This window comes from Geotrypetes seraphini, chromosome 3 (genome assembly GCF_902459505.1).
Source record: "Geotrypetes seraphini chromosome 3, aGeoSer1.1, whole genome shotgun sequence".
Classification (NCBI taxonomy): domain Eukaryota; kingdom Metazoa; phylum Chordata; class Amphibia; order Gymnophiona; family Dermophiidae; genus Geotrypetes; species Geotrypetes seraphini.
The window spans coordinates 64,268,358-64,732,948 of NC_047086.1; the positions used below are offsets into that span (position 1 = coordinate 64,268,358).

Sequence of the window (464,591 nt, forward strand, 5' to 3'; positions counted from 1 at the left end):
TGAAGATAATCCTAATTTGCATGTCATTTTACTTAAGATGTAAAACAAGGGAAAGTTGTGACTGGAGAAGAGAAAAGAAACTTATATGGACTCAAGCCTTAGCACTTTAAAGGAAGGAAGGAGTCCTTGAATGTATCCCAGCCAGGAAGGAGTCCACCAGAGTAATCTCACCCTAAGTCACTTGAGTACCCCTTCACAAGACCTCTGGACTAAGCAACATAGAAATGGAAAAATGATGGTAGATAAAAACCAAATGGTTCATCCAGTCTGCCCATCCACTATTGCTTCTCCCTATGAGATCCTACATGACTTTTATGGGTGATCCTTATCACTGGGGCCAGAGTGTGGTCAAGAGTACAAACCTTACCATTGTGACCAGAGGAGATCAGACTGGAAGGGCCCCAGGAGGAACGCAATGCAATGGCAAGATTCTTCTAAAAAGAAGGCTCAACCAATCAACTGGCCACAATGTCCTACAATGAAATTCAAACAGCAGCAAGGAGATCTCTTGTAGGTATGTTTAGGGTGGGACTAGAGAGGGCTAAAATTTAGTGTGTCCAACAGCGATAACCAAACAGGAAGAAATGTCCAAGTCAAAAAAGAAGGGCATCCTAAGTTAGACCTGTTTCAATCACAGCCAGGGGAAAAAAAGATGCCCTGACTGAGTAGCTGACCACTGGTGGGATTAAGGCATGACACCTCCTTAATCTGCTAGTATGTACTGTTCCCTTTTGCCGTCACCTTTTCAACATGTTTGGCCACCTTAAGATCATCACATACAATTATACTCAAGTCTCCTCTCTTCTGTCGTGCACATAAGTTCTTCACTCCTAAACTTTTCCGTTCCCTCGAGTTTTTGCAGCACAAATGCATGGCCTTGCATTTCTTAGCATTAAATTTTAGCTGCTAAATGGCCCATCCATAAGAACATAAGAACATAAGCAATGCCTCCGCTGGGTCAGACCTGAGGTCCATTGTGCCCAGCAGTCCGCTCACGCGGCGGCCCAACAGGTCCAGGACCTGTGCAGTAATCCTCTATCTATACCCCTCTATCCCCTTTTCCAGCAGGAAATTGTCCAATCCTTTCTTAAACCCCAGTACCGTACTCTGCCCTATTACGTCCTCTGGAAGCACATTCCAGGTGTCCACCACACGTTGGGTAAAGAAAAACTTCCTAGCATTCGTTTTGAATCTGTCCCCTTTCAACTTTTCCGAATGCCCTCTTCTTCTTTTATTTTGCGAAAGTTTGAAGAATCTGTCCCTCTCCACTCTCTCTATGCCCTTCATGATCTTGTAAGTCTCTATCATATCCCCTCTAAGTCTCCTCTTCTCCAGGGAAAAGAGACCCAGCTTCTCCAATCTCTCAGCGTATGAAAGGTTTTCCATACCTTTTATCAGACGTGTTGCTCTCCTCTGAACCCTCTCGAGTAACGCCATATCCTTCTTAAGGTACGGTGACAATATTGGACGCAGTACTCCAGATGCGGGCGCACCATCGCCCGATACAACGACCCGATACCTCTTTCGTTCTGGTTGTAATACCCTCCTTGATTATACCTAGCATTCTATTTGCTTTCTTAGCGGCCGCTGCGCACTGTGCCGTCAGCTTCATTGTCATGTCCACCATTACCCCCAAGTACCTTTCTTGGGTACTCTCGTTCAATAATATCCCTCCCATCGTATAGTTGTACCTTGGGTTTCTGCTTCCCACAAATTATACTTTACATTTCTCAACGTTGAACTTCATCTGCCATCTCGTCGCCCATTCCCCTAGTTTGTTCAAGTCCCTTTGCAATTCTTTGCAGTCCTCTTTAGTCCGAGCTCCATTAAATAGTTTGGTGTCGTCCGCAAATTTTATTATCTCACATTTCGTCTCTGTTTCTAGATCATTTATGAAGATATTAAATAGCAGCGGTCCCAGCACCGAGCCCTGCGGGACACCACTCGTGACCCTCCTCCAGTCCGAGTAGAGGCCCTTCACTCCTACCCTCCAACCAGTTTCTGATCCATCTATGTATGTCTCCTTCCGGTGTCAGGTCAAAAACGTGCCGGGACAAAGGCGCGAGCAAACAATTGACAGAAAATTACTGTTTTTAGGGCTCCGACGGGGGGGGGGAACCCCCCCACTTTACTTAATACAGATCGCGCCGCGTTGTGGGGGCGTTGTGGGGGGTTTGGGGGGTTGTAACCCCCCATATTTTACTGAAAACTTCACTTTTTCCCTGTTTTTAGGGAAAAAGTTAAGTTTACAGTAAAATGTGGGGGGTTACAAACCCCCACAACGCCGGCGTGATTTGTATTAAGTAAACTGGGGATGCTCCCCAACAAAACCCCCCATCGGAGCCCCTAAAAACAGTAATTTTCTTCGGCGCGTGCCTCCATCTTGTGCTCAGTTGTCGGCGCGCGCCTTTGTCTTCCGCGTTGTTGTCTATGAACCCTCCTTCCACCCCATGGTTCTTCAGTTTCCGGAGTAGACGTTCATGGGGCACCTTGTCAAAGGCTTTTTGGAAATCTAGATATATGATGTCTTTGGGGTCTCCTTTGTCCATCCATTTGTTAATCCCTTCGAAGAAGTGCAATAAGTTTGTTAGGCATGATCTCCCCTTGCAGAAACCATGTTGGCTGGTTATCAGAAGTTTGTTTCTTTCAAAATGTTCATCGATGTTTTCTTTTATCAGTTGTGACCAGTCAGACACGAGGTCTGCCAAGGTCCCAGTTAGGTCAGGGGGAAAAGTAAAGGGGAAAACCCGGAAGGCAAATTCCAAGGTCTTTCCGGACCAGGATTCTGATAGTTTCTCCTATGACCACCAGAAGGAGCCTGATCTAGCTGAGAATGAGATAGGTGAGCTGTACCCAAGCCGCCACCGGGGGAGCCCAAGAGCTTCCAGAAACACTGCTGGCTCAGCCAGAGTAGGGCGGGGCCCTAGAGTATGTAAGCCAGCAGTGGAGATTAGAGAAGCAGACCAGCTAGGGAGGAGGTTCAAGCCTTTCCTCCCTGAGGAACCCCCTGGGCCAAGCAGGAGCAATAGACCCATACCCATGGAGTTAATGGAAGCTGGACAAGCTGAGGAGCTGCCAGTGTTGGATGTGGAACCCATGGATTGTCAAGAAAGTTTGGCAGAGTGTGATACTGACTTTCCTGAGCCCAAGCAGGTGGACCTAATTACTAGCTGCAAAGAGTGAGTGTGAATTTTTGACTGCTTGTCTGTTTGAATTATTTTGATTGTTTTTGGAAAGGTAGGAGTGTCATTTGGGGAGAGGTTTTGTTGTCACCCTGGGTGGGAGTTTTAAAAGCCAGTCCTGTGGCTTGAATTTTGCAAAACCTGAGACACTCTCCTTTCCTGGCATTGATATAAAACTATACAGAGGTCAAGGGACAAAAAGAGGAAGAATGAGAGGAAGAAGCGTTTTACATCAAAGACCCAACACGAGGTCTCAAGCAAAGAGAAATCAGTGGTAGTCAACATCTCCACTAAAATACTTTCTCCCATTGAGGTAAAAGTTTTGTCTTTGGGTCTATCTTTTGTACCTTCAACTTCTTTCAATGATGTACAGTTTCATATAGACTTAGAGAAACTCATTAGAAAGTTGCAGTTAAAAATTTTTTTCAATGATGTTCCCTCTTCTTATGATCGCACTATTATTTCACCAAAAAGCGTTTGGTATCCTCCTATACCTTTGGATCCCATTGTGTCTTCTTTCAAACAATGTGTTTTAAAAGATGTTGAAACATGGAAAAATAATCAACAACACATCTTTAGACACAATAATTTGAATTATGAAGAAAGACGCACTTTGCAATCACTTGTGAGAGATTCATCTATTACCATCACTAAGGCTGACAAGGGTGGAGCAGTGGTGATTCAAGATTCAAAGAAATACCACGAAGAAATTTTAAGACAACTTGAAGATCCTAATGTCTATGACTGTTCATCGCTTAATCCTACAAACAAATTGAAAAGGGAGATTCAATTTTTAACTAATTTTGGCCTTCTACAAGGATTCCTTACACAAAAAGATTATAGATATTTGAATCCATTAAACCCTATAGTTCCAATATTTTACACTTTACCTAAAATACATAAGAGTCTTTCTGACCCCCCTGGGCGGCCAATCATGTCTTCAAAGGGTTCGTTATTAGAGCCACTTTCAAGTTTCGTTGATGAATTCCTCAAATATGAAGTACCTAAAGCACCTTCTTACATTAAGGATACTAAAGATCTAATGTTCAATTTAGAAAAAGTTGGGAGGGAGGATTTTCCATTTTTACTAGTATCATTGGATGTTGTGTCTCTGTATACTTCTATTCCTCAAAGTGAGGCACTCATTATTATTCGCAACATCTTAGAAAATAGAGACAGTCCGCAATATATTCCCACTGATTTTATTTTGAATTTGGCGCGAATAGCCATGAAGGAGAATTTTTTCATATATAACAAAAAGTTTTACAAACAAAAAACAGGTGTGGCAATGGGAGCAGTTTTTGCACCTTCCGTTGCCAATTTATATATGTCCAATTTTGAAAACACCTGGATAAAAGATTCTCCTTTTGAAGAAAATATTTTTAAGTGGTTTAGATACATAGACGATGTTCTGATGTTGTGGAAGGGATCAGAAAATAGTTTAAAGACTTTTTTCCATTGGCTAAACAGCTGTGATGACAACATTAAATTCACTATGAAGTACTCTTTAAAATGTATTGAATTTTTAGATCTGACTATAGTTCAGACTACACACAGTTTTGAGTTTAATACCTTTTTGAAACCTACTGATAGGAATACATTTCTTAACTTTAAAAGTTGTCACCCTTTGAATTTGAAGAAAAATCTACCGTTCTCTCAACTTTTACGATTTAAGAGAAATTGTACACATGAAGAAGACTACAAAAAACACTCTAAATCTTTTTTACACAAGCTGGAAGCAAGAGGTTATCCTAAAAAGATTTTAAAACAATCACAAAAGAGAGTGAAGCATATCCACAGAGATTGGCTTATGGATAATAAAGAAACATCAAACGGTTTGAATCAAAACAATGACACTATGACTTGTGTCTTAAAATATTTCCGTGACGGCAATGAGATCGCTAACATTTTCAAAGACAATTGGAAGATTATTCAAACTAACAGAATTTTTGCCAACATGGATTTAAGAGTAGCCTTCTCAAGAGATCGTAATCTAAAAGAACTTTTATCTCATAACAATAAAAACATTGAGTTGAACATAGGATTATTACCTAAAGGGTTCCATAGGTGTGGAAATTGCAGTGTTTGTGCCATTACAATTTCACAAAGTGATTTTTTAAATCCTCAAGATGGAAGAAGATATTATATCAATAATTTTCTGACCTGTAATTCAGATCATGTGATCTATGTTATTTCTTGTCCGTGTAGGAAAATGTATGTAGGCATGACAACCAGACAATTCAAAATTAGAATCACAGAACATAAATCTAATTTGAAACACAAGAAAATGACAGCTCCGATTGTAGAACATTGTGTCAATTTCAACCATAAATTTGAAGAATTGAAATGTTTTTGCATTGATAAAGAAGAACGCCACTTCAGAGGGGGAGATAGAAAGAAACGTTTACTTAGGAAAGAAATCCGCTGGATTTATCGACTTCAATCTTTGATACCTAATGGTTTAAACAACATGGTGGATTGGACGGTGTTTATTTGATATAGTCATACTTTTTCAAAAAGTAACAACTTTGGTATTTAAATTTCTACACATGCGCGTTTAAGCGTGGGAATTAGTCCCTTTAAAAGCGCATGCGCTGGCGTCTTTCGGGCGCTATCGCCATTTTTTGTCTCGTTAACCCGAGCATACATCTCAGTAAGTACTCTGTCAGGATCTTATTTAAAACTTTTAAAATTTGTTAAAATTTGTTAAAATTTGTTAGAATTTAGTTAAATTCAGCACAAGGTTGTTTGTTTAGATTTTATACACAGGGTTAAGTCCTTCTATTTATTTATTTATTTAAAACTATATAAGACAATTTTAGTCACTAATATTCATTTATGCATTTTAGAACTCTGACCCCTGAAGAAGCCTAACGGTGAAACGGGTCCCCGTAGGGTTTTGAGCACTTCTACAACTTTAAAGATAAGTCACTTTTTTGAGCACTTTCATATATTTAAAAAACTGGTACTCGATGATTGATACCTTCACCTGTAACATTGGCATTTGAAATCTTCAGTGATTTGCCATTCAGGTGTCTGAGAGTACCGTTAAGATTATTGTCTTATATCTCACAAGTCTATATTTTGTATTTGATCGTTTTGATATTTTAGACTTGTTTTCATTGTCTTTTGGCTTGAATATTGATATAAAACTGCCAGAGGCTTTACTTATTTTTTTTCTCAATTACTGTGAAGTGTGGAAGCCAGTACCCTGAATGCTAGCAGTGAAAATTGAGCAAGCTGCTTGGGAGCAGGCTTATGCTAGCTCTACAGAGGGTTGAAGACTTTAGCTGCTAATGTGAACTTTATTTTTGGGGCTGTTTGATTTGCTGTCCCCTTTTGGCATTTTTGTTGCTTTATTGCTGTTTTGAATACTGACAATTTTGCAGCTGTATGATGAACTACTTACTTGAATGAAAAGACTAAGTAAAACTGAACTATTTTGCTACAAACTTTAGTTGTGGTGACTTGGTTTGCTTTATTTTTGAGTTCCTGTCTAACAACAGTTCAATCCTGCAGGGTGACTCCATTTCGGGTCACATGCTAGTGCTGTTTCTCTGAGTAACCACTGGAGGAGCTGTGGAGTCCCGCTCGGTCCATAGTGCTGGTTACACAGTGCTTCCGCCATTTTTCCCAGAACCGAGGTCAGGCTCACAGGCTTGTAGTTTCCCGGGTCACTTCTTGATCCCTTTTTAAAGATGGGTGAAACGTTGGCTATCTTTCAATCCTCCAGGATCACGCCTGTTTTCTGTCTTCTGGTTCCTCATTTTCAGCTTCCTTCCCAGAATCTTGAACTGTTCTATCAGCGTGCTTCTTCTGTAGTCTCTCCTGCTGACATCATTCGTCCCGATGTGGATCATTACTGTGGTCTCTTCTGTCTCCGCCCCTTCCAGGATCTTTCCAATTTTGTACACGATGTCCTTGGTTCTCGCTCCAGGGAGGCAGATCACCAGTCGATCCTCTCTCCCTCCTGCTATGTGGCTGTCCATCCGCAGCAACAGAATAGATGATCAAAAATCCAAAAACAGCAGTAAAAAATTAAATTTTAAAAATGCTTTTCTATTTCTTCTCTTTTAATTTGTTGTTTTTAAAAGCTAGTTCATATTATTGACTCACCTTTTCCCTAATGATGATGTAAAAACAGGATTGGATCAATATGTCCAGAAAAACTGGAGCCAGCTGGCAACTCTATTAGCGTGTTAGAATATCATGTACGTCACGTGTCATGAATAGCTAACCTTCTTGTGGCATGGATCAATTCTTCTTAGTTACTCAAATAGAGGACATCCTTTTGATAATTTTATGAAGCTACAGCACAGAGAACATGGTGTGATAAAAATGAGCATATCACTTCAAGTTAAAAAAAAGTACTGTACAATTAGGCAACCTGAATAGTACAGGCATTTTAGCTCATATTTAAGTCAGATAGCTAAGTTGCTGTTTCATCTAATTTGGTGCACGAGACTCTTTCTGCATAAATCACTTAGTTCAGCCTCTGTTTAACAGTGATAGAGAATAATTGATCTTTGTAAGTTTTATGAAGAAATCACCAACTGTGAAATTAAAGGAGGCTCTGTTTTACCTTGCATTACATTCTAGTGTATTAGAAAAAAAAATTAACAAATGTGATAAGGACATTAGTTCATTCTACTAACTTGTCACAGTGCTATCCAAGTGTTCTAGTAGCTGTATTGATCCTGGAGAAAACTATAATCTTGTGAGAACAACTTCTGAAGAAGGGTCCTAGGGCATTTTCTTAAAAGCTAATGTGCTGCAGTAGACACCCAGCAGTGTCTACTACGAGCTGTCAAAGCTTAAGGTTAACAAGGCAATGGGGCCTGACAACCTACACCCCAGGGTGCTCAGGGAGTTGTGTGATGTCTTGGCGGAACCGCTATCCGCGCTCTTCAATCTCTCCCTTAGTACGGGTAACGTCCCATTGGACTGGAAGACGGCTAACGTCATTCCACTCCACAAGAAAGGCTCCAAGATGGAGACAGCAAACTACAGACCGGTGAGTCTCACATCAATAGTGTTCAAACTAATGGAAACACTAATCAAACGTCAACTGGATACGATCCTGAACGAGGAGAATCTACGGGATCCCCATCAACATGGATTTACTAAGGGGAGATCCTGCCAATCCAACCTGATCAGCTTCTTTGACTGGGTGACGAGGAAGCTGGATGTTGGGGAGTCTCTGGACATCGTATACCTAGACTTCAGTAAAGCATTCGATAGTGTACCACACCGCAGGTTGCTGAGCAAGATCAGTGGTCCATTGTGCCCAGCAGTCCACTCCTGCGGTGACCCTTAGGTCAAAGACCAGTGCCTTAATTGAGTCTAGCCTTACCTGCGTACGTTCTGGTTCAACAGGAACTTGTCTAACTTTGGCTTGAATCCCTCTGTTGCTTGTATAATAGACCAGAGCTCATGACAGCTGTGTTTGATCTCCTACACGGCATGTTGTACTCTGTACTAGACTGGCAACAACTTGGTGAGCTATATATTATTTTGTTCCTGTTTAAGATGAGGTTTTGCTCTTTGAACTGTTTTATAACAATGTTGTATAATTGGCATCATTTGTCATGCTATGTATTTGTTTTTAGTAACTGCCAGATATATGAGAACAGCCAGTTGCTGCCAGATTAATGAGATCTTGGATTAGCATTTTCTGGGTTATGTAAAGGTTTTTATACTGAGCAGCAATGCCACGTGTATAAGGATGTAATATTTTCTATCATAATTGATTTTTTAAGTAGAGCTTTTGTGGTTTTGTTATTCATATGGTAACTTATGTATTTAATTATTTTATAGTGTGATTCAGCCCCTGATACAGCCTCAAGAGGGGCGAAACATGGCCATGGCGAGCTAATAGGAGTGTTTTAATAAATATTGTTTATATTTTCATCATTGTGATCTGCTGTGTTTTTGTTCAAGCTGTATGTATACAACATAGACTCCTCCCACTTTCAAGAGCAGACAGCTGCTATTGGCTGTTTTGAAGGATTCACAGCCCAAGAAGTGGTCAAGTTTCAGAGAGGAAAAAGAATAGTGTGCTGGAGAGAGGTGATCAGTTTGGGAGTGGAGAGAGCCAGCATCAGGAACCACCCAGGACCTGAGAGAGAAAATCACAAGTTAAATTCTTCAAACCTAAAGAAAACACAAATGAATCCCTTAAGAAACACAGCATCTGGTTTCAGCTGCAGAGGTTCTCACTGCGAAGAATAAAAAAGAGACTGTCTTATTAACCTGACCAGCATCTGAAAAAAGAAAGGCAAAGGCTTTTATTGAAGCACATAATGTACTCAGTTTTAACTTTTAACCTTTAACTAGATACAGTCAAACCTCAGTTTACGAGTGCACCGGTTTGCGAGTGTTTTGCAAGACGAGCAAAACATTCGCAAAATCAGCGCCTCGGAAACCGAGTTTGACTCGATTTACGAGCGCCATCCCCCACGATCCAGCATCCCCCAGCAATCCGGCATCCCCCCCCCCCACCCCCGCGATTCTACATCCCCCCCGAGCACCGAAACGAAATCCCTTACCCCGATTGGGCACCGGCACCAGCACCAATGCATAGGACATGCCGGTGCCGGTGCCCGAAGATCCTCCCTCTTCTGGGCTGGGAGGTGCGTCAAAGGAGATCCTCCCTGTTGCTATGCTCAAAGCCTTCTGATCTCGCTCTCTCTGAGATTCTCAGATTCAGAATCTCGGAGAGAACGAGATGCACAAATGCTCAAAGCTCAGTCCAGCCCAGCACAGCACAGTGATAACATATAAAATCGCTCTTCTTACTTTTAAAACTATACAAACCAACGTCCCAGCATTCATAGACAGACTTTTGATTCCAGCCCAGAACATAAGAATTGCTGCTGTTGGGTCCATTGTGGTTCATTGTGCCCAGCAGTCCGCTCACGCGGCGGCCCTTGGTCAAAGACCAGCATCCTAACAGAGACTAGGCCTATCAGTGTACGTCCTTGTTCACCAGGAACTTGTCTAACTTTGTCTTGAATCCCTGGAGGGTGTTTTCCCCTATGACAGCCTCCGGAAGAGCGTTCCAGTTTTCTACCACTCTCTGTACATTTGTACGGAATCTATCCCCTTTCAATTTTAGAGAGTGCCCTATCGTTCTCCCTACCTTGGAGAGGGTGAACAACCTGTCCTTATCTACTAAGTCTATTCCCTTCAGTACCTTGAATGTTTCGATCATGTCCCCTCTCAATCTCCTCTGTTCAAGGGAGAAAAGGCTCAGTTTCTGTAATCTTTCACTGTACGGCAACTCCTCCAGCCCCTTAACCATCTTAGTCGCTCTTCTCTGGATCCTTTCGAGTAGTACCGCGTCCTTCTTCATGTACGGTGACCAGTGCTGGACGCAGTACTCCAGGTGAGGGCGCACCATTTGACCAGTACAGCGGCATGATAATCTTTTCCGATCTATTCGTGATCCCCTTCTTTATCATTCCTAGCATTCTGTTCGCCCTTTATGCCGCTGCCCCTGAATTCTACCACATCTTAAAGGAATACCCCTGACCTATCCATTACCCTCCCATGGCCTCGTCCCCTTTGCAGATCCATGCAGAAATGCACGCTATCCTATAAATGTGTATAGAAGCGGGTGTGCGTGCAGATCTGCCATTTCGGCCCTGTTTTAGAATCTTGCGGGCATTAGAACACTTTTTCCATATCAAAGTAGCGCCTAACAGTCGGCACCATATATATATGAGTAGAATATCGCTCTTAATGTGTAAATAAATGCTATGCTGTACTGTAGGTGATGCAGATGGGAATGAAGCCGAAAACAAATAAGGGGATTACTTCGAGAAGTCTGTAAAGTCAATTGCATTTTGAATACTGGTGTTAATAGTAGATGTTTCTATTTTACTAGACTCCCTCCAGACTTTTCTGTGGGTGAATGGATGAAGCTCATGATATAGGCCCTCTCTTACTAAGGTGCGCTAATCGATTTAGCGTGCGCTAAACGCTAATGCGTGCATGTTAGTCTATGGACGCGTTAGTGTTTAGCGCGCGCTAATCAGTGAGTGCACCGTAGTAAAAGAGGGGGATATTGTCAAAAGTGAGTTTGGGCAAGAATCCGTACACATCTAGATTGTGTTAAACTGACCATATGGTTGGCACAGCTTTTACCGACTCCTATTTGCCATTTGAAGTACCCCAACACGGGGGGATGCAACTCTCGACCTAATCCTCAATGGGCTAGGGGGACCTGCAAAGGAGGTGGCGGTGCTAGAACCCCTAGGAAACAGCGATCACAACATGATCCAGTGCAAGCTGGAAATTGGACCATCAAAGGTGAAAAGATCCACAGCGACAGCACTCAACTTCAAAAAAGGGAATTATGATGGCATGAGGAAACTGGTGGGAAAGAAACTCAATGGTAGCGAAAGGAAGATGGAGTCTGTAGAAAAAGCCTGGTCCCTACTCAAGGGCACGGTGCAAGAGGCACAGAACCTGTACATCCCCAGATTCAGGAAGGGGTGCAAAAAAAAACCGAACAAAAAACCCAGCGTGGATAACAACTGCAGTGAAAAAGGCGATAAGTGACAAGAAAACATCGTTCAAAAAATGGAAAAAGGACCAAACAAAGGACAACCAAATGGAACACAAAGAACACCAAAGGAAGTGTCACCGTGTGGTTAAAAAAGCTAAAAGGGAATATGAGGAGAGACTGGCGGGGGAAGCAACAAACTTCAAATCGTTCTTCAGATATGTGAAGGGGAAGCAACCGGCAAGGGAAGAAGTGGGGCCATTGGATGATGGAGACAAAAAAGGAGTGGTAAAAGAGGAAAAAGAGATAGCAGACAGGTTAAATAAGTTCTTCACGTCAGTCTTCACGAGGGAGGATACATCCAATATTCCGGAACCGGAGGACATCGTAAATGGGGATCGGGATGAAAAGCTGGTCCAACTAGAGGTAAGCCAAGAGGATGTCCTCAGGCAGATAGACAGACTAAAGAGCGACAAATCGCCAGGTCCGGACGGCATTCACCCAAGGGTACTAAAGGAACTAAGGAACGTAATAACAGAGCCACTTCGCCAAATATGTAACCTATCCTTAAAGACTGGAGAGATCCCGGAGGATTGGAAAATTGCAAATGTCACGCCCATCTTCAAGAAGGGTTCAAGGGGGGACCCAGGGAACTACAGGCCGGTGAGCTTGACCTCGGTCCCGGGAAAAATGATGGAAGCACTGATTAAGGACAGTATCTGTGAACACATAGAAAACAATGGACAGCTAAAGACGAGCCAGCACGGCTTCTGCAAGGGTAGGTCATGCCTCACAAACTTATTGTACTTCTTTGAGGGAGTAAATAGACAGGTGGATAAAGGAGAATCCATTGACATCATTTACCTTGACTTTCAAAAAGCCTTTGACAAGGTACCGCACGAAAGATTGCTTAAAAAACTGTGGAGACACGGGGTGCAAGGGGAGGTCCACCGATGGATCAAAAACTGGCTGGCAGACAGGAAACAGAGGGTTGGAGTGAAGGGCCATTACTCAGACTGGCATGGGGTCACGAGCGGAGTTCCGCAGGGGTCGGTGCTGGGACCGCTCCTGTTCAATATATTTATTAATGACCTGGAGGCGGGAACAAGTTGCGAAGTTATTAAATTTGCGGATGACACCAAACTCTACCGCAGGGTTGAAACCATGGAAGACTGCGAAGATCTGCAAAGGGACCTAACGACGCTAGAAGAATGGGCCAAAAAATGGCAAATGAACTTTAATGTAGGGAAATGCAAGGTCATGCATGTAGGGAAAAAGAACCCGATGTTCAGCTACAAAATGGGAGGATCACTGCTAGGGGTAAGTAACCTTGAAAGAGACCTGGGAGTGATGGTGGACACGTCTTTAAAGGCGTCGGCACAGTGCGCCACAGCCTCAAGAAAAGCAAACAAAATGTTGGGTATCATTAAGAAGGGTATCACGACCAGGACAAAGGAGGTCATCCTGCCACTGTATCGTGCAATGGTGCGACCGCATCTGGAGTACTGTGTCCAATATTGGTCGCCGTACCTCAAAAAGGACATGGCGGTACTTGAGGGAGTCCAGAGAAGAGCAACTAAACTGATAAGAGGTATGGAAAACCTCTCATATACTGACAGACTGAAAAAGCTGGGGCTGTTCTCCCTGGAAAAGCGGAGACTTAGAGGAGACATGATAGAAACCTTCAAGATCCTGAAGGGTATAGAAAAAGTAGACAGGGACAGATTTTTCAGATTACGGGGAACCACAAGTACAAGGGGGCACTCGGAAAAATTAAAAGGAGACAGGTTTAAAACAAATGCCAGAAAGTTCTTTTTCACCCAGAGGGTGGTGGACACATGGAACGCGCTCCCGGAGGCTGTGATAGGCCGGAGCACGTTACAAGGCTTCAAAGAAGGTTTGGATAGGTTCCTAGAGGATAAAGGAATTGAAGGGTACAGATAAGAGTAGCGGTAGGTTATAGGGATAGTCTGGGACCATTGCTCAGGCAATGGGCCTGATGGGCCGCCGCGGGAGCGGACCGCTGGGCGAGATGGACCTCTGGTCTGCCTCAGCGGAGGCAACTTCTTATGTTCTTATGTTCTTAACTGAATGAAGCATCTGCTTGTTCTACAGAAGCAGAGGAGACAAATAAAATGGATGGGTCCACACCATACAAAATTTTAAAAGTGAGGCAGAGTGTTTTATACTCAATTTAGACAGAAATAGATAAGTGTGAAGAAAAGGAATGACTATTAAATTTTGATTATGGAGACTTACCCCCTCTTATACTAAGGTGCGCTAACCGATTAGCGCATGCTAATCAAATTAGCGCACGCTAATGGGTCCATATACCAACATGCACGCGTTAGCGTTTAGCACACGCTAATCGGTTAGCGCACCTTAGTAAAAGAGGGCCTTAGTCTAGCTCCAAGCCGGCGCCGTTCTCAAACATTTTAGATTACCCTGCTGAATTCAGAAGTATTGTATCGAAACCCCTGACGCAGCCGAGGAGTGAAACAGGGATTATCCTCGTCGGGTATGGTGGGCAGCTGAATTCCCGTGTGACGGCCCGGAGAAGTGCTGGAGGTTAGCGTTTGTTCACAGGAGCGCTGGATGGTCGCGCTTCAACGGGAACAGATATGTCCTGGCTTTAATTACTGACTTGGCAGTGGTGAATTTTCATGTGCCGCTTCAGTGTTTATCCTGGTGCAAGTTGCCTGCATGAGTCATCTGAAAACTTCCTTTTTTTTCAATAGAATTGAAGCAACTGCAACAGTGGCCTATTGAGCCCTGTGCTTTATTGAGAACAATCCATCAGAGTAGGAGTGGAAGTTTGTTTTTTTTTCCAAAACCCTTGAAGCTGAACTGAGGTTTTTTCCTCCACTCCTACGTTTATGTTGTTGGGTTCTCTCCCTTTTGATGAATCGGCCGGCACCTGCTAGGAGCACTGTTTGCATATATATTTTTGGAGCAGGCTATTTCTGATTTATTGTAATTGAAATCACCCATTATTATACTGTCGCCCAATTCTCCAGCTTTCCTAATCTCTGAAAACATTTCTTCATCTATCTGCTCATTCTGGCCCAGGGGACGGGAATATAACTCTACCTTTATATTCCTTCCCTTCACACATGGAATTTCTATCCATATGGATTCCACACTGCTATCTATGTCATGCAGAATGTTTATTTTATTTGATTCAATTCCCTCTTTAACATATAGCTCAACTCCCCCTCCAATTTGATCTACTCTATCCTTGCAATTTAATTTGTACCCAGGTAATACAGTGTCCCATTGATTGTCCTCCTTCCACCAGTTCTCCGAGGTGCCTATTATATCTACCTCATCATTAAGTGCTATATACTGTTAACTCTCTTTTATTTTTTAGGCTTCTAGCATTTGTATACAGATACTTCAAATTGTGGGGTTTTTTCCTTGTAACTACAGGCTCTTAGAAGACAGGAAAAATATGAGTCTTTTACTCTGCCTTCCTCTCAAACCCTCCTGGATTTCTTTCACCATTATTGAAACCTCTCTACTGGGACTCTCTAAATATCCTGTTTCAATAATATCCTTCAAGGATACCTCACACTGATCCATCTACTCCCAGGCAGATGGATCAGTGTATGGAACAATTTGCTCCTCTACTTCCTTTTCTAATATTTCGGACTTTGTTCAGCTATTTTACAGATTCACTTTTGTTTGTTTGATCGATTACTGATCAACCGTTCTCTATATGTTTGCATGGTTTGTCAGTTTTGAGTTTTTTGAGTCTTTGATCAGCCCATAATTTATGCAATGTCATGTGATGAGTGGGTCTTTAAATAATCATCAGACACTCAGCAGTCATCTTTGCGTGGCCAGTGTTGAGCACAAATTGTGTGCCGACTACAAGTTGGTGAATATAAGTGTTTTGTTTAAGATATAACTTCAAATAATCTTGCAGCATTAAATTATTTTGCAGCACTAATCACTTTTTTTATAGGCTCATTCCCTGAAGTAGCCATTAGGTGAAACGCTTGGCCATCATCGGTGGGGATGCGAGCTTTGCTGCCTGACACGCTCTAAGATAAGTTTCACTTCAGTTATCTTAGCGTTTGTGATGTTGCTTAAAATTGGAAGAACTTGCTTTAGAAGTAATTAGTGAAATGGTTTTGTTAACTATCGGTACCTGTTTCAAAAGTTCCATTGACTAATGGAGGTTTTTGTGCCTATAAAGTAATCTGCCCTTTCCAGTTGGACGAAGGTTTCCTCCCTAATGGAGCTCTGAGGCTTTTCTTCTGTACAAAATCTAAATCAATTTGCTTATTCTCAATGGAATTTTCACAGCTTTTTAGGATATATACAATATATGTAATTTTGAATTCAGCTGTGTGGGTTTCTATTTGTGTTTGATTTTGTGAACCCCACTATTTACCTTTTTCCAGTGAGAATATTGATTATTTAAACCTTCTCTCTGTTTTATGTCTTTTGACCAATTCATAATCCATAATAGGACATTACATCCTATCCCATGATTTTCTGATTTCCTCAGAAGTATTTCATGAGGTACTATGTCAAATGCCTTTTGAAAATGCAAATACACTCTATTAACCAGCTCACTTTTATCCACATGATCATTCACTCCCTTCAAAGAAATGAAGTAGATTGGTGAGGCAAGATTTCCCTTGACTAAATTCATGTTGGCTTCTTCTCATTAATCCATGTTTTAAAAATTGAATGAAATAAATTAAACATTATGCTCTTTAAAAGTGAATAGTTTAACAGTGGATCCAATGACAATGAGACATGTAAAGCTCAGCGATTCTGGATCTAATCCTCAACGGGCTGAAAGGACCTGCTAAGGGAGTGGAAGTAGTGGGACCATTAGGAAACAGTGACCACAACATGATCCAGTTCAAAGTGGAAGTAGGATTACCAAAGGGTAAGAGAACCAATGTAACAACATTTAACTTCAAGAAAGGGAACTATGATGCCATGAGACGTATGGTGAGAAAAAAACTCAAACAGCTCCCGGAAAGCGCAGACTGTGGAGCAAGCCTGGTCCTTATTCAAAGACAAGGTAAACGAGGTGCAAAACCTGTATATATCCAGATTTAGAAAAGGATGCAAAAAGAATCAAACAAAGACCCGGCATGGATAACCAACGAAGTAAAGAAAGTGATAGGAGACAAGTAAAGATCATTTCGGAAGTGGAAAAAGGACAAAACCAAAGAAAATTGGAAAGAGCACAGGAAGCAACAAAAAGAATGTCACCGACAGGACAGAAAAGCAAAGAAAGAATACGAAGAGAGACTAGCCAAGGAAGCACGAAATTTTAAACCGTTCTTCCGATATGTGAAAGGAAAACAGCTGGCGAGGGAGGAGGTGAGACTTCTGGATGAGGGCAACAGGAAGGGAGTGGTGAAGGAGGAAAAGGAGGTGGCAGACAGACTAAACATGTTCTTCTCGTCGGTCTTTACAAGAGAAGACACATCCAACGAGCCGGAACTGGAAAAAATCTTCAAGGGGGATCAAGAGGGAAAATTATCATGCATGGAGGTAAGCCTCGAAGACGTACTCAAACAGATAGATAGATTAAAAACTGAGAAATCTCCGGGCCCAGACGGAATTCACCCGAGAATACTGAAAGAGCTCAGAGACGAAACAACAGAGTTACTGCGGCAGATTTGTAACCTATCCTTGAAAATAGGGGTAATCCCGAAGGATTGGAGGATAGCGAATGTTACACCTATCTTCAAAAAGGGATTAAGAGGCGACCCAGGGAACTACAGGCCGGTGAGCTTAACCTCAGTTCTGGGGAAGATGGCTGAATCATTGATCAAGGAAAGTATCAATGAGCATTTAGAAAAAAATAATCTGATGAGAACAAGCCAGCATGGTTTCTGTAAAGGAAGATCATGCCAAACAAACCTACTGCATTTCTTTGAGGGGATAAGCGAACAATTGGACAAGGGTGACCCCATAGACATCGTATATCTGGATTTCCAAAAAGCCTTCGACAAGGTACCTCGTGAGCACCTACTAAGAAAACTGTGGAGCCATGGGGTAGTAGGGGACATGCACAGATGGATCAGGAACTGGCTGGCGGACAGGAAACAGAGGGTAGGAGTTAAGGGACATATTCTGACTGGAAAGGGGTCACAAGTGGTGTCCCACAGGGGTCAGTGTTGGGACCGCTGCTGTTCAATATATTCATAAATGACCTGGAAACAGGGACGAAGTACAAAGTTATAAAATTTGCGGACACAAAACTCTCCAGTAGGGTCAGAACTGTTAAGGAATGCAAAGAACTACAAAGAGACCTGAACAAACTGAGTGAGTGGGCAAAAAGATGGCAGATGAGCTTCAACGTAGAGAAATGTAAAGTCTTGCATATAGGGAAAGGGAACCCGATGTACAGCTATACAATGGGAGGGAGGGTACTGGGGGAAGGCAACCTAGAAAAAGACTTGAGGGTACTGGTGGATAAAACAATGAAGCCGGCGGCGCAATATGCAGCGGCCTCAAAGAAAGTGAACAAAATGTTGGGCATTATCAAAAAGGGTATCACTACCAGAACGAAGGAAGTTGTTCTACCACTGTATCAGGTGATGGTGCGCCCACATCTGGAGTACTGCGTCCAATACTGGTCGCCGTACCTTAAGAAGGATATGGCGATACTCGAGAAGGTCCAGAGAAGAGTGACAAGAATGATAAAGGGCATGGAAAACCTTTCATATGCTGAAAGGCTGGAGAAGCTGGGGCTCTTCACCCTGGAAAAGCGGAGACTTAGAGGTGACATGATAGAGACTTATAAAATCATGAAAGGCATAGAGAAGGTGGAGAGGGACAGATTCTTCAGACTAGCGGGGACAACAAAAACAAGAGGGCATTCAGAAAAATTGAAAGGAGACAGACTCAAAACGAATGCTAGGAAATTCTTCTTTACTCAGAGGGTGGTGGACACCTGGAATGCGCTCCCAGAGGAGATGATAGGACAGAGTACAATATTGGGTTTCAAAAAGGGATTGGATGACTTCCTGAAGGAAAAGGGGATTGAAGGTTACAGATAGAGGGTAACTATACAGGATAGTAAATGAATAGGGAATAAATGATTTAGGTAAAGGATCACTTGCAGGTCATGGACCTGGGGGGCCACTGCGGGAGCGGATTGGTGAGCACGATGGACCCCTGGTCTGACCCAGCAGAGGCAATGCGTATGCTTATGACAATTGAGTCCTGAGTGGTGGCGCTGAGGATCTTAAAAATCTTCGCAAAGGTTGCTATATTAGCTAGAGAAAAATTATTTCTGCCTAATTTAGAGTTTGAACAGTTGGAGCTTCCTTTGACATATTTAATAGAACAGTGCAATTGATTGATGAAGTTACACCAACACCAACATGGAAGGGAGAACAAGAAACAGATGACCTCAAAGTAGACACCCACAGAGGAACACTGCACGAGCGGGAGAAAATGGCTAGTCGATGCCCGGAAGAAGAAACAGCAAAGCACACCGAGGACATTGACCTGAGACCGAAGCGAAAATGGAAGAAGGGAAAGTCAGCGATCCTAGTGGGAGACTCGATCCTGAGGCATGTGGACAGCCACATAGCAGGAGGGAGAGATGATCGACTGGTGACCTGCCTCCCAGGAGTGAGAACCAAGGACATCGTGGACAAAATTGGAAAGATCCTGGAAGGAGCGGAGACGGAAGAGACCACAGTAATGATCCACATCGGGACGAATGATATCAGCAGGAGAGACTACAGAAGAAGCACGCTGATAGAACAGTTCAAGATCCTGGGAAGGAAGCTGAAGATGAGGACCCAGAACATAGCATTCTCAGAGATCCTACCGGTACTGAGGGCAGATGTGAAAAGGCAGCAGGAACTACAATCTAATAAATGCGTAGGTGAGGAAATGGTGTGAGGAAGAAGGGTTCCACTTCGTGAGGAACTGGATAACATTCTGGGGCAAGAGCAAGCTCTACAGGAGAGATGGACTGCACCTGAGTGCGGCGGGAACTAGACTTCTAGCAAACAACATCAGGAGAGGAATAGAACAGGCTTTAAACTAAGAAGAAGGGGAAAGCCAACAGTCGGCCAAGCGTCGATGATTCGGAAGAAGGTATCCCGTGAAGATAATATGGGGAAAAAAGGCTGGGAAGAAACAAGGGACAAATTACAGGAGTCGACTAACCCAGAAGAGGAGGTTAGAAAGATTGTAGCAAAAGAGAAGAAACCAAAGACCGAAGCACAGGGAAAGGAAATGAAGATAAGAAAATACCAGGATCTAAATTGCGTATATACTAATGCAAGGAGCCTAAGAAACAAAATGGGGGAATTAGAAGCCATGGCCAATGCAGAGGACATAGACGTCATTGGAGTCGCTGAAACATGGTGGAATGAGGAAAACAAATGGGATACAGCACTGCCGGGGTACAAGCTGTATCACCAGGACAGGTCAGGACAGAAAGGAAGTGGAATAGCCCTATACATAAAAGAAAGCATACAATCGACAAGAATGGACACAGCAGAGACAACCAACAAGCTGGAATCGCTATGGGTTAAAATACCGGGAAGGAAAGTACCTGAAATAAAGATGGGCCAATATTATCATCCATCCTGGCAAACCGGAGATATCGATGAAGAAATGGAAGCCGAGATGAAGCAAGAATGCAAAAGCGGTAACACGGTTATTATGGGAGATTTCAACTGGCGCCAGTTTCGATTGATGAAGTGGTGAGGATGTTTGAGGAGTATAGTGGGTCTGGAATATCTGGATGTGAAGCAATGAACACCCCTGACGCAGTGATTTTATACGAAACGGAAGGTTCCCCGTTGGGTGTAAGGACTGCCTAGCCTGGATTTGGAAGCCATTAGCAGCTAAGTTATCTTTTCTTGTTTTTGCTGTGGATGTTATGAGCTGGACTATACTGCCTTTTGTTACATTTGCCCACTGACTTTCATCTGTATTAGGCGTACTGTTTGATACCACCTGGCAGGCTACTTTAGTTGCCTTGTTTTTGGACTATTTTTCAACATTTACATATAAACAGATAAACAGCTTCTGTAGGAGTGGAGTTTTTTTGGCCAGATGAAGCTGAACTGATGCCTTTTTCTCCACTTCTTTTCTTTTACTTTTTCCCTTTTTCTTTTGGGGAGTGTGAATGTTGTTGGTTGTAAGTTTTAGGCCTTGTAGTGTTGTTGGGTGTGTGTATCATTTGTCCGTGTGGGGCTTGTTTTGAGTTAATATGAGATTTCAACTACCCCAGGATAGACTGGAGTCTTGGAAGCTCAAGATGCGCTAGGGAGACAGAATTCCTGGAGGCTACACAAGATTGCTTCATGGACCAGCTTGTTAGAGAACCAACGAGAGGAAATGCCACTCTGGATCTAATCCTAAATGGGTTAAGGGGACCTGCAAAGGAAGTGGAAGTAGTGGGACCGTTGGGAAACAGCGATCATAATATGATCAAGTTCAAGATTGAGGTTGGAATACCGAAAGGAAAGAGAACCATAGCGACAACTTTTAAATTCAGGAAAGGAAACTACGAAGCAATGAGGGAAATGGTAAGGAAGAAACTTAGGAACACTTCCAAAAAATGGCAAACGGTAGGACATGCCTGGTCTTTTTTCAGGGACACGTTGAGCGAGGCTCAAAATCTGTATATCCCCAGATTCAGAAAGGGGTGCAAAAAGAGTCGAACAAAAGATCCGGCGTGGACAGCTAAAATAGTGAAGGAAGCGATAGGCAATAAGAAAAATTCATTCAGGAAATGGAAAAAGGATAAAACTGAGGGGAACTGGAAAGAGCACAAGAAGTATCTAATAGAATGTCACCGTGTGGTTCGAAAAGCCAAAAGAGAGTATGAAGAGAGGCTAGCCAGGGAAGCATGAAATTTCAAACCATTCTTTAGATATGTTAAAGGGAAGCAGCCGGATAGGGAGGAGGTGGGACCGCTGGACGACGGAGACAGGAAGGGAGTGGTGAAGGAGGAGAAAGAAGTGGCAGAAAGACTTAACATGTTCTTTTCATCTGTATTTACAAATGAAGACACAATCAACATACCGGAAACTGAGCAAATATTCAATGGAGATCAAGCAGAAAAATTAACATCCATGGAAGTGAGCCTTGAAGATGTACGCAGGCAGATAGAAAAATTAAAAACTGACAAATCCATGGGTCTGGATGGAATCCATCCAAGGGTTCTGAAGGAACTAAAGGAGGAAATAGTGGAACTACTGCAGCAAATTTACAATCTATCCCTGAAAACAGGCATGATCCCGGAGGATTGGAAGATAGCCAATGTTATGCCTATCTTTAAAAAGGGATCAAGAGGTGACCCGGGAAACTACATACCTTTTCCAGGGAAAATGGCGGAAGCACTGATAAAAGAAAACATCGATGAACATCTTGAAAGAAACAAACTTCTGATAACCAGCCAACATGGTTTCTTCAAGGGGAGATCGTGCCTTCTTCGAAGGAATTAACAAACAGATGGACAGAGGAGACCCCATAGACATAATATATCTAGATTTCCAAAAAGCCTTTGACAAGGTACCCCATGAATGCCTACTTTGGAAACTGAAGAACCATGGGGTGGAAGGAGACGTACAAAGATGGATCAGAAACTGGTTGGCGGATAAGAAACAGAGGGTAGGAGTAAAGGACCACTACTCGGACTGGAGGAGGGTCACGAGTGGTGTCCCACAGGGCTCGGTGCTCGGGCCACTGCTATTTAATATATTCATAAATGATCTAGAAACAGGGACGAAGTGTGAGATAATAAAATTTGTGGACGTCACCAAACTATTTAATGGAGCTTGGACTAAAGAGAACTGTGAAGAATTGCAAAGGTACTTGAACAAACTTGGGGAATGGGCGACGAGATGGCAGATGAAGTTCAACGTTTAGAAATGTAAAGTATTACATGTGGGAAGCAGAAACCCGAGGTACAACTATACAATGGGAGGGATATTATTGGTGAGAGTACTCAAGAAAAGGACTTCGGGGTAATGGTGGACATGACAATGAAGCTGACAGCACAGTGCGTAGCGGCCGCTAAGAGAGCAAATAGAATGCTAAGTATAATCAAGAAGGGTATTACTACCAGAATGAAAGAAGTTATCCTGCCGTTGTATTGGGCAATGGTGCGTCCGCATCTGGAGTAGTGGGTCCAATATTGGTCGCCGTACCTTAAGAAGGATATGGCGTTACTCGAGAGGGTTCAGAGGATAAAAGGTATGGAAAAACCTTTCATAGGTTGAGAGATTGGAGAAACAGACTCTTTTCCCTGGAGAAGAGGAGACTTAGAGGGGATATGATAGAGACTTACAAGATCATGAAGGGCATAGAGAGAGTAGAGAGGGACAGATTCTTCAAACTTTTGAAAAATAAAAGAACAAGAGGGCATTCAGAAAAATTGAAAGGGGACGGATTCAAAACGAATGCTAGGAAGTTCTTCTTTACCCAACGTGTGGTGGACACCTGGAATGCACTTCCGGAGGGCGTAATAGGGCTTCAAGAAAGGATTGGACAATTTCCTGCTGGAAAAGGGGATAGAGGGGTATAGATAGAGGATTACTGCACAGGTCCTGGACCTGTTGGGCCGCCGCATGAGCGGACTGCTAGGCACGATGGACATTGCTTATGTCCTTATGTTCTTATATGTATATGTTCTGTCATTTTATTTTTTAGTCTCTACCATTTTGCCTGGCAGGAAGTCGACTCACCGGTCTATAATTTCCCAGATCACCTTTAGAACCCTTTTAAAAAATCGGCATCACGTTGATCATCCTCCAGTCTTCCGGTACTATGCTGGATTTTAAAGACAAATTGCAAATTACTAACAATAACTCTGCAAGTTAACTTTACAATTCTGTCACCACTCAGCGATGTATACCATCTGATCCAGGTGATTTGCTACTGTTCAATTTGTCAAATTGACCCATTACATCATCCAGTGTTACAGAGATTTGAGTTTCTCAAACTCAAACATGTTGGTGGGGGCATCGGCACCCGTCCTCCTCTCTGACCCACCTATTCCTATTCCTCTCCTTGCCACGTGCACACCCCCTTTCCCTTCCCCCATACCTTTAGTTGTTTTATGCCATGAGCAACAATTTAACATGTTCCTCGCGACCACATTGTCTTTCCTGTTGACATCACTTCTAGGTGCCATGCATAGGAAGTGACATCAATAGGATTTTATTTTATATTTTTGTTCATTTTTCTAAAAAGGGGGCTAATTATATTCATATGCCTATCATCAACAATTCTCTTTTCTTCAAAAGTTTCATTACACTGCTAAATAAATAGTGTGGGTTAATGGCTCAAAAACTCTGAGGTCTTTCCCCCCTGAAGAATGATATACTGTACACAGGGGAGGTGAGATAACAAAATAAAGTTAATGGGCATCTGCTGACCAAATAGATTATTATAATGGATTATATTAGTGTTATTAGTAATAGGAGAGACCAGGGTCATTAAGATGGTGGCATTATGTGGAGTATAGTGAAATTCAGCAAACTTTAAAGGAGAGATTAAGCACACTACTTCAGTTTGAAAACTGGAACATACAAAGTACCTGCGTTAAAAAAAAGTGTATTTACTTTGCATCTGCTGTTTGCACAGAAGGCCGAGTTAAGGCACAGTAACTTGGCTACAAATGAAAATCAAATATATGCCTGCTGTTTTTCTCCCCTGAACTAACTGCGCCCAAAGGGATGTCTGTTTATCTTATGGCTAGACATGGACGTGCTGTAGATACCCAAACATACATTTAACTGCACTGACAACAATTTTCAGCCAATATTAGCTGGATAAATGTCTATTTACTCATGCTCCTTTCGACCTTGAGCAATTCACTTAACCATCCAGTGCCTCGAGTACAAAATTAAATTGTAAACCCACACGGGACAGGCAAAGGCTACTGTACCTGAATGTAATTTGCCTTGTGGTACTGCTGAAAAAAACAAGCATGAGCCAATCCATTCCAAAAATATTAATGGTGCACACCCCATGTTACAATTTTAGCTTCTCTACTAGAAGCAGCTCTTTAGATCTTCTCTTTCTTGAATGGCACCGTGCACAATCCTTTTCTTCCCACCGCCAAACATAAGGCAAAAAAGATTTCCTACAACTGAGATTTGTCACCGAGGGTCAGAAATAGCATTTTTTTTTTAAACCGTATGGTATTATTTTATTAATACTCACTTGCAGTTGCTGAAATGCTGTGACAGGTTATTTTCTCTTCCAGTACGAGATGAGCTGCAGTTTAAACGCTCTGCTGCACTAAGCAGATAATCTGTGCTTTGGCGCTGTCTAGTGTCAATTAGCACTTCATACGCCAGAGTGTCCTGAGCTTGACAGGCAGGGGTGGAGGGGGGCGATTCTGGATGCAGAGTTTGTATACACCATTATGTAATCACCCATGAAAAGCGAGAACTGCAAGGATTTGAGTAGGGGATGAATCCCTGGGGAATGGTGTTAAGGAAATTAGATGGTCTCACAGTGAGCACTGTACTGTGACGGAATGGTGAGATCGGTGACACTTCTGTAAAGAAGCACAAGACATATTGACTAAAACATTAATAACGCAGAATCTTTCTTTTCCAATTTGCATATGCCTGAAAATGATAGTTTGATGGATCTTTACAGATTTTTGTTCCTCCTGTACATATGCTTTTTTTCCCTCTCGGTATAGAAAGTTTTTTGTTTTACATATTACACATGTAACAGCAAATCATTTCATAGCTGCCATTTACATGCAATAGCATATCATAGGGTGATTAATGATAAGGTTGCAAGGTGGTTCCAAAGAGTGAGGACAGTTTGGTCCAGTCCTATTTTTATTTTTATTTAATAATAATTTATATTCCGCAATCCTACAAATTATTCAGGTACTCAAGCATTTTCCCCGAACTGTCCCACTTTATCTAACATACCTGGGGCAATGGGGATTAAGTGACTTGCCCAGGGTCACAAGGAGCAGTGCAGGATTCGAACCCACAACCTCTGCTGGCACCGACTTGTCTTGCTTTTCTTAGAAATCTCACTAGTGGCATCAGAACTGCAAGTTCGTGCTGGCAGAGGGATAAAACCTGGCTGGACCCACCTGTTCTAAAAACCTGGAGCACAGTTGGCAACCTTAATTACTATCCAGGTAGAAATAATCCAGTAGCATGGCTAGGTGAGCAATGGTTGACACTGGAATCAAATGCACACAGTAAAAACTTATTTAGATATATTAAAAGCAAGAAGCCAGGAAGAGAATCAGTTGGACCGCTAGATGACTGAGGGGTAAAAGGGGCTCTCAGCGGAGAGACTACAGGTATAGGGAAGATTCTCAAATGTTCACGGTAAAATCTAAAAGTCTGCAGTTGCGGCCGCTGGAATAACGATTTCAAAGGCTAGTCATTCTTTAAAAAACACGCATGCAAATAAGGTTCACAGAGAGTCAAGGAGGGTTCCTAAATTTACATGTTCCAATCGCTGGTGATAGCAATCAGCACATGCATAGAATAAACGTATAGATTTAAAAAGATAAATTAAAAAAAGACCCCCAAATTGAAGATCGGCAGGAGGGATGCCCACTCCATTCCACCACCAACATCAAGCAACCCCCCCCTCCCAACTCAGGCAGCAGGAGGGATGCCCACTCCGTTCCACCACTGCCTTCAAGCAAATCCCCCCTGATATACACCCCTGGCAGCAGGAGAGATGCCCACTACTTCCTGCCACCATAGTAAGGACCTTAAGAAACTTGGGTCAATCAGAGCCTTAGGCCCCTCCCTGGCACATCCCAGGATGCACCGGGGAGGGGAAGGCTGCCATTATGAAGAAATGGGCCTGCTGGCCAGAGGTAGGAGGCATCCCTCCGGCCGGCCTTCGTAAACAAAGTAAGGGGGTGGGGGTCTATCAGAGGCATGGGAGGGTTGACAGGGGTATGATAGAGGTGGCAGGAGGGGGGATGTTGAGGGGGGATTGATTTGCAGCAGGAAGGAGTGGGCATCCTTCCTATTGCCGGGGGGGGGGGGAGGGTTGTTTAATGACAGTGGCAGGAGGGAGTGGGCATCCCTCCCGCTGTCGAGGGTGGGGGGGGGGTTGCTTGACAGCGGCAAAATTTTCTGGCAGGTCTGAGCTGTCAAGCCTTACTTTCCTGTCAATGCCTGAGCTAATCAGCGCTCAGGCACTGACCAGAAAGAAAGGCTAGGACTGCTCAGACCTACAGGAAAATTTTGTTTGGAAATGTAGGATAGTGAGGTTAGGGAATCACACGGCGATAATAGATAATCGCCCAGAGTGTGCATTTAAATATTAATGACTGTGATACGAATGTGAAACGTATGGTATGAAAGGATTATTAATATTGAATGACACTGCCTAGGATCCATGATAGCTGTTACAGGGAAACACAAGTATTATGAGAACGAGCAAGGCCAGAAATTTTTCAGCACCTGCTGATAAACTGCCTATTATGAGAGCAGGTCATTGTCAGCACACGAGCAAAGCCAGAAGTTTTCAGCACCTGATGATAGGTGCTTGACAGAATCACACCCTCCCCACACGAGATAAGCACGCGTTTGTATATCCAATCTGGAAAAAGGGGATGGGGAAAAAGTACAATTTAAGGGAGGAAAGTTACCTGTAAGGGAGGGACATTTTTTTCCACTGCTGACGAGCTGTGTGATGACATTCTGAATAAGCCTCCTGATCGTGGTCCCCCGACAGAGTGATGACGTAATAACCGTGATGATGTAATAACCGGTAACGTATTGATTCAAACTCTGTACTTAATCAATGATTATGGCTAGAAATATTGTATATATGTAATAAAACTTAATTTGTATACTATTTTGATTTCCTGGCATTCTGTCCAGTGCGGAAAGTGACTGAAGGTTTTTGGTAAGCCTTTTTAAATAGTAATACAATGGACTTCCGGTGACGTCACGATCCAAGATGGAGGGTTAGAGACTTTGCTCTGACTCTCCCCTCCAGAGCGCATTACTTTCCCGTTGCGGGACGCCGAATTCAGAGTGCCCGAGGTCGGAAGAGTGTGGGGGAAGCTCAGGGCGCTTGCGGGATGCCATCGAAAAAACGAGTGGAGCCCGGCAGATTGTCGGAGCGTGGAGGTGAGCAGGGAGGCCTCCGCCACGTGCGCGGGACCTCGGGCTTGTCCGCGCGCGAGTCGGGAGACAGCGCGTCGGAAGAAGAATCGGAGCGCGGTGCTTCCCCGAGGCTACGGCGAGCAGGGTCGGCGGCGGCAGTTACGAAAGCCGACCTGAAACTGTGGGCTACGGAAATAAAAGAGGAGGTGGCGGCTGTGAAAGGCAAAATAAAAGAGGCCGTAAAAGAGATAAGGCAGGACTTTGCAGACTTGCTGGGCAGAGTGGAGGACACTGAAAAGCGCTTGGGAGAGCAAGAAGAGTCGGTTCAGGGACTCACAACTCAGGTGAAGGCAGTCCAGAAAGATCTTCTGGACTGCTGTGCCCAGGTGGAGGACCTGGAAAATAGGTCCCGACGGAACAATGTTCGGATCCGGGGAGTTCCGGAAACAGCTGAGTATGGGGACGCTGTGGCAGTGGTGCAAGAGCTCAGCCGGTTCCTGCTGGCTGATGGTGGAGCCCCTGATAACACTTCTGGGGGCCTGAGTGTGGACAGGGCGCACCGAACCCTGGGTCCGAAGAATGGGGATTACCCGAGAGATATTATTGCTTGCATTCACCATTTTCCTGATAAGGATCGTCTGGTGAAGAAGGCTAGAGACCTGGGCGTTATCAATTGGAAGAATTTGAAAGTGGAGATATTTCAGGATCTCTCGAGCATCACTTTGCAGAAGAGGAGGGAGTTTCGCCCATTGCTGGAGGTGTTGAAGCAGAACAACTTGAGATATCGCTGGCTGTTCCCGTTTGGTCTACTGGTTACTTTTAATGGAGTGCATAAGCGGGTGACGACCGTGGCGGAGCTGCAGGCGGTACTTCTGAAGGAGGGTCTGGTGAAAATGGGAGATTCTGTTCTGAGCAAAGTGACGGCGCAGAAGTTGGAGCGGTATCAGTGGAAAGCGGTGCCCCAGAGACGGAGAGGACGGCAGAGCGCTCGACAGGACGGAGAGGCAGCCGAGCTGAGTGCAGCTGCGGCCCCGGACACTTGAGTGGCTGGCTGCGGGCGGTCGAGACTACCCGCTGCTGGGTCCTGGACCTTGATGCTGATCTAGTGTTGACTTTGGGAGTGTGACTGGGCATGTATGGGTGAGGGTCTGGGGAATGATTGGTGGGGGGTCATGGTGCATATGAGGTGTGGATGTGGGGACGGGAGGTATCACAAAGGTGACATGGGGGGTGGTGAAGTCACTTGAAGTCTTGGAGGGAGTGGGGAGAATGGGAGTGTGGGTTAGGTGGGGAGGGGGGTGGGGAGAGATGGGGAGGAGAGGGGAGGAGGGAGGGAGGGAGGGACGGGGAGGGGGGGGACTAGGTTACGAAGGGAGAAGGTGGGGGGAGGTGCAGAGGTGATGGGGGTGATGTCTATAGCCGGGGATGGGGGGGGATAATGTACTCAGATTGGGCAGTTTGAATGTTAAGGGGCTTAACATGCCACGTAAGCGGCAACTGTTGTTGAAAGAAGTTAAGCGCCTACGTTTTGATATCTGTTTTGTTCAAGAAACTCATTTTGTAAAAGCTGGGGAAAAGCTTGTACAGTTTCGGGAGTATCCCGTGAGGGTTTGGGCTTCTAATAGGGTGGAGCGGAAAAAGGCGGGGGTGGGGATTTTGTTCTCCCACAAGTTGCGGGTGGTCCCAGATAAGGAATGGAGGGATGAAGGAGGGAGGTGGCTTATCTGGACTGGTACTGTTGATGGGACTCGGGTAACGTTGGTTAATTTGTATGCACCTAACTCTCAACAGGGTCCCTTTTTTGACCTCCTCCTGTCTAAGATCTTGTCGGTTAAGGTGGGGCCGGTGGTGGTGGGGGGGATTTTAATTTGGTTCTTAATCCAGAATGGGATTCCACGGGCAAGGGGGGTGATAGACTTAAGAAGGATAGAAAATGTTTGGAGAGATTTCTGGAAGTCCTTAATGTGGAGGATGGGTGGCGGGTTCAACATTGGATGGGTCGGGACTACACTTTCTATTCCCCTGTACATGAGGTATACACTCGCATTGATATGGTATGTGTGGATAAAGGGTGGGGGGGTAAAGTGATAGATACCAAGATTGATACCATTGGATGGTCAGACCATGCCCCGCTCTGGGTGGATCTGAAATGGGGAGGACCTAGGGGGGGGAGATACGTATTGGAGATTGAACGATACCCTGCTGGGAGATCCGAAAATAGTACAAAAGCTGGAAACGGGGATTTATGATTTCCTAGAGTTTAATAAGGTGGATCAGTTCTCCCCCATGACGATCTGGGAAAGTTTAAAAGGGGTGTTAAGGGGGGAATTGATCTCTATAGCAGCCTATAAGAAAAAGTCCCGGCAGCAGGAGGAACTGCAGCTCCGGGAGACGCTCCGCACTCTGGTGGATCAACATAAGAGGGGACAGGGAGGCCCGCAGGTGAGGCTTCGGCTTCAGGAAACCCGAATGGCCCTTGGGAAGTTGGAAGATGAGGTGATTAAGTTTAATCTTGAGAAGTTGAAGCTTAAATATTTTGAATCGGGAAATCGGGCTAGTAAGCTTTTGGCTCATAGGGTCAAATTGCAGCAGTCTAGGAGTAATATTTTGGCTATTAAGGAGCGAGATGGCACGGTACTTACGGACGAGGTAGGAATACAAAGGCGGTTTCGGGAATTTTACCAGGAGCTTTATACACCAGAGCTTAAGGGCTCGGAGGTGGAGAGCCAAGCCTATTTGAGGGATTTAGGGTTGCCTTCCCTATCTAGCTCGGATGCACTGGGGCTGGAGGGGGATATCACGGTGGAGGAGGTATTGCACGTTATTAGACATTTGAAGCCGGGTAAGTCACCCGGACTCGACGGGTTTACTGGGCTGTTTTATAAGAAACTTTCTCCCTTGGTTGCACCTTTATTGACTAGACTATTTAATTCCCTGAAAGAGGGAGAGCGCTTGCCATTCTATATGCGCTTGGCAGGGATTACGATACTCCCTAAGCCAGGGAAAGATCTGTCTGTGTGTGGTAGCTATCGACCTATCTCTCTCTTAGGAATTGATACCAAAATCCTGGCCCGTATTCTGGCCGATAGGATGGCGACCCATATGCCGGACCTGATCCACCCGGATCAGGTGGGGTTCATTGGGGGGCGGCAGGCGGCGGATGGTATTAGGCGGGTGTTGAACTTGGTGTGGGAGGCCCGTAGATCAGGGTCCCCTTGGGTGGCGGTTGCGGTGGATGCCGGAAAGGCGTTCGACCGGGTGGATTGGACGTTTATGGAGGCGGTGCTACACCAGATGGGATTTGGGTCGCGATTCATTTCTTGGATCCTTACGCTATACCATAACCCGATGGCTTGTGTCAAAGTTAATGGGGTCTATTCCAAGCCCTTTGAACTACATCGAGGGACGAGACAGGGGTGCCCGCTCTCTCCCCTGCTGTTTGCTTTGGTGATTGAGCCTTTGGCTCAAAGCATCCGTCTGTCTCGGCTTGTGAAGGGGGTGCAGGTGCAGGGGGGTGAACATAAACTGTCCCTTTTTGCGGATGATATCTTGGCCATTGTGGAGGGGTCGGAGAGGTCGCTGTTGGCTTTGCGGGATTTGATGCGGGATTATGGGCGGATTTCGGGCTTTAAAGCTAATTTGTCTAAGACGGAGATCTTGAATATTTCGGTACCAGCGGCGGAGGCCCTGGAACTGCAAAAGGGGGTACCCTTCCGTTGGGTGACGGGCCCTATTAATTTAGAGGGTCAGGGGGGGGTTGGGGGGGGAAGGGGAGGGGTGGGTTGGGAATGGGACAAGGGGAATCTAATGTATACACTGTATTCATGAATGTATGGTTTTGATGTACAGGTGTACCAGTAGTGATTGTAACGCAGTGGTTAAATAAAGAGTTACAAAAAAAAAAAAAATAAATAGTAATACAATGACCTCGTTGTAATACATTTCCATGGCACAGTAGGATACTGCAAGGATACTCGGAAAAGACCACGGTAAGCCATTTTGATAATCTGTTGCTAAAATACATGAATGCTAAACTGGCTGGTTTAGCGACATTAAAGTGAATTCTTTGCTTCAATCTTCACCGAGGAAGATGTGGTGAAGTTACTGGTGCCAGAAATGGTATTCAATTCTGGTGAATCAGAGAAACCCATCAAATCTCTGTAATACTGGAAGATGTTTCTATGTACATTTTAGTAGGTGAAGTACTTCTGTGTACAAAAGAGACACAGTACTTGGGTGTGATTGTATGTGATCAAATTAAGGTGGCCAGACAGGTAGAAAAAGCAATGGCAAAAGCCAGAAGGATAATTGGGGCATATGGTGAGGAATTGCCAGTAGGAAAGAGGAGGTAACATAGTAGATGACGGCAGATAACGACCCAAATGGTCCATCCAGTCTGCCCAACCTGATTCAATTTAAATTTTTAAATTTTTCTTCTTAGCTATTTCTGGGCAAGAATCCAAAGCTTTACCCGGTACTGTGCTTGGGTTCCAACTGCCGAAATCTCTGTTAAGACTTACTCCAGCCCATCTATACCCTCCCAGCCATTGAAGCCCTCCCCTGCCCATCCTCCACCAAACGGCCATACACAGACACAGACCGTGCAAGTCTGCCCAGTAACTGGCCTAGTTCAATATTTAATATTTAATATTATTTTCTGATTCTAAATTCTCTAATTTCATCCCACGCTTCTTTGAACTCAGTCACAGTTTTACTCTCCACCACCTCTCTCGGGAGCGCATTCCAGGCATCCACTACCCTCTCCGTAAAGTAGAATTTCCTAACATTGCCCCTGAATCTACCACCCCTCAACCTCAAATTATGTCCTCTGGTTTTACCATTTTCCTTTCTCTGGAAAATATTTTGTTCTACGTTAATACCCTTCAAGTATTTGAACGTCTGAATCATATCTCCCCTGTCTCTCCTTTCCTCTAGGGTATACATATTCAGGGCTTCCAGTCTCTCCTCATACGTCTTCTGGCACAAGCCTCCTATCATTTTCGTCGCCCTCCTCTGGACTGCCTCAAGTCTTCTTACGTCTTTCGCCAGATACGGTCTTCAAAATTGAACACAATACTCCAAGTGGGGCCTCACCAATGACCTGTACAGGGGCATCAACACCTTCTTCCTTCTACTGACTACGCCTCTCTTTATACAGCCCAGCATCCTTCTGGCAGCAGCCACTGCCTTGTCACACTGTTTTTTCGCCTTTAGATCTTCGGACACTATCACCCCAAGGTCCCTCTCCCCGTCCGTGCATATCAGCTTCTCTCCTCCCAGCATATACGGTTCCTTCCTATTATTAATCCCCAAATGCATTACTCTGCATTTCTTTGCATTGAATTTTAGTTGCCAGGCATTAGACCATTCCTCTAACTTTTGCAGATCCTTTTTCATATTTTCCACTCCCTCTTCGGTGTCTACTCTGTTACAAATCTTGGTATCATCTGCAAAAAGGCACACTTTTCCTTCTAACCCTTCAGCAATGTCACTCACATACATATTGAACAGGATTGGCCCCAGCACCAAACCCTGAGGGACTCCACTAGTCACCTTTCCTTCCTTCGAGCGACTTCCATTAACCACCACCCTCTAGCGTTTGTCCGACAGCCAGTTTCAGACCCAGTTCACCACTTTGGGTCCTAACTTCAGCCCTTCAAGTTTGTTCAACAGCCTCCTATGAGGAACTGTATCAAAGGCTTTGCTGAAATCCAAGTAAATTACATCTAGCATATGTCCTCGATCCAGCTCTCTGGTCACCCAATCAAAAAATTCAATCAGGTTCGTTTGGCACGATTTACCTTTTGTAAAGCCATGTTGCCTCTGATCCTGTAACCCATTAGATTCAAGGAAGTACACTATCCATTATTTTTCCAACAACTGAAGTGAGGCTCACCGGCCTGTAGTTTCCTGCTACATCCCTGTGACCACTTTTATGAATAGGGACCACATCCGCTCTCCTCCAATCCCCAGGAATCACTCCCGTCTCCAGAGATTTGTTGAACAAGTCTTTAATAGGACTCGCCAGAACCTCTCTGAGCTCCCTTAGTATCCTGGGATGGATCCCGTCTGGTCCCATCGCTTTGTCCACCTTCAGTTTTTCAAGTTGCTCATAAACACCCTCCTCCGTGAACGGCGCAGAATCTACTCCATTTTCTCGTGTAACTTTGCCAGACAATCTCGGTCCTTCTCCAGGATTTTCTTCTGTGAACACAGAACAGAAGTATTTGTTTAGCACATTTGCTTTCTCCTCATCACTCTCCACATATATAGTATATATAGCATTTCACATGGGTCAGTTTTCTCAGCATATGACTGTAGGAAAGACCATATATGGTAACAGGATACATAAAAGCAACTAGAAAAAGGTAGCAAACATAAGGAGGGGGGGGTTTGGGAAGTTTCCATAATTATGGCATATAATACTGTCTTGTCTGAGGTCTAGCAATGCTTCTTATCTAAGTCCTGACGCACAGCACAGGATGTGCACAAGATGTGGGGGGTAACCTTGGCAAAACTAATCAGCTATAGAACAGAAAAAGAAAATACCTTGTGGCCTCTTGACAAACAAGAACTGTTTCAGCAGTTTTTTTTATATGTTACACAAGCAGGAATAGAATAGACTTACAAGAAGTATATGCCCCTTCACGTGGGTGTTAGCACGCGCTAATCTGCAGCACGCGCTAAAACCGCTACCACAGCTTAGTGAAAAGAGCCCTTTTTAACAAGAAAAACCATGTTTGTCTCATAGATGCAGACGCCGTACATCTCATCCTCCAAGTCCAAATTTGTGGCCATTGAGATGCAGAAATCTGCTTGTTTATCTCAATGCTCCAAATGTCACGAAGACCAGTCTTTGGTTTCTTATTCAAACATTCAGATATTAATTTGTACCACTGAGTGGTCTGATGCCACAGGAAATCTGTCAGGAAGCATAGGACCGGCAAACTACACTGATTTTTAAGATTTTGTCCATCAGGGAACCCCTTCTGAAAGTAATAACAAATGTATACATAGAAATAATATTTTCCTTCATAGACCACTAGTTTAGGGGAGGAAAGCCCATAAAACAAGGATATCCATTGCAAAAGAAGCAATTAAAAAAATAAAAAAGAGAGAAGATTCTTTCAATTGAAAGGAAGTTCTTGAATGAGTTAGCATAGGATGAAGGTGACATGGGACAGACTCAGGAGTAACTCAAAATAAGGATGGTGGATACATGGAGGTGGTGGAAAAAGGCCATTGGAATTCAGGAAAGCATGAAATAAGGGAGAGGAAGGGATAGGTGGGCAGACTGGATAAGCTACATCTGCCTTCATTTTTCTCTTTTTATTTTATTTAGTTAGTTAAAATATTTATATCTCACATATCACAAAAATCTATGCTGGTTGCAGAATACACACATAAGCATAATTAGACAAACAACCTAATACATCAATAATATCACATCATAAATGAAACCAATCTAAAAACAATTTACCTTCAAACCTCTTCAATGAACTTCTAACACAACAGGCATAGTTTCCTCACTTCACAAATTAACAAAGGCCTCCTGAAAGTAATAAGCCTTCAAACACTTATGAAAAGATATAAACGAAAAGATCCGATGAACGTTGCCTGGGAGGGTGTGCCACAAGCACAGACCCATCACGCTGAAGACACTGGAACGAATAGTAGCCCTAGCAATGGATTATAACGAAGACACTTTCAGTAGTTGCTTAGACTCAGACCTCCAGCTAGGATATGCACATCAGAAACCCAAGTGCATACAAATAGAAAGAGGTCTGGACATGTTTTGGGTAGGATTAGGGCATACCTAGAACATACAGATTTATTCCCCATTTCAGAAAGAGAATAAACATCAATGTCCTAACAGATTAATGTCAGGAATTACACCTACTACTAAACGTGTTTATCCCCCAGTGTCTCTGCCCCCTCCATGGCAAACTGGAAAGGGAAACCAGTCTTTATGACAGTGTCAGTTTAATCATTGACATAGCCACAGAGGGCTCTTGGAGACCTCCCCCACCCTCACCTCCTACACACACACACACTTTGGGCTCAAGCTGCCTCCAAAGCTGCAGAACCTATTCAATGGCTGCTAGGGAACCTGAAGTCCCACCAGCTAAAGAAATCTATAACCAATGCTATCCCCCTTCCTCCTTGCAGCTAGCGAGGAACATAAGAATAGCCTTATTGGGTCACAACAATGGTCCATCAAGTCCAGTAGCCCATTCTCATGTTGGCCAATCCAGGTCCCTAGTACCTGGCCAAAACCCAAGGAGTAGCAATATTCCATGCTACCGATACAGGGCAAGCAGTGGTTTCCCTGTGTCTTTCTCAATAACAGACTATGGACTTTTCCTCCAGGAACTTGTCCAAACATTTCTTAAAACCAGCTACGCTATCCACTCTTACCACATCCTCTGGCAACGCGTTCCAGAGCTTAACTATTCTCTGAGTGAAAAAAAAATTCCTCCAATTGGTTTTAAAAATATTACCTTGTAACTTCATTGAGTGTCCCCTAGTCTGTAATTTCTGAAGTGAAAAATCGATCCACATGTACCCGTTCTACTCCACTCAGGATTTTGTAGACTTCAATCATATCTCCCCTTAGCCATTTCTTTTCCAAGCTGAAGAGCCCTAACCTTTTTAGTCTTTCCTCATACAAGAGTCTTTCTTCATCTTGATCATTCTTCCTTGAACTTTTTCTAGTGTCGCTATATCTTTCTTGAGATAAGGAGGCCAGAATTGAATGCAATACTCCAGATGAGGTCACACCAGAAGCATTATAACACTCTTAGTCTAACCATCTCTTTTTTAATAATTCCTAGCATCCTGTTTGCTTTTTTGGCCACCGCCACATATTGGGCAAAAGGTTTCATCATATTGTCTAAGATGATACCCAGATCCTTTTCCTGGGCACTAACCCCCAAGGTGGACCCTAGCATTCGGTAACTGTGATTCGGGTTATTCTTCCCAATGTGCATCACTTTGCATTTCTCCATATTAAATCTCATCTGCCATTTGGACACCCAGTATTCCAATTTCCTAAGGTCTGCCTGCAATTTTTCACAATCCACATGTGTTTTAACAACTTTGAATAGTTAGGGACACCTGCAAATTTAATCACCTCACTCGTCATTCCAATTTCCAGATCATTTATAAATAAGTTAAATAGCACCGGTCCCAGTACAGACCCCTGCAGCACTCCACTGTTTACACTCCTTCATTGAGAAAAATGACCATTTAACCCTATTCTCTGTTTTCTATCTGATAACCAATTCCTAGTCCACAACTGAACTTTGCCACCTATCCCATGACTCTTTCATTTTCTCAGGAGTCTCTCATGAGGAACTTTATCAAAAGCTTTCTGAAACTCTAGATACACATCAACTGGCTCACCTTTATCCACATGTTTATTCACATCTTCAAAGAAGTCAAGTAAGTTAGTAAGGCAAGATTGCCCTCGGCTGAACCCATGCTGAATCTGTCTCATTAAATCATGTTTGTCTACGTGATCTATAATTTTATTTTTTATACTTGTTTCCACCATTTTGCCTGGCACTGAAGTCGGGCTTACCGATCTGTAATTTCCCGGATCTCCCCTGGAACCCTTGTTAAAAATTGGCATAACATTAGCCACCCTCCAATCTTCAGGTACTACAGATGATTTTAGCGACAGATTACAGATCACTAACAGCAGATCAGCAAATTTCATGTTTGAGTTAATTTAGTACTCTGGGTTATATACCATCTGGTCCAGGTGATTTATCACTTTTTAACTTGTCGATTTGGCTTAGTTCATCTTCCAGATTCACCGTGATTTCTTTCAGTTCCTCCACATCATCACCCTCAAAAACCATTTCTGGTTCAGGTAGATCTCTTAAATCTTCTTTCTTAAAGACTGAAGCAAAGAATTCATTCAGTCTCTCCGCTATGGCCTTATCCTCCATGAGTGCCCCTTTTGCTCCTTGATCATGCTATGGTCCCACAGATTCCCTCACAGGTTTTATGCTTCTGATGTACCTAAAAAAATTTGCAAGTTTTTCTTCATATTCTTTCCTAGCTGTCTTTATCAATGCTTTGCAAGATCTCCCAAGGCTAAGCCACTGATTAAAGGCCCAATATCTTTCTCTCTCTCACCCCCCTTTCTACAAACACCTCTCTCTTGTTAGTCAGTGTTAGAGCAGCTACCTCAAATCTGAGAGTTCAAGATCAAATCACAGTACTGGCAAGTGTTTACCAAAAAAGATAACTGTGAACTAGACTGTTATTGAGAAAGACATGGGGGAAGCCACTGCTTGCCCTGGATCAGTAGCATGGAATGTTACTGCTCCTTGAATTTTGTCCAGATACTAGAGACCTGGATTGGCCTCCGTGAGAATGGGCTACTGGGCTTGATGGACTATTAGTCTGACCCAGAAAGGCTATTCTTATGTTCTTCCCTTCACTCTCTTCTCCCCAGGCCAATTCTCTTTCTCTCTCTCTTCCTTCCCCATTTCCCTCCCTCCCTTTTATCCCTCCCCTCTCCCCATGCACAGTCCAGCATCTCTTTCTCCTCTCCCTACCCATGATTCTCTCAATTCATTCCCCCTCCCACACGCAGTCCAGCATCTTTCTTTCCCCCCTGACCATGGTGTTCTCTAAATTCTCTCCTCCCTCATGGTCCAGCATGTATCCCTCTCCTCCTTGACCATATTTCTCTCTCAATTCCATCCACCATCCCTTTTAAACCTGACCACAGCTCTCTCTCAGCACCCCACCCCACCCCCAGACACAAACATATCCACAGTACCTTTTCCAAATGCAGGCAAGACTTTGGCCCTGCAGTGGCAGCAGCACCTGTATTCTAAGGCTGCTTGCAATCTGCACTGGGCCTTTCCCTCTGACCTGGCCTGCCCTTCTGAAAACAGGAAGTTGTGTCAGAGGGAAAGGCTCAGTGCAGAGTATAGGCAGCCTTCGAGTATGGCTGACATTTGCACAACAGGGCTGAAGACTTGCTTGTGTTTGGAAAAGGCACTGCAGATGTGGATGTGTTTTGGGGGGTGGAACCTGAGAGGGGGCCATGGTCAGATCTGGGACAGTTCCAAGACCATGCACAGCAATGGGAAGGAGGCAGAAGGAAACAGCACTGAATTATTAATCATAATTAAATTTTTTAATCACAATTAATAACTAATGAGCTAATCATAGCAATTGTGATTAAAACACAGCCCTATTTTTTTCCAGTGGATTTTGCCTGAATTTTCAAAGTGAAAGTATAAGACCAATCCACTTTGAAAATTGCCTAAGGAAAAAGTGCTCATGCACCTGCATTTCATATGGGCATTTTCCAGCTAATACAATTGTTGAAATTCATGACCCATCTTGCCAGAGGAAACACCTCTGCTCAGTGTTGGTAAAAGTGAAATCTCCTCACTTTAACCTGAAGAGAAGGTGGAAAATTTCCAAATAATCCACTCCCTGAGGATGAACTTGCCCTCCAAATGAATAGTCTTGATCTACTTTCACCTTCGGAATCCACGGCTGTATAAAACTTCAAATCAAAACCTACAGTTATTCCACAAGATATTCAAAGCAATTTAACCAGCCTTGTACTGAATATCCAGGGCCAATTCTACCCACAGAAGTCAGCGTTGAAAAAAAAGACACCAACTACTACAGGTTGAATATCGACCAGAAAGATTTTTGGGTCTTCAACCTTTAGGGGTGTCCCCGATGTGTCACCTTTTATGCAACTGAGGTTTATGAACCAAACTCTGACTAGGTTTGAACCAGCTCATCAAAGTTGCCTGCCTGTTTCCAAGTTTAAGGCTTGATATACCACATTACGTGAAGCAACAATGTGGTTTACAATGTATAATTAAGGGTAGAGAAGTCAATCAAGAGAAAGAGAGGTAGAAGTAGAGGTGGGGGTAGAGAAAGAGAGAAGAAAAGGAACTACAATATTTGATAGGACAGGAGTGAAGAGAGTTGAAGCAGTAAGTTAGAAAAGTAGGCTCTGCAGTCGTGCAAGGCAGCCTGCAGAATAAGGAGGAATAGGGTTGCTGGGGAATGGTAAAGTCCAGGTCAATCAAATGCATCTTGAAATAAAAATGTCTTGAGTAGTGATTTGAATCGATCAAGTGAGGCTCCATGCCTGAGATGCAAGGGAAGTGTGTTCCAGAGGGCAGGACCAGCAACCGTGAAAATGCTATGTGACCTGACGTTGGGAGGTGATGACAAGTAGGTTCTGTTGTTACAAAGTGTACGTGATGGGAGTTATGGGATCAGGAGTTGGTCAAGATAAGGAGACTGAGAGAGTCTAGTTTTTATATATGAGTAGCAGAATCATATAGGTTAGTCTATGAGATATGGGTAGTCGGTGGACAGATTTTAGCAGTGGTGTGCCATGATCCTGCCTCTACATTCTGACTGCGATCAAGGGCACTGACATATTAAGGAACATCTGCATTTATAGTTTACGAAATCCAATTATATTTATGGAGAGCCCTTAAGATCAGCTACATAATTGCTGAATAAGTATACAAATTGCTCTGACCACTGTTTTTTTCCTATACATAGCTAATGCCATTGTTATTTTTCTGGAGAGTTTTCTCAAACAGTGATGCCATCTGAAGAAGTAATCTACATGGATAACATCCTTGGATTGTTCCTATTTTATCCTGAGAAAAAGGGTTACAATCCCCCAATAATCCAATCCAGTCATCCATATCTGACAGTCTGGCTTTTTGGTTTGGTTTGGTTTTGCACATCTTGGATTTTTGGTGATATATTACTATTGTTTCCAAATTTAAACACCCCCCCCCCCCTTTTTACAAAATCACAGAAGAGGTTTTTAGTGCCTGCCGGTGCGCTGAATACTCTGCGCTGCTCTGACGGTCATAGCTAAAAACCTCTTGTGCAGTTTTGTAAAAAAGGAGGGAGGGGTAGTTAATTGGGGTTTTACAACCTCATTAGAAGCATGGACCAGTAATCTGAAATAGGTTTAGAGACAAAAAGTGTGTGGCAGTTCCCTTAAACATTTTTTCTAGTTTATAGAAGTTGGACAGATAGAGTGATAAAGGGCATGAAATTTGCTATCATGGGTGTTTAGAAGCCTGCTTCACATTTAAGCGTTTGATTAGTGAAGCTGTGTTTGTTTCATTCTGTTGATGTGTATAGCAAGTGTTTACAATTTGTAGCTTTCTTCAGTACCGTGCAAGAGACAGATATTGTGTTCCTCAAATAAATCTCTAGGGCTTCTATTTAATGTGTCCTTACTTTCATAACTTTTGAAGCACTGTGATTTTTCTTGGCACTTTTCTCATTGCTTCTCTCAAGATATATTGACAAAAGCAGGAACTATTGTAATCTGGACTTTAACAGATGCTTTCTCCGTCTTTTCTGTGTAGGAAGGCCATTCTATTTTTTTTATTAGTACTTAAGACCAATATATTTCTCCATATAAGCAGCTAAGAACAATAAATGAAAAAGAGATTTCCTTGAACTATTGAGTAATATGATTTTGTTTGTACTCACTTTGTGCTATACTGATTAGCCAATTTCTTTAAAAATGCGAAAGAATGGTATTTTGATCACAGATGTTTTGTACAGGAGCCTGCTCATATGTATGTATAAATTCTCAGTTAGTTGCAATTCAGGTGATTAATTCCAGGAAATGAAACATCCATTTATGTACAATAAAACACAGATGAATGACTGCACAGCTGAATATCCCCCACATGTACTTGGATAGTCACCCATTTCATGATAGGACAGAAAATGCACTGGAAGTTTAATTAGCGATCTGCTATTAACCGGTAAGATCCAGTGAACCTGGTGTAATGTTTATTCTGAAAGCATCATAAAAACACTTTCATCAGTTTCATTTCACCTCTTGCTCCTAAGAACCAGCATTCTTAAATTTTTCTTATTAACTGTCTTATAGGTATTTCAATTGCTGCTAAGAAGTACAGGTATTCATTTGGATTTATGCCTAATTTAGATTCCTAGTTTGAAAATAAGAGCTATATTTATTTCCCCCCCCCCCCCACACACACACACCTTAAATCCTTTTTAGGCTTTTATGTTTAGAAATGTAGTGAAATTTTAAGTATAAATGATATCCAGATGATCTGTCCTAAGAAGGGAGATTTAACTGAGGGTAAATAATCTGCAAAAGAAGCTTCTCCCCTCTCCCTATGAATAAGGAGTTTTAACATCTAAATTAGTTTTGCATTCTCTAGCAGGGCATACAGGACCCCTTGCATTTAAAAAAACAGCAGTCATGTCTTTATAGCAAATATAAGAGAGAGGTCTCTGCCAAGCTGTTCATAAAAAGCCTTTTTGAATGTTGCCCATATTTTCTAAACATACACACAATGCAATTCTATGTAGCTATTATAAAAGGAAATGGCAAATAAACAAGGCTTTTTAATTGTATGATCTAACTAAATATATTTTATAAAAATAAAATGTTATGATAGTAAATGGAAAACAACAGAACGTAAAGTCAGAAAAACTGGACTCGGCTTACATATCCAGAGCTAAGGGTAGGAAATAAAGGGGGGTGGCAAAAAGTATTTTGGTTGTAAGGCAAAGTTCTGGATATCTGCCTCTACAAATTTAGTTATTGTTAATTCTACTTTTATTACCTGAGTTCCATTAATAGTCCAGCAAAGACTGATATATTTTTCCTTTTTCACCCTCTTTGCTCATTCACCATTTTCCTGGCCATCTGCTCACTATATATTTTTGTTAACATATAAAAATGTTTATTTTCTTTTATGTTTGCACATACCATCAAATTCTCCCTGCACACTCTTCAGGTTAAAACAGATTTGCTATTCCCTGCTATTTGAGCAACAGCGTCATATCCTAAGAATATGGGGTTGCGAAGGAAGACCAAATGTTATGCCCCTCCCATACATTATGGGCTCTGGAACCCCCAAAAATCCAAGGTCTGGTTGCACACCTGTGTTCACATTATTGGAACAAACTACCCATAGAATTACGGGAAAAGGCGAAGTTAACCCACTTGAAAATATGTTTTTCAATACATGGTGTCATTTTGGTTTATTATAACTTTTGCTCGTGGCGAAGTCAAGGAGAGCAGACCTCTCCGGGCACCATATTTGTACGGGGGTATCAGCACCTCTCCTCCTCTCCACATACCTCTTTAAACATTCACCAGTGTGAGCAGTACTCTCCACTTGCTGCTTACACTGGCCTCGGCTCCTTTCTGATGTCACTTCCTGGTCACAGGACCAGGATTTGACGTCAGAAGGAAGCCAAGGCTATCACGAGCAGCAGGTGGAAGATGCTGTTCATGTCAGTGAATATTTCAAGAGGTACACAGAGGTGGGTGGGGGCGGCGGGGAAGAGTGGGGGTGCATGGCAATGCTGGGTGCCACCTCACTAGGCACTAACCTCCTTCGCTAAGCCATTGTCTGTTGCCACCCAATTTTTAAGTTCCTATGTTTAGATTTAGTGACATTTTGAGCATTAATTTATACATTTAACAGAGGCATAGCCAGACTGTTCAATTTGGGTGGGCCCACAGTTATTGTGGGTTGGCCTTCCAAACCATCACCACCACCACCCCCCTACTTTTGCTCTGTATCTCTTTTCCTCTCCGCCACCCCTGGATCTGGTATTTGCCCCCACCTGGGACCCAACACCTATTTATTTTCTTAGGGCTCCATTTATCAAGCCATTGAGGTATATGATCTGCCACTCATAGGAATTGAATAAGTGTCAGAACATTTATCTTGCCAGCCCACAGCTAAAGGCTGTACTGTTGCTTGATAAAAGGAGCCCTTGGTTCTTTAACCTATCCTCCCAAAAAAGTCCAGAACTGGCTTACAGATGATATAAGATCAACAGACATCAATAAGAATATAACTTTATGATCATTAATTTTTCACAGCCTTTTGGAAAATTAAACATTCCATACAATTAACATCCCTTCTCCAGTGTTCCTCACCATATTCACAAGCAGCAACAGGAATGCACACCCACTGCCTGCTCTGGTCTCTGCAGGCTTTCCTCTGCCGCATCCTTCCCTCACTTACTTCACTTCCTATTTCCTCTGGCAGGTTGCAGCAGAGGAAAGCTTGTACATACCAGTGCAGGCAGAAGCTGTGTGCTTGAAGACCCGCTGCAAAAGTCTCCATCAATCAGTGACCTCACACAACAACCCAATTTGCTGTATAAGTAATATATTTATTAATAATCAATAATAGTCAGCTTACAGAACAAGTCTTCAGCCAATTGAGTTAACAGAGCATATACAGAAAGCCGGCTTTCGTGTACCTGGTGTCTGTTCTGATTAGTCCAATAATACACTGGCCTTTTATACATTCTTAGCAACCTAAGACCACGTTGGTACATGCCACGTTCTTGATTTCTATTGGACATTCATAATTGTCATTTTCCTTAACAGTTCATTGATTGGTCAACATTTATACCTTCTGAGTCATATTGAAGCATGATGTCCTATTGCCAAATGGCTTGCCTAATTTCCCTAAATATATAGCCAAAAGACTCGAGTGTTGTGAAAACCCAATAGATCTAATGAACACTTTCACAAAAAATATATATAATGTCTAGTGGATACCCATAGCTCCGCTCAGGCTTGATCACAATGTGCAATTCAAAAAACAGAGGAAAAAGCCTCAGACTGAGGCCCTCTCACCACCACAAAAAGTGGTTAAAGGTGGTTAGGCAATAACCTCACTGGCAAAAAACCTCTGTTGTGTTTTGCAGATAGATAAAAGCGCTGCTCGGTGCTGTTTAAATTATATGCACTTAAAGATAGAAGAAAAAATAATAGTAATCTTTCCACTTATCTTCTGTTTGATCGGTACACCAATGATGGCCAGCGTTTCACAAGTCTGCTGCCTCAGGGTGTAACATATCCGATCGAACATCTCAAAGTTAGTAGTCAAAATATGTTGAAAATTGCCCCTTGGTTGACATAAAATATGACTTGCTTGAAGAAAACATCTTTGGTGTTTGTTAAACACTGGTGGATTGTTCCCACCAGTTTTGACATCACAAAAAGGGCCTGACTTTACTAGAAGCAAAGATTGCACATATGGTCTGCCTCTCAGACTGGCACAGCATGATTGGTTGGTTCATGCATGATGTCACCTGCAGATCTGTTTTAGCTGGTGTGCTCTCCCTCCCGGGCACCCCGCCCTCCAGCCGTCCTCTCTGTTTGTGTTCTGTTGGAGGCCAGGTTCCTGAAGAAGGGCTCCTCCCGAAACCAGCGCGGTTGAACCTTTCCTCCTGGCGCGGTTTTTCCGTTGGTGTGACAGTTTTGGATAAGTATTGTTTATTTTTGGATATGTTCTTCGCTTTTTGGTATGGTTTTTGATTTTGCTGTGATTTTGTGCATGCTTTTTGAGGGGGTTTGGCTGGCAGGGTTTGTGTGGGGGTCGCTCAGGTTGTTTGTGTTGTGTTGAGTTTTATTTACTCACTTTGATTGTTGATTGCTTTGATTCTTGCACACACAGGGCGCTCGATGATGGTGTGTGGGTGGAGGCTTATTGCCTTGACCCAGAAGTGAAGTGTCGGAGCTGCGCTCCTATCACTGAGGGTTCACACTGAGAGCGCCCTACAACATTATACAGTGTGACATGCTTTCTTGACATGTTACACTGTATTTGGCTTATAAGTTGTGAGACACGTCTGGCACTGTGAGCTTCCCCCACGCAGACCTTGATGTGACTTGGTTGCCTTCCTTGTTTTTTCTAGTCTCAGACAGGGCCAGCATTAGGAGAGGGCAAACAGGGCAGCTGCCCTGGGCCCCACAGCTTCAGGGGGCCCTGCAGTCTGGACATCTCTTCCCCTTGTCGAGCAGAAAATAAATTGAGAAGGAAGACCAGGGAACAAAAGGAAGGAGAAGAGAGATACCAGATCTGGGGGGAGGAAAGGGGGAAGGAAATAGCTATCAGATCTGAGAGGGACAAAAGGAGGAGAGATGCTAAGGGAATAGGAGGCTGGAGAAGGCATGAGATGGGAAATGGGAGATCTAGAGCATGAGAAAAGGAAAAGGAAAGTTAGTAAGTAGCTGAAAAGTACAAAGGATAAGGGTGAAATTTGAGTGATCAGAGAGGCAGAAAAGTTAAAAAGGGCAGGAACAGCTAAAAAGGGAAGATCAGTATATCAAAGACAGGAGTAGTGACAGAATGAAACAAGACTGGAGAGAAGAGAAAAGATATATGGAACCAATGGAAAGGGAATTATTAGAAGACACAGGAAAGCAGAAGAGACAAAATGAGACAAAATGAGCATGATGGAATAATAAAATGTGTAGACAACAAAGGAAGGGAAAAGTGTTTTTTTAATATATATTCTTTATTCGATTTTTCAACATTTTTAAACAAGCACATTAATACTTGAATACAGATTTGCAATAAAAATAAAGAAATTAATAAACCTAACACCACTTACAGCAGTAATGTAAGGAGAAAAAATAATAATCCATTATTTAGTCCACAAAATTAAGAAATAGGGATCCAAGTATTAGAATAAATATAAAGGAATACATATCAATTATAGGAACAGCCTGGGAGACATTGATGTAAACCCCCCAACAGCCTGTACTTTAAACTGCAGGAAGAGCTATTGGACCAATCACCACTCCCCCCCCCCCCCCCCTTCTTTGGCTAAAATAAATTCCAACAATTGCTTTGGTTCAAAAAATAAAACATTTTTCCCTTGATGTGAAGCTGGAAATTTCAATATAAGGGATGCAAAAGTGTTTTATTTTAAATGTATTACTTGGATATGTTAGCTTTGGGATATGTGAATAACAGATATTTTTGTGTTCAGTGGCTTACCAGACAGCTGATGGGGGCTGAGTAGTGGGCGGTGGACACTAAAATTTCTTCCCAACATTCCCCATGCTTCCCAAAGCCCTGCCAGATCTCTTCCTCTAGTTCGGCAGCCAGAACTCTTCAAGCTCTACAGCTGGTGGCAGCTCAGAGACACTGTGGCTAGCTGCAGAGCATGTAGATTACTGGCTGGCAGACTGGAGGAGATGGTGGTCTCTAACTGGCAGGGTTTTGGGATCCCCACAAGCCACAGAGAGGGAGATGGCTTATTTTTGATGGACCTGGGCCTGGGATCCTGTTGTGTTCAGTACAGAAAGAAGTGCTGAGTTTTAAGTTCATGGGGTTGCCAGTTCAATTTGTATTTCTATTTGTGATCCCTTGTTCTGTATTTGGTAAAGGTTTGAAGGTGTTTTGTGTGTAAAGAAGTCATTTAAAGTTGTTTTATGTGTGGTAGTAAAGGGAGGTGAGGATATCGGGGTGGGGGTTATGTGTGGTAGTAACGGGAGGTGGGATATCAGGAGGGAAAGGGTGCAGAGAAGAGAGGGGATCAGGGGCCCCCCTTTAATTTCTTCCCTGGGCCCCAGCATGTCTAAAACCAGCCCTGCTCTCAGATCATATGATAGTTGTCAAGTTTTTAGCGAAAGGTTTCCCATGTTATACTTGATATGACAGGCATACTCAAAAACACCGTTGTGTTGATCAACAGAAAAGCAGAATTTCAGTCCTAGATAGATCTGGATTCTTTGCATGGTGCAATGCATGTTTATTGGAGTGGTATAAGAATTATCAAACAAGTTGATTTGCTCAAAAAATTAACCCCCCCCCCCCCATTTTACTAAGCCTGATATATGATATAAATGCTCCAATGCCCATAGGAATTGAATGGGCGTCAGAGCATTTGACGCATGGCACTCGGCTGCTCAGCATAGTAAAAGAGGGCTTTAATGAGGGCAAGGGTCTTTATCGGGTTTGGAAATATGATACTGGTTAGAATGGCTCTCTTAAAGACTGGGCATGCATGCCCTGAGAGGCTTTATTTTACACAAGACTATCTCTACTTCAGGAAGCAGGTTCAAGCTTGGATCTTCAACCAGGCTTTTAATGGCAGAAGTAACTAACTTGCTAGTCATACCACACACAAGGAGTGACACAGACTGCATATACTATAGCAGGACATGTTTATCCACTCCTACCCTAGCTAAGATCATTTTCAAACACCTTTCTGACCTCATGTGCAACTTCATTAAATTAGTCCTCTTATTTTCTTACTCCTGTTACTTTGTTTTATCTATCTACTGTATATGGTCCATCTTTGCTTACACCCATTGGTGTCCATTAGAATGTTTTATTGCGTATTGTATTGACATTGTAATGTTAATAATAATCAGTTTATATATCGCAAGGCTATAAAGTTCTATGTGGTTTACAATAATTTTTTAAAAAAAACCCAAAAACTCACAATAAAAGAAGTTGAATAAAACTAAAAAAGTTTAAAGCCAATAATTAGAGACATTAAAATGATCAAAATAGTGCATAATAATTTTTTTAAGCATAAGCAGCCTAAATTCCCCATAAGTGTCAGTAAGCAAAAGCAATTGTTCCAAATCCTTACCCCATAACGCTGCTTGATATCAAAAAAGATTTTGATGATGTTTTTTAAGTTTACATCCTGTAACAGGTGGAAAAACAAAATTCAGATGTGAGTTTTATCTTATGTCTGTTGGTTGCAAAAGAGAAAAGCTCAATTATATATTTGGGAGTTAAACCAAACAAAGCCTTAAAACAGAAGCAACCAAACTTAGGGCTCCTTTTAAAAAGGTGCGCTAGCGTTTTTAGCGCACGCACCAGATTAGCGCGTGCTAGCTGAAAAATTAACGCCTGCTTAAAAGGAGGCAGTATCAGCTAGCGCGTGTGGCATTTTAGTGCGCGCTAAAACCACTAGCACACCTTTGTAAAAGGAGCCCTTAAACTTCACCCGCTCCTCCATTGGCAGCCAATACAGTACTCGATAGGAGGGTGTTACATGATCATATTTCTTCAACCTATAAATCTGCCTGACCGCTGTATTTTATACTATTCGCAATCATTGCATATTCTTCTGGGAAATTGCCAAATAGGCAATATTGCAGTAATCAAGCTGGCTTAGTATAAGAGACTGTACCAAAACTCTAAATAATGAAACATCAAAATATGCCCTAACGGACCGAAGCTTCCAAAGAGTCAAGAAACTCTTTCTGACCAAAGAGTCCACCTGGTTCTTTATAGTCAAGCCCTGGTCCAGTATTATTCCCAAAACCTTAATGGTAGATTGAATAGGATAGCTGAATTTATTTATACGCAGTGATGTTTTAGTATCAAACGGGCGCAGTGAAGATCCCCAAAACTTCATTTTTTCTGAGTTAAGCTTCAGTCTAAATTCAGTCATCCATTGCTCCATTAGACCTAATACTTCTGTTGCTTTAGGAATAACTTCAGAAAGAGAAATAGCAAATGGAATAATAATCGTAAAATCATCTGCATAACTAAACAGCTTTATCCCCAGCTGGGACAATTACGCACCTAATGACATATAAACATTAAAGAGCAATGAGGACAATGGTGAACCTTGCAGAATGCCAGATGAATTATTCCAAATACCTGAAAGATCATTATTGAAATGAACTTGATAAGTGCGAGACATGAGAAAGCCCCAAAACCATTCTAACACCTCTCCTCTAATATCAAAAGCATCCAAACATTGCAGCAATTTCCCATGGTCCACTAAATCAAATGCAGAACTCATATCAAATTGCATGATCAAAGCATTAAGACCTTTACTAAACAAAGAATATAAATTGTCCAAAATAGCCGCAATTACTGTCTCAGTACTAAATAAAGGTCTAAAACTAGATTGAGATTCATGCAAGAGAGAAAATTGATCAAGATATTCCATTGAATGGTTGAGAATGGACCAATCTTTCCATAATTTTTACAAAAAAATGGAATGGATGCTACTGGTCTATAATTAGTGATTAATGCTAATGATTCTTTGGGGGTTTTTTGGATTGGAGTTATTATAATATGATCATTATTAGTGAGGAATTTTCCATTCTTTAAATTATCAGTCGGATAATTCAACAAATTCAGTTTAAAGTCTAATAGTGCTGATTTCATTATTTCCGGTGAACAAGAGTCCAAAACACAATATGATTTTGCATATTTGTTATATAATTTAATATAATTATTCCATTCTAAATCATGAAAGGAGCTCCAAATCATATCCGCTTGTATTACATTTCCTTGCATTTGATATTCATGAGTATAATTTATCGAACAATTATTTCTTAGATTTTTAATTTTTAAATCAAAATGCTGAGCTAAATCATTTGCTACAGGAAACATAATATTATGTATAGATTGAGTGTGGCATGTGATATCAAATAAATTTGTAACCAGATTGAACAGTTCTTTTGTATTGATACCCATTGAACCCATATTAGATGAATCAATTTTAAATGAATAAAATGCTTTACATTTTTCTTTTATCAATTGTTTGTAAATTTTTATGTTGAATCTCCAATTATTCTGATCTAATAATTTTACTTTGTATTATAATTTGAATATTTGTACTGCTGTAATTGTCTACTGCTTATATCTGACCTATTCTTGCTGCACACAGTAGAGTTAATTCCTTCAAAAAGACAGTGCATAAATCCTATAAAAATTATTTTGGAGGCACTTTGTCCATTAGCTTACTGGCCAGCTTTAAGAGTCCTTCCTTCACATTTCAGGGCAACCTTTTACATATGCAGCTGTACCCTTTACTTTCTGGCGCACAGAGCATCCTGCATTCAATAGATTGCACAAAACTTGGTTTAAATCCCTTAAATACAGGTTAGCACTGTTACAGAGCACCTGGCGATCTTATGCTTATGATTTTTGGATGTCTCATGATTAAATTACTAGTATTTTGGCAGTAAGAGTGTGTGATGCAGTGGTTAGAGCTACAGCCTTGGCACCCTGGGCAAGTCACTTAATCCCCATTGCCCCAGATACATTAGATAGTGTGGGAGCCTGCCGGAACAGGTAGGGAATAATGCTTGAGTACCTGAATAATTTGTAATCCATGTAGAGTTGTAGGATATGTGGAATATACATTTTTTTATTTTTTTTAAACAGTTTGGGATGAAATTCATGGGCTGTCCTAGACTTAGGGCTCCTTTTACAGGCGGTAGTTTTTCGGGTAGCGTGTGCTATAGCGCATGCTAATCCGGTGCATGCGCTAAAAACGCTAGCGCACCTTTGTAAAAGGAGCCCTTAGTCATACTGCATGTATAACCGAAAGTTTTATAACACTGCCTAGACAGAACTTGGACATTGTGACTTAGGCCATCTAAAACCAGGTCTAAGTCACAAGAAGGTATCCAAGGTGACCAAATAAGCACTGCAGACACAAAGTACAGACCCCACTCCACCCCATAAAAATCGTAATAACAACTTTACATATCTGCCTCCAGAACATCAGCACCTGGCAGTCTGGCAGAGGAAAGCCTAGTAAAGCTGCTTAACTGATCTTGGGGGTGGGTTAGTGAACCGTGGAGAGGAGGACCCAGGCCCATAAGCTACTCTAATCACTGCATTCATGGTGAAAATGTGCACCCCCCAAAAAAACCCTAACCCTTTTGTACTGTCATATAAGTGGCTCCTGCAGCCATAAGGGCTATTGGGGTGGTAGATAGGTGGGTCTAGTAGATTCTGGGGGTGTTTTGGGGGGCTCACCATGACCTATAAGGGAGCTGTAGTGAGATGTTTATGTGGGACCCTTTTTGTAAAGTTTACAGCAGTGCCCTGTAAGGTATTCCACTACTCTGGTGCCATGTCTGGGTGTCCTGTCCATCACCTTTCTGGCCCCTCTCATGCCCATAAGGTCTTTTTCTAGGCGTTTGTGATTTGGACAAATTTATGGATGAAAATGGGGTATAAAGATGGGCAACTTAGCAGTCTGGACGATCAGACAGCTGGACATACAGTTGGACAATTTTCAGAAAAAAAATATGTTGGACGTATTTTTTGAAAATGGACCTTTTCCCATGTCCGACTTTGGACGACTTGCGACTTAGGCCCAAAATAGACTTAGAAATCTCTTTTGATTATGCCCCTCCACGTTTGCTAATTATTATCCATATTCCATCTAAAACATTTAAATAAAATGTTTTTCTTCTACATTTGTTGTCTGGATGTTTTATTTTTCTATCATGTTGGTTCCAGTTTCTTTTTTCTGCTTTCCTATTATCTGCTAATTCTCCTTCAAGTGGCTGCTATCCATTTGCCTTTTCTACTCTCTCCTGTCTATTCCCGCATTACACCTGCTTTTTTTTTTAGCTCTTTTCTGCCTTTCTTACCCTTCTCCTCATTTCAGCTACCTTTCAAATTTCCATCTTCTTTCCCATTCCCCATCTCATTCCTTTCTTAGCCCTCTATTCTCTTTCATCTTCAATGTACCTCCATTACCATATTTCTACCCTCTGTTATATCTATCCTCTCATCTGTTTCCTTTCTACCCTCTCCTCCCCCTCAGGGTTCGCCCATTCTCAATGTCTTCCTTCCTCCACCCTTATAGCCCAACATCTGCTCTCTCTTCCATTCCTCCCCACCCTCATAGCCTGACATCTCCGTATCTCTTCTCTGCTGCACTCACCCCCAAGGTCCAGCATTTCTCCTACTCTCTTCCTTCATTCCCATTTCCAGGCATCTCTCCATCATTCCATTCTCCAGTCTGGAAACCCTGCACATATTCATTGTGGAAATCCTGTAAACCAGCTTAGCTTACCACCGTTAAAGACTAGATTTGAAGAACCCTGCTTTAGAGCAAAACATGGCTTACTCTCAATCTGATCAACACATGCTTCATGTATAACCTATGTATAACCTTCTGCCTCTTTCTTCACACTTCTTGGATATAGGGTTATCATACGACTCCAGAAAAAGGAGGATAGATTAAGACATCCAGGTTTTACTTCCATTGCTATCAGTGGAAATAAAACCCAGCTGCCTCTATTTGTTCTCCTTACTTCATTGCTTTCAGTGGAAGTAAAACCCAGATGTCTTAATTCCATCCTCCTTTTTCTGGAGCCATATGGTAACCCAACTTGGATAGTGCTATTGAAAATTCCAACAGACTACCTGTATTATTCAGATAATGCAGTGGGGAGAAAGGGCATTCCACCTAACTCTACCAATTGCCAGAGCTATTCAGCCACTATCTTTTGTTTTGTTTGTGTTTGTTCATTTATTACCCGCTTTTTACAGAGCGACTCGCAATAAAACATCAACATACATAATACAAATCTACATCAACAATTTGGCGACCTTTATATGACGGGGTGCTGAAAAGTTCTCAGTACAGCCAAGCAGAGAATGACGTAGATATGGTTTAATCAATGATCTGACACAATGTCAAAACATTGAATTTCGTTTCTGACAATTGACACTTAACAAAATAAGATAACACTCTTTTCAGCTATAATGGCAAAATAACGCTCAAAATTTAGAAAGTTGGTTGGTTGGACTGAGAACTTTTCAGCACCTCTTCGTAGCTATATGGTTTAATTGAGGCCAACTAAAAGGCTGTCCTAATTTAAATCATAAAAGTAAACCAATATTGGCTGAATACTGTTGCTATCCCTAGAGCCGTGCTGAATATAAGTAATAGATGTATATCCTGTGGCTGTTGATTTAAAAAAAGCAGAGAGTGGCATTTGACTATTGACCTGAAAGTCACCATGGATACCATCTGGTTGATATTGAAAACAATTTAACTGTCCAAAATCAGCCACTGACTAATTAAATCACTTGTTTGTAGCTCTCCAGTCATTTTTAACAGCACGTAACTGGTTATCTAGGCTGAAAAAGATCAGTTAGCACCTAAGTGAAAACCGGCTGTGTTGGGAATGCTCCAGGGACAGAGTCAGCACTTGGCGCTTATGTTTTAATATTCAGAACTTAATCAGCCAGGTTTAGCACATAAATGTGACTGTGGAAATCACAGTCCTATCTTTATGCACTAAACTAGTAGTTCTTAAACCTGTCCTGGGGGACCCCCAGTCAGTCAGGTTTTCAAGATATCCCTAATTAATATGCATGAGTGAGATTTGCTTATAAAGTAGGTAGTAGGCATGCAAATTTCTCTCATGCGTATTAGGATTATCTTGAAAACCTGACTGGCTAGGGGTCATCCAGGACAGGTTTAAGAACCATTACACTAGACCAGTGGTTCTTAAACCTGTCTGGAGGACCCCCAGGCAGTCAGGTTTTCAAGATATCCCTAATGAATATGCATAAAGCAGATTTGCATGACTGTCACCTCTATTATATGCAAATCTGCCTCATGCATATTCAATAGGGATATCTTGAAACCTCAACTAGCCAGGGGTCACTAGGGACAGGTATAAGAACCACTGCACTAGACCATAGCTGGTTAAGCTCTGAATATTGACTTTAATTTCATAAGGATTTTCAATACTGGAAACAGGCCGAAGGTCCATCAAGCCCAGTATCCTTTTTTCAACAGTGGCTAACCCAGGTCCCAATTACCAGCTTTAAAAAAATGGATATTCAATTCCATAGCCCAGACAGAGCCCAGAATTAAATATACAGGGGTTCTCAGCTCCATCCTTGGGACATATCTTTCCAGACAGGTTTTTAGGACACCCATAATGAATTTGGATGAAATAGATTTGCCTAGAATGGAAGTAATGATACGGATTTATCTATTATATATTCTTTGTGGATAACTTGACAGACTTCCAAAGACTGGGTTGTAGGGGGTGAGGAGTCAAGATGGTGGCAGCATGGAGGCGGCTGAATTAACATCGATCCGGGAGCGTTTTGCCTTATAACTCCTGTTTTGGAAATGCCACATATGAAGCGCAAGGGCAGTGTCCGAACCGACCCCACTGTGGCTAGGACATCTACTCCTGTCCAGCGCTCGATTTTGGATTACATTGCTGCCACAAATAACGCCAGAAATTTACCTGGAGGTATGCTCAGGCTATCTTCACCAGAGAGAGCAGTTGGAGACTTCGAGCTGGAGGTATCTCTCTCCCCTCCAGGAACTGTTCCTCCGCCACTCCCCGCTGTAGTTGCGGCCCTGTCGGGCGGCCCCTGCGCAGAGGAAGAACGAAGGGGAACCCCGGATCAGGGAGCTGAACTTGCAATAAATCCAGCAAGCCATGGAAAACAGAGAGCCAGTTTGGAAACCGGCTTGTTAACATCAAAATCGGCAGTGATTACCCTCGAGAGCATTTGGGAAGCTCTCGAAAGGCTGAATTTCTCAATGACAAGGTTTTCATAGGAGATTGCGACTCTTGTAAGTACTGTGGATGTTCTTGGAAAGTCCTTTCAAAATACTAAAGAAGAATTCTCTAATGAAATTCAACAAGTTAAAACAACTATGACAGACGTTTAGGCTGTTACTAATGACTTGATTAAAGAGAGAAACTTTTTGCTTAGAAAAACTGAACAGCTGGAAAATTATAATCGTAGATTAAATATTCGTGTATTGAATTTTCCTAAAGTTTTTGGTGTGGCACCATTAGATATGTTTAAAAGATTTTTGATTGAGATATTAAAAATTTCCTCAGATCATATACCGCCGATAAATCGAATTTATTATTTGCCAACTAAAAAAGTTTCTGGAGCCACGCCTGAATCACACACTCAGCAAGATGCTTCTTTAAATATCACCGAGCTGTTGGAAACTACTTTATCAAAAAATACTGAGAGGGCTACCCTATTGATTTCATTTGTTTTTGAGCAGGATCTGAACGCTATCATGAAACTGTATTTCCGGAATTCGCAAACTATGTTTCATGGGAAAAAAGTTTGGATTTTCCTAGATGTCACCAGATCTATGCAGGAAATTGTTTCTTGCAATGAGAAAGAAGACATTAGCTCTTGGGTGGAACCTTTCTATTAGCATACCCTTGCAAGTGTTTAATAAAATACCTTGGAACAATTGCGATCCTTTTTGGATCTGAAGACTCTGGCGAAAGGGGGAATATCAGAAATTGTAGAACAGTAGTTATAGTTGTTAAGCCTTTTCCAGATTATTGATTTGTTTTTTTCCTTTTTGAGTCTCTCTACTCTATGGAATTCTCCCCTTCCAAGTTGTGGTCTGAGAAAGATTAAATTTATTTATGTTAATTAATATTTTAATTAACATTAGTGATGTAATTTCTTATACATGTTTTCTTTCTGTTTTTCTTGAACAAGAGGATTCTTGTGAAGTAATTGAAATTTCAATAAAAAAGAAAATGACAAAGACTGGGTTGTAAACCCCTGATTTAGACACTTCAGAGTAGACATCAAGAGAAAAATCTACCAATTTTATTCTTAAGACTCTGTGAATACTATTCCGAAAATAATGTAGTCTGGTGTTCTTGAAAAAAGGGAAACCTATTGCTAGGACATTGAAGAAAACCTTTTCTTCCTGCTTTAAGCAAGAAATAGCATTGCAAAATCACTTATTTAGTTTTGATGAATAATACAGGGCTAATAGACAAGAATCTGTAGAATTCAAGGTACACCATCACAAAATTCATCTTTTTCTTATTGGTAAAAAAAAAAAAAAAAGGGCCTACTTGAGACAGACAGAACCTTGTTGCACTGAGGCCATCACTTTGAGTAATGGTTGCTTAGTTGATAACTCAATGTGCTTGCTGCATATTGAATGGCTTGCAAAGGTTTTTGTAGAATAACAGTGCAACATTACTTCAGAGTCTTCTTTTTCGTACACAAGTACCAATTCCCATTATAAATCAGAGTTTTAGGCTACACTTTATTTTTAGCACTGTTAATCCAAACTAATTTATGAAGTGCTCTCTTCTTCCTGCAACTTAATAATTGCAGCATGCGATGGCGGACAAGTTCATAACTTTCTGAAAAACAAAATTATCACGGCGGTAATTTTAACATAGGATGCCATAAAGTTAATTTATTAACCGACTGCCAGCAGCTGGACTGAGAACTTAATGACCCAGCAATGTTTAGCACCTCACTGCATGAGACATGGAGCTTGTTTTCTCATGTGGCTGCTGCCACACAGAAGAGAGATTGATGGCTTGCACCAGTGAGCAGGCAAGCAAAACTATTTATGTCAGATACTGTAAGGATGGTGGTCCTTGTATCCTGGCAAGACTGTTGTAGCTATGCCAGCTGTAGCAAGAAATGAAAACTTATAAATGAAAAATGCAACAGAGATAACAGAAGAAAACATGAAAAGTAATTTACTGTAAACCTTTTAACAAATAAAACAGTGCCCACAGACTGTGAGATTGCAATTTGAGATCTTTTTTAGAACAGGCACTTTCTTCTTTTGGCTTTTTTTGCATTCTATGTACTCCTCTTGGAAGACTAATCATTGTTGTGCTTGTACAAAGAACATAGACGCTTTGGTCTCGCATTAAAATGACTCCTTGCACATCAGATTTGCATACTGCAAACCATCTTCCCAGACACAAAGAAGCCTCAGTTGGGAAAAATAATAACCCTGGGCCTTTTTTACACAGCAGCACTAGTGAGTGCCGTGCGGCAAAAGCCCAGAAGTCCTTTAAATCCCTATGGGCTTCAGGTCATTTACCGCTCTGGTCCACGCTACGACACTTTGTAAAAGGTGGCCTATAATTAGTTCTAAGAAAGAAATTCCTGTGGCAAGAATGAAAGACTAGTAGAATGGTCCATCTTTTGAATTTTCTATAGTGTAAAGAGCGGTGGAGTACTGAGGCCCAAAAATATTCACATAGAGGTTGAATTTAAAAGTTTTTGCACACTTGGAAAGAGTTGTGGGTGTGAAAATAAGAATCATGGTGGTGTGTTTCTGGCAAAGTTTGAGTACAGCCTCCCCAAGTAAAGGAACTGGAGGAAAACAGTCCAGCCAAGTGGGGGCAAAGATTCTTGAGCAGAAGAGTGGAAGTTTGTGATTGTAAGGGAATGCAAAGAGGTCTACTACTGGGGTCCCCCAAACTGCAAAGATCTGATAGAGTATGGTAGATCAGAAGAAATGTCACAAGGCGGTGAGGGATGCAAAACAGGAATATGAGGAAAAAATAGCCCAGGAGGCCAAAAACTTCAAGCCCTTCTTTAGATACGTGAAAGGGAAAAAACCTGCAAAAGAGGCAGTGGGACCCCTGGACGACCAGGGAAGAAAAGGGTACATCAAGGAAGATAAACAAATCGCAGACAAACTAAATTCCTTCTTTGCGTCCGTCTTTACGAAGGAGGACACCTCAACAATACCTGAAGCGGAGAAAGTGTTTGCAGGAGAAATAGAAGACAGCCTCACCACAGTTAAAGTGGACTTAGACCAGATATACTATCAGATCGACAAACTTAAAAGTGACAAATCCCCTGGACCGGATGGGATTCATCCGAGAGTCTTAAAGGAATTGAAGGTTGAAATCGGAGAGTTATTGCAAAAACTTGCAAACCTGACAATCAGAACTGGACAGATACCGGACGACTGGAGGATAGCGAACGTCACCCCAATTTTCAAAAAAGGATCGAGAGGGGAACCGGGCAACTATAGACCTGTGAGTCTTACGTCTGTCCCTGGCAAGATGGTTGAAGCACTGATCAAGGATAGCATAGTCCGGCACTTGGACGCACATGACTTGATGAAACCCAGTCAACATGGATTCAGGAAAGGGAAATCATGTTTGACGAATTTACTCCAATTTTTTGAGACCGTGAACGAGCAAATTGATAGTGGGAAGCCGGTGGACATAATATACTTGGACTTCCAGAAAGCATTCGACAAAGTTCCACACGAAAGACTTCTCAGGAAACTACAAAGCCATGGCATAGAGGGGGATATACAAAGGTGGATAGGCAAATGGCTGGAAAACCGAAAGCAGAGAGTGGGCATAAATGGGAAGTTCTCCGACTGGGAGAAAGTGACTAGTGGTGTACCCCAGGGCTCGGTACTTGGGCCGATCCTTTTTAATATTTATATCAATGACCTGGAGGAAGGAACATCCAGTGAGATCATCAAGTTTGCAGACGATACAAAACTATGCCGGGCGATCAGATCGCAGGATGATAGAGAGAAACTCCAGAGCGACTTGTGTCGGTTAGAAACATGGGCGGAGAAATGGCAGATGAAGTTCAATGTGGAGAAATGCAAGGTAATGCATTTAGGCAATAAAAATAAGGAATACGAGTATACAATGTCAGGTGCAACTCTGGGGAAGAGTGAACAAGAAAAGGACCTGGGTGTACTGATAGATAGGACCCTGAAGCCGTCGGCACAATGCGCGGCAGCGGCAAAGAAGGCAAATAGAATGTTGGGCATGATAAAGAAAGGAATCTCGAGTAGATCGGAGAAAGTTATAATGCCGCTTTATAGGGCAATGGTCAGACCACACTTGAATACTGCATCCAACATTGGTCTCCCTACCTAAAGAAGGATATAAAACTGCTGGAGAGGGTGCAGAGACGAGCAACAAAACTGGTGAAGGGTATGGAGAAACTGGAATACGAGGACAGACTTATAACACTAGGATTGTTCTCCCTTGAGAAAAGGAGACTGCGTGGGGATATGATCGAGACCTTCAAAATACTGAAAGGAATCGACAAAATAGAGCAGAGAAGATTATTTACATTGTCCAATTTGACACGGACTAGAGGACATGTAATGAAGCTAAGGGGGGACAGGTTCAGGACTAATGTCAGGAAGTTCTGCTTCACTCAGAGAGTGGTTGACACCTGGAATGCCCTCCCAGAGGAGATTATGACGGAATCGACCGTCCTAGGCTTCAAGAGCAAACTAGATGCATATCTCCTTAAGAGAGGCATATAAGGATATGGTGGACTATAAATTAAGCCAGGTGTACACCTGGCAGGGCCTCCGCGTGTGCGGATCGCCGGACTTGATGGACCGAAGGTCTGATCCGGAGAAGGCAGTTCTTATGTTCTTATGACTGAGTGACCATTCATGCAGCTGTAGATTTCTGCTTTTGTTGTCGGTCAGGAGAGTGTAGTGCAGTAGTTAAAGCTACAGCCTCAGCACCCTGGGGGTATGGGTTCAAATCCACTCTGCTCTTGTGACCCTGAGCAAGTCACTTAATCCCCCCATTGCCCCAGGTACATTAGATAGATTGTAAGCCTACAGGGAAAAATGCTTGAATACATGAATAAATTCATGTAAACTGTTCTGAGCTCTCCTGGGAGAATGGTATAGAAAATTAAATAAATAAATAAATTTTGATCTCTTGCAAGATAGACTGCTTTCGGCAAGATAGACTGCTTTCAGGAAGATATTGCGAGAAATTGCCCAGGACCAGATCTGGATTGTTTTTTGACAAAGCTGGTGAGATCCTGTATCGCCTTGATGTTCTGATAGAACATGGCTACCTGGTTGTCTGTAAAGATGAGGACTACTTGATTGAGTAAGCAATACTGAAATGTGTAGAGAGTATTGCAAATTGCTTGGAGATTGAGGAGAGTGATATGAAGAGTTTGTTCTGAAGGGCTCCAGGAGCCTTGAATAGGAGACCTTTGAGGTGGCCCCCCATCCGAGCATGTAGGCATCAGTTGTTCACGCTTTCTGATGCAGTGATACCTGGAATAGAAGGTCTCTGGATAGGTTGACAGTCACTATCACTAAGCATTTGGTGAATACTTGGCTCTGACACCAGTTCAAATGGGAGTACTTTGTATTGAAAGTGATGTGTGCCTACTTGGAAGCAGAGGTATTTTCTGTGAGCAGGAAGAATGGGAATATTGGTATATGCTTCACTGAAATCTAGAGATAGCCAGTTGTTCCACGAGAGACCATGCAAAATTTCTCCTTCACCAAATATTTGTTAAGAGTTTGAAGGTCTAGAATTTGTGGGATGCCTCCAGTCTTTTTTGGTAAGAGGAAATAGGTAGAGTAGAACCCTCTGCCTGCCTCTTGTAGAGGAACTGCTTCTACTGCACTAAGCTGGAAGAGGGCTAAATGTTCCTGGTGAAGGAGGGTCCGTTGCGGGAAATGAAATGAGACTCTTTTGGGAGGTGATTTTGAAGTGTCTTCAGCAGATGAAGGGCATAGCCTTGCCTCATGTGAAGGATCCAAAGATCTGACGTTATCAGGGACCAGTACAGATGGTAATGAATGAGGTTACCTCCTATGGGAAGAGTCTGGGGCAGAGGACAAGGAATTGCGTCTATGTTCTCTATGAGAGTTTAAAAATGACTGTTGGTATTTGGACTGAGGCAGGATAGAGGCTTTCTGTGGTCTTTATTGCTTAAAGCACCTCTGAGTTGGTGGGCCAACCAATACAGAGGGCTGATGGTATCGAGATCTAGAAGGATAATTGGAGCATTTGTAGGTGCTGGAATACTTTCTCAGCAGCCAAGAGTGATGAGATTTTGGAGGATAAGGAAGTCATGTGACGTTTGATCTACTGAGAAGCCTCCTCTATCTTGTTGCCAAATAAATCAACCCCATAAAGGGTATGTTAGAGAGTTGATCCTGACCACTGGAGTCTAAATTCAAGGCTCTGAGTCAGGCTTGTTTTCGCATTGTAATGGAGACTGCAGAGGTTCTGAAGGTAATATCAAAGGCGTCAAATGTGTAACGCTCCATTAATTTCCTGGTCTCCAGTAGATTTAATTAAATGTTGATAGGCAGAGAGATGCTCTGATGAGATATACTGATCAGAAAGAGGCATCTTTTGGATCAGAGACTTTAGCTAGAAAGTCTTATAAACGTTATAGTTCAGAATCCTGTTTGTCAGCATGGATCCCTGGAATACTTTGTGACCAAATTTATCCAGAGTTCTGCCCTCTCTACCAGGTGGAGTACAGGCAGCTGTTCTGTTGATATTTGCCCTGTCAAAACCAAGGCAAAATTGAAGGCTGTAAAGTGTATCCAATTTGCGTGGTGCCACTGGGACATGAAGAGGCATTTCCCAATTTCAAAGTAAGGCCTCCTTCATAAGGGCACGGAGAGGGACTTTCACACAATCCTTAGGCCACTCATTATAATCGAGTACATCCATAAGTTCTGCTCAGGTTGCATTGTAGATCCCATATCTATAAGTGCCTGCCTCATCTGTCTGATAAATCTTGTGAAGGACAGAGCTTTCAGGGGTGACCCAATGAGAGTGGGGGAAATGGATCCAAGGGCATACTGGAAGACTCATCCACAGACAGATCTGAATAGCCACTAGAAAGGCGTAGAGATAGGTCAGAGACATACACTTGGGCAGGAGATTTCCTTGGAGAACCTACCGATGAGGGGGATGCTTTGAAGAGTCTGGAGGTGAACGTCCCAAGGTACGCTGAGGGGATAATTGGCAATGTGAGGAGCATCAGGAGGAGCCTTGAGAATAGTAAGAGGACTAAGCTGTCTTGATGTTGAGGCCTGTCTGGATGATAACATTGGATGCCTATGATGTATATCACTTAGCGGTGTTGATGAGCGGTGTCCATATGCCCATGAAGGCCACCGCCATGAGGCCTCTCTGCTATATACTGGAAGCGTGGAAGCAGAAGTTAGCACAGCATGCAGCTGTAACAACCCAGCTAATTCCCCTTGCAATAGTTCCTTCATTTGCATGCAGTGAGAGGGTCAATACCACTGTTGATGAATGTACAGGGGGTGCAGGTGGCATTGGGTATCAAAGCACTGATAACCCCACTGTGGAGGTGTGTTTCAGAATGGACGCCAGTTCTTTCTGTAGTAACTAACAGGTGTTCTTGTAATGATGGCGCTGGCCCTATTGGTGGTAGAGGCATGGTGGGTGCACGATGCGTTGGGTGTTAAAGCACTGGTAACCCCACTGTGGAGGCGGTTCATGTTTGACACCAAGTCATATTGCAACAGCTCTCTAAGCTGGTCAGGCAGTGATGGTGCCAATACCTCTATAGATAAGGGTACAGAGGACATATGTTGCGTCAGGTGTTGAAGCACCGGTGACCCTGTTAAGGAGGCTTGCTTCAGGGGTGGCGAGGACGACTGGAACTCATTTGATGCAGATCCATAGGGGGAAACATGTTTCCACTTCCTAGCTTTCTTATGTGGTTTCCCTGAAGGAGACAGCACTGGTGAGGCAAGATGCCGTGGCTTCAGCATTGGAGTGTCCAGTCATGTCTAACACTGTAGAATGCTACACATATAAGCGAGAGACATAAAACAAAAAAGAAATTCCACAGAGGAACCCCCGGTTCAGGGAGGGACAGAGCCCCAGTGCTTCCAGCCTCAGGAAAGGCTAGCAAGCCGATAGGCATGGATGCAATACAAAAAAAAATCCCTTTGTCTTTCTCTTTTGCAAGGCCCAAATAAATGCAGGGACAACTCCAAAATAAATGCATGTATAAAAAAACCAAGAATGGCTTCTTCATTCCTTGGAGAACAAAAGAAATTGAGGATCCTGCTAGCCAAAGATGCATATGAATGCAACAATGCATGTGTGGTGTGGATGGCCCTGAACTCTTAAACTGAAAGCCCACTTTTTGACCTCCCATACTGGGGCTCTGTGGATGACGTCACTCACACAAGAGAACACACTGCCTGCTTGTCCTAGGATAATCTCTGCAACCCACTGAGCTAAACAACATAGATTGGAAAGCATTCTTTTAATTGGTTGGACTGCATTTTTGTGAATGGATTTCAGAACAGCAGTGACATCAGTAGTTGAAACCAACATAAAAAGAACTTTACATAGCATGGATTGTTATTGGCGTTTTTGTTAAGAAATCAAGAACATTTTGAAATGAAAGTGTTGCAATCAGTGGAGATGAGTGCTGTGATCTCTATAAATTCCCTTATCTGTCAACAATTTAAGTCGAGTATTGGTAAAGCAAGTCTCCTTAAATAGCTGACGTTCAATAATTTTCACATGTTTTCAAGTGCTTTATATTTGTTAGGATATGCGGTATTTACATACAGCACATACAAAAAGCATTGTGTGCTTATATGATTTTTAAATTCAAGCCAGTGATTGAAAATAACTATGATACTTTTTTTATAAGGTTAATCTTGAAGAATGGATGACAACTATGAGCTTGATGGCCTGAAGAATGTAATAGGATTTCATGTATTGTGTAACTGCAACAGGAGCTAAAGAATAATTTTCAGAAACACAACCCCTGATGAAGCCATTAAAGTGAAACTGCTGGGCCACCGTCGGGTGAAAGTTAAGTGCGTTTTTTAAAACATATTTTGAAACAGAAGTTGTAAAAACTATATAAATGAATTTAAAATAACAGCAAGGTTTTCGACCAATGAGAATATTGAGTGCACTAGTAAAGAAGTAAAGTTGTTCTTGCTTTTGGGTATTTGAGGTCTTTTCCCTCATTTGTCTTAATATTATAGATATTAATTACATTTAATTACATTTGGTTCTTTTTCCAGTATTCTACTGTATAATAGCAATTATACATGGAAGTGTGCATATTAGGTATTACATTGAAATCATAATGGCCTCGTATCCTATTTTTGTTATTTCAGTGTCCTACCAATTTGTTTATTATGATAGTTTATATTTTACCGACATTTTTTTCATACTTCCATTATATGATTGTGCTGCAGTACTGTTAAATGTGTGTATTTTCTAATACCTCACTGTTATTATTAGGTTTCAATTTGCCATTTCCAAGTCTACCTCATTTAGACCCTCTTTTACTAAGACGGGGTAGAAGTTTCTAGAACAGCCTGGAGCGATAAATGCTCCAATGCTGCTCTGATGCTCATGGGAATTCTATGAGAGTTGGATTAGTGTTGGAGCATTTATACCTGGATTCTGTTACTGGCACCCAAGTTGGCAGCCATCATAGAAGCGGCCGCTGATCGCATGTCAATCACTCGAGAGCACCAGTTACAGAATTGTGCCTGATTCAGCCAAGATCGGTGGCTGAAATGTAGGCCTGGAAAACCCTGGCCTACATTGTAGCCGCCTATCCTTGCCGCTAGATTGTGGCAGCCATAAGCTGATCATGGCAGGGGAATCCCTCCTGATCAGCTGAGCCGTCATGGCTCCCCGAAGTCACGACTTCGGGGAGACCTACTGGCTCAGCTGATCGGGGAGGGGATTTGCGTGCCGCAATTAACTGAGCTGGCTGCAGCAGACAGAGGACCCCTCAACCAGCAAGAGTGACACCCACTCCTTCCTGCCAGACACCAGAAATACCCTCACCGTGATAGGCAGGAGTTATGCCCACTCCCTCCTACCACCAGCCCCCCTATACTCCCCCATCGCGATAGGCAGAAGAGATACCTACTTCCTCCTGCCACAATCCCCCCCCCAACAACCAAACTACCCCACCCTACCCACCCAGTAGAGGGATGCCCACTCCCTCCCACCACCACCATCGCTAACCCCTCGACAGCCAAGCTGACCACCCCCTCCCCCCCCCCGGGCAGCAGGAGAGATGTCCACTTCCTCCCACTGCTGCCATCACCCATCACCCGCCCCATACCTGTGGAATGAAGGGCATCCAGAGGGATGCCTACTCTCTCCGGCCAGCATGCCCACCTCATCAAAATGGCAGGCCTTTCCCTTCCCGGTGCATCCTAGTCTGCATTTATATATTTTTATAATTTTTGTAATTTGTATTAATTAACTTTTAGTTTCATCTGTTAATTGGATGCAATAGGATATTATTTATTAGAAATGTTATTCTTTTTTCTTTCCTATTTAAATCAAGTTCTTTTCATAAATTTGATTGATCCTTTTTGGCTGTTTATGCGGTATATAAAGATTTTAATAAACATAAACACTTTGTATAAATATCTTTCTGAACTCTTCTAGGAGGACGAGATACAAAACCAATTAAATAAAGGGGGTAAATAAATACGTAAGTGCTATTATAGAATAGGAGCACTGTGCCCTTAATTTTGGCGCCTAAATGGTGATGCCATGTTTTAGAATTGCTTCCTATACATGTGTGCAGCAGTGCTGTGCTGATAGATTATAGAGGGAATAGGGTTTGTGTAACCAGTTGGTTCATGCAGTTACAAGCTGTTTTTAATCACAGAAGTCTCTTTTAAACATTGACCCTTAAGTTTCTAGGAGACAGCAGCTGTATATTTACAGCTGAATGAATACTCCACCGATAACCTGCTCCAATTTCCTGAAGAGAGAACATTTTGCATCTATCATAAACAAACAAAGAGCAAATGAATGTGCCATTCATTCATCTATTTCAAGGCCACTTGTGACCCTGGGATAGTGTGTACTCATTCGCTTAATGACAGACAGTTTGTACCATGTTACGGCCTGCCTGTGGAGAGAATACAAATGAGCATAATATAGACAAAACGACATACAGAGTAGTGTAAACGGGTTTTGTTTCTGGTATGATAGGGATATTCTTATAAAAATACAATCAACATTCATATAAAATGAAATATTTATCCTAGCCTTTTTGTGTGTGTGTGCAAATGTAGGGACTAAAATTAAAATCCCTGGCCACAGCATAAAGATTGGCAGATCACTTACCTGTTTATTTTTATGGCTGTTAAGCAGAGCTATTTTGTTATTTTTTGTTGCAATTAAAATTATTAGCAGAAATAATATTGTACACTTCTCCCTCCATATCGCTGTGATAGGGGATTAACAGAACTTCAAATACAGAAAAACCACGAATAACTTTTTCATATATTATTCGTTGTTTTCTGTTAAAAACCATCATGAATATAGTGAAACCACGAATAACATGATAGGAGATCTGGCCTATTCCTGAAGGAGAGGAAAAACACGGTGAAGAAAGTGCTGGGAATCAGCAATTTTCTCTGTAAACACTTGGAATCAGCGATTTCTCTATGCAAGCTGGGGGGGAGGAGCCAGCAAGCTAAAAACCGCAAATAATCAGAACTGCAAATGCTGAAACCGCAAATACAGAGGGAGAAGTGTATAATCGTTACAAAAAATATGACTATTACAAAAGAAAAAACAATTGGCATGCATAAGCAATTTACATCTATAAGAAGAATAACTAACTAAAATTAGAAATGGTCCACTAGCCTCCATATCTACAGAGAGGTCGAAGAAAAAATATAAGGGAGATTCATCCAAAAGAAATAAATCTTAATCAAATCCATTCTTGAACTGTTCAACCAATTTCATCCATATTAGGCGGTGGTAAGGAAGTAACAGGGGTCAACTATTTTTTTCTAGCCTCAAGGAATGTTCTCAACTGTTCCAAGATGTAAAACATTTAAATATTGCACAAATATTTAACCAGGTATTTACAGGGCTATCTAAGTAAAAAGGAAGCATCCAGGCTATGCATTTCAGCTCGCATGGCAAGGAAAGGTTTTCTCCACTCCTGTATTGATCAGGAAAAATCTAACTTATATGTCCCGAGAATATAAACTTTGGTGACCTGAGCAAGCCCCTGAGAAAGATAGTAAGTCCTCAATATGAGGGGCAACAAGTCTGGTGACATTTTAAGTATTTCAGTCTTACATTTCTTAAACAATTCCAATAGTGTCATAGCCTAGATTCTTGGAAAATCCAGGGTTATAAAGTTGAGGCAAGAGAATGACACGAGAACAAATTTGTCCCCATCCCCGTAGATATCTTCATTCCTATCCTGTCCCCGCGAGTTCTGTCACCTCCCTCCCACCTCCCCGATTAGTAAAAAGCATACCTTTAAAATCCCTGGTAGTCCAGCGGTGAACCGGGGCAGGAGTGATCTTCCTATGCTCCTGCCTCGTGTTCTTGCGGTCTTGTGAGGCTACCAGAAGAACTCGCAACAGCCATTCAGATAGTGGCAGGGCAGGAGCAGAGGAAGGTTGCTCCTGCCCTGGTTCACCGCTGGGCCACCAGGGATTTTAAAGGTATGCTTTTTACTAATCAAGAGGCAAGAGGGAGGTGAGAGGTGTTAGAGTCAGCCGGAACAGGAGGTGGGAGGGATCTCTCCTGTCCTGGCCCACTGCTGGACCATCAGGGATTTTAAAGGTATGCTTTTTACTAATCGAGGAAGTGAGAGTTGTTAGGTCCCTCCTATCCCAGCCCACTGTTGGACCACTAGGGATTACAGCAGGTCCAGTGGAGGCCTCAAGCATCAAAAGAGAGGGGGTGTAGAGTCTGGGAGGGCAGGGAGAAAGGGGGCTGGGTACAGAACCTGGGAGGGCAGGGGAAGGAGTGAGCGAGGGATACTGGGTGCAGAGCCTGGCAGGGCACTTAAATATAAAACACCCAAACAGTTTATATTTGAGTCAACCTTTTTTCCTCCTTTTTGAGGGGAAAAAGGTTACCTTGGTTTATATTTGGGTCGGTTTATATTCAAGTATATAAGGTATTTGTGTTGCTACATTGCAAAAAATATCCAGGACCCAACTTGGATATTTGAGGCTAGACCTGTTTCAAAAATGTGGTCAAACTGACCAGATGATTACTGGAGGGATGAAGACATGGCCCCCTTACTCCCCTAGTGGTTACTGACCCTCTCCCATCCCCCAAAAATGTTAATCAAAACAATACATACCAGCCTGAATGATAGCTTCAGATGTAATGGCCAGTACTATTAGAGGAACAAGCAGATCTCTGGAGTAGCCTAGTGGTCTGGACTATAGAGATGGGACACTCTTGGCTCATATCTCACTCTAAGTAGTACACTTGTGGTGTATGAGTCCTCCAAAACCTTCTGGGCTGACATATAATGATATCTGCAGGCATAAGGGCTATTGGGGTAGTATGCAGTAGGGGTGTGTTTTAGAAGGTTAAAAGCTTCCCTTATTTCTCTCAACCGGTACATGGCAGTGGGAGGTTGGAACCTCCATTGTCTCAAACAGCTAACTTCATTAACAAGATTAAATGGCCCTGTCTCAGAACATCAGCAGAATAAATACAAAACTGTGTCTGTGTTTGAGCCCCCCCCCCCCAGCACAGACAGAGACAGAAGACATAAGATATGTGTGTCCTTTTAAATGTGTCCTTTCAATCCCCTCTTACATCATGAAAATGACATCATAAATGCACAGCATGAGCGTGGAAGGAGAGATATTCTAGATATGTCTCTTGAGGAGGGGTTTTAGGAGCTGTACAGAGACTGCTTTTGAAATATCTCGTTCCCCATACCAAGAGGTAGTGGATGCACAGCATATGAAATAAAGTCTGGAATGTCCATAGCAGTAAATAAGTTGAACTGTACAGCAAAGCGTTCTTAGGAAGGTGGCTATCATGAATCCGTAGATCCAATAAACAGGAAACAGTGAACAGGAAACATTGTGTACAGCATGTGTGAGGAAGTAGAGGAGTAGATCTTTGCAGTTAGGGTGCAGGAAGCTGAATTAGTCCAGCAGGAACCGACAGTCTCTTTAAACTGGAGAGATGCACACTTGGGATGAAATGATGTCTGTGCATACAGGGAGGGATACACCGGCTTGAAAAGAGTCCAGATATCATTCAGCAGCTGTTCTCCAGTGTGATCCAAATAAGAGATAGAAAACGAGAGAGAAACCATGTTGCCTGTACTGAATGTAGAGAGAGAGAGAAACCAGGTTGCCTGTACTGAATGTGGCAACATGTGACAATATTAATGCATTTACTTGGGTATAGTTATGGCAAAAGAGAGACAATATTCAGTTACTTAAGGTTCTTAATCAGACATTCCAAAAAGATATGTTTTTGTGTGCTGCATATAACTATTATGGCACTTCAGAGAGACCATAATTATGTACTGAATGTATTCGGAAATGTATACTGAATGGTTCATATCTAGTGAGCACCATAGAATAAACACTGTATAACCTTTTCTTAAACATATAACCCCTAACTAAGCTACATGTAGAATATGAAAGCTATAAGTAAAAAGAACATTGCGCAATTAGGCTAGTAAAAAGTGTGAAAAGAGCTCTAGAAATGGCCAATGTTATGTATCCTGGGGTACCCACTAAACTAAAACAAGTGGACAAAACACAGACCACATGGCACAGACAAAACATAAAACACAAAGTTTTAGGCATGAAGCTATTTTTCCATCTGTCAAGTGTGCAGGGCTGAATTTAACTCTGCAAATAAACACATTGTTATAGAGAACCAAAATAAAGATGAACACATGAGTAATACAAATAATGCATATCATAACCATCTCATATTCGGAAAAGGCATAAAGCTAATATTTTCTTTGGAACGTCTCTATCTCTGCAGTGATAAAGAGGATCCTTGGAAAACACTAAAAATATCTTTGAGCCAAAACTGGTCTGGGATGGCTATGTATATATCCGAACTGCTGCTAAGAAAAAGAAAAACATTTTAAGTTGGCAACATCCTAATTTCAGCTAAAACAATAGGAAGGAATTTTTTCCAATTCACAAACGTGGCAGCTGTGGCTTTCCTGATTTTGTCTTTAATAGTCCTGTTCATGCGTTCGACAATACCGGAACTCTGTGGGCGATATGGGAGATGAAATTTCCACTCAATGCGGAGTGCGATAGCTAAATCTTTGCATACTCTGGCAGTGAAAGGACCATTATCTGAGTTGATGTGTGTGGGACATCCCCACCTAGGGATGATTTCGCAAAGTAAAATGTTCACCACAGTCTGAGCAGTTTCATTTGTAGTGGGAAAAAACTTCAGGCCATCGGGAGAACATGTCAACAATAACAAGGGCGTAATCCTGGTGAGTCCCGGTGGCATGAGGAATATGAGTAAAGTCAATCTGTAAGTGTGTAAAAGGAGAAGTGGGGTAAGTAAGGTGTCGAGCTATATATGTCTGTATCAGGGAGCGAAGGTCAAGAATGAAAAAATCACTGGCAAGAAGTTGAAATGTCGAGCGAGCACTGCGGTGACCAATGCCATGATATTGGGCAATGAATAAGGGAGAGCTAGCGGCTGGTATACAGGGTTTCCCCTCTTTGCACCAAAGTCCGTCCGAAGGGCGGCTTTTGGCACCGACCAGATGCGCATTGATTAAGCCAGTGACCAGGGTCCCCACAATTCAAGCATCCAGTACTTCTGGATGGATTATTACCACCTCGATCGGAGGCAGGGGCCTGCCCCTACGAAACCCACGACCCCCTCTTCCGCGAGGAGCTGATAGACGCGGTTCCCAGGTGGGTAGCTGGCCCTGATAATGCAGGATTTTCCCGAGGCTTAGAGATCTCAAAGCAACCTGCGGCTTCTTTTTCCAATAATTTATTCAGAAATTCTGCCATTCTGAAATAATTTGTTTGACCAGACTTCTTTTGTTCTGGTCGTAATACCATTCTTAATAATACCCAACATTCTGTTTGCATTCTTCGCGGCTGCTGCGCATTGTGCGGTTGACTTCATTGTTGTATCCACCAGTTCACCCAAATCTCTTTCAAGGTTACTTCCCTCTAATACTAATCCCCCCATTTGGTAGCTGAACATCGGGTTCTTTCTCCCTATATGCATGACCTTACATTTCCCTACTTTGAACTTCATCTGCCATTTATTCGCCCACTCCTCCAGTTTCTTTAGGTCCCTTTGTAGGTCCTCACACTCTTCCGTAGTTCTAACCCTTCTACAGAGTTTAGTGTCATCCGCAAATTTTATAACTTCACATTTCGTCCCCGTTTCCAGGTCATTTATAAATACATTGAACAGCAGCGGTCCAAGTACAGACCCCTGTGGAACTCCGCTCGTGACCTTCCTCCAGCCCGAGTAGTGACCCTTCACTCCAACCCTCTGTCTCCTGCCTGCCAACCAGTGTTTGACCCATCTGTGTACGTCCCCTTCCACCCCGTGGTTCCACAGCTTCTTAAGTAGCCGCTCATGGGGTACCTTGTCAAAGGCCTTTTGGAAGTCAAGGTAAATGATGTCTACGGGTTCCCCTTTGTCCAACTGGCTGTTCACCCCCTCAAAGAAGTGCAGTAAGTTTGTTTGGCACGATCTTCCCTTGCAGAAGCCATGTTGGCTCGCTTTCATCAGCCCATTTTTTTCGATGTGTTCACAGATGCTGTCTTTATCAGTGCTTCTACCATCTTGCCTGGAACCGATGTCAAACTTACCGGCCTATAGTTTCCAGGGTCTCCTCTTGACCCCTTTTTAAAGATAGGTGTAACATTTGCTATCTTCCAGTCCTCCGGAATCTCTCCAGTTTTCAAGGATAGGTTGCAAACTCGTTGGAGTATTCCTGCTATCTCATTTCTTAGTTCTTTTAGTACCCTAGGGTGGATTCCGTCCGGGTCTGGTGATTTGTCGCTTTTCAATCTATCTATCTGTTGGAGGACATCCTCATGGCTCACCTCTATTGTTGACAGTTTTTCTTCTTGATCACCATGGAAGATCACGTCGGGTTCTGGTACACTGGATGTGTCCTCGCTTGTGAAGACTGACGAGAAGAATTTGTTTAACCTGTCGGCTACCTCTTTTTGCTCCTTTATCACTCCCTTTTTGCCTCCATCATCCAACGGTCCTACTTCCTCCCTCGCCGGTTTCTTCCCCTTAACATATCTGAAGAATGATTTGAAGTTTTTTGCCTCCCTGGCCAGCCTCTCTTCGTATTCTCTTTTCGCTCTCCTAACCACTTGATGACATTCTCTAAAGCTCTCTAAAGCTAAACGGGGATAGATTCCATACAAACATAAGGAAGTTCTTCTTCACCCAGAGAGTGGTAGAAAACTGGAAAGCTCTTCCAGAGGCTGTTATAGGGGGAAACACCTTCCAGGGATTCAAGACAAAGTTAGACACATTCCTGCTGAACCAGAATGTAAGCAGGTAAGGCTAGTCTCAGTTAGGGCACTAATCTTTGACCTAAGGGCCGCCGTGTAAGCGGACTACTGGGCACTGGTCTGACCCAGCAGTGGCAATTCTTATGTTGTTATGATTAGGGCTCTTCAGCTTGGAAAAGAGATGGCTGAGGGGAGATATGATTGAAGTCTACAAAATCCTGAGTGGAGTGGAACGGGTACAATTGGATCGATTTTTCACTCCGTCAAAATTTAGAAAGACTAGGGGACACTCAATGAAGTTACGGGGAAATACTTTTAAAACCAATAGGAGGAAATATTTTTCACACAGAGAATAGTTAAGATCTGGAACGCGTTGCCAGAGGTTGTGAAAAGTGCGGATAGCATAGCTGGTTTTAAGAAAGGTTTGGACAAGTTCCTGGATGAAAAGTCCATAATTTGCTATTGAGAAAGACATGGGGGAAGCCACTGCTTGCCCTTGATCGGTAGCATGGAATATTGCTACTCCTTGGGTGTTGGCCATGTACTAGTGACCTGGTTTGGCCACTGTGAGAACGGGCTGGGCCATTGGTCTGACCCAGTAAGGCTATTCTTATGTTCTTATTCCTTTCCCACCAGTTGCCACATCTCAACTTGGAGATTGTTGACCTGCAACTCCCCTTTGCCCCACAAGGGTACAATAAGCTTTGCAATTAAAACAAATCATGGTTTTAATAAAATGTAGTCAAGTACACAGTTTAATTTAGATTAGAGAGCTCCCTTAAGAATAAGAAGTGGTTTAGGTCATTGATTTTCAGTAAAATGATATTAAAAGCTATTTTCTGTGCTCTTGGCTGATTGCTTTTTAATAATAATTGTCCCATGTAGTTTTTCTAAGATATCATTCTCTCCTCTTTCCTTGCGATAAATTGACTTCTTTTTCTTACCACAGAGGAAGATAAGAACATGCAGTTCAATAAAGATATTAATGTGACTTGCTTTCCTAATTGGCAGCACTCGCTGTGCTTATTTACTTGCATATTTACTTCATGTTTTATGTCTCTCGGTCTTGATCGAGCACAGTTATCTCTTCTGTAGCAGACCCATTAATTGCTCTGCCTGCACTTTTAATATGACTTTTAACCCCTGATTTATTTTCACACACGAGTGTTCTCAGTAACTGAAAACTACTGCCAGCAGTTTTTATTTCTTTCCTAGTTCATCATAATTTAGGATAAACAATGAGACTTCTACTGGTCTGGAAGTCTCTTGTAGGGATTTCTTCAGGAAAAAGAAAAACATTTTAGGCTTAGGAATACAGCCATTCATGTTCGCTATCTGTGGAAAATAGGCAGCCACTGGATTCTGGACCAGGGAGACAGAAAAACTATTTAATTTCAGAAACAGTAAGTGTCATCCAGTGTACCCAGTAGATGTTACTGCTGACATCATATGGTCTTAAAGGCACAACTTCTGTTCTCTACATAAGACCTCATTAGGTGCCATTGACTCGTGTTCGAGTCCTAGCAACTTGATGATGATATCAAGTTTTCATAGTGAAATATAGAAGCAAATTGCCGAGCCTTTCTTCTGCATAGAATAAATTCAATGCTGTCGCATCAAACATGATCCTCCGCCTCCAGCATTGCCCATCTGCTGCTGCCTAGATGGGTGGCATATCGTTAGTCTGACATCTCCGCTGAAATCAGTATGCCTTGGGAAGCACTAATGGTAGTGAAACTATTGAAGCCATAGCTTTCAGCTTCACAAATGCGCACAAGCCCTTGTATCAATTAGAAGCTTCCTTATGTTTAAATGTGAATTTGTCATAATAAGACAAAAACGAAGGGGGTTCAGAACATGTATATAAAGGTAGGAGATCCTTTTTAATTTAAGCTGGAGCCATCTGAAGAATTGTGATGGAGGTAAGTCAAAAGTTCTGCAAATAGTAGCTAATGTGACCCAGTGTTGTCCTGCAAAGAGTTGGCCTACATTCCCTATATTATGATCTTGCCATAGTTTCCAAGAAATAGGATTATTATGTATTCTTATCCTAAGGTTATTCCACAGAGGAGCAAGCGAGGAAGCCTCCCATTTAGTATCCAAAAAGACTTCAATCTCATGAATAGCCTGTATCATTGATAGTAGTATGGGATTCGAGCGTTGGGTAAGAGAACTGCTCATAGCTAGTAAGTATTGCAGTGGAACATTGCTAGATGAGGATTCCAATCTCAACCAAGGTGGAAGTTGAGCATCTGACGATATGTAGTTCCATTTGGCACCTTGTCTGAGCAAAAAAGAGATATGGTATTCATAAAGATTGGGAAATGAAACACCTCCATCTTGTTTAGTACATTTGAGTTTTTGTAAGCTAATACGAGGCGTTTTATGATTCCACAGGAAGTCAGTCAATAAGGACTCAATTTTTTTTATAGAAGGTTTTTTGAAAAAGACAGGGCAACATGCTGAGGACATAAGTAATAGTGCAGACTTTTATAGTATCCAGACTTTGATTTTTAAAATTTTATACAGGTTATGTCCTGTTTAAGTTTGGTACCATATGTTACAAGGTCCTGCATGGTTATGCACCCAGTTACTTAGTGGAACTATCTGTTTGTTTTTCCTTCTGTTCGTGGTTGTGTATACAATAGGTTTCTGCAATGTTTATTGTCTTACCAAGCTGCTAGCTGGGATGCTGATCTTTGTACATTATCTCTCTCCTCATCTTACACGCATTTTAGGAAATTGTTGAAATCAACTGTGTGAAGTTTCTGAAAATTCATCTGTAAATCACTGTGATTGTTCAGTCTGTTTGTTAAAGGCATATTTTATTTGTGATTACAAGCTGACGTTGCTTCTCCCCTTCTCTCCCTTCCTGCAAAACCTGCTTTTATACTGACCGATTGAAAAAAATTTGACGAACGATGTATTTCCACACAGAAACTAACTGCTACAGCCATGTGGGTCGCATGCATATGACGTAAGCATATATTATGCTCAAACAAGGCACGTGCTTATTGCGTTGCTTTTCCTAGCACATGCGCACACACACCTCTGTCCTTGTGCATTCTAAGCATGTGTCGATCACCATCACCAGCGACTCAATGCATGTAAATTTAGTGAATCTTCGCTACTGTCCGCCAACCTCATTTGCATGTGCAATTTTTTGAGAATGACTCGAGTTTCTGAAATCATTATAAGAAAGCCTGCAACAACGCCCCGTCAGTTTTAACACGGATTTTTGAGAATCTGGCCCTAAGTCCAGTATGACACCATCCCGCGTGGGTTACATTACCAATAGCTGGAATAATTCTCCTTGTAGAGAATCCAGGATCTCCCTACTTCTAGAAGACCCCCACAATAGGGATACCCCAATCAACATCCGGCAAGTTAAAATCACCTATTATTAAAACTTCACTTTTTTCAGATATATTCTGAATGTCTACTATTAAATTTCTGTCCACTTCTTCCATCTGTGAAGGAGGCCTGTATATCACACCAATGTAAATACATTTACCATTCCCTCTTTCTAGATTGATCCACAGTGCCTCTTCCTTGCCCTGTATATACTGAAATTGTGTCACTTTAATATGATCTTTAACATATAATGCTACTCCCCCTCCATTTCTTCCTACCCTGTCATTCCTGAACAGATTATAGCCCAGTATAACTACATCCCAGTCATGGTTCTCCATGAACCACATCTCTGTTATCGCCACTATATCAAGTAGTTAATTGGATGGGAACAGCTGAACAAAGAAGAAAAGCAGTTGGTGAAACTGAAAGGAGCTATTCTAAAGACTACAAATCTTTGTTCAGAAAGTACATAAAGGTAAAAGGAAAAGAAGGCTGCTTTGATTCTCAAATGTAGTAACTGAAAAGGTGAGAGAAAAAAGGTTAGCCTTCATAAATTACAGGAATATGCGGAAACAGGAATATGTGGAAAAGCTACAAAAATATGTGGAAAAGCTATGAGAAGTGGGAAAAGCTGTCAGAAAATCAAATATGCAAATGAAAAAAAAGATAGCCGATAAGGTAAAATGGGGGTCAAAACCTTTCTTTTAGTATAGGAAGAAGTGTCAAAATGGCATAATGAGGCTCAATGGGCTAGTTCTATTTAACATGTTTGTGAGTGATATTGCGGAAGGACTGTCTGGCAAAATTTGTCTTTTTGCAGATGATATCAAGTTTTGTAAAAGGATAAACACCCCGGAGGATGTGGATAACATGAGGTGGGATCTGGAAAAGATTGAAGAATGGTCTGGTACTTGGCAACTAAAATTTAATGCTAAAAAATGCTGGGTCATGCACTTGGGCTGCAAAAATCCAGGAGAATGGTATAGTATAGGAGGCGAAGTACTACTAGCACAGAAGACATGCAGGACTTGAGGACAATTGTGTCTGATGATCTCAGGGTGTCAAAACAGGTAGAAAAATTGATGGCCAAAGCCAGGAAGATGCTTGGGTGCATAAGGAAAGAAATGGCCAGTAGGAAAAGTAAGGTGATAATGCCATTGTATAAGTCTCTGCTGAGGTCCCATTTGGAATATTGTGTGCAGTTTTGGAGACCGCAGCTTCAAAAAAATATAAATAGGAAGGAGTCAGTCCAGAAGGCTGTTACAAAACTGGTTAGTGGTTTTTGTCATAAATCATATGGGGAATAATAATAATAATAATAATTTATTTCTTATATACCGCTATACCGTGAAGTTTGAAGCGGTTTACAATAAAGATACATTTGACAGTACATGGGATAGAAACGGTTTACAATAAAGATACATTTAGTCAGTACATGGGATAGAAACGGTTTACAATAAAGATTCATTTTGTCAGTACATGGGATACAAGTGGTTTACATTAAAGATTCATTTTGTCAGTACATGGGATACAAGTGGGTTACAGTAAAGATATATTTTGTCAGTACATGGGATACAAGTGGATTACAGTAAAAATATATTTTGTCAGTACATGGGATGCAAGTGGGTTACAATACAAGTGGTTTACTATCAAGGTGCATTTTGTCAGTGTAAGAGAAACAGGTGGGTTACCATAAAGATACATTTAGTCAGTACTTGGGTTACAATAAAGATACGTTTTATGATTTAGAGACCTTAATATGTATACTCTGGAGGAAAGAAAGAGGTATATGATTGAGATATTTAAATATCTCCATGGCATTAATGTAGAGGAGATGAGTCTTTTTTTCAAATTAAGAAAAACTCCAGGAGAGGGCATAGGATGAAGTTGAGAGGCGATAGACTCAGGAGTAATATAAGAAAATACGTATTTACAGAAAGGGTAGTAGATGTGTAGAATAGTCTCCCAATGGAGGAGGTGGAGATTAAGACTGTATCTGAATTCAAGTTAGCATGGGACAATGAAAGGCTGCTGCTTAGCCCTTCCCTGTCGCTCCCGGCTACGGGAATGCCCCAGAGAAGAGATGCACAGTATTTCTAAATCAGATAATACTTTTATTTGTAAGCAGAGTATATAAAATGTAACAGCAGAAGCGCATCAGTAACAAGCTGTACTATCAGATTGGAAATGCAATGGAGAGAGTATTTACAAACAGAAGCTGGCAAAGTCTGAATGAATGGGGGTCTCTAAGGAAAAAGCAGGAAGGGAAGCCCAATATACAGGCTTTATTTTGGTCTACACCCTTACATCCTGTGCCACCCCTGGATTATTTCAATTGGTGCAAAATTGCTTCTGTGCTGCCCTTTCCTTCATTGCCCCTTATTCCTGTGTCCATAGCTAGAGATTTACTTCCTATTTTCTGTGATTTTCCTGCAGGCAGGTCCTTTGTCCAGATATGCAATGGCAGTTGGTGATGGCTGTTGGGTCACAATATGTGCTGACAGTTGACTGTTGTCACCTGCTTTCTCTGTAAGGCTTGACCCTCTCCTTGAGAAAGGAACTTATCTGACCATAGGTTCATGTTAGCCACAGTAGAAAATGCTCAATAGAAATGTCTTTTACACTTGTAGATAGTGGCAGCATTTCATAGGGCCCACTGGCCAAAACCCCTCTTCATGGGGTTCACTGCCCATGTACCCCTCTTCAACAGGAATGTGGGTTCTCTTAGAGCAAGGAGGAAATAGCATATGCCATCATGTTTCTATGAAAGCACTGCATTAATGTCCCAGGCAATAGCAGGAGGCCTGAGAGGTGGCTTGGTTTGGTAAAGGCCTTTCATGAATCTGGAAACCAAAGGATGTACAGGTAATAGTTTTTTGTCCAATGGTGAATGAAAAGCACTAATTGCACTGAGATGGACTCTGAAAGAAGTACTCTCGAGACCAAAATTGAACGGATCTAGTGAGTGGAGATTATATCAGACTGTGAAGCAAATCCACTTGAACAATAGTAGCGCTATGTGGAAGGTATTCTAGAAGCTTCAATGATGTCTGACACTGGTGCAAATAGTGTGAAAGCATCTACTTGCTGGGAGAAAATAACGTGCAGTGAGTGAACACAGATTGGGATGGAGAGAACCTCATTCTGTTTCAGCAATGTTGGAATGTAATGGGTTCCATACACTGAGTTGTAGGAGAGGGAGCCATGGTTTACATGGCCACCAAGAGAAATGAGAATCATGGTGGCTTGTTCCTGGCAAAGTCTAAGTAGAGTTCTCTTGATTAGAGGAGTTGGAGGGAAAGCATATGGAAACTTGCTCTGCCAGTCAAGGAGGAAGGCATCTGACACCAGGTGATTGAGTGTGCAGTAGAGTCTGGAACAGTAGAGTGGAAGTTTATGGCTGTGGGGGGAAGCAAACAGGTCTATTTGGGGGATCCTGCAATTGGTGAATATCTGTTGTAAGATGGTTGTGTTGAGTGACCATTCGTGAGGCTGTAGGAGTCTGCTCAATTTGTCTGCTAAGACGCTTTGTTTTTCCTGCCAGATATACTTCTTTAAAGAATATGTTGCGAGGAATCACCCAAGTCCAGATTTGGATTGCTTCTTGGCAGAGTGGGTGAGACCCTGTGACTCCTTATTTGTTCCAAGTAGAACACGATAACTTGATTGTCTGTGCAGATGAGGTCTACTTGATTCTGGAGGTGATTTTGAAAAGTATGAAAGGGAACTGCAGATTGCTTGGAGTTCTACGAGATTGATGTGGAGAGTGTTCTCGTGAGAAGTCCAGACGCTTTGGGCATGCAAGCCATTAAGGTGGGCTCACCAGCTGTGCATTTAAGTATTCAAGTGTGGTAGAGCTAGGAAGAGAAGGTTCCTGGTAAGATTGGCCAGAAGCATTCACCACTAAAGTGATTTGCTTAGTTCTGAGGTCACCTATATTGGCTGGGAAAGAGCCCTAGTGGTTTGAGTCCACTGGGTGGACAGGGTTCACTGAGGCACTCTTAGATGTAGACATGCAAATGGAGTATTCCATATGACCTAGGAGACATATCTGACATGATGTAACAAGATGAAGGGAGAAGACTTTCTGACATATCAGGGCTCCTGGAGAGGAAGGACTATAAAAATGAAATAAATAAATAAAAGCTCGTGCTTGCGTTGTGTTTAGGAGAGTTCCTATGAATTCTAAAGTCTGAGTTGGTTGAAGATGCGATTTCTGGTAGTTGACTGAAAATCTTAGTAGTTCCAGTAGACAAACTATGGAATTGATGGTAAGGAAATACATGAAAACTGCATGAGCGAGGATTGCAGCCACAATCACCAACTACCAGTGAGAGTTTTGTGAACATTCTGAATGCTGGCGCCAGACCAAATGGTGGTACTTTATACTGGAAATAGTGTAACCCCACTCGAAAGTGAAGATATTTCTGTAAGATGGAAATGTAGATGTACGCTTTTTTGAGGTCCAGAGAGCAGAGCCAGTTGTTCTTTCCAACCGTGGTAACAGGGCTCCCAGAGAGACTATTTGTTGAGAGCATGGAGGTCTCAACATGTAATTAAACTCTGAAATTTGTTGCCAGAGAATTTGGTGAAAGCTGTTAAATAGGATTTAAAAAAGGAATTGGATAATTTCCATAAGTCATTATTAAAATAGACTTATAAAAATCCACTGCCTATTCCTAGGATAAGCATCATAAAATCCGTTTTACTCTTTGGGATCTTGCCAGGTACTTCTGACCTAGGTTGGCCACAGTTGGAAACAGGTTACTGGGCTTGATGGATCTACACTCTGTCCCAGTATGGCAATCATATTCACACATTCAAGAGTTTATCTCCTTCACAGATATTTGACATTCTCCTGGGTCATCGTAAATCCCCACTTTGGGTCCAATCTTATCTAATCTAAAGATTTTTAGACCATTTGATCCTACTGGTCCCTAAGTAACTTACAATAAGCAAAACTCACAAAACAAAATGGGCTAAAGTAGTATGTTATAATTAAACTAATAAAATAAGTGCTTGCTAATACAATCCATAGCTATACAGTCAAAAAAAAATTTAAGATATGTTTTCAACTTCTTCCTAAAAGATGGATAAAAATGTATCCTTAATTTTAAAGATAATTTTTTCCAGATAAAAACTGAGAAATATGGAAAAGATGCCTTTCAATATTTATTATATCAGAGATAAGTAGGCAGGGGAAATAAAAGTAATTGACAATATTTTGAATGACATGTTAAGCCATAGAAAACATTATAGTCTATGAACGCGATAACGCGTGCTAAATCGGCTAGCGCACCTTAGTAAAAGAGGGGGATAGTTTTTTAATATAATTCTAGCTTGGACTGCAATTCAGTGAAGATTGATCAATAGATAATCTTTCATATTTGGTACATCTAAAAACTACCCTTGCTGTGGTATTCTGAAGTAGTTGTAATTTGGCTAGTAATTTTCGAAGGACCTGACATTAGGTTTTTCAATATATAATTAAAGTCCCCATCAAACATGATCTGGCTTTTTAAATTTTCATTCAAGAAATGTTCTTGATCCTCCGGCCTACATTTAAATGCTTATATTCTATTAAAGTAAGCACAAGATGGAGAAATCTACAACTCAAATATTAAAATTTGAAATCACTCTAAATCAGCGGTCTCAAACATGCGGCCCGCGGGCCACATGCGGCTCTCCAGGTGCAGTCTGGACGCGATCAAAACAGCATTTCTCTTCCCCCTTCCCTTCCTTGTGGCGCAGCAGCGTGTCTTGCCGGCTCAGTCGATCGTTCCGTTCAAAGCCGCGGGTGGCGGCTCCTCGTGCTATCCACTCCTGCATCGGAAGCCTCTCTGATGTCACAACATCAGAGAGGCTTCAGACGCAGGTGCGGATCTCGCGAGGAGCCACCGCCACCCGCGGCTTTGAACGGAACGATCAACTGAGCCAGCCAGACACGCTGCTGCTCCACAAGGAAGAGAACGGAAGGAGAGGGGAAAGAGAAATGCTTCTGCTGCATAGGAAAGGGGGACCCTAGGGAAATGCTGCTGCTGCTGTACAGGGAAAGGGAGGGGGAGGGAAAGGGGAAGAGAAATGCTTCTGCTGCACAGGAAAGGGGAAAGGGAAATGCTGCTTCTGTTGATGCTGCACCCAATTGGGGAAAGAGAGGGAAGGAAGGAGAAGGAAGATAAGGGAGAGGAGAGGAACAAGAGAAGCCAAACTCATGGGAGGGAGGGAAGGAAAAGGATATCAGACCATGGAGGGGGAGGGAGAGATGCCAGGGCATGAGGGAAGGGAAGGAGACAGATGCCAGACCAAGGGAAAGGAAGGAAGGAGGGAGGGAGAGAAAGGAAGGAAAGAGATGCCAGACCATGGAAATAGGACGGAAGAAGAGAGAGATAAGAAGGGAAGGTAAGACATGGAAACGTAGATTTTGAAAAGAAAGCAGAAAAATTGAATGATGGATGCAAGGCAGAAAGTGAAGACAGAGAGAAAAACAGTCAAAGGACAAGAAGTCCCTGGAAACATAGTTGAAAGCACAGAAAAATAAAGTCACCAGACAACAAAGGTAAGGAAAATGATTTTATTTTCAATATAGTGATTGAAATGTGTCAGTTTTGAGAAAGAAAAGATATTAAACTTTAAATGTGAGGGCTGCAGAAAAAATAGAATACTTGGAGGGCCGCAGAAAAAATAGTTAATGTCTTATTAAAGAAATGACAGTTTTGCATAAGGTAAAACTCTTTATAGTTTATATATCTTTCTTTTTAACTGTTAAAGGAAAGTTTTATAAACTATAAAGAGTTTTACCTCATGCAAAATTGTAATTTCTTTAATAAGGCATTAACTATTTTTTCTGCAGCCCTCCAAGTACCTACAAATCCAAAATGTGGCCCCACAAAGGGTTTGAGTTTCAGACCACTGCTCTAAATGGTGTTTCATGATATATATTTTAAAAACCCACAAACATATTTAAAATTGAATACCTTTATTTTCTTATTGCTTTTATAAAAAATATGTAGAAACAAACTTCAAAGTCATATGTTAACATGATTAAGCATCCTATAAAAACTTTTAATTACAAACGTTAACCTCGATAGCACTGAACCTCATGCTCCAGGGGAGAACAATTACTAAGCAGCACAAAAGCTTTGATCTCTAATCAGGTAAGGAATTTTTCTGGTCTCATACATTCTCCAGGAAGTCAATGTACAGTTTTTAGAGTGGAGAAAATAAGTTTTTGGAAAACTGTAAAACAGCAGTGATAGGAAAAGCAATAACTGAAACAAACTCAATATTCACTGAAAAACTCCTCTAGATCTTCTGTAGAATTAGTGATGTTAGAACTAGAGGCTGAATTGGTAAATTTTTGACTGCTTGATTTTGTTTGGGAACTTTCTGAGAGGCTAGACTCTTTCTTAACATCTCGACCACTGGTGAGTAACTTTTGGCTCTCCACAAAATACTGATTAGGATGATTTAAAGAAAATCCACTATCATCAACCTGTAGAAAAAAAGAAAAATAGCAGTATTATTTTTATATTTCATTGTCAATGGTACCATGCATGGTTGTAATCAGGCCTGCGGAGTCAGTATGGTGGGATCAGAAAAAATTACAGTCTCCAACTAAATGTAAATGGTAATGGGGCTCATAATCAAAATAAACAAACGTCCAAAAAGCGGTCTAAGTCAGTACTTGCATGATCAAAAGGACAGATCGTCCAAGTACCGATAATCAAAACCAGCTTATCTAAAACCAGCTTAGACCTTTTCACTGCCTCTGTATGCCCAGAGTGGAAAGGGGCGTTTTTGGAGGAGTGGATAAAGCGGGAGGTGGGCAGAAGGGGCCGACCTACACTTAATCATCTGGAAGCCATAATCAAAAATGCCTGACAGGTTGCCAGACAGAACTTATACGTTTTTACTTAGACCAAGTCAAAACAGGTATAAGTTCCAAATCAGGCCGCTGAGCTGATTGTGGCTGCGCCCAGGCAACCCGTCCCCCCCACCCCAGTAACGATTGTGGCAGGAGAGATGCCCAGTCTCTCCTGCCGAACACAACACCCCCCTGAACCCCTGCCAGACCATGCACCCACACACCCCCAATCCTCCCCCCAGACCCTCCCTCTAACCTTGTGAGTTAGCCGGCTGGGTCCTCCCTCTGTCCGTCTGGCAGGCCCGCCTTCCTCTGAATGGCGGGTCTGCCTCTTCCCGGTGCATTGTGTGATGCACCGGGGAGGGGCCTAGGGCCTGATTGGATGGGGCCTTAGGCACCTGGGCCAATCAGACCCTAGGACCCCCCTTGGTGCATCCCACAATGCACTGGGAAGGTGCAGGCCCACCATTCAGTGGAAGGTGGTCCTGCCAGACGAACGGAGGACCTGTCCGTCCAGCTAACTCACAAGGTTAGAGGGGGAGTACAGATGGGGGTGAGATCCAGGGGGGTGGGGGTGCGATCCGGCAGGGGTTCAAGGAGGGGAAGGGGGTTTGGGTGGGTGTCTGGTAGGAGGAATTGGGCACCCTCCTGCCGGGGATCGCATGGGGGGTTGTGTCTGGCAGACGAGATTGGGAACCCTCCTGTCAGGGATCACGCAGGAGTAGGAGGGGATTGTATCCAGCAGGAGAGATTGGGCACCCTCCTACCAGGGATCATGCGGGGGTTGTATCCGGCAGGAGAGATTGGGCATCTCTACTGCCAGGGGGGATTTTTTTGGAGGGGGGTCGCGACAGAAGAGATTGGGCATCTCTCCTGTCGCAATTGTTGGGGAGGGGGGAAGGACAGTTCCAGGATCCTGTAACCGGCATTGTTTATGACAGACACTCGGTTAAAGTATCCTGCTTTTAGATTAAGGACTGGCCCCTCCTTCGCCTAAAAGGTCTTATTTTGGGCGTTTGGGACTTAGGCAATTTTTGGGTCGGGAATGTGTTATAAGTTTACACGTAGTGGCAGTCTTGACGATTAAACTGCTGAACATAGAAGTAGTCTCCAAATATATGGCAACCTTAGTAATTGTGTTCTACCAGTCCTCAATGTTGAAATATCACATATGCATTAGTGGACCAGATCATAGAGATTATTAACGTTCATGAGTTAGCCTCAGCCCCACCACTCCACCGCTGTGCTGTCTTACTCTTGATATGAACTCGAGTTGGATGACACGCGTAACCTCGGGAGGCCCTTGATACAGCACCAGTTGGTGCAAAACATGTCATGTCGGGTTAGACTCCCAGGCGGTGGCTGACATAAGTTAAGTACGCATACTATTATTCAAATAAATTAGAATTGAAGAATACCTGTTTTAACATAGAAAATATTTAAAAATTGGATTACAAATAATGAATATATAAACGCATATGAGCAGCCAGTGATGAAGTGCCACATAATTCTTCCCGTAGTCACGAGACAGCACAGCGGTGGAGTGGTGGGGCTGAGGCTTACTCATGAACGTTAATCTCTATGATCTGGTCCACTAATACATATGTGATATTTCAACATAGAAGTAGGCCATTCTGAAAAAAAAACTTATTTTGGACTTTTTTGGGGGAGAATGGACATTTCCCTGCTGCCTACTTTCTGCGCCTAGGGACTTAGGCAAAATTGGGACTTAGATGTTAGCACTGATGGGCTACATATTATTACAGTAGGAAAAAGAAACCTTGCAGAGAAATTTAGACAATATTTTTCTAGGCATTTAAACTAGAAGATGGGGGTGGTGTATGTACGAATGACAATTATAGAGACCGCCCCCGGCAAAAGAAAAGATGTGATAGTAGTAAAGGCTGCAATATAAGCAATATCAGAAACTCATTTCTTAGTATTGCAACGGAAAGTGAAACGACACAAAAATCCATATGAAAAAGGAGATTATCGCTGAAAATAGCTGGAAAGCGATGACCACAAATGCTCGCAGTCTAAGCAACAAAGTTCATGATCTGCAAGCCCTGATGTTAGAGGCAGATCTAGATATTGTTGCTATCACAGAGACATGGTTCAGTGAATCACATGGATGGGATGCAAACATACCGGGATAGGAAGGACAGAGTCCTTTTTAGGACAGAGTCCTTTTTAGGAAGGACAGAGATGGTCATAAAGGTGGAGGAGTAGCTCTCTATGTAAAGATCAATATCCAAGCGACCGAAATGCAAGGGACCTGGGGAGAGGAAGAAGCGATATGGATTGCTTTGAAAAGAGAAGATGGAACTTCTATCTACGTGGGTGTAGTCTACAGACCTCCGACTCAATCGCAGCAAATTGATAAGGATCTGATTGTGGATATCCAAAAGTTTGGAAGGAAAGAGGAGGTTCTGCTGTTGGGAGATTTCAACCTGCCGGATACGGACTGGAATGTTCCGTCTGCGGAATCAGAAAGAAGTAGGGAGATTGTGGATGCCTTTCAAGAGACTCTGCTCAGACAAATGGTGACGGAACCCACAAGGGAAAAAGCGATATTGGATCTGGTCCTCACAAATGGAGAGAGTATCTCTAATGTTCGAGTGGGTGCTCACCTGGGTAGTAGCGATCATCAAACGGTTTGTTTTGATATAACAGCTAAAGTGGAGAGCGGCCGCACGATACTTAAAGTCCTAGATTTCAAACGTACGGACTTTAATGCAATGGGAAAGTACCTGAAGAAAGAGCTGTTAGGATGGGAGGACATAAGAGAAGTGGAAAGACAGTGGTCTAAGCTGAAAGGAGCGATAAAAATGGCTACGGACCTTTATGTGAAGAAAATCAATAAAAACAAGAGAAAAAGGAAGCCAATATGGTTCTCCAACCTAGTGGCTGAGAAAATAAAGGCGAAAGAGTTGGCGTTTATGAAATATAAAAAAACCCAAGAAGAGGAGAGCAGAAAGGACTACAGGGTAAAACTGAAAGAAGCCAAGAGAGAGATACGTTTGGCGAAGGCACAGGCGAAAGAACAAATGGCTAAAAATGTAAAAAAGGGAGATAAAAATGTTTTCAGATATATTAGTGAAAGGAGGAAGATAAAAAATGGAATTGCTAGGCTAAAAGATGCTGGGAACAAATATGTGGAGAGTGATGAGGAGAAAGCAAATGTGCTAAACAAATACTTCTGTTCTGTGTTCACAGAAGAAAATCCTAGAGAAGGACCGAGATTGTCCGGCAAAGTTACACGAGAAAATGGAGTAGATTCTGCGCCGTTCACGGAGGAGGGTGTTTATGAGCAACTTGAAAAACTGAAGGTGGACAAAGCGATGGGACCAGACGGGATCCATCCCAGGATACTAAGGGAGCTCAGAGAGGTTCTGGCGAGTCCTATTAAAGACTTGTTCAACAAATCTCTGGAGACGGGAGTGATTCCTGGGGATTGGAGGAGAGCGGATGTGGTCCCTATTCATAAAAGTGGTCACAGGGATGAAGCAGGAAACTACAGGCCGGTGAGCCTCACTTCAGTTGTTGGAAAAATAATGGAAGTGTTGCTGAAAGAAAGGATAGTGTACTTCCTTGAATCTAATAGGTTACAGGATCCGAGGCAACATGGCTTTACAAAAGGTAAATCGTGCCAAACGAACCTGATTGAATTTTTTGATTGGGTGACCAGAGAGCTGGATCGAGGACATATTCTAGGTGTAATTTACTTGGATTTCAGCAAAGCCTTTGATACAGTTCCTCATAGGTGGCTGTTGAACAAACTTGAAGGGCTGAAGTTAGGACCCAAAGTGGTGAACTGGGTCAGAAACTGGCTGTCGGACAGACGCCAGAAGGTGGTGGTTAATGGAAGTCGCTCGAAGGAAAGGTGACTAGTGGAGTCCCTCAGGGTTCGGTGCTGGGGCCAATCCTGTTCAATATGTATGTGAGTGACATTGCTGAAGGGTTAGAAGGAAAAGTGTGCCTTTTTGCAGATGATACCAAGATTTGTAACAGAGTAGACATCGAAGAGGGAGTGGAAAATATGAAAAAGGATCTGCAAAAGTTAGAGGAATGGTCTAATGCCTGGCAACTAAAATTCAATGCAAAGAAATGCAGAGTAATGCATTTGGGGATTAATAATAGGAAGGAACCGTATATGCTGGGAGGAGAGAAGCTGATATGCACGGACGGGGAGAGGGATCTTGGGGTGATAGTGTCCGAAGATCTAAAGGCGAAAAAACAGTGTGACAAGGCAGTGGCTGCTGCCAGAAGGATGCTGGGCTGTATAAAGAGAGGCGTAGTCAGTAGAAGGAAGAAGGTGTTGATGCCCCTGTACAGATCATTGGTGAGGCCCCACTTGGAGTATTGTGTTCAGTTTTGGAGACCGTATCTGGCGAAAGACGTAAGAAGACTTGAGGCGGTCCAGAGGAGGGCGACGAAAATGATAGGAGGCTTGCGCCAGAAGACGTATGAGGAGAGACTGGAAGCCCTGAATATGTATACCCTAGAGGAAAGGAGAGACAGGGGAGATATGATTCAGACGTTCAAATACTTGAAGGGTATTAACGTAGAGCAAAATCTTTTCCAGAGAAAGGAAAATGGTAAAACCAGAGGACATAATTTGAGGTTGAGGGGTGGTAGATTCAGGGGCAATGTTAGGAAATTCTACTTTACGGAGAGGGTAGTGGATGCCTGGAATGCGCTCCCGAGAGAGGTGGTGGAGAGTAAAACTGTGACTGAGTTCAAAGAAGCGTGGGATGAACACAGAAGATTTAGAATCAGAAAATAATATTAAATATTGAACTAGGCCAGTTACTGGGCAGACTTGCACGGTTTGTGTCTGTATATGGCCATTTGGTGGAGGATGGGCAGGGGAGGGCTTCAATGGCTGGGAGGGTGTAGATGGGCTGGAGTAAGTCTTAACAGAGATTTCGGCAGTTGGAACCCAAGCACAGCACCGGGTAAAGCTTTGGATTCTTGCCCAGAAATAGCTAAGAAGAAAAATTAAAAAAAATAAAATAAAATAAAAAATTTAAATTGAATCAGGTTGGGCAGACTGGAAGGACCATTCAGGTCTTTATCTGCCGTCATCTACTATGTTACTATGTTACTACGTATGTTACTATGATTATGCTCCTCAATGTGTTAATTTCAATTTCATGGATACTAATTTGATTAATCTATACATTTCTTCTAAAATAGACATTTTTAATCTTCCTGTAATAATTCTTAGCCTCTTTTATATAATTTTGTAAGTTTTGTCTTCTGTTTAATGTTACCCAATCATGTTTATAACTTCTTTAATAAATAAAGCCACAACAGCAAAGCTATAGCCTTTAAAACCAAACTCTAACATGTTAGAGTGCTACAAAGCAGCCTGATGATTCACGTTGACAATGATGAAATGCCTTGTATGTTGTGTGCTTTCAATCAGTATAAGAAATTTATAATTTGTCTAATTGCACATAGAGGAGTCGGAGGTATCATAAATTGAGGAGTAAGAGTTAAATGTTTTATGTTATCAACTATATAGTCCTGGTTGCAATATGATTGCAATACTCATAACGAAAAACAAACAACCGTCCACGCAACATGCGGCGACGGCAAAAAGGGCAAACAGAATGCTAGTAATGATAAAGAAGGGGATCATGAACAGATCGGAGAAGGCTATCATGCCGCTGTACCGGGCCATGGTGCACCCTCACCTGGAGTACTGCGTCCAGCACTGGTACTTATAGTACAAATATGGCATGATACATAAGGACTAATAGAATGATACATAGGGATTTATGCCATTAGTCCCTATGTATCATGCCATTAGTCCTTATGTATCATGCCATATTTGTATCATTAGTCCTTATGTATAATGCCATATTCGTACCTGTCATTATTATTATTTTTACCTCACATGGTTGTTAATGCACTGTTATATATGGATTTCAATTTATCATGTCTTACTTTCATTGCCTTTAGTGTCCATGAGTATGAACATTCAGCTTGCTCTTTAATTATTGGTTCATATATATAATCCATTTACATCTTTGTTTCATTCATTTCATGGGTGCATTATATTTCATCGTGACCATGCTTTACATATCTTATATCATTTAACTTTAAAATTAAAATATGAAATGATTTGTCTAGTAATTTGATAGCTAAGATTGTCCTGCTGTCTTTGAACTAAGTCATTTTATTCTGTTATTTTAACTGCATTACTCTATGTGTTCATGTCCTATTATGGTTTCTTCATGTTTGAATACGATGTCTTTTTTTATATACCGTATTTTCACACATATACCGCGCACCCGTGTAAAACGTGCACACGGGTATAGCACGCGGGAAACCGAAATTTATGTAAACAAATTAATATATAGCGCACACACCGCGCATGCTGCTCCTCGAATTAAAACCTCCTTCTGCCGTCCTGACTCTCCTCTCACAGCTCTGCCCCGAATCGCGGCCTTGCTCCTGCCTTGACGTCCTGACTCTCCTCTCGCCGCCCTGCCCTCTGCCCCGACTCTGCCTGTCCCCCCTTAAAGGTCTGCCTGTCCCCCTTGAAGTCCTGTCCCCACCCTGAAAGCCTGATACCCCACCCCGAAAGACGCTGGCCCCCCCCACCCTGAAGGACAACTCGCACCCCCCCCCAACGTCCGATTCATCCCCCAGCCCCCCCCCCCGTAAGGAGAAGCAGCCTACCGTTGGTTCCCGATGCCAGTGTACCCTGCTGCTTCCTTTGCCAGCGGTCCCGCCCCTTCTCCGAGCCCTGCGCTGCTTCCTCTGCCACGGTCCCGCCCTTTCTCTGACATCAAAGAAAGGGCGGGACTGCAGCAGAGGAAGCAGCGCAGGGCTCAGAGAAGGGGCAGGACCGCCGGCAGAGGAAGCAGCAGGGTTCACTGGCATCGGGAACCAATGGTAGGCTGCTTCTCCGTGCGGGGGGTGGAGGCTGGGGGATGAATCGGATGTCGGGGGGGGGTGTGTGCGAGCGGTCCTTCAGGGTGGGGCATCAGGCTTTCAGGGCTGGGGGATGAATCGGAAGTCGGGGGGGGGGGGGAACTATGTAAAAAAAAAATTGTACAACGTGCTCACGCATATAACACACATGGTTATGCTCGGTTTGTATGCGCGTTATATGCGTGAAAATACGGTAGTTTAAAGACAATAGACTGTTTTCAGTCCAATTCTTTATATGTGAGTTTGCAAACCACTGGTATGTATAATGTCTTCTCGTCGTTACATTGTGTCGCATATCTCTTCATGTTTTCAAAATCAGACACGCACTATGGTTTTTCTTTATTCTATTAACTTTTCATTCTTATGGCTTCTCTTAGGCACTTTATAGATTTCTGTGCTTAAGCTTATACTCTAATACACACCATGGCACTTTTTCTTCTCGGCCTTTCTTGGCACATTTTTTCCTCTTATGTCTCTTGTCGATGTTTCAAGCCTCTGTATATAGCATGATCACACTTGGTTCACTTGTTTTATCTTGCAGTCGAGTATAGATACTAATATGCATGCTCCAGATTGTCATCACAGTCACTTCTTTTCTTTCTATCTTTTTATCTTTCTCTTTATCATTATTCATCATTACCTCTTCCTTTTAGGGCCCCTGAGGAAGGCGTGTTCACCGAAACACGGACTATGTAGGGTCTGGTTGGATTTTTATCACAGTATTTTTTATCATTGTACTTTTTAAATTGAATTTTCATGGTTTTATATGCCAGTGTTTAATAAATTATCTTCAGAACATCTGTATCCAGTTTTTGTTTTTACTTGTCTAAAATGTAGCATCAAACTGGTAAATTCACAACTTTAATTAATTTTATTAAGGTGAATATTTGTTCTTACCTGATATTTGCCTTTCCTTCAGACCAGCTAAATTAGTCTAGACTAGTGAGTTGTGCTCCCAAACCAGTAAATGGAAGCAGAGAACACTAACCCCCCTCCCCACCTTTATCAAGCTGTACCAAGCCAGCTTGAGCTAAATGCTGAGTTGAACATAGGAACAGAATGGACGGCTCAGTATTTAGCTTGCACTGCTTGATAAAAGGGGGGGGGGGTTTAAGTTTTGGTACAGTCCTGAAACATTGGCATGTTACTTTCTGATCTTATAAATACACTGTGTAATCCCCCCAAACCAAGAATATAAACACATATACATGAGCTCAGGACCAAACTCCAATCCACCACCCTGCCATGAATGATTGCCAGCTTCAATCTCTTGCTGGCAACAGTAACATAGTAAAATGACAGCAGCTAAAGACCTGTAAGTCTGCCCAACAAGGTGGCCAGAGCCATAACTACCACTCTACACAGGCCTTCATGGTTAAACACTGCATTACAAATGGGGCAGTCAGCAATTCACCACAATGTGTCATATATAATTGCCTTGGTGTGCTTGGCAATCTTGGAAGAGAGGTTTTGTTATCTTGTCCACAATAGTCATATTCATTGTCAATACATGATTAAACCAACAAATCTAATAAATTTTGCTACCAACATTTTATTTGCTAATTTTAACCTTAAAATGTCTTCTCCTCCCCCATTGAGATACTCAGACTGGAAGAGCGTCACTAGTGGGGTGCCACAAGGCTCGGTGCTTGGACCAGTGCTCTTCAACATCTTTATAAATGATCTAGACTTTGGTACGATGAGTGAGGTGATTAAATTTGCGGATGATACAAAGTTATTCAGAGTAGTGAAGACACAGGGGAATTGCGAAGATCTGCAACGTGATATAATCAGGCTCGAGGAATGGGCATCAACATGGCAGATGAGGTTCAACGTGGATAAGTGTAAAGTGATGCATGTAGGTAACAAAAATCTCATGCATGAATACAGGATGCTCGGGGCGGTACTTGGAGAGACCTCCCAGGAAAGAGACTTGGGAGTTATGATCGACAAGTCGATGAAGCTGTCCACGCAATGTGCGGCGGCGGCTAAAAGGGCAAACAGAATGCTAGGAATGATAAAGAAGGGGATCGTGAACAGATCAGAGAAGGTTATCATGCCGCTGTACTGGGCCATGGTGCGCCCTCACCTGGAGTACTGCGTCCAGCACTGGTCGCCGTACATGAAGAAGGACACGGTACTACTCGAAAGGGTCCAGAGAAGTTGGTTAAGGGGCTGGAGGAGTTGCCGTACAGTGAAAGATTAGAGAAACTGGACCTTTTCTCCCTCGAACAGAGGAGATTGAGAGGGGACATGATCAAAACATTCAAGGTACTGAAGGGAATAGACTTAGTAGATAAGGACAGGTTGTTCATCCTCTCCAAGGTAGGGAGAACGAGAGGGCATTCTCTAAAATTGAAAGGGGATAGATTCCGTACAAATGTAAGGAAGTTCTTCTTCACTCAGAGAGTGGTAGAAAACTGGAACACTCTTCCGGAGTCTGTCGTAGGAGGAAACACCCTCCAGTGATTCAAGACAAAGTCAGACAAATTCCTGCTGAACCAGAACGTACGCAGGTAGGGCTAGTTTCAGTTAGGGCACAGGTCTTTGACCAATGGCCGTGGTATGAGCGGACTGCTGGACATGATGGACCACTGGTCTGACCCAACAGCGGCAATTCTTATGTTCTTACATCACCCACATCCATAGCAAATGATAGAAAAGTGATATAAACAAAAACATGCTATTTGATCCTGATTTGTCTTTACCTTTATTGACCGTTTTTGAGACAGAGTCTATAGAAGCCTGCTCAGTACTAGTCTTACTTCTCAGCTAGTTGCTGTCCATGCATGACTAAGTTTTGCTTTGAGGATCCTCTGTATTTATCCTACCTTCAAAAAGACTGAGCAGGTTTCTGAGGAGCTGTTGGTTGAGATTTTCGCAGACACTGTTGCTTTTACTTCTTCTGCTGCGGCTTACGAGATGCAGCAGGTTTTGTTGAATAACGCCTCTGATATGAGGAAGGAGGCTTAAACGACTGAGAAGCTGAAGGAGGTTTAGACTTGGTTTTAACTAAAGTGTTCCAGCTCTTTTCATGGTCAGTGAGTTTTTGTGTAGCATTTTCAATTGAGTCTCCACAAAAAGCTCATATCCCACACAGGGAATATTAGCTAATCTGTCTTGAAGACTGACGTTCATATGTCCATATCTGAAATTCTCAACCATGCGAGACATCTCATTGCCAGTGACATAGCTGAAGCTCTGGATGATAACTCATAAGCATCATAAGCAGATCTTGCCATACTTCTTCTAACAAGGGAGAGCTTATGAAAGATAGTGTGAAATTCCTAGAGATGTTGAGAAAGAATATACTTATCAAAAGAAGGCAATTTCTTAACAAGGCGCTTTACAAAGCAGGATATTTAGAAGTTGTAATTAAAGACCCTGCTCGCCAACATTGAATTTTGGAAAAGGCGACGTCCAAATTTGTCCTTCATGCCCTGGTGGCACTGAAGCATAGAAGCATAGATTTTTGATGGAAAATATTTTTTCAAAGTTGACTTCACAACTAGTGATTGGTGTTGAAGTTGTGGTTTATTGAAACCTGGGGAAGAAGTGACTTTATAGAGAGAATCAAATTTTCTGGGAGCCACTGTAATGTTCAAGGGTGTTTCCCAATTCTTGTGAAGAATCTCTTTAAGAATACCATGCAATGGTAGTTTGAGACGTTCCTTAAGAGGCTTATAATCCAAAGCCTCAAGATATTCAGCACTGTGGCAGAGTCAGCCTCTAGTTTAACAGGTAACTCTTTGCCCAATTGTCTAATGAATTTAGTGAAAGAGACTCTTTCAGGAGGAGATTTTGCCTTTGATAGAGATTTCTGAGGAAACTTCTCCGAAAGAGTATCATATGCTTCCGTTGCAGAAGCAGAATAGTCCCCATCTGAATCAAACTGTAAGTCAGAGACATAAAGAAGCTTTGGTGATGATGAGCATCGAGAAGATCGATGCTTATAGAGACTGGTACCGATATGAAGAAGAAGAGTTACGATGTGAAGCTCTCTTTCACTTAGAAGTATGGTGCTTCCTGGACTTTGAACATTGAGAGGAAGAAGAACAATGATGTCTCAAGGAAACAGATCGATCCATAGATGAAGAAATTGAACTTCGATGAGATGATTGATGTCGAGGCGTCGAACATCGAGAAGAGCGATGGTGACTGGATGAATATCCATGTCGATGTTGTACAGGAGAACCAATTGCAGTACCACAGGACCTGGTGGTCATATGCTCAGGCTGGGCTGGTACTGAGGGAGTCGATGCTGGTGCATGCAACTTGAAGATATCACCCAGCTCCCTTGCAAAAATCTCAGTGAGCTTTTCATGGAAGGAAAGCACAGGTACCTATGGCTTGTCTGCTGGTACCAATGGTGCAGCAGCTTGCCTCAGAGAGGGTGACCTCGATGAGGATGCACACCTTGAAGGACTGGCAAGCCGCAAGAGGGAGTGTCGCTGCTTGGTTGGCATCAAGGGGCTCAATGCAATAGTGGCTTGCGATGCTGTTTAGAAAGCTGGCGGCTTCTTAGCTGGCTTATCTGATGGTGCAAGATCAACCGATACTGATGCTGATGTCAATGGTTGAGGTCTTGTCGATGTCTATGACAGTCCTGAACAGTTTTTCTTGTTGAAGTTTGCAGCTTTTGATGGAACGCTTCTGCAAAGTAGAACAAAGAGCACAGGACTCGACCCAGTGTTCGGGACCAAGGCACTGCAAGTACCAACTATGCGGGTCGGTAGTAGAAATCGGCCTTTGGCTTCTGCAGCACTTTTTGAAGCCCGTTAAGGCCTGGACATAGATGGGAAGACCGCATCAGCCAAATTAAACTCAATGGATGAAGAGAAAACCTTGAAGGGTAAAGCCCACGAGGAAAAAAGGGTGAGAAAAAGAAGAAAAAGAAAAACTTTTTTTTTAATAATAGGAAGAAAAATTTTAAAAACTGTAGAACAGTTCACGAAGCAGGAAAGCAAGGTGCAAAAATGAACAAGGTTGAAAAAAACACAGCCAACACAAGCAGTGGCTTCCCCCATGTCTTTCTGAATAACAGACTATGGACTTTTCCTCTAGGAAATTGTCCAAACCTTTTTTCAAATCAACTACACTATCTGTTCTTACCACAACCTCTGGCAATGCATTCCAGAGCATAACTATTCTGAGTGAAAAAATATTTCCTCCAATTGGTTTTAAAAGTATTTCCCTGTAACTAGGAATGTCCCTCTAGTCTTTGTAAGTTTTGATGGAGTGAAAAATCCATCCACTTTTATCCATTCTACTCCATTCAGGATTTTGTAGACTTCAATCATATCTCCCCTCAGCCGTCTCTTTTCCAACCTGAAGAGCCCTAACCTTTTTAGTCTTTCCTCATACAAGAGGAGTTCCATCCCCTTTATCATCTTGGTCGCTCTTCTTTGAACTTTTTCTAGTGCCGCCATATATTTCTTGAGATAAAACCAAAATTGAACGGAAGACTCCAGGTGAGGTTGCACCATGGAGTCTTGTTAACCATCTCTTTTAAAATAATTTCTAGCATCCTGTTTGCTTTTTTGGCCACCGCCACACAATGACACCAAGATCCTTTTCTTGGGCGCTAACCCCCAAGTTGGATCCTAGTATCTGGTAATTATGATTTGGGTTATTCTTCCCAATGTGTATCACTTTGCATTTGTCCACATTAAATTTCATCTGCCACTTGGACGCCCAGTCTTCCAATTTCCTAAGGTCTGTCTGTAATTTTTCACAATCTGCATGCGTTTTGATAACTTTGAATAGTTTAGTGTCATGCAAATTTAATCACCTCATTCGTCGTTCCAATTTCCAGATCATTTATAAATAAGTTAAATAGCACCGGTCCCAGTACAGATCCCTGCGACACTCCAATGTTTAGTCTCCTCCATTGAGAAAAATGACCATTTAATCCTACCTTCAGTTTTCTATCTGATAACCAATTCTTAATCCACAAATGAACTTTGCCACCTATCCCATGACTCTTTAATTTTCTCAGGAGCCTCTCATGAGGAACTTTATCATAATCTTTCTGAAATTCTAGGTATACTACATCAACCGGCTCACCTTTATCCACATGTTAATTCACACCTTCAAAGAAGTTAAGCAAATTGGTGGAACCCTTGCTGATTCTGTCTCATTAAATCATGTTTGTCTACGTGTTCCATAATTTTATTTTTTATCATTGTTTCCACCATTTTGTCTGGCACCTAAGTCAGGCTTACCGGCCTATAATTTTCTGATCTCCCTTGGACCCCTTTTTAAAAATCAGTGTAACATTGGCCACCCTCCAATTTTCAGGTACTATAGACGATTTTAGCGACAGGTTACAGATCACTAACAGCAGATCAGCAATTTCATGTTTGAGTTCTTTTAGTACCTTGGGATCCAGTCCAGGCAATTTATCACTTTTTAACTTGTCGATTTGGCTTAATACATCTTCCAGATTTACCAAGATTTCTTTCAGTTGTTCCACATAATCACCCTTGAAAACCATTTCCTGTTCAAACTGAACAGACACACTAGAAAGGGTAACTACCTCATTGGCTTAAAACCCCCCAGCAAAGATAGCACACAGCAGGAGAGCACAACACCTATGTATAACATCAGAGTCCCGACCAAGCTAAGTGTTTGCATTTTATTTTGCATAGCGCTTTGAATAAGTAAATGAGAATTTTTGGTGCATATATGCTGAATTAAACAGACATTGGACGGGATGGGGATTTTTGAGCCAATGAGGTAGTTACCCTTTCTAGTGTGTCTGTTCAGTTTGACACTTACAGCACAAAGGGATCTGAGGCCTTCCCCCCCCCCTCCCCTTTAACTAAAAATTGAAATTAATTTGAGATATTTTAATGAAAAGAAGAGGATTCTTCATAATTCTAAGCAAATTTACATATGTGAAGTAACACGAGAGGGGCATTGGAGGGGAACCCCAATATTTACCCTTCTCCAGTAAAAATATTGACCATTTAAAACCTATTCTCTGTTTTCTGTCTTTCAACCAGTTCTTATTCTATAATAGGACATTGCCTCCTATCCCATGACTTTCTAATTTCCTCAGAAATCTTTCATGAGGTACTTTGTCAAATGCCTTTTGAAAATCAAAATACACAATATCAACTGGCTTACCTTCATCCCTTCAAAGAAATGCAGTAGATTGGTGAGGCAAGATTTCCCTTGACTAAATCCACGCTGACTTTCTCTCGTTAGTCCACACTTAGTGCTTTCATTTTGTTCTTTATAATAGTCTCAACCATTTTTCCCAAAACCAACTTCAGACTCGCTGATCTATAATTTCCCAGATCCTCTCTGGAACCTTTTTTTTTTAAATCGGTGTTACATTGGCCATCCTACCTAGCCATCCTCTGTGTTAAAAGGTCATCAATGTCCCTTCAGCAAAGGGCACTCAAATATCATGTTTCAAAGTTCCTATGGATAGTTTGCAAGACCTGTTTTATCTGTATGTTGTAATTTTGATAACTTACACTCTGTAAAGACTTATTATGAATATGAGGTCTATGTTTGTATTTATATGACAATAAAATGCTAATAAAACTGATTGAACTTAAAAAAAAAAAAAAGGTCATCAATGTGCTTTCTAACCTCCCCAAGTCAAGCCTTATCTGCCACACTCGGGGCTCCTTTTATTAAGGTGCGCTAGCATTTTTAGCGCACACAGGAAATTACCGCGTGATACGTGGCTAGAACTAATGCCAGCTCAATGCTGACGTTAAGGTCTAGTGCGCGCTGTTCCGAGCATTAAAGTCCTAATGCAGCTTAGTAAAAGAGCCCTCAGAGTAGCTACACGATGCCTACACAGCACCTGAAGTTCTTGGAATAGAGTAGATCAGCTTCTTGCTTTTTTTCTTTTTCCTTGCAAAATAAGCAATAATATGGCCTCACATTATTACTTTAGAGGCATCCCAAAACACTATAGAATCCACATCCTGTGTTTTATTATTATTACAGTAATCTAGCCACTGCCTTCTTAGAAACCTATGGAATAACATATATATAACATATGTTAATGTTTATTATGAATTTGCTAAACCACTCTGGCACTGACTAATCTAAGTGGTTTACAGATAAAGCAATGTTACTTACCGTAACAGTTGTTATCCAGGGACAGCAGGCAGCTATTCTCACTAGTGGGTGATGTCATCAGACAGAGCCCGATACGGACGTCTCACAAGCACGTGTTGCTTGTAGAAACTTAGAAGTTTCGAGATGCCCGCACCGCGCATGCGCCGGTGCCTTCCCGCCCGGAGAGCCAGGCGTGTCTCCTCAGTTCAGGTAGCTAGCCTGAGAAGCCAACCCAGGGGAGGTGGGTGGGACGTGAGAATAGCTGCCTGCTGTCCCTGGATAACAACTGTTACGGTAAGTAACATTGCTTTATCCCAGGACAAGCAGGCAGGTATTCTCACTAGTGGGTGACCTCCAAGCTAACCTCGGTGGGATGGAGGGGGAGTTGGCGACTTAAGAGAATAAATTTTTCAACACTGTTTGGCCAAACTATCCATCCCGTCTGGAGAAAGTATCCAGACAATAATGTGAGGTGAAGGTGTGAACCGAGGACCAAGTGGCAGCCTTACAAATCTCCTCAATTGGTGTTGATCTGAGGAATGCTACTGAGGCTGCCATTGCTCTGACCTTATGGGCTGTGACCTTACAAGGAAGTGATAATCCAGCCTGGGCATAGCAGAAAGAGATACAAGCCGCCATCCAATTGGAGATGGTGCGCTTTGATACGGGTCTTCCCAACTTATTAGGATCGAAGGAGACAAAAAGTTGGGGGGTGGTTCTGTGTGGCTTGGTACGATCCAGGTAGAAAGCCAAAGCACGTTTACAGTCTAGAGTGTGAAGGGCCGATTCTCCGTGGTGAGAATGGGGCTTAGGAAAGAATACTGGAAGTACGATGGATTGGTTGAGATGAAATTCGGAGACCACTTTAGGCAGGAATTTCGGGTGAGTGCGGAGGACCACCTTGTCGTGGTGAAATACTGTGAATGGTGGGTCCGCCATCAATGCCTGGAGTTCGCTGACCCTGCGAGCAGACGTAAGGGCTACAAGAAAAAGCACTTTCCAGGTGAGATACTTAAGAGGAGCCCTGTTGAGGGGTTCAAACGGGGGCTTCATGAGATGGGAAAGGACTACATTGAGATCCCAAACTACTGGGGGTGGTTTGAGAGGAGGGTTAACATGAAAGAGCCCCTTTCATAAATCTGGCGACCCACGGATGGGCCGAGAGGGGTTTCCCCTTGTAGAGGCTGGTGGAAAGCTGCAATTAGCGCTCAGGTGGACTCGTATGGATGTAGTCTTGAGCCCAGATTGAGATAGGTGTAGGAGATAGTCCAGCACGGAGGATAAGGAAGCTCGCTGAGGTTCCTTTGATTTAGAAACACACCATGAGGAGAATCTAGTCCATTTCTGGGAGTAGCATTGTCGAGTGGCGGGCTTCCTGGAAGCCTCCAAGATCTCCCTCACTTCTTGTGAGAATTGGTGAGGGGTTACGTTGAGAGGAACCAAGCTGTCAGGTGGAGAGACTGCAGGTTGGGATGAAGCAGTGATCCTTGATGTTGAGTAAGTAGTGAAGGAATAACACTGGAAGTGGTACAGGTTCCCTGCTGCTGAGTTGAAGTAGAAGGGAGAACCAAGGTTGTCTGGGCCACCGAGGGGCTATTAGAATCATGGTGGCCTGTTCGAGTTTCTCAGCTTGACCAGAGTCTTCTGGATCAGCGGGAATGGTGGGAACGCATATAGAAATCGTTTCCCCCAGTCCAGTAGAAAAGCATCTGCCTCGAGGCGATGAGGAATGTAGATCCTGGAGCAAAACTGCGGCAGTTTGGAGTTGTGGGGAAGCCGCAAAGAGGTCTATCTGAGGCGTTCCCCCACTGTGTGAAGATTTGGTGAAGGGGGCTGGAATGGAGAGTCCATTCGTGAGGTTGTAGGAGACGACTTAGGTTGTCTGCTAAGACGTTGTTCTTCCCCTGAATGTAGACAGCTCTGAGGAAGGCGTTTGTGGCGAACCGCCCAGTCCCAGATTCGTAGAGCTTCCTGGCAAAGGAGGGCCGAGCCCGTGCCTCCTTGCTTGTTGATATTAATACATGGCGGCTCCTGATTGTCTGTGCGAATGAGGATCACCATGTTGTGAAGTAGGTGTTGGAAAGCTTGGAGAGCATTGAAGATGGCTCTGAGCTCCAGTAGATTGATTTGGTGTAGTCTGTCCGCACTGGTCCAGAATCCTTGGGTGCGGAGACCATCCAGGTGGGCCCCCCCATGCATAGTTCGACGAATCGGTTGTGAGAACTTTCTGATGGGGGAGAGAGTGCAACAGCAAACCTCTGGATAGATTCGAAGAGGTCATCCACCAAAGTAGAGACTGCCGAAGAGCAGGTGTGACTACGATGCGTTTGGATAGTGGATCGGACGTCTGATTCCACTGTGATGCCAGGGTCCACTGGGGGATTCTGAGATGGAGTCTGGCAAAGGGTGTCACATGTACTGTGGAGGCCATGTGGCCCAGGAGCACCATCAGCTGTCTTGCTGGTAGAGTTTGGCGAGTAGACACCGACTGGCAGAGATGAAGGAGAGCCTCCATGCGTTGAAGAGGCAGGAATGCTCGGAGTCGACTGGTGTCCAGGACTGCCCGATGAAGGGTGAGGGACCTGACGTGGGTTGTAGGTGAGGACTTGGAAAAGTGATCCTCGAAGCCCAAGTTATGGAGGAGGTTGGTCGTAGCGAGACCGCCGAAGTGACCTCTGGGGCTGTACGGGTGCTTTGATGAGCCAGTCGTCGAAGGTATGGGAACACCTGTAGTCCCCTGTCCCCGGAGTGCCGCGGCCACTACCACCAGGCACTTTGTGAAGACTCTGGGGGACGAAGAGAGGCCGAATGGTAGCACTCGATACTGTAGAATGCAGATTTCACACCCGAAATCTGAGGAACTTTCGGGAGGCCGGGTGAAATGGGGATGTGAGTGTAGGCCTCCTTGAGATCCAGGGAGCATAACCAGTCGTTCTGCTCGAGGAGGGGGTATAGAGAAGCCAGAGTCAGCATACGGAACTTCTCTTTGACCAGATATATTTGTTGAGGGCCCGAAGGTCCAGAATGGGTCGCAGGTCGCCCGTTTTCTTCGGGACGAGGAAAGTACCAGGAGTAAAACCCTCGGTTCAATTGGTCTGGTGGGACCGGCTCGACGGCCCCGAAGCTGAAGTAAGGTTTGGACTTCCTGAAGAAGAAGGGCGGGTCTGTGTCGAGCTTGAAGGATTACTCTCTTGGAGGATGGTCCGGGGGGACCCGATGGAAGTGGAGAGAGTATCCATCTCTTATGATGGTAAGGACCATAGGTCCGTGGTTATGGCCTCCCATCGATGGTAGAAGAGATGGAGGCGGCCCCCTATGGGAGAGGCTGAGGGGTGCAGAACGGTGTCGGTTATGCTCCCAGGAAGGGAGTCAAAAGGGCTGGGTAGCTTAGGTGCAGCCGGTGGCTGGGGTTTTTTGCTGAGACTTCTGGGGAGGTTGTCTCTTCGCAGGTTGTCTCAGCAGCAGGCGTTTGTCGGGGCATGTAACGCCGCTGGTAAATCAGGGGTGGCCTGGAAGGTCGAGACTGTTGAGGTTTGGGTTTGGGCCGCAGGATGGATTGAAAAGATTTTTCGTGATCCGACAGCTTCTTGGTAACAGTTTCGATAGACTCATCGAACAGATCAGCTCCCGCACATGGTACGTTGGCGAGTCTGTCTTGAAGGTTGGGATCCATATCGATTGTACGGAGCCATGCCAGGCGGCGCATGGCTACCGCGCTTGCGGCAGCACGTGCCGAGAGTTCGAATGCATCGAAGGAGGATTGCATCAGCTGGAGGCGTAACTGGGAGAGGGAGGCTACCACTTCCTCGAACTCGAATCGAGCTTGGGTGTCTATGAAAGGAGTGAACTTGCGGAGCACCGGCAAGAAGAACTCCAGATAGGAAGAGAAAAAGAAGTTGTAGTTCAGCACCCGGGACGCCATCATGGAGTTTTGGTAGAATTTTCTACCAAATTTGTCCATCATTCTCCCCTCTCGGCCCGGCGGTACAGAGGCATAGACCTGAGAGGGATGAGAGCGTTTAAGAGAGGACTCGACCAGTAGGGATTGGTGAGAGAGTTGAGGGCCTTCGAACCCTTTATGGTGCACGATGCGGTATCGAGCATCGAGTTTGCTGGGAATCGCCGGTATGGAGTACGGTGTTTCGAAACACTGCATGAAGGTCTGATCCAGTAGTTTATGCAGAGGGAGCCGAAGCGACTCCGTTGGAGGGTTAGGTAAATGCATGGTGTCCAGATACTCTTTGGAGTATCGGGAGCCCGTGTCAAGGGTCACATCCAGATCATCCGCCATTTGTCGGAGGAATGATGAGAAAGACAATTGATCCGCCAGCGTCGGTTTGTGAGACGGGCTGGAGGAGGAAGAGGCCTCCGGGTCCATGGACATCGGGGAATGGCAAGGAGAGTCGGGTACGGGTGTTTCCTCGTACTCCGGTCCCTCCGGTGGGGATACTTCTGATGAGGGGTATCCCATACGTTGCAGTTTTTTTCTGCGGTGACACCTCCGAATGGCGTGAAGAGTGCCAGGATGAGTGTCTGGATCGATGTCCCTCTCGGTGGCGGGACGGAGATCGGGATCGTCTGTGCATCGCATGGTCTCCCGAGGCCCCCAAGTGATGGATAGGGCTGTGGAAGCGGTGGATCGTAACAGGGGTTGCGATGCAGGTTCTTGCGATTGCTACCCAAGTCTGGTAAGGAGTGCGGAAGAACTCTTCCTGACTATGCCCAGGGCTTCGATTATCCGAGCGAAGGTCTAGGTCCCATGTTGGCGCGGAGGCGTAATGGGCTCTAATTGGCGGCATATCGGTAAGCGAGGCTTGCCGCGTGGGCATCGCCGCCCTCCCCCGTTTGTCCTCGTCGGTTGTCGAGGTCGAACGGTTGTGGAGGGAGGGGGACGGGGGCGGGCCGCCCTCTTGGACCTCGGTACCGGGAGGTCCACCCTGTATGGCAGCGATGAGCCCGGGTCCAATGGTCTGCATGAGCTCAACGAAATTAAGCTTCCAGCATGGACCGTAGCGAAGCCGCTAAGGAGGGATCCGCACCGAAAGGGGGTCCTCCTGCACGGAACATCGTGTTCCTTCGAGGTCGAGTGCTTCTGGCTTGGTAGCTTTCGGCACTTTGATGACCACTGGTGGTTACTGTGGAAGGAAGAGGTACCTGAACCGAGGAGACCGGGGCAGGCACCGACGTCGAGCTCGTGGGATGGTGTCGGGATGAACGATGCCGGTTTCAACCACACTCGATGCAGGAGGGGTCGATACCGGTTTTCGCACGAACCGGGGAGGTATCAGATGAGGTGGAAGCTGAAGGATCCTTAGCTGCGTCCATCTTGAACATCGACTCCCACAGTATGGCAACGCCGTTTGATATGAGCGTTCCGTAATGGTAGAGCAAGGCCTGCACGATTTCGGGATCGTGGTCAGGACCAAGACACTGCAAACAGCGTCGGTGCGGGATCCATGAGTGAAATCGCGCGTTGGCACTTGCTGCACTTTTTAAACCCGAGTGAATTGGCGGACATAGGCCGGAAAATCTCCGCCCGCGAGGGTCGAAGCCAGTAGGCCTGAAGCCACGTGGCCCGCCCGTTCGACCCGCCGGAGGAAATAATCTTTTTTTTTTTTTTTTTACTGAAAAAGAAATGTACTACAATTAAAATTAAAAGAAAGCGAAAAAACGCGGACAAGGAAGGCAAATTTAACTGAAATCAGCTAGCGCCATGATGAAGTTGAACTTCTCAGCTCCGCGGAAAGAAAAGAACTGAGGAGACACGCCCGGCTCTCCGGGCGGAAGGCACCGGCGCATGCGCGGTGCGGGGCATCTCGAAACTTCTAAGTTTCTACATAGCAACACGTGCTTGTGAGACGTCCGTATCGGGCTCTGTCTGATGACATCACCCACTAGTGAGAATACCTGCCTGCTTGTCCTGGGATAAATGATGTTATAGACTTTTAGGTGCTTTTTTGTGGTATACATTCTGTATCTTAAATATATTGGCGATTATAATTAAAACTGTAATTACCAATGAAATTAGCTTTGTTGCAGATACAGACATGCAATTAATATCTGTGTTTTAGTCACTTATGTTGACTATTTTTCCCTAAAAGATTTTAGGGGTTACATGTATTTTGCTTGCTCAACATAAGGGCCATTTTGTTTTTAATCAAACCTTATTTGCAGTTCATGTTTAACCTTGCTCCATATGCAGTATATTCTGAGATGCTACAAAAATTTTCTATTAATTTACTCACCAATATTTCTCTTTCTCATTATGTACTAGCTGAAACCTAGTAACATTCCTTTTTGGAATATGAATTTGTACATGCAAGATGAAATAATGCACTTTACATTAACTCCACACACAATGAAACCCTCAAACTAAACATGTAAGACAAAGATATCCTATTGTAAACAATATAATTAATTCATAAAAATTAATAAGATATGACAGTTAATGATGGATGAGATAAATAATAGAGAGCATTTTGAGCTTCATGCGGGATTTCTAGGGCCCTATTGGAGGACACATAAAGCAACCCTAATTATTGCCTGACAAAAATTAAACATAGTACTTACACTGTGTGTCAATTCAAAATATTCTGACACGCAAGCTGGTAATGCATACCTTTAACTAACTCCAAAATCTGTGAGAGAAAAAAAAACAAAAAAACAAAAATTACTCATTCCAAACAATGCAGAATACACTGTCACTGACTTAAACAAAGAATTTCATAATATAGGAGCATAGAATGTAGAAGACTAAGGGCTCCTTTTACGAAGGTGCGCTAGGGCCTTAATGTGTGGAATAGCGCGCGCTAAATTGCCCCGCACGCTAGCCGCTACCACCTCCTTTTGAACAGGCGGTAGATTTTCAGCTAGCGTGCGCTAATCTGGTGCGTGCGTTAAAAACGCTAGCGCACCTTCGTAAAAGGAGCCCTAAGTCAAAAGATAGTACCACTTCAAAAGGTGTAGTGAAAAATCTGTTATAGTGCACTGAATCTGTAGTGTGCTTCATGAGAATACAGACAACCATACTGCTATTCAATACATCCATTTAAAAATGATGATGAAAATACAGTGGCTTTAGAAAGTCTATGCCTTCCTGAACATATTTTATATTTTGTAGTATCAATGTGTCAAACTTGCATGTATTTCCATGATGAGATTTTTTTCAGCTCATTAACATATTTCAAAGGACAAATGTTTCATTCCAGGAAAAAAACATGTAAAAAAATTGCAAGAGGAAGCAGAAGTAGTAACCTAGGAAATACCAGCCTTCATTGCTGCCTTACCTTGTAAAGCTCTATATCTTGAAGCTTTCAGCCCTTCCGCCACAGAAACAGGACAGCAGATAAAGGCCAAATGGCTCATCTGGTCTTGCACATTTGCAGCATCCACTATCTCTTCCTTCTCTCAAAGAGATCCCACCTGTCTATCCCACACATTCCTGAATTCAGACACAGCTTTTGTCTCCCATCACCTCTACTGTAAACATTATTCCTTACATCTACCACCCTTTCTGTAAAAGTATTTCATTAGATTACTCATGAGCCTTATCACCTCTTTTCCCTGCAACATAAGCAATAATATAGCCCTGAAGTTCTGGTAGTTCCACTGACTGACATTTTCAACGAGTCTCTAGAGTCAGGAGTGGTACCGGAGGATTGGAGAAGGGTGGAATTCCCTTGAGTGAGCAATGAGAGTGTACTTGACAAGTTAAGAATGAGATTTAATACGGAATAGCGATTTTTGTTTTTAGAAAAAAGTTTTGTTTATTAGAATATTTCTACTTTTATTTTAGATTACACATGATGAAGCTGGGCAAGGCGAAACAGGTATCCCAGTTGGGTTTTATGTGGTAGCATGGAGGTGAAGACTGGCATGAGTGAATTCACTAAGGATAGTAAGTGTCATAACAGGATATTGCAGTTATTAACTTATTGAAGAGTAATGGGAGATACAAACTGAAATTGAAACAGTAACTGCTCTTGTTTACTATCTAGAACTAAGACTTGCAAATGAATATGTTCTAGATAAGTGCGATGATTGAAAATGCACACTGTTTCACTATACGTTGAAAAAATGAGCTCATAGAACTACATGGTAGTCCTGTAGGGATGTTTACTTATTTTGCACCTGAAAGTTAGGCCTCTCTGACATCATCAAGCCTGAACCATTATTTGCAAGAAATCATTCCAGCCTGAACCTAGCAAGACGAGAAAGAAGAATACATCTTTGCTGTTTCTGCCTGATACATTCTGGGTATGTATCAGAATTGTATTCTAGTCAAGGACATCCATCTATACCAGCGGTCTCAAACACGCGGCCCACGGGCCACATGTGGCTCTCCAGGTTTTATTTGCGACATGCGGTCTGGACGCAGTCAACAACATTTCTCTTCCCCTTTCCCTTCCTTTTGTAGCAGCAGTGTATCTGGCCGGCTCGTTCCGTTCAAAGCTGCGGTGTTGGCGGCCTCCTCGCACTATCCATAACATCAGAGAGGCTTCAAACGCAGGCGCGGATCTCGCAAGGAGAGCCACCTGCGGCTTTGAACGGAACATGCCTGCCAGACACGCTGCTGCCTCCACAAGGAAGAGAACGGAAGGGAAGGGGAAAGAGAAAATGCTTCTGCTACATAGGAAAGGGGGGGAATCCTAGGGAAATGCTGCTGCTGCTGTACAGGGAAAGAGAGAGGGAGAGAAAGGGGAAGAGAAATTCCTCTCCTGCACAGGAAAGGGGGGAAGGGAAATGATGCTTCTATTACTGCTGCACCAATTGGGGAAAGAGAGAGAGGGAAGGAAGGAGAAGGGAGAGGAGAGGAACAAGAGAAGAAGCCAAGTTAATGGGAAGGGGGACAAGATGGCGCGAATGGGGGCGTGTGCTGGACAAGATGGCCGCGAGTAGCAGGCATTGAGCACTCACGCAGGCTTTGAGCTGTTAGCTTTTTACCTGATTGGTTTAAACGAAAAGTCTAAGCTCCGGGTTTTCCCGGAGGAATCTAACGGTGGCAGCTGTGGGGCCCGATGGATGCTTTCCTCCAGCGTGGGGCTGGAACGAGTCATCCGGAGTTTTCTTCGGGCAGGGAGAGACATCGCTGGCTGAGGCGTCAGATCTCTCCCTCGAAGTAACATCGCTTGTCTCCGGAGGAGCGGAGTCCTCCGAGTCGCCCGGGGGCGTCAGACCAAGCAGATGGAGGTCGGAGCGCCCCAGGGTGTTTCCTCACCAGCGCAGCCGAGATTGGGGAGACGTCTCGGTGGACGGTTGAAGGGAAGCCAAGTGGATTATCTGAGCACTTGGAGAATAATGAAACTGCAAATTCCTCAGGATTTTCTTGAAATTGAATGTATCTCCAGCTGAGGTTTCAGGTAACTTATTGCAACAGAGGGTCAGGGGTCTGAACTAGTTCCCATGCAGAGGCCCAAATGTTTTCACTATGGAAACATTATGGGAAGCAATATCTACATTACAACTCTCTTTAGGATCTCAAATTTGCAGCAACTTACACAAGATATACAACTGTTGTTTCTGAAAATATGGAACTGAAAATATAGACTATCTAGTGTGGAAACAAAAGTGGATGGACACGAGACCAGAATAAATCTGTGGAGTCCCAGGCCTCGGTGTGGGTCAGGGATAGTGGAAATCTTAATTTTAAAGTTGAAATGCTGGAAAACATGACCAGAAGATGTAATCTATCGGATTATAAATTTTCCAAAACTTTCAACTATTTCTCCACAAGATATGTTTAAGAAATACCTGAAAGAGATTTTGAAAGTGCCCGAAACTTCTTATCCACCCCTCACTAAAATATATTATTTGCCAACTAGGACTTTGGGTCAGGAACCAGGCCAGCAGAATTTGTCTGCTGATAGTTTGGACCTAACAAATTTCCTTGAGAGGTCGGATAATGAACCACCGGCAACTGCGACGCTGCTAGTACAGTTTGCTATAGACTCTAAACAGAGAATGGATGCTTAAGATGTTTTTTTAAGTTTAAGGATATACCATTATGACAAAAAATTGTGAGAATGTATCCTGATGTGTCAAGATTGACCAAAAGAGAAGAAAACAGTTCTCATTTTGAGACCGAGGGTCATACAGTTGGGTGCTACGTTCGTACTCAGATACCCCTGTAAATGTGTGATGGTCTATCAGGGAATAGACATGTTTATTTTGAACCTCAGCAGTTGATAAAATTTATTTCTGCAAAAGAGCAAAGTTAATATTCCCGAGAGAATTGTAGTTACAACCCGCTTAGTTTAATTAGGTTCCTTGCCCCTACTCAATACCATCTGTATTTTCTTTGTAATGTTTGATTGAAAATTCAGCGAAAGTAGCTTTCTCCCCCTTTATTGAGGTCTAATTTCTCCAAACCAGTATACTTAGAATTACAAGGGAAAATTTTTCCTATTGTACTGTACTATTGTTTTGTTTATTCTCTTTTTTGTTATTTTAATTTACCTATTTACCTTTTTGATTATTATGTAACAATGGTTGAGACTGGTATTGGAATATTTCTTTGAATTGACTGTTTATTATGTCAAATTATAAAATTAAATAAAGAATTAAAAAAAAAAAAAAAAAAAGTTCATGGGAAGGAGGGAAGGAAAGGAGATATCAGACCATGGAGGGGGAGGGAGAGATGCCAGGGCATGGGGGAAGGGAAGGAGACAGATGCCAGACCAGGTGAAAGGAAGGAAGGAGGGAGGGAGAGAAAGGAAGGAATGAGATGCCAGACTATGGAAATAGGACGGAAGAAGAGAGAGATAGGAAGGGAAGGTAAGACATGGAAATGTAGATTTTGAAAAGAAAGCAGAAAAATTGAACATTAAGTTAATGCCAAAGATGGATGCAAGGCAGAAAGTGAAGACGGAGAGAAAAACAGTCAAAGGACAAGAAGGCCATGGAAACATAGTTGAAAGCACAGAAAAATAAAGTCACCAGACAACAAAGGTAGGGAAAATGATTTTATTTTCAATATAGTGACAGTTATAGATTGAAATGTGCCAGTTTTGAGAAAGAAAAGATATTAAACTTTAAATGTGAGGGCTGCAGAAAAAATAGTTAATGTCTTATTAAAGAAATGACAATTTTGCATGAGGTAAAACTCTTTATAGTTTATAAAACTTTCCTTTTTAAACTGTTAAAGGAAAGTTTTTATAAACCTATAAAGAGTTTTACCTCGTGCAAAATTGTCATTTTTTTATTAAGACATTAACTATTTTTTCTGCGGTCCTCCAAGTACCTACAAATCCAAAATGTGGCCCCGCAAAGGGTTTGAGTTTGAGACCACTGATCTATACCTTTCATGCTTAGCTTGTGTGAATCTTGGGGGAGGAATTGCTCTTGTGCTGGTCTTATCTAATGTAGGCGCCTCTGTTTCAGATTGTACGAGACTCTATACAGAAAGGCTATTCATCTAAGTTCTGTTTCTGGATTGGTCCGGAGAGGTCATCTGACGAGATCCAAGTGAAAACGTGTTAATTATAATTTAGTCTGTGTTAGGATGTGGGTGAACTCGCATCCTATCATAGGTGTTCTCTGCACATCTTATAATAATTAAGACCTGGAAAGTTACCTCTTGTGCTTCTCTGCCTGAGAGTAAGAACCAGACCTTTGAACAGATCTGGATTCCATCACATAAAGGAAACCTTTGCTGCCAAAATAAGTTACAGCTTCTCCAGTGTCTGACGAACTCTTGTTCCGGTACCAAAAGAATTCTTATCTTCAGTGCTGAGTAGAAGACGTCTTCCCTTTCACCTGATTTTGTGCCAAGGCCTAATTGGATGGTGAGCATACGGAATTCTATTATCTTATCAGTTGGGGTTAGATAAATGAATCCTATTGTGGTTCGGGATAAGGAGAAGTAAAGCTTGGTGATAATCTGTAATAGGTGCTGCTAATCAGGAATTATTATTATAAGGAATTATAGAGTGTAAGAATTAGTTTTACTTATTTATCTAGCAAGTGTGTTGTGATAATTATGTACTGAGTTTCATATATGTAATCGGATATTTTGTGAACAATATTTAGTTATTGCTACTGGCTTTTGAATTATATTTTCTATTTTCATAATAAAAGTATTTCTCATTAGCCTGGGTCTTGTGTCGTGTAAGTAGGCAAAGAAAGCTGAACCTGGATGAGATATTATGGTCTTCCCTAGAAACTAATAGGCACGTATTTGTTTATATAACCTCTCTATCTCCTTCTTGCCTGCTCCCGACTTGCTAAGTTATATTGATTGATTGACTTATTTGTAAATTTCGCTGTAGATGTACAGTCTCTTGTCATGTAAACCGCTCTGAACTATTCTGGTACTGCGGTATAAAAAAATAAAGTTATTATTATTATTATTATTATGATTAGTGGACCATAAATCTTCCTACAGTCCTTTTCTGAGCATTACATTATATCATTAAAAAATGTTTATCTCCACAGTTACGTACCTTCCTTGCTCGTAGTGCGAGAGACTAACTTGGAACGGGCATTGAGTCATGGTAGTGGCAGGGGTGCTATCTCTAGATTATATTTGGCTTTGCTAGATTTCTTTATTTACAGAGAGCACTGAGAGAGGGATCTTCAATTTACCTTTACCGCCAGCAGTGGTGCAGTGCTCTCTTTCACCTGCTTTAGGTTTCTGTTGCTAGCCACTTGAATGAAAATGGGTATAAAATGCTGTTTCGATGGTACTGTACTCCAGTTAGACTTCGCAATTGGTTCGCATGTTAGCGAATCTGGTTCGCACTTGGTTCACATGTTAACGAGTCTGGTTCACATGTTGGCAAGTCTGTGGTGCCCAGGAGGATATGTATCATATATGGTGGACTTGTCCGAATATAGCTCCTTTTGGAGATCAGTTTTTGCCTTGGTTCTCTACTATCACTGGGGTGAAGTATCCGGAACGGGTGGAACATGCTTATTAAGTGTATGTCCAGTGGGATTCGTCCTTGAGATTCATAAATTGGCAGCTTCTATTTTTGTCCCAGCCGGCTACTGTTGGCTCCAGATTGGATGGAACCCTTGCTGCCTGCTATGGAGACTGTTTGTCGTTAAATTGGATTACATTTTTTGATGACCAAATGACTGCCTTGAAATCGAACTGCCTGGCCTTCTTTTATAAGATTTGGGATCCCTAAATTGCTAGGAAGGATGCTAGCCCTCAATCGGTTTATACCTTGAATTATTATTTCATGATTTTTTTTTTTCCTGCTGGACTGTTGAGCTTTTTTTTCTTTTCTTTTCTGGGTGGTAGGAAAGGACTCCCTAGGGGTGGGTGGGGGAATAAGTTTTTTGTTTACTTTGGTTATTACTTTTGCATGTATTATAAATGATTATTCTTGTTATGTAATGAGAAGTATATTGGATATGTGGATATTTTGCTTGTTGCAACTGAAATTTGTGCAAATCTTTAATAAGAGTTTTGAAAAAAAAATGTTTTTCTCATGCATTAAATAAGAAATATAACGATGAAGAAACAATATGAATTGTGAATATTGTTCCAGAATTGAATTATTTGATATAAAATAACCTGGGACCATACGAGATATTATATCCTTTTGGGAGATTAGTTTATCCTGTAAAATAGGCCAGGGTTTTAAAAGACTACATTACACAGGTCAACACATCATTTTCATCAGAGTTAAATGTTGGGTGGGTTTTGTAGTACTTTTATGCTGATTTAAAATCTGGTGTTTTTCACTAGCAAGTCACATTTTTGTAATGAGGCTATAATTATAACATTATTGGGCGATATATCATGCATTTATAGGATAAACATATAAGGAGGGTTAACGATAGTTGTCTTTGTTTTTTTATGCTACAGACATTATTTACGGTGATTAATATCAGTCTTTATCATACCAAGACATTGTACTACTCATCAGTTTCTGTTATGTCTGTGGTTCATTCTTGACGAAAGCACAACGTCACTCTTTTAACGTTGATCTGACAGAAGGTATACAAATTGTACTTTGGCTGTCACATGGGTGACAAGGATAAGTCTTAGGCTTACATATCATCTGTACCAGTTGTTCCAACGGACTTCGTGACTGCTCAATCGACAAAGGCAGCGATCTCATTTGCAATCCCAATGATATTGAGGGAACCTGTGAGACCATATTAAAGATTGCTACTTTTGCCTTGTGAACACAAGTGGATTCTCAGCTAAAACTAAGCACAAAATTATATATCCTATTCTGGATTCTGCTGTTAGGCCTGTTCCTCATGATGACTCACTGCTTATCCCTGTACCTCCACAAGATGGACTTGCATCTGTGGAACATGAGGAATGTGATGATGCAGCAGCTTGTCACAATCCAGAAGTATCTGATCCTGATGTGAATGATGAAGATTCAGAACCAGAGACTTTTACACAAGCTGAGCTCAATGATATTTTATTCATGATCTAAATCTTTCAAAAGAAAAAGCAGAACTTCTTGCTTCAAGGCTTAAGCAAAAGCACACGAATACAGGATGTCCGATGCAGTACTCGGAGAGACCCCCCCCAGGAAAGAGTTTTGGGAGTACTAGTCGACAAGTCGATGAAGCCGTCCGCGCAATGTGCGGTGGCGGCAAAAAGGGTGAACAGAATGCTAGGAAAGATTAAGAAGGGGATCACGAACAGATTGGAGAAGGTTATCATGCTGCTGTACCGGGCCATGGTACGCCCTTACCTGGAATACTGCATCCAGTACTGGTCGCCGTACATGAAGAAGGATACAGTACTACTCAAAAGGGTCCAGAGAAGAGCGATTAAAATGGTTAAGGGGCTGGAGGAGTTGCTGTACAGTGAGAGATTAGAGAAACTAGGTCTCTTCTCTCTTGAAAAGAGGAGACTGATAGGGAACATGATCGAAACATTCAAGATAATGAAGGGAATAGACTTAGTAGACAAAGACAGGTTGTTCACCCTCTCCAAGGTAGGGAGAATGAGGGCACTCTCTAAAGTTAAAAGGGGATAGATTCCGTACAAACGTAAGGATGTTCTTCTTCACCCAGAGAGTGGTGGAAAACTGGAACGCTCTTCCAGAGGCTGTTATAGGGGAAAACACCCTCCAAGGATTCAAGACAAAGTTAGACAAGTTCCTGCTGAACCAGAATGTACGCAAGTAAGGCAAGACTCAGTTAGGGCACTGGTCTTTGACCTAAGGGCTGCTGCAGGAGCAGATTGCTGGGCACGATGGACCACTGGTTTGACCCAGCAGCAGCAATTCTTATGTTCTTATGATGCTAATAACACTCATTACTGAAAAAGGAATCATAGCTTAACAATATTCTTCACTGTAAATGGCTCATTGTGCTTTTGTCATGACAACATCGGGCTCTTCAACAGTTTGTCCCAAGTGCACTGTCCAGATGAATGGTGTCTCTTCATTGATTCTTCACAGAGAAGCTTGAAGGCATTATTACTGCACAACGGAAATTTTCAAACCAAGTACAGTGGTGCCTCACACAACGAACTTAATTCGTTCCAGGAGCAAGTTTGTTATGCGAAAAGTTCGTTGTGTGAAACGCGTTTTCCCATAAGAATACATGTAAAACAAAATAATTCGTTCTGCAGCCCTGTTGTCCCATAAGAATACATGTAAAACAAAATAATTCGTTCTGCAGCCCTACATTTCCCTCCCTCCACCTCACCTTATATGCAGAGTTCGCCAGCTTTCTTTTTCACCCAGCCGCACGATTTCAAAAAGCTGTGCACGCGCAGCTGCTGGAGTTGATCAATGTTCTCCTCTCCTGCAACTTCCGGTTTCCGGTTGCGTCAGAGGAGAAGATTGAACAACAGAGCATGCGCGCATGTGCTGCTCTTTGAAAGTGTGTGGCTGGCCGAAAAAGAAAGCCGGAAAACTCGGTATCTAAGGTAAGGTGGAGGGAGATGATGGAACACTGCATTCAGACAGGAGGGTGCTGCTGTTCCCGGCTCACATTAGGAAGCGGCGAGAGTAGTTCCGCCCCCCCCCCCCCCCCCCGGGCCCCTCGGGCGACTTCGTTGTGTGAAACGAAGTTCGTTATAGGGAGCAAGACAAAAAGTTCGTTATGCGCAGCGTTCGCTGTGCGAGGCGTCCGTTATGCGAGGCACCACTGTATACCAATTGTCCATTCTGCTCATCTAAAGGACTCTTATGAGAATATGAAGAATTTACTAGAAGCAGTTATAAAACACACTAATGGAACATCTGTGGTGATCTGAAGGTCATTGGCATACTAATGGGAATGCAAAGAGGATTCACTAAATACTGCGGTCTCCTGTTCTTGTGGGATAGCAGATTTGCAGTTGAACATTATGTCATATGTGTCTGGAAGCTGAAGGATACCTACAATCTAGGAACAAGCAGTGTGAAATTTATGACATTGGTGGATCCTCATAAAATATTTCTTCCGCCTCTTCATATCAAGCTGGGTTTGATGAAGAACGTAGTAAAGGCCATGAGTAAAGCAAACTCGCCAGGTTTTCAATATCTTGTTAAGAAATTTCCAAAAATCAGCACAGCAAAACTGAAGGACGGGATATTTATAGGCCCACAGATCAAGTCCATTATGCAGGATGAAGATTTTAAGCAATCACTCTCACCAGCTGAGCTTGAAGCTTGGGAGGCATTCAAGTGGTTAGTGGGAAAACTTTTTGGGCAGCTATAAGTCTCCTTCATATAAGGAAGGAGTTCAGAATCTTCTTGACTCATATCAGAAACTTGGCTGTCACATGTCATTAAAAATACACTTTTTGCACTCACATCTTGACTTTTTTCCAGAAAATCTTGGTATGTGAGTGACAAGCAAGGAGAACGTTTTCACCAGGACATTCAGTTAATGGAGCGTTACTACCAAGGTTTCTGGAATGAGAGTATGATGGCTGACTACTGCTGGATGTTGTGCCATGGTACACCCTCATCTAGAATACTGCGTCCAGCACTGGTTGCCGTACATGAAGAAGTATACAGTACTACTCGAAAGTCCAGAGAAGAGCAACTAAAATGATTAAGGAGCTGGAGGAGTTGCCATACAGTGAAAAATTAGAGAAACTGGGCCTCTTCTCCCTTGAAAAGAGGAGACTGAGAGGGGACATGATTGAAACATTCAAGATAATGAAGGGAATAGACTTAGTAGATAAAGACAGGTTGTTCACCCTCTCCAAGGTAGAGAGAATGAGAGGGCACTCTAAAGTTAAAAGGAGATAGATTCCGTACAAACATAAGGAAGTTCTTCTTCACCCAGAGAGTGGTAGAAAACTGGAACGCTCTTCCAGAATCTGTTATAGGGGGAAACACCCTCCAGGGATTCAAGACAAAGTTAGACACGTTCCTGCTGAACCAGAACGTACGCAGGTGAGGCTAGTCTCAGTTAGGGCACTGGTCTTTGACCTAACGGCCGTTGTATGAGCGGACTGCTGGGCACGATAGACCACTGGTCTGACCAAGAAGCGGCAATTCTTATGTTCTTATGTGACAATCCCGACACAACTCTCAACAAGAAATCATACTCTACGCATTTTTAAAGAAATATTGGTTGCTAAATGGCACAGTCCAGTATAATTATGCTATGCTGTGTGCTTATTTGACTTTGGACCGAAGATACTGCAACATTTCTTTAAGTTGATGCTGCAATTCTTAAAACCCTATATGCTAAAACGCTATAAACTAACATTAGTCACAACTTTAAAATGTGCTTTATGGTCAGATGATTTAGAAAAAAATTTTTGTTGCTTTGTGTTATAGGTGACTTAGTCATTTAGAGAATCACACCTAGCTGTGCCTAAGACTTTCTCCATCACTACACAAGCTTACTTTGATGTTTGATGCTAGACATCATGCGACAGATGCCTATCTTTTGTAGAATCACATAGGTGCCTCTCTCCCAATTAAATTTTATTTTTTCAATTATGAGCTTGTTAAATTAATACCGGATATTCAATGCTGGGCTATATGTAGTCACCTAGAAGTTAACTGGGTACAGGCCGATATTCAGACTGGTGCCCAGTTAGCTTGACAGAAAAGATAGCCTCTTACACCAAGCTAAAATCTTGAATATCAGGCCCTTAATATTTTCAGTGTCATTATATTACCATATTTTTCGCTCCATAAGATGCACTCCCCCCCCAAAAAAAAAAAAAAAAGTGGGTGGAAATGTCATTGTGTCTTATGGAGCGAATGTAACCCCCCTGGTACCTTCCAAACTTCCAAAATGAGTCTACCAAAACAGTGACGTTTTCGGCAGGGCATGCACGCAGTAGTAGCATGCTGGCCTCCTTCTTGTACCGAGGCTCCGTTGTGGTTAAAGGGCACGTGGAGACAGGCAGCTACGAACCAGTCGGGAGAAGCACACGGCTGGGGAGTGATATCAGTGCGCCATGAACCTGGGTCCTGCTGCGGCCCGAGAACGGTGGCTGCCGCCTTCCTACAGCTACCAGTCGAAAACACTCTGGGCTGTGAGGAGCGTTGGGGGCGACCCTGCTGGTCTGCAGCCTGGAAGGTGATCGCTTTGCCTAGAAAGCCTTTGCTTTCCGCTCACGTTCTTCTCTGTTGGGCCCTGCCTCTTCCTGGGCACTGGAAGCTGGGAATCTCTGGGCAGCAAGAATGGGGCTCTATCGAATTCGTCCCAGGACTGAAAGAACAGAGTCTGCCCAAGCGCCTGAGGAGAAGCGAGAAGCCCGTGAACAGATCCACAGCGAATGCCACTTCTCAGAGCTGGTATGAAGGAGGTGCACCAACCAATGCTCCAGAAGCTCCTGACTTTGATTAGTAGCAGGTTATATCACTTATAGGCTTTAATTGGTAGCCAGGTCTAAAATAATCAAGAAGTATTGTCAGAAAGCAGGGCTGCTTTATTGTTCTTCTCCAGACATGGGATTGTATCCCTCCACTAAAGACTAGTTTGGCCAAACTTGGGAGGAGGTACAGTAACTGCTTTATATTATAAAACAGTGTGGGCACCCCTGCATTAGGGTTTGATTAACTGCATCTCCTGTTGGCCCAGCATAACCTGGTAGGGCAGGGAGGGAAGGGGGCTGGGTGCAGAGTCTGGCAGAGGGTGAGGGGGGCTGGGTGCAGAGCCTGGTATATTTTAGTACACAATTTGGTTTAGAACGTTTTTTTGTCTTGTTTTCCTCCTCTAAATCTAGGGTGCGTCTTATGGTCAGGTGCGTTCTATGGAGAAAAATACGGTACATTATATTAAAATGCTTATATTCAACAACCACCTATCCAGTTCACTGCAGATTACATATTAAACTCTAGGCCATCCCTAGCAAATTCACAATATTATATCAATTATAATTTATCTAAAACAAAAACATTTTCAATGCCTTCCTAAATGCCATAAAATCAGTAATCTTTCTAATATCTAAAGGCAAAGCCTTCTATATTAATTGAGTCCTTTCTCCATCCCATCTACCAGATTTATCCCCACACATTTCCTAAAGGGGCTTCACAAGGGTTATTCCCTTGTTGGGAAGCAGTCAATTGTGACAGCTGCAGCCAAGTGAAGCTCTGTGGTTGTAATGTTGCCAGGAAGTGGGGCTTTTGCTATCATGTCAAATGGGTCCGAGATCGACCTAGCTCCGATGATAGCAGCACAGACCAGCCCTCTGATTCTGGAATAGTGTAAGTGCTGTTTATGGTTGTATTTATTTGTATTCACATAGCAGGTTCTTATAATACTGTGCTTGCATCAAAAAAATGTACTGCTAAAGCTTTATATATGGATCATTAAAGGGGAATACCTTTTAAAAAAAAATCAGATTTTCCCCCTTTTCAAAATAAATGTATTTCTACTTAGGCTTGGCAAAAGCCGATGGCCTATTCTGAACACCTATAGGCACATTATGCTATATTCACAATTTTACTTAATGTAATCTCTTCAGGGCTCTATATACTCCAATTCTTATCAGCAAACTGCAATACTAATGGGATTTTTAAAGTTGCATCACCTTTTCCTTTGTCCACAAATAACAAAAATACATTCTTTGTCAGTTTATCAAATGCAAAGGATTTCTGGAATAAAGAGATAAGCCCTGAAGAGGGAAAATAACTCAAGAAATGTTAAACTCTAACTTGCTTTTCAAAAGCTGACCTTTCTGTGCCAACTACAGCAATGGACTAGTCCTAAATCCCAGCTCTCTCTCAGTGCCTGCTGTCTTACAGGTATTGACAGATATACAAATAAATTACACTTATAGAAAGGATCAAATCACAAAACACTGACAACAAACTGCTAAACTGATTGTTTTCTGTTATATTCCAAATTATTACATTTCTAAGCATCGTGTTACATCCATTAAAAACTGAATAAAATAATAAAACCAGATAGCCAGCAATATTTGGTGACCATTTCAAATGGAATCCCTGTTGTAACACACACACTATAACAGAGCAAACCTAAAAACAATTCTGTACTTCAAGGTAAAAATGTCTCTCTCTCTTTTTTTTAATAGCCATGAAAAATAAGTATAGAGACATGTAAGTATAGCTAACAGGTTGGGATGTGAAACACTAAGTTAATTATTACAGAACATATTTTTTTGGACTGTTAGCATAATTTATTGTCATCAGATTCTTTCTCCTCTACTTCCTTTTCCCAAAGACTTTCTTCATCTACTCTTTCACCACCTCCATACGTTAGATCCTGAAGCATGTTCTAATTCACTAGGTAGTTAATATAACTTCTTTACCCCTCATACACCCCATATACTCCACCTCACTGTAAGGAAAAGTGGTATATCAAATAAATTGAACAAACATACATACATACATACATACTAGAGAGCTGCACGGGAACGGGACTACGGGAATCCCGCGGGTTCCCCCTTCGGGTCGTGGGGATCCCGTAGGGACGCCCCCTAGGGTCGCGGGGATCCCTTGGGGACGCCTCCGAGGATCACGGGGATCCTGTGGGGTTGGATGCGAGGCTCGTCTTCTCCCTACCTGCCCTACCGCAGCATACAGCCGATCGGAGCGGAAGTCCTCCACAATGTCAGTGCTGATGTCGGAGGGAGGGCTTAAGCAAAGCCCTCCCTCCCTCCAACGTCAGCGCTGACATCGGGAAGACTTCCGTTCCGATCGGCAGTGTGCTGCGATCAGCAGTGGCATACCAAGGGGGGGGGGCAGTGTGGGAGGTCCGCCCTGGGTGCAGCCATAGGGGGGGGTGCACAGCCAGCCAGGTCCCCTTATCTTTGTGGCGCTTCCTCCGACTGACCGACAACAGGCCCGGTCCGACAAACCTCCCTGCCCTGTAGCCGCGAATCTAAATTACTTTCTTACAGCAGCTTCAATACTCCAGCTGCTGTAAGAAGGTACCGTATTTGCCGGCGTATAGGACGACTGGGCGTATAAGACGACCCCCCAACTTTTAGTTAAAAAATAGAGTTTTGTGTTATACTCGCCGTATAAGACGACCCCTTCTTCCTTCTCCACCCCTTTGTATTCCCCCATGTGCTTTCAGCGTTCTTCTCCCTCCTCTGTCTTCAAGTGCTTTCAGAGTCCTTCCCCCCCCCTCCTGTCTCATTTCAGCGTCCTTCTCCCCCCCCTCCTTCTCTACCGCCCCGGTTGCAGCACAGCCAGCCAGGTCCCCTTACTTTTGTGGCACTTCCCCGACCGACCGACAACAGCCCGGGTCCGACAAACTTCCCTGCCCTTAACCGCAAATCTAAATTACCTTCTTACAGCTGCTGTAAGAAGGTAATTTAGATTCGCGGCTACAGGGCAGGGAGGATTGTCGGACCCGGGCTGTTATCGGTCGGTCGGGGAAGTGCCACAAAAGTAAGGGGACCTGGCCGGCTGTGCTGCAACCGGGGCGGGGCGGCCGCCCCTCTCTCTTGGTACCGCGAGGCTACTCTCCTTCTCCTTACCTGCCATGCCTGCAGCACAGAGCTGAACGGAAGTCTTCCCGACGTCAGCGCTGACGTCGGAGGGAGGGAGGGCTTTGTTTAAGCCCTCCCTCCCCTCCGACGTCAGCGCTGACGTCGGGAAGACTTCCGTTCGGCTCTGTGCTGCAAGCAGAGAAGGTAGGGAGAAGAAGAGCCGCGCGACTGAGTACATCCAGCCCCGCAAGTAAGGGCATGTAAACTGTACCCGGCGTATAAGACGACCCCCGACTTTGGGGAGGATTTTAAGGTACTAAAAAGTCGTCTTATACGCCGGCAAATACGGTAGTTTAGATTCACGGCTACAGGGCAGGGAGGTTTGTCGGACCGGGCCTGTTCTGTTGTCAGTCGGGCGGGGAAGCGCCACAGCAATAAAGGTAAGGGGCAGGGAGGGAGAAAGGGAGAAAAGGTGGAGTGGAGAGGAAAAGACGCTTAAGGTAAAATTGAGGGGGGAGAAGGACGCTGAAAGCACTGGGGAAGACAAAGGGATGGAGAAGGACGCTAAAAGCACATGGGGAAGACAAAGGGGTGGAGAAGGATGCTGAAAGGACATGGGGAAGACGGAGGGGGAGAAGGACGCTGAAAGGACATGGGGAAGATGGGGGGGGAGAAGGACGCTGAAAGGACATGGGGAAGCCAGAGGGGGGAGAAGGACACTGAAAGCACATGGGGAAGACAGAGGGGGGAGAAGGACACTGAAAGCACATGGGGAAGACAGGGGGGAGAAAGACGCTGACAGGACATGGGGAAGATGGGGGGGAAGAAGGAAGCTGAAAGGAAATGGGGAAGAGAGAGTGGGGAGAAGACGCTGGCAGGGAAGAAGACAGAGATGCCAGACTATGGGGGGAGCAGAGGGAAGAAGATGGGTGCCAGACCAATTTGGAAGGGGGGAGAAAGGGAGAGGCACAGTAACAGAGCAAATGGAAGACGCAGAGAGAAGAGAGATAGTGGATGGAAGGAATTGAATGAGAACATGAGGAAAGCAGAAACCAGGCAACAAAGATAGGAAAAAAAATTCTATTTCTTTTTTTTGCTTCAGGATAAAGTAGTATATTAGTTGTGTTGATAAAAATTTATAAACATTAGAGGCTCTGGTAGAAACCCGTTTACAAAGTATGTATTCTTCCCAATTAATATTTCCAAATTAATAAAGTCTTTTTGCTTATTTGTAAATGGGTTTCTACCAGAGCCTTTAATTCAGTAGCATAATTAAATGAAATAACTATTTCTGTAGTTTATAGGGACGGGTGGGGACAGAGGGGATTCCTCGTGGGGACGGGTGGGGAAGGAGGGGATTCCTCATAGGGACGGGTGGGATTCCTCGCGGGGATGGGTGGGGACAGAGGGATTCCTTGTGGGGACGGGTGGGATTCCTCACGGGGACAGATGGAGACAGGTGGGACTTTGGCGGGGACGGGTGGGATTTCTGTCCCCACGCAACTCTCTAATACATACTGTTATACATATGCAAACAAATAGCCCTGTATGGGGTAATTCCACAATTGTGGATTGAGCTACCAGTAAGTCTAAGGGAGAAACACTTGCTTAATTTAAGAAGAAATTAAAAATATAGTTACTTGATAAAGCCAATGGTAGGCTGTGATGAAGTTTGACTTTTTAATATTTTATTGCCATACTAGTCTTATAGCCCGTTACATTAACGGGTGCTAGCCCCAACTTCCCTGTGCAGCAGCAGCATTTCCCTCCTCCCCCCACTTTCCTTTGCAGCAGCATTCCTACATTCCCTCCCCCTCCATTTCCCTGTGCAGCAGCATTTCCCTCCCCTCTCTCCACCCCACTTCTCTGTGCAGCGTTTGTTTCTGGCCGATTCCCTTACCCTTTCCAAAGAGCAGCAGCATGGGCAGCAGCATTCACAGTTCATTGCTGTTGCCAGCTTCAGGTCTTGCTGTCTGGTGGGTCCTGTCTTCATGAAAACAGAAAGTAGGCAGGACCCGCCAGAGAGGAAGGGCTGAAGCCGACAATAGCAGTGATCTGTAAACACTGCTGCTGCCTGAAGCATCCGAGGCAGACACTTCTCTCTCCTACCAGCCCAACCCCCGCTGACTCTCCTATCTCTCCCTCCCATGCGACCCTCCCATCAAGACAAACCTCCCTCCAGCGTTGGCAGCCGCAACACAGGCTGCTTCGCGGCTTTCTCCTTCCGTTGAGTGTCTCTGTCGCGTCAATGAGGGACTCCCATCTTCCAGTGCCCAGCGCGGAGCAGCATGTGGGACCCTGAAGAGTTCACCGTGTGAGGAGGTTCCGGCAATGCAGCTGCTCTCCGTCCTGGGCACGTCTTCCCTCCGCCGACAGCCGCCTCGCCTCGAAGCCCTGATCCAGGCTGTACCCGCTGGCAGCTCCTAGCATTCGTTCCCTCCGCCGGCTTTGAAGTAAGCACGCATGCGCACTCTTGCCGGCCACAGCCCGACAGATCAGGGATCAGGGAAGCACAGGCGAAGAGTGCGCATGCACGCTTAGCATTTTATTATTATAGATATACTTGAATATAAATCGGGATTTTTGGGCCAACAAAATGGCCCCCAAAAATGGAGGTCTCTGTTTATATTCAAGTCTACCCACCCAGTAGTGTTTCCTCTTCTCCACCTGGAACTGGCAGTTCTGCTGTTGTCAGCAGCCCCCCCCCCCCAACCCATCAATTTCTCTGCCATCAGCGCGTCCCTCCCTCCTTCTTCTCCCACCCAAAGAGGCACAACCCACCCCCCTCCTGGACCCAGCGATAGGACCTCCAGTTCAACTGTACTTCCCAGGCGGTCTAGCGGGACATTGGGGCAGGAGCGATTCTCATTTGCTCCTGCCCTTGCTCTCTTAGTGCTAAAAATGGCTGCCAAGACTTCCGGTGGCAGTCTTGCAAGGCTCAGGTCAGAGGGCTGATGGTGGAGGAATTGCCAGTTTAGTGCAGGTGGAAAAGGGACATTACTAGCAGGGAGGGTTAGTAGGTAGGAATGCCTGGAGGATGTAGGGGAGGAATGGTAGAATATGAACCTTCAATTCATAGTCAAGTTACCACTTTATCCCTAAAAAGGGTGGGGGTAAAAATTGTATCTCAGTTTATACTTGGATGAGTTTATATTCAAGTATATATGGGATTTTATCATGGTGGATGTATTTATGATGTTATGTATGTTATCAATGATTTGTAATATATCCCAATCTAACACTGTATAAAGGATAGTTTGTCAAGTTTATTAAACTATTGTCTACAGATAGCCTAACGTTAGATGCTATAATGGCAATTATAAGCACAACTGTGCAAATCCACAGTTATGTGCCTAACTTTAGGCATAAGAACCTATACCAGCTCAATGGCTAGTGTAAATGTGCAAGTGCTGGTGTGTATGCAAGTGCTAGGTATGCCCCTGATCTGCCCATGCCCCTCCCAGGTCTATGCCCTCTTGAAATTGCACATTATCCATTCTGAACACACAATTTATAGAATAATGATTAATGGTAGATATATGCAGAACTATAAATAGTGCCAATTACAGCCAATAATTGGTCACTAGCATCAATTAGCAGCCAATAAGGACAACATTGCTTTGGTAGGATTTTTTTTCAGCTTTCTCTTCTCTTTCCTTTCATCAGGTGTGAGTACTTCTGTAAGCACAATATGGCTGGGAAATATTGTGTTGCCAAACCAGTTGCATAGGTTAAAGCTTCTGTCTCTGTGCAGACAGAAAATGTTACCAAATCAGAGGGGATGGTTCCAACAAGATGGTTGGATAGGCTGGCGTGAGCTTGGATGGCAACTTCAGCATTTGGAACCTAGGACAATCCAGACTTTCTTCTTTGATATTTCTGGGCTGTAGACAAGTTAATCTAATCATGTATTTTTAATGAGCATAACTTATGGGCAGACTGGATGGACTATTCAGGTCTTTTTATCTGCCATCATTTACTGTTACTAAGTGCAAGCTGTCTTCAGCTTGATTCACTCATGAAAGAAGTAAAGGAACTGAGAGAAGAGGTGGCAAGACTGATAAGCATCCATGAGAATGAGAGAAACAGCGATAAGATTCATGAGGCATCAAAGATTTCCAGCAGTGGGGAAAAATAACCATGCTGAGGATAGCTGGATTTATATTATGGGATCCTGCAGGACTGATACTGTGACTCCACCTGCCCTTGAACTGAAGAACTAGTATGTAGCCCTGGAAGTGGAGGAGATGAGGGCATCCCAGGGAGAGGAAGAATCAAAACTTTAAATTCCCAAAGTTGCTGAATCTGTGACCACTAGGAGGTGAAAGGTACTGGTGGTTGGAGATTCCTTTCTGAGGAGTACAGAGGCATCCATCTGCAGACCAGATATGATGTTCCAGGAGGTGTGCTGTCTGCCTGGTGCCAAAATTCAAGATTACAGAGAGCTTGCCGAGGCCCACCAAATCTAATGATTATTAATTGATGTTGCTCATCCATATTGGCACTTACGATACTCCAAATGTATCAAAAGTGACTTTGTGGCTTTGGTAGAGAAGATGAAACAGTCAGGTGCACAGGTGGTATTCTTGTTGATCCTACCTGTTGAAGGTAAAAGCCAAGGCAGAGAAGTTTGCATCCTGGAGATGAATGTGTGGCTATGCAGATGGTGTAGTTGAGAGTGTTTTGGCTTCCTGAACCATGGGATGATTTTTCAAGGGCTGCTCAGCAGAGATGGTGTGCAAACTATCAAAGTGTTTTCAGCAATAGACTGGCTAAGCTACTGTAGAGGGCTTTAAACTATAATCATTGGGGGCAGGGTGATCAGAGCCCCCAGGTAAGTGAATCATTAAGGCCCGGATTCTCTAAATGTTTTTTAGGCACCAATAGGCACCCAAGCTCAGTACAAAAACACCATCTAAACGACAGTTTTAACTGAGTTTAAAGGCATCTAAAAATTCAACATGAGAACTGTGCCTGCTTAGGTACTTTAGGCTATCTAACGCAAAAGTGGGTGTGGAAGTGGGCATGGCTATCGCCAGAAGTGATGTTAGGTGCCCTAAAGCACCTATAGAGGTGCGATTCATATAAAAGATAGAATCCTGAAATGTAGGCCTAGAAAACCCCAGCTAACATTTATGGTGCCTGCCTTTGCCAGAGGTGCGTTTCTATAATTGGCGCCATCACATGATTGGCAGCCACTTTTAAGGCAGCTGCCAATAATGGTGCTGGTTAGAGAATCCAGACCTAAATACCTCTACACAAATTAGAAAAAGGGGCAATGTATAGAAAGCAGTATATACTAATGCTTGAAATAGGCCCGTACCGCACACATGCCAATGCCTTCCTGCCCGATGTCAGCTTGTGGAACCATCAGTTCAGTAACAAAGCTAAGAAGCCAACTATGGGAAGTGGGCAGGTTGTGAAGCTATATTTCTGCTCCTTGGAGAACAACTACTTTGCTTTCTCCAAGTGCAAGCAGGTATTATATTCTCAAATGTAGGACTCCCAAGCTGCCAGGATCATGACTGGAGAAAGATAATGGATATATAAATATAAGTCTGGCAAAAATCAAAAGGGTTAGAGGGAAAGTAAGCACTAAGGAAGTAAAAAGATTCTGTAGAACTGCTTGTCCAAAGCAACTATCTCTTGGAGTGTAGTTTTAACAGTAGTGAGATGTGAAGATATGATCAAGGACCAAGTACAGGTCCCCCTCCATATTCGCAGGTATGGAACTTGCAACTTCGATTACTCATGGTTTTCTTCTCGCTGACCCACCCCGCCTCCTGCCCCATGCAGAGCCACAAACAAAAATGGCTTCCGTGAGTTCCCATGGTCTCGAGAGACTACGGCGGGAACTCATGGCAACTAATTTTGTTCAAGGCTCTGCACAGGGAAGGAGCATAGGAAGCTCGATCACCTCTAGATCACCTGGCTTTAAAAAGTAAGTGGAGCGGTCTGGGAAGCTGGGATAGATCAGAGTCAGCCCTATAGTAATTCACAAATTTTTCTTATTCTTGGGGCAGCAATGCACCTAACCCCCAATAATATGGAGGGAGGAGTGTAGCTGCTTTGCAGATGTCCTCAACAGATGTGGAACAAAAATGAGCTACTGAGGCAGCCATAGCTCAGACTTTGTATGCTGTTACACAGCTCTGTAGCATCATCCAACCTGAGTATGTGCAAAGGAGATATAGTCCGCCAGCCAAGTAGAGATTGCTCTCTTGTTAACAGAAACTCTGATTCTGTTAGGATCAAAAGTCACAAATAGCTGGGAGGATACTCTATGAGATTTAGTCTGGTCTGGGATTTTGCTCCTCTTATCTTGAGCTCTGTGCTTGAGTGATCACATGACAAAGTGATTAAAAAGAACATCAATTCCCTAGATCAGTGTTTTTCAATCTTTTTACACCCGTGGTCTGGCAGAAATAAAAGAATTATTTTGTGGACCGGCAAACTACTAGGACTAAAATTTAAAAACCCCGTTTCCACCCCATCTCTGCGAGCTCGATCACCTCAGTAACTATAGAAAAAATAGTCAAATATAGTGCAAAATATAGACAGCAAATATAAACTCTCAAAACTGACACGTTTTGATCACTAAATTGAAAATAAAATCATTTTTCCTACCTTTTCTGTCTGGTGATTTCATGAGTCTCGGGTTGCGTTTCCTTCTGTCTGTGTATCCTTTCTTTCATTTCTTTCTTTCTGCACTCAGGCCCAAGAATTGTCCCTTTCTATTCCCTCCCTCTTTCCTTCCTATGTCCTTAGTGCCCCCGGTGCCTCCTTCCCATGTCTTTAGTGCCCCAGTGCCTCCTTCCCATGTCCTTAGTGCCCCTTCCTGTCTTTAGTGCCCCCAGTGCCTCCTTCCCATGTCCTTAGTGCCCCTTCCTGTCTTTAGTGCCCCCGGTGGCTCCTTCCCATGTCTTTAGTGCCCCCAGTGCCTCTTTCCCATGTCCTTACTGCCCCCAGTGCATCCTTCCCATGTCTTTAGTGCCCCCAGTGCCTCCTTCCCATGTCTTTAGTGCCCCCAGTGCCTCCTTCCCATGTCCTTAGTGCCCCCAGTGCATCCTTCCCATTTCTTTAGTGCCCCCAGTGCCTCCTTCCTGTCCCTCTCACTGCCTTCCAGACTTTGTCCCAACCCCAACCCCGAAGCCAGCCTGCCTGCCTGTCTACCTCCCTGGCCAAAGCAATTGGCTGGCCCAGAACATCCTCTCCAATGTTAGAATTGACATAGGAAAGCAAACTTCCTGTCGGCTTTAGCAGCAGCAGCAGCAGGGCGGTAAGATAGCAGCGGACCAGGTGAAAGGAAGGGGGGATGCTTTTTTTTTGCACGACAGGTAGGGACAGGAAATGATCGCCTGTCGCGTTGTCCCTGAGCACAGCTTCGGGACACTGTCCCTGAAAACGGGACATTTCGGTGTCACAAAGCTGTGTGTGGGGATAACGGGACAGGAGGTCTGAAAACGGGACCTATGGTCACCTTAATCTTGCCGGCCCTGTGCGGACCAGCAGAAATTTCCTGCGGACCGGCAGTTGAAGAACAGTGCCCTAGATCACTCCTTTTTTTCTTCTTGTGGGGGCCCTCTGTCCTTTATCAATATTAGCTCCATGTAAAGCATAGTTACTTATCGTAACAGGCATTATCTGGAGACAGCAGGCAGATATTCACATGTGGTGATATCATCCATGGAGCTCGGTACAGACAGTGAACAGTGCACTGTCACTTTAAGCTTTGCAAAACTTCGAGACTGCCTGCACTGTGCATGTATGAATGCCTTCCCGCCCGTTCCTCAGTTCCATAAGAAAGCTAAGAAGCCAACCAGGGGAGGTGGGAGAGATGTGAGTCTATGGATAACAACTGTTATGGTAAGTAACTGTGCTTTATCCTAGGACAAGAAGGCAGCATATTCCCACATGTGGAACTCCCAGTCTTACTGAAATGGGATGGAGGGAGAGTTGGCCATTAGGAAGAAAATTAATTCTGTAAAACTGCTTGGCTGAAACGACCATCTCATCTAGAATAGGATTCTAGACAGTAGTGAGAAGGGGCTTGAGTGGAGGTTTGGAGTTGAAAAGTCCTTTCATAAAACTGGGATATAAGCGGATGAGTGGCCAGAGGTTTACTGTTGAAAGGAGTATGGAAAGCAAATGTTCTCATTTATTTTAGCTCAGTAAGTATTAAAAATAAATAAATAAATAAAACTCTGCTCTTTATCCTTAAAGCATTAATTTCTTGCAATGTATCAAGTTATGAACATTAGATCTGGAGGTAAATTTTTCAGTTCGAAAGAGCTGTTCTGCTGTACATAGCGCTACTACACTAACAGTTAAATGATACCAAAAGGAAATCTCTTGCAATCATTGAGAAATATAAATCAGATTTGCCCTACCTGGTTTATCCCAGTGGGAGAGATTTTGTATGTCTGGAGCTTCTGCTTCAGTAGCTCAGGATCAGTGTGACGGAATGGGCATCCTGACATAGTTAAAACAAAGATACATAATCAATGCAATTTAACCATATGGGTTTTTTTAGTTCAATCTTTTTATTTAACATTTGTGAATTATTGGAAGATTAGGTTTTTACCTTCGATAATCTTCTTCTGTTAGTTCCTGTAGGATTCCATACACTAGAGCCCCGATTCTGTAAAGTGCGTCCCGATTGTAGGCAGCTATAGGCGTCCTACAGCTGTCTAATCAGCCAATCGGAAGGCACGTTTTCTAAAAAAAATGCTAGGCGGTAGCCTTAGGCGAACCTAGGCCGCCTTATGCGTCTCCCTAGTAGAGCGGGAGATGCTTACAATGTAGGCCAGCAATATGCTGCTCTACATGGTAAGTAGACGTGTCTGCTATACTTAATCGCGGCAAGGGATCTCCCTGCTGCGATTAGTATAGCGGCTATTGCCGCCAGTGTCCCCTCTCCCCCCCACCCCCTTGACAATCTCGGCGGGAGGTGCTCAACCCTTCCTGCCAGTAGACCCCCCCACCCCACCCCCGACGATCATGGCAGGAGGGTGCCCAACCCATCCTGCCCACAGAACCCCACGATCGCCAGCAGGAAGGTGCTCAACCCTTCCTGCCAGTAGGCCCTGCTCCCTAAAGATCGCCAGCAGGAGGATACACAACCTCTACTACCTGACCCCCACTAACGACAACCCCATCAAAATGTCCCAACCCCCCTTCTTAATGATACCCAACATTTTGTTCGCTTCAATGTTGTGTCTATAATCACCCCCAGGTCTCTTTCAAGGTTACTTACCCCTAGCAGTGATCCCCCCATTTTGTAGCTGAACATCGGGTTCTTTTTCCCTACATGCATGACCTTGCATTTCTCTATGTTAAAGCTCATTTGCCACTTTTTTGCCCACTCTTCCAGTATCGTTAGGTCCCTTTGCAGGTCTTCACAGTCTTCCACGGTTCTAACCCTGCTGCAGAGTTTGGTGTCATCCGCAAATTTGATAACCTCACATTTTGTTCCCGCCTCCAGGTCATTAATAAATATATTGAACAGGAGCGGTCCCAGCACCGACCCCTGTGGAACTCCGCTCGTGACCCATAGCCAGTCTGAGTAATGGCCCTTTACTCCAACCCTCTGTTTCCTGCCTGCCAGCCAGTTTTTGATCCATCGGTGGACATCCCCTTGCACCCTGTGGTTCCACAGCTTCTTAAGCAGCCGTTCCAGTGGTATCTTGTCGAAGGCTTTTTGGAAGTCAAGGTAAATGATGTCTATGGATTCCCCTTTATCCATCTGGCTGTTTATCGCCTCAAAGAAGTACAGTAAGTTTGTGAGACACGACCTTCCCTTGCAGAAGCCGTGCTGGCTCGCCTTCAGCAGTCCATTGTTTTCTATGTGATCACATATGCTGTCCTTAACCAGTGCTTCCATCTTTTCCGGAACCGAGGTCAGGCTCACTGGCCTGTAGTTTCCCGGGTCACCCCTTGAACCCTTCTTAAAGATGGGCGTGACATTCGCTATTTTCCAGTCCTCCAGGATCTCCCCAGTTTTTAAGGTTAGGTTACATATTTGGCGAAGTGGTTCCGCTATTTCGTTCCTTAGCTCTTTGAGTACCCTTGGGTGGATGCCGTCCAGACCCGGTGATTTGTCGCTATTTAGTCTGTCAATCTGTCGGAGGACATCCTCTTGGCTTACGTCTAGTTGGACCAGCTTTTCATCCTGATCCCCATTTATGATCTCCTCGGGTTCTGGAATATTGGATGTGTCCTCTCTCGTGAAGACTGACGAGAAGAACTTATTTAACCTGTCAGCTATCCCTTTTTCCTCCTTTACCACTCCCTTCTTGTCTCCATTGTCCAATGGTCCCATTTCCTCCCTGGCCGGTTGCTTCCCCTTCACGTACCTGAAGAATGATTTGAAGTTTATTGTTTCCCCCGCCAGTCTCTCCTCATATTCTCTTTTTGCTTTTCTAACCACTCGGTGACATTCCCTTTGGTGTCTTTTGTGCTCCTTCTGGTTGTCCTTTGTTTAGTCCTTTTTCCATTTTCTGAACGATGCTTTCTTGTCACTTATCGCCTTTTTCACTGCATTTGTCATCCACACTGGTTTTTGGTTCGATTCTTTTTGCACCCCTTCCTGAACCTGGGGACATACAGGTTCTGTGCTTCGTGCACCGTGCCCTTGAGTAGGGCCCAGGCTTTCTCTACGGTCTCCATCCTCCCTGAGCTATTATTGAGTTTCTTTCCCACCATTTTCCTCATGGTCTCATAATTTCCTTTTCTGAAATTGAGTGCTGTCGTTGTGGTTCTTGCGTGCCAGCATCCTCGTCCCAGCCGTGCTCAGGTGCAGTCCGTCCCTCCTGTAGAGTTGCCCAGTTCCGTACAAAGTGGAAGCCCTCCTCTTCGCACCATCTCCTCAGCCAACCGTTTATTGCTTGCAGCTTGGTCTGCCTCCTTGTATCCGCCCTTGGTACTGGCAGGATCTCTGAGAAGGCTATCTTCCTTGTCCTCAGCTTCAGTTTCCTCCCCAGGATCTTGAAATGCTCAGTTAGTGTAGTCCTGTTGTAGTTTCTCCTGCTGATGTCGTTGGTTCCAACGTGGATTATCACTGCTGTCTCCTCCGTCTCAGCTCCTTCCGGGATTCTCTCAATTCTGTCGACGACGTCCTACTCAAGCATTTTTCCCTGTCTGTCCCACTGGGCTCACAATCTATCTAATGTACCTGGGGCAATGGGGGGGGGGGATTAAGTGACTTGCCCAGGGTCACAAGGAGCAGTGTGGATTTGAACCCACAATCTTAGGATGCTGAAGCTGGAGTTCTAACCACTGTGCCACACTCCTTCCTAAAGGCTAAGAACACTCCAATGGTACAAACAGGCCTTCCTCCACCCCCCTCCACCCCCCAGGCGTACATAGGAAGAAGCTGCACAACTCAATGTTTGCATACTAGGAACCCAGGACATGGAATGGTCTTCCCCTTCACTTGTGACAGCAATGCCAGTCCAAAACCTTCAGAATGAATCTTAAGACCCATCTTTTCTCCTTAGACCTGTAGCAAAATCCTATGAGCCTACCCCCTGCTCTTTCCTCATGTCCAGTCCCTAAATCTTGTTGTAACCCTTTGATTCCCCCAATTCTACATCCAATGTACATGTCCTGAGCTTAAATTTGTTGTAAACCGAAGTTAATTCTAGCTGAAAGTTGTGGTATAGAAGAAAATGTACGGTTTGGAAAATGGTAAGTCAAACCCATTAAGTGAGCAAGGAATTGAACTGCAGCCGAACACAGCGAAGCGCCGCACTCAGGACAAATAGGTGATCAGACAGCCGGAAATCTTTAGACCTCTCCAAATAGTGGAGACATTCAACTTGTGCAAGATCTGATCCTGTTGCTCCAAACCTGAGGAAGGAAACACAGGCAAACAAACTCCTGGTTGACCTGGAAGGTGAAAAACATCGTTGGCAGAAAGGAAGGCACAGTACAGAGAACAACTCCTGCATCTGGAATACGTGTGAAAGAGCCTGAAGCATCAAAATACGCTGTGCTGAGACAATGGCGACCAGAAGGACAGTCTTGATCGTCAGATCCATTAGAGTAACTGCCATCGGTGGCTCGAAAGCCCTAAAGAACGATGCTAAGTTTCCATGAAGGGAAAGGATGACGCATAGGAGGCCAAAAACGAAGCGCCCCTCTCATAAATCTGGGCACATCTGGACAAGCAGTAAGCGAACTAGTCTCTGCATGCTCAGAAGCATGAACAGCCTGCACCCTGAACATCAAGGGAGGCCACTGCTAAAACCCTCTCTAGGCCTGCCGGAAGAAAAGCCTGGACTAACGAAATAGGAGCCCTCTCAGGTTCCACCTGGCCCTTAGCACACCACTGTGAAAAACCTTCCAGGCTATGGCATAAGAAGCCATAGTAGAGGGCATCTAGCAGTTCTTTATTAAGTAAAGATCCTACAATCAATGGTTTCCATAGGTAAATAATTCATCAATCCAGAATAAAGAGGGATTGTATAAGAAGGACCATTTGGGTCTTTATCTGCAATCATTTACTATGTTACTATGTAAAGTCCTAGATGGTGGCAAACCTTCAGCTTCCACAAGTTTGGTGAAACATCTTAACTGCCCTCCCGAGTCACTCAGTTCCATCGGCCTGGCATCATGTATAAGAAAGAGAACTTATGTCTTCTCTGATGTTCTTGACAAATGAACAAGAGGCTCAACAATTTCTGGTTAAAGATCCTACAAACTGCAGAGATGATCCAAACTACCAATATTTGAAGCAGTCAGCATAATCAATAACAGTAGTCATTGACTCCACTGAAAGAGCAGTTGCCTTAATGCAGCAGTATAATTCAAGTTTCACAAAGAATGAGGAACAGAAGCAACTCCTCCTTTGCTTTATTGTTCAGCACAGAAAGACCTATCCAACTTGCTCCAAAGCCACATTGACGAATACTGACTGAACAAAGGACTACCATTCAACGTTTATACATAACATTTTGTATTTACTATATGACATACTCTAATATACATTAACATACTGTATTTACTGAATAATGACATTAGTTACCAGTCATCACTGAACATTGCATAATAATAAATAATTAGGCCAACAAGCCTATTTTCAGCTGTTAACACAGTATATATTTTAACTTCTTTGCATTTGCTCACAGTTCAGGTTTAGATGGAAAATGTACTTGCATTTTACGTATTAAATTAAAAATCATTGAGCAACCTCTAAATGCTCACCAAAAGGCTTATAATTTAGCACAATTAATAGTGGCTAGACACAGAACAAAAATAGACTTGTGGAGGTCATATCCCATGAACTTGATTTTTTTTTTATCATCCTAGTGCACACTGAAGCGTATCTGAACATAATTCTTATGCTTGACCCAGTTTAGCAAAACAAATAACCTGAACAATAATAAAGCACTATGTTGGACAGTGACAAATACAGTTGACTCCGCTTAAGTGCAAGCCCTTCGAAACGGTTTGCCACGTGTACTTAAAGAGAGCGTGCGCTTAATCGGCGTACCATGTGAAGAAGAGTCGAGCAGCGACATTTTTCTCGCAAGATCAGCAGCTCGGGGGCAGGATTACGTGCTTGCATCAATCACTGCCATCACATATCTTAGGAAAAGTGACCTGTAATCACGTTTGAAGTTTGCGATTATCCCTTGGTTTTTGTTGCTTTCATATTCAACAGGCAGGCACCTTGAAGCCAACAGCTTTGCTACATTTGAAAGCGGTATATAGGTTTCTATCACTTTAATTGGGAGACCATATGTGAGCAACTGCAGAAGGACCTGGAGTACACCACTCTCAGGTGACAGGCCATTCCAATTTATAATAATAATAATAATTTTTTATTCTTGTATACCGCCATACCCAAAAAGTTCTAGGCGGTTCACATTCATTAATTAAGGTCCGCGGTGATACACGGATTTACAAAATTTTGACAAAATTACAAAATTACAGAATTTTAACAAAAAATACAGGCAATGAAGAGGGAGGGCGAGGGGAAATCTATAACTGAGATTTAGCAGGGGTAATGGTAAGACAGAAGGTAGGGTTGGTAAGCGATAACGAGAGTGAGACCAAGTGTGGAGGGGGGGGGGAGGAGAGGGAGCAGAAGGAACGGGGGAGAGTGGGAAAGGGGAGAAGCCGGGGGCAAGGGGGATTAAGAGCCCTGTTCGCGGAAGAGGTGCGTTTTGAGAAGTTTTCTAAAACTACGGTAAGAGGGGGCCTCGAGTATCATTTGGGCAAGCCAAGGGTTCAGCTTAGCCGCCTGGTAAGCAAAGGTTTTGTTGAGAAATCTATTGAAGTGACATAATTTTAGGGAAGGGAAGACGAACAGCTGGGTTCTGCGGGATTTCTTGTTGGTGAGATTCAGAGTGAAATGGTGATTGAGGTAACTTGGTAATAGGCCAAAAACTGTTTTGTAGCAGAAGCAGGCGAATTTGAATAGGGCTCTGGATTCGAAAGGGAGCTAATGCAGTTGGTGGTAGAAAGGCGTGATGTGGTCCCATTTGTTCAGGCCGAATATGAGGCGGACGGCAGTGTTCTGGATCAATTTTAGTCTCCTCATGGTTTTCTTTGTGGAGCACAAATAAATGACATTGCAATAGTCTAGTACACTGAGCACGGAGGACTGTACCAAAAGGAGGAAAGAGGAGTTGTCAAAGTATTTTTTTAAGGTACGCAGTTTCCAGAGCACCGAGAAGCATTTCTTGACAGTAAGATCGGTGTGATTTTCTAGCGATAGATGTTTGTCTAGAGTGACTCCCAGTATTTTTAATGTTTGTTCGAGGGGGAAGACCAGACCTTTCACCTGGACTGTGGAGTCTTTGATTTTGTCATTGGGGGAGGCTAGGAAGAATTTTGTTTTATCCGGGTTTAGTTTTAATCTGTAGGATAGCATCCAGAGTTCTATTTGATTGAGTATGCTTGTGATGTAGGCTAGAAGTTCTGGGGAGAAAGTGGAGAGTGGGATGACTATTGTGATGTCATCTGCATAGATGAAGAATTTGAGTTTGAGGTTATGAAGGAGGTTACCCAGGGAGGCGAGGTAGATATTAAATAGTGTGGGGGACAGGGGGGAGCCTTGTGGCACCCCGCAGGAGTTAACCCAGCTAGGTGAGGAAGAGTCGTTTTTAAGTACTCTGTAAGATCTGTTTTGTAGGAATCCGCGAAACCAATTGAGGACCTGGTCGGAGATACCTATGTGAGTCAGGCATTCAAGGAGAATGTTGTGGTCTACTAGGTCGAATGCACTGCTCAAGTCGAGTTGGAGGATCAAGGCGCTGGAGCCCAGGCTGAAAAGGGTGTGCAAGTGGTCAATTAAGGCTGCTATGATGGTTTCGGTGCTGTGGTCTGTTCGAAAGCCCGATTGATTGTCACTTAGTATGTTGAATTTATCCAGATAAGCGGTGAGATCAGCTTTTACCACCCCTTCAGCTATTTTGGTGAAAAGAGGGATGCTAGCGATTGGTCTGTAATTAGAAGGGGCGTTTGGGGGTTCTTTCGTGTTTTTTATGATTGGGGTTAACATAATATGGCCTTGGTCTGGAGGAAAGTATCGTGAGGAAAGTAGGAAGTTCACCCAGGTTAGCATGTTGGCTTTGAAGTGGATGGGCGCAGTTTTCATGATGTTTGGAGGGCAGGTGTCTAGTTTGCAGAAGGAGTTAGAATATTTGTTGTAGAGTTTATTGAAGGTTTCCCAGTCCAGTGTTTTGAATTGGTTCCAGTTTAGATCTGCTCTGGACCCTTGTTCTAGTTTATATATGTCGGTGTCAGGAAGAATGGGAAAAAGCTCAAGAGGATTAGTCGAGGTAGGTAAAGTAGATCTTAGTTTTTGAATCTTGGAGGTGAAAAAATCAGCTAAGGTGTTTGCGGTTAATGTGGAATCTTCATGGTTGTTGGTGAGTGTCTCGATGTAGTATAGGTCATTAACCAGCTTAAAGAGAGTGCTACTGTTATTTGTAATGTCACCAATTTTGTGTGAATAGAATTTTTTCCTTTTTTCCTTGGTAAGGTTTTTATAGGTTTTTAGTTTAAGTCTCCAGGCGTCTCTGTGTTCCTGGGATCCCGATTTTAGCCATACTCTTTCCGATTTTCTAAGGTCCCTCTTCAACTGAAGTAGCTCTGCATCGAACCATCCCTCCTGCTTTGTAGTTCTGATTTGGCGGGTTTTTATGGGGGCTATTTCGTTTAAAATGTTTGTGCTGTCGTTGATCCAATCTGTCATAAGTTGTTCTGTTTCTTCACTTAGTTTTGTGTTCTTTTCGTAGCGGGCCCAAAATTCCTCTGGGTCAATCTTACCCCTGGAGGTGATAGTTTTGATATTTCTTGCTTTGTCGTTTTTAGAGGGTTTTTGTTGGCAGTCAATGGAAAAGTCACAGATTCTGTGATCAGACCATAGGGAATCTGACCAATTGGATTTGATCCAATTAAATTTTGGGCTGGACAGTACTTTGGAGGAGAAGGTCACCAGGTCTAGCTGATGACCTCTTTGATGAGTTTTGGTTGGTGGGGGTTTGAAGAAGCCTAGTTGGGTGATGAGAGACCAGAAATCTGATATTTCTGGTTGATCAAGTTGCTCGAGGTGGATGTTGATGTCCCCGCACAGTAGGTTTTATTGGCTTGTTAAGGAGTTAGTAAGTAAGGCTTCCGCAAAGTCCTCTTTGGCTAGATTCCATTTTTTTGGTGGGATATAGAATAGAGTAATTGTTAGGGAGGCGGCCAGGGATTTTGACTTAAGAGAACAGGCTAGTATTTCAGAGTTAGGAGAGGACTTGGTGTTAAGTAGAGAGCAGTTGAGGTGGTTTCTGAAGATTATAGCTAGACCACCACCTCTTCCCCAGGTTCTGGCCAGGGAGAGAATCTTAAATACTGGGGGTAGACAGTCTTTGATTATGATGTCCTTGTCGGAGTGCAGCCACGTTTCAGTGAGTAGGACAAAGTCTGGGTTAGTTTCACTCAGCCAGTCTTTGATCAGAATGGCTTTGTTCTTCAGTGATCTAATATTTAGGTAGAAACCTAGTAGGTTCTGTTGGTTGGAGTGGGTGACAGGGTAGTCGTGAGAGTAGGCTAATTTTTTTTAGAGACCTAGGTTTTTTTGGGTAGCGCTTATAAGAATAGCGGGCGGGTGGAGGGTTTGGAGGTGAACTGGTATTAGGTTGGCTCTGAGGCGTGTGGGAAGAGACCGTAGGAACTTTTGGTTTTATTGGGCGGTATAAGGAGATGTGTACAGGAATGGGGGTTGTGGCATAAGGATCTGCAGTGCATATCCTGAGGATGAGGAGAAAAAGTAGAAGCAGAATTGCACATTGATGGGGGTTAGGCCATGATATGATTCCGCACTCGGGGTGGAGGTGGAAAGGAGGGGGTTCGAAGCACAGAGAGGTAAAATTAAGTGGTAAGAGATTAGGAGTTAAGAATATATCCCTTTTTTGTTTTTTTGGTTTTTTTTTAACAGACTAGTCAGATTAAAGCAATACAGCAATACAGTAGGTGAGCAATGAGCATTGATGTTCAATACAGTATGTGAGCAATGAGTATTAATGTGCAATAAGAAGTGGTTATTAAGCTATAATTTAGTAAATTGTGTTCATGCTAGTATTTCAGAGTAAATTGTATTCAGTATCTATGGAGCTGCCCTGAAGGAAGCGCAGGCAAGAGCTGGGTTGCAGGAGGTTTCGGGGGGCGGAGCTGGACTCCCACGCGTCCCGAAACCTCTTTCCCTGCAACGGGACGGTCCGGCTGAGTTGGGGCAGCTCCCGGTATCAATGGAGCTGCCCTGAAGAGGTGAAAGCAGGCAAAAAGAACTGCAGGGGGTTTCGGGTGGCGGAGCAGGGCTCCCAAGCTGCCCGAAGATCTCCCTCTGCGGCTGGAGTCTGAATCAACGATGGGGCAGCTCCCAGTATCTATGGAGCTGCCCTGAAGGAAGCGCAGGCAAGAGCTGGGTTGCAGGGGGTTTCGGGGGGCGGAGCTGGACTCCCACGCGTCCCGAAACTATAATAACAACGCCTAAGTGACATCTGACATCAGCATGGTGAACACATTCAGCCAGAGCTAATGATTTTTGTCCAGGCAACACCATGGTGCAGTTCCAAAAGTTCGAATACATGGCCAGGCCTAGACTGCTGTTCCGAAACACATGGCTCATCTACGTGATTGCTTTTAACTGTAGTGAACATTACGTGAAAGAATACAGATGGGAACTATGACATCAGTGCGCATAAGCGGATTGTATGCTTATCAGAATTGCAAATATCCGGAGTTTACGTCCATTGACTTTAATGTTAAAAAAACAGGACCATGGTGGTAGGCTGCGGATAACCAAAGTGTGCACTTAACCGACGTGCACTTAGGTGGAGTCGACTGTACATAAAAACACTCAGGAAAGTGGCATCGATAAACTGGATGAACCAAGTTTATTAAAACAAAAAGTGGTTCTGTAAATGTCACAATAAGTATAACAAGTTCCAAAATATCCTTCCAGCAGATGATACAGCTAAATTCTGTGCCAATGTTGAGTGATGACCTTGGATGGAATCAGGAGATCCAAAGCCAAAAAATGGTCCAATGGGTACAATAACAAATACCAAAATATCCTTCCAACGGGTAATGCAACTAAGGTCTATGCCTATATTGAATTGTAACAATAGTAGAAGTCAGAGGACCCGACACGGTCTGTGTTTTGGCTATACTGGCCTTCCTCAGGGGTCTAATGAATAAGACCAATAAGCGAAATCAAATTAAAAGAGAAACCAATACGAAATTGTTTAAGAAATGTGCTATCCTTGAGAGCCATGCCTGTGAAATATGCTGCCATAAAAAAATCTCTTGTATGAGCCAGTGTTGAACAACATGAATTACAAACTAGTGCCTGCTAATTACACAGTGCAAAAATTGTCCTTATGCTACTTGTCTGCTGTATTTTGTGAACATATCTGGTACGAGTACTCACCATGATAATCCCCTTGACTAGGTGGATTGGTCAGAATAATCTTCATACAGCTGTATGGTGTGTAGTCAGTCCTTTTACCTTCTTTCCCATAGCTATGGCGAACATTGTAGGCATATGATTTGTCAAACTATATAGAAATAAATACAAGCAGATTATATCTCAAGATATCAGGTAGTTTACCAAATAGACTATGTACATCTATACAAAATATTAGACAGTAAAATGCGACCGTATCCTAATTGGACAAAGTGTGCTGTATAAACAACAAGTTATTATTTCACTAATATGAAATTACGCTTCCTGAAGAGAGGCAGGAAAGTAAGTGAAACCCAGAATCAAATTATGTACAATGCAAAACTCTTCTGTACAATCTGTATAGACGATGATTCTTATTTCTTTCCACTCAAGAGAAGATAATGTGGGGGTTGGCAACCACAAACCTTGAGGACCACAACCTAGTCAAATTTTCAAGATTTTCACAATGAATATGTATGAGATCTATTTGGAAATCTTGAAAGCTCAATTGCTGTGGTGTAGAGAATGACACGGGGAAAAAATCTGTCCCCGTCACCGCCCCGTCCCCGTCCCACCATCCTCTGCACCGCCCCGTCACCGCCATTCCCTTCACCGCCCCGTCACCGTCATCGCCATCCCATTCACCGCCCCGTCACCGTCCCCGCTGCATCCATATAAGCCTTAGTACTGTAATATTTAGCTTATTCCTTTCTTATAAATCAAAGTTCCTACTGCTGAACTAGAGAAAGAGATGTTCAGCTGGCAGGGCTTTGTTTATAAATTTTTATCAATACGACTAATATACTACTTTATCCTAAAGCAAAAAATAAATAAATAAATAGAAATTTTTTTTTCTACCTTTGTTGTCTGGTTTCTGCTTTCCACATCTTCTCATTCAATTCCTTCCATCCACTGTGTGTCTTCTCACTGCGTCTTCCATTTGCTGTTACTGTGCCTCTCCCTTCACCCCCCCCCCAATTGGTCTAGCACCCATCTTCTTCCCTCCACTCCCCCATAGTCTGGCATCTGTCTTCTTCCCACTCTGTCTTCCACATTTCCCTTCAGGGTCTGTTCCTCTCCACCCTCCTTCAATGTCTGTCCTATTCCTTTCCACCACCACCCTCCCTCCCTCCTTTACCATCTGTTCCTTTCTACCACCCTTCAGCTCCTCTCGCGTGGCCTATCTATCTACCTTCCTCCCTCCCTCTTATTTTCATGGCACGTTACAATGTAATTTGTGCAAGCCACTGGAGCCTGCGAGCTCGGTCCCTGTCCCATCCCCATAAACCATCTCGCTTCTGTGCTCCTATTTTCCCCATTTCTAATATCTCCCCTATGTATCTGCCATTGCCCCCCCCCCCTGTGTCCATATACCATCCCCATGGCATGTCCCCTTTATGTCTCTGTCCCTATGCCCCATGCACATAATTTCCCCTCTTTCTGTTACCTTCCTGTGTCCAGATTTCCATACCTGTGTGTCTCTTCTTTTCAACCCCATCTAGCTTTTTTCCCTCTTTCCCCCCCCCCTGCTTCTAGCATCTGGCTCACCTGCCTGTCCTTCCCTTTCTTTCCTGCTGTGGGTTTTTCTTTCCGTCTTCATCCCCTTGGCCCAGAATCCTTTTCCCTTTCACTCCCTCCTTCCAGTTTGAGCCGGGAACACGAGCGATCGCACGGTCCCCGCAGCCACCACCCGCCTGCCCAATCGATCCTAGTGTTTAGCCAGCTCTCTCCCTTCTCCTCACCTTAGTTTGTAGGTTTTCTTTTTCGGCGACCTGCATGCTTTCCCAAAGAGCCGCGCACGCGCGGCTGCTCAGTGTTCAATCTTCTGCTCTGCTGCAACTTCCTGTTTCCGGTTGCGTCAGAGCAGAAGATCGAAACTGAGCAGCAGCGGGTGCGCCGCTCTTTGATAGTGTGCGGGTTGCTGAAAAAGAAAGCCTACAAACTAAGATGAGGAGAAGGGAGAGAGCTGGCTAAACACTAGGATCAACTGGGCAGGCGGGTGGTGGCTGCGGGGACCGCGCGATCCTTCATGCCTCACTGCGGGGACAAGACCATTCACCGCTCCACGGGGCGGTGAATGGCCTTGTCTCCGTCCCCGCAGCGACTGCTATTTTTCGTTCCCCGTTTCGGCGGGTTACCCGCAGCTAAACGCGGTGGCCGCGGGTAAACCGCCACCGTGTCATTCTCTACTGTGGTGCTCCAAAACCAAGTTGCCCATTCCTGGGATAAAGAATTAAAAGCAATTTTTAAAAAATGGGTCGGACACATTAATTACCCTATTTTCACGCATATAACGCGCATACGTGTATAACACGCATACGCATATAGCGCGCGGGAACAAAGCATTGCTGTAAAAAAAAAATCTATATAGCACGCACACGCATATACCGCGCATGATGCTATAACCTCTTCCCGCCACCCCCGCTTACTTCCTCTTCTGGCCTGCGAACCGGCATCCTCCCCCCCGCTCGCGTCACCCCCCCTCCCCCGCGATCCTACATCTCCCCCAGCACCGCAAAGACATCGCTTACCCAATTGGGCACCTGCACCAGCACCAATGCACAGGATGTGCCAGTGCCAGTGCCCGAAGATCCTCTCTCGCCTGGGCTGGGCTGGGCGGTGCGAGGGAGATCCTCCCTCTTCCCTGTGCTGGGTTGATTTGGGCTTTGAGCATTTGCGCATGCTCAAAGCCTTCTGGTCTCGCTGTCTCCGAGATTCTCAGATTTAGAATCTCAGAGAGAGCGAGACCAGAAGGCTTTGAGCATGCGCAAATGCTCAAAGCCCAGACCAGCCCAGCACAGGGATGAGGGAGGATCTCCCTCGCACCGCCCAGCCCAGCCCAGTCCAGGCTAGAGAGGATCTTCGGGCACTGGCACGTCCTGTGCATTGGTGCTGGTATCTAATCGGGTAAGCGATGTCTTTGTGGTGCGGGGGGGATGTAGGATCGGGGGGGAGGGGGGGTGACGCGAGCGGGGGGGAGGATGCCGGTTCGCAGGGGGGATGCCGGATCGCAATGAGAAAAAAAAAATTGTATAACGCGCTCACACATATAACGCGCATGGTTATACTCGGTTTGTAAAATCGTGTATAACGCATGCGTTATATGCGTGAAAATACGGTAATTGTTCCAAAAGAGGTACCCCTAATAAAGTCACCATTTTGGGATTGACTGGAGGATCAGGCTTTTCCATTTGTTACCTAGTGATGCACTGGGCTTGTAGATATTAAGAAGAAAGTTTTTAAAATTAAATTATTGTTGTTTGGTTAGGGGTAATAGCTCTTTCCTGTTTCACTCAAGAGTCTGCTAAGTTCAGGTATGCCATTAGCTATTAATGGTTTATTTTAATGTGTTTGTAAATATTATTTTTAATTATTGTATTAGTTTTGTGTCCAATGGGTGGCACAGAATAACACTTATAACATTTCAATAGTGGCAAATCCTTTTTTATGAACCCTCTTTAAATCAAAGTTTCCATATTGCGGGGCCTATTTTACAAGCATTATTCATGTTTTAGAAATGTATAAATTGGCATGATCAATATTCATATTGCACAAAGTCTAAGGGCCAGATTCTCTAAGCTCTGACACTATGGTAAAAAATTACTGTGCTGGGAGCGATTTTTGTTTTACTGGCAATTCTCAGCACAACAGCATGTAAATTATATGCATGTTAGATGTGTAGAAAATCGCCGGTAAAGGGGGGAAGAACACTGCTCCGAAGAAAAATTGCTAGCACAGTTCCTCCTCATGCCTGTCACAAAAAAAAAAAAAAAACAACCCACAGCCCCTTCTCTCCTTGCTTGAACCCGCAAGCAGGGGTTGCGGTTTTTGTAATTAAATGGGCGCAGTTGTTGTGTGTGCACTACACACACACACACACAAGAGCTACACCTATTAAAAAAAACAAACAAAAAAGTCCTCTCCACCACCCACACATCAGGGTACCTTTTTTCTGCCGCAGGTTCAAAGGGACCACCTGACAGGCGCTATAACCTGCCTGTATCTGAGAATGGAACATGAGCATTGCAATGATCCGGGGGGGGAGGGGGGTCATAGTTTTACACTTGCCTATGTAGGTTGCTAAGGATGGCTCTCCATGCCCTCATGGAGACAGAGGAAAGGGCAGGTGGTAGTGGTACTTGAATGTGCGTCCTGTAGCAAAGGAATACTATCAACAAAAAAGCGGTCCCTACTCTCAAACTGTAAAGCCACTTGGTTAGTAGAACTCCTACCAATTTTTAGACTAAACTTAGGGGGAAAAAGAGTCAGAAGCTTTTTGCAAAGTCAGGCTATTCAATCTGCATTGTCAGAATAGTCAGCACAATTTGCTTATTACATGCTCTGTTTTCCAGTCATTGGCACAGGAGCACTAGGGCCTCAGTGTCCTAGGGGGAGTAGTTGGCTCCCTCCAGATAGACATGTTACTATGTTGTTTGTCTCCCTCCTCCTCTCTCTCTCTCCTCCCACCTACTCTCGCTCACATTCTCTCTTCTTCTCTATAACTCCTTACTCTCACAAACATTTCTCCACGTCTTGGCATGTCACAAGAACATTATTTCACCACCGTGGTACTGTCTCAATATCATTGTTGATGTTCTCCATACAGCTGATGATTTTCATGGGATATTTTCAACGTGTGGCAACATTTATCGCCGAACTGCGCTGCTGTCTGTAGGCACTGATTTTCAAGATGTTTATCTTGGCAATTTTTGAAAAATGGCATATTTTAGGCACTTTTTTTCCAATTAATGCTGTTTGATTTTGGATGTCTTCCAGGTGATATCTAACTTCGCCATATTGCCACAATATCCAAAAGTCTGCGGACTGTGGCCAGCACCCAAATCTCGTGATGGCTCGCAGGGGCATCTAGAAAATACTTGGTCAGAGGACAGAGAAACTCCAATTTGTAGCCATCTTTGAGAACCTCCAGAACCCAGCGATTGGAGGTGATGGCCTTCCATTCTGCCAGCGAGGCCCACCAAAGCACGGTCTGGCAGACGAAGAGGACCGCAGTTCTGTGGAAGGACCCGAGTACGGATGAGAACACCAGAAAGGATGAAAATTAGAACTCCCCAAGCTCCTAGGAGAGCGGGACCTTCGGCTTATGATCCTGAACGTTGGCTAAAAGGTCATCCAGACCCTGGCCAAACAGGAGCTGACCCTTGAAGGGTAACCAGCAAAATGTAGCTTTAGAAGATGAATCATCAGAACATTGCTGGATCCAGAGCATTCTGCGAGCCGAAACAGAATAGACACCAAACTTAGCGAAAAATTTAAAGATGTCATACAAGGCATCAACCGTGTAATCCACTCCGGAGATGAGAAAATCCAAATAACCACAGTATCAGGATCACAGCGCAGCTAAGAATGGCACACCCGAGCCATGAAGGGGGAGGCCGTCGCTGCTTTAACACCAGCCGCAGCCGAATCACACATCAGTCCTGGACATCCTCCAGGACCACCGCTCCCCCCTCCCAATCACTGGGGAGTGATGTGCACTTGGTGACCTGCATCACCAAAGAATCCACCTTCAGGGAAATAAAGTACTTGTTAAAGCTATCGGCCATAGCTCGAGCACATTTCAAAGGACCCTCTGGAGTCTCCCTGATATCTGTAAAAATCCAAACGACAGAATGATCAGGAAAAGAGGCAGATTATGGCCTCTGGTCACTCATGAGAGAATATTCCACAGTGACCGGCTGTTCAATCTGCAGCTTCAATTCCTGCAGAGATTCAGAGATTAAATCCACAAGGTGCATAGGTTTGAAGAATCTGCACACAGTGGGATCCTCCCCCAAATCACGGGCTTCACATGGGTTTGGATCCTGGAGATCTGCCAGATTCGCCACATAACCACCTTGCAAAAGCAGAGGAATGGAAAGAGTATCTAACGCAACGCGGGCATAGCCGACATACTCTACAGTACCCTCAAAGGAAGGCAAGAAGAAAGACCCTGGTCCCTCGGAGCAGGGGTCTCTATGACCAGTACAGAGGCCGGTGGAATGGAAACAGAGACTTTTTATCCAAGATGGCCACTGAGGGCATGTTTTGACTAAAGATAGCCCGGGAAATCCACAGAGAACCCTCAAAAACAGAGATACAAGGATTTTAAGGGGGACAGGGCATAGGGCATGCAGGGAAACCACCTAAAACCTCCCAAAATATCTGATTCAAGCTTTTGCTTGTTCTCACAGAAACATGTGCTGACAGGAACACTGCAGTTGGTACTCACTATGAAATGTGCTGAATGAGAGAAACTGCAGACAGAGCTGAAACAGCTCACAAGGAAATCCTGTGCCTCAGGGAGCTTGGAAAACTGGATTTCAAGTCTTCTGACTGCCCCACCAGCCTGACTACCACGGCCGGAGACCTCCGCCACCTGTGGAAACATTGCACAAATGCCTAGCAGAGGAACACAGTCTGGCTCCGATCCTAGCCGCGCTTCCACAGAACCACTCAGTCTGCGCTCACCCAACTTACGGACGGACCTAGAGTGAGCAAGCTCCCAAGGGAACAGTACCTGAGCCCCAATCTGATGTGCAGGCTGTCCAGGAGGCTTACTGCCAGGCAGGGAAACCCCCTGAAGCAGACGTTCTCCAACGGTCTGTGATCTCCTGCAGTAAAGGATGTCTCTGCAGGGAACCTCCACAGCATGAGGGCAAAAACCGTGAACAAAAAATACTGAAATATCACAAAAGTAAACACAAGTAGAAACGATAAGCTCCTACAGTCTGGTTTGTAGGAAGAAAGACTGGTGAGCACAAGAGTATGCTCAGTGATGAGGTATGAGGGTGAGGGGGTAAAAGTCTCTGAAATTTTGAGGCTTCCTACAGATCTTGACAGGAGGGAAATGGCCCACTGGTCCCAGACTAAAGTGGGATTGTACAAAAACAAGGATTGCTATGATCAAAGAAAGTTTTATATTACAAACTGTAGGTATATTACTAGAAACACTTCTTTGCTCTCTCTGACAGGCTATCAAGAAGATTTACAGCTCATTTGTACCCAGGAAGGAGCAGTATAATTCAGGTTTCTTGTCTGTATTGTAAATGATATCTTGGCATGTGCTGAAGTTAAATTTGTTAACATATTTTATTATAGAAATGCACTTTTGATAGATTAGGTGTTCAAGGTTGCTTTTCATTTACTTTTACTCCTTCTGAATAGTATATCATCTTTTTAATCATCATTTTTGACCGAACAAGAAATTAATAGACTTTAAACTGTGACTAAAGTAATCAACTTTATCTTCTTGTAGTAAAACTAGTGGAACATCTTCTTGGTACCATAGCTACTTCATTTCTAGATTCCAGAGAAAGCAAAGGCAAGGAGAAACGCATATGTTTTATTTTCACAACACTCAATCTTCATTTACCCAAAAGAATCTGAAATCTTGGTTAGGTTTGACTGAACAAAATGTAAAGTCTCTACTGATTGATAAACTCAAAAATGGAAAAATATTGTTGAAATCACATGACTACAGTTAGTATATCTCTCACTAGCCCTCTTAACTATCACAAGTTCACTCTTACCTTATACTTAGAAAATAATCAAGAGACCAAAGGAAATAGAAATAAAATATATTAATTAATACATAAATAAATATATGTAGGTTGGAAGGGGGACCATCTATAATACCCAGTTATCACCAGTCATACTATAACAGAGTATTACAATAAGGCTCTGTAACCCAAACCAGGCCACCATGGCCTTTCATAACTACACTGCCTTGATAATACCAATGCTACAATCTCTGCTCTACTATTTTGTGCCAATTACTCTCCTTGCCAGCATGCATTCCTCCATTCTAGTCATTACAGGCCAGGGTAGATATGGTGGCCTGAGTCGCCTTTCCTGCAACAAATCCATAGCACACAGACCCTATTCTCCACCATACCCCCTCACCCACACCCAAAAACCTCAAAATTGCACTAGCAAATGCAAGGTTCATAAATAACAAAAACATTATACTAAATGATCTCCGCACAGACAATAATTAGAACATCTTCCTAATTACCAAAACCTGGATTAAAGACAATGACAGAGCTACATTGAATATGCTTTACTGATCAAAGTATCAAGTACTAGCTTGCTCACGCACCAACATTAGAGGTGGAGGTATAGCCACCATCATTAAGTCCAGCCTCAACCCAAGACTGATATACACCACCACACAAGACGCACTAGAGTGTCATCTTCTCAGTGGGTCACAACAGAGATCTAACTTTCACCTTGATATACAGAGCACCGCACTCTCCAATGGCCATTCTAGATGATGTACTATCCATCCTTAGAAAACTGATTATCACATACAACCAGGTCATCATACTTGGAGACTAACTTTGCAAGCTACCCAAAAGAGACCAGATCCCCAGCAGACTTACATCATTTCACTCTCGAACCTAGGCTTCCAGCAAATGGTTCCCTCACCAACCCACTCAGCGGGCCACATCCTAGACCTAATCTTTATTCAAAAATATCCACCGCTCATCACAGGAACTCCTGGCTGTGCCCTGGTCAGATTACCATTTGATCACATTCAACCACACCTACACAACGAATTAACCGTCAACCAGGAATCAAACCCAACATAAGAAGATATTTAACGACACTATCAACTTAGAGGATCTCTCCACAGGCTTTTCCAACCTAGTGGGAGAATTCAAATCCTTGTACGACATGGCGCCAGGCTATGTGACAATCAAGCTTCCACCGTACATGCCAAACAGGTCCCTCTGTTCGCAGGATGAAATATGCCTCAAAATGCCCCCTGGACGTGACCTTCAACTACAAACTGCCAAACGATGTTCCTACTCCCACTTCATACCGGGATGCTGGAATGAACTGCCCCTGCATATCAGATCCCTTGAAGAACTCCTGTACTTTAGGAAAGCAATAAAAACATACCTTTTCACCTAACTCCCCTACCTACAGCCAGTGAATTACAAAGAAATACAAACTTGTATTAAAAAATCTTACACTGTAACTATGGCAAATTGTAACCTGTAAACTGTATATTATGTATATTGGTATTAGGTCCTTAGTATATGTCGAGTTAGGATAAAAACTTGTATTGGAAAAACTTGTACTGTAGCTCTGGCAAATTGTAACCAGTTAACTGTATATTATGTATGTTAACCTGTAACCCATTCTGAGCTAATTGAGGAGAATGTGATAGAAAAAGAATAAAATAAATAAATAGAAAAATTTATGTTGAAATCTATTTGTTCACTCTGGAACTTTGCTCTCTAGTTCATTTATGGCTATTTATTCTTCAGTTATGAAGCTCCAGATGCTTTCCTGTGGCTCATGCATTGTGTACTCCTGTTCAGCAGATGGTTTCCACTCCTCCTTCTGTAGTAGTCTAGTGATTAGGGCTGCAGCCTCAGTAACCTGAGTTTGCAAGTTCAAGCCCAGTGCTGTTCTTTGTGATCCTGGGCAAGTCACTAACATGCCATTGCCTCAGGTACATTAGTCAAATTGTGAGCCCACCAGGACAGGTACGGAGAAATACTTGAGTAAAATAAATAAAAAATAATATTTTAACTTATAACCCGCTATACCTTGACAGTTCAAAGTGGTTTACATCAAGAAGATCTGCCAGACACAAATGAAGTACAAGTACTCGTTGACTTACGACCGTAATTGGTTCCGACTGACAGGTCGTAAGTTGATCGGCCTATGTTAGACTAAGGTAAGAATACTGTATTAGACTGGGTAATGATATTGTAATCATCTTAAAGTAATATTTTATCAATATTTTCTTACTTTCTAAGTCAAGCACAGCACAATCCCTTTGTGGTGAACATTTGTTGTGGCGCCTCCTCCTCTTTATACTATTACTGCTGTGTAGCGAGACTTGGGAGTGCGGAAGACTGGGGCTGCTAATAGCTGGCGGGGGAAACTGTAGTAAACGCGTCATAAAGTTGAACAGTCGTAACTTGAATAGGTCGTAAATCAACGAGTACCTGTACATACAGAAATATATCCATCAAATAACTAGAGTTTGTTAAACAAATTTATCACATAAATAAGTCTTTACAAATCTTCTAAACATTTGGTAGGAGACTGAATTCAGAAATAAACCACTTATAGTTTTACTCCAAACACCAGCCTGATAAGAAAGTTTTGCCCAGAAATCTTTTTGAAAAGCATCCTTTTAATGTTGGAAATGAGAATAAAGAGATTCCCCGTTTAGGACGAGAATATGCAGGGAACACAAAATGATTAGAGAGATAAATAGAAATAAGTCCAACCAACGTCTTATAACATACATGCAAATTTACATACAATTCTGGCCTCAACTGGCAACCAATGTAATTTCCTGTAATATGGAGTAACATGATCTGATTTTTTCAACTCAAATATCAAACGTACAGCGGTATTTTGAATGATTCTCAATCTCCTAACAGTTTTTTTTTTTTTATATGATCCAAAATGAGGGATTGAACCAGCAATCTGAAAGACCAGTAATCAAAATATAATTTTAGGGAATGTAATTTCCACAGAGTGTAATAACATTTTTTGATCAGAATATCAGTATGAGCTTCAAAAGTTAAGGATTTATCTAGAGCAGGGGTGCCCACACTTTTTTGGCTTGCGAGTTACTTCTAAAATGACCAAGTCAAAATGATCTACCAACAATAAAATTTTAAAAAACACAAAGCACACTGAATGCAGAGAAAATGATAATTATCATTTATATTTGAGGGTTTTCCAAAAAGGTCAAGGCAGATGACTTTAAAATATGCAATGTCACCTCAGTAACAACTATACAAAAATAGACAAATATACCCCCTCCCTTTTTACTAAACCACGATAACGGTTTTTAGTTTAGGGAGCTGTGCTGAATGCCCCGCATTGCTCTCAATGTTCATAGGCTCCCTGCGCTAAAATCTGGTTTAGTAAAAGGGGGCCATAGTGCAAAATATAGACAGCAGATATAAATTCTTAAAATGGACACATTTTGATCATTAAATTGAAAATAAAATCATTTTTCCTACCTTTGTTATCTGGTGATTTCATGAGTCTCTGGTTGCACTTTCTTCTAATGACTGTACAACCAATATTTCTTCCCTTCTTTCTGCCTCCTACATGCTTCCTCTCCTCCAGACCTCATTCCATCCCCCAACCAACATCTCTCTCTGTCCCTCCATGAGTCCAACTTTTTCTTCCCCTCTCCCTGTCTGCCCCCTGCCACCCGATACATTCCATTCCCTCCCCCAACTTTTTCTTCCTCTCTCCCTGCCCTCTTCCCTTTCATTCTCTTTCCCAGTCCCCCTCCTCTTTTGTTCTCTCTCCCTGCCCTCCCTTTCTTTCTGTCTCCCTGTCTGTCTTTCTATCTCTCTGTTCTGCCTCCCTGTCTTTCTCTCTGTCTGTCTTTTCTTTCTCCCTAAGCCACCGCTAAGGCCAGGGCCCCCAAGCCATCGCCGCTGCCTGGGAACTGGCCCCCAAGCCATCATTGCCGCTGAGTTCTCCCTGTTCCCTGACGCCACAACAGGCCAGCAGTGACTGCAGAAATGCCAGGCCCACCAGCCTTCCCGCCTCCCCCTCCCTCCCCCCCGACATCAATTCTGACATCAGAGAGGAAGTTCCGGGCCAGCCAGGCAGCGATTGACTGGCCCGGAACTTCCTCTCCGACGTCAGAATTGACATCAGGGGGATGGCTGGTGGGCCCGGCGCTTCTGCAGTCGCTGCTGGCCTGTTATAGTGTCGGAGAAGCAGGGAGAACGCAAAGGCAACGTGAGTCTATCGCGGAGCCCAGGATGGGCTCCGCAATTGACTCACGTTGCCTTTGCATTCTACTGGTCGATTGCGATTGACCTTTTGGGCCCTCCTGATCTAGAGTAGCACCTAAGATTTTTATTGTAGGGCTGATAGTATAATTCATTCCATTTATCATTAACGAGGTCTCCATAATTTTATTATACGGACTTGCAAGGAAGACATTTGTCTTTTCTGTATTCAATTTAAGTCTGAAATCTTTAGCCCAAATATCTACAAGATTGAATATGGAAGTTACATGAATTATTGTCCCTGAAGACAACAAAATAATGGGCATGATGATTGTAATGTCATCAGCAAAAATGTATGTTTGTAAATTCAGTTCAGATAGTTTTCTTCCCAGTGATGCCATATACAGATTAAAAAGAGAAGGAGACAATGTGACCCTTGAGGAACCCCACAAGTGTTAGTTCACTTTTTGGAATAAACTTTTTCACTAAAAATTTGATAGGTGCAATTTTTAAGAAAACCCTCAAACCAGTTCAAAACTCGGCCAGAAATTCCTATAGCATCTAAACATTCGATCAAGATATCATGGTCAACCTAATCGAACGCACTATTTAAATCAAACTGTAGTATAAATACATTCTTTCCAAAATTAAATAATTGATAGATATAATCTACCAAGGAAGCCAAGACGGTTTTGGTGCTATAATTCATAAGAACATAAGAACTGCTGCTGCTGGGTCAGACCGATATCGGAAGTTCACTGAAAGCTGAATTGCAAGCTAGACCAGTGACCCATTCTGGAAGACTTAAGGGTCTTTCGCTGTTACCATTTGGCTTCCTGAAGAAATTTTGAAACGTGGCACGTCAAAGCCAAAGAACTATATACAAAAGATAAGTGCTTTTTCAATAATACAATCTTTCAAGTCATGCACATATAAAAGTATGTTAAGGTGGAAGTTTTGCAATGATTGGATGGTGAGGTTTCTTGGGGACTTTCTATCCCCTTTTTCCTCCATGTCGCTGAGCACAATCTATCCACTGATTAAAGTATAAGGAATATGGAGTTACAAGAGGACTTTTAAGAAGTTACAGCAATTACACTAACGTGTTTTTTGTTTATTTTCTTGAATTTTTTCACTTTGTTTGATTTTTGAAGTTATTTTCCTCCTGTGTAGTTTTGACTTAGTCAGCAATCAGTTTAGTGGCAGGGACCCATCCCTTCTCCACCAGACTACCAGCAGGAGGGATGCCCAGTACTTCCTGCTGGAACCACAAAGCCCCCCCCCCCCCGGAATGTCCACAGCAGGAGGAATGCCCAATTCCTCCTGCTGCCAGCCCCCAAGACATCTGAGATGCCCAGTCCCTCCTGTTGGAACCCCCTCTCCCCTCCCAAAGAACATAAGCAGGAAGAATGCCCAGTCCCTCCTGCCGGACACCCTCCCCAATCCACCCAGACCCTAAAGTATCTTGTTTTAAGTTGGACGGCTAGACGGATGCTTCCTCCGTCCATCAGGCCCACCTTCACTGAATAGCAAGCCTAACCCTTCCCGGTGCACGGTAAAATGGGGGATGGGGTAAAGATTTTTTTTTAAGATATATTAGTGATAGGAGGAAACGTAAAAGTAGCATTGTGAGACTCAAAGGTGAAGAGGAGGAATATGTAGAAACTGATAAAGATAAGGCTGACTTGTTTAATAAATATTTCTGTTCTGTGTTCACAGCTGAAGAGCCAGAATCGGAACCACAGAAGAAAAACACATATAGGGATGGTGGTGTGGTAGACCCCGATTGATTTTCATAGGATTATGTTTGTGAGGAGCCAAACTAAACTAAAGGTGGACAAAGCAATGGGGCTGGATGGTGTGCATCCAAGGGTACTGAAGGAACTTGTGGAAGTGTTGGCAGCTCTGCTGGCTGAACTTTTCAATGCTTCTCTAGATGTACCAGAGGACTGGAGAAGGGCGGATGTGGTCCCTCGCCACAAAAGTGGAAGTAAGGAAGAAGTAGGGAATTATAGGCCAGTAAGTCTGACTTCTGTGGTAAGCAAATTAATGGAAACACTTTTAAAATAGAGAATGGTGAAATTTCTGGAATCCAGTGAATTACAAGACCAGAGGCAACACGGATTCACTAGAGGTAGGTATTGTCAGACAAATCAGATTGATTTCTTTGACTGGGTGACCAGAGAATTGGATAAAGGGAGCATGCTAGATGTGGTGTATTTAGATTTTAGCAAAGCCCTTGACAGTATTCCACACAGATATCTAATAAATAAACTGAGTGCCCTCGGGATGGGTTCCAAAGTGACAGGCTGGGTCAAGAACTGGTTGAGTGGAAGGTGACAGAAGGTAGTGGTCAATGGAGATTGCTCTGAGGAAAGGGATGTCACCAATGGTGTGCCTCAAGGTTCTGTTCTTGGGCCTGTTCTTTTTAACATTTTTGTGAATGATATTGCTGAAGGGCTATTAGGTAAGATTTGCCTCTTTGTTGATACCACCAATATCTTCAATAGAGTGGACACCCTAGATGGTATGAATAACAAGAAGAAAGAATTGGCGAAGCTTGAAAAATGGTCTGAAATTTGGCAACTAAGATTTAATGCTAATAAATGCAAGGTCATGCATTAGGGCTTCAAAAATCCAAACAATTTAGGGGGTGAAGAACTTATGTGCACAACAGAAAAGTCAGAATTGGTTGTGATTGTATGTGATGATAGTAAGGTGGCCAAAAAGATTGAAAAGATTACAGCGAAAGCTAGGGTGCATACGGAGAGGTATGGCCAGTAGGAATAAGGAGGTATTAATACCCCTGGTATAAGGGTTGCATTGCATGCAGAATCTTGAATCTTAGGGTGTTTGTTTTAAATATATTAGTACTTTTAGTTTTTGGTCCCATATTTGCATAGGGGTTATCTGTGTTCTGGTAGGAATGAATGTTGAGAAGCATACAGTGGTTTTTGTGTAGTTTAATTTTGTGGTTAACCATTACCATTGTGTGTTAATAAGATTATATTGTGTGTGTATATATGAAAAATGAATGGAAAAAATGGTGTTATAATTAGTATTATTATGGGAGCAGGGTCTGGGGTAGAGATTGGGCGGGGTCTGGCCTGCGACTTAACCTGTGTTTTGGATTTCGACCCCTTAATGTGATTGAGTTTGACACCCCTGCTCTAAAGGAAGGCTACTAAAATGGTGCGTGGTCTTAGAACATAAGATTTGCCACTGCTGGGTCAGACGTGCACAGCAATCTGCTCATGCGGCGGCCCTTAGGTCAAAAAACCAGTGCCCTGCTTGAGTCTAGCCTTACTTCATTATAAGGCGTATGGAGACAGGCTTAAGATCTCAATATGTATACTTTGGAGGAAAAGGGGGAGAGGGGAAATATGATAAAGACGTTGAGTCTCTTTCATTTGACAGCAAGCTCTGGAATGAGAGGGCATAGAATGAAGTTAAGAGGTGATAGGCTCAGGAGTAATCTAAGGAAATACCATACTTTTTTACAGAAAGGGTGGTAGATGAGTGGAACAGTCTCCTGGAAGAGGTGGTGGAGACTGAGACTACATCTGAATTCAAGAGAGTGTGGGCTTCCTACATGGGATCTCTTAAAGAGAGGACGAGATAATGGTTACTGCGGATGGGCAGACTGGATGGGCCATTTGGCCTTTATCTGCCATCATGTTTCTATGTTTCTATACTAGGTCAGACAAATGGTCCATCTATCCCAGTATTCTGTCTCCAAAGTTAAGGAATCTAACTTTGGAGAACTAAGGCCCTGCCTTAAAGCTTTCTCCCAATCTGTACATTTGAATAACTTTATCCGAGTCCTTTCAACAGCTCCATGTTTGGCATGTTTAGGGCTTTGCTTCATATTCATATAACAAACAGCTTGCTTATTTGCCTAAGTGTACTCAAACTTCACAACTGTTACTGGACGCTATGCAACTTACTGTGGGCTTTGTTAAGGCAAAGTTTGGAAAGTAAGCTAATTTAAGTTGTCTATGACAAAAGGTCTGAAATTGTTATGCAATCAAATCTTTTTGGTTTCTTATTCTTAATTACTTTTTGAATATTTTTTCTTCATGTTAAAAGTGTAGAGTATGCTGTGTAGATCAGTGAAATAAAATTACTACTTTAACACATTCTGAACTGTGTATGTTAGACAGCAGAATGTAAAGCATGTACAAGGATATAAAGGCTTTTATAAGACACTATATGTGAGTGAAATATCTGTGTGCATAGGGTTGTGAGTTGGGAGTGAGGGTTTGTCTGGAAGTATGTGGGAAAGTATAAGTGGGGAAGTTTGTAATATGGATATGCTTGTATTTAAGAAGAGGTCCAGTTGGTGCATAATGTGTGGTAGAGTTGTACATTAAGAAGGGTTGTGGTATATGCTGTGAAGGACTGGCCTAGTGATTACAGTAGCTGCCTCAGCACCCTGAGATTGTGAGTTTGATTCCCACTGCAGCTCCTTGTGACTCTGGGCAAGTCACCTAACACTTCATTGTCCCAGGTACAAAATAAGTATCTGTCTAAAATATGTAAACTACTTTGATTGTGTAAACCACACAAAAAAGTGGTATACAAGTCCCATCCCCTATGGGGGAGGGAGATTTAGAAGTGAAGAGGAAGCAGCTTTTAAGTGCATTTTGGCACCATCTTTGTCCGTCAATTCAGTTATCTTTCCCCCCTATATTTGTCTGTGTTTTGGGTGGGGTAGAGAATGGAAAGAGATTTAGAATCAAACAGTGTTCAGCATTCTACAGCCTTTAACAGATTCCCATAACAAGCAATGATATTTTTTTTTCAAAGAACATGGCCTTCTTAAAAAAATACTGATCCAATATTTCTGGTTTCTAAATTCACACAAAGCATTTTTACCTCATGCCATATTTGGTGACTTTCTGAACTTTGTTTGGAGTGGTATTATGCTTACAGAGACAGCAGAACATGGATCTAGTTTATATAATCCTCTCCAACATTATATTTGTTGGGAAAGAAGTCATGCTTAGACCATTTTAAAATTATTATCACTTTACCTTTTCAGCATCCACTTTTCCTTTACTAAATTCTAACTTCCAAAACTGTAGTGCTTGTTCTAATGTTAATCCAATGCCTTTAAGAAAAAGTCCATATTGCATACGACCTCCATGGCGGAGATGGTGGTTTTCATGTAGTTCTTTATGTAATTGACGCATACAGAGAGGAAAGGACTTTGTAGAGAACTGCAATAAAAACACCAGAAGTATTTATGAACCATAAAAAAGGTTACAAATGAAATCTACCTTAAAATAGCAGGTTATCAAAAGCATGAGAGGTCACAAAACTAAAAGAGAACAAGTATTAAATACATCAGAAATTGTCTTTCTTCTTTTTAATTGAAATTTTTAATTGTTGCAACACAACTCAAGAAAAAAAGCAAGAAAATTCAACATTTAAGAAAAATAGGATTCACATTATTGCTTACTAGCCCAAGTCATGTATGACCTCTAATGGTTCACCATAAGTAGCAATTAATAAAGAAAAAACAATCTCCCAGTGAGGGGCAAGGGCAGTGCCAGGGAGGATCGCATCCGGAGGGCGAACGACTGGCTGCGAGGATGGTGCAAGGAGATGAACTTTGGGTTCCTGCACCATGGAGAGGCACTGCAAGGATTACAGGGACCAGACGGGTTACACCTGACCAGAAGAGGGAAGAACGTCCTTGGACACCGCTTAGCCCGCCTACTTCACAAGGCTTTAAACTAGGTAAGTTGGGGGAGGGTACTGGCACAAACAACCTACTTGACGAGCTAAGCTACCAATTTCTTCTTGAGACTAAAGTAAGGGAGACTAAAGTAAGTAAACACTATAATTCAGGGTCACATTATAATTCTGGGTCACATTGTTATGCTGGGGCTAAGGGGAGTACACATTGTAATTCTGGGTCTAAGGGGAGTTCACACTGTAATTCTGGATCTAGGAGGGGTGCACATTGTGATTCTGGGACTAGGAGAAGTACACATTGTAATTCTGGGTCCAGCGACAGAATACACACTGCAAACTGTATTATAGGAAGTCAAGTTGCTCAAGAGGGAATACCCCCACAGGGTACACACAATTCTGAGTCTGGGTTAGGCATAAACTGTAGTTCTGGGTATGGGGAGTCCGGGAAAGGTGCACGTTGCACCTCTGGGTCTAGGAAGAGTACAAGACATGCAAATAATGCTAAAGGTGGCCTAGTTGCTATAGCAGGAATGTCCCCACTGAGACGTAACAAACATACAACATGGAGGGCTATGTACGTCAACGCCCACAGTCTGGGAAACAAGATCTTGGAACTGGAAACAGAAATGACAAATGCCGACTTGGATGTGGTGGCGATATCTGAGACCTGGCTCACAGACTCCCACGGGTGGGACATGGTCATACCGGGTTACAACTTGCTTCGCCGGGACAGGGAGGGCAAAATGGGAGGAGGTGTAGCATTATATACTAAAGATGACATTAAAGTCACCAGAATCACAGATGTACGGTACACTGGGGAATCCCTTTGGGTAAATTTGGCCAGAGGGAAGGACAAATGCCTGTATCTTGGCGTAGTATACAGACCCCCAAGACAACAGGATGACCAAGATATGAAATTAGTCGGAGATATAGAGAATATCACCTTGCGTGGGGACACAGTATTGTTAGGTGACTTCAACATGCCTGATGTGGATTGGGTCATGCTTTCCTCTGCTTCAGGCAGCAGCAGGAGGCTATTAAACTCCTTGAAGGGAGCAAGACTAAGGCAACTGGTGTTGGAACCAACAAGGGATCAGGCAATCCTAGACCTGATACTTACCAATGGAGAAAGTGTCACAGAGGTCTCGGTGGGCGACACATTGGCCTCCAGCGACCACAACATGGTATGGTTCAATCTCAGGAAAGGTTTCACTAAATCTACCACACTGACCAAGGTCCTTAAATTCAAGGACACAAACTTCAAAGACATGGAGAACTTCGTTCACCAGGCGCTACAAAGCCAAGCAGAAACCGATAACGTGGAAGAAATGTGGTCAACTATGAAAGCCACCATACAGGAAGCAACAAACCGCTATGTTAAATCGGTAAGTAAACGGAGTAGGAACAATAAGCCACAGTGGTTCTCTGCGGAGATCTCGGACCTCATCAAGGAGAAGAAAAAAGCATTCATCTCTTACAAACAATCAGGGAAGCAGGACTCCAGAGAAATCTATCTGGTCAAGTCAAAAGCAGTCAAAACAGCAGTTATGGAGGCCAAATTCCGCATGGAGGAGTCTTTAGCAAGGAACATAAAGAAAGGAGATAAATCCTTTTTCAGGTATATCAGTGACAGGAACAAGAACTCAGGTGGGATAGTACGCCTCAGGAAACCAGAGGGAGACTATGCAGAAACGGACTCGGAAAAAGCCCAACTGTTAAATGAATACTTCTGCTCAGTCTTCACCCGCGAGGCACCGGGACTTGGTCCTCAGCTGCAAACAAGGGTTGACTCAGCTGATCCGTTTAGTAATTTCGAGTTTACGCCCAGCAGCGTCTACTGCGAGCTGTCAAAGCTCAAGGTTAACAAGGCAATGGGGCCTGACAACCTACACCCCAGGGTGCTCAGGGAGTTGTGTGATGTCTTGGCGGAACCGCTATCCGCGCTCTTCAATCTCTCCCTTAGTACAGGTAACGTCCCGTTGGACTGGAAAATGGCTAACATCATTCCACTTCATAAGAAAGGCTCCAAGATGGAGACAGCAAACTACAGACCGGTGAGTCTCACATCAATAGTGAGCAAACTAATGGAAACTCTAATCAAACGCCAATTGGATACGATCATGAACGAGGAGAATCTACGGGATCCCCGTCAACATGGATTTACTAAGGGGAGATCCTGCCAATCCAACCTGATCGGCTTCTTTGACTGGGTGACGAGAAAGCTGGATGTTGGGGAGTCCCTGGACATCGTATACCTGGACTTCAGCAAAGCATTCGATAGCGTACCACACCGCAGGTTGCTGAGCAAGATGAGTTCTATAGGATTGGGCGACACGTTGACGAAATGGATTGGGAATTGGCTTGAGGGTAGGCTTCAGAGGGTAGTGGTGAATGGCACCCCCTCCGAAACGACGGAGGTGATCAGTGGAGTGCCACAGGGCTCCGTCCTGGGCCTGATCCTGTTCAACATCTACATAAGAGACTTGGCAGAAGGGCTCCGAGGTAATATAACATTATTCGCTGATGACGCCAAACTAAGCAATGTAGTGGCCAAGAGTACAACAGACAAAAATTCAATGCCCGACAACATGATGCACGACCTACTATTACTGGAGCGCTGGTCTAGGTCCTGGCAACTCAGCTTCAATGCCAAAAAATGCAAAGTCATGCACCTGGGCAGCCAAAATCCATGCAAGACTTACACCCTAAATGGCGAGATCCTAACAAGAACTGAAGCAGAACGTGACCTAGGGGTGATCGTCAGTGAGGACATGAAGGCTGCCAATCAAGTGGAGCAAGCTTCCTCCAAAGCAAGGCAAATCATAGGTTGCATACGCAGGAGTTTCGTCAGCCGTAAGCCTTAAGTCATTATGCCATTGTATAGATCCATGGTGAGACCACACCTGGAGTACTGTGTGCAATTTTGGAGGCCGCATTACCGAAAAGATGTGCTGAGACTGGAGTCGGTCCAGAGAATGGCCACCCGGATGATCGCGGGTCTCAAGGATCTCCCGTACGAGGAAAGGCTGGATAAGTTACAGCTCTACTCACTCGAGGAACGCAGAGAGAGGGGAGACATGATCGAGACGTTCAAGTATCTCACGGGTCACATCGAAGTGGAAGAGGATATCTTCCTTCTCAAGGGTCCCACGGCAACCAGGGGGCACCCGTGGAAAATCAGGGGAGGGAAACTGCACAGTGACACCAGGAAATTCTTTTTCACTGAAAGAGTGGTTGACCGCTGGAATAATCTTCCACTTCAGGTCACTGAGGCCAGCAGCATGCCTGATTTTAAGGCTAAATGGGATAGACACGTGGGATCTATTCACTGAGTTAGGTGGGGAAGGGTCATTGCGGTGGGCAGACTAGATGGGCCATGGCCCTTATCTGCCGTCTATTTCTATGTTTCTATGTAATCTGAACACTGACAGGCCCAATCTAATCAATAACCCCTTAATCCACCTGTATAAACATTAGGTAGAGGTAATCTATGTTTAATTTGCAAAACAGCTTTCAAGATTCATTGGTTCTAAAAAATACATAACTATAACCCCAAGTAACCAGGCATTTGCAAGGAGATTTTAAAAAGAAATGTGCCTTAACTGCTAAAACATTTGGCTTTAGTAACAAGATGGCTATACACCTTATTTGAGTATGCCCGAGTACCGTACATAAGGTACTCCTTTCTCTGAAAATAAGTTTTCAAAATCAACATCTTTCTTCCACTAAAGACAAAGATACTAATAAGGTCACCCTTTTAAGTATAGTATCCTGGGAAGTCTCTTACCACTCCGTTGTCCCAGGTATCATAGTTAGATTGGTAGCCCACTGGGACAGATAGGGAGACGTACCTGAACGTAAACCACTTTAAACAGAAGCGGTATATAAGAAATTAAAATAAATAAAACTAAATAATAAATTTAGGAAGATCTAAGCTATCTAGAGAATTTAAATTATCCATGCTTCCTTCTGGATTAACTACCCTGGATTCTTTAGGAATATAAGACATTATAATATCACTATAATTCAAGGACAACTGCAAACTTTTTTTACATACGTCTTAAAAAGTTCTCTAGGACAGTGTTTCTTAACTTCTTCAAGCCAAGTACCCCCTAAGTCTAACAAATATCAACAGAGTACCCCTAACCACCCAAACTCTGCTCCAGACCCCGACCCCCATAACTAATTGTAATGCAATTTCTTCCATTCATTTTTCATATATAAACAAAATATACAGCAAATATAAATTCTCAAAACTGATACATATTGTGACCAGACAGGCTCAGCGCCTGTCAGCGCCCCAGCTAAATCAGAAGGTAAAGGAAAGGGTAAATCCAGGAAGGGAGTTTACAAGATCCGTCCTGGCCCTGATGATGATAATTTCCCCAGCAACCACCAGGGAGAGCCTGAGCTGGCTGAGAAGGTAGTAGGTAGTGAGTATCTGGGTCTGCTAGGTTAGGGCGTGTCCCTAGGATAGAAAAGCCAGCAGTGGGGAACAAAGAGGCAGGCAAGCTAGGGAGAAGGTTTAGGCCTTTTCTCCCTGGTCCAAACAGGAGCGACCAAGCCACACCTATGGAGGTACAGGAAGCTGGAGATGCCCTGAATGAATCTTTGTCTGACATAGAGCTTCCAATGGAGATACAAGAATTCTTGCCTGAACAATTGGAGCCTCCTGTTGAAGCCATGGAGGTTGGTTTATCCACCAGCCACAAGCAGTAAACCTCAAACAGTGAGTTTTGTTTTGTAACTGTTTGGTTTTGAGATTGTTTTTGTTTGAGCTCTACTATTTTGGTTTTTCCTTTGTGAAGCTGGGAGTGTCTCTAGGGAGAGGTTTGCTGTCACCCAGGGAGGTAATTTTGAAAGCCTTTGAAAAAGCTTTTTTAGCAAATCTAAGACATTCTCCTAATCCTAGCAGAACTACAAATTGCTGCTAAAGACTTTATTTTGAGAAACTGTGAACTGTTTGAAAGTAACATATATGACTGGAATTTGATTTTGCACCTGTTTTGGAATACAGGCTGTGCTGGCTCTAAGGAGAGCCTTAGCTCAAACATTACTGACTGAGGTTAAAGAAGAGAAAAAAGTTGGAACTTTTTCTGCCTTATTTATTTGCCTTCTTTTGAGTTTTTGCTTTGTGCATTATTGGTGACATTCTGACATTTTTGTTTACCAAGTAAAAGTGAAGCATTTTCCATTTATCCTTTCTTGGTGTTTTGATTTTTGGATTATTGTAAGTTCCACTTGTTTGTCAGTCCGGTCCTGCAGGGTGACTCCAGGCCGGGTCACACGCTGTTGTGCTTACTTGCTGTAGCCGCTAGAGATGCCGTTGAGTCCCGTCCAGGAAAGCGGCTTGGCTACAATATCAATCACTAAATTAAAAATTAAATCATTTTCCCTACCTTTTTTGTCTGGTGATTTTATTTTTTTAACCATCTTTTCCCAGTCACTGGTTGCACTTCCTTATGTCTGTGCTCTTAACTGTGTTTCTAGGGCCTTCTTATCTAATGATTGTTTTGCTCTCCTTCACCTTCTGCCCTGCATCCATCTTTGGCATTAACTTTTAACATTCTCCTTTCTTTTCCATGTCTTCCCTACCTATCTCTCTCTTCTCCCATGGTCAGGCATCTCTCTTCTTCCCTCTGCTCCCTCCCCCCCCCCCCATGGTCTAACATCTCTCTCCTTCCCTCCCTCTTCCCAGTGGTCTGACATCTCTCTCTTTCCTTTCCTCCCTTCCCCACAGTCTGGCATCTCTCTCCTCTCCTTCCCAGTCTGACATCGCTCTCTCCCCTCCTTCCCTTCCATTCCATGGTCCAGCATCTCTCCCTTCCTCGAGTCATCTCTCCTCCCCACCAGTGTAACATTTCTCTCTCCCTTCCTCTTTCCTGCCCCCTGCAATCCCAACATCTCCCCTCCTTTCTGGCTCCCCTCCCAGTCCAACATTTCTCCCTCCTTTCCCTCAACCAGTCTAGCATTTCTTTCTCTCTGCCTCCATTGAGAAAAATGGCCATTTAACCCTACCCTGTTTTCAAGCTCAGCTCATCGGCTGAAGCAGCAAACCGCTTTCTTGTTTCTTGCAGTGGTCCTGAGGTCAAAGCGGGGTCTTCCCCAGTGCTCCACTATTGCTTGGAACGCCTCTGGGGACACGACCCACTTGCCTGGATCCAGAGTCTGTCTGCTGAGGAAGTCTGCTTGAATGCCATCTACTCCCACCACCTGCGCTGCCGACAGCGCTAGGGCTGCCTGAACCAGAGGCATGCTCTTGATTCCTCCCTGGCGACAGAGATGGCAGCTACTGTTGTCGCATTAATGGAGAAGACCCGGACCACTTGGCCTTTCAGCATCTTCTGTAATCCTGTCAGAGCTAGTTGAATGACTTCAAGCTCCAACCGGTTGATTGACCACTTTTGCTGAGAGAGTGTCCAGCTCCCCTGAACAGGTCAACGATTGCAATGAGCTCCCCAGCCCTGAAGGCTGGCATCTGGCATCACCACGATTCAGAAGGCAAAGTGTAGTGGAAAGCTCCAGTAGCGTGACTGCAGAAGAACCCCTCAGGCCATGATGGCTCAGCTTCCAGAGCCCAAAGTAGATGGGTCTGCAAGGCATCCCTATGTAAAACCCAGTGCAAGAGCAAAGCAGGTTGTAGAGGAGGTATGTGCGCTCTCGTCCAAGGAAACACATTCAGTGTGGCAAACAATGATCCCAGAACTGGAAGATAATCCCATGCCGAAGGAGCAGGCCACTTCAGAAGGGAAGAAAGCTGAGCACACAGATTCTGTCAGCAGGCTACTGGTAGAGACGTGCATCCCACTGCCAAGCCGAAAGGAACTCCCATGTATCCAAGTGAGCATGTGGGCATCAGATGGTTCATTTTTGTCACTTTTGGGGGGAGGGTTTTCTTCATGTTCTGAATCTGACAATCCAACCCAGGTCTCCAATCACCTGGAGCCCCCACTCCAATGTGCGGCGTTCCTCGGCCAATGAAGGGGCTCTGATCAGCCAGTCCTCTAAATAAGAGTGCACCTGGAGACCCGTCCATTGCAGGTAAGCCTCCACCACTACCATCACCTTAGTGAATGTCCAGGGTGCTGAAGCCAGTCCAAAGGACAGGGTTGAGAACTGATAAAGCTGTTCCAACATGAACCTGCGATGGGCCGGAACCAACATGAACCTGCGATGGGCCGGAAAATTGGGAATGTGCAAACACGTTTCTGTAAGATCCAAAGAGGCAAGAAACTGTCCTGGAGTCACTGCTGCAATGACATCCTGGAGTCACTGCTGCAATGACAAAAAGCATGGCCTCCATTCATAAGGCCATAAGGCTTACTGCCAACAGAGGCCAACAGAGACTATGAGGGGCCAACAGAGACTATGAGGAAAAATAGCTAAGGAGCAAAAACCTTCAAGCCATTCTTTCGCTATATTAAGGGGAAACGATCCGCAAAGGAAGCAGTGAGGCCGTTGGATAACCATGGAATAAAGGGAGTGCTAAAGGAGGAGGAAGCCCATCGCTGACAAACTGAACACATTTTTTTGCTTCTGTGTTTACCGAAGAGGATATACACAACATTCCGGAAGCCGACAGGCTATACGCGGGAAACGAAGTCAGGAAACTGACAGGGTTGACGGTCAGTCTAGAAGAGGTATGCAGGCAAATTGACAGGCTTAAAAATGATAAATCCCGAGGACCGGATGGCATCCATCCGAGGGTAAGCAAGGAACTGAAAGGGGCTATAGCTGAACTACTTCAACTAATAGCAAATCTATCAATCAAATTGGGAAGGATTCCGGAAGACTGGAAGGTGGCGAACATTACGCCAATATTCATAAAAGGTTCGAGAGGTGATCCAGGAAACTACAGATTGGCGAGTCTGACATCGGTACCAGGAAAGATGGTAGAGGCACTGATAAAGGACTGCATCATTGAGCACCTTGACAGACACGATCTGATGAGGGCCAGCCAGCATAGCTTTAGCAAAGGAAGATCTTGCTTGACAAACTTGCTGCACTTCTACGAGGAAGTAAATAAGCGGATATATAAGGGTGACCTGATCGACACTGTATATCTGGATTTTTAGAAGGCATTCGACAAGGTTCTACATGAACGATTATTTCAAAAAATTGCGAGCCATGAAATCGAGGGTGAAATACTCACGTGGATTAAAAACTGGTTGGCAGATAGAAAACAGAGAGTGGGGGTAAATGGACAATATTCGGACTGGAAAAGTGTCACTAGGAGTGCCGCAGGATTCGGTGCTTGGACCTGTGCTCTTCAACATATTTATAAATGATCTGGAAATTGGTATGACGAGGGAGGTTATTAAATTTACGGACGATAAGAAGTTATTCAGAGTAGTAAAGATGCAGGAGGATTGCGAAGAGCTACAACGTGACAAACATGCTAGATATGTGGGCCGCAACATGGCAAATGAGGTTCAACGTGGATAAGTGTAAGGTGATTTATGTCGGTAACAAAAATCTTATACACGAATACAGGATGTCCGGGGCGGTATTTGGAGAGACTCCCCAGGAAAGAGACTTGGGAGTACTGGTTGACAAGTTGATGAAGCCTTCTGCGCAATGTGCGGCGGCAGTGAAAAGGGCAAACAGAATGCTAGGAATGATTTAGAAGGAGATCATGAACAGATCGGAGAAGGTTATCATGCCGCTGTACCGGGCCATAGTATGCCCTCACCTGGAATACTGCGTCCAGCACTGGTCGCCATACATGAAGGACACAGTACTGCTCGAAAGGGTCCAGAGAAGAGCGACTAAAAAGTTCTCTATGGGAGACTCAATTCCCTCTTTGATGTATAGGGCAATATCCCTACCTTTTTGTCCAACTCTTGTCTCTGCAGTATAGCTTGTATCCTGGTAGCACAGTTCCCAAACGTTTTCCTCGTTTCCACCATGTTTCCGTGATGCCGAAGATATCAAGGTTATCTTTTTGTGTCATAGCTTCCAATTCCTCCATCTTATTCCTTAGGCATCTTGTATTCGTGTACATACACTTGAGTTTGCGGCCTGTTACTTTCTTGCATTTCCTTCCCTTTCTTGCCTATGATCCGGTGAGTCTTCCCCGCAATTACATTACATTACATTAATGACTTCTATTCCGCCTGTACCTTGCAGTTCTAAGCGGATTACATCAAAAGATAACTGGACATTTCCAGGATGAGGGATACAATTAAAGACATTGGGCCCAATACATCAAGAAGATAGCTAGACGTTTCCAGGAAGATGAATACAATTAAGAGCGTTAGGTCTGAAACAATTTTGAAGGGAGGATATTGGGAGGGGGAGAGAGTATCTTGGTATCTTCTGGGTATACTGTTTCCCAAACCATCGACTCTTGGTCAGCTGTCGGCTTTCCCCTTCTTCCTAGTTTAAAAAACTTCTCAATTTCTCGCTTGATGTTGCTTGCCAGTAGCCTCATTCCATCTCTGCTGAGGTAGAGTCCATCCTTCCTATATAGCTTGGTCTTCCCCCAGAATGTCATCCAGTTGCACACAAAGTGGAATCCTTCTTCCTCACACCAGTGCCTCATCCATGCATTGACTGCTTGAAGCTCCGTCTGCCTCTTCCCGTCGGCCCTGGGTACCGGCAAGATCTCCGAGAACACTATCCTTGGCGTTCTGGTCTTCAGCTTCCTTCCTAACATCCGAAACTGGTCCTTCAGTGTTTCCCTGCTGTAGTTCCTGTTGCTCATGTTGTTTGTCCCCATGTGGATCACCACCACCGTATCTCCCCCCTTCCACGCTATCAATGATCCTGTCGATGCGGCTCACTATATCTTCTACCTTGGCTCCTGGTAGGCAGGTCACCAGCCAATCCTTTCTTCCTCCCGCTATGTGGCTATCAACTTGTCTGATGAAATTGTTCGATTATTGAATACGTTTCTTTGGAATGGGTAAAGTCTACATTGTCTTATGCGATGGAAGCTTCCCCCCCACCCCTCCAAGATAAAGGAAGCTTGGGGTCATTTGAATGATTGGTTTAAGGATATTGCTTACCTTTCCTTTATTTCAGTGGAAACTCAGTTGTTGTCCCTCTTGCATTTTAGTGCTCAGTTGCATGCCCCACTATGATTTTTGCAGTCTCCTCTGCATGAATATCCTATTTACTCGGCTACTTGGAGGGCCTGGAGATGGTTGTGTACTTTGTTTATCATAAGGACATAATTGCTGCCAGACTGAAGTTTCATCAAGCTCAGTATCCTGTTTCTAACAGTGGCCAACCCAGTCCCCAAGTACCTAGCTAGATCCCAAGTAGTAAAACAGATTTTATTATGCTTATCCTAGGAATAAGCAGTGGATTTACCCAATAATGGCCTATGGACTTCTCTTTTAGGAAATTATTCAAACTTTTTTTAAAACTCTGCAAAGCTAACTGATTTCATCACATTCTCCGGCAATAAATTCCAGAGTTTAATTACACATTGAGTGAAGAAATATTTTCTCTGGTGTGTTTTAAATCTAATACTTAGTAGCTTCATTGCATGATTCAAAGAGAGGAGTGGGACAAATCATCCTATACAGGTTCTTTATCTCCTTAAAACTAATAGATAATGCAACCAGTAATTGGAATAGATCAGTAATTGGAATATTACATTACATTAGTGATTTTTATTCAGCCATTCATTACCTTGCGGTTCAAGGTGGATTACAGAAGAGGATTTCTGGACATGTCCAGAGGTGTTACAGAGTAAAGCGGGTTGCTTCAGAGGATTGAAATGTTTCATATGGTGTTAGCTAGTCTTCATGGATTTCTTGAATAGCAGGGTTTTTATTTCTTTTCTGAAAGTTTTGTAGTCTGGGGTCGTGATTAGTAAATTGGAGAGTTGGTGGTCTAGTTTTGCTGCCTGTGTGGCTAGAAGGCCATCGTATAGTTTTTTCCATTTGATGTCTCTGATTGGAGGGTATGTGAATGGTGTCTGGGTTCTCCTGTGTCTCCTGTGTCTGGTTGTGGTAGTTTGGATTAGGCGGTTGTTCAAGAAGGCTCGGCTGTCACCATTTAAGGATTTAAATAATAGACAATAGAATTTAAATAGTATTCTTGCTTGAATTGGGAGCCAGTGTAAGTCGAGGTATGCCTCGGTTATATGGTCATGTTTTTTTAGTGAATAGATTAGTCTCAGGGCTGTGTTTTGTACCGTTTGTAGTTGTTTTATCATTGTTGCAGGGGAGATATAGGATGTTGCAGTAGTCAAGGAGACCTAGGACTAGGGACTGGACCATGAGCTGGAATTCGTTTTCTGTCAAAAAATTTTCAAACTTGCCTTAGGTTTCTCATGACCGCAAATGATTTCTGTATTGTTTTGTTGATTTGTGGTTGCATGGTGCAGCATCTGTCTATTGTCATTCCCAGAAGTTTTAGAGTGGGTTGAATGGGGTATGTGATTGAGTTTATTACTAGGTTTGTTATGGTTGGGGTTTTATTTTTTTTCGAGAAGTATGAATTTTGTTTTGTCTGGGTTCAGTTTTAGTTTGTGGTCTTTCATCCATGTTGCCACTGTTTCTAGATTCTGTGTAGTGTGTCTGTTATGGTGGACGTTAGCTGATCAAAAGGAAGGACAATGGTGATATTGTCTGCATAGCTATAGGAGGTTAAGCCTATTTTGTCTGTGGTATGCAAAATCCAGAAGGTAGAAAAGAGCTAGGCATATTGCTAATTTACAGACCACCTGGTAACTGAAACATAGGGCTCCTTTTACCAAGGTGTGCTAGCATTTTTAGCGTGCACTACATTGCCCCGCGTGCTAACCCCACGCTACGTACCAAAAACTAACGTCAGCTCAATGGTGGCGTTAGCATCTATGTGTGCGCTAAAACCGCTAGCGCAGCTTAGTAAAAGGAGCCCATAGTATATGGAATGGAAACTATTTAATCTCGCATGTTACAACCATAATCTCCAACCTAAAAGTTCTCGGAGATCTAAATCTATATCTCGAAGACCAGGTAAACTCCAAAATGTGCTCCTTTTAAATCTTACAAAAGCAATTAAAGTTCTCAACTTTTCCATGCAAAAAAACCCACACAGGAGGGTACTGTCTAGACTTTATCTCATACATGTCTCAAGGTTTACCATCCCACTTGGTACACCTTATAATATGGGAGCCAGCTATCTTCTTGGTTTCCAACTAAAACTTCCTAAAACCCTTATCTCAAAACCCAATATTTAAACACCTGACAAGACGAGGCAACATACCACCAGAGGAATTCTGGACACAAATATAGATAGATCCATAATCACATTGCAAGACTCGACATCAGCAGTCCTAGACAATCTTGCTCCTACAAGATATGTTAATCCAAAAAAGAAAGCCACTGGAATGATCACTTTGCATGCAGACTCCTGAGTGGATATAACAGAATTTAATGCTTATAGAACACATTGGAGCCAAACTCTTTTAAGGGTAAGAAATTGTTTTTTATCCATCTGGGATGTTTATATTCAGTCATTACCATCTAGAGTCTGTAGTTTTAATTCTCAGTAATCTCTAATATCTTTGGGTAAGGAGATCTCAATGTAGTGTTTCCATTTGAAAAAGTTATATCTACTGGTATATAATTTTTCTCTTTTCTTACAATGTGCATTGAAGTGTATTTTTGGTCCTTCCAGAATGTTTATTATGAGAAGGAATCAGAGTCCAACCTCCTCATGCCTCTTTTTTACTTATTAGTAGATATCATGTTCATTCCTATGTTTGACTAACTATTTCAATAGATTTTTCTCCTTTCTCAGCATGTTCCTTCAGTTCACCACCTCCCTCATTTAAAAAAAAGGAAACAAGATAAAGGAAAATTATTTTTAAATTTAGCCCTTCCATAATGCTATAAAAATTTCAAATAAAAATTAAGAACAGCACAATACTCACAGTATCTATTTGGTCCAATGAAATTTTTCCTGTATTTCTCTGAGTACTGTAGTCTTGGCCAAGATAGGAATGGCTATGGAATAAAAAGAATTTCCATGGACAGTGAGACATTTTTAAAGGGTGTACACATAAAACAATAAAATGGAGTCTTAGTGCTTTAAAACAACTGAATACCCAATTTTATCATCTCCTTTTAATGTTAAATGGCCCTCAAGTGTATATGGGTGTGTGTGTAAAATTTAAAGCAATACCAATACCTCCTCACATCAGCGCCCAAGGAAATGGATCAACTCCCTTCTGAATAAATCCCTAAACCAAGGATGCCTACTGGAAGAAATGGGAAAAATAGCTTTAACCCCAATTCCTAAATCTTCTAATACAGATCTCGCCACTCCCTCAAATTATAGGCCCATCGCTGGTATCCCCATTCTCACCAAACTTCTTGAAACCCACATAAGCACGCAACTAACAGCATACATAGAGCAACATTCATGCCTCCATCAGACACAATTCGGTTTCAGACAACAGCACAGCACAGAGCTCTTCATCCTGACCCAAAATCAAACAACTACTAAGTACAGGCCGCCAAGCCATACTCCTTCAATTTGACATATCCACAGCTTTTGACTCAGTCAATCATCAATTACTCTTAACAAAACTCTCTGAGATAGGGGTAACAGATATGGTACTGCGCTGGTTCATTGACTTCCTCATGAACAGAGAATACACCATCAAAAAAATGGTGTTTACTCCAACAACTGGAGAGCATTCTGTGGAGTACCGCAGGGATCACCGCTCTCATCAATTCTTTTCAACCTGTTCATGAGCTCACTTGGAGACATCCAACTTGAAGATGAGAGCATAATGTCATACGCAGATGACATCTTACTCCTCATACCAGTGGCTGGAAATCAGGCTGACATTACCAGGAAAATCTCTGATAATATAGAAAAAATCCAGCACGGGCAACCGCTCAAAAACTAAAACTAAACGCCATCAAAACCAAGGTCCTCTATTTCTACAATGTCCAACAAACAATGCCAACAAGCATCACGCTTCAATCGGGCAGCATACTTGCGGTAGAAAAAACCTCTAAAATTCTAGGTTGTATACTAGACTCTACATTATCCATGGAACCTCAAGTATCCCATCTTCGAAAGAAAACCCTCTTCAATATTAAACAGCTAAGACTCATCAGGCCATACTTCCACCAATATCACTTTGCCACCATTGTCCAGATGATAATTCTATCCCAACTGGATTACTGCAATTCCGCCTACCTGTAAATCAATGCCACCCTCACCCCCAAAATACAACTTATCCAAAATACTGCAGTAAGACTCATCTTCAGTCTGAAAAAATATGACTCCATCTCAACCTATCGCAAACAACTCCAATGGCTACCCATCACAGCTCGTATAAAATTCAAAACAGCCAGTATCATGCATCACATTATCTATGGCAACTCAGCAGTCCCACTCATCAAAACTCTTAACTGATGCATGGTCCAACTCACGCAGAATTCTCAACAGGATCCAACTGAACCTCCCCTCAACAAAAAATCTCAAGTACAAAGAATCTTCCAGTCTATGTTCACCTTCCTCGGAGTCAAAATCTGGAATGACATTGCAGTGACTATAAGAACAGAAACCAACCATACCCTATTCTGAAAGGAACTGAAAACTTCACTCTTCGACAACTAATTCTTCTAGAAACATAAGCACCTGACCTTTACTTAATTTGCCTAAGTTTTATGTTTCCTGTCCCCCTTTCGCTCCTCCTTTCCTCAAGTTGCCTAGAGCCTGGTTAGGTGTGCTTGACACACAAATATTAGATTAGATTTAACAAAAAGAGGTGGAGTAAAATGTAATTACTTGTAATTGTTTTTTGCAGGTAGCATTTCTAAACAATTTACTATGATAGATTATGTGACTTCTGTTTAAACACAACTTCTTAAGCTTAAGGGTCCTTTTACAAAGGCACGCTAACAGATTTAGCAAGTGCTAAATGCTATGTACTTCATTATATTCCTATGGGCTACTTGGCATTTAGTGCACACTAAATCCATTAGCACACCTTAGATTTTAAGGAGTTTAACTGAAACTTTGCTCTCATAAGTGTTTGATCTGTCAGTGTCTTTTCAAACTAAGCAAAAGCAAACCTAGGGAGAAGAGAATCTACCAAGAGAGTGGTAGGACATATATGTTAGGTGTCACAGAAGATTAAGAGATGATGCTATGTGCAATGTTATGTTGAACAAAACTTGGCCTGGTTATCCATCCTCTCCATGCTTCTTAATTCCTACACTTCAGTGCTCATGCTGTATCTTCAAATCCTTCCAGACACTGTTACAAACTAAGACTCCAGCTTACGGGGCGGGATCACAGCAGAGGGAACGTGCTGTGGAGGACGATGGCAGCCTCCTAGGATTGCTACAGCACCGGTGATCCTCTGGAGGCTACTCTAATTAGCTTAAGGTAAGTCAGGGGGGAAGCCGGAGGACACTACAAAGAGCACCTATGCCTGCAGCAGAGGGGCACTCTAAAGCAGGAGCAGCAGCGGCAGTAGACGGCCAGCAAGAGGCAGCACTGCCGCTCCTGCTTTAGGAGACCTGGTTGAATTAGCAAGCCCGATTTTTAAAAAAACAACGAATTGATTCACCAAAACGAATTGGGCAGCACTACTGCACACATCTCTGAAGCCTAAGCCCTCCCATCCTGGATCAGACCAATGGTCCATCAAGCCCAGTAGCCCATTCTCAGGGTGGCCAATCCAGGTCACTAGTACCTGGCCAAAACCCAAGGTGTAGCAATATTCTATGCTACCAATACAAGACAAGCAGTAGCTTCCCCCATGTCTTTTTCAATAACAGACTATGGACTTTTCCTCAAGGAACTTGTCCAAACCTTTCTTAAAACCAGCTACGCTTTCCGCTCTTACCACATCCTCTAGTAACGCGTTCCAGAGCTTAACTATTCTGAGTGACAAAAAATTTCCTCCTATTGGTTTTAAAAGCACTTCCCTGTAACTTCAATGAGTGTCCCATAGTCTTTTATAATTTTTGACAGAGTGAAAAATCAATACACTGTACCCGTTCTACTCCACTCAGGATTTTGTAGACTTCAATCATATTTTCCCTCAGCTGTCTCTTTTCCAAGCTGAAGAGCCCTAACCATTTTAGTCTTTCCTCATATGAGAGGAGTTTCATCCCCTTTACCATCTTCGTCGCTCTTCTTTGAACTTCTAGTGCCATTATATCTTTCTTGAGATAAGGAGACCAGATATCTTAACTCTTCCCCTGTCCTCTCCCCTCCCCTCCCTTGTAAATCCCCCCCCTCAAAGTCTCACCCTCTCTTGTAATTTCTTCTCTCCAAAGTATCAACCATGTATACAGCTCCCTAAATTGCAATTCTCCTGGAAATGTCCAGTTAACTATTTTGTAATCCTAATTCCTAAACTGTAGTTTTTCCTGGAAATGTCCAGCTAGCTTCTTTTGTAATCCGCCTAGAACTGCAAAGTATGAGCGGAATAGAAGTCACTAATGTAATGTAATGTAATACTCCAAATGAGGTTACACCATGGAGCGATACAGGGGCATTATAACATTCTTAGTCTTGTTAACCATCCCTTTTTTAATCATTCCCAGCACCCTGTTTGCTTTTTTGGCTGCTGCCGCACATTGGGTGGAAGGTTTCATCATATTGTCTACAATGATACCCAGATCCTTTTCTTGGGCGCTAACCCCCAAGGTGGACCCTAGTATCCGGTAACTGTGATTCAGGTTATTCTTCCCAATGTGCATCACTTTGCATTTGTCCACATTAAATTTCATCTGACACTTGGACACCCAGTCTTTCAATTTCCTAAGGTCCGCCTGCAATTTTTCATAATCCGCATGCGTTTTAACAACTTTGAACAGTTTAGTGTCTTCTGAAAATTTAATCACCTCACTCGTCGTTCCAATTTCCAGATCATTTATAAATATGTTAAACAGCACCAGTCCCAGTACAGACCCCTGCGGCACTCCACTGTTTACTCTCCTCCACTGAGAAAAATTACCATTTAACCCTACCCTCTGTTTTCTATCTGATAACTAATTCCTAATCCACAACTGAACTTTGCCACCTATCCCATGACTTTAATTTTCTCAGGAGCCTCTTGTGAGGAACTTTTATCAAAAGCTTTCTGAAAATCTAGATACACTATATCAACCAGCTCACCTTTATCCACATGTTTTTTCACACCTTCAAAGAAGTCAAGCAAATTTTTGAGGTAAGATCTCCCTCGGCTGAACCCATGCTGACTCCGTCTCATTAAATCATGTTTGTCTAAATATTCCACAATTTTTTTTATAATCATTTCTACCACTTTGTCTGGCACCGAAGTGAGGCTTACCCCTCTGTAATTTCCCAGATCTCCCCTGGAGCTCTTATTAAAAATCGGTATAACATGGGCCACCCTCCAATCTTCAGGTACAACAGACAATTTTAGCGACAGGTTACAGATCACTAACAGCAGATCTGTACATCTTCCAGATTCACCGAGATTTCTTTCAGTTCCTCCGCATCATCATCCTTGAAAACCATTTCCAGTTCAGGTAGATCTCTTACATTTTCTTCCGAAAAGACCGAAACAAAGAATTCATTCAGTCTTTCCGCTATGGCCTTATCCTCCCTGAGCACCCCTTTCGCTCTTTGGTCATCCAACGGTCCCACAGATTCCCTCAAAGGTTTTCTGATTCTGATGTACCTAAAAAAATTGCTATGAGTTTTTGCCTCTTTTGCAAGTTTCTCTTCATATTCTCTTAGCTGTCTTTATTAATGCTTTGCATCTAACTTGCTAGTTAATTTGGATCCTTTTTCCATTCTTTAAAGGATAGTTTTTTGGCTCTAATAGCCTCTTTCACTTCACCTTTTAACCACGCCGGCTCTTGTTTCCTCTTGTTTCCACCTTTGCTGATACGTGGAATACATCAGGTCTGGCTTCCATGATGGTATTTTTAAATAACATCCATGCCTGGTTTACAGTCCTAATCTTTGCAACCGATCCTTTTAGCTTCTTTTTAACCATTTTTCTCATTTTCTCATAGTTGCCCTTTGAAAATTAAATGCCCCTACAGTAGATTTCTTTTGCGACATTACTCCCAGTTTCAGTTCAAATTCAATCATGTTATGATCATTGTTTCCCAGTGGGCCCAACACAGTTAACTCCTGTGCTATGTCTTTATACTACTAGGCATGACTCTCAACCCTCCAGCTGTTCCTGATTTAAGGAAGTCTTCACTAATTAAGTCTCCTGTTTCCAATCCTCCCATCACCCCAGTTAAGTATCACAAACTCACTCCTACCCTATACATAGAGACTAACCTACAATTCACTACTATATAACTATTCTATCAACTCAAAAGTAACCTCTCCACCACGTTCACTACTTACACTCTACTTGCAGACTCGTTCCAGCATAACCCACTCTGACCAACATCCCCTCAAGTGTCATTTCCAACTGATATCACACAATTAATCACACATACCGACTACAAAGAACCAACCTCTAAGTATGAACCACTGAAACTAAACTCTCTTAAGGGTAAGAAAACACTTGACAACAATTTTTTCCAAAGTTTTTGTTTCTTTAAAACAAACTGGTGATTATGTTCAAAATAAATACAAATATAATTTACCACTGACTTTCACGTAAGAATTTTGAGAAACATGATGGTATCTTTAATAAACTATAACATGTTTTCATGCAGAAAGTTTCCGATACGCTGTGACAGTTCGCCATGGCTAAAGTGTTTTCCTGCTGATTTTCATTTGAACTCAGTGTCTGGTGCATGTCGTTGCAGTGTCCAACAATAGTCAGTCTGGATTCCATTTGCCCCGATATCTTTTTTCTATAGTTGCAGCGTCCAGGTGAGATCTTTCACCATGTTCATCGCTGACTACACCAAGATTTGCGGGGAAGAAGTCCAAGTGTGAATGTAGAAAGTGCATCTTCAGTGACATGTTGAACTTCATAGTTTTATATGCTCTAAAGTTTGTCAACCAGTTGAATATAGTTTGGTGCTCTGTAACTGCCAAGAAAATTCTCAAAATCATCCTCGAATGCTTTCCAGGCAATTTTCAAATCTCATTATCGATGTTGTGTCTGATCTGTGGACTGACAAAAATGCTTTCCTTAATCTTAGCGTCAATTATTCTTGGAAACATCCGTCTTATAGAAAACCTTTGCCTTCCTTGTTCATCGCTTTTACAAAATTTTTCATCAGTCCAAGTTTTATGTGAAGAGGAGACAAAAATATCCTTGTCAGGTCAACAAGTGGTTCATGTACCACATTTTTCTGTCCTGGAACCAAATTCTTACACAGTGGCCAGTTCTTTTGAATACAATGCAACTCCTTAGCATGGCTGTCTCATTCACAAATAAAACAACAGTACTTGGTATATCCAAGTTGCATTCCAAGTGCAGAACTACTACTTTAAGATCATCACAAATGTTCTTTGTGTATTGGTTATGCTTTAACAGCAATTCTATGTTTTCATATGTTTCTTTCATGTGTGCAGCATAGCCAATAGGTATTGACGGGTAGACATTGCTATTGTATAATAAAAACAGCCTTTAGGCTTAACACTGAAGAATCAATAAAAAGACACCACTCCTGTGGGTCATGCATACAACCCAAAACTGTGAACAATCCTTCAATGTCAGTGCAGATATAGAGGTTTTCAACCTGTACAAATAAATTTGTTAAATCATCTTGGCAGCTTCGAAAGACAGAAATTTTTGTACCTGGCAAGAGCAAACACCATTACCTACAGTCTTGAACCCAATAATTCTGCTTTTGACAAACCTAATTCCCTAACCAGATCATTTAATTCTGACTGTGTTATAAGATGAGACTCACCAGATGTACTTGGTTCAAAATCAGGATCAATGTCACTGTCAGTGCTTGGATGGTGCATTGCAGATTCTTCAATTTTGTTTAAGCTTCATTTCTCTGGTGGCTTCAGTACCGGAAGACTGTCATGAAGTACTGGTCTCATGGTTAAAGGAAGATTGGGGTATTCAATTGATTTCTTATTTTTAACAGAGAAACGAAATGCACTTGTCAGACAGAAGTAACAATCTGTCAAGTGATCCTTCTGTTCTCACCATATCATTGGGTGTTGGAGTAGTTGTATTACAAATTGTTTGCTCTACCAAAATTAAAACCCTATTTTTTTCTGGTGACTTTAGCTACCTTTGTCCAGAGATAGTCAGGTATAATGTCTGCATCAGGTATATGTCTGCATCATCAATATGATGGGAACACAACTTACAGAATTTTGCTTTTCCACCCATAAAAGACCAATCCAAAGAATAGTTCTAATCTGATATCAGCTATTATCATCAAATTTTTATTCCTTTTTCATATGTAAAATTTAATATATATTGCAAACATAACCGTAACACTACTTTTTTCCTCAATTGTGTAAACAAAGAAAAAAAACTTTAAATGAAATAAATGTCCAAAATATAATTATCTAAGATGAGTCACATACCTAGTAGACTAACAATTTTCCAATGAGACAGAATGGGGGAAGCCACTGCTTGCCCTGGGATCAGAAACATGGAATGTTGCTTCTACAATATTTAGGTTTCTGCCAGTTACTTGTGACCTGGATTGGCTACTTTGGAAACAGGATACTGGACTTTATGGACCATTGGTCTGACCCAGTAAGATTATTCTTATTTTATTATATAACTAGTCTTATAGCCCGTTACATTAACGGGTGCTAGAATATATGTGTGTGTGTCTCTCTTTATTTCTTTCTCTCTCTCTCCTTAGCCGCTTTCTTTCTTTTTCCTTGGCTGTCCATCACCACCCCTTGCCTGCTCCCCCTGTCCATTCTCCCTTCCTTTTACCTCCCCTGTGTCCACCACCACCCCTTCACAGCTCTCCTTATGCAGCAGCAGTCTTCTCCCTTTGTTTTACCTCCCCCCTGTCCAGCAGTACCTTCCTTCTCCCCCTGTCCAACATTAGGCCTCTGTTCCTTTTTCTTCACCCCTCCCTGTCCATCAGCACTTCTTTCCTTCTCCCCCTGTCCAGCAGTAGGCGTTCCTTCCTTTTTCTCCCCCCCTCCTCCTTCTTATCCCTATGATACACTTACCTTGCTCTGCCCCTGATCAGAGGTTCCCAACAGCCGCCCAGTTGCACCCATTGGAAAAGTTCCCTCTGCGGCATCCCGCACCCCTCCTGTCGCGACTCCCGCTGTATTTCTTTCTGTCTGTCTCTGGCCCCCTTTGTCTGTTTGTCCTTTCTGTGTACTCCCTGCCCTGTTGTCTTTCTTCTTTCTTTCTGTCTCCCTTCCTCCTCTGTCTGTCAGTCCGAAGCAGCATTCCTCAATTTTCCCTCCCCCACACACCAGTTCCCTGTGCACCTGGCCCTGTGTCTTTCTTCTTTTCTTTCTGTCTCCCTTCCTCCCTCTGTCTGTCTGTCCAAAGCAGCACTTCCCTCCCCTCCAGTTTCCCTCCCCCCACAACAGTTCCCTGTGCACCTGCCCCTGTGTCTTTCTTCTTGTCTTTCTGTCTCCCTTCCTCCCTCTGTCTGTCTGTCCAAAGTAGCATTCCCTCCCCACACACCAGTTCCCTATGCAGCAGCATTAGCGTTTCCTCTACCCCCCTTTCCCTTCCCGCGGTCCCGAGTCCTTTGCCGCCCCCCCCTTCCCTTCCCTTCCCGCGGACCCGACTACACATGGCGATTCAAGCAGCGTGTGCAGCAGTCTTCACACGCTGCTTCGGGTCCTTCTACTGCCCTGATTTACTCTGGCACGTCCAGAGCAAATCAGGGCAGTAGAAGGGCCTGAAGCAGCGTGTGAAGACTGCTGCATACGCTGCTTAAATCGCCAGTCGGGCCTGTGTGAAGGGAAGGGGGGGCGACAAATGACTCGGGTCCCGGGCAGCGGAACGTTGCTGGGCTCCTCGGTGGGGGCGCTGAGCGGCCGCGATCCCTCTCCTCCCAGACCCCCCCTCCCCCTGCTGAAGGAACAGAGATCGGCGGCTACAGCCGCTGGCTTCGGCGTCTTCTATCCACTGCGGCCAACCCTAGCGGAAACAGGAAGTAGTCAGAGAGGGCGGGCCGCAGTGGACAGAAGACAGCAAAGCCAGCGTTAGCGCGGTGCAGCGCTTTTCTCTTCATTTAAAGGCGGGTGAGCTGGCGAGAAGGAGGAGGTGGTGGTTTTGGCAGTGAGTGAGGGCGTGAGGGGGGAGTCGCCGGCTGTGCTGTGCTTTCCCGATCTGGCCGCCGCATACGCACTGTGACCATGGACCTACGGATCACAGATCAGGGATCACAGATCACGCAGGTCTGAGTGCGCATGCGCGGCTAGCGTTTTATTATATAGGATACTGCAAAAAGCTTTCATAAATCCTTCTTAATGAAGATGTCAAATCTCAGTCAAAATTGTTCTCTAGCTGCCGTCTACAAGTAAATGTCCTAAATATTCTTAATGAATTTCTTTATTCTAAAAATCAACCAACCCTCTACTGTAAGGCAAAAGGTTCCATTCAAATTCCTACATTTAAATCACATTTTATTAAAATGAAAAGTTAAATTTACTACGCCAGTGGGAAAATGAGAGGAAACTGGAGGTAAGGAGTTGAACATTTAGCTCACAAATTAGTTATTCTGACTTCATGCTGCTTAATAGGGGTTGAAATATGAGGGTCCTTTAAAAATTAGGTACCGTATTTGCCGGCGTATAGGACGACTGGGCGTATAAGACGACCCCCCCAACTTTTAGTTAAAAAATAGAGTTTTGTGTTATACTCGCCGTATAAGACGACCCCGTTCTTCCTTCTCCACCCCTTTGTATTCCCCCATGTGCTTTCCAGCGTTCTTCTCCCTCCTCTGTCTTCAAGTGCTTTCAGAGTCCTTTCCCCCCCCCCCCCTCCTGTCTTCACCATGGCATTTCAGCGTCCTTCTCCCCCCCCTCCATTCTCTACCGCCCCAGGTGCAGCACAGCCAGCCAGGTCCCCTTACTTTTGTGGCACTTCCCCGACCGACCGACAACAGCCCGGTCCGACAAACTTCCCTGCCCTTAACCGCGAATCTAAATTACCTTCTTACAGCTGCTGTAAGAAGGTAATTTAGATTCGCGGCTACAGGGCAGGGAGGATTGTCGGACCCGGGCTGTTATCGGTCGGTCGGGGAAGTGCCACAAAAGTAAGGGAACCTGGCCGGCTGTGCTGCAACCGGGGCGGGGCGGCCGCCCCTCTCTCTTGGTAGCCACTCGAACCACGAGGCTACTCTCCTTCTCCTTACCTGCCATGCCTGCAGCACAGAGCCGAACGGAAAGTCTTCCCGACGTCAGCGCTGACGTCGGAGGGAGGGAGGGCTTTGTTTAAGCTCTCCCTCCCCTCCGACGTCAGCGCTGACGTCGGGAAGACTTCCGTTCGCTCTGTGCTGCAAGCAGAGAAGGTAGGGAGAAGAAGAGCCGCGCGAACTGAGTACATCCAGCCCCGCAAGTAAGGGCATGTAAACTGTACCCGGCGTATAAGACGACCCCCGACTTTGGGGAGGATTTTAAGGTACTAAAAAGTCGTCTTATACGCCGGCAAATACGGGTATATGTTTTCCTTATCCTTTAAACTCTGTGGTCAACCTGTCCTGATCTTTAGAAGAAGAAGAAAAAAAAAAAGCTTACCTGAGGTGATTAAGCAAAGGCTGCAATCTCTCATCAGACTGCACAACAGGTAGTGATCTTGCTGATAACTAAGAGAGAAGAATATTCCAATCAGCAAATCTTTTCCAAGCTTTATGAAATGAGCAAAAACAATGGCTTGCTTTGAACAGGAAAAGAAATACCAGTAATAATGAACAGAAATTGATATTTCAGAGGCTCCTTAACTCATGGATAGTGGGTCAGGGCTTCGCTGGTTTGGAGATGCTGGGGCTTTATAAGAAAATTAGAAGAAAATATTCTTTGTGGAAAATTATGATTTTATTGTGCTTAGCCATTTTTGGGGGATTACATAACATAACATAATAAACAATTTCTATACCGCATAACCGGTAAGTTCTATGCAGTTAACAAAAGATTAAAAAGAAAACATACCAAAATAAGTCAGAAATTTATTAATTGATAAACAAATATGTCTTCAATTGCTTCACGAAGTGGCAATATGGCATTGAACTTAACAGGGGTTTCAAATCCCTATCCCAAAGGGCTGCCTTTAAAGAGAAGAGGTGCTGATGGTATTTTTTATAGTGACAATCCTTTACTAATGGAAAGTTAAAAAGACTGCGGGAGCTTCATAGAAACATAGAAAATGACGGCAGAAAAGGGCTATAGCCCACCAAGTCTGCCCATTCCAATTATCCGCCCCCCAGTGTTCACTCCCCTAGAGATCCCACGTGAATATCCCATTTCCTCTTAAAATCCGTCACGCTGCTGGCCTCAATCACCTGCAGTGGGAGTCTATTCCAATGATCCACCACTCTTTCGGTGAAGAAGTACTTCCTGGAGTCGCTCTGAAATTTCCCTCCCCTGATTTTAAGCGGATGCCCTCTGGTGGTTGAGGGTCCCATGAGACAGAAGAGATCATCTTCCGACTCGATACGTCCCGTGATGTACTTATACGTTTCAATCATGTCTCCTCGTTCTCTTCTTTCCTCAAGTGAATACAGCCGCAATTTTTTTAGTCTTTCTTCATACGTGAGATCCTTGAGCCACCAGACCATCCTTGTCGCCATTCGTTGAACCGACTCGATCCTCAGTATGTCCTTACGGTAGTGTGGTCTCCAGAACTGAACACAGTACTCCAAGTGAGGCCTCACCATGGATCTGTATAACGGCATCATTACTTCAGGTCTCCTGCTGACAAAACCTCTGCGGATACAACCCATCATCATGTATGTTTGGACTGCACTATAGAAAATGAATCAATTAGATAGTTAGGTACCAGACCAAATAGAACTTTAAAGCAGAGACAAGCAAATTTAAATTTAACTCGGGCCTCAACAGGCAGCCAATGAATTTCTCGGTAGAAGGGGGCCACGCAGTCGAACTTCCTCAAACCATAAATCAAGTGGACCGCAGCATTCTGGACTATTCACAGCCTAGATAGAACAGTTACTTACCGTAACAGGTGTTATCCAGGGACAGCAGGCAGCTATTCTCAACATGTGGGTGACGTCATCCACGGAGCCCGGATGCGGACAGCTTTGCAAGCTGATTTGCTTGCAGAACTTAGAAAGTTCACGACTGCCGCACTGCACATGCGCAAGTGCCTCTCCGCCCACGCAAGGGCGTGCATCTCCTCAGTTCAGATAGCTAGCATAGAAGCCAACCAGGGGAGGTGAGTGGGTTGTGAGAATAGCTGCCTGCTGTCCCTGGATAACACCTGTTACGGTAAGTAACTGTGCTTTATCCCAGGACAAGCAAGCAGCCTATTCTCAACATGTGGGTGACCTCCGAGCTAACCACAAAGGGATGGTGGGAGTGTTGGCAATTCAGGAGAATAAATTTTGTAATACTGCCTGGTCAAAATGGCCAACCCGTCTGGAAAAAGTATCCAGACAATAATGAGAGGAGAAAGTATGAACCGAGGACCAAGTGGCAGCTTTGCAGATTTCCTCAATAGGAGTAGATCTGAGGAAAGCTACTGATGCCGCCATGGCTCTGACTTAATGGGGATGTGACTTGACTCTATAGATGCAGTCCAGCCTAAGCATAGCAGAAAGAGATGCAAGCCGCTAACCAGTTGGATATGGTGCGCTTGAAAATCGGATGTCCCAATTTGTTTGGATCAAAGGAGACAAAATGTAGAGGTGAAGATCTATGTGGTTGAGTGCATTGCAAGTAGAAAGCTAAAGCACGCTTACAGTCCACACTGGAAGTACAATAGATTGGTTGAGGTGAAATTCCGAAAAAACTTTAGGTAAGAATTTAGGATGAGTACGGAGGACCTTGTCGTGATGAAATACTGTGAAAGGTGGGTCCGCTACTAAAGCTTGTAGCTCGCTGACCCTGCCAGCGGATTTAAGAGCAATGAGAAAAACCACTTTACAAGTGAGATATTTAAGAAGAGCCAAATCCATTGGTTCAAAAGGAGGCTTCATCAATTGAGCAAGAACAACATTGAGATCCCAAACCACTGGAGGAGGTTTGAGAGGTGGTTTGACATTGAAAAGTCCTTTCATAAATCTGGAAACCACAGGATGAGCCAAAAGGGGTTTCCCTTCAACAGGCCGATGAAAAGCAGCGATTGCACTAAGATGGACTTGAATGGATGTGGATTTGAGGCCTGATTGTGATAAGTGGAACAGGTAATCCAAAACTGAAGACAAGGAGGCAGATCGAGGCTCCTTGTGATGAGTGGTGCACCAAGCAGAAAATCTAGTCCATTTCTGATTATAGCATTATCTAGTGGTAGGCTTTCTAGAAGCCTCTAAAATGTCCTGTACAGATTGAGAAAACTGTAGAGTAGCAGTTAAGTGGAGTGGTACCAAGCTGTCAGGTGTAGACTGCAGATTGGGATGAAGTAGAGACCCCTGACTCTGTGTAAGCAGAGAGGGAAAAACTGGTAGAAGTAGTGGCTCCCTGCTGCTGAGTTGAAGCAGAAGGGAGAACCAAGGTTGCCTGGGCCACCGAGGAGCTATCAGAATCATGGTTGCATGCTTCCGTTTGAGTTTGACAAGAGTCTTGAGAATCAGAGGTAATGGAGGGAATGCAGTTATCCTACCGTTGTATTGGGCGATGGTGCGCCCGCATCTGGCGTACTGTGTCCAATATTGGTCGCCGTACCTTAAGAAGGATATGGCGATACTTGAGAGGGTCCAGAAAAGAACGACATGATTGATAAAAGGTATGGAAAACCTTTCTTATGCTGAAAGATTAGAGAAACTGGGGCTCTTTTCCCTGGAAAAGCGGAGACTTAGAGGAGACATGATAGAGATTTACAAGATCATGAAGGGCATAGAGAAAGTGGAGAGGGACAGATTCTTCAGACTTTCGAAAACTAGAAGAATGAGAGAGCATTCGGAAAAATTAAAAGGGGACAGATTCAGAACCAATGCTAGGAAGTTCTTCTTCACCCAAAGGGTGGTGGATACCTGGAATGCGCTTCCAGAGGGTGTGATAGGACAGAGTATGCTATTGGGGTTCAAGAGGGGATTGGATGCTTTCCTGAAGGAAAAGGGGATAGAAGGGTATAGATAAAGGATTACTATACAGCTCCTGGACCCGATGGGCCGCCGCGTGAGCGGACTACTGGGCATGATGGACCTCTGGTCTGACCCAGCAGAGGCATTGCTTATGTTCTTATGTTCATAGAGAAACTGATTTGCCCATTCCAGAAGGAAAGCATCTGCCTTGAGGCGATGAGGAGTGTATATCCTGCAGAAGAATTGAGGCAGTTTATAGTTGTGGGGAGATGCAAAGAGATCTGTCTGAGGAGTTCCCCACTGAGAAAAAATGTGATGGAGAGGGAAGGAATTGAGTGTCCATTCGTGAGGTTGAAGAAGACGACTCAATTTGTCTGCTCGACAGTTTTTCTCTCCTTAACTGTAGACTGCTTTCATGAAGGCGTTGTGATGGATTGCCCAGTGCCACACCTTTTGAGCTTCCTGACAAAGAGGGAGAGATCCTGTTCCTCCCTGCTTGTTGATGTAGTACATGGCTACTTGGTTGTCTGTCTGAATGAGGACTACCTGGTCGTGAAGATGTTGAAAAGCTTTGAGAGCATTGAAGATCGCTCTGAGTTCCAACAGATTGATATGACACTAATGATCAGTGCTGAACCAATGGCCTTGAGTATAGAGACCGTCAAAATGAGCCCCCCAAGCGTAGGTCGAGGAATCTGTCGTGAGGACCTTCTGATGAGGGAGTGTTTGAAACAGTAAACCTTTGGTGAGATTGGAAGAGAGCATCCACCAGTGGAGAGACTCTCTCAACGAAGGAGTCACTCTGATGTGTTGAGAGAGTGGGTCGCAAGCCTGCGGCCACTGAGATGCCAGGGTCCACTGAGGAATTCTGAGGTGAAGTCTGGCAAAAGGAGTCACGTGAACTGTCGAGGCCATGTGACCTAGGAGAACCATCATGTGTCTTGCGGAAATTGTAGTCAAGGAAGACACTTTGTGGCAGAGACAAATGAGAGCATCCTGATGTTGTTGAGGAAGGAATGCTCTGAGTCAAACAGGTCTAAGACAGCTCCGATGAACTGTAAATTCTGAGAGGGCTGTAAGTGGGATTTGGGAAAGTTGATTTCGAATCCCAAACTTTGTAGGAATCATGCAGTCCGTTGGGTCGCTAGAATAACCCCTTGAGATGTTGAATCCTTGATGAGCCAGTTGTCTAGGTACAGAAACAGAAGAAGGGCAGTCTGGGATGGATTGGAAGGATACTCTCTTGGAGGCAGATCTGGAGGAACCTAGATGAAATGAAGAGAGTATCCTTTCTTGATGATGGACAGCACCCAAAAGTCTGATGTAATGATCTACCATCGTTGATAAAAATGATGGAGACGACCTCCAATGAGAAGGGGAAAGGACAGAGGCAGAACGATGGAAGTTATGCTCTGTAGTAGCTGGTCAAAAAGACGAGAAGCCTTTGGTGCAGCAGAAGTCTGAGGTTTCTGCTGCTTCTGTTGAGGTTTCTTAGGAGGCGCCCTGGTATAAGGAGCTACCCCCTGTGGAAAACGCCGCTGGTAAGATGGTAAAGATCTGAAACCCTTAGAGGTGGAAGGCTTAGGCTTAGGACGAATGATGGAAGCAAATTACTTCTCATGTTCAGACAACTTTTTAGTGGCTTCCTCAATGGAGTCATCAAACAAGTCAGTGCCCTGGCAAGGAATATTAGCCAGGCGATCTTGTAGGTTAAGGTCCATGTCGACAGTGCGAAGCTAGGCAAGCCGGCGCATGGCCGCTGAGAAGGCGGTGACCTCGAGGAAAGCTTAAATGCATCATAGGAAGATTGAAGGAGATGCATGTGGAGTTGGTTCAGAGTAGTAATGATATTCTGAAAAACTGTAAAACGGTATTGAGAAACGTACTTGAAATATTCAGGTAGTGCGTCAATTAAATGCTTGAAGTAAGATAAATTTAAAGCTGTAATTCAAAATCCTGGTTGCCATCAGAGAATTCTGATACAAACGGCATCCAAACTTGTCCATGGTCCTGCCTTCTCTTCCAGGTGGGACAGTAGCATAAACTTTGGAAGGGTTGTTCCTTTTCAAAGAGGACTCCACGAGAAGGGACTGATGTGATAATTGAGATTTCTCGAAGCCCTTGCAATGGATAATTCTATAACAGGATTCCAGCTTGCTTGGAACAGCAGGAATGAAATAAGGTGTTTCAAGGTTCCTCTTGAAAGTTTGAGAAAGGAGTCTGTTAATGGGTATTTTGAGAGACTCCACAGGAGGTCGAGACATACCCATTTCCTCTAAGTACTCAGTAGTGTACTTGGAATCAGAGCCTAAAGTAATCTTGAGCTCCTTACTCATTTGATGTAGAAAAGTCAAGAAGGAGATCTGTTCCAAGGAAGGTTGACCTTGAGGGGAAGGTGACCTTGAAGCGCCTTGAAGAGCAGAGAACGAGGGCGAGGCTTCCCTGGAGTACTCACACCTGAGGCCTGAATAAGCAGGGATAGACGACTCACTGGGAGAAGAATCCCTCGATGGAGGAGGCATTCACGACTTCGGAGTAGAAAGCCTCGAAGTTCCTTGAGGTATAGAGAGATGAGGTGTTTCTTGAGAAGAGGATCCGTATCTCGATGAATGCCTCGATGGACTGGTGTGGAGAACTGTGCCTCGAACCAGGCAGTTCTCACTGTCTAGAAGTCTTTGTCCTATGCCTCGGGAAGGGCGATGCCTTATGCGAGGAATGAGGGCTGGAGGCTGGAGATCGAGACACCACACGAGATTGAACTCCTGGTGTCGAGGCATCTCAAGGCACTGACAAGGACTCGGCTCCTTGATTAGCATGCTCATGCTCCAGATGAGACACTCGCAAAGAGTGTCTACTCCTTGCATACTAAGTGTAGAATCTTCTCAAGGTACTCCCAAGGCCTCGACTCCTTATATAGAGCGAGTGGATTCAGCTCGAGGCCCAGCCAAGGACTCGAAACCAGGTGAAACTGCTGAGTGCTCAGGTTGGACTGCCGGAAGCAGAGTCGAGGTCGCAGGAAGTTTGGCAAGGATACTGCCCAACTGACGATCCAAAATGGTCTGGATCATAGCCTCCAAACATGACTCTGAGACTAGAGGGTCTGGAACTTTTTGTGGAGGAGTAGTCTCCGAAGAAGAAGAGGAAGAATGACTCTGACTAGGAGATATGCTTCTTTGGCAGCTTGATAACTACTGCTGGCACCTGACCTGAGGGAGGCAGCGAGGCAAGCGTCTCGTCAGGAGAGGACTTAGCAGATTTGCTCGAGGACGAGGAGGCCCTGAACGAGGCAGGCTTTATCAAAGGCGAAGCCAAGGTCGAGGCAAAAGGCGGAACCCCCATGAGAGGCTTAATTGGATTTGAGGTCGAGATCAGGGGAAGGGGATCCATACTGCCAAAAAGCTTCTCCACCTGAACTCGACGATGCTTGCGGGCTCGAGGTGAAGGGTAGTACAGCGAACACACAACTCTGGACAATGGTCAGGTCCGAGACACTGAATACTCCACCTATGTGGGTCAGTAAGGGAGATCGCGCACTGGCAATGGCTACACTTTTTAAAGCCTGTGACCGGCCTGGATATAGGTAGGAAGATGGCCTCAGCAAAATCGAAACCCGGCGGTGGAGATCGCAAAGCAGGCCCCACCGTGACAAAGAAAGAAAAAGTAAAGTTGTTGGGTTTTTTTTTAAATTAAAGAAAAATGTGCAAGAAACACAGCGACCCTGTTATTAAAACAAAAAATCACAAGCCATTTTGTCTCATTAACCGAGCTAAGCCGCACAAATTTTGACCCCTGAAGAAGCCATACGTGGTGAAATGGGTCCCCGTAGGGTTTACTTTATCACTACAGTGAATTCATTATCAACATTTGAAAAGTGTGTTGTTTGAGTTCTATACACTATTTATTGAATAGTTATTTAAAGTTTATTTTTGAAGCACTTTGGAGCACTTTATAATTTCCTATTGTTCTCAATGATTGATACCTTCTCCTGCTATTTTTGTTTTAGAAATCTTTGATGATTCACCAAAGCAGGTATCTGAGAGTTTAGTATGGATACATCTTCTTGAGTTATACAAGTCTTTGATATAGTTGATCTTTGGATTTAATAGACTTGTTCCATTGTTATTGATTGAATTCTTATGTTCTTACCATTGTAAATTCATTATGATGCATAATCTCTCTCTGGTTTATTAAGCAATTTAAACTAGCATGGACAGAATTTAAAATATAGTGTTTCCTTGTCTAGAAGAGATAAGCATACTGCTCCTTCTGAATAAAAATAACAGACTGACACTTTACTTAGAAGTTAAGATAAATCTCAGCTTGCTGCCAGTTGGTTATAATTTCACACCTTATAATGAGGCTAACATTAAAACTTCATGTTCTTTGAGTGCCTAATAAGTTTGAACGCTGGCGTCTAATGAGGTGCCAAGAAAATGCAACCAGATCAAGTTACTCTTATGAAGAAAACTATATACCAGATTTCTTGTTGTTGAGGCTGGACAACAACAAAAAAATGAAAGAAGTTAAAAAAAAAAAATCTTACATATACACACATCTATATACTGTAAACATACACAGAATCACAATTTAAATCACTAGTCAGAAAGACTTGATTTAAATCATGGCATCTTATAGGCTCATTCTTGCTGGTATAATCTTAATATTTACAACCACATGTCATCAGAATAGGCCAGTTCTTGATATACTACTCAAAATAGTCCACTACAGAGTTCCTTCTAACATCTTGTGAGAGGCGTTAGCTTGGTTCCATCCATTATGTTCAGAGCTGCTGCTGCAAAATGATTTTTATGGAAGTATTTAGCAATTTCAACATTAGTCTTTATTTCTGGGACAATGAAGTTTGATAGCAAATGAGCACTGCGATCTATATTATTAGTTTGATATTCTCTTCATGCTCTTCTAAATTTTTTCTCATCTTGGGATACATTTGCAACACTTTCTGTGATTAAACTGCATACCAGACACTTGAAATTTTGTTCACATTTTATTACAGCTTTTGCTGTTACTTCCTGCAAGTATTCGGCTGTATGTGCATTTCCTGAGGTATCAATTGTTTCTGCAAGAAATGTATTCCTTTCTTCTGTTATACAAACACATACAACAGGATCATTGTAGACATTACTCCACCCATTAAAACTTACTAAAAAAAAATTTAAACACTGCATGAATATACAGTCTCATTATATCCATGGGCAACTGATTAACTTCAGAAGCACCTTCGACTTCTGATGCAAGCACAATTGCCGAAACATGGCCCATGTTGAGTCCCTTGTATGTTTAGATGATACTCTATATGCGCTACATTGGTTGAAGACCTGGCTCACTCTGCTGTCTTTTTGGACTCCTTGGGATTTGACCAGAGTGGACTCTTTCTGTATTTTGGTTTATACAGTCTCATGCTACATAATTAAAAACTAATTCTGATTTCATAATTAATAACTTTTGGACTATAATATATCTTAAATAGAAAACTATCTTTAGATAAACTTTTCCTCAAAATTTTTTAAAATTAAAACCAATTTAAATTAAAAAATGAATTAAATAAAAAAAATTTGATTTAGATGTAAAAATCTTATTTTATTTAATTATTCTTTGTTATCCAACCTGACACACACACTTCCCTCTAGTAAAAGCCCCTTAATATACCAGATTATTCCCTGTTGATGCTGGACACTAAGAACAGAAAAAGAATTTTGGCCTCATTGAATGTATTATCTTACATTAACATAGTAACATAGTAGATGACGGCAGATAAAGACCCGAATGGTCCATCCAGTCTGCCCAACCTGATTCAATTTAAATTTTTTTTAATTTTTTTTCTTCTTAGATATTTCTGGGCAAGAATCCAAAGCTTTACCCTGTACTGTGCTTGGGTTCCAACTGCCGAAATCTCTGTTAAGACTTACTCTAGCCCATCTATACCCTCCCAGCCATTGAAGCCCTCCCCAGCCCATCCTCCACCAAACAGCCATATACTGACACAGACCATGCAAGTCTGCCCAGTACTGGTCTTAGTTCAATATTTAATACTATTTTCTGATTCTAAATCCTTTGTGTTCATCTTACGCTTCTTTGAACTCAGTCACAGTTTTACTCTCCACCACCTCTCTAGGGAGCGCATTCCAGGCATCCACCACCCTCTCCGTAAAGTAGAATTTCCTAACATTGCCTTTGAATCTACCACCCCTCAACCTCAAATTATGTCCTCTGGTTTTACCATTTTCCTTTCTCTGAAAAAGATTTTGTACTACGTTAATACCCTTCAAATATTTGAACGTCAGAATCATATCTCCCCTGTCTCTCCTTTCCTCTAAGGTATACATATTCAGGGCTTCCAGTCTCTCCTCATACGTCTTCTGGCGCAAGCCTCCTATCATTTTCGTTGCCCTCCTCTGGACCGCCTCAAGTCTTCTTACGTCCTTCGCCAAAAGGATCCTTTTACTAAGGCGCACTAGTCATTTTAACGTGTGCTAAACACTAACGTGTCCATTACAATCTATGGACGTGTTAGCGTTTAGCACGCACTAAAATGGATAGCGTGCCTTAGTAAAAGGACCCCATAATGACCAAAATATTAAATTATATTCTTTAATCAATTGATGAACAGAATGGCATTGGAGTTATTTTCAAACAATTTTTATTGAGCTGTGCAAAGCACAATCAAACAGTTACAACACAATCTGACATGCTACAGCTCAGTTTAACCGAAATACCCCAATCCCCCCAAACCCTTCCCCCCCTCGGGTTCTCTAAACAATACAAGGCACTTTAAAGTAAAACAAATTTAGCAGAAAAGTCCCAAACCTACCAATTATTCAAGATTTAGCTGCAAAGGTCAATGTTGTCCCGAAGGGTTACCATCTGGTCTGAAAGCTGTGACCAGGCGCAGCCAAGCTGGGTTCAGCAAGTGGCCTAACCCAGTGCATACAAACCTCGGCCGAGTGGTTTGCGAGGTTGTTTGGAAGCTTGATACTGCTTTAATAATAAAAGAGTTCCAAACTTTGGGTGCAGTTTTCTTGGTTACTGTTTATCGTTTCACCAGCATAAACAAGTGTCAAATAAACATTCACAAACCAAACAATTACAGTTTAAGTCAAAAATATGCCAAAACATAAAAGCCTTATTTCAACAAAATGAAAGCTTTTCTTCTGCCTGGCAAAACTCCCTTGGGGTTAGGCTTAATGCCCCAAGGGTGGGATCCTCTCCAATAATTTTTCCCTCAATGGATCAGCTTGGAAAGATCCCTTCCCCAGATCCCAAACCAAAATGACTGTCTGTGGCTTGTAAAGTTCAAAACCAAAACTTTAGCATTTTCAATAAACTTGAGCAGACTTTACTTTTCCCTCCAGCTCCCTTATTAACAATGGCTCTCAACTTATGTCCATACCTTCAGAGCTGGGCAAATCAGAACATTCTATTTCCATATCATATTTCCATAATGGCCTGGATAAATTGTGACTCTCCGAAGGGTCCAATTATAATTAAAGACACGTTTCCAAAAGACGACTGTCATTATCTGCCATTTCACTATCCAGCACAAACACAGAATCAGCCTTATCATTAGCCTCTTCATCACAAACCTCTGCCTGAGTTTGTTGCCATGAGGTAGACTATTGCTTTCTGGTTCTCTGTGGCTATAGTCTGCTGCTTTCTTTTTGCTGTGTGACTCTGGCTTGCTGGAACTCCTTGTGTGTGAGAGTTAAACCCTTTTCTTTACCTGTAGTGAGCTGATTAGCTCTCACTGCAGGTGAGTGTGAGTAGCCTGCCCTCTGAGCCCTTCTAATCTGGCCTAAACAGTCTCAGCTTGATTGGGAGTGGCTTATATTCCAGCCCTGCTTTTCCCCTTCACTAGCCCCGTGGCTGCTGGGACATGTAGTTTCTCTGGTTGTTTTCTTATAACTGGTTTGGGAAAAGCTAAACCAGTTATGGATGCTATATGCATGGCTTGAGGAAGTTTAACTATGGGAAGGCTTGGCTTTTGAACATTCCTAGGGGCTGCTTTGGGAATTAAATTAGCAGATTTGGGACTACTTTTAATGTTTTTAAAACTTTACCTTCCTCTTTTGGCAAGGCTTCCTCACTAGGAACAGGAACAGCCCTGTGACAAAGTGCACTCCCCGATGAGATGAAAAGCCAGATATATCTCTTCATTCCCAAGCCAAAACATGAAGCATTTGAGTGCACCATAGTTGCCAGAATGGAGCCTCAGAATCCAACCACTTAATCATTATACACTTAAGGGCCACCAATATTGACCAGTGAAGAAATGAACCCACTCTTTTCTTCTGTGAATTATAAGGCAGCAGCAGTCCAAACAAGACAGAATGGCCTGGATAAATTGTGACTCTTCGAAGGGTCCAATTATAATTAAAGACACATTTCCAAAAGACGACTATGAGGGGTTCAATTCCACAGCATATGCCTCAAGCTGGCCTCCACATGCCCACACTTAGGGCAAGTAGCATCTTTTGTCAGCTTCATGAGATGAGCCTTCCTAGGGGACATATACAACCTTAACAAGATCTTATATTGCAGTTCCCAATAGTACATATAAGTAGTTAACAAACATAGCTGTTTTATCGCAGTACATAAGAATAAAGTCCTCTGGAAAGATACAATTTAAATCTCCAGACCAGGTTCCCTAAAGCTGTAAGCAAGCAATTGTTATGGTCTCATTCTTCAAATATCTATGATGGAATCTTAGGGGCACCTTCATCTGGGAGCCCAATGTAAATGCTGTTGATATTAAATCTTGATGATCAAAGTCAAGATCAGCCGGGGATAGCCACTGCATATAATAATGAATATGAAGATAGGTGTAAACATCCCCCTGTGGTAAATTAAATTCCTCCCTGAGAGATGAAAAGAATCGAAGTTTCCCATCCTCCATGGCTAAGTGAGAAAGGAACTGTATCCCCTTAAGGTCGCAAACCAAAAGGGTAGGGCTATACAAGCCTGGGGGAAAAATACCATTATGACATATGGGCAGGAAAGAGGAAATATTGGTATTAATCTTGAAATCTACAAACCCAGCTCCAGATCTGTCTCAATGAATTATAAGAGTACACAGTGGCCAACTACAGAAGGCTCCAGTGAAGGCACTGAATGTAAATAGGCAATAAAGTGTTCTCTGTGGAAAATTAATAATTCTAGATTTGTGTATGTAAAATCCTTAGCACCCCTAAACCAATCATTAACATGTCTCATACCGCAACTAATAAACATGCATCGTAAATTCAACAGTCCCAGTCCACTCTTATACACAGGTTTTTTGCAATCGAATACGAGAGCCTGTCTCGTTTCCCTTTCCAAAGATATAGTTGAACCATTTTAATGAGTTTACGCTCGTCAGACCCTGTTAAAAACAAGGGCAGCACCTGGAAGATGTACAGCCAATGTGGCATTATTAGCATATTATAGAGACTTACTCTGCCCATTAATGATAATGGATATACCTGCCAAAACTGTAGCTGTGAGTGAGTAAATGAAATTAAGGGAGACACATTAAGGAAATATAAATGTAATAAATTGGATGGTATATGAAACCCCAGATATTTGAAGGATGTTGCTACCCACTGCAGTGGAAAGGTGCCCGACCACTGTGTTCACACTTCAGGTAAGGAGGGTAGAGCTACAGACTTCACAAGATAAGAGCCTAAACCCAGAAAAGAATCCATACTGGTCTGTAAGTTCAAGAACTAATTTCAAAAAGGGCTCTAGTTGGGTTAGGATAAGAGATCATCTGCAAAAGCCAACATTTTTATTTCTCCTGTAGCCAACAAGAGTCCTCCAACTTTTGCAAATTGACAAAGTATGTAATAGGGGTTCTAAAGTAAGAATGAACAGCAGTGGGGAGTGTGGACATCCCTATCGAGTACCCTTTTCAAAAGAGAATGAGTCAGTACTGATACCATTAATGAGCAACGATGCGCTGGGGGTGAAATAGTTCCCTAATGGGCTCAAGGTACTATCCCTGCAGGCCAATATGTTGTAAAGTATGAAAAAGAAAGGACAAGCTGACATTATCAAACACCTTAGCAGCATCCAAACTGGCCAATATGGCAGGTATGCTTGCATGCTGACAATGTGCTAGTGCAAGCAAAACCTTAAGAACATTACAAACAGATTTGACAAATCCCACCTGGTTATCACCTACAAGGTCTGGGACATATAAGGCCAAATGAGCAGCCAGAGTGCTGGCCAATAAGATCTACATTAATAAATGTTATGGGCCTATAAGAATCTGATGAATCAGTTGGTTTTCTAGATTTCAAAATCAGAGAAACCAAAGCCTCATTGGTGAAACACACCCTGTTTGATGGCCTCATCATAATACGATAAGAAGGAGGAGCAATGTCTAGTATCCAAAAGTTTATAGAACTCTCCTGTGAACCCAACCGGCCCAGCAGCCTTGTCAGATTTAGTGTCTTTTATGGCTCTCAATAATTCTGTGTGTTGCAATGGGGCATTTAAACATTCAATTGCATCAGGGAAAAGTGTGGGCATTCCAGATGAATCAATATAATCTAGAATTAAACCTTCAGAGACAGATTCCCCCTTTTTCTACACTTCATGAAAGAAATTATAAAAATGCTGCACCACCTCTTCTACCCGATACCAACACCCTGCTTGAATCTCAAATTGAAAGGATAGGACTCCTATTCTGTCAAGTAGCTGTAATTTTGGCCAATAGTCTGGCAGGTTTGTCATTAAACCTCTGGAAACAATATTTACGATAAGTGGCCATCTTCCGATATCTTGCAGGTAACAGAGATTTTAAAGCAGCTTGTGCAACTATATAATTTTCCTGGCAAGAAAAGGTGAGGTTATGAAGGTATCTTCTCTTTTGGCCTTGCAAAGTGCTTTTTCTGAAGTTATAATACCCAGAGCTACTGTGAGATAATGTGTCCCCTAATTACTGCCATGGTGGTCTCCTAAGAGAGTAATGGTGTGCCAGTAAGTTGCACATTATACTTAAGTTATTACAGTTAAGTAATCAAAAATTTACACAACTCTTTGGGCATGGTACAAATATGTTAGAAAAAACCAGTGGCGGGCCTGACAATAAAAGGGGTCTTTCTGTAAGTCCACCCAAATTGGTGCATGATCAGATATACTTAAGTATGGCCCAATTTCAGCTGTCTGAACTAACAAAAAGAAGGATGTAGAGAGAAAGATAAAATCTATATGGGACCAGCTGCCATAAGCCTGGGAATGGTGAGTATAGTCACGTGTTTCAGGGTATAGCAGCCTCCAGGGGGTCAACCAATCCCAGTGTATGACAGAAAGTGGAAAAAATTTTGCCTCGTCCCCAAGGAAAAGGATAGCATACCGGATCTATCCATACTCAGATCCTGCACCAAGTTGAAATCTCCCACTATTAGAATAGATTTATTCGGGATAATGGGCACAGAGGGAAGCCAACTGCTGTAGGAAGGTCATTTCTGAGGTGTTTGGGGCCATATACCACCAGTAGTAAACTCTCCTTCTCACACAAAGTGAGACCCAATAGTAAATATCTACCACTCATGGAAGTCTCAAACTAATATTGATAGTACGGAGTTTTGGATTAAAACATCCACCCCACTATGTGGTCATGATGAAGAGGAAAAATATACTTCGCCAGCCCAGTGTCTTCTCAGTTTTAGATGTTCTGCAGCAATCAGTCTGATCTCCTAGAAGCATGCAAAAAGAGATTATGTACTTACCCTGGTAAGCTCTTTTCCAGTAGATAGGTGAGACATTCTAGATAGTGCCCTCATGGTCACGAGCCATCTGCAGAAGGAATCCACTTCAAATTTTTCCTCTGTGCTTCTTGTGTATTTCACTGGGCTCCTTAGCTCTACCTACAGTTAGTATCCAAGCACCAAGAGCAACAACATAAACGTGAAGTACAGACACCTATGGTAATCAAGTTCAGCAGCAACCATTATGCTCAAAAAGTTACTTAAGAACTGCAAACAGTCAACAAAGGCATCAAAGGAGCTCAGAAACTACTTCCGCAGAAAAGTAACATATATTCAGAATTCTTCCCAGCTCCCAAGAGCCGACAGGCATCCAAGAAAAAACTTGAAGAAGCATAAACAGATTGAAACAGTAGGCAGGCACAGGAAGGACAGGGCGGGAGTCTAGAATGTCTCACCTATCTACTGGAAAAGAGTTACCAGTGTAAGTACATAATCTCTTTTTCCAGTGCAATAGGTGAGACATTCTAGATAGATGGAACATCCCCAAAGAGCTAGGGCAGGCTTGCAGTGTCAGCCCGTAAGACTGAGAGCCCAAAGGCAGAGTCCTGGTTCGCCACCATATCCACTCTGTAAAACTTGACAAATGTATGTATAGAAGACAACATTGCCACCCTGCAGATCTCCTCTAGCTTCGACCCACAAAGAAGCCACACTTCTGGTAGAATGCGCTCTTACAAAAACATGAGACTGTTTCCCAGAAAGAATAGGCTGATGAAACGGCCCTACAGATCCATCTGGAAATCATGGCCTTGGAAGCAGGAGCGCCCCGCTTAACAGAATGAATCAGCACAAACAGATGGTCAGAGACAAACTTCATTAATGGTCACCGGGTAGCGAAGCACTACTCTGCTCACATCAAGTTTCTTCAAAAGGCGATCTTGCGTCCTGGAACTAGTAGGCTGAAAAGTAGGCAAATGCATCTCCTGATTAACATGGAAAACCAAAACCACCTTTGGCAGGAAGGAAGGCACCGTACACAGGGAAATCCCAGTCTCTGAGATGCAGAGAACAGTTCTCTACAAGAAAGAGCCTGGAGTTCCGAGAGCTAACCTTTGTGCTGTGGTAATAGGTCTTGAGCATCAAGCACAAGAGGGAAGCATTCCAAAGGGGCTCAAAGGGAGCCTTGGTGAAGCTAGAAAGCACCAAATTGAGGTCCCAGGAAGGGAACAGCTGCTTGATGCGAAGAGCCCCCTTCAGAAATCTAAATAAATATAAACAAGTTGACTTACATAATAGTGGTTAGTGAAAAGGTTGGTACATTCTTCATGTAAGACATAGCTATACTCAGAAGAGACTAGATGCTAGGTTAGCAGGAAGCCTGTCTTGTTAGTGACTAGATGGGCTCAATTCTCATAGTAATGTGACAATTTCTATATACAGCATGAGAGATCAAATATCTGCTTTGAGTACTTTGCATAGCAACATAATTTCTATACACAACATGAAATATCACACACAGCATGAAATATCAAATACATGTTTTGGGAACTAAGTACAGTTGTAAGACAATTGTTAAAGGCACTCTAATGATGTGGCACATGAAGTAGAGAGACATATTCATGTATAACCTAAAAACAAAAATATGCTACAGTTCAAATGGTAAGACACTTTCAATGACATGTGCACAACTCTTACAGAAGTAAATTTAGACAGTTGGTTTAGGGTTCAGAGGTGTTTTTACGGGCGATAATTAGGTAAAAACGTGGGTTTTTATCAGTTTTTTGAAATTTAATAAACCTGCCAGTGATCTAATAGTTGGCGGGATTTTGTTCCATAAGGACATCAGCCTGTGGTGAGAGCTCAATGTTCCCAGAAGTCCCCAGACAATAGCTCATGGGCCTGAAACCCAGTAGATAAGTGGAGAATTGTCAGAGAAGGAGCACATGGAGAGATGTGGCATGGCCTTGGCAATAGTTGTTGAAATCCTTGGGTAACCAAGACCTTAGCCCCTGAAAGGTACTAGGCAGCTGATGTAGACATATTATGTGACAATTCACAAAATCAGAAACTGGCATTTATAGGTAACATTTAAGATTCAGAAATATCAAATATGCTTGGCATAGGGAACTCTGCATATAAAATATGAATTCTGTCAGCACACATACCTGTATGCGTGTCATTTATCCACATAATTTCATAATAGCTATTTTTTTTTGCAGACAAAACATGTTTACACAACAAAAATGCACTATTAAAACCATAGAACTGGCATATAACTGCACATGGAGAAAAAAAAAATTCCAAACATAATAAACTAAATTTCAAATACAAAGAAAGAATCCAATTATATATTCCAAGAGGACTGATTTGGCCTGGCCAGGTCTATATTGAGGAGCACAGATTAACTTTGTAACTGGATGTTGAACAAGATCTTTATGTGGATTCAGAAATCCATAAACCTGAGTAAATGCCATCCTTCACTAACAGCACTAATCCAATTTAGGACAGCAGAAGAAAGAATGAACAATGGTGAATATTTCTAATAAAATAATGGACAAGGGCTTGAAGCCTACTTACATAATGAATTAAACAAAAAAAAAAGTAGAAAAAGAAAAAAACGGCATTCTCGATTTCAATTGGGTCATCAGTATCACTGCAGCAATGTACTTGGACTGATTGATCTGGAAACGTCAATTAACTTCTAACATAGTAACAGAATGTCACAATACAAATGCTATGCAACTGGGGAACTTGAAATAAAAGTGCAATGTTTGTATGCTTGTCTGCTACTGTGCTTAGACAGACAGTTGACATTTGCTGCTGATCAATTTTCTTTTGAAAAACTTGGATTGTAACTTTTTCTTACAATTTATATCTGTGGTAATATACCAAATTAATAACAATCTTTTCAGAGAATGGTTTGGAAGGGGCTTTAATATTTTTACCAGCAAAAACCACATTTGATTATTTAACCAAATAAACTACTACTACTACATCAAAACATAGAAGAGACAGTCCCTGCTCAAAAGAGCTTACAATCTAGTCAACACAGAAACTGGACAAGGTGCATCAATATACAGTACTCAGGTGGGAGAATTGCAGCGGGAATAAGACATTAAAAAAAAAAAAAAATAAAATAAAAAATATATATATATATATACACTTTGATTGCTGGACTTGAGAATGGGATTAAGATATTTGAGAAAGGCAGTGGGGATGGGAAGAGTAGAGAAAAGTATAATTGATGCTGGGCTGTGGGAGTGGAGGAATAGAGGAGCAGAGGAGATACTGGCCTATGAGAGGCTGGGGGACAGGGTATAGAGAAAGGCAGGGGAGATGCCGGGCTTTGTATGAGGAGGTGGGGTTATGGAAGGGTAGGGAAGATGCTGGGCTTTGTATTAGGGGGTGGGGTTATGGAAAGGCATGGGAGATGCCAGGCTTTTCTATGAGGGCTGGGTAGCTTATTTAGAAATCCATCATCAAGTGCTCTCTAAGGCTTTATTTAGCAGTAACTGTAGCCCAAACATTGCTCATACCTGTATTCATAGTGCCCACACATATTAGCACTGGAAGTTAGTGCCTTTATGGTCTACCTCGGTGTTTTTCAACTTTTTTACACCCGTGGACAGGCAGAAATAAAAGAATTATTTTGTGGACCGGCAAACTACTAGGACTAAAATTTAAAAACCCCATTTCCGCGAGCTCGGTCACCTCAGTAACTATAGAAAAATAGACAAATATATTGCAAAATATAGACAGCAGATATAAATTCTCAAAACTGACACATTTTGATCACTAAATTGAAAATAAAATCATTTTTCCTACCTTTGCTGTCTGGTGATTTCATGAGTCTCTGGTTGCATTTCCTTCTGTCTGTGTATTCTTTCTTTCATTTCTTTCGTTCTGCACTCAGGCCCAAGAATTGTCCCTTTCTATTCCCTCCCTCTTTCCTTTCTATGTCCTTAGTGCCCCCGGTGCTTCCTACCCATGTCTTTAGTGCCCCCAGTGCCTCCTTCCCATGTCCTTAGTGCCCCCTTCCCATGTCCTTAGTGCCCCTTCCTGTCTTTAATGCCCCCAGTGCATCCTTCCCATATCTTTAGTGCCTCCAGTGCCTTCTTCCCATGTCCTTAGTGCCCCTTCCTGTCTTTAATGCCCCCAGTGCATCCTTCCCATATCTTTAGTGCCCCCAGTGCCTCCTTCCTATATCCCTCTCACTGCCTTCCACACTTTATCCCACCCCCACTCCCGAAGCCAGCCTGCCTGCCTGTCTACCTCTTTCCCTCCCTCCCTGGCCAAAGACAGCCTGCTTGCCTGCCTACCTCCTTCCCTCCCTGCCGCGCAAAAAAAAAAAAAAAAAGCCTCACTCCTTCCTTTCCCCGGGTCTATCTTACCGCCCTGCTGCTGCTAAAGCCAACATGAAGTCTTCTTTCCGATGTCAATTCTGACGTCGGAGAGGACGTTCTGGGCCAGCTAGGCAACGATTGGCTGGCCCAGAACATCCTCTCCGACGTCAAAATTGACATCGGAAAGAAGACTTCCTGTCAGCTTTAGCAGCAGCAGCAGTGTGGTAAGAGCAGTGGACCGGGTGAAAGGAAGGAGGGAGGCTTTTTTTTTTTTTGCGCGACAGTTAGGGACAGGAAATGATCGCCTGTCTCTGGACCTTAATCTTGCCAGCCCTGCGCAGACTGGCAGAAATTTCCTGCGGTTGAAGAACAGTGGTCTACCTGATATTAGATGGCTGCCATTTTGAAGAACCTTGCTAGCAGATAGAAGGCGTGTTTCTGATACCAGCTTGAACTTTCATCCCCTTATGTAGCATATTGAGGTGGACCCCTGTCGGGACAAGATAATGGAGTCGAGAGTGTGGGGAGAGTGTGGCGCAGTGGTTAAAGCTACAGCCTCAGCACCCCGAGGTTGTGGATTCAAACCCACACTGCTCCTTGTGAGCCTAGGCAAGTCACTTAATCCCTCCATTGCCCCAGGTACATTAGAAAGATTGTGAGCCCTGCGGGACATACAGGGAAAAATGTTGAAGTACTTGAATAAATTCAAGTAAACCATTCTGAGTTCCCCTGGGAGAATGGAATAGAAAATTTAATAAATAAATCAATAGGTGCTTAGAAGGTGGGTTGGAGTTTAGAATTGAAAACATCTTCAAAGGAGTGGCCATATAGGATAAGGATAAGATAAAAGAGACTTATCCAATGAGTGGAGTGCCCTGGGGGGGAGCGTGAGGGGAGATGAGAAAGGAGAGATACTGAGGATCTGTAGAGTGAATACACTTGTAGGTCAATAAGAAGAGTTTGAATTGTATGAGGAAATGGATAGGAGAGGGATAATGTGGGCAGAGTCTTGGTAATGTGCTCAGAAAGGAAGGGTCTCATTTTTTTTGCAACATTGTAGAGAAAGAAATGACAGGTTTTGGCAGTCTGTTGGATATGTGAAGGAGAGATACGAGTCAAAGATTACCTCAAGGTTGCTCCCTGATGAGACAGGGAGGATGAGGTTGCTGTTCACAGAAATAGAGAACAGAAGAAGAGGAGAGATGGGTTTAGGTGGAAAGATAAGGAGCTCAGTCTTGGCCAAGTTTATTTTAGATACTGGCAAGACATCCAGGTAGGAATGTCAAAAAGACAAGCAGGTTGAGACCTGGGACTGAATGTCTGTCAAGATTTCAGGTGTAGAGATAGATCTGTGAGTCGTCGGCATAGAGATGAAACTGAAAGGCATGGGAGGAGATTAGAACACCAAGGGAAGAAGTGTAGATGGAAAAAAGGCGTGGTCCTAGAACAGAGCCCTGAGGTACACCAACCAACAGCGGGATGGCAGTGGAGGATTATCCACAACAGCATATGCTAAAAGTATGATGCAAAAGATAGGAAGAAAACCACATGATAACAGAGTCCTGAAATCCAAGCAAGGACAGCATATCTATGAGCAGGTGGTGATTTACTGTATCAAAAGCTGAGGATGAAGTAGAGGCCTTTGGATTTGGCCAGGAGCAGGTCATAGGAGATTTTCATAACGGCAGTTTCTGTAGAATGAAGAGGGTAAAAGCCCAATTGAAGCGGGCCATGCTGCAAAGGAAGATGAAGCTGCTGCTTTGATCCCTAGAGTCAGAGCTTCAAATTGTCACTTGAGGAGCAAGTTCACTTTGCAGTCCTGAGTATCTTTTAACATCAACTTTCCTTCACTAAGCAGGGAGGTTTGTTTAGTGACCTGAACTACCAGCAAGTCCACCTTTGGCTGAACAGCAGCTGCTGAAAATATGGTGCCATAGGATAAAGCTTGAACTGAATGGAAGAATGGAAAACAAAATAGTGTCCAAATAATTGTGTAATATAGCAGAAATCGATGGAACACTGGTGATGTATATAACGTGATTTAAATCAAGGGAAAAAAGACCTCAAAATACCCCTGAAATGTGAGCAATGAAGTCACAAATATTTTGGGGTTGGGTATCATCACTGGTCAAAAACCCTTGAAGTATTTTTAATATTTTTGCTTTTAATTAATATTTAATATTTTTAAGTGTTTTTTTTAAAATATTTTTTCTATTAATGTGAATATAGTGTATAACATTTTTATATTCGCATTTTCTTTCTCTGAACAAATGAGCATATAAATGGCTAGCGACTATTAGTCCAATACCAAAGTAATCATCATGCTTATATTTGAATGATAATGAGCACTTATCTTTGATAACCCGACGGGGGCCCAGTCCGTTTCGCACTGATGGGCTTCTTCAGGGGTAATGAAAAGGCTTATTGGATTGCCAGTTAGATTTCAACTTTGCTCAAAGATCTTTGAATGAAAGAAAATTGTGTAAGAATATACATTATATACCATATTTTAACTGAATAAATCATTGATGAAAAAATCATTGATGAAAAACATCAAGCACCCTGTGTACTAATATTAAAACTGTAATTTTATCTATGATATTGGATACATAGACCTTCTGTATGTTAAGTTATGTTTGTCATTAAAGCATTATCTCAATCAATTTAAATGTGTCTGGGTTGAACCAATGCAACTGTTAGTTAAAATGTGGTTTGAATGTTGCAATGATGATTGCAAGCTCTCTGTTTCTTTGTAGCAATTCAAGGGTATCTTACATGAATAAATGTATCCATGAGTTAAATAAATTTTTTAAGCGTTACAAACGTGGCTACAGACTCGATTGTTTGTTTCCAGCGATTAATTATGATGAAATGTACTAACCAAATTGAATATAGAACATTTTTTAAAACTTGATAATCTTTAAACAAACGGCAGTACTCTCAAATCTGACAATTTAACAACCATATTATACTTGCCGTTGGTAAAACTCTCATGAACATCTTAGAGAGTTATGTATAATGAATAAAATGGCGCCCGTAACTAAACAGAACGCTGTGAAGTTGTTAGCCAATCAGAACGCTGGATACACAAATGCTCCGTTTGTTTAGAAAACAATATTCTTGATATATATGGTTTTATATTTGATTGTTTAATCACTCGTTTTGTGTATACTGGTTTAAACATCTGAATATTTAAATGAGTCCACAATCTATCATGATTGATTACCAATGAACCGGCTTAAAGTTTAACGGCGACAAAATATTGTGAATTATAGCTGTAAGTTCAGTTTCTTTTAAATGCTTTGCTAGTCACAATAGTTCTCAGAAAAGTTAAAAACTTAATAATGTTTGAATGGAAAGCAGTAATATGCAGTCTAACCATTTTAAAATTGAAAAATACTTGCCGGTGGTGAAACTTTCATCAACTCCTCACCGAATTTTTGCAAAAACAAAATGGCGATCGTATTTAAACTAGACGCTGTGAACTTACTGGCCAATCGGAACACAGATGCAAAACCAATGTAATGCACGATTTTAATCATTTTTAAATTGATTCATTTATATATCAATCTTAAAGTGTCACCTTAAAGCATTTGAATTCCCCTGAGATATATGATGGATAACTGCTATAAAATTTATAAACAAAAACAAAATGTTGAAATCGCTGTTTGTGACTTTATGTGTATCAACCCAAATTGTTGTGCTTGAAATGCAACATTTAAATTTAAAAACTAGAAATGAATGCCCAAATATATAAATAAATATTATTGCAATGATGTGTATGGACATTAATGACAATATATTCAACCAAAAGAACATATGCGGAAAACCTTGAATTCAATCAAGTTTTGATACTTTGAATAACATGAATTCAAGTTTTCTGTAAAATGACACTTTCTAAAAGAAAGCATGCCATTCTATTTGACTGTTTAGTCCATCAGGTTCAAGTGAATGAAGTCTCGAGATCCAGGATTGTTCTCTTCTTAATAAAAGTTTGTTGCGGTCGCCACCTCTTCTAGATTTGGAAACTTGATCAATAACCCAGCATTTAAGTTGTTGAAATTTGTGTTGAAATTCATTGCAATGGGCTACCATGGGGGCTTCAATTTTTATTCTTTTAAGATTAGACCGATGTTCATTCAATCTGATCTTCAAACTTCTTATGGTTTTGCCTACGTATATCTTGTTGCATGGGCATACAACAAGATAAACCACGTGTGTACTGTTGCAATTACTGAAAAAGTCAATCTTGTATTGTTTAGAATCAAATGGATTCAAGAAGATATCTGATTGTATCATGATTTCACAGTTGGAACAGTGTCCACATTTGTAGTGACCCTTTAATATGGTAGACTTAGTGGTAGATGTTTTAAGTTCAGACGGGCTTAAAAGTTCTTTAAGGTTCTTACCACGAGAGTAAGCATTTCTTAGATTAGTATCTTTAAACACATCCAAAGTTTGCATTACTTTCCAATGTTTTTTCATTACATATGAGATTTTAGAACTTGCATTGTTGTATTTAGAGACGAAGGTACAAACGTTATTGCTTTGATGATGCTTTGAAACTGAATTTAACAAATATTCTCGATTATTGAATTTTGCTCTTGTGTATGCTGATTTAATGTTTCTTTTGCTGTAGCCTCTGTTCAGGAACTTATCCTTTAATGATTTGGATTGGTGTTTAAAATCTCTCTCGTCACTACATATACGTTTATATCTAAGGAATTGAGAATATGGTAAGCTGGTCTTACATCCCAACGGGTGACAACTGGTGGAATGTAGTAAAGTATTGCGATCCGTACTTTTATGATAAACTTTTGTTGTAAATCCTTTTGTTGTTTGTATAACTTCAACATCTAGGAAATTTATGATTTGGTAAGAATGTGTATATGTAAAAATAATATTTTCATTACAAGTGTTTAACCATCTAGAGAAAAGAATAAATTCCTCAACGGTTCCTGACCACAACAGGAAAATATCATCTATGAATCTATGCCATGATTTGATTCTACTGTTGAATGGTGATGATAATATCCATTCTTTTTCAAAAAGATTCATGAAGATACAGGCAATCGACGGAGCAAACGTTGCACCCATCGCGACTCCAGACAACTGAACATATAGTTTATCAAGAAACAAAAAATAGTTTTCTTGCATTGCTAGTCTTGTCAAATGTATCAAAAAGTCAGTGGGAACACAATGTGGACGTGGCCTAGATTCCAAAATTTGTCGAATAGCTTCAATGGCCTCTGATTGAGGGATGGATGTATATAGAGAACTGATGTCCAAGGTTACCATCAGGAATAAAGTACCATCTGTTTTTTGATCAGATATGGTATCCAAGATGTTTAGAAAATGTGTGGTGTCTTTAATATATGAAAAATGACCTTCAACATGAGATCTTAAAAATTTATCAACATACGAAGATAATGCTTCTAATAGAGACCCTTTTGCAGAAATAATCGGTCTACCTGGTGGTTTCTGCATGTTTTTGTGAATTTTTGGTAGTAGATATAGAACTGGAATGGTTGGATTAACTACATTCAAATATTGATGTTCACGTTTAGTTATATAACCATTAGATAATGCTTTTTTAGTTATCTTTGAAATGACAGTTTTTAATCGATGAGTTGGATCAAGACGTATTTCCTTATAAATAGATGGATTACATAATTGGGACAGTGCTTCTTTAATGTAGTCGGATCTGTTCATAACGACTACAGCGCCCCCTTTATCTGCGTTCTTGATTACTAATTGGTCATTTCTACGAAGATTTTGTAAAGCATTACGTTCCATTTTTGTTAAATTATTATTTCTGAAAGAAAACTTCATTTGGTCTATCTCTTGCAGTATTAACTCTTTGAAAACTGCTAAAGTGGAATCAATTGGACCTGGTGGAACCCAACTTGATTTATTATAAACCACCGAACGGTCAGAAATTTCTTTGTCTTTGAAAAAAATTTTAAGTTGTAATGAACGTATAAATTTTTCAAAGTCTATGCGAAATTGAAAGGCATTGAAATGATTTGACGGTACAAAAGATAAACCCAAAGATAAAACGTGTTCTTCTATGGAATTAAGTTGATATGATGATAAATTCACTACGGTCGATACAGGTTCCTTTGTTGTCGTCCTCGTCGGTTGTTCCTGCCACCTCTTTGTCTTCGATAATTTTGTCTTCTTGTGGCTAAAAAATCAGCTGAAGAATCACTGCTGATGGAAGAGCACAAGAAGACAAAATTATCGAAGACAAAGAGGTGGCAGGAACAACCGACGAGGACGACAACAAAGGAACCTGTATCGACCGTAGTGAATTTATCATCATATCAACTTAATTCCATAGAAGAACACGTTTTATCTTTGGGTTTATCTTTTGTACCGTCAAATCATTTCAATGCCTTTCAATTTCGCATAGACTTTGAAAAATTTATACGTTCATTACAACTTAAAATTTTTTTCAAAGACAAAGAAATTTCTGACCGTTCGGTGGTTTATAATAAATCAAGTTGGGTTCCACCAGGTCCAATTGATTCCACTTTAGCAGTTTTCAAAGAGTTAATACTGCAAGAGATAGACCAAATGAAGTTTTCTTTCAGAAATAATAATTTAACAAAAATGGAACGTAATGCTTTACAAAATCTTCGTAGAAATGACCAATTAGTAATCAAGAACGCAGATAAAGGGGGCGCTGTAGTCGTTATGAACAGATCCGACTACATTAAAGAAGCACTGTCCCAATTATGTAATCCATCTATTTATAAGGAAATACGTCTTGATCCAACTCATCGATTAAAAACTGTCATTTCAAAGATAACTAAAAAAGCATTATCTAATGGTTATATAACTAAACGTGAACATCAATATTTGAATGTAGTTAATCCAACCATTCCAGTTCTATATCTACTACCAAAAATTCACAAAAACATGCAGAAACCACCAGGTAGACCGATTATTTCTGCAAAAGGGTCTCTATTAGAAGCATTATCTTCGTATGTTGATAAATTTTTAAGATCTCATGTTGAAGGTCATTTTTCATATATTAAAGACACCACACATTTTCTAAACATCTTGGATACCATATCTGATCAAAAAACAGATGGTACTTTATTCCTGATGGTAACCTTGGACATCAGTTCTCTATATACATCCATCCCTCAATCAGAGGCCATTGAAGCTATTCGACAAATTTTGGAATCTAGGCCACGTCCACATTGTGTTCCCACTGACTTTTTGATACATTTGACAAGACTAGCAATGCAAGAAAACTATTTTTTGTTTCTTGATAAACTATATGTTCAGTTGTCTGGAGTCGCGATGGGTGCAACGTTTGCTCCGTCGATTGCCTGTATCTTCATGAATCTTTTTGAAAAAGAATGGATATTATCATCACCATTCAACAGTAGAATCAAATCATGGCATAGATTCATAGATGATATTTTCCTGTTGTGGTCAGGAACCGTTGAGGAATTTATTCTTTTCTCTAGATGGTTAAACACTTGTAATGAAAATATTATTTTTACATATACACATTCTTACCAAATCATAAATTTCCTAGATGTTGAAGTTATACAAACAACAAAAGGATTTACAACAAAAGTTTATCATAAAAGTACGGATCGCAATACTTTACTACATTCCACCAGTTGTCACCCGTTGGGATGTAAGACCAGCTTACCATATTCTCAATTCCTTAGATATAAACGTATATGTAGTGACGAGAGAGATTTTAAACACCAATCCAAATCATTAAAGGATAAGTTCCTGAACAGAGGCTACAGCAAAAGAAACATTAAATCAGCATACACAAGAGCAAAATTCAATAATCGAGAATATTTGTTAAATTCAGTTTCAAAGCATCATCAAAGCAATAACGTTTGTACCTTCGTCTCTAAATACAACAATGCAAGTTCTAAAATCTCATATGTAATGAAAAAACATTGGAAAGTAATGCAAACTTTGGATGTGTTTAAAGATACTAATCTAAGAAATGCTTACTCTCGTGGTAAGAACCTTAAAGAACTTTTAAGCCCGTCTGAACTTAAAACATCTACCACTAAGTCTACCATATTAAAGGGTCACTACAAATGTGGACACTGTTCCAACTGTGAAATCATGATACAATCAGATATCTTCTTGAATCCATTTGATTCTAAACAATACAAGATTGACTTTTTCAGTAATTGCAACAGTACACACGTGGTTTATCTTGTTGTATGCCCATGCAACAAGATATACGTAGGCAAAACCATAAGAAGTTTGAAGATCAGATTGAATGAACATCGGTCTAATCTTAAAAGAATAAAAATTGAAGCCCCCATGGTAGCCCATTGCAATGAATTTCAACACAAATTTCAACAACTTAAATGCTGGGTTATTGATCAAGTTTCCAAATCTAGAAGAGGTGGCGACCGCAACAAACTTTTATTAAGAAGAGAACAATCCTGGATCTCGAGACTTCATTCACTTGAACCTGATGGACTAAACAGTCAAATAGAATGGCATGCTTTCTTTTAGAAAGTGTCATTTTACAGAAAACTTGAATTCATGTTATTCAAAGTATCAAAACTTGATTGAATTCAAGGTTTTCCGCATATGTTCTTTTGGTTGAATATATTGTCATTAATGTCCATACACATCATTGCAATAATATTTATTTATATATTTGGGCATTCATTTCTAGTTTTTAAATTTAAATGTTGCATTTCAAGCACAACAATTTGGGTTGATACACATAAAGTCACAAACAGCGATTTCAACATTTTGTTTTTGTTTATAAATTTTATAGCAGTTATCCATCATATATCTCAGGGGAATTCAAATGCTTTAAGGTGACACTTTAAGATTGATATATAAATGAATCAATTTAAAAATGATTAAAATCGTGCATTACATTGGTTTTGCATCTGTGTTCCGATTGGCCAGTAAGTTCACAGCGTCTAGTTTAAATACGATCGCCATTTTGTTTTTGCAAAAATTCGGTGAGGAGTTGATGAAAGTTTCACCACCGGCAAGTATTTTTCAATTTTAAAATGGTTAGACTGCATATTACTGCTTTCCATTCAAACATTATTAAGTTTTTAACTTTTCTGAGAACTATTGTGACTAGCAAAGCATTTAAAAGAAACTGAACTTACAGCTATAATTCACAATATTTTGTCGCCGTTAAACTTTAAGCCGGTTCATTGGTAATCAATCATGATAGATTGTGGACTCATTTAAATATTCAGATGTTTAAACCAGTATACACAAAACGAGTGATTAAACAATCAAATATAAAACCATATATATCAAGAATATTGTTTTCTAAACAAACGGAGCATTTGTGTATCCAGCGTTCTGATTGGCTAACAACTTCACAGCGTTCTGTTTAGTTACGGGCGCCATTTTATTCATTATACATAACTCTCTAAGATGTTCATGAGAGTTTTACCAACGGCAAGTATAATATGGTTGTTAAATTGTCAGATTTGAGAGTACTGCCGTTTGTTTAAAGATTATCAAGTTTTAAAAAATGTTCTATATTCAATTTGGTTAGTACATTTCATCATAATTAATCGCTGGAAACAAACAATCGAGTCTGTAGCCACGTTTGTAACGCTTAAAAAATTTATTTAACTCATGGATACATTTATTCATGTAAGATACCCTTGAATTGCTACAAAGAAACAGAGAGCTTGCAATCATCATTGCAACATTCAAACCACATTTTAACTAACAGTTGCATTGGTTCAACCCAGACACATTTAAATTGATTGAGATAATGCTTTAATGACAAACATAACTTAACATACAGAAGGTCTATGTATCCAATATCATAGATAAAATTACAGTTTTAATATTAGTACACAGGGTGCTTGATGTTTTTCATCAATGATTTTTTCATCAATGATTTATTCAGTTAAAATATGGTATATAATGTATATTCTTACATAATTTTCTTTCATTCAAAGATCTTTGAGCAAAGTTGAAATCTAACTGGCAATCCAATAAGCCTTTTCATTACCCCTGAAGAAGCCCATCAGTGCGAAACGGACTGGGCCCCCGTCGGGTTATCAAAGATAAGTGCTCATTATCATTCAAATATAAGCATGATGATTACTTTGGTATTGGACTAATAGTCGCTAGCCATTTATATGCTCATTTGTTCAGAGAAAGAAAATGCGAATATAAAAATGTTATACACTATATTCACATTAATAGAAAAAATATTTTAAAAAAAACACTTAAAAATATTAAATATTAATTAAAAGCAAAAATATTAAAAATACTTCAAGGGTTTTTGACCAGTGATGATACCCAACCCCAAAATATTTCAGGGGTATTTTGAGGTCTTTTTTCCCTTGATTTAAATCACGTTATATACATCACCAGTGTTCCATCGATTTCTGCTGTAGGATAAAGCTTGGCAATAGCCTTAGCCATTTGTAGGAAACCTTCTGGTGACTTCCAGGGGTCCGTGACCAGTTTGGTGATGTCCAAATGCAAGGGAAAGAACATGGTCGGAGCCACAGAGTTGCTCATAACTGAGTACTGGGACAAGGAAGCTTGAGGGGCTTCCAAGTTTTAATTCTCATAGTGAGGTAGAAATAATGGCCAAGAATGCAGAGGCTTTAAACAGCTGGTGCACTGTGGGGTCTTACCTCTGATCCAGGGCTGCCACTGCCTCTTGACTGCCATTCTCATACAAAGAAGTGGGCTCTGCCAAGAAACTTCATCCTGCGAGAAAAGTGACATTGAATCGGACTTCCTATCCTCCCAGTTTATAACAGACTGAACCTCCTGGTCCAGGTCTGTGTCCCCGTCTGGTTGGAGCACATGTTCAGGGGAAATCCCCTGTGCCATCAATACTGGTGTGCTGCAAACAGACACTGAGAACTGGAGGTCTCAAAGACCCTGGCAGAAATCCTCTGCCAGTCCTCCTGGGCTCCATGGCACTCACGTGACTGCATTTGACCAAACCACTTTTTGGGCAGGGTCCCAAAAAGGGTCCCTTCCCTGGGAACATACCTCTGCAGATCCCCAGCCTTGGATAACTCGGAGGAGGCTGAGCCCAAGGCTCCCACCCCTCCCCTGCACACTCTGTCACACACGGGATATGAATGCTCCCCGGCTGGCCATCCAGCACAAACCTGGCGTGATACAGGCTAAGAAGGCTTGAAGAGTCCATCCCTGTCCATTTTATGCTAAATCAAGGGGTTTAAAGGCAGATGTAGGCTTCAGAAAAAAGATCATTTCAAATCCAAGATGGCCACTGCCAGTAAAATTGTGACAAAAATTCCCATGGAGACTTCCCTGAAAGTTAAAAAAATGCAGGGAAAGGGGTTTTAGAGGTAGGGGACCTAGGCTCTGACTGCAGAAACCTTCAAAATTGAGTTTTGGAGACAAACCCCATTCCGATTTTCACCATAGGCTATTAATAGACTTACTTACTGTGCCATGCTGTGCCTGCCTTAGCACAGGATTTCAGTTGAAACAAACGGAGAACACTGTCTCAAAGATTCACTGGATGAACCTGGTCTTCTGGCTGCCAGTCAGACCAAGGCTGGACTGAGCCTCAATCCTCCCCTGAGAACCTTGCTGTGAAGGGGAGGAGGACCACGCATCCAGCCCACTGTTAATCCTGGCAAAGCTAGAAAGGAGCCAAACAGCCTGCACTCAAGCTCCTGAGTAAATCAGGGATACAAACAGCTATGCAGGGTATGGCCTCTGAGCTCAAAAAATATAAAAGCAGGCTGGCTAACTAGGGGCAGGATTCACTAAACCTCCAAACCGTGTGCGATCCATTTCCATTTGCATGCCAGCCGACCAATTCAGTAAAGGCCTGCGTGCAAATGGGGACGATTGTTAACATGCCTCCTTACCCACGGCCAGAGTAATCCCCGCTCATGCGCACACCCTGACAGTAGTGACAGGAGAAGCAGCCTCCTGTCACTTCTGTCAGGGCTCAGCCCAGCCCAGATCTCTCTTGCCTGTTCCCGGACTCTCCTGTTCCCTGCAGTGCAAGCCCATGATTTTAAAGCAGGCCTGCACTGCGGGGTATGGCGGAAGAGAGCAGAAGAATCCGACAAGTAGGGAAAAGAGATCGGGCACTGGCCCAACACATCGGCCCTGCCTGACAACCGCCCCCCCACCCCCCGGCTCCGATCTCTCCTGCCTACCCTACTCTGCTCTGCCGTGCCCCCTCCCTCCCCACCACAGAGAAAAAAGCAGGAGGAATACCAACTCCCTCCAGCCATCACCATTTAAAAAAATAAAATAAAATGCTGTATGCATGCAGCACGGCACTCACCGCCCCTCCCCCCCCCGACCGGCACGGCCCTCCCTCGCCCTCCTCCCTCCCAGAACGGTTCACCTGTGGCACCAAAAAGTTAAGAGCAGGAGGAGTGCTCAGTTCCTCCTGCTCCTAGGCCTCCCACCCTCTTCGGCCCACCCCTGGTTGGCCCAGGCAGTCAGGCCCAGCCCACCCTCCCACCCCGGTACCTTTAAAATAGTTGGGAGCAGGAGGGGTGCCCGGTGATTCCTGCTCCTTGGAGGCTCCGAACATCTTCGGGAGCAGGAGGGGTGCCCGGACTGTCCTCCTACTCCTACGCCACTCCAAAATCTTTAGAAGCAGGAGGAAAGCCTTCCTGCTCCTACTCTCAAGCCGGCCGCCACCCGATAACGGCCTTAGGCCCCGCCCCTGCGCATCAACTGATGCACGGGGAGAGGCCTAAGGCCCTGATTGGCTGAGGCACCTCAGGCACCTCCCTAGGGAGGAGTCTAAGGAAGTCACTGATTGGCCATTGCTTTGAGTTACCGTCAGGTCTGCAGGTATTTTCACAGGCCTGCCTGTCTTTTTTATTCTTTTTTTTATGGGGCAGATATTTTGCATGTGTAACACACGCAAAATATCTGTGCCATGGAAAAAAAAATGAATAAAAAAGTCAGGCAGGCCTGTCAAAATACCTGCAGACCTGACGGTAACTCAGTTACTGACAGGTCTGCAGCAGTCGGGTTTGCCAATAGTAAAACCCGACTCAAAATAGCCAAGCAATTGTTAGTGAATCAATTGCTTGGCTATTTTGCATGGGGTTTTACTAATTTACATGGGACGATCGGGATCGGATCGCTACAGATGTTAGTGAATATTGCAGGAGGGAAATCTGGTCGTAAAGGGCCCGCAAACTGATCGGTATACGATCGGTTTGCTTAGTGAATCTAGCCCTAGGTGTCCCCAAGGACTGATCCTGCTAGCAGCAAACCTCCATCATGCAGGTATGCGTCTTCTCCCAGGCAGAGGTCCCAACAAGTGGAACTTCTGGGCACTGAGCTTCCAAATGAAAACTGAGAAAAATAGCCCAAAATAATAAAATCTCAGAGCAAATCAGAAGCACTTCTGAGCAACTTGCTTGCAGAAAACAACCTGAGGGGGAATGAGCAGCTCCCTGGGAAGGAGGCAAAGTTGAAAACATGATTGATAGTTTTCTGCAATCAACTTGCAAGTCGAGAAACAGAACCCTACTGTTTCAAAACCACTAGATATTACAGTAGAACAGCAGTTAACATGACCGGGTTTATAAAAGGATTGGACAAGTTCTTGGAGGAAGAGTCCATAAACTGCTATTAAAGCAGGCACGAGAAAAGCCACTATTTATCCCTGAAGTCGGAAGCATGAAATCTTGCTAATTTCTGACATTCTAACAGGCCCTTGTGATTTGGATTGGCCACTGTTGGAAGCAGGATATTGGGCTAAATGGACCATTGGTCTGACAGAGTATGGCTATTCTTACGTTCTTATATATAACATCTAATATGTAGCTTACACAAGTGCATAAACAATTCAATGCATCCATGATGGCCGTGGCTAAGACGTGCTGAGAAGTATGCACCCGATTAGCTGAAGCTCTTCTCTTTTTTTCCTTCTTGAGGCACTTCGCGGCCCGATTTGTTCTCCAATGCTGAAGAGGAGAGGCAGGAGCAATGTCGGCGCCTCGCAGCACTCCATGGTGCTGACTCTCGGCAACATAGAGGAGCTACTGCGAAGGATGCAGGGAGTTGCAACGTTAGCATCTGATGTCATCCCGCTGAGGGCGCCCGGATTGAGCGAGACTGGGGTTGTCTCTCTTGGGCCGGATACCACCCTAAGCCCAGATGTTCGAGCACCACCCCCACAACCCCAGTCTACCAGGTCCCCGAATGGCGAAGAAACTCCGAAGCTGGGGGAAGTACCTGCTATTGAGGCAGTGGAGATCATAATAGAGAGCATGGAAGCAGAACCACCCCTTCAGGTTGTATCTGCAGAAGAAGCTGGAGTTGGATCAGCAATGGGAGGTGAATTTACCCGGACGGAACACGACCAGGGGAACCCTTCAGAGGGTGAGCATTTCTACACAAAACAAAAGTGTCCACAATGGGAGAAGCCCCCTCAGGTGACTTTGGACTCTCTATAGGATTTAATGGCTAATTTTTCTAAAACAATTAGCCCCAATTTCTAATACATAGAGAATAAATTGATACAACATACTAAAGAGCTCAAGGCTTTAAAAGAAGATCAGATGAACTCAAAATCTTCTATTCAAAAGCTTGATCAAGATTTAAAAGTGACAATTACAAGAGACCCTGGTTAAGTACAATGTGAACTTAAGAAGGAAACTAGAAATATTGGAGAACAATTCTCGAAATAATAATTTGAGATTTATTAATTTCCCTAGATTACCTTCAGTAACTCCTAGGGAGATGCTTAAGAGATATTTGGTAGAAGTACTACAAGTTTCCAAAGAAAATTTACCTCCATTCTCTCAAGTGTATTATCTACCAAATAAAAAAATGGGCCTCAAGTACAGTTAAAAACAGGTCAAGCACAATTGAATCTATCTGAAATTCTGGAAACGTCTGATAAGGATATGATAAATCCTTCTACTTTGATATTAACAGTAGCTCTAACGATAGATAAAGTATGGTTACTGAGCCTTTTCTTTAAAAATAAACAGAAGACCTTTCTTGGATGTAAAATTCAAATGTTCCCTGATCTTTGTAGAGAGACTCAAAAACGTCGTCGAGAATTTCTTCTTCTGAGACCCGGGGTCATCTTATTGGGGGCTACATTTTATTTGAGACATCCTTGTAAGTGTATTATTTGCCACCGCTCAGTCAAACATGTTTTCTTTGAGCCTCAACAATTAACTGCTTTCTTGGCCCTGTCCCAAATGGAAGGGAAACCAAAATCAAGTGCTCTATAGTTTAAAATGTTATTCCTACCTCAGCACTATGTATAGCATATTCTAATAAGAATTATAATTTTCCTTAATTTCTCGCTTATGTGAATTCTTGGATCCCAATTATGGAGGACTTGAGTTTTGTTAATTAAATATATTTTCTTTTCTTTGTTATTAAGAATTTCAAGGTATAATTGTTTTATACATTTGGAATTTCCATTCTGACAAACTTTCTATACAAGTATATGCTTGGTTTGTAAAACTGAAAATCTATAAATAAAAATAAAAAATAAAAAAAATTCAATGCATCATTTAAGAAGGTTCATATTTTGCATTAATTTGAGATAAACCTTTTAAAGAGGTGCAGCCCTCCGAATCAGTCTCTCAAATGGAATCCCTTAAACTGATTATGCATTGTTTAATTACCTCTCCTCCCAAAATGACTATGAGAGATTTGTCAAGACAGGCATAATTCTGAATGTTTGACTGACAGCTAGTAAATTAACACAATTTGCATTTAATTGATTTAAATAAGGTTGGGTAAATCTTCACCCTTTATGTGACAAGTGCTCTGGATTGACAAGTAACGCGACAAGTACAAAGCAAATGAAGAGAAACTTGAATTGCTCTTGCCATTTATCTCGTCCCTTTGTGTAGTAAATCCAGTATGGGAATGACATTTTCTGAATTTCACCATTCAAGCACTAAATGAATCTGTCTGCACCACAAAGATAGTTCCACTATAGTAATGATATATACCCTCATTTTAATTAACCTAATAGTCTATTCCCCGATCATACACTAAGATCTATTTCATTACCTTAACTTAACATTTTCTTTCCATTAAAGTTTCAGATAATAAAAAACTTGTCTGCATACAAGCTTTACAATACATTTATTCTTAACATATCAGAGTTGATCTGAGAGACTGTAGCACTATGCTGCAAGTACTTAAATTACTTGGAAAAAACTTTTAGAACAAACCAATGCTTCACAATTTATTTAGCTACACAACTTAATAAACTTGAAACTTAATTAAAGAAATAAACCATAAAGCTCTCATATTTTCAATTTATAATTCACCTAATATAGGGCTCCTTTTATGAAGCCGCGTTAGCGTCTTTATCGCACGCGACTTTTTATCACGCGCTAACCCCCGCGCTAGCTGAAAAACTATCACCTGCTCAAGAGGAGGCGGTAGCGGCTAGCGTGGCCGGCAGTTTAGCACACGCTATTACACACATTAAACCGCTAGCGCGACTTTGTAAAAGGAGCCCATAGTCTTAGGACAGGTTAGGCACATATTAACAACTAAAGGTCTACTGAGATGAACACAGAGGATTTCTAATTAGAAAAGGAATGGTATAAAAATATTTTAATGGTTGCATGTGTTTGATGTGATGAGTGGTGTTTAGATGGTAACTCCAGCTGTGATGAACTAAGGCCAGTCCAGGGTATACTTGGACAGTCTGTGTCTCATATATATGGAAATTCAGTATAGAAATGGGCTGAAGGTGGCTTCAATAAAAACTCCAGTAATTTGGAATGTGAGGACAATGCCAGGCAGACTTTTATAGTCTGTGTCCTGCAAATGATAAAATGGTTTGGTTAAGCTAGACTATGGTGGAGACTGGAAAAGTTGAATGGTGGCCGGCACTAGCAATGTCAGTGGGCCCTATAGGAGAGAAAGCTTCAGCACCTACTTGCAATCAGCAGCTCTTCAGACCTCAACAGCATACATTAAAAAAACAAACAAACAATATTTGGAGGAAAAAGCCCCCGGAGGTCAAGCGCCAGATATTGTGACAATCTAAACATCAAGGGGATATGGGGGTCCCAAATTTTGAGCCTTATTGTCAAGCGGCCCACTTACAGCAATGTTTATCTCCATCGGTCCCGCTGTGGACAATTCCAGAATTACCTTTACCGCAACTTTTGACTTTGATATCTCAGGTGCCTACGCTTCTACGTTATCTCCTGTGGACTTGGGTATAGAATTCGTAAACAATGGTTTCCAGAACACCAATATTTTAGTTTAATAGCTATACTGTATACTCCAAGTCTGCAGACAGCTGACTCAAATCTTTTTTTTGCACCTTGGGTCAGTTGTGGGATGATCAGCAGTTCTTGTCATGGGATACTTTACAGGAGGAGCAATGTGCAGCGGCGGCAAAAAGAGCAAATAGGATGCTAGGAATGATTAAGAAGAGGATCACGATCAGATCAGAGAAGGTTATCATGCCGCTATACCGGGCCATGGTACGCCCTCACCTGGAATACTGCATTCAGCACTGGTCGCCGTACATAAAGAAGGACACGGTACTACTCAAAAGGGTCCAGAGAAGAGTAACTAAAATGGTTAAGGGGCTGGAGGAGTTGCCATACAATGACAGATTAGAAACTGGGCCTCTTCTCCCTTGAAAAGAGGAGACTGAGATGGGACATGATCAAAACATTCAAAATACTGAAAGGAATAGGCTTAGTAAATACAGATTGTTCACCCTCTCCAAGGTAGAGAGAACGAGAGGGCACTCTCTAAAGTTGAAAGGGGATAGATTCCGTACAAACGTAAGAAAGTTCTTCTTCATCCAGAGAGTAGTGGAAAACTGGAATGCTCTTCCGGAGGCTGTTATAGGGGAAAACACCCTCCAGGGATTCAAGAAAAAGTTAGACAAGTTCCTGCTGAACCAGAACGCACGCAGGTAGGGCTGGTCTCAGTTAGGGCACTGGTCTTTGACCTAGGGGTCACCGCAGGAGTGGACTGCTGGGCACGATGGACCACTGGTCTGACCCAGCAGTGGCAATTCTTATGTTCTTACTTAATTCAGAATCCTTTTATTACACCCAACTTCATACATTGTTATATAAAAAGGCTAGAGAGGAGTTATTGCTTCCCCTTACTTGCTTAGAGCAAGTTTTTCAAAGGCCGCCTGGGAGAGGTTCTATTTCTTTAGTGTATCAAGCATTTTTTAGGGCGGACTAATCCCATTCAATATTATACTGCTCGTTGGGAACATTTTGTAGGGGAACATTTGCCCATGGAGGCCTGGAAGCATTGTTTTAAGGCATTATTGAAACTTTTGCTATCCAGTCAACTTAATGAAAATGGGCACAATATCCTTTATCAATGATATTACACGCTCCATCGATTGCTTAAGATTTATGGTACGAGCTCTTTGTGTTGGAGAGATTGTGCAATGGTTGGTGATTTTTATCATATTTGGTGGTCATGTCCCATTATACATTGATTTTGGGCATGCCTTTTATATATTTTTTTTCAGTTGATAACAGTAGAATTATATCCCCTGGTCCTAAATATTGTCTTTTGCATCTAAAACCTTACTATATTTCTAAGTATCACCATACATTGGCTTGTCATATGTTCACTGCTGGTAAAATGTTGATAGCTTCACATTGGAAAAAAAATTATGCACCTTCTCTGATTCATTTGTTACGGAAACTTGATTTAATTTGTTTAATGATGAAACTTTCATGATTGCGACGTGGCAGATTTAAGGTTTTCCATAAGACTTGGGACGTCTACCTACAATGGAGAGAGACCTCGCCTTCATTATCTTCCTGATTCTACATTGGACATTTGTTTTCTATATTGGACTTTTTCTTTTGGATATTTTATATTTTGGGGTTATAGTTTTTTGATTTTGGAGAGGGCACCAAGGGGGAAGTGGGGGAGTCCTCATGAGATGGGGTTTTCCTTGTATTAGTTGTATTTTGAAAAAATTAAAATATATTTGGAAAAAACAAACAAAAAAACCCCAACAAAACAACCCGTTCTCACAGTGGCCAATCCAGATCACTAGTACCTGGCCAAAACCCAAGGTGTAGCAATATTCCATGCTACCAATACAGAGCAAGCAGTGGCTTTCCCCATGTCTTTTTTAATAACAGACTATGGACTTTTCCTCCAGGAACTTGTCCAAACCTTTCTTAAAACCAGCTACGCTATCTGCTCTTACCACATCCTCTGGCAACGTGTGGTACTGCTAGTGGGCTCTTCATTTTGGCAGCATTAGAAGCTCCAACTCAAGGGCCTGGCTGGAAGTCACATACAGGATCCAGCACCACTGGTGACAGTGACACTTTAACTCTGCTCAACCAGCCACTTCCTGCCATGCCCTCTCCTGCCTATGCAAAAACAGGAAGTACTTCACACAAGAGGCAGAACCAGGATGTGGAAGAAAGGAAGAAGTATCTTTGGCTGTCAGAGCAGAGTTAACATGATAACGAATAACCTGGCAGGTAAAAATGGTGCCGGTATGCTATACTGCCACATACTAGCACAAAAACAGCCCTGGAGACATGACACTAACTTATTTCTAGCTACTGGTAGAATTAACTGTAAACTTCTATTCAGCAGTAGGATATCTCTCCAGGTAGTCTTATGAGCATCTGCTACATCTTTACAAAAAGCTTTTACACATTTTTCCTTTTTTTTGGGGGGGGGGAGTCATAAATTGATACAAATGTCAGAAATACTGAAAAATGTTAATTGAAATTGCACTGAGCTAAAATAGGAGCTATTTAGCTGCACTTGCAGTGAACTTCTAGCAATGTGAAATATTCTGAGGACAAAGTCATGTTAATCATGTTTTATACTGTAGTGCCAAAGTTATTACCTTACTAACCTTGTATGTGCATGTTATTATAAAAATCATCCATCTATGTTACAGCGAATTACTTCAGGTTAACTCTGAAAATGCAATACCTGAAATGAATTTCAAGTGACAAGGTACTCATTAATCATCATTTTCAGACACCAGCACCAAAACATAAAACCTTTCTACTTCACTACTGAAAAATGTAAGTAAATGAAGCATTACTGTCAGCCACCTGCGCAATTGAGCTTCTCCATGTTTTAAGTGGTCAGTACACCAGAAGGAAAGCCAACATGATCAGATTCCTATACTTTGTAGGTTACTAATGCCTTTTGAATTTGAAAAAAACCCCAAAGTAGGTGTTTAGCAATTAGAAACCAAAATATTTATCAAATGATAATAATAATAATTTTATTCTTATATACCGCCAAAGCCATAATAGTTCGAGGCGGTTTACAACAAGAAGTGCTGGACAATCAGGGAATAAAACACAATATAAAATCATCAGTACATACATACAGTGTAAAAGTAAAACAGCTCTGCCACCAAACACGAGCCGGAGGCCCCTACCTGGCTCTCTAGTCACCGTGAGTGAGCGGCCTGACCAGGGGACAGCACAGGGCCCTCAGCGAAGTGCCACAGGTCCGACAAGAGCCAAGCATCCCGGCTGTACTATCAGAAAGCCCAACCCGACCCAGGACAACCCGCGCAATTTGGCCCCGAGGTCACCCAAACCTGCCATACCTTTAGCAAAGTTGCTTCTGAGGGACCGGGAAGCACACTGTTCCTCGGAGGCATGAAAACTATATATCCCCACCCATCATGTCCTTCTTCCCCTCTCGCATCCAATCACTATCCAGCGGGAAATCACATCCCTCTTCACCTACCTCTTTTTCCGCGCTTTTACCCTACTACCTCCCTACAAGCCTTCAAGCAGTCTCACTATGGGCGACCAACTTGGGCCATCCAGCCCTCTGTTAGAGTCACCCATTGAGATTAGCTCTTGGGCTCTTTTTTTACTAAAACTAAAGTAGGATGAGGAATGCAAGATGATATTACCCAACCAATGATCTTTGTTTTTACTTCCAGTAGCATTAATTTCAAAGTCCTGTATATTTTCTAGATTCAAAACAGAGAAAAATGATCAAAAAGATTTTTTTGGGTAGAGATTTTAGGGATATGATAATTTCCTTGCCCCGATTCCTGTTAGACCAAACTGACAGGGGAATGGTATATCCTAGAATTTGTCAGTACACAAATGACAAAGCTAATATTCAAAAGTTTATTAACAAAATAAATAGAAACCCCCCAAAGGAACCCTATGCAAGAACTTCAAATACTGACTCTAAGGCAGGGGTGAGCAATCACAGTTCTCGAGCACCACAACCCAGTCTGGTTTTCAAGATTTCAAGAATGAATATGCACAAGATTAATTTGAAAACGGCTTCCATTGTATGCAAACCAATTTCATTAATATTAATTGAGGAAATCTTGAAAACCCAAATGGGTTGTGGTCCTCAAGGACTGTGATTGTCCATCCCTGCTCTAAGGTAAATAGAGATAACACACTAATGAAGTACAGAACAACCCGGTATGTACATGTGTCTAACACACAAATTCTCCTACCCATTCATTCATATAATTTTTCACATATATTTATTTTTCTGTTTCTTTCTCTCTCATCATCCTTATCATTCTAACTCATATTTGGGAAACCACCTACTTCTGTAGACATTTCACATTATCACATTTCTCTTGTGTGCAGTTTTCACAATATCACCTTGTTTTCCACACCATTGGCATTTTTCATCATTCGTTCACTACTCACAGGTGGTGCACATATTGAAACAATCACATTCCACATCTCTCTTTTTAAACTCATTTTTCAATAAAACTCCTGAAGGAGTGTTTCTCTGAAACACAGACTGTGTTGGGTCTAGTCTTCATGTAAACGAGAGCCATCCTTTGGAAAACATTTAATTGACTTAAATAAAAGTTCCTGAACCCTGTACATTCCTCTCTGCAGTTTCTTTTTGCTTTTAGTGTTCTTCCTTTACTGCAGACTTGTTGGATTTTTCTTTGTCTTGCCTTCTGCCTTCCTCCACAGGTACTGATGCTGCTACCACCATCTCTGCAGTCACTGTATTATGCTTGCATGGATTATAGGAAGACCTTTCTTTTTTGCTGCGTCCTGTGGACCCCCTGGGGTCCAAAAGGTTGGGTATCATTGTTCTCCTGACTTGGGTCCAAGTTTCATTTTCACTGCTTTAGGGGACTGCTGGTGTCACTGTGTCTGATGTCAGAATTTTAAGGAGAAGGTTGATGGTTATCATCATCTTGAGATAGTTGATCCAGAACAAACAAAAAAGAGTGAGGGACTGGATGCTTTTCTCCAAGATATTTTTCTGACCGTCAAATATAGTAAGGAGTCTATTGGTACACACTAGAACCAAGCTGCAAGATGGAAATGTGGAACTAACACATCCGTGGATTGGGAAGAGAAGAGGCCTTCACAGGGATGAAGTGGACTTTAAAGCATATATTAGTGTGTGTGTGCCTGATGTAAGAGGAGAATCCATTAGGCAAGTGCTTGTCAACCTAGTATGCAAGGCACGCAGTCAGTCAGCTTTTCAGGATATCCACGGTGAATATCTACAAGATAGATTTGCATTCATTGCCTCTATGGTATTCAAATATATTATATGCATATTCATTGTGGATATCCTGAAAATCTGACTTGCTAGGTAAGCCACAAGGACTGGGTTGAAAACCACCACACTAGGAGAGTGGAAGTGGAAACAATGTACATTATCTGTCTTTATGGATTTGTAAATGTTGTTGGAGTGTTTTCAAAAGAAGTGACTTTACGACATTCGGTTTACTCCAGAATTGTTCAGTGAAATGGAAGTTTCTGTTACACAATAGAGTGTGCTGGGACTTATTTTTTAACCATTCCTCATCCTCAGGAGTGGACTTAAGCTGCTTTTGTATGACTGTCCAGACTCCAGCTTACCCCATTGGAGTAGATTAATTGTGTAGAGCCTTGGAGAAAGTTTGCTTCCTGTATACCCTCCAGACCACAAATACAGAATTTGTTCCTTTTCCCAACAGATCTGCCTTTTTTGACAGGTTTTAATAGGGAACCTGCTATTGTTATGATATAATTTTTTCCCCCAGTGTGATAGCCTGGTTAACAGACAAGCTGGAAACTCTCAGAGACACAGACCCAGATGAACTAAAGCCAGAGATTGTCGCTAAACCTGTTTTAACAGCTTTAGCGATGATCAATTTGCCGACCCCAATGCAGAAAACAGCTCACAGCCTGGTTTTTTACACAATTGCTCATTCCCTGATCCAATCATACAAATAAGTTTATTAGTATTAAAATGCCATGTAAACTAGTAGAGCAATTGAGGCTCTAACATGGCTTCCTGATGCACTAAAAAAGTGATCGCTTTTAGCAATCCAAAAAAAGCGACTGGACCAGTTGCTTACCAGTCTAACCTTTTTTTTTTTTTTAATTGACACAGATGTTGTGCATATTACACATGCACAATATCTGCCCCATTAGAAAAAGAAAAAAATCACACACACCGTCGATGATGGCCATCCCCGACGACTTGGCCGCCACCGCCCCCCCCCCCCCCGGCGCCAGCGAAAACAGCAGGAGGAATGTCCACTTCCTCCTGCCATGCTGATCCTACCTCCTCCGCACAAGAAAAAATGGCAGAAAGGATGCCCACCCCCACCCCACGGTAGCAAAACGGATCGGAGCAGACCCACATGGTCTTACCGATCCTCTCAGTGCATCTAGGACACAATCAGGATGCAGTGTAAACCAAAAGGAAACTTTACTGCTAAATAGCAGAAACATAACATGAATTCTTATATACCGCAGTTACCTCACGGTTCCGTGTGATTCACAAACCAAGGAATACTAAACAAAGCAGATTAGTCAAAATATTTGTCAAACAGATATGTTTTTTAACATTTTTCTAAAGGCTAGATAAGGAGTAGAAAATGATATATAAATGCTAACTTCTTTCTCTACAAAGCCGCCTGATATGCTAAGATTTTGCCAAAAAATCGTTTATAAACACATTCCTTTGCTGATGGAAAATCAAAGAGTCGTATTTTACACAAATGTTTACTGTTTATAAATTCAAAATGGTCAAGAAGATAAATGGGTAGGAGTCCATTCAAAGCTTTAAAGCATATACAAGGTTTCAAGGTTTATTAAAAATTTGAAAACTTGCCTATTAACATTCTAGGCGATATGCAATACAATTAAATTGAGGGGATCAAAATTAAAATAATTAACAAGAACCAAAACATGGACAAGTCCCATAGTAAAACAGAAAAGAAGAGGGTAGAGGGTGAAATACAATAATTTTAGAAAAGAAGACAGTTAAGGATAACACAAAGGGACAGGGGAATTGAGCTTGAAAATTACTCTAGCTTCCATTGTCAGCCAGTGCAATCTATAATAATATTGCGATACGTGATCAGTTCTTTTCAATCCAAAAATCAACCGTACCGCAGTATTTTGAATGATCTGCAATCTTTTTATATTTTTCTTGGAAGTTGAGAGGTAAAGAATATTATAATACCCGGTAATCCAGTGTTCTCAAAATAAGAGATTGTACTAATAGTCTAAAAGAAAAAAAAGTCAGACTCGAGGCTCAGTATAGCAGTCCTCTCTTATCAAGTTTCTGAAGCATAGCTCAAGTTGCTCGTGTATAAATCTGGGCCTGGCTCTAGTTAGGTCTGAGTTTTTACAAATAAGAGAAAAACATTCTTTACTTTTGCAGTCTTCTATTCCTTCTCTTTTAAGTCCTGGGTGATTATTCTTTACTCCAAACTAACTTAGAATAGGGACACAAATAATCACCATTTACCTCAAAATGCGCCCTAAATAGAACATTCAAGGGTCTTATGGGACACTGCAAGGCCACCCACACGTGTAATGTTTGACAGTCTGCTGGTGACGCATGCAGCGAAACTGGACCACACTATCTCCAACCTGCTGATAACAACAAACGACTACAAATATTTTCGCAAAGAAATCAAAACCCACCTATTCAAAAAATGTATACAGATGGCTTAACCCCAACCAGACCCCCCTCAACGCAACTCCCCCCTCCTCCCCCCTTCACCAGTTCCCTTCTCTTTAGCATCAAGCATGTCAACTGCTTCCCTAACGGTATATATACTGGATCTGCACTATTTCCTATTTGTACAGCATCTTGTAGCTCTTGAAATATACAGCTCCATTATTCTTGTAACTTCTCCTGGAAATGACCAGAATTCTCTCTGTAATTATCCTGGAAATGTCCAGTTGTCTCTTTTGTAATCCGCCCAGAACTGCAAGGTTGAGGCGGAATAGAAATCAGTAATGTAATGTAATGTAATATCTTTGAATAATCAGAGATCTTCTGATTCAAGAAACTCTCAGAAATTTAAACAGTCCTTTCCATCTTTAAAGAGAATAAAATCTATTGGTAATATTACTCGATCTTTCTCATATACTTTTACAATGATTTGGCATGGGATTCCCTCTTATGTTAGAACTCTTCTCTCCTTCCAGATTTTCCATAAATCTATGAAACACAGTTATTTCAACAGTTCTTAGAAAATTGTTCTAAGGAAAATTAGTTATTTGCTCTCTAGGATGTCAGATGAGGGTCTTCATTAATAAGTTATTTTCTCTTTAATTTAACTACTTTTACTTCGATTATCGATTTTTATGTGAACCAAGTTGAGCTCCTTTTGGGGAGATGACACAGTATATAAATCCAAGATTTAGATTAGATTAGAGAAGGTATTCGGGACCTGTTCTTAAGAGAGCGTATAAAAGAGCCAAGTATACGAACAGGGATCTTCTATTTACTCAAAGGAATCATTCTCAGGACGCAAAGGCCATTAATTTCTACAATATTCACCTGAGATCAGGAAGATAGCATGAAAGATACATCATCAATGGGACATTCTGGGTAAAGATCCAGCCTTTGGGAAATCTTCCTTAAGGATGGCACAGGCTCCATGGTCTGAATGTCTAGCAGCCTGCTCACAGTGGTTGCACTTGAGTTGCTTTTTCCTGGTGCCCCATAGTAGAGTCCACAAACCAATCTGTTATGAAGCTGGGCAAATTCCAGCTTGTAGTCACTCTGGAAGATGTCCAGAACCCGGTGTCATTGCAACTTCAGACTATTCAAAGTGAAGTTGGGATGCTCCATTGGTTCAACATTGGTCAGAAAAACAGCATACCATCGAGGATCTCCGGTTTTCCATTATAGATGTACCTAAATTGCAAAGGGGAGGAGATCTGACCTGCATTTTGTGAGCAAGGGAACAAACAAAAAACAAAAGTTTTTTTTGGTTTTCGTGGGCAAGGGAACAACAGTTTATCCTTAAATTATATGCTTTGCACCCCGGAGGTCTCAACAGTGAGATAGAATGGCAAGCATTCTTGTAATTCGACTATAGGAGCTTCTGAGTATATGAGAATTACATTAAACTACATATTTAATTATTTATGAAACAATCAAAAGACTAATATAATATTAGGAGTCTTTCCTTTTGACATATTCAACACTTTATGCATAACATAAATAATGTCAGAGAGCATCCGCTAGATAATCCACTCCAGACAAAAGTAGCTGAGGTACAGGCCCCTTGCCTTCACACTCCAAAATATGTAGCCATGCCTCAGAACTTGAAGAATTGGTCATGCCTCAGAACTTGAAGAATTGGATCTGTAAACAAGGTTGTCAGGATCTTAGTCAATCTTTAATTGTAGCCGAGGCCTATCTTGATTCCCAGAGAACGTAGGACCAGGACCAACAAATAGACCTCAGGTCCATACATATCAGGGCCCAGGATTAACCCTAATCACACCCCAAGAACATCAGGTACACGCACAAAGAAACCCTTTACTTCTGCCCCCATTTATTGTTTTAGGTGTGGGGGGAAAAGGTCACCAACAGAAGTTTTGTAGGGGAAAGAGTGACGTCAGGATGGCCTGTAGTGTGGAAAAAGAAAGGGTTCCTCAAGAAGGGAGATATCTCCTGCGGGTATCCATAGGGGGAAAGGAGACTGAGGCCTTACTCGACACTAAAGCGGACTAATCTATGATGGCTTGCCAATTTGGAGGTAAAGTTTTTCCTAAAGAAAGGGGTGTTAGTTACCCAGGGAAGGTTAAAATCAAGTGTGTGCACGAGGATAGTAGACGATACTCTCTGCAGTCTACTACCATTAGGTATAAAGATAAGGTATACCGGACCTCACTTGCGGTGGTGCCAGAGGCACCCTATGACATAATACTGGGCCAGGATTGGCAGGGGTTTCCTGAGGTGATAAGGGAGAAACAATGTCTAATGAATACACGATCGCAGGGACCCTCAAAACCTGAACCAGAAATCCAGGTGGGGAGCATATTTCCCTACACCGGGGAAGCCTTCCAGAGTTAGAAACAAAGACAAGAATGTAAGACTTGGGCCCAAAAGAAGAGGCAGCAGCAAGGGAGGGGGAAGGCCATGGAACAGGCAGTTAAAACTAAGGAAGTTCCTTGGCTCCCTAAGGAGGTAATGGAGGCCTTCCCTGCATTCCGGGATGAGAAAAAGACGGACCCCAGTTTGAGTAAAGAATGGCAGAAGGCAGAGGGTAAGCAAGAGGGCGAGAAACGATGGGTGATAAAGCAGGGACTGTTGTATAGAGAAGGTCCTGGAAACTCTCCAGGGGAAAAGGAACAGCAGTTGTTGGTTCCCCAAGGATTTAGGGGAATGATACTTAGAATAGCCCATGACCACCCTTTGTCATGGCATAAGGGGGGCTGAGGCCACCTTTAAACAGGTAGTACGGCAATTTTTTTGGCCTGGAGTAAGGCAGGGAGTACTGGACTTTTGTCAGTCATGTCCTAAGTGCCAAAAGCTATGTTTGGTGAAGCCGGCCAGAGCACCCCTTATTCCCATTCCAGTGTTGGAAGAGCCATTAAGGCGGTTAGCAATGGACATGGTAGGTCCTTTAGAAAAGACTCCCAGGGTAATAGTTTCATCCTGGTGGTGATGGACGTTGGCTACCCATTATTCCCTGGGCTTTTCCACTGAGGAAAACTACGTCCACCACCATTATAAAAGAGTTACTGGAACTGTTCTGTATGGTGGGTTTCTCAGGGAGGTCCTCACCGATCAGGAGAAGTAATTTTTTGTCGACTGAAATGAGAATGTTCTGGGAGGGTTTTACACACTCAGGTAATTCTATACTTAATGAGTATTGGGAGTTCAGATTCCACCAATTCAAACGAACTGGAATTGGAGTAGTGCTCTTCATAATTCCCGTTTCTAGTTTATAACTTAATTTTCTTATAACTTATGTAGTTTAAAATTTAACTTATCTTTTTAATCCTTCCGTTCCCCTTCCCGACGCGTTTCGAGTATCTTTATCAAAGGTCGGGGGAACTAAGGATAAGCAAAAGCTTGTTCCATTTCTCACTGCTGCTGAGACGGGAAACGCGTTGGGAAGGGGAACCGGAAGGATTAAAACGATAAGTTAAATTTTAAACTACATAAGTTATAAAGAAAATTAAGTTATAAACTAGAAACGGGAATTATGAAGAGCACCACTCCATTCCAGTTCGTTTGAATTGGTGGAATCTGAACTCCCAATACTCATTAAGTATAAGAATTAGCTGAGTGTGTATTACTGGGTGTTTTTCACTATATTGGTGTGTGAACAAAGTTAGGTTGCTGGGAGGGTTTTGACATCCGCTACATTAGAACTTCTGCCTATCACCCCCAAGCAAATGGCATGGTGGAATGTTTCAATCAAACCCTCAAACAGATGCTCAAAAAGGAGCTAGAAGGGGAGCCAAAGGATTGGTATCTATTTATTCCCTTTGCCCTTTTTGCTGCGAGGGAAAAGGTGCAGGATTCTCTGGGTATAAGCCCATATGAGATTTGTTTGGGCGCCCACCCAGGAGAGTGCTGAATATGATAAGAGACAAATGGGTCTTTCCGGAAGAGGCAGGAAGCAATATTATTACTTACTTGGCTCAATTAAAGGACAGGAAGAAGCGGGCCCTTAAGCTGGGAAAAGAAAATTTAGAGTGGAGTCAAAGGCAGCAGAAAACCTACTATGATAAAAAGGCGAAATCCCGTCAGTTTCAGATGGGTGATCAAGTCCTGGTGTTAGTGACCACCGACCTTCACAAATTCCTTGCCCAGTGGAAGGGTCCAGCCACGATAGCAGAAAAGATAGGGAAGGTGGACTATCTTGTCAAGGACAGTAAGGGCAGGGTACAAACCTATCACATCAATTTATTAAAACCATGGAGGGATCTCGAGGTGATGGCATTAGTGGCCCAACAGGGGCTGAAGGACAATTTGGGCCCACAGGTGGCAGACTTTGAAACTAAAGGGGAGGTTAATATAGGTACCAGCCTCACCCAGAGACAAGCTCACCAAGTACAGGCAGTGATCCAGAAATTTGGGGATGTCTTCTTGGCTGTATCTGGGAAGACAGGGGTGGTGGTCCCACGATATTAAACTACACCGGGTAAAGTAGTGCGGGTATGCCCCTACAGGTTGTCCGAAGACAAAAAGGCGCAGGTTTGAGTAGTACAGATGTTGGCTTTAGGAGTGATAGAACCCTCAAAGAGTCCATGGTGTAGCCCTATTGTCATAGTGCCTAAGGCTAATGGGACACTGCGTTTCTGCATCGAATTCCGCCAAGTGAATGATGTGCCCCAGTTTGATGCCTTCCCTATGTCGAGGGTGGATGAGCTGTTAGACAGGCTAGGGCCGGCTCAATTCTTGACAACTCTTGACTTGACAAAAGGGTATTGGCAAATTCCCCTCACTGAAGCTGCCTGGCCCAAATCTGCATTTAGTACACCCCGCGGCCTGTTTCAAAGCAAGCGCATGCCATTTGGACTGCATGGGGGGGCGGCGGCTACATGTCAACAACACTTAGTCTGTGAAGTGTTGAGGGACCAACAGGAATATGCAGACGCATACATTGACGATATAGTGATTCATTCGGCCACATGGGTGAAACATTTAACATATTTAATAGCTGTTTTGGGATCCCTGAGGGAGGCCGGGTTTACGATAAATCTCAAAAAGTGCTTTGTGGGTCAGCGGAAGTGAAATACTTGGGCTAAATTGTGGGGAGAGGGCAGATAAGACCGATTGTGGATAAAGTCCAGTGTATCAGGAACTACCCTTGTCCCAACAATAAGAAGCAGCTTAGGGCCTTTTTGGGGCTGATAGGGTATTATAGGAAATTTATTCCCTATTTTTCTTCCCAGGCAGGTCCTCTTATGGATATGCTAAAAAAGGGTAGTTCCGAAACACTATGCTGGCAACCTACCAGTATGCAGGCCTTTGAGTGGTTGAAGGACAGTTTGTGTAAACAACCAGTGCTCAAGGCCATTGACTTTATGCAGCCATTGATTTTGCAAACTGATGCCTCAGGGGGCGGTCCTGAGTCAGGAAAGCCAAGGGGTGGAACATCCCATACTATACCTCAGCCAGAAGCTCCACCTGAATGAGTGGAATTACTCTACAGTAGAGCAGGAATGTTTGGCGGTAAAGTGGGCTGTTCAAACCTTGGAGCATTATTTGCAGGGCAGAGAGTTTACTCTGGTCACAAACCATGTGGCCTTAAAGTGGCTAAATACCATGCGGAATAACAACGCAAGGCTTACTAGCTGGTATTTAGCTCTTCAAGCGTTTCGCTTTCACATAGTCCATCGTCTGGGGAAGCTTAATACCAATGTGGATATTTTATCTCACATCCCAGAAAACACGGGGAGTTCCCAGGGTACAAGAGAGAGCCAGCTCTTAAGGGTGGGAGATTGTGACAAACCTAGCTCTCTTACTAGCTTTGTCCCAGGAGAGCTGACCAGGTTAGCTCTGTTGATTATAGTAGCGCTGACCTCCCTTGCACTAGTAATGATGAATTAGACAGAGACTGCCAGGTAGAGCTCAGACCAGCTGTTGTACACTCTGCCAAGCTTGCTTTTAGCTCAGCCAAAACTTCAGAAGCTAAAAGACTACATATCCTAGAAAGGCAGAGAACCAGCAGGAAGCTGACACGAGAACAGTCACAGCTGTAGAGGGAGCTTTCTCCCTTCCCCCCTCCAGGTTGGGGAAGTGTGGCTTGAAGCCAGTTAAAGCGAGGCAACTCAGAACCATAGAGGAGGAGGAGCAAAGGAGGCTGCAAGGAGAGCCTCAGAGGAAGCAGTGCTTTCTTCCCCAGCTGAACTCTGATGAGCTGGGAAAAGATTGGAAAATGGTGGACATTTCAGATGTGCCTTATACTACAGCTGAGAGACAGCTAGAAGGCTGGGAACCCATGGTGTTGCCGTTTATTCCTGAAGGGAGGACTGGAAGCAATAGACACAAGCTGAGAAAGGTTGGAAGTGTTTTTCTATTTTTTGATTCTTACCTTTTTGCCTGAAAGTTTTGGGACTATGCTTGTTTTGTATCCTGAATTGTTTGAGCTTCCCAGAGCTAGGCTCTGAAGAATTCAAGTACATGGACTTTTGCCTTGAACTGTGTAACATTCCAAACGAGACTAGTTAACTAGAGATAAGATACTGCAGGAAACGTAAGACAGGTGAACTACGTTTGAATGAGTTCCCTATCTGCAGGCATTCTGTGTGAAAGCTTCAAGATTAGTGAACTAACTTGTTTGACAAATTCTCCCAAGGTTTTGTTCTTAACTGGGGAGAATCTGTCAAAGGCTCTCTGGAGCAGTTTCCTTTTTGTTTTTCATAAAGCTTTATTTTCATACAGCAAGTATTTTTTGCTCCTCTCTCCTGCTCTTTCTTAAGAAGAGAGTAATGCTAAGACAATCCTAACCATATAGGGCTGGTGAAGAGGACTTATATAGAAAGACTAAAGTCCAGCCACAATTCTTGTACGATTTTTGTTTTGAATTAGAGCCAGGCTATTAGTTTGTTAAGCCAGTGTGGCCAGGTTGACTCAGAGCTTTATATTTTGGCTCTTATGCAACTGTATTGGAAAGTACTGCAACCTGCTAATAATATCAGTGCAGGCTGACTAGGGGACAGAAATAAAAGTACACTTTTTTGTTTTGTACAATCGTGGCGGTGGGGGTTTCCTTGCCTAGTACATTGTGGTCATTTACCTGACATTATTCACTATAGGCTGGTGCCTAGGGAAGAGCCTAAAGGGTTCCTTAGTTGGAGGGAACATACTGGGACAGTATTGATCGCAGAGAGCCTGGCTTGCTGCGCATATCAGAAGCAGTAGTTGCGACTTGTATTTCTCTTCCCTTTCTTTCCTTTGGTTTTAATATGTTTGTAATATTAGTTTTTAATATGTCTTACAAGATTTAGTTTGTGTCGTGTTTTGTTGTCCCCTAAACTTTGTAATTTTACTGATTTGTATATCGCTTAGAATTTTGAATAAGCGATCAATCAAATTTATATTAAACTTGAAACTTGACATGAGCTAGCCGCCCGTCCTTCAGCCCAAAAGTGTAAAGAAAAGGCTAAGCTGGATGCTCCCGCCTCTCCTTCTCATGCGGAGCAGCACAAGGATGTTCCTGAGGTGCACAATTTGCGTATTCCTGGCATGGATTAGGGGTAAAAGAGCTCAACGACTAACACATTTTGAGGCACAATGAAGTTTTGGAGCTGTAGGAAACTTTTGAAAAAAAAGATTGCTAAAATACAAGATGGCCGCCGTCAATATTTTGATGCCAAAACTTGCTTGAAAAACAATGAAATAAAAGCTAAAAAACAGTGAGTTTAGGATTTTGGGGGGGAGGGGAACATAAGGGAACAAGAACAAACCACTGAAAACTGGATTTAACAGCCTTACTCCCTGTGACCTGTGCTGGCAATGTGCTACAGCCTGCCTCAGCTTTAAACAGTAGCTAGAAAGGGAGAAGAAATCACTGCCTCATCCAGAATGTCTTCTCCAATGCTGATCTTTGGGCTGCCATTCGGACACAGTGTCTGACTGAGCCCCCACCCCTGTGGACTGATGGATATGTAATTAGAAGGGGAGAGGCAAAAATATAGCCGGCACCCTGCAAGACACTGCATAGCCTCCCAAGGATGCCTAACAGCCTGCTCTCAAACCCCTGCCAAGCAGTAAGTGAACAAAGCTAACCAGGGATGATCCCAAGCTCCAAAAATGCTTCTGCAGACTGGCCAATAGGTACCACAAGGTTATTGACCTGGCAGTTGCACACTGCCCGTTTGCTTCTTCTCCATGCAGGCAGAGCTGGACCCACAAACAGGGAAACTCCAAGCACCAAAAGAGCAAAGAATATCTGAACATAATTCAAATAAAATAAAGAGCAGAACAGAACCACTCCATCCCGCTCACGTGAAGAAGGGTAAAACTGTAAGTTGCAGTAGAGCTCTCGGTGAAGGAGGAAGATTATAGATTCTGTAACTCTCTTTATGCTGGATTACGCCAGAAGGACATCCAAAGATTGCAGATAATACAGAATACAGCTATCAGAATAATTCACAACATTCATAAATTTGATCATATATCATTCATGAAAAATACCATATTGTGTACAAATTACATATTGTCTACAAATTACTTCTAACTACATTCAAGGTACTGAGAACAGATGAGTCACTATATCTAACACGTTTGTTGAATCCATACGTAGCATCTATAAACAAGCAATTGCTTATAATTCCATCATACAAAGATATTAACATGTGAGAGAGACAATTTTCTCTGTCAACAGTCCAAAGTATTGGAATTTATTACCATTGGCACTCAAAACTAACTAAACTAAACTAAAGTTTATATACCGCATCATCTCCACGGTTGATAAATTCAAGGAAGACCTCTCTTTTCTCTGATGCATATTCTCAGGTTTAACGGGTAGCACTATGGGTATCTTGGAAAACAGAAGAATATCTCTAATGTTCATTTCTTTTTTTGTTAAATCTTTCTTTCCTCAAACCCCAACTTATGTATTATGTATGGATTATTTTTGTACACTGTACTATTATTTTACTACTGTGTTTCCCCCCAAATATGACCGTGTTTTATATTCACTTGGGGCCCAAAAAAGGCACTAGGTCTTATTTTTGGGTAGGGCTTATTTTTTTCATGTACATGATCATTTTCCCTTCCTCTCCTTCATTCCAATTCTTCCTCTTTCCTTTCCCCCACATGTGCAACATTTTTCCTCCCTCACCCATCCCCTTGTGCCTTCTCTGCAGCATCTTTCTATCCTTCCATCCCTCTGTGCAGAAGAAACCTTGCCCAGCTTCCATCCCTCCCTCCCATCCCTCTTGCAGAACCCTTGCCCAGCTTCCATCCTTCCCTCCCTCCCATCCCTTGTTCAGAACCCTTGAGCACCCGCCGCTGTACTTGCTACCGAACCCCTGCTGACCCTCCACCCTTCCCTTCCCAACCGATCCCCGACTGCGACCATAAATACCTTCTGGCAGAGAAGTGTTGGGCCAGCAGCACTCACAGGCTGCTTCGTGGCCTTCTCGCTGGGGCCTTCTGTGTACTGCGTTGCTGCAGCTATGACCCAATTTAAGAGTTTGTTGAAGAGCCATATGTTTTTGATACAAGATGGGAGTACAGGTATAATATAGGATGGGACAAGATGGGAGTACAGGTATAATATAGGACAGCCTTTCAGTTTATTTTGTTGAATATTTTTATTGTGTACGAGTATATGTAAAGTATTTATGAATGTTTTATTGTGATCCGCTGAGTGTATAGGCAGAATATTTGCAAATCAATCAATCAAATCAGTAATATGCAGGTTAGAGTGCTCCCACAGGCAAAATGCTTTATGTATTTCTACTGTAGCCTGTTGGCATCTACTAATCACACATAAGGGCCATATTCTGTAAACGGTGCCATAAGTTAGGCACTTAAATTAATGCTTTAATCAGCATGGTAATTGACCATGTCATTTAAAACCAATTAAAAACTTGTTTAAAAAAGTAGGTGCCAGAATTGCACCTATAGCATGGTGGTTAGCAGTGCCTAAGGTCAAATAGGCATGGTTAGGGGTGAAGATGACCTTAGGCACTGCTAGGCCCATTCTCTTAAAAAAAAACCAAACCAACCAAAAAACATAGGCACCAGTAATGTAGGCCTTTAAAACCCTGGCCTACATTACTGGCACTAAGTTTTTTCTTAAATGCTGGTAGCTGTGATTCTGTAAATGATGCCTAAGCATGACTGACATGCAACCAGCACCGTTTTTCTAAGCGCCAGCCGAATTAGGGGTCATTTACAGAATCCGTGCCTAAGTGCTTAACGCCCTTTAGTAAAAGTACCCCTAGGTACTAATGACTAATATTAATAGTAAAACATCCTTTAAATAGTAGCCTCTAAACCTCTGATTTTTAAAAAGGGCTAAAGAAACATTACTCATTAAACTTATTTAATTGAATCTATCTATAAATCTAAGTCTTGGATTGAAACAAGTGGGTCTGGTTCTCAAAGTAACCAAGATATGCAAACTTAACACAAACATCTTGAAAACTAGATTATTTATGGCCATTGAGGACTAGAAAAGGGCTGCCCAATTCCGGTCCTTGAGATCTACAGGCAAGCCAAGTTTTCAGGATATCCACAATGAACATGCATGACAGAGATTTGCATACTAAGAAGGCAGTGCAAGCAAATCTCTCTCATGCATACCTAGCCTGCCAGTAGATCTCTAGGACTGGAATTGGGCAGCCCTGGACTAGAGATATGCAACACTGCTCTACTGCATGCATATTTTCTGTTTTAAACTTGCCCTGTTTAACAGAGAGGGTCATTTCAAATCACACACTGCAGAAGATGTAATCTGGCTTAGTAGTTTTGTACACTATATCTGAAATTTCACTTAGGTGTTTATATAATATACTACTACTATCCATTTAGTTGTGGCTGACCCTTGGATACACTATAGGCCAGTCCTCGCCATGCCTCTCTGTTTTCCATGGTTTCTTTCTATTGCTTGATGTTCATTCCCATATCATTCTTGATGGTATCCAGCCAAAGAACCTTTGGTCTCCCTTGCTTCCTTTTACCACCGACCATCCTGCGTAGCATCTCCTTTTCTAGTGAATTTGCCCTCATCAAATGTCCAAAATAGGTATTTATTTTCCAGCTAAGCAGAGATACTCCGAGGCACAGGTGTATTGCTGGATGCTTTTCCTGATAGAATCAAATACAGTACATACATTTTTGCAGCTGAACCTTCAACAGAAAAGGCACAAAAATAGTGTTGAAGATCGCTGACAAGCAAAGTGAAGAGTGACAGAGTACTAAGGGAAGTGAATTTTTTTCCAGTGTTTATCCAACAAACATTTATTTAGCTTATTTTGCAGCCAGGGTGCTTTACTGACATTTTTAACAGTTAAAATCTAAAATCAAAGGCCCAAGTTATTTCTTTGATTATCATCAATGCTCAGTAGCTGGCAATCCAGAAATCAATATAAAAGAGACAGCAAGCATAGCTGGGCAAACTTAAAAAGAGGTTCCCAAATTAATTCAGTAATACATGTGGCAGATTTCTGCACTAAGAGTCACATTAAAGAAACAAAAGAACAAAGAAAATTTTTTTCTGTGCTCAATTCTACTTCAAGCAATTCCGCACATCCTAAAATCATAGCTCATACTTCTGATGCCGAGCTATACCTGTACAAAAATCTATGAAAGTATGCCACCCCAAGAATGGTTTAATGGCATCTAACCCTTCCAATGAGAACAAAACAAGTTTCATTGATCCTACTGGAATCACATAGATCTCCTTAGGTTTTCTTCTTTTACATGTTATACATGAGCCAATTCATGAAATCTCATGAATGGTAATAAAAATTAATTCCAAAGTTATTTTATGTATATAGCTAATGTGCAGGCAGTCACCATAGCATATCATCAGTCTGGCTGCTGAAATTCAGAGTTAAATAAAAATAGCTATGGTGTATGCTTTCATTAATGAACACTGCATAATAGTATAATTAAAGAACAAAAGTCATAATCTAGCTAAACTCAAAGGTGCCAAGAAAGCAGCTCATTTATGCATGTTTTCATCCGAGATAAGCACTGCATTTTGAATAAGAGGAATACTATTTATGCCAAAACACAACAATCTTCTAAGTGTCACTGAAATGTAATTGTGCTTGTAATGGTACAGTTTCCATAAAATAAATCATCTCAGGTCTGTTTTGTCCATTACATAGCTTTCCAAAATTTCACACTGTAATGGTCTGGATAAATGTTAAAGCTCTGAGGATAATGATATATACATATCTTTTTAATGCTACTGCATTGAAGCAAGGGGGTGGGGGGCCAGGAGTAATCAATGTTTCAGAAGACGGCAAAATTTGTTACAGTGTCAGATTTTAGAACACAGTTTAATGTTTTCAATTAAGTATAGGGGTTTTTTTTTGTTTTTAAACAGGAAGAATTCTGCCAACACAAAAAGTTTTATTAAAATTCTTTCATTTAGTAACTTTTTTCAGCTACATTGCTCTGGAGCTCCCTACCTCTTTAAGATCAGAGCCCAGAGAAATTGCTCAACGTGGATAAATGTAAAGTGATGCTTGTCAGTAACAAAAATCTTATGCATGAATACAGGATGTCCAGGACGGTACTTGGAGAGACCTCCCAGGACTTGGGAGTTCTGATCGACAAGTCGATGAAGCCATCTGCACAACATGCGGCAGCGGCGAAAAAGGCGAATAGAATGCTAGGAATTATAAAGAAGGGGATCACGAATAGATCGGAGAAGGTTATCATGCCGCTGTACCGAGCCATGGTGCGCCCTCACCTGGAGTACTGTGTCCAGCACTGGTCGCCGTACATGAAGAAGAACACGGCACTACTCAAAAGGTTCCAGAGAATAGTTTATAGTTTATTTAAAATTTGATAAAACGATTTACAATATATTTCAAAGCGTTGTACAATTAAAATAAAAAATAAATAATGGGTAAAGACAATACTAGGGCAGACAATACAAGGACAGACATACTAAGGTGGGAAGGAAAACCAAAAGGGAAGTGTGGAAGAAAATTACAATTAAAAAAAAAAATTAAAAACATCGGGAAGAAACGAAGGGAAAAGATAGGGAAAATTTTAAAATTGATAAGAAATAAAAGTAAATTAAGATTTATATAAGATACACCAAAATTGAGTCAGATATATTAATCAAAAGCATCTTTAAAAAAGGAAGCATTTTAAGTTGCTCTTAAATTTGGCCAAGTTTTGTTCCACTCTTAACTGTAAAGGTAGTGAGTTCCAAATGGTGGGTGCTGAGGCTCCACTCTATTCCATCACTCCTTTCTCATTATTCCTCACTGCCCTGTCAGCCTTCTTGGTCGAGATCTTTTCTTCCCTCTCCTCATTCAGCTCACTACAGATGGCATAGGAGGTTTGCATGTCCTTTCCCCCGTTATTCCCATTCATCCTCCGTCCACCCTTTACCTTTCCACTTGCCCTGACACGCTTTTGCCCCTTCCCCCAGACACGGTTCCCAGGTGGGTGGCTGGCCCTGATAATGCAGGATTTCCCGGGGTTTAGAGATCTCAAAGCAACCCGCGGTTTCCTTTTCCATTAATTTATTCTGAAAATCGGCACGAGAACTGGTGGGCCATTCCAAAATCATTTGTTTGACCAGAATTTGCAAGGGAGTGCAGAGGTTAGAAAGGAAAGTCTGAATAAGTAGGGAATCCATATTTGCATGAGCACTGAGACCTGCCTCTTGAGTCCAGGTTTCATTAAACCTCTTCCAGAAATCCACAACAATTTCACCGGATTTCTGTTTGCAAGCTACGGCAGTGGGAAAGGAAGATCTAGACTTAAAACACTTGTCGAGCTCTGCCTGCAATTCATTCCACATAACAGCATTTCCTGCCTCAGTATTAAGTTTATAAGCCCGCTCTAAAACACTGATACTGGAGACTTTAGACCAGTCCCAGGGGGAACTGTGTCCGACAATGACATCTATGATGAGGTGCATATCTTCCTGTGTATAATTTTGACCCTTGCATGCTCGCTTCAGCTAGTGAAACGTGGCACTAGCAGAGACAATAGGCTTGGGGCAGTGTTTAATAATTTTGTTAATGTCTTCTAACTCAATGGGTTTCTTTAAGAGGGTATCCCCCACCGTGAGGAAGGGCATCTGTTCCTGCATCAACTTTTGTACGTCCCCAACCATTTGAGTGTCACTGCGAGTGTGGATGGGCGAAAAAGAGATTACCGGCCCTCGGACGGTGGGGCTGGTGGTGGATATAGTGGACGATGGTATGGCTTGGGGCAAAGTGTCATTAACCTGTCCCGATGCGGCCGCACCGGACAGGATGGGAGGTGGAGGAGGAGGAGGTAGAACGAGAGTGCCGCCGACAAGGAGGTCAATATCATCCTTAGATAAGGAGGGATAAAGTTTAAGAGGAGCACTGGGTGATGGAACTTGTAAATTATACGGAGGAAACTGGCAGCGCAGATAGATTTTTCTGCGGCATGTAATTGGGCTGAGGAAAGAATGGACTGCTTTGAATTTTTGTCTTTGGCAGTAGCTGACCAATAGGGAGCATATGTAAGCCAATTAATACCTCCCCTTCGCATGTATTCTTTGTCCCATTGTGGGTCCCCTGAATAGTATGTCCATGCTTCATGGTCCCCTAAACACAGTCCCTTTACCATATCCATGTGGAACTTATCATTTGCCCCGTCTCGGGGAAACGGACTCGAACTACGAAGTCCTTCAGTCCAACCAGCCATATTATCTACCCAAGGGTCAATAAGATAATATCCAGTGTCACACACACGGGCAACATAAGCCTTACAAGTCTCATCTTTCTTAGGAGGGGGGAACCTTGCTGCCTTTCTGACCCCCTACAAAACAATATGGCAATGCACAAGTCTCGCTTACCTTACCTTATAAGCGAGATACAGTAATATACAATACAATACAAATCTTATACGCTATGAATCTTATATTCTAAGCAATAGAAAGAAAAAAGCGCATGCACAAAGCATTAATCTCACAGATAACAGAATGGGCAGGCGTCTCTATAAATAATATCATTCTTCCCAAAAGAATGTGCAGCCACCCACATGTGCGGCGGGAGTTCCCAAAAATCTATAATAGACTTCCCAAAAGTCTTAATTACACAAAAAGGGCTTGAAAAAGGATGTGGACACCAGTGAGTATTGGAAAACCGAATGCAAGGTTCAGAGATCAATATTCACCAGTACCGATGGTCCAATTCAATCCCGGATGAAGCCCCCAGCTGAAACGGACCTGGTCCGGTTCTGGTCCCAATACCACCTTGCCCACATTCTGTCGTCTCTCAGATATATCTGGAGACAGTCTCTTTAGAAAAGAAGCTCATGCACATGCTTATTATTCCAAAGAGATGTCCATTTATTATGAGTGCTGCATACATATTTATAGCATTTTACATGGGTCAGTTTTTTTTTTAGTATATGACAATAGGAGTATAGATGCTAAGGCCATATTTGGTAATAGGATACATAAAAGCAGCTAGAAAGAGGTAGCAAACATAAGGGAGGGGGGGTTAGTGGGAAGTTTCCATAACTATGGCATATAATACTGTCTTTTTGTTTAAGTTCTAGCAAATGTTTCTTTCTAGCAAATGTTTCTTATCTAAGTCCTGACTCACAAGAAGCTAAATCACTCAGTTAAAATATAGGAAGTGGGGTTCATAACGTGAGGAGGATATGACCTTGGCAAAACAAGTCTGCTATAGAACAGGTTGTAAGACACAGAGCTCAGAGCACAAAGAGAAAAGACCTTGTAGCTTCTTGGCAAATGCAAACTGTTTCAGCAGTTTTTTATATGTTACACAAGCAGGAATAGAATAAACTTACAAGAAGTATATGCCCCTTGAGGTGCTATTACAGAGAAAATGTATGTACAACGAGTACCAATTATTTTTAGAGATGGAATGCTAAGGGTAAATTGTGATGAGGATCTTAAAATTCTAGGGGAGTCATATGGAATAAGTAGCCTTGTCAATAAATGCTGGTTCAATGGTCTGTCAGGTCTTGAAAATAAGGAGGGTGATTTTATAGATGATCCAATGATGAATGGAAAGCCAGTGGGCATTTTTCAACAGAGGAGTAACGTGATCAGATTTTTTTGAGTTAGTAATAATTTTTATTACTGTGTTTTGTATTAGTTGAAGTTGTCTAATGTCCTTTTGGTATAAACCTTTATAAAGTGAATTACAGTGGTCCATTTTAGAAATTATAAGGGAATTAATTAAAATCTGGAGAGATTTAAGGTCAAGAAGAGGAACTAAAGATCTTATCATCCTTAACTTCTAGAAAAAATTTTTGATGAGAGCACTAATTTGAGGTAAGATTAATAAATAAATAAATAAATAAATAGGTAAGATTATTATCAATGAAAATTCCTAAGATTTTTACTGTTGAGGTAGAGTCTAATGGAATTTGATTGATATAAATTGGTGATATTAAATGCTGACCATCCTTCCAAGAGGTTTTTGGTGTTGGTTTTTGTGATACTTAAAGATAGCATCTTTGATGTTAGCCAGTCGTGTACTTTGGTTAATTTAGGGTAATAAAAGAGATATCGTTGAAATCAAAGGAATCGATGGCATGCAGAAGTTGAAGATCATCAGCGTAAGCATATGCTGTAAATCCAATGGATTGACAGAGCGTTAACAATGGAGCTATATAAATGTTGAAAAGTAGAGGGGATAATATGGAGCCCTGAGGAATTCCGTGTTCAGTGTTAAATGGTTTAGAAGTGGAGTCGTTGAAGTAAAAAGTAGAGAATCTTTTAGAGAAATATGATTTAAACCATTCAAGAACCTGATTGGCAATGCCAATTGAAGCTAATCTTTGAAGTAGGAGCTGATGAGCAATAGTGTCAAATGCCGCTGCAAGGTCCAGAGAAATGAGAACAGATTTATGATGATCTAAGTGATAGTGAATAGTAGTGGTTAGTCTCAAGAGAGAATATTCAGTAGAATGATTTTTGCGGAAACCAGTCTGATTTGGTGTAGAACTTGAGTTCTATCAACAAAGTCTGAAAGTTGATTGAAAAAAATTTTCTCTGTTAATTTCGCTAATAATGGCAGGTTTGCAATAGGGCGGTAATTTTCACAATCTTTAGTATTTTGTTTCGGGTTTTTTATAACTGGATGAATAATGGAATGTTTCCAATGTAGTAAACTGGCTGTGGTAAGACTATTATGTATAATTTGTAATATGTAGGGACCAAAAATGGGAAAGTGCCGTTTTAAAATGAATGGGGGAATAGGTTCTAAAGTAGATCCTTTAGTATTTAAGGAATTAATAAGACGATGAATGTCTTTTAAAGGTGGTAGAAAAAAAGTTGGAATAGGTAGCCATTAAAGAATGATTGTTATCTGCTTCAGAAGATTCGAAATTGGATTTACCAAGAAGAGTGACTAAGATGGTTAGGGGGTTGGAGAAGCTGCCGTACAGCGAAAAATTAGAGAAACTGGACCTCTTCTCCTTCGAACAGAGAAGATTGAGAGGGGACATGATCGAAACATTCAAGGTACTGAAGGGAATAGACTTAGTAGATAAGGGCAGGTTGTTCACCCTCTCCAAGGTAGGGAGAACGAGAGAGCATTCTCTAAAGTTGAAAGGGGATAGATTCCGTACGACTGTATAGAAGTTCTTCTTCACCCAGAAAGTGGTAGAAAACTGGAACATTCTTCCGGAGTCTGTCATAGGGGGAAAACACCCTCCAGGGATTCAAGACAAAGTTAGACAAGTTCCTGCTGAACCGGAACATACGCAGGTAGGGCTAGTCTCAGTTAGGGCGCTGGTCTTTGACCAAAGGGCCGCCGCGTGAGCGGACTGCTGGGCACGATGGACCACTGGTCTGACCCAGCAGCGGCAATTCTTATGTTAAGACAATACTTAAAAGGCAATTCTATAACTGGGCACATGAAGTTGCATATACCTGGCATGTAAGTGTGCAGAAAAGCAACACACATGCATGTAAGTAAACATGTGTTATTCTATAAGTTAACACACACCTACTATAACATTTAAATACAAATGTGTACATGTGGATGGAACATGGAGGAGGCATGTGCAGGACTCCAACTTAGATGAACAGCTTATAGAATACTTGAAGTCAGAATGTTGCTTGGTGAACCCATTTACACCTGCCCTTCAGCTAGAGTACATAGATACACCAGTTTAGCTTTATATTAGTATTCTAGAACAGAATTGGGACACTGTGATACGTATGGGACATACCTGGAGTCTGAGAGTTGTTTTTAGTAACAATGGCTGTTTAAGAAACCATCTTCTACTAAAAGGATCCTAATACCAAATAACAACTTTCTTTTTTTAAAAGGGGAACTAGAGTTCAGAAAGATAACTTGCACCTGGCGAGCCAGATGTAGTCAAAACAGGATATGGATGACTTAATCGAGAGAAGGGGGAAAAGACAGGATGTGCATAAATGGTGTGTGAACTTGTTTGTGATATGTTCATGTTGGAGCACATATACAAACCGGATCCTGACCATAATAATTTGAGCAAAAAAGTGCCTAACTGGTTTGTGATATGTTCATGTTTGAGCGAACATGAACCGGATCCTGACCATAATTTGAGCATAAAAAGATAGGCAGAACTCAGTGGAATCGGGACTTCTCCACTGCTGAAGAGCCGTGTGATGCTGATATGAGATGAATGCGCTGCCTCCGATATTTCGCTGGTCCCCCGATACCGGAGTGATGATGCAATATATGGTAACAAATTATTGATTCCTTACTGCATGATTTCATTATTATAAAATTGTATGAATAAACCTATATTATGCTTTCAGTCATCTGTGTATGCTATTAATTTTCCCAGTCAGAGAGCTGGTGAGGGGAAGGGAAAGTGGGATATAGCTTTACCCTAAGAATAATAGCAGTACATTAATTGGCGTAGTCGGCAGGATCTCCCTAAATAAGACCGAACAATGTTCCGGCGTAAGGAGAAATCTAAAAAAGAACCTGCAGGGATACCTGGCTGGACCGGGGACCCGTATGAAATAATAGCGGCAGAAATGGCCAATCATGGATTGGTGGAATCATGGGATAAGGAATTAAGGGAATTTGAACCAAAGAATGTGGTACAAGTACTTGAAACAATCCCTGTAAAAACAGGTGAAGCAGTTACCCTGGCTCGAAGGAGTTGGGTGTTGGCCTCTGCATACCGTGGGGTGCACAAGCAGTTGCAGATGGCACTTAATGAGAAAGGGAGAGTAGAACAGAGTAGGTTAGAATTAGAGGGACGGTGTCTGGTGCTGGAATGTAATATTAAATTATTAAAGGATAAACTGGAACATTATCAGGATGTAGCAGAAAGAGCAGCTGTAAAAGTGGCACAATATAAGTATAAAAAAAAAAAAGGCTTCTGTACGCTAAGATCAGCGTAGTGAGAGATCAGAGTTTGCATAGCTAAGGGATTCTTGCTGTGTTGAGAACAATAGAGATAACTTTTTTTTAGTGTTTAGACGACCATGTGGGTTTGCATCCCAGTAAGAATAAAGAGTGAATTTCATGTATTTTTTAAAAAAAAAAGATTATAAGAATGTTGGAAGAACAGAACTGTAGGATCAGAAGGAATTAGAAAGTGATATTTAAACGAGATGGTTAAGTGAAAAGGAAAAGAAAGTTTTAATGTCTGGCTTTGAATGTATACGAATGTGGAAAGAAAGCTTGTGAAATGTGTTAATTCCCTGATTGTAAGGGATATGCTAAGGTAGGGGAGATGGAAGAAAAAAAAAACCCTCGATTAGGCTCAAGGATAATTTTGTGCAAAGAAAAAGATTTATTCTAGCAATAGATGCCATGCTTAAAAGAAATATTGTGTTTGTGACGGTGTGCAAAAGGAAAAAGTTTCCTTGCCTTTGTATTTTTATCTCAGTGTTTCAAATTAGTTTTGAATATGACTTTTTGTGCCCCTGCATGGTTTATAAAGTATTTTTAAAAGTATGCATTGCCCGAAATGTATGATTAGGGAGTAATTAAATTTAAATGCATTTTAAAATTAAATTGGGAAGTTTAAAATAAAAAGATTAACAAAAGTAGAGGTTAAGTACAATTAAAATAAATGTGAAACAAAAGGCTTGTTAACCTCGTTACCGGAAATGAACAATTATAATAAACTTTTATGTAAGTGGATGAATTCGGAATTGAAATTTTGCTTACTTTTTACAAGTAAGCTCTTCAGGATAGGAACCTAATATTGAGAATAATTCCCTGATGTTAGGAAAAAGACAGTCTAATTTTACCATGTAGAGAATGTGTCTGCCTGTTTAAATTTTCCTGTGGCCATATTTGGTGCCACAGGACCCTGAAATAAGTCTATTTAATCTGTGTGTTTTGTGTTTCAGGAAAAAAAACCTTTTTTTGAATCTTTTCAACAATTCAACACAGAGACTGTGACTCTGTGATACAAGAATTAGTCATGTTTGCAGAGGGGAAAACGTGCCATGTGTTTCTTTTCTTTGTTCTTTTATTAATGAACATGTGCTTTCCTTCCAGGATTTACACTACCAGCAGTACCACATTCCACCACTAGAGCTGTGGAGAACACAGAGAAAATTCCGAAAGAACATTATGGGCAATTGGTAACCAGATCCAGTTATGCCTCAAAAGGAATAACTGTCTTGGGAGGGGTGATTGATGCTGACTATCAAGGGGAGGTTAGGGTAATACTAATTAACTTAGGTGCGGAGGATGTAATAATAGCACAGGGAGAAAGAATTGCACAACTGTTGCTAATTCCTATATATATAGCTCCGGTGAGAGAACCCACAGCCCCTACAGAATTGACGGTTAGGGGGGGCAAAAGGGTTTGGATCCACAAATACTGTAAATGTTGGGGCCAAAATATGGATTAGCAACCGAAATGGTCCCCCCTCTCCCGCTGAAGTGATAGCAGTGGGACAAGACCGTACGCTCTTGATAATGAGGCCCGGTGTAGAAAAATGGGAATATGTCCCACAGGAGAAATGTTACCTACGGGAGTAATACTGTGTTTAATTTTACAGGAAACCCTAATCGTCCTATGCGTAGTCACAGTCCTTGGTATCGTATCTTTGGGTCACGTAGAAGGATGGACTCCGGCTAGGCGTCTGGTTTTGGATGACAATGCTCGATTTCAATGGGGATGGAGAAGTGCTACCAGCAGACGACAACAGGAAAAGTTTAGTTGTGAAAAAGGACAGAGATGTACAATAGCTAACATCACAACTAATGTGGACATATGGAAAGGCCCTCACAATGACAGAAGAGGGTATATCTTTTATGCCCTATATCAGAGTCAAGTAGTGGTAAATGTCACTGCCCATGTGTCAATTCTATGTTGCTTAAAGACTGTGTTCCCAGAATTGAATACGAAACAGAAATGGCAGGCAATACAAAATTGTAGCACCTGGAATGGAACTGTGTTGCATCTGACATTAGAAGACCCCAAATATTTTGTATGTACTAATGCATCTCTTATTAAGAATCGTACTACATGGGCAGATTATATTATCTTTGTAAATATAGATTCTGCAAAAATTGATCCAGGGCAGGTTAAACGATTACCGTCAACATGTGAAATGGTGGGTCAGCATGCGGAACAAACACGTGTACAATTTAAAATTACCTTTCCTCCCTCTAGTCGATGTAGATATAGGAGAGCCTGGTATGATACTATTTTGGGAGGATTTGGAACTATTACCGGGACAATAAACAGTTATGATATAGAATCTTTAGCAAATAGGCTGCATAACGCTGGAAGTAAAATTAATAATGCTTTAACTATATAAGCTAATTGGATGCCTACTATTTGGTACCCAATGACACTAGCAGCTGGCGTGGATAACGATATGTTAGATCTTTTTAATGCTAGTAATTCTCTAACCTTCCTTGTAGATACTAATATTACTCACATAATCAATTGGACTATATGTTCTTTGCAAACATTACAGCAGCAACAACAGAAAAATGTCTTTCAAACACAACTTTTGACAGCAAATGAACAAGTGTGGAGGACCGTCTTTTCTGATGTAATCCGTGCAGGCCATTGGCTAAAAGTTTGTAAATTACAATCTGCTGTATATGAGCCATGTTTATTGCAAAATACTGTAAACAAATGTGAATGGACTATTATGCCAATAACCTATAGGTATATGGTCGAAATAGCACCACAAGTGGTATGTGTAGTAACTGATCAACCAAAATACAGAGTGCCATCCGATACCTAAATCAAAGTATTATGGCTCATCAGCTTACCACCACTATTGCCGCAGATTCAATAGTGACAATAGGATCAGGAATAGCTGATGCTACTTCACATCATTGGTGGGATATATTTTTAGGATACTCACCTTCAGCTAAAACGACTCTGGATTGGATCATCCATCCTCTGTTAATAGTTGTTATTCTGGTAATAATTTTATCTATCTGGAATTGTTATGTGGCATATGGCATTTGTTGTAAACAACAAAAAGTGATGATGGTTACATACAACACTCATTGTTAAGGACCGAATGTGATACGTATGGGACATACCTGGAGTCTGAGAGTTGTTTTTAGTAACAATGGCTGTTTAAGAAACCATCTTCTACTAAAAGGATCCTAATACCAAATAACAACTTTCTTTTTTTAAAAGGGGAACTAGAGTTCAGAAAGATAACTTGCACCTGGCGAGCCAGATGTAGTCAAAACAGGATATGGATGACTTAATCGAGAGAAGGGGGAAAAGACAGGATGTGCATAAATGGTGTGTGAACTTGTTTGTGATATGTTCATGTTGGAGCACATATACAAACCGGATCCTGACCATAATAATTTGAGCAAAAAAGTGCCTAACTGGTTTGTGATATGTTCATGTTTGAGCGAACATGAACCGGATCCTGACCATAATTTGAGCATAAAAAGACAGGCAGAACTCAGTGGAATCGGGACTTCTACACTGATGAAGAGCCGTGTGATGCTGATATGAGATGAATGCGCTGCCTCCGATATTTCGCTGGTCCCCCGATACCGGAGTGATGATGCAATATATGGTAACAAATTATTGATTCCTTACTGCATGATTTCATTATTATAAAATTGTATGAATAAACCTATATTATGCTTTCAGTCATCTGTGTATGCTATTAATTTTCCCAGTCAGAGAGCTGGTGAGGGGAAGGGAAAGTGGGATATAGCTTTACCCTAAGAATAATAGCAGTACAGACACCCAGGTGCCATTATGGAAAGGGTACTGTAGAGACTTCCTTGATTGGTTTAATTGTCAATAATGAATTGGCATTAATTCTTTAAAATAAAACTCTGAAAAAAACACACTGTAAAAGAAATAAAACTTCATCTTAAAAATTAAAAGTTAAGTACACATCTTCCTGGCAACAGCTCTGCTAAGTCTATAGAAGGATGAGTATGGACCCTTGCAGGATTGAGGAAGCGTGTAACCATAGTGATGGTACGAAAAACCACTGGGAGCTAAGCCAAGATTTTGGACTTATCTGATCATGATTTGGGCATTGTTGCCTTACTGTTGAGACAGAGTCTCAGAAACATCTACTATTTTATAATACAATACAAAGCAGTGTCTTACATACTACCAAAAAATTGGCCCAAAAATGGGGGTCCTGGTTTATATTCGGGAGCCAGTAAAGAAGCCGCTCAGCGCTAAGTAGCGCCAAATCGCGCTGCTGCTCGTACCGTTCAGATGAAGAAATTGGATCGCGCAGCCGATTAACAGCGGGGCAGGAGTTTGGAAAGCTTGCTCCTTCCCGCTGCTCCTCCACCAGGGATCAGCAGAGGATCCGCTGCACCTCCACCAGGGATCAGCAGAGATTTGACAATAGGGCAGGGAGGGGGGGACAGAGCCTGGGAGGGAGAGTGAAGAGCCTGACAGGGGAAGGAAGGAAGGTTGCTGGGTGCAGAGCCTGACAGGAGAAGGAAGGAAGCGTGCTGGGTGCAGAGCCTGACAAGGGAGGGGAGGAAGGAAGGGTGCAGAGCCTAACAGGGGAGGGGAGAGTACAGAGACTTTAGGAAATCTAAATTACAAAATATACTGTTTGCTAAGAATTTCAGAGCGGACCTGTAAAGAAAAGTCGCAACTTAAAAAAAAAAAGTGAAAATTACAATATACAGTTTGTTTAGAGATTCAAAAAAACAGCAAAAATTTCAATATATAGTTTGTTTAGAGATTCAGAGGGGTCATATTAGAAGAAGGGTCCTGAAATTACAAATGCTGCTCAATTAGGATTGCAGAGGGCATTTTGAAAAGAAACAGAGTGTTTGGTGAGGTTCTGTTTAGGTGATATATCTGTCGACACATTTAACCATCCAGTAATGCTGCTTCTATTCTCCATGTCTCACTGTACTAATTTTTAAACAACACTATAGGTGACATCTTTCTTGCAGTCACTGCATATATTTTTTTTTCTCTATAAAAAAGTGGCACTGTCAAAGAACTGAATTTATAAGTACTTAAAAAAAAAAGCTATTGCAGCACTTTGTTGTTCTTAGCAACTAGAACCTGCCAATGTTTTCTTAGCATAAGTGAATAGAGTGGATGAAATCTTATGTTTCAGCGCAACCTCGTGTAAATTAAAGCGTACCAAAAGATTGTTTTAGTGATGAGGATTGCAGGGGTAAGCAATTTTGATACTCAACTGCCACAAGCTGTTCAGATTTACAAGATTTTCAGTGACTATATGTAAGATACATTTTCATATACTGCCACCACTGCATTAAATAAATCTCTTGCATACTTCTGTGGACAGCCTGAAAACCCTGCAGCACTTAGGGTCTGATATTCAAACAGGTTTAACCAAGCAGGAGAGGCATATGTAACAATATTAAGTGGCACTGAAGCAGGTGGAGCTGCTGAATAATGTCTGTGATCACTTAAGTCAGTGGTTCCCAACCTTGTCCTGGAAGACCACCAGCCACTTGGGTTTTTAGGGTAGTCCTAATGAAAATGCATGAAAAGATTTGCATATAATGGAGGTGATAGGCATGCAAATCTACCCCATACATATCCATTAGGACTATCCTGAAAACCTGACTGGCTGGTGGTCCTACAGGTCAGTGGTTGGGAGCCACTGACCTAGGTACTGTTTGGTTAGTGCTGAGAGTAGAGGTAGAATTTAACCAGTTAGCAGCGATTTTCAGTCCACTAACCAGCTAAATAAGGGGATAAAGAAAGGACAGCAAAAAGGATGTCCTAACTTTGCCTGCCGAGCTAACCAGGTATCAGCCTGAATATAAGCCAGTGCCCAGTTAACTTTCAGATGGCCACACATACCCAGATATTCAATGCCAGAGTCTGGCCGCACAAAGTGCCCTTTGACAGGGTCCACCGAACGTGCAGGCCTGCCTGACATGCAGCCCTTTAAAGGGCTGCTTAATCAGTAGAGTTTTCCCAACTAGAGGAATTGGAGGGAAAGCATAAAGAAACTTGTTCTTTCAGTCGAGGAAGATAGTAGGTGGGGATCTCAGTTCAGCTGGGATCCCTTTTGCTGAGTTATAGGAAGAGAGGGAACCATGGATGATGTGGCCACCGAGGTGCTATGAGAATCATGGTGGCTTGTTCTTGGCGAAGTTTTAGTAGAGTCTTTCCAACTAGAGGAATTGGAGGGGAAACATAAAGAAACTTGTTCTCTCAATAAGAGAAAAAAGGCATCTGACTCCAGGCAATCTGGAGTGTAGATTCTGGAACAGAACACCAGAAGTTTGGGTGGAGGGGGAAGATGCAAAAAGGTCCACTTCTGGGGTCCCCAATTCTAAGAATATCTGATACTATAAGGTTGAGAGTTTGAGGGAGTCTGCTCAGCCTGTCCGCTTAGATATTTTGATTTCTCACTAGGTAAGCTACTTCTAAAAATATGTTGTGAGGTATTGCTCAGGACCAGATTTGGCTTGCTTCTTGGCAAAGTGAGCGAGACCTTCTGCCTCCCTGTTTGTTCAGGTAGTACATGGCTACCTGGTTGTCTGTTTGAATGAGGACTACATGACTGAGGCGGCAATCTTGAAATGTGTAGTGCGCATTGTGGATTCATCGAAGCTCTAGGTCAGGGGTGTCCAAACTGCGGCCCCGTGAAGTATTTTGTGTGGCCCTGGTCAAGGGCGATGCAGTATTTTCCTCTGCTGCCCCCAGGTGTTTACCATCTTGCCAGCTCCCTCCTGTGTCTTGCTGCAGCGTTTGAAAGTTTGTGCGGCCCCAGAAACATTTTTTTCGGCCAATGCGGCCCAGTGAAGCCAAAAGGTTGGACACCCCTGCTCTAGGAGATTGATGTGGAGAGCTTTCTCTTGTGTAGACCAGCTGCCTTGAGTATAGAGGTAATCGAGATGGACTCCCCAGTCGAGCATGGAAGCATCGGTTGTTTTTTTGATATGGAGGAGTATGGAAAAGAAAGCCCCTGGAAAGACTAATAGGTGATAACCACCACTGAAGAGATTGAAAGGCTTGAAGTTACCATATTTTTCACACTATAAGACATACCCTAGATTTAGAGGAGGAAAACGAGAAAAAAACCCCCACTAATATATATCAGAATCTGCACCCAGCTCCCTTCACTCCCTGCCAAGCTCTGCACCCAACCCCACACTCCCTGCCAATACAACCGTATAAAATATTCTGTTACATACTCACATCTATCCAATTTAAACAGTGAGCGCACACTGAATTTTGGGCCACCTGAAGCACCCCCAAAACCGATTCTAGTACTCCCAAGAACATCAGACTGCAATAATCAAAAACGGACAAAATCATCGACTGTAAAACCATCCTAAACAATGTGACTGTTAGATAAGGTCTCAAACCATTAACTAACTGAAGATGAAAATACACCTTCCGAACTACAGCAAGCACCTGCCCTCTCATAGTGAGTCCTGAATCCAAAAGCACACATTGTGCCTTACCAATACTCTCTCTCCTAGTAACTCAACTGTTTCCGGAACATTAGCATCCAGGGTTCTTGTAACATACAACACCTGTGTCTTCTGAATACTTAACTTCAGCCTGTTATGGTTCATCCAGTGTTTAATCGTGCTGGGCGGGAAGGCACTCGCGCATGCGCGGTGCGGCTGACTCGAAACTTCTACATTTCTACAAGCAAGTCTGCTTGCGAGGCTGTCCGCATCCGGGCTCCATGGATGACGTCACCCATATGTGAGAATAGGCTGCCTGCTTGTCCTGGGATAAATATACGTACTACATATCCTTTCATATTATTACATGCAAAAACACAGCACGCAACTTGACAGCATACCAGTTTAAAAGAATTGTCACACTACTCTTTTGCTGTAACAGTCAAATAATTGAATACTGTTCAGCAGCCACGGCAGGGAGCCCTTCTCATTGCTAAGCTGAAACAAACCCAGGAGAAGCTAACCCTTTACTTAGTAGAATAGTAAGAAAACAGATTTTATATTAACATCCTTTCAAGATCTCCTCTGTATAATCAACACAACCCCATCTAGCATACAGATTTAGGAATGCTTTCATCAACTGCAATAAAATTAGAAATCTGAATTGCTTTAATACTACACCAGATATTGTTTAATGTTCCCTACAGAGTACAAAATAAACCAAATTGCAACTGATACAGAGGTGCAGAACTTTTCACTATCTAAAAGGAAATTGAGTTTATGATAAGGTATTTATATATTTATACTAGCAGACAGCTCCGAGCATGGGCTAAATGGCAATGTACATGTGCCGCATGCCAATAGCCCACACTATTTGCTAACAGTGTTTAAACCAAGCAAAGTGGTCTAAAAACATAAATCCAGCATACATGCAGAACAACAACTGGAGTTCAGAGAAAGCACAATTTACTGGTGACATTTTCAGTGTTACAGCTGACACGACCGGGGCAACTGGGCATCAATCCTGCACCTCTTATCTTTGTATTACCCTGGAAAAGGGATAAAGGGGGACTGCGGGTTATGGAAAACCATGTTTTGTGAGAAGTCAGCTGAAGGGCAGGATTCTAAGTAATGCAGTCTTCTTTTTTTGTTTGTTTGAAACGTTTTATTGAGCAGCAAACAGACAAATAAAGCCAATACAACCAAGCAGTATCCAGGAAACAGAGCAAGTACAACACATAGTCCAACTCACAGGTTTGGAAAATGGTAATGGGAACAAGAACAATAATACTAGTCAATCAGAATATAGGCAAGCCCCCCCCCCCCCTACACAATAAACCAGCCAGTACCCAGCAGGTCCTAGGTCACACAAAACAGCCAAGGAAAACCTGCAGAAAACCACACATTATGTCAGTTTACTCCCTTTTTTCCCCCAAAGAAGAAACCCCCCTACAACCAAACAGAACCCCCCCCGCCCTCCTCCCTCAGCGACATGAGAAAGAAAGAAAAAACAGAGAGAAAAGAAAAAGATTACCAAAGCAGCATCACAGAGGATCAGCAGAAGTAGCAATGACCTGTTCCCAAAGAGACCTATACAACGGAGTGGGCCATTCTCTCCGCCCTTCTAGACCCCGTAACTCCCAATGGGCCACTTCCCAAAGTGCCCTCTTCCATACCACCAACTCCGGGGGTTCTGCATCTATCCACTTTCGGAATACACCCCGTTTAGCTACAAGAAGAGCAACATAGACAAATCGCCACTGGGCAGCAGTAAAGCCCTGATCCAAGAACTCCACCTCATGACCCAGAACTAAAATACAATAGGACCACTGGACTGGCACCCCCAGGATCTGGACAAGGAAATCCAAAACCCCATTCCAATAAACACCCAAGGTCGGGCATTCAAGAAGCATGTGCAATAGAGTCCCCGATGCATGCTCACAGTTCATGCAAGTCGCCGAATCCCATACACCAGCCTGCAACCCCCTAAGCCGGGTAAAGTAGGTACGATGAAGCAATTTAAATTGGAGTTCCTGCAACTGAGCACTACGTACCCCATCGGTGACATTAGAGAAACAAGCCTGAAGCTCCGCCGGGATAACAACCTCCCCCATCTCCCCAGACCACCTGGAAGCCAGCCGAGGCAGTAGAAGGTCCTCCCACTCTGCCCTCACAATCTGGTACCAGAAGGATAAAGAATTAAGAGCAGGTGGCAGGGATATGAAGATCTGATCCACCTGTAAAAAGGAACCGCCCCCCAGGCGATGGCGAATGTTGGCCAGATAGAAATGCCACAGCTGGAGGTATGCAAAAAAGGGCATGTGGGGCAAGACCCAGGTGGTGCGAAGGGTATCGAAGGAGGGAAAAAGCTCGCCGAGGATACGTGACCCAGACAGAGACAAGAACTGAACCACGCCTCAACACCCCCCAATGGTCCCACACCTGGGGGAAAGTCAGGACTATGACTTATCATCTGAAAAGCCCCGACCCCTGCCAATCTGATGTCTCCACCACTGCAACGCCCTACGTAAAGGAGATAACCAAACCGAGGCAAGACCCAAGCGGTTACGGCGCCACTGGGGGCAAGTCAAGCATGCTAACGCCCAATAAGGAGCCATCCAAAAATCAAACAAGCCCCCTGGAGTAAAGCGAGATTCTGCGGTAAAGAGCTCGTGAACCCAGCATAGCAGGGCGGCAACATTATACAATCGAAGATCCGGCAGAGCCAACCCCCCCCCCCCTGTCACGACTCTGGGTAAGCATCCGCCAGCTGATACGTACTCTCTTGTTGTGCCAAATAAAGGATCCGATAAAAGACCAGTAAGAGCGTTCATCTGCAGACTTAAGCTAAAGAGGGATCATCTGTAGAGGATAGAGGAGCTTAGGGAGCAATACCATCTTCACCAGGGCAATTCTACCAGACAAAGAGAAAGGCAGATCTCCCCAGTGAGCACAGTAATCTTGTAAAGTTTTCAGTCAGTCTGAGATGTTTCGGCGGTAAACAGTAGGCCAATCCGCACTAAGTAAAATACCCAAGTATTTAAGTTCCCCATTAGCCCAACGGAATGGGAAAGCTGGATCAGAGCATGAGACATACGGGGAGGAGACAGGTAAGGCTTCAGATTTACTGAAATTGATACATAGACCCAAGAACGCACCGAACGTCCCAATAAGGGTAGTCAAGTGGGGGATCGATTCCCGAGCATACATATCATCCGCAAAGAGGGTAATTTTGCAGTCCTCATTACCTACCCTAATGTCCAAAATGTCTGGGCAGTTCCTGATTTTGTGAGCTAGAGGCTCCAAAGATAAAATGAATAAAAGCAGGGACAAGGGGCAACCCTGTGAAAAGGAGGCTGTTAGACGCTTATTAATGGGTAACTGGGTCGTGGGGGACGTATAAAGATGAATTATCCACAGATGGAAGGACCCTGAAATACTAAATTGTTGTACCACCCAAAAAAGATAAGGCCAAGTCACCTTATCAAAGGCCTTTTCCGCGTCCAGGCTAGCCAGAAGATAGTCATCTACTCGGCCCTTACCCTCCCTGAGGGCACAGTCTTCTTCACTGAAAGATCTGGGCACTTTGGCAGCCCCCATTGTCCTCGTGTGGCCTACTAACTTCTCCTTACTTTGTCCCAAGAATTTCTACTAGCACTATATACTGTACATAACAGCTATTCTGTTTTCTACCTGCACCACATACCTTTCTGTACTTCCCAAACTCCTACACTTTTCTCATGAGCCTAGAACAGCAGTACAGGAATCAGGGTGCCAGGCATTTCAAACTCATTACAGAGTCATGTTGTGATGCAAAAACATAAGGGTTGCCGTACTGGGACATCAAGTCCAGCATGTGTATTGATGCACCTTCTTATACAGTCTATCTGTCTTGACTAGATTGTAAGGTCTTTACATAAGGGATGGTCTCTTCTATGTTTTGAAGTACACTTCTCCCTCCATATCCACGAGGGTTAGGTGCAGAGCAGGACCACGAAGTGTGAAAAACAGCGAATAACTTTTCGGTCGGCACTGACCCATCCCCGCTAGACCACCAGGTAAGGTCCAGGATGGCGGGGGGAAGGCGGGAGGCGGGGAAGGTCTGGAATGCAGCTTAAAAAAATAAATAAATAAAAAATCGCGAATAACCGAACCGCAGATACTGAAACCGTGGATTCGGAGGGAGAAGTGTATAGTGCTGGGTATATCTAATAGAACTATAAAAATGATTAGTAGCAGTAGTAGTAGCAGCAGCAGCATCCTGTTTCCAACAATGGCCAGTCCAGATCACAAGTACCTGGCAAGGTCCTTTTTATAAACTCTTTTAAGCTAACTGCTTTCACCACGTTCCAATTTGTTTTACATTTACTACTTAGTAGCTTGAATGCATGTCCCTAACCCTATTATTTTTGGAAAATATAAATAAGCAAGTCATATCTACCAATTCCACTCTATTCATTATTTTATAGACCTCTATCATGTCTTCCCTCAGCCATCTCTTCTCCAAGCTGAAGAGCCCTAACTGCTTTAGCCTTTCCTCATAGGGAAGTAGTCTCATCCCTCATCATTTCCCTCACCCTCCTTGCATCTTTTCTAATTCTGCAATACCTTTTTTGAGATGAGGGTACAGGTAGTGTGCACAGAGAGAAAGGGGCAAATTTTGATTGTGTTGTAGAGACAGAAGTTCCATCCTCTTTATCATCTTGGCCACAATTCTTTGAATCTTTTCTAGTTCTGCTATATCTTTTTTGAGATAAGCCCAAGGACTTGTTTTATTTAAAGTACTTGTCTCACTTAGCAACGGAATTTTAGGGATAGTTTGGTTTTTTTTCTTAGCATAGGAACTCTGTTAGTGTACATAGGCTAGCATTTCAAGGAGCTATTTTAAAATCGCTATAGTATCAGTATAAAGCACAGCTAATAGGCAGACAGCTTCAGTTTAGATTTGAATTCTCTCCCTCCCACCCCAGGTCTGAGCTCTGATTTATAGGCCCTTGAACCAATTAGAAAGCTAAAAAAGTAATTAGCTAATTGTGAGCCCACCGGGACAGATACAGAAAATACTTGAGTACCTAATTGTAAAAACCGCTTAGATAATCTGCATAAGCAGTATATAAAAACCTAATAAACTTGAAACTTGAATTAGCTCTTAGGACTAGTCTAAGAATTCCTTGGAGGTCAACCTAAAAATTATAACTTCCATAATAGTAATAAAAATTAAATATTACCATAGTTTAACGCAGGGTGTCAAATGTCGGTCCTCGAGGGCCGGAATCCAGTTGGGTTTTTAGGATTTCCCCAATGAGTATACATGAGATCTATCTGCATGCACTGCTTCCATTATATGCTAATAGATCTCGTGAATATTCATTGGGGAAATCCTGAAAATCCGACTGGATTGCGGCCCTCAATAACCGACATTTAACATATAACTAGCAATCTTAGAGGACCTTAGTGTACATTTACCTTAGCAACTTAAAGAAATCATCATTATTAAGATGCAGACAGCAGCAAGATGGGGGCTATTTAGACTTTTGTACCGAGTATCACATATTTGATTATCTCCCAGTTGGTGAGAGGTCTTATGTGCGTGCTCGGTGCAAACAGCTCCTAGCACTCAGGGAACAGGTCCAATCTCTTGAGGCTAAAGTAGAAGACTTGGATTTGCTGAGGGAGACAGAAGTACATAGAGGAGATCTACACGGATGTTGTAGAAAGGTTCCACCTCCAATCTGGCAGTCTCTGTGCTGCCATGGAGAAAGGAGGTCTTCTTAAAGGAGAGCACCACCCTGGTGAAGTAGGAAGCAATCCTGTAACCAGGACCTGGCCACCAAGGCTGAATTGTTCTTTCGTACTGAGGATGGGTCTCCAAGGGCTTTTGCCCATGGGAGATTTGATCATTAGGCATGTAGATAGCTGGGTGGCTGGTGAGGACCCAGGCCCATAAGCCACTCTAACCACTACATTCATGGTGGAAAATATGTGCCCACCAAACCCCTACAGTAGAAACATAGAAACATAGAAGATGATGGCAGAAAAGGGCCATAGCCCATCAAGTCTGCCCACTCTAACGACCCCACCCCCTTGAATTTACCCCCTAGAGATACCACATGTATATCCCATTTCCATTTTCACCTCCTAGAGATACCACATGTGTATCCCATTTCCTTTTAAAATCTGGCACGCTGCTGGCCTGAATCACCTGAAGTGGAAGTTCATTCCAACGATCGACCACCCTTTCGGTGAAGAAGAACTTCCTGGTGTCGCCATGAAATTTCCCACCCCTGATTGTCAGCGGATGCCCTCTTGTGGCCAAGGGACCTTTAAGAAAGAAGATATCATCCTCCACCTCAATACGGCCCGTGATATATTTAAACGTCTCTATCATGTCTCCTCTCTCTCTACGTTCCTCGAGTGAGTATAGCTGCAATTTATTCAGCCTTTCCTCATACGGGAGGTCTTTGAGTCCCGACTCAAAGAGTCATTGAACCGACTCAACTCTCAGCACATCTTTTTGGTAATGTGGCCTCTAAAATTGTACACAATATTCCAGGTGAGGCCTCACCATGGATCTGTACCGCCATATAGGTGCCACCTATAGCCATAAGGACTATTGGGTTTGTAGACAGGTGGGTATAGTGAGTTTTGGGGGTGTTTTGGGAGGCTCACCTTGACCAGCAGGGGAATTCTAGTAAGATGTTTATCTGGCACCCTTTTTTGTGAAGTTCACAGCAGTGCCCTGTTAGGTGACCCATTACTGTGTTGCCCTGTCTGGGTGGCCAGTAATCACTTTGCTGGCCCCTCCCACGCCTAAAAGGTTTTGTTCTGGGCATTTGGGACTTGGATGATTTTTTGGACAAGAATGTGCTATAAAGATAATAATAATAATAATTTATTCTTGTATACCGCCAAAGCCATAATAGTTCGAGTCGGTTTTAATGAGAAGTACTGGACAATCAGTGAAAAAAAATACAATACAAATCATCAGATATACATACAAGATAAAAGGATAAAAGATTACATCAGAAATACATACAAGATAAAAGATTAAAAACAGTGAATCAGGTTACAAATTGATCAAACAACTCTGTTTTTACTAATTTTCTAAAAGTAAAATAAGATGGAGCACGCATAATATTATCCAACCTGTCATTCAATTTGCCTGCCCGAAATGCAAGAGTTCTATCCAGAAATCTTTTAACGCGACAAGCATTTACTGTTGGATATGCAAACATATGGATTCTGCATTTAGGCCTGTTAGACATACTAGCAGTCTGGGCGATCAAACGGCTGGATGTAGAAGTAGACGATTTTGGGGAAAAAAATATTTTTGACATACTTTGAGAATGGACATTTTGCCGCTGCAGACTTTGGGCGACTACTTCCAAATCAGACTTAAGACGTTTCTTTTGATTATACCCTCCATATATATTTAGCATGACTTTGCTCCCCAAGTGATTGAATACTTTTCAATTATTGCATCTGCGCCTCTTGAATAAGATATTAAGTATTTAAATAAATTTGTTTCAAAATTTTGTTGGAATGGTAAAAAGCGAAAGAATCAGCTACAATTTTTTATATGTTCCCTGGCAGGCAGGTGGAATGGGGTTTCCAGATATTTGCAGATACAATTCAACTTGCTTACTTCATTATTGTGGGAAATGGTTTTCAAACTGTCAAACATTTACCCCGTGAGATTATGAAATAGTTCTTTAAGCCATGGCACTTCAACTTTATTTGAAAGGAAATGTAAACACAAAAAAAGGAGCCAACAACCCCACAGTAAGTAACAGCAAAGAAAAGTGGGGAGGGAACTATACACATCAATCTGTGGCAGTGTTGAATTTCAAATAATTTATTAAATACAACACATATCCTTTTAGATGCTTAGGGCTCCTTATACGAAGGTGAGATAGGGCCATAACGCGCAGAATAGCGTGTGCTAAATTGCCGCACGCGCTAGCCACCACCGTCTCCTTTCGAGCAGGTGGTAGATTTTAGGCTACGTGTGATAAAACCGCTAGCGCACCTTTGTAAAAGGAGCCCTTAGTTTGTCAATCCTTTCAAACTCTTATATAAGAGGATTGACAGGACAAACTAAGCCAGGCCAGATGTAGCATTGGAGTGGGAATCCCCCATACCCAATAATGATTTTGACTCTCATACTGACTTTTTTTTTTGTAAAAATGGTCCCCATTGAAAAAATAGTGAAGAACACTGAAGTGCATTTTTAATTTTTTTTTTGCGAGTAGAAGGGAATTATATTGAGGCAGACGGTGGGAAGATCATTCTACCCTGTTATTTTTGATAAGTTTTCCTACTAGTAAAGGATAGTAAAATAAGGTGTCAAATAAAACAGCAATTTAAAAACATACATGCTAGACTATCACAGTAGCTCAAATTTTATCTCTAAAAATCGATCGAAAAGCAATGTGGTAGGTGTAACAAAGTATAATTACAGAACTGAAGTTCATACATATAACCCAAATTCTTTATTTGAAACCACTTTGAAGAAACTACATGAGACCGAATACAATCAGATTTTATTATGAACGGTTATACTTCAGCCTAACCAAAGCTGAGTTCCCACAAAGTCATAATAAAATAGTTTAAGAAGAGGGGCCTTTATGTTATGACAGCACACAGAGAAAGACACCTGTGGTTTCTGGAGCATTTCACATATGTATTGAGTAACAATATTCAGATAGTTATGTGTGCCTGACCCAGATCCTTTCATAAACAGCAGTGCTTGCTTCAAAGTAAACCTCTTGAAGATTTTCCTTTTCAAAATGTTCTCTCACTTAAAACACCATTTATTTTTTCCCTCTTCAAATCAAAGAATTGTCACCCATGGCTTGGTAAAAAAATAAATCAAAGATTTATTTGTAACAGACTGTGAATTGCAAACCTATTTTAAAAGGAGGCAAGTACTGAATTCTTTCTAATAGATAGAAATTTAAAATCAAAAGTATTCTATGCCAAGTCAGCTCAAGAAAGTCTGCATGATCATCAAAACTATCTGAATAATAAAGCAAGCTTACGTACAACTATAAAGTCTCTTAGCAAAAACAACAGTCAGTAAATTTTTTTTTCAGTTCATAAGAACATAAGAATTGCCGCTGATGGGTTAGACCAGTAGTCCATCATGCCCAGCAGTCTGCTCCTGCGGCGGCCCTTAGGTCAAAGACCAGTGACCTAACTGAGACTAGCCTCACCTGCGTACGTTCCGGTTTAGCAGGAACTTGTCTAACTTTGTCTTGAATCCCTGGAGGGTGTTTTCCTCTATAACAGCCTCTGGAAGAGTGTTCCAGTTTTCTACCACTCTCTGGGTGAAGAAGAACTTCCTTACGTTTGTACAGAATCTATCCCCTTTTAACTTTAGAGAGTGCCCTCTCGTTCTCCCTACCTTGGAGAGGGTGAACAACCTGTCTTTATCTACTAAGTCTATTCCCTTCATTATCTTGAATGTTTTGATCATGTCCCCTCTCAGTCTCCTCTTTTCAAGGGAAAAGAGGCCCAGTTTCTCTAATCTCTCACTATACAACAACTCCTCCAGCCCCTTAACCATTTTAGTCGCTCTTTTCTGGATCCTTTCGAGTAGTAACGTGTCCTTCTTCAACTACGGCGACCAGTGCTGGATGCAGTATTCCAGGTGGGGGCGTACCATGGCCCGGAACAGCAGCATAATAACCTTCTCCGATCTGTTCGTGATCCCCTTCTTAATCATTCTTAGCATTATGTTTGCCTTTTTCACCGCCACTGCACATTGCGCGGACGGCTTTATCAACTTGTCAACCAGTACTCCCAAGTCTCTTTCCTGGCGAGGTCTCTCTGAGTATCGCACCAGACATCGTGTATTCATGTATAAGATTCTTGTTACCGACATGCATCACCTTAAACTTATCCACACTAAACCTCTTTTGCCATGTCGCAGCCCATTTCTCGAGCGTGTTTATGTCACGCTGCAGGTCTTCGCAATCCTTCTACGTCTTCACTACTCTGAACAACTTTGTATCATCCACAAATTTAATCACCTCACTCATCGTACCAATTTCCAGGTCGTTTATAAATATTTTGAAGAGCACGGGTCCAAGCACCGAACCCTGAGGCACTCCACTCGCGACATTTTTCCAGTCCAAGTATTGTCCATTTACCCCCATTCTCTGTTTCCTATCCGTCAACCAGTTTTTAATCCACGTAAGTATTTCACCCTCGATTCCATGGCTCACAATTTTTCCAAGTAGTCGTTCATGCGAGACCTTGTCGAATGCCTTCTGAAAGTCCAGGTATACAATGTCGACCTGGTCACCCTTGTCTATCTGTCTGTTTACTCCCTCAAAGAACTGCAGCAAGTTCATCAAGCAAGATCTTCCTTTGCTGAAGCCGTGCTGGCTGGTCCTCATCAGATTGTGTCCATCAAGGTGGTCAATGATGTGGTCCTTTATCAGCGCCTCCACCATCTTTTCCAGTACAGAGGTCAAACTCACCGGTCTGTAGTTTCCCAGATCTTCTCTCGAACCTTTCTTGAAGATCGGCGTAACATTTTCCACTTTCTAGTCTTCCGGAATCCTTCCCGATTTGATCGACAGATTGGTTATTAGTTGAAGCAGCTCAGCTATAACACCTTTCAGTTTCTTGATTACCCTCGAATGAATGCCATACGGTCCCGGGGATTTATCGCTTTTAAGCCTATCAATCTGTCTGCATACCTCTTCTAGACTTACCGTCAACCCAGTCAGTTTCCTGTATTCGTTTCCTGGGTATAGCCTGTCAGATTCTGGTATGTTGTGTATTCCTCTTCAGTAAATACATACGCAAAAAATGTGTTTAGTTTATCGGCGATGGCTTTGTCCTGCTTTAGCACTCCCTTTATTCCTTGGTCATCCAATGACCCCACCGCTTCCTTCGCGGGTCGTTTCCCCTTAATATATCGAAAGAACGGCTGGAATTTTTTTGTCTCTTTGGCTATTTTTTCCTCATAGTCTCTTTTGGCCCCTCTTACCACCTTATGGCACCTGCTTTGATGTTGTTTGTGCTTTTTCCAGTTTTCGTACGTTTTTGACCTTTTCAATTCCTTAAATGACGTTTTCTTGTCTCTGATCGCTTTTTTTACCTCTACAGTGAGCCACGCCGGTTCCTTGTTCTTTTTCCTCTTGGATCCCTTGTTGATACGCGGTATAGCACAGTTACTTACCGTAACAGGTGTTATCCAGGGACAGGAGGCAGATATTCTCACATGTGGGTGACGTCATCTACGGAGCCCCAGCGCGGACAGCTTTTCAAGCAAACTTGATTGAAGTTTCAAGCTTGCTATGCTGCACCACGCATGTGCATGCCTTCTCCCTCCACTAGAGGGCGCATCCCCACCTCGTGGTCCTCAGTTCCATAGCCAGCAAAGAAGCCATCCCCGGGGAGGAGGGCGGGTTGTGAGAATATCTGCCTGCTGTCCCTGGATAACACCTGTTACGGTAAGTAACTGTGCTTTATCCCAGGACAAGCAGGCAGCATATTCTCACATGTGGGTGACCTCCAAGCCAACCAAAAAAGGGCAGGTGGGAGGATGGCAATTTAGGAAAACAGATTACGCAAAACCGACTGGCCATACCGGCCGTCGCTTCTGGACAACGTATCCAGACAGTAGTGGGAGGTGAAAGTATGAACCAAAGACCAAGTGGCAGCCTTGCAGATGTCCTCCACCGGAGTAGACCGGAGGAAAGCAACAGAAGCTGCCATAGCTCAGACCCTATGCCCCGTGACTCGACCATGGAGCGTGAGACCAGCCTGAGCGTAGCAAATAGAAATACAAGCAGCCAACCAGTTGGACAAGGTGCGCTTGGAAACAGGATTTCCCAACCGATTAGGATCGAAGGACAAAAACAATTGAGGAACCTTCCGATGAGACTTAATGCACTGGAGATAAAAGGCCAACGCCCTCTTACAGTCAAGCGTGTGAAGCGCCACCTCGCCAGGATGAAAATGGGGCTTCGGAAAAAACACCAGAAGAACAAGGTGGAAATCAGAAACAACTTTAGATAAAAATTTAGGATGAGTGCGAAGAACCACCTTGTCATGATGGAACACCGTAAAAGGCGGGTCCGCAACCAAAGCTTGCAACTCACTAATCCAACGAGTGGACGTGAGCGCAAGTAAAAAGATCACCTTCCAAGTGAGAAACTTAAGATGAGATTTGTCGATAGGCTCAAAAGGAGGCTTCATCAGCAGAGCTCTGCCTGTCTCTTGAGTCCTGTGTATGAACAGGGAGCACTTCTGAAAATACTACCCTGGAGGTTCTGGATTTTAATTTCCTACCTAAGAGTCTAAATTTGGTTTCCAGAACCTCCCTACCACAATTCCCTATGCCCACATGTACCCAGACAGTAGGTCCCTTCCCAGCACGGACTAAAATCTTATCTAGGTGACATGTGAGGTCTTCCACCTTCGCACCAGGCAGGCAAGTATATAAAAGAAGCAGATGTAAATTTGTGCTAGTAAATCAATGGAATCATATTTTAAGGGAAAGTATGCACATTTAAGCATATGTAAGATCTATAAGTTAGGCAGCCCATTATAAAATTAAACATTTGATGTAAGGGGAAAACTGTACTTACTGCCAGAGCCTTTGAAAGCTTGGTCCTGAAGTCATTTAGAACAATGACAACAATTTCTTGAAATGGTACATAGGCAAACCCTTGCAAAACATAGACCTTCCTAGTACGAACCAAGTCAAGGGCATCCACAAATGGAACCTGGATGCAAACAAAAATCAATTATTCTACTAGTTCCATTTGTCATTACTAAAGCAACATCAATATCAGATTTGTACAGATCAATGTCAATAATAAAACCAAAAGTGTTAAAATTCTTTTACAATATGATTTTGAGCTCCATAAAATAGTGGGTACATCTGTGGAACAGAAGATCAAGTGGAAGAAAGCAAGCTAGGGGTGCTGAAATGTTCTCAGCCCAACCAACCAACTTCCTAAATTCTGAACATTATTTTGTCACTGTAGCTGAACAAATTGTTCTTATTTTGTTAAGTGCCAATTTGCAGAAAAGATATTCTATATTTTGACATTGTTTCAGATATTTGATCGAACCATATCCATGTCATTGTCTTCTTGGTTGGGTTGAGAACTTTCCAGCACCCCTTTGTACTTCAGGGCTTTTGGTAGGCTTGTCTGCATCTCTATCATGCTGTACTCCTGAGGGAATGCTAATGTGCCAGTGGGATACATAGTCGGCGTTCCAGCTGTGATCTGAGTGGTCTGGTCAGGTAATAGAGGGGGAGCTTTTCTTCTATATAGTAGAGAGTCATGTCGTGAAAGCACTTAAAAGCGATAGTCAATTGTTTGAAGATGGCCCGCTTCCTTATGGGTAGCCAGTGTACTTTATCCAGCGCTGGGGTAATGGGATTGAAAGGACTTAGGTTTTTTAATACCCTGACTGCAGTATTCTGGACTCTTTGTAGTCAATGTTGTTCACTCAGAGGAAGGCCGGAGTACAAGCCATTACAGTAGTTCAACTGCTTTAGCTGAAATTCACTGTGCTGCTACTGCACATAGTGAATTTCAGCTAAAGCAGTCAGTACACTTAAGATTAACAAAACAAAGCAGTTTGAACTTTACAACAAAGTATAAGCACTTCCTCTGAAGAAGCCATCTAGGAGCGAAACAGACAGGCCATAGTTCCGTCGGGAGCAAGATAAATGCTTTATTAAGCTTTAAGACATTTGATGGTTAAAGTCAAATATTTTCAATGCTGGATAAACACTTACATACTGCTAGTAAAAAGACTGCATTTATAAATGATCTGCACATGCACATATATATATATATATATATATATATATATAGATAGAAAGATACCGTATTTTCATGTAGATAACGTGCACCCGTGTAAAACGCGCACACGGGTATAGCGCGCGGGAAACACAAATTTATGTAAAAAAATTTAATATAGCGCGCACACGCGTATACCGCGCATGCTAAAACCTCCTCCCGCCTACTCCGAACCGGCATCCTCCCCCCCCCCCGCTCGCTTACCCACGTTTTACAACTTTTTTTTTTCAATCCGATCCGGCATCCCCCCTCGAGAGCGAGACCAGAAGGCTTTGAGCATGCGCAAATGCTCAAAGCCTAGTCCAGCCCGGCGCAGGAAGAAGGAGGATCACTCACGCACCGCACCGCCCAGCCCAGCCCAAACCAACGAGGGAGGATCTTCAGGCACTGGCACGTCCTGTGCATTGGTGCTGGTGCCCAATTGGGTAAGAGATGTTTGGTGCTGGGGGGATGTAGGATCGCGGGGGAGGGGGGTGACGTGAGCAGGGGGGGGAGGACGCCGGTTCGCAGGGGGGATGCCGATCGGATTGAAAAAAAAAAGTTGTAAAACGCGCTCACGCGTATAACACGCAAGGTTATGCACGGTTTGTAAAATCGTGTATAACGCACGCGTTATATGTGTGAAATTACGGTAGATAGATAGATAGATAATTTGAGTAAAGAAAAAAGATAAAAAGATAACTGGGTTCTTGGCCAGTGATGATGTTCAAGCCCCTCTAAAGTGTTTTTACTGACAAGTATTTCAAACACGTGGGCGTCTGAGGTCTTTTCTCGAACCTGCCATGATATAAAATAAATATCAGTAGCAATATAAAACAGGTATTATCATATCCACTGCAGAGATAGTAGGTAGGCGAAAGAGATAAGAACATACGACTTGCCATACTGGAACAGACCTTAGGTCCATCAAGCCCAGTGTCCTGTTTCCAACAGTGGCCAACCCAGGTCCCAAGTACCTAGCTAGAGCCCAAGTAGTAAAACAGTGGATTTCCCCAAGCCATCTCAAAAATGGCCTTTGGACTTTTCTTTTAGGAAATTATCCAAACTTTTTAAAACCCCGCTAAGCAACAAATTCCAGAGTTTAATTACACGATTGTGAAGAAATATTTTCTCCTGTTTTTAAATCTACTACTTAGCATCATCGCATGCCCCCTAGTCCTAGTATATTTGGAAAGAGTGAACAAGCAATTCATATCTACCCTTTCCACCCCACTCAATATTTTATAGACCTCCATCATATCACCCCTGAACAGTTTCTTCTCCAAGCTGAAAAGCCCTAGCTGATCTAGCCTCATAGGAAGTCATTCCATTCCTTTTATCGTTTTAGTCACCCTTCTCTGTACCTTTTCTAATTCCAGTATACCTTTTTTGAGAGACGGCGATCAGAATTACATACATATTCAAGATGCGGCTGAAACAGAGCGATAAAAGGGCATTAATAACATTTCATCTTTGCTTTCCATTCCTTTCCTGATAATCCCGCTGTATATTCAGCTGAGGGTTTCAACGTATCCTCAACAATGCCACCTAGTTACTTTTCCTGGGCACTGACTCCTAACATAGAACCCAGCATCACATTGCTATAGTTCGGTTTCCTCTTTCCCACATGCATCACTTTGCACTTGCTCAAATTAAACTTCATCTGCCATTTTGATGACCAGTCTCCCAGTCACAAAAGGTCCTCTTGCAATTTTTCATATTCCTCCTTTGATTTAACAACTTTCTGCCATCAGCTAATTTAACAACTGACAGGATGGCACCCAGAATAACACACCTATCTACTAGAAAATATATTAGCAAGGTAAGAACTTAATCTCTTTTTCTAGTGCAATAGGTGTGTCATTCTGGATAGACAGGATGTACAAAAGCAGATCCAGAAATCTAATTTTTCTAAGGAACCCTCAATCTACTCTCCCTCATCTTATACATATCATCAAACAATATTCTAGCTTCTCAGGATATTCTGTAAATTGGGAGAAATCAGAAATCTTTCCTCTGAACAATAACATTCTTCAATCAGACTTGGCTAATTTTCCATTCACATGGTCAAATGAAGCTGTGAAATATTTAGGGATTTTAATACACAAAGATCCAGTCTTTGCTCAAGATCTTAATATATCCAAAATCAAAAATTTAGTTCTTAACACTACATCTAGGTGGTCTCCACTTTATTTGTCTTGGTGGGGTAGAATAGCATCCATCAAAATGACCCTAGCACCTCAAATTAATTACATCCTCTCAATGCTTCCTCTTTTATGCCAGAAATCATTTTTCCATTGGCTAAATAAGAAGCTATCTGAATTTATATGGAACAAGAAAAAACCTCGAATTGCTCTAGCCAAGCTGAAGGCCTCTAAAATTAACGGTGGTCTTAACTTTCCAGATTTCTACCACTACTATATTGCTTCATTAACTAAATATGGAGCTTACTGGGTCAATGACTCCTTCTCTCAAGACCTTCCTAATTGGTATGAAATGGAATGTTTTCTATGCAAACCTTTACACATCTCTTGCCTATTAACGATATCAATACCCAGACATTTGAGAAAATACTCTCTTTTGAATTCAACGCAGCATGCTCTCCATCATTTAAATAAAATAGCTGATATCTCAATTAGTGTTAGCCCACTCATGTCCCTTTGGAACAATCCCAATATCCAAAACCAAGGCAAATCCCTTTCATGGAAATGGTGGCAACGGACAGGTATATGGTTTGTTCATCAATTATATACTCTTAATAAACTAATCCCTTTTGATATACTTTGCTCCACATACCTACTAACATCCTCTGCTTATTCACAATGGATCATACTCAGTGAAATACTGTCTTCTGTACAGATACAATATGACTTCATATCTTCTAAAAATACTATCTACCATTGGTCTTTACGGTCTCTATCAAAAGGGAAAGCTATATCTTTTTTTTATAATATTCTAAGAGACCAATCCTTCACTTTCTCATATCATGCTATGAAACACTGGGATAATATAATAACCATTCCACTTTCTGACATTGACTGGGAACTCTTTTGGTCTTCAACAAACCGCCCACTTTTATCTTCTAGAGTTTCACAATCAATGCTCTTTGTAATGTGGAATGCAATATGGACCCCATTTCGTATGTGGAAAGCCAAATTAAAACAAGATTCTATCTGCTGGAACTGTTTGAAAGAGGAAGGAACTCTTGATCATATGTTCTTCCATTGTACTCTGGTCCGATCTTTTTGGTCCAAAATCTGGAATACCATACAATCTATCACCAACTGCTCAGAAGAGATTTCTATGGACATTATAATCCTTCGATCTCAACACCCCTGTTTCGCGCAATCAAATTGTCCTCCTAAACTCATTGATACCATGTTTGTGACTGCTCTCATGCATATTCTGAAAAATTGGAAATCATCTTCGTTATTAGATTATACTTTTTGGTGGAACTCTCTACGTATGTACCACAGATGTGAATCATATGCATATGAAAATAAAATTTCACTCCGTAAATCCATGAATTGGAAAAACAAAAAATCACCCTGGTCATTTTTAGATTCATATGTACATTCTACTATGTAGACACTCCTGTCTTCTCCTCTCTTTAAAAAATTTTTTTTTTTTTCTTTCTCTCTTCTTTTTTCCTCTCTCTTTCAATTTTTACTTTGTCCTATTTCACTTTCTATTGTCATACATCACCACAAACAAATCCAATACTCTGAGCTTTTCTTAATAATATGGGCCTTTATAATTAACTGTATATTAATGCAAAATGTTATACTACTTTTATGTATTTGAATTGCTCCTTGTATTTTTTAAAATACTGAATAAAAATTTATTGAACAAAAAAAAAAAAAAAAAGAAAAAAAAAGAAAAAAGAAATCTAAAAACATAGAAACATAGAGTTTGACGGCAGAAAAGGGCAAGCGGCCCAACAAGTCTGCCCACACAATAACCCTCCATCCCACAAGTCTACTCAAGACAAACCCTCCCTCCCTGAAGTATCCATCTTTTAAGCAAAACCCTGTGGTACACCCACCTGTTGGTCCCATCGACGCTTGAAGTCAAGCACGCTACTGGCCTCGATCACCTGGCGAGGAAGACTATTCCATCGATCGATCACCCATTCGGTGAAGAAGTATTTCCTGGTGTCGCCATTAAATCTTCCCCCTTAAGTTTTAACGGAGGCCCTCGTGTCGCTGAGAGACCCTTCAGAAAAAAAGATTTCTTCCTCCACTTCAATGCTACCCGTGATGTATTTGAATGTTTCTATCATGTCCCCCCTTTCTCTGCGGTCCTCGAGAGAATATAAGCGCAGTCTGGTCAGATGTTCTTCATATGGGATGTCTTTAAGTCCTGAGACCATCCTAGTGGCCATTCTTTGGATTGACTCCATTCTCTTCACATCCTTTTGGTAATGTGGCCTCCAAAACTGGACACAGTACTCAAGGTGAGGTCTCACCAGGGATCTGTATAATGGTAGTATGACTTCAGGCTTTTGGCTGATGAAACTCCTTCTGATGCAACCCAGCATTTGTCTATGCCGGCTCGTAACACTGAGGACCCAAAGGCAGAGCCCTCCCTTGCCACTTCATCCACTCTGTAAAACTTGGAAAATGTATGAAGAGAAGACCCAGCTGCTGCCCTCAGGGGAGACCACTCTAGCTTCTGTCCACAAAGAAACCATGCTTTTAATGGAATGAGCCTTTACAGAACTGATGATTGTTTTCCAGTGGCCCTACAGATCCATCTGGAGACTGTGAACTTAGGACAGTGCGCTGTGTCTAGCCTGACTAGTGAGCAGAAAATGATGGTAAGATAGTCTGAATTCATTGGTGACCAAGATATTGGCGAACCACACATCTCCCATCCAACATTTTCAGAAACTGGTCCTACTTAGAACTTGTGGACTAGAACACTGGCAACCTGACTTCTTGATTGACATGGAAAACCGAAACAACCTTTGGCAAAAGGGATGGAATGGTGCGCAAATAAACACTGGCCTCTGTGAATTTGAGGAAAGGCTCTGTGGCAGAGTCCAGTCTAGGCCAGGCTCACCCTGCCCACATGCACTCAAAACAGCAAAAAAAAAACAACTACTGTACAAAGGTGCAACAGTCAGAAAGCTTTTATTTTTATAGAACAATTTCCCAAAGAGGCAAAAACTCATAATAACAAATTTTTTTAGGTGCATCAAAAGCAGAAAACCTGTGAGGAATCCGTGGGACCATTGGATGATCAAGGAGTAAAAGATGCACTCAGGGAGGATAAGACCATAGCAGAGAGAATGAATACATTCTTTGCTTCGGTTTTTACAGAAGATGTAAGAAATCTTCCTGAACCTGAAATAGTTTTCAAGGATGATGAGGCAGAGGAATTGAAAGAAATCTCAGTGAACATGGAAGATATACTAAGCCAAATTGACAAGTTAAAGAGAGATAAATCATCTGAACCAGATGATATGCATCCCACGGTACTGAAAGAACTCAAACAAACATGAAATTGCTGACTTCTTTGAAGGTGTGAATAAATATGTGGATAAAGGTAAGCCGGTTGAATAAACATGTGGATAAAGGTGAGCCAGTTGATGTAGTGTATCTAGATTTCTAGAAAGCTTTTCACAATGTTCCTCTTGGGAGGTTCCTGAGAAAATTAAAGAGTCATGGGATAAGAGGCAATGTTTAATTGTGGATCAAAAATTGGTTATCAGACAGAAAACAAAAGGTAGGGTTAAATGGCCATTTTTCTCAAATCGAGGAGGGTAAATAGTGGTGTTCCGCAGGGACCGGCGCTATTTAATTTATTTATAAATAATCTATGACACTAAACTGTTCAAAGTTGTTAAAACGCATGCAGACTTGAGAAACTGCAGAAGACCTTAGGAAATTGGAAGACTGGGTGTCCAAATGGCAGATGGAATTTAATGTGGATAAGTGCAAAATGATGCACATTGGGAAGAATAATCCAAATCATAGTTAGAGGATGCTAGGGCCACCTTAGGGGTCAACACTCAAGAAAAAGATCTGGGTGTCATCATGGACAAAACACAAACCTTCCACCCAATGTGCGGTGGTGATCAAAAAAGCAAATAAGATGCTGGGAATTATTAGAAAAGGGATGGCAAACAAGACTAAGAATGTTATAATGCCTCTGTATTCACCTTGAGCATTATGTTTAGTTCTGGTCTCCTTATCTCAAAAAAGATATAGCAGCACTAGAAAAGGTTCAAAGAAGAGCGACCAAGATGATAAAGAGGATGGAACACTTCTTGTATGAGGAAAGACTAAAGAGGTTAGGGCTCTTCAGCTTGGAAGAGAGATGGCCGAGGGAAGATATGATTGAAGTGTACAAAATCCTGAGTGGTGTAGAACAGGTACAATTGGATCAAATTTTTTTTAGTGCATCAAGATTTACAAAGTCTAGGGGACACTCAAAGTTACAGAGTAATACTTTTAAAACCAATAGGAGGAAATATTTTTTTCACTCAGAGAATAGTTAAGTTCTGGAATGCATTGCCAGAGGATGTGGTAAGAGCGGTTAATGTATCTGGTTTTAAAAAAGATTTGGACAAGTATCTGGAGGAAAAGTCCATAGACTGCTGTTGAGACAGACATGGTGGAAGCCACTGCTTGCCTTGGAATGGTGGTATTTTAAATAGTTGAGGAAATAGTATTAATCAGCAAGTTTCTTGCGATTATGAGGAGGTATTGAGAAAAATTTGCTGAAAAGGGATTGCTTAACCATCTTTTTGCCCATTTGCTCTATTAAACTATTTGGATTTGTGCTAGGTACTTGCGACTTGGATTATCCTCTGTGATAACAGGATACTGTGCTAGATTGACCATTAGTCTGACCCAGTAAGGCTATTCTTATGTTCTTATTACCTGTCTGGAAATGTGCTGCAGCCTGCTTCAGCTCCAAAGGTAGTTGGATCTGGGAGAATAAATCACTGCCTCAAACGAACTGCTCCTCCAGCATTGAATCTTCAGGCTGCCAGTCTTACCACTATCTTACTGTGCCTCAAACCATTGCGGACACAAAAAAAAGATTGAGGCAAAACGCGACCAGCATCCGAGGAGACCTCCGCTGAGCTCCCTGTGGATGCCTGACAGCCTGTGCTCAAGTCCCTGCAATGCGGTAGGCGAGCAATGCTACAAGGGGAATGGATCCAGAGCTCCAAAAGGTTTCGGCAAACAGGCCAACAGGTACCATAGAGAGATTGGTCTGTCTGCTGCAGAGCTCAATCTACTTCTCCTCCACGCAGGCAGAACTGGACCCTTAACTAGGGGAGCTTTTAGCACCAAATTCAGGCAAAATACTGTGAAAGAGACTGATAAAATAAAGAAATAAACAGGGAAAATCAGAAAGACACCGTCTAGCTCACATGCACAAGGAAAAACTGAATGGTGCAGCAGAGCCCTCTAGTGAAGAAGGAGGACTTCAAAAGATAGAGTGGATTCCTTCTGCATGGCTCGCAAACACTGGGATATTACCAGTCCGTCCAGAATGCCACACCTATTGCACTAGAAATGGCAATGGTTTAAAAGGCTACATCATGAAAGAGGTAGTGACTAGAGCAGTGGTCCCCAACCCTGTCCTGGAAGACCACTAGCCAGTCAGGTTTTCAGGATAGCCCTAATGAATATGCATGGGGCAGATCTGCACTCCTATCATCTTCATTACATGCAAATCTCTTTCATGTATATTCATTAGGGCTATCCCGAAAATCTGACTGGTTGGTGGTCCTCCAGGACAGGGTTGGGAACCACTGGACTAGAGGCCAACTGTATTTCAGCTTCAGCACAAAAACCTGCTCAAAATCAGGGTTCAACTATTCTTTGGTTTTGGCTGAAACCAACCCTCCCCCGTGACCACTCTCCATGTGTCCCCCATCCCACCATAAGAACAATCAGAAAGTGGGCCAGCCACCCCGCCCCCAACCACAATCGCTCCATCCTCCCAATCACCTGAAGGCCTTCCCCAGAACTACCTTTACAAGGTACAATTTGACAATGTCACACCTCTTCTGATAAAAGCTCACTGGCTCCCTATTCAACGCAGAATAACCTATAATCATACTTTTTAAAATTCAAAACACTCCATAACAACCAGCCAGAATTCTTAAACAATTTTCTAATTCCCTACACCCCAGCTAGAACACTGAGATCACAATCACAAAATCTTTTAACAGTTCCATCTCTCCTCACTACAGGAACAAAAAACTTCTCCATCACAGCCCCATCTCCTTGAAACTCATTACCCCTGAAACTATAGGATGAACCCATGCTAGATTGTTCCAAAGGAAAACTAAAAACGTTTCTGATTTTTGCGCTTGTTCTTTTGATGGGCACTTTACGTGATTTTCCGATGATTATATGTTAATCTTTGTTTGATTTTATTTGGTCTTACTGAATTATGTATGTAACGATATTGTAAATCATTTAGGTTTAAACAGTATATAAATTTAAGAAATAAATAAATAAATAAAGATGCATTCAACCGCTAATGCACTTACCTTAACAAACATTATCTTCATTTCTGCTTTGGTTATCAGATGGGATCCCCCCTTCCTTTTGTATTTCCCCTATATGGCTCTTTCCTATTTTATAATGTACTTTACTGTAAAACTATTGTTCCAGTAGGTCCCTGTATGTTTTAATGTATGTTACCCCTATTTTATTGTTTTTATTATGTACAAACCGCTTAGAAGACTGATAGGTGGTATATCAAATTTTTATTAAACTTGAACTTTAATGCCCTGACAGACTACTGGATTCTTTCAGTCAGTCGCTCCTGTCCATACTGGCTTGCACGGTTTCTGTAGGAGGTCAGACGCAACCTTTTGACACTGGAATCAGCATGGGCAGAACAAACCCCACTTTTCTCATTTCTATAATTTAGGGGGGGGGAAGAGGGCATTATTGTAGTCCATATTACCTCCAGCATCTTTTCTTTCTGCTCTCTTTAATAATGGAAGTGTTGCTGAAAGAAAGGATAGTGTACTTCCTTGAATCTAATGGGTTACAGGATCTGAGGCAACATGGCTTTACAAAAGGTAAATCGTGCCAAACGAACCTGATTGAATTTTTGATTGGGTGACCAGAGAACTGGATTGAGGACATATTCTAGATGTAATTTTACTGAGATTTCAGCAAAGCCTTTTGATACAATTCCTCAGAGGAGACTGTTGAACAACTTGAAGGGATAAAGTTAGGACCCCAAAGTGGTGACTGGGTTAGACACTGGCTGTCGGATTAGACGCCAGAGAGTGGTGGTTAATGGAAGTCGCTCGGAGGAAGGAAAGGTGAGTAGTGGAGTCCCTCAGGGTTTGGTGCTAGGGCCGATCCTGTTCTATATGTTTGAGTGACATTGCTGAAGGGTTAAAAGGAAAAGTGTGCCTTTTTGCAGATGATACCAAGATTTGTAACAGAGTAGACACCGAAGTGGAAAATATGAAAAAGGATCTGCAAAAGTTAGAGGAATGGTCTAATGCCTGGCAACTAAAATTCAATGCAAAGAAATGCAGAGTAATGCATTTGGGGATTAATAATCGGAAGGAACCGTATATGCTGGGAGGAGAGAAGCTGATATGCACGGACGGGGTGAGGGACCTTGGGTGATAGTGTCCGAAGATCTAAGGCGAAAAACAGTGTGACAAGGCAGTGGCTGCTGCCAGAAGGATGCTGGGCTGTATAAGAGAGACGTAATCAGTAGAAGAAAGAAGGTGTTGATACCCTGTACAGGTCGTTGGTGAGGCCCCACTTGGAGTACTTGTGTTCAGTTTTGGAGACCGTATCTGGCAAAGGACGTAAGAAGACTTGAAGCGGTCCAGAGGAGGGCAATCGAAAATAATAGGAGGCTTGTGCCAGAAGACGTATGAGGAGAGACTGGAAACCCTGAATATGTATACCCTAGAGGAAAGGAGAGACAGGGGAGATATGATTCAGACGTTCAAATACTTGAAGGGTTTTAATGTAGAACAAAATCTTTTCCAGAGAAAGGAAAATGGTAAAACCAGAGGACATAATTTGAGGTTGAGGGGTGGTAGATTCAAAGGAAATGTTAGGAAATTTTACTTTACGGAGAGAGGGTCGTGGATGTCTGGAATACGCTCCCGAGAGAGGTAGTGCAGAGTAAAACTGTGACTGAGTTCAAAGAAGCGTGGGATGAACATAGAGGATCTAGAATCAGAAAATAATATTAAAATTGAACTAAGGCCAGTACTGGGCAGACTTGCACGGTCTGTGTCTGTATATGGCCATTTGGTGGAGGATGGGCTGGGAGGGTGCAGATGGGCTGGAGTAGGTTTTAATACAGATTTCGGCAGTAGGAACCCCAAGCACAGTACCGGGTAGAGCTTTAGATTCTTGCCCAGAAATAGCAAAGAAGAAAAAATAAAAAATAATTTAAATTGAATCAGGTTGGGCAGACTGGATGGACCATTTGGGTCTTTTATCTGCCGTCATCTACTATGTTACTATGTAACAGTTCTCTCCTCCCTCACCCCACCCTCAAATGGCCAGGCCCAATTTATCCTGCTCAATATCCTTAAAGCTGCTCACATTTAGCAAGTGGGATTCTAAAGTGCTGATCTTAAGCACAGTTAAACAGGTTCTTCAGTTCATTTTAATCAGTGAGAAAAAGACAAAGTGAAATATAACAGTAGTATTTTAAAAAACTGCTCTTCCAGCTTAAACTTACCTTGTAAAATTCCTGATCCACCAGTTTTTGTTATACTTAGTGAAAACTTGAACTCAACAACTCATCAGTATACAGGGGTCTTCTGTTCATCCGATATCTAAACATAAAGATTTATGGGTTGTCAACTGCTATTTAATTTTAAACAAATTGCTACGTATACCTTTATAAATAAAATATTTTCAATTACAAAATAGTGAGGAAATTAACTGCTTAAGCTAAGTAGATTCTTAAAATATGCCAGACCAGGAATCAGCCTAATGGTTGGAGAGCAAAACTGAGAAACTAGGGAAGCTGGGATATTCCTTGTGATCTTCAGCAAGTCAAGTAAAAAGAGATTAAGTTCTTACTATGACAATATCTTTTCTAGTAGATAGGAATAGATTGCTGAATCTTAGGGTACTCTTTCATTCTCACGAGCATACTGCAGCAAGATGTCAATTACAACTTTTGAAACCTCCTCTTTCTCTCAGGAGTCTGCTGCCCCCTTCAGTTCATTTCAAAGCATGTAAGAGCTCTTGAGGGGAGAAGGAGGGACACGGGGAACTTCCCAAAACAAGGTTCTGATCTGCTCATATAACGTTAATGGGTAATTGAACAAACATTACCATTGAACAGTAAAACACATCAAATAAAAGCAACAGCTAAATATTAGTAGAGCTCAATTATCTCGACATTCTATTTACAAACTGATTCTGAACCTATAGTCTGGCTGGCAGAGAAGTCTTAGCCCGCACTTTGTGCTTTGCAGTGCAGTGCTTCACACAGGATATCTTCACGCCTGTTCATTTTAGATTTTGTTTTTATCCAATCTGTTTTTTTCATATTCTATGTACCAACAATTGGGACCCTTGAGGAAGGAATGTTTCTTCGAAACACGGACTGTGTTGGGTCCAGTCCAGGTCCAGTCCAGACGAATATTAGGATCAGTATTTGCATATTTTCATGTATCTTTATGTATTTTGTTTATATTATTTTGCTTTATTAAAATTCCTGTACCCTGTACATTTTCCTGCAGTTTTGTTTAGTTTGCTTGTTCTGTACCTGTACTGCAGGTTTTGTTGGTTCTTTTTTGTTTAGCTATGAAGAGGACCATAATGCATAAGGCAGAAACAAGCGCATCAAAAATTATGGGGCGGGAGGGAGGTTCAAGTATACCATTCCTATCTACTAGAAAAGATATTATCAAGGTAAGAACCTAATCTCTTTTTCCTGTGTAATACGAATGGTATGCTCTACTTTAGGGACGTACCTAAGCAGTCCCCGAAGACCCGGGTGAGAGAGATAAGTCTGCTTTTAGTACAGAGGATCCAAAACCAGAATCCTCATGCACTGCCAAATCCATCCTATGAAATTTAGTGAAAGTGTGTAGGGAAGACCATGTCGCAGATCTACACATCTCCTTCGGAGGTATCGTCCTTGATTCTGCCCAAGAGGAGGCTACTTCTCTGGTTGAATGTGTTTCCAATGACACTAGTAGTTTGTCACAGACAATGTAGGTGGAGGAGACCGCTGTCCAAATCCACTAGGAAATGGTGGCCTTGGAGTCTGGTCTACCCCCGGTTGACTCTTTGGTTAGGACAAAGAGATGGTTTGATAGACGAAACTCATTAGTCACTTCCAGGTAACCCAAGAGAACTCTGTGGTCGTCCAGCAGCTTTAAAGTCTTGTCTTTCTTCTTAGAACCCATAGGTTGAAAGGCTGGTAGCCTGACCTTCTGGTTGATGTGAGTCGATGTGAAATGCTGAAACAACCTTTGGCAACAAAGAAGGTACCATACACAAGGTCACTCTTGTTTCTGTGATCCTCAGAAATGGTTCCCTGCATGACAAAGCTTGCAATTCTGAGACTCTTTTGGCTGAGGTAACTGCAACTAGGAACACTGTTTTGATCATAAGATCCACGAGAATGAGAGAAGCTTTCTCCAAAGGCTCATATAGGGTCCTCTGAAAACCCTCTAACACGATGTTGAGATTCCAGGAAAAGAAGGAATCTCAGATCGGCAGCCTGAGCTAAGGAGACTCGCTTCTCTCATTCTCTAAAGCAGCTAGGCCTGCAATCTGCATCTTAAGTGATGCTACTGTCAATCCCTTGTCCAGACCCTCTTGAAAGAAGGTCAGTACCAATGGCACTGAGGCTTTATTAGGCTCCAGATTCTCCTTATTGTATCAGCGCTGAAAGTATCCCATTCCTTGGCATATGCCAAAGAGTGGATAGTTTCTTGGCCTTCAGTAGGGTTGTAATGACCACTTCTGAATATTCATTGTTGGCTAGCATCATGTGCTCAAGAGCCTTGCGGTAAGACCGAAGTAACCCGGATCTTCTAGCAATTGGCCCCTGTGTGAGCAAGTCTGGATACACTGGGAGTCAGAGACATTTGTCCACTTTAGGTATACTAGATCCGCATACCAAGGACACCTGGGTCAATCGGGGGTGGGTACCCACTTTTACACCGGAGCAGTAAGTAACAATCCTGATGTGGCAAACCAAAACTCCGATTCTAAGTCTAAGGTAAGTACCCTTACTGCAAAAGAATCGCTAGGGGACACTTTAACTCAAATGAGCTAAATAAACAAAAAGAGTGGAGAGCTATGTATGTTAACGCACGCAGCCTGGGGAACAAATTTCTAGAACTGGAAACAGAAATAGTTAATGCAGACCTAGACATAGTAGCGATTTCCAAAACATGGTTCACAGACTCTCACGGGTGGGATATGACTATACCAGGATACAACCTGATTCGGCAAGACAGAGAGGGTAAGTTAGGAGGTGGGGTAGCACTTTACCTCAAAGAAAACATCAAAACAACCAGGATCACGGATGTCAAGTATACTGGGGAATCCATCTGGGTAAACCTGGCCAGAGGCGGAGAAAAATGCCTGTACCTTGGTGTAGTGTACAGACCTCCAAGACAATTGGAGCTCAAGGACGCTGATTTAATTGATGACATTGAAAATATCACCTTACGGGGGGACGTTGTTCTATTGGGGGGACTTCAACATGCCTGATGTAGACTGGAACACACTCTCAGCGACAACTTGTGATAGCAGGAGGATATTGATGTCCATAAGGGGAGTACGGCTCAAACAATTGGTACTAGAGCCCACTAGAGCCCAGGCCATCCTGGACCTGGTACTTACGAACGGGGAAAGTGTCTCGGAGATCTCGGTGGGAGAACCGCTAGCCACCAGTGACCATAACATGGTATGGTTTAACCTTAGGAAAGGCTTTCCTAGATCACAAACAAAAACAAGGGTACTCAACTTCCGGGGTGCTGACTTCGCACAAATGGCAGACTTCGTCCATCAGACGCTTCAGGTTCAAGAAGGAACGGATAATGTGGAGGTTATGTGGTCAACCTTGAAATCGACCCTTCATGAGGCAACTATCCGCTACATAAAATCAGTAACTAAACACAAAGAAGAAAGAAACCCCAATGGTTCACTGATAAGGTCTCGCACCTCGTCAAGGAGAAGAAAAGAGCATTTCTCTCGTACAAACGCACCGGGGAAAAAGAAGCAAACATTGAATACAGGACAAAGTCTGCAGCGGTCAAAACGGCAGTTAGGGAGGCCAAACTTCGAATGGAAGAAACTCTAGCGAAGAACATCAAGAAAGGTGACAAATCATTCTTCAGGTACATTAGTGACAGGAAAAAGAACGCAAACGGGATAGTACGCCTTAGAACGCCAGACGGGAATTATGTGGAAACAGATTCTGAAAAAGCCAAACTACTGAATGATTACTTCTGCTCGGTCTTTACCTGCGAGGCACCAGGACACGGGCCACAGCTGGAAGCAATGCAAAGCAAGGAAGACCCATTTCAGAATTTTGAGTTCACACCAGCTGATGTTTACAGAGAACTGTCAGGACTCAAGGTGAACAAAGCCATGGGACCGGACGAGTTGCATCCAAGAGTGCTCAGGGAACTAGGCGATGTTCTGGCGAAACCGTTAGCCATGCTCTTCAATCTCTCCCTAAGTACAGGGAGAGTACCCCTGGACTGGAAAACAGCAAACGTCGTTCCTCTGCACAAAAAGGGTTGCAGAGCAGAGGCAGCGAACTACAGACCAGTGAGTCTCACATCAATAGTGTGTAAACTCATGGAAACTCTACTCAAAGGTAAATTAGACTCGATATTGGATGAAGGGAATCTAAGGGATCCCTGTCAACATGGATTCACAAGAGGCAGGTCATGCCAATCTAATCTTATAAGCTTCTTTGATTGGGTGACAGGAAAACTAGACTCAGGAGAGGCTCTGGACATAGTATACTTGGATTTCAGTAAAGCTTTCGACAGTGTCCCACACCGTTGACTATTAAACAAGATAAAATCGATGGGGTTGGGTGAGAAACTAACTGCATGGGTCAATGATTGGCTGAGTGGAAGACTTCAGAGGGTGGTGGTCAACGGCACCCTCTCTGAGACTTCGGAGGTGACTAGCGGAGTGCCGCAGGGCTCAGTCCTGGGACCATCCCTTTTTAACATATTCATAAGAGACCTGACCCGGGGGCTTCAGGGTAAAGTATCACTGTTTGCCGACGACGCCAAACTGTGTAACATAGTAAGTGAAAGCAACCTCAAGGACAGTATGACGCAGGATCTGATCACGTTGGAAAACTGGTCCTCGACATGGCAGCTGGGCTTCAACGCTAAAAAATGTAAGGTCATGCATCTCGGCAGCAGAAATCCATGCAGAACATACTCCTTGAATGGAGAAACGCTAGCTAGGACTTCAGAGGAACGGGACTTGGGGGTAATCATCAGTGCAGACATGAAAGCTGCTAAACAAGTGGAGAAGGCCTCATCTAAGGCAAGGCAAATGATGGGATGTATCAATCGAAGCTTCGTCAGCCGCAAACCTGAAGTCATAATGCCACTCTACAGAACCATGGTGAGACCTCATCTGGAATACTGTGTGCAATTCTGGAGGCCACATTACCGGAAAGATGTGCTTCGAGCTGAATCGGTCCAGCGGATGGCCACTAGGATGGTCGCCAGACTCAAGGGTCTCTCATACGAAGAAAGACTGGGCAAACTGCAGCTCTATACCCTGGAGGAGCGCAGAGAACGGGGTGACATGATTGAGACATTTAAGTACGTCACTGGTCGCGTCGAGATGGAAAACGATATATTCTTTCCCAAGGGACCCTCGGTCACAAGGGGGCACCCCCTCAAACTCAGAGGGGGGAAATTTAGTGGTGACACGAGGAAGTATTTCTTCACGGAAAGGGTGGTAGATCACTGGAACAAACTTCCGGTGCAGGTGATCAAGGCCACCAGCGTGCTCGATTTTAAGAATAAATGGGACTTCCACGTGGGATCCCTATGAGGGTCAAGTTAAGGAACTAGGTCACTAGCACTCAATGGGGTGGGTCAATAGAGTGGGCAGACTTGATGGGCTGTGGCCCTTTTCTGCCGTCGTCTTTCTATGTTTCTAATCAGGGGCCAAAGAGGAAAGGCATATTGCAGTCCGGACTTCAGCCACGGTTGCACCAAGACATCCAAGTCCTGCACTTCCGGTCTCATATCTTCAGCTAAAAAAACAAGGTGCTTTCTTGTTGCATGATGTTAGCATCAGATCGAAAGTCAGACACCCCCATCTTACAATGTTCTAGAATACCCACAGGGCCAACCACTCTCCCAGGTCCAATGTCTGTCTGCTGAGGTAGTCCACTTGCACATTGTCCACTCCAGCAATGTGTGTGCCGTGATGGCCAGCAGATGCTTTCTACCCAAGCAAACAGTAGTTTTGCCTCTAGTTGGAGCAATGCGACTCTGGTGCCTCCCTGAAGGTTCACATAAGTTGCTGTGGCATTGTCTGAGAATACTCTTATGGCTCTGCTTTCCAGCACTGATTGTAGGTTTCACAGAGCCAGGCAGGCTGCTCTCAATTCTAGCCTATTTAACAACCACTTCCACTGGGATAGTGTCCATTTCCCTTGCATTGGGCGACCACTGCAGTGCACCCCCCCCCCCCCCCAGCTGAACAGGCTGGAATCTGTTGTCAGTGTGACCCATGAACTGATCTGAAGTGGAATCCCTTTTGCTATGGACTGAATGGTGTCACCAGTTCATGCTATTGTGGGCTGCCTTCATCCAGGGAAGAGGGGCCTATAGAGAGTCTCTCTTTGGGAGACAAACGAGACAACAGCACATCCTGAAGTGGATGCATATGCGCCCTTGCCTAGGGCACTACTTCTATGGTAGTCACCAACAAACCCAGAACCTGTAGGTTGTGCCATGCTGTATGATTAAAGAAACTGGGCCTCTTCTCTCTTGAACAGAGGAGATTGAGAAGGGACATGATTGAAACATTCAGGTACTGAAGGGAATAGACTTAGTAGATAAGGACAGGTTGTTCACCCTCTCCAAGGTAGGGAGAATGAGAGCGCACTCTAAAACTGAAAGGGGATAGATTCCGTACAAACATAAGGGAGTTCTTCTTCACCTAGAGAGTGGTAGAAAACTGGAACGCTCTTCCGAGTCTGTCATAGGGGAAAACACCCTCCAGGGATTCAAGACAAAGTTAGACAAGTTCCTGCTGAACCGGAACATATGCAGGTAGGGCTAGAAACATAGAAAGATGACGGCAGAAAAGGGCTATAGCCCATCAAGTCTGCCCACTCTACCGACCCACCCCAATAAGTCCGAATGCTAATGACCCAGTTCCTTAACTCGACCTTCGTAGGGATCCCATGTAGATGTCCCATTTATTCTTGAAGTCAAGCACGCTGGTGGCCTCGACCACCTGCACCGGAAGCTTGTTCCAGTGATCTACCACTCTTTCCGTGAAGAAATACTACCTGGTGTCACTACTAAATTTACCCCTCTGAGTTTGAGCGGATGCCCTCGTGGCCGAGGGTCCTTTGAGAAAGAGGATGTTATCTTCCACCTCGACATGTCCTGTGATGTATTTAAATGTCTCAATTATGTCCCCCCTCTCCCTGCGTTCTTCTAGAGTGTAGAGCTGCAATCTGTTCAGTCTCTCTTCGTACGAGAGACCCTTGAGCCCCGAGATCATCCTAGTGGCCATCCGCTGAACCGACTCAGTTAGGGTGTTGGTCTTTGACCAAAGGGCCGCCGCATGAGCGGACTGCTGGACACGATGGACCACTGGTCTGACCCAGCAGCGGCAATTCTTATGTTCTGTAGGTACTGGCTGTGACAGGAGATTTGTAAATTTGCCCTCAAAGCTTCTGACTCTGCAGAAAAACTGAAGGGAGCAGCAGATTCCTGGGAGGAGGAGGTTTCATAAGCTGTGATTGACATCTTTCTGCGGTATGTTTACAAGAATGGACAGAGTACCCCCTAAGATTCAGCATACCATTCCTATTGTCTGGAAACCTCTAGTGTCTCAAGTACAAAAAAAACTTAGACTATAAGCACCCCAGGGACAGGAAAACACCTATTTATTTATTTATTCTTTAGGATTTATTAACCACCTTTATTAAGAGATTCACCTAAGGCAGTATATAACAGGTATAAATGGTTGTAAAAAAATTGACATTGTGTTAACAGCATAATAGTAAATTGACCAAAAATTTAGTATAAAACAGTTAAAATGAGGAAGATGAACAAGCAAATCAAATCCTAGTAATAGCAATAATGTGATAGAATATCAGAAATATGTAAATTAAGAACACTACAGTAGAAAATTCATATTAACAAAAATATGATAAACAGCAGAATATAAATGATACATATTATATTAGACAGAATGGTAGAACAATCATAACCCAGATATGACAACCATGAAGGTTAACACAATACAATGTAACATCTCAATAGACAGACAAGATGTGTTAGACCAGTGTTTTTCAACCTTTTTATACCTGTGGACCGTCAGAAATAAAATAATTATTTTGTGGACCGGCAAACTACTAAGACTGAAATAAAAAACACACATTTCCGCCCCATCTTCGCAAGCTCGGTCCCCGCAAACCATCTGATCCCATCCGCACAAGCCTCAGTTATGATTTTATATTGAACGTATTCCAGTACCTCCCCTCTTTTCCCCATCTTAATCCAGCAGATACCTTCCATCACCCTACTCCCTCCATTCCTTATTCAGCATCTTCTCCTTGTCTCCCTATTCCCCCTTCACCATGTCCAGCATATCCCCTCTGTCTCCCTACTCCCTCTATCCATGTCCAACATCTTACTTCTGTCTTCATATTCCACCTTCCTGTTCAGCATTTTCCATGTCTCTCTGCCCCCTGCAAGGTCCAGCAGATGTCTTTGTGTCCCTATTCTTCCAACTCCCACCTAGTTCCAATAACTATCCTCCCCCAAGGGGATCCACCGTCTCTCTTCTGTCACACCAATCCCCCCCCCCTTGTCTACCATCCCCTTCCTACAACACATGGGAATTCAGCATCTCTTATTCACTCCCTTGGCTGCTGGCCCCAGAGTGACTCCAGTGTCACAATGGCTGGTCTCACCATAACTGACACTAAATTGGAAGCAGCCTGGTTCTTAACTAGTATCAGTTTACTTACAGTTCCCTTGCCCAGAACTCTGAACAAAGACAGAAGCTGCGGGACCTTTCCTCTTGCCTGCATTGCTATTTGCTATAAGCTCTGCCGGTCTCAATCCTGCCCCTCAAACACAGGAAGTCATTTCAGAGGGGGGCGGGATCAGGATCGGCAGAGCCTATAGCGATGCAGGCAAGAGGAAAAGTCCCGCAGCTTCTGTGTTTCTTTTTGCTGTCCGCAGTCGATCCTAAGCCTTGGAAGGAAAAGGGGAAGGGGAAGAGATGCCGACGGGAAATTTAACCGCGTCGATCTCGCCGGCCCTCCACGGACCGGCAGGAATTTTCTGCGGATCGGCATTGGTCCGCGGACCGGCGGTTGAAAAACAGTGTGTTAGACAAAGGGACTGGTTTACATAATAAGTAGACAAGATTGAAGCTGAATAAGATATGTGGAGTTGGTCTTAGTTACAGGATTTGTGGAAAGCTAGTTCAGATTCAGAGTATATAGAAAGTCTGTCACAATAACCACTAAAAGGCCTGGGAAAAGAGTCAGATTTACATTTGCTTCCTGAAGAGATGATCATAATCTGATTTTCAGTAGGTTTTTTTTTTTTTAATTTAAGTTGAGAACAAAGTTTGTAGAATCAGTTTGTGTTGTAAATAATCATTGCTATTTTGTAATGTTGTGATAGAGATAGAGAGATAAGACAGCCGAAAATCATTACTCCTCTCTAAATAACGGAGCAAGACTCTCTTGATGTCCAATTTGCGTAAAATCTGATCCGAACTTCCTGGCTGACATGGAAAGCGGAAACTATCTTCGGTAGTAAGGAAGGTAGGTACAGTACGGAGAACTACTCCTGCATCCATAAATCAGAGAAAAGGTTCCCTGCATGAAAGAAATTGAAGCTTCAAAATATGCCATGCCAAGACAACGGCAACCAGAAAGACAGTCTTAAGAACAACCTGAAGAACACTGAACAAACAATACAAACAAAAGCTAAAAGAAAAAAGGCGGCATACTACACCAATCAGATAGGCCAGTGGTCTCAAACTCAAACCCTTTGCAGGGCCACATTTTCAATTTGTAGGTCTTAGGAGGGCCGCAGAAAAAAATAGTTAATGTCTTATTAAAGAAATGACAATTTTGCATGAGGTAAAACTCTTTATAGTTTATAAATCTTTCCTTTTGGTAGTCTTAATAATAATATTGTAATTTATAGCTAAAGAGACATGTGATCAAGAAACTGTTTTATTTATTTTTGTGATTATCATAAACATACCGAGGGCCTCAAAATAGTACCTGGTGGGCCACATGTGGCCCCCGGGCCACGAGTTTGAGACCACTGAGATAGGCATAGAAATCCCAAGACACAAAAACACTTTTCAAACTACTAAAGGAACTCACAGACACCAAACCTTACCTGGCCACCAAAACCGCCCCACCCCCCACAGCCAATCAATTGGCTGAATTCTTCAGAAACAAAATATCAACAGCCAGAAACACCTCGACCCCAAACCACCTCGATGAAATCCCGATACCACCTAAAGAAAATGAGGCTTACACAGCAGACAGAAACTGGTCAGATTTCCCAGACACACAATGGCACGACCTAGACAAACTCTACAAAAAATGCAATCATGCAGCCTGCGACCTCAACCACTGTCCCCCATACCTGTTAAAAGTCGACAGCACTAGATTCTGCACACACCTCATGCAGTGGATTAGTTACATGCTACAGAGGGTCAATTTTCTCAAAAAGTGGCCAAAATCATCATAACCCCTATTCTGAAAGACCCAAAGGGAGCAACAGATCAGCCATCCAATTACAGACCTATAGCCTCAATACCGCTATACGTCAAACTAATGGAAGGCCTCGTAGCAAAATTTCTCACCGAATACTTAGAAACCCACAACATTATTCATCCCTCACAATCAGGCTTCAGAAGAAACACTACTAGTCTCTCTCCTAGACACAGAAACACTACTAGTCTCTCTCCTAGACACAGAAACACTACTAGTCTCTCTCCTAGACACAGCCAAACAATACCTAAGCAAAGGCAAAAACACGCTACTTATATAACTCGATCTCACAGCGGCATTCGACCTAGTAGATCACGACATCCTACTACAAACACTGGAGGCAATAGGAATCACAGGCAAAGTCTACAATTGGTTTGAAGGATTCCTCCGCTCAAGAAGATACAGAGCAAGCAATGAACAATCAGAATCCTGGAACAACCCTTGCAGAGTCCCCCAAGGCTCCCCATTATCACAAACACTCTTCACCCTTTACATAACCATACTTGGCACATGCTTAGATAAACAAGATATAACATCAAACAGATACGTAGACGATATCACCATCCTCTGCCTTTCAACCAAACCACCCCCAACACACCAAACAAACTACACATTGCACTAGAAACAGTGTCAAAATGGAGGAGAGACCACAAATTAAAACTGAACCAAGACAAAACCAAATTCTTACTTCTAGAAAGAAACAAAACCTCAACTATAACAAACCTAGAAATAAACTCCATCACATATCCCTTACAACCCAATCTAAAACTGCTGGGAATAGTGATAGACAAAGGCTGCACCAAGCAACTTCAAATCGGCAAAACGGTTCAAAAGGCATTCGCAACCATGCGCAACTTAAGACAAGTCCAAAAATACTTCGACAACGAACAATTCAAATATGTCATAGTACAAGCGCTAATCCTAGGACTCCTGGACTACTGTAACGTACTTTACCTGTCATGCCCCGCCAACATGCTAAAACAATTACAAACAGCCCTAAGACTAATATACTCGCTGAAAAAATACGACCACATTACCTCAGCTTTCCAAGACTCACACTGGCTCCCAGTACAAGCACGATACAACACAAATTCTACTGCACCCTATTCAAAGCCCTAAATGGAAATGGACCAAGCTATCTGAACAACCGCCTAATCTGGAAAAACACATCCAGACCAAGGAGAACTCAAGCACACTTTACCCACTCCCCAATCAAAGGCATGCAAAGGAAACCACCATTCTAAGATTTAAGGAAAAATTGGACGCACATCTTCTTGCGGGACACATTGAGGGATACGAGTGACTAATGTATTCGCCAGGGTATGCCTGGCTGAGCCTCTGCGTGTGCGGATCACCGGACTGGATGGACCCCAGGTCTGATCTGGTGCAGGCATTTCTTATGTTCTTATATGATGGTCTACTAACCACCAGAGCAGCAAAAATAGACCACCACCTCTCAAATCTGCTGACTACGACGCCCAACTACAAAACATTCAGGAAAGAACTGAAAACCATACTATTCAAGAAATTTGTCAAATGATCTAACCAAACCATATTGACCATTCCCAGATCCCGATGCATACTATAGGCTAATTTCTTGTTGTAAACCGCCTATAACTGAAAGTATTGGCAGGATAGAAGACATCAATGTAATATAATATAAAACCCAGAAGCACGAAAGGCCTGCTACCTGAGCTTTAAGCGAGGCCACCGCTAAACCCTTATCTAAGCCTGTCTGAAGAAAAGCCAGAACCACCAAAATGGGAGCCCACTAAGGCTCCACTCGATCCTTAGCACACCACTGTTAGAAAGCCTTCCAGGCCTTGGCATAAGAAGCTATAGTAGAGAGTTTCTTGCACTTCAAAAGTGTCAAAATAACAACATCAAAATAACCGCATATCATCAAGGCTGAGCACTCAAAAGCCAAAGTAAGACCAAAGTGCTGTGGGCTTTCCATAGGCATCGGACCCTAACTGAGAACATTACGATGAAGAGGGAGTTTGAGCTTTCTGTCCCGCTGAAGCACAATATTCGCTACCATGGGCGACAAGCCCAATCCGGAGCAACTAGAATCACGAGGCTGGGATACATTGCTATCCAGCAGATGACCCAACCAACCAGAGACTACAGGAGGGAACACATATAGGAGTTTGTGAGATGGCCAGGGTTGAACCAAGGTGTCCAACCCTAAGCTTCTACGCTCTGTTCTTTGACTGAAGCAGCGCCTGACCTTCACGTTCTTTGTTGAAGCCAACAAATCCATCTGGTTCTGCCTCTAGAGCTGTTCGATCAGACGGAATGCTTTCCATGAGAGGGACCATTCTCCCGGGTCCAAGAGTTGTCTACTAAGGAAGTCTGCCTGTTATGTTGTCGACTCCGGCCACATGCACCACCAAGAGACAGAAGATGTAACTCCGCCCAGCGAAACAGCAGTGAGCTTTCTGGACCAAGACAGCACTTCTTGTGCCCCCTTGACAAATGACATAAGCCATCTCTATGGCATTGCCCGAGAATACTCGCACTGCTTTTCCTTCCAGAGTAGGCTGGAAAGCAAGTAATGCCAATCAAATTTCCTGAAGCTCCAGATGACTGATCAACCAACACCTCCGATGTAGTCCACTGCCCCTGAATCGAGCACTCCCCGCAGTGAGCACCCCAACCTGACACCCCACCCCAACCCATGCGTCATAAGAGTGATCCGCTCCGAGATCTGAAGAGGCTTGCCCTGGCAGAGAGCCTCCCTCTGAAGCCAACAGTGCAGACTGCTGCAAGCTGATTCCGTTAAAGAGAGTGGCATCTGACACGGATGATGCTGCAGAGACCACCGAGAGAGGAGGGACTCCTGTAGAGGGCACGTGTGTGGTCAATCAGGGCTCAGGCACTGACAAGAAAGGCTACGACATCTCAGACCGGCCAGAAAATTTTCCTCGCAAATGTAGGACAGTGAGGTTAGAGAATCACCCAGCAATAACTGGATGGGTAAAAGACTGGCTCAGAAGTAGACTTCAGAGGGTGGTGGTGAATGGTATTCTCCGAAACGTCGGAAGTGATCAGTGGAATGCCGCAGGGCTCGGTCTTGGGTCGAGGTAAAATTACATTATTCGCCGATGACGCCAAACTTTGCAAAATAGTAGGCAAAAGCATAGTGCCCGACTGTATGACGCAGGACCTACTCTTACTGGAACATTGGTCCTCAACTTGGCAACTATGTTTTAATGCCAAAAAGTGTAAGGTCATGCACCTTGGCAGCAGAAATCCATACATAATTTACACCCTAAATGGTGAGACCTTAGCAAGAACTGCAGCAGAACGAGACTTGGGAGTGATCATTAGTGAAGACATGAAGACTGCCAATCAAGTGGAGAAAGCTTCATCCAAGGCTAGACAAATGATGGGTTGTATCCGAAAAAGTTTCATCAGCCAGAAGCCCGAAGTTATAATGCCGTTGTACAGATCCATGGTAATATCTCATCTGAAATATTGTGTACAATTCTGGAGACCATATTATCAAAAGGATGTGCTGAGATTTGAGTCGGTTCAGCGAATGGCCACAAGGATGGTCTCAGGACTCAAGGATCTCCCGTATGAGGAACGGCTGGGTAAGTTGCAGTTATACTCATTCGAGGAACGTAGAGAGAGGGGAGACATGATTGAGACGTCCAAATATGTCACGGGCCGTATTGAGGTAGAAGAGGATATCTTTTTTCTTAAAGGACCTACGGCAACAAGAGGACATCCGTTGAAACTCAGGGGTGGGAGATTTCATAGTGACACCAGGAAGTATTTCTTCACTGAAAGGGTGGTTGATCATTGCAATGGTCTTCCACTGCAGGTAATTGAAGCCAGCAGCGTGCTGGTTTTTAAGAGAAAATGGGATAAGCATATGGGATCTCTTCATGGATCACTTCAAGGAAGAAATTAGGGGGTAGGTCATTAGAGTGGGCAGACTTGTTGGGCCTTTTCTGCCATCATCATCTATGTTTCTATAATAGAGAATCGTCCGAAATGCTTCTTTAAATATTAATGACCTCATTGTAATACATTTGCATGGCAAAATCAAAGACTGCTAGGAAGCTTGAAAAAGACCACGGTAAGCTGTTTTGATAATCCGCCGCTAAAATACATTGACATAAAAACGGCTGGTACTAGTTTAGAGACCAAGTTAAAATTTTGATAATCTTCCCCTGAAACAGTAGATATGATAGTGAGGTTATCCTTTCATGGCCCACTACAACCCCATATGTCCAAGCCCATACAAATAGATGCTAATGTGGGCTTGAACATGGGGCTCCCACGAACTGGCCTTGTTCTAAATCAGGGCTGCCCAAGTCCGATCTTTGAGATCTACTGGCAGGCCAGGTTTTCAGGATCACAATGAATATGCATGAGAGAGATTTGCCTGCACTGCCTTCTTGGTATGCAAATCCCTCTCATGCATATTAATTGTGCATATCCTGAAAACCTGGCCTGCCAGTAGATTTCCAGGACCAGACTTAAATAGCCCTGTTCTAAATCATCTTATTACATTTATTATCAAAGCTTATTCAGTTTTCCAACTTCAGAATAGTTATTTCTCAGAACTTTTTTTTTTTTTAAGTAGAAATATTTATTTCCTGGACAGAATTTTTCTTGTCTAACAAATGCTTTTGAAAAGATTAGGTCCCAAAAACAGTGTTTTCAAAACAACCATTTTAGCATAAGATTTTGTTTAAGTGCCTCAAAGTAAGCTAAGCCGGCTATACAATCTTGCAGGCTGGCAGAACATTTCAATCTACACCTCCAATAGCTGGCTGAAAAACATCATCATTTACCCATAGCTTTCCTAAGGGATTCTTTTACAAAGGTATGGCAAAAAGTGGCCTTAGCTTGCTCCTTATGCGGTCTTTCCCATGTGCTGAGGCCATTTTTATTGCTGCCGTAAAGTGGCCAATTTTCTGTTTTGTATATTAATGGCCATGCACTAATGTTACCTAATATTAGTGTATGGCCTTTTTAAAAAAAATTTATAGTGCAAGTACTTACTGCCACCCATTTGTAGGCGGTAAGGACTCACACAGTTAATGTAGATGTGCTAACTGGTTAGCTCAGGAATGCTCACTCTCCACCCCCAACACACCTCTTAAAAAAAAAATTAGTGCACAATTAATCGCTTGCACATTTTGAAGTTAATACAGGACACCTGAGATCATCCCATGGTACTTCATTTTCAGCTGCATTAGGTACGCATTAACACCTAATGCAACTTAGTAAAAGGGCCCCTAGCAAGTCAAACATTTAAAAACATTTAATTTCATTTAATTAGCAGTTATAACATCATGTATGTGACATGAAAAGGCTAAAGAAAAGTTAAAAAATAAAAACAGAATGTGACTGAAAATAATGGTAAAATACACAAAATTCCAATATACTGGGAGAGCTCTAGGAATACCATTGAGAGGAAGCAAATGACCAGAAAAGATACTGCAAAACTTTTTATACTTATTCTTTCACCTTGCCACTGAGCTTGAATTCTTCCTTGTGCCATACAAAAAACAGTGACCTTGACATGAGAGGCTACAATTCTCTGCATTACTACCATTTATGAACCAACTTATTTCAGTCAAAGTCTTTTAAAAGGATTCAAGTAGAAATGTCTTGAATAAATATGAATCAATATTTGTCTCTGGAATACAAGCTTACATTCAGGGAGCTAGTGCTACTTTGTTATGAAAGGCAGTTTTGTGTTCAAGGTGCTTAAGTCAGAGGAGTCTCTCACATAATTATAAAATACATACTGCTGAGAACACTGACTGAGATCTGCAGGAGAAAAAAGGGTGAACAGAAGCCAATTAGCAGCTCTGTCTGCACTTTCTAAATTTAGTTATAAAGAAAAGTTTATTGTACAGTGGTACCTCGGAATCCGAACTTAATCCGTTCCAGAACCCCATTCGAGTTCCAAAACATTCGACTTCCAAGACAATTTTTCTCATTGAAAATAATAGAAACTGGATTAATCCGTTCCTTGGTCCCACACTCAGATTTTCAAATAGACAACAAGATCGGGCCCCCCTAACCGGCAGAGACAGCAAGATCAGGCCCACCAACCGGCAGAGACAGCAAGATCGGGCCCCCGCCAGCATAAGCAGCAAGATCGGCAACGGCAACTGCAAGCAGTCTCAGCCCAAAGCTTCCCCTCTGATGTGAACCACCGTCCTAGGCGGAAACAGGAAGTTATGTCAGAGGGGAAGCTTTGGGCTGAGCAATGCTTGCAGTTCCCGTACATTCGGATTCCAAAGCAGCGTTCGGATTCCGGGGCAAAATTTAATTTAAAAAATAGTTCTGATTTCCAAGTTGTTCAAGTTCTGGGGCATTCGGATTCCGAGGGACCACTGTATTACCAAAATATTGGTTCTAGCAATCCAGAATTTAGCTCCTATAAACTAATATGAATTGTAACAGGATTCATATTTTTTTAAAAAGCCTGCGAGAAAAACAAAGCATGAGCTCTGATAGGCCAGGCATCAGACATTAAAAGTTTTGAACTGCATCATACCATTTCCTATTTTCTTCTACATACACAGAAATTAATGCTTGAATAGTTGTAAATAAAATAGTGTCACTTAACATCTGTCATCTTTCAAAAATGTATTGTTTGTACAGCTTAAACCACTTTAAAATGTTCTGCTATATTAAAGCATATAGAAAGGGAAGAAATTAGCAAAGCAAACTTCTTTTGGCTATACAGTAGGTCACTAAAAAGAACAAGGGCTCCCTCTGCTGGACATGTAGGGGAATTTAATGTTTGAAAGCACAGCAAAGTTGTGTTCAAACCAAGAATTCATTAAAACTAATTCTATACAGTACACCATTAAGATATATTCTTTTGCAGAAACAAACATCCTAGACTGATTTATTCAAGTCATAACATACCTTGGATTTGTACTTTAAATTTAATTATATGCTTTTGAAAATCCAAGCTTAATGCAAGTTATATTTCAGGTGTTTTCTCTGACTCACAGTGTTAATGCAGGTTAAGACATAGTAAATAGGCACCACTGAGAACAGTGGCCATGTTTTAATTAATGTGCTTAATGCAACAAAATAATTCAGCAGAACATCCCTCACAAGCAGCTACAACATGGCATATATCAAATATGGGGACCGACGCTGAGCTCGGATCTTATTCTTCGCTCTTCCATGTGCACTAGGAGCGGAAATACTCCAGGCTTTCGTGTGCACTGCAACGGTCGACTTCTTGTAGTGTAAGATGGTAACAACTACATCATCCAAGTAGCCACTGCGCACTAGAGCTGTATGCTCTAGAGCCATGTCATAAGACCAAAGCATTCTGGATCCTGCAGGACTATTGGGCTCTGCATGAGGAGCCATGACAGTGAAGTTTGAACCCTGATCTAGCTGCAGATGAACCAGATCTGCATACCATGGGCATCTCAACCAATCAGGCACCACGAGAATCACCCGACCCTGGTGTGCCATGATCCTTCACAGGAATCATCCTATCATGGGACACAAATGAAAGTCATAGAGGAGGTCATGGCTGGGCCATGGTGTCCAGTCCTTTTGTTTCCTAATTTGCTTCTTCAGCTGAAGAACCAAGCCACATTCTTGTTGGCTGTGGTTGGTAGTACTGCCCAATTTCCGATTCAAATCAATTCGAATTGATTAGTTTGTTTTGTTTTTTTAAAAACTGGGATTTGGGCAAAAGGATTTCAGAGCTGAACTATAAGACAGTCCAAGGCCAATGAGCAGGGTGGGAGAGGCTCGTTCAAACAGAGATCCACGGCTGCGTAGGTGTGATGCTACATCCACCATCACCTTGGTGAAGGTCCGAGGCGCTAAACTAATCTGAATCTTGGATTTATAATACTGTGTCATCTCGCCAAAAGAAGCTCAACTCGGTTCACATAAAAATCAATAATCGAAGTGAAAGTACTTAGAGAGAAAATAACTTATTAATGAAGACCCTCATCCGACATCTTAGAGAAAAGATAACTAATTTTCCAAGAACAGTTGAAATAACAGTGTTTTCATAGATTTATGGAAAATCTGGAAGGAGCGTAATATTAAGAACATAAGAAAAGCCTGCACTGGATCAGACCTGGGGTTCATCCAGTCCGGTGATCCGCACACGAGGAGGCTCAGCCAGGCGTACCCTGGAGAATACCTTGATCACTCGTATCCCTCAATGTGTCCTGCAAGAAGATGTGCGTCCAATTTTTCCTTAAATCCTAAAATGGTGGTTTCCTCCACCACCTCTTCTGGGAGAGAGTTCCAGGCGTTCACCACTCACTGTGCGAAGCAGAACTTTCTGACATTTGTCCTGGCTGTGTTCCCTCTCAGCTTCAGTCCATGTCCTCTTGTCCGAGTCACATTTGACAATGTGAATAACACTGTTTCTTGCTCACCATCCTTTCCCCCTCCTTTTAAAGAAGGAAAGGACAGTTTAAAATTTCTGAAAGTTTCTTAAATCAGAAGATCTCTGATTATTCAATGATAGAGGAATCAAAGATGTAAATAGCCCATGTATGATTTTAAAAACCATAGAAGCATGTTCTGTTTCTATTAAACTGTACTCTAAGATAGACAATCAAATTTTCTCTTACCAAATATTAGCTTTGCTGCAATATTTTGGATTAGTTGTAACCCTTTTAGATTCCCCTTACTCAAGCCTATATAGATTGAATTACAGTAATCTAATTGTGCTAGAATAATAGCTTGCTGGTGAAACAGATGTCCAACTTTCCTTAATATTCGTAAGCTGAAAAACATTTCTTCAAAAGGTGATTAACCTGACATCGAAATGACTTTGAAGCCAAAATTATTCCCAGAACTCTACATGAAAATTCAATTTTTAAAGATTCTACAGGATTTCAAATTTACCTCTCTCTGTAACTCTTCAATTTTTTCTGCGCCTAATCATAATAATTTTGTCTTGGCTGCATTAAGCTTCATTTGAACAGAGGTAGCCCACATTTGAAATCTGGAATCCAAAAATTTATATTTAGATCAAAGTTGCTCAGTTTTAGATCTACTTCTTTTTTTTCTATGTCAAAACTGATGAATGATGTATTGGTAATTAATCCATTTGAACAAGTGATGACGTACAAGATCTGTGTATTTTCAGTTTTGTTTGCCAAAATATTTCAGTTTGCCAGCTGGATCTGGTATTATTGTTTCACTGCCAAGTTTCCAACCTACAGGGCAAACTTCTCTATGTTTGTCAGTGTACTGGAATGCCTGGACTAGACGGAGAGTTTCGTCTACAGGAAGGTCGTTCATTGTAATTTACCAAAGAACTCCTTTATCGTCAATAATGAAAAGGCCTCCAAGTGCATGCCCTTGATCTTCCAAGTATGCTCCATAATCTTTTGATCTACATCTAATAGAATAAAATATCGTCCGCATTTTCTGATCCAGGCCTATCTCAGAAAGTAAACAAAACAGTATATCATGATGAACTGCATCAAGAGCTGATGAAAGATCAAACTGCAGCAAGAGAGCATATCTATTTTGAGACAATAGACTATGAATCTTAGAGATCAGTGACAATAATAATGTTTCTATGCTGAAATTAGATTAAAAACCATGTTGGAATGGGAGAATAGAGAATAGTTCACACAGGGCATCTGCCACATAGGTCACTCCAGTGATCAAAAATGGAAGATCCCTATCTATGATAGTGTCAGGATTGTGATACACCTTGGAGTGACAGGCTCTGGTGACAAGGATGCCACTGCAGCCACTTTCAAACCAGAGGCTGTGCAGTCGAAAAGACATCTGAGCACAAATCTATTCTGCGGTCTTGGGCATCCTTCAACACCACACCACCTTCACTGGGGAGAGAGGTATGCTTAGTAACCAGTGCCACCAGAGCATTCACCTTTGAGAAAACAAAAGGTTTAGGCATAGCCTTGGCCATTTGCAGACCTCTCGCACCTCCCAGTGATCCGTAAGCCTCTTGATGATGTCTGGATGGTCTGGAAAACAGAAAGACTGTGGCTATGTAATACTCATAAGGGAGCACTGCACTGCCGAGGTCTGAGGAATCTCTAATTTTAACTCTTGGACGGATTCAGAGAGCATCACTGTTGGTCTGAACAGTCTCCACACAGTGGGGTCCTCCCCAAGATCCAGTGTCCCCCAGATCTGGGTCTTGCAGCTCTGTGGTTGCAGCATCACCACCCACTGCCAGAGAAAGCAAAGGCATAAAAACAGAATCCTAATCTTACGAATCATTCACAGGTGGACTGCCCCCTACTGCAAATGGCACTACTGCTGGGGACTTGCACTCTTGGGAAGAGAGACCCCAGCACCAACAGGGCCACAATACTAAATGGATTAATGGAACCCTTGTTAATCAAATAAGCCTGAAACATCATATTAATAAATTCAGAGGAAAATCGATCCCTATGGTCCTTATTTTGAGCTTTTGCAGGATTTTGGTGCCAAATCACAGCTGCGCTTCACTGAGGTTGCACTTGCGCTGCCCTTGGCTCAAATTTGGACTTTTTGGACGGTCCTTGGATAGACTTGGGACCAGAACCCCCTGAAGGAGCAGGAGGGTTGAAGAAGCTGCTACAGCCCCCCACCCCAAGCACCGCATGGCTCATGAACACAGATGCTACTCCAATAGCCATCTGCCACAAACAGAGCACGAATCCACAGTATCCTGCCCTGAGTCCATCCCACCAGTTCTGAATAAAAACGAGGCGTTTTGAGGCAGACAGAAACTTTTTATTTCAAATTGGGAAATCCAAGATGGAAACCACGGCAGCGATTTTAGAGCCAAAAATGGCCAGGAACGGCAAACCAAAAAATAAATAAATGGTGATTTTAGGATTTTTCAGGTGGGGGAACACAGGGGGACATGCAAAAACCTTGAAAACTCCACTTTTCAGACCTTTTCCAATACATCTCACAGGCTGTAACAGCCTATACTCACTGTGGTTTGTGGATCTGTGCTTCAGCCTTCCTCGGCTCTCTAACAGTAGCTGGATTAGAGAATCACTGCCTGACTACCTCTGCCCCTGCAGACGCGCACCAGGATGGGCAGAGGCGAGAAGACACCACCAAATCTCCTAAGGGCACCTAACAGCCTGCACTCTACCCCTGCTTAACAGTAGGTGAGACCACTTCAGGGGCAGTCCTGAGCTCCAAAGAAAACTATACAGCCTGGCTAACAGGTAACCACTGGAATTGGCCTGTCAGATACAGACCGGTCTGTGTGTTCTCAAAGTAGGCAGAACTGAAAAATGCTCAGAGCACCAGAAACCCTGAGAAAGGGACAAAATACTGTATATAATAACAACATGTGGAGAGCAGTACAAACACTCCTTCATGCATGCGTGCAGATGAGAAGAACTGTAGGTAGAGCTAAGGAGCCCAGTGAAGTACGGTAGAGGCAAAAGGAAAAGTCCGGAGTGGATTCCTTCTGCAGATGGCACACTGCCATATCTGCCATCTGTTTAGAATGCCTCACCTATTGCACTGGAAATACCCTTAGGGTAGAATTTGTTCATGGGAGCTATCAAGTACAACATGCTAATGGCAAGAGGGAAAAAAAAACACTGATTCTCATTACTAATGTAGGAAAGCAGGATAAGGCTACCCAAACCTTTAGAAAGGCAGTCAAAGCAGTAATGCTCTACCACAATCCAGTTAAGGAAGGAAAGAATTTGATTAAGAGTACTGATGCCTGCACAAATATGTTCCACTTAAATATTATTTTTGTCATACCCTTCCGCTGAAAAACTGTAAAGTAGGCTTTTCTAAGTTGAAACTTCCCATTAAAATAAGCTACACAAACTTTAACTTTCATCATACTTCATGAAGGCACTGTAAGACATCATTAAAAAAAGAAAATAAAAAAAAAAAAGAAAGGAAGCTGCTTTTCATTTTAATGGTGCTGTGCAATGTCCTCAGTTCCTGTTGCTTGAAGAGAGACACACCTGTGTTTTCCCATTCACTCTGATGAGCCTGTCATCCAAAATGTCACCATTTATTCCACTTCACTGAAGTGCTACTTAGGCACTTACTGTGCTCTTCCAGGCATGTCCATTTTGAAATCTATACATTTAAATGCTGTGTACATTTGAGATATTAACCCATTAGGTTTCAAAATGTATTATGAAGTACACAGACAACACAAGGATTCAGGTTGACAGTCCCAGCATTTGTTTTAGCAGTTCACCTAGACAGTGCTCAGTACAATTTAATTATGGGGCACAAGCCCTATATCTCATGCAATAAGGTGAAGCCAAAAGCACTTTAAGGCAGGGCTACTGTAACAGATAAGTTTTTAGTATAGTGAGTGTTATCAACCAATTTATCTCCCTGCACATGAAATTTTTAGAGCATTTAAAGATACACAGAGGTGTCAACATTTCAGAATGATTGGGGATGCCAAGCACAATACAAATTGCCCCACCCTGGACACTATGAAGGAGCCTGCTCAATATCAGAAGTGCCAGCACCAACTGGCACTCACATATGTTATGTCCCATATTTTTTGGGGATGGGGAGCAAAGCATAGTTACTCACCTGTATCAGGTGTTATCCGAGGACAATAGGCAGATAGTCTCACACATGGGCGACGTCATCCACAGAACCCAGCACGGACAGACCAAAAGTATACTGTCACTTTAAAAGTGTAAAACTGCCTATACCGCACATGCACAGGTGCCTTCCCATCCGACATGGGCAACATCATCCAGAGAACCCAGCACGGAAAGACAAAAAGTATACTGTCACTTTAAACGTTTAAGACTGCCTATACCGCAGACGAAAAGGTGCCTACCCATCCGACATCGGCTCGTGGGACTGTCAGTTCAGTAACAAAGCTAAGATTCGGAGAAACTGAAGGGAGATAGGTTCAAAACAAATGCAAGGAAGTTTTTTTTCACCCAAAGGGTCGTGGACACTTGGAATGCCCTACCGGAGGAAGTGATCAGGCAGAGTACGGTACAGGGATTCAAACAGGGATTGGACGGATTCCTGAGGGATAAAGGGATCGTGGGATACTGAGAGAGGTACTGGGATGTAACACAGGTATAGAAAGCTAACCAGGTAATAAGTATAGAAACCCAACAGGTCGTGCATGTGCAAGACCGGAGGGTTAGGACTACGATGGGAAGATAGGACTTCAATGAGAAACCAAGGTGGTAAGGGAGCCCCTTCTGGTGATTCAGACAGGTCATGACCTGTTTGGGCCGCCGCGGGAGCGGACTGCCGGGCAGGATGGACCTATGGTCTGACCCGGCGGAGGCACTGCTTATGTTCTTATGTTCTTATACCAACTAGGGGAGGAGGGAGGGTTGTGAGATAATCTGCCTAATGTCCTCAAATAACACCTGCTACAGGCATAACTATGCTTTATCCGAGGACAAGCTAGCAGTATATTCTCACATATGGGACTCCCTAGCAGCCAGGATCATGCCTCTGAGAAAAGGGTTACTGAGAGCTACCATGAGCTTGGCGAAATCAATAGGGTTGGAGGGAACTTTGCAGCCAAGTGGAGAATAAATTTTGTAGAACTGCAAACCAACTATTTCATCTGGAATGATTCTCCAAACAACAGTGGGATATGAAGGTATGAACTAAGGACCAAGTGACTGCTTTGTAGATATCCACAATAGGAGTGGAACACAGATGAGCTACTGACTGGTCTTCAAGCATAAGCCCAGCCTGAGTATATGGGCCAGCCTGAACATAAGGCCTTTCATGAACCTGGAAATTAAAGGATGTACAGACAATGGCTTTTTGTCACGTACAGTACGAAAAGCACTAACACTGCAGAGATGAACTCTGACTGAAGTAGTTTTTAGTCCAGAGTAAGAGGTGTAGTAGATGATAGCCTAGGATGGATGAGAGAGAATAGGTGATTGAATTCAGTGAAGAAGGCTTTCAGGCTTCAATGATGGCTGGTACCGGACCAAATAGTGCAGGAGAAGGAGCTACTCGCGCTGAGCTACTCGCAGCAGCCATTCAGGGAGCAGCTCAGGGCCAGGCAGGTAAACCGCTGGGTCACAAGAACTCGAGGCAGCCATTCAGGGAGGGGCTCAGCGCAGGGCAGGCACACAGAAAGCTCGCTCCTGCACAGTACACCACTGGACCACCAGGGATTAAAAAATGTACACAGGGGGGGGGGGGGCGAACAGAGGTAAAAAAAAAAAATTGTCAGAGTCAGCTGGGACAGGAGATGGGAGGGATCCCTCCTGCCTCAGCCCACTACTATAGACCACCAGGTCATATGGCAGGCTCGGTGGAAGCCTGCAGGACATTGGGAGAGAGGGGGGACAGGGTGTACAGCATGGCAGGGAGTGAGGGGGCTGGGTGCAGAGCCTGGCAGGGCACCCAAATATTACCCCCCCCCCCCCCCGGCTTATATTAGAGTCAACATTATTTCCTCCTTTTTTTTTGGGGGGGGGGGGAAGGGTACCTTGTCTTATATTCGGATCGTCTTATATTGAGTATTATTTGATAATGAAGCCATGCAACACTTTTTAAATTATAGAATAAAAATAATTAAATACATTAAAAAATTATGCCAACATAAAAATGTATTTTTTTGTAAATGTGCCAGGCACAGAAGGAGTGCATGAAAAGAAATTGGTTTATGTAATATTCTAGCAATCTATTCCTGGAAAGAACAGGTCATGGGGTCAGCTATGCCATTGTATTCTAATGATCAAAATAATGGCAGAAAGTACAAAATGTTTAAACTCTCGAGCTCTCCTGCCTCCTTTGGAGAGAAAATCAGGAAGTGCTAAGAGTGCTCTTCTCTCCCTGGATACAAAAGAATGCCATTATATTTTTGCTTATCTTTTATAAATAAACTCAGATAGCTACTTATTTGTAGCACAATCTTTGTGTACAATTTATTTTAAATAGCAGGCTGAGAACCCTCCCCCATTTTAGGAGAGGAACTCTCATCCTGGGAAACCCCTCTTGAACTCGTATCCAAAGGATTAGCTGCGTCTCTTGGAAAAAATGCAGCCAGAGACCAAGAAAATGTAGAAGAAAAATAAATGAAACAATTTTCCATTGTTTTCAAGTACATCTTGATAAGCTGCCTATACATGTTACATCTTATGAACGCCACAAAAAAAGCTCTCTGTATGATGCAAGTACTACAGCAAGCAACAGCTGTAAATTTGAGAGAATGAGATCATATAGACATGGCACACACAAACTATATTTATTTGGAGAAAAAGGGGCCCATGGTTACTATGAACTTTGTAAGTCTACGCACTTTGAAAATGCACCTCATTGTCTTCGATTAAAAAAAACAACTAGTTAATACAGTGTTCTCCCCAGAAATTTTTTCCAGCCGGGTGGCATGAAAAAGTAGCCGGGTAGGGTGGGATGTGGAAATTTGGTGGTGAGAAAAATTAACCCCCTCTTTTACTAATGTGCGCCAACATTTTTAGCAGGCGCAAACTCCCGCACTACACGGGAAAACTAACGCCAGCTCAATGCTGGTATTAGCGTCTAGCGCACGTGGTAATTCTGCACGCGCTAAGCACACGCTAAAACCATTTTCAAAAGGAGCCCTAAATGTGTACTATTTTTATTAGTTAATTATTATTATTTTCCAATGCTCAATATGACTTCCTGTTTTAAGGTTTGACACTTGTGCCAGAATATTTTTACTAAATTAAAAGGGAATAATTAGATATTTGCCCTCTTTCAAATGGTATAGAGGTTTAAAAAAAGGAAAGGCGTTAATGAAGTCATTAGGTTCAATCTAGCCATTTATTTCTGCATGAATTTAAACAACTAAAAAAATAAATAAATAAATAAATATAACTCATCCAGTCATACAAGAATGGCTCTACAGAAGGAGTGCCCACACTTTTTGGGCTTGAGAGCTACTTTTAAAATGACCAAGTCAAAATTATTTACCAACAATAAAATTTTAAAAAACACAAAGCACACTGTACACAGAGAAAATGGTAATTATCATTTATATTCCGCGGGTTTTCAAAGAGGTCAAGGCAGATGACTTTATGCAATGTCACCTCAGGAACAACTATACAAAAATAGACAAATATACCCCCTCCCTTTTTACTAAACCACAATAGTGGTTTTTAGCGCAGGGAGATGCGCTGAATGCCCTGTGCTGCTCTCGATGCTCATAGGCTCCCTGCGCTAAAAACTGCTATTGCGGTTTAGTAAAAGGGGGCCACAGTGCAAAATATAGACAGCAGATATAAATTCTCAAAATGGACACATTTTGATCACTAAATTGAAAATAAAATCATTTTTCCTACCTTTTTGTCTGGTGATTTCATGAGTCTCTGGTTGCACTTCCTTCTTTTGACTGTATATCCAATATTTCTTTCTTTCTGCCACTTCCCTTTTCTTTCTGTCTTTCTTTCTCTCTCCCCCTGACTGCCTGTTCTCTCTCCCCCTGCCCCCTCTTTATTTCTGCTTTTCTTTTCTCTCTCTCCCCCTGCCTGTCTTTCTTTCTCTCTCTCCCCCCCTGCCCCCCAAGCCATTGCACCGATTTCTCCACTTCCCCGATTATTTCCCTACCCCCTAAGCCACCACGCCAATTTCTCCCTGCTGCTTCCCTGAGCTAGGCCAGGCATGTATAAACACCGGACTCACAAGACTTCACCTCTGACATCGGAGAGAAAGTTCCAGGCCAGCCGGGCAGCGATTAGCTGGCCCAGAACTACCTCTCCGACGTCAGAATTGAAGTCGGAGATGAAGTCTTGTGAGTCTAGCACTTGTATGCACCTGGCCTAGCTCGGGGAGACAGGAAGAAAAAGATTGCAAAGGCAACGCAATCGACTCACGTTGCTTTGCGATCTACTGGTCGATCGCGATTGACCTTTTGGGCACCCCTGCTGTTATGGTATCCTGTCCTGACCTGAGGAAAGGGGTTTAGTCCCAAAAAACTGCCTTATTTCTATTTCCTATTTATAAACTTTAATTAATACAGTTACAATACTATTTGATTCTACGTAAAGCAACAACAAAAAAATTTTTCTACCTTTTGTCGTTTCTGCTTTATTCATCTTCTCTTCACTCTCTTCTTTCTATTCAGCGTTTGTCCTCGCTTCCTTCCATGCAACATCTGTCCTCTCTGTCCCTTCCACCCAGCCTCTGCCCTTTCTCTCTCTGTCCCTTCCGTCTACTGTCCACCCTCTCTGCCCTTTCCATCCAGTGTCCGCCCTTTCTCTGTTCCATATGGCATCTTCCCTCTTTCTATGTCCCTTCAATAAACTGTATATCCTGTGCCCTTTCTCTCCTTTGTACATGATTTATTTCAGCTTCACCCCCTCCCCTATGCTCTGGCATCTCTCTCTTCTCTTTTCCTTCCTTCCTTCCCACTCCACCCCATAGTCTGGCATCTCTATCTCCTTCCCTTCTTTCCCCCCATGCCCTGACATCTCCCTCCTCCCCCTCCCCCCATATGTGCTGACATCTCTTCCCCTCCTCCATGGTCTGGTAGCTCCTTTCCTTTCCCTCCCTCCCATAGTCTTGGTATCTCTTGTCTCTCCTCTCCCTTCCCTGGTCTTCCTTCCCTCCCCAATTGGGTGCTGTTGCAGCACTTTTCTTCCCCTCCCGAATTGTATGCTGCAGCAGAAGCACTTCTCTTCCCCTCCCCCTCCCCAATTGGGTGCAGCAGCAGCTTTTCCCTTCCCCCCCTTTGGGAGCACCAGCTTTTCTCGTCCCCCTCCCTCCAAAAAAAATTGGGTGCAGCAGCAGCAACATTTCTCTTCCCTTCCCCCCAAAATGGGTGCAGCAGCAGAATATTTCTCTTCCCCCTCCCCTCTTCGGTGCAGCAGCAGCATTTCTCTTCCCATCCCTCCCAGCTCACAAACCCGTCGGTAGAGTCACTAGGGAAGTTGTAAACCTCCCTCCATCGCTGACCTATCTTTCATAGATTAGCGACGGAGGGCAGCTTACAACTTGCTGCTTTTACTTGCTTCGGCCTTCCTCGTTGCTGGGTCCTGCCTACTTTCTGTTTCCGCGAAGGCAGGACCCGGCAGCGAGGAAGGCCCGAAGCAAGTAAAAGCAGCAAGTTGTAAGCTTCCCTCTGGGGCTCTATCGTGTGTGTGTGTGTGCATGCTTCCCTTCTCTTCCCTCCAAAACCAGAAGTTGTGTCCCATGGGGGGGGGGGGGGAGAGAAGAGAAGGGAAGCCGGCATGCACACGACAGAGCCCGGAGGGAAGCTTACAACTTGCTGCTTTTACTTGCTTCGGGCCTTCCTCGCTGCCAGGTCCTGCCTTCGCGGAAACAAAGTAGGCAGGACCAGACAACGAGGAAGGCCCGAAGCAAGTAAAAGCATGCTGCCAAAAAAAAAAGGCAGGCGTCAAACAAAATTTTCGGTGGAGAGTCAGCCCGGGAAGGAGCATCGGCGGCAGTAGAAGGATTCGCTGGGCGGTCATCTAAATTAGCTGGGCGGTACGCCCGCTAAAAGGCTCTGGAGAGAACACTGTAATGTATTTGCTCTGAAATACCAAGCTAACTCAGTGTTGATTACCATTTGCTGTTTCTTTTATTCCTACTAGCACCTTTTGTCAACAGGAAGACAGCACCATAATACAGTCAGTGAGGCTTTACTGTCAGAAATCCATACAAGATAATACAGTGTGTGATAATTCCTGTCTTGTTCACATTGCTACCCATTTCATTGCCAGTAGAGAATGCAAGGTTCAGTGCAGGCCTTAAAGATAAAGGGGATAAGGGGGGAAAGGGGGAAAACGGTTAAAAGAAAACATGGAGAAGAGATGGTAAAAAGGCTGAGTACCTTGTAAGTCCCCAACCTACAGATTAAAGATCCTTTTTTCAAAGCAAGACAACAGTCTAAGAATATAGAAAAGTAAAGAGACTTACAGCTTCATATGTCAAATTATGATATGCAAGAAATTTCTGGACACTCTCATTACTCAGCTCACTGAAGCGAAACCTAAAGAGATCCATTTCCTGCTGAATAAACCAGCGCCTGAGATCTTCACTGGAAAAAAGAAACACATATTATGAAGAACTGTATATAGTAATTTACACTGCTGCCAGTTCTTCAAATGAACATAAAACTATATAAAGCTTTTTCCATGTGTACCTGTTTTACATGCGGAAACGGATTCTAAACAAATTGTTTATCTGTATTTCAGCTTTTGATATAATGTCCTTCATGGCTAAAGCAGAAATGTTTACAATATATTCTAATCTATGCTAAAAGCCCACTTTTTTGAGATTGCATTTAACTCTTAACTCCCACTTGCTTGTAAAGCACCCATGTCTGTTTTATAATTTCCTCTTTGAGCAACTCCTTCACCACCTACTTGTCCCATTTGTCTATTTTAATTAGACTGTAAGCTCTATTGAGCAGGGACTGTCTCTTGAATGACTGTACAGCGTTGCGTACATCTAGTAGCACTATAGAAATGATAAATAGTACTAATATAAAAAGGTAAAGGCCTTAAACATGAAAAAAGAATACAGACTAGACTGTGGGCTACCACTTCCCACCTAACTACCAGCAGCTAATAAAGGTCAAAAACCTATGACAAAATAAGTGGGCACTTTCCAAGCAATGACAACATGGAATTGTGTTCCATTGCAGAAGGGATAATACATAAAATGCTGACTTACATGTGAAGTCTGAACGTACACAAGATGCCTATAAAATGGATTAATGAGAGAAAGCCAACATGGATTTAGACAAGGGAAATCTTGCCTCACCAATTTACTGCATTTCTTTGAAGGGGTGATGAACATGTAGTTAAAAGGTTAATATTGTGTATTTCAAATATTGGATTTGTGTATTTCAAATATTGGATTTTCAAAAGGCATTTGACAAAGTACCTCATGGAAGATTTCTGAGGAAATAAGAAAGTCATGGGAAAGGAGGTAATGTCCTATTATAGATTAAGAACTGGTTGAAAGACAGAAAACAGAGAGTAGGTTTAAATGGTCAATATTCTCAATGGAGAAGGGTAAATAGTTGGGTTCTCTAGGGGTCTGTGCTGGGACTGCATATTTATCAATGATCTAGAGTAGTGTTGCTCGATTCATCAATTCACTTCATCGAATCGATTTGAATCGATTTGTTTTCTTAAAAAATTGACTCACCAATTTAGTGAATCTTGAGTCTCTTGAAATACATCCAGGTCCAGTAGCAGCAGCGGTGGCAGTCAGTGAACAAGCTACTCCAGGCCTGCCCCGCCAGGGCCTTCCCTCTAAAGCATCACTGATGACATGGCAGAGGAAAGCCCTGGTGGGAAGACTGTGAGCAGCCTGTTCACTGCTGCTGCTGCTGCTTTAGGAGGCCCAAATGTTGAGGTCTCACAGTGAGGGAGTGTTGCACAGGGGGATAGGAGGGACAAAAAGCTGCACATAGGGGGGCGGAAGAATTGTTGGACATGGGGTGAAGGAAAGGAAGGGAGAGATGAAACAAAAAGGTAGAAATCCTACATATGTTAGAGGGGAGGGAGACACGGACATAGAGAGGAGAGGGAGGGAGAGAGAGAAAGTAAGCAAATTTATCTTAAGATCAGTGTACTAAGAGACATAAAAGGAATAATATCATTAAATAATCTTATAAGCAAACAGAACCCAAGATTTTGAAGGCAAGACTACTACTTTATCTATAGCACTGCTAGACTTATGCAACACTGTACATCAAACATGTAAGAGACAATCCATGCTCAGTCATGACCCATCATTGGGCGAGATGGATTCAATAGGAATTTTAGAATCAGTCCTCCATTTTTTGATACTTTTTCGATAGTTTTTGTATGGTTTTTTGATTTTGTTGCGTGTTCTTGGGGGGTCTGGCTGGCAGGGTTTGTGTGGGGGTCGTTCAGGTTGTTTGTGTTGAGTTTGATTTACTCACTTTTGATTGGTTGATTTGTTTGATTTCAGCACACCTGGGGTGCTCAATGATGGTGTGTGGGTGGAGGCTTACCGCCTTGACCCAGAGGTGAAGTGTCAGAGCTGCGCTCCTATCACTGAGGGTTCACACTGAGAGCACCCTATAACATAATATAATGTATTACATATAATTATATATCGTCCATTATATATATTTCCCCATTTTGGTTTGTAAGGTGTGAGCCAATTTTGGTGTCCTGAGCGTCCCTCACACAAACCTTGATGTGACTCGGTTGCCTTTTTGTTTTCACTCCATTCTTTGAAAGCATACTAACTCGAAATACCTAGTGGATGTTGACTTGGGCTTAACTTTGACCCGATGCAGCTTTGACAACATTGATAGGGCTATGCTTTGGGGATCTGGAAGATGAGCAGTACTTTTACTTTTCTTTCTCTTTTCTTTTTATTGTTGGAGTTCCTTTTCAACATGTGTCTCTATTTTTATAGTATACTTTATATTATATCTACTTTGATTGTTTTCCCTATCAAATAATGTATCTGGTATATATATATATCAGATTCTTTTATTCCTCCCCCCCATCTTATAGCCTGTTCTCATTTCATTTCTACAAGGTTCAGTTCTTCTCATACTTGAAACATAATGAAAGTTCTTATCTGAGTATAGTGGAAGGAGTGCCTAGCTGGCAGGTCATATTCTTCTTGTAGAGAAGAGAAAGAAAACCCGTCTCCCCTCCCATATTTGACCCAAATGCGGGTAAAGGGAAATAACCCTATTGCATTGTAAGTGGCATTTGTAAAGAATTTAGAGTTTTGAGATTTTGTTTGTACCGCTATTGCCAAAATCACTTAAAACACATTTAAAATAAGTACAAAAGCGAAAAATTATCTTTAAAAAGTATTCATATTTATAAATTTGGCAATACAAAAGAGAGGTTTTTGATCGATGAAAGACAATGGAACCACCTAGAACTTTCGGGTATGGCGGTATATAAAAATAAATTATTATTATTATTTTGAGTGGTGGTGCGGTGAGCATGAACTTGCTGCAAGGCAGGTAGAATTACCTTCTTTTTGTTGAAGTCTTTGGAAATGTGTGGTGGTCTTCCTACATAAATTTATTGCTGTAATTGTAGTTTTTATTTAAATTTTATGCTGTATATTATGGGCTCCTTTTACTAAGGTGCGCTAGCATTTTTAGTGCACGCTGAAGATTAGCACGCAAAAACCCCGCGCTACACGGAAATTACTAACACAAGCTATATGGAGGCGTTAGCCTCTAGTGCACGCGACATTGTAGCGCACGCTAAAACCGCTAGCGCACCTTAATAAAGGAGCCCTATGTTTATTCTATATTGTTTTTATCTCTTTATTGTAGACTGCAGTAATACTTTGTGTGGGAAACAGTATATCAAGCAAATATATAAAGCTTCTCAAATTTCTGCAGTGTTTACATTACATTACATTAGTGATTTCTATTCTGCCTGTGCCTTGCGGTTCTAAGCGGATTACAATTAGAAGAGATCTGGACATTACCGAGAGAATTACATAACAACGATACAAGTATATAGCACAGTTACTTACCGTAACAGGTGTTATCCAGGGACAGCAGGCAGATATTCTTGACTGATGGGTGACGGCACCGACGGAGCCCCGGTACGGACACTTTTAGAGTGATTGCACTCTAAGAACTTAGAAAGTTCTAGAGGCCGCACCGCGCATGCGCGAGTGCCTTCCCACCCGACACAGGCGCGCGGTCCCCAGTTATGATAAGCCAGCTAAGAAGCCAACCCGGGGAGGTGGGTGGGACGCAAGAATATCTGCCTGCTGTCCCTGGATAACACCTGTTACGGTAAGTAACTGTGCTTTATCCCAGGACAAGCAGGCAGCATATTCTTGACTGATGGGTGACCTCCAAGCTAATAAAAAGCGGGATGGAGGGAAGGTTGGCCATTAGGAAAACAAATTTTGCAAAATAGATTGGCCAAAGTGACCATCCCGTCTGGAAAATGCATCCAGACAATAATGTGATGTAAAAGTATGAACTGAGGACCAAGTGGCAGCCTTGCAGATTTCCTCAATAGGCGTAGAACGGAGGAAAGCTACAGATGTTGCCATAGCTCTAACTCTATGGGCCGTGACAGAACCTTCCAGTGTCAGTCCGGACTGAGCAGAGCAGAAAGAAATGCATGCTGCCAACCAATTTGACAGCGTACGTTTAGAAACAGGATGACCCAATTTATTAGGATCAAAGGACAAAAAGAGTTGGGGCGATGATCTGTGGGGCTTAGTACGATCCAAATAGTAAGCTAAAGCCCGCTTACAGTCCAAAGTATGAAGGGCTTGTTCTCCAGAATGAGAGTGAGGTTTCGGGAAGAAGACAGGCAGAACAATAGATTGGTTGAGATGGAATTCAGAAACAACCTTAGGGAGAAACTTTGGATGTGTACGCAGAACCACCTTATCATGATGAAAGACCGTGAAAGGTGGATCAGAAACTAGTGCATGGAGCTCACTGACCCTCCTGGCAGAGGTAAGAGCAATAAGGAAAAGTACCTTCCAAGTGAGAAACTTGAAAGTGGCAGTCGCCAAAGGTTCAAATGGAGGCTTCATCAAAGCGGAGAGAACCACATTAAGATCCCAGATCACAGGAGGTGCTTTAAGAGGTGGTTTAACATTGAAAAGACCTCGCATGAATCTGGAGATCAGGGGATGAGCTGTAAGGAGTTTCCCATGGACTGGCTGATGAAAAGCAGCAATAGCACTGAGATGGACTCTGATGGAGGTAGATTTGAGGCCAGAGTCAGACAAAGAAAGCAGATAATCCAACAATGTCTCCACTGGAAGGGACGTGGGATCATGATTATGAAGAAGACACCAAGAAGAAAACCTAGTCCACTTCTGATGGTAACATTGCAGAGTGGCTGGTTTCCTGGAGGCATCTAGAATGGAACGAACGGGCTGAGACAAAAGAGTATCACGAGAAGTCAGCCCGAGAGATACCAAGCTGTCAGGTGCAGAGACTGGAGGTTGGGATGTAGAAGGGTCTCTTGATGCTGTGTAAGCAGAGAAGGAAACAGTGGAAGAAGAAAAGGTTCCCTGGAACTGAGTTGAAGCAGAAGGGAGAACCAATGTTGCCTGGGCCACCTCGGAGCAATCAGAATCATGGTGGCTCGTTCCCTCTTGAGCTTGAACAAGGTTCTCAACATGAGAGGCAGAGGAGGGAAAGCGTACAGGAACAGGTTGGACCAATCCAGTAGAAATGCATCCGCTGCTAGACGGAGAGGAGTATAGAGTCTGGAGCAGAATTGGGGCAGTTGGTGATTGTGAGGAGCTGCAAAGAGGTCCACTTGAGGAGTGCCCCATTGATCGAAGATGGACTGTAGGGTTGAAGGATCGAGAGTCCATTCGTGAGGTTGGAGAATTCTGCTGAGCTTGTCCGCTAATGAATTCTGCTCTCCTTGGATGTAGATTGCCTTCAGGAATAGGCTGCGAGCTGTGGCCCAAGTCCAGATTTTCTGGGATTCCTGACATAAAAGGCGAGAGCCTGTTCCACCCTGTTTGTTGATATAGTACATCGCAACCTGATTGTCTGTGCACAGCAGGAGGACTTGAGGAAAGAGAAGGTGTTGGAAGGCTTTGAGGGCGTAAAACATCGCTCTGAGTTCCAGGAAATTGATGTGATGCTTCTTTTCCTGGGCTGTCCAAAGGCCTTGAGTTTGGAATTCGTTCAAATGAGCTCCCCAGGCATAAGGGGAGGCGTCGGTGGTGATGACAAGTTGATGAGGAGGTAGATGGAGCAGAAGACCTCTGGAGAGATTTGAGGATATCAACCACTATTGAAGAGACTGACGAAGAGACGATGTCACAGATATGTGACGTGAGCAAGGATCCGTCGCTTGGGACCACTGTGTAGCGAGGGTCCATTGAGGAGTGCGCAGGTGAAGACGTGCTAAGGGAGTTACATGAACTGTGGAAGCCATGTGACCTAAGAGTATCATCATCTGTTTGGCAGAGATGGAACTTTGAAGAAGTACCTGCTGACAGAGAAATTGGATAGTCTGAAGACGGTTGGTCGGCAGAAATGCTCTCATGAGGACTGTGTCTAGCACCGCTCCAATGAATTGGAGTCTCTGAGTGGGGATGAGATGAGATTTGGGTAGATTGATCTCGAACCCCAGAAGTTGAAGAAACATGATGGTTTGGTTGGTGGCCAGGAGAACAGCCTGATATGAATCGGCCTTGATTAACCAGTCGTCCAGGTAAGGAAAGACCTGAAGGTGGTGAGAGCGTAGAAAAGCAGCCACCATAATCAGACATTTGGTGAACACTCTTGGAGAAGAGGCAAGACCGAAGGGGAGCACCTTGTATTGGTAATGACAGCGATTGATCATGAAGCGGAGGTATTGTCTGGAGGTCGGATTGACCGGTATGTGAGTGTATGCCTCTTTGAGATCGAGGGAGCATAGCCATTCGTTTTGATTGAGAAGAGGATAAAGCGTGGCCAAAGATAGCATCTTGAATTTTTCTTTGACCAAGCATTTGTTGAGATTGCGAAGATCTAGAATTGGTCTGAGATCTCCTGTCTTTTTGGGAACTAGAAAGTAACGGGAGTAGAATCCCTGCCCCTTTTGTTCTGGAGGAACTTCCTCTATAGCGTTCAGAAGGAGGAGGGATTGAACCTCCTGAAGGAGGGAAGACTGAGGAAAGTTCAAAGCAGACTCTTTTGGTAGACTTGGGACCGGGAGGTTCTGAAAGTTGAGAGAGTAGCCGTGGTGGATGATGTTGAGGACCCATTGGTCCGAAGTGATAACTTCCCACCGGCTTAGGAAAAAAGAAAGACAACCTCCTATAGGTTGAGGTAGAAGGGAAGATGGTTGGACGCTGGCTATGCCCTGGAGAAGTAAGTCAAAAGAGCTGCGTGGATTTTTGTTGAGGAGGCGGCTTGACAGGCTGCTGCTGCTGTGGTCTAGGTGTCTACCGTTGTTGCTGACGTTGCCGCCTAGGTTGTTGTGGAGCTGACTGTAAAGGGCGAGCCACATAACGGCGTTGATAGGCCGATTGCTGTCTGAAAGGCCGTGCTGGTGGAGGTTTCTTCTTAGTCTTGAGGAGAGTATCCCAGCGTGTTTCATGGGCGGAGAGCTTTTGGGTGGTTGAGTCCATAGATTCTCCAAACAGCTCATCGCCCAAGCACGGTGCATTAGCCAACCGGTCTTGATGGTTGACATCAAGCTCGGATACCCTCAGCCAGGCAAGGCGGCGCATGGCCACAGACATAGCTGTTGCTCTGGAGGTAAGTTCAAAGGTATCATAAATAGATCTTACCATAAATTTTCTCAACTGGAAAAGTGAAGAGGAACATTGGTGAAAAGCCAGTCGTTTTCGCTCCGGAAGGTACTGTTCAAAAGAAGCCATGGTGGTAAGGAGATGTTTTAAATAGAAAGAAAAATGAAAAGCATAATTGCCAGATCTATTAGCGAGCATCGCATTCTGGTATAAACGCTTACCAAATTTGTCCATGGCTTTACCTTCTCTGCCAGGAGGGACAGAAGCATAAACACTAGCTCCTGAAGACTTTTTAAGTGTAGATTCCACAAGAAGAGACTCATGTGGAAGCTAGGGCTTGTCGAACCCTGGAATAGGGATGACTTTGTACAGAGAGTCCAATTTGCGGGGAGCTCCCGGGATAGTAAGAGGAGTCTCTAAATTCTTGTAAAAAGTTTCCCTCAGGATATCATGAAGAGGGAGTTTCAAAAATTCCTTTGGAGGCTGGTCAAAGTCAAGGGCGTCAAGAAAGGCTTTAGACTTTTTAGACTCAGCCTCCAAAGGAATGGAAAGAGATTCACACATGTCTTTTAAAAAGGAAGAAAAAAACAAAGAATCATGTTTGGAGGATGGGTCAGGAATAACAGGATCATCCTCATCCGAAGAACACTCACCTTCTGATAGAAAAGGCTCTTCGGAATCACCCCACAGATCAGGGTCCCTAACATGGGAACTACGGTCCCGAGACTCAGGGGTGGATGGTTCCAAGTGTCTGGACTTGCGAATTGACTTACCCGACCTCATCGATGCGGTACCGGGAGAAGTTACCGGTCGCATCGGTGCCGAAGTCTGTACCGACTGGTGGTGGGCTGTCGGCTCCGGTGCGAGGACTGGCATCGACACCGATGAGGCCGAGTGCACCGGTACCGAAACAGTGGATGCAGACAATACAGGCTGTTCCACTGTCGGTACCGGCGGCTCAGTGCGGACCGGCACCGGGAGATTCGGAGTCAAGATAGCTGGAAGGAGTTGTTGTAACTGCTCCTTAAGCTGTACTAGGAGGATGGCCACTATGCGATCATCTAATGAAGGCACCGGTACCACCTTTTTCTTTTGCAGTACCTGCGGTGCCGCTCTATACCCCGGAGATGAGGAGCCCGATGTCGAGGGACTCACCTCAATAGGGGCGGAGCGCTTCCGCTGGCGCCTCACGGTCGGCAGGACTGGACTCGCTGCAATCGAGACCAGAGGACGCTCCAGCGGGGGAGGCTTCTTAGCCGGCTTACCTGGGTGTTGCGACGCCGGCACGGTGTCACGCAGTGTCGATGAGGTGGGTGCCGATTGTACAGGAGCCGATACCGGTGTCGATGTCGCGGGATCGGACATATCGGTACCGAAAAGTAATCGCTGTTGAATTTCGCGATTTTTTAATGTCCTTTTTTTCAATGTGGCACAGCGGGTGCAGGTGGAAGTCTGATGCTCCAGACCCAGGCACTGTAGGCACCAGTTGTGCGGGTCCGTAAGGGAGATAGGCCGTGCACACCGCTGGCACTTCTTGAACCCTGGCTGAGGGGGCATGAAAGGAAAAACGGCTTCCGCCAAATCGAAGGCCGAGGCCTCGATGGTGGCAGAAGGCCCCGCCGGGGAAAAACCAATGTGAAGAAAAAATAAAAGTTTTTTTTTTTTTTTTTTACAAAAATAAAAGAAAAGAATAAGGGCAATAGAGCCCAAGGGGTTTAAGCGAGCGGGAAGGCGAAAAGAAAAATTTTCAACGGCCGTTGAAAAACGCGTCTTCTTAGCTCCGCGGAAACTAAGAAACTGGGGACCGCGCGCCTGTGTCGGGCAGGAAGGCACTTGCGCATGCGCGGTGCAGCCTCTAGAACTTTCTAAGTTCTTAGAGTGCAATCACTCTAAAAGTGTCCGTACCGGGGCTCCGTCGGTGCCGTTACCCATCAGTCAAGAATATGCTGCCTGCTTGTCCTGGGATAATACATGTTATGGTAGAGAATTACAAATTAGAGGATATATGGAATTTTTCCTATAGAATTACATAGCAAGATTCAGTAATTACCGGATACAGTGGAGAATAACAATATATTCGGGTAACAGAAGAAAGTTACCTTACTTTGAAGGGATAGGTTTATTGGATACCGATGGTAGATGCTTATTTGGGAATCTAATATTTTTGGTAGGTGTGGTTCGAGGAGTTGACTGAGGTGTTCAATTAGGGTCTGGCTTTAAACTCCTTGAATTAGCTTTTTCTTATTTCTGGTGTAAAGGTTTGAGATGTGTCCCTGGGAGCACATTTGGATATCATGGGTTTCTATTTTGGCTTGATGGACCCAATACTGTCCCAGTATGGCAATTCTTATGTTCTTAAAGGGACATGGGGGGTCAGGCAATAAAGACCTATCTATTTCATGAATTTGTTACTAATATTTCCTAAATAGTGTAACACTAGTTTTTAATTTGTTTCACCATAATTACTTATGTAAACCACTGTGAACTTCATGGAGGTATTGACGGTGTACAAATACAAATTGTTTTGATGGAGAAAGGTGACTGCAGAGAAATAACAACATACGAAGGTCATACAAAACAAATGCATGTTTCATGTTATGAATTCTTTGCTTATCAAGACCGAAGGTTTATTCTTGTTCTGCAATCACATATATACAGTGGAACCTTGGTTTGCGAGCATAATTCGTTCCGGAAACATGCTTGTAAACCAAAGTGCTCGTATATTAAAGCAACTTTTCCCATAGGAATGAATGGAAACACGGGCGATTCGTTTCACATCCCAAAAAGACCCCCGACCCCTGAGGCCACTGGCGCGCTTCCACCCTACCCCCGGGAACCAGCTTCACCCACCCCCGTAAACCGGCTTCGCCCCCGAGAGGGGGGGGGGCGATGCCGGTTCTCAGAGGTGGGGGCTAGCATATTGAGTCAACGCTTGGTTTGCGAGACAAGATTTGCGAGAATGTTTTGCTCATCTTGCAAAACACTCGCAAACCGAGGTTTGACTGTTCACTGGTATTAATATGGACCAACCCTGCCACCAAGTGGCCAAAAAATTATGTGCCTCTATCAGTTCTAAAGCTAGTCTGTGAATACAAACAGTTTTATTTATTTGCAGCATTTGATATAATAGCATTTACTTTTCATGTCATGGGTCCATAAACAGCATGGAAAAGTTACATGTTTGAACTTATATAACTTTAATTTTTATATTTTTCACTTGTTATATTATAAATTGTTTTGATTATTTTTTTTATTATAAACTGTTTGCCATAAAATAATTCATTAAAACCTTCATCTTCCCCCGGTTATCTATTCAGCTATCTTCTTTTTATCTTAGCTTTTAATACTAATGGTAATTAAGTTTATCTCCTGGAATGTCCATGGTATCACATCTCCTGTTAAACGCCAAAAAATTCTTAGTGCATTGAATCGACAAAAGGCGGATATAGCATTTTTGCAGGAGACCCACCTCTCTTCTGCGGAACATGACAATGAAGCCGACGGCACAGTGCGCAACAGCCGCTAAGAAAGCAAATAGAATGCTAGGCATAATCAAGAAGGGTATTACAACAAGGACAAAAGAAGTTATCTTGCCATTGTATCGGGCGATGGTGCGCCCGCATCTGGAATACTGCGTCCAATATTGGTCTCCGTACCTTAGGAAGGATATGGCGTTACTCGAGAGGGTTCAGAGGAGAGCGACACGCTTGATAAAAGGGATGGAAAACCTCTCATACGCTGAGAGATTGGAGAAACTGGGTCTCTTTTCCCTGGAGAAGAGGAGACTTAGAGGGGATATGATAGAGACTTATAAGATCATGAAGGGCATAGAGAGAGTAGAGAAGGACAGATTCTTCAAACTTTCGAAAAATAAAAGAACAAGAGGACACTTGGAAAAGTTGAAAGGGGACAGATTTAAAACGAATGCTAGGAAGTTCTTCTTTACCCAACGAGTGGTGGACACCTGGAATGCGCTTCCAGAGGGAGTAATAGGGCAGAGTACAGTACAGGGGTTTAAGAAAGGATTGGACAATTTCCTGCTGGAAAAGGGGATAGAGGGGTATAAATAGAGGATTACTGCACAGGTCCTGGACCTGTTGGGCCGCCGCGTGAGCGGACTGCTGGGCATGATGGACCTCAGGTCTGACCCAGCAGAGGCATTGCTTATGTTCTTATGTTCTGCCGGTGGTGGGTTGGCGAGATCTTGGAGTCTTCGGGTCTGCACCGGAGGGCGGGGGTGGTCATTTTATGTCGTAAGGGTCTGCATTTGACTACCCATAAGGTATGGTCTGACCCGCAGGGGCGTTATCTGGTAGCTAAAGTGACACTTAATAGGCAGGATTTGCTCTTGTGTAATATATATGCTCCTAACACTTGGGATGGGTCCTTTATGCGTTCCCTCACCAGACTCCTTCATCAGGACCTTCCAGTGGTGTTGGGAGGGGATTTTAATCAAGCTTTTGATCCCACTATTGACAAATCTAATCCCCTTCCTCACGACAGGTATGCCCCGAATAGAGGCCTTCCCTTATTTGCCTCTTCTATGTCTTTGATTGATGTGTGGCGGGTGTTACATCCTGGAGACCGCGACTACACTCATACATCTAGTGCCCATGCAACGCAGTCCCGTATTGATTATTGGTTGCTCACGGACTCCCTGTTTTCGCAGGTGAGCTCGGCGGAGATTGGAGGATATGATGTTTCGGATCATGCTATGATTGTTCTTATTCTAGAGTTTCCTGGAGATGCCCCTGGGGGCTTTCATTGGCGGTTTCCTCTCTCGCTCTATTCTGATCAGGAGTTTCATGCTTTCTTGGTGGATAAATGGAAGGACTATGCTTTTCATAATGCGTCTCATAGAGGTGACTCATTTCTTTACTGGGAGGCGGCTAAAGTGGTGTTGCGGGGTGAGATCATTGCTTACTCTAGCCGGAAGAAAAAACGGCGCGACCGTCAGGTGCTCCGGTTGGAGCGCCAGGTTCAGGATGATCGTCGCCGCTATGGGGCTCATCCCACCGGAATCAATAGAGCGTTATTATTGGCTTCGCAGTTGTCGTTGCGGGAACTATTACATGATCGGGCTATGAAATCTTTGGCATACTATAAATTTCAACTGTATTTGCATGCTAATAAGAGCGGTAAGCTTTTGGCGAATTTAATTCGACGTGCTAAGGGGTTTTCCCCAATTCTCCATCTCCGCCGGGCAGATGGTGGTCTGGTCCACAAGGATGAGGATATGGCGGCGGTGTTTCACCATTATTTCCAGGAGTTGTATGCTGCTCCACCGGTTTCTTCGATGGCGGGTGATCTTTACTTGGATCAGGTCTCTCATCCGGTGGTGACAGACGCTCAGAATGCGCGATTGCAGGCTCCTTTTACAGTTGAAGAGCTATCGCTGGTTCTTGGTAGTTCTCCGCTGCAAAAGGCGGCGGGGCCCGATGGCTTTCGCAGTGAATTCTATAGACTTCTACTTGCGGACGTGGCCCCAGTTCTGGTTGATGTGTTTAACACTGCGGTACGCGATGGGGCTCTCCCGCCTTCTCTTCAGGTTGCTCAAATTGTGGTTTTGCTCAAGCCCGGTAAGGACCCATTAAGGGCCTCCTCATATCGCCCCATATCCTTGTTGAATGCTGAAGCTAAATTCTTTGCTAAATTGTTGGCCAACCGGTTGGCGGGTATTTTGCCCTCACTGGTGGCGGATCCTCAAGTAGGGTTCGTCAAAGGTCGGTCGTCCACTCGCAATTTACTAACTATACTGGCTTCTTTGGAGTGGGTGGAGCGGGAGAGGGTTTCTTCTTTGTTGGTCAGTTTTGATGCCCATAAGGCCTTTGATAGGGTTTTGTGGGACTTTTTGTTTTGTACTCTTCAACATTATGGTATGGGAGGTTTCTTTAGTGACGCGGTGGCTGCGTTGTATCATGATCCGCAGGCCAGGGTGCTGGTTAATGGAGTTTCTTCAGCGGTGTTTCCAATTCAGCGGGGTACTAGACAAGGTTGCCCCTTGTCTCCTCTTCTTTTCGTGCTCACCTTGGATCCCTTAATTCGCGAAATTTCTGCTAATCCGGCGGTTCGGGGTGTTTCTCTCGGCGGCTGAGAGTTTAAGATTTCGGCCTTTGCAGACGATTTGTTGGTTCATTTGACCTCCCCGTGGGAATCCTTTCCTGCTCTTATGTCGCTTTTTACGGAGTATGGTGATTTCTCGGGCTTTCAATTGAATTATGATAAATCTTTGGCATTAGCTACTGCCGAGGCGGTGCGCTTGGAGTGGCCGGGGCAGTTTCCTTTACGGTGGGCAGATGGTGTATTCAAATATTTGGGAGTGCAACTCACGAGCAGTGTGGGACGGTTATATCGTGCTAATGTAGATGCTTTGTTGGCCGCTATGGAGGGTTGTTTTGCACAGTGGATGTCTCTGCCTCTCTCTTTTTACGGTAGGGTTCACTTGTATAAGATGGTTATTTTTCCCCGCTGGTTGTATGTACTCCAGTTGCTGCCTCTTTGTCTTCGTCGTAGCGATCTCCAACGGCTTCATAGGCAGCTGACCCGATTCCTCTGGCAAGGCAAGAAGTCTCAGATATCGATCTCTTATCTGTTCGGCTCGGGAAGGATCGGTGGTGTGGGCCTCCCGGATATCGGCCTTTATAATCTGGCTTGCTTGCTGCGATTTTTGGGAGACTGGTGCTTACGGAGTGATGACTATCTTTTTCGGGACTTTGAAACTGCTCTTTTCTCTCCTTGGCACTTGTTTTCGTTGTCTCAGTTGCCTGTCCGCCTCTTGCCCCCCGCGATCCGATCTAGTTTCATCCTTCGGTCGTGGCGTTTTTCTTGGAAGGCATTGGTCGGGTTGCTGGGGGGGGACCATCAAGTTTCAGATCAGTTGTCTATACGGGGGAATCCACAGTTTCTGCCTGGCTGTGATAACTCGGTCTTTGTGCGATGGACTGGAGAGGGTTTTCTTCTTCTTGAGCATTTATTGGATGAGGAGGGGGCGATGAGACCTTGGAGAGATTTTCCCATGCTCCATTCCTTGGGGGTGGGAGGTCTGTTTGCGTATCGGCAAATTCATCATTATGTGAGGTCCTTGGCGCGCCCGGGCTTACGGTTTCGATTGGGTAACCAATTTCGTCTATTTTTTGCCCAATTTTATGCTTGTGGCTTGACGGTGTCTGCGTTGCATGGGGCTTTGCGGCGGCTTACTCCTCAGAAGTCTTATACGGCTTTGGAGGGCCGCTGGGGTAGAGACCTGGGCATACCTGGTGAGTCCTTGAACTTTCCTTCCCTTATTGGTCGTATCTCTTCTATTTCTATTAGTGCAGAACTGAGGGAATGCCAATTTCGAGTGGTTTATCGAGCGTATTTTTCCCAAGAGCAGGTCCACAAGGTTGGGGGCATTTCTTCTCCAATCTGCCCTAAGTGTACACTGGGGTGCAACTCCTTTTTTCATGCATTTTGGGGATGCCCTCGAGTGAAAGTTTTTTGGAGAGCCGTACTCCGCTTCTTGGAGCGGCTTGTTGGTCACGCTATTCCGATGTCTCCGGTAGGCTTGCTTTTGGATAGATATGAATCTTTGCGAGTGCCTGCTCGGAGACATCGGTTGCTGATCCGGAAAGGTGCTGTTATAGGAAAGGAGAAATTAGGTTCTTACCTGCTAATTTACTTTCTTTTAGCTTCTCCAGACCAGTAGAGGTTAACTTTACAAATGGGTATATATCTAATCATGACCAGCAGGTGGAGACTGAAAACAAAACTTTGGGACAGTATATACTATCCTCCCTTCTCTATTTCCCTCAGTCTGCCGAATAGCCAAGCAGAACCAAGAACTGGAAAACAGGAAGAAAACAATACTCCGAACAGGAGTAACAAATAACATACCCAAATGCTGTTGGAAAATGCAGAGGAGAAATACCTGAAGGAAAATGTCCCCACAGCTCGCCAGCTAAGCCAGCCGAGCCACAGCCGCTGTTCTTTAATTCTCCCCGGCCCTAGAAAAATACTAGAACCCGCAGCAAAAAACAAAAACTGCCCGCGAAACAGCCCCAACAACAACAACAACAGACAGGGTGGGGACCTCTACTGGTCTGGAGAAGCTAAAAGAAAGTAAATTAGCAGGTAAGAACCTAATTTCTCCTTCTTTAGCACTCTCCAGACCAGTAGAGGTTAACTTTACGAATGGGACGTACCAAAGCAGTCCCTCTCATGGGCGGGACCCCCGAAGGGCCGATACCAGTACACGCTCACCGAAAACCGCGTCCCGACGCGCCTGCACATCAACCCGATAATGACGAACAAAGGAATGCAAGGAGGACCAAACCGCAGCCTTACAAATATCCACTGGAGGCACGAGCGACGACTCAGCCCAAGAAGCCGCCTGACCCCGAGTGGAATGAGCCTTGAGAAACTCCGGAACAGGCTGCTGTTTCAGAAGATAAGCGGAAGCAATCGTCTCCTTGATCCAGCGCGCAATAGTAGCCTTAGAAGCGCCAGCTCCCCGACGAGGACCCGCCAGGAGGACAAAGAGATGATCGGACTTCCGGAATTCCTGGGTCCGCTGCACATAAGAGCGAAGGACCCGACCGACATCCAACTTGCGCAGCTGCCGTTGCTCAGAAGAGCCCTCCCGACCACCCAAGACCAGGAGAACCACCGATTGATTGACATGAAAAGGAGAAACAACCTTCGGCAGAAAGGAAGGAACAGGCCGCAAGACGACCCGCTCCCTAGAAAACTCCAAGAAGGGAGCCCTACAAGAGAAAGCCTGCAGCTCAGAAACACGCCTAGCAGAAGTAATGGCCACCAAAAAGACCGCCTTCAAAGTAAGGTCCTTCAAAGAACAGGCGTCCAAGGGCTCGAAAGGCGGGCGCACCAAAACAGAGAGAACCAGATTAAGATCCCAAGAGGGAACCGAGGGCTGTAGGGGAGGCCTAAGCAACTTGGCCGCCCGCAGAAACCGAATCACATCAGGAAGAGCCGATAAACGCTGACCTGACACCAACCCTCGAAAGGCCGACAGGGCCGCAAGATGAACCCGGAGAGAAGACTAAGCCAGGCCTCTATCCAGGCCATCCTGCAAGAACTCTAGAATGTTAGGCAGAGAAGCGCGAAAAGAGGTCACTCCTCGCGCCCAACACCATTCCTCAAAGAGACGCCAAACCCGCACATAAGCCCGAGAGGTAGAAAGCCTCCGGGACCCCAACAGTGTAGAGATCACCTTGTCTGAATATCCCCTCTTGCTAAGGCGACCCCTTTCAAGAGCCACGCCGTAAGACAGAAGGGAGACGGGTCGAACATGGGAATGGGACCCTGCATCAGAAGGTCGGCCGAGAGAGGCAGAGGAAGAGGATCCGCCATCAGGTGCCTCACCAGGTCCGCATACCACGGACGTCGAGGCCAATCCAGAGCCACCAGCACCACCAAACCCGGATGGTGAACAATGCGAAGAAGCACTCTGCCCACCAGCGGCCAAGGAGGGAACACATACAACAGCCCCTCCGTTGGCCACGGCTGGACCAGAGCATCCAGACCCTCGGCCAGACCGTCCCTGCGACGACTGAAGAAGCGGGGCACTTTGGCGTTGCCACCCGTGGCCATCAGGTCCATCAGGGGCTGCCCCCAAGCCTGCACTATCAACTGAAACGCCCCGGCGCCGAGACACCACTCTCCTGGATCTAGGAAGTGACGACTGAGGAAGTCTGCCTGAACATTTTCTACCCCGGCTATATGAGAGGCCGAGAGGTCCAGCAGATGGGACTCCGCCCAAACCATGAGCAGAGCCACCTCCTGCACCACCTGAGTGCTCTTGGTGCCCCCCTGACGATTGACATAAGCCACCGCCGTGGCATTGTCCGACAGTACTCTGACCGACTTGCCCAGCAAAAGGGAGTGGAAAGCCAACAGCGCCAGACGGACCGCTCTGGTCTCCAACACGTTGATCGACCAGGCGGCCTCCTCCTCCGCGGACCAGGTGCCCTGAGCTGAGTGACCCAAACACTGAGCCCCCCAACCCAGGAGACTCGCATCCGTCAGGAGCACCGTCCACTGCGGGAGATCCAGACCCACCCCCTGAACCAAGTGAGGGGTCCGGAGCCACCAGCGCAGACTGCAGCGCGCCAACCCCCGCAGGGGCACCGGAACATCCAAATCTTGCCTCTGGGGAGACCACCTCCGGAGCAGAGCATACTGAAGAGGACGCATGTGGGCCCGCGCCCACCTCACCACGTCCAGGGAAGCCGCCATCGACCCCAAGACCTGGAGGAAATCTCGCGCCCGAGGACACCGGGACGCCAAAAGCAGACGAATCTGCGATTGCAACTTGCTCACCCGGGCCTCTGGAAGGAAGACCTTCCCCAAGGAGGTGTCGTACAGAACCCCAAGGTACTCCAGGCGCTGAGCCGGGACCAACCGACTCTTGGAAAGGTTGACCACCCAGCCCAGCGACCGGAGAAACTCCACCACCCGAGCCGTAACCCTGGAGCTCTCCTGCAACGACTTTGCCCGAATCAACCAGTCGTCTAGGTAGGGGTGAACCAGGATGCCCTCCGACCGCAAGGCTGCCGCGACGACCACCATCACCTTGGTGAACGTCCGGGGAGCTGTGGCCAGACCAAAGGGAAGCGCACAGAACTGATAGTGCCGCCCCAAGATCGCAAAGCGCAGGAAGCGCTGATGAGAGTCCCGAATGGGAACATGCAAGTAGGCCTCCGTCAGATCGAGAGAAGTGAGGAACTCCCCCGGCTGAACCGCCAGAATGACCGACCGCAGAGTTTCCATGCGGAAAGAAGGAATCCTGAGAGCCCTGTTGACCCCTTTCACATCCAGGATGGGCCGAAAGGTCCCCTCCTTCTTGGGCACTACAAAGTAAATGGAGTACCTGCCGGTGCCCCACTCCGGAGGGGGCACCGGCACCACTGCCTTGAGATCCAGCAAGCGCTGCAGGGTCTGGCGAAAAGCCTGCGTCTTCCCTGGAGACTGACATGGAGAAGCGAGGAAAAGGTCCGGCAGAGAGCGGGCGAACTCCAGAGCATAACCGTCCCGCACCACCTCCAGGACCCACTGATCGGACGTGATCTCGGCCCACTGGGGGAAAAATTCGCGCAGCCGGGCCCCCACCGGAACCAAAGGGGGCGCCGGCAAGGAGTCATTGCGCAGGACGGGAAGCGGGGGAGCCGGCGGAGGGATTCCCTGCCCCCCGACGGGCCCCCCGAAAGGGCTGCATGCGCTGGAAGAACCGACCCCTGGAAAAACCCGGAGCCGGGAAAGAAGCAGCCCCACGCCCAGGGCGATACTTGCGAAATTCCCGCAAACGCCCCCGGGCGGAGGTTTAGAGGGGACATGATAGAGACTTACAAGATCATGAAGGTCATAGAGAAACTGGAGAGGGACAGATTCTTCGAACTTTCAAAAGCTACAAGAATGAGAGGGCATTCGGAAAAACTAAGAGGGGACAGATTCAGAACCAATGCTAGGAAGTTCTTCTTCACCCAAAGGGTGGTGGACACCTGGAATGCGCTTCCAGAAGGTGTGATAGGACAGAGCACGCTATTGGGTTTCAAGAAGGGATTGGATGCTTTCCTGAAGGAAAAGGGGATTGAAGGGAGAAATACAATACAGGTCCTGGACCTGATGGGCCGCCGTGTGAGCGGACTGCTGGGCGCAATAGACCCCTGGTCTGACCCAGCAGAGGCACTACTTATGTTCTTAATACAACCTGCCAGCTAGGCACTCCTTCCACTATACTCAGATAATAATTTTCTTTTTGTATAAATATTTTTTTTATTCTTTTTTTTTTTAAATTCTTACATCAAGTGAAATACATGTAATACATTCAATTATACAAAAAAACACTTGAAATTATCATTAAATTTTCTTACAATGTGAATTAAATAAACCCTTTTTCAGAATTTATATCATATTAATATTACAATAGTTTTCCCTCCCTACCCCTTCTATATGTTCTATACATGTGTTATTATATCTAATCAGTGGAATAAATTGTCAATGGTCTCCATATTTTATTAAATTTGTTAATATAACCTTGTTGTAATGCCAGTACTTTTTCCATTTTATATATATGACAAATTGAATTCCACCAAAAAGTGTAATTCAATTTAGTGTAATCCTTCCAGTTCTGAGTAATTTGCTGTATGGCTACACCTGTTAAAATTAATAAAAGTTTATTATTATCAGCAGAAATCGGACTTTGTGTTCTCATTGCTGTTCCAAATAATATTGTATCATATGATAGTCCAACATGATTTTCTAATAAATTATTAATTTGGGGCCAAATTAATTTCCAAAAGGAATTAATGCAGGGACAAAAGAATAGTAAATGGTCTAATGTCCCCACTTCTATCTTACAATGCCAGCATCTATTAGATCTACTACTATCTAATTTTTGTAATCTCGTAGGGGTCCATAAAACTCTATGTAATAAAAACAACCATGTTTGACTCATAGATGCTGATCTTGTAGTATGTATTCTCCAGGACCAAAATTTTTGCCATTGAGATGGAGAAATTATCTGTCCTATCTCAATACTCCAAATATCCCTAAGTCCTGATTTCTTTTTTTTGTTTAAAAATTCGTTTATTTTCTTATACCATTTTGCGGCTTGGTGTCCTAGAAAATCCGCTTGAAAACAAAGGATTGGTAAACTATATTGAGTGTTAAGATTCTTCCATTCAGGGAACCCTTCCTGAATGGCCTGCTTCAATTGCATCCATTTAAAATATTGTGTTTTATCTAATCCAAATTTTTGTTGCAATTGTGAAAAACTAAGCAGTGATCCATTTACTATTACATCTTTTAAAGTTCGTATACCTGCTTTTATCCATTGTTTCCATACTATTTTAAATCCACCAATTTTGATCCTGGAGTTTACCCAAATAGATTGATTTAAAGATTTAGTCAAAGGATCTGGTGTTAAATTGCTTATAAATCTTAGTGTTTTCCATGTATCTATTAGAATTCTGTTGTCCTTATATCTCCTAGGCATTGTTATACTGATAAAATGTTCTGGATGTAAAGGAAACATGAGGCGCCATTCTAAATATAACCAGTCGGGTACATTTTCCATGAGATCTGGGAGGATCCAATACATTCCCTGTCTTAAAATATAGGCTTGATGGTACCTATAGAAATTTGGAAAATTTACCCCTCCTTCCTTAATTGTTTTTTGTAATGATGCTAAAGCGATTCTTGGTCTTTTCCCAAACCAAACAAATTTTGTTAGAATATTGTTTAATTTTTATAAAATGACCCCTGAAAAAATATTGGAATCATACTCATTTGATAACAAACCACAGGTAAAATCATCATTTTAACTGTTTGGACTCTTCCCCACCAAGAAAGATGTAAAGGATTCCATTGCTCGCACATTTCTGTTATTTTTTTTAATAAAAGTTTTTCATTCTCTTTTACTGTGTCATCAATTGTATTTTTTATAAGAATACCTAAATATTTTAGTCCTTCCTCTTTCCATTTAAATGAATATGAATCAAATAGTCCTTTGGTGCAATGGATATTAATTGGAAGAACTTCAGATTTTTCCCAATTGATTTTATATCCAGAAAACTTTCCAAACTTTTCTATTAAATTAAGTAGATGTGGAATGGTGTCTTCTGGTTCTCTTAAATATAATAATATATCATCTGCATATGCAGATAATTTAAATTCCCAATTAGAAAATGTGATTCCCTTTATTCCCTTAGTTTGATTTATTGCAATTAATAAGGGTTCTAGAACGATATCAAATAGTAAGGGAGATAAAGGACAACCCTGTCTAACTCCCCTTAGCAAGTTAAATTTATCAGATAAATTATTGTTTATATTTAATCTTGCTCCAGGGGAGCTATATAATGTTTGAATCATTTTAATAAAACCAGGTCCTATACCAAACCATTCTAGAGTTTGATACATAAACTTCCATTCTACTCTATCAAATGCTTTTTCTGCATCTAATGATATTAGAAAAGCTGGATCATTCAAATTTTTTGCTAAATTTAGAGAATGAAATGCTAATCTAGTGTTATGTGAAGAATGTCTTTTAGCAACAAATCCAGTTTGGTGTATATCAATAATAAAAGGAAGAGCTTTTGCTAATCTTATAGCTAGCACTTTAGCAATTAATTTAGCATCTACATTCATCAAAGATATAGGCCTATAATTTGTTATCAATGTCGGATCCCTGTTTGGTTTTGGTAAGACAATTATAACAGAATCAGCCATGGTTCCTGTTATATTTCCATTATTTATTTGATATTGATATAAATTTAATAGATAAGGTAATAAAATATTTTGAAATGTTTTGTAAAATTCAACAGTATATCCATCTCCACCTGGAGCGGATCCAACTCTAAGAGCTTTCAATGCTGATTCTACTTCTTTTAAAGATATATGTTCTTCTAAACTTCCTTTTATATGATCCGGAATATTTGGTCCAATAAATGCCTTTAAAAATTCTATACCATCTTGTTCTTTATTTTCATAAGTATCAGAAGTGTATAAATCCTTATAAAAATCAAGAAATTGTTTTATAATATCTTCATTACTAGTGTGTGTATTGCCCTGTTTATCCTTAATTGCAATAATCTTAGATTTTCTTTTTTTTGCTTTAATAAAATTTGCTAATAATCTTCCATTTTTATTTGAATTTCCATAATACTGTACTTGCCGACAGAACATATCTTTCCTTACAAATTGAGAAGAAATCTCATTATATTTAACTTTTGTTTTTAATAATTTCTGCAATGTATCGTGTTCCCATTTAGTAATTAATTTTTGTTCTAATAATTTAATTTCTTGTTCCAATTGTATAAATTGTTTTTTAAGTTGTTTTTCCATATATGCAGAATATGATATGATATTTCCTCTCATTGTTGCTTTATAAGCGTCCCATAAAATTTCAATGTTTATGTTATCCAAATCATTAAATTGAAAGAATTCATGCATTTTTTCTTTAATATTTTCTATAAATTTTATGTCTGCAAGTAAAGCATTGTTAAATCTCCAAATTGGTTTAGAATAAACAGATATATCATTTTGTAGATCAATCCACACACCAGCATGATCTGATATAATAATAGGATCAATAATTGCTTTCATCACTTTTTGTGCTATGTTATTAGAAACAAATATATAATCAATTCTTGAAAAGGATTTATGGACCTGAGAACAAAAAGAATATTCTTGATCATTAAAATGAAGGATACGCCATATATCTACTAAATCACAAGTTTGTATCAAATTATCTAATCCTAATGATTTCATTATTTTACTTGGTTTTTTATCCAAAATAGGATCCATTACAGCATTGAAATCTCCAGCTACTATTAAATTAGAAGCAGCCAGTGGTAGTAATATCTGTTGAATATTTTTGAAAAACTCCATTTGATTTGAATTAGGAGCATATAAATTGAATAAATCCAGGGTTGTATTCCTCAGATTCATTTTAATATGTACCCATCTTCCTAATGGATCAAATTTTATTAACTTAAAATCTGCTATACATTTTTTATTTATGAGAATAGCTACTCCTGCTTTTTTTCCAACAGCAGGTGCATAAAAACATTTGGACACCCAACCCTCTTTTAGTTTATTAGATTCAATACCTGACAAGTGTGTCTCTTGTATGAAATAAATATCAGCTTTTTGCTTATGAAGAAAATTTAGTACTTTCTTTCGTTTGATTGGATGGTTAAGACCATTGACGTTAAGAGAATAAATTTTAAGAGCCATTTAAATTAAAAAGTAATATTTTAATTAAAATTTTATAAATATATTTTTGATCAGATATCCACACATGTTTAATATTTATTCTTCTAGTTATTATTAAACCCTTAATTTTAAGATTTTCTTTAATTAATTTCATCTCCCTTTTCCCATCCCCCTCCTTTCCCTCCCCATTTAGCAAAAATAGTGTATACTTGGTAACACGCATATCAAGGTCAGCCATAACACACTCCAAGAAGACCCTTTAGCTTTCCAAATACAGTTTAAGTCATTAAATATTTAAATAAAATTAAAATATAAATAATTCATATATTATATATCTGTGAACTCAATCAGTTACATATACATTTCTTAGGATATTTTAAAAGTCTATATTTATTACCATCAATTCATTAATAATTAAATAAATATAGTATTTTTCATTCTATCTCAAAAAACTTTTTCCTCTTATCTTATATTTTATTATAGTAATATCATTAATATGGGAACATAATGATATAGGAACAATAGTTTCACAAGTAAAGAATCTCCCCCCCCATGAAAGAACACCGCTAAAATCACACACCAGGCACATACATCGTTTTTCCACTTATCTGATTCTTTCTCTCTCTCTTCTCATTTTTATTTTCTTCTTTTTCCTTGTCTTCTTTCTTCTTCTTTTCTTAAGGAGATTATATTGAATAGTTCTTTACGATCTTCCAAAGTTATTGTAATCCATTTTCTGATTTCTTCTTCTTCTTTTTTCTTCTTATATTTTATATTATTTGTTCATGTTGTGTTTCCGGTATGAAAAAAATCAATTTCCTGCGTTCCTTACGCATAGACCTTCGGGATTGTAAGTTTTTAGATTTTTTAAGTCATTTTAAAGAGAGAAGAGGAAACACAATTTAAACAAGCATATATATGCGTCCGGTGTGCGACCCCGCAGCAGTCTCACCACAGGAAAAGAAAAACTTCACCCGAAAAACCATTCCCCTCAATTTTTTATTTATTTTTTTTTTAAATCTCTGATGTTCCCATCAATATATTCTGTCTGTAATCAATTTCAAAGCAGGCTTTTAGTTATATTATCCTTTCTATTTTACATTCATTTAAATTTATGTTAACTTTCTTTTTCATATTTTATATTATAATTATTTCCTGTTAAACTTACAAACATATAATTGCATTAAGCCTTTGAAATTTTTTTTTTTTTTTTTTTTAGAATGTCTGTTACATTCTAATTCTATTGTAAGAGAGACGTTGAAAAGAATATATTTGAAGCTAAATAAAAACATTCTAAATCGTTGCATTTTGAAATATAGTAAATTCTTTAAAGTTATTTTCTCTATATAATTAATATATGATGATATATATAGTATAATATTTCCCCAAATTTATATTAATAAATTAAAGACATATTATTCAAAATTAGGATAACATAGGTATTTCTTGAGTTTGAATAAATTTCTCTAGTTTCTCAGCATCATCAAATGTAAAAGTTTTATTTCCGATGGTAACCTTCATGTTTGCAGGATACATTAATCCAAACTTTGCACCTAATTCTCTTAGTTTTGGCCTCAATTCCAACAACTTTTTCCTTTTTATAGCTGTGTTTTTAGCAAAATCAGGAACAAAGTGGATATAAGCATCTTGATATTTAAGACCTTTATTTTGCTTTGCTAGTTGAAGTATTTCTAAGACCTGTTGGTGGCGCAATAGTTTGAATATAAATGGTCTTGGTCCGTGTTGATTTTCTCCTCTCTTCATAGGCACTCTATGTGCTCTTTCTGCCTCTATGGGCTATTTTGTTTTTATAGGAAGTAGTTTGGGTAACAGATTTTCAATAAAGAGTACCGGATTTCCCTTTTCTGCTCCTTCTGGTAATCCAATCAAACGGACATTACTTCTTCTTTCTCGATTAGAATAATCTTCAATTTCTTTAGTAAGTATTTCTATTTTTTTTCTATCTGTTCGACTGTAACTTGCTTCTTCTTCTACAAACATCATTCTTTCTTCTAGATTATTTGACTTTAATTCCAGGAGATCCATTTTTTTGTTTAGTGCTGAAACGTCCTCTGATATATTCGTAACTTTTTTCGTTAATACTGGTAGCATTTCTTTTATTTCCTTTAGTTCTTTTACTACTTCTATATCTGTCATTTTTGAACCTGTCTCCTGTTCCGGTTTTGATCTTTTGCTGCTACCAGCCACCGCAAAGTCGTTTTTGTTCTGTTTTCCTGTTGCCATTCTTTTATCTTGTCTTCTTTATTAATCCAAGCTTTTTTTTTCCTTATTTTTAAAGTTTTTTTTAGACTTTTTGCAGACTTTCAAGGTCTTTTTCTTGGAGCTCACTTATTAGCCAACCTTCCTCATGCGCTTCCAAGCCACGCCCCAGATAATAATTTTCATTATGTGTCAAGCATGAGAGGAACTGAACCTTGTGGAAACGAAATTAGAACAGGCTATATGGTGGGGGAGGGGAGGAAAAATAACCTGAATATATACCAGGAACATGGACTGACTGCAGACCTTGAACAGGATGGAAATGACAAAGGCTAACCTTTATTCTTCAGGCAACACCTCTTAAAGGTTATGCCGTAAGCCAAAAGGAATCTATGGCTGCTGGCCCTGTAGAGGAGGAAGCAGGGGTCTCACCAGGAGGCGGACCCAATCCGCATTCCAGGGCTAAAAGGCCAGTCCAGCGCCACAAGGATCATGAAAAACAGATGCTTGACAGAGGACTCTGTCAGGAAACACAGAAAGGCTCCCTTTGCCAGAGCTGCACCAGGGTGTTGATGCCAGCTAAGCTAAAAACTTTCCTGCAATTCTTGAGTCTGCTCTCATTTCCCCTGGTTCTAGCCGAAAAAATCAATTTTAAAATTCTCCTTTCCCACATTATGCACCACAGAGATTGCCACAGGATTCCATTTCACTCACTGTCAGCCATCTGGCTTCCAATGCCACAGCTGAATTTCTGGTTCCTCCATGTCTGTAGATTTAAGTGCCTGTTGCAGAATTGTCAGATGGTACCCATACTGTGTCCTTCAATAAGGGAAGAAATGGCTGGAGCACTATCCAAATGGCCCTCACTTCGAGGCGACCATCTGATCCCATCTCAAATCTATCTATCTTTCCAACTCTTCCCTCTGCCCATGTGCCACCATCTCTTCCCTCCTTATTTATTTATTAAATTTTCTATACCAGGGGTGCCCACACTTTATGGGCTTGCGAGCTACTTTTATAATGACTAAGTCAAAATGATCTACCAACAATAAAATTTAAAAAAAAAAAAACACAAAGCACACTGAAAGGCAGAGAAAATGTTAATTGTTCATATTCCGGGTTTTTTCAAAGAGGTCACGGCAGATGACTCTATGCAATGTCACCTCAATAACAAAATACAAAAATAGACAAATACACCCCCTCCCTTTTTACTAAACCACAATAGTAGGTTTTAGCACACAGAGTTACGCTGAATGCCTCGCGCTGCTCTCAATGCTCATAGGCTCCCTGCGCTAAAAAACGTTATTGCGGTTTAGTAAAAGGGAGCCATAGTGCAAAATATAGACAGCAGATATAAATTCTCAAAACAAACACATTTTGATCACTAAATTGAAAATAAAATCATTTTTCCTACCTTTGCTGTTTGGTGATTTCATGAGTCTCTGGTTGCACTTTCTTCTTCTGACTGTGCATCCAATCTTTCTTCCTTTCTTTCAGCCTCCTGTATGTTTCCTCTCCTCCAGACCTCAATCTCTCCCCCAACTTTTTCTTTCTGTCTCCCTGTTCCCCCTTCTTTCTGTCTCCCTGTCTGCCCCCTTTCTTTCTTTCTCTGTGCCCTCCCCCAAGCCACTCGGTTTGCTGTCACCGCCATCGGGGAACAGCCCCCAAGCCACCGCCGTCCCAAGCTTTCCCTGCAGAAGCGTCGCGCTGACCAGCATTCCGCTCCCTGACGTCAATTCTGACGTAGGAGAGGAAGTTCCAGGAAAACAAGGCATTTCTCCTCATTCCATCCAGCCTGAGCCCCATCTCTCCTTGATCCAGCATTTCCCTTCTGTGTCTGTCAGAATTACCATTCCACCTATTTTCCAACATCACCCTTCTTTGTGTCCATCTCACCTATATCCTTATCTCACCACTTTTTCAGAATCTTCATTTGTCTCTGTCCTTGTCTTTACCCCATGTTCACCATTTGCCCTTTCAATGTCTTTATCTCCCCCCCCACACACACTTTTTCAGCATTACTTCTATGTCTCTATTTCACCTCCTCTTCATGTCCCCTCTGTATCTCTATCCTTATTCAGTAGGTCCTGCTTACCCTTTCTCTTCTTTGTGTCACTATCTCCATTTTCAGCTTTCCCCCCTTTTCCTTTGTTACTGCACCCTGTAGCCAGAATCTTTCCACCCTCCCTCCACTCCGGCCCAGCCCAGTATGAAATATTTCCTTTTGTTTCCCTCCCCTCTCTCTTTCTCTCTCTCTTCTCCTCCCTCACCCACGAGTCCTGCATCTGGCCCTCTCCCTTCTACCTGCACCTGGCAACACCCCCCTGCTCCGCGGCGCTCTTCGGCAACTCGTCAGCAGTGGTGATCAAGACAGGCTGCCGACATCGAGGCCTTCCCTCTACGAGTCCCGCCTTTGTGGAAAAAGGAAGTTGAAACAAGCGGGACTCGCAGAGGGTAGGCCCCGACGTCAGAAGCTTGTGTCGATCGCTGCTGCTGAGTTGCCGAAGAGAGCCGCGGAGCAGGGGATGTGGCCGGAAGCAGGTAGAAGGGAGAGAGAGATAGGAAGGCTGTAGAAGCTCCGGCGCATGACACCGACACCGACCCCGGCCAGGATGATTTCTTTTTCAGGCTGCTGCTGCTGCTGCTGCCGCTGCCACGCTCCCCCCTGAAATGACAAAAACAGCCTAATGCCCGGCGTCGGCATCTTTGACTTCGGGAAGAGGAAGGCTGATGGGCCCGGTAGATCGGGACGGCAACACGAGTCTATCACGAAGCCCGGGATGGGCTCTGCGATTGACTTACGTTGCCTTCCTGAGCTACCGGTCGAACGCGATCAACGTGTTGGGCACCCCTGTTCTATACCATTCTCCCAGGGGAGCTCAGAATGGTTTACATGAATTTTTTTCAAGTACTCAAGCATTTTTCCCTGTTTGTCCCGGCAGGCTCACAATCTATCTAATTTACCTGTGGCAATGGGGGGGATTAAGTGACTTGCCCAGGGTCACAAGGAGCAGTGTGGGTTAGAACCCACAGCCTCAGGGTGCTGAGGCTGTAGCTTTTAAGCACTGCACCACACTCTCCTCTTTCACTTCCCTCCGTCTAAGTGCACCATCTCCTTTCCCTTTCCTCTTGCATTCCCCTCCTCTCCATCCATGTGCCATTGTTCCTCTCCACTCTGCCCCTCCCATTCAGTATCGCTCTTTTCTTTCTCCCTCCCTTCCCACTGCCACCAAATTTTCTCCCTACCCGGTTCCAAGGCCCCCCTCACCACAAAAACTACAAGGAGGTCACTGGCACAGCAGCGATTCTCTTGCGCTGCCCACAGCCTCCTCTACACTGTTCCGTTGCCAAGCAGAAATAGGAAGTTGCTTCCGAGGGGGGTGGACACGGCAAAAGAACAGTACATAGGAGGCTACCAGCAGCACTGGAGAATCGCTGCTGCGCCAACACCCTCCTTATAGTTTTTGAGGTGAGGGGGTCCTTGGAACCTGGTGGGGAGCTGTGAGCTGCACAGGAGGTCCCCTGCAGACCACCATTGGCTCGTGGCAATGAAGAACAATGGTTTAGGCACTTCTATCCTCCATTACCTGCTCCCCTCTGCCCCAGACCGACATCGCATTTCCAAGTTCTGGTGCTCAGGAAGTCGACACTAACACACTATGTTACGCTTATGCGGGGCCTTGAGCATCAATGCATGCTCAAGATTTACTGGACTCCCTTCAAGAATCCCAGAGAGGGCAGGAGCCAACAGGCCTTGAGCATGCACAAACACTCAAGGCCCCTCACTAGCCCAGCAGAGCATTGGCATCAGCTTCCTGAGCACCAGAATTGTAAGTGTGCAGGGGAGAATAGGTAGTGGAGGATACCAGTGTCGGTCATCGGAGAGGGGGTGAAGGATAAAAACAACATCAGAAGGCAGCTTGAATATAAACAGAGACCCCATTTTTTTAGCCCCAAAATCTCAGTTTATATTTGAGTATATAAGGTAATCAAACTAAACTAAAACTATACAGTGGTACCTTGGATTACGAGCATAATCCGTTCCAGGAGCATGTTCGTAATCCAAAATGCTCGTTTATCAAAGCAAAGTTCCCCATAGACAATAATGGCAACAGCAACAATTGGTTCCAGAACCCGGGGTATGTACCTGTCGGGGCCGGGTGCTGCAGCGCCGTTTCCTCCATCCGCCTCCTCCGTCCGTCATGAAGAACAACCCCACAGTGCCGCTTCAGGGGGGATGCCTTTAATGTGCCAGCCGCCAGAGAACCGCTTCAGAGGGATGCCTCCTCCATCCGCCGGCCAGCCCTCCACATTGGATGCCCCTTGCATGCTGGAGAGCCCCCACCCAAGCCCACAAAGCCGAGCGCTGCCCCACCCGCATGCCAAGCACGACACGCACAACGCCGATGATTGACGCTGTGCACATCACACGGAACGTGCAGGGGGGGACAGCACCCGGCCGCGCAGGCCCAGACAGAGGTCCTCCAACCTGCGGAAGGCATCCGACGTGGAAGGCTGGCCGGAAGACAGAAGAGGAATTCCCCGAAGCGGCACTTCCTGGACTGTAAGTGCTCGTTTATCGGGGCAGTGCTTGGTTTGCGAGTCAAAAGTTTGCAGAGTGTTTTGCTCATCTTGCAAAACACTCGCAAACCGGGTTACTCGCAAACCGAGGTACCACTGTATACTGTAAAAGCTGTCCCACATGCACTGGTTGGAAATTAACAAATGATCTAATACCTAGATCACAGAACATGTTCTTGCACTGTTGCATCTGTTTGCAGGGGAAACCAAACAAAAGACAAAACTGTGGAGTCGATCTTTATCTGAAAGTTTATTTTTAAAAAAGTCTTCATAATTAAAAGTGGTGCAGATCAATTGGTAAATCCATGTAATACACAGTCAGTTTTGTGGTGTGGACCCGACATGGTCCGACTTTCGGTTATGAATAACCTTCTTCTGGAGTCCAATCTGATGCTGCCACAAAATTAAAATATGCTAAAAATTATCAAAAGAACTGTAAGTAGAGAATCCGAGTGCTACCGGCGCAAAGGGAACCTTGCAAGTGTAAGCAATCTGAAAGGACGCCGCAGGAAATGTCACATGATTTAAAAAGCTGTGGATGGGGACATTAACGCGCTGAGGATTCCTCACATATGATTTCAATTCTTGACAATTTTGATGGCAATTTGGAATGAATCATCCAGTCTCCAACTCCTCTAGTTGCTTCGCCACTGGCAGCTCCTGCCTCCAGCCCGCACAGGTGTCGGAATGGAGCGAGACACTTGGACCCCGGGCCAACCAATGTTTTCGCCACTCTCAGCTGGGCAGTCCCAAAACAGCACAGCCAAGAGTGGCAGAAATGTTGGTTGGGCCAGGGTCTGAGCAGCTCCCCCTTCAGATGCCTATGCGGGGCAGGGACAGGAGCTGGGCTTGGCTGCCAGTGACGAAGCAGCTAGAGGAGACGGAGACTGTACGATATCTTCCAAATCACTATCAAAATAGTCAAAAAGTCAAATCATATGTGAGGAATCCTCAGCGCGTTAATGTCCCCACCCACAGCTTTTTAAAATCATGTGACTTTTCCGGCAGCGTCCTTTCAGATTGCTCACACTTGCAAGGTTCCCTTTGCACTGGTAGCACTCGGATTCTCTACTCACAGTTCTTTGGAAAATTTTTAGCATATTTTAATTTTGTGGCAGCATCAAATTGGACCCCAGAAGAAAGTTATTCATAACCGAAACACAGACTCTGTCGGGTCCACACCACAAAACTGACTGTGTTATTACATGGCTTTACCAATTGATCTGCATCACATAATTGTGAAGACTTTTTAATAAGCTTTCAGAACAAGATTGACTCCACAGTTTTGTATTTTGCTTGGTTTCTCCTGGTTTTTTGTGGAACATTTTGGTGATTTTCCTTTGGCTTGCATCTGTTTATAGGGCCAAGAGGACAGTAACATAAAACTGATAAGCTCTATTAGTCAAGAGAGAAAAAGAACTTCAATTAAGGTTTGCTTACGATTGGCAGTATGCAAGACGCAAAATGAAATGAGAGATGTGGTCCTTTCTCCTCTGATCATACACTTCATTGCTGAGATCATCCTGCAACTAATGAGAATAGTAGAAAGTTAAACTTAGGCCAATTCAAATCTAATTCAGGTCAGTCTTAGTTTCCTTTCATCATACAATGCAACACTGCCAAGAATATCAGTATACTAGTCACAGGCCAGACTTGTTTACAAGAGCCCAGGAATATAAAGATGTTTGATAACCTTCCAGCGACACAAAAAGATGTTTGATAACCTTCTGGCGACGCAAACAGCAAAACTTAACCACTCCATCTCCAACCTGTTGATGGCAACGGGCAACTTCAAACCTTTTCGAAAAGAAATCAAAACCCTACTTTTCAAAAAATTTATCCAGATATCTTAACCCAACCCTTCCCCCTCCTCCTAGATAAATTCTCCACCAAAACCTCCACTTAAATAATCTCTTCCTCACCAAAATACCAACCAAGTATTCAGATCCCTGAAATGTAATGTAATCTTATTTGTACTCTAACTGTAATCTATTTGTTATATCACACAGTAACGTACAGTCAATTTAATATCCAATTTGCAAGTTCTTCCAGAATTAATCCAGCTACCTCTCCTCCCTTGTAACCAAAAAAAAAACTGTTGTAACTTCACTGGAAATGTCCAGTTAGCTCTTTTGTAATCCGCCTTGAACTGCAAGGTATAGGCGGAATAGAAGTCCCTAATTAGGGACATTAATGTAATGTAATTTTAGCCCTAGGATACCTCCTGCATTAGGTCAATGAATGAAGTTTCTAACAATATTTATTTGATTTCTGCCCATCATCACATGGAAACTTTACTAACGATTGTCCTTATAAAACAAAATTCAGTAAGCAACAACTGATTTGTTCTAAATATTATCCTGAAGAGTTGATTATTAGCAGCCCCACATAGGACACAGGCATGGGATTTCCTTCCACTTGCAAGTGCCATCTTGAGGATGGATTTTCTGATGCTCTCACAGATAACAGATTTACTCTGCACAAACTGAAACACTTATTCCTGCACTGCTACTTATCTGTTCATACCAAGTTTGTCATAAACACAGCTGAAAAAACTAGACAGTTTCATAACATACCTAGGAAAGGAATTTTTGAAACTACGGCGGGCACTTTCGCAACTTCGATCTGTTTGCTGTTAAAATGCAACCTTTGCTTTCTCAAGATTAGGTTTGTTCATTAAATTTCACCTGATTTCTCCACCCAAATCCAATGCCTCTTGTTTTTTTTGCTTAGTGCCTACATATGGAACACTATGATTTTACCTCATACACACCTTTTTAAAGAAATTCTTCCTTTATATATAAATTGGGTTATTATTTTATTCTTCTTTTATGTCTACCTATATTGTTTTTTTACTATTTCATTAGATAGTCTCTTTGATATGTATTTTTATTAGATTTGTTTAATATATTATGAAAAGTCTTTAATCTGTTTTATCCTTTTATATTTATGTGTTTTTGCTGTTATATTTTTTATACAATACTTTTGATCCCCTGAGGAAGACAATTTTACATTGTCGAAACTTGGATCCTTGTTGGGACTTACCGAATAAAGATTTCCCTTTGGACTGATCTGACAACTCGTTTGCCTTTTTTTTGTGTGTATGTATGCATTGACTTACAAGGCAGAACTTTCTCCTTTTCTTCTGGAATTTGTGTTGAAATTTCTAAGGCAATCCTACCTATATTACAATTACACTTCTCCCTCCGGATTCGCGGGGGATAGGGGCAGAGCCGGACCGCAAATGGTGAAATACCACAAATATCTTCTGGTCCGGCTCTTGAGACTACGACGGGAACTCCCCACAGCCATTTCCTATTGGCAATCTATACAGGGCAGGAGCGTAGGAAGATCGCTCCTGCCCTGAAAGCCCGCTAGACCACCAGGTAAGGCTGGGACGCTAGGGGGAAGACTAAACTATGGTTTTTTTTTCTTTTTTCCCCCTCCCCAAAAAATCGCGAATATGTGAAATCTCGATTGCCGAAACCGCAAATGGGGAGGGGGAAGTGTATGCCTTACCTAATAACTTTTGTTTTTAGTTTATATTATATTTAGAAAACATATAACTTATCTTTTAGCTACGCGGGTGGGGGTACGCACTCCGACGTAGACTACGTTTCGCCCTTTCGGGCTGTATCAAGGAATCCCCCTCAAATATTCCAGCTCATGCTCCCCGCGTCAGGTTTAAAGACAGGAAAACCTTTAAACCTGACGCGGGGAGCATGAGCTGGAATATTTGAGGGGGATTCCTTGATACAGCCCGAAAGGGCGAAACGTAGTCTACGTCGGAGTGCGTACCCCCACCCGCGTAGCTAAAAGATAAGTTATATGTTTTCTAAATATAATATAAACTAAAAACAAAAGTTACTTTAAAAATGACTAAAATTACATGGGACCAATGACGATCAGGGGTCTTGCATGCTTAAAGTATAATAGCATGGAATGGCACTACTGAGGTCCATGAGATAAGAGCTAATGTTTAGCTGAAGAAGCCTATATGAAAAGTTTTTGTGACCTTCTGTAATTGTTGTTTGCTATATGTGAATTTGGAAGGTTCTAAGAATACTATAGCCACAGCAATTTTGTTTTACCTAATAACTGTCATTCCTCGAGTTCTGCCAAAGCAGTGGGATTTCCCTCATCCGAGCAGGAAGAGAAAAATGAAATCTGCCAATCTTCCCTTTATTTATTTAAAAAAATTCTATTCTGCCTACAAAACTAAGCAGATTACAAAATAGCATACATTTAAAAAATCTGGCAATACAACTTATAAGTATAACAAGTTTTTCCCATTAGTGTTTAAAAAATGTTTTGTTTTTTTAAATCTTTATTCATTTTATATTTAATAACAAGTGTACATAAAATTTTCACAATTAAAATGTCACATCACTTGAAATTCTAGAACAATTTCTAAAAATGAGTTTTATCCCCATCCCACCCAACCAATCATATATATCATGTAATATAACATGTAATACCATTCTTTTCACATTTAATAATAAGATACAAAAACCCACCCCCCACCCAAATCAACACTAATAATCCACAGGGAAAAATAACAATTATTCATTATAATAACTTATTAATGGCCCCCACACATCCCTAAACTTATTAAAATATCCTTTTTGCACTGCTATCATTCTTTCCATTTTGTATAAATGGCATACTGAGTTCCACCAAAAACTATAATTTAATCTTGTATAATCCTTCCAATTGTAAATTATCTGTTGAATGGCAACTCCCATAAGGATCATCAAAAGTTTGTTATTATCAGAAGATATTTGACATTTAGCCCTCACAGACATTCCAAATAATACTGTGTCACACGACAGTGCCACATGATTTTCCATCAAACAATTGACTTGGTCCCAAATCGATTGCCAAAATGCCTTAATATATGGACAATGAAACAATAAATGATCTAAAGTTCCAGCATCAAGATGACAATGCCAACATCTATTAGACTTAGAGCAATCCAATTTTTGTAAACGAACAGGGGTCCAGAATGCTCTATGCAACAAGAAAAACTATGTTTGTCTCATAGATGCAGACATTGTACGTTTCATCCTCCAAGACCAAATACGTGGCCATTGAGATGCATTAATCTGATGCTTAATCTCAATGCTCCAAATTTCCCTAAGTCCATTTTTTGGTTTCTTATTCAAATATTCAGATAGTAATTTATACCACTATGCGGCCTGGTGTCCCAGAAAATCTGCCTGAAAGTATAGAAATTCTAAACTAAATTGATTATTAAGAGATTTCCATTCAGGGAACCCTGCCTGAATAGCCTGCTTTAATTGCAACCACTTATAACTTTGTTTTTTGTCAAGACCAAATTTATGTTGTAACTGTGAAAAATCAAGCAGTTTACCATTAGATATAACGTCATCTAAAGTTCGTATCTCCACTTTAATCCAATCCTTCCAGACAATCTTGAAACTGCCTATTTGGATCTTGGAGTTCAACCATATAGCAATGTTACTTACCGTAACAGTTGTTATCCAGGGACAGCAGGCAGCTATTCTCACTAGTGGGTGATGTCATCCGACAGAGCCCCGACACGGACATCTTGAAAGCATGTCTTGCTTGAAGAAACTTAGAAGTTTCGAGATGCCCGCACCGCGCATGCGCCAGTGCCTTCCCGCCCGATGTACCGGGCGTGTCTCCTCAGTTCAGGTAGCTAGCCTGAGAAGCCAACCCAGGGGAGGTGGGTGGGACGTGAGAATAGCTGCCTGCTGTCCCTGGATAACAACTGTTACGGTAAGTAACATTGCTTTATCCCAGGACAAGCAGGCAGGTATTCTCACTAGTGGGTGACCTCCAAGCTAACCCCAATGGGATGGTGGGAGAGTTGGCAATTTCAAGAGAATAAATTTTGTAACACTATTTGGCCAAACTGTCCATCCCATCTGGAAAAAGTGTCCAGACAATAATGAGAGGTGAATGTGTGAACCGAGGACCAAGTGGCAGCCTTACAAATCTCCTCAATCGGTGTCGATCTGAGGAAGGCTACAGAGGCTGCCATTGCTCTGACCTTATGGGCTGTGACCTTACAGGGAAGGGATAATCCAGCCTGGGCATAGCAGGAAGAGATACAAGCCGCCATCCAGTTAGAGATGGTGCGCTTCGATACAGGTCGTCCCAACTTGTTTGGATCAAAGGAGACGAAAAGTTGAGGAGCAGTTCTGTGAGGCTTTGTGCGATCCAAGTAGAAAGCTAAAGCACGTTTACAGTCCAGAGTGTGCAAAGCAGCTTCCCCAGGATGAGAATGAGGCTTTGGAAAGAACACTGGAAGCACGATGGATTGGTTGATGTGAAATTCAGAGACCACTTTAGGCAGGAATTTCGGATGAGTACGAGAACCACCTTGTCATTGATGGAATACAGTGAACGGTGGATCCGCCCACTAGGGCCTGAAGCTCACTGACCCGGCGAGCAGACGTGAGGGCCACCAGAAAAACCACCTTCCAGGTGAGATACTTAAGTGGAGCCTTGTTGAGAGGTTCAAAAGGAGGCTTCATGAGATGAGACAGGACAACATTGAGATCCCAAACCACAGGAGGAGTTTGATAGGAGGGTTGACATGAAAAAGACCTTTCATAAATCTGGAAACCACAGGATGAGCAGACAAAGGCTTCCCCTGTAGAGGCTGATGGAAAGCCGCAATAGCACTCAGGTGGACTCGTATGGAGGTAGACTTGAGACCAGACTGAGATAGGTGTAGAAGGTAGTCCAATACAGAAGAAAGGGAAGCTCGCTGAGGTTCCGTGGCATTGGAAATACACCAGGAGGAGAATCTAGTCCATTTTTGGGAGTAGCATTGTCGAGTAGCAGGCTTCCTGGAAGCCTCCAAGACCTCCCTCACTGCTTGAGAAAACTGGTGAGGAGTTATGTTGAAAGGAACCAAGCAGTCAGGTGGAGGGACTGCAGATTGGGATGAAGAAGTTGAACCTTGATGTTGAGTTGAGCAGTGAAGGAAACACTGGAAGAAGTATGGGCTCCCTGCTGCTGAGTTGAAGTAGAAGGGAGAACCAAGGTTGTCTGAGCCACCGAGGAGCAATTAGAATCATGGTGGCATGGTCTGATCTCAACTTGACCAGAGTCTTCTGAATGAGAGGAAAAGGAGGAAACGCATATAGGAAGCGATTCCCCCAACCCAGCAGAAAAGCGTCTGCCTCGAGGCGGAGAGGAGTGTAGATCCTGGAGCAAAACTGAGGCAGCTTGAAGTTGTGGGGGGCTGCAAAGAGGTCTATCTGAGGTGTCCCCCACTGTGCAAATATCTGATGAAGGGGTTTGGAATTGAGCGTCCATTCATGAGGTTGGAGAAGACGACTCAATTTGTCTGCCAAGACATTGTCCTTCCCCTGAATGTAGACAGCCCTGAGGAAGGTGTTGTGGCGGACCGCCCAATCCCAGACTTGAAGAGCTTCCTGGCAGAGGGAGGCCGAGCCCGTGCCCCCTTGCTTGTTTACATAATACATGGCGACCTGATTGTCGGTGCGAATTAGGACCACCATGTCGTGAAGCAGATGTTGAAAAGCCTGAAGAGCATTGAAGATGACTCTGAGCTCCAGAAGATTGATTTGATGGAGTCGTTCCGCACTGGTCCAGAACCCCTGAGTGCGAAGACCATCCAGATGAGCGCCCCATGCATAGTTCGATGAATCGGTCGTGAGAACTTTCTGGTGGGGAGGAGAGTGAAACAGCAAACCTCTGGATAGATTCGAAGAGGTCATCCACCAGAGAAGAGACTGCCGTAGAGCAGGAGTGACTACAATGTGACGGGACAATGGGTCGGACACCTGAGTCCACTGAGATGCCAAGGTCCATTGAGGAATTCTGAGATGTAGTCTGGCAAAAGGCGTCACATGAACTGTGGATGCCATGTGACCCAAGAGGACCATCATGTGTCTCGCTGAGATGGACGGGCGAGAAGACACCGACTGGCAGAGTAGAAGAAGAGCATCCATGCGCTGAGGAGGAAGGAACGCTCGAAGTTGGATGGTATCCAGGACCGCCCCGATGAAGGGGAGAGTCTGGGTGGGCTGAAGATGTGACTTGGGAAAGTTGATCTCGAAGCCCAAGTTCTGCAGAAAACAAATCGTAGTCAAGGTCGCCGAAATGACCTCTGGGGCCAACGGGGCCTTGATGAGCCAGTCGTCGAGGTATGGAAACACCTGGAGACCCATGTTCCGGAGTGCAGCGGCCACCACCACCAGACACTTCGTGAAGACTCTGGGCGAAGAGGAAAGGCCAAATGGAAGCACTCGATACTGCAGATGTAGATGTCCCACCCGAAATCTGAGGAACTTGCGGGAGGCCGGATGAATCGGATGTGAGTGTAGGCCTCCTTGAGGTCCAGAGAGCATAACCAATCGTTCTGCTCGAGGAGGGGATAGAGAGAGGCAAGGGTCAGCATAAGGAACCACTCCTTGACCAAAAACTTGTTGAGGACTCGAAGGTCCAAAATGGGCCGCAGATCGCCCGTCTTCTTCGGAACCAGGAAATATCGGGAGTAAAACCCTTGGTTCTGCTGATCTAATGGGACCGGCTCGACGGCCCGAAGCCGAAGCAAGGCCTGAGCCTCCTGGAGAAGAAGGGCGGTCTGCGTTAAGTTGGAAGGATACTCTCTTGGAGGGTGGTCCGGGGGGACCCGTTGGAAATGAAGAGAGTATCCCTCTCTTACGATGGTAAGGACCCAAAGGTCTGTGGTGATTGACTCCCATCGATGACAAAAATGATGGAGACGACCCCCTATGGGAAAAACAGGGGAAGACAGAACGTTGGTTATGCTCCCTGGAAGAGAGTCAAAAAGGCTGAGTAGCCTTGGGTGCAGCCGGCATCTGAGGCTTCTGCTGCGTCTTCTGCGGAGGCTGTCTCTTTGGAGGCTGTCTCGCAGGAGGAGTCTGCCTCGGTTGATAACGCCGTTGGTAAATTTGAGGCGGTCTAGATGGACGAGACTGCTGAGGCTTCGGTTTAGGACGCAGAATAGACTGAAAAGACTTTTCATGGTCCGACAGCTTTTTAGTAACAGTTTCGATAGACTCATCAAATAGATCCGCTCCTGCACAAGGTACATTTGCAAGTCTGTCTTGGAGGTTCGGATCCATATCGATGGTTCGAAGCCACGCCAGGCGACGCATGGCAACCGAACATGCCGCAGCTCGAGCCGAGAGCTCAAAGGCATCGTAGGAGGATTGCATCAGTTGAAGGCGTAATTGGGACAGGGTCACCACCACCTCTTCAAACTGGAAACGAGCCTGAGCATCGATGAAAGGAATGAACTTGCGGAGCACCGGCAAGAAAAAATCCAAGTATGAAGAGAAGAAAAAGTTGTAGTTGAGAACTCGAGTCACCATCATCGAGTTCTGATAGATACGTCTACCAAACTTATCCATCGTTCTCCCCTCTCTGCCCGGAGGCACGGAAGCATAGACTTGGGAGGGATGAGAACGTTTGAGAGAGGACTCGACTAGAAGGGACTGATGAGAAAGTTGAGCTCCCTCAAACCCCTTGTGGTGAACGATGCGGTATCGAGCATCCAGTTTACTGGGAACTGCAGGTAAGGAATACGGTGTCTCAAAACAGCGCATGAAAGTCTGGTCCAGCAGCTTGTGTAGAGGAAGCCGAAGTGTCTCCGCCGGAGGGTGAGGTAAATGCATGGTGTCCAAATACTCTTTAGAATATTTGGACCCAGTGTCCAAAGTCACATCCAAGTCATCCGCCATTTGTCGGAGAAAGGATGAGAAAGACAGTTGGTCTGCCAAGGCCGGTCGACGAGACGGGCTAGAAGACGTGGAAGCCTCCGGGTCCAGGGAGAGCTGAGATCGGCATGGAGAATAGGAGGCAGATGGTTCCTCATACTCCGGCCCCTCCGGCTGGGACACATCCGACGAGGAGTATCCCAAACGCTGCATCTTCTTCTGCGGAGACACCTCCGAATGACGTGAGGAGTGCCGAGAAGAGTGCCGAGATCGATGCCCCTCCCGGTGACGGGACGGAGAACGAGATCTTCTATGCATCGAGTGATCCTTTGAAGCCTCAAAGGAATGGATAGGGCTCGATGCAGTGGATCGCAGAGGTGGCAGAGATGCGGATTCACGCAGCGCCACCCAGGTCTGGTATGGAGTACGGAAGAACTCCTCCTGCGATGCAGTATGCCCAGGACGATTATCAGGAGCCGCCCTAGCACCCTGTTGGCGTGGAGGTGTGATGGGCTCCAAAGGTGGCATCTCAGGAAGGGAAGCCCTCCTGGAGGATTCCGCCGCCCTCCACCGATCCCCCTCGTCGAGCAGAGAGATCGAACGACGAGGAGGAGGGGGAGGGGGCGGACCGCCCTCTGAGACCGGGGTCGGAAGCTCACCGTGAATGTTGGCGATAAGCCGGGGTCCCATAGTGCGCATAAGCTCGACAAACTGAGCTTCTAGCAGGGATCGAAGCGAAGCCGATATGGAGGGATCCGCACCGAAAGGGGGTCCTCCTGCACGGTCTTCGCGTTCCTTCGTGGCCAAGTGCTTCTGCTTGCTAGCTTTAGGCACTTTGATGACCACGGGAGGGACAGTGGAAGGCGGTACCTGAACCGAGGAGACGGAGGCAGGTGCCGATGCTGAACTCGAAGCTGAAGCCGGGACAAACGATGCGGGCCTTCACGATGCTCGATGCAGGGAGTCGCAGACGTAGGTTTCGAATGGACCGGCGAAACCTCTACAGCCGCAGTAGCAGAGATGTCCTTGGCAGTCTCCATCTTGAACATCGACTCCCAGAGCAAGCAGCGCCGCTTAAACGAGCACGCAGTGAGCGTGGAACAAGGCCGGCACGATTTCGGAACGTGTTCCGGACCAAGACACCGAAGGCAGCGTCGGTGTGGGTCCGTCAGCGAAATCGCACGCTGGCACTTGCTGCACTTTTTAAAACCGGTGATTGGTCGGGACATAGGCCGGAAAATCGACGCTGCAAGGTCGAAGCCGCTAGGCCGCAGCCACAAGGCCGGCCCGGCCGAACCGCCAGAAGAAATAATTTTAAGTTTTTTTGTTTTTTTTTTTAGAAAAATAAAGTAAAATTGAAATAAAGTCAAAGAAATAAACAGAAACGCGGGTTAAAGAAGGCAAAAACTGAAATTCAGTCAGCGCAGAATGAAGTACAAACTTCTCAGCTCCGCGGAAAGAAAAGAACTGAGGAGACACGCCCGGTACATCGGGCGGGAAGGCACTGGCGCATGCGCGGTGCGGGCATCTCGAAACTTCTAAGTTTCTTCAAGCAAGACATGCTTTCAAGATGTCCGTGTCGGGGCTCTGTCGGATGACATCACCCACTAGTGAGAATACCTGCCTGCTTGTCCTGGGATAAAGTTTGATATGTAGATTTTTCAATAGGAATAGGTGTTAATGTATCAACAAATCTCATAGTTTTCCAAGTGTCCATTAATATTCTGTTATCTTTACGTATTCTAGGCATTTTGATACTAAGAAGACCAAGCCTAATTGGAAACATAAGTTGCCTCTCCAACCATAACCAATCTGGAACCTGTTCCAAGAGCTCTGGGAGGACCCAATACATACCCTGGCACATAATATAGGACTGATGATAGCTATAGAAGTTGGGAAAATTTACCCCACCCTCCTTAATTGGTCTTTGTAAAGACACTAAAACAATTCTTAATGTAAAAAAATGTTTTAATAATTGTTTCTAATTGTTTCATACTATGAAAAAGTCTCAAGATTCCTGGCAACTTGTTCCATAAATGTGGCCGGGCTATCAAAAAGTTTCAGCATATCTCACTTTACCCAACGTTTCAACAGATAACTACAACACCGTTTCAGATCTCAAATGTACCACAGGTTAATAAATTCTCAGTACCTGTTGAAAATACCAAGGTGAAGTACAGTACAAAGTCTGATATATTATTCGTAGGATTTTATATATTCTACACGTGCTGGTACAGCAGGGATTATCATCAATATGAACTCCCCTTCCTAAAACTTAAATCTTTTTAATTTAAAAAAAAAATAAAAAAATTATGTTCTGCATAGCCAACAATTCTATGCAATTACAAATTATTCAGGTACTCAACCATTATTCCCTAACTATCCCAGCGGGCTCTCACTCTATCTAATGTACCTGGGGCAATGGGGATTAAGTGACTTGCCCAGGGTCACAAGGAGCAGCGAGGGATTCAAACCCACAACCTCAGGTAGCTCTAACCACTGCAACACACACTGCACAAACTCCATTTTTAGGTCCACTTTCTATAGAGCAGTGTTTCTCAACTCGGTCCTGGAGTACCCCCTTGCCAGTCAGGTTTTCAGGATATCCACATTGAATTTGCATAAAATTGATTTGCATACATTGCCTCCATTATATGCAAATTTCTTTCATGCATATTCTTTGTGGATATCTTGAAAACTTGACTGGCAAGGGGTTACTCCAGGACAGAGTTAAACACTGCTATAGAGGAATCTTTCTTGAGCAATACCTTGTTTTTTTATTTAAAAAATAAGAGTAAACTAAAGCTTAGGCTTATATACCACATCTTCTCTATAACAGTAGAGCTTGGCACAGTTTACAAGAAATTAGAAAGGAGAACAGATACAATATGGATTTGGAATAGTATGGAGAGGAGCAGAATTTACAACTTTGAAAATAGCCAAGTTGTCAGATGTTTTCGAAATGGTTGGAAAGAGCCCATATCGCGCAGTTGAATAGGAAAATTATTCCACAGTTCAGTAATCAATAAAGAATTATTAAAAAAAAACAAAAAGTAGAGACTTCCCTAGTTTGCCAATGTAGGTAACGCCTGTCAACGTAGGAAAGGACAATTTAAATTTTTGAGTAGATCTGGTAATGTCAGATCTTACAGAATTCCAAGATAGGGGAATTAAAGGAGGATGAATGCCATGCAACATCTTAAATGTTAAGCAGGCACATTTAAAATAAACCTTGGAAATTATTGGAAGCTAATGAAGTTTTTGCAGAAGTGGAGAGACATGATAAAAATTTTTTGCCAAGATCAGCCTAGCAGCAGTATTCTAGAGCCCAGCATTTCCAACCAGTTGTACATAGGATTAAGGAACAACAAACACAGTTTCAAATGTTTGTGCGCAAATCCCAGAAGCTGAAAGCAGCAAGAAGGGAAAGTTAAAATATATTGCACTAAATGAAAGAGGTAGATATATTAGGCATCTCTGACAACTGGTGAAAGGAAGATAACTTGTGCATTGTCATACCAGAGTACAAATTATGTTACAGTGATAGGGTGGATTGAATTTGTGGAGAGGTAGCATTACACATTAAGGAGGGCCTTGAAACCCACCCACACCTTTAAACTGAAGGACAGCTAGAGGAGTGCTCATTCCCTCCAGCTGGCAGGCCCGCCTCTTCAAAATGACGAGCATTCCCCTTCATGGTACATCCTTGGATGAACTAGGAGGGGCCTAAGGTCCTGATTGGCTCAGGCTCATAAGGCCCCTCACTATCCCAGGATGCATCAGGCAGGGGAGGGGCCTTATACATCAGAGCTAATCAAGGCCTTAGGCCACTCCTAGTCCATCCCAGGATGCACCGGGAAGGAGAAGGCCTGCCATTTTGAAGAGGCAGGCCTGCCAGCCAGAGGCATAGAGGATATATTTTTGAGATAGATAGATAGATAGATAGATATCTATCTCAAAAATATATCCTCTATGCCTCCGGCTGGCAGGCCTGCCTCTTCAAAATGGCAGGCCTTCTCTTTCCCGGTGCATCCTGGGATGCACTAGGAGTGGCCTAAGGCTCTGATTAGCTCTGATGTATACACACTTCCCCCTCTCCATTCACAGTTTCTGCACTCGCGATTTCACATAATCGAGATTTTTTTCTGGGGAGGGGGAAAATAAAAAAGGAGAAATTAGGTTCTTACCTGCTAATTTACTTTCTTTTAGCTTCTCCAGACCAGTAGAGGTTAACTTTACGAATGGGTATATATCTAATCATGACCAGCAGGTGGAGACTGAAAACAAAACTTTGGGACAGTATATCCTAGCCCCTCCTCTCTATTTCCCTCAGTCTGCCGAATAGCCAAGCAGAACCAAGAACTGGAAAACAACAGAGAGAAAAAACAATACTCCAAAAGGAGTAACAAATAACATACCCAAAATGCTGTTGGAAAATGCAGAGGAGAAATTCCCGAAGGAAGAATGTCCCCACAGCTCGCCAGCTAAGCCAGCCGAGCCACAGCCGCTGTTCTTCAATTCTCCCCCGGCCCTAGAAAAATACTAGAACCCGCAGCAAAAACCAAAAACTGCCCGCGCAACAGCCCCAACAACAACAACAGACAGGGTGGGGACCTCTACTGGTCTGGAGAAGCTAAAAGAAAGTAAATTAGCAGGTAAGAACCTAATTTCTCCTTCTTTAGCACTCTCCAGACCAGTAGAGGTTAACTTTACGAATGGGACGTACCAAAGCAGTCCCTCTCACGGGCGGGACCCCCGAAGGGCCGATACCAGTACACGCTCACCGAACACCGCGTCCCGACGCGCCTGCACATCAACCCGATAATGACGAACAAAGGAATGCAAGGAGGACCAAACCGCAGCCTTACAAATATCCACTGGAGGCACGAGCGACGACTCAGCCCAAGAAGCCGCCTGACCCCGAGTGGAATGAGCCTTGAGAAACTCCGGAACAGGCTGCTGTTTCAGAAGATAAGCGGAAGCAATCGTCTCCTTGATCCAGCGCGCAATAGTAGCCTTAGAAGCGCCAGCTCCCCGACGAGGACCCGCCAGGAGGACAAAAAGATGATCGGACTTCCGGAATTCCTGGGTCCGCTGCACATAAGAGCGAAGGACCCGACCGACATCCAACTTGCGCAGCTGCCGTTGCTCAGAAGAGCCCTCCCGACCACCCAAGACCGGGAGAACCACCGATTGATTGACATGAAAAGGAGAAACAACCTTCGGCAGAAAGGAAGGAACAGGCCGCAAGACGACCCGCTCCCTAGAAAACTCCAAGAAGGGAGCCCTACAAGAGAAAGCCTGCAGCTCAGAAACACGCCTAGCAGAAGTAATGGCCACCAAAAAGACTGCCTTCAAAGTAAGGTCCTTCAAAGAACAGTCGTCCAAGGGCTCGAAAGGCGGACGCACCAAAACAGAGAGAACCAGATTAAGATCCCAAGAGGGAACCGAGGGCCGTAGGGGAGGCCTAAGCAACTTGGCCGCCCGCAAAAACCGAATCACATCAGGAAGAGCCGATAACGCTGACCTGACACCAACCCTCGAAAAGCCGACAGGGCCGCAAGATGAACCCGGAGAGAAGACCAAGCCAGGCCTCTATCCAGGCCATCCTGCAAGAACTCCAGAATGTTAGGCAGAGAAGCGCGAAAAGAGGTCACTCCCCGCGCCCGACACCATTCCTCAAAGAGACGCCAAACCCGCACATAAGCCCGAGAGGTAGAAAGCCTCCGGGACCCCAACAGTGTAGAGATCACCTTGTCTGAATATCCCTTCTTGCTAAGGCGACCCCTTTCAAGAGCCACGCCGTAAGACAGAAGGGAGACGGGTCGAACATGGGAATGGGACCCTGCATCAGAAGGTCGTCCGAGAGAGGCAGAGGAAGAGGATCCGCTACCAGGTGCTTCACCAGATCCGCATACCACGGACGGCGAGGCCAATCCGGCGCCACCAGCACCACCAAACCCGGATGGTGAACAATGCGAAGAAGCACCCTGCCCACCAGCGGCCAAGGAGGGAACACATACAACAGCCCCTCCATTGGCCACTGCTGGACCAGAGCATCCAGACCCTCGGCCAGACCGTCCCTGCGACGACTGAAGAAGCGGGGCACTTTGGCGTTGCCACCCGTGGCCATCAGGTCCATCAGGGGCTGCCCCCAAGCCTGCACTATCAACTGAAACGCCTCGGCGCCGAGACACCACTCTCCTGGATCTAGGAAGTGACGACTGAGGAAGTCTGCCTGAACATTTTCTACCCCGGCTATATGAGAGGCCGAGAGGTCCAGCAGATGGGATTCCGCCCAAACCATGAGCAGAGCCGCCTCCTGCGCCACCTGAGTGCTCTTGGTGCCCCCCTGACGATTGACATAAGCCACCGCCGTGGCATTGTCCGACAGCACTCTGACCGACTTGCCCAGCAACAGGGAGTGGAAAGCCAACAGCGCCAGACGGACCGCTCTGGTCTCCAACACGTTGATCGACCAGGCGGCCTCCTCCGCGGACCAGGTGCCCTGAGCTGAGTGACCCAAACACTGAGCCCCCCAACCCAGGAGACTCGCATCCGTCAGGAGCACCGTCCACTGCGGGAGATCCAGACCCACCCCCTGAACTAGGTGAGGGGTCTGGAGCCACCAACGCAGACTGCAGCGCGCCAAGCCTCGCAGGGGAACCGGAACATCCATCCCGTGCCTCTGGGGAGACCACCTCCGGAGCAGAGCATACTGGAGAGGACGCATGTGGGCCCGCGCCCACCTCACCACGTCCAGGGACGCCGCCATCGACCCCAAGACCTGGAGGAAATCTCGCGCCCGAGGACACCGGGACGCCAAAGCAGGCGAATCTGAGATTGCAATTTGCTCACCCGGCCCTCTGGGAGGAAGACCCTCCCCAAGGAGGTGTCGAACAGCACCCCTAGGTACTCCAGACGCTGAGCCGGGACCAACCGACTCTTGGAAAGGTTGACCACCCAGCCCAGCGACCGGAGAAACTCCACCACCCGAGCAGTAACCCGGGAGCTTTCATGCAACGACTTTGCCCGAATTAACCAGTCGTCCAGGTAGGGGTGTACCAGGATACCCTCCGACCGCAAGGCTGCCGCGACGACCACCATCACCTTGGTGAACGTCCGAGGAGCCGTGGCCAGCCCAAAGGGAAGCGCACAGAACTGAAAGTGCCGACCCAAGATCGCAAAGCGCAGGAAACGCTGATGAGAGGCCCGAATGGGAACATGCAAGTAGGCCTCCGTCAGATCGAGAGAAGTGAGAAACTCCCCCGGCTGAACCGCCAGAATGACCGACCGCAGAGTTTCCATACGGAAAGAGGGAATCTTGAGAGCCCTGTTGACCCCTTTTAAATCGAGGATGGGCCGAAAAGTCCCCCTCCTTTTTGGGCACCACAAAGTAAATGGAGTACCTGCCCGTGCCCCACTCCGGAGGGGGCACCGGAACAACTGCCCTGAGATCTAGCAAGCGCTGAAGGGTCTGGCGAAAAGCCTGCGTCTTCCCCGGAGTCTGACACGGAGAAGCGAGGAAAAAATCCGGCAGAGAGCGGGCGAACTCCAGGGCATAACCGTCCCGCACCACCTCCAGGACCCACTGATCGGACGTGATCTCGGCCCATTTGGGGAAAAATTCGCGCAGCCGAGCCCCCACCGGAACCAAAGGGGGCGCCGGCAAGGCGTCATTGTGCAGGACGGGAAGCGGGGGAACCGGCGGAGGGATTCCCTGCCCCCCGACAGGCCCCCCGAAAGGGCTGCATGCGCTGGAAGAACCGACCCCGGGAAAATCCCGGAGACTGGAAAGAAGCAGCCCCACGCCCAGGGCGATACTTGCGAAAATCCCGCAAACGCCCCCGGGCCGCACCCCCCCGAGACGCCGGGCGGGCACGGTCCTCCGGCAGACGGGGAACTTTCGAGTCCGACAGAGTCTGAATCAACTTATCCAAGTCCTCTCCAAACAAAAACGACCCCCGAAAGGGAAATTTAGTAAGCTTAGCTTTGGACGCAGCATCCGCCGCCCAAGCGCGCAGCCACAACACACGCCTTGCGGCCACGCCAAAAGCCATAGACTTAGCCGATATCCGCACCAAGTCATATAGAGCATCTGAGAGGAATGAGGCCGCCATCTCAATCTTCGCAACCTCCTGATCCACCAGAGACCAGTCGTCAGACTCTCGATCCAAGACCCGCTCCGCCCACCGAAACACGGCGCGAGCGACCAGTCCCCCACAAATAGCCGCCTGGACCCCAAAGGCAGAGACCTGAAAATTTTGCTTAAGGATGCTCTCCAATTTGCGCTCCTCAGGGTCCCGCAAGGCAGAACCGCCCTCAACAGGCACGGTATGCCGCTTGGAAATTGCCGAGACCACCGCATCCACGACTGGCGAAGCTAACGTAGCCCGATCCCCTTCAGGAATGGGATACAGGCGAGCCATGCTGCGCGCCAGCCGAAACGGCGCCTCCGGCGTTTTCCACTGCTCCAGAATAATATCCCGAATATCCTGATGCATAGGAAAAGAGCGGGAAACGGAACGGATCCCCCGTAACAGGGGGTCCCCCACACGCGGAGTCTCCGGCGGCGCGTCCTCAAAACGCAAAACCGTAGAAACCTGTTGAATAAGGTCAGGCAGCTCATCTTTCTGAAAAAGGCGCACCACGGACGCCTCGTCACTGGAGAACGGGAAATCCGACAACCCGCCGCCAGCTTCCGTCCCCTCAAGAGAGTCCTGGAACTCCTCAGAAGGGTCCAGGTCCTCCTCCAGACCGACCCGTTCCTCCGACCACAAATTCTCGTCCCACGACACCCGCGGACGCTTGGACAAGGGAGGCGGCGGAGGGGACGTCACGCCAGACGAAAGAGGCAAAGCCGCAGGGAGCGCGGAGGAAAAACCACCCCCCGAAACCCCCTGGGCGCAACCGGGACCCCCAGCCGCCTGAAAATAGGCTCTGCATAAAGAAAAGAAAAATTCAGGAGAAAAACCCCCCGAGGGTCCCAAGGGACTCCCTGCCACAGCAGGGGACCCAGCAGAACCTTGCCCCTGCATAGTCAAAACAGGGGGAAGGTCACCTGAGGTGGAAGACAAAATGGAGGGGCCAGACAGAGAAGATGGCGGTTTTCCCGCCAAAAAAGCTCCCTCCATAGCCTGAAGCGGCTGAGAAACCTGAATAGTCTCAGCCCCTAAGCAGGCAAGCCGGCATCAGCTGTCAAAAAATCAGCTGAGAGGGAATCCTTCGGGGAATCCCTCCGTGGGCGGTTGTGGAAGACCGGGCTTCCCCACTGCTCCAAGCCGACTCGCGAGGCACCATCGGCGGGGAGCTCTGGGCGCCTGCAGCCGCTGCCGACGGAGCTCCACCACCTCACCGACCCAAACCGCCGAGTTCAGGCCGGCCGCGAGTGCCTCGCGGCTGGACTAAAATTGTGGCCTACTCCCCCGGAGAAGGGCACAATTGCTCCATACGCGACCTAGCTATAAAAAAGTGCTGGTTACATGAAAAAATACAGTAAAATACAGTTTTCTTAAAGGGAAACAACCCTCCAGACCAGCACTACCTCAGGATTTTTTTTTTTTTTTTTTTTTTACAGAACAGACTCCACAGGCTCTCGAAGCAATATGCCTTGCTTGACTTAGGGGGCAAGGCTTACTGCTGAGGCTCCTCTAAAAAAATGTGGGGAGGTGGAGGAAGTGGGGGGAGGGACCCCGCTCGTGACCCGCCGGGTTTGACACCCCCGAGGTCGGACGAACCCCCAAACAGAGTCCGCCCAAGCTCCGTCCGGCTAAAAACAGGGACAATAAACCCCCTAAACAAATTCCAACAGCCCTACCAAGAGAGATGGGTACAGATCACATCAACACCTGCTGGAGACTGAAAGAAGACTGAGGGAAATAGAGAGGAGGGGCTAGGATATACTGTCCCAAAGTTTTGTTTTCAGTCTCCACCTGCTGGTCATGATTAGATATATACCCATTCGTAAAGTTAACCTCTACTGGTCTGGAGAGTGCTAAAGAACACATATTTTTTACCTCCCTGCTGCCTTCCCTGGTGGTCTAGAGAGCTTTCGGGGCAGGAGCAATCTTCCTACGCTCCTGCCCCGTGCAGATCGCCATGAGGAAATGGCTATAGGGAGTTCCCGTCGTACTCTCGACCACCAGGTAAGGCCGGGAAGGCAGCAGGGAGGTGGGGGTGGGTCAGAGACGGACATTACCTACTAAAATGTACATATTACATTTTCGCTCAGCAAATTGTATTTCTATACTATTGCCTCCTGAGGTCTCTGATCTCTGTATTTCCTCTGAATATCTACTTATTGTATTTTGCTGAATGTCCAGCACTCTTGATTGTAAACCGCCTAGAAGTCGCAAGATTGTGGCGGTATAGAAGAATAAAGTTATTATTATTATAATCGCGGTTTTTCACCATTCGCGGTCCGGCTCTGCCCGTATCCCCCGCGAATAACGAGGGAGAAGTGTGTATGTGTGTGTATATATATATATATATATATATATATATATATACATACATATATACACACACACACACACACACGATACATATACATATATATGATACATACATATACATATATATATATATATATATACATACACATATATGTATATACATACATATATATGTATGTATGTATATACATACATATATATGTATGTACATATATGTATGTATATATATACATACATATATATATATGTATGTATATATGTATGTATATATATATATATGTATATATCATATATGTGTATATATATATATATGTGTGTGTATATATCATATATGTGTATCATATATATATATGTATATGTATCGTGTGTGTGTGTGTGTGTGTGTGTGTGTGTATATATATATAAAAATACAACAAATCCAACCCTACTTTTTTTTCAAATCATAGGTTCTAAGAGTTTTCAGCAAACTAACTTACATGCATGAGTTAAGTCTGAGGCTTTTCCTCCTCTTCTGAAAGTTTATTTGTTTGTATGTATGTAAGGGTTTTCAGCAAACTAACTTTCTTAGAACCTACGATTTGAAGAAAAAAAAAATGGTGGGGGGGTTTGTTGCGATTATTTTATACCTTTTTTTCCGGCAATTTTTTTTTTTATGTTTCCCTTATAAAATTACCCCAGGGTTACATTCCTAGGAGTACATGTAGTGACAAGATCCTATTTTTATGCAACTAGTTTGTGGTATGTTCTGTGGCAGAACATGGTTAGAATCACAATTTATGAAAGTGGTCTGTTATAAAATTACCTGGAAAGACCATTGCTTTAATCCAATTTTGTTTAGAAAAGTCAGGAAATACATGGAAAATTTATTACAAAAACTTTTACTGCATATGGCTGAAGTATTACCTTACTTGTCTAAGGCTATGCAATGGAGAAGAACTTAAACCAGAACTCCTTGCCCTACAGGGCAAGTTGTTTATTTCAATGTTCTTCTAATTGTTTCATTTGATTTTGAGTGTAAAATTTACTTGTTTTCTGATCCTTGACAACTCCAGAAAAATTGCAAGACCTAGAGAGGATGCTAAGGCTTTTTGATTTCTCTTTTAGGACTAGGCTGCAGGTCTATTACTAAGGGTCTCTAATCAGAAATATGGAGTTTCCTCTTAATCTTTCTTTTTTGCCTCCTCTATTTTGTGAATTAACTATTTGTCGTTAATTATATTCTTTTCTTTCTTTGAATTTGATTGTAATTCTAAAGTGATAAAAGAATAAAAAACAATGAAAGAAAAATAGTCTTAAATCTTGACTATTCTCCAATGGAATACCTAATCTAATGTAATTAGTCCTACTCGTATATTCTGCTATTTTTCAGATTCCGATTCAGAGCGGATACAACAAGAATAATCCTATGTTAAGGGGAGCACATATACTTAAAAATTATTCCACAAAGAGATAACATATCAAAAACATTTATCAAAAAAAGAGTAGATCTTTAAAACTTTATGAAAAATAATATATGAATTCAGGCTTCTTATTTCTAAAGAAAAACTGTTCCACGTTTGAATTGCCTAATAAGAAAATGATCGAATCAAGTTTACACTTTCTAATTACTCTAAACACAGTTGAAAAGTGTTATGGAACAGATGTACCAATGTAGGGAAGGGTGTGAACCCCTACTGCCCATGTACTTACCCTGTATGGAAACTTGAGCTTTCGCAGTTCAGCTTCCAGCTTTTCTTTGTACTTCTCTGAGTTTCTTCAAATAACTCACACCGAGACTCTCTATCAGCTTCAGAACTGAGAAAAGTGAGAGAATACAAGACAAATTAGGATGTACAGGAAAGCAGCTCTGCTATTGCAAGAGAACCTCCTACTTTATTTTATGCCTAATTATTTGTTTATGTCATATTGCTTTTGTAAATTTACTATTTATATATTATTGTATTTGATTAATTTTAAATTAGTTTATGTCATATTGTTTTGAGAGATAAAACAATGTTGGCATAAGTTACATACAATGTAATAGCTTGGCTGTGTTTCAGCAAAAGCCTTCATCAGGAGTCCAGTGTTCCCACTTAATAAAAGAGCTTGTTCTATTGCATCCCATTCGCAAGCCTTGTTTGTTCTCATTTTGCTTGATTGACATTGTTGTTCTTCATGGGACTTGTTTTTTTTCTTCTCTTTTTTGTGGACCTCATTTTATGATGACTAGTATGACATTTGAACCTTGGGATAATGTATTGTGTTTTACAGAGGAACATCTACATTGTCTTCTTCAAGGTGCCACTTTTAGAAAGTGAAGAGATTTCGTCAGAAACTTTGTTGGACAAATAGACTACTGTTAATCTCAATCTTTAAAGAACATAGTTAGAAATTAACTTCATTATGACATTATTTTAGATTATTTTCCAGCAATAAATATCTCCAGAAGATTGAGAATTAGATGATCAGAATTTTCTAGATCAATGGTGTGCAATACTTAACAAGTATTCGCTAGATTTGATGACACTAATAAAAATTATAAAAGAAAAAGAATGATAGAACAAAGATTGTTCTTGGTGAGAAATTAGACAGATTAAGAAATGAAGATACAAATGGTATACCCCCACCTGGAATATTGCGTCCAACACTGGTCGCCATACATGAAAAAGGACATAGTACTACTCGAAAGGGTCCAGAGAAGAGCGACAAAAATGATTATGGGGCTGGGGGAGTTGCCGTACAACGAGAGGCTAGAGAAACTGGGCCTCTTCTCCCTTGAGAAGAGAAGGCTGAGAGGGGACATGATCGAAACATTCAAGATGTTGAAGGGAATTAACTTAGTAGAGAAAGAGAGATTGTTCACCCTCTCCAACATGAAGAGAACAAGAGGGCACTCACTAAAGTTAGAAGGGGATAGATTCCACACAAACGTAAAGAAGTTCTTCTTCACCCAGAGAGTGGCAGAAATCTGGAATGCTCTTCCGGAGACTGTTATAAGGGAAAGCACCCTTCAGGGATTCAACACAAGGTTGGTTAAGTTCCTACTGGAACAGAACATACGCAAGTAAGGCTAGATTCAAATAGGGCACTGGTCTTTGACCTAAGAGCCGCCGCATGACCCAGCAGCGGCAAATCTTATGTTCTTATGAGGATAGAGTTGCGGAATTGGGGAAGCTGAGGGACACAGAGAGGTAGATAGAGGAGACCCACAGGGACTCAATAGAGAAGTCCAACCTCCAGACTGGCAGCCCCTGTGCTGCCTTAGAGGAGGAAGGTCTCCTAAAAGGAGATCACCATCCTGGTGATACAGGAAATTATTGTATAGCCAGGACCTACCCACCAGGAGATGCAATATCCTCTTGCACTAAGGATCTATCTCCAGGGGCTTCTGCCCAGATGGGAAGCGTTAAGAGGCCATTGTAGTGGGAGATACCCCCCCCCCCGCCAATTTTCACCATAAGCTATAATAGTGTTACTCACTGTGTGCTCGTGGGTCCAGCAGCTCCAGCTGGCTTTCTTCCCTGCCTGCCACTGATACACACCTTGCAGGGCAAGCTGATCTCTACACAGGTCTGCTGGACGATGCTCAAAGCCTTCGCTCTGCCAGGCTCCTCCTTATGATGCAACTTCATTTTTTCTCAAAGAAAGAAAGTTGCATCATAAGGAGGAGCCCTGCAGAGGGAAGGCCACAAGCATCATCGAGCAAGCCTGTATTTAATGGCTTGCTCTGCATGGTTTGTGCCAGAGGCGGGGAGGAAGGGAAGCCGTCTGAACCCATGAGCTAGTGCTGTCCGATTCGCCTCCCAGTCTCACTTTAAAAACTAATTATGGCCTGTGGAGGATCACTGGTGCACTTTCCCTCTGCTGCGGTCCAGCCCCTCATCTGACCTAACAGCCTGTTTTGGTCTGGGGTGGACCGTGGCAGAAAGTACACTGACAATCCTCTGCAGGCCGTAATTAGTTTTTAAAGTGAGACACGAGACACAGGATGATGGTGGAGAGAAGGGGGTAGCATGATGGCCTTGGGGGGCCCCCTGGTGTAGCTATCAGAAGTTCACAGAGGGAGGTGTCCAAAGAGGGGGGCATATGACAAACTGAGGAGGGGGAAGAAATAATGGGTCTGAAAACAGAGGAGAGGTATGTGACCGAGGTATTCTGTTAGGATGAATTTTTCTATGTAGCATTCAGTTTTCCTGATAGTGGAGGGGATATTGTGAGGGGAGATGGGTCTTGTTGATCCTTTGTAGTGAATTATAAAATGACAGTTGTACAGTTCCTTTTTATACTTTAATAAAATGATTTCTATATAAAATAGCTATTCAAGACTTTTATGGATGGGATCAGACAGAGCCTGCGGAGACCTGGGCAGGACAATTTTTTTTCCCCTCGCGTCATTCTCTATTCACAGCTCAGAGGAGTTGAAAGTAAAGACTTTTCACCAACTTCAGTTCACAGGCACAGGACTTCTACAGATTTAATGACCAAAGCCTGGAATCTGAACCAACTACTGGAAATCCTGCTTAAGAGATCTTCAACAATAATGTCAAATAGCCAGAGCCTAAATTAAGAAATCAAGCATATGTAATCAAATTATCTCAAAGAATTAAGCTTGCCAAAGAAACACATGCATAGCGTTACCATATGGCTTCAGGGGGAGTATCTTTCTATCCCTCCCTCCCATCCCTTGTGCAGCAGAATCCTTGCAGCTTGTATCCCCCCTCCCATCTTTTGTGCAGCAAAACCCTTGCAGCTTCTATCCTCTTCCCCCCCCCCCCCACTGCCGACCCATCTCTTCCTCCGACTGCGAGACAGAAAGAAATGTACCTTATAACAAACCAGCAGCGTTGGCAGCAAGCTAGACAGGCTCCTTCGCGGCCTGGGCCGTTCCTCCGCCGCATCACTGATGACATCATCAGCAACATCAGCGACTAGGGCTTATTTTTGGGGGTAGAGCTTATATTAAGACCTACCCCGAAAATCATGCTAGGGCTTATTTTCGGGAAAACACAGTACTTAGACAGATACTCACGTTTAAGCCTTTCTACAGCTAAGGTTTCAAACTCAACCAGAGAAATGTTTTCAGTAGGTGGCTGCTGGTAGAACTGTAGGCTGTAAGGATACAATTCCTCTTTCCTGCCTCCTGTCAGTTTTGCGTGCCGCTTCCGTCGTACAAATTCCATCTTCTTAAGCTAGGTGTTCTACAGGAAGAGAGATTCACAAGTCATTATGCTTAGAAAAAATTCATGCACAAATGAAGAAATAACACTAGTTTTCCTTCACAGAAGACTATTTCAAAACAAATGTATTAAAAGGGTTTCCTATGAAAAGAGAACAGAGGTGCACAAAATCAGCTCTATATTAAAAAAGCAAGCAGAAAATTAGTAAATCGGTGGCATTAAAACATTGGGCTTAGTGTTTTAACATGGAACTTTCCTGCACGCTGCTTTTAACTCCTAAACTCTTGTAAAGTACCAATGTCTGTTTTAATCATTCCCTCCATGAGAAATTCTCTAATTCCTATTGGTCCCATTTGTCCGATTTGATTAGATTGTAAGCTCTATCGAGCAGGGATTGTCTCTTACATGTTTACAGTACTATGTACATCTGGCAGCACTATAGAAATGAGAAGTAGTAGTAGTACTAAGCCCATTTTTAACACTGCTGTCCAATTGGGCTTTTTTAATATTTACACATCTCATGTTAAATTTTTCTATTAGCACACAAGACCTGCAAAAATATTAACACAAGAGCACTTACTGCCTCCTATTTAGGAGGTACTTAATGCTCCCATGTTAAGTTGCTCAAAAATAATGCCAAAATGTTAGTGCTTAACAACTTAACCACATAAATTTAGCACTAACTAGTTCCAGAAATCTTATCAGTTCTACTATGAAGCTATATGGTGTCCACTCAAACTTCACGGCACCACATATACAGATAAGAGGATACTTCTTTAAATGTATATACAAAAATTTTTTTGTATGAACCTTCAGAATGTAGCTAGAGTATATGTTATAACCAGCTACCACATGTCTTCGTCAGTCCACTTTATTGTTTATTTCTAAGTCTTTAAAATCAGCTCTTAGCTACAAGAATTCATTGTAAATTTCATTCAAACTTCATTTATGTTTTCTTTCACTTCAACTTAATTTTTCCATTTAACTTCATTTTCTTCAGGGTCAAGGGGAACAGTCGAGGGAGCAGTCCCCTCGACCCTGAAGAAAATTTCTGTTTGAAACATGCAAGTCGGGAGAGGTGGCATCGATGAAATCTGAGAGCTAACCTCAAAGCTAAGTAACTAAATAATTATGGTCAAATTTATGACAATGAAATAAAATGAATTAAACTGAAGTTAAATGTAGGGGAAACTGATGCTCCCCAGATATACACTTAAGACTCCTTTTACTAAGGTGCGCTAGCATTTTTAGCGCACGCACAAAATTACCATGCGCTAAACCACACAGTATGCTTCTAGAATAATGCCAACTCAATGCTGGCGTTAAGGTCTAGCACGCGTGCTATTCCGTGCATTAAGGCCCTAAAACGCCTTCGTAAAAGGAGCCCTTAGAGAATTTAAAGACAAAACTAGAATTTTATTTTTACAGAGCAAAATATTTATTTATAAATATCAGGCAGGCAAGCAGTAAAATGCTGGGTTACAATTCAGAGATTTTTACACAAAGGAAATGTGCCAGAAGATAAAATATTGTTATAGAAACAGAATGATTAATTTAAGCTGGATTAAAAGTAACTCATTCCAAACTAGCTGTTTTTTTGTCTTCACCGACTAGGTGCTTAACTCCTTTGTCTCAAGTTTACAGCATATGGTTAGCTATAGTCTCTTAGAAACTCACTTCCAGCCAAAATTAATCATTTCATGCTACAGTCAGATGTGATTGGTCAAAGAAAAACATATTTATCTGATTGATTCCTGATAATACATTTACAAGGAAATCTTAAGGTAGCCCCCAATCTAAAGGAAACCAAGCTTCATTAATAGAAATTGCCTATGATGACATTGGTATATGTGCATTCCAACAGCTTTCAGTACCTGAAATGAGGGAGCTTGAGTCTCAAGCCATACCATCTATCACCTAAGGACTCCTTTTATGAAGCTGCGTTAGCGGTTTAATGTGCGTAATAGCACACTACTTTGCGGCCACACTAGCTGCTACCGCCTCCTCTTGAGCAGGAGGTAGTTTTTCAGCTAGCGCGGGAGTTAGCGCACGCTAAAAAGGTGCATGCGATAAAGCCGCTAACGCAGCTTCGTAAAAGGAGCCCTAAGTGATCATACGTGAAAGAGATGGAGTACTTTTACTTTAAAAAAAACAAACCCAACCAAAACCCACCCTTTATTTATCTGGAAAAAGAAAGAGAAACTCCATGTGTATGAGGTTGGTAGTAAAAGTGCACCCACCAACTTAGCAAGGACAACACTCACTGTACCTCAGGAGGCTTTCTTAAACACTATAATATTTAGAAATAAGAAAACCAAAGGAAATAAAGTAACCCCTTCGTCGAAAACTAATCATAAAATGAATTGTTAGTCTAATAAAAAGATAATTACCTTATCTCCTTTGGTTTTGTCTTATTTCTAAATATTACCTTGAAAAGTGGACTAACACGGCCACCACACCTTTAAACACTGCAATAGTCAACACCAAATACCCCAGACAGACATACCAAGCCAAGAAAGAAAAGCAAAAGGGACGTAGAAAATCGTTATTGACCTGCCCAGTTCCTGTCATCCCCTCAAAAACCTCGTCCTCATCTCTGAAGACTGACACCATTTACCTCCCCCGTACTAAAGTGGCAAAACAGAACCTAGACAACATGCAGCGCAAACACAGTGCCCTGCACAATCAGCTTAGATGCACATAAACTACAACAATAGAAGGAACAAGGGAGCACAACTTGAAAAAAAAACAGCACCTCCCCAACCTTTTTCTATCGCGTCTTCGATAACCGCGTCTGCTTCAGATCACCCCAAAAAAATGCATTCAATCCCGTTAACCAAAGAATCCCGCGCTTTTTTTTTTTTTTTAAAAGACTCCAGCAACGAGCATGCGCAATAGCAGTAATTGGAGAACCGGAAACAGCGTGATTGGTTTTCACAATCCTCCCCAAGTGCATACGCAAGCGCAAAAGCAACGAATGCGGAACCGGAAGAAGCTGCTGTTGGTTTACAGGTTGGTGCGCTTGCGCGGAACAGGGCAGCTTTCGCTGCACATCCTTGTTTTCTGGGAGTCTTGTTAGCTGAATGCAGAGGCAAGACGGGAGAGAGGAGAGGAGTGGTGTGTAGTTATCAGCGTCAACGAGGTAAAAAGGACATTTGAAAAAAAAAGTTTAATTGTATTGGAAAGCTAGGCAGCGCTAATGCTGTATTTGATGTTGTTTTGTCAGTTTCGGCATCGCAATACACAGGCATCAGAGTGTTAGGAATCCGCTATTTGGGACTCTAGTGAAGTGAGATAGAAAAAAAAGTTGGTTTGGTTGGGCTAGAGCCCAGGGGCTCAATCTCTTCCGATGTCTTGACCTACATAGACACATTTTTCTAAATATACATATGATTGTGTTTTCTCTCATCGCTTCCTTTCCAACCCAATGTATTCTTTCTCAGACAAATTTATCGCTATGCAGCATCCCTCTTTAGCGTAGACATACGTACACAACCCCTTTCCTATTCACACATGTGCGACAGAATGCACCTATAAAAGCTACAACTACAACTGCATGCTCTTCTCTCGTTCGCTAACATCATTCGCACAAATACCGCTTTTCTTTATTCTTACACGCTATGGCATCCGGAGTGGGGGGGAGGGGGGTAGAGAGAGAGAGTAGGGTTTGATTTTGGTGGAGTTAACATATGCTCTGTCCGAAAGCTCCTCCCTTCTGGAGCAACTCGTCTCCCACATCTATCACCCATTCCCAGGCATAAAGAGCCAGCTGTGTAGGTGCTTGAGCATCCTCGGGGTTAAGAAAACCCTTTGACTTGTACAGGGAGGGGTAATTTCCATTAGCTTTAGTACCCCCATTTATTTAGAAAAATGGGTTCCTATACTCCCAAGCAGTCTTCCTTTAAGTAACACAGTCTATCTAGTGATAATTCATGCTTACCATATATGTTTAAATATCAGCTGAGATTTTGGGGGCCAAACAAAGGCCCAAAAGTGGGGATCGGCTTATATTCAGGCCAGAGCCTACCTGCCCCTCTCCCAGACCTGTTGCAGGCTTCCACCCGACTCTGTACCCTACCCATTGTACCTCTTGTCTGCCAATATCCTGCATGTTGCCGTATCTTCCTTATGACCCGCATACCTGGAATCCCTGGTAGTCCAGAGGTGTAGCGGGCAGGAGTGAGCCCCACTACTGAGTCGGTCACTGCCACGAGTTCTGGCAGTAAGCTGCTGAGCGGCTTTCTGAATGGCTGCCCTGAGTTCTCGCAAGAATTTAGGGCAGCCATTCAGGAAGGTGCTCAGCACCAGGCAGCAGCATACAGCTGATCTGCCAGAACTCGTGATAGCAACCGGCTCAGTAGCGGGGCTCACTCATGCCCACTACACCTCTGGACCACCAGGGATTCCAGGTATGCGGGTCATATGGAAGGTGCAGCGGCATGCAGAGCCTGGAAGGGAGGGGAGACAGGGTATAGATCTGTGGAGGGGGACTGGGTACAGAGCCGGGCAAGGAGGAAGGGGGGCTGGATGCAGAGCCTGGCAGAGAGGAGAAAAGGGGCTGGGTGCAGATCCTGGCAGGGCAGTGCATTTGAATATTAAGCCCCCTGTCTTATATTTGAGTCAACCATTTTTCCTCCTTTTGGGAGGGAAAGATGGGGGCCTTGACTTATATTTGGATTGGCTTATATTCGGATTGGCTTATATTCGAGCATATACGGTAGGGCTTCTTTTATCAAGCAGCGGTAGAGCGTTTTACCTCAAACTTGAGAGGTGAATGCTCTGACGCTCATAGGAATTGAATGACCATCAGATCATTTACTGTATATACCCGAATATAAACTGACCCTTATATAAACCGAGGTAACCTCTCCCCCCCATAAAAAAGGAGGAACAAAGGTTGACTCTAATATAAATTGGGGGGGGGGGGGTTAATATTTAAGTGTAGTGCCTTGCCCTGCCCAAGTTTATTATACATTTGAATACCGTCTTATCAATGATTTATCTAGATGGTTTACAGTCATTTAAGAAATAGAAATATGTATAAAAATAAAATTCATATACCGGTAGTTAAAATTTGCAAGGGGGGATTTCAGGACGAATAAGACTGACTGAATCAGAGGGAAGAGACATTAGGAAGTGAAAAATACATCAAGATAAAAAAAGAAGAAAAAACTGTTGTAAGAGGGGGGGGGGTCATTTGGTGAGCGAGCCTGGTGAGAAATTTTGAGCATAGAAAAAAAGGCTAAAGTATTAAAGGCGTCCTCGAACAGAAAGTATTGTTTTTGGACCGAAATTGTTTTGAGAGGGCTCTTGTTTGATATAAAGGGGATGAGCATTCCAGAGTGAAGGTGCCATCACGGAGAATATTGCTTTCCTGGTGGAATCATAGAAAATATCACATGTGGAAGGGATCACCAATAGATTCTGTACACCCTCCCTCACTGCTCTGCCAGGCTCTGCATTCAATCTCTGCACCCAGGACCCTTCCCTCCCTCCCCGGTTCTGCACCCTGTCCCCCTTCCAGATGCCTTGCAGACCTCCACCAGGCCTGCTGTAAGTCCTGGTGGTCCAGCGATGGGCTGGGAAGCAAGGATCCCTCCTGCCTCCTGTCCCCAGGTGATTCTAAGAATTTTTACCTTCCTCTTGCCTTCCTTGTGTACCTTTAGTTTCCCTGGTGGTCCAATGGTGAACCACGGCAGGAGCGACCTTCCTTCGCTCCTGCCCATGCACAGCTGCTAGCTGATTGGCTGCCACGAGTTCTATGAGCGTCAAAGCTGTTACCGCCACAGCTGACACTAAAAACCACACTACGATGATCAGCTATGATGCAGAAAAGGCCTTTGATAGGTTGCATTGGGACTTCCTTTTCTCAACTCTTCAGTCTTATGGGTTTAGTGGTAGATTTGTACAAACTTTCAGATGTTATATACGAACCCTCAGACGTGTCTCTGGGTGAATGGTATCGGCTTGTCTCTATTCCCCATTTGTTGCGGTATATGACAGGGATGCCCCTTCTGTTCATTTTGACTTTAGACTCCCTCGGGGAGATTATAGCCATGCCAGAAGTTACAGGAGTGTCTTTAGGGAACCATGAATTCAAAATTGCGGCATTTGCTGATGATTTTTTAGTTCTTATCCAAAATCCTAGGGAATCTCTCTCCACACTACTAATACTCATTCAGGAATATGGTGACTTTGCAGGTTTAAAGTTGAACTTAGATAATTTGAGGCCTTGGCACCTGTGGGAACTGTGCGACAGGACTGTGGATCTACTTTTCCACTCCGGTGGGCAGAAGGCTCCTTTAGGTACTTGGGGATTTTGCTCCCCCAAAATGTAGAAGATTTATATACTATTAATGTCCAGCTTTTACTGGCATACCAAGAGAAGGTTTGAACAATGGCGACATCTACCGTTGTCTTTATTTGGTAGAATTAATCTTTCTAAATTAATCACTTTTATTGTTCATTCTTGTTCGATCAATACTGGTCTATTTTTGGTGTTCTTTGTATATCAGCATGATTTTCCTGCTTTTGATCTTAATACATTGGATTGTATGTGTGGGGGGGAGGGGTTGGAGAGAGGAGGGGGGTTTCTTACACTGTTTTGAAAATTTTGATGACTTGAATGTACATATTTCATTTTTGCTTGGACTTGCTTGTATCTTAGTGACACAATTTGCTATTGCTTTTCCTTTGTTCTGCTGTCATCAATAAAAACTGTTTCAATATAAAAAAAACAAACCAGGTGTAAAAAGGGGAACAAGTAAGCAAGTACTTTTAAATAAAATAAGTTCCTGAGCTTATCTGTTTAGCTTTAGGATTACTTTTCCTCAAATTCCTAAGCAATTTCCCAGCAAAGTCTTATCAGTAAAGATCTGTATGTCTCTGGAAGTCCTCTCACAGCTATACCTCCTGGATGAGTCACCCTGCACTGATCTGACCTTTTGATTTTTCTCTTTAATCAGGGTATTGTTTCACTGAAATACAATTAAACAAAAGAGCAGTTTCTAACTGAAAAGACCTTTGCCAAAAAATGCTCTGTAGAGCTACTTTTTTTTCTAGCCGTATTTTAAATTATTGTTAAATTCTAAGCAAAGACTTTTTTCTTCAACTGGTTTTTGCCCTAATCTGATCTTATTCTCTGAAATGCAACCTAAAATACTAACTAAGGTTCTTGAGAAAGTAATCTTTTATCAGTTAATTGAATTTTTGCATAATAACTTATCCTTGACCCCTATCAATTTGGTTTCTGTTCTGATCATGGCACTGAGACCCTTCTGTCATTCATGGACTTTGTCCATCTAGGTTTTAACCGAGGTGAACATTTTCTCTTGGACAGCCTCGACATCTCTGCTGCTTTTGATATTCTCAATCAAGTTTCAAGTTTATTAATTTTTAATATACCGACCATCAACTGGTATCTAGCCGGTTTACAGTAAAATATTAAAAATAGAGATAAAAGATTATACTTATAAAAAAGAAGTTAATATGAGTGTACATTAAAGACATGGACAGGACAAACTTGAAAGTGATGATAAAGGGGAGGGAGGGATAAAGTTACATAATTAGGAGTGGAAGAAAAAAAAGAGAAGAAGGAAAAAAAATGAAGTTTGAAAGAAAATGGAGAGCGAGGATAAAACATTAGGGATAGGATCGCTTCATAGAAGCGCTTGGTTGTGTAGAAAAGAAATAGTTCAAGAGCAGTTGAAAGCATCTTGACATAAGAAAGTCTTTAAACCTATCTTAAATCTATCGAGTTGTTTTTCATGAAGGAATTGAAATGGTAAGGCATTCCATAATGTTGGGGCAACTACTGAAAAATTTGATTTCCTAGTATAGAAAAAATCCTTTATAGAGGGAATAGAAAGAAAGTTCTGGTCTGCTGATCTAAGCATCCGTATAGGGCGTTGTGGAATGAGAAGCCTATCAAGGTAGGAAGGTTGGTGGGAGAGTTTAGTTTTAAAGGTCAGCATGATGGTTTTATAAGTAACACGGTGTGTAGTGGGAAGCCAATGCGCTTCTTTCAGGAGAGGGGTGACGTGATCATATTTCCCTAATTTGTAGATGAGTTTTATTGCATGTTTTGGATTAACTGTAAACGTCGGATTTCTTTTTGGAGAATTCCGTTATATATAGAGTTGCAATAGTCAAGTTCTTTCCATTGGCCTATTAGGCACAGTATGGAAATGTTTCATTCTTTCCTTTATAAAAGGTTCTCTCCCAAAATAAGTCTAAGGAAACTCTAGTGGTGTTCCGCAAGGTTTCATCCTCTTGCCTGTTCTATTCACTTTGAAGCCTCATTAAGAACTTTGATGACATTCAGTTCCTGGTTAAGATTAAACACGCCATTGATGAGACAATCATCGAGTTACAATTCACCTGAAATCAATAGAACACTTGCTACATGACAATTTCATGAAGTTCAATGTTGCCAAAACCTGCGTCCTACTCCTATCTGATCATCCTTCTCCTGACATACCAAGGTCCCTTAGGATTGACAATTTCAGTATTGCAATAGTTGATAAAATGTGCAATCTTGGAGTGATTCTAGACTCCAGCCTCTCCATGAAATACCACATCTCCGGGGTAGTTTCCATGGTTTTCTGCAAACTAAATTGTCAGACATTTATGTGAGGTCCCATCCTTCTCTAAATTTTATTTAGCTGTTCAGGCCCTTGTGTTTCCCTGTTTTGTCTACTGTAACTGCCTTTTAGTTGGAATCTCAAAACGGCATTTGAGAGCCCTGCAAATTGCCCAAAACACCACTGCACATCATATCACCAAACAGTGAAACATGCCCATAAAATCCCGGCTCTAATCTCACTGCACTGGCTTCCAATAGAACAGAGAATCATCTTCAAGCTTCTGTGCCTGATTAGCATAAAGAAATTCTCCATAACTTAGCCCTCCCACGCCTTTTTCCACATTGTTACAATGTTATTAGCCTACCAGAACACTGTTCATCTGACGATCTTTTGGAAGTCCCATCTTCATGACTAGTTTGACTAGAAACCTACAGATGTTCTCTTTCCAGTATTGTTGGACCCAAACTCTAGAACGCTCTGCCTACACCTCTTCATACAATAACCAGCTTTGGATCTTTTAAAAAGGAGCTCAAAACCATTCTGTTCTTGCATGCCTATGGTGTCTGCTAACCATCTTGGACCACTTTTTTTTTTCTACTGTAATTTTCACTGGCTGTCTATTTGTCTACTGTCACAGGTTAAACACAAGCAAACCGCTTAGAACCTAACGGATGTAGCGGTATATAAGAAATAAGAAAAAATAAATTACATTGATACCATTGGCCTGATATAATTTAACAACTCATATTTATTTGTTGCAACACAACAAGCTTGCTACCAGGGCCGGCTCAACCTATGAACCAGGTGAGTCCCTGGCCCAGGGTGCCAAAATCCTGAATCCCAAGCCAGCATTTCTCCCTCTCTCTTCCCTTCCATCTGCAGGTGGGGAGGAAGAGATGCTGGATTGGGATTCCGGAATTTGGCACCCTTTATCACCAGCTTTAGTGGAGGAGACTTGAGATAGAGGGGAAGCTACTGCATCATGGGGGGTGAGATACCAATGTAAAAGTTAGCTCAGGGTGTCACAGTTCCTTGAGCTGGCCCTGCTTGCTACAATACTAATAACAACAATAATAATAATAGTAATGATGATGATGATGAAGAGCTATAGAAATAAAACTGAGGAAGTAAAGCAGTCAAAAATAGGCATTTTGGAGCATTCTCAGTACCACTGCTATAAAGGAGAGTTTGAATAATGTTTCACATGTAATGGAAAATACTAAGCTTACGTCATTAGAGGTGGCAACAAGCATTAATTTACAAGAAAAAGTTGGATTTTAGAGTGTTTTTCTTGTTGTGATGGAGTTTTATATCGGTGAAGTGCCTTCATTGTTTTTGAACAGATGTCATTGCTCATAGTCTGTTTAAGGCAGTTGTATAAATATAACACCCACAACCAAATGGGATCCTAATGCTTTCCAATTCTTGTATAAACAGCTTGAATAAGGTTACCATTTTATAATTGGGACTTTTGTTTTTCATGTTTAATCAAAAGGCACAGATTGAATACAGTAAAATCTAAAGTGCCTTGTAAAAATCTTCACACCCTTTGTACCCTTTCACAATTTGCTGTCTAAAAATACACTTCAAAAAGCATTAAAGTAAGGAGCTTGTTTTACTGATCTATTCAAAATAGTCTATACTTTCAATGTGAAAGAACCAATTGTAGAAATATTCAAGAGGTAAATAAGAATAAGAAATCAGTCTTCATACTCTGACTCAATTATGTGGCAAGGTACTTTTATGTGGCATTAACAGCCAACCCTTTTTTTTTTAAGATAAACATCTACCAACTTTGTATAGAGGAATAATGCAGTTATTGCCCAATTTTCATGGCAAGGACACCTCAAGTTGGCAGGGGAAACATCTGTGGATTTATTTATTAACTGCCTTTTCATGAAGAGTTTCACGCAAAGTGGTTTACAATATGTTTGAATAGTAATCTGCACTTACTACCCAAGATCATATATAAGAACTTAAGAATAGCCTTATTGGGTTAGACCAATAGTCCATCTATCCTGATATCCCGTCTTCACAGAGGCCAATCCAAGTCACAAGTGCGTGGGAAAAACCCAAATAGTAGCAGCATTCCATGCCATCGATCCAGAGCAAGCAGTGGCTTCCCCATGTCTCAACAGCAGTCTATGGACTTTTCCTCCAGGAACTTCTCCAAACCTTTTTTAAAACCAGCTACATTAACCAACCTCTGGCAACGCATTCTAGAGCTTAACTATTCTCTGAGTAAAAAAAAAATATTTCCTCCTATTGGTTTTAAAAATATTACTCTGTAACCTCGAGTGAACCCTAGTCTTTGTAAATCTTGATGCAGTAAAAAAAAAATCAGTCCACTTGTACCCATTCTACACCTCTCAGGATTTTGTAGATTTCAATCATATCTCTCCCCTCAGCTGTCTCTGTTCCAAGCTGAAGAGCCCTAACCTCTTTACTCGTACAAAAGGGGTTCCATCCCCTTTATCATCTTGGTCACTCCTCTTTGAACCTTTTCTAGTGCCGCTATATCTTTTTTGAGATAACGAGACCAGAACTGAACACTATACTCAAGGTGAGGTTGCACCATTGAGCAATACATAAGAACATAAGAATTGCCACTGCTGGGTTAGACCAGTGGTCCATCGTGCCCAGCAGTCCGCTCATGCGGTGGCCCTTAGGTCAAAGACAGAGGCATTATAATATTCCTTTTCTAATAATTCCTAGCATCTTGTTTGCTTTTTTGGCCACTGCCACACATTGCCCGATTGAGCAGGAAAAGTGAATCAAATCGAAAAATTAATTCAGTGGTCTAAATCATATCCTAAATTTTTTTTCCCCTGAATCGAGCAGCACTAATGCAAAGTTATTAGGACGCTTATCTTAAACAACTCGTGGCTGTTCCCAAAGGAACTTCCAGCAAGTTTTTAGTGAAAGGATGTAAAGAGTTATACCCTCCTTTTAGGTTCTTCTTTTATTTTTTTCAATATTTTATTTGTTCTTTCAGTTGAAAGTATGTTTTATAGATCAGTGAAATAAACTTATTTTTATTGCATTTTGAATTGTAATTTTTAGACAGCAAAGTATTTAAATTAAAGCATATAAGAATGTAAAAAAAATTAGCAAAGCACTGCATTTTTGAAAGCTGAATTTTGTCTAAATATAATTTCTAAAGTGCAGGGTGTTCTGGTACTTACTTTGTGAATTAAGCTAGCTTCCTGATTGTGGTCTGAGGAAACCTGAAACCATGAAACTTCCTAAACTTCCTATACTATACCACACCACTCAAGTTTTATAGAGAGAAAAAACAAGCGTGCAGAGCTGGGAAAGACAGTTTGTGGGGCAGCTTTGCCAAAGAAGAAAAAAATGCTGGGGTTATAAAATCACAGGAGCCAGAGTAGAATTTTTAAGCATCATTATAACCTAGCCCTCCGGTAGCTGTTGAGCCATGTTCTAATGCAGTGGTCTCAAACTCGCGGTCCACCAGGCACTATTTTGAGGCCCTCGATATGTTTATTATAATCACAAAAGTAAAATAAAACAGTTTCTTAATCATATGTCTCTTTAGCTATAAATTACAATGGTATTATTAAGACTTAGCTAAAAGGAAAGATTTATAAACTATAAAGCGTTTTACCACATGTAAAATTGTCATTTCTTTAATAAGACATTAACTGTTTTTTCTGAGGCCTTCCAAGTACCTACAAATCCAAAATGTGGCCCTGCAAAGGGTTTGAGTTTGAGACCACTGTTCTAATGTATGCAACAAGAGGATTCTGCCTTGCAGAGATTTCTTCCTCCCCCCCCCCATTTGTTGAGTTTTTAATTTATCTTGTATAGAGAATAGATGCCCCCCTCCCTCATGATTCTCTCAGTTCTTTAATCATATGACAAGCACATAAACTCTCTGGTATTACCGTATAAGGCAATTATCCCACCTAACAGAAGAGTGAAGCAGGAGCTTACTATCATCGCTGTTGTGGAGAATTTACAGTATAATAAAAATAATAAATTTGAGTTTGAGTGCACCTGCTTGTTTAACACATTCAAATATAGAAATTGAGTTTTCAGAGTCGCAGTGTCATAACACATTATTCATTTATACTATCAAAAACCATTGCATGTGAAAATGCAAGTCTAATCCTTACCCTTTCCTACCTTTGGGTCTCCCGGAGCGACCAACCCAATTAGGTATGAAGCACATACTGTAAATTCTCTGGTGAATTCTGTATGTCATTGCTGACTCACTGGCAACTAGAGGATGAAAATAACTGTCATAGTTCCACATATTTTTGTTTCCATGCACCATTGGGTTTTATAATATTCATTGTTAGTTTTTCTGCTTTGGGCTGCTATTTTAAGGAGTGCAGTGATGGTTTATGTACATGGAAACGTGCAATTATGCATTTTACAAATACTGATAAGCCGTTCCTTATCATACTAGACTGGAGGACTATGATACTAAAAGCAGATGGAGGCAGACTTGAAGACAGTAACATCATCAGTGTAACAAGTGGCAGCCAGGAATATTCCCTATATTTCTCTGCCTGCCGTAGATGATGCAGGTTCATTGTGCAGCAGAATTTCTTTTAAACAGACATTCCTCCCTAGGGTACAATCCATAGCCTGCAACCTTTAAGGTTGAGCCTTGGCCTAGGCATTGCTTCTAGTGACTGGTCCACAGTCTGGTATGTTGTATAGGTGTCTTTCCCTCTAGGGCCCCAAACGTTAGCCTTCACTTTTGAGGCAAGCCAGTGGTGACCCTAAGGGACTTTGTCTGGTGGGGATGATGTAATTTTGTTCAGTCAGCTTTTCCTGCATGTTTCAAGTTTAAAAGGAAACAAAAAGAAAGAGCTCAGGTAGTTAGATAACACTTAATTAATACCAGACAGACCCAGATGCAGCAGGCTTGTGGAAGTGTGGCAGCAGGCTCCCATGGTTTACTTCAGAATCTTGTTGCCCTGGGGACTGCAGGGCTTTCTCATTCCAGTCTGGGGCCCCATATGCTAACCAATTGCTTTAGAAGGGCTCTAAAGGATTTTAAGGGTTTTACTCCAGACCATTTGGGTGAGGGAGAATTCAGCCTGGGTTTGCAGGCAGGCCAAGATGTTAGTGAGGGCTGTGATCATGAATGGAGATTAATTAACACTCCCCTTTTTCCCATTTCCTTCATGGAGAACATATGAGGTGCAAACCATGCAGAGACTGGTGATTCTTTCCTGGAAAATGCCTCCTTGAATGGAGGACAGCTATACCAAGGGGAGAGTGAAGACTCTCTAGTGATGATGCTCTTTCATAGGTAAGCCTAGAGAGAGGGATCCATTCTTGAAGATTTCTGCAAACCTTCCAGAGCTGGCTTGTCTCATAGTGACTTCTCCCATATTGTAATAGTGGATTGAAGTTGCTGGGTGGGATTCTTTGGGGCACTAAACTCATAGGCAGGCTTGATTCTTTTCCACAGGAGGATCTTGGCACTTCCCTAAGTTGGGTGTTCTAGTGATGGCTGTCATCAGAAAAATTACTATCAAAGTGGAGAGTGTCTCAGCCAACCAGTTTTTAATCCACATGAGTATTTCACCCTCGATTCCATGGCTTGCAATTTTTTGAAGTAGTCATTCATATGGGACCTTGTCGAATGCCTTCTGAAAGTCCAGATATATAGTGTCAACCGGGTCACCCTTGTCTATTTGCCTGTTTACTCCCTTGAAGAAGTGCAGCAAGTTCATCAAACAAGATCTTCCTTTGCTGAAGCCGTGCTGGTTGGTCCTCATCAGATTGTGTCCTTCAAGGTGATCATTGATCCAGTCCTTTATCAGTGCCTCTACCATCTTTCCCGGTACCGAGGTCAGACTCGCAGGTCTGTAGTTTCCCAGATCTCCCCTCGAATGTTTCTTGAAGATCGGCGTAACATTCGCCACTTTCCAGTCTTCCAAAATCCTTCCTGATTTGGTCGACAGATTGGCTATTAGTTGGAGCAGTGGTTGTATAACTACAAAAAAAAAAAAAAGGCAGTATACAAGTCCCAATCCCTTGTCAGTAAGCCCTCTGGACAGCCTGCACTGTACGGCAACTCCTCCAACCCCTTAACCATCTTAGTCGCTCTTCTCTGGACCCTTTCGAGTAGTACCATGTCCTTCTTCATGTATGGCGACCAGTGCTGGACGCAGTACTCCAGGTGAGGGCGCACCATGGCCCGGTACAACGGCATGATAACCTTCTCCGATCTGTTCGTGATCCCGTTCTTTATCATTCCTAGCATTCTGTTCGCCTTTTTCGCCGCCGCCACACATTGCATGGACGGCTTCATCGACTTGTCAAGTCTCTTTCCTGGGAGGTCTCTCCAAGTACCGCCCTGGACATCTTGTATTCATGCATGAGATTTTGTAACCTACATGCACCACTTTACACTTATCCACGTTGAGCCTCATCTGCCATGTTGATGCCCATTCCTTGAGCCTGATTATATCACGTTGCAGATCTTCGCAATCCCCCTGTGTCTTCACTACTCTGAATAACTTCGTATCGTCTGCAAATTTAATCACCTCGCTCATCGTACCAATGTCCAGATCATTTATAAAGATGTTGAAGAGCACAGGTCCAAGCACCGAGCCCTGTGGCACCCCACTGGTGACGTTCTTCCAGTCCGAGTATTGTCCATTTACCCCCACTCTCCGTTTCCTATGCTCCAGCCAGTTTTTAATCCACGTGAGTATTTCACCCTCAATTCCTTGGCTCGCAACTTTCCTAAGTAGTCGTTCTTGTGGAACCTTGTCAAATGCCTTCTGAAAATCCAGATATACAATGTCGACTGGGTCGCCCTTGTCTATCTGCCTGTTTACTCTCTCAAAGAAATGCAGCAAGTTCGTCAAACACGATCTGCCTTTGCTAAAACTGTGCTGACTGGTCCTCATCAGCCCGTGTCCATCAAGGTGATCAGTGATGCGGTCCTTGGCAACGGTGCCAAGTAACAGGCATTTGGAGTTGCAGATCTCCCATGAGAGCCATAGAAACATGTGTTGCTTCTGAGCAATAGTACCAAATAAAGGGATAAAATTGACTATTTCCTAATGAATTAAGGAGACTATAGCAATAGGTTTCCTCCTAAATTGGAAAGGTTCCAACATCTTATACCTCATTAAACTAGAACTTGTGTGACTTCTTAGTTGGACATTTGAACTGGCAATATTGCAAGATTTGATGCTCAGGCCAAAGGAGATGTTGTATTTGTTAGAACTGTGTTGCAAAGTGCCTTGTCTTCCTTCTACCCAATGGTATAAAGCTTTGGTTCACACTGTCAGTCTGAACTGGTCTAGCAGAATGATAAGGAAGGAGAAATTTGCTATTATCTGATCATTTCATTTCCTTTAGACCTGCTAGACCAGTCTAGTATCTTCCAGGAGAGTTGATGGAACCTTGGTAGGCCTTAGCTTAATTTTGCACTATCCTGTTCATTATATAAAGTTTTCACTGGTATTCTGCAATCTCTAAAGAGTTACTCTGTTGTTAATGTGTTCCACATGTACATAGGTTCCTTTAATTCCTTTGTTATTAGCATATTGGGAATATTCCTGGCTACATCATCTATTACACTGATGACATCATTGAAAATATCAAGTCTCTGTCTTCATCTGCTGATAGGGGTACATAATCAGTCATCCTGGATGGGTCTAGCAGTAAGAAAAGGAAATTATCACGTAAGGGTGAATTTCTCCTTATGCACCTCTCTTTGCTTTTCCCTTTAGTTACAGATTGAGGTGATAAATTCAAGATCCAGCAATCGGCAGGAGCTCTGAAGTTCTCTCATTTGGCAGTACTTGGCTGCAAGAATGTTGGAGGAGGATATGGAAGTGGCCATCAAGGTGGTGGTGGTTGGCAATGGTGCTGTGGGAAAGTCCAGTATGATTCAGCGATACTGCAAAGGGGTTTTCACCAAAGACTACAAGAAAACAATTGGAGTTGATTTCCTAGAAAGGCAAATTCAGTAAGTCCTATGAATTCTTGTACTGTAACTTTTTATTAATGTGATCCTTTTTGTATTCGGTAGTTGGAAAAAAGGTTGCAGCTTTTCTGGGAGTAGAGAGGATTAGTCCGTACACCATTTCTGTGTTTTGCTTGGATTCCAGTTAGGGGAGAGCATTGAGTGCCCAATGAATTTGTTAAAATTTTATCTCTGATTACATTTTCTGGTAGGACAATGATTGTAGCAATGATTGTGGATTGGTCTGGTAGAATTCAAAGGAAGGAAATTAACGAGAACAGTTTTTAAAGCCCTTTCTAATACCAAACAGTTAATTGAATGAATCATTATTTAGATGTTGTTCTTATCATTTCTGATGGTATGTGCAAATACAATAGAAAGTAAAACAAGGAAAAATTAAGGTAATCAAAAACATACAAAGTTATTCTAGATTTTTGTGAAGGGGTGCAACTCGTGCTTCTGTAACAGCAACATAAATGCTCTCTAACCAGTAATCTAACATGGCTGTTACTGATTTCAGACTTAATGATGAAGATGTCCGACTGATGCTGTGGGACACAGCAGGTCAGGAAGAATTTGACGCAATAACGAAGGCTTATTACAGAGGTAACTAGAAACATGATAATGTCATTTTAATTTATTTTTCATGAGCAGCTTAAAGCTAATGCAGTGGCATAAATTTCATTGAAAGAATCAAACATGAAAAATGATCTTCTGCATTTCCCATGACACTAGAGGAACTTCCAGATGAATTATCAAAAGTAATTTTCTTATATGAAAATGTTTTCTGTATAAAGACCATGCAGCATCATTTTCATTGCTTGTAAACTTTAGCATTTTTCACTTTTTTTTTTCATCTTAAGTTTATTAACTTCTTCTATATGTGTTTCAAACATTTCTCTGTGTGTGTTCTTTTTTTCAGATCTTCCATAGATATATTGTAAGGCTGATGTAATACACTGCTCATCTTTTTAGTTTCTATTAGGTGTTCATTAGATCTTATGTTGAGTAAATCACATTGTGGCCAAACCAAAGAAGTCGCTGCAGCCATTTTGACAGTAATGCTGACATGGTCAATAGTAACTGGGGGATCACTCCTGCCTTGATTTTACACCACTATATCACAAGGGATTGTAAGATAGTATAAAGGTGGGGGCCTAATATTTTCGTTTGTGTGTCTGTAATGTGATTGCAACAGTTATGATCTTGCATAGCAGATTATATAGTAAATAGAATGCTCCAAATAAATGCTTTTGATAGCCAAAATTTAGCAGGAATTTTAGTCTGTAAGCTCCTTAGGAATTAGCCTCCCTGTAGAGACATGGCATCAGATGTCACTCCAAATGTGGCACAAAGTTAGAATCTGGAGAAGATCTGCTCATGGTTACATAATAACAAACTTGCTCTAAACACTCAAAAATCTAGAGCTCTTGTTTGCCTGTAATGAAAGTGAAGAACTGATAGCACCACTCTACGGATGGGTCAGTTAGAGCGGGGGCTCTAGAGCAGACTTAGGGGGTGGGTCTGTTGAGTGGGCAGACTTGATGGGCTATGGCCCTTATCTGCCGTCATTTTTCTGTGTTTCTATGTTTCTACCTCAGAGATACCACAGTTCTAAAGGTCGATACCATCAAGTTACTTGGAATTATTCTTGATAATCAGCCATCAACAAATTGATTCCACTGTGAAAAAAACATTTTCACAAATTACAAATGATTAGATCAGTATCGTCATTACTGGAACCTTCATCCCTTAATATTCTGATTCATTTTTTCATCGCCTCTTATTTAGACTATTGTAATGCGTTATATCAACGAATAACCCAAAAGGAGTTACAAAGACTGCAGATTATACAAAACACTGCAGTCAAGCTCCTCTTTAATGCCAAAAAATATGATCATGTCATGCCTTTATTGTATAAGGCACACAGAGTGACTTTCCAAAATCTTGCTACTTATATTTAAAGTTAAACAAAATAACACTCCAGGATTTATATATCGATTACTCATTCCATATACTCCAACAAGAACACTCCTCCATTCCAGCCAACAAAATCTTTTAGCTATTCTATCTTCAAGGCATATAACGTATGATACTACGCGAAAGACCATTTTTTCAGTAACGGCTCCCACTTTTTGGAATGCTCTCCCAGCATACCTCATCACAAATCTTCATTAACTAAATTTAAATCCAATCTCAAAACCTTTTTATTTAATGATTTCTATGATATGATATATTACATTAGTGATTTCTATTCTGCCATTACCTTGCTGTTCAAGGCAGATTACATAAGGAGTTACCTGGACATTTCCCATGGTATTATGGAGTGGAGCAGGTTTCTATTGGGGATTGAGATGATTCTTGCTGTGTTAGTTTGTCTTTAAGGATTTCTTGAAAAGCCGGGTTTTTATTTCTTTTCTGAAGGTTTTGTAGTCTGGGGTCGTGATCAGTAAATTGGAGAATTGGTAGTCTAGTTTTGCTGCTTGAGTGGCCAGGAGGCCATCGTACATTTTTTTTTTTTGTTTGATGTTTCTGATTGGAGGGTGCGTGAATGGAACGTGGGTTCTCCTATGTCTGGTTGTGGTTGTTTGGATTAGTCGGTTGTTCAAGTAGGCTGGGCAGTCTCCGTTTATGGTTTTAAATAGTAGACAGTAGAATTTGAATAATATTCTTGCTTGTATTGGGAGCCAGTGTGAATCGAGGTAAGCCGCTGTGATGTGGGCGTGTTTCCTCAGTGAGTAGATAAGTCTCAGAGCTGTGTTTTGTACTGTTTGTAGTTGTTTTATCGTGGTTACGGGGCAGGGGAGATAGAGGATGTTGCAGTAGTCTAGAAGACCCAGGACTAGAGACTGGACCACGAGCTGGAATTGTTTTCTGTCGAAGAATTTTCAAACTTGCCTTAGGTTTCTCATGACTGCAAATGATTTCTGTATTGTTTTGTTGATTTGTGGCTGCATAGTACAGCCTCTGGCTATCAGCATTCCCAGAAGTTTTAGAGTGGGTTGAATGGGGTATGTGATTGAGTTTATTACTAGGTTTGTTATGGTTGGGGTTTTGTTATTTTCGAGGAGGATGAATTTTGTTTTGTCAGGATTCAGTTTCAGTTTGTGCTCTTTCATCCATGTTGCTACTGTTTCTAATGTTCTGTGTAATGTGTCTGTCATGAACGGCGCTGGTTGATCAAGAGGAAGGAGAATAGTGATGTTGTCTGCATAGCTATAGGAGGTTAGGCCTAATTTGTCTTTATATGCCCTTACCCTCTTCCCTTTTGTGACATTCCTTTTCTTTCTTTCCTGTCAAAATATTGTAGTTCCTCCCCTGCTCCCGATACTGTCTTATCCTAATGTATATTATGTATTATGTCTAATTCGTTACCCTGCTTTTTATATAACTTCTCTTTTTCCCCAAATTATTGTACATCACTGAGATTTATAATGAGCGGTTTATCAAAACCTAAATAAACCTAAAACTATGGCTTTTAATTTCGGTTTTCATTAGCTGAGATTCGTGTGTACAGAGGCTATTTTGCTTAGAAGTAAAATATGGTCTTTCATTATTTACGTTGTTATATATATTTTGGCTTGGATACTATTTAGGTGATTCTAAAGAATTTCCAGGCTCTGTTGAGTTTAATAATCAGTACCTGCAGTTAGACATCTCAGTTACATTCGATACAGTGGGCCACTCTCTCCTGCCTTTTAGACTGAATGAACTAGGTAAGTAAGGTAATGAAATGGTTTGTGGAATTCCTAACAAACAGAACATATGAATTAAGGAAGGGCAACAAGAAGTCTCAGGCCTGGAAAGGTTTCTGTGGCATACCACTGGACTCGCTGCTATCTCTGTCCCTATTCAATATATACCTCCAAGCACTAGGAGGAAAATTCTCACATCCACAAGTTCACATTTTCTCCTACATAGATATCTTTTTACTATGCCCTATTAAAGATACCTTTTGAAGCCTTCACCCAGTATAAAGGAAGGGTAGTTGAAGACCTCAGTATATGGACAAATAGGAACTTTCTCAAACTCAAAAAAACTGAAAACAAAGTTCCTCTAGTTCAGAAACTATTAACTCCTTGCCTTATCCAGAATTGGTGCTAGTAACCGGAGAAAAACTCAAAATCGAGAAAGCATTAAAGGTGTTAGATGTAGTTGTATACTTAGATCTTACCTTTGCTGACCAGATCAATGCTCTGGTTAGGAAATTTTTCTTCAGTGTGAGGCAATTGAAAGTGATCTTATCCCTTACTTAGACTACTGTAATTCCTTGTACTGTGGTGTCACCGACAAAGAATGTGAGAGATTGCAACTATTCCAAAATATGGCAACCAGTCTAATCTTCCAGTGAAGCAAATTTGAGAGAGTCACCTTGCTCTTAAGAGAACTACACTGGTAGCCCATAAGGAAAAGGATTCAATACAAAATTGCATACCTGGTCCATAAGGCCATTTATGGGGATAATTTTAAAGCCCTAGTCTCAGACATCATTGTTACAAACTCTTTTCTCAACTTTAAACTGTCCTTCCCTTCACCTCTGCGCTTACTCTAAAAGAAATTACATGAATCAACCTTCGCATTCCAAGGGCCCAAAGTTTTGAATGGTCTACCTCAGCACCTGAGTCAACTGGACAAGTATTATAACTTTAGGAAAATGCTAAAGACTCATTTCTTCCCTGATCCAATAGCTTACCCTTACTCTATATCTCACTATTCATGATCACTGATTAGAAATCTTATTGTAAACAGTACTGAATCCTTAACAAAACTTGTGGTATGGAAGCGAATGTATGTTATGGAATGGTATAATGCAGGGGTGTCCAACCTGCGATCCAAGGGCTGCATGTTGCCCCGGATGTTTACCATCTTGCTGGCTCCCTCCTCTGTCTTGCTGCAGGGTTTGCGCATTGAAAAATTTTTTTCGGTCAATGCGGCCTAGGGAAGCCAAAAGGTTGGACACCCCTGATAATGCGTTTTAATCAAACTTGTGACATGCAGAAGCTAGATTCTATGAGAGAGGAACTTTAGGTGGGCAAGTTTATGTAAAGGTCACAGGACGGTGCAGCAGTCAATAAAAGTAAAGTAAAGAAAAAATTGGCATATCTTTCTTCTTCGTTGGTTAAAGATATTTGTTCCATTGATTTCTTAGTCATTCCTTCAGTTTCAGAAGTATTTGTTGTACCCTGTAGGGCTAACTTTTTATGAGAGGTGTTGGATGCACATGAAAGGGCTTCATAAAATTATCCCAGGGGTTATGAACTTAACAATGAAAAGAATGGACAAACTTTTACATGACCAATATGTAAGCATTTTCAGAGATGGGGTCTGGCAATCACAGCTTATGCATATTTATAAAGTATGCTTATTCACGTTCCATATACCAACAAAGTTATAAGAACTGGTTATTTTTATATTTGCCTTAATAGTTTGTAATGTTCTTTATTTTGATCACCAATAAAAAAATTATTGAAAATATGCTTGTATGCACTTACTTTATGCTTGCTTCTGAGCAGGTCTAAAAGTCCATGGCTTTGCTCCTAGTGTTAAATAGAAACATATATAGATGCTTATGTGTCGTGATAAAATAGGCTGGACATAAGCATCTACTTAACTGTTTCAACTTGGTGAACTGTTTAAAACAAAAAAATCCTCTGTGTCATTGAATAGGAAAGAAACGTTTAAAATTATGGTTTTGCCGATGTAGAGGTAGTATTTGTACTTACCTACACTGGAGAAGTAATGCTGTGTTTGTTTATAGGGGCACAAGCTTGTGTACTTGTATTCTCTACCATTGACAGAGAGTCTTTTGATGCAATCCCCAGCTGGAAAGAGAAGGTGGTGGCTGAAGTTGGAGACATCCCCACAGTTCTTGTACAAAATAAAATTGACCTCCTGGATGAATCAGTTCTTAAGAAGTAAGGAGTTATTTCAGTTATTACCTTTGGATGTGTGCTGCGGCTGTTCAGACTCATAAACAAATACAATTTATAAAATGACAGCTGGAAACTTTTATTCCCCATATTCCTAATTAGTTTTGAGGAGTCTCACTCTACCTGTAACTCCTTATCCTCTTCTCCTACTTTCTTCTCTCTTTCACTGCCCCTTTTCATAAACAGAAGTATGTAGGCAGTGAGGAGAGATGATGCATTTAGTCAAAACCGAATCTGCAGCTGTGACTGAAGCTGAAACAGAAACTGGCTGCTAAGGCCTAGCTCCCGAACAGGAACAACCCTTACTTCTCCACCCCACCAAACTGAATGGGCTCCCCTAGGCCTACTGTATAACCACTGGTGGTCTAGTGACTAGTTGGGGCAGGAGTGACCCCAGTTGCTCTTGCCCATGCTGTCTCCCCTGTTAAAATGGAGTCATGGCAGCTATTTTAACAACAGAGATAGCATGGGCAAGAGATCACTCCTACACCAACTAGCCACTAGACCACCAGTGCTTGTGTGGTAGGCCCAGGAGGGGAGGAATAGCACAACTTAACTATTTCATTAGTCACAATTTTAAAAATGAATCACGGCTCATAAAATTAATTGTTTTGCAGAGTCCCCACAAAGTATCCACCCCTCTTTCCCTACCATCCTCTGATTCATAGTCCAGCAACTTTCCTTCCTCACCCTGCCTGCAGTTCAATAACTTTCCCTTTCTCGACCCCCCACCGCCTCCAGGTGCCCTAGGTCTTCATGGTCCCTGGCTGCAGCAGCAATATTTATTCGCTGTCTGCTTCAGAACTTTGCCTCTGACCATCCCACCCTTGTGGAAACAGGAAGTTACAGCAGAAGGGTCAGGACAGGTCGGCACAGCCTCTCAAAGCATTTTCCATTTCGCAAGGCTCTCACCTGCATGATGCTGCCAGAATGGGAGTCCCAGATGGGACCACCAGGGCCTTGTACCACCTGTATACCTTTGCCTTTGAAGGCATAGGTTGATATTGGGTGATGCACCTCCCCCCCCCCCAAGGTTAATGCTCTGGTCATGAAGTCACTAAGACATTGTTTGAGCAGTGGAACAGTGGAACAGCAGTTTAAGCTGGTCTTTTCCTTTGGCTCCTCTGGTGTCCAGGCCAGTATCTATGGGGGCTAAATGGTCTTTGCCATGCTTCTTTGGCTACAGCAGCTGCCATAGTCCCCGGGGGGGGGGGGGAGAGGTCTCAGCTGGAATCTATGGCAGCCTTCTTGACGGATATCCTTTATAATTGGTGCAGTTTTTCTCCCAGTCGGTGGCCACCACTGTGGTTATACCATTGGGTTACAGATACAGTGTTTAAGAAGTTCCTCACTCAGCTGCCCTTTAAGGGGTGCTTGCTATTTAGGAGGATCTGGAAAAGTTAGTGAAGGATACGAGGGAAGCTCAGCTTTGCCAGTTTCCCAAGCTGAAACAAAAAGGTTCTCACCATATCCTTGGACAGGGGTGCTCCAGGGTGATGGGCCTTCCCAGAATTCGGGGGCCGAAGCTCCCTTTTATCCCAGGACAAGCAGGCAGCATATTCTTGACTGATGGGTGACGGCACCGACGGAGCCCCGGTACGGACAATTTTAGAGTGATTGCACTCTAAGAACTTGGAAAGTTCTAGCAGGCCGCACCGCGCACGCGCGAGTGCCTTCCCGCCCAACGGAGGCGCGCGGTCCCCAGTTTCTTAGTTTCCGCGGAGCTAAGAAGACACACGTTTCAACAGCTGTTGAAAACTTTTTTCTATTTTCACCTTCCCGCTCGCGTAAACTCGTTGGGAAATATTGTTTCCCTCATTTTATTTTATTTTCTTTGTTAAAAAAAAAAAAAAACTTAATTCGTTTTTCTTTCATTTTTTCGGTTTCGCCCCAGCGGGGCCTGTTGCCACCATCGAGGCCTCGGCCTTCGATTTGGCTGAAGCCGTTTTTACATTCATGCCCCCTCAACCCGGGTTTAAGAAGTGCCAGCGATGCGCTCGACCAATTTCACTCACAGACCCGCACAACTGGTGTCTACAGTGTCTTGGTCCTGACCATCGAGCATCTACTTGCACCCGCTGTGCCACTCTTAAAAAGAGAACTTTAAAAAATCGACAAATCCAACAGCGATTATTGTTTGGTACCGAGATGTCGGATTCGGCGGCACCGGTCCCCACTTCGACCCCGACGCAGTCGGCACCTGCCTCGTCGACACCGCGCCAGCGTCGCACCCTTCAGGTAAGCCGGCTAAGAAGCCTTCCCCGCTGGAGCGCCCTCCGGTCTCAGTGGCAGCGAGCCCAATCCTGCCGACCTCGAGGCGCCTGCGGAAGCGCTCCGCTCCGATTGAGGTAAGCCCCTCGACATCGGGTTCCTCTTCGGAGTGTAGAGCGGCACCCAAGGTACCGCAGAAGAAAAAAGCGGTACCGGTGCCTTCACTGGACGAGGGCATTGCCGCTGTCCTGCAAGTACAGCTTAAAGAACAACTACAGCAGCTGTTACCTGCCCTTCTGAAACCGAGCCTTCCGGTCCCGGTCTGGTCTGAGCCTCCGGTACCGACAGTGGAGCAGCCTCCTTTGTCGGCATCCACCTTGTCGGTACCAATGCATACCACTTCCTCGGTATCTATGCCAGTCTTAGCGCCGGAACCGAGATCCTTACACCAGGCTGTTCAAACATCGGTGCCGACACAGCCTATAACATCTCCCGGTACCGTTTCACAGAGGTCTGGGAAGTCGATGCATAAAGCTCGACACCTAGAACCCTCCACACCGGAATCCCGGGACCGCAGTTTTCAAGTGCGGGACCCTGATCTGTGGGGCGATTCGGAGGACCCTCTTCTCTCAGAGGGAGAGTGTTCATCAGGAGAAGAGGATCCTTCTGTTTTGGATCCATCCTCTAAACCTGATGCAACTTCTTTTACCTCTTTTCTCAAAGAGATGTATGAATCTCTCTCTATTTCCTTGGAGGCTGAATCCAAAAAATCCAAGGCATTTCTTGATGCTCTGGATTTTGACCAGCCTCCAAGGGAATTTCTCAAACTGCCTCTCCATGACATATTAAGAAAGACATTTTACAAAAATCTAGAGACACCCTTGACCATCCCAGGAGCTCCCCGCAAACTGGACTCCTTATATAAGGTCATACCTATTCCAGGCTTTGACAAGCCGCAACTCCCCCATGAGTCCTTACTGGTGGAATCTACTTTAAAGAAATCCACGGGGGCTAGTGTATACGCTTCTGTCCCTCCTGGCAGAGAAGGTAAGGCCATGGATAAGTTTGGCAAGAGGTTGTATCAAAATGCGATGCTAGCAAATAGATCAGGGAACTATGCTTTCCATTTTTCTTTTTACCTTAAGCATCTCATTCAGACTTTGTCATCTTTTGAGAAATATCTCCCTGACCGTAAAAAATCTGCCTTTCGCCAAACTTCTTCATCGCTCTTACAACTGCGCAAGTTCATGGTCAGATCAATCTATGACACCTTTGAGCTGACCTCTAGGGCCACGGCTATGTCGGTAGCTATGCGGCGACTGGCCTGGCTCAGAGTTTCAGAACTCGATGTCAATCATCAAGATCGACTGGCCAATGCACCTTGTTTGGGGGATGAGTTGTTTGGAGAATCCATGGATTCCACTACTCAGAAACTCTCAGCTCATGAGACTCGATGGGACACTCTCCTTAAGACAAAGAAGAAGACCCCCACCTACTAGGCCTTTTCGCCAACAATCGGCCTATCAACGTAGATTTGTGGCTCGTCCTTTACCTCAGACCCAGCAGCAACCCAGGCGTCAGAGGCAACAACAGAGGCTAGCTGCTAGACCAGCACAGCAGCAACAGCAGGTGAAACCTCCCCCTTCACAGAAATCAACTCAACCCTTTTGACTTGGTTCTCCAGGATATAGCCAGTCTCCCTCCTTCTGCCCATCTTCAGCAGCCCATAGGAGGACGCCTTACTCATTTCATAAGCCGTTGGGAAATCATCACCTCTGATCAGTGGGTCCTCAACATCATCCGCCACGGCTACTCTCTCAATTTCCAGACTCTTCCTGCCCAAAGTCTGCCAAGAGAGTCTGCTTTGAACACTTCTCAGTCTTTGCTCCTTCTTCAAGAGGTTCAATCCCTCCTTCTGAATGCCATAGAGGAGGTTCCTCTGGATCAAAAGGGGCAGGGATTTTACTCCCGTTACTTTCTAGTTCCCAAAAAGACAGGAGATCTCAGACCCATTTTAGATCTTCGCGATCTCAACAAATGCTTGGTAAAAGAGAAATTCAAGATGCTTTCTCTAGCTACTCTTTATCCTCTTCTCAATCAAGGCGACTGGCTATGTTCCCTAGATCTCAAAGAAGCATACACTCACATACCGGTCAATCTGGCCTCCAGACAGTACCTCCGCTTCATGATCAACCATTGTCATTACCAATACAAGGTGCTACCCTTCGGTCTGGCCTCCTCTCCAAGAGTGTTCACCAAATGTCTGATTGTGGTGGCCGCCTTTCTATGTTCCCACCACCTTCAGGTGTTTCCTTACCTGGACGATTGGTTGATAAAGGCCAATTCTTCTCAGATAGTACTCCAGGCCACCAACCAGACCATCATGTTTCTACAACTTCTGGGGTTCGAGATCAATCTACCCAAATCTCATATTATCCCCACTCAGAGACTTCAATTCATTGGGGCGGTGCTGGACACAGTCCTCATGAGAGCTTTTCTGCCGTCCAACCGTCTTCACACTCTCCAATCTCTGTGTCAGCAGGTGCTTCATCAACGTTCCATCTCTGCCAAGCAAATGATGATACTCTTGGGTCACATGGCCTCCACAGTTCATGTCACACCCTTCGCATGTCTCCACCTACGCACTCCTCAATGGACCCTAGCGACCCAGTGGTCCCAAGCGACGGATCCTTGCTCACGACACATATCTGTGACATCCTCTCTTCATCAGTCTCTACAATGGTGGTTGATATCCTCAAATCTCTCCAGAGGTCTTTTGTTCCATCTACCTCCTCATCAACTTGTCATCACCACCGACGCCTCCCCTTATGCCTGGGGAGCTCATTTGAACGAATTCCAAACTCAAAGACTTTGGACAGCCCAGGAAATGAAACATCACATCAACTTCCTGGAACTCAGAGCGATGTTTTATGCCCTCAAGGCCTTCCAGCATCTTCTCTTTCCTCAGGTCCTTCTACTGTGCACAGACAATCAAGTTGCGATGTACTACATCAACAAGCAGGGTGGGACGGGCTCTCGCCTCTTGTGCCAGGAAGCCCAGAAGATTTGGGCTTGGGCCACAGATCACCACCTATTCCTAAAAGCTATCTACATTCAGGGAGAACAGAATTCCTTAGCGGACAAGCTCAGCAGAATTCTCCAGCCTCACGAGTGGACACTCGATCCTTTTACTCTGCAGTCCATCTTCACTCAGTGGGGCACTCCTCAGATAGACCTCTTTGCAGCTCCTCACAATCATCAGCTGCCCCACTTCTGCTCCAGGCTCTACTCTCCTCACCGTCTGGCAGCGGATGCATTTCTCCTGGATTGGTCCAATCTCTTCCTGTATGCTTTCCCTCCTCTGCCTCTCATGCTCAGGACCTTGTTCAAGCTCCAGAGAGAACAGGCCACCATGATTCTGATTGCGCCACGGTGGCCCAGGCAACATTGGTTCTCCCTTCTACTTCAACTCAGTTCCAGGGAACCTATTCTACTTCCACAATTTCCTTTTCTGCTCACACAACATCAGGAGACCCTTCTGCATCCCAACCTCCAGTCTCTGCACCTGACAGCCTGGTATCTCTTGGGCTGACTTCAAATGATACTCTTTTATCTCTGCCCGTTCGTTCTGTTCTGGATGCCTCCAGGAAACCGGCCACTCTGCAATGTTACCATCAGAAGTGGACACGGTTTTCTTCCTGGTGTCTTCTTCATCATCATAATCCTACGTCCCTTGCTGTGGAGACCGTGTTGGATTACCTTCTTTCTTTGTCTGATTCTGGTCTCAAGTCTACTTCCATCAGAGTCCACCTCAGTGCTATTGCTGCTTTTCATGAGCCAGTCCATGGGAAACTCCTTTCAGCTCATCCCTTGGTCTCCAGATTCATGCGAGGACTTTTCAATGTGAAACCACCTCTTAAACCTCCTCCTGTGATCTGGGATCTTAACGTGGTTTTTTGAGCCTTAATGAAACCTCCGTTTGAACCTTTGGCCATGGCTTCTTTCAAATTTCTCACTTGGAAGGTTCTCTTCCTGATTGCTCTCACCTCTGCCAGTAGGGTCAGTGAGCTCCATGCACTAGTAGCAGACCCACCCTTTACCGTCTTTCATCATGACAAGGTGGTTCTGCGTACACATCCAAAGTTTCTCCCTAAGGTTGTCTCTGAATTCCATCTCAACCAATCCATTGTTCTGCCTGTTTTCTTTCCGAAACCTCACTCTCACTCTGGAGAACAGGCTTTGCATACTTTGGACTGTAAGCGGGCTTTAGCTTACTACTTAGACCGTACTAAGCCCCACAGATCATTCCCTCAACTCTTTCTGTCCTTTGATCCGAATAAATTGGGACATCCTGTTTCTAAACGTACGCTGTCCAATTGGCTCGCAGCGTGTATTTCTTTCTGTTATGCTCAGACCGGACTGACTCTGGAAGGTTCTGTCACGGCCCATAGAATTAGAGCTATGGCAGCATCTGTAGCTTTCCTCCGTTCCACTCCTATTGAGGAAATCTGCAAGGCTGCCACTTGGTCCTCAGTTCATACTTTTACATCTCACTATTGTCTGGACGCATTCTCCAGACGGGATGGTCACTTCGGCCAATCTGTTTTGCAAAATTTGTTTTCCTAATGGCCAACCTTCCCACCATCCCTCTTTTTGTTAGCTTGGAGGTCACCCATCAGTCAAGAATATGCTGCCTGCTTGTCCTGGGATAAAGCACAGTTACTTACCGTAACAGGTGTTATCCAGGGACAGCAGGCAGATATTCTTGCGTCCCACCCACCTCCCCGGGTTGGCTTCTTAGCTGGCTTATCCTAACTGGGGACTGCGCGCCCGCCCGCGCGTGCGCGGTGCGGCCTGCTATAACTTTCCAAGTTCTTAGAGTGCAATCACTCTAAAATTGTCCGTACCAGGGTTCCGTCAGTGCCGTCACCCATCAGTCAAGAATATCTGCCTGCTGTCCCTGGATAACACCTGTTACGGTAAGTAACTGTGCTTTGTGGCCTCCAAAAAGTTTGATGACTTGGGCTCCTCTTGGTGGGGCAAAGGTTGCTAGGCCTGCAGAATGAAGACTCTCTGGGCCTCTTTATAGTTCCAGTTTAAGGCAGGTTCTTCTTCCTTTTCAGAGGGTTGGGGGTCTGCATCACTTTAGATCAGTGGGTTCTGGAGGTAATCAAGAAAGAGTAATCTCTAGAACTCGCCTGCCCAGTTCCTGCTCCTTTTTTGTGTCTCCTATTGGTTTAGAGCTAAATTGCCAAACAGTAACTCATACTCTTCAGTATCTTAGACTAGAAGGATTGAACCCATTCCAAAAGCAGAAAATGGGCTAGAGCAATGGTCTATTTATTTTATGGTTCCAAACAAGGGAGAATTTTTCTGCCCCTTCTGAATCTAAAGGGAATAAATGTTTGTCTCCACATCCAGCATTTTTGCATGAAAATTCTTTGGTGATTGCCTTGGTTCACCCAGGTTCATTCTTGATCTTCCTGAACTTCATAGAAGCCTATACTTCTATTATGGAGCATCAAAACAGTTTCTCTGCACTTTTTAATGTGCTTAGCTATCACTTTCAGTTTCGGCTTGGAGATGTGGAATGGCCTAGTGGTAGAGCTGCTGCCTCAGAACCCTGAGGTTGTGGGATCGATCCCAGCACTGCATCTTGTGACCCTTGGCAAATCATTTAATCTTTCATTACCCCAGGTATAAAATAAGTACCTGTATATATGTAAACTGCTTTGAATGTGTAACCACAAAAAGGTGGTATACAAGTCCCATCCCCTTTCCCTTCTTCCTTTTGGGTTGGGTATGGGGCCATGTACCTTTTCCAAGGTGATGCTGGTGGTGATGGCCCATCTGAGATACCAGGGTATTTTGGGTACATGTTTACCTGGGCAGTTGACTGATCCAGAGTTGGAGACCAGGGGGGCCACTTCTCAGGTTGTCGCTCTCCTGGAGGGCCTGGGCTGAGTGATGAAGAGTCACCTTCTCCCTACCTTGGTCCTGGAACTTTTGTAAGTTCATTTCAGCACAGCTGGATTTCCTCCCAGAGGACCAGACAGTAAAGTTGCAGGGCCAGAAGTGCAGACCATGTGTGTTTCTAACTCTCAAAGTGAAGGATTACCATCAGCCGTTGGGTTCCAAGGCAGCAACTCTGGAGGTGGTGCCTTGGTCACAAACAAACATACATCCTCTGCAGTCGGTTCTTTTTTCCCAGGTGGACCCCAATTTCTCAGGACTTAAGGCGTCTTTTTCATCTCTCTACAAAGTTCTATTTACCTCCTCCAGGAGGTTTTGCTGGACTCTGCAGTGGATTGTGGTTACCACAATCCTATGTAAGTCTCCTTGCTTGGGCAATTGTTTGGGAAGAGTGGGTTAGGAACCTTAGTCCCTACTGGAGACAACATGGTTCATCAACCATCTGGAAACTTGGGAGGTGTGCCTCCAGGGCTTGGTGGAATTCCTTCCTCTACTTCAAGACAAGGTGGTCTGGGTGAAAAGTCATATGATAGGCCATGTAGAGAAACCAGGGATCCTGCACACATGGAAATAAAAAGTTTTGTGCCTGAGATTAACATGGGATTTTTGGTCTGGAGTATACTGTATGTGTTGTAAAACATAGAAACATGACGGCTGATAAAGGCCAAATGGCCCATCTAGTCTGCCCATCCACGGTAACCATCATCTCTTTTTCTCTCTCTGAAAGATCCCACGTGCCTATCCTAGGCCCCCTTGAATTCAGACAAAATCTCCCACAGCACATTACCTACTAATATCATATCTACATTAAAGCGTAGTGACAGCAACATGTAGGGATTCCTTACAGCAGTGAAAGCAAAGAAGCTTAAGAACATGGGAAAGATGGATGGTAGATCCTGGAAAAAATTGTCTGACATAGTCTTGGGACTGCAGAGAAGATTCACCTTGTCAGCAGGACAGTGAGTCTAACCACAATGCAAAGCAATGGAGTGGTTCAAGAAGAAGAAAATGAGCATCTTCAAAGCCCAGATATGAATTCAACACACAATCTGTAGAAATACCTAAAGACTGCAGGCTACAGATAACCAACCACCTTGAAATAGCTTGAGCTAATGGTATTCTGGCAAGAATAGTGTGCACAAACTACACCATCTCGCTGTGCAAAATTAGTTGACGCTTATCCTAAATCATTCATGTCTGTTGTTGCCTAAAAAGAGAGCTTCTACCAAATATTGAGTGAACGGGTGTAAAAACTAATGCAATCAAGACTTTTTTGTTTCTTATTGGTTTTATGCTACATATTGGGGCTTATACCAGAAAATCCCTCTTTAGCCATTCTGTGAATACACATGGTATGAATCGGTCCTGTCTGAATGGAAAACTTTTCTGATGAGGACTGTATGACCAATATTCTATACACTAACAATAGGGCTATTATATATCATTGTCTGTGAAATATTTTTACAGCATCTTTTTGTTTACTGTGCAGTGAAGAAGCAGAGGCCTTGGCAAAACGATTAAAATTTCGATTCTACCGTGCCTCAGTGAAAGAAGACCTAAATGTAACAGAAGGTAGGCTATTAATGTATGCACATAGTTTTGGCTTCTCTTGATAATCAGTGAACACCGCATTGAGTTACAGTAGTGAAATGGAATGACCAATGGAATGAAAGCTATAGAATTTCATGACTTCTGGGTGACGTTTGGCAGTGGCCATAGCAATCAGATATAGTAACGTTTATGAAATTTAATGTCATAGGAGACTCATTAGTATGTCTAGATAAAAGACTGTTGGTACAATGTGAAAGCTTTTGCATAGCCTGCCATTCTATCATGATTTCTAGTTCTTGACAGCATTTTTGATTCATGTAGTTAATATCCCACAATCAAAATATTGTTACAACACAAAATGGTTGTTAGCTGATTTTATTAGTCTTTGTATTGTTTATCAGTATTTTTATATGATATCTGCCTAAAACAATTGGATTATGGGGGTTATAAATATATGTAATAGTCATAAAATACTAACAAAATACAATTATTTTAACAAAAGACTGGTAACAAAATTAATTAAACTGAGGTAATATATTGAAGCAAGTAATTTAAAATATAGAGAGTAAAGATCTTAATAGCTGTAGTATTTTTATTTATTTTAAAAATTTCTGTTGCGCTTAAAACCTAAGCAGATTAAAAAATTGACAATATACATAAATTCATTTACAAATGGATCATCCATACAGTTCTAGCAGAATCAAAAAGCTATCATTCTAAAAAAATGCCTTAATAGATGAGTTATCAGAGATTTTTTTGAAACTCTTCAGATCTTAGCATAGCCTTAATGGACCATTTAAATCATTCCATAATTGAGGACCTGCTACTGAAATTGCTGCCATCCATGTTTTCTTGTAATGCACCTTATGTATATGCCTAAGAGTCAACCTCATAGTGGATCATATCTCAAAGAATGAGATGGTAAATATTTTCTTAGAACTTACATCAAGTACCAAGGTGCCTTTCCATAAATTACTTGAATAAATGACCAAATATTCCTAAAATTAGCACCAGAAAAAAATAAAAATTCAATAGTAAATACAGTGTCAGAATATTCATAGTCTTCAGTCAGGTAGGCTACCCCACCATACAAGTTAAATAACACAATCTAAATAAATCACAAATTTTCTCCAAGTCAACAGTCCATTTTGGAGTAAATAAAAGAATAATAATAAAAGGCCAAGCTTGAGCTAAAGGTAAGTCTCCAATTTTTTATTTTTTTTTAATCTTCCTCACCATTTACTACCTTTCCCTCCCTGTTCTCTTCCCACTTCTCTCCTCCCCCATCAGCACTACCTTCCTCCTTTTGGATTTTTTTTATGACAAGAAGAATTAGATTGAGAGAGGTGCTGGGATGTATCACAGGTATAGAAAGCTAACCAGGTAATAAGTATAGAAACCCAATCAGGTCGTGCATGTGCAAGACTGGAGGGTTAGGACTTTGGGAAGCTAGGACTTAAATGGGAAACCAGGGTGGTAAGGGGACCCCCTCTGGGGATTCAGACAGGTCTTGACCTGTTTGGGCCGCCTCGGGAGCAGACTGCTGGGCAGGATGGACCTGTGGTCTGACCCGGCGGAGGCACTGCTTATGTTCTTATGTTCTTATTGGCATTGCTTCATACCACCGCTGCTGCCTCCACTGACTTATTTCTGAAAATGAATCCAGACAGAGCCCTTTAGTCTCACAAGGCGCTGACAGAGAAGAACACAAGAGTGGGCATAAGGAGCATTATTTGACTCCCTTTTCCCCAGGAGAAAATCATCCAGGGTATCTGCTGATCCATTGTTCAATTGCATTGGATTGCATTGGATGGAGGCAGGTCTGCAGATTTTGCATGCTGCCTAAAACAGGAGTGTTGCACATTGCAGGTCAGAGGACAGCTAAGGCCCTTGTCATAAGCAGCAAATGAATTCAGACAAGTGGGTTATGTCCATCTACCAGCAGGCAGAGATAGAGAACCAAACTGAGCTCTGTCATATACCATCAGTGGTCATAGAAACAGAAGTGTCTTTTGCATTTTGAATTAGTGCTGCCCAATTCAGGGAAAACTTTTTCAATTCAATTCAGCCTATTAATCGATTTATTTATTTATTTATTTTTTATTCGATTTGCTTTTCCCGCCCAATTCAATATTTTGTTTTATGTTTTTCAAACATTCTGGTGGGTTTATTTTGTAGCCTCTTCACCCAAGCCACCTCCCATTGCTCTCTTCAATCCCACACCGGCGCTGTGCTGTAATCAAAATAAAAAATATTTTTCTTCTCTCTGTTAGGTCCTAGCTCACGCTTACTTTCTAACACCAGCTCTGGCGGGATACACATTTCAAATCTGACATATTGTAATCACAAATTAGAAAATAAAATTATTTTTTCTACCTTTTGTTGTTGGGTCAATTTATTATTCAAATCATATTGGTTCCAGACTCTGGTTTCTGTTTGTCTTCTGTTAACTTGCTCACCAGTGTCTCCTGCTCATTTGATGTTTTCTTCTTTTTCCATGCTCACCATCCATCTTCCATCTTTGTGCCTTCCCTTCCACTGCCATATCCAACATTTCTGTTTCTTTCCCACTGTCTACCATCTCTCTCACACTTCCTTGTGCCCTGGGTCAAACCTTTCTATTCCCCTCCATGCAGCATCGCTCCCTTCCTCCCCTCCATTATCATGTGCAAAATTTCTTTATCCCCATTCACCATCTCTCCCTGCCCTCCACTCTATGTCCAACATTTCTCCCTCTCTCTTCTCCATGCATATCTCTCTTCCCTCCAGGATTTCTCCCTCAAACCCTTCTACCTCTTTGTTGTATCTCTCCCTTCCTTTCCTCCACATCATGTCCAACAATTCTTTTCTCCTCTCTCCCCCCATGTGCAGCAGCTTTCTGTCTTTCCCATTTCCCTATGCAACAGCTTACCATCCATCCTATCACCCTGTGCAGCATCTCCCAACCGACCCACCACCACCAGCAGCACACCATGAGATCTGACATACTTCGGGCCTCCTAAAGCAGCCATGGTGATGGCCAGCCGAAAGAAGCAGTGCTAGGGCTCTGGAAGTTCAGGCCAGTTTTTGGGATGCTGGTTGGCTGTAGCTCTGTTCATGTGATTATGTCCTGGGCCTCTGTCGTGGTGCAGAACATGTGGGCTGGCATTGGAAAGGCCGTTTGCCAGCAATGCTGCTCCTGCGGTTGGTGACTCTCTGGAAACTTGCTGACTGCTGCTCTGCTGCTTCTACGGAACTGTCAGTTTACCTGCTGATTCTCCTCCTTGGGGTTCATGGGCCTTGTGCTCTCCTTCTCAGTCATGAGTGCAGGAGTTAATGCTTCAGAGGTTCCCGTGTGGCTGCTTTTTTTGCACGCATTCTTTTGACGGTGGCGGCCATATTTTCTCTTGTGCAATCGGCATTTTGGGCTTTAGGCCTTCCCTTCTTGAACTTGACAGGCAGCAGGAAGAGGAGACAAGGCAGTGGTGTTCCCTGCCTGTTGCTTGCTTTGTGCTTTGGGGTGAAATCAGTCTCTTTTACAGGCTTTGGACTTCTGGAAGTAGAAACATAAAAACACGATGGTAGATAAAGGCCAAATGGCCCTCCTGTCTGCTTCAGTGCTGACCATGCTACTCACAGGTGGAGATGTCTATATGTCTCCATTTGAATACTTCTATACGTATATATTTCTGGTCAGGTGCAGGACTGGCAGATTTAGGTTTTCCTCAATGGAGGTGAGTATATTTCCTTAGGGCAAGTCCACACAGGCACATCTGTGGTGGTGCACCCTTGGCCATAGATGGGGCGTCTATCACACTGCCCTCTATAGATATGGGCAGTTCAGGGGGCATGGCTTCAGCTGTTGAGCTGAGCCTTGTCTCTGCTGGAACAATGTGGCATCCTTCTCGAGCTGTAGATTGTCATAGCTGCCCTCTACCCTTTTCCTCAGATTGTGCAGCATGGCTTTCAAGCTGTCTGCATGTTGCTGTTCCTTGTGGTTCTTGGTCACACCTTTATTGTTTGAGTGGGGGTAGACTGTTTCCAGTTATAATTCCATTTCATCTTCTGCAGCTTCCAGCTTGATTCCACGTTTATGGTCTGGGCTCTCAAGGGCATTATTCTCACCATTGACGGGCCTTACCTCTGTGACGGGTGTGCATTTCTCTCTATCAGCCTTTTGTTCCCCTCTCAGGAGGTGGTGGATTCTGTTTTCAGGTTTGACTGTCCCTTGTATTTGTTGATTTCCATTCTCTGGGGGCCAGTTGACATGGTGGCATCCTCTAGGCTTCTGGGCCTTGCTTTTGTGGTCCCATCCTTCTGAGGACTGCTTTGCTACATCCCACTCATCTGGATTCATCTGCTGATGATGACAAAGAAAGAAAACTTATCTCTTACCTAATAGTTTTCTTTTCTTTAGTCACAGCAGATGAAACCAAAGACCCACCCTTTCTGTGTTGTGTTTCTCTTTTTTCCATAGGACTTGTGCCTTCTAGTGGTGGTGTGTGGATTTGCTGACAAATTCACATCTCGGAGCTCTGAGGAGAGAGTTCTCAGTCTGTGTCAAAGTTTGTCATGTTCTTCTGCTTTGTTACGAGAAATACTGACTAACCAATTCTTTGCTACATTATCGCAGTTACCATCCCAAATCTTTACGTAATAGCATACCCACTGGAAAGATGCTTTGTTTGAAACGTCTGTTCATCTAGTGCAGACTTCAAGGTTCAGAGTATGACCCAAAGATTTGGAGAGCGTGGGTATCCTAGCAATATTGTTAAACATGCAGTGATCGTGAATGGCTTTTTCTTCCTAGGTCCATGTCTACTCTTGTTGATCAAAGAGTTACATGTGTCTTATCTTTTGCTCCTTTATCTGGTCCGTTACAAAATATCATTAACCATCATTGGCAGTTGTTAGGGTTTCACCCTGAATTTAGGAGCAGACCTAGGTTTGCCTTTAAGCGTGGCAGGAATCTGAGAGAACAGCTTAAACACCATTCTAACTATAATACAACCGATTCTCAGTTGGGTCATGCCCCTCTGTGGTTCTTATAAATACTGCCAATTTTCTTTGGATGTTAAGAATGTACTTATCCCCAATGTGAACACCACTTTTGAATTACATCATAAGATGAACTATAATTCCGCTCAAGTTGTCTATGGGATTTTCAGCCCCTGTCATAAGTTATATAATGGGCCAACGAAAAGAGCTGTGAAAATTCGTATTGCTGAGCATCTTAGTTGCATCGGAACTAATAAAACTGATGCTCCTCTTGTCGAACATTGGGTTCAATTTCATCACACACTAACTGATTTAAAGTTTTGTGTTTTTAAGCAATATCATTTAAGGAATGGGGATGATATTTCTCAGCTACTGACCTACCATGAGCAGTGACTCATTTTTGCATGGGATACTGTTATCCTTCATGGGCTCAACAGAGAAATTGAGTGGTTGATACTACGCTAAATTTTTTTCCTGTTCTCTGTTTTAATTTTTCCCGGTTTTTCTAATTACTTCAGCTGTTTTGTTTTACGTCACATAATGGTGCGTTTTATAATGCTGGAAGTTCTGAGAAAGCTGTCGTTATGCTTCCGGTCTTCTAACGGCATTTACCGCTGCTCATGGCTGAGATTGTTTCTTTTCCCAACCTGGTAAGAAGCCACTAAGATAATGTTTTAGTCACTTTATTTTCTTTTTCTTTTTTTTTTTCTGCTCTTTTCTTTTCTGCTAATTATGTATTCCCATGTGTTCCTTACTCTTTAGTGATTTTCTTCCTCTTGACAAAGAGATGTTCGAAACACGACTCATGTTGAGGGAGCTGAATATGTTATGAATTGACTATGCATGAATTTGTATTATCTGACACAATGAATTTGCACTCGCCACTCTTTGGATGAATTTGCATTTGCACCACGTACTTTATGACTTCATCTTCATTTGCATTGGGCTGTGGGATCACGTGGACTCAAAGTTGTTCCAGTTGGATTTAATCTGTTTCAGTTGACTGAGATTTACTCTTCTCCCACTTCTACTTGAATTACTACATCAATGGACCTATTGCTGATCGTGTGATCTATTTCAGATAAGTTCTGTATTTTTTCTGAACCTCTTTTTTATTGAGGATTGTGCTTGCATTCTTAGAAGTGTGGATTATTGAAAGTCTAATGAGCTAATTTTTATATTGTTTTTTTTAGTCCACTGGATATTGCATATATATGTTTATTTTATCTGTTATCTGAATAAAGTATTTATTAAATTATATATGATATATAGTATGTTGTATAAATGGATTCTCTTTATTAATTAGCCAAAGAGATTTATATCATTCAGCTCAGTTTGGTTCTCTGTCTCCACCTGCTAGTGTATGGACATAACCCACTCGTCAGGATTCATCTGCTGTGACTAAAGGAAAGAAAATTATCAAGACATAATTTTCCTTTATGAAAGATTTTTCCCCATAGTCCTTTAAAAAAGATAACATGGTCCAGGGTTGCAGATCATCTGTAAGTGCTGGCATCCAAACCAAATATCTTATCTAGGAAAATGGGGATTCTAAAGTTTGGTGACTTGTTATTGGACATCATATTTATTTCCTCCCAGCAATTAGGTATTTGGCTACCCTTCTTCCAGTATTTCCAGCTACATAATTTTTTGAGGATTTATCACTATAGTCATTGTTCAGTCTTCACAGCTTGTAGATAGTTACAGTATAAATTGATATATTGGGCATATTTTATTTATTTGGTTTTATATGACAGTTGTGACAGTGTTCAAGTCAGTTTACAAAGAAATGGTAGCTCAGCAACCAGCCTATAACTGTCACAAAGGGAAGAATTTTTTGCAAGCATTTCACCAGTTGAACAGTACTCTTAAGAGACTTATTGCAGCCCTCATTAGCAATTTATTTTTTTCAATTCAGGGCCAAATGACCACAGGACCAATGCTCAAAGCCTAACCGGCATTGGAGGCAATTAGTACCAGACTAGCAAATATGTTAACATGCGCAGAATATTCAGAGGGTTCTAATGTAGGAAGAACTATGCACACCAAAGATAGTCACAAATTGAATTGAAATGTACTCAAACAGATATTAATGAGGTCATTTGATATTCCCTCCCAGTGCAGGAAATTTACCGCCAGCTCAGGGATATGGCGTTGATGGTTTTGAAGAGAGGATTTTTTCAGCATTTTAGCTGTCTATTTTGTTGTCTTTTAGAAGTGGAAGGAAGCCTGTGCAGCCTATAAATCATAATAGAAGCAAATGTATGTGAGTCTGTGCAAAACTGAAATTGAGCACACACCAGCGTCATTCTTCTGTTCTTAAATTCAAGTTTTTCAAGGAAAAACAATTTATGAAATGTTTATTTTTAAAGGCACAGAAGAACGGTACCAATGTGTACTTGTACGTCTGCTGTTGTCCGAGTATGCACACAAGAACTGCGCTTACTGTGAAACTCTTGTGTTCATGCGCCAGGCACATTCCTACTCCTTTCTTTCGGTTTTATAGCATGCATATAATTTAAATATCATTTCCTTTGAGCATTGGAGAGCTAGGTTTCTGCGTTGTTCTAGCACTGAGTTTATACTGTTGGCTTTGGTGTTGGACCTTTGAGCATCAGAACCCAGGACTTTGCCTTGGGCACCTTTTTTTTTTTTTTTAGTGCTTCCCAAGAACTGCTTTGTAGAGGAGAGAGGAAGTAGCAGCAATGGGCTGAGAACCAAGAAGACGAGTTTCAATTCCCACTTCTGATACTCTTTGTGACCTGAGGCAATTCACTTTATCTTCCATTGCCTTTAGGACAGGAACATATTGTACCTGGATATTTATAACCACTATACAGCACTAAATACATCCAATACAGCTAGTGCAATGTATAATTATTTAAAAATTAAATTGCTGGTTGGATTACAGTAAAACCTTGGGATTGCAAGTAACTTGGTTTGCAAGTGTTTTGCAAGACAAGCAAAACATTTTATTAAATTTTAACTTGATGTATAAGCAATGTCTTGCAAAACATTACATACAGTACATACAGTATACACACATCACAACATCAGAACTGAGCCGATGGTTCTTCTCTCTCTGATGCTACAGGAGTGTAGTGACTGTTCTAAATGAGCGAGGTCTTGCCATACAAGTACATACAGTATTTTATATTAAAGTTTTTGGGTTGTAGAACAAATCGTCTGAGTTTCCATTATTTCCTTTGGGGAAATTCGCTTTGGATTACAAGCATGCTTCTGGAACGAATTATACTCACAAACCAAGGTATTACTGTAGTCCTATTTGAAGGTGACAGTTTGTGCTGCTTGATACAGGCACTAAAATAGTTTGTTCCAGCTCTGTCCTGAATTTGAGTTCACATACATTCACCTCCTAAATAATGAAAATAAGGGTTTTAGAATATTTCAAAACAATTTATAAACCCCCTGCTTGCTTAGCAGATGAATTCCCACCCCCCAAAAATCAAATTTCTAAATAAAATGCACTTTGCAGATGGAAATTGATAGTAACAAATTTGCAATCCAAAATAGGATTTCACACTACAATTAATGCAGTAGATAAAAATATTTGTTGCTGCTAGTATAGCTGATTTTGTAGTTTTTCATACACACAAATGCAATTGTATAACTGGGCACATGCAGTTAAACGCCTTGCATGTGTAATGAGCACTGTATGCTATTCTGTAAGAGTGTGTAACTACAAAGAAGCATACATATGGACAGAATACATGAGGGGCATGGACATGTCTCCAGCTTGCATACACAACTTATAGAATGCTTTGTTATACATATTTCATGGGTCTTTTTATCTGTCAGTGCTTTGCTAATAAGAGTGCTTTATATTTTGTTCTTGTGTACAGGAAAGTTCTTGGTCCACCTCTACTTCTGTGCACTTAAGCATGTCCATTTATGCCTTCCACTGATGTAGCGCAAATGGTTGCACCTAAATTTAGACACACCGGCGTGAGTTTACGCTAGTATTCTATAACAGAATCGGGGGGCCTAAATGGAGGCATTCTGTTACAGAATTTCCCCCACAGCATATTGTTGTTTAACTGGGTTTTGATATTGCTTCTTCTTTCCAAGGTTATTCCTAGATGCTTCAAATGTGGAATTCATCAGAGAGCCACTAATTTTGCAAATATCTGATTTCCATGTCATCTAAAAAAAGCAACTTTTATTTTCACGTATGAAATTTAATATTTCAAAACAACAATTAAAATGGACTATATCACATTTATATATATTTTTTTAAACATGTTTATTAACGGTGAAGCAGCACATACAGTCAGGCGGCAACAACGCCAGAACCTACAAGCAAATATCACAGGAGATATAGAAACAACTGGTAAATGCAAAACAAACCAGAAACATCAGGAATTCGGAAGGAATCCGTAAACAAGAAATACAAGGAAAATCCCCGCCGTAGGCAGTGCTATCTTCACCTATTTTTACTTAACCCCCCAAAAAAACAAGTAAACATTCCCCAAGCCCAACTCAAAAATCCATGCACACCAAGCGCACACATAGCAACAACAGGCACACCCCCAGTCTTACTCACCCCCCCCCCCCACGCAAGCAAACAAGCATCCCCCATCCCCCCCATTCCTAGATAGAAGAGCTGTCAAAAGAAAAAGGCCTACAGAAGGAAAGTAGAAGGAGAAATAGAAGGTCACCCAGTTAAGCAGAGGACTCCCAAGAGCCCCCAAAAGGGGGTCCTCGCCTCGGGACTAGAAACCCAAAATTATCTGTCATGGGGTACTGGCTCCGGAGCAGAGATCGAGCGCAACAAGCCTTCCCACAAGGCCACATAATATCTTTTATCAGAGTTGGAAGATCCCACATACCATTGACGTTCAAAAGTGGCCATGTCCCGCAATTTGGCATGCCACAGCACAATGGGAGGAGGGGCCTCAGAAATCCAGCTAGAAAGAATTGCTTTCTTAACCGCTAGGAATACATTATAAAGGATGCGCCGCTGGGGGACAGACAAACCCTGTTCAATCACATTTATATTATAACCATTAATATTTAAAAAAATCCCATGAGAAGGGGAGAGAGTAACGAGCAAAAGAAAAATGGGGAAATGTAAACCTCAAATCATAGGACAGAGTAGACTACAATCAAAGATATCAAACAATTCTTTCTTTTACTGGAAGAGGACAGATACCAGCTATCACACTCAATAGTGGAGAAAAAAAAACCTCACCAGAAAAGAGGAGCTTTACACTTCAGCAATCTGCTCGATTATAGTAAGCTCAACTGTTATCATAGGTCTAGAAAAAAAACTCTACTGAATCTTAGAGCAGGAAGCATAGCCTTTCTCATTCACAACAAGCAAACATACTGTAGTTACTTTAGAATACTCTCCAAAAATTGATGGGACAAATTAACTGTATTTATCATCCAAAAAGCCATCTGCTTCCTGACCCACACAATGCAAGTCCCAACAGAAGTACCCCGTTTCACAATAAGCATGTTTAGGGGGGGTCAGTCGATACGGAGAATCCTGAGCACAACTTTCACAGCTATTCCAAAATGCTGCCATAAAATACATATAGACTTTATATACAAGAAGAAAAAGTTTAAAAAATATACAAAAAAATGATCCATTGAAGATATTGGCTCATATTATCCTTCTATGAACTCTAAATAAAGGAAAGTGAGCCCTCTGAGGAATGTACATACATTAGATAAATATTCAGTGGTTTATAAGATAGTACTATGACTATGTTTTGATATGCTGGGAAGATTTGGTGAGCCATAAAATGCATAGCATGATGATGTCATCATAGCCCTTCCTACAAAACACCTTCCATTCAGTAGAATGATTTAAATGAAGGCACCAATGATTGCAGAATATACATCCAGCGCTGTTTCTTCTGTTGCAAGACGCGGCATATATTGCCATGATGGGCACTCGCAGTCAGTTGGTTCAGGACCAAACAACAAAATTAAGAAAATGCTGTTTCTTTAGTAAACAATGTTCCACCATAGGTTCTGTCAGTTTTCTAGCCAACATACAAGGTCTGTGCTTAGTCATTCATATCCTCAATTGATGAGAAGTTTGCCCCACACAAGAGAATCCACAGGGGCAAATCAATAAATAATTGGCATTATAGGAGATCCAAGAAGTATCAGAATGAAGCTGGAAAGTCTTTTTAGATTTAGGATCTATAAAGCTACATCCCTCCAACATCATCAGCAGGCTAAACAATGGCCACATCTTTGATGTCTCTTAGGAGCCACCCCCCTCTTCCCCTCAGAAGTCTGAATTTCAGCTTCCCACTCTGATTCATTGGAGTTTTTTTCTAGATCTATGATGACAGTGAGCTTATTATGTTACAGCAGATTGCTGACGTGTAAAGCTCCTTTTCTTTGATAAGGTCATTTTTTTCTCTACTTTATTATACGGTGTAGTAGCCAGTATTTGTTTTCTCAAAAACCTAACTCTCCCTCCTCTTCCGACATCCTAGCCCGCTAACACTCTTCCTTCTCCGATCTTCACCCAACCCTTCCTTGGAGTTCCTTTCTCATTATAATTCCTGTAAACCGTGCCGAGCTCCACAAATGTGGAGATGGCGCGGTATATAAACCCAAGATTTAGTTTAGTTTAGTTTCTAGTACAGTGGTTCTCAACCCTGTCCTGGGGACCCCTCAGCCAGTCGGGTTTTCAAGATATCGCTAATGAATATGCATGAGAGAACTTTGCATATAATGGAAGTGACAGGTATGCAAATCTCTCTCATGCATATTCATTAAACACATAACATACATTTAGAAGAAGATAACTAATACATATATGCACACAACATTAATAACTTATTAATCAATCTTACTTTTTCATAATATATAAATATATTGAATATACCACCCTTTGACTTATAACAAACACCTATTTCAACAGACAACCCAGGCAAATGCCCTTGTTGCCCTGAAAACCTGGTCCAGTGTTTTATTTAAAATGTCCTTGCCAAACTGGTGCTTCATGGATTAAACTCCTGTTTTCATGATAAAGATCTTGTTCTCTCTTGAATAACAACTGACAAAATGTTCAAGCCAGCCCAACACAATCTTATGTTTCGCACACAGGCGTCCTCAGGAGCTGAAGCCACTTCAGGTTTTCACTGTATTTTTCTCTCTACAAGATAAACATCATTCCACTATCATGCTGACCTTAACTTATATATCAAATACCACTTTTTCTTTTCAAAATTATATCAGTATAACACATACTTATAATCACATTTGTTAATCATACAGCAACTGCAGCTTAGGCTCAAAAACCACATCTCCCCTCTGGAAGGAATAAACCGAACTACAAGACCTGACAACCTAACTTGCTCTTATGCTGCTGTGTGCTATGTTATGTGGTTAAACAAAAAATAAGGGAAGATTTGAATACGTCCGTTAGCAGTATTGATTGGGATTCAATGTATATTCATTAGGGATATCTTGAAAACCTGACTGGCTGGGGGGTCCCCAGGACAGGGTTGAGAACCACTGTTCTAGTAGAAAAGAGTAGAATTGTTTGATATCTTTGAAATGTAAACCTCCCAATTCACTTTTTTTAATAATTAGCCCATGAAAAAAACACCCGTAATTAAGTTGAGCAATAAATATCTCTAATTGTATAGCGTCAACAATCAAATACTTATATGGGAATTTAAAATAAAAAATAGCCTCCTAAAACACATTTGAGGCTTCAGGGCTTTGTATTTGAATTGGAAGTACAACATCAAAAAACTTGTATTATATCGTTTTTAATCACTAATATTTTATATTTCTCATTAGAGAAAGTGATGAAGGTTGCTTTAGTGAAAACATTTTCCTGGATTTCTCCAGAAATTCTGATAAATCAAAATTAAGAACATAAGAACAAAAGCATTGCCTCCGCTGGGTCAGACCCGAGGTCCATCGCGCCCAGCAGTCCGTTCACGCGGCGGCCCAACAGGTCCAGGACATGCACAGTACTCTTCTATCTATACCCTTCTATCCCCTTTTCTAGTAGGAAAATGTCCAATCCTTTCTTAAACCCCAATACCTTACTCTGCCCTATTACGTCCTCTGGAAGCGCATTCCAGGTGTCTACCACACGTTGAGTAAAGAAGAACTTCCTAGCATTTGTTTTGAATCTGTCCCCTTTCAACTTCTCTGAATGCCCTCTTGTTCTTTTATTTTTCGAAAGTTTGTAGAATCTGTCCCTCTCTACTCTCTCTATGCCCTTCAAGATCTTGTAAGTCTCTATCATACATCAAAACATCAAGCCACTCCTTCCAAACCACTCTCCTTCCAAACCTTATTAGAAATGTAATAACCGTAGGCAAAATATCATAAGCAGAAATAGTAAATACCTCTTTTAAAATACTTCCTAAACAGTGTCTTGCAAAGCTTTCAGCTCAACAATGCACTATTGAAACCAAAACCGATCAAATACGGTATTCCACAGGGGGCCCAACTTTGCCTCCTATTATTCAATCTCTACACTACACCTGTCCTAGACGTAGCTTGCAAATTCCAAATACAGAGTCACTTCTTTGCGGATGACATCTAACATCTACCGCTAGGAGAAACCTGTGATGCCCAGATCACAAAACTCTTAAACTGCCTCTCAGAAATCAAAAACTGGATGTCTCTCTACAAATTACAACTAAATGCCTCCAAACAGAACTCCTTTGAATCTGCAAAGAATACTGCAGCTGTGCCCATCCCTCATTGCACTGGGACTTAACTATCATAACAGCAAAAGACCAAGCACGGAGCCTGCAACCTGTAGTTTTCCAACCATATCTCTCAGATGGTGTCATCCTCATTTTACTACCTACGACAACTCCAAAAAATAAGGAACTACTTTTCAGAGTCCGACTTCACCCAACTACTCTATGCCTTAGTACTCTCCTGCATGGATTACTGCAATGTGCTATTCAACGGTCTCATGGCAAAGAGCGTACTGTGTCTCCATCATGTACAAAATATGGCAATCAAACTTCTAAAAACCTCCGTACCAATGACCCCTGTCTCCCAGGCTCTATCATCAGCTCACTGGTTGCCCATAACCAAATGTTGTGTCTTCAAGGGCTTGATGCTAGTGTTAAAATTTCTGCACAACGTAGTGCTGGGCTACATGATAACCAAGCTTCCTCCGTACATGCCGAATAGGTCCCTCCGCTCCCAGGATGAAATAAGAATATTTAAAAAAATAAATAAATAAAAATGAGCAAATGGAAAATTCAAACATGCAAATTTTGTCATGTTAATCATGTTCTCTGTGGCTTCTAATCTAAGATGTAATGAACGGGGGCATTTAATTGTTGAGGCATATGCAAACTGCACAGAAGTAACCTATCCACCAGTTCAGATACTGCTTCTTGTGTAAAATTATAAAGATGAGTTAATGTTCTTTAAAGTGTTCTCTCTATCCTAGTTATAACTTTCCAGATACCTTTTATATCCAGATGCCCTTATCCCCAGATACTGTTACACTTCCCCTCCCCATTCGCGGTTTCGGTAATCACAATTTCACATATTTGTGATTTTTTGGGGAGGGGGATAAAAGAAAAAAAACAACCTATCGTTAAGTCTTCCCCCGGCATCCCGGCCTTACCTGGTGGTCTAGCGGGCTTTCGGGGCAGGAGCAATCTTCCTAACCTCCTGCCCCGTGCAGATCGCCATTAGGAAATAGCTGTAGGGAGTTCCCGTCATAGTCTCGAGAGACAGGGGTGGGTCAGAGCTGGATATTTGCGGTTTTTCGCCATTCACGGTCCGGCTCTGCCCCTTTCCTCCGTGAATCCGGAGGGAGAAGTGTACCCGGCTCTGCCCCTATCCCCCGCGAATCCAGAGGGAGAAGTGTACCCTGTGCATACTCAATTTTCGCATGGGGGTAACAGTGCTAATGACAGTGGCTCAGGAACACTGTCACTAACTGTTGAGTTTGTCAGCAGGGATTTTATTCTGGGCATCTTCAGAGGAGGACTTCATCTGGTTGGGTTTGGGGATCCCTGCCAGCTGTTGCTGGGTGGGCTTGAGCCCAAACCGGGTGGCTCCTGCTTACCTTTAACTATTCCATTGTATTGCATGTAGTTGAGATGGACTCTATATTTTAACTTGTAATGTTTTTCCTTTGCTTGCAGTTTTCAAATATTTAGCAGAGAAATACCTCCAGCGGCTCAAACAACAAACTAGTGAAGATCCAGAACCAGTGCATACAAGTAGTAACAAAATTGGTATGTATGTAATAAAACTGTCAAGGGAATTAAAGAGAGATTCTATTTATCTTTTTTATATACCTTATTTTTATTCAGGCAAACGGAAATAACAGTATAACTGCTCCTGTAGCTAAGATGTATTACATAGCAAAAAAGCAAAGAGAGCAACCCATCATCTCTGCTCCAATACTCACCTATTTCCCTTACCCAATCCTTACACATTTCCTGCATTCTTCAATAATCAAGGCTTCAAGGGTTTTTAAATGCACTATCCCATTAACCAGAAGCAATACAGAATTCCACTATATTCTCTCCCTACTCCTATGTCGCTAATTCCACTTACATAGAACTTTTTGAAATGCCCTCCCTCCCTCCCACTTACCTCCCTTTGTAATATAGGAGTAAAAAAGACAAGTTCCTTTCCAGCTAAGTAATATAGAAATTCCAGCGAAGCGCCCATAATATACTGTATATACTCAAATACAAACCGATCCAAATATAAACTGAGGTAACCCTTTTCCCCAAAAAGAGGAGGAAAAAAAGGTAGACTCACACTGATGGTTTATATTCAAGTATTGGTAAAGGGCAGAAGCGACCCCTCCTCCCTTCCCTTTTTTTAAAAAAACATGAAATTATATTAAAAATACTGATCGGTGAAGAATTGATGTTGTTTTCTCTAGCAGGGAAGAAGTTATACCACTATAGAATGACATTGCTGAGATCTGAAAAAGTTTAATTTAGATCTGAAGATTTTGATATTTTTAAGTACTCTACTGTGCTGATATATTATTGTTTTAGCAGTCATAAGCAGTAATCCCATTAATGGCTTCATTTCCTTCCCTTATGGGATGAATCCCCAAGAAAAACCAACCATGATCAAGCTCTTGTGGACCTTCCCATAATTCCTGAATTCATTCCACTACCTACTCCAGAATCCAAGAATTATCCACATCCCCTTCATATGTGATTTAAAGATATCTAATTCTTTAGAGCCAGACATCCAACAATACCTATCTACCCCCACAATTTGGTCCCTAATCACACACTCTCCAAAGGCTATCCCATAATATGGCACCTACCAGTGAGCCTTCTGAAAATTGGGGGTATCTATAGGGCTACTTTACAGGAGTCTTTGCCTTTCCTTCTTCAGGGCATCTAAAATGAGCCCTCTTCCCCTTTACTTGTCCCCCTTCACCCTCTCTGTCTTATGTCTCTTCAAAAAGCAAATGAGACAAAAACACCAACTCTGTCTGGACCCAATCAGTCTCCGCTGAGTGTCTACAATAAAATTGCTCATAGCATGTTTCATTTTAAAAAAAAAACCCCACATACACTTGTTCTTGAACTGGCCCTGCTTTTCTCAGATCACAAATCATAGAAATCTTCCTGGTATTGGTCCTACTTCCCAGTCACTGGAGTTTAACACTTATAACGTGCACATACCTAAATTTAATTCAGCGTGACTCACAACAGATAGAATAGGGCACTCCCTAGAATTACACTGTTACAAAGAAATAACTTGTCATCAAACTCAACATGACAAAAATTTTGGAACAGCTAGGTTTTTAAAAGTTCACAAAAAGTCTTAGAATCCGTCTCATGATGTAAGACCTTTGGTAGCATGTTCTACCAATTTGCAGCCTGGTAAGAAAAAATTAAGGAAAATTCGGTTTTGTATATTAAACATATAGGTTGCCTTTAGAGCCCACTTAAGCCCATCCAAATCTGTCTTTCTGTAATCAGGGAACAGACTGTAAAAAATCAACCCTAATTTGTCATATTTATAACACAAGACTGTAAAGATCCACCCAGTACTGGTCTTAACTTCCCTACTACTGGAATTGCCATCTAAACACCTGGCAAGTTTTGTTTTGATTCCATCCTTTTTCCATTTTAGGATCCTTTGTGCTTATCCCATGTGTTTTTGAATTCCATCACCTTTTTCATCTTTACCACTTCTCCCAAGAGGGCATTCCAGGCATTCCATTACCCTCTCTGTGAAAAAGTCCTTAATGACATTACTCCTAAGTCTACCACCCTGTAATCTCAATTTGTCCTGTAGTTCCACTGCTTGTCTGTCTGTGGAAAAGTTTTGTATGTTTATTGATACAAACATTTAAATACTTGAAAGGTATCATATCTCCTCTTCCGTTCCTCTAAGCTATAAATTTAAATCCTCAAGTCTCTTCTTATATGTCTTTTGTCACAAACCCCATACCATTGTTTCAACCAGCTCCTCATACTCTCCAGCATCAGCATAAATAGATCTCTCTGAGAGGGGCCTTTGGGTTCTAGAATAAACAATGTCACATCTGTCTCTGTGTTGTTTTTCTATGCTCGCCACCTTTCACAACCCTGCTCCCTTTGGTTACATCACTACTAGCTGCATCTGTCATTATTCATGCCTCTGGGAGTATGGATGTAGTCATGATGCTTTCAGTGACATTTTTCCTAGGATTGTCTAGTCGGCTTGTCATCTCTAGCCACCTTTTCTCAGGACCTCCTGGGAGAGTTACACATTTGGGTGCCATACTTATGAACCGGGAGATCCCCATCTCTTTCAGAGTTCAGAAATCTTTTTTTTTGTTCCTAGTCACTACTTTTGTTCAAGGTTAATAATAATATATCTTAATAGTGATCAGAGTTGAGCAGCAAATTACCTTTTGGAGAAGCATTGATCATTTAAATACTACTTTAAGACATATAAGACTATTTTGTGTTTCCCTTTTTATTTTATTTTCCAGGTGTATTTAACACAGCTGGTGGCAGCCACTCCGGTTACAACACTAATACTCTCAATGGTGGAGATGTCATTACTCTTAGACCAAACAAGCAGAGAACGAAGAAAAATAGGACCCCTTTTAGCAACTGCAGCATACCTTAAAATTGTTTTTCTCAGGAGGAAAAGTTGGCAGGAAACTGGAGAGAACTTGTGCAGTCCTTTTTTACATTGAAAAGGAAGACAGCCAGCTCTAATGAGATTAGCATTTTTCTGTCAGTCTTTCTACCTGGACTATGGCAGACTGGAATGTCATTGAAACCCTTTTGGAAGAGTCAAGAGAGACCTCTACTGGCAAAACCTCTACTGACTGTTCCTGTTGCCTGTGTTCTTTTATGCTGAGTGAATCATTCTGTTCAAAGGAGTACTGTAGAACAGAATTATACAAACGGGATTTTGTCAAGACGTAAGAAAATTCAAAACCAAGTAGAATATTTACAGACCTTTTCAAATCCGGGACCAAGATAAGTTGTTGTTTTTTTATTTTTCTTCTAAATCATACCCAGATTTTTTCAGAAGAATGATGTCCCACAGGACCTTTTGTAGTTGAAATAATAGAAGGAAAACAAAGATCTTGTTTCCTCTTGGTCTGCATTAATCACTTTTCAGGTAACTGGTGCAATATGTGTGTTATGTAAATGTTAATTGAGGTATGCAGAAAGTGTTTTGGTACGAAGAATCAGGTTAAAGTTTGTTACAGAAAACTGTTAAGCTCACAAAAATGATTGTTTCCAATCTATTTTAATCTTTTGTTTCAATTGTAGACAAGGTCCCTCCAGTATCGGACAACGCCTGAGGGACCATACTTTTACTATATGGGCTTTGAAATTAGATTTAAAATGTGCATGGTGCCAAAATCTTTCACTGCATTTCTTTTGGACGTATACTGCACTACTTTTTTGTGCAAAGTGAATTTTTTTATACAGTTGCTTTACAAATGACACAGGAGAGACTAGAAATATACTCTTTAAAAGTTGCAAGTGCATTTCAAACAAAGCCCTTGTGAGTCTCGTACAGTGTATCAATTTGAGGCCACTTTTCTAGATTGCTGCAAGTTAGTTTCTGCTACTGAGAAAAGGTTCAGCTCCTTTTTCCTTCCACAAGATCAGAGATGATAGGTCCAGATTTCAGGCACTGTTTAGTGGTAGTGAATCCTTGTGCGACTAGTATTTTCCATCCCTATATCTGTTTGAATATATTGTGGTTAGCAGTTGAAAACTTGCGGGAATTGTCTCTTGTCTTAACCTCTGGGAACAGACTTATTTCTAAAAGTGGTTTCAAGTTAAATGAGACACTTTGGTTTGTGCTTTGTGATATAACCAGTGTGTGAACCTGTCGGCTCACAGTATATGAAGTGCAATTCCTGTCACTTTCAGACATTTTTCAGAATGCTCAGAGGAATTTTAGGAAAGCATATGAAAGGCTTTTAAGTAATAACTGAATAGTAATTGTTACAGGGTCAGTATCACTCTTTGTAGGGTGTACTTTTTAAAATATTCCACAGTTCAAATGGAAATTGTAAAGCAACAGCTCAATGACCATAGGTATGAAGCATTTTTCTGTAGTCAGGAAAGGGAGAAAACCCTTCTGTACCTTGCTGTTCACCTCCCAGTTCTCCAGGGCCACAAGTGGGTCAGGTTTCAGGATATCCCTAACAAGTAGACACGAGAGAGTTTTTCATGCTTGTTACTGCCATTTTATGCACATTTTTCTTTGTATGCTCATTAACTATACCCTGAAACTTTGCCCTGTTGGTGGCCCTCAAGAACTGGAAGTAAATACTGTTGCCTTAGTGCAGGGGTAGGCAATTCTGGTCCTCGAGAGCCGGAGCCAGGTCAGGTTTTCAGGATCTCTACCATGAATATGTATGAGATAGATTTGCATGCACTGCTTCCTTGAGATACAAATCTATCTCATGCATATTTATTGTGGATATCCTGAAAAACCTGACCTGGCTCCGGCTCTCAAGGACTGGAATTGCCTATCTCTGCCTTAGTGCATCAGGCCCCACATAGATTTTTTTTTCAAACTGTTATACTCTAAGGAGTCCTTTTATCAAGCTGCGGTAGGGATTTAACACGCGTAATACCACGCGTTAAACCGCCTGCCATGCTAGCCGCTAACACATTAGTTTTTTAGCCGGCCGCGGGGGCGCGTGATGAAATGTCCAACGCGCTAACCCCCCTAGCGCGGCTTAATAAAAGGACCCCTAAGGCAAAAACTGAATTTAAAATGTCTAGGTAATTTCTATAGTGCATACATTAGTTACAGGCTATGTGTTTTTAAGTGGAAAATTTAAAAAAAAAGCCAAAAAAAAAGTAGAATAACCAGCAGGTAGGTTTTACAGACCATCTGCCTCAACAAGTGACCAAATGGTGATCAGATTTTTGCACCATTGTTCTCCTTCCATTCTTCCTAGTTCATTCTCACCTCCTTTAAGGGAGCAATAGGTGAGCTGTTGAATTAGGCCTCTGTTAGCAGTGGGAAGGAAGTAAAAGCACAGAGGATGTATACAACCTGCAGCATTTACAGTGGTACCTCGGAATCCGAACGCCCCAGAACTCGAACCACTTGGACTCCGAACTTTTTTTTGTAGTAAATTTGTCTTGGAATCCAAACTCTGCTTGGGAATCTGAACGCCTGCACATTGTATGGTGTGTTTGTGTCCCAAGAATCTGAATGCTGCTTTGGAATATTTGTTAATAGTTTACCTTAAAATCCAGTGTATTTCCCTGTTAAAATTTGAGTTTGTGGTACCCAGGAACGATTAATCCAGTTTCTATTATTTTCAATGGGAAAAATTGTCTTGGAACTCGAACGGGGTTCTGGAACGGATTAAGTTCGGATTCCAAGGTATCTCTCTACTTTTGATTTCAGAATTCTTTTGAGATATTTTATTGGTAGTCTACACCTACAGAGGAGATATCCCTGCTAAACAAAATAAAATGCTTTGCCAGAGTAGCCCATTATCTATTCTGTTCTATAACTAAAATCTGTGAAAATTTATTTCCCAAACCTTTAAGGGCCTTATTCAAACAGATGTGCTGAAAAGCATACTTTAAATTTAGCTCTTTGATCCCACTGAAACAAATAGGGGTGTTAAGACACTCCATAGCCAGATATCTGCTAATTTAGCTAAGCATTTTTGAATTTTATTCTTCTAAAGCACAAATGTTTGATACGTGAGCAGATATTTCATGTGGAATCAAAATAAGGGCGTTCCCCTATTGTATTAAACCTTACTGACTATGACTGTCAGCAGATTTACCTTTTATACACCTTTTTTGTATGTTTTTATATTGTATGTTTAATTTTTCAGGATTTGTTTTGGAACTCTCTGCAAAGGCAAGCATTATTCTTAGAGGATTTGTATATGTGGTGACTGGACTGTGCAGTCATTGTAATCTTCATGTCTTAAGTCTTTTCTCATGGACAAAATGATAGAAAGTATCATTTAAATGAAAAGCAGAGCTGTAACTACAAACCTTGTTAGAACTTTTATTTCATTTCATTATATTTACAGTCAGATTTAACATCTTTAATACTGTAGCTGCTTCCTGTTATATTGTTCTTATCAATTTTAACAAGATGGAAAAGGTGTATTTTTACATTCCAAAACAAATATATGTTAATATGCTGTTAAATCAAGTCTTTCACAATGTAGCTTTGTCATGAAAAATTATTTTCTCTTATTAATAAAAATGCCATGAAATTATCTTGCTTAGTGACAACTGAGTGCATTGTTTGTGCGTGGGAAAATTTTATTATTGTATATTTTTAAATTTACTTTGACTTTTTTCTTTGTGAATTCTGGACTAGGGGGCATGCGATGAAGCTACTAAGTAGTAGATTTAAAACAAACTGGAGAAAATAATCATTCAACATGTAATTAAACTCTGGAATTCGTTACTGAAGAATGTGGTGAAAGCAGTTAGCTTAGCAGGGGTTTTAAAAAGGTTGGCTAATTTCTTAAAACAAAAGTCCATAAGCCATTATTGAGAGAGCTTGGAGAAAGCTACTGCTTATTCCTAGGATAAGCGGCATAAAATCTGTTTTACTTCTTGGAAGTATTTGCCAAGTATTTATCACCTGGATTGGCCACTGTTGGAAACAGAATACTGGACTTGATGGACCTTCAATCTGTCCCAGAATGACAACTTGAACGTTCTTATAAGTCTGTACAGATCATTTATTCCAGTCAAAGTGATCCAGTCTGTACTAGTGCTGCCCAATTCTCTGATTCACTTTGGTGAATCGATTCAAATCAATTTGCTTTTTAAACAAAATCGGATGCACTGATTTCTATGAGTCCTGCAGAAGAGGTGGTGGCCAGCAGGAAGAGGCAGTGCTCGGAACAGGCTGCTCCTGGCCTGCCCCACTGGGACCTTGTTTCTGCTGCATCACTACTGATGTCACTGATGAAGCAGCAGAGGGAAACCCTGCCGTAGCAGGCCAGAAGCAGCCTGTTCAGAGCGCTGCCTCTTCCAGCCAACCACTACTGCTGCAGCTTTGGGATGCCCATATGTCACATCTCAGGGTGGAGGGGGTTGGTCGAGAGGTGCTGCACAGGAGGATAGGAGGGAAGGAAAGCTGTTGCATAGGGGGTTAGGAGGGAGGGATGGAAAGCTACTGCATAGGGGGTTGGGAGGGAGGGATGGAAAGCTACTGCATAGGGGGGATGGGAGGGAGGAATGGAAAGCTACTGCATAGGGGGATGGGAGGGAGGAATGGAAAGCTACTGCATAGGGGGATGGGAGGGAGGGATGGAAACTGCTGCACATGGGGGAGAGAGGAAGAATTGTTGGACATGGGTTGAAGAAGAGGAAGGGAGAGATGCAACAAAGAGGTAGAAAGAAGTAAGAGGGAGAAATTCTGCATATGGTGGAGGGGAGGGAGACATGCATGGAGAAGAGAGAAGGATAAATGTTGGACATTGGGTAGAGGGCAGGGAGACATGGTGCATGGGGAGAAAAAACTTGCACATAATGGAGGGGAGGAAAAGAGAAATGCTTCATGGAGGGGAATAGAGAAGTTTGACCCAGTGTACAAGGCAGGGAGAGAGAGAGAGATGGCAGACAGTGGGAAGGAAAATAAATATTGGATATGGCAGTGGAAGGGAAGGTACAGAGATGGAAGATGGATGGTGAGCACGAAGAAAGAAGAAAACATCAAATGGGCAGGAGACCTGGCGAGCGAGTTAACAGAACAGAAACTAGAGCCTGAGACCAACATGTATAAATAATACAAAATATAAAAATCCACTTATCTTAGTGGTGTCAGAAAAATCACTATACACTAGAAAGCATGATTTTGCACATTAATTGGAGGTGGTGGAGGAAGGCCAGTGATTGATATTTCTGTCCGTATTGGCATGAACGGCCATTTGGCTGGCATGTGACACGGACATACGGTCTAGGCCTAGGGTTTTTCCTCCTTGCCATAGATGATCTAACCATTTATGGAAATATTTGTTTTAGATCTTAACTTTTTGAAAATGTTAGACAACAAAGGACATACCTATCAAGTTTTATATTTTGAGTTCCATTTTTGTTTGATTTTCACAATTGGTGGTTGTGAAATTTTTGAAGTTTTGTTTTTGGTTAAATCTATTTACTCAACATAATAGATAAGTTTTCAATGATTTTCTAAATATGTGAAGAGAGACAAGGGAATCTAATTTCATAAGAACATACACTCCAGATAGTCGTGAAAAATGTATGTAAAAGATCAAGAGAATATATCCCATGGTTTAACACCCTTAACAGAAGGGAATGATAGTTTGAGACAATCTTGAACTAGTAGATCGCAAAGAATTCAATGAAATAGCTACTAAAGGTGTAAAAATCCCATATATAATTTTGGTAGCATGGAATGCTGCTACTATTTGGGGTTTGGCCAGGTATTTGTGACTTGGATTGGCCTCCGCGAAGATGGGATACTGGGCTAGATGGACCTTTGGTATGAGGCTATTCTTATGTTCCTATCATTAACAGATAGTGAAAGAAAAGAAGGATATGGATTAAGGACTGAAGCTGATAGATGTAGGGACTCTACAGTTCCTTCTAAATCCTCAAGAGAAACAGTTTGAAATTGATTTAAAGTACTCACCACAGGTTTACCTAAAAATCAGAGATACCTACATCTAACAAATGAACCTTTGAATTCAACTTCAAACAAATGTTATCAATTTTCTCCTGAAAAAATAGATAAAGGGGCTCATTTTCAAAGCACTTAAGACACACAAAGTACCATAAAAACCTATGGTATTTTGAATCTAAGTAGCTTTGAAAATTTGCCTCAAAGTCACACAATCCAGTTTAAGAGCCAATATATGATTACAGTAAATCCCTGCAAATTCGCAAATCGCAGACTCGGAATTCGTGGTATTTTCCGTCTGCCTCTTCCTGGTATAAAGTCATGGTTATACCAATCAGGAGCTGCTTTGACACGCTAACTGGCGTATCAAAGCAGCTCCTGTATTTTTCTTATGTTAGTGAACCACTTTGAACCTTTTTGGTATAGCGGTACACAAAAATAAATTATTATTATTATTATTATATTATTATTTAGTACCAGGAAGAGGCGGTCAGAAAATGTGCCCAGCTTCATAAGTACAATTTAAGCACCCACCGGTGCCCCAGCTGCCCTCTCCTGCCTTCGATCAGCTGAAAAAACTGTATTTGCGGTTTTCATAAATTCGCAGGTGTTCCTGGAACAGAAACCCGCAAATTTCGGGGGGAGCACTGTCCTTCCCTGAGAAATGGTAAACAAATACTTTGTCAAAGCAAAGATACCCTTAGATCTATTAGGAATCTTTAACAACAGTTGAGAATAATAAACATTTTTAGCCTCATAAACAGCCAATATACAATCATTTATTTTTATTTATTTATTTCATTTTGTATCCTGTTCTCCCCACAGAACTCAGTTCGGGTTACAGGTTAAACATACAATAATATACAGTTAATGGGTTATGATTTCCCATAATTACAAGTACAAGTTTTTTATCCTATCCTGACATATACTAGGGGTTTAAAACCAATATGCATAATATACAGTTTATAGGTTACAGTTTGTCATACCGCTCTAATCACTCCTTGAAAAAAAAAACCTTTCAGCTCTGGGTGCACAGCGGGATTCCAAGGCCTAAAATTCTCTTGGATACATCTATAAACCCGTTTTGATTATCGGCACTTGAGACGACCTGCTTGAAAGCTATTGCACAAAACTGGTAGGAATTGATTCTCTGCATGTATTTTATAAAATGTATCAATAAGTGCAAATTATATCCCCTATTCTCTGCCTCTGGAAATACCTAGCCTTGTATCACATAAAAATAGGCACTGTGTTTTGTGTGTATATTCTAATAAATAATTTATAAGCACCTACTTGAGTGTAGTAAACATTTACTACCATCAAGTGGCAAGACTGATTATAACTTTTCAAGAATTTAACAAATGCAAATTATATCACCAAGCCAGCATTTTCTGTTTCTCAAACTTATTGTATAGTTTGTGCTTGTAAGTTTACATACTTCTGGCAGAATTTGTCTAAAATGTGTACAATTTATGGTACTAAATGTATAAGGGAATTCAATCGTATATATCAAAATGTAAAAAAGACGTATTGAAAATAGTGTATTTAGCAGTAGGGAATCATTCATACCACATTAACAACAACTCTTGACAACACACCATCAATATCATAAAGTCTAAAAGCAACAGAGAGAAACAATAAACCTCAATTGCGAGAGGCCGGGACTACACAAGTACCCGAGCCAACTCACATCATCATTGATTTATAAAAAAAAACTCCGTGTACATTCAAATAAATGATTTCATTGCATGTGCAGTTAGTATTTTTCAATGATTTTTTCTTTTCCAAAAGATTTTTTTAGTGGTGTGAGCAGTATAAGCAGAGTCCAATAGTTTAGAACTTATTTATAGCATAAACAGGATCCCAAACTAACTAAAAACTAGACGAGGGCTACAGCTCAACTTTATAGGGAAAAAGCAATTGTTGAAGCAAGGAGTTTGGAACAAAAATAAGAGATAAAAACAATCCACTCATCTGAAGATGCGACGTGACTCAAAAGATTCTCAGTTCCATATCCCGACAGAAAAGTCTTTCTGTTTCGCCAAGAAGGCTACTTCAGGGGAAAATTCAATGTCCAAATATCTCACGCTTCTTCCAAACGCCACAATTGTAAAGCTGGCTCCTCTCAAAAGAAAAAATCATTGAAAAATACTAACTGCGCATGAATGAAATCATTTATTTGAATGTACACGGAGTTTTTTTATAAATCAATGATGATGTGAGTTGGCTCGGGTACTTGTGTAGTCCCGGCCTCTCGCAATTGAGGTTTATTTTTCTCCGTTGTTTTAGACTTTATGATATTGATGGTGTGTTGTCAAGAGTTGTTGTTAATGTGGTATGAATGATTCCCTACTGCTAAAACACTATTTTCAATACGTCTTTTTTACATTTACAATTTATGGTAAACATGAGTGATCAGATAAAAACACTTTTTTTTTTTTTTTAATGTTTCAGTTTGAACTATTAGGCATCACAGAATAGCACAATCATTAAACATACATTAATAATATGGTCCTGTTCAAAAGTTGTAAAGCACAATAAACCACACTCCAGTATAGCTGGTATGTATGCACTAATAATCACACAACAACCCACAGAGAAAAACCTAGATGAAGAAGAAAAAAAAAGCCTCAGAAGGCACACAGAACCATTTCTTCTAATGTGCTTGATGAAGTGAGCTAACAACCTCTAGCTTTACTCCATACCATAAATCAAAGGCAAAAAAAAACCCTTCACCATGCTTATTCAAACCAGTATTCATATACTTTAAACCAGTGTTCCTCAACCCTGTCCTGAAGGACCACCAGTACAAAACGTGCGGGAAACTGCACGGGGACACCAGGAAATTCTTTTTCACTGAAAGGGTGGTTGATCACTGGAATAGTCTTCCACTTCAGGTTATTGAGGCCAGCAGCGTTCCTGATTTTAAGGCCAAATGGGATAGACACGTGGGATCTATTCACAGAGAAAGGTAGGGGAGGGTCTTTGGGGTGGGAAGACTTGATGGGCCGTGGCCCTTATCTGCCGTCTATTTCTGTTTCTATTAGGTTTTCAGGATAATCCTAATGAATATGCATGGAGCAGATCTGCTCCATTATATGCAGATCTGCTCCATTATATGCAAATCTCTCTCAATTATATTCATTAGGGCTAGCCTGAAAACCCGAATGGCCTGGTGGTCCTCCAGGACAGGGTTGGGGACCACTGCAAAACTGTTACGCTATATGAAGCGCTGGCATTACTTGAAATGGCATAAAATGGACCCTGAAGAGAGCTACTTATATCCATATTTTTTGGACATGCCCTGAGGTGCACCTTTTTTGGAAGAGAGTCTGTGAATATCTGCATTGAGTGTTGGGTTGCATTCCCACACTCCTTTTATTGGGTATTGCTGGAGATTCTACTTTTAACGGGAGGGGCACTCTGGCTTGGATTTGAAAACTTAGTTTACTGGATCATAAAACTATCTTGCAGGTATGGACTACCTCATAACCTCCTCTTATTGGACTTGGAGGATGCATGATGTTTGATAGCTTGGGAATTGGATGCATGAGCCACATATAAGTGGAAGAAGACCTATTTGAGACCCATACTTACAGTCCCTGCCTCAGAGCGCACATGGTCAAAATTTGAATAGGTTAGGGCAGGGGTGTCAAACTCAAATCACATAAGGGGTCAAAATCTAAAATACAGGCTAAGTAAGTCGTGGGCCAAATTTTTTATTAAGATACTTAGACTTAGAAGTATAGGGATACAACCTCTCCAACCCCATGCCGGCTCTGTGGTATAAATAAAATAAACTTTTCCTCTCTCTTTTAGGTCCTAGTTCATGCTTGCTGTCTAACACCAGCTGTGACAGGATATACATTTCAAATTTGACATATTGTAACCACAAAATAGAAAATAAATTATTTTTTCTATCTTTTGTTGTCTGGTCATTTTGCTTTTCCATCATCTTGGTCCCAGTTTCTCTTTCTGCTTTTTGTCTGTCTTCTACTAATTTTATTTCCAGCATCTGGTGTCCATTTTTTCTCCTCTTCTCTCTTGTTCTATTCCCTCCTTATGCCTCTCTCCAACATATTGATTTTTCCCGTTCAGCTTTCTTAACATTTTCTTTTCTTTCTTGTCTCTGCCCACTCAAATCTTGTCTTCTTTCTCACCCTTCTTTTAAAATTTTCAGCTACCTCTCAATTCTCTAACTCCTCTCAGTCCCTAGCTCTCCCATTTCCCATCTCACTCCTTTCCCAGACTCCTATTTCCTTCTATCTACTCCCCATTACCACATCTCTCCTCTCTCCCCTTGGTCCAACATTTTGCTCCCTCTCTTTTCTGTTGTTCTTCCCTCTCCCCTTGATGCTGAACAATAAGATGGAAGGAAAAAAAAGAGATGCCTGTCCCCCCTTCCACACCCAGAACTAATATTTCTCCCTCCCTTCCAACCCCAAATCCAACTTCTCTCCCTTTCTCTTCCCAACTTCCCCCCATCCCATCTCTCCCCCTGTCTACCTGCCTCCCTCCCCCCAGGTCCACCATTTCTCCCTTTCTCTTCCCTACTGTTTTCCCTTCAAGTATCTCTTTCCCTCTTCCTCCTCACCACCCCGGCATGTCTTCCCTCCCGCGCTGGTCCCTCTCTCTTCACAGCCCAGCTTGTCTTCCCTCCTGTGCCAGTCCCTATCTCCTCACAGTCCAGCATGTGTTCTCTCCACGCTGGTCCGATTTTGCCATCAAGCTGAAAAATCTGTCCTCATTAATGATTCAGCAACGTCTGCAGCTCCTCCTTGCCATCTGCCGTGGTCTGTCTCAAATGAGGCGCAACTTCAAGTTTCCACCCTAGTAGACCATGGCAGACAGAAAGGAAGGGGAGCCATAGACAACATTGCTGAAACGCTGCTGAGGCCGGCAGATTTTTCAGCATGACGGTGACATTGGACCAGCTTGGGAGGGAAGACATCCTGGGCTGTGAGAAGGGGAAGTTCAGGAGCACTGCTGCGAGCCACATAAAATGGCCAGGCAGGCTGGATTCGGACTGCAGGCCTTGTGTTTGACACATGTGGGTTAGGGGATGCATCTCTTTAGGGGCATCAGGGCCTTTTTCCTTGTATTTGGATCTCTTGTACTTGATAGGGGTTCTTCTTTCATGCTTGATGTCCCCCCCACCCCCCCACACACACACATAATGTATTGATTGTGCACCATGTGATGACCCCTAATTAGATTTTATGCTTTGGTTGTTTTGATTGTGTTTCCATACTCAGAGTTTGCTATTGGTGGGAGGGTTGGGGGGGATCAAGGTTGGGGTTGGGGTTTTGATTTGTTGTTTCATGACATATATTTGCTACCATAACAGTTCTGTATATATTGTTTTGACATCTATATGTTGCTGGGCTTGGGGGGGGGGGGGTGGATGTGAATGTATAATGTTGCTGCCTATTGAAAATATTACCTTTCATATCTTGTATTGTTCATTGCCACCTTTTCTTTAATAAAAGAGATTTATTACTTGAAATGGCATTAAATTGCTTATCTTGAGAAACCTTAGGATCTCCTGATGGTGGCCATCGTTTCGCAGCTGTATTGCCACTGCTTTAGGGCTTAACCTCTGAAAAATAATGTCTTTATTATGTATTTATATATATTTTTAGCTGTGCTTTACTCAAAAAGCTCAAAAAATCAAACTCCAATGAAGCACACTCGTACCTGGAGCAAAAAATGCTTTCACTCAACGCTGAAGAGCAGCTTGATGTCACTGCATTCAGATCTACTGTTAAATTACAGCCGAAGGGCTGAAACCACACCTAGAAATCAAAAAGTTAAGCTGCCTACTCTTCTTGCCAAAAAGCCTACGGATTCTGTAAATTCTTTGGTTGTCTAGCATTAACTGCATGTTTGAGTTCTCCCCAAAGTGGCTCAATGATATTAAGGTCAGGAGCTTGTAATGGCTACATAGAAACATAGAATATGATGGCAGAAAAGGGCCGACGGCCCAACAAGTCTGCCCACTTAAGAACCCTCCCTCGAACTAGTCTGCCCACTCAAGGACCCTTCCTCCCTGGAGTATCTATCGATTGAGCATAACTCTGTAGTACTCCCACCTGTTTGTCCCATCGACTCTTGAAATCGAGCACGCTACTGGCCTCGACGACCTGGTGGGGAAGATCATTCCATCGATTAATCACCCGTTCAGTGAAGAAGTATTTCCTGGTGTCGCCATGAAATCTTCCCCCCTTAAGTTTAGTGGATGCCCTCTTGTCACTGCGGGACCCTTTAGAAAAAAAGATTTCCTCCTCCACTTTGATGTGGCCCATGATGTATTTAAATGTTTCTATCATGTCCCCCCTTTCTCTGCACTCTTCAAGAGAATATAAGCGCAGTTTGATCAGGCGTTCTTCATATGGGATGTCTTTAAGTCCTGAGACCATCCTAGTGGCCATTCTCTGTATCGACTCCATTCTCTTCACATCCTTTTGATAATGTGGCCTCCAAAACTGGACACCATGGATCTGTATAACGGTACTCCAGAACCTATACTTTTTTTCTGCTGCAGACACTGAAGGGTCAACATATCCTTATGTTTTTGATCATTGTCATGTTGGAAAGTCCAACTGTGCCCCATGTATAGCTTCCTGGCTGATTAATGCAAATTGTCTAAACTAAGATCACAGCAGAAGGGAGAGAATCTAACTTTGGGCCAAGCCATAAAAGCGTGGAGGGGCATAATCAAAAGGGACGTCTAAGTTTGTTTTCATCTAAGTCACAAGTCGTCCAAAATAAAAAAAACAGCCTAGGACACATTTTCGAAAAATACGTCCAAAATTTTTTTTCTTTTGAAAATCATCTAACTATACGTCCTGCTGATCTGATCGTCCAAGTCACTAAATCGTCCATCTTTATACCACATTTTCGTCCAACTTTTTGTCCAAGTCAAAAATGCCTGTTGGACATGGGAGGGGTTTGCAAAGTGATGGACTGAACACCCAGACATGCCACCTAAATAGTGGGGTACCTTACAGGGCACTGCTGTGAACTTCACAAAAAGGGTGCCATGTCTTCTCCTCACTACAGCTCCCTTATAGGTCATGGTGAGCCCCCCAAACCACCTCCAGAATCCCCTAGACCCACTTATCTACCACCCCAATAGCCCTTATGGCTGCAAGAGCTACTTATATGCCAGTAAAAAAGGGTTTTGGGGGTGTATAGGGGAGTGCACATGTTTAAGTATCAAGGCAGTGATTACAGGGGCTTATGGGCATGGGTCCTCCTCCTCTATATGTCCCTAACCCCCCCCCAGGTGATGATGGTCTGGAGGCTGAATTTTAAAGGTGTGATTAATATTTTTATGGGGGTGGAGGGGTTGGTGATCACTGGGGTAGTGTGTGGGGTTCTGTTTTATGTGTTTTGCAGTGCTTATCTGATGACTTTAGGTGGGTTTTTGTGACTTAGACCATGTTTTACATGGTCTAAGTCACAACGTCCAAGTTCCGTCGATCGTGGACTGTATAATATACATGCTATACGACTAAGTCTAAGCCGGCCTACGTCCCGCCCAACTCCCGCCCTTGACACTCCTCCCGAAACGCCCTGTTTAGCTTTGGTCATTCAGCGGCACTATGTAGCAACATAGAAACATAGAAAAATGAAGGCAGAAAAGGGCCATAGCCCATCAAGTCTGCCCACTCTATTGACCCTCCCCCTTAACCCTCTGAAAGATCACACTCTGAAGACCCATCCCTTTAACTCTACCCTCTTAGAGATCCGACATGGGCATCCCGTTTATTCTTAAAATCTGGCCTAGGTCGTTTAGAAATACATCCAAAACCCGTTTTTATTATCGGCACTTTGGACGTATTTGGGAAATGTTCGTCCAAATGCCGACTTAGGCCTGTTTTTGGATGTTTTTCTCTTTCAATTATGAGCCCCTTAGTCTTTGCAGCATTTAATTTCATCTGGACCACTGTCACCCAGGACTGAAGTTTAGAAATACAATGGTTAATATTGGGTATCAAATTATCGAGATGTGGATCAACCTCAAGTAATATGAAGATATCATCAGCATATGTTAGTAAAGTTTCTCGGGTATTCAAATTGTAATGTTTCAATGAACTCATGTAGATGTTAAATAAGATTGGAGACAATGGAGAGCCCTGGGGGACACTACAGAAGGCTCTCCATGATTTTGAATTGGAGCCTTTCATATTGACTGAATAAGAGCAAGAAGATAGAAATTTGTCAAACCAGTCTAGAACAATGTGATCAAGACCGATTTCTGAAAGCAGGTAATGCAGAATATTTTCTGATAAGATGCTGCATTCACTCTACTATCAATTTGATTAAATTCTCTATGTTGCTGTAGCTCACACCTTACCCCCCCCCCCCCTCACCCACACAACAGCAGAGATCCATCTCCCATGTTTCAAGGTAGGGATGGTGCATTTCTCTTCATAGGCCTTGCTGACTCCTCTCCAAACATAATGCTTATGATTGTAAACATAAAGTTCAATTTTGGTCTCATCATTCCAAATTATTTTGTTCCAGAAGTGTTGAGGCTTCTCTGACTGACGTTTGGCGTATTGTAAGTAGGCTGTTTTGTGGTATTGGTGCAACAATGGCTTTTTGCTGGCAACTGTACCATGCAGCTCATTTTTGTTCAAGTATCTCCATATTGTTTATACTGCAAAAGCCACTCTACTTTGTTTCAGAGAAGCCTGTATTTTAGTAAAAGTTGGGTGTGCATTTTTCTTTGCATCCCTACCAAGTTTCCTGGTAGTTAGTCTGAAATCTTTCTTGGTCTATCTGACCCTGACTTGGTATTAACAGAACCCATGATTTTTCACTTCTTCATCAGAATTTGAATAGTACTAGCTGGCATTTCCAAACCTTTGGATATCTTCTGATATCCTTCTCCTGATTTATAAAATTGAACTACTTTTGTTGGCGGATCCTTTGACAGTTCTTTTGCTTTCCCCATGATTCAGTAGCAAGCAAAGTCAGTGCAGGCCTGGATGAAATGCACAAGAGTTTCTCAAGAGCTAAGAAACTCATTGATTATTTATAATATAATCAAGTAAGGATTACCCTTCATTGCCATCTCAACCTGTGTGTGTCAACTTAAGTGTATATTATCAGCCCAGACATTCAAGGGTATATAAACTTTTGATCAGGGTAATCTGTGTGAGTTCATTTAGCATTTTTATTACTAAAGGACACATACAGTTCTGTGATGATAGCTTCACTTGACTAATATTCCTAAATTAAAGAATGGTGTTTTGCAAGATCACTCATATTTTCCACAAATGGTACACATCTTAGAAATTTTGCCAGTGGTATGTAAACTTTTGAGAACCACTTTATGTATGACACAATTATCCTGAAGCAAAATTTGTTCTGTTCCAATTTTTACACCTCATCTTCAAGAAACTCCATTTTTCTCAAACTTTTTGCTGTAGAATACTGAACTGTGTTGTAGCTAATTCCGGTTGTTAGACAAATATTGAATTTGGCTTTACGAAAGCATCTGTGCCATTTGCACAAGTATCTCTCATTTCAAAATTAAAACATACACAATGCTTCAGAGATACCTGCAGCAACTTTAAGAGGTCTCCTTTGCCTGTAGAAGAATCCAAAGCCACAGCACTGACAGAGAAACCTTCCAAATCTTAATTTGTTTAGTGCAGGGGTCTCAAAGTCCCTCCTTGAGGGCTGCAATCCAGTCGGGTTTTCAGGATTTCCCCAATGAATATGCATACACTGCTTTCAATGCATATTCATTGGGGAAATCCTGAAAACCCGACTGGATTGCGGCCCTCAAGGAGGGACTTTGAGATCCGTGGTTTAGTGCAATCAACCAGCAGTCCCAGTGTCCTTAGCCTCCAACATACCAGTGGGTTGCCAGAAATCTTGACTTCCTTCCTATTGCTCTGTGCTACAACTGCTCATACCCTAGTGCTGATGTGTGTAGCTGTTTTATTTTTTTTCAGCACAACTGCTAGCTTCACACACTTGGCAGTACTGGAGGGACAAAGGGTGGTTTCTCCGTGAGCTCTGCCAAGAAAAGTGATTCTCAAAATCCCATAGCTGTAGATTAAAAAAAATCTTTTGGATGAGGAAGAAAGCTCATGGGTATGGAAGCTCAGACATCCATTTGGGCCAGCATAATGAATAAAAGTTTTCAAATTCATTAAACCTTTCCAGTTCTTAGGGGGCTCAGTACAAGCTGTGATATTTTTCTGGCATGTAATTCAAGTGCTCTGCCTGATACTTCTGAAAAAAAGGGAGGTTCTCTTTTAAAATAGCACTGAGTTATTTTTGTTGCTTGGTTTATGGAAGGAAATTCCAATAGGTAAGAGGCTTTTTGGCTAGTGTGTGGGTTTTTTCCCCCTAACTTTAATATTAGAAGTTCAAAGCAAAAGACTAGCACAGAAGTTCTACGTGTTTTCTCCCATGCAGTCTTAGCCTTAAGTTTATAGACTGACTCCCTGATTAGATATTTGGATTAGACTGAATTATTTAGCATTTATTTGAATATAAGAAAAAGGAAGAAATTTAGATCAATTGATATGTGAAAATAGAACACTTAAGTTAAACAGTATTATCTGATTAATGCTTTGAGGCAATTATTTTTAGTTTATCTGGATTCCATTATATCCTATAAAGTAAGATACTACAAAGGGAGCAACATTAAACTACACACCTCAGAAATGTCTAAATGCATGTTATAGTCATAAAAGAAATCACTCCATACTTCATAACACATGAGCAACCAATCTAAACTATACATAAATTTTGTGTGCAAAGGTGTTAAGATTTCACAAAATGGAGGCTAGCTGATTTTTTTGCAGGACTGTTGAGGCAAATGTAGGGATTAGTTGGTGTCTCTCGTCTCTTTCAATATAGCACAGTTACTTACCGTAACAGGTGTTATCCAGGGACAGCAGGCAGATATTCTTAACACATGGGTGACGTCACCGACGGAGCCCTTGGTACGGACCTTTTTAACTAGAAGTTTCTAGTTGGCCGCACCGCGCGTGCGCGAGTGCCTTCCCGCCCGACGGAGGAGTGCGTGGTCCCCAGTTAGGATAAGCCAGCTAAGAAGCCAACCCGGGGAGGTGGGTGGGACGTAAGAATATCTGCCTGCTGTCCCTGGATAACACCTGTTACGGTAAGTAACTGTGCTTTATCCCAGGACAAGCAGGCAGCATATTCTTAACACATGGGTGACCTCCAAGCTAACAAAGAGGGAGGGGGGATGGTTGGCCATCATGAAAATAAATTCTGTAACACCGATTGGCCGAAGTGACCATCCCGTCTGGAAAAGGCATCCAGACAGTAGTGAGTAGTGAACGTGTGAACTGAGGACCAAGTGGCCGCCTTGCAGATTTCCTCGATGGGCGTGGAACGGAGGAAAGCTACAGAAGCAGCCATAGCTCGGACTCTGTGGGCCGTGACAGCACCTTCCAGGGAGAAACCGGCCCGAGCATAGCAGAATGCAATACAGGCAGCAAGCCAATTTGAAAGTGTCCGTTTGGAGACAGGACGACCCAAACAGTTGGGATCGAAAGACAAAAATAGCTGAGGGGATGTACGGTGAGCTCTGGTACGATCAAGGTAGTAAGCAAGGGCACGCTTACAGTCCAGCGTGTGCAACGCCTGTTCCCCAGGGTGCGAGTGAGGCTTAGGGAAGAAGACGGGCAGCACAATGGACTGGTTGAGGTGAAAAGCCGAGACCACCTTGGGAAGGAATTTAGGGTGGGTACGCAGAACAACCTTGTCATGGTGAAAAACAGTGAACGGAGGGTCGGCAACCAGTGCATGCAGTTCGCTAACCCTCCTGGCAGAGGTGATGGCAATTAGGAAAAGCACCTTCCAGGTAAGGAGCCTGAGCGAAGCTGTGGCAAGAGGCTCAAAGGGAGGTTTCATGAGTGCTGAGAGAACCACATTCAGGTCCCAGACGACAGGAGGAGGCTTGAGAGGCGGCTTGATATTGAAGAGCCCTCTCATAAATCTGGAAACCAGAGGATGAGCCGTGAGGGGTTTTCCGAGAATAGGCTCATGAAACGCAGTGATGGCACTGAGGTGGACTCTGATGGAGGTAGTTTTGAGGCCAGCATTGGACAGCGAGAGCAAATATTCCAATACAGTTTCCACCGCTAAGGAGGTGGGTTCCTGATGATGCCGGAGACACCACGAGGAGAACCTGGTCCATTTCTGATGGTAACATTGGAGGGTGGCCGGTTTCCTGGAGGCATCCAAGATGAGGCGGACCGGCTGAGATAGATTCTCTGGAGAGGTCAGCCCGAGAGAAACCAAGCTGTCAGGTGGAGCGAAGACAGATTGGGATGCAGTAGAGACTGATGCCGCTGCGTAAGTAGAGTAGGAAACACAGGAAGAGGAATGGGCTCCCTGGAGCTGAGTTGGAGCAGGAGGGAGAACCAGTGTTGGCGAGGCCACCGAGGGGCGATGAGAATCATGGTGGCGTTGTCCTTGCGGAGTTTGGACAAGGTCCGCAACATCAGAGGAAGTGGAGGGAAGGCATACAGGAACCGATCCCTCCAATCGAGCAGGAATGCATCCGGGGCCAGACGGTGAGGAGAGAAGAGTCTGGAACAGAAGAGGGGCAGTTGATGATTGTGAGGTGCTGCAAAGAGGTCCACCTGCGGAGTGCCCCATCGAGCAAAGATGGAGAGCAGAGTCGGAGGGTCCAACGTCCACTCGTGAGGTTGAAGGATGCGGCTGAGATTGTCGGCCAGGGAGTTCTGTTCGCCCTGGATATAGACCGCCCTGAGAAAGAGATTGCGGTCCGTGGCCCAGGTCCAGATGCGCAGAGCCTCCAAACAAAGGGGGCGAGATCCGGTGCCGCCTTGCTTGTTTATGTAGTACATGGAGACTTGATTGTCTGTGCACAGGAGGAGGACTTGAGGACAGAGGAGATGTTGGAAAGCCTTGAGGGCGTAGAACATGGCTCTGAGTTCCAGGAAATTGATGTGATGACGACGCTCCTGTGGGGTCCAAAGTCCCTGGGTGCGTAGATCTCCTAGGTGAGCTCCCCACGCATAGGGGGACGCATCCGTGGTGATGATCATAGAGTGAGGGGGTAGATGAAAAAGTAGACTCCTGGAAAGATTTGAGGAGTTCAACCACCATTGGAGAGATTGCTGAAGAGATGATGTCACAGAGATGGGATGAGAAAGAAGATCCGTAGTCTGTGACCATTGGTTGGCGAGAGTCCACTGAGGCGTGCGAAGGTGGAGACGTGCCAGAGGAAGGACATGCACCGACGAGGCCATGTGACCCAGGAGGACCATCATCTGTCGGGCAGGAATGGAGGGATGCATGAGCACCTGACGACAGAGGTGGAGCAGGGTCCGCTGACGATCGGAGGGGAGAAAAGCCCTCATTAGTGTGGTGTCCAGAACTGCTCCAATGAATTGAAGTCGCTGGGTAGGAAGCAGATGCGACTTGGGGTAGTTGATCTCGAACCCCAGGAGGTGGAGGAGAGAGATGGTGTGATGAGTAGCCTGTAGCACAAGTTGAGACGTAGGTGCTTTCACCAACCAATCGTCCAAATAGGGGAACACCTGGAGGTTGTGAGACCTGAGGAAGGCCGCTACCACTATAAGGCACTTGGTGAAGACCCTGGGTGAGGAAGCGAGGCCGAACGGTAGCACCTTGTACTGATAGTGGTGGTGCAGCACCTGGAACCGCAGGTAGCGGCGAGAATTCTGATTGATGGAGATGTGAGTGTAGGCCTCTTTGAGGTCCAGGGAACATAGCCAGTCGTGTTGAGAAAGAAGAGGGTAGAGCGTGGCAAGGGAGAGCATTCTGAACTTCTCCTTGACCAGACACTTGTTGAGGTCCCTGAGATCGAGAATGGGACGGAGGTCTCCCGTCTTTTTGGGTATCAGGAAGTAGCGGGAGTAGAATCCCTGACCCCTTTGATCTGGAGGTACTTCTTCGATGGCATTGAGAAGGAGGAGGGATTGAACCTCCCTCAGGAGGAGGGGGGTTTGAGATGAGTGTGAAGCAGACTCTACGGGAAGGTTGTCCGGTGGAAGAGTCTGGAAGTTGAGAGAGTAGCCGTGGCGGATGATGTTGAGGACCCACTGGTCCGATGTGATGACCTCCCAACGGCTGGAGAATATGGTGAGACGACCTCCGATTGGCTGTGGAAGAGGTAGCGAGGGTGGATGACTGGCTATGCCCTGGAGAGAAGAGTCAAAAGGGCTGGGATTGCTTAGCAGGCTGAAGAGGCTTGGAGGGTTGAGTGGCCTGAGAACGAGCCTGGGCATGGTGCTGCTGTTGACGGGGCCGCCGAGGTTGTTGAGGAGGCGGATTGAGTGGCCTGGCTGAGAACCTGCGCTGATAAGATGACCGAGGACGATAAGGTCGGGCAGGCGGAGCCTTCTTTTTTGGTTTGATCAGGGTGTCCCACCTTGTTTCATGGGCGGAGAGTTTCTGGGTGGTGGAATCCAGTGACTCTCCAAAAAGTTCATCCCCGAGACAGGGGGCATTGGCTAGACGATCCTGGTGGTTGATGTCCAGGTCGGAGACTCTCAGCCAGGCCAAGCGGCGCATGGCTACGGCCATGGCAGAGGCACGGGAGGTGAGCTCGAATGAGTCGTATATCGAGCGGACCATAAACTTGCGCAACTGAAGAAGGCCAGAGATGTGCTGCTGGAACAGTGGGACCTTGCGCTCCGGCAGGTACTTTTGGAGGGCAGACAGCTGTTGGACCAAATGTTTCATATAGAAAGAAAAATGGAAGGAATAGTTGTTCGCCCTGTTGGCCAGCATGGCATTCTGGTAGAGCCTCTTGCCAAACTTGTCCATGGTCTTACCCTCTCTGCCAGGAGGGGTAGAGGCATAGACACTGGAGCCCTGAGTCTTTTTCAAGGTGGATTCAACAAGAAGGGACTCATGGGGCAATTGAGACTTGTCGAACCCTGGGATAGGGATGACTCGATAGAGGTTGTCCAGTTTACGGGGGGCCCCCGGTACCGTAAGGGGATTCTCCCAGTTTTTGTAAAAAGTCTCCCATAGGATGTCATGCACGGGAAGCTTGAGGAACTCTTTAGGAGGTTGTTCGAAATCTAAAGCCTCCAGGAAGGCTTGAGACTTCTTTGAGTCAGATTCTAAAGGAAGGGACAGGGCTGCAGACATCTCCCTCAGAAATTTAGAAAATGAGGACTGCTCCGGTTTGGAGGTGGCATCGGGTGCCGACGGGTCCTCATCAGATGAGGAGGGATCCTCCTCGGTACCGAGAGGGGATTCCTCCCATAAGTCAGGGTCCCGGACCTCTGGTGCATGTCGAGACACCGGGGTGGAAGGTGCGGTATGGCGGGTCTTGGATAAAGATTTCCCAGAACGCACCGAAACGGTACCAGGAGAGGAAGACCGGCGTCGATCCCGGTCCCGGGAAGAATGACGCACTGCTTGGTGCCGAGGAGGATCCGATGTGGTATGGGAGTGAACCACTGGATGGGTATGAAGCTGCTCAGCCGAAAGAATCGGCATGGAGGTGTTGATAGGTACCGAAGGGGTGGATACCGGGGGTTCGGTACGGGGCTCGGGCCGGTCTGGTACCGGAAGGAGCGGTGCCAGGATAGTGGGCAACAGGTGCTCGAGTTGTTGCTGTAACTGTTCCTGGAGTTGAACCTTTAAGATGGCCGAGATACGGTCATCTAGGGGTGGCATCGGAACCGCTTTCTTTTTCTTCGGTTCCTTAGATGCCGCTCCACGCCCCGGCGATGAGGAGGCCGATGACGAGGCACTCACCGAGATCGGGGCGGAGCGCTTGCGGGACCGGTGCGATGCCGGCAAGGTCGGCGTCCCCACCGTAGTTGGAGGGCGCTCGAGGGAAGAGGAAGGCTTCTTAGCCGGCTTACCTGGCGCCAGAGACGCCGATGTGGGGTCGGGCGGTGTCAAAGTAGACGGTGCCGATTTCTGTGGTACCGCTGTCGATGTCGAGGAGTCCATCGCCGACCCGGTGCCGAAGAGGAGAGTTTGTTGAATTCTTCGGTTTTTAAGGGTTCTCTTTTGAAGAGTGGCACAGCGGGTGCAGGAGTCCGCCCGATGCTCCGGACCCAAACACTGCAAACACCAATTGTGTGGGTCAGTGAGGGAGATCGGGCGTGCACACCGCTGGCACTTCTTAAAACCGACCTGCGGGGGCATGAAGGGGAAAACGGCCTCCGCAAAATCGAACCCCGAGGCCTGTATAATGGCAACAGGCCCCGCCGGGGCAAAATCGAAAAAAGGGGAAAAAAAGCAAAGTTTTTTTTTTTTTTTTTACAAAGCAAAGAAAAAAGAAACCCGAAGGCAAAAGAAGAAAAAATATGGAAAAAAGCGCGAGCGGGAAGGCAAAAAGTGGTTTCAAAGGCCGTTGAAAAAACACACGCGTCTTCTTCGCTCCGCGGAAACGAAGAAACTGGGGACCACGCACTCCTCCGTCGGGCGGGAAGGCACTCGCGCACACGCGCGGTGCGGCCAACTAGAAACTTCTAGTTAAAAAGGTCCGTACCAAGGGCTTCGTCGGTGACGTCACCCATGTGTTAAGAATATGCTGCCTGCTTGTCCTGGGATAACTACCAAAGTTCCTAATAGCAAAAGGATGGCTGGGAAACAAAATATCAGTAAAGCTTCCACCATCACTACTATGCGCATGAGGCGAGTCTTTCAGTTGAGAGGAAGCTCTGGAATAAAGGGACACAGGATGAAGGTGAAAGTGGCTAGATTCAGAAGTAACCTCAGAAAATAATTTAGTAATGGAAAGGTTGGTTAATGCTTGGAACAGCCTCCTGGTGCAGATGAAGAGTGCATCTGAATTTGACAGCTTGGGACAAGCACATTAGATCTCTAAAGGAGAAAAGGAGATAGTGGATGGCATGGTTGAGCAGACAATACAGGCCATATGGTCTTTATCTGCCCTAATTTTTCTCTGTTTCTATGATAAGGTTAACAATAAGTAATGGAAATTCCTACTTTCATTAGTGTGTGACCCCCCCCTCAAAAAAAAAAATAAAAAAAAAAGAAAAATCAGCAATTTGCAGACAGAAAACACTATTACTGTACAATCTCTAGCTCTCCAGTTCTTTCAAGAACTGTTTCCACTGACACTTCCTATAGAGCCCTTAGTAGCAACATCATTATGGTTTTTACATAGATGATAAGAAACAGAAACATGATGGCATATAAAGGCCGAATGGCTCATCTAGTCTGCCCATCCGCAGTAACCATTATCTCTTCCTCTCTCTGAGTCTAAGAGATCCCATGTGCCCATCCCACACCATCTTGAATTCAGACACAGTCTCTGTCTCCACCACCCTCCGGGAGACTGTTCCACACATCTACCACCCTTTCTGTAAAGAAGTATTTCTTTAAATAGATTACTTCTGAGCCTATCACCTCTTAACTTCATTCTATGCTCTCTCATTCCAGAGCTTCCTTCAAATGAAAGAGACTCGATTCATGCGCATCTAGGTATTTAAACATCTCTTTCATAGCTCCCCTCTCCCGCCTTTCCTCTAAAGTATACATATTGAGACCTTTAATTCTGTCCCCATACACCTTATGATGAAGACCAAGCACCATTTTAGGAGCCTTCCTCTGGACCAACTCCATCCTTTTTATATCTTTTTGAAGGTGTGGTCTCCAGAATTGCACACAATATTCTAAATGAGGTCTCACCAGAGTCTTTTATAGGGGCAGAAAATACCTCCTTTTTCCTACTGGCCATACTTCTTCCTAGCATCCTTCTAGTTTTTGCCATCACCTTTTCGACCTGTTTGGCCACCTTAAAATCATCACATACAATCATACCCAAGTCCCGCTCTTCTGTCGTGCACATAAGTTCTTCACCCCCTAAATTGTAACGTTCCTTCGGGTTTTTGCAGCTCAAATGCACGACCTTGCATTTCTTTGCATTAAATTTTAGATGTCAAATTTCAGACCATTCTTCAAGCTTCGCTAGGTCTTTTTTCATGTTATTCACTACTCTATTACAAATTTTATCTTACCTGACAGCCCTTCAGCAAAATCGGTTATAAAAATGTTAAAAAGAACAGGCCCAAGAACAGAACTTTGAAGCACACCACTGGTAACATCCCTTTCCTCAGAGCGATCTCCATTAACCACTACACTCTATCATCTTCCACTCAATCAGTTTCCAACCCAGCCCGTCACTTTGGGACCCATCCCTAGGGCACTCAGTTTATTTATTAGACATCTATGTGGAACACTGTCAAAGGCTTTGCTAAAATTTAAATACACCACATCTAGTGCACTCCCTCTATCCAATTCTCTGGTCACCCAGTCAAAGAAATTAATCAGATGTCTCTGACAAGACCTACCTCTAGTGAATCCATATTGCCTCTGGTCCTGTAAGCCACCAAATTCCAGAAACGTCACCATTCTCTATTTTAAAAGTGTTTCCATTAATTTGCTCATCACAAAAGTCAGATTTACTGGCCTGTAATTCCCTACTTCTTCCTTACTTCCACTTTTCTGTAGAGGGACCACATCCGCCCTTCTCCAGTCCCCCGGTACCATTCCCAACTCTAGAGAAGCATTGAAAAGTGGAGCCACCAGAACTTCCCTAAGTTCCTTCAGCAACCTCATATCTACACCATCCAGCCCCGTCAATTTGTCTACCTTTTATTTAGCAAGCTCCTCAGTAACACAACCCTCTGAAAATCCATTAGTATATACCACTCTTCCATCCCTAGTCGCATTTGTCTTCTGCAGTCCTGTTCCTGACGCTTTAGCCATGAACACAGAACAGAAATATTTGTTAACCAATTCAGCCTTTTCTTTATCAGCTTCTACATATTCCTCATCTTCACTTTTGAGTCTCACAATGCCACTTTTGCACTTCTTCCTATCACTGATATATCAAAAAAAATGTCTTGTCTCCCTGTTTTATCATGTCTGCTATTTTTTCTTCCATGTGTATCTTTGCTTTCCTGACTACTCGACCAGCCTCTCTTAACTTTTCCATATATTTTTGCCTGTCTTTCTCTTTCTGCGATGAAGGCTGTAGACTTTTCAGAGAATAAGTACTAGACCTTGTGCTAGTCATTTTAGTTTGTAAAGTCAAGAGAACTCCACACTCTAATGACTTATCCTCATCATATTTAATTTAATCACAACAAGGTGCTCTGCATCATGCGAACATTTTTCCTTGGCAATATGTCCATAAAGATGAAAGGTCTTCATTTACTGGATTGTAAAACAGCTGTTTCCTTTCACTTGGAACAATCTCAGTTTCATAAAAAGAAATCTACCCTATTTTTATGTTGGTTTGTTTATTGTGGCCTGAAGTGCAGTAAAAAGAGATCACCCTTTCTAACGGAGTAGCAGATTACATTTCCTTCTCTTGTAGCCAGGCAGGCCTGACTTATGATGGCTATGTACAGGGCAAGAGCAAAAATACATATTTTTAACATACTTTTTGGAGACAAAAATCTATAAGATTTTTACAATGTTTTGCATTCTGGTGCTGTAAAACAGCAATTTACGTCAAATTATAAAAAAAAATTATGCATGTTAAGACCACTGAGAAAACAGATTATATTGTAATTAAAGTTCATCAGAAAAGCATGGAAGTTTATTTGGAACAGCATACATTAATTAATGTGTTATTAAACATGATATTCCTGGTGATCTTTATCTGTGGGTAGAAAAAATATACAGCCAGCATTTGATATAGCAAGCAAAAATTACTCAGCGGTTTTGCCGAAGTGTGAACAGGAATGTTGTAAGCACTCTCCATCTTGCTTTCTGTGCACATATGTGAGCAGGTGTGCACTTAAGGTTTACATCACTGTACTACTTTTCTTTGCTACAAAGCTCCTGAACAACTGATTTCTGATTCTGATGATCTAATAGTGTTATTGCCTTTTCTGAGTTGCTTATATTTCTAATCAGAGTCTCCAATCTCCTTTTGATTTTCTTCTGATCTTCAATAGCACACCCAATTATTATAGACTGAAATTTCTGATCAATGGGTCCTGCTGGCACTTCAGATGTGCATGCTCCATGAAGTGAGATTAGATGTTTCCTGCCATTTTCTAGATCATCTAGGACTTTATTGGATACTTCATCAATTATCTGTGTGGCCTGCTTGAAGGCTTTCTGCTGCTGAGGACTGCGAATGATTTCTATGGAGACCTCCACAGTTAGGGTGCGACCTAACAGACGATCTGCTGTGATAGTGAGTTCTTCCCTTTCTCCTAAAAAAAAAAAAGAATATGCATTGTTATTGAATAGTTATCAAAATGTAAGCAAAAGGGAAAAAGTATACTGTTTTAATATGGATTTATATGTGTGCCATGATTTCATAGTCCAAGCTTAAGAGTACATTTTCATAAGGCACCTAAGAACACAAGCAGAATTGCCTGCACAAACTATTCTGACATTCAAACACCGAGTACTTAACGGTTTATATTTAAAGGACTAGATTATAGATATAGGGCTCCTTTTACAAAGGTGTGCGAGGGCTTTAACGGGTGGAATAGCGTGCGCTAAAATGCCGCGCGTGTTAGCCGCTACCGCCTCCTCTTGAGCAGGCAGTAGTTTTTCGTGTAGCGCATGCTATAGTGCGCGCTAATCCGGTGTGTGCGCTAAAAATGCTAGCGCACCTTTGTAAAAGGAGCCTATAATAATACACATCTGCTTTATTGTCTCAAATAACAGCATAATGCATATATATTGACTACATGAATATACTCGAATATAAACCGATCTGAATATAAACTAAGGTGACTTTTCCCCCACCAAAAAAAGGATGGAAAAAAAAAGATGACTCAAATATAAACCGAGAATAGGAATTTGGGTGACCCTGGTGAGCCAGTCTACAAAAACTTGGGAATATCCACTGCTTTTTTCTAGGCTAAGCAGCATAAAATCTGTTTTATTTTTTTTGGGATCTTCCCAGATAAATGTGACCTGGATTGGCCACTGCTGGAAACAGAATACTAGGCTTCATAGACCTTCAGTCTGTCTCATTATGGCAACTCTTATGTTCTTAATTAAAAGAATAAGCAACAAAATCTGATGTCCCTTTTCATGTGTACTAGGAGTATAACAAACAGGCCAGAATTCTATAATTACAAACACCTAAGAGTAAACAATTAATAAAACTTAAACATATTGGGGAAAAAATCAATCAAAAATCTTGCTGTTCATGGGAGAGGAAGTGACATCACCATGGTTCATGGCAGCCTAGAGAGTTAGCTCCAAGGATACACGATGGAATACTGGCTTACTTAATGTTTTAAGCGTTCCCCCTTCAAGCAACAAAACGTCTTTCTGTACTGGGATACTACCAGGAGTACTCGGAAGAAGCAGACCGATATTAAAACTTTTTCATCCCTGCTCCTGAATGGGCCCTTGAGATCTGATTCTAAAATGGCATCCGAATATTCTGGAATTGCTTGAAACATCGATCCCACAGCTGCAACAGATGTATGTCTGGTTTTGGGAATTAAAAGATGAACTTATTTCAATCTGGGCTGATATTCATGAGGCCCTAGCAGACATGAAGTATGATGTTGGTAAGATCGGTAACAGACTGGGTGAGGTGTTGACGGTATTAGACTTTCGCAGTGCTGACCTCACCAGGTTACAAGAGCAGATTTCAGCATTAGAGGAGCGAGCTGAAGCGACCACGTTAAAATTGAAAGATCTGGAGAATCGGTCCAGGCACTGCAACTTGTGGTTCAGGGGCGTGCATGACACAGTGGCGGATTTCCGTTGCATCGAGATGATTGAGCATCTCTGCATAAAAGCGCCCAAGGCAGCAGGCTCTCCGGTGGAGGTGGGCAAGCCCATGCTGGTTCAAGCACATCAGATTGCTAGGCAGCGAGATGGCAATCGGCCTCATGATATAGTGGCCTGCTTTCACCGTTATGCTGACAAGGAGCATGTGCTGTGTGCAGTACGCCACAATGACAGTCTGTTTGATTAAATGGGAAGAAGTAGATATCGAAATTTACCTTGATGTTGCACAAGTGACTTTGGTTCGCCACCAATCTTACTGGAACTGGACACAGATTCTTCGGGACAAGAAAATTTGCTGTCTCCCATTGGTTTAGCTTTTATGCAGGCTAGTAAGATATACACTGCTACTTCTACAGCAGATGTCAAGGCCTGCATGATATGGAGGCGGGTGTTCTCTCAACCACAGACTCAGATCCTCAGCCACAGCGATTTCCTGTTCCTAAATCTATACTAAGCCTGGGCTGGCAAAAGGTAGTCCAGTCCAGAGCCTCCCATTGCCAAGTAGACATGGAGACTCGCTGAACAACAGATGGGTTTGTGTTGTTTCCAGAACATTGTGATCTTGCTGTGTTTCACTGTATAAATGGAGTTATGTTTTGATTGGGGGGTTTTCATGGAAGGGTTGTGGGGGGAGCACTATATGCTTTGTACTGTGCATTGGGAGTCCTCCAAGGGGCTGATTTTCTACACTTCCTGTAAGCATGGAATCCATGTCCGTTGGCAGATGGCCCATGCGGGTTGTGGGGAGACGGGGGGAGAATTGCGGGTGGGGTTGTGCCAAATGGTATTGCGAGAGGCAGCTTAGAAGCATGGCCATTGATTGTGTGAAGGGTTAGGGTGTGTGAGTGGGAGTTATATGTGTTGTTTGTGTGAGCTGGGTTTGTTGAGTGGATATTTAGGCTGTGTAGTTACGTAAGGTAATGGCTAAGTAAACTTTTTTATCATACAATGTGCAAGGATTGAATAACCCATTAAAAAGGCATTTGTTATTTAAACAATTGGGCCGCTTGAAAGTGGAAGTGGGTTTTATTAAAGAAACCCATTTTCAATCTCACTTTGAGAAATTGCTCTCACACCAGTGCTAACCCCATATTTTTCTTTCCTCTAATAGGGTGCATAAGAAGACCCAAGGGGTAGTAATTCTAATTCACAAGGATATTAGAGAGACAATGAGGAGCGGTACATTCTACTTAAGGCATAACTTGATGTACAACTTTATAGTTTATTGAATGTATATACCCCTAATTCAGGTCAAGGAGCTTTTTACAGTTTGCTAGACTGCCTATTTTGTTAGATCATGGGGAGGGCACTTTGTTGATAAGGGGAGATTTTAATCTTACCTGCCATCCCATGGATAACAATTTGAACTCTGCGATTTGTTATGCTAGAAGCAACTGGCGTGCTTTTTATAGATTTCTTCATCGTCATGATTTGGAGAATGTGTGGCATTTTCATCACCCTGGTGAGAGGGATTATATGTTCTATTCCGCTCTACATGGCTGACTTGTCGTGCTACACTTTCTAGAGTTTGCGGATCCACCATTAAACCCCAGGTCTAGTCAGATCATGCTCCTCTTGAGATGGTGATCAGCGTGGGAGGGGCCTATGAGGGGAGATGTATGTGGCAGATGAATGATTTCCTTTTACAAGACCCTCAAATGCTACCAAGGTTAGAGACAGATGTTAAGAAGTTTTTTGACTTGAATGATAATGGGGCGGTCAGTCCTAGTACCTTGTGGGAAAGTTTTAAAGCTACGATGCGGGGTTGCTGTATTTCGTAATAAGTGTTGGATTGTGTGTAAAGTGAAGTTGCTTGCTCGTCTTGGGCGAAATCCCTCCTCGGATGGGAGCCAAGTCATGGGCGATTGTGGAGAGACCTACAAGTGCTTGATTTAGAAGAGTTGGCTTGGGCCCTTCAGAGGCAGAGACAAAATTTTTTTGAGTGGAGGGGTAGAGCGGGTCACCTGCTAGCTTCGCAACATCGCCAAGTTCGGGCACAAAATCTGATCTTGCACATTGGTTTATATTCGAGTAAATACGGTACTTAAATCCTTACTGCATGTATATTATTTTCTTCCCCAACCAAATTATGCCCTCTGTCTCCCCTGAACACTTCTTTAAACTAGGCTAGAAGTATGCATAGATTTTCAGGCGATTGAATATCATCAACTTAAGTGGGTTCAAGCATTCTACTAAAATACATAACACCCAAGCCTTTGAAAATTTATCTTTAAATATTTAATATCCTCTTGAACTGAAATAGATCAATTATACTTTTAACTGACTAATGGACACAACCTATTTAATCTCAACAGGGACCCATTTCACCTTTGGCTTCATCAGGGGATCAAAACAAACATATGCCTAAAAAAACACACATAAAATTAATAAGTGAAACAATATGTAAAGTGAACTACAATAATATTCCTGGACTCAACTCACTGGCATTGCTACAACTCCTTCCTGAAGCCAATACAGACCAAAAAATTGTGCCGATAACCCATTACAGATGCTGAGAATGTAACACTATGCTAGATATGTCATTGGTGATGAACATGATGTCATCTATGATGGTAGCACCACTCATTATCATCTTGTTCACAAAAATGGTGTCCATTTTATAGTACTATTTAAACCCATGGGTTCTAGTGATTGCAAACGATGAATCCACTGTTGCTCATGCTATAACAGCCTCTCAGCAGTATCACCCCTATGTCTCCCTGGAATCACCCAATCAATTGTAAAGCCTGTAAATTTCTCAAAGCCATGTTTAGCAGCGATATAATGGGAATCCATTTTGAAGTCTTCGTACTGTTGAACGATGCTTGTTAAATCTAATATGTAAAGGCTGGATGGTCTTGCCAAAATACAATTTATTTCAGTCACTTTGCAAAATGTAGACCAGAAATAGATTTGCATTACAATGTAGTTTATACAACTTTTTATCCATAGGATTTGTATAAGAAACTAATTCTTCAGTCATGGCTCAAGATTTGTATTTGCCATATTTATAGTGTCCAATAGTGCTGTCCGATTCAGGAAAAAAAAATTTCGATTCGATTCAGCCTATTGAATTGGTTTTTCGATTTGATTTTCCTTGGGTGTTTTTTTTCAAACATCCTGATGGATTTATTTTATAGCCTCTTCACCCCCTTTGCTTTCTCCTAACCACACTGGTGGTGTAAACAAAATAAACAAACAAACAAGACTTTTCCTCTCTCTGTTAAATCCTAGCTCACGTTTGCAGTCTAACACCAGCTCTAGCAGGATTCACGTTTCAAATCTGACATATTGTAATCACAAAACAGAAAATAAAATTATTTTTTCTACCTTTTGTTGTCAGGTCATTATTCAAATCTTGTTGGTCCCAGGCTCTGGTTGTCTTCTGATAACTTGCTTGCTAGGGTCTCCTTCTTTCTCTGTGCTAACCATCCATCTGCCACCCTGTCCTCCCATTCCGTTTCCCTTCCCTCCCCAGGAGGTCTGGCATCTTCCCTTTTTTTTGTCTCCCTCCACAGATCCACCTTTTCTTAACTACCCTTTCATCCAGCATCTATCCCCCCTTCCCCACCACCCCAGGGTCCACTATCTCTCCCTTTCTTTTCCCAACTACCCTCCTATCCAGTATCTCTATCCCCACCTCCACACCATCCCTTGTGTCTAACTTCTCTTCCTTTCTGTTCCTTCCCTCCCTAAATCCCATGGTCCATCATCTCTCTCCCTCTCCTCTATTTTCAGGCCCATTATTTCTTCCCCCCCCAAAGTCCAGCATAAGCACGTCTCTTTGAACCCCCTCCTTTCCCTCCCTTCCTCCGTGTATTTCTACACTAGGGCCTCCCTCCCCTGAAGGCCTGTCCCCCCCCCTTAAAGGTCTGCATCCCACCCCTGAAGGCCTGCCCCCACTTGAAGGCCTGTCCCCCCCTTGAAAGCCTGCATCCCACTCCTGAAGGCCTGCCTGTCCCCCCTGAAGGTCTGTCCCACCCCTCACCCCGGATTGCTCACCCCCCCTTGAAGGCCTGTCCCTCCCTTTGAAGGCCAGCATCTCCCCCAAAGGCCTGTCCCCCCCTTGAAGGCCTGCATCCCCTGAAGGCCTGCCCGCCCCACCCCGAGGGACTGCTCACCCCACCCCCCACCCAGAAGGACTGCTCACCCCCCAGGGAAGGCCTGCATGTTCCCCCTGGCCTCCCCGCACTGTTTACCTTAACGAAGCAGCCTGCAGCAAGATCGCAATGCCAGCAATCTTTGCACTGCTTTGGAGCTGTTTCCTCTGTCGTGGTCCCACCCCTCCTCTAACGTCAGAGGAGGGGCTGGACCTCGGCGGAGGAAACAGTTCCAAAGCAGTGCAAAGATTGCTGGCATTGCGATCTTGCTGCAGGCTGCTTCGTTAAGGTAAACGGTGCGGGGAGGCCAGGGGGAACACGCAGGCCTTCCCGGGGGGTGAGCAGTCCTTTGGGGTGGGGCGAGCATATATGTATGTATTTGTATATATGTATATGTGTATATATATATATATATATATATATATATATGTATATATATATATGTTTCAAGAAGTGGAGGTTTTTTGACCAATGATTATTGTACAACCTGAAGTCATCTGAGGTTTTTCTCCACCTGATCTATAAAAACAAAGATTAACATATTTAATTTGTCATGCTTGAATATGAGAAAGTTACTGACTTTTCCACAAACTGTGTTGGTTTTTGATACATCTTATACTTTTGTGGATTTTCCCTAGAGTATAAAAAAGTTTTCTTATATAATGTGAACATCTGTAATATGCTTTTTCCTCATATCTTTCTCTGCTTGCCCCTCTCTATGCCAATTATTTTGTGAATGGGATTTACCATCACTAATGTTCCTCATGTCTTGGCTGTTCTGCACACTTTGGATCATTTCTAACAGAGTTTCCTTCTCTTGTTCCAGTGCAGATGCAGCCTCACGCAGAGCTTCAACCCTGTGTGAACAAGAAGTATCAAGCTAACCAAATACAAATACAAAACATTTTAAATTAAAACTATAAAAACATTTTAAAACAAACACTAAGAGGTCCTTTTATTAAGGTACACTAACCGATTTAGCACATGCTAAGGCACCCATAGAATATAATGGATGCCTTAGATTTTAACACGTGCTAAATCGGTTAGTGCGCTTTAATAAAAGGACACCTAAATGACTTAATAGATGAAAAAGCCAATGTCGATATCATCAGATATATGTGCATTGAACCATATAGCTTATTTCTAAACAACTTAGGGCTCCTTTTACAACGCCATGGTAGTGAATCCTGGTGCAGCACATGCGACACAGCCCATAGGAATTGAATACAACAGCTACTACGGCTTTGTAAAAAGAGCCCTTAGCCTCCAATGGTAGCTAGCAGAGATTCCTCAGAATGGGAATAACATGACCAATTTTCTGCTTCTATAATGAGACAAACCATTTTAGACTGTTCTTAAGATTAAATGAATGGATTGTTTTTTTTGTGTTATGTTTCAATGATTTGCCTTTATCTTCTATAATAAAACCCTAAACGCGCATGCGCACTTAGGGTTTTGTGATCTCTGCCACCGTGCTGTGTCCCTCCGAGCTGAATTCCATTTCCAGCGCGTGGGGCAGCTTGCGACGGTGATTTCAAAGGCAGTTTGACTCCTGCGCTGCTGGGACGCATCTTCTCATCCCCGACCTGCAAACTCAGCAGCCGCGGGGCATTTGCTAGGCTGGTCCACTTCGATAATGCGAGGTGGGCCGGCCTAGCAAAAGCCCCGAGGCTGCCTGGACTAGTGGATGCTGGACAGGGGGAGCAGGGAAAGGAGAAGGTCTACTGCTGGACAGGGAGATCAGGTAAGAGGTGCTGCTGGACAGGGAGGGGGGCGTAAAAGGAAGGGAGAAGGCCTACTGCTGGACAGGGGGAGCAGGGAGGAGGTGCTGCTGGACAGGGGGGAGGGAAAAGGAAGGGAGAAGGGCTGCTGCTGGACAGGGGGAGCAGGGAAGGGGTGCTTCTAGACAGCCTAGGAAAGAGAGAGACAGAAAGAAAGACAGACACATCTATTCTGGCACCCGTTAATGTAACGGGCTTAAAGACTAGTATGTAATAAAGGGTATTATTGTCTGATCAGTTTGTATTAGTACAATTTGTACTTATATTAGTACTCTGTATGTAAAGTTTTTATTTACATATTTAAAAATTTGTGATTATTTATTGTAACATCATACTATCTGCTTTTGTTGTTTCATTTAAATTCTCCAGACATAAACTGAATTATGGTAATGCTTACAACCAAAGCAGAGACCACCTCGATCAGCATCCAAAGATGGGAGTAGTTTTCAAATCAATCACAGACTAAAACACAGGAACACTCAACTGTAAAAATTTGAGCTGTCAATTTTCATCATCAATATAACAACAGAATAATTCGCCAGCAGCCGTTAGTAAAAAGTGGAGCCAAGCAAGATCCATGTATTTTTTGAAAACCATACTTCAGTGTATTTACCCATGTTCCAACTTATGCTGTGTCAGATCAGCCATATAGCCACAACATCAAAACAATTAAATATTTCTTTATCTTTATTAGAATTTCAAAAATTATGCAAAATCCAAACCTGGTTTAACACAACACAATACAATTCTTATATACCATAATAACCTAATAGACAAGTTCAATGCAGTTTATAAAAGGGTTAGAACATCACTAGTGACTCCTTAAAAGGAACACGTGCCAAAGCACTCAAGACACTGCCTTGCCTCAGTTAAAGCCCTACAAAATAACAAAGTAAATTGAAACTTCATGAGCGGACTCACATCCTGGTGTATCAGAAAGACATGACTTCCCTTTGGGCGGGCCGACATAAAATTCTGAAGGTTATTGACGGGGCATGTTAGTAAGCCAGGAATGCGGTGCAAGGTGATGATCTGTCCTTTGCCTCTCTGGTCTGTTTTGGACCTCATGCTGCTTCACCTTGGAAGTCAATGTCATCAAGACACAGCCCACCCGCTAGGTGCTGACTGGACTGAACAGTCAGTTCGCAGATGCGCATGGCAGCAAAGAAGGCCAGGGAGAAAGCCGCTCTGAAGAGCACATAGCCCCCAAGGTATTCCAGAGGAGCTGCAGTAAGTTGTGGGTAACTGGCAAGCAGATGTCTGGAAGAAGTGGGATTCACCTGACCTAACCTTTAAGTAGGGTCTTCGCCAGGAAACTGGTACATGGGTTGCCCCAGCCAACGAGCTTGGAGAAGAATGTGAACCCCGCTAGGTGGGAGTTAACTCTTGCTGTAGAGATGCCACTTCTGAACGCATCCATGATGTAGTGCGTGATGAGCCCTTTGCTCACTGGTCCATAGTCCCAACCCAGGGAGTAGAGATGACCAGCGACTCTCTGGAAGGCAGATTGGTAGGCCAGCCAGGTAGCTGGCGCAAGTGAACCAGAAAGTAGCAGCTCTGCTGGGCATCTCCTAGCTTCCATAACTCTTCAGGGATCTGTGTTGGCTTTTCTTTTGCTGATGGAGCAAGCTGTCGAAAGAGAAGCAATTGTTGTCGTGAAAGAGCATCCGCTATTCTGTTATCCACTGCAGTTAGGTTTATTTGTAGGCAGCGCAACACCAAGACTTGTACCAGCTCCGCCACCCAAGGGCAATGGGCCGTCTGCCTCTTGATGGTCTCGACAACTGCCGCATTGTGCGACTAAAAGGTCTCCCTCCTATTTCCAAGCTGGGGAGCTCATACATACAAAGCTACAACTAAAGGGAAGAGCTCGAGGAAGGTGATGTTCCTGGTAAGGCCAGAGTCCTTCCATGACTGGGGCAAGGAGGTGGCAAACCAAGCTCCGTCGCAGTAGGTACCACATCACATTGCACCGGTCGCATCCGTGAAGAGGTTACTATCCGAGTTAGTTACTGACTGGACTTGAATGAGGGACAAGTCATTAAATTCGTTTAAGAACTGGAGCCAAATTTGAAGGTCATGCTTCAGGTGCAGTGAGACACGCAAGGTGATGGTGTTTTCGGCTAATGCCTGTCGTTGTCGCTAACAGTTTGTGTATAAAAATTCTGCCCATAGGTATGACCCAGCATGCAAAGTTGAGGGGTAGGACAAGTTGTGAATTAGCCAGAATATCCCTTTTTCTTTCTTTGGGATCGCTGAGGGGGGACACGAACATCATTGTGAAAGGGGACTCGATAAAAAGGCCTTGCTATTTGTCCTGCTTCAATCTCAGTTGTTAATTTATCGGCAATCACTGTAGCTCGATGCAGGCTCAGAGGGACATCAGGCTGGGAGGGTGCCAGTGGAATGCTTTTTTCAAATGGGATGAAGAAACCCACAGTAAATCCTTGTAACAATAATTGTGCATCAGCTCGCTTTGGGTGTTTATTCAGCCAGGGTAACATGTTTTGAATGAGAATTCGGGAATGAGCCTTGTTGAAGGTGTCAGACCTTGGAGCTTGCTCTTTGCTGTGTTTGAGAATTCTTGGGACACATGGATAGAGGGTGCGGGGAGCCATAGATGCTACACAGGTGCTTGAATTTGCATCCTTGAATATTATATGTCGATCTATTGTAATTCCAGCAGACATCACGCGACAAGGGGGCCAGGCCTCCCATTTTTGGCTCCGAGTACTGCTCTTTGAAAATGGAGATGCGCAAGTGCACTAGCGCTGCGACAGTAGACATTCCTCAGCCAAAGACCCCCATCATCCATGTCCCACACTAGGTTTGGATTGGACTCCATCTTGTCTCTGAATTGCTCATCAAAGGCGAGCCAGGCAGTTCCTTTGTTTTCCTGGTATATGCCAATCACTGTCTCGAGGTAGCACAGCATGGAGTCCGTCAATTCGGGTCTTTTCCAGCATGCGATGCTCATCATACGAGTGTACGACATCACCCGGCAAGCCAGGTTTCGGGAAATAGGCCTGCTATGGTCTGCTGGAAGGTTACCTTTCTTTGCACGCTTCTTCGCATGCTTTCTCCATCTGCAAGCTTGAAGATGTCAAAATATTCCCACCTGGTCACCTTTTTTCTGAGACCAGGGACTTTCTGCCACAGGCGCTCAGGGGGAACTCCATATGTGGAAGATAGGGCCAGTGCGTTGGGATGAGCAAGAAGGAGGGGAGGAATGGGAGAGGACAAAGAAGAGGAAGAACCTTATTCTTTGGTGCTGTAGAGTCATTTTTCTTTTTCATCGAGGGCTGGGTGCTGGGAACACTGGTCCAGTTGTCTGGGAGGCGGCAGTTGATGCTGTTGTGTTGCATTGTAATGCCAGGAAGTGTGATGTGCGAACGGTCGCAGTCTCCAACTGCCATGGTTCACTCTGGTTGCCTTGGACTAGATGTCCCGACATCAGACTGAAGGGAAGGCATGAGTGTATGTCCACTAATGCAAGCTGTTTCGACATTTTCCAAAGGTTGGAGCGTAAGGCGTCGTGCACAATGACTTGAAAGTGGAGATCTCCAAGATCCTGGGAACGAGATGATCTGAAGAGACCTCCAATATGGGTTGTGATCGAAGTGTGCTTGTGGTCTAGACTCCAGCTATCGATCTTGCTCTCTGTGTCTGTGATGCTCTGATACTGTCTCTTGTACTCGGGCATATCGCTGCCGAGAGTGGGACCTAGTGTGTGAGAACGATCCAAGACTCCTCTTTCGACTATTTACAGGTCAAACCTGTCCGCCACAGCAGGATACTCCATTGAACTTTAGTGGGATCAAGATCTTCGACACTTGTCCTGACCTTGAAGTGAGGTTCTCCGAGGAGCCTTTGCATTTTATGTCATCTGTTCCATGATCTGGACCTGCTGCAGGTTGATCTACCACTGGATTCACTCGGTCTGCGGTGCGATGTGTGAACATGGTAATTTGTGGCGCTAAGGCGGGGGTTGATGGGGACAAGTGATGTCTGCTCTTGGTGATTCTCTGATCTGGAGAACTGGCAATGGAATGTTCTGTCTTGGATCTTGCTCTTTGCAGAGGAGTATTAGAGCCAAGATCTGGCTGAGGATCAGCTCAGGGGACGGTCGTACCATGTCTTTCCACTGGAGCCACACAGCTTCCCACCTTCAACTGGGTCTGTACTTGGCTGGTCTGTGCACTGTGTCCGCTCTTCTGCTGAGGTTGAAGGTGTGTTGGATGCAAAACCGCTCTTTCGCCCTGGACCTCAACGGATGTGGAGAGTGGGCATGTGTGAGCATGCAGAAAGGACCTTGACAAAGGGAGATCTGCAGAATCAATGTACCTCTCTGGCTGTCGCCTGAGTCATGCAGATGATCTCTGAGGCAAGGCAACATCTTGGTGTAAGGTTGAAGAATCTTGCACTGTAGCCTGATGTTGACAAGTCACCTTGCTTTTTCTAGGCATTGTACTCCTGGATGCATGTGGACTGTTGCAAGTTGCTCCTGATGCAACAATGGAATTTGACTGGGCTTCTCAGGAACCTCAGCCTTGATGCCAGGAGCTTGCTCTCTGGGGCTTAGTATTTGAATTTTGCCGGCAGCAGGGTTGCTCCGCCCCTTCTCCCATCACACCCAATGAGAAGCAGCCCATCTTTCCAATGTCAGGGATAACATCAGAGGAGGCAGGGGATAGCTGGAAGGTGGGGTTGGAGCAAGGGGCCGGGTTCCCTCCGGGCAGCCGCAAATGTTACCCATGGCATGCTTGGAGAGCCATCGCTGCTAGCACTTTATAGCAGTGCATCGTAAACTGTATGCGCAAGATGCTGGGGGAAGAGGAGAGGCTCCGGCTATCTACAGGACGTGCCTCTTGCAGCGAGAAGCACATCCTACTGGCACCAGCACCTCTCCTCTCCACGCTTCATCCCTTCCGGTGCCCCAACTGGAGGCTCAAAGCTCATCTGGAGGGCCTTCACGAATGAGTGGACATTAATGTGATGACATCACACGTGTGTGTGACAATGGCATAGTAAGGGGGTGTGGCCCACCCTGGGCATGGTCTTCCTAAGGGCACAGCACTCCTCATCTGTGCTCTCCCCCCGGCTCCTCTCCATGTCATGCACACCCCTTACCTTCCCCATACCTTTTTTAATTCCCTGGCGTGAGGTTGCTGCCCATGTCAGCATTGGGCACTCTCTCTGACATCACTTCCGGAACTCATACCTAGGAAGTGATGTCAAAAGGCGAGCCGTCACCAACATGGGCATGCTGCTCACACTGGAGAAGTTAAAATAAGTATGGGGAAAGGAAGGGGGTGCGCGGTTGGGGTGGGGCACCACCACTCGAGGCACCCTCACCCTTACTGCACCACTGCATGTGATGTCATCGCACTTCCAGATGTCTCGAGCTGCAGCCACTACATTTAGTGTGCCATGGCTCAACAAAGTTTGTGAGACACTGGCTTATAGAATAGCACTAAGCATTTTTTATTCTGTGTTCATTTTTCTGGCATCATATATATAATTAAGTCTTATGTGTAAAAAAAGGATACATTTTTCTTCAAGTATGTGTATTTTTTCTCCCCCAGGGGAGGTATTCACAATGGTTCACCCATGTACACTCTAAGAATGGGGTGGAGCAAGGGCCGGGTTCCCTCCGGGCAGCTGCAGTGTTACCCATGGCATGCTGGGACAGACAGGGGAAAATGTTTTAATACCTTAACAAATTTAAACCGTTCTGAGCTCCCCTGGGAGAGCGGCATAGAAAGAAAGACAAATACATACGTACATAAAAATGTGCACTCTGATGCCCTTTGTTCAGAAACAAGGAAAAAACATTTTTTGGGCTGCTCCTCCTCACCAGTTATCTATCCTTCTCATTTATCCCTATTGTTACCGGTCTAAAGCTATTTCTCAAGTGGGCGGGATGGCACCTTTTACTGATAAATGACATCCACCCTTTGATTAGGTCCGAGCACGAAACGTGCGGTTTCTGCGGGACTCGAGAACAACGCTATTAATAGCTGTGCAGGCAAGCGCGTGCCCGGCGCGCCTCACTCTGTCCTCGCGGGAGTCTTCCAGAACGCAGAACTCAACCCCGACCCCCCCCTTCAATCTGGGTAAATCAAAAATCAAGTAAAGAGACAGGAATTCACGCACGGGGCAACTAAGCCGCCTCAACCACCCATACTCCCTTGTAACCACCCAAGAGACGAGCTACGTCATCATCCCGCTGCAGGTCGAGCGACGGCACGCAGCCCCTACCTGAACTCCAACTGGTCCAAAGTGTCCAGCAGGTGACTGGAGCGCGCGGCCATAGAAGAGGAGCGCACGAAGCGGTTCCCCCAGCCCCCGCCACCACCACCACCACCGCCGCCCTCCTCCTCTTTTTTCGCCATGGCCATCCAGTGCTGCCCGCCGCCGCCGCTTTAGCACTGATCTTAGCTTGCGCCATGGTGACTTGCAGCCTCCCCACAGCGATCTCCCGACCGATCTGCAGCGGCAACTGGAAACATGTCCTAAGAAGGGCAAAGGCAACTCCCCGCCCTCCCAAGGGCTCGGCCCAAAGTCACCGCCAAAGCAACCCGAAAACTCAAGACATTCACAAGGATAGTGCAGTACCTTCCCTGACGTCAAATCACTAGAAAAAAAAAAGAGAGAGAGAGACGAGGGAGGGGAGGGGAGGGGAGGGTTAGTAAAACAATCGCTTCACTTAAAATCCGCTTTATGCTCTGACTAACTGTGCCTTTAGCGTCTAAAAGTCACTATCTTTTTTTTTTTTTTTTAGTCAATGTTTATTTATTGAATTTTTACAAAATTACAAAGTATGGAATAAAATAATCCATAATAGTGGAAAACAAAAGATATGCCAATGAATGGAATCAACAAAAACAGAAAATGAAATGCAGAACATGAACATGGATTCATACATTCCTCAAGAAATTTTCTTCATAGCATATCTAATACAACAACTGTATCCTAACTACCTAAACAAGCACGTTCCAGGTAAAATGAAGTAAGTAAATAAATAAACAAATGAGTGAATGAGTAGATAGATGAATAAATAGATGAGTAAAAGAAAGGGAGAAAGGAAGAAGAAAGACTAGAGAAGGGTCCACTCAAGGGAGAGAAGAGTGCAGGTAGAGTTTCAATAGATTCCATCTGAGCTGGAACCGAGGAAACCTATTGGAGGACTTAGCCAAATACGCTTCAGTTCTGTATGTGAGACAAACGAGGTTCCACCACTGTGAGTGTGAAGCTTTGGATAAATCCTTCCAATAAGTGAGAATAGTCTTTAAGGCAAGGTGAGTAAAATATCAAAGAGAAGATGATCGGAGTCTGAGAGATCATCAGATATCGCTGAAGATTTTAGTAAGAGCATTTGGTAAGTCAGTGGAATATTGATCTGGAAGACTGAACAAACTGTAGCCCAAACTGAGGACCAGAAGGAGCTGATTGCTGGGCAAGAGAAAAGAAGGTGCTTAAGAGTACCAACTTCAGTTTGACAGGTCCAACATTTATTGGAGTAAGTGGGGTTGATTTTGTGAGATTTGACTGGGGTCCATGGAGTTCTGTGAAGCAAGAAAAACATATGGTTTTTTTTTTTTTTTTTTGTATTCTTTATTCATTTTCAAGATTACATAAAGTGTTATAATATATTCACTCACATAAATAATAAATACATCACTTAGAATTATTCATTGATACATCTCATAAATTCTTATCCCCATCCCTATCCCATCCACCCACCCATATATTTTATTATCATATAAAACATGTGATATTAAAATACCCCCCCCTGCATCTTAAAATAATAATTAATATAAGGGAATCAGTTTTACTTTAATCCTTACAATATTTCGTTAATGGTTTCCATATATCCTGAAACCTTTTAAGATAGCCCCGTTGTACTGCCATAAACCTTTCCATTTTATAAATATGGCATAAAGAGTTCCACCAGAAATTGTAGTTTAATCTCTTCCAATCTTTCCAGTTAAATGTGATTTGTTGAAGAATGGATGCAAGAGCGGGACGTTCGAAAAAGTGGATTTATAAACCATATTCCAGACTTCATCGGTTATTTGAATCCCCAAGTCCACTTCCCATGAGGAGTGTAATGAGGTTAGCGAGGAAGGAAGGAGAGATTTGAGAAGTTTATAAAAGTGTGATGCTGTATGACCTAATGCTAAAAATTGATGGGAAAGGGAATATAAAGAGGGAGTGGAGTTTACTGGAATAGGTAATAGGCCCGATTTATTGAGGGAAGATTTCAGCTGTAACCATTTATAGAAACTGAGATTCATTGATTGAGAAGGAGTCCATGACCTCACTGAAGGTAAGAAAAGAACCATCTGGTCGACATAAGGATCCAAGGTCCCAAATTTGTTGTTGAAACCAGGAAGGCCAGCAGATGGGTTTTTTATCTATCAGAAGACATTTGTTATACCATAAAGGGCAAAAGGAAGATTTGTTCCAAGGTATGTCCAAGTGGGTATCAAGGTCCATGAGGGTTTTGTGTGTGGTCGCCATGATGGGATTACTAGAAAGATTTGGGGAGTAATTAGTACCCAGAAGTCTTATCAGCGGAAAGGGAGACATCAAAGACATTTCTAGGCGCAACCAATTGGGGTAATCATTGGGGGAAGGGGATGCAAGCCATTCAGCACCTTGTCTGAGGATAAAGGCTTTATGGTAACTAAAGAGATCTGGAAAGTTGACTCCGCCTTGTAAAGTAGGGGTTTTCAACTTTTTAAGAGAGATTCTATGGGGTTTGTCATTCCATAGAAAACTAAGCATTCTAGTTTCCAGTTTTTTGTATACAATAGGGGGGAGCAATAGAGGAAACATATTGAAGATATATGTTAATTTCGGAACCACAACCATTTTTAAAGAGTCGAGACGGCCCCACCAAGAGAGATGTAAGGGAGACCAGGATGATAGGGTGGTGGAAATCTGACTTAGAAGAGTGGAGCAGATTGCTTGGGTAGTGGAAGATAGGTCCCTATCGAAAGTGATTCCAAGATATTTGATTCCCTTAGAGACCCATGTGAAAGGTTGAGAGGAGAAATAAAGGGAATGCAAGAGTCATTGAGGGGCATGAGTTCTGTTTTGTCCCAATTGATTTTATAGCCTGAGAGTGAAGAGAAGGAAGTAATCAATTGCATTAAGAGGTCCAGTGAGTGTTCCGGATCAGACAAGTACAGAAGGACATCATCTGCATAAGCCGAGATTTTAAATTCTATATTGGCGATGGTTATGCCTTTGATGTCCGTGGACTGTCTGATGGCTGTGAGGAGAGGTTCGAGGGCTAAATTAAACAAAAGAGGGGACATTGGACACCCTTGACGGGTACCTCTGTGGAGTGAAAACTGCGAGGATGCTTCGTCATTAACTATTAATTTAGCAGTGGGAGACTGGTAAAGCAGTGAAGTTAAATGAATGAAGGACGGGGAGAAACCATATTGAGCTAGGACAGCGAAAAGGTACTTCCACTCTACCCTGTCAAACGCTTTCTCAGCATCAAGTGAAGCAAGAACAGCTGGAGTAGTGCTCGTCCGGGCAGAGTGAAGTACGTGGCATAGGAGTCTAGTGTTATCAGCTCCATAGCGACCCTTCATAAAACCAACTTGGTCTCTGTGAATTAAGGAAGACATAACTTTTTCTAAGCGAAACACAAGAATTTTAGCAAATATTTTATAATCTATATTAACAAAGATATAGGGCGATAATTCTTTACTAACTGAGGGTCTCTGTTCGGTTTTGGGAGAATGATGATATTGGCTTCTAGAAATCGATTGAGTCCATGTGGAGTTGATTGTAGATCTTGGAAGTAGGAAAGTAAATGAGGCGTGAGGAGGGTAGAAAACGATTTGAAAAATTCCGATGAGAGGCCATCAGGACCAGGCGCTTTGGCTGAAGGTAGAGAGGCTATGGCCTGAATAACTTCATCCGACGATATTGGCTGTTGAAGGGGTTGTTGCTGCGTTTCTGATAGAGCAGGTAGGTTCAGCCGACGAAGAAAATCAGTGATGGAGCTATCAGATGAAATATTATCAGATGAGTAGAGCTCTTCATAGAAAGAGCGGAAATCATTTAGCATATCTTTGGTAGAAGTGTGAATGCTACCATCAGAAGACTTGATGTGGGTGATCCGGTTTTTTGATCGTTTGCCTTTTAGGTAAGTAGCCAGGAGGTGACCAGTCCTTGTTGGATGATGAGTAATACGTGGCAGATCGACGAAAGATGGAAGCTGATGCAAGGGAGCTGAAGATTTCGTTGTATTGAAATTTTAATTGTTGAAGTTTCTTGTATAGAAGAGGATCATGTCGACTGTACGTTGGGATTCACTTGCGTGAATATCCGTTTCAAGTTGATGCCAAAGTTGATTTACGTTTTTTGAGTTGGAAAGCTGAAAAGCTGATTACTTCACCTCTAAGCCAGGCTTTATAGGATTCCCAAACGGATGAGAAATGCGATACTGAGTTGAGGTTATTGGAGAAGAAAGTTTGAGATTCTGATTTGATGTGAGAGAGGAAGGTCTCGTCGTGTAGAAGAAAATTGTTTAGTCAGCCATTGTCGAAATGAAGGATTGGTGGACCAGTTGAGGGTGCAGGATACAGCAGCGTGATCTGAAATTGTGATATCATGAATTTGTGATGAGGTGACAAGGTTCACAATGTCTTTGGAGCCCAAAATATAGTCAATTCTTGAATGGGACTGATGGGGAGCAGAGTAGAAGGTGTAGTCTCTAGTGGTGGGATGGAGGATTCTCCAATGTCCGACCATCCATGGAGGTCCATGAGTTTGGTGAGAGCCGCTCGAACCCTCAGTTTGGCAGGACGGCAAGTAGAGGAGCGGTCGATGAAGGGATCTATCGGAAAGTTGAGGTCTCCTGCAAAGATGGTGTTGGAGGTCGAAGAAGAGGTATTGAGAGATTGAAAGCTTGGAAGAAGGAAGGGTCATCCGCATTGGGGGCGTAGACATTGAAGAGGTTCAGAGGTTTGCCTAAAATGGATCCCGTGATTAGAGACCATCTACCATTAGGGTCAAAGCTGTGTGAGGATAGCTGGAAATTTAGATTTTTCTTTATCAAGGTGATAACTCCATTCTTTTTGTTCTGAGCTGGAGCGGCAAGGCAATGCTCCACCCACCACCAGTTAGTTTCTGTGCTTCATCCAGAGTAAGGTGGGATTCTTGTATTAAGCAGATGTCCGCAGCAAGGTGCTTGAAGTAGTGTAGAATCTTCTTCCTTTTAATTGGATGATTGATTCCTTTAACATTGAGAGAGACAATATGAAGTTTAGTCATCAAGGCGGTTATGCAGCGGTGAAATCCAGATGATATTGGAGATAGGAGAGTGGAATACTGTAGGAGCAATGGTGGGTATCTCATCACGAGGGAGGAAGCAAAGAAGGAAAAAACTAAAACAACACAGGAAACATGCTTGTAGACACTGAGAAGAATAAAACAAATGAAGATCCAAGAATGGGATCGCATGCTGGCAAGAGAGGCTCAGCAATCTCTCCGCAATCAGCCCCATGTCAGAACAAATGCTGGGTGCGGCCCCGCAAAGTGAAAAGCGGGTTTAGCAGTATAGTGCAGGAGATCAGGTCATGACTCCTATGGTTTCATCCAGATATTTTTGAAGATCCACTGGATTATCAAAGTTTTTTGGTCTGGTTATGGTATGTCACTCTCATGCGGGCCGGGTAGAATAATCCATACTGCGCACCTATGGACTTTAGCTGAGGTCGCATGGAGAGAAAGGCTTTTCGTTTCTGAGCAGTGGCTTTTGAGACATCAGGAACAAATAAAATGCGTTTACCATCTGCCATTAAATTTGAGGCAGACCTTGCAGATTGGAGAATTTGGATGGCTTGAGGGTAGCGTAGTAATTTTTTAAACTACCGGCCTGGGAGGCTTATCAGGCGATGGAGGGCCCCCGAGGGGACCCTGTGCGCTCTCTCGATCTCTAGTGGTGGAGAAACTGAAGTTTCAGTGTGTCTGGGATGAAAGTATGTAAAAACGCCATCATATCAGATCCTTCTATTAATTCTGGTAATCCAATGAGGCGTACATTGCTCCGACGCATTCTATTAGACAAATCTTCCAGGTCAGACTGCAAGGAGGTGATCTTATGTAAATCACGCTGGATTGCTTGGTATTGAGATCATGTGCTGTAAGCCGTTCCTCAGCTAAATCTAGACGAGTATTATGGTGTTTTAGCTGGGACATTATGGTGCCCATCTCATTTTTAATTTCAGCGGTGGCAGCGAGATTCTCCTGCATTAGTTCGCGAAGAACTTGTAGGTCTTGGGAGATTGAGGAGTTAATCTCAGGTGTGCAGGAGGATGAGGCCTTGGCGGGAGATGGTGGCTCGTGTTTAGAGCGCTTTGAGGCAGGAGTGCGACGGGCTGGGAGCAGCGGGAGGGGAGGAATCAGTCTTACCCTGCTTAGAAGACATTCTGCGATGATATGAGAGTGATTTCCGGTCACTCTGATACTTCGGGGGCCGAGCGTGGAAAAAAGTTTAGCGGGGCTGAAGCGGAGGAGAGGAGCTAAGCGGCCATCTTACAAGCAGGCACGTGACGCCCCCAAAGTCACTATCTTTTAATGTGGTTTAGTTTAATTCATCTCTCGCTCTTTTCCCTTTTGCATTGCAGCTAAGAGCTTATACACATTCAAAACACAACTCCTCATCCAGGAATAACAAAGTACCAGTATTAAGTGAAAAGAAATCTGGATTTTATATATATATTTTTTTTTATTTATTTTATTTTTTGCAAGAGAAGATAAAAGTAGACTATCTTAAGCTTTATTCCATCCTATAAATATCGAAAATACGAGCTATTATTCCTCGAAACTTGGAAAGTAAACTCCATACCGTGGAAAGTTGTTTTAAAGGTTCCAAAATAATTTTTGCATAGGTAAAAACTATGCAGTTACCTAGAATGATTCTGTAGCCGAAAATTGCCTTCCACTTGCAACCCAAAAGTATTATAGGCTTCACAGTATGCCTAGTGTAAGTCTAGAGCAGTGGTCTCAAATGCGGCCCACCAGGTACTTTTTTGAAGCCCCTCGGTATGTTTATCATAATCACAAAAGTAAAATAAAAGTTTCTTGATCATATGTCTCTTTAGCTATAAATTACAATATTATTATTAAGGGCTTCCTTTACGAAGGTGCGCTACAGGTTTTACCGCACGCACTGGATTCACGTGCGCTAGCCAAAAAACCTACTGCCTGTTTAAAAGGAGGCGGTAAGCAGCTAGTGCGTGCGGCATTTTAGCGCGTGCTATTCTGCGCGTTAAGGCCCTAGCACGCCTTTGTAGAAGGAGCCCTAAGACAGCTAAAAGGAAAGATTTATAAACTGTAAAGAGTTTTTAACCTCATGCAAAATTGTCATATCTTTAATAAGACTTTTTTTTTCTGAGGCCCTCTGAGTCTCTACAAATCCAAAATGTGGCCCTGCAAAGGGGTTTCAGTGTAAGACCACTGGTCTAGAGAAAAGGGATGAAGCGGGGGGGGTAGCATGGAGAGGTAGTAGTAGGAAGGTGTACTCAGATTTCAGACTACGAGTTGAGCCACCTTTTTATTTATTTATTTAATTTGTTTTCTGTCCGTTATTCCCCAAAGAGCTCAGAACGGGTTTACAGGTAAGGTTAAACATAATCAAATCGACTTTCTGGACCTATAGCGGGCTGTTTATTCCTCTGAATGCCACTGTGCACCTAGAGCTGAAAGGGGCATATCTGGAGAGTGGTCAGGGCAGTATTATGGGCAGGATGTGGGCCAACTTGGATGTCTTGCAGGGATAATCGAATGTTTTACTAGACATCCTGGATGAAACTTAAACGTTGTGAGTTAGATCAGTGGTTCCCAACCCTGTCCTGGAGGACCACTAGGCCATTCGGGTTTTCAGGCTAGCCCTAATGAATATGCATGAGAGAGATTTGCATATAATGGAAGTGAGAGACATGCAAATCTGAGCCATGCATATTCATTAGGGCTATCCTGAAACCCGATTGGCTTGGTGGTCCTCCAGGACAGGGTTGGGAACTACTGTTAGATGATGTAAAAACAGGTATAAGTGCCAACTCTGCTATGCAAGCTACCTCATTAGTATTAAAATGAGCACTCTGACCGATGCCCTAAACTTCGCTTAAGGATGCACAAAATGTAGCACCGGCTTTAATGACCGTGAAATTACTGACAGGTCTGCCATGTACGCATTTGTTAAAGATCTGTTTTATGCACATCCCTATTGCCTCAGCCACAGACCCCCCAAAGCTTCCCAACTGTCCCCATGAAGATCAGCAGGACATATGCCCACTATCTCCTGTCTTGGAAACCTGGAACTCCTCCCCCCCCACCCCACCCTCTGGCAAAGATTGTCAGCAGGAGGGATGCCCACTTCCTCTTGCCTCAGCCACCTAGAACCCCCCATGCTCCTGACCCACCCCACGAAGATCACATCCACCCAGCCTTCCCCCCCGTGAAGATCATCAGCAGGCAGCATGCCACTCCCTCCTACCTTTGGCTACCCAGACACTCCCGAGGACCCCCCACCCCCACCCCTGTACCTTAATACAGAAACAGCAAGAGGGATGCCTCCTTCTGGTAGGCCCTACCTCTTCAAATGGAAGGCTTTTCTCCTTCCTGGATGCACCAGGAAGGGCCAAAAGCCCCAGTTGGCTCCGGCACCTATGGCTCCCTCCCAGGGTGCATCCCAGTTTTTTCATAAGTCTATTTTTTCCTACTGATACGAAAAAGCTGGAACTCACTGGACTAGGTGTATAGCCCTCAATGAAGACTATATTGTTTAACTTGCATTTTACCAATCTTTTCAAAACCACCCTCATACTTATGATTCATTTACTTATACTAAGTGGTATGAGCTTAGCTAGTTACAGTACATAACAAAAATGTATATCCTGAGATGACAGGAACTTATTGGTGGAGAAGTGGGTTGTCCCCTGTGGAATCATTCAATACAGATGAGGAGCCAAGCTTTGTATTTAACCTCTAGTCTGGTGTTCATTTAAGCTTCCTTTTCTAGGGTCCTTGGTATTTCAGTACTGTGTAATACCAGTTGTATGTTGGATCCTATTCCTTTCCAAGAGGCTTAAACTGCAATCTAATTGTCTTCTTCTACTGTTGTTAATAAAGCTATGTCAACATTTGACCTTGGAGTAATGTCTCAAACTAGGAAATGTGGTGCAACCAAGTCTGAAGAAACCCTCATTGGATACTGCACTACCTACTAGCTTTAGCCCAATTTCTAACTTGTGATTTCCAGTGAAGGTAGCGAAGAACGGAAGAAGTCTTAAAACAGTTTATTGTATTTCTTGATTCTACTACCACTCTACATCTTCAGCAATCTGGGTTTTGGTCTAGACTAGTACAGAAACCAAACTTATAGCTTTTCTTAAGTACCTAACATGTTAGAATTATATACATTACTAGGCGGTTTACAACAAGAAATTAGCCTGGGCATTCCCAGGGAGATTACAGGTTGATAGCTATAGTATGCGTCAGGATCTGGATGGTCGATACGGTTTGGTTAGATCATTTGACAAATTTCTTGAATAGTATGGTTTTCAGTTCTTTCCTGAATGTTTTCTAGTTGAGTGTGTGGTCAACAGATTTGGACGAGGTGGTGGTCTATTTTTTGCTACTCTGGTAGCTAGTAGACCATCATATATTTTTTTTGCATTGAATGGGGCCTTAAATGCTTTAGCAGGTTCTCTAGACCTCAAGCTTGTAATTAATCTAGTTGACTATCATTTATTGCTATCCCATTTGCATATTATTGGACTTAGAAGTTCACAAGCTAAATTGGTTTATTATCTTTACCAGTGGTACTCTTTCCTGTGGAGTTCACAGGGTTCTTCCCTTTCACCAACTTTATTGAACATCTTTTTTAATCTTCTGGCTTAGCTTATCCAATATTTTAGTTTGTTTCTTTTTTATGCAGACAATATATTTATTGTGACTTATACTTCAATAACTGCCCAGACCTTGGTCCTTTGCAGCAGTGCTTGAGCACAGTTGCCCACTGGCTTTCTGACCATCATTGGAATAAGGTAGTTTCCAATGCAATAGGGATGGTATGCTGAATTGTAGGGTACTCTAACCATACTCGTGAGCATACTGCAGAAGATGTCAATCATAGCTTTTGAACACCTCCTCCTTCGCCCTGGAGTCTGCTGCCCTCTTCAGTTTCTATTTGTGCAGGCGAGCATAAAGGTGTCGTCTGATCTGCTTGGTTTATTTCTTTTTTTAATTGTGCAGTTTATCGCTCTAATCACATCTTTTTCATGAAGTCAGAGATCCCTTTTTAAAGGGTCTACTCTGCCTGCGTGGAGAAGAGCAGATTTTTAAGTCTGCAGCTAGCAGATGTATCCTTCAGGGACCTGTTTCAACCAGCCTGCTGAAGATTTGTGGAGTTCAGGGTTCTATCCTCTGGCATTTGCTTGCCCCCTTGACTTGGGTCAAGGGCTGGAGCACAGGCTGTTTAGGCACCAGTTGTGCTTCATCTCCCCTCCCTTTTTGTGAGGTCTAGAGGTCAGAGGGGGGAAGGTTTGCGGGTCGGTCTGTGGAAGTCCAACTGGCAGCTCAAAGATCTCATCAAGGTTGCCCAATGCAAGGGGAATGGACACAATCTCAGCAGAAGTAGTCGATCAACAAGCTGGAACTAAGAGTGGTCGACCTGGCACTGCGAAACCTAGAGTCAGTGCCAGAAAGCAGAGCCTTAAGAATATGCTCAGATAATGCCACAGCAGTAGTGTATGCCAACTGGCAGGGAGGTACCTGCTCCAGCAAGAGGCAAAAGTCCTGCTAGCCATCACAGCAGCACATGTAGAAGAATGGACAATGTGCAAGCGGACTACCTTAGCAGACATTCAACCTAGGAGAGTAGTTGTTGCTCTGATGGCATTCCAGGACATTGTCAGTTGCTGGAGGCATCCGCCGTTCAATCTAATGGCGATAGTGTGCACCAAGAAAACATCACGGTTCTTCAGCTGGAGATATGAAACCAGAAGTGCAGGGCTGGACGCTCTAGTTCAACCAGAAGTGCAGGGCTGGACGCTCTAGTTCAACCATGGCTAAAGACTGGATTACTTTATGTGTTTTCCTCCATGACCCCTGATAGGCCGGGTGGTCTGTCACATAGCAAGCCATCCAGGAAAGGTAATTCTCATGTCACCGGATTGGCCCAGGCATCCATGATATGCGTATCTCGTATGTTTACAAGAGGACAAATGTGTCCAACTCCAGGTGTATCTGGACTTGCTCTCACAGGGGTTTACTGCCCTAGAAAATCCAATTGCTTCGGTCTTGAGCACACAGAGCTAGTCAATAAAAGATATTCAGAAATGGATATTACCACCCTACTAAGGTCCAAGAAGCCATCCACTCTTTTGGCATATGCTAAGGCATGGAATACCTTTTAACACTGGTGCAATAAGGAGAATCTGGAGCCGCACAAAGCCTCGGTATAATCAATACTGGTCTTCTTCCAAGAGGGCCTGGACAAGGGTTTGGCAGTGGCATCTTTTAAGGTGAAAATGGCAGGCCTTGCTTTCTTTACAGGCCAAGAAAAGAGTCTCACTAGTGGTTTACCCAGATATTATTAGATTCTCCAAGGGAGCCTTGAGGCTCAGTCCACCATTCCGAGATCTATTTCTTTCCTGGAATTTCAACATAGTGTTAGAGGGTCTCAGTAGGGTCCCATATGAGGCCTTAGAAGATTCTCTCATGGATCTTACGGTCAAAGTGGTATTCCTGGTTGCAATTACCTCAGCCAAGAGTCTCAGAATTATAAGCTTTGTCATGCAGGTAACCATTCTTAAGGATTACAGAAGCGAGTATGGTAGCTTCCTTTTTGCCTAAAGTTATTTCAGCATTTCACTTCAATCAGAAGTCAGACTACAGGTTCAAAGAGGAAAGACAAGACTTTAAAATTTCTGGATATCTGCAGAGTTCTCTTATGTTACCTGGAAGTGACTAATGAGTTTCATCAGACTCTCTGTGTACTAACCAGAGTCGAGCCAAGGCAGACCAGTTTCCAAGGCCACCATTTTCAGGTGAATTCGGTCAGTGATGTCTTCTACCTACATCATTTGCAGCAAACAACCAATGGGTGATATCTTCAGAGGAGATATGTAGATCTGCGACATGGTCTTCACTTCACACGTTCACATACTTCTATAGGGTAGATGTAGTAGTACAGGAGGATTCAACTTTTGGGTAGGCTTATCTATCCCACCCAGGACTTTGGGGACTGCTTAATTACGTCCCTATGGTTCAGAATACCATCCCTATTGCACTGGAAAATAAGATATTTGTTTTAGATTTGTATATAGCTTATAACCTAAGTGGATCACATTTACATACATAATTCAAAGTAACACAACATCATTACATTACAAACATACAATTCTTTACAATTATGCGATAAGTGATACCGAAAATATATAGGAATGCTCTCACAAACAGATGAATTTTCAAAGATTTCTTCAAAGACTTTAGGTTTTGACTAGAGAATGACACGGTGACAAAATTTATCACCGTTACCGTCCCCGCGGATAACCACGGTAAACAATCTTCATTCTTTAAGGAGAGAGGGAAAAATCAGAGTATGAATGGCCACAACCACTGACCCTCAAGCTTTGCTTTGAAGAATGCTGATGTAGAAGGACTGAGGCTGAAATAGACACTAAAAAATGACATGGGATTATTTCCCGCGGTTATCTGTGGGGACAGGAACAGTGATGAATTTTGTCACCGTGTCATTCTCTAGTTTTGACACAACCTTAATGTACCAATCAGAGCATTCCATAATCATGGACCTGCCATAGAGATTGCTGTCATCCATGTTTTCTCAGAATGTATCTCATGCTCTTTTCTAGTAGATAAGGATAGTATGCTGAACCCTCTGCCCGATAATTTCTGATGCACCTTTTCTGCCTAAAGCTTCATGGTCCTCTCCATAGCTAAAATTTCTCTGCCAGTCGACACTATTGGTTTTAGAGGTCAGACTGTAAATTAGAATCTCAAGAGATGATTGAGTTCACTAATGTTCAAGCTGTTGGTTTTATTGAATGTGTTGTTACTGTTCAGTAGCAATGTTTGTTTCTTTTCTAAATTACAGTTTCATTAATGATTGTTATAACATTCAAGTTTCAAGTTTATTTAATCTTTGATATACCGTTTATCAAAACATACCTAAAACGGTTTACAATTATCAAAATCCTGTTAAAATGAAATGAAAAATTTAAAAATAACCTTGGTTTCGTGATGGAATTCCCATGCCCCTCCTCCTCCTGTCTTTTACTGTAGAGCCTCTCAACATGCTTTGGTACAAACTGAAGAGAGCAGCAGACTCCAGGGAGTTGGAGGTGTTCAAAAGCTAAGATTTTCCATTTTACGCAGTATGCTAATGAGCATGGATTGCGTACCCTATGGTTCAGTATACCATCCCTATCATATTTTTGAAGAACCTAAATGCTTTTTAATACATGAAAGGAAAATTAAATATTTAGTCTTAACACAGAACAGACTACATATTGACTAATGGGTACACCTATTCTATTTGCTCTATCTGTGTAAGTACTGGATTCCTTTAAATGTCTAGGGTATTGATTGATTACCAACTGTCATTCCTGGGCAATCTTACGTGTGGTAAAAAAAAAAATTTGGTCAATTAGAAATTTTGATGATGCATCCTCACACTCTTTGCTTCATCCCACTACTGGTCTTATGCTTAGACTATTATAATATTGAACAGGGTAACATGCCAAACTCTGCCCTTAGTGCCCGGGAATAATGACAATTGCACAAACTTTTTTCCACCGGTTATTTTTTATTAGCTTTATCATAATTCAATGTTCATCAGGTAATTTGTGCAAGAAAATCATATATAGTCAGGCATGTCAAAGTACATCTCTCCTAGCAAATATGATATCAAAGAACCACTCCACAAGGTTCACTTATATACTTTTGCAATGCCTAGCATGAACATCACACCTGTCAACCAATCAGCAACAGAGAGGCTGTCTTTTGGTATAAACAAAGAAATTTCTTTTAACATAGTTGCCAGGCTCAAAAAACAGTTTTACAAATTATATATCTGTTCACAAACTTTCTGCATATGTATAAACATTATACTATACCCAGAAACTTTGAATCCAAAACAGCTTTCTAAGTCAGGAGAAAACTTGCTTTGGAAAAACTGACAGTTTCAAGTTCCAATGACGCACACAAACCCATATAACCTTCCTTACTGAAAATTCCTTTGTGGGCTAAAGGAGCCCACCTTTCACAAGTTTCTATGGTAGGCTAGCTGAAAGGTCAGATAGGTCAAACTGCAGATGTGTTAATTCTCAGGATTTCTTAGGTTTAAAATATATAAAATATGTTTCTCAAAACCAATTCTCATGTTTAATATACATTCACATTCATAATAATCTTGGGAATCCCATCATCCATACACAAGCAACACTCATATTTCACATCTCAGTCATA

The 464,591-nt window shown here is 42.9% G+C and overlaps 3 protein-coding genes across 6 annotated transcripts; 1 reads left to right on the forward strand and 2 right to left on the reverse strand.

The window, feature by feature from the left end:
• Window positions 1–82,516: 82,516 nt before the first annotated feature.
• PRIM2 (DNA primase subunit 2) lies at window positions 82,517–363,031 on the reverse strand. The gene is given in 17 exon segments (XM_033936564.1): window positions 82,517–83,049; window positions 105,025–105,047; window positions 105,050–105,092; window positions 128,629–128,711; window positions 139,170–139,296; window positions 155,956–156,141; window positions 169,497–169,569; window positions 180,182–180,249; window positions 263,982–264,119; window positions 275,898–275,979; window positions 300,132–300,141; window positions 305,021–305,145; window positions 336,261–336,349; window positions 356,671–356,733; window positions 356,735–356,775; window positions 359,990–360,158; window positions 362,902–363,031. Coding segments are annotated over 16 exon segments (1,515 nt in total). The 5' UTR covers window positions 360,141–360,158; window positions 362,902–363,031; the 3' UTR covers window positions 82,517–82,836.
• Window positions 363,032–363,043: 12 nt separating this feature from the next.
• RAB23 (RAB23, member RAS oncogene family) lies at window positions 363,044–414,032 on the forward strand. Of its 2 annotated transcripts, none has more exons than XM_033936566.1 (7): window positions 363,044–363,149; window positions 376,453–376,691; window positions 377,209–377,294; window positions 382,447–382,603; window positions 392,292–392,374; window positions 407,464–407,556; window positions 410,283–414,032. In XM_033936566.1, exons 2-7 carry the CDS (start codon window positions 376,537–376,539, stop codon window positions 410,420–410,422), a joined length of 714 nt encoding a protein of 237 aa, XP_033792457.1. In that variant the 5' UTR covers window positions 363,044–363,149; window positions 376,453–376,536; the 3' UTR covers window positions 410,423–414,032. The 2 variants fall into 2 exon arrangements, with proteins under 2 accessions (XP_033792457.1, XP_033792456.1); XM_033936565.1 differs by having other exon boundaries at window positions 363,141–363,279.
• A 21,956-nt stretch (window positions 414,033–435,988) lies between these two features.
• On the reverse strand, window positions 435,989–450,411 carry BAG2 (BAG cochaperone 2). Of its 3 annotated transcripts, none has more exons than XM_033939200.1 (3): window positions 450,327–450,411; window positions 443,032–443,141; window positions 435,989–436,635 (listed from the first exon to the last, which is right to left on the reverse strand). In XM_033939200.1, exons 1-3 carry the CDS (start codon window positions 450,377–450,379, stop codon window positions 436,232–436,234), a joined length of 567 nt encoding a protein of 188 aa, XP_033795091.1. In that variant the 5' UTR covers window positions 450,380–450,411; the 3' UTR covers window positions 435,989–436,231. The 3 variants fall into 3 exon arrangements, with proteins under 3 accessions (XP_033795091.1, XP_033795092.1, XP_033795093.1); XM_033939201.1 differs by lacking the exon at window positions 450,327–450,411 and adding an exon at window positions 449,851–450,263; XM_033939202.1 differs by lacking the exon at window positions 450,327–450,411 and adding an exon at window positions 444,987–449,307.
• Between the last annotated feature and the right edge of the window lie 14,180 nt (window positions 450,412–464,591).

Excerpts from the sequence above, each read along its gene's own strand:
- RAB23 (XM_033936566.1), top strand. The coding sequence starts at position 376,537 with ATGTTGGAGGAGGATATGGAAGTGGCCATCAAGGTGGTGGTGGTTGGC. Across the intron at positions 382,604-392,291 it reads GATGAATCAGTTCTTAAGAA|TGAAGAAGCAGAGGCCTTGG; the intron begins GTAAGGAGTTAT and ends TTTACTGTGCAG. Across the intron at positions 407,557-410,282 it reads TACAAGTAGTAACAAAATTG|GTGTATTTAACACAGCTGGT; the intron begins GTATGTATGTAA and ends TTTATTTTCCAG.
- BAG2 (XM_033939200.1), bottom strand. The coding sequence starts at position 450,379 with ATGGCCGCGCGCTCCAGTCACCTGCTGGACACTTTGGACCAGTTGGAG. Across the intron at positions 443,142-450,326 it reads TTGGACCAGTTGGAGTTCAG|GGTTGAAGCTCTGCGTGAGG; the intron begins GTAGGGGCTGCG and ends TTGTTCACACAG. Across the intron at positions 436,636-443,031 it reads CATGAGGAACATTAGTGATG|GAGAAAGGGAAGAACTCACT; the intron begins GTAAATCCCATT and ends TTTTTTTTTTAG.